The sequence below is a fragment of the Vanessa cardui genome, chromosome 29 (genome assembly GCF_905220365.1).
Source record: "Vanessa cardui chromosome 29, ilVanCard2.1, whole genome shotgun sequence".
Classification (NCBI taxonomy): domain Eukaryota; kingdom Metazoa; phylum Arthropoda; class Insecta; order Lepidoptera; family Nymphalidae; genus Vanessa; species Vanessa cardui.
Window position 1 is genome coordinate 4,149,632 of NC_061151.1, and position 576,716 is coordinate 4,726,347.

The window sequence follows — 576,716 nt, forward strand, 5'->3', positions numbered from 1 at the left end:
GTCTTAACATTTAACAGTCTATATAGTGTATATTTATAGTATTTGTGTAATGTACTGAATTGAACGAAATAATGGAAAATTTGCCACAAGCTAAAGCACATTTCAGAAGGTAAAATTAAAGTCAACAACAACAACAGCCTGTAAATGTAGTAGTAGTAGTAGTGTAATTGGTGGTAGGGCTTTGTGCAAGCCACCACCATGTACCACCCACTCATCACTTATTCTACCGCCAAACAACAGTACTCAGTATTGTTGTGTTCCGGTGTTTTGAAGGGTGAGTGAGCCATTGTAACTACAGTCACAAGGGACATAATATCTTATTTCCCAAATTTAGTGGCGCATTGACGATGTAAGAAATAGTTAATATTTTTACAGCGTCAGCATCATGTGGCCCACAAGCTCGTCCGCCAAACCTTTCCAAAAAAAACTTAAAAAAAAAAATTTAAGCCTTGCGATATTACGTTTCTTCCAAATCATAAAAAACAGTCTTATTGAACTGGTGTCGCGAAACCAAATAATTACATTAATGTGCTTGGAAGCACCAAACAATATGTGCGACATTACAACTTACACTAGAACTGCACGTATGCTCTGCAAACATATTGATATTATTTTTTTGTTTCAGGATGACAAGAACGAACCACCAGGTAAACTCATATTTTTAAAATTTAAACTTTATATATATATGGGACTCGCTGGTGACCAGGACGACACTATTGTACACTAGTACACCGGAATATTCACTAAAAACCCCAGCGGTACCCTCACTGTTTTCTCAGCCAGCGCTACAGGATCGCGTTCGCATGCTACCATGATGCTCTGACGATCAGCCCGACTATTTAGGTCTCCAATTTCTAGGTTAGATTTCCAGAGTACTGAGAATCCTAGTTTTCCGTTTCACTTCATCCTTCTGCGTCGTGACGTTTTCGCAGAATGAGCATATTTCCGATCAGAACGCCTCGCTACCGAGCATAGCGTGGCTACATAGATAGGAAAATCCCATCTAGTAATATCAATCACTACATAGTATAAAGAAAGTCGCACTCTGTCCCTATATCCCTATGTATGCTTAATTCTTTAAAACTACGTAACGCATTTTGGTGCGGTTTTTTTTTAATAGAGCGATTCAAGAGTCTTTGAGTCGAGATGGCCCAGTGGTCAGAACGCGTGCACCTTAACCGATGATTGCGGGTTCAAACCCAGGCAAGCACCGCTGTTTCATGTGCTTAATTTGTCTTTATAATTCATCTCGTGCTCAGCGGTGAAGGAAAACATCGTGAGGAAACCTGTATGTGACAAATTTCGTATAAATTCTACCACATGTGCATTCCACCAACCCGCATTGGAACAGCGTGGTCAAAAATGTTCCAAACCTTCTCCTCAAAAGGGAGAGGAGGCCTTTACCCCAGCAGTGGGAATTTACAGACTGTTGTTAAGAGTCTTTGAATATAATACATGGACATATACTGCTATATATTATTTATATATTATTTATTATACATTAGTATATATTATTTAATAATAAAAAATTAAAAAAAAAAAATCAGTGTGGGCCACGTCTCCCAAGAAGACGACAAAAATGATTTCTAGCGAAGATCTGCTGATGTTTAGTATAAATATAAAACGCCAAAATGAAATTAAATATAAAATGTAAAAAAGGCACGGGCATCTGCGAGCCTGTGGATGTTGTATTTTAAATAAAAAAAAAAAAAAAATACATGGACAATATTATAGTAAAGAAACACTGATCATTTTAGAAGTTAACGTTATGTCGTAAATAAATAAATTCAATATTATATTTAGTATCAGTATTGCACAGATTATTTTTGTTTCAATGTACACATATTCATAATAATATATAACTAGAAATAGTACAGTTAATATTAAATAATTGTACGTTTGTGACCGTGAATATGACACCGTTTTAACGTCAGGAAAAATAAAATGATGACGTTAAAAAAATGTAAATAAATGAATATGTAATAAAATACATACAAATATAGTGTTTTGTTACAATTATATTTTTTTTAATTTAGCAAAGGAGTATATAATGCCATGTAAAGAAGGAAATGTAAGAGGGCCTGACGGTATAGAAGACCAGCTAATCTCCAAGGAATCCTAAAAGATTTTAGATAAAAAAATATCCAGAGATATAGATAATAATAATCCATTTAGTGATATTACTTGAGCATGGATGTGGACGGATATAGAGGTGGAGGACGACCAAGGAAACGACGGATGGATTGTGTGAAGGACGATATGGCTAGAAAGAATGTTACTTGTGAGATGACGTCTGATAGAGAAGTATGGAAGGAGAATACGTGCTGTGCCGACCCCAAATAAAATTGGGATAAGGGCAGGAGGATGAATTAGTGATATTAATAAAACAGCGAGACTTAACTGTATGTTTTCCAAAACCTCTAAAATGTTCTTTTGTTTCAGAGGCTGACATCCAAGATGAGGTTCTACTGGCGACCACCGACCTTGAACCAGAGCCAGAAGAAGTACAATACACCGATACTTCTTACACCAGCGCGTCTTTTGAATCCCTACCACCGGTTGTTGAAGGTTATTTGAAATTTTAATAAAAACTTTTTGGATTACATCTTGGACAATTGGAGTACTTAGCGGTTTCCAAGACACGAATATGTTCGTGCAAATTTGGGTTGTATGCCCATTGCAATGTAGTAAATTTCGTTTGCATTTAATATCCGTAGCCTTAAGCCTGCAACAATGTATATTTATACATACATACACGAATCAGTACATACACGTACATATATAATTATGAATATTAATAAATGCCTGTTTCATTTTATTATTATTATTTTCCAAAACTGCGTAAGATTTATTGATCACTACATAGTATAAAACAAAGTCGCTTTCTTTGTCCCTATATCCCTATGTATGCTTAAATCTTCAAAACTATGCAATGGATTTTGATGGTTTTTTTTTTAAAGATAAAGTGATTCGAGGAGATAATACATGGACAATATAGTAAAGAAACACTGATAATTTTAGAAGTTTGTAATATTATGTCGTAAGTAAACAATCTGTAGTATATTTAGCATCAGTATTGCACCCGTGCGAAGCCGGGGCGGGTCGCTAGTTATGTGATAAAAACGAATGTTACATAGTAGATACATACTACTTGCTTAGTATTGGTCATAGGACGTATCCTGAAAATAGTGAACAAGCCTTACAAACCAGACACAGAGACAGGCAGCAAATTTACTTTTTTAATTGCACACAACATTATTTGATTTTGAATTAGGAATTAGTTTTTTTCTAAAGTTCACATAGAAGCGACAATCTAACGGAAAATTTTATAACAATCCATGGTCACGGAACCAATGGAGTGTTCTCTGTTTAATCAATACTCTTGATTCCTATAACAACCGTGTATCCTAACCAACGTTTGTAATAAAAAAAGAACGAAATCCCATACAAATTACTTTTTAACATACATAAGGTAAGACAAACTCTTTTTTATATGTCCATGCTTCTGTCATATCAATTACTAATCGATTTTATGCTTTTGTTAACTGTTAACTACTTGTCATACTATGTTACGAAACATATACAGTATCAATAAATCTAATTAAATTTGCCTTATAATAATTCGAAGGGAGTTATTTGGTGCAATTTATGACGTTATATTTTTCTTCTGACATTTTGTATTTTACTTGGTGGTAGGGCTTTTTGCAAGCCCGTATGGGTAGGTACCACCCACTCACCAGTTATTCTATCGCCAAATAACATTACTCAGTATTGTTGTGTTCCGGTTTGAAGGGTGAGTGAGCCAGTGTAACTACAGGCACAAAAGACATAAAATCTTAGTTCCCAAGGTTGGTGACACATTGACGATCTAAGGAATAGTTTATATTTCTTACAGCGTCAATGTCTATGGGTGATGGTGACCACTTACCATCAGATGGTCCATATGCTCTTTCGCCAACTTATACCATAAAAAAATCCTAATCTAGTGACAATAGTAAAAATCCCTATAGTTGACATAACGTATGACGTCATAGTGGCATGAAATTAAAACATTACTCCAGAACCAAAATATGTATTGCTAATGTTCGGTGTAAATGAACTCGTGTAATCAGTGAAGTTGCTTGTTAGATATGATTACTGGTTAGAAGTAAGAGATGCATCCCAACTTACCACGTGGTTTAAACCTTTATGAGCCTTCAAACGTATATAGAAATAGGCTGTGCTCGCAACTTATAATACAGTTATTATTTTAGCCTAAGTTATATCTTATTAAATCAACTCTTTGCCTGTGAAAGTCATATCAAATTCAGTCCAGCTGTTTCAGAGATAAGCCGGAACAGAAAGACAGACAAAAAATGAAAAAAATGTTATTTTGTTATATGTAACGTGTACGTGCGTTTAGTAAAAAGCGGTTATTTTTTTTGTTTCGTATTATATCACTTGGTGACGTTATTTAAAAGTGCCTGCATTAAATTACTATTTATCATCATTAACTGTTCTTATCTGTTTTTTAATGTCTTGTATTGTTTTTCTACAGAACCAAAGACCAAAAAGAAGAAGGGAAAGAAACGAGCGGAAGAGGTTCGTAATGCTTGATTATTTTATTTAAAAACCCCTAACATACAGGGTTATTGGTAATACGTATTCCCCTTAGGAGGTGATAGACAGACCCCTATCCTATATGCATAATGCTAAATAAAAACGTGATAACTCAAAAATGATTCACTTTTGTAACTTCCTTATCAGAGTCAATATTGCAAATAGTCACCCTTAACTTCCCTATCCCTACGCCGAGATAGCCCAGTGGTTAGAACGCGTGCATCTCAACCGATGTTTATAATTCATCTCGTGCTCGGCGGTGATGAAAAACATCATGAGGAAACTTGCATGTGTCTAATTTCATAGAATTTTTGCCACATGTGTATTCCAGCAACCTGCATTAGAACAGCGTGGTATATTCCATACCTTCTCCTGAAAGGGAGATTAGGCCTTACCCCTTGGGAAATCGAAAGGCTGTTGTTTTTGTTGTTGTTTGTTCCCTATCTCTCCTCAATGATAAAACAATTTCTCCAGCATCTATTACCAGTTACTCTGTTTTATGAAAAAAAACGACTTTTATTTTAACATAAATAAAAAAAATATTTTAATTACAGACTGTCGAAGTTGTTAAGAAAACGAGCAGCGAAGCCTTCCAGTGGTCTGAAGACTCCTTACCGCTTGGTATAAATAATTTTGATACTTTATCTCCAAAATTAATTCAAATGAAATATTACTATATAAATGAGTCTTTAGCTGAAAGATGAGAGATGTAAGTTGTTTTTATTTTATTATTTGATTAAACAGAAGAGCAAGTTGCAAAAGTAGAAGAAGAACAGGTGGAAGAAAAGAAAAAGGGTAAAGGTAAGAAAGGCAAGAAAGAAAAGGAAGAATTGCCTGCCTTTGAAAAGGTTAGTCATAGCATGGATTTTTATACAGCGTAAACATAGGTATTGCTTTAAACATAGACTAAACAGCGAGCCAATTCTACGGAGTAATTGTAACTTTATCGCAATCAAATCGAGAATATTTACCTCCTACAAAAGTTATATGCTATGTAAATTATCTTCGATTGTATTGAGAGTAATCTCATATAATAGGTTGGCGAAAAAGTTTCTTCGTATTTTATATGAAAATTCAAAAAGATTTTTTTATAGTTTATTTACATTTGACTAAAGTATGTAGGTGCCATTTTGTTCCATAACTTTTTGCCATCTTGTTGGTAGTGACATGATCCCATTGCTGTAAAAATTTTGGGGCTTCTGATCGAAAAACTGCGACAAGTGGTTTTGGCAGTCCTCTCGTGATGTTAACCTGACACTGCCTAAGGAATTCTGCAGAGACCGAAACAGATGAAAATCTGAAGGTGCAAGGTCAGGACTATACGGCGGATGCATTAATACCTCCCAGCCAAACTCTCGTAATTTTTGTTGAGTGGCTAAAGATGTGTGAGGTCTAGCGTTGTCATGGTGAAAAACCACACCCCTTCTGTTGATCAATTCTGGCTGCTTTCTCTCAATTTCTTGCTTCAATCTCATCAATTGCTCGCAATACAGTTCTGAATCGATGGTTCTGCCGGGCGGTAACAGCTCATAACGAATGATGCCCTTCCAATCCCACCATACACACAGCATTACCTTGTTGCGAGTTAATCCGGGTTTTGCCACAGTCTGTGAAGCTTGACCGGCCTTTGACCACGATCTTTTTCGCACGTTCTTGTCGTATGTGATCCACTTTTCATCACCAGTTATCAGCTTCTTCAAAAATGGTTCGGTTTCATTACGTCGTAATAAAGAATCACAAATGAGTACACGGTTCATTAGGTTACTTTCAGTGAGTTCATGAGGCACCCATATATCGAGCTTTTTTGTGTACCCAGCTTTATTCAAATGAGTCAAAACCGTTTTGTGGTCAATTGCCAGTTCTTCAGCTACATCGTAACTACTAATATGCCGATCTTGCTCCACTTTTTCAAAAATGGCATCAATTTTGTCCGTAACAGGGCGACCAGAGCGAGATGCATCTTTGATATCAAAATTTCCGGCTTGAAAACGCTTAAACCAAACTTGCGCTACTCTCACAGATACTGCATTAGGTCCATAAACATCACAAATTTTTTTCGCGGCTTGAGTTGCATTTTTACCTTTTTTATAGTAAAATTTTAAAATGTATCGAATTTCTTCTTTAGATTCACTCATTTTAACAACAACAAAAACAAATGAAAATCACACAAATTCCTAATTTGAATTTGGAAGTGCCTTCTTTAAAATTAAAACTTTTTAATGATACCAAAACCAGCCAGATACAAATGGTATAGCCAAAGAGATTTTATTACAAGTTCATACATACTATATGCGAAAAGACTTTTTCCCCAACCTAATATATTTAAATGTCAATAAATTCATGTACATTTGAAGATCTTAAGACCCTAAAATCATTGTTATTATTAAAATACTCTATGGTCGAGCTGAGATGACCCAGTGGTTAGAACGCGTGCATCTTAACCGACGCTATTTCTAATCATATACTACTATGTATCTTATTAATTTGACAAAAAAAAATAACAAAAAAAGACCCGCCGAGTTTCTTTCGCCGGTTCTTCTCAGGTCAGGGTGTTCCTTTTTCCGAACCGGTGGTAGTGTTTATTTGACAATCAATAAGTAAGTGTAATGCTTCTATATTGAATAAAGGAATTTGAGTTTGAGTTTGAAGATTGCGGGTTCAAACCCAGGCAAGCACCACTATATGTATATGTGCTTAATTTGTGTTTTTGATTTATCTCGAGCTCGGCGGTGAAGGAAAACATCGTGAGGAAACCTGCATGTGTCTAATGTAATTTCATCGAAATTCTGCCACATGTGCATTTCACCAACCCGCATTGAAACAGAGTGTTGGAATATGTTCCAAACCCTCTCCTTAATGGAAGAGGTGGCCTTATCCCAGCAGTGGGAAATTGACAGGCTGTCACTTTTACTTTACTTTATTCTATGGTTTCGAATCTGTAATGATTATATTAGGGTCCAAATGAAAGAACAATTGTTATCAATCAAAGAAAATCTGTTTCTGATTCTATTTATCTAATCAATCTCTTGATATCTTGATAAGAAATATATATACTATAAGAATCAGTAGTGTTAGTTTATTAAAAAAAAACAATATACCGACAAAACACTCTTATTTTATGTTTTATCAAAATTGAGCATTTAATAACTTTTACTAAACTAGCTGAAAATAATAACAGTTAGCGAAATACTAATTATCTAACGTGCCGACAGCATGACGACCGTCTAGCGCGAGATGATAAGTGGACCCTAGTCTTTTTTTATGTGTGATGTATTGCTGTTGGCCTTACTGGCCTTTACAGCGTCACCGGACGTTCGGGCGAGAACTAATGACCCACTGAGGTTGAGCGCGGGGCTCGAATTTAAAATTCGTTATGAGGATGTTTACTATGAGATCGCAACTCGGCTCAGAACGAAGTTGGTGGGGTGTGATTCTAAACACTGAATGATTTTACTGACGTCTCGGCCACCTCCGTGACGTCGCTAGTCTGGGTCCTCTTTACCGCCGGCGGAAGATCTTTGAATCTCACACCTTATATAGCCTGTAGCAGCTGTAGCTGTTACAATGCATATTCATTCAGTGATGTACAGGAAATGTTTTTTATGATTATATTTATAAAGGTATAAAGTGGTACAAGTCGTATAAAGGTATAAGTCGTTTGTGTAATCGCATCAGGAGTAACAAGAGTTCAGTTCAGCTCATGTCAAATTTCATCAATGTCACATACTTTTGCTCATAATTCAATAAAAAAGAATCCGCTCCTTTGCATTTGCGTGTATTATGTTTTGCGTGTCTAATACAGTAAAAAAAAACAACACACAACCTGTATCCACGCCTTATTTAAATTTGTAATCCATGCCGTGCCTTATAGTCTTATAAAATCCGCTCAGATGTCAGGACCCGTGGAGTTACGTTCGGTTTTTATCTTCTAAAATTTATTCAAAATCTTCATTCTATGTTTAGTGGTACTATAATACTCGATAGTGAGTGAATTGTAATGAAAATAGTGATATTTTGATAAAACCTAGAGCTGAAATGGCCCAGTGGTTAGAGCACGTGCATCTTAACCGATGATTGCGGGTTCAAACCCCAGGCAAGCACCACTATATATATGGGCTTAATTTGTGTTTATAATTCATCTCGTGTTCGTGGGTGAAGGAAAACATCGTGAGGAAACCTGCATGTCTAATTTCATCGAAATTCTGCCACATGTGCATTTACCAACCCGTATTGGAACGGCGCGGTGGAATATGTGCCGAACCCTCTCCTAAATGGAAGAGTCACTTTGCTTTTTTTTCTTGTGATAAAACCAAAACCACAATATTGCTATCGGTCTTCTAACTACTGCGCTTACAAGAGAAGTTAGGTATAATCAGGATAAAACTCCAGATAAGTTTGAAAATCATTGAAATAAATTAAATAATTTAAGTGCAGTTATAATTGGCAAAGATTTAAAAGTAGATTGATCATTAAATATTAAATATAAAACAGCCAAACAACTGGAAAAAGATGAATAAAAAGGAAAGAGAAAATTGGCTTCAGCAGAGAATAGAAGAATGGAAAGCGGAAAAAGAAGCAGAGAAGTTAGTTTTAAAGTTTAAATTTCGAACTTTTAAGAAGTACACGAAATTCTAATACAATTTCTCAATCAGCATATATTACGTTTGATTATACATCATCATGATATACATAGTATAAAGCAAAGTCGCTTACCGCTGTCTGTCCCTATGTATGCTTAGATCTTTAGATTACGCAAAGGATTGATGCGTTTTTTTTTAATAGATAGAGTGATTCGAGAGTAAGTAGTAGTAGTGTAAGTATATGTACAATATAGTAAAGGAACAAGAGAAAATCAGTAGTCTATTTTGTATTATCATAGATAATCATACAATCACTTCACACTTCAATTCACTTGGGCTTGGCTTTGTGCAAGCCCGTCTCGGTAGGTACCACCCACTCATCAGTTATTCTACCGCTGAAGAACAGTACTCACTATTGTTGTGTTCCGTTTTGAAGGGTGAGTGAGCCAGTGTAAGTACAGACACAAGGGACATAATAACTTAGTTCTTAGTAATTTAAGGAATAGTTAATATTTCTAACAGCGTTATTGTCTATGGGTAATGGTGACCAGTTACCATCAGGTGGCCCATATGCTCGTCCGACAACCTATAACATAAAAAAAAATTAAGCATAGTATCACCACGGTTGCACCCGTGCGAAATCGGGGTGGATCGCTAGTGTTATATGTTTTCGGAATGAATGAATGAATGAATTGTACATCGTATGATTATATTGACTGTCATTCTAATTTTTAGATTTATCGGCCATTTTGTATGGACTACATATAGAGTATAATGTCATCCAATCATAGTCTATTAACCATCCATCATCATCAACATTTGTGTATCTGTAGTATATGTTTTTCAAGAAATTTGAAATGTACCTAATTGTAGTTGTAATTAATTTCGTGCACAAATGTATGATTCGTCAAATATACTATACCAGTAGAAGAAAATTCATGTCCAAGAGTTAGTAAAGGCTTTATAATAAATTGTACAGAAAAATTCAAATTTACACCTACTGATATATGATTTATGAAAACAGTATAATGTTGGATTAATAATAGGAAAACGAGGGTTAGATTGTTTTGGGCAATGTAATTTTTATTTCAGAATTTCTCAAGATTTCTCAATACCATATTTTGTCGTCCTATAAAAATTGTACCTCTTTATGAAAAATAACGAATGGTTTTGCAAATTATACCCTCAGACCTACTCTTTAATCTAATATCTTCTTAAACTGGTATCTTTACGAGTGTAAAAGACTATCCCATTTAAATATTTATAGCTCTATCTATTGTCTATCTAAATTTACACAAAACCTGTATATATACCTGTGTATATAAACGTGTATATATGCTCTTTGTACCCCAACAGGCAAGCAATTCTGGCCGGTGCGAAAGAGAAAAGAGCAGCCCTGGCTCGTGAACGTGCTGAGCTGATGGCTAGGGATAATGCGGAACAAGATATCAGAAGAGATATATTGGCTAAGACAGTGAATCTATTTCAAAGTAAGAATTAATTTCACAAACAAAAAGGACCACAAAGATATATACTATAAGAATCAGAAGTTGTAATTTATTAAAAAAATCAATCTACCGACAAAACACTCTTATTTTATGTTTTATCAAAATAAAGAATTTAACAATAACTTTTTTTAAAGAATTTAATAATAATAATCTAACGTGCCGACACCATGACGCCCGTCTAGCGCCAGATGATAAGTGGATCCTAGTCTAGTCCTAGGCTGGTGTGGTAGGGATAACACTCCTTACAGTATTTTAAATTAACATGGTTATTTTTATTATTACAGTTATTAATTACGAAATATTTACCACGTTTTTTATTTTTGTCATTGACAATAGTAATGGTGACCGGTTTTTACGCAGCAAACGTACGAGAAAGGAGGTAGTCCGATATGGACGCTTCTAACATTTTCAACATCTACCCGCAAACTTCAGTCTCGTGAACAAGACATTTGTAGATTTTTTTTATGGAATAGATTTGCGGAAGAGCATATAGGCCACCTGGTGGTAAGTGGTCACCATCACCCATAGACAATGACGCTTTAAAAAATATTAACTATTCCTTACATCGTCAATGCGCCACCAACCTTGGGAACTAAGAAGCTATGTCCCTTGTGCCTGTAGTTACACTGGCTCACTCACCCTTCAAACTGGAACACAACAATACTGGGTACTGTTGTTTAGCACAAGAATATCTGATGAGTGGATGGTACCTACCCAGGCTTGCTTGCACAAAGCCCTACCACCAAGTAAAGAATGTCGAAATATCGAGCACTACCGAACAAAAATAAAAAACGTGGGAAATATCCCGTAATTAATAGCCATAAGTAATAAAAGACCACAAACTTTTGACAAGAAATAGTCCACTACGTGTGATATTTAGTTTCAAATGAAGAATATAATTTAATTTAATAAATGCTAGTATCAGATATGAGGGGAATGTGTTTTAACGCCTATTTTTTTTTATATTTCATTGACTGAAACAACTGGATTTGACGTGCAATACACCAATTTATATTTTGATTTCACTTTACCATATTTTTAGAGGTTGACGATATTTATGGCTAAATCAGGTATTTCATTTTATCAAATTATATATTTATACACGTTTTCGTTAAGGTTTTCATGTAAGTATATAAATACTATAATTCATTATTATATCTTGCTTAAAAAGAAATTCTACTACTAAGTTACTTTGTCTAGGTCCGAAGTTTCTTCTATTCTTAAAGTTAAATTAAGAAATTCTTTCCATTTCAGAATTTGAAAAGCAAAAATTTGCATATAATAGAAAAAAGCAACTCGAATCTGAGGTACGCATGAATTTATTTTTCTTTATCTAAACCTCACAGAATATAAAATTCACGCTTTTAAGCTACACTACTTTTTTTGAAAAGTAAAAAGACAATCGGTAAACGTGCCAGAGTGTTCCAAAAATCAAGATGTCATTACAATATATATCCATTTTTTTTTAAATTTATATCTGAGAATAGAACTGCTTTCTGGGAAGAGGTTTCACTGTTTTTATATTTTTTCGTAGTGGCAACAATACCTACGCTGTGATGGACTCCCAGACCCTCGTGTGGTGACTCAGATGAATACATATATACATCTGTGGAGGGAAAACGAGTTGTGTGATGATAATGAGCTCAACAAGAGATGTCAAGAAGTTTTGCCGGTACGATTGAAAACTTTATAAAACATACACAGACAAATTATTGAAACTCTAGCAAAAATCGATTTTTTGTTCCATTTTAGTTGGAAATTCCAGAAAACACTAGAATACTCTCAGAGAATCCGTCATTCATATAATTCGATGGGCAAATCCAAAATGGGGAGAATCAGAAGGAGTTAAAATGCAAGACTGACAGCTATATGTACTTTCTGAGGCTTCAATTTTCAAATGCCCCCAAATTATAGACTCAGGTTTCAATTCCAAATATTGCCAAAAACCCAATGATTATTGATCGGCCCGAATTTGGATGTGAACCTCGGTATATGCGGTCTTATATATAGCCCATATACAAATGAGATATATATGTCTTATGTTAAATGAAATTAGTTTAAGTGTAAAACTGTATAATTCCAGAAACATTTTGCGACAAAATCAAATTGAATTCGATCCAATTCCAGATGCTGGAAATGTTGGAGGAATTTGTTGCCAATTCGCGACAGTACACAGCACTTCAGGCGAAAAGTTACAATGAGGTGAGAAGGATAGAAATATTCCATTCCTTGAGTCAATCAATCAATCAAAATATACTTTATTCAAGTGGGCTTTTACAAGCACTTTTGAATCATCATTTAACAATTAAGTTCACTTAATTACCACTGTTTCAACCGGCAAGAAACTCAGTACTTACTCTTTTTCAACGTTTAAAAAAAATACAGTCATGTTAGTTCATACAATTATTTAAATTAATACATCCAGCTTGGAAGTCAACAGGTATTGATTCCCCGCTTTTTTATCATCTACAAAATCTTGTATCGAATTATCCCACCAACTATGTTCTGAGCCGAGGTGCGATAGGAGACACCCTCAGAACGAGCGTCACTCCGAAAGGTCTTAAGCTTCAAAGCTGAGTCCAGTATAGTACGACACAATTTAGATGTAGCATCGGCTAAATTCCTAATTCGTGTGTGTGTTATGGACTATAATGAAAAAAATCTTTATTCAAGACTTATATTTAGTTGTTGCTTCTGTACATAATTCAAAAGTTTCCACTAGTTCAAAGGTTAAGGCCTCCTCTCCCTTTGAGGAAGGTTTTGAACATATTCCACCACGCTGTTCCAATGCGGTTTGGTGGAATGCACATGTGGCAGAATTTCTATGAAATTGATGACACATGCAAACTCCACGATGTTTTCATTCATCGCCGAGCACGAGATGAACTATATTCACAGATTAATCATATGAATATTCAATGGTACTTGTCTGGGTTTGAACCCGCAATCATTGGTCAAAATGCCCGCGTTCTAACCACTGGGCCACTTGGCTTCCTAAATCAATTTATGCCATATACCTGATGCAAGAACTAACAAAATGTATGGTTTATTCTACCAATATGATGTCACAGGTACGCATAGCCCTCCGTGAGCAGTTGTCGAATGCTATTCAACTAGCGTCATTCACGGTTCTCCGGGACCTGGAGAAACGTTTCCAATGGGATTCTATTAAACTGGCTCGATATCAGAGGGAGTTTAATGGCCTGAGGCTTAATTTGTGGGTTGCTGTTCCATTGCCAACCAGGAAACCTAAACCCGTTGAACCTGAAAGGTACGTAGCAGATGACATATTAGACTACTGACTGGGTACTGCATGAAATGGGCATAGAAAAGAGGATACCTGATAAGGTCATACTATATCATGTAATTGCAGTTATATAAAATGTGCCCATTATAATCTATTTTAAGTATGTGAGGCAATCAATGGCGCCTAAGTCATTATCGTATCAAAACTATTACTAAAAAATATCGTGATCTCCAGCTTTTCTTTGTACACGAATTCTCTGAGAAAAAACTCCAATCGAATGGAAGTGAAATCTTCCAGAATTGAGCTATATTGTAATTACTGTTAAATTTGATACATCAGATGAAGTACTGCTTAGTGCATTTCTTAACTTTTAAGGAGGAAGTGATAGAAACTCCAAATATATTTAAATAGAGAAGCTGCTCTTATTAGGCTGTTGGCATGTCTGAAAATATAAATTTTAAAGGCTTTTTTCCTTCAAATAAAAGTCATGGAGTCATTTTCTACAAAAATGACAGTATTCTAGAAGTATTTATTGATCACCAAACTGTTACTTCTTTCTTCAAATAAGAACTGCCATGTTTTCTATCCACTTGTCTTCGCTTCATATCATCATTAATTTCAGGGAACCAGTCGAGTTGTCCTTCCCATTAATGAAGGTGGCTGTCAAATTGCCAAAGATCATTGATGGATCATGTGTATGCGTGCGCGCAGCTCGCTCTATGATCGATTTGCTAAGCGAGAGTTCTAGAAGTTTCGCGTTAGCTGGCGAAATGCCAAACAGATATGAAGGTATGTAATTGATCACTGGTTTTCCAATTTTCTTATGTGATTATTTAAATTTATGACGTCATCGGTTTATCACGGTTTCCTCGACTTTCGTAATTTTGAACAGTTTTTATTTATATTGTAGCAATAATTTTTATTGGCATTTTTGAACACTTACCATTAGTTGACTTATATATAGGAAAAGGCTTTGGAGCATATTCCAGCACGCTGCTTCAATGCGGATTGGTGGATTCAGGCTAAGGCCTCCTCTTCTTCAAACGGAAAGGAGGCCTAAAACTAGCAGTGTCAAATTGCCAGGCTGTTACTGTACTGTACTTTACATGCAGATTTCCGCGCGATTTTCCATCAGCGCCAAGCACTAAATGAAGGATAAACACTTGCTACAAGAAAATTGCTTGCCTGGTTTTGATCCCGCAATCATCGTTTAAAATGAAATTTCAATTCATTCAATCCACTGAGTCATCTTGACTTTTACCTTGAATTTAAATTAGTGATTGAAAATTAAATCTACATGTTAAATATTTGTACATTGGGGTCATATTTACAGAACTAGTTACATTTAACAACAGTATTAATATTTAAACGTACTTAATTTGAATTTAAATCCAACAAAAGACATAAATACATAATCAAAATAATGTATAATGTTGCTTTAATTATTTGGCGTCGAATACACGGGGCCGATATTTGAAAAATGAAACAAGCTTTATAATTATTTTAGATTCTAATCTTCATTTTATATTTTGGTATTAATTTACAAATACTATTAGTGCATACTGTATTATGAAAGAGATTGTTATAGAAAATTAATACACTAAACTCTTTTGGAAATTTGACGAGCTCCGTTATCGAGGTCGTTACTTCTGATTTTCCATAACACAAGTGCTTCAGCTACTTACATCTGAATCAGAGTAATTTATGTGATGTTATTCGATATTAAATTATTAATTATAAAAAATACCACATTAAAATATCTCTTTGTTTGCTATATACATAAATTAAGAATTCATTTAATAGCATTAACTCACGTAGCTAGTTACCTAAAGAGTAAGTGGTTACTTACACCTTTATTCTTGTGCATTGTCAGAATATTAATTTTGAATTTGCGTCTTATATTAAATCTCTAGTAACAACTGGTTATAGCTCCTATGTAAAACCAATGCTTTAAAATAAGTTAACCTTAACCAACTATACGAGTTCAAATGCCAAGGATTCATTGCTGAAATTTTCATGTGCTTAATTTACGTTTATTATTTCGTACTCGGCGGTGAAGAAAATATCGCACAAAGTTTGCAATATATACCAGTCTTCATTCGAGCAGCGTGGAAGCCTTCTTTTTAAAGTAGCTTATTTGGCAACTCTTTAGTAAAAGATTATTTTTGGTAAGTTGTGATAAAATAAGACATACTTCTCAAGCGATGACCTCTATCCGAGCTATTTGGGTATATTAATGTATAGTATATTTACATAGACCTCTTCATATTCAACGTGAAAGAACATGTAGCAACATATAAACTGAAGAAAGAGCAAGATGAAATCCGTACGAAATTCTACAAGGAGATACGCGACAAAATTAAAGAGGTTGAAGCCTTTTTAAAGGCAAATCCGTGAGTTTACCTTCCTTTATACACTACTAGCAATCCGCCCTACTACTCACGGGTGCAATACTGATACTAAATATACTACAAAATGTCATTATACACACAGTTTATAGCTTTTCGTCACTAGACTACACTTACAAACCGATATGTCCCTGCGCCTTAAATCTGTAATATCTTCGAAAATATTAATTTAAAATATATGTATAATATGTCATTATTTCTCGCAAAAAGTAAATGATAAAAAATGGTTATTGTCGGTTATTCCTAAGAGGTAGACAAAATAACGTAGCGAATTTTTTGTGGGCCTCTTTTAGGTATATATACAGTTCAGTAGTGTTTATAATCTGGTCCAGCTAGTTTTTATAATGTATGTTTTTTTTACGACATCACATCAAATACTCGATCATCAATCTTAAATAATGTTACAGAACGAAATTAGATGTGACTATTATCAGCTTGGAATACTTGAAAGCTAGCTCTTTATGCCCAGAATTCAACAGACACAAAGCAACTTTCTGTAGTTTTTTCTCATATTAAATACAGATAAGTTAGGGACAGTGGCGGATTTACCAATATGCTAAGTAGGTTTGAGCCTAGGGCGGCAGATTTAGAAGGGCGGTAAATTTAGCCCAAATTTGTCTTACAGAAACCAAAAAAGAAACTTATAATTAGATGTATACACATTTCGTCCGTAATCCGTATACTCGTCACTACATAGCGGGTTGGAAAAATAATCTAGTAACGGACAGAAATTGAAATATCACTTAGTATATAATCATACTAATAACGGGAAAAAACCGATGTAATGACGACGATAGAACACAAATCATAAATGTTGCAAAAAATAAGTAGGGGCGGCAAAAATTGAAAAGCCTACTAGCGGCAGATTTGTAAATCCGCGACTGGTAAGGGATAATCTATGCGTTTTTGTCCTAATTTCAACATTATTTCAGTCTAGACTACAAAATGTGTCATCGTATGATATTAAACTACTTAGCTTGACCTTTCAACCACGGAGTACATGTACCTATATATTATTAATATATGTGCAACATTTATATGTATTTTTAGAACCAGAAGTAGTAAGTAGGTTAACCTCTAAAACAATTATCTTTGATTTAAAACAACAATCAATCTACCACAATAGAAAAACATTTAGTTTACACACCAATAACCATCAATAATCACATTACGCCGCAATAATTATATTCGCGATCTCAATGTGTCAACTGCGAATCTCCCGCCTTTTTTTTTAAAGGGAAGTTGTGTGACTTCACCCCGATATTGCATGTTTATGCCAACAGTATATATTATGTTTGTTACACAAGAAATTTCATGTTGTATAAAGGCTCGCGCAAACTATAGCCGCGGCGGGCCTCAACGCATCGCATTGCAAAATTGCGCCAAAGCATATAGCAGGTGCATCGGGCCGCACCGCGACCCAATATCTTATAATCAGTCCGTTTTTGGCAATCTAAAAATATGGATAGTTCTGACGAAGAGCTTTTTTTATTCAATCTACTTGTTGCGTCTGCTAACGCACACTGAGACGGGCCGCATTGCAACGCATAACATCGCCGCAAAAATACGCCTGGCTAGTGATGCGCCAATGCGTTGCGATGCGGCCCGTTGCGGCCAGCCTGAGGTGTGCGATAGCCCATACAAAATGTATGAAACTGATTCAGGAGAATTTTTGTTATGCGTTGCGGCCCGCCTCAGTGTGCGCCTATCTTTAATGTTCATGCTAGAGGAAGAATTCATAGGACTTGATAAACAAACAAATTCTTCTAAATACTCTTCTAAGTACACCAAATAAGTATTTACTTGGTGGTAGGGCTTTGTGCAAGCCCGCCTGAATAGGTACCACCCACTCATCAGATATTCTACCGCTAAACAACAGCACGTAGTATTGTTGTGTTCCGGTTTGAAGGGTTAGTGAGCCAGTGTAACTACAGGCACAAGGGACATAGCATCTTAGTTCCCAAGGTTGGTGGCGCATTGACGATGTAAGGAATAGTTAATATTTCTTACAGCGTCATTGTCTATGGGTGATAATGACCACTTACTATCAGGTGGCCCATATGCTCGTCCGCCAACCTATTCCATAAAAAAGTACCTGTTGCTGTCATATTGGTGGTTATTCTGAAGTTATAGGGGGCAAACGAGCAGGAGGCTCACCTGATGGAAAGTGACTACCACCGCCCATGAACATCTGCAACACCAGGGGGCTTGCAGGTGCGTTATCGGTCTTCATGTGGATAGTTGACATGTTCGTCTTATTGTGTTTTCAGGTACACAAAAAATGAGAAGGAGAAAGATGAACTCGACAATTTGAATATGGCCGAGCCGCCATTTTTACCTGATCCAAGGACATTTATAGCTGAAGAAAACGGTAGACTATATTTTATTGATGTTATACTTATCTAAATTACACAATCAGATCTAAAACAACGTAGACTGTCTATTTTATTAATATCAACTTTATATTTTATCGTAAAATTAATCGGCATGCTTTGGTATTTAGCTCTTTGCTTCTCTAAACCTTTCACCTTCTTTCCTCTTTTCATTCATTCTATACTATTTTAGTGATTACATTTTTTTCTGCTTACAACTTCATAACTTCATTTTTAAAGCCCATATTTTCAGTTACAATGTCTAGGAAAACTCTTCAGAAAATAGCTTTCAATTTTCTTAGACTATTATTGGACAAGTTTTAAAGTGCACCTACATCTAATAAGTTCCTATACCCAGGGAATTAGCAATGGCTAGACTTTTCTTACACCACCATTGTCTCTATACCTTATGATCTAGAATAATCCTTGTAACTATTATTGAAGTAGCTTATTCTAAATGAATATTGGAAATGTGCAATCCGGTTTCCTTACAGAACGAGCTTTTGCGAAGTATTTGAAGACTTGCATGACAAGAACAAGAGCTGGTGAAATTAATCTACGGAAGTACAGGTATTTTAAGAAACATTACCCATTTCAAATTTCTAGCAAGTATGAACGCAGCATGTAATTGTATAGTAAATAAGACAAGAATAATTCGGTCGTTGACTTCTTGATCAGCTGTAAATAAAATATAGACAAGACACCTGCTTACCAATATAAGCTCAAAACCATCTCCTTAAGAGAAGAGGATCTCTATAACTAGCAGTGGGATATATACAAGTTGTTCTGTTACTCGATGTATACTAGACTAACTGGCAACCACTGTAAAGGTAACTGAACCGATGATATAGCTTTACTTAATATACTTGTTATTATAGCTGAGATAGCCGAGATTACCTAGTGGTTAGAACACGTGCATCAAACCCAGACAAGCATCACTACATATATGTGCTTAATTTGTGTTTATAATTCATCTCGTGCTCGGCGCTAAAGGAAAACATCGTGAGGAAACCTGCATGTGCCTAATTTCATCGAAATTCTGCCACATGTGTATTCCAACAAACCCGCAATGGAACAGCGTGGTGGAATATGTTCCTAGCCCTCTCCTTAATGGGAGAGGAGGCCATTAGCCCAGCAGTGGGAACTTTACAGGCCGTTACTTTACTTTACTACTTTACTGCTTGTTATACGACGATACAAAAGTGCTTCTAAAAGCCTACTTGAAAAAAATATATTTTGATTTTTACTTTTTTTTTACTATTTACGTTTGATTTTTAATCAAATGTGATGAAATTAGGTATGAAACAAACTTGAACCAAAAGGAAATACATAGAGTACTAATATGCAAACGATACCGTTAGAGAGAAGTATTAGCATAATGAACCTCATCTTCTAATTTTTTTTATTCTGTAGGTTTGCGAAGGATCGTATGGACCACCTGATGGTAAGTGGTCACCACCACTCAAAGACAATGGCAGTGTAAGTAACATTAACCACTCCTTACATTGCCAATGCACCACCAACCTTGGGAACTACGATGTTATGTCCCTTGTGCCTGTAGTTACACTGGCTCACTCACCCTTTACACCGGAACACAATAATACTAAGTACTGTTGTTTGGCGGTAGAATTTCTATTATATTCAATGTGCCAGTAGCAAACCTTATATCCTTATATCGTTTGTTGCAGGATTTGCAGTGGAGTTTTGAACCTGGACTTACTAATTACGCCGCCACAGTCGAAAAAAATCAGCGGAGGAATATATTTGACGACGCGTAAGTTATTTGTTACATGTTTTGTGCTTATTTGTAGGATGGAAATCAACTATTGTCAACCACAGTTAAAAATATTGTGAATGTTTAAATGCGAATGACTGTTAGTCAATCGTGACAAAACAGCTAAATAGATCTGATTGAAATTTGGCTGAAATGATTACGGTATATATAATACGGTATAATTTAAGGTAAGAAAAGTTTTGTCACCTTAAGATCTATTCCCGTGTGCTCAGTATGAGCGATAATCTGCTCTATCGATCGAGAATGACATATTACATGACATATACTTAAGACTTGATAAAGGAATAAATTTGAAAACTGACGAAGGTTTTCTTACTCTTACTATACAATATAGATGAGTTAGTAAGAAATTGCATGGAATACGTAAATCTAGCGTTTTTAATCTTTCTTATTTCTTCGATGGGAATTTACTTTGGCAAAAAAAAATTGGCAATGGTATCAGCTGATGATATTAAATAAACATTTTATATACAAACATATATTATTAATAAATTACAAATTACAACTAGCGTTTATTTTTTACAACACACACGCTTACTGGTAAACACTATGATTAAAATCTTGCATTAGAATGATGAATAAAAAATTCGCTTTAAATTTTAAACCTATAAATTTACAACACGACTTAAAATTATTGTACGTTGATAACAAATATCTAGGCCAATATGAAGCTCGGACCTTTTAGGTCTAAATCCAGACATAAGGCAGCAAATGCCCTAATGAAGACTAAACGATCAGGATATAATCAAGTTCTTATATTCTTTTCACAAGCAATATATTACGGGTAAACCGCAAGACACGGCTAGTTAATAAATATAAGTAGGATATGTTTAAATAACACACCAGTTTTATATATGAGCTTTATAAAACAGTCTGTTTCTTGTCATTATACTTAAATCGATCGTAAATCTAGTTTACCAATACCTTAGTAATTTTAGAAAGCAATCGAGTAGATTATAATCTATTATTAAAATGTGCCTACAATTTAACTTTTTGGGTGTACTTTTATTTTGGTCGTCTTATAAACTTCTTGTTCCAAAAAGTTTCACATTACTTCTTCTTAAGAAACCAATCAAGTAGATTATAAACTTTTATTAAAATGTTCCTACATTTTAAGATGTTATCTATTTTGCGTCACTTTTTAATTTCGTCGTCTAATAAACGTCTTGTTCCAAAAAAAATCATATGACTTCTTGGAATTATTTTTTTAAGCTAAGGACACATTATCCTGCTGTTTTAACTTGTGCGTTGTTAAACTTTTCTTCATTCTCCTCCAAAATAATCCATGCTCTGATTCTTCTTTCGGCCATACTATGTATGTCTTCGTGAGCATCAGATAGTGAAGAGTGTTTGGACGAAGACGTCTTGGTATTTCTTCGAGCAGGATCAGAATCAAGTCTTCTCTCCGCGTTTCCAACAATCTGTAAATGGTCAAATTCTATTTTAATATCTTCCATTGTTGTACGAACTGGACCTAAGTTCATAATTTTAGTCAATTGTATAAAACTCTTTTCATCGAAAACTAAATGCGCACTGTCCTTACTCTTGCACTCAAATTTGACGGCAATTTGACATAACCCTCGAAACTACAGGCGGTTCCTTCTTTTCGAAAGTTTTGAGGACTGACAGATACGAAGTGTTCATTTTTAAAAGCACAAACAGATTTATAAGCCAAAGTCTGTCAAATCTACACTGAAGATAATATTATTCAAAGCCGTAAGATCTTTTGTCCTTTCCGGGAATTTTAGTCCATAATACACGTTAATTTCTTTCCAATTCCAAAATATCGTTAATTTTAGAATACATAATGATAAGTTACCTGTGCTGTGCGAGATGCATCTCAAACTGACACCACTGACTCAGCAAGAACCTCTTTGATATGATAAGCATTATGGACCGGGAGCGGTCCATGCAAGACACTATATTCTCTAAGATCGAAAGACCAACCTGTAATATGTTTATAAGAATTAAGTTTCTTTTAAATTATTATAAATACATATAAAATTTAAAAATTGAGACTTTCAGTGTCGTCATTAATGTGTGTTAATAATTCAGCTTGATTTAATTTAGCTTAATTGCTCGGTGGTGTAGGTAAGCATCGTGAGGAAACCTACATGTCTCTAATTTCATTGAAATTCTGCCACATGCGTTGCAGGAACCCGCATTGGAACAGCGTGGTGGAATATGTTCCAAACCTTCTCCTCAAAGGGAGACGAGGCCTTATCTCAGCAGTGGAAAATTTACAGGCTGTTGTTGTTGTATTAATTAAATTATAAAAGGTCATCAATATTAAAGTATTTCAACAGAACAGTTTTAAGTGAACAAACATCTCATTAAAATTCTAGTCCTTTACATCCGCGACTAGAGAAATGCAAAGATAAATCTGGCATCTCCCAATGACAATGTAATGAAGCATGAATCTATGTAATAATGTTCCAATTTAAACTTGAAATCTTTGTTTAATATATTTCTGTCAATTGCGTCTTCTCAACTGTCAGAAATTAAAAAAAATATGTTCAAGTACCTGAAAGTCTCTCTCGTGCAGACAGACGCTCACATTGCAGTCTCTCTCGACGTGAGGTAGAAGCTGGTCCAATACCCAAGCTCGGTCTTCGTTACAGTACGAAACAAATACATCATAGTTGAATATACTTCCATCTGGAAAATGAATGAATCAATTTCAGAATCTAGCGAAGGCGACTCAAAGTTATTAGCTGATGTGAATTGTAATATTCCGATTATTAAGGTTTTTTTTTATGTCATTGGTTGGAAGATGAGCATATTGGCCACCTGATGGTAAGTGATTAAGTTCCCAAGGTTGATGTTACATTGGCGATGTAAGGTATGGTTAATATTTTTACAGCGGTGGTGACCACTTATCACCAGGTGGGCCATATGCTCGTCTAATAACCTTTCCAATAAAATAATGGTTTTGTTTGATTAAAACTAAAGCTTTATCCTTTTTATATGTATTCAATAACAACTATACTCACCGTCGTAGACATTTTTCTTATTAATTAAGCTCAGCATTGCTGAGTTTCTCATTGTTATCACAAAGTACCTCAAGTTCTTCCTGAAAATATAGACGAAACACAACATCGGGAACAGCACTCCCGGTATGATGAATAATAAGAATTTGTTCCAATAACGAACATATTCATCAGGCATGTCATACTCTCGATGTTGTTTGTAACAGGAATCTATTTCTGACACGGATTTTGTAACACCATCAGTTACTATCAAGCACGAATACATGTCTGTGAAGTCGTTGGTATCCAGAAATAAATAATTTCCGACGACATCTGGACTCGAAACGCTATTGCACTTTTTAGTTTCCTTGCATATATTGGATAAGTTACTCCTTTGACGTATGATGTCGTTGAAATATTGGAATCCAATGTGAAACGATAAGGGGCTTCTCGAGCTTTGATTTAGTTCTGATAACAATTTAGTTTTTTGTTTCAATTCATTCTTTAGACCGACTTCGTATATGTCTCGCGCGTGACAATTGCAAATCAAGAAATTTCCAGATAGAGAAATATATGTAAGATTTTCCACGTCGTAATACATTTCTCTGGTTACGACGTTAATGTTATTGCTTTTCAAAGACAGTAATTTTAAGTTTTTCATGTAAGAAACCAAATCATTGAACCAAGACGCGATCCTGTTGTTATCTAAATCAAGTATTTGTAATTTTGTCAAGCTCTCCGCCACGTGGGGCGGTACAGTTACTATTTCGTTATTGGTCAATTTCAAGATTTCCAAATTCGAAAGATTTTGGAATATGTTCATATTGCGCATCGCTACGTTTTCAGCGAATAGGATTTGCAATGAATTATTCAAATCTTTGAACACATTCGGCGTGTTTAATATTTCGTAATTTCCCGAGACGTCGAGATATTTCATTGACGGAAAGTGGAAGACGTCATCTCGTATTCTGTTCAAGCCAGAGTAACAAATCGATAATCGCTTAAGATTCTTCTCGATGGCCTTCAAAATGTTAATATTTCGCTGACCGAAATTTGTGAACGACAAATCTAATGATTCCAAATTTAAATTTCGAAATATGTCCAATGATTCGAAATGCATATCTCTTTGTTGTCCATTCTCATCATAAGCGTAATTTCTGCTTAAATCTAAATGCTTCAAGGCAGTAAGTGAACTAAAAACATTAGCTTCAATGAAATGTATATTATTTTCTCCTAAGTATAGATTTCTTAGTTTCGGCATTCTTTGGAATGTGTGGCTGCCCAATGCTTGTATTGAGCATGAGCGTAGATCTAGTTCTCTTAAGTTGGTGAACGTGAAGGCTTGAAACCCGACGGACCATAAAGTTAATTCTGAAAATGATAGTAAAAATATTTACAACTAGCTGTGCCCGCGACTTTATACGCCATTACATATAACAAAAAATATATATTATTGTAGCCTAAGTTACTCCCTCTTATATCAGTTATCTGCCAGTGAAAGTCCCGTCAAAATGGATCCAGTCGTTCCAGAGATTAGCCGGAACAGACAGACAGACAGACCGACAAAAATTGTAAATAATGTTATTTTGGTATAATGTACCGTGTATTAATACTATATGCATTGAGTAAAAAGAGCTATTTTAATATTATAAACAGACACTCCAATTTTATTCTATGTATAGATTAAATTTAATTATTAATAAATTCATATAAGTCAAAATCGAGGATATTTCATCAGATCTTCTGTAACCCTACAGTTTACTCTCAGCAAACATAACAAACACTATTACTTCAAGAGCAAAGGACAATACACGATAATAATTTAACGTGGATTCCCACACTTTCGCGGATGAATAGATCTATGCCTATTCGTATGTAGATCTTTGACCATCTTACAGTTTTCTTAATTGTCAATATCTACCATATTACTATCAAAAAAGCATTAAAGTAAAAAATATCCAAGCGGTTAACTTTAACCGAATATTGTGGGTTGCAACGCGTTAGTTTGTAAGCTCGATTTATTTGGAGACCTATATGTATGAGATAAATTTCTGTTACACGTGTAGCCATCAGCCCAGTATAAATCAAAATCATTTGAATCGTCTTCTTAAGGGGGAAGTTCTTTGATCAGTATTTTCCTTCCTTCGTTTGGGGACAAGGTACCACTATGTCCTAAGTAATCTATATTACAAATGTGAAAGTAACTCTGTCTGACTCAGTGGCGGATTTACAAATTTGCCGCTAGTAGGCTATTCAATTTTTGCCGCCCCAACTGACTTTTGAAAATCAAAACGTTAGTTCTTATACATATTAACTACGTTTATTCTGAAATTAAAAGTTTATAATTTTTGTTCCATCGTTCTCATTACATCGGCTTTTTTCATTATTAGTATGATTGCCTACTAGGTAATATTGCTGTCCGTTACAGGATTATTTTTGCAAGCCGCTATGTAGTGACGAGTATACGGATTACGGACGTATAGTCTGTTCGCGTTAAGAATGCAGTGAGTTGTCATTGTTTACCGGCCTGACTCCGCCCCCTGACCAATCAAATCTTTTTTAACAGCAGGGTGAAGGTGTATGCATATTTGTGTTAAAATTCCAACAAATTATATTTGTTTTAAAGACTAAGTATTCCTGTAATAAAACATTTTTGGCTAAATTTGCCGCCCCTCTAAATCTGCCGACCTAGGCTCCAGCCTACTTAGCCTATTGGTAAATCCGCCTCTGGTCTGGCTGTTTGTCTGTCACTCTTTCACGACCAAACCACTGAACCGAATATCATGAAATTTGCTATGAAGAAAACTCTAAATCCAAGAAAGGACATAGGCTACTTTTTTGCCTAATACATGATAACCAACGCCCTAAAAAGAGCGAAGCCGCGGGCGACTTCTAGTTGCAAGTAAATTTATGCTTACGTTTCCCATACGTTGTTACATTCGTATTAATATTGATTTCCCTCGTCTTAGTCGCATTTAACGCAACGTCGTACGTTTCATATTTATCTAGAGTTCCGAAGTTATTTCCATAGAACGTTAAAAACACTAGAGTGTCTGCTAGACTTCGGTCCAGTTTGTCTGTCCATTTAAACACCTGGAAAGATGAATAAGCAATTTATTTATGTAATAAAACTAGGTTTATAAGTACAACAGAATCTAGGAGACCGTGAATTACGTAAATAGTTTTTTTTGTAAAACAATAGTACTCAGTATTGTTGTGTTCCGGTTTGAAGGGTGAGCCAGTGTAACTACAGGCACAAGGGACATAATATCTTAGTACCCAAGGTTAGTGGCGTATTGACGATTTAATAATTCTTACAGCGACATTGTCTATGGGTAATGGTGGCCACTTACCATCAGGTGGCCCATATGCTCGTTCACCAACCAATACCATAAAAAAATTATAATTTTTCCTATTGTGTCGTGTCCCACTAAAAATTTCAGTCTTTGTCTTTCTTTCTAATACCTTGGGTTATTTTCGTAACCAATACTAGCTCATTAAATCTTGATTTAATCGTAAATGGAGGAGTACAAAGGAATATTAGTAATTCCTAAAATAATCCAATGTTTCTGGGATGGTGATAAGTATCATATGGCTGGTCAACCGGTTCTTCCGTACTCACCGCTGGCACACGAGTTAGTCCACAATTGACCATACTCATATACTTGATACGACGATTTTGATTGCATTCGAAGTTGGCGACTACATCTTGTAATTTAGCGATACCTTCACGAGATGAAATAGTTATACTCGACGTGGTTATACCTGAAAAATATCAAGATTAACGGTATAGATAGGTAGATATTCTTCAAACCTAAATTTCAAATCAAATCAAATCAAAATAAACTTTATTCAATTTACAATTAAGTGAAGCTACCACCGCTTCGGAAAGTAGTTTCTACCGAGAAGAAACGGCAAGAAACTCAGTAGTTATTCTTTTTTAACATGTAAAAAGTACAGAGTCATGTTAAATACAATTATTTAAATTAATATATGCTGCTTGGAAGTCAACAGGTATTAACTCCACGCTTTTTTATCAGCTATAAAATCTTGTATCGAATAATAAGCTTTTTCTACCAATGTATTTTTAACAAACGATTTGAATTTGAATTTACGAAACGGCAAATTTAAAAATTGATATTATATCTTGAAAATTGTGTACAATTAAAATAGTTGGATGTTCTGTTTTGTCCACCCCTACCTCTTTCTATATCTGTTTCTCTCCTCTACCTTAAGGTTGTCTGGAAAAGATCGCTACTTTAGCGATAAGGCTGCCTCTTATGCATCTTTCTCAATCGTGTTTAAATTATTTATTTATTGGTTTACAATAAAGGATATTTTGATTTTTGATTTGGATGGAGTAACTATTGAGTTTCTTTCCAAAGATATTTAGTAGTATTTTTAGTAAGAACGATAATAGCCCAACGATACGCTATTGTAGCTTGTCTCACTAATGGCTTGTACTTATATAGAAACAACTTGTAAATTTCCCACTGTTGGGCTAAAGCTTCCTCTCCTATTGAGAAGGTTAGAAGCATCACAACGCTGCTCAATCAGATTGGTGGATTCACATGAGGCAGAATATCGTTGAAATTAGACACATGCATTTTCTCACGATGTTTTCCTTCATCGCAGAGCACATAAAAACTTAGTTGTGCTTGCTTGTTTGAACCCGCAATCATAGCTTAAATTGTGCACGATCTAACCACTTGGCTATCTCGGCTCTTAAAATACTTTATACCTCACCTTTCACAGGGTTTAGTCTGCCAAACTTGTCGACCCATTTCTGTACGTCCGTCATATAACCGGTGAGACATGTTGTGTCTTTTGGGTCACTCTTCCAGTCCCTTTTGTCGAAATCTGTATCAGCAATCGCTACAGCTATGTATAGTAAACAGCTAAGGCTGGAAACAAAAGTGGTGGGGATGAGATTTCAGTAATTAGACTCATCTATGGTAATATTACGTAATTTGATGATTTCTGGGATCATACAGACTTAATTATTACTCAAGATTGTCTGAATATTTATTGGTCATATGCTAAATATTTTTTCCTTCCAAATTTTGTATGTAATATATCATATTATATCACATATATGTGTTAATCCAGATCGTATAAACGATGACATATAATTAATAGATATACAAAATCCATTAAACATGATTATACGTTTATTCATAGATATCTAAAATACCTATCATAGAATCTATTCTAGATCTTTAATAAAATAAAATATGTTTTATTAAAATTTTTCGTATTATTCCACGTAATTCAGAAAAATAGTAAACAAATAATGACGTCATTATATCCAAAACAATTGAGAAATTTTGAAAAAAGAACATAAGATTTTTAGTATCGTTTATTATTTACTTAGTCACGTTTTCTGATAGTGGAACATTTATAGTTTTTCAACTACTTCCTCGAAACTTCTATGATTTGGAAAATATGTAAAATCTTGATCCTTTGCCTGAATTCTTTGCCATCTATCTATCCATCGTGTCATCATATCGAATTGTCAATATCATTAGATTATCAGTTTAATGGAATTAATAGATTCCATTAAACTAGAATATATTCTTCGGAGCAGGACATATCGTTAATTTATTCTGCGCAGAAGACAACAATGGCCATTCGATCAAATTTGATAAGAACACATGATACACATACATCATTTCCGCGCCGGATAAATTCTCTAGAATGTATACGAGAATTACGATTATCTATTACAAAATAAATATTCATAACCTCAAAATGAAATCAACAATACTTACATTTCGTACAAAAACATCTTACAAAATCCATCAATCTAAAAATGTCAGCCACCACAATGTACCATTTTGATCGAACACCCTTTTATTTACACATAAATAATAATATAAGCACGTGTATCTTTTATATTATTTACACGAAAATCGAGCACGTATTGTTTAAATAAATGAAACGTGAAATAAACTTGTGTTGGTTCCAGTATTTATCTTATCTCGACAAATAAAATAGAAAATTTAATCTAATATTGACATTGATTGGTCGAGATCAAGATATTTGCTGTTTATCGAACGCTTATCTCTTAATAAAACAGATTAGTATTACGTTTGTCTTTTGAAATCAATTAAGCAGCAAAAATTCACAATGAATGCTCAAATATTGATTGATCTACATTAGAAGGATGTCCATTTCGGTGTGGATAAGAATAACGTAGATATAACTGTCGTGTAGTCAGTGTATAGTGAGTCGAGATGGTCCAGTGGTTAGAACGCGTGCATCTTAACCGATGATTGCGGATTCAACCCAGGCAAGCACCGCTGATTCATGTGCTTAATTTGTCTTTATAATTCATCTCGTGCTCAGCGGTGAAGGAAAACATCGTGAGGAAACCTGCATGTGACAAATTTCATAGAAATTCTGCCACATGTGTATTCCACCAAACCGCATTGGAACAGCGTGGTGGAATATGTTCCAAACATTCTCCTCAAAGGGAGAGGAGGCCTTTAGCCCAACAGTGGGAATTTGCAGACTGCTGTTGTTGTTGTATCTGTCGTGAGGCCGTAACGCCTATTTGATATGTGGTAGGAAAGGGATATGATGTCTATTAACAGAATGCTGTGGTGTACCTACATAATACGGAGTCTCATTGACCATGTATCGCACTGAAGAAATGAAATTCGATCACATAACAGTCTTAGTTTTATCAACGTTACGGGGTCTAATAAGCCTCGTAACGGTATTGGGATAGTTTTCATACGAGGTCTTAAACGCAACGCACCGAAAAAAAAAATAAAAATTATGCCAACAGCAAACGTGTTAAGGCTACGTCTTACGTCCCAAAAAAGGTGCGAAGGAATAGAAAAAAATAAAAATGCCGCAGCGAACGAGTTAAGGCTAGAAGAAATACAAATATTACGTTCCAAAAAAGGTTCAAATTATTCTTGATTTCAAATAGTTTGTTATCTAACTAACATAGACAAGTGGCCACTTTTTGTTTGGTACTATCGTCCATAGACAATGTCACTATAAACACCAACAATCTACCGACATCGACCACACTTGGGAACTAAGATGTTATATCTCTTAATATAAAGTATTTAAGATATCTTTTCTGTTTGACGGAATATTTGAGGAGCATATTGGGGAAAACGTGTTCTAGAGTGGAGACCGCGTCTCGGCAAACGTAGTGTAGAACGTCCTCAGGCACGGTGGAGTGACGATATACGCAAGGCGGCAGGCAGGAGCTGGATGCGTGTAGCTGGAGAAAGACCACAGTGGCGTGCACTGGGAGAGGCCTATGTCCAGCAGTGGACAAAAACGGGCTGATGATGATAATGATGATGATTATGATATTGTATCCACTTATACGATCACACAAAGACAAAATAATTACCCGTAATAATGAACACTGTAAAATATCACTTTGAAATTTAACGTTCGAATTTTCCGGTGAGTTTTGAATTCGTTCTCACAGAATCGCTACTGATCATATTTTTTACATTGTGACGTCATTGACAAATTAAAATTCGAATTCGAACGATAATTTTCAATTACCATATAGATAAGGGATGACTTATACTGTCTGTGTTATTACTTTAAATAATACCAAGAATGATTACACAAAAAAAAATTATCACGTGATTGAATTAAACAGGATTAGTTTTCGCTCGTAGCTTCTTTAGCTATTTAGGGACGATCGTAGGTCTTAACCATGCTTTATTTGTACTGAGAGGCATACATATAATAATAATAATAAATCATTTATTTACAAATTTTTGTCTATTTTGTTAGTAACAATGATCTTATCAGTATAGTAGAGAACAAAAACAAAAATTAAAAAGCCTGTTAATAAATAATCACTGCTGCGCCATTCCGTTAGAGATTACACAACACTGATTGATATGCAAGCAGCCAAGTCTACTGGCGATCATGCTGAGGATGCCGTTGGTGCTGCCACTGACTTTACGCACTTCATCTTCTACGCAACGTGGCATAAAAACAATCGACTCGACTTTCCGCGAATATTCTCGATAACTACAAAAGCCCCATTGGCAGCCTGAACATTTTTATATTGCGGCTTTTCCGAACCGAAACGGCATGGGAACAATCAAAAGAGAAAAGTGCGTACTCCTTCCTTGAAAGCCGGCAACGCACCTGCAAGCCCCCTGGTGTTGCAGATGTCTATGGGCGGTGGTAGTCACTTCCCATCAGGTGAGCCTCCTGCTTTTTTGCCACCTATGTCACAAAAAAAAACCCGAAGGGCGCTTTACGGTTTTTAGTTATAATGATCTCACAGGCTGCACTAATACAGTAGCTACGTGCATGTGTGTGTGTGTAGCAAGCGACGTGCGATACGTCCTACCTCTGTGAGTTTTCAGTGCGGTATGCCAGTTTACAACGTTGAGAGGATTTTGAAGAAAAACAATTTAATCATTCCAAATTTAAATCTAATTTCTTTTTTCAGTGATTAAAGGCTTAAACTTTGTATTGCTCATGAATTTATTCGGTTAACGTACATTGTTTTGAAGAAATAGTGCTTTGTAGAAATAACATTAATATTGTGCCTTTAGCCTGATTTTAATTTTTTTTATGTCAATATATTTTTATGATATTATATATTTTTATAAGTGAAATATTTCGTCTACAATCTGTGTTCACATAGTTGTTGGGTTATACTTAGCTTGCTTATAATGTTTACTTATATATTAAATGTGTCTTTAATTATAATTTGTTTTGTGGACCATAAATAAATAAATAAATATTCTATATAAGATAATCTGCTCAGTTAATTTAAAACATAACATGCAACTATTTTTTTAAAATAAAATAGCGTTAAGTTACACTGAAATGTAGACATTTTATTTTTTAATTAATGTTTAGGTTTATTCTAAATATTCTATTTAAAAAAGACTTAGCTTTTGTATGGTATGTTTTTGTTTGAACAACTGTTAAATATTTGGCTCACAACCTCCTTCAAAAGTCTCGTGAAACGCTAGTTTTAAACATTCTCAAAGGCATTAGTGGTATAAAAAATGGTTATTTTTTCTTACAGTGGAATGTCTCTAGTAGGTTTTGAAAATTTTCCATCCAGTACGCACACATGCCAGTCTATTTCACCATCCTCCTGCCCTTATCCCAATTTTACTTGAGGTCGGCTCAGCATTTCTTCTCCTTCCCTACCTCTCTGTTAGATGTCATATCACAAGTAACCTCTCCAGACATATCGTCTTTCACACAATCCATTCATCGATTCATTGGTCACCTCTTCCTCTATATCCACCCACATCCATACTTAAAACCAGCCTACTTGTCTATTATAATTTAAAAAAATAACAATTTATGATATTATCTTTTATTACAGTACAAATCCCGAAAGGATTACAAGCAATGAAGTATCAAGTGCAATACAGGGCGCCATCCCCTCCACCCCCGGGGGTCACCAGAACCCCCGAGGAAATTGAAGCCGAACTCAAGAAGGTTGAGGCTCAATATGAGAAGCTCGCTCTAGTTTGTATCGAGTAAGTGTTTTAACAACAACAGCCTGTAAATTTCCCACTGCTGGGCTAAGGCGTTTGGAACATATCCCACCATGTTGTTCCAATAAGGGTTGGTGGAATGCTCATGTGGCAGAATCGAATAAATCGATGAAATTAGACACGCAGTTTTCCTTCACCGCTGAGCACGAGATGCATTATAAATACAAATTGAGCCCATGAATATTCGGTGGTGCTGGGTTCAAATCCGCAATCATCGGTTAAGATGCATGCGCTCTAACCACTGGGTATCTCGGCTCTCAGTATACCAATACACCGGTACACTCATTTTTTAAAATAATCTGTACTAATATGATAAATGCGAAAGTAAATCTCCAATTACACCTTCGCACTGAAAGTGACCTGCTTTACATTAAGTTTGGTATGGTATAATTGAATTTATGTTTGTTTTTTTTATGCTGTGGGCTGGCAGGCGAGCATATGGGTCACTTGGTGCTTGTCACCACCGCCTAAGACAATGGCGCTGTAAGATACATTAACCGTTCCTTATATCGCCAATGTGCCACCAACCTTGGGAACTAAGATGTTATGTCCCTTGTGCCTGTAGTTACACTGGTTCACTCGCCCTTCCTCCGTTCCCTTCCCACCGAAACACAGCAATACTAAGTACTTGATGAAGAGGTGAACAAATACCTACCACCAAGTAAAATTATATTAACCAGAATTCGAGCATTTTATGTCAAGTAAATTCATGAACATTTAACATTTTAATTGTATGCCTCCAGTCTGCCCCAAGACGTTATGTGGACGGAACCGCCTGTGATATGCCAGTGGCAGGAGACCAGGAAGCTTTGGACGAGCAACTACGTGAACGACTACAAGTTCAATGAGGATAAACTGACCGTCCAGTTCAGGACTGGTGTTCTTTGTATGGAATCTCTTTAAATTTGATCTTTATGAGAATATTGAAGGTAACATAGTGGATTGGAACTTTTATAAATGGGAATCTGATGGCCACATATAATTCCTAAAAGCATTGTTTAATAATATGCATAAATTTAGTCCAAGAGCCTGTGTTCCGCAGACTTAGTTATACGGTTTGTTATGGTCGGTTGTTTATGGAGGTTCAGTATTCCCATCCAGGGTTTCTTTGAGTGTATCTAGAAGTCGAAAGGCATAAAAAACGATTTTCAAAAGGTGATTGAGTGTATCTACCGTTTTAAGATGATTTTTGATAAGTAAGTGAACCTTCATTACACCAACGGCAGCTGAAACAGTTTATATGGAGTTTACTACTAGGAGGCTTTTACCAACAACCCAATACTAAGTCAATGCACAAAAATTTGTATTCCGGTTTGATGGGTGAGTGAGTCAGTCAGTACAGGCACAAAGGACATACCATCTTATTTTTCCAAGGTCGGTGGCGCATTAGCGTTGTAAGAAACGCTTAATATTTCTAACAGCTTCAATGTCTTTTTTATGGTATAGGTTAGCGGACGAGCATATGGGCCACCTAATGGTAAGTGGTCACCATCACTCATAGACAATGACGCTGTAAGAAATATTAACTATTCCTTACATCGACAATGTGCCACCAACCTTGGGAACTAAGATGTTATGTCCCTTGTGCTTGTAGTTACACTGGCTCCCTTCAAACCGGAATACAACAATACTGAATATTGTTATTTGGCGGCAGAATAACTGATGAGTGGGTGGTACCTACCTACCTAGCTTGCACAAAGCCCTACCACCAAGTAAATGTCTATGGGCGGTGATGGCTACTTACTGTTAGGTGGCCCATATGCTCGCCCACAAACCTATAGCATAAAAAAGCACTTTTGAACCGTCATACAAACTATATTAATATAAAACCCTTATAATGTCTCAGGGCCAATTGGTATAGCAGCTCTCAGATATGGCAACATGCCATATCAAGGATGGGATATAAGATCAGATCCAAATAGGTAAGAACGTATGCCATTTCATTTTCAGATATACTATGGATTTGCGAAAATTGTGTTTAAAACGTCGACGAAACTGTTATCAGAATTTTTGAAATAAAGTTAAGTGTAAATAAGTACGTACTTTAGTGTAAATAATTACGAATGCATTAATAAAATGAAAGAAATAAATTAGTGTTGTATTACAAATAAAGAAATAATAATCATAAATTCTTACTAGTGCACAATATTTCTGAATCATAACCGATTATTCCTAATTCCATTGGAATACGCTATACGAACTCTTTCTTCATCATTATAATCATTCTCATCATGTCCATTATCGATGTTTGATCCTATGTATGCTTAGATCTTAAAAATTTCGCAACGGATTTTGACGCAGTTTTTTTTAATATTCACAATATTCGAGAGGATTTCTTTTTGTATATAGTGTATGGTCAATATAGTAGAGAAACATTGATAATTTAGACAATCTCTACTATATTTAGTATCAGCATTGCACCCGTGCGGTGCCGGATCGGGTTCTCTAGTTTCCTCATGAAATAATCAATACATATAATAAAATTGGAGCGTCTGTTTGTAATATTAAAGTAGCCCTTTTTTACTCAATGCATATATATGTAATTTTTTTACAATTTTGTCTGTCTGTTTGTACCGGCATTTCTCTGGAACAGTTGAACCGATTTTGGCGGGACTTTCACTGGCTGATAACTGATATCATGAGGAGTAACTTAGGCTACAATAATATATATCTTTTGGTTAAATTCAAACGCGTACAAGGTCGCGGGTACAGCTAGTATGAATATACAATTAATCACTTATAAATGTAATTATTTCAGTAAAGGTGTGATCATAACAGTTACCGGCGTCTGCCTCACTGTGACCTGGATTTGTATCGCCAATACTGTTAAGTTGAAGTGGATTGCCAACGCCACCACGCCAGCCCTGAGGCAACACTTCGATAAGCCGTACAGTGTGAAAAGAATGGTGCAGGTAAGGATAACTAACACCTAAACATCTATAGGAAGCCCTACAAATAATCATTATGGCCTATAACCAAGCATACAAGCTCCAGAAAACCCTACTACAAAAGTAAATGTGAATCATATGTAAAAAGTAGGCTCCGGCTACCGGTTCATAAAGAAGATTTTACCGAGACTGGTTCTTCTCGGAACTTAGTAGTTACTCTTCACCAAAGTGTGTGTGAAATAATAAAGATTTTTACATATTTTTCTTAATAATAAAATAAGAAAGAAACGCGTGGGTATAGGCTCGAGTTCCATCACAGGACACTAATTATTGTAAAAAAAACATTGTAAATCTCTTTATTTGAAAAGAGCAACTATGCGAGTTTCTGTCTTCTTCTTGCTGGAGGCATTTTTTTTTTGAAACGGTGGCAGTATTTAAGTATTGACGATTCAAAAAGGCTTCATTGAGAAGTTTACTTGAATAAAATCAAAGTACATAGTTGTAATCGTGCGTGCAAGCGCCACAGAGGCAGACCTTGTCTGAGATGGATATCGTAAAAATCGCATCGGCCGGTCGCAAATAGCACAAGACCGAGAAATAAAGACTTCTTTAGAGGTGGCCTTCACCTTCACATAAGGAGGGGTTCTTGCTAAAAATACTATAGATTGCATAAACTAGTATCTATATTTCTATACTACATTACATGAGTGAGCCAGTGTAACTACAGGCACAAGGGACATAACATCTTAGTTCCCAAGGTTGGTGGCACATTGACGATGTAAGGAATAGTTAATATTTCTTCCAGCGTCATTGTCTTTGGGCGATGGTGACCACTTACCATCAGGTGATGGTAAGTGGTCACCATCGCCAAAAAAAAATACTATACTAGTACTATATTTCTTTTTCTTAATAGTCATAATCTTTCTTTTTTCGCAATTGTACTTAAAGTAGCATTGTGCAAGAAATAAAAGGCTTTTTATTTATTTATTACAGTTGTAACCGGTAACACTTGGTTGAATAAATATCACGCTTACAGAAATAAACCATATTAAAGAATGTCATTTGACCGGAAAAGTTTGACTGTAACAAATATAAATTACGATAAAATATGATAACAAATACATAAAATACATATTTTGGTGTCAATCTGAGCGTTGTGAAAATACGCATGCCGTGCCATTTCGTGGTTTTTCCATTTATCTATACAGACATTGATTAGAATAAACATACAAACATACATATATGTACATATAGCTAGGGTTCACGGGCTATTTGTATTCTATACAGTCTGGATGATATTGTAGTCTACAATTTTATCGAGCGTAAACAATTTAAGTAGCTCTGTGAAATTTGATGAGAAGGGTCAATTTATTGAGTAGATTCAAGGAAGGAATTTTGGAAATTTCACCCCTAAATAGGAAATAGGGAGTTGGAAGATCTATTTCGGAATTCTGATTAAAAATGATTAAATACGTACTTAAGCGTTTCTATCTATTCTTCCCCTATGGGATGTAATAGGGTTCGACATTTCTTATTTATGTTTATCTGGAAGAAAATCATTTAAATTATAAAAAAGAAACTTATGTTTTTGTTTAAGAATAAGTATCTACTCAGATACTTATTTCAAAGTTTTAGATTTCAATGTCGAAATATCGCGATTGATTTTTTTTTTATTTCTTCATATATTCATCAAATTAAGCACATGAATGTTCAGTGATGGTTGTCTGGGTTTGAACCCGCAATCATCGGTTAAACTGCACGCGTTCTAACCACTGGGCCATCTCGGCTGTGACCGAAATAACCGACTTCAACAAATGATTCAGGCTTACATTTATCTTAAGACGGTGTGATGGTTACTTTCATGAATAAGCAAAACAACATATGACTCATAGTATATTAATCTGGTTATCTTTATCTTCGATTTAAGAACATACGAGACAGTCATCCCAGACTCGTATACGACATATTTGTTTTACATTTAATTATTTGAAACTAGCAGTCTCCCCTGAATTCTCTCGCGTTTTAGGTTGTTGGTTGTCATGTGTTAGGCAAAACAGTGTATGTTCTTCCTTGGAGTACGAGTTAGCTTCATACCAAATTTCATCAAATTCGTTTCAGCGGTTTTGTCGTGAAAGAGCGACAGATAGACTGTGTTACTATTATAATATTAATAGATATAGGTAGATTTTAACTAAACGGTGGTAACTAGGCCTTTCTGACTATAGTTATATTGGATTATTCTCTTTTCAAACTGAAACAATAACTATGCAATGCTAAGTATAATACAACTAGTACTGATGAGATGGGGGTACCTAAAAAATTGCAAAAAGTAAATTGAGTTTACAGCAGTTAATGTTCTTTGTGTTCCAACATTGTAACCCGTGGTACTCCAGAAATATGTATAAATCGTTCAGTTTGAATCAGGCACTCACTTTTGTTTGTAATATATAAATAAGAACTATACCAAATCAGAATGGACTCCACTATGCTGAATAATATATCATAGAGTTTCTTTTTGTGAATAAAGCGATTAAGTGTGTCAAAAGCCTTCTAGAAATCAACGTGAATTGCATCCACCTGTTTGAATGAATGAAAAAAATCAGTGTTAAGTTTTTAGTTTGGGTTTACAAAAATGTTATTATTTTTGTTTTTATTACTATATACATACTTAATAAAGAACTATAATACAATATGTCACTTGAAATTAGTTAAATTTTTAATTCAGACATTTTTTTCTTTTCGCTACGTTTCATATCTGTTAAGGAAGAAGATCGCGTTAATTAAACCACGAGGCTTTCATTTGCTTTTAATGTAATAGGTAGGAGGACTGGCAAATGGCCCACCAGATGTTAACTGGTCAACCGCCCATAGATATTGGTGCTGTTGGAAATATTCACAATCCCTTTCTTTACCAATGCGCTACCAACCATAGAAACTAAGGACATAAAATCCCTTGCTACTGTAGTTACACTACCTCACTTACCGTTCAAACCAGAACACAATAATACTGAGAACTGTGGTTTGGCGGTAAAATATCTGATAAGTTGGTGATACCGAACCAGGTTTGCACAAAGCCCTACCATCAATTTAAGTTAAGTTAAGATTTAATAGAAGCGATACGTAAACGCTTAACTGAACTCTATAAAAAAGCTATATATCCTTTAGATTATGCGTGAGGCAGCCTGCGACATGTTCCCAGACTTCGACGCACACAACCACATTGAAGGCACGTGCCCCAAGGAGTGGGTTATGGAGAGACACCTGTACCACGCGATGGCGTTCTTATCAAGAGCGTATCAATTTCAGTGGAGTAGGTAAGTAGGAGTGAAAGGGCTTGATTTTTTATTTTTTATGATCATTCAATACTAGTGGATCTCTCCCAATTTCTCGTTTATTCAAAGGGTTTTCCAAATTTCCAAAAACTATGACAGGTTTTGTTTTTCATTAAAATGTAAACTGCAACCACCTCTTATGTATATTTGGCGCCAAAATGATGACCTTTTCAAAATGAAATTTTGAATGTTATAGTATACATTAGTTCAGTTAGAATTGGAGTTTGTCGATGGCAATTTCCTTTTCTTATACAGCCTTAGCACCGCTCTCTAATCTGCCAGTTTATTTATATTATAAAATATTTTTTTTGCTAAATTGTAACAATTGTAAATTGTTATAAAGAAGCCTCTTTATTTTTCTGGGCATATACCGTCTTCAAAATGAGAGCATAACCGTTTTTTATATGCATCCACTATCTCACAATAACTGAGACAAAAATAGGCTTAAGCTATTAATATATAAGATTTGTCCGGATTACGTTCGTTTCTTTATACGTTGCACTAAAAAGATAGATAAGGATATTTTTTTATAATTTAATAGATAATCATAAATTAACACAGTACTAAATACTATTTAGTATATAATAGCCATCCCATTCATCGTCAATGTGCTTTCAGCCTTGGTAACTAAGGTGTTATATCCCTTGTGATAGTTCTGGTTCATAAGCCCTTTTAACTTGAACTTGTTTTATGATAGCCAGATGAAGATAGTATTGACATGATGATATTAAAAGCAATGTTAAATGATTTTTGAAATGGACTCTAGGTCGGGCACGTAGTCGATAAGGTTCTAACGCAAAGGCCGGTATAATCAATCAAAGAAAGACATTCTACATTCAGAGTATGGCAATTCAATCATAATTTTCTAGCCATCAGGATATCTTATCACATATATTGTACAGTCGGTGTAAGAAAAGGTTCGTCACCTTAAGATCTATTTTCGTGTGCTCAGTATGACCGATAATCTGCTTTACCGATCGAGAATGACATATTGCGTCGCAATGATTCGATGTTTAGATTCAAAAGGTACTAAGAGCTTAAGACTTGATAAAGGAATCAATTTGAAAACTGACGAAGGTTTTCTTACACTGACTGTACGCCCAGCCTCCATTATCGGAAATGCAATCTTGATAATACGTTTGATAATCTGAGAATAAAATGATACGATACATGAATGAATGAATATTTGTTTAAACTTTATCTGTTTACAGATGGAACATGGCATCCGGTAGTCGTAATATAGTAATACAACTACGGGAATCGGTCGACACGAAACGTGAGGCAAGGGAAATTGACTCTTATTCATGTGTTAATAGATGTCATGTATGCTTGACCACCACACACTAATAAATTCTACAGCTAAGGAATACTAAGTATTGTTATGTTCCGGTTTGGAGATTAAATGAGCCAGTGTGACAGGCACAAGGGACATAACATCTTAGTTCCCAAGGATGGTGGCGCTTTGGTAATGTAAGGAATGGTTAGTATTTCTTACAGCGTCGTTGTCTATGGGCGCTGGTGACCACGTAACCAACAGGTGAAAACTACAGGCGCAATGGACATATTAGTTCTAAAGTTTGGTGACGCATAGGTGATGTATCAATGCCTATCATGTCATAAAAACCGGTTTTAACCGGTTTCGGCTGCAGTTTCGGCTTATCAGGTGCTAGCCAACTCATCAAGTAGATCGTAGACATGATTGCATTATTCGTTTACAGAATTTTAAATAAAAGAATTATCTCGTATATTTCGTTGATTGGGTACAAAAATATTTCACAATGCTTTAAGATATCATTATTTTATTTTTATTTTTGGAGCAGAGAAGTTGTTGTTTGTTTTAAAATATTTAGCTAATATGTCGTTTTTTGTCGTTTTTCGTTTTTTAGGGTAGTTAAGGTTTTCTTATTTCATTTAATGGAGTTTTACTTGTGGTGCATTATTTTTTGTGCATAGGTCGATGCTGGTTCTAAGATGCTTCTTAGTCCCTTTGATTTATGGGTGGTATTTACCCTGATAGATTTGCTCACCTTACCACCAAGAAAACTGTCTGTACACCGTACACTGGCTCACCTATCTTTCATACCATTCACAGAAAGTACGGTAGATTGTATTCACCCTGACGAATTCACTCACCTTATCACCTAGGATATTGTCTTTGCACTGTACACTGGCTCACCTATCGTTCATACAATTTACAGGAAGCACGCTATTGAAGAATTCGACTACTCCTAGTCTCCTTTACATACATAGATCCAATGATATTCTAATAAATAGATATGTAGATATGTTATATCCATACTAATCAACAGAAAAAAGTGTGCCGCCCCGGGGACCGTTTATTTTAGTTTATTTTTACATTTCGTTAAAAGTAAAAAGGATAGCTTGACAAAAACAATAAGTAAAAGGGATAACTAGATGTTTTAATTACGCAAAACGTATTACTACGTAATTATGATGTATTATAACGTATTACTACGTAAAACTATAGGCAAACGTCCCAATTAGGACGTTTCTAGTCTTCCGTTTTTGCGCGTTAATATCTGTTTACTAGAACATCATTGCATAGATCTCTTCAATAAATTCTATGATTACAGGCTAAATTTCAACTCTTGCACGTAACGCCGCAGCGCGCTACGATACTCAAATGTATTGAACTATCCCAAGAATTTGATACAGAACCCGCCATTGGCTTACAGGCAAGTATATATACAGCAATAGAAAATCACGAATTAACTACAATTATAATGTATTTTTTTTAATATTATCTGTAATCTATTTTGATCTAAATAGAGTCAGTAACTCCTTTGTGGGGCAATGTATACTGTTTTACAACTGGATCCCAGAAAGCATTCAAAATACCTCTATTGCCAAATTTAAAAAAAAAATAAGGAACGCTCGTTTGCTAAAGATTAGTATACAATTAATGAGTTTATGATCGATGGCACACCTTGAGAATGAAGCGATCGCCTGCTGGCTTTGAATGTCAGATTTAAAGCTCTCGACCTGTATCATTTAAATCATGATATCAAATGTTTTTTGTTATTTCGGTATTGTCCTCTTGTGCTTGGAATAGACTATAGATATATCGTTCCACTTATTCAATACTTATGGGAATCTTGTTAAGCAACTCATCAAGACAAACAAAACTCGACTTTGAGTCTTAGACATTAAGATCTATATTTTTGAGGTACAATATCATAAAACTTTCTCGAAATATTATTGGAATATTCTAGATATTACTTGATGGATTGTTCGTATATCTAAAAACAATCTCTTGAGCGCTGTTTGTTTGTTGGAGTCGAGATGGACCAGTGGTTAGAACGCGTGCATCTTAACCGATGATTGCGGGTTCAAAACCAGGCAAGCGCCGCTGATTCGTGTGCTTAATTTGTCTTTATAATTCATCTCGTGCTCAGCGGTGAAGGAAAACATCGTGAGGAAACCTGCATGTGACAAATTTCATAGAAATTCTGCCACATGTGTATTCTACCAACCGGCATTGGAACAGCGTGGTGGAATAAATGTTCCAAACCTTCTCCTCAAAGGGAGAGGAGGCCTTTAGCCCAGCTAGGGTAATTTACAGGTTGTTGTTGTTGTTTTTGAGCGCTTGTTTATGGGTATAATTATGTATTTCTTTCCAGTTCTACCCAGATCTGTTTACTCTGAACATGTCCTACGGTTCCGTTGACGCAAGACGAGCGACTTTCAACATGAAATACAGATTGGTTGAAACTGTTTTCGATATGTTACAAGAACTGAAACTTTGCAGCTATTCGTGAAATAAATACCGATAAAGATGTTACTGTTATTTCATTGGTCACGTTACTCGAAAATACAAATTTGTTTTGAGTTCATTGTATTTTTTTATGGAATATCTTGGCAGACGAGCATATGGTAAGTGGTCTACATCACCCAAAGACAAATGACGCTGTAAGAAATATTAAATATTCCTTACATCGTCAATGTGCCACCAACCTTGGGAACTAAGATGTTATGTCCCTTGTGCCTATAGTTACACTGGCTCACTCACCTTTTAAACTGGAACACAACAATACTGAATACTGTTGTTTTGCGGTAGAATAACTGATGAGTGGGTGGTACCTACCCAGGCGGGCTTGCACAAAGTCCTACCACCAAGTATGTATTGTATGTATGTGGTTCTTTATTCTATAATAAATAAATATGAGACAACATCATATACTCCGATCGCAATGTGAGTAGCTAAAGCACTTGTGTTGTGGAAAATCAGAAGTAACGACGATACCACAAACACCCAAACCTAATATAGAAAACTAATGAACTTATTCTGCATTGACTCGGCTTGGAATCGAACCTCGGAATGGCGTACCCAAGAAAACCGGTGTATACACTACTCAAACACGAAGGTCGTCTTCTAAAATATTATTTAACGTATATCAGCAAATAAAGAAAAAAATGATATTACTTAAAAAAATATATGCAATACGGTAACTTTTTTTAGGTAATTGTTCAGTGTCAATTATTAACATGTAAATAAAAATGTAAAAGTAAAGTAACAGTCTGTAAATTTCCCACAGCTGGGCTAAGGCCTCCTCTCCCATTGAGAGAATTTAGAACATATTCCACCACGCTATTCCAATGCGGATTGGTGGAATGCACATGTGGCAAAATTTCAATGAAATTAGTCACATGCAGGTTTCCTCACGATGTTTTACTTCACCGCCGAGCACGAGATGAATTATAAACACAAATTAAGCACATATATATATATAGTGGTGCTTGCCTGGGTTTGAACCCGAAGTCATCGGTTAAGATGCATGAAATCTCACCACTGGGCCATCTGAGCTTATGTAAATAAAAATCGAGACCAAATTTAAACGTTTATTTACCACAATATCACGTTTCTATTAAATATTAATATATCCAGAGAATATTTCCGATAAATCTCAATTTCCGATACAAAAAAAAAAATATAACAAAAATATATTAATTTTGAGCAAATTCAAAAGACATCATAAACAAAATAACAAATGAAAATCATCTTTTAAATACTTAATTTATGTACAGTATGCAATAACGCACTATGTAATTCAAATGGCAGGAGAAGCAAGGCTTAATGAACCTAAGAGTTATATATTTTATACGATTTGCTTATAGTTTGCTATGTTATTGATTAATATGTATTTATTTATAATACAATACTATTCCACATATAGCACGACACAACTTAGATGTAGCATCGGCAAAATTCGACTGACGATTTACACAACCAATAGAAATAGCTCTCAATCGCGCCATTCGACGCTATTCGTCGCTATAGATTAACGCGTCAGTCGAACTCGAGAAAGCAAGAGCATTTAAATCGACGTGTCAAATTGATACGTCATATGATATTACAAGTTATTACGTTTGTGTAATGATCATATTCGCATAAGAAATAAATATTGATAATTTGGGATTGCGTGCTCTATTCGGATGTGATCGGTTTTACGAATTTTGCCGATGCGACATCTGAGTTGTGTCGTACTATAACTGCTTGTATACACTTCGAATGTACAGTCGGGGTAAGAAAAGGTTCTTCACCTTAAGATCTATTTTCGTGTGCTCAGTTTGAGCGATAATCTGCTTTACCGATCGAGAATGACGTATTGCGTCGCAATGATTCGATGTTCAGATTCAAAAGGTACTAAGAGCTTAAGACTTGATAAAGGAATGAATATGAAAACTGACGAAGGTTTTCTTATTCTGACTGTACAACATCACTACCAAAAAACGCCATTATTTTCTAGTCCATAATGAACACAATATTTTAAATCCAGTATACCAGAGGTAAACATTATTTTTTGATACTACTCCTGCCATTGGACTAAAAACACAACAAAATAAAATGCCTTACCATTTGTTCATTGATCTCATGTTACTGCATAAAAATATTACATTTGACAATTCGTAGCAAACATGCACAATCTCAACAAAAAAATGTAAATACATGTACATGTTTTAACATTAATTTCTTATACACAACATCTACAAGAACACACTACACTGTGATGTTAGAAAAATTCACATTTTTTGAAAAATATTTCGATAACAAAATTATATACTATATATATCGTTAGGTAAGGTTACTAATAATTATTCTACATAGTATCCGTTTATTTATGACGATTATAACAATCTAAACAACGATTTTAAATCTGGAACAAAAACGCCGGACAAATTTGTATGGCCAATTGTAAGAATCAAGTAAAACCTATTTTGATTTGATGGCATTTCTACAACCAATCGAATCCGCCAGTCGCGTTGATGTCTTCAAATTGGCATTTCACCAGTACCTCAAAAAATCTGCAACTAAACTCTTTGCGGTCACACGTACCTGTTCTCTCCAGGATATCCTACAGTTGCTCTCTATTGGAAAAGTTGGTGATATTTTAATAAACATTGACGCACTTCTGCCTAGAAGAAGTTTTAAATTTTATATAAATGAAGTACTTTGTTACGTATATACTTGCAAAAGCGATAATACCCCCTTTTAATAGTTACTTTTATATTACACCCTATATATACCAACTTGGAAGCTGAATAACCTTTTAGGACACGTTAAGTATTATTGTGTTATTTTGTATTGTTTTTTTTATTTGTATATTTATTTAGTGAGTAGTTATATGGTTAATATGTTTTTATTTTTGTTGTTTTTTCTTTTTCTTTGTTTAAAATTTTTTATACTTCTTATTCTTTTATGCTGTGTCCTAATAAACATTTCTTTCTTTCTTTCTATTATAAATGCAATAATGTGTTTATTTTGTGGTTTTATTAGGGAAGGAGATTGATATTATTTGTTTAAATAGAGTTACTACCTCGAAATAAATTTAGGGTGTTATTATTTGTTTTTGGGGTAAATGATTTCAGGGTTGAGTGAACCAGTATAATAACGGCCGCCATTTTGTTAACATAGTTTATATTTTCTACAATGCTGGTCAAAGGTGATAGCTCCATTGTATGGCCGATGAGGTCATCTAAATAATCGAAATATCTTAAATAAATGTGAATTTCCCTGACAATACAAACACTACGATATATTTTCTATATATTAAGTAACATCTTATGTAAACGGCGTAAAGGCGTGTTGTTTGGTGTTAAATTTATTCGAAATTTGAAAGTCATATCAAAAATTTCGCCAATGATTATTCAAAAGACGATTTTATTATAGACCTCAGTGTTGTATGAAATTTTAACAATGTCGTACATAAATAATTATCCACCAACCTCGGTAACTGAGATTTTATGTCTCTTGTGCCTGTAGTTACTTTTTTAACCAGGAATACAACCATACTCAGTATTGCTTGGCGTTCTAATATGGAGTGTGAGTGGTACCCAGGTGGCTTTCACAAAGCTCTACCAATAGTTATCGCCGTGCATTAGTGTGTGTAATCATGCCTAATATGTCTTAGTGTGCGTGAGGCTGCTAACAGTAGAGATAGCAAAATAATAGAAATTCGAATTTGATAATGAACAACAACAACAACAGCCTGTAAATTCTGAGAAGGTTTGGAACATATTCCACCACGCTGTTCCAATGCGGGTTGGTGGAATGCACATGTGGCAGAATTTCTATGAAATTTGTCACATGCAGGTTTCCTCACGATGTTTTCCTTCACCGCTGAGCACGAGATGAATTATAGAGACAAATTAAGCACATGAAACAGCGGTGCTTTTCTGGGTTTGAACCCGCAATCATCGGTTAAGATGCACGCGTTCTAACCACTGGGCCATCTCGACTCTGATAATGAACGCCGATTATTATTAATGGAATGAATCGGTAAAAGGTCTCATGACGTTTTTGTATATATGTATATTTCTTGCTTTGAATTAATACATATATATTTTTGAGGCTTTCTATTGTGTGTACAATATGTGCATATTTAAGATGTCTTTTACGTCCAATTGGTACTGAATATAGTAAATAGCAATTAGTAATAATAATAATATGACGCAATTTTTGATATGACGTTTCAATACTGAAAAATCTGATTCGAAATATAAAAATAATTTGTGAATATAACTGAAGTTATACATGAACAATTTTGTGACCTAGTGCTAAAAGGATCAATGTCAAAAATTATTTTGGTATTCAGAATAAAAACAATGAACATATATCGATTGATTTATATGACATATGCCTTTTTGCTTATGTCGTTATATAGTATTAGTATGGGTAGGTGGGACGGGCTAATATGACAGCTGATTGTAAATGGTCACAAAAGACATTAGCGCCGCAAGAAATATTAATCCTTAAAATCTGGGATCCAAGATATTATCTGCCTTTACTAAATCAAAATACTTACGCCCTTTTAGCACCAGAACATAGAAATAAAAGTGACGTGTAGTTTTCTAAAACGTTATAAAGCCTTATTTTGAATATAATTCGTAAACGTACATTGTTGTGACGTCACAATTCTTCGTTTAGTAATTCTCTATTGAAATTAGAACTAATTGTTGCTTTTCAACGGTCGTATCTGTTTCAATTTAGTCAATTGACCGTCGAATTTAATGTCAACATCACAGTCGCTCAACGGATGTGATATAGTGGACGAACTATCTTCTTTTCTATTGATTTCGGGAGACAGCGGTGTTACGAAACCGCTGTCGTTTAATTTTGAGTCTTGCGCCTTTGAGTTAGCGTTCAAATTGAGAGACATGCTTTTTTTACTCTGGAATATGCTCATGTCGTCGGCGTACGATTTCGGCGAGAGTTGTTTGGATAACTTTTCGTCTAACTTCTTCAAGTTCTCATCAAAATCGTGCTTCAATTGCTGCTCGAAAAATCTCTCCTGTCGTATTTGTTCGTGCGTGTTCGCGAAAAAACCCGACGTTTTCCGACCCAGGTCCCTTATGTTATCGTTCGCTAGATTCTCTATGCGTAGACTGTCTCTCCTTCTGACGTCTTCCTTCTTCTCTTCTAGAACTTTTAGTGGGAAATGCTTATTCGATATTAAACCAGAATGCACTGACTGGGATTTCTTCATCATGAAATGTTTCCTGTCCTCGATATTCTTCTCTTTATTGATAGCATTCAAAACGTCCTCCTTGGTCGTTTTGGAGAATAAGTTGGGAGTGCTCATCCCTTGCTTGTAACTCTTCTTGAATTCATCATCATCGTCGTTCGAAGTGAATTTCGTTATGATTTTCGACCCAAATGAGATCTTCTTGCTGTAATTCTGGACGATCTTCTTGACTTCGTTCGGCAAGTCTTGTCTGTGGTGCGCGGATATATAACGGCTCAGGAATGTTAGGTGCTGTTCCATGATTTTGTTTTGCGTTTCGAGACGGGTTTGGGTCTTTTGATAGTTTTCGATCGCGTCCATTGCCGACTGTGGACATAAGAGGAAATCAACAACAACAGCCTGTAAATTCCCACTGCTGGGCTAAAAGCCTCCTCTTCCTTTGAGGAGAAAGTTTGGAACATATTCCACCACGCTATTCCAATGCGTGTTGATGGAATACACATGTGGCAGAATTTCTATGAAATTTGTCACATGCTGGTTTCCTCACGATGTTTTCCTTCACCGCTGAGCACGATATGAGTTATAAAGACAAATTAAGCACATGATTCAGTGGTGCTTGCCTGGGTTTGAACCCACAATCATCGGTTAAGATGCACGCGTTCTAATTACTGGGCCATCTCGACTCTAAGATTCTCGAAGAGGAAATCATTTATGACCATTATAGAAATAATATTTATAAATTACAATGTAGCAAAGTTTTGGTTCATTAAGCATGACATAGACTAAAAATATAAAAAGAGAAGAGACTCTTCTCAGTTGGAACGAAGTAGCTTCCGCCAAATATTATGTATTTAATAACAGACATACATAAAAAACAACATTAACAGCGTTTCAAAGAATTTAAATTTAATTTAAATGAAATTGTTTTTAAGACTTAGACTTTTATTATGATAGAAAGAGATAGATAGAATGAGAGAGAGAAAAATATCTCTTGAAGGGTACATGATACTTTTTCCTTCCGTGACGTTTTTGTAAAACAACTGTCTTCTGGCTTGCTTTCCTATTTTCCCGCCAATATTAATCCCATAACCTTTTTCTGCTATTATTCCCTCGGCCACCGCAACATTTAGTACCACCGAGTGACGCGAGCGGCGCTACTGAGACAAATAATCGAACGACGAAGCTAATCCGCGGCCATTGCAGCGCGCGCGCGTTATAAACTTAATTAAAACTCTTCTAAAACAATACTAAAACCTCAAAATACACAAAAGGCCTAGTGAAAGTGTTACCAGGATATATAAAAGGTGTCATCAGTGCTGTAAACATAACTTTATAACTTTAAACAAAATCTGTGTTGTGAAACAAAATTTGCTATTAACCGGCCGATGTAAGTACCTACAAGCCTACCTCTAATTCTTACATTATTCTTACTCCTTGCAACTAGAACAGTTAACAAAATTTTACATAAACGGGTTACGTATATTTCAATTTTTAAACAATTAAAAACATTCGAGCGGCTTATGGTTCGAGATTTTCGCCATTCAAGTCCCGCCAAACTGCGTTCCAAAATCAAATAGAAAAAAGAGCACTAAAGTCCGCATATTCTTATTACACGAAATTGTAAACAATAATAGTATTTTGAATATGCCACAGACTAAAAACATAGCGAGGAAATGTCCCAGTCATCTGACAAAGTCTAGCACAATTAAACCTTACCAATATTGGACTATATAAAAAGGATCATTGCTTAGCATTGGGTTTAAGGTCAGGTCTTTCCTCTGTTACTCACATCGAGTTCAGAGCTCATCCTGGCGGTGTCTTCTTGCAGCTGCCGGTTGTGCTCTGTGAGAGCTGCCAGGCGGGGCATCTCCTCTCTCAGCACGCTGTACTCCACCGCGTATTCGGTTAGCTGACGGCTGATGTCTAGCTTTGAAACCTGGGACAAGTCATTACGATGGTTGATTTGTGGAATTATGCACGCTGTACTCCACCGCGTATTCAGTTAGCTGACGGCTGATGTCTAGCTTTGAAACCTGTTAAGTTATTGTGATTGAATTATTCTATGGCCTATTTCATCGCAAGGATAATTTAATTACAAATTTGGCCTTTAATTGAGATGACATCACTGGTCGACATCTAAAGTTATATCTTTGTATATATGTTGTATTGTCATTAATTAAAGAGCACTAAATAAGTGTCCTTGGTGACACTTTACTGTGTCACCTTAGCGTGATACTTTAGTGTGACAGCTCAGTGTGACACCACAGTGTGACATCTCAGTGTGACACCTCAGTGTGGCACCAGTGTGACATCACAGTGTGACACCAGTGTGACACCAGTGTGACACCACAGTTTGACAGCAGTGTGACACCACAGTGTGGCACTTAAGTGTGACACCACAGTGTGACACCACAGTGTGACACAACAGTGTGACACCACAGTGTGACGCCACAGTGTGACACCACAATGTAACACCACAATGTGACTGCTCAGTGTGACACTACAGTGTGACATCTCAGTGTGACACCAGTGTGACAGCAGTGTGACAACCACAATGTGACACCACAGTGTGACACCACAATGTAACACCAGTGTGACACCACAGTGTAACACCAGTGTGACACCAGTGTGACAGCAGTGTGACACCACAGTGTGGCACTTAAGTGTGACACCACAGTGTGACACAACAGTGTGACACCACAGTGTGACAGCAGTGTGACACCACAGTGTGACACCACAGTGTGACACCACAGTGTGACGCCACAGTGTGACACCACAATGTAACACCACAATGTGACGGCTCAGTGTGACACCACAGTGTGACACCACAATGTAACACCACAATGTGACGGCTCAGTGTGACACCACAGTGTGACATCTCAGTGTGACACCAGTGTGACAGCAGTGTGACAACCACAATGTGACACCACAGTGTGACACCACAGTGTGACACCACAGTGTGACACCACAATGTAACACCAGTGTGACACCACAGTGTAACACCAGTGTGACACCAGTGTGACAGCAGTGTGACACCAGTGTGACAGCTCAGTGTGACTCCACAGTGCGACATCTCAGTGTGACACCACAGTATGACACCACAGCGTGACACTTTAGTGTGACACCACAATGTAACACCAGCGTGACACCACAGTGTGACACCACAGTGTGACAGCTCATTGTGACATCTCAGTGTGACATCTCACTGTGACGTCTCAGTGTGACTCCTCAGTGTGACAACTCAGTCTTACACCACAGTGTGACATCCTAGAGTGACACCACAGTGTGACACCACAGTGTGACACCTCAGTCTTACACCACGGTGTGACTCCACAGTGTGATATAGTGTCATGAATGTAGTGTGAAACTTCGGCCTGGGCTTACGCTCACCGTGGCCATGACCCTCTGCACGAGCGCGGGGTCGAGGTCGGGCAGCTTGTGCTTGAGGTACTCGGCGGCCTCCTCGCAGCTCTCGCACATCAGCAACCCGTCGCGGTGGGCGGCCAGCAGCGCCAGCGACACCGCGAACACAACGTCGAACGACTCCAGGAAGATCAGGTCTGTATACAATAATATATAAATGAAAACAAGCAGGAGTTCGTATTCATTTATTTCCATACAGAAAATATAAATTTAATCATAAGTGATATTTAACTGCGTAATATACTTTAGGAAACAGTGAACCTTTTTTTCTGATTAACTTTTTTATTAAAATAAAACCGACTTCAAATGTGTGAAAAAAAAATCGTTCAAATTGCTTTATAATCGGGGGAGATATTGCGTATAAAAAAGTTCATCCCCAATTTTCCACACTTGGGGGTTGCTTTTTTTATTATTAAATTTAAATGGGACCCTTGAGGTATTAGCTATACGCCGAAAAAAAGATTTGTTCAAATCGGTTCATAATTGGCGGAGTTATCGCGTAACAAACATAGAAAAAAAAACATACGGGTCGAATTGAGAACCGCCTCCTTTTTTTAAGTCGGTTGATTAGTTTTTCAACATTCTACCCCAATGGTAGATTTCCTTTCACTGGCAGTACATAAACTACCCAGACAAAAACTACCTATACTAGTAAACTAATCATACTAGTCTTATATTATTTTAGATACAAGATCGTAATATGTAATCATATATATTTAATATTACCAAAGACCCTGACGACGAATCCCAGTGGAAACTGACTGGTGAAGAGAGTCAGCATCCAGGGCGCCGCGTAGAGAGCTGGGGATATGTCCAGAGACTCCAGTTTCGCGTGCAGTTCCGGTTCATGGTCACGAAGGAGACGAGAGAGTTGATACAACTGAAAAGACGAATACGATTTATAAACAACAAATCCGGCTAGAAGGACCAATTTTTTGGTTGAATAAAAAAAATTATGAACTAGTGAAATAAAGCTTTAATAGCCTAGCAACTTGCTGGTAGTAGTTAGTGCTAGCTACTTATCAGACATTCTACCGCCATATAGCAGTACTCAGTATTATTGTGTTCCGGTTCGAAGGTTGAATAAACTAGTGTATTTACGGGCTCAAAGTACATAATAACTAAGTCCTCAAGGTCGGTCCATAAGGACTGATTATAATTTTTTAAAGCATCTATTTTTGCGATTATGACCACTTAACATCAAATGACCAGAAAATAATAATACCATGAGATAATGATATCACAACACACACAAGCATAGAATAAATAACCTCTCTTTATACTCACTTGGACTTGTAACGCACTCATATCCGGTAGATACTGCTTTCTAATACCTCGTCGGAACATCAGATGTCTTAACAGTGTGAAGGCTTCGGCTTCATCCATCTAAATATCACGAAAATTACAAGTATATATAATCGACTGTTACAGGATCATGAAATTAGTCTTATAATTAATAACATCGTTTTTTTTTTTCAATGAATAATTTAAAATGGTTGCTCTAAATGTTAGCAACTCTGCGCGCTAACAATCATACTACTTACTAACGTAGCTTATAACTACTTTCTAAAGCTCGTAAAAATTGTGTTAAAATTTATTTTTGTTTTAGTAATAAAACATTTTTTTTGTTTTTGATTATAGTGATTCTTGCGAGGATATAAATATTTTATAAAATAATTATTTAAAAATTCGATTTTTGAAGACAAAATTTGCTTCTGATAAAGCTATATGACATAATAAGTATGGGCATACTCACATGTAATAATAATACTCCAGCCACGAAGCTTAGGCCTTGGCAGTAGCCCACATCAGGGTCCAAAAGGGAATACGCCTTGAGTATATTGTATAGGGCCAGCTGACCAGGGCCGAGGGCCGAAGCGAAGTATGAGTGCTTGGGGAAAGTGCGTCCTATTAATAGCAGGATAAAGAATATTTTAACATTCGATTAAAGTAACTATTAATAATTATTATTAACTTTTTGGGTCCAACTATAAAAAGGTACAATTTTACGTGTTTTTCATCTTTATATAGTATAAAACAAAGTAGCTTACCGCTGTCTGTCCCTATGTATGCTTAGATCTTCAAAATTATGCAACGGATTTTGATGCGGTGCGAATGATTCGAGAGGAAGGTTTTTGTATATAAACAATATAGTAAAGCAACACTGACAATTTTAGAAGTTTCTAACGTGATGTCGTAAATAAACAAATTCTGTAGTATATTTATATATATTACACCCGAAATCAACAAATATTTAGAGCTGTTTTTATTTACAGGATTAAATATCATGTGTGTTAAACATCCATGTTTTTTATTTTTATTCGTTGGAGCTCGAGGGATCGAGTGTCGAGTGTACGTAAAATAAATACAACTAGTGACAATGGTAGGGGTGACAGTGACAATAGTAGTGGTGACCAGTGTTTACGCAGTAAACGTCCGATATGGACACTTCCAACATTATCAATATCTACCCGCAAACTTCAGTCTCGTGAACAAGACATTCGTAGATAATGTCGAAAACGAAATATCGAGCTCCACCGAATAAAAATAAAAAAAACATGGTCAATATACCGTAATTAATAACTGTAATATTCAGAAGTTTGTGGCTCACCCAGGTCGATGAGTATGGCGTGCTGGTGCTTCGTGAGGCCGGCCAGCAGCGAGCGGTAGGGCGCGTGGTACAGCGGGAACTGACGCGCGTCCGGCGGCGCGCCGCGCAGGCTGGCCTGCTCCGCCAGGAAGTACCACACGCCGCCGCGGCACGTGCGCGGCACGCCTGCACATATATAGCCCAGTGACCCCCCCCGCACTCGGTACACGCAGGTGTCCACTCACACAGTGTTACTGCTGCACACGCCACCACTCAGACCACGCGCTTTTAGACCAGTGACACACCCCCCCCTCCCCGCACACGGTACACACAGGTGTCCACTCACACAGTGTTACTACTGCACACGCCACCGCTCAGACCACTCGCTTATAGACCAGTGCCCCCCCCCCCTCCGTACACACAGGTGTGGGAAGTGTGGACAGTGTACCCCCCCCCGCACTCGGTACACACAGGTGTGGGCAGTGTGGACAGTGCCCCCCCCGCACTCGGTACACACAGGTGTGGGAAATGTGGACAGTGTACGCCCCCCCCCCGCACTCGGTACACACAGGTGTGGGCAGTGTGGACAGTGCCTCCCCCCGCACTCGGTACACACAGGTGTGGGCAGTGTGGACAGTGCCCCCCCCCGCACTCGGTACACACAGGTGTGGGCAGTGTGGACAGTGCCCCCCCCCGCACTCGGTACACACAGGTGTGGGCAGTGTGGACAGTGCCCCCCCCCCCCCCCCGCACTCGGTACACACAGGTGTCCACTCACACAGTGTTACTCACCTTGTCTGACGGCTTGTTTCAGCATGTGCCTGTCAACTTTGGCGACGGGCTGAGAAGGGTCTCGTGCGAGCAGCGAGTCCCACATGTGTGACACTCCGGCGTCACACGTCCCCATCTCGGTGTATTCCAGCTTAATACGCCGAACTGCTGACGACTCCTCGCTCTCTGTAAAGTTTGAGTACATTGGAGCAATTAAAATTAAAATAAAACAAAAAAACATAAACAACAGCCTGTAAATTCCCTCTGCTGGCCTAAAGGCCTCCTCTCTTTTTGTGGAGAAGGTTTGGAACATATTCCACCACGCTGTTCCAATGCGGGTTGGTGGAATACACATGTGGCAGAACTTCGATGAAATTTGTCACATGCAGGTTTCCTCACAATGTTTTCCTTCACCGCTGAGCACGAGATGAATTATAAAGACAAATTAAGCACATGAATCAGCGGTTCTTGCCTGGGTTTGAACCCGCAATCATCGGTTAAGATGCACGCGTTCTAACCACTGGGCCATCTCGACTCAAAATTAAAATAGATTTATTTCATTTTTAGGACAAAATCATAAACTCTCTTAACTTCTAAGAAAAAGCAATATATAGGGTCACCGTAAGATTACAAAATCTGTTAAACTGTTAGATTACAATCCTTCCTTTCGTCAAATAGGCTATTTGACAATACGAAAAATAAATTGTGAATTATTGTAATCAGTGTATATTATGAGTTTAAAGATGGTTATTTACTAAGGAAAGTTGAAAATAATACTTAATTTATTCAAAAATCCATCAATAAAAATGCATTTTTTCAAACGTTTGTCACGTGAAACAAAACGCTCCTGAAGATGGCTTATGATGAAGTCACTTTCTTGTAATTCTTGCTTTTCTTCTATATGTACCACAGATTAAAATACAAAAAGTCACGTCACCGACCCCATTGCAGCGCCATATTGTCCAAGTAGCGTTTTTGCGCGCTATTTAAATATGGAATTTTTAATATGATATTTTTCGGCAAATATGTTCTACTAATAAAAAAATCAACTGTTACTGGGTTCCTTAACTGCTACTAAATAATATAAAATGGATTTAAAAAACCAGTCAAATAGTCTATTTAGATTTTTGAACATGGACATCATATGACTAAATAACTTTGTCCAACTTTGTCCTACGATTATCTAGAAGGGAAGGCATTTCCATTATAATACGTTCATTGTTGCTCATATATCTGTGATATATTTTATTCCTGGTTCGTGTAATGAACTGTCAATATCTACGATTAAATATTTGTGACCTACCTTTCAATCTTGCGTTTTCCTTCTCCATCCTTACGAGTAGTATCGTTTGGTCAATCGCCATCTTCCAAAGTTGTCGGAGCTGTTCCCTCGAACGCTTCCCGGATGGTGACGTTGGGTGACCCAGGAGATCCTTTTGTGCTGTATCACCTGGGAATAAATATATCATCATCACTACATAGTATAAAACAAAGTCGCTTACCGCTGTCTGTCCCTATGTATGCTTATATCTTTAAAATTACGCAAAGGATTTTGAAACGCTTTTTTTAATAGACAGATTTATTTTTTGACGACCTCCGTGGTCGAGTGGTGTGTACACCGGTTTTCATGGGTACGCCACTCTGAGGTCCCGGGTTCGATTCCCGGCCGAGTCGATGTAGATTACCATTAGTTTTCTATGTTGTCTTGGGTCTGTGTGTTTGTGGTGCCGTTGTTACTTCTGATTTCCATAACACAAGAGCTTCAGCTAGTTACATTGGGATCAGAGTAATGTATGTGATGTTGTCTCATATTTATTATTATTATTATTATTGTTATTTATTCAAGAGAAAGTTACATATGTATGTAAATATATGCAATGCACAATATAGTAGAAAATGACTGAAAAACTGTAAACATTGTATGAAATTCTGCAGTATATTTAGTATCAGCATTGTACGCGTGCGATGCCGGGGCGGGTCGCTAGTTAAATATATACGTTAGAATATATCCCAGAGTCGAGATGGCCCAGTGGTTAGAACGCGTGCATCTTAACCGATGATAGCGGGTTCAAACCTAGGTAAGCACCGCTGATTCATGTGCTTAATTTGTCTTTATAATTCATCTCGTGCTCAGCGGTGAAGGAAAACATTGTGAGGAAACCTGCGTGTGACAAATTTCATAGAAATTCTGCCACATGTGTATTCCACCAACCCGCATTGGAACAGCGTGGTGGAATATGTTCCAAATATTCTCCTCAAAGGGAGAGGAGGCCTTTAGCCCAGCAGTGGGAATTTACAGGCTGTTGTTGTTGTTGTTAGAATATATCCCAGAGTTGGTTCATCCAGCTTGGCTTAGGTCCGGGGTACGGGCCTTGAGGAGTACCTCCTTGCCCATGTCCTCAAGGCAGCCTACAACTGCCGTGTTTAGCTTTTGGCCCAATGGGTCAGGGTCCCGTGGGACCAGTGGAATGTCCTATCCAGTTGAAATTGTCCAATCCTTGTGGTTGTCATGTCAGAATATATCCGTCAAAGTAAGTTTGTAAGTGTCACTCGGTACTGATAGATGGCGCTGTTTATAATTTCTTCGCTTGATATTTGTAACTGTTTAGATTAAGATTTAAATACCCAGTTATGTTGGCCTAAAGTGTAATATTATAAAAGTCCCCAGGCCGTGTCTGTCTGTTTGTATATTAGCGATAAACTCCAAAACATCTGAACGGTAAAACGGTTTCATGAGGTCAAACGGTTTCATGAGGTAATCTTCCAGGCAACCCAATCAAAGAGACATTTTAAAAAATGTAAATTCGACACACACACTAAGAATTAATATTAAATATGTATAAAAACAATAATCTATTTAAATTAAAATGATCTGTTTCTCCGTTCCTCTGATTTGGTCCGACTCCGCAAAGTCAACAATTCCTTCTTGGGGCAAGGTATCCGTTTCTATACTAAAATTCCGCAGACATTTTTAACTTTGCCGTTTCGTAAATTCAAATCCTTTGTAAAAAATACATTGGTAGAAAAAGCTCATTATTCGATACAAGATTTTATACATGATAAAAAAGCGTGGAGTTAATACCTGTTGACTTCCAAGCAGAATATATTAATTTAAATAATTGTATTTAACATGACTCTGTATTTTTTACATGTTAAAAAAGACTAACTACTGAGTTTCTTCCCGGTTCTTCTCGGTAGAATCTACTTTCCGAACCGAAGCTTCACTTAATTGTTAAATGACGATTCAAAAGTGCTTGTAAAAGCCTGATTGAATAAAGTTTAATTTGATTTGAAATTCAGTAACTTCTTCACATTAATTTTACCTTCATCCTTACTGGGTTGGACCACCTTTTCATATATGGCCTGGCGCCAGGTCGCGTCAGACTCGTTACCGCCCTCATTAGCGGCTGCGCGAGAGTCGCTTACTTTCAGGAAACTGGAAATACGAAATATTATAATGGCCCAGTGGTAAGATCGTATACATCTTAACCGATGATTGGTTTAAACCCAGGCAAGCGCCACTGAATATTCATGTGCTTAATTTGTGTTTATAATTCATCTCATGCTTGGCGGTGAAGGAAAACATCGTGAGGAAACCTTCATGTCTGTCTGTCATTCTGTCATATGTATATTCCATCAACTCGCATTGGAGCAGCGGGGAGGAATTTGCTCTTCTAAATGGGAGAGGAGGCCTTACCTTAGCAGTGGGAAATTTACAGGCTATTAATGTAAACAAATTGACAAAATATTAGTTGTTTTACTATTATTTGTCCCTTGATATCCTTCCCATGATCGTTAATCATTTGTTTTAGAAGTGACGACAGTGGCCCGAGAATAAGAAGGATTGATTTTGCGACTTTCACATAATTATTTCCTCTCAATAAATGAAGTCGTATACCCGAGTTAAATGATCATATCTAACATATATTATGTCACATTTGTTTCTTTTGCAAATGGAATAAATAATCTTACATGTCCATCATTGGCGAATTGACGGATGTTTCTTCTTTGTTCTCGTCCGTTCCTTCATCGAATGACGCTTGCTGGGAAACTTTCGGGGACGACGGTTGCTCTGAAAGAAGAAAAAAAAATTAAAAAGCATGAAAATAGTATTCGATTTTCAAAACACTACACGCTGAAAATGAGATGCCTTAATCCAGCTGTTAATTGCGAATTTAAAAAGTAAGGATTTTGGTATTCTATTTTCAAAAATACATTCCAAACTGAAACGTCGATGCCTTATCCCTGCTGTTACTTAAAATTTAAAAAGTAAGAATTAGCTATTCGATTTTCAAAACACTACTGAAAAGGAGACGCCTTATCTCAGCTGTTACTTGTAAATTTAAAAAGTACGAATTTTGGTATTCGATTTTCAAAAATACATTCCAAACTGAAACGTCGATGCCTTATCCCAGCTGTTACTTGTGAATTTCAGAAGTACGAATTTTGGTATTCGATTTTCAAAACATTTTCAAAACACTACTGAAAAGGCGATGCCTTATCCCTGCTGTTACTTGTGAATTTAAAAAGTAAGAATTTGCTATTCGATTTTCAAAACATTTTCAAAACACTACTGAAAAGGAGACGCCTTATCTCAGCTGTTACTAGTCAATTTAAAAAGTAAGAATTTTGGTATTCGATTTTCAAAAATACATTCCAAACTGAAAAGACGATGCCTTATCCCTGCTGTTACTTTAAATTTAAAAAGCAAGAATTTGCTATTCGATTTTCAAAACACAACTGAAAAGGAGACGCCTTATCCCAGCTGTTACTTGTGAATTAAAAAAGTAAGAATTTTGGTATTCGATTTTCAAAACTACATTCCAAACTGAAAAGTTGATGCCTTATCCCATTTATTCAGGACTTTAAAAAGCATAAATTTGGTATTCCATTTTCAAAACACAACTCAAAAGGAGAGGCCTTATCAGCTGTTAATTATATATTTAGCTCACCCGGGATAATATTAACTCCCGGAGACAGCGATTTACAGCGCTGGACATCCGGCGAGAGGAGTTCCGAGTTGTTGGGCTCTGATGATGTGTCCAGAACTGATGGGTGTGGGGATAACTCCTGTAATAGAGAACAAAGTTTACCTTAATTAAATTTAATGAGAAAACAATATTGATGGTAATGTGGTCATCACATGTTTAAATTTACCGTTTCATTAATTCAAATCATATTTAAAAAATACATTGGTAAAGAAGTTATATTATTCAATACAAGATTATACAGACGATAAGAAAGCTTTGAATTAAAACATGACTAACATGACTGTATTTTAAAATTTTGTTTCGATTAAAGAGTTTCTTGCCGGTTCCTTTCGGTATAATCTACTTTCCGAACCGGTGGTAACCTCACTTGATATAGTTGTTACATGACGATTCAAAAGAATTGTAAAAGCCGACTTGAATAAATTATATTTACATTTTTTACTGTGAGAAATATTAACAATTGGACACCAATAAGCTACTAGCTTTGGGAACTAAGATATTATCGATAAACAGCAATAATGAAGTTTTGCTTTTTGACGGTAGTATATATGTTGTAATACCTACTATGTTTCCTACCAAAATGGGCAAGTCCACCAACCAACGACAAAAAAAGAAACATCTAGTCTAAAAATCAAATATCAATCTTACCTTTTTGATAGCAAGTGGTGAAACGTCATCCTTACTCTGCCTCCGCTTGAGTAGATGATCGAATCCACTGGACAGAGACCGCTTGGCCTTCATGAATATAGTGCTGCCACCTAGATATTGGTTGAGGAATTCAGATCTGCAAATTGACACCAAAATAGCTATTAATCATGGTCCTGATGAAGGAGTATGTGAAAGAAACCTTTAAGATTGCAAGAAGCTTTTTGTGAATAAACACTTTTTTCAATAGACATTTCTACTACACAAAACTTCTCCGCCTACCGTCAAATGGACCCAACAACAACAGTCTGTAAATTCCCACTGCTGGGCTAGACGCCTCCTCTCCCTTTGAGGAGAAGGTTTTGGAACATATTTCACCACGCTGTTCCTTTGCGAGTTGGTGGAATACACATGTGGCAGAATTTCTATGAAATTTGTCACATGCAGGTTTCCTCACGATTTTTTCCTTCACCGCTGAGCACGAGATGAATTATAAAGACAAATTAAGCACACCTTAAGAACCTGGGATGCTATGGAGATCCGTAACAACAATTAAAACTATGGACTATTCGAAACAAAAAATCTATCTGCATCCAAAAAAATATAATTATAAATTCGAATACAATTATACTTGAAGTAAATCATTCAATTTAAGACTCAGACGATTGGAGACATATGGGCCACCTGATGGTAAGTGGTCACCACCACCCATAGAGATTGACGCTGTAAGAAATATTTATCATTCCTTACATCGTCAATGCGCCACCAACCTTAGTATCTAAGATGTTATGTCCCTTGTGCCTGTAGTTACACTAACTCACTCTCCCTTCAAACCGAAACGCAACAATACCAAGTACTGTTGTTTGGCGATAAGTAAAACCAAGTTAACTACAAATAAAGTTAAATTAAAGCCAGTCTGGGTAGGTACCGCCCACTCATCAGTTATTCTACCGCCAAATAACAATACTCAGTATTGTTGTGTTCCAGTCTGAAGGGTGCGTGAGCCAGTGTAACAGGCACAAGGGACATTACATCTTAGTTCCCAAGGTTAGTTGTTCCGTACAGCGTCATTGTCTATGGGCGATGGTGACCACTTACCATCAGGTGGCCCATATGCTCGTCCGCCAACCTATAACATCAAAAAAAATCTTTATCTAGTATTTCTTCCTTTACAACTCCTTCAAAAGCCAATACAAAATCTCTCCTCCCAGATACTAGTATAAGTGAATACAAGAGACTCACCTATTCTCAGCCGTATCATGCACATGTCTCTGCTGTTTTGCTTCGCAGTGCGCTCGTAGCAGCATCATTAGGAAGGCGTTGTGTTCGCTCACCTGACAACATCAAGTTATTCTCACAAACACTAAGTCACAAAAAAATCAAGAGGATTGGTTGATCTTCATTGCAATAGGCTATTTGACAATGCGAAATATAAATAGTGAATTATTGTAATCAGTGTAGTTTAAAAATGGTTATTTACTAACGAAAGTTGAAAATAATACTTAATTTATTCAAAAATCAATAAACAAAAATGCATTTTTTCAAACGTTTGTCACGTGACACAAAACGCTCCTGATTGGCCAATCAGGAGCGTTTTGTGTCACGTCACGGCTTATGATGAAGTCACTTTCTTGCAAACCTTACGTTTCTACTATATGTACCACAGATTAAAATACAGCATTGTGACATCACCGACCCCATTGCAGCGCCATATTGTCCAAGTAGCGTTTTCGCGCGTTATTTAAATATGGAATTTTGAATATGATATGTTCGGCAAATATGTACTAGAATTAAAAAAAACAACTTTTACTGGGTGCCTTATCCTCTACTAAATAATATAAAATGAATTTTAAAAACCAGTCAAATAGCCTATTTACTAAATTGTTACCATTTAACACAATTAATATAAGAGAGCGAATAAAATTACTAGCCAGCTAAAGAACGGTATAAATAAAAACTTTAAAATCGTGAACAAAATTAAATTGTCATCGACAAGCTCTAGTTCTAACTGACCGTATACTATTTAACGTTAAAAATTTCAATTAAAAAAGGGTATCACAATTTTGGCGGCAATCATGACATGCATTTTACAATGAAATCTTAAAATTTTATAAAAAATCGAAATTAATATCTTTTACGGAAAACAATTAATTCAAAATCACTATTACTAATTAAAAATATATAAATAAATATTTAAGGAAAGTTTTTTATTATATAGTATCTAATTCAACTTAACTAACCTCGTACATATGATTAGTTCCTCCTTGGTATTTTGTGATGATAACTTCCTGTTCATCATCCGGTAGCTGTTCGACGCGACGCAAGATGAAAGCGTGTATCTTCTTTTCGTTCATACCTAGGGCATCAATTATATGTACAAATTAATAATTGTGTCCTAGTAGAGGTCCCTGTGGCACCCTATGATATTTTATTAAGTTCATTTTCTATACGACAGTAAATAGAAAGAAAATGTTATTGTAAATTATTTATACTTTATCTTTATGTATCTTTTAATCTACATGTTATGTAAATTAATACAATACATGTATTAGTTTTAAATGAATTAAGATAAAATAATATGTCGTTAATTAGGAAAATATGTATTATATAGAGTTGTTCTTAATACGAAACTCTTTTAGATAGATAGTTTTTTTTTTTTATATTGATAGTTTGTTGTTGTTGTTGTTAGTTGTTTTTTGATAGTTTTGGGTCCTCTCGGCACTCCTATAATTTTTACAATAATTATACTTAGTGAAACATTACTGAAATATCACGTCCGCATTCTGCGGTGACTTTCGAGTTTCGAGAAATCCTACCTTCAATATCGTGGCACAGTCTGTGGTACCACAGCATGGGGCAATGCTCGCACGTCATATTCGGAGATTTATCCCTGGACTTCTTCAAGAGATCTGCGTGCGCCACAAAGGCCTGTTTGATTGCTGAAACAAAACATAAATAGTTATTACTGACTTAATAATTACCTATATAATCAAGGAATCTTAGTCTGGGGAAATTAAATTAACTAATAAATATAAGAAGTGTCCGCCCCAAAATTCAACGATACCATTAATTTCGAAGACAGCTGAAAGTGTTACTTAGGAAACCATGCGACTCAAATTTAGCTTTGTCGCTAAAAAGTACAAAAAAAACAAAAACCGTTGAAGAGTTCCTTAGGCTTGATCCAATTCTAGATACAGGTAATGCTTACCATGAAAGTGCATTATTATTTTAAGTCATTCAAAATTAATATCAAAATATACTTTATTCGAGCAATTTTAAATCGATTTTACAAACAACTTTTTAAATATTAAGTGAAGCTACCATGGATTCGGAAAGTAGATTCTAACGAGAAGAACCGCCAATTAACTGAGTAGTTATACATTTTCAACATTTGAAAAACCAGTAATATTAGTTAAATACAATTCACATACATTACTCTGATCCCAATGTAAGTAGCTGAAGCACTTGTGTTATGGAAATCAGAAGTAACGACGGTACCACAAACACCCAGACCCAAGACAACATAGAAAACTAATGGTAATCTACATCGACTCGGCCGGGAATCGAACCCGGGACCTCAGAGTGGCGTACCCATGAAAACCGGTGTACACACCACTCGACCATGGAGGTCGTCCAAAAACGTCAAAAAATACAATTATGTATGTGTGTTCTATCCTGCCTGAATTCTAGGCTTTTTTATATGGATTGATAATGCTTACCATGAAAATTCACTGTCATTTGAAGTATAGTACGACACAACTCAGATGTAGCATCGGCAAAATTCGTAAAACCGATCACATCCGAATTGAGTACGCTATCCCAAATTATCAATATTTATTTCTCATGCGAGTATGATCTTTACACAAACGTAATAACTTGTAATATCATATGACCTAATGTATTCGTCAATTTGACACGTCGATTTACATGCACTTGTTTTCTCTGACGTGTGAATCTATAGCGACGAATAGCGCCGAATGGCGCGATAGGGAGCTATTTCTGTTGGTTGCGTAAATCGGCAGTAATCGGTTTTAATTTCATTCCGTTGCATTTTCCGATGCTACATCTAATTTGTGTCCTACTATACATAAGGAAAATAATACCTCTAAATTAAAAAGGCTTATAAGTAATGTAGCAATAATCTCACCGTTTACGACTTCAGTAGCAACAGAGTCACTCTCACACTTGAAGACATAGCACGAGTAGTCTAATACAATTATATATGTGTGTTCTATCCTGCCTGAATTCCAGGCTTTTTATATGGATTGATAATGCTTACCATGAAAATGCACTATCATTTGAAGTACGTAAGGAGTATAATACCTCTAAATTAAAAAGGCTTATAAGTAATGTAGCAATAATCTCACCGTTTACGACTTCAGTAGCAACAGAGTCACTCTCACACTTGAAGACATAGCACGAGTAGTCTAATACAATTATATATGTGTGTTCTATCCTGCCTGAATTCCAGGCTTTTTATATGGATTGATAATGCTTACCATGAAAATGCACTATCATTTGAAGTACGTAAGGAATATAATACCTCTAAATTAAAAAGGCTTATAAATAATATAGCAATAATCTCACCGTTCACGACTTCAGTAGCAACAGAGTCACTTTCACACTTGAAGACATAGCACGAGTAGTCTAATACAATTATATATGTGTGTTCTATCCTGCCTGAATTCCAGGCTTTTTATATGGATTGATAATGCTTACCATGAAAATGCTCTGTCATTTGAAGTACGTAAGGAATATAATACCTCTAAATTAAAAAGGCTTATAAATAATGTAGCAATAACTCACCGTTCACGACTTCAGTAGCAACAGAGTCACTCTCACACTTGAAGACATAGCACGCGTAGTCGTTAGTCTCGCGACACACGAACCCAAAGTGCTCCTTGTTGCTCCTGCCGAGCACACAACTGGCGACGTCTTTGAAGTTACGGTGTAAGAGAATCTGCTTCCTATCTGGGCTTATTAGACGCAATTCTGAACGACCGACCTGAAACATACATAAAGTAAAAAAAGTAAAGTAACAGCCTGTACATTTCCCACTGCTGAGATAAGGCCTCCTCTTCCATTAAGGAGAGGGTTTGGAACATATTCCACCACGCTGTTCCAATGCGGGTTGGTGGAATGCACATGTGGCAGAATTTCGATGAAATTAGACACATGCAGGTTTCGTCACGATGTTTTGCTTCACCGCCGAGCACGAGATGAATTATAAACACAAATTAAGCACATGAATCAGCGGTGCTTGCCTGGGTTTGAACCCGCAACCATCGGTTAAGATGCACGCGTTCTAACCACTGGGCCATATCGACTACGAAACATACATAATCTATATTAATATTACAAATTTGATAGTAACTGTGTCTCTTTGTTTCTCTGTTTGTCTGACGCTCTTTCACAACCAAACCGCTGAACCGAATTTGATGAAATTTGATATGAAGCAAAATATCTTTATATATATATATATATATATATATATATATAAGCGACGCCGTAAAACGCGAGCGGAGCCTTGCGGTTAAATGTTATGCTTAGAAAAGTCTATCCTTCACTGGAAATTCACATCACATCATCACATAAACAGCCTGTAATCTTCCCAATGCTAGGCTAAGGTCTCTTCTCCCTCTGAGGAAAAGGATTGGAGAGACGTGTTGCAGAATTGCGTTGAAATTAGTCACTCACGATGCTCTTCATCGCCGAGCACGAGATAAATTACAAATACAAATTAAACACATAAAAACTCAGTGGGAATTGCCTGGACTTAAATCCGTAAATCATGAGCTCAGCTCTGGGAATATGAGTCTCCTTTATCCTAAATGTGAAAAGCAACAATACAGTTATATTAACTAACTCATAAAATTATATTTACTGGCTGTAAATAAACCAGAGTCCTAAGTTAAAAAAAAATTCAATTACCTGAAAAAGCATTATCCTATTTTGTTCACCAATCAAATGAGCCAGCGGCGTTTTTAAATTCAACGTACCTATGGACGCTGACCTATCTCTCAAATAAGGTTTCGTATCTTTTTTAATTATCTTCTCTTCCTGAATCTCTTTTGGTTTCCTTTGCAGTTCTCCAAAGTTCAATTTAGCTCTATTTTCCATTACTGCTGAATTTTCATCCTGAGATTTAACATTCTTAACTTCTACGGGCACATGAAGTAGTGGATCAACCACTTGTTTATTTGACTTATCTGATTTATCATTGAAAGGATTATTTGCCTTATCAGCATTGGGAATTAAGGCATCTTTAGGTTCATTTTCACTTGTGTTTATTGATAGAGATATATCATCGTGTTTCTCTTCATCCTCCTTAACAGTGCCTAGGTTGTTTTTAGGCACATTTATCACTAATACAGTAGGCTCTAAAGGCACTGGTTGTTTGACGGTCTTTTCAACTCTCTCTTTGGTAAATACGTCAAATTCTTTGTCAATTTCTGTATTTTCAGGTTTCTGTAGGTTTTCAGCGCTTTTCCAGGCTATGGTTTTATCCGGTTCTAATGGTGTCGTGCTTGGTATTAGATTGTTATGTCTAAACTGTTCTATTGCACGTTCTGGGGAGCTTTTAACATCTGAATCTGTACTATCTTGGGAAGCCTGTAAAATGATTAAATAAATATGAGGCAACACATACATTCCTCTGATCCCAATGTAAGTAGCTGAAGCACTTGTGTTATGGAAAATCAGAAGTAACGACGGTACCACAAACAGACCCAAGGCAATATAATACTAATTATAATCTACATCGAGTCAGCCGGGAATCGAACCCGGGACCTCGGAGTGGCGTACCCATGAAAACCGGTGTACTCACCACTCGACCACGGTTGTCGAAATTCATGGTGTTGAATTTGTCATTAATTACTTTAATTATTATAAAATAACTTTTTATTATTATTTGAAACACTAGTCAGAAAGCTAACAGTTCTGTTTTGGAACAATCATTTAAATATATAAACAAATCATGTGTGTTACCGATATTATTAATTTATAAATTAAGCTTATTCTACTATCTATACCAACTTACCCCAGTGGAAGACAGTAAGCTGTGGCGCCTGTTATTTTTTAACTTCTCAGCTTCATGTTGAGTGAACTTCTGTAATGCATCATCGATTAATGATTCTGGTACCTTCCTCTGTGAGATGCGTACTTTACCGACATAGAGGACCTGAAACACGACAAATTAATAATAAAAATCAAAATACACTTTATTCAAGTAGGCTTTTACAAGGACTTTTGAATCGTCATTTAACAACTGTATTAAGTGAAGCTACCAAAATGCAAAGCTATTAGTAATAGTAAGTGCCTGCAATTTTCCCACTATTGGACCAAGCCTCCCCTTCCCCCTCGGCTCCTAAGAGCACATTCCACTGCGCTGATCGAATTCTGATACATATGTGGCTAGGGTTGCCAGGTGTTAGGATAAAGCAGGACATACGTAGGATTTTTGATTGCTTGTCCGGCCAAAATAAGCGGCATCCGGCCTGTTAGGATTTAGGTAGGATTTTTCAGTTTCATCATCAAATAATTTTTGTTTTGTTATAATATAACGACTGATGATTAAGAGAGTTAGAGACTGATTTATAATAAAGAAATATTAGCTTGATTTTGCTTTTGTTTTATTAAAATGCAATCAGAAAATTACGGATTTCCATTTTTTTAAGTACCACCAAAATTTTTCAAAAATGTGAAGCGTCCGGATTTTTCGACCGAATGTTAGGACAAAAAAAATTAGTTTTACACTTTTTATAAAAAAATGGACAAAAAAACAAGATGTCCGGATTTTTTACCCAAATGTCAGGACAAACTCACAGGTCTGTCCGGCTTTTGCGTCTGAGGACCTGGCAACCCTATATGTGGCAGATTTTCAATGAAATTATACACATGCATCTTTCCTCACGATATTTTGCATGAGCGCCGAGGTCGAGATGAATTTAATTACATATTAAGCACATAAAAATTCAGTGGTGCTTGCCTGGGTTTGAACCCGCAATCATCGGTTATGATTTACTCGCTCTAACCATATGGCCATTTCAGCTCATTGGACAAATAAAATAAACGAAACAAAAAGAACTACGCATATTAATTTAAAAATGTGTACAAATAATATTTGACGATATATTCGCATGGATGGGTCATTGAGCTCAATGGACTTTGTTCATACATATATTGCCAAAATTTGTTGCCAAGTTCTTGGCATTCATTATGGCAAATGCGGTTTGTTAAAATGTTTCTCGTAGACTTTCGATATCATTAATAATAATTCTTTATTTACCTCGAAGAAATGAGAATCGGATGGCGATAGATCAGCACACAGAGATGTGAGGGCTGATGCGTTGCTCACAGTGCGGACAAGCCCTGATGTTTCATTGGTTCTGTATAAAAAATACACTAAATTATATCACTGGTACAAGTCATATACTATGTTAGTGAGCCCAGCAGAGACATATACAAAAAAGTGTCAATTATTGTTGTCAGTATATATTATGACTTTAAAAATAGTTACTTATTCAAAGATACAAAAATAAAAATGCATTTTTTTAAACGTTTGTCACGTGACACGAAACGCTCCTGATTGGTTGGGTGTATGATGACGTCACTTGTTGGTTAACCTCGTTTGCCTATGGTATGTGGATTATATGTACCATAGATAAAAATACAAGCAAATGTCCCCGACTCTATTGCAGTACCATATTTTTTATGACGTTTTCGCGCGCTATTTAAATATGGCATTTTTAATTTGATATTTTTCGGAACATCTGAATTAGAAATAAAAAAAAACCTTATCTAGGTTCCTTAACCTCTACAAAATAATATAAAATGGATTTTAAAGACCAGTCAAATAGCTTTTAAAAATTTCATATCAATTTATTAAACTTAATATTATTAGCTGAAAGGATTTCCTTACAATACATTAAAAAACCTCTCCGATGAAACTAGTCATCGATTTAAAACTGCATGAAAATCGGTCCATCCATTGAGGAGTTCTGAACCTTCTAATATACACATAAGTAATGGCATCAAGACGGGCAAAAAACTTTATATTTTCAACCTCAAAAATCAAAAAACTTTATTCAATGTAAAAGCGTTACACTTTCTTATTGATGGGCAAACACTACCACCACTCATTTTGGTATTGGTGACTGGCTTCTGTGCTTACGATCGCGGGTTCAGTACACTACATATCAAATATATAACGTTAATTTTGTGTATATGTAAATAATTACATAAATATGACGACTTCCGCGGTCGAGTGGTGTGTACACCGGTTTTCATGGGTACGCCACTCCGAGGTCCCGAGTTCGATTCCCGGGAGAGTCGATGTAGATTATCATTAGTTTTCTATGTTGCTGTGGGTCTGGGTGTTTGTGGTACAGTCGTTACTTCTGATTTTCCATAACACAAGTGCTTCAGCTACTTACATTGGGATCAGAGTAATGTATGTGATGTCTCATATTTATTTAATTTCGGTAACTTACAAATTAGAACTACAGTTTTTAGATAAGGACATCCCAGGGTTGCTCCATGGCAGGTGTTCAGCGCCATTTTGCTGCTGGAAGCCCGCGTTCCTGGTTACATTTAGTGATACCGTGGAGCCTTTGGGGCTTGGAGCCCCTGGGGACGGCTCCCGCATCTGACTGAAGAGATCCGTGACCTGGAAAAGAAATAACATTTTATCAATAAATCTAAATGCCTAGGAAAACACAGTGGGAAAGGCTTATTTTGGACATAACTCGCTAGCCAACTCACAACAGTTTGGCAAAACTCATATGATAGGATAAGAATACTACATTATCCGGATTACCCCCCAAGGAGCCGTATATTTTGGAAATTTCACTTGTGTGTAAATTGTAGTTTTAACTTTTAAAGGTATGTTTATTTCATATATTTGTTTTTGTTTTGAACATAGGACATATTGCATAGTTCAAACATACTATAGTTTAAGATGTCAAAAGAGTTCAACCAATGAAATCGAACCTCTTTTGTTTTTCCTAAACTTTCCGTTGCCATGGTTACGGCTTCTAGTTGTTATCAGTGATATTGAGTATTTTTTTAATTGATGTTCCTCTTATATATTAATTTGAGCTATTCCACGACAGAATAATGGAATATTAATTTGAATATTATACAATAATATCGGAACAGACATAAGTGAAAATAATTATATAAATTATCAAGTGATCACACGTCGCGATATATCATGTATGTGTATGCGTGACCTCTAACCTGCGAAACTTGAAACAGGTGATACGAAAACATATTCTTCTTTCAACATTCCGTTTTGAATAACAGGCTTCATTAAAAATAATATTAGTTTAAAAGGAGAAAATTTGATATATGTGAAAATAACTTCTACTACTAAGAGAACGCAGCCTTAGATGCGGCCCGTCAATAGTCTTACTTGGCCATATACCTTTACTACATGGACATAGTATACCCACGATTCACAATATTCGTGTATTATATCTAATTACTTTTTTTGTTCCATTTGCTGTCGAAACTCTTGGCCCTTGGAGTAGTGGTGCAAAAAGCTTCATCAAAAGTATAACACCTCGCCTCATTACCTCCACTGGTGACAGGAAGGCTGGTTCGTTTTTTGTCCAAAGGATCGGAATTGCGATTCAACGGGGAAATGCTGCTAGCATTCTTGCCACCATTCCACGCGGTCAAGATTTATATAGTAACTAGTTTTATTTCATATTTTTATATATTTAAGCATTTAATGTTATTAATTCTTTGAATAATTTTTTTTTTTTCTTTAGTACGCCCACGATAGAAAAATTGCGATTTTAATACTTAATTAATACTACTCAAAATATTAAATACATTTTTGGTTACAAATTTATTTTTAATATTTTGTGATTAATTGTGAATCGTAATTACGTTCCAGATGATATAATAACAATAGTAGTGGAAGTCACTTTTTTTAAATAATCTATATTAATGTATGAATAAACTATGTAAGTATGTATTTATATGTGTATATTGTATGCATATTCATATTATAGTTTTTCTTTATTTTTATAATATATTATCATATATTGTCACAGCCCGCCACAACCACACAGGGTACCATTGAAAATCAGCGTTGGGTTCTTGGAACTTTAGGACACGTTATGTATCATTGTGTTGTTTTGTATTGTTGTTGTTGTTGGATAATAAGTTAGTCGTTATAGTTAGTTAGTATGGTTTTTATTTTTGTTGTTTTTCTTCTTTTTGTTTCAATTTTTTTATACTTTTCATTCTTTTATTATGTACCGTGTCCTAATAAACATTTCTTTCTTTCTAATATTATAAATGTAAAAGTAACTCTGTTTCTTTCTGTCTGTCGCTCTATCACGACCAAACTAATGAATCGATTTTGATGAAATTTTGTGTGAAGCAAACTTAATATCCAAGAAAGGACATAGGCTATTTTTTTGCCTAACAAATAATAACCAACCCCTAAAAGGCGAGCGAAGCCGCGGGCGGCAACTAATGCTAAAAATGTTAGTCATCTATAGGTATAAAGGTTATTATTCTTAATGACAACCAATTCAAAGCAAAGCGGCATTAATACATAGAGATTTAAAGTATTCCTGCGTGCATACTTATGAAACGATTGGAAGTTAATTAGGCACATGCTTCATTGGAACCGTTTAAGGTGACATTGTCTTGGTGGTATGGTTAATACATTTACAACCCCATCTGGGTAGGTAGCACCCAATCTTCATATATTCTACCATAAACACATCATACACATTACTCGGAGAGCTGAGATGGCCCAATGGTTAGAACGCGTGCATCTTAACCGATTTGTGTTTATAATTCATCTCGTGCTCAGCGGTGAAGGAAAACGTTAAGAAATGTTAACTATTCCTTACACCGTCAATGTGCCACTAACCATGGGAACTAAGATGTTATGTCCCTTGTGCCTGTAGTTACACTGGCTCACTCACCCTTCAAACCGGAACACAACAATACTGAGTACTGTTATTTGGTTTAATAACTGATGAGTGGGTGGTACCTACCCAGACGGGCTTGCACAAAGCCCTAGCACCAAGTGCACAAAGTTACAATGAGTTGTGATTATAAGGTTATTATTATTGTTAGTGGAGGTGGTATGTTATTAAGGTAACGACGAAAAACTACGAAAATGTACTTTAAATGCCCTTTTGAACTTTCTAAAACATTAAAAGTATTTATCCAAATACGAAATCTACAAGTACGCATCTAAATGCGTTACGTTATCTCTACGTGACCTACCTACCGGTTCTCACTATGGATTTTAACACTTATATACATTTCGAGTAATGTCGATTTCTATCATCAATATAACATACTAACAACGCACCCCGGCTTCACACGGGTGCAATAGGCTATTTGACTGGTTCTTAAAATCCATTTTATATTATTTAGTAGAATTCAAGAAACCCAGTAAAAGTTGTGTTTTTTATTACTAGTACATATTTGCCGAAAAATATCATATTAAAAATTCCATATTTAAATATCGCGCAAAAACGCTACTTGGACAATATGGCGCTGCAATGGGATCGGTGACGTCACTTTCCTGTATTTTAATCTGTGGTACATATAGTAGAAAAGCAAAGTTTACAAGAAAGTGACTTCATCATAAGCCCGGCCAATCAGGAGCGTTTTGTGTCACATGACAAACTTTTGAAAAAATGCGTTTTTATTTACAATAAATTAAGTATTATTTTAAACTTTCTATAGTAAATAACCATTTTTAAACTCATAATACATACTGATTACAATATTTCACAATTTATTTCTCGCATTGTCAAATCGCCTATACTGATACTATATACTACAGAATGTCTTATAGCCTTCACAGCTTTTGTTATTAGACAGATTACAGAATTTGTTTATTTAACACATTAGAAACTTTTAAAATTATCTACATCATCATCAACAGCCTTTTTTCGTCCACTGCTGGACAGAGGCCTCTCCAACAGCACGCCACTGTGATCGATCTTCTGCTACTCTAATCCATCTCTTGCCAGCCGCCTTGCGCAAATCGTCAAAAAGTGTTTCTTTACTGTCCATGTATTATATATAAAAACCCTTCCTCACGAATCACTCTATCTATTAAAAAAACCGCCTCAAAATCCGTTGCGTAATTTAAACATCTAAGCATACATAGGAACAGACAGCGGTAAGCGACTTTGTTTTACACTATGTACGATATTTGGTTACGTAATATGTTAATTTCTTGATTTTATATTGTTTAATAAATACCTGTTAGCAGTAAAGAACTCGAATATTACTCGTAAATTCTTTGCAAGATTTATATTTGGTTAAATCGTATAAATTCGTAATCAGACTCCAAATTCCAATCGATTTACATATCCTATGTGATATATGCCGAGATGGCCCAGTGGTTAGCAAGCTTGCATCTTAACCGATGATTGCGAGTTCAAAATAAGACAAACACCACTTAATTTTCATGTTCTTAATTTGTGTTTATAATTCATCTCGAGACCGGCAGTGAACGAAAACATCGTTAGGAAACCTGCATGTGTCTAATATTAACGACATTCTATATGTGTATCCACCGACCCGCATTGGAGCAGCGTGGTGGAATTTGCTCCAAACCTTCTCCTCAAAGAAGAGGCCTTAGCCCAGCACTTGGAAATTGACATGCTGTTACTGTACTGTACTGTACTGTAAGAGATTTTACTAAGAAACTAGTTGTGCCAGCGACTTCAGGCGTGTTTAAATTGAAACAAAAACAAAACATTTAAAAAACCTCAAATGACTCAAAATTATATACTTCATTCACTCACGACGCAGTTATAGTCTAGTAATGTTTTCCTTGTGCAATAAAAACTATATTAAATAACTAATTACAAATGAACATAATATATAATAGTAAAACTATAAAATATGCTAATATAAAACTTGTTTTTTTGGACAGCATTTTTTTTTTAAATCTAATGAAGGCATGCGCACTGGCAATTACGATTTACGATACGAAGAACATGATATTAAATACCAAAAATATCAATAGCGAATTTGTCCACGGATCTAGCGATGTAAAGAATCACGGGTTCGATTCTGTCCACTTAGAATATTGCCATCCCAACTATATACTACCTTAATTGGAGGGTTAAAAGTGAATATTAGTAATTACCTACAAAGCTTTACTATTTTTTACGAGAGCAAGGGTTACTACACTTTATATAATACAGTTCATTTCATATTGATAACAGTACCCTCGGGAATTAGTAAGATAGGACCCTTGTGCCTGTAGTAACTAGCTCACTCACCCTTCAAACTGGAGCAGAACATTATTTTTTCTGGAATAGTTTGGCGGACGAGCATATGTGCCACCTGATGGTAAGTGGTCACCATCACCCATAGACAATGACGCTGTAAGAAATATTGACTATTTCTTACATCCCTTATATGTCCCTTGTGCCTGTAGTTACACTGGCTCACTCACCCTTCAAACCGGAACACAACAATACTGCGTACTATTGTTTAGCGGTAGAATATCTGATGAGTGGGTGATAGGTAGGTAGTAAAACCCTACCACCAAGAAAATTACATTACTAATTGTGTCACAGTTAGTAAGTAGAATATGTGGTGAGTGGTTCGTTTAATGAGTGATTTGTGCCCAGTGCTTGAAGAGAAGACAAGAAGAAGTAAGAACCCATAGATATTGTTTGTCTAGTAAACATAGGCAACAGGCACCGACAGTCTGGGTTACAGCCCCAAATCGGACCAATATAGTTATTGGTTTTACTATCAGCAACAGCCTGGAAAAGTCTGGAATATAGATATGGCTAATAACAGCAAGATAAGAGACAACTGGAAAACCTTGGAGGAGGCTGTTACCTGAGAGGGGTCAATGTTACCAAGAAATCCAAAAAAACTTTAGTTACCAATGAAACTTTCTATTTGATATCATTTATTTTTATATAATTTGAAAAAAAAAATACAAAAATGTGTAACTATAGATTTATGCATGGAATAAAAAGGATTTTTATTCTATTTGTTTATTTTATATCAAGCTGTTGATATAAACAATGTCATCAAGGTCGTCATAAAGTGGCGGTATTATTCGAACTAATTGAAAAGTCAAGCTCCAAGGATGGCGAGCTTGTCGAATGTATTTGAATAATCACTATTAAGGTTACATTGTTATCTATACTGGTTATAAAAAGGTAATATTTTTTATATGTAGTAATCTCAGGAAGTGCTGATTTAATTCTAAAAAAAATACCATTCAAATCAATCAAAATCAAAATAAACTTTATTCAAGTAGGCCTTTACAAGCACTTTTGAATCGTCATTTTACAATTAAGTGAAGCTACCACCGGTTCGGAAAGTAGATTCTACCGAGAAGAACCGGCAAGAAACTCAATAGGTACTCTTTTTCAACATTTAAAAAATACAAAGTTTTGTTAGTTAATACAATTATTTAAATTAATACATCCTACTTGGAAGTCAACGGGTATTAACTCCACGCTTTTTTATCGATTGAATTTACGAAACGGCAAAGTTAAAAATGTCTGCGGAATTTTATTATAGAAACGGATACCTCGCCCCAAGAAGGATTTATTGACTTTGCGGAGTCGGGTTAGAAAGGTACATTATGCTTGAGTGTTTGGATATAAAAGACATATAATAATATGATCATTTTCTTTTAATTGCACCCGTGCGAAGCCGGGGCGACTCACTAGTTGTGTTATATAATAATCGTTGTCATTGTAGCTGATTATACTAATTTAAGAAGGATGTAATTAAAGGATGTAAATCGCGTAATTCTGTAGTGTTGTACAAAGCTGAACCTTTTTTTAATTGAACACACAAACCAATTAATGAGGCTTTGTGCAATATCTGCGCAAAGAAGTACTCTATGAGGAACCTTCGTTCTCGGTGGTAGGGCTTTGTGCAAGCCCGCCTGGGTAGGTACCATCCACTCATCAGATATTCTACCGCTAAACAACAGTACGCAGTATTGTTGTTTTCTGGTTTGAAGGGTGAGTGAGACAGTGTAACTACAGGGACATAACATCTTAGTTCCCAAGGTTGGTGGCACATTGATGATGTAAGGAATAGTTAATATTTCTTACAGCGTCATTGTCTATGGGTGATGGTGACCACTTACCGGTGACCTGCAACCTATTCCATAAAAAAAAAACCTGATAAATTTTAAGGCTGTACGTGTTATAGTTTCTGAGTTTCCGTTATTAATCAGTAAGTGGTAATACATTTATACTATATAGAGTTATTTTTTTAGTATTATATGAACTTTATTGTATATACATAGCTGTTACTTCACTAACCCTTTGAGGAGAAGGTTTTGGAACTTATTCCACCACGCTGTTCCAATACACATGTGGCAGAATTTCTATGAAATTTGTCACATGCAGGTTTCCTCACGATGTTTTCCTTCACCGCTGAGCACGAGATGAATTATAAAGACAAATTAAGCACATGAATCAGCGGTACTTGTCTGGGTTTGAACCCGCAATCATCGGTTAAGATGCGCGCGTTCTTACCACTGGGTCATCTCGACTCACATCTTATACTACGGCAGTATATTTTTATTAGTAATTATTAGGTAACGTTAGTAAGTGCTGTTTACAAAAGACGAATTTCACGCACACGTGGTTCTAGATAAAACTAGAATAACACTCTGAGGCCCTAATCGATGAACAAGCCACAACAAGAATAACGGCTTCATTGAACATTTTCTACTGTTAGTACAATCCAATGACAGAAGAAGTAAAAATACACAAACCTTAAATATTTAATTTATTATTCACTACAAAGAGTTCTTGCTTAATCTTTTTTTTATAATGCAACACTATTACACCTAAATACTTATGTTCAGTTTAATTTTGATTTCAAAGTAATCTGTATAATATAAATTATGTAATAAACCCGTCATCTAAAATCTGTGGCATTATACAGACAGATACTTTTATTTCTCTGAATCGCATATAAACAAAAATGTCGCAAAAAATGTTCCAAATTTTTTATCTTTATTTTCACGGATACCATAGATTATTTAGATCTCGATGTTAATTGGAGGAGCTTGATGCGAGTAGCCGTAGAAAGACCACAGTGGCGTGCACTTGGAGAGGCCTATGTCCACCAGTGGACAAAAAGGGGCTGATGATGATGTTAGTTCAAGGTCAAATTGTTTACTTATTATACTCCTCCTGTCATTAAAATTGACTTTTTTAGATGACTTTGTTTCATTGCGAAACTTTACTACTAAATCTATGTATAAACGATCATCGATCAGGGCCTTTGAAATGTATTATTTATTTCTATACCTGATCACACTGGGATAAGGTTCTATTTTCACGCTACTTGTTATGAGAAAGCTTCACACTTTAGTTAGGGTTAATTCGTTCCGTACATATGACCATGTCTTACCAAGTTTTTCATATTTATAGCCGATGTATCGGAGTGCGATCCGAAAAATGGCCTCTGAGGATGCATCTTTCTGCTTTCTGTAAAATTTGTATAAAATACATTTCTTATCCCTTTTTCTTCGGATGATGAGGATAATATATGGAGTGTATCCCACCACGATGTTCCAATGTGTCTTGGTGGATACGTAAGGTCACGAGGTTTCCTTCACCACTGAGCACGTGAAAAATTATTAACACGAATTAATCAAATCTTTTTTTAGTAATGCTTCTCCGATGAAAATATTCATGTCAATATTGTTTTTGATTTTAGATTTTAAAAATCAATTTACTTGAGGCAAGTAAAATGTTCCACTTTAAAAAAAACAAGCTACACAATCGGCTTCTCATGGGTAAAATATGTTAATAAACATATAACGTCCATATCAAAATATATATAATTTTAGATATATGCGACGTAAAGCCAGACGAAATTTAATTTTCGACCATTTTTATGTTTTGATATAAGATTAGCAAACGATCTTAATTAATGATAAATGTTCACTACTGACCATAGATATTGGCGGTGTTATAAATAATAACAGTTTCATACATCGCCCTGAGATGGCTCATTGGTTAGAACGCGTGCATCTTAACCGATGATTGCGGGTTCAAACCCAGGCGAGCACCACTATATATATGTGCTTAATTTGTGTTTATAATTCATCTCGAGCTCGGCGGTGAAGGAAATCATCGTGAGGAAACCTGCATGTGTCTAATTTAATCGGAATTCTGCCACATGTGCATTCCACCAACCCGCATTGGAACAGCCTGGTGGAATATGTTCCAAACCCTCTCCGTAATGGAAGAGGAGACCTTATCCCAGCAGTGGGAAATTTACAGGCTGTTACTTTACTTTTTACTTTACCATACATCGCCAATACACTACCAACCTTGGTAGGGTATCAGAGCACACGAACGTTGAAATGATTCTGTATATTTAATAACGAGGCAAATTTTATGGTCTAACCTATATCAATACTAATATTATAAATGTGAAAGTAACTCTATCTGTCTTTCTGTCTTTCACGACCAAACCGCTAAACCGAATATGATGAAATTTCGTGTGAAGCAAACTTGAAATCTAAGAAAGGACATAGGGTACCTTTTTGCCTGACACACAAACAATCAACCTTCTTAAACGTGAGGGAAGCTGCGGGTGACCACTAAGAGGATATTTATACTAAGTTACACATGGGTGTTTGTGGTACCTTCGTTACTTCTGATTTCCATAACACAAGTGCTTCAGCTACTTACATCGGGATCAGAGTAATGTATGTGATGTTGTCTCATATTTATTACTTATTTATAATATCGGTTATATTTGTGTCCACGTGTCTGAGCCGTGATCAGCTCACGTCAGGGGCAAGGACAGATCTCTGGCAAATTGCCTGGACTATCATGAAGATCGCTGATGCTTGGAAATTCTGGCATTGTCATTTAGTATAGCGCATGCACGCGGTTTTGTTACTTATAACAATTTTAAAACAAAGAATAATGTACTTTATATTAATAATGTAAGGTCCTTTTTGTCCCAGTGATTATGGGACGATAGCTGCACTGAGAAGATTGGTTATGGTCTCATTTTGAAGAGCTGTAGCCGTAGTTGGGCAGAAAAATAAAGAAGATTCTTTATTGTTATATACTAAATTAGTGCGATTTAACAAAGACTTTATAATAGAGAGTGGAAAGAAGTTACTGGTCGGTCTGAGAACGGTATTACGGTTGTATAAGGAAAAGATAGCAAAACATAAGCAGGGGACCCCCTAATCGTTATAAAAATAGATTTTGTTTTATTTGGAAATACTATTATTGATATTGGCAATGCACTACAACAACAACAACAGCCTATAAATTCCCACTGCTGGGCTAAAGGCCTCCTCTCCCTTAGAGAAGAAGGTTTGGAACATATTCCACCACGCTGTTCCAATGCGGGTTGGTTGAATACACATGCAGAATTTCTATGAAATTTGTCACATACAGGTTTCCTCACGATGTTTTCCTTTACCGCCGAGTACGAGATGAATTATAAAGACAAATTAAGCACATGAATCAGCGGTTCTTGCCTGGGTTTGAACCCGCGATCATCGGTTAAGATGCACGCGTTCTAACCACTGGGCCATCTCGACTCAATGCACTATTACTAGTAATTCTAAATGCGAAGATGCACGGAACACTCAAATTTTAGGTGTTCACCACTGCCCCTAGACGCTGGTACTGTAAGACATTAATCGTTCCTCATATCGCCAATAACCACCAACCTTGGGGACTAAGTTTAGACCACAAGGTTGGTCATATCCCTTTTGCCTGTAGTTAAGTACACTAGCCTACCCTTCAAACCTGAACGCAACACCAAGTATTGCTTTAGCGGTAGAATTTCTATCGAGTTGTCGTAAACTGCGTCTTATTATACAACATTAATTGATAATTAATTGGAAGGAGACTAAATTCTTCCTTAGTGCAATCGACTATGAAATACTGAGTTTATTGCCGATTCTTCTTGCTAGAATCTACATTCCAAGGTAGCCATTCTCAAGAGACGCGGGACATATTTTAGTGCTAAATTGTTACCACAAACATAATCCTATGGGACAGCAAATCCAACTCAAATGGAAGGTTGTGGTACCGTTGTTACTTCTAATTTTCCATAACACAAATGCTTTAGCTAGTAACATTGGGATTAGAGTAATGTATGTGTATTTATTTAATAGTAAGCTTTGAACTCTACCATTTTGTCCGAGTAATTTTTCTCCTTAACTCATGTTCTATGCGAATTTATTTGTGAATAGTTTTGAAATCCACAAACCTTCAATACAAAGTGCTCTTGTAGCTTTGCCAACGTTTCACATAAAACCATCTGCATTATTACTAATATACATCTCTTATATTATATCTCGCCCGCATACTCATACACAATTATTTAGCAGAAAAATACAACAAAATAACTAAGATATATAGACAAAAATATATTTATAAAGGGCTTTACAGTCTAAAGCGACCGGGGTGAGGGTGATAGGCTGAGAAAACCGCAGATTGTTCCATAAGGATCTAGCATTATTGCTTTATACGTCATGACTATGAGCGCATTTACTATTATGATTATTATTATTTATTGAAGATCATATGAAGAAAACATCACATTAAAGTAATTCGTAATATAAAACATATAAAACAGTGCATTAAAACTTTATATTGTCTGTAAGATTTTTCTAAATGCATATAAAATCTCTATTCACACCTACAATGACTACCATCTTCCAATAATCACTGTCAAATATTCCTTCCAAATTCAAATAAACCTTTTTAACAAAACATCAATTAAATTCATCAATCAAATAACAATTATAGGGAGCTATTTCTATTGGGTTGCATAAATCGGCAGTAATCGGTTTTATTGAATTTGCCGATGCTACATCTAAATTGCGTCGTACTATACCTTTATAATTTTCAAAGTAACACACTACCACAAATTTAATTTGTGATTTCTGAATCGCGCTAGCGTTTGGTTCGACCAAATATATATAGGGTCTCGACAGTTGTAATATGTGACTCCCTTTGAGGACGTCGTCCTAAGCCGAAGTCCGGCCTCAGAGGACACTCTTTGGATGCGCGTATTTTGAGCCCATAAGTTCCCAACATCTTATGAGTATTATAATTCGCCTCCCCGCCCTTGACGTTATAGAGGTCATTATGGCCAACAACACCATGTCCCATTATTTTAGAAACTAATAATGGATTGCTTTATAAGTATGATGAAAAGAACTAAAGTCTATTCTTATAGGGTAGAATACTTTGCCCCAGAAAGTCAAGAAATGGAAATCCAAGCAATTCAGAAATGTTATAATTTTTCCATTATTCCAGTACTAGCACCATACGTTTATTTTAGGCATTATATTTAATTTTTTAAAATAAAATGTACTTTATCCAAGTACAGTTTTACAAGCACTTTTGAATATTCAATTAACAAGATTATATTAGATGCTATCTGTTCATGTAGATTCTACCTAGAAGAACCGGTACGAACCTCAGTAGTTTCTGCAACATTTAAAATACAAAGTTATGTTATTCAAATACAATTATGTATGTATATAATATACCCTACCCGGAACTACAAGTATTAGATCCACGGTTTTTTTTAACGTATATAATCTTGTTTTTAATTATATACCTACTTCTTTTATTAATGTACATATTTATTACTAAAAAAGTATTACATTAAATTAGTATTTGGTTTTATCGAACGCCCAAATAGCTAACGTTACTAAACTACATATGTATATTGATGAAAAATTATTTTCATTGTACGCAATATTAACTACCATGCTACGTATATACCCATCTCTTTCTAGCACAGTACAAAAACAACAACAAAAGGGAACGCGCCCTAAAAGTGGGGAATTTCCATTAGTCATGTTAATTAGAATTAATTCGGGGTAAAAGTGGAGCGCAGACCAAGAAATATAAAAACAAAGTACAGTCAGACTCAGAAAATGCTTAGATTGATATTTGATACCAATTTTTTATATCTAAAAATATAAAAATGTGAAAGTTACTCTGCCTATCTGTTTGTCTGTCTGTCGCTCTTTCACTGCCAAACCACTAAACCGAATTTGATGAAATTTGGTATGAAGCTAAGTTAAAGTCCAAGAAAGGACACAGACACACCTTGGTGGTAGGGCTTTGTGCAAGCCCGTCTGGGTAGGTACCACCCACTTATCAGTTATTCTACCGCCAAATAACGGTACTCAGTGTGTTCCGGTTTGAAGGGTGAGTGAGCCAGTGTAACTACAGGCACAAGGGACATAGCATCTTAGTTCCCAAGGTTGGTGGCACATTGACGATATAAGGAATAGTTAATATTTGTTACAGCTTCATTGTCTATGGGTGATGGTGACCACTTACCATCAGGTGGCCCATATAAAAACCAATCCCTAAAACGGGATCGAAGCCGCGGGCAATAACTAGTTGCAGCTTCGGTCTCTTCGCTTTTATTATAACTGGCCTTTAGACATTAGGACATTTTTTTAAATATTCCTTATATGGTCAATGGGTTAGCCCACGAAACTAAGATGATAAAATTTCCCTTTTGTATTACGTCACCAGTCAAGCTCTGTAACTAACACCCCTCCCCATCTAACTAACTAACTAACTATATCGATAAAGATTTAACTGTAATCGTCTTATAAGAACTGTAATAAGAACTGTTTTTTTATGTATTAACTTAAAGATATTAATGATAATAAAGCGTCTCTGTATCGGTAAATTTTAAACACAAACTATCATTTCGGAATACAGCCTCCAATGAGAAGAAACGATTAGAAACTCGCATAGTTTTTTTACAACAAATAAATAACCCGGGACCTCAGAGTGGCGTATCCATGAAAACCGGTGTACACACCACTCGACCATAGAGGTCGACAATGTGCTTAATTTGTGTTTATAATTCATCTCGTGCTCGGCGGTGAAGGAAAACATCGTGTGAAAACCTGCATATACTACCATATAATTTTCATCGAAATTCTGCTACATGTGCATTCCACCAACCCGCATTGGAACAGCGTGGTGGAATATGTTCCAAGCCCTCTCCTTAATGGAAGTGGAGGTCTTATCCCAGCAGTGGGAAATTTACAGGCTGTTACTTTACTTTACTAGTAAGATGATCATAACTCTTAATTAAAAGTAAACAAAGTATTTCACACGATATCACTAATTTAATTAAAGACATTTATATATAAACAAATATATCTTTTTTATCTTTTATGTATGTAAATATGTTTACTTAACCTCGCCGATGACTAATATCAACCTTTAAACTTCAAAGGTTTCGCGGAAGTGCTAAAGGGCTTTCGATATTTAAATGATTAATGATAAGGTTGTTAAAAAGTACGGCTAAGTGCGAGTGGGTGTAGTGCGGATAAAGGGTTCCGTACCTATAAAAAAGATAAATAATTCATGTCTGGTATGGGAGAGCGCTTCATTTGTTTTTCTTTTTTAGTATTTATTGTTATAGCGGCAACAGCAATACATCGTCTGTGCACTGCTTAACTATTACGGTTCATGATATACAGCCTGTAACGGACTGAGGACCTTAGCAATAAGGTCAATTTTACTTTTGGATACGGAACCCTAAATGTGAACTTAATCAACATTTCTTAAAGATATTCTCAATTCTTCCGTACATTTGTTTAAGTATAGCTTTTTTTAACCGCTTATATTCAGTAAAGTTATCTCAAATCCCGTCATGATTATTTTATACTATAAGAAAACCTGGTTTCGCTCGGGTGAAATAAATTAAAGTAAACAAATACGTTTACTTATAACTCCCATTGTACTAAACGAACTTGATCTGTTTTTTTTTTTTAATATGAGACTACATCTCATACATCACTCTGATCCCAATGTAAGTAGCTAAAGCACTTGTGTTATGAAAAATCAGAAGAAACGAAGGTACCACAAACACCCAGACCCAAGACAACATAGAAAATTATCACGGCCGGAATTCGAACCCGGGACCTCGGAGTGGCGAACCCATGAAAACCACACACACACACCCCTCGACTACAGAGGTCATCATATTATTATTGGTATTATTATATATTGTTTAAAAATAAAATTACTAAAATTAACTTACAAATTCAATTAAAATCTTATTTTCTCAATCCTGTAAGTGTACGGACCGAGACGGTCTGTGTATTAACCACATTTGCATGAGCTAATATAGTTTGAGTTCGCTTTATATAATATGTTTTTTTTTTTATGGTATAGGTTGGCGGACGAGCATATGGGCCACCTGATGGTAAATGGTCACCATCGCCCATAGACAATGACGCTGTAAGAAATATTAACTATTCCTTACACCGTTAATGTGCCACCAACCTTGGGAACTAAGATGTTATGTTCCTTGTGCCTGTAGTTACACTGGCTCACTCACCCTTCAGACCGGAAGACAACAAAACTGAGTACTGTTATTTGGCGGTAGAATAACTGGTGAGTGAGTGGTACCTACCTAGACGGGCTTGCACAAAGCCCTACCACCAAGTAAACCGGTTTTTCTATTTATTGAACTATCCACTATATTTTTAATTATTGAAGTCGATTGATTGTTAATACTTTGTATTTACTTGATTTTGTACTAGAACTGTATTCTCACCTAACACTCCGGACAAATCCCGGTGATTTATGGAGTGTATTATTGTTTGTAAACTTATGTAAAATGGTTTAAATAAATTAAAAAAAAAAAAACTTTTTTACAGACATTGATCTATAATTTACTGTGGATTCGTTTTCATCGTGCCTAGCGTAATACTAGATATAATAATTTGGTACACAGTTAAACCATTTATTTTGCTACACACATACATTACATAGATTATACAGAAGAAAATAATTAAATTTAAAGAATACAGTGTAGGTAGCAAGGGGTTCTCAGTATAAGCTAATGCACAGCACTGATTTTCAGATGGCCCCTGACTCTTGGGTAAACATAAACACACGAAAATAAATAAATGAAATTATAAGGACAAAAAACTAAAACTAAAAAACCCTTATCCTTGAGAAAAAAAAACATTACCCAAAAAGAAAAACATCACTAGGAACTTAGACGTAAGAAGACAGACAGACAGACAGACTTCGACATAAGACATTAAAAATTAATATGATAAGTACTAAGTCTATGAGTTAGTATGACTGAAACTATATTTGGAGGTTGTTACTCTGACTATTGTTTATTTAAAAATCATCAACAACATCAACATCAACAGCCTGTAAATTCCCACTGCTGGGCTAAAGGCCTCCTCTCCCTATGAGGAGAAGGTTTTTGGAACATATTCCACCACGCTGTTCCAATGCGGGTTAGTGGAATCCACATGTGGCAGAATTTTGCTATGAAATTTGTCACATGCAGGTTTCCTCACGATGTTTTCCTTCACCGCTGAGCACGAGATGAATTATAAAGACAAATTAAGCACATGAATCAGCGGTGCTTGCCTGGATTTGAACCCGCAATCATCGGTTAAGACGCACGCGTTCTAACCACTGGGCCATCTCGACTCTATTTAAAAATAATACCGTCAAATGTTTTTTCCAAGTCACTTAGTTACTGAACGCACCCGTAAACGAACATGGCCGCCCGTTGAAATGTCATGCCATTGAATTTCAAGAATTTAATATAGAAATATCTCGATTTAACGAATTTTGCAGATATCTCTTGTATAGCTTTCGATTGGGTCTAATGTAGACCTGTATGAAATTATAACAACAACAACAATGAAATACACATGTAGCAGAATTTCTATGAAATTAGACACATGCAGGTTTCCTCGCGATGTTTTCCTTCACCGCCGAGCAGGAGATGAATTATGAACACAAATTAAGCACACTAATATTCAGTAGCACAACTGAATATTCATGTGCTTCATTCATGCCTGGGTTTGAATCAGCAATCATCGGTTAAGATGCACGCGTTCTAACCACTGGGCCAGCTCGCTTCTTAGGAAATCATTAATAAATATAATAAATATGAGACAACATCACATACATTACTTTGATCCCAATGTAAGTAGCTGACGCACTTGTGTTATGGAAATCAGAAGTAACGACGGTACCACAAACACCCAGACCCAAGACAACATAGAAAACTAATGGTAATCTACATCGACTCGGCCGGGAATCGAACCCGGGACCTCAGAGTGGCGTACCCATGAAAATCGGTGTACATACCACTCGACCATGGAGGTCTAACCTAATACTAAATGTCAATAGAGTTTTATTGTATGTATTAAAGCCGGTAAATTTTTGGGGAGACCACACGACGACACACTATAGCCTGAGACCGAATTGTTACACAACGACCCAAAACAGTAATGACTTAAGCAATTAATTGATAAATCTCTTACGTCACGTATATGAAAGAAATACGTCAACACAAATCAATCTTGTCTAAAAGGAGGTCCATTCTACTAACAAATTGCTACTTTATCGAAAGCGTATCGAAACCTGTTCGGTAAAAGTTGGATCGATGTATAATTCGTATCGTAACACTGTATCCTACAATCGCATAGGATGGGGAGGTTGAGGTGGACCTATCAGAGTAACCAATACCGTAACATTTTCCTAAAAGATTGAATGGGTACCACTGGTTTTTAATGATTTCAGTGCCCGTTGTCCCCGAAACGAACCCCCCCCCCCATGCCTTGTGAGAGAAAAACGTAAAGGTTTGCCAGCAACAAAAAAATTTTAGTAGAATTATGTAACATCAGCTTAGCTTAGCTTAGCTTAGCTTAGCTTAGCTTAGAAAGAAAAAGTCATAAGTCATACGTATTCTTTAGTAACTTTTAGTATGTTAGTATGGTTACTTTTAGTAAGATTGCCGTATACATAGTGAGGTAATGTGGTTTGCCAAGACAGTGACTAGAATCGAAGGTTGTGGCGCTTAATTTAATGGTAATTCGTGTTGGGATCCATATATTTAACTACAAAAACGCAAATACCTACCTAAAAATTGCTACACCTATATAGGTAAAACTTAGACAAGAGGCTGTAGCGTTTTGGAAGAGGTTCTTAAATAATATTACTGTCCTAGTAACCTGACTTCACACGGTCTGAATTTATTGATCAAAAATATTGTGGAATGTGCTTAGCAATTAAATTATAAGTAGATATTAGAAATAAATAATATAAATAAATTATTCGACCTATAAGGTGGTACATTATTCTTCAAATTTATATGAGACCATTCGGTAACTACTGAGTTTCTTGCCGGTTCTTCTCGGTAGAATCTACTTTTCGAACCGGTAGCCGGAGCCTACTTTTTATTTTTTACATATGATTCACATTTATTTTGTAGCAGCAGGTCCTGATAGTGGTAGCTTAACTTAATTGTTAAATGACGATTCAAAAGTGCTTGCAAAGCCCACTTGAATAATTTTTATTTCGATTTGATTTGATTTGATTCGGGAAACATACCCAATATATATACCAAACCAAATTGGAAGTTTCCAAATTGGTTCATAAATAATGGAGTACTGTATTAAACAATATTACAAGTACAAAGAAAAAAATATCTTACTTCTTCTTCTTAAATCTTTTTTTCAACCGACCTCAAAATTTAGGTCGGTTAAAAATCGGACAAATGCAACAAAAAATAATTTAATAGCTATATTCTACTTTCAAATTTGTTTTGATTAATTACCATTTTGAAAAACGATTGACAGCAAACATTTGAACAGTTAAATAGATTATTTTCAAAGGTTATGCCTAGTTCACTGCATTGCACCAAATGCTATAATTAGGTAAACTCGAAATACCTATCGGGCGCCAACAATGGCCTTGATATATCATTATCCAAGTTATAAGAACAGTCCATCACAATAGGCTATTTGACTAGTTTTTAAAATCCAGTTTATATTATTTAGTAGAGGTTAAGGAACCCAGTAAAAGTTGATTTTTTTATTTCTAGTACATATTTGCCTAAAAATATCACATTAAAAATTCCATATTTAAATAACGCGCGAAGACGCTACTTGGAGAATATGGCGCTGCAAAGGGGTCGATGACGTCACTCTGCTGTATTTTAATCTGTGGTACATATAGTAGAAAAGCAAGGTTTACAAGAAAGTTACTTAATCATAAGCCCGACCAATCAGGAGCGTTTTGTGTCACGTTACAAACGTTTGAAAAAATGCATTTTTATTTATTGATTTTTGAATAAATTAAGCATTGTTTTCAAGTTTCGTTAGTAAATAACCATTTTTAAAGTCATAATATACAGTGATTACAATAATCCACAATTTATTTTTGTCAAATAGCCTATTGAAACTTTTACTGTGTATATTCACCAATGGATAGTTATTTGTGATTCTTCCTCATTAAGGGTGACATTAAGTAACATTTTGATGACGATTACGTATTACATACAAATGACTTAACCTGGGAACTGGATGAAATTTAACATAAGCGTTTCTCATAGTTTAGATACACCCTGTATTTAAATTCATCACCTAAGGTTTAATAAGGGATGTTGATTTCTACGAAAATTTATCATATTTGATAAATCACGGTTATTCGATATATAACTGCTTCTGATAACCAGTTTTTATAATACATCACCAATAGGAACAAAGTTAGAATATAAGTTTATTTCAATGTTCATTTTTTGAATTTCCAAGTATGGAATTTGTGTTATAGGCAACGAAGCCAAAAATAATTCACTTGATGGCAGGGCTTTGCGCAAGCCTGTCTGGGTACCACCCACTCATCAGCAATACTTAGTATTTTGTTCTGGTTTGAAGGGTGAGTGAGCCAGTAACTAAGAGCGCAAGGGACATAACATCTTAGCTGCAAAGTTCTTATATTATTGATGTAAGGAATGGTAATATGATTTACAGCGTTTTAATTTCATGATTGGTAGGCAATAATTAAAAATTTGTTATACAAGACTTTTCGATATAAGATGATATTAACAGCAGTGCACAAGGAAAAACTTATATTTCATTTTTAGTATCACTTGTACATGTTACTTTATAGTCGTAAACGAATTATTAATAGCAAAAAGTATATAATGTATACTAAATTCATATAGTACTAACTTTCGCCCGTGGTTTTATCCGCGTCTTATGGAAGGGCCTTAAGTGTCGTAGGTTTTAGGAAAAACCCCTTTATTCTCCTATGGGTTAAAGTTAAAGTTTTTGGATACCAAATTTCATCAAATTCGGTGTAGCCGTGACAAATAAGTAAGAAAGGGTTTTGCGATATTTTTGGGGGAGTCCTGCTATTGTTTTCACCTAATAATCGTGAAAATCTAATTCTTTATCGCACCAAATTTTAAGAATGGGTGAACTTGGTTTGGATTTTTCGCAAATATCGAAAAGGGACAAAAAAAATATAGATCCTCTCCACTTAGGTGGTACCACTCATCACATATTCAACCACCGAAATATATTTGCGTAAAGCAATGCATGAGGCAGGAAAGGAAAATAATACACGTCTATTAACAAATGCGTTCCTACCCAAACATACTCGGTTTGTTTTGTTAAATATTCCAATCAACGCCGATCGTATTTATAGCGCACGTGTTACACTTATGACGTCATAAGTGCTAACAAATTGCCCACAAAACAACCCGTGACCCGTGCCTTGTTTCATAAGTGCCATCAGAATGTTTGTTTACGACGATTGTTATTGTGTTATGACCTATATGACAATATTTTTAAATTGTATTTTATTAGAAAAACGTATTATGGACATAATATATTATGTATGGCGACCTCCATGGTCGAGTAGTGTGTAGTATTTTCATGGATACGGAACTCCTAGATCCCGGGTTCGATTCCCTGCCGAGTCGATGTAGAAAAAGTTTATTAGTTTTCTGTTGTCTTGGATCTGGGTGTTTGTGGTACCGTCGTTACTTCAGATTTTCCATAACACAAGTGCTTTAGCTACTTACATTGGGATCAGAGTGATGTATGTGATGTTGTCCAAAATTTATGTATTAAAAACAAAAGTCAATTTTTGTCCCAGTGATTATGGGACTATAGTTTATATAGAAGATCAGTCAAGATCTTACTTTCAAGAGCTTTCAAGAGATGTGCAAGAAATTAAAGAGGATTCTTAATAACAAGCGGGGAAAAAGTTACTGGCCGGGTAAAGCGACACTATAGCTTTATATAAAAAAAGTAAAACTTGCGATCAGATAATGTCATTTTGTCATCGGTTTCAAAACTTGTAAAATCTATTGAATAAACGCAAAGTTTCGCGTGCTACCTACTCTTATTATGTAACTAGCGACCCGTACCGGCTTTGCACGAGTAAAATGCGGATAATAAATATGTACTACATTATATCTAATTACTTCTTTGTTCCATTTGCTGTCGAAACGCTTGACCCTTGGAGTAGTGGTGGAAAAAGCTTCATCAAAAGTATAACACCTCGCCTCGTTGCCTCCACTGGTGACAGGAGGGCTGGTTCGTTTTTTGCCCAGAGGATCGGAATTGCGATTCAACGGGGAAATGCTGCTAGCATTCTTGCTACCATTCCACGCGGTCAAGATTTATACAGTAACTAGTTTTAGTTCATATTTGTATATATTTAAGCATTTAATGTTATTAATTCTTATGTTAATAAAATACTACAAAGGATGTCTTTATTTATGACATCACATAAGACTTCGAAACTTTTAAAACTATCAGTGTTTCTTTACTATATTGTCCATGTATCATATACAAAAACCTTCCTTTCGAATCAATATATCTATTCAAAATCAAAATAAACTTTATTCAAGTGGGCTTTTACAAGCACTTTTCAATCGTCATTTAACAATCAAGTGAAGCTACCACCGGTTCGGAAAGCAGATTCTACCAAGAACCGGCAAGAAACTCAATAGTTACTCTTTTTCAACATTTAAAAAATACAGTCAAATCAGTTAAATACAATTATATATGTAATGTATCCTGCCTGGAAGTCAACAGGTATTAAAAAAATCGCAACAAAATCCGTTGCGTAATTTTAAAGATCTAAGCATACATAGGGACAGACAGCGGTAAGCGATTTGTTTTATACTATGTAGTGATTATTTCCACTGGCATGTTTTCGTCGACTGCTTATACTGCCAAAAACTAAACTCTAGTCTGCTTCTCAGAATTTCTACGTAAAGAACTTTAGTTACAGTTTTCTTGGCCGAAACTAGCATTTATAATTAGTTTCAAGACGAACGTGGTACAGTACGACACAACTTAGATGCATCATTGGAAAATGCAATGATACCTATTAACTTAGATGTATCATTGGAAAATGCAATGATGACTATTAACACAACCAATAGAAATAGCTTCCTATCGCACCATTCGACGCTATTCGTCAAGTATGTCGACGTGTCAAATTAACGAATAGGTCATATGATATTACAAGTTATAACGTTTGTGTAAAGATCATATTCACGTAAGAAATAAACATTGATAATTTGAGATAGCGTATAGTACGACACAAATTAGATGTAGCATCGGAAAATGTAATGGAATGAAAATAAAACCGATTACTGCCGATTTACACAACCAATAGAAATAGCTCCCTATCGCGCCATTCGACGCTATTGGTCGCTATAGATTCACGCGTCAGAGAAAGCAAGTGCATGTAAATCGACGCGTCAAATTGACGAATATATTAGGTCATATGATATTACAAGTTATTACGTTTGTGTAAAGATCATATTCACGTAAGAAATAAATATTGATAATTTGTATTAGCGTACTTAATTCAGATTTAATCGGTTTTACGAATTGCCGATGCTACATCTAAGTTGTGTCCGTACTATACAATGTGTTACATTTGTTTAAGGAAAATGTTTAGTAAACATTCAAATGAATATAATTAATATAACATTTTATTATGTTAATTTCCTACGTGAGGTCGCAAATAATACATCTATATGCTAATAGTGTTAATATTATAAAAATGTGGAGTGTGTTTAAACGCGCCAATATACTATCGAGTTAAAGAATATACTGTATGTATATAAGGTCGTATGTAGTTTAATGTGGTTGAGAAACAGGGGACATATTATATGCAAAATCAAAATCAAAATAAACTTTATTCAAGTGGGCTTTTACAAGCACTTTTGAATCGTCATTTAACAATTAAGTGAAGCTAACATCGTTTCGGATAGTAGATTCTACCGAGAAGAACCGCCAAGAAACTCAGTAGTTACTCTTTTTCAAGATTTAATAAATACAATCATATTAATAAAATACAATTAAAAAAATATGTAATGTATCCTTCCTGGAAGTCAACAGGTATTAATTCCACACATTTTTATCATCTGCAAAATCTTGTATCAAATAATATGCTTATCTTAATAACAATTTTTATAATTTACTTTTTGCGAGAATTACCGACTTATTTCCGAAGCGATTTCAAACAATATAACATTAATCCTTATGCAATTAAGTACTTTAAATACATTGTGTATTTAATATAAATCAACAACAACAACAGCCTGTAAACTCCCACTGCTGGGCTAAAGACCTCCTCTCCCTTTGAGGAGAAGGTTGGAACATATTTCACCACGTTGTTCCAATGCGGGTTGGTGGTATAAACATGTGGCAGAATTTCTATGAAATTTGTCACTTGCAGGTTTCCTCACAATGTTTTCCTTCACCGCTGAACACGAGATGAATTATAAAGATAAATTAAGCACATGAATCAGCGGTGCTTGCCTGGGTTTGAGCTCGCAATCATCGGTTAAGATGCACGCGTTCTAACCACTGGAAAAATGGCACTGTCTAACGACTGAAAAACTGTAAACGTTGTAAGACATTCTGTAGTTAATCTAAATACATATACAGGGTTATTGGTAATTCGAAGTATTCCCGTTAAAAGGTAATAGGGGTGACAATTTACAATAATTTGTTATAATAAAAATAATTTGTGGGATGACGTCTGACAGAGCAGTATGGAAGGAGAAGATATGCTGCGCCGACCCCAAATAAAATAGGGATAAGGGCAGGAGGATGATGATGCATGCAAAAGTGAACAATTTCTGAGGTATCACGTTTTTTTAGTTTTCAAAATTTGTCGAAAATGCAACTTAAAAAATGTATTTAAAAGAAGTATCAATTAAAAGCTATTTTTTTCTTCTGATTTATAATGAATAAAAATTTTAACAAAAAGAAAAACCGATTTCAAACAAAACAATACTTTTAAACTAATAAAAATGCACTAAAAAGTAATAAAAATAATTGCATATTTAACATATTTTTAGAGTCCTCCTAGGTAAAATGAAATGAAAAATATTAGACTACTTAAAAGTCGATTTACGATTATATAATGTAGTTATAGTTATTGTTATTTTTGGAGCCGGTATCAGCCACGGGCACAAGCCTCAAAAATCAAAAGAAATAAGCGATATGAGCCCCTTGATTGACCCAGTACATTATCGTATAAAAGGTAATTTGTAAAAAACATATTTCTTAAAATATTCTCGTATTGTTTTTTGATAGATATACTACAGGGTTTTCTTGCCAAATATAAGTATATCCTTTATAATAAAAAGAATTTCCTCCCTATATAGACACACAGTGTCTACAGCACAGACTGTCTTTGGGATTAGCAATCCTGCTCCAAACTCGATCGAGAGGAGATTACACGACGTTGGCGGAAATAAACTATTCTCTTGGAACATTTGAATCAAAGCAAGAATTGAATAGAATTGAATTTATGCGATTGTACGTCAAAGAACTGCGTCGCCGGGTTGATTGATTGAGTTAATGATGGTTTGACGTAATACAGGACGGGGTAGGCAATGATATTGTAAAGAGGCGCATGCGCACGTGTTGGAAACAATGTTTATGATACATGTTTTTTGAACGATATAAATTACAACAACAATTTTGAGAAGAGAAGGAGAAGGTTTCGAACTTATTGTACCGCACTGTTCCATTGCTGGTTGGAGGAATACACATGTGGCAGAATTTCTATGAAATTAGACACATACAGGTTTCCTTTACGATGTTTTCCTTCACCGCCGAGCACGAGATGAATCATAAACACAAATTAAGCACATATATATAGTAGTGCTTGCCTGGGTTTGAACCCAAAATCATCGGTTACGATACACGCGTCCTAACCACTGGGCCATCTCGGCTTATTAATAAATTAATTATACACAAAACCTTCAATTAAGTACTATATTCATGAGTAGTGAATTGATCGTAAATTCCCCACTGCTGGGCTAAGGAGAGCTTTAAGGAGAAGGTTTGAAGCTTATTCCACCACGCTGATCCAACGGGTTGATGAATTCACATCTGACTGAATTTCGTTGAAATAAATGGAGATTCTACCATTGATGATTCTAAGCATTGATGTTTTGCTCAAGAATATTTGATAATTGACTGGCTCCTACTAGCCTGTAGTATAGTTTGCCACGGTAGCATACGTGAGCGATCCCGTGGCGCCCACCGAGATGATGAGGGTTCCGCTGGTTTTATAATGGGTATACCCGGTGGACCTGGGCGCACTCGGCGTCCAGGAAACCGGGGAGTCTCACACACCCCCCCACTTTCCATCACGTGGCGCGTAAAGCGTTTTTCCAGCGATAAAAAAAGGTTAGTATGGCTTTATGTTTATAATAAAAGTCGCCGACCCAGAGAGTTAAGCACAATAAAATAATATTATGATTGATTACCAATAGTTATGATAAACGTTTCAATAAAATCAATTTAGTAACATCGTGTCCAAATAAAACACGTCACGTGCGCACGCGCAGAAGTGGCCGCCAATAATGCCATAAGATCACTTCCTCTACATAAAACGCAAGTATTTTTGTGACTGGCACATTGCCAACGGTATGTCAAGAACGTCTGGAGTTTAGGAAACGTATATTTTGATATAAGTATTATTTCCTGTATGTTTATTTAATTTTTAATTATAAATATAAACGCTACCTTTTCGGATCTCTTACATAAATATCATATGGAACTTTTGAATTTTAAGGGATATTCTTAAGCATAATTTTGTCTTAGATTTTTACACATTGAAATAAAACTAGTTTTAACGGATTTAAATCGCGTATACTAATTATTTTTATCATCCCGACGTTTCGAGCACTTTATTTCGAACGATTTCGAATTAAGAAATCGTTGGCGGTAGTTGTAAATAATATTTCTTTTGTACTTCAAATAGACAAATGTCACCTCAGTCTACCCGTTACCACGAACGCAATAAATTAGAAAATTCTTAAGCAGTTCATAAAATTCATGTTTTTATTAAAATCCTCTTAAAGTTTTTTTTAGATACAAACAAAAAGAGGTCAAACATCAAAGCCTTAAACACAAACTAAAGTTGGTAGGTAGATATGAGAATGGAATTGGTTTATAAGTATATATTATAAACGAGCTGTCGCCTGCGGCTTCGCTTGCTTTTTGGGGGTTGGTTGTCATATTTTATTTATTTTATAAATATGAGACAACATCACATACATTACTCTGATCCCAATGTAAGTAGGTAAAGCACTTGTGTTATGGAAAATCAGAAGTAATGACGGTACCACAAACACCGAGACCCAAGACAACATAGAATACAAATGATAATCTACATTGACTATGCTGGGAATCGAACCCAGGACCTCAGAGTGGTGTACCCATGAAAACCGGTGTACACACCACTCGACCACGGACGTCGTCGAGGTCATGTGTTAGACAAAAACGTAACCCATGTCCTACCTTGAAGTTCATGTTTTCTTCACACCAAATTCCATCAAAATCGGTTCACTGATTTGATCATGAAAGAGACAGATAGAGTCAAACATTATTTAATACTTAATGAGGTTACCGATTCAACAACAACAAGAACAACAGCCTGTAAATTCCCGCTGCTGGGCTAAAGGCCTCCTCTCCCTTTGAGGAGAAGGTTTGGAACATCACACACACACACATCACAACGCTGTTCCAATGCGGGTTGGTGGAATACACATGTGGCAGAATTTCTATGAAATTTGTCACATGCAGGTTTCCTCACGATGTTTTCCTTCACCGCTGAGCACGAGATGAATTATAAAGACAAATTAAGCACATGTATCAGCGGTGCTTGCCTGGGTTTGAACCGGCAATCATCGGTTAAGATGCACGCGTTCTAACAACTATCGATTCGATTGTGTTTTTTTAATGAATCTCTCGCCTAGAACTCGGTCATTTATGAAGGGATTTGGGAAATTGTATTTTTTATTTGGAACGCTATACTTCCGGTTCGGTTCCATTTAATTTTGAAGAGGGTGAAAGGCTATTGTTTTTTCGGGCTCGTATTTTTATTTATGATTTATTTTCTCATGGGTTTTGTTGTTAACATTTTATTTTACTATTGACCTGATAAGATGTTTCAATCCAGTATCTACTTACAAGCCACTAGGGGGTAAATGTGCCTATAATCATAACGAATTTTATTCAAGTAGATTCATATTAAATGTATATACCACCGGTTAAGAATGAAGATTTTACCTAAAGAAACAAGATACTCAGTATTAACTTTTCCAACATATGAAATACAAAGTTATATAAACATACAGGCTTAAATCTATTTAAACTCTTTTTCACTTTTGGGGTTAGTCGTCAGGTTAGACACAAAAAAGACTATTTCACTCCTTGAAGTTCTTACTTCATTATTAAATCAATTGAATTCGGTTCAGTAGTTTGGCTATGACAAAGTATCATACAGACAGAATTATTTTCCCATGTATAAAATTAGTATAGATATCCCTCCTAAAGTCAACAATAACTACTCCAAAAGTAAATGATCATCATACATAACCTTGTATATACATTATTTATTTATTTATTAATAATTTTCAAATGTTATTTAAGCGCTATGTCCTTATATGTCTTTCGTATATTAGAATAACAAAAATAATAAACAACAATTTGTATGTAACGTAATTTTTTGTATGAATCATACAAATCAGTGGGCCTGTTTATCCTTAAACGCTCATTGTCCATCCTGATAACCATTAACCGCAATATTTCATCACTGGCTATCCAATAACCACAGTTTTAACTGTATGGATAGCGATAACTATACGCAGGGTCTTCAACCCATTCGAGGCCCTGGTTATTTAATGATAATGGGGCCCTCTATGACTTTGACAGAACACTACTTTGTTAGAATAGATAAACAAGGTTATAGACTTTTTTTAATAATCACATCTTTACATTATACATATTTATTTGATATTTGATATTTGATATCGATCGCGGGGCCCTAGGCCCAAAATGCTCAATGTAAAAGAGGCGTCTGACTATGTGAGCACAGGTTTAAATGGTGTTAAGTTTGGCACAGCCCTGTCCAACTAACATGGCAATTAGGTTTAATGACGTCATAGGTCATCGCGCATTTTTGAATAACTTTGCGACAAGGTAACAAGTCAACAACATTGGAAATTACATTGACCTTAACTTGTTATGTGATAATTAATAGTATTTTGTAATTTTTTTGTTGGACACCAGTAAATCAGAAACGATGGAAAAATCAATAAAATTGAAATCGAAGTATAAAAATAAAAACATATTTCAGTATATGTTTTACTTGGTGGTAGGGCTTTGTGCAAGCCCGTCTGGGTAGGTACCACTCACTCAACAGATAATCTACCGTCAAACAACAGTACTCAGGATTGTTGTATTCCGGTTTGAAGGGTGAGTGATCCAGTGTAACTACAGGTACAAGGGACATAACATTTTAGTTCCAAAGTTTGTTGGCACATTGTCGATGTAAGGAATAGTTAATATTCTTTACAGCGCCATTTTCTATGAGTGATGGTGACCACTTATCAGGTAGACGAGAATATAGACCATATTCTCGTCCGCCAACCTATACCATTAAAACATCATTCAAGGCTTTTGTGAGCACTTCATCACATATAACAGAATTTTAGTAAATTACTTGTCAGTTTACAAAATTAAACATAAAACTAATACGTGTTCGAAATGCACATCCTACCGAGAGGAATCGGCAAGTAATTTGCTCTCTTCCAACATTTGAGATGGAAGATAGATACTAATCACATTGTTGTTTTCATGGTATGGATGGGAAACGAGCAGGAGACTCACATGATGGAAAGTGACTACCACCGCGCATGGATACTTGCATCACTAGAGGGCTAGCAGATGCCTTGCCGGAACAAATGTGTAGGGTCTTTTTTTGAATGTTCCAAGTTACTGAGGTTAACAAAGTGCCACTGTAGATTAGTGTCATCAGTACCATAGACAACGGCACTGTGGGAAATAGTAATTATCCCTTCCAAAATAATTGCTCAACCTCGGAACCTAAAATGTTAAAGATGGCGTTACCTACGTTAACGACCTTACACAAAGCATCAAGTATTGCGTCTTGTTTAGAAAAACCTACCACTAGAAAAGAAACACAGCGAGAAGTTTTTTATTTTAGTTTTTATTTTTGTCAATGTTATCGATAAATATTAGACAACATCACATACATTACTCTGATCCCAATTTAAGCAGCTGAAGCACTTGTGTTATGGAAATCAGAAGTAACGACGGTACCACAAACACCCAGACCCAAGACAAAGTAGAAAACTAATGAACTTTTTCTACATCGACTCTAGACGCTACTCGACCACGGAATATATTTTACCTTTGATATTTTAATGAGAGCTAAGATGGCCTCGTGGTTAGAACGCGTGCATCTTAACCGATGATTGCGGGTTCAAACCAAGGCAAGCACCGCTATATATATGTGCTTAATTTGTGTTTATAATTCATCCCGTGCTTAGCGGTGAAGGAAAACATCGTGAGGAAACCTGCATGTGACAAATTTCATAGAAATTCTGCCACATATGTATTCTACCAACCCGCATTGGAACAGCGTGGTGGAATATGTTCCAAACCTTCTCCTCAAAGGGAGAGGAGGCCTTTAGCCCAGCAGTGGGAATTTACAGGCTGTTATTCATCTAAGTAATTAGTTTTATAATATACTAGTAGTCGCCCGCGGCTTGTCTCACGTTTTAGGGTGTTGGTATGTGATAGGCAAAAAGCCTATGTCATTTCTCGGAGTTCAAGTTTCCTTCCTACCAAATTTCATCAAATTCGGTTCAGAGGTTTAGTCGTAAAAGAGCGACAGAGTTACTTTAACATCTATAATATTAATATAGATTGATATTATGTCAAGAATTACATTTAAATCTAATTACTTTTGTGTTCCATTTGCTGTCGAAACGCTTGGCCCTTGGAGTAGTGGTGCAAGAAGCTTCATCAAAAGTATAACACCTGGTTCGTTTTTTGCCCAGAGGATCGGAATTGCGATTCAACGGGGAAACGCTGCTAGCATTCTTGCCACCATTCCACGCCGTCAAGTTTTATACAGTAACTAATTTTAGTTCATATTTGTATATATTTAAGCATTTAATGTTGTTAATTCTTATGTTAATAAATTATTCTAGATTTACACTTATGTGATTGATTACTGTTTGTTTGTTTGGTGAGGCTCTGTATATAGAAGATCATTTGCCGAGATAATTTAGAAATACAATTTCTTGTGACATTGTAGCTGTTATTATTGTATATAAGACCACGCCCTTCTATAATAAAATTCCATACATTGTGTGACATTTTCATATCGTTAACATATAAGATGTACAATTAATTATGACCTTGTATAATGAAAACACTTCTCAAACATCTTAGTGTCTCTACTAGTAACAAAAGGGCATAAATGCAACACCTCGCCTTACAATCGCTGACGATAGCTGACTTTCCGCTCAGAAGATCAGAAATATGATAATAAGTTTCTTACTGGTTCTTCTCGGTAGAATCTACTTTCCGAATCAGTGGTAGCTTCACTTAATTGTAAAATGACGATTCAAAAGTGCTTGTAAACGCCTACTTGAATAAAGATTTTTTTTATTTGATTTGATTATTATTTATATTAAGATCATAAACGCGGACAAGGGTTTGATTGTATGTTTGTTTCTCATTCAATCATTGAATTATCTATACACGTCAGGGCTATTGAAAACGACATACTATATACAGTCGGAGTAAGAAAAGGTTCGTCACCTTAAGATCTATTTTCGTGTGCTCAGTATGAGCAATCATCTTTACCGAGCGAGAATATATGACAATTCAGTTGAATAAATCATATCTAATTTAAATTTGTAATGACTAATTATGCCATTAAAAAGGTTTCACGTTGATATAAAACCAGACGTAGTCCAAAGATGTTACACTATTTTGAACCAAGTTATCATACAATGTAAGTTTAATTTTATATGCAGTTGTCAGTTTAGTGCTTTAGATTCAAAAGGTACTAAGAGCTTACAATTTGATAAAGGAATTAATTTGTAAACTGACTTTCTTACTCTGACTGTACAAAGCTTAGTATATCTTATATGCTTATATCGTTTGGGACGAACGCATTGTATGTACGGAAAATACCGAAATGAATGTTTTCATTCAAAATGTCTTCACGACCGATTTCGGTCACGGTCAGTCGCATCAGATATAGCCAACTACGCAGATAATATGCTCATGTGTGTTGGACAGATGAGGCAAGATGGCCCAGTGGTTATAACGCGTGAATCTTAACCGATGATTGCTGGTTCAAAGTTGCAAGCACCGCTGAATATTCATTTGCTTAATTTATTTCTAATCTTTATAATTTATATCGTGCTTCGTCGTATTTTCAGATTTCTGCCACATGTGTATTCCACCAAACCGCATTGGAACAGCGTGGTGGAATATATTGCAAACCTTCTCCTCAAAGATATAGGAGGCCTTAGACTAGCAATGGGAAATTAACAGGCTGTTGTAGTTGTTGAGTGTTGGACTTGTTCTGAGTATTCTATCAGAGGTATCAGAATCTGCTAGGATGGAAAGGAATTCTATCTAATGGCTAAAGGACAATGAGACTGAGGTTACTATGTACTAAGTCCGAAGTCCAAAGTCAAGTCCCAAAAAAAAAAACGCAAATTCACATCTCATCAACACAATGACTCGATCGAAGAGTTCATACGGATGATCAAAGTTCATACGGATCAACAGCTTTAGTTTTCAATCAGTTAGATTTCAATATTCGTTTTTTTTTACTAGCCGTTTCGCAACTTCATTTAGGTTTGATTTTAACAAAAAAAGATATCGTTGTAGGCTAAGTTACTCCTTGTCATAAGCTAAAAATTATAACCATTCTTTACATCGCCAATACGCCACTTATGCCACTTGGGAACTAAGATGTTATGTCGATTATGCCTGTAGTTACACTGTATCACTCACCCTTCAAATGAGAACACACCAAGTACTGCTGTTTGACGGTAATATGTGATGATATATTTTGATGTCAATAACCCACCACTAACATCAAAACAATGTGAAAATTATCAGCTTAATCAGTTAAGTGGCACAGGTATAATATTCATATACGAAATTAATTTAATTAAATATAAACTTTTTGCAAAACAATAAATAATCGATACTTTTAAATCGTTCTAATAAAAAATAAATCATACTCACAGGTTAAATAAATTCAAACAAACAGCACGCAGTATTTACAAACAAATGAATCACTATTTCTCACTATTATGTTTACGTTCCACTGCATTAAAATCGATTCAGTGCACGAATAATTCGAAATCGATTTTTCATATCACATTCGAATTAAAAATTCAATTTTCAAATTACACGCATGTAACCAACCTACTTTTTAAATCGTCAACACTGTTTTATTTAAAAAAAAAAATCAAAACGAATATCCACACTAAAATTAAATCGAACTGTTTCAGTTTGAAATTAGAACACAATCAGATGTTTTCTGTTTACACACAAGACGGACGTATCGTAGCACGGTCCATGTCATTCTCATTACACACGTCGAAACGAGGGAGATAGCAATATAATTATTTCAAACATCACCTCTATTCATCCTTTTCTTATTTTATACAAAACACGTAACAAAACACTAAGTCTTTGTTAATTTAGCATTTGGCATATTCGCGTTCTATTTTGCTTCGATTCCACGAATTCAAATTTATTGTTATTTTTTTTTTATAATGAAAACAAGTCTATGTCAAAGGCATTTAGTATATGGAAATACAGTAGGTCCATTTCACACGCGAATAATATTAATAATGTTCCAAGCCAGAACTCCGCGTTCGAAATTTGAGAAACGCGATAGACAACCGCTCCTTGTGATAGTGGAGACCACACTGAATACATATTTGTTAGTTTGTACGTCACGTTCTTGGCAGCGATGTTGATCGCTTTTTAATTAATTCTTATTTGGTGCTGACATTGATAACTGAAGATTGGTTTGATATCACACAAATTACTAGACTTCGAACTTGGTAATAAAACACTACCGAAAAAAAAAAATAAAAAAAAAATAACACTTAGCACATGTGTTTTAATTATTAGATGTTTAAAACTCATTCGATTTATTTATTAAATAATAATTTTAATTGTAACGAAATTTCGCGGAATATTTCTGACTATTCACTTTTTTTTTTTTTAACGAAACGCATAGACATCACACTTCTCAAGTCATAAAAAAGTCGCTGTCACAAAAGCGCGCGAACATAACAAACGTTTATTTTGCACAGATAATAATTGTTCTTTTTTTTTTTCTTTTTTTATTTATTCGATATGCGTCAAAAGCAATGTATTACTGGTTATACACTGATGATTGTCGGGTTGTCTAAATTTAAAATGCACTCAAGGTAAAACTGTACGTAAGGTTAGATTTGACAATAACTCATTGTTCCTGTTTTTGTAGCCATAAATATTAATGAGTATATATTTTTTTTTAATTTGTCGAATTACGTAAAATGAAAAAAATATTTAAATTTTATGTTAACATTTTCAAAAGTAGTAAAGTATTTGAATATTTTTTTTATAAATAAACTAAATCCTACTTATTATATAGTCTCCATTTAATTTGAATGGATTTAACTGAAAAAATTTAAATAGGTGGATTTCATATTTTTTATTGTATATTTTTAATCTTTACCAACGTAATGTTTATAGTTCAAACATTCCAGCTTAGATCAGCGCATGCGCATTTTGAACTGACGCCGCTATTTCTAGCCCTGATAGTGCTGAACCGTTGATGATGTAGTTTCATAGATCATGTCATAGCTGTTTACTTACACTTACAAAGTTAAAAAAAAAATATTAAAAAAAATATATATGTGTCGGGGAACACCCGGTTGGAACGTAGTTGCTTTTGCTTTATATTATGCATTCAATAACAGACACAATAAAATAAATCAACAACATAAGAGAATAATTAAACAAGAATGACTTAAGTCCTTTATAAATTAATCAATATAAATTTAATATATAAATATTGGACAACATCACATACATTACTCTGATCCCAATATAAGTAGCTGAAGCACTTGTGTTGTGGAAATCAGAAGTAACGACGGTACCACAAACACCCAGACCCAAGACAACGTAGAAAAATACTGATAATCTACATCGACTCGGCCAGGAATCGAACCCGGGTCCTCAGGTAGCGTACCCATGAAAACCGGTGTACACCACCACTCGACCACGGAGGTCGTCGTCGAAAAGGGGGGGCAGCTTTCCTGGAGGGGACATTTATACCAGTTAATTTGAAACCGCGTAAAAGGGCATCGTCCCAATTTATTTTTATCATGTAATTATATCGTGACAGTGATCTATTACTCAACACCAGACACACCTCAAAATGGCGGTTTTGTTTTGTCAATTAATTAGCAAGTGTAAACATGTCGCATCTGTAATCGATCAAACATAACATGGCTGACAATAAACACACATACAGTAAACACACACACATATATATAATTCTATACAAAAGGCTGTTTTTAAGATTATTTTGGTCGGTAATGACCAGCGCTGTATTTACGATATAGAGAAACGTTTTTCCTATTTGCTGGCGTACTAACATATGGGCCTCCTGATGGTAAATGGTCACCACTATGGTGTAATGTAATGCGCCACCAACCTTGGGTACTAAGATGTTATGTCCCTTGTGCCTGTAGTCACAACTCACTCACATTTAAAACTAGAACACAACAATACCAACTCCTGTTGTTTGGTGGTAGAATATATGATGAGTGGGTGATACCTACCCAGACGGGTGGATAAAGCCCTGTCTGAAGATTATTTATTTATTAGGTTTGCTAGCGATTTTTACATTTGTCATTTTATTATAAATATACAATTAGGTAATATGCATACATTGATTATGTAAAATAATTTAAAAGCAAACACTACATGCTAATTACACTGATTAATTAATATTGCTTGCTACAACAAAAGTGCAAAAAAAAAACGAAACGTAAATTGAGCAAAAGAGAAGGAAAAACAAAAAGAAGAATTTTCGATGGAGTTTGTTGTCCTTCTTCAACCACATGGCTATCGAAATGGGTCGGATTATAATTGGCATGGTATCATACCCATTACAAATAAGTAGAATTCCCCCTTAGTAACAATTAAAGTTATATTTTATGAGCAATAGTCGAATTTGTATCTTACATTCCATCATATACCTTATAGCATATATATTAGAACAAGTACACCTATTAGTATAAGTCAATAAATCCTTCTTGGCGCAAGGTATCCTTTTCTATAATAAAATTCCGCAGACATTATTAACTTTGCCGTTTCGTCAATTCAAATCGTTTATAAAAAATACATTGGTAGAAAAAGCATATTATTCGATACAAGATTTTATAGATGATAAAAAAGCGTGGGGTTAATACCTGTTGACTTCCAAGCAGGGTTTATTAATTTAAATAATTGTATTAACTAACATGACTCTGTATTTTATAATTTTTAAAAAAGAGTAACTACTGAGTTTCTTGTCGGTTCTTCTCGCTAGAATCTACTTTCCGCAACTCGTGGTAGCTTTACTTAATTGTAAAAAGACGATTCAAAAGCGCTTGTAAAGACTACTATTTTGATTTTGATACATTAGTAGAATTGCCCTTTGAAAGGCAAAGTTAGAAGGATCAGCAAAATAAATCATTACACAATAGAAAATGATTTTGATACTATGTTATAAAAAATCTATTAACATATCTGCTTTGAACTTGTTAAACTTTGAAAATTTGACTATTTGGTGATAATTTTAGTGATGTCATGTTTATTAGCCGAGATGGCCCAGTGGTTAGAACGCGTGCATCTTAACCGATGATTGCGAGTTCAAACCCAGGCAAGCACCACTTTATATGTGTGCTTAATTTGTGTTTATAAGTCATCTCGTGCTCGGCGGTGAAGGATAACATCGTGCGGAAACCTGTATGTGTCTAATTTCATCGAAATTCTGCCATATGTGCATTCCACCAACAACAATGGTGGAATATGTTCTAAGCCCTTTCCGTAATGGGAGAGGAGGCCTTAGCCCAGCAGTGGGAAATTTAGAGGCTGTTACTTTACTTTTTTTTTACTTTAATCATTTTCCATCAGGTGAGCCCCCTGTTCGTTTGCCACCTATCATATTAGTGTCATTACAAATACTAGGGACATATCTTGAATCCCTAGGCACATACAAGTTATTCTAACTCAAATTGTTATGAGTGGTAAATACCTTACAGTTCATATGTTTTGGACAAGATACTATCAACCCTACCACCATCACGTGACCTTATATACCAACCATTGTATGAAATATAAAATGATATCCTACTAATATTATAAATTTGAAAGTTTGTAAGGATGTATGAATGTTAGTTTCTTTTATGGTATAAGTTGGCGGACAGGCATATGGGCCACCTGATGGTAAGTGGTCACCATCACCCATAGACTCAAATATTAATTATTCCTTACATCGTCAAGGTGCCACCAACCTTGGGAACTAAGATGTTATTTGTGCCTGTAGTTACACTGGCTCACTCATCCTTCAAACCGGAACACAACAATACTGAGTACTGTTATTTGGCGGTAGAATAACTGATGAGTGGGTGGTGCCTACCCAGACGGGCTTGCACAAAGCCTAGCACCAATTATTTTTTCCAGAAAAAACTAGTCTACAGCAGTGACCTTCGAGATCATTTGATATTCATTGTGTACTATCTATAATCCATCAAATCTTGTAAAACAATAATTTGACTTAGTGGCAGGTCTTTATGTCTAGATAGGTACCATCCACTCAAAACATATTCTATCACCAAGCAGTAACACTTTGTAAACTTGTAACCCCCAGTTTCCGTTTGCATACGGTAAATAGAACGTTTTTGGGCAATTATACGCATATATAATAAGATACCGGAAAATATAATCAATTTACCATTCTCAAAATTTAAAAAGATTATTAATACTAAATTAATAAATAAATCATATTATTCATTAAAATAGTACTTCTTAGAAAGAAACGCCTGGAGTTAGGCTCGGGTTCCATCACAGGACACTAATTACTGTAAATAACAGCATTGTAAATCTGTTTATATGAATAGAGCAACTATGCGAGTTTCTTGCCGTTTCTTCTCGCTAGAAGCTGCTTCCGAAACGATGGTAATATTTAAGTATACAAAAACGCTTCATTGTGAAGTTTAATAGAATAAAATTGATTTGGTTTAGTGTAAATACAGGCTCAAGGGAGATAACATCTTAGTTCCTAAGCGCAAATTTCTACAGACGGTGACCACTTACCACCAAGGAATCCTTTATCAGTCTGCCTACCTATTATCAATAAAATACTCTCGATAGTATTCTATTCAACGTACCATTATTGATTGACTTTGTAAATAAAATATATGTTAACATTTCTTAATAGCGATGTTCATTTAATAGTTTAAAGTCTAAAAACGTTAAAGAAACCTGTTTATAATAAATACCGGATTTTTTATACCTATATCAACACTTGTATTACAAAACCGTTTTTGTTCGAAAGCGTTTATCTCAATGCCGCAATCTTTTTGGATTAGATAGCCCATTTATTGAAAAGGTTATAGCCTAAAATCACATTCCACATTCCACGGGAAACAATAACTTTTCATGCGGATGAAACGTCGTAAAATTATTCTGTTCTAATATATGAAGAGTTTATTTGTTCGAACGCCTTTTGAAATAGTATTCTTGCATTTTATAGCCCAATTATTGAGAAAGAAAAATTGCCTGTTGTAAGAGTATTCTTGAATTTTACAGCCCAGTTAGAACATATTATAGATTATTCAATGTTAAGTTAAGATGCGAAGCGGTATTGTTTAACTTTGTAATCGCGCGGATTTGCTAGTTATAATTATCATAGTGTTTATTTTGAACGTGGTAATCTCAGGAAGTATAAGTTCAATTTGAATAATTCTTTTCGCGTTGAATAGCCTGTTTATTGAGTAAGGTAATCTTTATAAATAGTATGATACGTTTGAACGATAGAAAATAGCGAAAATAAATGTCTCTGTCTGAAATCACTGAAACTACTTTGATGAGTACCTTAAAACCTAGCCCCTAAAACGAATGCGAAGACGAGGTCTACAACTAGTATGTAATGACGCTAAGCATTATATAATAACTGCTTGAAATCGGTCACGACATAATCATAACCAATCACCACAAATAAATAACAAAAGAACTAAATATTCGTGTATTATATCTAATTACTTTTTTTGTTCCATTTGATGTCGAAACGCTTGGCCCTTGGAGTAGTGGTGCAAAAAGCTTCATCAAAAGTATAACACCTCGCCTCATTGCCTCCACTGGTGTCAGGAGGGCTGGTTCGCTTTTTGCCCAGAGGATCGGAATTGCGATTCAACGGGGAAATGCTGCTAGCATTCTTGCCACCATTGCACGCGGTCAAGATTTATACAGTAACTAGCTTTAGTTCATATTTGTATATATTTAAGCATTCAATGTTGTTAATTCTTATGTTAATAAATTATTGTTCTATCACATCAGATTCACCATTCCACTGTCTTTATAATCAGGGTATCTAAAAACTATTACAAAATACACTCACCTCGATGACAGTTTCTCCCTTAAACAGGTAACACTGCAAGAGACCTTCCTTCTCATTCAAGAGTATATAGAACAGCTCATTCGGTCTTCCGGGTACTTGACTAGCTCTGCAAAAGGAATGTCAGATGTTACAATACCATAGTGGACCAATACATGGCTCTTTGACATTATATGAATTTCGCTAGTAAGATCTTTGTTACTGGACATATAAGTAACACAAATAATTTACGTTTATTAGTTACTAGTAGTCGTCCGCGGCTTCGCTAGAGTTTTAGTGTTGTTTGTCACGTGTTAGGTAAAAAGTAGCCTATGTCCTTCTAGGAGTTTAATTTTGCTTTATAACAAATTTCATCAAATTCGGTTCAGCGGTTTGGAGTGACAGATAGACAGACATGGCTTTCCTGTTTTCGAGTTTTGGTTGTCACTTTTTAGGCAAAAACGTAGACTATGATGTCCTTTCATGGATTTTCCTTCATAACAAATTTCATCAAATTCGGTTCAACGGTTTGGAGTGTCAGATAGACAGACAGACAGTGTTCCTTTCACATTTATAATATTAATATAGAATAATATGGAATTACACAACACGTACAGGGCGTTACACATATGTCAACATCGATGATGACGTCATATAACAAGTAACCCTAAAGAAGCACCCTTAGGACATGCGTATGAACCCTTAAGAGGGTTCTCAACATCTGGCTTGAGTATTAGTCACCCTCCTGCGCGGTAGCGTTGTCAAGGCCAGTAGGACTAACAACAAGAAAATATAATCGGAAACAATATATTTTTTTACTCAACCAAGTTATACCTACAAATTGTTTATAAGTATATACATATGAGGACGAGATGGCCCAGTGCGTGTTCAAACTCAGGCAAGCACCGCTGATTCATGTGCTTAGTTTGTCTTTATAATTCATCTCGTGCTCAGCAGTGAAGGAAAACATCGTGAGGAAACCTGCATGCGACAAATTTCATAGAAATTCTGCCACATGTGCATTCCACCAACCCGCATTGGAACAGCGTGGTGGAATATGTTCCAAACCTTCTCCTCAAAGGAAGAGGAGGCCTTAGCCCAGCAGTGGGAAATTTACAGGCTGTTGTTTTTGTTGTTGTTGTTTGTTGTTGTATATACATATATGGCTGCATAGCTTTAAAACATTATTATTCTGCACTCGCGAGAGTTCAACCCGGGCAAGTTCGCGTGTGTTTAATTTATGTTAATAATTCATCTCGTGTTCAACGTTAAAGGAAAATGACGTGAAGAAACGCGTATGTCAGATCAATTTGCATCAGAGCAGCGTTATGCTAAAATCCAGTCAGTAAGACCCAGTGGTTAGAACGCGTGCATCTTAATGAATGATTACGGATACAAACCCAGAACCACTGAATTTTCAAATGTTTTCTTTCAGTTTATAAGTCATATTGTAGTTAGCGATGAATCAAAACATCACGAGGATGCATGTATCTAATATTAATGGAATTCTGACACTCGTATTGAAGTAGCATGGTTAAAATAGCCCCAAATTCCTCTCCATAGGAAAGAGGGCTTTAGCCCAGCATTGGGAAGTTAATTAGAATATCTTAATGAGCCCCAAATCCATCACCAGAGAAGTCTGTCTAGTGAGACATAGCTTGCAATAAATCATTTAATCAAACACTTTCAACACAATAACGTTCTCATTTCCCATTAAAAACATTAAGATTGAAATCTAGAAACGGAACTAGGTAGTAAGGTCCTCGACCTACTTTTCACTCATGACCTAGCCCACATAGAAGCTCTATTGGCATAAAACATAACAACTATATACACAAATGACTCGCCAACATCGCTCTATATTAAAAAACTTCTGTAAATTTTTTTATACGATCTAATTTGTTTCTCTATTTATGTTGTACTGTAATGGTAGACACTACCTAGCGATGTAATAGCCGTAAGTTTGATACTAGTCCATTGGGCTATAATGATACCTAATCCAAATACAAGTTATAAATATTAATTACCTTAGTATATCAACCAAACGATGTACGATAATCGGTTCAAAATTTCCATTGTATGCCTTTAAGCATCCATCTTCAACGGCTATGCTCAACTGTGAAAGAATAAACATCGTTTAATGTCATTAAATATTAAATCTAGGAATATTTATATATTATAATATTATAGCACGGCAACCATTCTCGAGAGAAATGACAATTGTGTTAGGGAATACGAGTGCAATCATTACTTACTACCGCATATAAAATGATGACGAGAGAGCATCATTATAAGTTGCAGGATTTTTCTAGCAAGATTTTCTCAATAATTTGGTTTTGGAAGTTTCCAGTGTCCACTGACTATATATAGCCCTATGGCTGGGCTATTGAAAGTGTACTTATATTTATACAGTTGAGCACTATAATATCTTGTACTTGACGAACATCCGATCAAAATGGCTGACGTGACCAAAACATATGAATTTTTTTTTTCATTTCCATGTTTCTTTAATTAATTTAAGTATTACCTTCTCCCGCGTACCGGTGGCTCGTATTTCCCTCAACACCCAGGGCAGCATGGATATCGAGAATCTCCGATCCATCGCTGTATAGCCCAGATATGTAACGGATGTCAGCTTCGTCTTCATGATGATCTGTAATTTGGCAAAATATTAATCAACTAGCTTAGGTTTTTCAACACTGCGCTGATAACTTTAAAAATCCTTTCATTTATTGCCGTTTTTTTATGTATTATGCGCATCCTAAGGATTTATCAGTCTGATTGAAGCTTCGTTTTATAGCCCATTTATTGATAAAAGTTATAGCTACATACTATAAAACGAAATGCCTCGTATGACTGTTTGTTCGAGGTCGATAAACTCAATTACTAATAAAGGTATTCTCAATCAATTTATCAAAAATGGATGTAGTGATTCATGAGGAAAATTTTGATGTAAAAAATTTTCATTAATTTTCTTTGTTGTCTTCGATCTGGATGTATGTGGTACCGTCACTTCTGATTTTCCATAACACAAGTGCTATAGCTGCTTACATTAGGATCAGAATAATGTATGAGATATTGTCCAATATATATTTATTTAACATTGAAGTGCATTAATGAATGTGGTGATGTATGAATGGGAATTGATGGAAATACAACAATAATTGTTGTATTTCCGGAGAAAATCATGGCGACAGAGAGCTTCCGTCAAACTATTGTTTGCGTCAGGAGATTATAATTGGGACGAGAGTGCGATCAAAATCCAAGATCAAATCATTTGCACAAGTATCATTACAATGTTAATTCAATTACAAATTATACAGAGTCATCCAATCTCAAATAACTTTTGTCCTTAGTAACCAACTGCTACCCAAAATAACCGGTATTTTGGGTATAAGTTGTTTTCTTTAAAAAATATATATATTTGTAAATTCCAATGTCAGGAGGAGTAAACATTAATAAACCTCAGTTTAAGATTTTTCCAGGGATTTGCTAATCACTCATCTATATTTTCCCACTGCTGGGATAGTTAGCATGCAGTAGTAGTAACTACTACATCTATATTATGCACTACAAACAGTAACTAATTACAACAACAAACATATATACAGTCTGTAAATTTCCCACTGCTTCTGAAGTAGAATATTTGAAGCATATTCACAATTGGATTTCATAGAATTCACATATTGCGGAGCTCCTTTGAAATTAGACAAATCCAGATTTCCTCATTCTTTTACCGCCAAGCACGAGGTGTATTAAACACAAATTCAGCACATGAAAATTCAGTGGTGCTTGCCTGGGTTTGAACGCGCAATCTTCGGTTAAGATGTACGTTCTCGCTGGGCCATCATACCTCCTGGTTACTAATTAATATATCTTTATTTATATACTATGCTGCTTGAGTACTTATATCTACTTTAATTTTGAATTCAAATTTCCGCTTTCAACTCGATCGATATTAAAAAGGGCAACATATATAACATATATGTAGATTATTCAGATCTTGATTTCGACCACTGACATCAGGTCAATTCAAGGTCAATGACGTTATATATATTAACTGCTAGTTGTCCCGCGATTTTGTACCTGTCCAATCATAAATGTTGCAAAAAAAGTAGGGGTGGCAGAAATTGAATAGCCTACTAGCGGCAGATTTGTAAATCCGCTACTGATTTTATAACATACTTATATACAACAACAACAATAGTCTATAAATTCCCACTGCTGGGCTAAAAGTTTCCTCTCCCTTTGAGGAGAAGGTTTAGAATACACATGTGGAAGAATTTCTATGAAATTTGTCACATGCTGGTTTCCTAACGATGTTATTCTTCACCGCTGAGCACGAGATGAATTATAAAGACAAATTAAGCACATGAATCAGCGGTGCTTGTCTGGGTTTGAACCCGCAATCATCGGTTAAGATGCACGCATTCTAACAATTGGGCCATCTCGACTCAATAAAATTTTAATGTATATTTTATTCAAATAATCAAAACTAATATTATACATTCAAGAATAACTTTAGAGTCTGTGTCTGTTGCTCTGTCGCTGCTTAAGCGAGCTTGACATCAACATCAAGCCTTAAAACAAAAGCGTAGCTAAGGCAACTAGTAATATTATATACTAGCGACCCGCCCCGGCTTTGCACGGGTGAAATTTTGAACTTAAGACAACACTTATAACTTCTAAAATGATCACTATTTTTCTAGTCTATTGTACAGTCGGGGTAAGTAAAGGTTCGTCACCTTAAGATCTATTTTCGTGTGCTCAGTATGAGCGAGAATCTATAATCTGCTTTACCGATCGAGGATGACATATTTCGACAATGATCTGATGTTTAGATTCAAAACGTACTAAGAGTTTAGGACTTGATAAAGGAATGAATATGAAAACTGACGAAGGTTTTCTTACTCTGACTGTACATCCATTATACATATAAACCTTCCTCTAGAATCACTCTATATATTAAAAAAAAAAATCACATCAAAATCCGTTGCGTAGTTTAAAAGATTTATGGTAAGCATACATAGGGATATAGGGACAGAGAAAGCGACTTTGTTATATACTATGTAATGATAGTTTATTGACATAATAAATATGCCAAATCAACCGATTTCGAGGATGTTAATTACGTGAAGTTCGAACACGTATCATAATCAACGCAATGATATTCTAATAAACAGATATGTTATATCCATACTAAACAACAGAAAAAAGTGTGCCGCGCCGGGGACCGTTTATTTTAGTTTATTTTTACATTTCGTTAAAAGTAAATAGGATAGCTTGATAAAAACAATAAGTAAAAGAGTTAACTAGATGTTTTAATTACGCAAAACGTATTACTACGTAATTATGATGTATTATAACGAATTACTACGTAAAACGACTAAAGGAAAACGTCCCAATTAGGACGTTTTCTAGTCTTCACTTTTTACGCGTTAATAACATATCTGTTTACTAGAACATCATTGAATCAACGTATTTAAACTTGTAAGTTTTGCACGTTTTGAAGATAATCCTGTATGTTTTGGGTCAGGTAAAAATTAAAATAACCACTATAATCATCCGAGTATTTTACTATTGGTGAAAGTGTGAGACAAATATAGGGCAATATTTTAATCTAATTTCACTAATATCTAATATTCTATGCAATAAGCCTTCTTAAGGTTCTGAAGATAAAGGGCTTCTAGGGCAGGATTTTACAGTCGCGAAGTGATGTTGCTCATAATTATAATAACAATAATGAATGTTTATTTCACCAATAACCGAGACAGTACAATAACTTATCAAAGGTTGACTTCTTTTGAGTGCCGTGATCTCCGTGCCAGAAGACGCTAGAATTGTGTTTAAACTTTACTACAAAATCGACTAAAATGTAAATAAAACAAAATGTTTTCATCGCTCAAAGAATAATTTAATTACTATTTTTTTATTAAAATAAACAATATGTCTGCAAAATAACGACTATTTTTAATTAAATAGACAAAGAGAAAGCATTTACTTTATTCTTCAGCTTCTTAGGCGATTTTCTTTTTTTATTTGTCTTATTTTGGTAACTTACGACATGCATTCTTACTAAATAAAAAATATACATAGACGCGAATCAAATAAGTTTTCCTCAAATTTACAATAATATTTGTTTATATTCCAATATTTTACCACTGAATATACCAATAATAAATACCTCAAACGAATCATTGAAATGAATAACGTGTATTTTGTTACTGGCTATAAATTTCTGGGCTCAACGTTTATTTACCTATTTATTGTTTAAAACATTGTCAGAACCTTATAATCGTCAATGAACACAGTCAATAATAATATAAATTATTTTGTTAAATTAATACATTACAATTTTCCTTTAGCAGGTTAATATTTTGGCGATAATTTGCACAGTGTATAAATGATATTTATTATTTATCTGTTGTTATGAATTAAAACCTTACCTTATAAAATAGTGTTAATATTCAAAATCCGAACGCCGAAACCACAGTTACGTCAAAATCGATATTTACGACAAGAGTACACATAACAGCAACATAGCGTTGCTAATTCACAAAGGAAAAGCATATTTCTCACAACGTTACACCAAAACACAATATATCTGAATACAACGCGTATAATATAAAAAAATATACACTACAATTTTTCACAACCGACTCAATGAACGGCTAAAGGATAACGCGAAGAACCTACTGAAAGGGATAACTTTATGAAGGACTGGGTTTTGCTGTCTTCTGTCTCGTTCTAAACGATAATGAAATATGAAAACTCGTAGTCCATCTCCTTCTAGCTCAATACAAACATTTATATTTGGGAACAGCGCCATCTGTCGTTTCAAGATAGCAACGCGAAAAATCTGTCACCTGACTACGTAGTTACCGTGTATAATGTTAGATGGCGCTGACAATAAATTTTTGAACTATATATTCAAAAAATAGATGCTTGTTTTTATTGTTTGATAAAAAAGGGAAGAAATGAATCGCCTTGATGTTAATAATAAAATAGATACCAATTTTGATCAACGACGATATTAGTAACTTCTGTTAAATCCAAGTTTTGTAATAAATATGAGTAATAAATGTTACTTTTTTTAGGTTTTAAAAAGTTACACAATAGACTCACCATGAAGTATTTATAAATTATAATAAGCAAATTTTGTTTACAATATATATATTTTTTATTATGGCTTTTATTTGTGCCAAGAGGGCACAGATTATACGCCATATAAAACATTATTAAAATGTTTTCATTAAAACTAAATAATTAGATGTTATCTTTCAATACTAGATGGCACTTAAGATAATGGCCCATAATTTTTTAAAAACATCAATAATTATCTGAATCAATTGTACGCTATATCTTTTTTAACCAGCTAGACAGTTTATTTTTATAAACTAACAGCTTATCGCTTATTTAAATTTAATCTGGCTTATTCTATCGAATCGGACACTTTGTATGGCTTCCCGTTGACATTGACGCCCAATCAGACCCACGTGTTAACTCAGTCGGGTTAGTTAATCGGCCAATAATATTTAAAATACGTATTGAATCAAATCATTTCTAATTAAATAAACTTCAGAAGTACTAATTTAGTTCCTATGTTGCCCGCGCGTAACTAGCGCCGCGTGATACAGAATGTTTTTTAAAATGTGGGTACATATATTGTGAATATGTATAATGATATGTTTTCGTTTTGAGTGATCTGTGAAGTTTTATACGGAGAAGATTTTAATCAAAATGCTGTTGTAACAGGTATTTATAATATACTTTGATTTATAAATGTATTTATGTCCGAAAACAGATTAATTGTTTTCTTAAGAATAGATAATTATCAAAGAATTATAAAGTTTTAGATTTTATCCATCATGTCATTTAAAAAAATCTTACCATTTAGCTTTTTTGTATGAGTATGTATGGAAGGATTACTATGTTTTTGTTGGTTTAATATTTGTATTTCTTTTAATAAGTGTTTTCAATGTAGTAAGGTTTTGTACGGAACATTTTTTTTTCTTTTCTTGAATATTTCTCTAGGTATTAAATTTGTGTCAAATAAACTATATTATCTTATATAATATGAAGTTATTTGACTTAGATAGATATATCCAAGTATTAAACAGATAATAAACACATTTTTTAATTACTTATTCTTAAATCATATTAATTTTTTTTTAATATTAGTGTATTATTTTGACTGACACACACGTTTTTACATAATTGTAATCAATTATTACTATGCTGAATATAATGTATTGTATTGCGATGAAAATATACCAAAGCGCCAGTGTTTTAATGTAAAATAATGAAAAACAATTTACAAATCCACACAATTTTAATCCTGGACCATAAATTGTAATTATAAAAGTGTCTAAAATGTAAATGACGCTTTTCAATTTTTTTTTTAAATTTGATTGGTTATGTTTGTTCCTAAAAAGATTTATTCTAGAAGTTTTATCGTAGTATTAACACCGGGAATAAAGATAATCTATTAATGATAGTGCTCCGTCTAGACAAGATTGAAGGTTTGAGAAATATATGTGTTTTTATAACAAAGTAATTTCATAGCTTTTTATGGAAGGAACTAAGTAAATATTTTATAGCAAACCTTTGGAATTAAACGATCGCCTCTCTAGGCCGTTTCAAATAAAAAAAAAAAGTAAAACTAGCCTAAGTTAACGGACAATTTCAGGTCAGAAGTATCTCTTTACTGAATTGTAGCAGATTATCATCAATAAGCATGTATATTAGTTATTTTTGTTTACATTCAGGCAGGCTAGGCTAGGGCGACATATATTTTTTAGACATTTTAATAATCTTACTTGAAGTATCAAATTGGTGGTAACTTTCATTTTTACTTGGTAGTAGAAAGGTAAGCGAAAATATCGTAAGGAAACCTGTATGAGTCTAATTTTATTAATAAATTCTGCCACATGTGTATCCTTAAGCCTCCTCCTTCTCCTCAAAGGAAGAGGATGGCTTAGCCCAGCAGTGGGAAAATTTACAGACTGTTAATGTAAACGATTTACTTACGTACTTAAAGTTACGGATAAATATCAACCCTAAATAATATTATAAATGTGAAAGTAACTATTTCTGTCTCGCTCTTTCACGACCAAACCGCTGAATCGAATTTGATGAAATTTCTTATGAAATACACTTGAACTCCAAGAAAGGACAAGGCTACTTTCTTTGTCTGATACATGACAACCAATACCATCAAACGGTAGCTCCGTTTAGCCGCGGATATCGTATAAATATATAGTAAGACACAAATTAGATGTAGCATCGAAAAATGCAATGGAATGAAAATAAAACCGATTACTGCCGATTCACACAACCAATAGAAATAGCTCCCTATCGCGCGATTCGACGCTATTCGTCGCTACATATTCACGCCTCAGAGAAAGCAAGTGCATGTAAATCACGTCAAATTGACGAATATATTAGGTCAAATAATATTACAAATGATTACGTTTGTGTAAAGACCATATTCGCATCAGAAATAAATATTGATAATTTGGGATAGCGTACTTAATTCGGATTTGAACGGTTTTACGAATTTTGCCGATGCGACATCTAAGTTGTGTCGTACTCAATGATATTCTAATAAACAGATATGTTATATCCATACTAAACAACAGAAAAAAGTGTGCCGCGCCGGGGACCGTTTATTTTAGTTTATTTTTACATTTCGTTAAAAGCAAAAACGATAGCTTGATAAAAACAATAAGTAAAAGGGATAACTAGATGTTTTAATTACGCAAAACGTATTACTACGTAATTATGATGTATTATAACGTATTACTACGTAAAACAACTAAAGGCAGACGTCCCAATTAGGACGTTTTCTTGTCTTCACTTTTTGCGCGTTAATAACATATCTGTTTACTAAAACATCATTGGTTGTACTATAATTAAATAGTTATTTATTGTGCTCCAAGTTAGTTCTTTACGGAATATTTACAACCTATTCCACAAGGGTAAAGACGAATAAACAATTTCGACCTTGATTTGCGTTTTCATTGGTCGAATCTTGAATATTCAATGCTGTGCGTTATGGATTCGCGAAAGAATGGCCTTTTGAATGTCGGTGAACTTGAAAACAGAATGTAAATGAGCGTTTTGTGTACTAATTATAATAAATAATAATAAATGAATGAACATGAACTTGTAAAACTTTGAAATTTTGACTATTTGGTGATAATTTTAGTGATGTCATGTTGACGTCATAATTATGACGAGAATGAGAGAGGCCTTCAGTGGAATATATTTTAGAGGTGAGTGCTATTTCCTTATCCTTATAATCGAATAGGACTGCAAATCCAGCACAACTGGAAAGAGCTCATGGGCAAACCAGGAGTGTAAACGCTGCTTATTCCTAAACTCTGGACTTTTATAGAGAAATTTAGATTTTTACGATAGATAAATCCAATATATATGAGACAACATCACATACATTACTCTGATCCCAATGTACGTAGCTAAAGCATTTGTGTAATGGAAAATCAGAAGTAACGACGGTACCACAAACACAAAGACCCAAGACAAGATAGAAAACTATTGGTAATCTACATCGACTCGGCCGGGAATCGAACCCGGAACCTCGGAGTGGCGTACCCATGAAAAACCGGCGTACACAGCACTCGACCACGGAGGTCATCAAATTATCAATTAGAGATACTAATAGGGTTGCCAGGCGTGTAGATAAAGCTGGACATAGTTAGGCTTTTTGATTGCAACTCCAACCAAAATTATACTTATACTTCTTACATTTTATTAATTTATTTCGCAAAATGAGATACATGCACTTGGTGGTAAGGCTTTGTGCAAGACCGTCTGAGTAGGTACCACAATTCATCAGATATTTTACCGCCTTTCTACAACATTACTTTGAATCGTTGTGGTCCCATTTGAACCACCACTTAACATCCAATGGCCAAATAGCATAAAAAACATTCGTTATTATTTATATTCCATCAAAGATTAATATTAATAATCAAAGCTTGATTTTACATTATTATTACAGTATCCATTAATACTGAGACAAAAAAAATCTTCAATAATGTCGGGTGTTCAGCCTTTTGACCCAAATGTCTGACCAAACTGGCTGGTCTATCTCGCTGTTAAGTTTTGTGACCTGGCAATTTTGCCTCCAATAATCATAAAAAGTTTGCCGTGTATAATATAGAATACTTAAATCCAATAAATACAGCAAACTTAAACTCCAAGGAAAGTATTGATTGACTTTTTCATACACCACCCCTAAAACGCAAAAGAAACCTCGGGCGTCATCAACAGCAACAACAGCCTGTAAATTTCCCACTGCTGGGCTAAGGCCTCCCCTCCCTTTGAGGAGAAGATCCGGAACATATTCCAACACGCTGTTCCAATGCGGGTTGGTGGAACAATTACCTCAACTAACTAACTACCTCAGGCATCAATTAGTGCTATATTAATTAATTGTATTTTTAATATTCACAGATTAAAATGGATATCGTACAAGATTTCACCAACTCATCGACGGTATCTATTGTGGAATCCAGTACGGAGGATCGTCAGAAAAAGCGGTGTTTCTTCAAGAAGAATGGTGTGTTGACCATCAGTGATTCCAGTTGTGACGCTGATGTATCCGCTATAGATTGCGAACGGTAAGTTTTGAATCAAATCATAACATACTTTATTCAAGAAGACTCATAACTTTCTGGAAATATAAAAGCACTAAATTTTATATTTTTGTCACTAATATAATATTTTATACAGCAAAATCCCCCGACCGCGCCTGCCTGTCTGTGTGTACGCAATGAACTCCAAAAAATATTTTTTTATGGTATAGGTTGGCGGACGAGCATATGGGCCACCTGATGGTAAGTGGTCACCATTACCCATAGACAAGGACGCTGTAAGAAATATTAACTATTCCTTAAATCGTCAATGCGCCACTAACCTTGGGAACTAAGATGTTATGTCCCTTGTACCTGTAGTTACACTGGCTACTGAACGGATTTTCATGCGGGTTTTTATTAATGGACACAGGGATTACTAAAGAAGATTAAGGTCTATAATTTATTAAGATTTTCGCGTAAATACGATGAAATAGAACGACAATTGTTAAACATGTCGGAAAAAAAGCGACAAAAAATATATATAAGGAAAAAATTAAAAAAAAAAAGATTCCTACCCGTGCGAAGACTGGACGGGCCATTAATCTTACATAAAATCTTCTAATATGTCTTAATTAACCCCGTTTGGTATGGTACGACCCACTTATAAAGCCTATAAAGATATTATAAAGCCAAACAACAGTACTCAGTATTGTTGTGTTCCGGTTTGAAGAGTAATTTAGCCAGTGTAACTACGGGCACAAGGGACATTACATCTGAGTTCCCAATGTTGATGATGCATTGATGATGTAAGGAATGGTTAATATTTCTTACGGTAGTGACCACTTACAGTCAGGCCCATTAGCCAAGTTAAAAATTAACAAAAATCACCTCACATCCCGAACCAATTAGAGCGCCGCCTTTGTTTAAAACTAATTATGTTAATTGGATTGTTACTTGTGATACTCGTTAAACAACAATATAAAATGATTTAAAGTTAAGTTACAACTAGTCTATGCCTAGGCGTATGGCGATACACAATGCACGCTGTCTCTGTCCTAGCCTAGGTACGTCTTCACAAGAGGCACCCTTAGGTAGTAGTACTTTGATCCCTTAAGTTGACTCCCAATACCTGGCTTGAGTATTTAATCAGAAATAGACAATTCGAAAATAAAAGAACGCTTAGAGGTATGCTTTCGAATTTCTGAGTAATATGAGTACTTTTTCATTGATTTCGTTGAGCAGGCAATACAAGCTCGTAAAAGTGCTCCTATTGACTAGAAAACAACATAATATAGAAAGTGCTTTATTCTCTCAGGAATTCCAGCAATACGAGTAATATATTACTGAAGAAAAATACATTGTGTTCAATGATGTTATAATATAATTGATTGTACTATAATATGTACTTAAATATAGGTATAGATAGTTATTTATTTATTGATTATTATTTTGTAAATAAGTAAATGTAATTCAATGTAACAATTAACTTTCAATTGCCATAATATCTACTGTTTTGTTCATCGCATCACAATTAGATACATAAATAATATTCTGACAAATTCATACTATTAAACCGTAAGGAAAAGTTACTTTTAAAGGTCAAATCGTCAAGGTTATTTAACCGGTAACCGGTTCAAACTGGTTTACGTTTTAAAAAACATCTAAAATTATAATACATTGAATATTATGTATGATGTGCCAATTTTGGTATTATGGAAAAAGGTTGCAATTCTTTTTTAGAAAAAAATACTTTTTTTTTAATTCGAAAGTTTATAACTTATATTGTATAATCTGTAATATTGTTATAAAATTTCCTAATTTAATTAATAACAATAATAACTGTTTTACTATTATCGAATGAAATAATATCTATATAAGACTCTCTGAGACAAATATAAAAAGACAAAAACAACTGTGGCACATCTGCGCGGTCGTCTCGGCTTCGCCAAACTAACACCCTTCCCCTCTCCCCTCCCCTCTTCGTCTCCCTATTACGTCACTATGACATTACATACATATGACCTATATGTAAATTCACTGCAAATTCTAAGAAGCTATATAAACAATGACATAAGTAAAAAACAAATGAATCCGAAATAATGAAAAATCGATACTTATATTATTTATGAGTAACTCTGTCGGTCACCTCTTTAGGCTTAAACTGCTGAACCGATTTAGATTAAACTATGCGTGTAGAAAATTTGAGGGACATAGACTACTTTTTTAATCTATGCCCTTTAGGCTTGACAGTATGTGTGCTATATGTATTATTATATACTAGTCAAAACAAAATAAGGGCCACCATGTTTTCTTAGTGGATTAAAAAAAGTATGGGGTTTAGGGATAGGCAAATGATTAGATTAAATGATTTAATCAATTTTTAATGTAAAGAGCAGCAGATATTGTTTTTTTCCTCTAAAATTAACACCACTTTCTTTTTTTTTGGAAAAATCGACTTTTTAACCTAAAATACACAACGTGAAAAAAGTGTCTAATTTAAAACAAAACTGAAGATTTGTTGAAATGTTATTTTTTTTCAGTAACGTGTGTGTCCTCCCCTTTTTCGAACACATTATTCAAGACTCGAAGGCATACTCTTCACCAGGTGTCGTATTGTCTCCTGTGGGATTTGGTCCCAGAGTGTCTTTAGCACGTTGATGAGCTGTCGTTCGTTAGTTACCGGTTGATTTGTGTCACGAACGCTTCTTTTTAACAAATCCCACATGTGCCTAATAGGGTTAAGGTCCGGGCTACTGGCGGGCCACGGCAGCACCCGTACACCAGCTTCTTCTACTGCTTCGACAGTAGCTCTAGCTGTATAAGCGCAAGCATTGTCATGCATTATTTGGTATCCTGCACCAATTCTCTGTGTAAATGGCACCATGTGGGGTCTTATGACCTGCTCAATGTACCGTTGGGCCGTTACAGTGCCTTCGTTGAGAATTACGAGCTCGGTTCCACCTGATAGTGAGATTCCGTCCCACACCATTACGTTAGGACCCCCGAATCTGTCACTTTCGTGGATGCAAGCATCGGAAAATCACTCTCCTTCTCTTCTCCAAACTGTAATGCGACGATCATCACTAAAATATTCACTTTCGATTCATCTGTGAACAATACCTTGCTCCAGTCATAAATGTTCCAGGCCTGGTGCTGCCTCGCGAACGTTAATCGCCTTGCACGATGCGCGGATGTCAGTGGAATTCGCACTACTCGTCGTCTAGAGAGCTGTTGGTCTTCATGCAACCGATTCCTAATAGTTTGGTCACTCACGCGGGTGCCCGTCGCTTGGCGCAAGCGGTTTTGTGAGGAGTGGGCGGTGACGACTCGCTCTCTCTTGAAACTCCCAGTCACTTGAAACCAAATCCAAGCATTCTAGATTGCTCGCCGTGAAAATCCCAGCTGCATAGCTACAGAACGCTGCGAATGGCCCTGTTGAATCAGCGTTATGGCCCTTGTTGTGATCTGTATGTCTATATGTCTTCAAATCATCGGCATTGTTCTTTGAAAATGATAATCACGCACTAAGAAAGAGAATTCCTGCAGTTCACCAAGAACTTGAGAGTTTAAATGGCTCAAAAAATCGACTTCAAATACGGTAATTTTTAGTGACATCGAAAAAACAAATCATATTCTATCCAGTTCAACAATTAAGTAAGTGATATACTCTCATAATGTTTGTCAACACTTAATGTAACGCCACAAAAAAGCTTAACCGGTACCGATAGCTAAAACTTTATTAGATCGCTTCAAACGTCAAAATAAACAAGTGGCCCTTATTTTGTTTTGACTAGTATATATATATATATGGTGGAGTCACAGGCTGAACTAGTTATATATATAAAACAATTTAGATTTTTTCTAGAATCTTCGAAACAAATAAAAAAAATACCTTTTCCGAAACCCATATAATTAAATAAGGGTCTCCCTAGAGCTTTACTAAACCCAACATAGAATGAAACAACTACATCGATGAAAAACAATGAAATTATACACCAACATATAAAAAATAACATTATATACATATAAAATCGTTTGTGCTGTCTGGATGCTTTAACTATTCACTTTATTCCAGTTTATAGTATTAGATACTCCTGATAATTTGTGTAACAGACGGACAACTAAGTAATCTTATAAGGAGTCATTTTTTCCTTTAGAGGTACGGAACACTAAAAATTAAAAAAACTAGCAAAATATGCAAATACGCTGTATGGTTTTTGACAAGATACTTTGATATGAAATCCAGAAAATTCAAGTACATGACATTTCAACGGGCGGCCATGTTTAACGTTTAAAGGTGCGTTCAGAAAGAGGGTTCGAAATAATAATTTTACGCAGGGGTAAATTAAACACGATAGAAACTTATAAAAAAAAACAAATAGCAACAGCAACAGCAGCCTGTAAATTCCCACTGCTGGGCTAAAAGCCTCCTTCCAATGCGGGTTGATGGAATACACATGTGGCAGAATTTCTATGAAATTTGTCACATGCAGTTTTCCTCAGGATATATAGAATTATCTTCGAGAAGGTCCTCGCAGCCCGTCTCGTTCAGCACCTCGAGGAGGTCGGTCCGGGTCTCTCGGAGGCGCAGTACGGATTCAGGGCGGGCCGATCGACAGTCGACGCCCTGAACGCCCTGAAGACTCGGACGACGGAAGCGGTGGCCCGGGGGCAGGTCGTCCTGGCTGTGTCGCTTGACGTGGCGAACGCCTTCAACAGTCTCCCTTTCGAGACGATACGGGAGGCACTCCGATACCATGGGGTGCCGACCTATCTGAGGAGACTGCTGGAGGCGTACCTCCAGGACAGGGAGATCCTCTGGGCGGGGGTCGATGGGAGGATCGTCCGGCATCGAGTGGGCTGCGGCGTTCCACAGGGGTCGGTCCTCGGCCCAATTCTATGGAACGTCGGTTTCGACTGGCTCCTGCGGGCTCCCGTCCTTCCCGGGATGGGGGTGTTGTGTTACGCTGACGACACTCTCGTCACGGCGATTGGACGGGACTTCCGGGAGGCGGCTCGCCTTGCCGAAGTCGGAACGGCTCTCACCGTGGACCGCATGGGAATGCTGGGCTTGAGGGTCTCCATATCCAAAACGGAGGCCCTCCTCTTTCACGGTCCACGAAAAGGACCCCCACGAGGGGCGAGTATCACCGTCCAGGGGACGGTTATCAAGGTGCAGGCCCAGATGAAGTATCTGGGCCTGATCCTGGACGGACGATGGAGCTTCGGGCAGCATTTTGTTCATCTCGGCCCAAGGCTCATCAACGCCGCTGCCGCTCTTGGTCGCCTCCTTCCGAATGTGGGAGGGCCGGGGTCGCTATGCCGGCGTCTTTATTCCGGCGTAGTGAGGTCGATGGCGCTGTACGGTGCCCCGATCTGGATAGACGCCCTCACCGCTAAAAATCGGGCCCTGCTGCGAAAGCCGCAGAGGGTCATAGCGGTGAGAGGCATCAGAGGATACCGTACGGTGTCGTGGACTGCGGCGACACTTCTCGCGGGCGATCCGCCCTGGGAGCTCCAGGCGGAGGTGCTCGCGGAAGTGTACCGGTTCCGGGTCGAGGCAAGGGACCGCGGCGACCGTCCAGGGTCGGCGGAGATCGGGCGGATCAGGGCTCTAGCCCAGCAAGCCCTGATCGCCCGATGGTAGGAGGATCTGGGGACTCCCACGGCGGGCCTAGCGACAGTGGAGGCGATCCGTCCCCACTTGAGTCGCTGGGTCAAGAGGAAGCACGGCACACTGTCGTATAGAATGACGCAGGTACTTACCGGACACGGATGCTTCGGTAAGTACCTGCACGGGATAGCGCGGCGGGAGGAGTCACCCTCCTGTCACGCCAGTGGACACGGCGTACCACACCCTGTACGAGTGTGCTGCGTGGGGGCCCCAGAGGCACATCCTTGCGGCGACTATGGGCGGAGACCTCTCGCTACCGAGCGTTATCAACACCATGCTCGGTAGCGAGGTGTGCTGGTCAGAGATGCGCTCCTTCTGCGAAAGTGTCATGTCGCAGAAGGAAGCAGCGGAGCGGGAGCGGGAAAAAAATGCCGCCGCTGACTCGCTCCGCAGAAGACGACCGGGGAGAAGGAAAAGGCGCTACGCGCATCTTCTCCCTCCGCCTCAATAGGCGCCGTAGGGACCAGGGGGGGTCCCAGTACCCTGGGAATCCCCCCTAGCTGTTGGAGGCCCGTATAAGCGGGCCGACCGTCAGGGCGTCACGGTAGCATGCGTAAGCGATCCCGTGGCGTCCGCCGAAAGACGCAGAGGGTACCGCTGGTTTTTTAGTGGGTAAACCCGGTGTGCTTGGGCGCACTCGGCGTTCAGGGCTCCGGGGAGTCCCACACACCCCCCCACTTTCCATCACGTGGGGGAAGCGCGCAAAGCGTTTTTCCAGCGTAATAAAAAAAAAAAAAAAAAAAGGATATATAGAATTATAATGACAAATTAAGCACATTAATCAGCGGTGCTTGCCTGGGTTTGAACCCGCAATCATCGATTAAGATGCACGCGTTAACCACTGGGCCATCTCGACTCTTCGATAGAAACTTATTCACAATAAATTATAGATGAACTTTTATGAATGAAATGTAAACCGTATTGTTTAGTTTTATTTAATGTATCCGTGCGAAACCGGGTTTTCATCTAGTAAGTTATAGTAAGTTACTTACATAATAACTTAATGCCGTTTCGCAGTCAGGTCCGCTTCAAGGACGAAATGTCGATTTCAATGGCAGGAATACATAAACAACTTTGACCTTGAGTGACGTCACAACATGGCCGAGCTCTAAATAATCAATGGAATACATTATAGATTCGTAAGAAATGGCGTTTCGTATGTCGGTGATATTTTCATCGTAACTTAGGAAGTTAAACAGAATTATGAAATATGAATAGTATTGTAGTAGCAAAGATGTTTTAATCAGGTGACATTCAGTGCCGTAAATAACCTTTTCTGCGCCCTGTGCGAGCTTCTATAATTGCGCCCTATTTAAGCAGACCGTTTGCCTATTTTACTGTCTCACTCACTAAAACTTAAACACAGGTTCACTACTGCAAATGCGTTGCCCATTAACGATAAACACTAAACACAAATACGCTCGTGCGCTGCCAAAAAAAATGAGCGCGATGTAATGTAAATGTAACGATACTAGCATGTAAGTACGTTTGTATTGGAATCGAGTACTAGGGGCTCAGCGGAATCTTAACAAGAGCAAAACGAAAAAACAAAAGTCCTGCCCAGTCTGTCTATTCTTGCGCCCGCGAGAGTTTACTTGGGCACCGGTGGCACCGCCCTACGAACGCCACTGGTGGCATTGTATTGTATAGTGTATAATATATAATATAGCACAACTATGAGTAAAGCATGGAATGTTTGTTGATTTTTACTCGTCCAGCCATTGGAATTGATTCAATGTTGATAGTATATCCCATAATTGGGTACCGGGAACTATTTTCCCACTCTCCTAGGCTTTTTTTTCGGACGGACATATGGGCCACCTGATGGTAAGTGATCACCACCGCCCATAGAAATTTGCGCCGTTGGAAATATTAACCGTTCCTTTGCCAATGCACAAGGCACCATCACTTACTCACTCATCCTCACTACACGGTAGAATATCTGATAAGTGGATGGTAACTGCCCAGACGTGCTTCCACAAAGCCCTACAACAAAGTAAAGGCTAGCTAAAGTCCCCAAAATTCTTTGTAATTGATACCTTTAGGTTGTATTATTTACACAGGGATAATCTTAGATAAATATCGAATTATTTTACTGGTATATACCTCATATGTCAGAATCATGGCCCATGAACATTTACTTAAGACATGAAAAACCATTGTTTTTTGTTTCATTTCAATTGGGTACTATTAAGGGATATCGACCACTAAATGGTAGGTCACTGCCAATGGATATCAGTGCTCTAAGCAATATTGAAAATATATATCTGTTGACCTCCAAGCAGGATACATTAATTTAAATAATTCTATTTAACTAACATGACTTTGTATTTTTTAAATGTTAAAAAAGAGTAACTACTTAGTTTCTTGCCGGTTCTTCTCGGTATAATCTAATTTCCGAGCCGGTGGTAGCTTCACTTAATTGTAAAATGACGATTCAAAAGTACTTATAAAAGCCTACTTGAATAAAGTTTATTTTGATTTTGATTTTTGATTTAATCGCCAATGCGCAACTAAACGTGGGTAGTTTGATAATATATCCCTTTGTTACACTGGCTCACCCTTGAACAACAAACAACAACAGCCTGTAAATTTCCACTGCTGGGCTAAAGACCTCATCTCCCTTTAAGGAGAAGGTTTGGAACAAACACAAATTAAGCACATGAAACAGAGGTGCTTGCCTGGGTTTGAACCCGCAATCATCGGTTAAGATACACGCGTTCTAACCACTGGGCCATCTCGACTCACCCTTGAAACCAAAACACAAACTAAATAGGTATCAAATTTATTACATTAAAATTGGATAGGTTCAGGAGGGAAAACTCATCTTAAGTTCCTTCGTGTTACGAATGCCTTTTTTTTCTAGGCAATTGTATGACAGTATTATAGACTACTATATATGGACTTAGGTTTCCAGGAAATATTGCCTCTATATGACTCACTTTACACGTACACGATCATTACACAATAAGACAAAAGAAGTATGATCGTTCTGATCATCTCGTTTACTGTGATTCCGCACAATAAGTAATTTGTAACAAAAAAACAATTACTATTAGACGCCACGCAACTCTAGTAGTTTTTTATCATGGTTCCGTATACAAAGAGTATATATTAATATATTCACGATTTAAAAAATAAACAAGGAGCTACGCTTGGTCACTTTTACTTAGTGGTAGGGTTTTATGCAAGCCAAGGTACCACCCACTCCATTTACCACTCAGCCTACCTATGTTCAATACAACAACAGCTAGTAAAATTCCCACAGCTGGGCTAAGGCCTTCTCTTCCTTTTAGGAAAAGATTTGGAACATTTTCCACCACGCTGTTCTAATGCGGGTTGGTAAAATACACATGTGGTAGGATATCTATGTAATTAGACACAAGCAGATTTCCTCATGATGTTTTCTTTCAACGCCCAGCACGAGATTAATTATAAAAGCAAATTAAACATATGAATATTTAGTGGTGCTTGCTTGATTTGAACCCGCTATCATCGGTTCAGATGCACGCGTTCTAGCCACTGGGCCACCTCAACGGTTCAAAACAAAACACAAGTAATATTAGAAATAAATACCTAGGTTGTTAGACTAGGTTCTTACACTTTGAATTACCCAAGACACAATGTATAGCTACATAAATTTAATGTGATACTTTTGCGATATCTTGGTCTATTAATATTATCAATTATAATTGAATACCTATAATTAAAGGTAAGTACCCACATGCAGCTTTGTGGCTCATGTTAGTTAATGATGAGAAAACACAATAAACTTACATCTCTTACCTTAAATTTATTACGTATATATATTTAATACTAATACTAAATATACATAATTTGATTATTTACGACATCACATTAGAAACATCTAAAATGATCAATGTTTATTTACAATATTTTCCATGTATTATATTAAATAGGTATATACTTTCTGATATTACATCTTATATATATGGATATACTTTCTGAGTTTCTTTCGCCGGTTCTTCTCAGGTCTGAGTTATTATATTCCGAACCGGTGGTAGATTTTCGAAAATCATTAAGAAAGTGTAAACACTTCTATTTTGAATAAAGGTTTTTGACTTTGACTTTTGACTTTGATACAAAAACCTTCCTCTCGAATCAGTCTATCTATTAAAAACAACCGGATCAAAACCCATTTGGTAATTTTAATTATCTAAGCATACATATGGACAGACAGAGGAAAGCGACTTTGGTATAATGATAGTGAATGTACAATCGGGGTAAAAAAAGGTTCGTCACCTTAAGATTTATTTTCGTGTGCTCAGTATGACAATCTGCTTTATCGATCGAGAATGACATATTGCGTTGCAATGATTCGATGTTTAGATTCATAAAAATTTTAACAAAAAGAAAAACCGACTTCAAACAAAACACTATTTTAAAACAAATGAATATGCACGAAAAAGTAATAAAAATAATTGCGTATTCAACATATTTTTTAGAGTCTTCCTAAGTTAAATGAAATGAAAAATATTAGACTACTTAAAAGTCGAGTAACGATTATATCGTGTAGTTATAATTATTGATATATTTGGAGTCGGTGTCAAAAAAAAAAAAAATACAGACGAATTGATAACCTCCTCCTTTTTGAAGTCGGTTGAAAAGGTACTAAGAGCTTAGGACTTGATAAAGGAATGAATTTGAAAACCGACGAAGGTTTTCTTACTCTGACTGTACATATTATAAGAGTTTTTGTTCGCAGCTTCTCTCGCTTCTTAGGTGTCCAAGGATCCATTTGCGATCGAAGTTGTTTTTTTTTATAAATATGAGACAAGATTACATACATTACTCTGATCCCAATGTAAGTAGCTAACGCACTTGTGTTATGGAAAATCAGAAGTAACGACGGTACCACAGACACCCATACCCAAGACAATATAGAGAACTAATGATAATCTACATTGACTCGGCCGGGAATCGAACCCGGGACCTCGGATTAGCGTACCCATGAAAACCGGTGTACACACCCCTCGACCACGGAGGTCGTCAGTTGTATTGCAATAAACGAAACGTTAACGTTATAAATTAGCACAATTATGTTAGACATATTACCTTAGTAGGTAAGAGGTTTGGTTACGGCACTTATGTTACGAATTATATGACGTCCGCCTATGACGTCACTCGAGTGTGTATTTTAAGATAAGATTCCTTATCGCGTGACCCTATATCTTGCAATGATTACATTTTTATCAAGTACTTTATTATCTGTCTAGCGTTGTCCGATATTTCATGCGCGTTTGAATTTAACAAAACTTATTGATTCTGTATTAAGCAGCTTTTATGGTATTGATCTGGTGGAAAGAACCCGATGCGCCGAACATTTCAGCGTTACTTTATTATTATTTTAATATGTAATTCTAAAATAAAACTAACCTGAGTTACATGAGCTATCTGCCAGTGACATTCCCGTCAAAATCAGTCCAGCCTTTCCAGAGATTAGCCGGAATAAACAGACTGACAAACAAAAAATCTTATCTTGGTATATGTGTAAACATGCATATGCAATTAGTAAAAAGTTATTGTATTACATATAACAATCAGACACTCCAATTTTATTATGTGTATAGATAATAAAACGAAGACCAATATCGATTAATATTCGAATTGAGATAATCTGTAAAAAATATCTCGAAAGTCACCGCGGAACACGATTGTAAAATTACAATGACTAGAATAATATCTCTTCTGCCTGATCTATTAATCCTGGCCATTGCATATTGCCAGGGTATGCTTTCAGACTCAGCCCAATCCATCATGCACGGTCTTTTTCTTCTTCTCCTTATCCTTTAAAGTTCGTAGGTTCTCATGATCTCCTTCACGGCATCCAACCATTGATACCTCAGGCGCCCAGAGACTAGTGCCAGGACCAAACATATCAAGTCAAGTCCTTATATCGACACTTGACATAGCTGTACCACCTTAAGCTATGCTCTTGGAATTCATCTGCTATGTCACTGACTCCGAGACTACCTCGTATGAAAGCGTCTATGCGGTCAGGCCACGTCACGCGGCAGATTCATCTCAGTATTAAAAAGAAATATTAACCATTTCTTATTTCACACGAATATGCTACCAAATTTAAGAGGTAATATTTTGTCTCTCATACCGGTAGATAAACTGCCTCGCTTGCTCAAACCGGAACACAACACAATACTAACAGCTCTTTGACGGTAGAATATCTAACAAGTGTACTTAGGCTGTTAGGGCTTTGTGCAAGCCCTTGAAAACCGCTTTAAATTTAAACAATTCAGGTAAAAAGCTTGAATTTCATGTTCTAGTTATAAATTATACAGAACACAAAGCCTATATCGATTCACGCTTTACTATATTTATTGCACAATCATATTTGAAATTACACCATTAAAACCAAAGACATAAAAACCTATCATTATTTAGCGCTTTACAGCGAAATTGATATCACATTAGCCATAAAGAGCTCATTTTATGTGTATGACACTGGCGACCAGCTTAATTAGCCATACAATTAATAGCCTAGCCTTTTTTGCGCTGTCCAATCAGCGGACTGAATTATATTCAGCTAATACATATTGCTTTCGTTAAATGGAATATTTCGCTAAAGTCCTAAAATAAAAAAATATATTGTATTGATACCTATTGGCGCCAACGTAACAAAGAAAACATTTTGCTAGTACGACACTACAGGATAGGTTAGGTTTCATTTATTTATTAACTAAATATGTAGTCAGAGTAAGAAAACCTTCGTCAGTTTTCAAATTAATTCCTTTATCAAGTCTTAAACTCTTAGTACCTTTTGAATCTAAACGTCAAATCATTGCGACGCAATATGTCATTCTCGATCGGTAAAGCAGATTATCGCTCATATTGAGCACACGAAAATAGATCTTAAGGTGAAGAACCTTTTCTTAACCTGACTGTACATTAAAGAATTTTATTTTTATTTTATTACAGGCTGTACTTTATACTTTCATAAAAAATATCTTATCATAGAAATTGATTTACAAAAACGTATAAAACTGGCAACATTTACATATTGTTCTTATATGTATATTGGGCCTGAACTCTTTCTCTGTAGAACAGAATAAGGTGACTCCCCGTCACTGTGCAACTGTGTACGCTCACATTTGTTTTTTTAAATACTGGAAATGCCCCAATATAATTAAGAAATTAATAATAATCCTATTCCCCGCCCCCCTTTTAAATTTGCGATTGGATTGGAATGACAATAGCCCAAGGGTGCGGAATAAATCTTGCGACTTCTACATTAGGCGGTCCATAACCCATTCCGCTATTGATGTGTACTATTTCGCTCATCCAGAATGATATCGTCAGAATTATTGTTTCAATAGTTTTTGATTGACATCTATAAAATAATAATTCTTACAATATTAGAATAGAAAGTATGTACGAAATGAGATCGTTTGGAATGAAAAAGTCATTTTAGAGATTTTTGCAATTGTGACGATGTCGTCCTGGATGAGCGATTTGTGAATTATATCATTACTAGCAACCCGCACCGGCTTCGCACGGGTGCTATGCTGATACTTAATATACTACAAATTTTCATTGTTTCTTTACTATGTTGTCCATGTATTATACACAAAAACCCTCATCTCAAATAACTCGACTAAAATAAAACCGCATCAAAATCCGTTGCGTAATTTTAAAGATCTAAGCATAGTAATAAGATTAATAGCCTGTAAATTTCCCACTGCTGATATAAGGCCTCCTCTTCCATCAAGGAGAGGGTTCGGAACATATGTATTCCACCACGCTGTTCCAATGCGGGTTAGTGGAATGCACATGTGGCAGAATTTCGATGAAATTATATTCATGTACGTTTCCTCACGATGTTTTCCTTCACCGCCGGGCACGAGATGAATTATAAACACAAATTAAGCACATATATAAAGTGGTGCTTGCCTGGGTTTGAACCCGCAATCATCGGTTAATATGCACGCGTTCTAGCCACTGGGCCATCTCAGCTCTAAGCGTACATAGGAACAGATAGCTGTAAACCACTTTGTTATATGCTATAAAATGATAATGATACATTTGGTCAGATGTACATCACACTATGTAATTATTGGAGATATTTACAAAACAAAATAGAGCTTTATAAATCAGTCTAAGCACACGCATAGTTTTTCGCGTGCATAATTGGTCATAAATCAAGAAATTACGATTATAGTTATAAACTAATTTCCACTACCTTTAAATATATCATCATATCATAACATACTTCTTTTAGAATAAAACTTTGACATTGCGACGTATTTTATTAATTAATAATTGAATCGAACTATTATTACTATATTTGTTAATCTATTATAATAAATTAGAAACTTAAATATTATTATTACAAAGGAATCATTGTTTGTAAACAGTATAACGCCGGAAGCAAAATAACAAATAAAACATATCTAATCTACTTTTTTTTAATACTAGAACATACCTTTGTGGAACCGCAAGTTTAAAACATAATAACATTTAAAAAAACTAGGGCACTGTTATAAGCTTTTATATTGATAAGTTCAAAATTTAACCGAGCGTTAACTGATAAGAGGAATGTTTACGAATTTCGGTTCAGTGCTCACCGCGCATGCCCGACGCGCAGACGCCATATTGGCGGCAATATTTGTTCTCGATAAAAATACAGATAAAATATTCGAAATAGTTGTAGTTGATCAGTGTTTATTTATCGGTAAATAGTGTTTATTGTGCGTTTTTAAATAATACAATAAATTCAAATTTAAATAATTACACATTAATAAATTAAATAAATAAAGTTAGTAAAAAAAAAATTCGAAACATAATTTTAAAAATAATTATCAATAAATAATTATTTAATATCATAATATAAAATGTGGTAAATAATAAAATAAAATCGTTTCATTTCGATATTTATAAAATCATTTCAAAACAAAATTAAAACAAATAATTTATTAGACACCAATTACTAAATATTTGGCGTGCACGATTTCTTAATGCTAATAAAATTAGCGCCATCTTTCGGTTCCCGATTGTAACAAACAAAACAATATTAAAATTAGCTAATGCTGATACAGGAAGTGACAAGTAGGAAAATTAAAACAAAAGATAATTGTTGCATAAATATTTCGGACCATTTATTATTAAAAATAAAAACTTATATTTATTTAAATGAATGTTATAATACAAACAGTGATTTTTTTTAAACTCGTTAGTTTTATAATATGCATACGATAAAGAAAGCATTTTACATTTTAATCTTAAGAAAAAGTTTTTAGTTAGTTTTTTTTAAATGGTGTTAGTTTTCAAGTTTTTTTTTTAATTAATAATATTAGCGTCTCTGTTGTCTACTGAGAGCCCGTATGTAGGAATTGAACAGTGTTACACTTCCAAAAGCAAGTAAAAGTTGTTATTATAGCGCTTGTATATTCGGTCGTGTCAGATCACCATCATACCAAATTAGAGTGCGTGTATGTTTACCCACGCGCTTGCGTAGTTTATTATTTACCTATCCATTTGGATAATCTGTAAAATTGACTGTCATGTCAAATCTGACATTATCTGTCCTGTCAACATAGAAGCAGAAGGTCGTATATACTTTATTCCAACAATAAGAGAAAAGCCAAATTAACATTTAACAGCAAATCGACGCGATATAATTGGTCAAGAGCTTGATTAATCTATGATATTCACTGTGATTTTGCGTTTTTCCGTTTTGAACTTCGAATAAATTGTTATCGAAATTTTGGAAATAAATTAAAGTGGATATAAGTAGTTAAGTGTAATATATAATATTAATCATATATAAAGATAAAAATATATTACCTACAATAAAGATATATTAATCATAAACTCTAGTGCACAATATAATGTAATAGCTGAATTATTAGCAAGTCGCATGAAATACGTAAAACTAAGGTTTGCATATTACTTTTTGTACACGAGTAAAAACTCCGAATGATCCTGATCCGATAAAAATGTAACTTTTATAGTATGATAGATTATAGTTTCAAGGTATTATATGTTGTTGAGTTTCTCTTTGATAATGATTGATTACGTATTCAAACCCAACTTAATCCAAAGATTGCAAGGCGTCATGCGTTGGATTGTCTTGCCGGTCCGGATGGTCCAAGACTAGAGCATCATGGTCTAGTCTTGGACCATAGACGAGGCTCCAGGTCTCTTAAAGCACTGCTTGCATTCGGGTACTTGAAAAATTAGTGCATGTCCAAAAAAAGATAGAAAAAAACTTTTCGCCTATAAAAGATTAGTTAGAAAGACACTATTCAAGGTTGAAAAAACGGTAAAAATAAACGTAACTGTAGCACAATTAATCTGTCACGCAGTCTTGATCCTCGCTGAATAAACAAAATGTATCTAAACGCGTTCTAGTTACTTGAAATTATACTATAAAATTTCGACCTATATAAGATATATTGCAGAATATTTCAAAATCCAATAGAGTTTGGAAAATTATACTAAAACAGACTTCAAAGATATTTTACTAAAACGTTAGAAATACCTTTTCATATATACTAATATTATAAAGATGAGTTCGTTTGTTTGATTGTACTAATCTCAGGAACTACTGATACGATTTGAAAAATTCTTTCAGTATACAACAAACAACAGCTAATTTCTCGAGGAGCTACACATATCAAGACCAATCTTATTGCCTCTTATTGTTACTTCTCCTTTCCTTCGCAACTCTAAGCGTTCTGACTCGCAATGTATTTGTTTTTTGTTTTATGGATAGGTTGGCGGACGAGCATATGGGCCACCTGATGATAAGTGGTCACCATCACCCATAGACTATGACGCTGTAAGAAATATTGACTTCATTCCTTACATCGTCTATGTTCCACCAACCTTGGGAACTAAGATGTTATCTCCCTTGTACCTGTAGTTACACTGCCTCACTCACCCATCAAACCGGAACACAACAATACTGAGTACTGTTATTTTGCGGTAGGATAACTGATGAGTGGGTGGTACATACCCAGACGGGCTTGCACAAAGCCCCACCACCAAGTAAAAACCTAACTAAAAAATGTCAACACCTAACTTTGACTAACTTTTTTCTTTATCACACAGCCATATCGCAATAATTGATGAGAACCCGTGTTCCTCTTCTAATAACCTGGATTCCTTCAAACAATGTATCTTGCAGGCTAACATGGTGTGGTCGCCTAATGCAGTTTATTTTCTTACTGACCCTATTGGCCGTCTATGCGCTTGGAACCGGTTAATATACGCAAGGTGTATCAAAGCGATCGAGCAAAGTAGAAACAAGTAGCTAGTCCTACTTCTTACTAATATTATAAATGGGAAAGTTTGTTAGGTTAGGTTGTATTTGTTATTCTTTCACGAAACAATTACTTAAGGGATTTGGACGAAATTTTACAGTAATATAGGTTATATGTCAGACTTATACATAGGCTCCATTTTATAATAATTTTATGTAACCAAACCCCTGTTTCCCAGTAAGCACTTCGGGCATGTGCCCAAGGCCCCGCAATCGAAAGGGGCCCCAATCAAATCAAATAAAAACATCTTCAAAATAAAAATTTTGACTTTTCAACCGACTTCCAAAAGGAGGAGGTTATCAATTCGTCTGTATTTTTTGTTTTTTTTTTTTTATGTTTGTTACCTCATAACTTTTCACTGGGTGGACCGATTTTGATAATTTTTTTTTGTTTGAAAGGTAGTGCTTCCCGTGGGGTCCCATTTTTTTTTTATTTTTTTCCGATGATGGTATCCATATGAAAACGACATAAGTCTTAAATTTGCATTATGTATATGCGCGACAAATAGGTGAATAACTGAAAATCACGTTAACCAATTTTGATAATTCTTTTTTTATTATAAAATATATACTTCAAGGGTAATTTGGTGAAAGTTTGGTAAGGTTCTGAGCACAGGATCCATGACAAAGTAACGGAACGGAAGGGAACGGAACAATTCTAAGGAGCACGTTAGCGATACTCAGTCGTATCTTTTATTTATAGGTTATTTGGATATTTGAGTCACCTTCCGTAATGTGGTTATGTTTATGTAATTATCGTAGTCGAATATTATAATCAACTAGCTACCCACCCCGGCTTCGCACGGGTGCAATACTGATACTAAATATACTACAGAATTTGTTTATTTACGACATCACATCGCAAACTTCTAAAATTATCAGTGTTTCTTTATTTACTATATTGTTCATGTATTATACACACAAACCTTTCCCTTGAATCACACTATCTTTTAAAAAAAACCGCATCAAAATCCGTTGCGTAGATTTAAAGATATAGGGACAGAGAAAGCGACTTTGTTTTATACTATGTAGTGATGGAACTTCTATACGGCTCGCAGTTAGGGTGCGATATGGGGTAGAATTTCTTACTATCTTTAATCAAATTTTGTGTATGTGATGTGATGTCATATGATGTACGAAATATAGTTCGTCTTTTTCAAAGTTTTTTTGCTGAGTTCGACTACAGCTCTTTCGAGGGATCCTTGTAGTTCACGCCGCGTGACGTATTAAATCCGCATTTTCGAAAGTCTATTTTTGCTTTATTCGCAAGTTTCCTTTGAAATTGTCCTCGAAGTAGTTTCTGACTCATATAAACGGAACGCTTAATCTATCCATATTCAAAAAAAATTAGTTAGTCAACATCAGCTTCACTTAAAATCAAAAAATAAATAAAAATTTTAACAAAAAGAAAAACCGACTTCAAACAAAACACTATTTTAAAACAAATGAATATGCACGAAAAAGTAATAAAAATAATTGCGTATTCAACATATTTTTTAGAGTCTTCCTAAGTTAAATGAAATGAAAAATATTAGACTACTTAAAAGTCGATTAACGATTATATCATGTAGTTATAATTATTGTTATATTTGGAGTCGGTGTCAGCCAATAAAACCCTACAGTATATCTATCAAAAAACAATACGAGAATACTTTAACAAATATGTTTTTTACAAATTACCTTTTACACAATAATATACTGGATCAATCAAGGGGCTCGTATCGCTTCTTTCTTTTGATTGTTGGGGCAAGGGCACCGTAGCTGACACCGGCTCCAAATATACCAATAATTATAACTACATGATATAATCGTTAATCGACTTTTAAGTAGTCTAATATTTTTCATTTCATTTAACTTAGGAAGACTCTAAAAAATATGTTGAATACGCAATTATTTTTATTACTTTTTCGTGCATATTCATTTGTTTTAAAATAGTGTTTTGTTTGAAGTCGGTTTTTCTTTTTGTTAAAATTTTTATACAATTGTAACTAGGTATTGCAACAAAGCAATATTTATTCGCCAGTCAAAGAAAAACGATTCTTTGTCTTGTCTTTATCTATACAAAACAGTGTTCTGACAAAATCATAGAAGCCGCATTATCCTAATAATATATAAATAAAGACGGCCCTGAATATAACGATACATTACCAAGCGAAGCCGGGGTAGCCGCTAGTGTACAATAAGACTGTCTAAATTCCATGCCAATACAGAATGTACATGTTGATAAATAAATGCGTTTACTCGCAAACAAGTATGTGAAATATTTAAAAAACTAGACGAATAAACAATACCGTGTCTGCGCGGATGCTCTGACTCAGCGTGCTGTGGAAATATTCCATAACTATGGTTATTCTATAAGAGCCCCAGTAGGGCCCTATATAGACACTTCAGTCATATAAAACAATAATTAGAAGGTTCTAACGAGAATATGTCCTGTATTGTACTATAAGTCATATTTACTAGCACATTAGCGATACGACCTGTTTTTGCACGTAAATTTCTAGATAAATAAATTGGTATTATGTATATATATAATTTGCACAATATTGCACAAAGGAATAGTTTACTTTCCAGCATTTTTTTTTTAATTAGTTTGGCATTTACCCCTACCATATACATATACCCATATACATATGTTAATACCGCAATATATAGGGTTATTGGTAACTCGACGTATATCCCTTAGGAGGTGATAAGGGTGACTATTTGCAATAATGTTAACCCCCATATTATGCATAAGTGAACAATTTTTGATTTATCACGTTTTTTAGCTTTTTTCAAAATTTGTCAAAAATGGAACTTCAAAAATTTATTAAAAATAAAGTATCAAATAAAATCATTTTTTTTCTTTTGTTTTATAAAAATGATTAAACAATGGATGTTTGTCAATTAAATAGTTTGAATTGCCAATAACCCTGTATTACATAGCCTATTCCAATCGAAGTAGGAATATAGATATAAAAACTTTAGATATATACGCATTTCATACGATTTACTAATAACTCAGATACATTGTGGACTACTAAGAGTTAATTATTAATATATCTTTATTTATAATACAACACTATTACACATAACTACTTATATCCACTTTAATTCTACTTCCAAAATTGCGATAAGAGTTTCGTTGACGTTTTAACATTCCAAACCTTCTCCTCAAAGGGAGAGGAGGCCTTTAGCCCAGCAGTGGGAATTTACAGGCTGTTGTTGTTGTTGTTGACGTTTAAAACGCCATGTTTTCCCATATCCATAGTGAATATCATAGATTAATCAAGCTCTCGACCAATGACATCGCCTCGATTTGCTGTCAAGTTTATTTGCTTTTCTCCTATGGTAGAAATAGAGTATACCTCAACAAAGCCTCCTCGAGCTGTAGTAAAGATAAATAAACAACTTTGACCTTGAACTTATCGTGTCAGTGGACGAGGTTATTTCGGGATAAAATGTACGTCAATAACTCGCTATCGGAAGTTTTGAAAAGCTAGATATATAATTAATAATGTGTGTTTTTTAAGTTTGAGTTATTTATCAGTTTAAGTTACTCCTTATTAAATCAGCCTGCCATTCATAATCGGTCCATCTATCCCTAAGATTAGCCGGAACAAACAGACAGACATAAATTGTAAAAAAAATTGTATACCCATACTTGCATTTAGTAACAAGCGATTATTTTAATATTAATCAAACAGACACGTCAATGTTATTATATGTATAATATAATGTATTATATACATAAATTATTTAAATCTAAAGAAAAGTAAAGTAACAACCTGTAAATTTTCTACTAAGGCTAAGGCCTCCTCTCTCGATGTTTTCCTTCACCGCCGAGCACGAGATGAATTATAAACACAAATTAAGCATATGAATATTTACTGGTGCTTGCCTGGGTTTGAACCATTGAAATAGACTACAATAAAAGTACTTTTATATAAACTACTTATTATTGTAGTCAAACACGGAAAACAAATTTTTGTTAAGTATTTCACCTAATACAGCCACTCTGTTTAGTTAAATCTTCTCAAAGTTTTTTTTCAAGTTTGTTTAATCTATACTAGTGTTGTTATAAGCAAGAGAGACAGATAGACTGTCTGTGAATCTCTATTTTTATTGTTTGTTACGCTTATATGCATAAACCTCCGGTCTGAATTTGATGAAATTAACGAGTTAGAACGCGTGCATCTTAACCGATGATTGCGGTTTCAAACTGAGGCCCACTGAATATTCATGTGTTAATTAGTGTTTATAATTCATCTCGTGCTAGGCGGCGAAGGAAAATATCGTGAGGAAACCTGCATGTGTCTAATTTCATTTCATTGGAATATCTTCCAATCCTTCTCCCCAAAAGAGAGAGGGGTCCTTGTCCCAGCAGTGGGTAATTTACAGGCTGTTGCAAGCTTGAACCAAGAAAGCGTCCTTAGCTTTTTTTTAGTATTTATAAAAAAAAATTGTTATACAAACTGTTTTGGGATTAATTAAATATAATAACATCTCTTACGGATTATATGTAAATGTACTCGTTTAAAAATACATTAGTCTCGATTACATCAACGCATTTTTTAATATACATTTGGTTAGATAATCATTATTGTAATAGCGTAATTTTGACTTCAAATTCTGTGTACGTCCGTACAATGATAAGTATAATTTTGCGAGTGGCTGACCTTGAGCAAAATTTACCAGTTAATTACATGTATGTTTACATATATATTCTAATATTATATATGTATATCTAGCGACCCGGCACGGCTTCGCACGGGTGCAATGCTTATTCTACAGAATATATTACAACGTTCACAGCTTTGCCGTATGTTCGAAAATATTCATTTAGATGTTGGTCTATATTAAATGCACAATGTATATAAGGTAATTAATTAGATAAAGATTATTGCTGTATTGCTTAAAATCGCTTCATAAATTACACATTATTTATCGTAAAATTTTAAGGATAAAATGGTTATTTGGGGTTATCCCTAAGAGATAGATATCTAACATTGATATATCAATACTGTGCTACATTATTTGTGTCTACTTCGTAGGGATCGCAAAAAAATTGTTTATTTACGACATCACTAGCTAGTTTATTATCTATAGACATCACTTTAAAAATCTCTAAAATGATCACCATTCTAGGTAAAGTAATGTTATACCTATTTATCAAAGATGTGACCAACTGTAATCAATATTGCTGTAAACTTACGTTCCATGTACCTACATCAAAGGCTTTAGGTGTCACTCACATATATTTTTGCTCCTCAATATATTAGTAGATGTTCTAATAGACAAGTTGTTGTTCGTGGCTTCGCTAACGTTTTTGAGGTAGATTGTTACGTGTTAGGCAAAAAAAAGTAACCTACGTTCTTCCTTAGAGTTCAAGTTTGCTTTATAACAAATTTCACAGAATTCGCTTCAGAAATTTGATTGTGAAGGAGCGAGAGAAAGAACTACTTTCACATTTATAATATTAGTATAGATTAGAGGAACAAGAGAAACATAAAATATTTTTTTGTAAAAATAACAGCTTTATGTACTGTTTATTTGAAAAGAGCAACTATGCGAGCTTCTTGCTGTTTCCACTCTCTAGAGATTGCTTATCGAAACGCTGATAGTATTTAAACATAAACGATTGAAAAATTCTTTAGTTTTTTTTAACATAAATATTTTCAATTTTGATTACCAATGATCAATGTTGACAGGTAAAAATTACACGTTACGTTAGCGCTGAAGTACTTCAGTTCTAAAGCGCAGTTAGGTTAACAAGTAATAAACGACCCTACAATAATCTAAAAATAGAATTCATAGCGGAAAACACACTTTAGCACAATTCATTATAAAATCAAGCGTTACGGTCAAATGAAACAACGCAAGCACTTAATTATATAGAATGGTAACAGTCTGTTGATTTGGAGAAGGTTAGGGGCATATTCCATCACATTGCTTTAATGTGAGTTGGTGGATTAACATGTGGTGGTATATCATTGACATTAGACACATGGAGGTTCCTTCATTATGTTGGCCCTCACAGCCGAGCACGAGATGAATTATAAACACAAATTAAGCACATGAAAAAATAGATAAGTACGCTTGGAAGCCCTAAGACATGATTCTCATCAATTATACAAAATCCTTCAGAATTGAGTCTGTTCCCTCATTAGAATTGAGTCATTAAAGTATACTAACTGTTTAACACCTTTGCAATATTGAAATAAAAAATGGCGTTTGTCCATATGAGTTTAACAATTAGCATATATACCAATTATCCAAAAAAAAATACATTTCTGAGTCGTTAATTGTACATAAAAACAGGTCATGTTGTTACGTAAACACATAACAAATTCTGGGTGATCACAACTTGGACGTGTAGATGAAGTCATCCTGCCTGAATTTCCATGGTTTCACAAACAATCAATTGCAAAACAGATGTAATCTATATACTTGAACAGCTACGTGCTTTCCAGCGCCCGAGATTGTAAACTATCAATTTCTTAACTCCTGCTTAGATACAGTTTGTCGAATCCAGTAACGTTCTCTTGCTTGGAACTAGGACTCTAGGTTTAGACAACAACAACAACAACAAACACAACAACAGCCTATAAATTTCCCACTGCTGGGTTAAGGGAGAGGATCCCTTTGAGAAGAAGGCTTGGAACATATTCCAATGCGGGTTGGTGTATGTATGTATATACACGGCACATGTACCAAAATAACAGTTTTTCAATTTTTGACTGTCCATTTGTTCGTTCCGGCTAATCCCTAGAACGGCTGGTCTGATTTTGACGGGACTTTCACTGGCAGATTTCAGAGAGCTGATGTAATACAGAGTATACCTAGGTTTTTATTTACGCTGCAATGTGCAAATACTGTCCATGCCATTAATCACACAAATAATATAATGGTTGCTCAATATTTATTACAGCAAAAATATCTGTAGACAGTCGAGATGAGATTACAAACATCGTTAGATAACAATCTATCTCGTGAGATTGTAAACTGTCGAATTATTGTATAGCGTGAAATATGTATGCAATTTAACGCATTATTTTTCTCTATATTCATATATATTATTTGTCTTAAAAACAATATATTAGCTTTGTCCTGGCACGGTAAACTAAATAGATACCATATCAATTACACTGATTGACAAATTTATTTTACTTACATTAGACATATGTAGGAGGTGACCTATACTTTACTCTAAAGCAAAATACATTGTAGTATTGGCTATGTCTTGGTATGGTTCAGTAAAATTATGGAGTATCTATTCCGAAATGACACATACACAAACAAATCATTGCTGTCCAATCTGCCTAAATGAAATCAAATCAATTTTATTCAATTAAACTTCACAATCAAACGTTTTTGATTCGTCAATATTTAAATACGGCCATCATTTCGGAAAGCAGCCAGTGAGAAGAAACGACAAGAAACTCGCATTGTTTCTCTTTTCAAATAAATAGATTTACAATGCCATTCTTTACAAAAATTGGTGTCCTAAATCCAAACGCTTTTTTTTCCAAAAAGTATTTGAATGAATAATAATAGTTATTTACTTCAGTCTTAAAATATATATTTTTAATTTAGTAAATAGTAAATTGATTATATTTCCCGGTATCTTATTATATATGCGTATACCATTTCCTAAAAACGTTCTCAGTACCGTATGCAAACGGAAAGTAGGGTTTACAAGTTTATTCTTATTTCATGTATCCAATACTTGCTACCGTTGAAGACATGTGCAAAAGTCTTTCGTGTCAAAAATGTTTATTTACAATTTTAATATACTTCTTACAGTGAAATTATTAATATGATACCTGCGAATACATTATACTCGACCGTTTAAGTAATTACCGGAAGAGTCTAATTATGTTTACGGTGTCAAGACAACAGTAATACGATCGTAATTGTACTGCTGTATAGTGTTTTAATTAACTGAAATAATTTTTAAAAATAGAACTAATAATTTTTAAAAATCGAATTGAAATCGGTTTCATCAAAGAGATTCAAATACTTAATCTTAGTAGTAAAGTCAAGAGAACATGAGTGTTTCAAGATAAAGTTATTTCGAAACAGTTACTGAAAAAATAAACAGTTGTAATTATGGAAATCGAAAGTAGTTTAGGTAAGGCTTGGTGTAACCCCTCTGGATACTACATACACAAATGATATTCGGCCTTCAGACAGCAATACTTGATACTAGAGTCGCCCGCGGTTTCACTCGCCTTATAGGGGATTATTATCGTGTGCTAGGCAAAAAAAAGAGCCTATGTTCCTCCTTGGAGTTTAAATTTGCTTTATACCAAATTTCATCAAATTCGGTTCAGCGGTTTAGTAGGGAAAGAGAAATTTCTGAAAAAAAAAACAGTTGTAATCATGGATATTGAAAGTAGTTTAGGGGTTATGGCTTTGTACAAGTCCAGGTACCTATATATACTCATAAGGTATTGTGCCGTCCGACAGTTTGATACTACCTGTCGGCCACGGCCGCGCTCGGGTTTTAGGGTGTTGGTTGTCATGTGTTGGGCAAAAAAGCCTATGTCCTTCTTTGGAGTTCAAATTTGCTTCATACCAAATTTCATCAAATTCGGTTCAGCGGTTTGGTAGGGAAAGACACAGACGATAGACTGACAGACAGAGATACCTTCATATACATTTATAACATTAGAAAAAGTATAGTTTGTTATGTTCTGGTTTGTAAGAAAAAAACAGTGTAACTAAGGCACGAGGCATCATATCTCAGTTCCCAAGGTCGGTTCATTGGCGATGTAAGGAATGGTTAATATTTCTTAATGGTTTCATGTTTGGCCGGTGGTCACCACATAATTTACCAGACTATCTAAGTTACATGAAATGTAACTATCAACTTATATACATTATTTAATTAACATTTAATATATTGACTCGATTAATCTAATTAATTTCAAGAAAAGTATTATAAGCTTGTAATTAATACCTGTTGACTTCCAGGCAGAATACATTACATACATATGTAATTGTATTTAACTAATATGATTGTATTTTTTAAATGTTGAAAAAGAGTAACTACTGAGTTTCTTGCCGGTTCTTCTCGGTAGGATCTACTTTCCGTACCGGTGGTTGCTTCACTTAATTGTTAAATGACGATTCAAAAGTGCTTGTAAAAGCCCACTTGAAAAAAGTTTATTTTGATTTTGATTTTTGACAACAGCCTGTAAATTCCCCACTGCTGGTCTGAGCCCTACTCTCCCTTTGAGGAGGTTTGAAACATATTTCACCACTTTGTCCCAATGCAGGTTGGTCACGATGCTTTCCTTCACCGCTGAGCAAGAGATGAATTATAAACGCATGTGAATATTCAGTGGTGCTTTCTTAGGTTTGAACCCGCAAACATCGGTTAAGATGCACGCGTTCTAACCACTCGACCATCTTGGCTCATTTACTATCTACTTATATACACCGACATTCCGATATAAATATCTAATGAGAAACAGTTTACATAATTTGTCAAGCGTGAAGATTAAAACAATAAATTACAGGTTTCTTTACAAATTTTCATTAAAAGCGGAAGACAGTATAACAACAACACTTATGTAGATCCAGTACTTATTTTCGATAACTATATCTGGATCTGTATCAGTGACATTTCAAGTGTTTATATCAAAGATTGCTTGACATGTTTTTCTGGAAAAAACCGGTTTTTATTTATCTTATCTGAGACGTATCTTTAATCGATACAGTACACGGCTTGAGTGCTTAAGAGCTCGTGCATCCCTCATAAATGCTATTTAAAACAGTCTATCTAGATATTTACCAGTTGATATATCTTGTTACTACTAGGCTTTTCAATAAGCCACAAATTTTCCGTCTAGGGGCAAGGTATTTCCGTTTCTATAATGAAATTCAATATCAAAATAAACTTAATTCAAGCAGGCTTTTACAAGCACTTTTGAATCGTCATTTAACAATTAAGTGAAGCTACCACCGGTTCGAAAAGTAGATTCTACCGAGAAGAACCGGCAAGAAACTCAGTAGTTACTCTTTTTCAACATTTAAAAAATACAAAGTTATGTTAGTTAATACTTAATTTAAATTGATATAATCTGCTGCTGAAGTCAACAGGTAAAATTCCGCAGACTTTTGTAATTTTGCCATTTCATGAATTCGAAACATTTGTTAAAAAAAAACATTGGTAAGGAAGGTCGTATTCTATACAATAATTATATAGACGATAAAAATGCGTGGAATTAATACTTCTTGACTTCCAGGCCGGATATATTACATAAATATACAAATGTATTTAACTAAATGACTGTATTTAAATGTTGAAAACGAGTAATTGCTGACTTTTTTCTAAGTACTTCTCGGTAGAATCTGCTTTCCGAATCGGTAGTAGCTTCACGTATTATAGTTGTAATGACGATTCAAAAGTACTTGTAAAAGCAAACGTATTATTTTAAATTAATTTTAAATATATCTACACTAATATTATAAAGAGGAAAACTTTGTTTGTTTGGTTGTAATGAATTGGCTCAAAAACTACTGGACCGATTTTAAAAAATCTTTCACCATTCGAAAGCTAAATTAATCCCGCATAACATAGGCTAAATTTTATTTGAAAAAAAAATAGGGTTCCGTAAGATATTTTGGGTTTTTCGCACAAAAAAGGAAAAAATCTACCAGAAAAGTTGATTTTTTGCGTATGATGCCTAAACTATAAAAGATAGAACTATAAAATGTTCTAACTCCGATCATTAGAGGGCATAATGGCCTCCGACCCTAAGAACCTCATCAGATTCGTGGCTGATGTTGGTCTGGCTGAGGTGTTGTGATCACGAATTTGAGGTTTATCACAATAGATCCAAGCGCCGGTTGCAGTAGTTCTTCAAATGTGACCGTGCCTCAGCAGTAGGGATATTACAAGACTGATTATGAACCGTTATCTACGCGGGCGAAGCCGCGGGCGACCGCTAGTAGTATATATGTATATCCGGAACAAACAGACAGACAGGCAAAAATAGCACCAAACATATATTTTGATATATCTACCGTGCATACATACAAACAGGAACTCAACAGGAGGATTTTATCAAATGTATAGATTATAAATACATATATTTATTTAGTTATTGTTAAAACTATTTGTTTCCTTAGCAAATAATAAAAATCCTTTTCCCCCTCCCAAAAATCATTTCTTAGTGATAGTTGACGTTTTAAATCAAACTTAAGATCCAAATTTATAGTAATAACATTTTATGTGCTAAGACGCACGATTTTAAGATTATGCATTATTCACCTTACCTTAAAATAACTATATAGAACTAACTCTATAAGAATATTAAGGCTTTAAACAAACAAGCAAAACTAAAAATAGCATAAATAGAATCAAAGCATTATAGGTTATAATACAAATTTATCCAAAATATTATGCAGACTTGCAACTAACATTCGTATCGTGCTAAAATACAGTTTCTGTTAAACAAAGGCGTAATACATTAATGTTTATTCAAAGGATATTAATCCTTAAACCTTTATAAATAATAACTTATTTCGTTTGCACCTTAATCCGTACAAAACCACACTGAAATTTGTATTTTATTGACATAGGCAAAGGTATTATTTTTGCTTGAATTTATTGAAGCATCTGGTTGTAACCGGTTTCGACCAGTATTAACTGGTTAGGAAAGTACATTGAACTCGTCTATAAAGTTGAATTGTTTTGTTGTATTTCTTAACATTTCGCTATATTATGACGAAAAGCGTTTTAAATTATTCAAAATAAAATCGATTTTTATTAATTATCTGAGAAAATAAATAAATGCGTCTATAATAATATTATAAATGCGAAAGTAACTCTCTCTTTGTCTTTCTGTTTTAGTTTCACGGTTAAATCATTGAACCCAATTTCATGAAATGCGTTTTTAGGCAATCTTGAACCGCAAAGAATGTCATGGCTACTTTATAATACCTAAAACCTATAAATGACAACTCTACAACTCTAACAGGTCGAGAAGCCGTGGCTGAAATCTATCTATAAATATATAGCAATTGAAAATTTTTGGACCTATCTTGAACAAATTTTTATTAATATTATAAATGTGAAAGGAACCCTGTCTGTCTGTATGTTGCTCTTTCATAATCAACAGAATTTGATGAAATTTGGTATGACCAAACTTTTCTTTTTATGGAATAGGTTGGCGGACGAGCATATGGGCCACCTGATGGTAAATGGTCACCATCACCCATAGACAATAGCTGTAAGAAATAGTAACTATTCCTTACATTGTCAATGCGCCACCAACCTTGGGAACTAAGATGATATGTCCCTTGTGCCTGTAGTTACACTAGCTCACTCACCCTTCAAACCGGAACACAGCAATACTGCGTACTGTTGTTTAGCGGTAGAATATCTGAGGAGTTGGTGGTACCTAACTAGGCGGGCTTGCACAAGGCCCTACCACCAAGTGGTAGGGTACAAACTTGAACTCTAAGAAAGGATAGCGGCTACTTTATTGGCTGTAATGACAACCAATACCCTTAAACGCAAGCGAAGCTGCAGTCGGCTACTAGTTTGCTCATACACAAAGCTCTTAGTAACTACTTTTTTAAAATAGGTTAATCTAAATATTTTTTTGGTTAGGATTAGTGGACATCAAAATAATAAGTTCGTGTAATCAAAATTTCTGGCATGCGTTTTATACTAGCCTTAGTGTATTAACCTTAGTATATAAAAATACAGACGAATTGATAACCTCCTCCTTTTTGAAGTTGGTTGAAAAGATGCAGTTTTCGCAATGTTTTCTTCATTCTCAGAGCTCGAAACGAATAATAAACACAAGTCTAGCTATTAAAAATTCAACGCTGATTTGAATGCGTGCTCTTCGAAAAGGATGCACAATTGCGATCTGAAGTCCAACAGATTATATTACATCAAATCAAATCAAAATAAACTTTATTCAAGTAGGCTTTTACAAACACTTTTGAATCGTCATTTTACAATTAAGTGAAGCTACCACCGGTTCGGAAAGTAGATTCTACCGAGAACCGGCAAGAAACTCTGGCTAGTTACTCTTTTTAACATTTAAAAAAATACAGTCATGTCAGTTAATACATTTATTTAAATTAATATATCCTGCTTGGAAGTCAGCAGGTATTAACTCTATGCCTTTTTTTATAATAATTATTATATCATTATAATATCATTTACTTTCAACTTATGTATAGTAGGACACAAATTAGATGTAGCGTCGGAAAATGCAATGGAATGAAATTAAAACCGATTAATGCCGATTTACACAACCAATAGAAATAGCTCCCTATCGCGCCATTCGACGCTATTCGTCGCTATAGATTCACGCGTCAGAGAAAGCAAGTGCATGTAAATCGACGCGTCAAATTGACGAATATATTAGGTCATATAATATTACAAGTTATTACGTTTGTGTAAAGATCATATTCGCATGAGAAATAAATGTTGATAATTTGGGATAGCGTACTCAATTCGGGTGTGATCGGTTTTACGAATTTTGCCGATGCTACATCTAAGTTGTATCGTAATATACTTAGGTCTTTTATGTGCAGTCAGCGAGGCTGTTAACCTTATATTTGTAACTGTCTGTATATACTGTCACCAGTTTGCTCGATTTGAAGGGTAGTCAAGTTTTAGGTTTAAATATCCGTATATATCCTTCTGTCCCATTTCATTCCAGCTATCTTTTGAATGGCAGAATAGGATATTTGACTAATTTTTAAAATACATTTTTTATTATTTAGCAGAAGTTAAGGAACCCAGTAAAAGTTGTGTTTTTTATTTTCTAGTACATATTTACCGAAAAATATCATATTAAAAATTCCATATTTAAATAGCGCGCAAAAACGCTACTTGAACAATATGGCGCCGCGATAGGGTCGGTGACGTCACTTTCCTATTTTTTAATCTGTGGTACATATAGTAGAAAAGCAAAGTTTACAAGAAAGTGACTTCATCATAAGCCCGGCCAGGAGCGTTTTGAGTCACGTGTCAAACGTTTCAAAAACATGCAATTTTTATTCATGGATTTTTGAATAAATTGAGTATTATTTTCAATTTTCCTTAGTAAATAACCATTTTTATACTCATAATATACACTGATTACAATAATTCACAATTTATTTTTCGCATTGTCAAATAGCCCACTGATGTCAATTCTCTTTGACTTTGGTTCAATGGTTGGACCGTAAACGATAGAAGATCCAGTTTGCCAGGATATTATACAATAAAAGGCTATTAATTAAATTATATCCTAAGATGCATTTTTATTCCACCAACTCGCATTGGAACAGCGTGGTGGAATATGTTCCAAACCTTCTCCTCAAAGGGAGAGGAGGCCTTTAGCCCAGCAGTGGGAATTTACAGGCTGGTGTTGTTGTTGTTGTTGTATGCATTTTTATCTACACTGATATTATATTCGCGAAAGTAAAAGCCGAGATGGCCCAGTAGTTAGAACGCGTGCATAGTAACTGATGGTTGTGGGTTTTCTTGTGCTCCATTTGTTATATAATTCATCTCGTGCTCGGCGGTGAAGTTAAAAATCGTGAGGAAATCATCAATCAGCATGTGATAAATTTTAATGAAATTCTGCCAAATGTGTATCCACCAAGCCGCATTATAACAGCGTGGTGAAATATGCTTCGTAACTTCTCCTCTAAAAGGGAGAGTAGACATTAGTCCTGCAGTGGAAAATTTACATGGTGTTTGTAAAAATGCGAAAGTAACTTCTGATGGTCTTTTGCGATCAAACTACTAAACCGAATTCGATGTAATTTGGCGTGAAGGAAGCTCAAACTTCAAGGACAGAGGCTACTATACTTCTAGGCTTCTTCTACAATGCATATCATGTGATGACCAACCCTTAAAACTCGAGCGATTTCCTAGGCAATAACTTGTATGTTACTTTACATTTGTATTTCATCTGTACGTGTCTACTTGCATACATACCGACATACATAAATATATGTGCTGGAAAGTACGATACCATATCGTATTTACTATGGCGCTAGTAACATGATCTGTTGAGAATAACGTGCTTATGCAATTATGAACCCTATTGACATAACAGTTAGGTCCAAAATTAAACTATCAAAACTATCTACGCTCGCCAATCTTATGTTACATTTAACTAGTATTGATAACATTAGTAATAAATGTATCTGATACATTACATTGTGATGATTAGTTCATATAATTGACGGTTTCGTAGGTGTAGTTCCGGAGGTCCTGGCTTCAATATCCGGTTCAGGCCATTGAAGAAGTTTCTGGGTTTTGTGTAGAGAAAAAAGTATCAGATCGATCTGGTTTTCCATTTGTATCGGATTTTCAGTACTGTTGAGTTTTGACGACCTCCTTGGTCGAGTGGTGCGTACACCGGCTTTCATGGGTACGCCACTCCGAGGTCCCGGGTTCGATTCCCGGCCGAGTCAATTTAGATTATCATTAGTTTTCTATGTTGTCTTGGGTCTGGGTGTTTGTGGTACCGTCGTTACATCTGATTTTCCATAACACAAGTGCTTTAGCTACTTACATTGGGATCAGAGTAATGCATGTGATGTTGTCTCATATTTATTTATTTATTTATTATTATAAGAGTGAGATTAGCTTGTATACATGGGTAGATTTATATGTGCCATAAAACGGTCAGGCAGACTTCACCATTATCTATGCATATCATAAAATTGGAGTATCTGTTTGTAATATTAATATAATCGCTTTTCGTACGGTAAATATACCAAAACAATATTTGTTTTATTTTGTCTGTCTATCTGTTTGTTCCGGCTAATATCTGGAACGGCTAGATAGATTCTGACATGATTTTTAATGGCAGATAGCTGACTTAATAAGGAGAAGCTACTACTTTTTTTTTAAACACAAAAACGCCCAAAGTCACGAGCAGAGTTAGTTAAAATATAAGAAGTATAGTATGTACGATTGATTCCGCTGATCTTAGGAGCTATCAGTCCGTTGCATTTTCATATTCTTCATGATTTTTTATAGAAAGGAGTTACATGTATGATCTAAAAGTATTTGTCTCTGTAAAATTTTGCTCACCCCTCCCAGTATAATTCGAGGAGTATGAAACTGAGTCTAAGACCAAACTACCCATTTAAAACGACCTGTACTGATGACAAAATCTCTGGCATTCATTAACTTTGAGGTTAATAGTAGTAAGAACAACTTCTGATTCCTACTGTACGTGAGAGTAATCACGATTCTTAAAGTATTCTCGTATTGTTTTTTGATAGATATACTGTAGGGTTTTCTTGGCAATCCTTAGGGCCCGATTTTGTCCTGATCGATTACATCCACAGCTGTCAATAGCAACACTAGCCAACCACACAGTAAATATAATGTTGCACAAGTGTGCTCACAAATACAAGTTTATTTTCTACTGTCTCACGCAAATCCCAATGAGACGCAAAATCCCACACCGGAGAGAGTTAAAACGCAGAATTTATGAAATTTCCGAGGCACGAGAGTGTGCACTTCCAAATTCCAGATTTATTTTTAACAACATATGTCACTGAGAATTTTGCGATACTAAAACCTATAACCATACCAAGCCGACCTGAACCCAGGCTAAAGCTTAAAGAAAGCGAGGGCCTTTCTTAACGACACCCCTCCCCCCTTAAAAAAACAGACGCACAGTTGTGTTTTACAATTTCCGTTATAATAATCTTTATATCAAATATTGTCAATGGTGAACATTTGGGTCATACAACTTTCATTCTTATCAGAATTCCAAACATGTACATATTACTAACACGCTCGTAGTTCGTAGTAACCTTGCATCAGCAACTTTAAACCTGAGTTATATACCCGGCTTCAATCGGGTACCAATTTGATACTAAATATGCTACATAATCTTGCACCGTTCATAGATTTTATGTCATTACAAATAAAAATGGTTCTTTTGAATCTCTAAGAGAAAGACATAGATACACAAATGCGTACTTTTTTTAATGACCTTTTTTGAGGCATACAACACTGTTCATCCAGCGTTTGCAATGTAAGAGCAAAAAAATTTGTTTATTAACGACATTACTCCAGAAACCTTTTATCAGTGTTTCTTTACTATATTGTTTTGATGAGCCGAAATGGCCCAGTGGTTAGAACGCGTGCATCTTAATCGATGATTTCGGGTTTAAACCCATGCAAGAACCACTATATATGTGTATGTACTTAATTTGTGTTTATAATTCATCTCGTGCTCGGTAGTGAGCAAACATCGTGAGAAAACCTTCATGTGTTTAATTTCATTGAAATTTTGACAAATGTGCATTCCACCAACCTGCACTGGAATAGCGTGGTGGAATGTGTTCCAAACCCTCTCCTTAATGGGAGAGGAGGCCTTAGCTCAGCAGTGGGTAATTCACAGGCTGTTACTTTATTGTCCATGTTTTATATACAAAAAAACCCTCCTCTCGAATCACTCTATCTACTAAAAAAAACCGCATCAAAATCCGTTGCGTAATTTGAAAGATCCAAGCATACATAATGACAGACAGCGGTAAGCGACATTGTTTTGTACCATATATGTACATATTTGTCATTTAACTATTACATAAACAATTAAACAGACACTACCGTTATATATTCCTTAAATATTTTGACAGCTATCCCGCACAGATAAAAAAATAACCTTGTATACCAGACAGACAGACTTACCATGACAGTTATATTTACAGAGCTTAATTTATCAACGGAACCTAAGATAATGAAAATCATTAATAAACAAAGGCTATCTGTTCTGGACACAGAGATTAGCTATCCCATACTATACTAAATAGTATTGGAAATTCGAGTGAGTATGAGCCGAGACGGCCCAGTAGTTAGAACGCGTGCATCTTAACCGATGATTGTAGGTTCAAACTCAGGCGAGGACCACTAAATTTTCATGTGCCTAATTTGTGTTTATGATTCATCTCGAGTTTGGCGGTGAAGGAAAACACCCGGACAGGAGGAAATTTGCATGTGTCTAATTTCATAGAAATTCTGCCACATGTATATTCCACCAAGCGGTATTGGATATGTTCCGAAACTCCTCGTCAAGGGGACAGATGGACTTAGCTTTGGGAAATTCACAGATTATAACGATTGTTATAAGTTATTCATTGTATATATATATCATATCTACCGGGCAATATTATACACTGTTATAACGATTATACATTATTATAACGATTACAGTCAATGTCGTAAATCACTTGCTATTTCATCGTGATATGCGGTGAGATTCGAGTTACTTGTTACCCAATGTTAGTTTGGCTAATAAAACGAGTTTTTATTAGAGAAACTTAATATATTATTTAATCTACATAAAATAAATAAAAATGTAATAATAAATAAACTTTTATCTATGTTAAAATTAATTATATATTTTAATATATGTGTAACTATAATATCATATAGAAAGCCACATAAATTTGATTATTGATATAACAACTAAAGTCAAGTGAACCGTGATTTTTATTATCTGTAAAGCCTCTAGAAGAAATAAAAAGAGTTATAATAACGTTCTAATTAAATTTTAATTGCCTCTCTTATCATATGTCTATCTCACTCTTTCACATAATAAATCCTATAGATTTTTCAAGCCATTAAAAAATACCACTAAACAATTACAATTAAAGTGAAATGTACAGACAACAAAATAAATAATGGCAGCTATATTAACAAAAATAAGTAATATGAAGAAGAAAAAGGACAGAAATAGTGTATACTCTATGGTGTCGTGCAGTGACGTCACACCAGGCAGCCTCGAGGTGTGGGTTGAGCTACCAGACGCGATCAAGTTCGACCCTGCGCTTGCGCCGTTCAAACAGCTATACGAACAACATCATGGTAAGTTAAACTAGTTTATTATAGTTATGGAAATGTAAGTTGAGAACATTATATACAACCACAAGACAAGGAATAAAGCAAATAAACTATTTTGACATTTAATTGAAACGATCTCATTGGTCGAGAGCTTGTATAGTCTATGATAATCGTTATGGTCGCAGAGAAATTTGGTTTTGAATTTCGAAGCTCTTAACATTAGAGTAGTGTTGTACTGTAAATAAATATATCGATTGATATCTGTTTGTGCATATAGCAGAGTTACATGTATAAATTTTTTTTGTTTATTTTTGCTTCTTCTATTAGAATATATAGATATATAGCTATATGATCATAACTTACAATATACGGATCGATAAAGATAATCAGGAACGTTATTAACGTTACTTTCATTAGGCGATAATTAATACGAAGAACTTCATTTATAAAATAAGTAATAAAAAACCTGAAATTAAAAAATGCAGTTACAACCGATTTTTTGTCGTAACGGTCAATCTCAAGACTGCCTTCTTAATGCCTCATTTTCCAGAGATCACCCGGGATTTCGTGCATAAGGGAAGTAAGTGTATAAGGATAGGATATCAATCCTCAATCTCTTTGTGGAAGAACAAAGAAAATAAGCTCAGATCCAATGGCTTTACGTGCTGACCGAGGCATATTATGAGAAGTAGTTTTAATAGGATCTCAGTTTTTTATGTGCAACTTTAATGAACACAAATAAGCTTTTATGTGTCGTATAAATTGGACTAGAATTAAAGAATATTTTACCCGGACAAAGTCGTGTCGAAAAGCTAGTGTTATACACCAAATACAAGGCTGGTATATGACCCACATATATACTTCACGATGACTTGTTAAACAAATCTGTAAACTCCTGAACAAATAAAGAAAACAAACGTACAGACGTAAATGGACGTGCTATATCTACTTAACATAATATTGCTTGAATAAACATATATAATCTTGTTTAACATACATTAAGTAATATAAATCATTTCTTCCTAGTTATTACCCATACTGAAAAATAAACCGCTGAAGTATTCCAATTGGTGGTAGGGCTTTGTGCAAGCCCGTCTGGGTAGGTACCACCCACTCACCAGTTATTCTACCGCCAAATAACAGTACTCAGTATTGTTGTGTTCCGGTTTGGAGGCTGAGTGAGTCAGTGTAACTACAGGCACAAGGGACATAAAATCTTAGATCCCATGTTTGGTGGCACATTGACGATGAAAGGAATAGTAAGTCTTACAGCTTCATTGTCTATGGGTGATGGTGACCACTTACCATCAGGTGGCCCATATGCTCGTCCGCCAACCTATACCATAAAAAAATTACAGTTAATCAATTAATGGACTACATTATTTGGCAGGATTATAACAGCTGATCGCGGTTTGAACATTAGTCGTGTTATACTCTCGTGTTATGGAGAGCACGTAAAGCCATGGATCGTGATAATTAGCATGAGGCTCTTGGCTCTTGAGATTGCCGTACCCAAAATTTGACAATGCATTTTGATTTACTTGGTGTTCCAACATTGTCTTGCGTTGGCAAACCCAGGATCATATAGCCTATCGCCAAACTTCAATCTCTAGTATTGTGTTCAGATCTGAAGAGTTAGTGAGTCAGTGTAAATAGGAGCACAAGGGATATAACATTAGCTTCCAAGATTGGTGACGAATTGGCGATGTAAATTTTGGTTAAAGTTTATTACGACGTCAATGGCATTGGATACCCTTTTGTCAAAACCAACTTCAAACCAAAGCCAAATAGCCTTTGAGCTCTTAAACTTGTTCAAATATATGGATATAATTAGCTATATATAATGTTACAGGTAAACTAGAATCAAGAGAGGAGATATCTGAAGGCGACCGTAATATATTCAACAGGAAGATATCGGATGGCGCTGTTGGTGACGGTGAAACAGTAGAAAGAAATGTACATCCAAACAATAAGGATGAAAACAGGTGATTATGTTAAAGACTTTTTTACCAAACAACTCTTTTTTAAATTATAAGCAACGAGCAGGAGGCTTACCTGATGGAAAGTGTTACCACCGCTCATTGATATCTGCACACCCCACCACCGGGGGGCTTGCAGGTGCGTTGCCTGCCCTTAACACGTTCGCTGCGGCATCTATTATTCCTTTGTCCCATTCCTACGGTACAGTGCATTTAATACCTAGTATGAAAACTATCATAATAGCAGTACGGGGCTTATAAGACACCGTAACGTTTGTTATTGAAATTCGATGGAACGTGATGCTGGAATGTGATCGAATTTATTTCTTCAGTGCTGTACATGGTCAAAGACACTCCGTATTAAGTGGGTACACCACAGCATTGTCAATGGGCATCATATAAATATCATTTTCCTATAATATATCAAATAGACGTTATAGCCTCTGCACGTCAAAGAAATCTATGTTTTTCTTAGCCACACGAGGGACGTGTATACGTGGCGTAATAGACCTCGTTCCGCATTAAACGTGTTAAGGAAGTAAGGTTCGCTCTTTTCTGTAAGGTTACCAAGTCGTATCCGTAAAAAACCTCCGGCGAAGACTGGCTCTACAGAGTGGCAAGAGAAAATGTTTGAAAAATCGCGCAGTTGTGGAATTTCGGACATTAAGGTGTCCAATCCATTACGTTGACTATATCACCTTATCTGCACAACGCTGATATCTCATGAAAGTTTGACATAAGACCTTTTTTGGTCCACTAAAGTTCACTAACCAGACATTGCAACCTAGAAGTCTATCAACGTCTTCCTACATAAAGTATCATTAACAATAAGTTACCAAAACCTTTAGCACTCTTAAAATGGATGTGTTAAAGTACCAGTGTTAAGGGATCGAAGGGCGTGGCCTTTTATTTATTTATATTCTTATATTCATGAACTAAATTTATTCTAAACTAGCAATTACCCGCAGTTTTACTCACGTCGAAGTGAAAAAGATTAATTTATAATATTGCGTTACTATAAGACATTTTTGTATATCACAATGTTGTGTATTTCAAACGTGTTTAACAATTGTCCTTCTATTTCAACTTATTTAGACAAAAACCTTAATAAATTATATACCTAAACCTTTCTCATGAATCCCTCTGTCTATTAGTGAAAACCGCATCAAAATCCGTTCAGTAGTTTTAAAGTTTATCACGAATATACAGACAGACGCGGTCGGCGGAATTTGTTTTACAATATGTAGTGTTGATGAATAAATACTCGATAAAAAGGAAAAAAATCAAAAGCAGGGTACCAAATAATCCTTTGTTTTTCTTTTCAATTTGACCCAGTATTTGGTATAGTGACATTTTATTTGATTTGCCTTATTTCTCTATCTATAGGCCCCATACATCTTAACCGATGATTGCGGGTTCAAACCTAGGCAAGCACAACTGAATAATCATGTGTTTATTTGTGTTTATAATTCATCTCGTGTTCGGTTGTGAAGGAAAACATCGTGAGGAATGTGACTAATTTCATAGAAATTCTGCCACATGTGTATTCCACCAACCCGCATTGGTACAGTGTGCTGGAATATGTTCCAAAACCTCAAGGGGAGAGGAGGCCTTGGCCCAGCTGTGGGAAATTTACAGGCTGTTGTAGTTTTATAGGCCCCAAGCCGATGCGGGGCCCTTAAGCAGTTATCAAATGCACAATGCGGCCCTGGACACCGCTTATTATTACTTAAGTTATTTTTAAAACAATACACGTGGTCGAGACATAACGGCGCCAAGTTTTTTTCTTATCATTTCCCTACCCTTTCTCACATAGCCCTTATTTATTATCTGTCTCTTTCTTTACAACCGGTTCTGGACCAACCGGCTACATTTTTACCGGTTTTCGTGCATCCACACATGTCCTTATTAGGGTTTGTTATTGTTGTAATAATCACTACATATTTGAAAACAAAGTCCGCGACCGTGTTTGTATGTCTGTATGATCGCGATAAACTCTAAAACTACTGAGCGGATTTTCATGCGGTTTTCACTAATAGATAGAGGGATTCATAAGGAAGGTTTAAGTATTTAATTTATTAAGGTTTTTGAGTAAATAAGTTGGAATAGAACTACAATTGTTAAACATGTCGGAATAAAGTAACAAAAAAGTATAAATAAAAACTCATGTCCACTCGTGCGAAGTCGGGATGTCCTGCTAGTATTAACTAATTAATTGTACAATGTAAATATTTCCTTTTTAGATTGGTACAAGAATCAGCGGCAGCGGAAACTAAGAAGATACCCTCACAGAGAAAAAAACAGGTCAGTTTTTGTAATTAAGAACAAATAATAATAAATATGAGACATCACATACATTACTCCGATCCCAATGTAAGTAGCTGATGCACTTGTGTTATGGAAAATCAGAAGTAACGATACCACAAACACCCAGACCCAAGACAACATAGAAAACTAATTATAATCTACATCGACTCGGCCGGGAATCGAACCCGGGACCTCGGAATGGCGTACCCATGAAAACCGTTGTACTCACCACTCAACCACTGAGGTCGTCAAAGAGTAACATATATGTTTGTTGCTTGTCTTGGCAGCTTCAACGGGGTCAAATGGGAAGGGGGAAGGGGGGCGCGTGATTTGGTTTATATCTAATGTTGGTCTATGTCCTTTTTGCAATGACAATTATATGCAAAAGTCATAACGATCGGTAACATACACTCAAATCATATTATAGCTCGCTCTATAAGATAATAATTAAATAGAGATTGTTCAAATCAAATATATATATTTTTTCAAGTAGGTGATTAGCACTTCGTTACATTACTGTAACTATACAAATAATTAATTGGTATGTCTGTTTGTAATATTAAAGTAACCGCTTTTTCCCAAATGCATATATACAATACCAAAATAACTGTCTGTCTGTCCCTTCCCTGTATATTTGCTTAGATCTTTAAAAATAACCAACTGATTTTGTTGCAATTTATTAAATAGATGTGATCCAAGAAGAGGTTTTTTATGAGTAATATGATCTTATTAATAAAACACTTTTTTTTGCGATTAACGTTGTATTATACAGACATTCTGTAGGTATATTTGGTATCAGCATTACACCCGTGCGAAGCCAGGGCAGGTGGTTAGTACTGAATCATCACTAAGTACATAGTATAAAACAAAGTCGCTTACCGCTGTCTGTCCCTATGTATGCTTAGATCTTTAACATTACGCAACGGATTTAGATGCGATTTTTTTAATAGATTTAGAGATTCGAGAGGAAGGTTTTTGAAAATAATACAAAGTCAATATAGTACAGAAACACTGATAATTTTCGAAGTATCTAATGTGATGTTATAAATAAACAAATTCTGTAGTATATTTGGTATCAGCATTGCATCCGTGCGAAGCCGGGACGGGTGGTTAGTACACCATAATTAATAGGAAATAATTAGTTATTAATAAGCACTAATTTATTACTCTACATAAATGGTCTTTAAAAATGACCAGTTACACTTAAGACGTTTTTAACAATCTTACGATTGTATCCTATATCCAGTGACGGATTTACAAATCTGCCGCTAGTAGGCTAGTAGGCTTTTAAATCTTTGCCACCCTACTTTTTTTGCAACATTTATGATTTGTAAACAAGGTGATATTTCTGTCAGTTACTAGATTATTTTCCCAATCCCCTATGTAGTAACGAGTATACGGATTACAGACGTGTAGGTATATACATATAATTATAAGTTTTATTTTAATTTTTTTTATGGTATTAGTTGGCGGACGAGTTTACGGGACACCTGATGGTAAGTGATCACCATCACCCATAGACAATGACGATGTAAGAAATATTAACTAATCCTTAAATCGTCAATGCGCCACCAACCTTGGGAAATAAGTTGTTATGTCCCTTGTGCCTGTAGTTACACTGGCTCACTCACCCTTCAAACCGGAACACAATAGTACTGCGTACTGTTATTTGGCGGTAGAATAACTGATGAGTGGGTGGTACCTACCCAGACGGGCTTGCACTAAGCCCTACCACCAAGTAATTTCTGTAAGATATGTTGGAATAATACAAAAACTCTCCTCACAATCAATACTTTATCTCTCCTGAAGTGGTTCATGATCCTTCCAATTCGACGATTAAAGTAAGAATGACCATCACTAGGCTTACTCCTAGTATTTAATATTAACACGCCCCTCCTCCGACTGTAGCAACATCCGGTTTCGATCCATTTTAAAAACAATTTAGTTTAGTCAAAACCGAATGTTGACAATCAACGCAAATTGTAACAACTATTTAAATCGAATTATTTATGCGGATAATACTTTAATACATTAAAACAATAAAATATGATCATATTAAAATAAAAATGCTAACAGAAATATAACAAATTTGGGCTAAATTTGCCGCCTCTCTAAATCTGCCTAGGCTACTTAGCCTATTGGTAAATCCGCCACTGCCTTTATCTTTGATGTTCAAACATGTTTAGAATTTGAATAACATCTTAGAATGTTCACAATTGAAAACGAAAGTATTAATTTATGATGTTATTATTATAATATTTGATCAATAGTTAATGCCAAGCTTACTTTATAATGTTTGCATTTATTATGATTACATATATTTACATACAATTTTCAGTTATGTCTGTTTATAAATACATTAGTGATCCGACTAATTTCGCACGGGTGCAATATTGATACTAAATATACCACAGAATGTCATTATATGCAGTTCATAGCTTTTGTGTCTATAGTATTTTATTGAACTAGCGACTCGCCCGGTGCTAATGATACTAAATATACTACAGAATTTGTTTATTAACGAAATCACATCACAGACTTCTCGAATTATCAGTGTTTCTTTACTATATTGTGTAATTAGATCTATCTAATTACACAATATAGTAACACTTCGGTGATTCGAGAAAATTTCCTCTCGAGTCACTCTATCTATTAATAAAACCACATCAAAATGCCTTCGCGTAGTTTTAAAGATTTCAGCATACATACAGACAGGACAGACAGCTATATATTATCTTTAGTTAATATTATGTTAGTTAACCCTAATTTTAAACCACACTTACTTGAAATATTATACTTACATACATCCAAATTTATTCAGACATTTAAAATTTATGGTGGAACAACAAAAAGTCTCCTCCAAAAGATTTAAATTGCCACCATCGTCTTCGGCGAGGCGGCGAACCCATCCCTGAACCAGTGATTAAGACGACAACAGTATTGTTCTTTAGCTTAGGAATACAATACGAACTGACTCTTGGGACATTTTTTTTTTTAATATTTCTCTGCTTGTCAACAGCTGGATCGAACACTGCGAGTGGTGAAGCTATCAGTTCTAATAGCCTGTTGGGTGCTTCTCACTGTATCTCTTCTATTGAACAGCGAAAAAACAGACGTGGTACTACACACGGCTGTGCATAATGGAGATATTAAAGGTAGGTAAAGTTTCAGGAAAAATTGGTATATGATGAATCGAAAACCGGACTTAAAAGACGGGAGTAGATCTAGCAGTAAGTGTTGGTAGGTAGAACCGGTCTCACATACCACCCATTTTACGTGGTGGAAATTCGGATTTTATTCTAGAGAAATAAAAAGGGCAGTGGGCAAAGTCTGGCAAAGGATTATGATAATAATGATGACGATGGTTTTGAGGCTTCTCACAGCGGACAGTTAGAACCGCCCCCCGAATCCATTGAATTAATGATTGTAAATAATTACGTTTAGAATACAAAGGCGCTACGCTACTGACCTTGGGATCCAAGATGTTAACATAACTTGCACCAGTTGGACTTGCTACCTAACCCTTCAAACGGGAACACAAAAACTAAATGTTCCTGTTTGGCGATAGAATATCTGATGAGTAGGTGGTACCTACCTAGACGGATCGTCTAGTAACGAAATACTACAAGACTGTTCGATTTGCTAGAACTCTTGTGATTTTTTATGGTAGTTCATTAACAGCACACATACATACATACATAACAGTTCGTACAGCGCTCTGCGACAGTACAACAATGCATTCAGAGTGCTGTTCGGATTGCCACACTACTGTAGCGCCTCCGAAATGTTTGCTGAGAGACGTGTTGATAGCTTTTATGCTATTATTCGCAAGAGGAGCGCATCTGCGCTTCAGAGGTTACGATCTAGCTCGAACGGCATTCTGTGTGCACTGGCTGACCCCTGGGACTCGGAAATACTGCGCCACTGGATACGGCTACACGCTGTCTGAGAATGGCGATTTTTGTTTTTTGTGTTTGTTTCTGTTTTGTTGGTTTATTATTATTATTATTTGTTTTTACTAACATTAGTTATAAGGTTTCCATGTAATACTAAAATTAAATGGACTATGTCTGAGACAAAATAAATTATTATTAATTTTTGGTCATTGTTTCAGAATATTTTCTCAAGTCATCCAATAATGACTTCACAGTGTCAATCACGTTATCTGGACCATTTTCTGATGCGACTGGAAACCACACCAAGAATCTGCTGCAATTATGGTTACATCGAGGTTCTAAAACGGAAGAAGAAACTTTTCAGGTAATATATAATGATAAATAAATAAATCTGTCCCAATGTTAGTAGCTAAAACTCTTGAGTTATGGAAAATCTGAAGTAACGATGATGCCACAAACACCCAGACCCAAGACAACATATGAAACTAATGAACTTTTTCTACATCGACTCTGCCGGGAATCTATTCCGGGACCTCGAAGTGGCGTACCCATGAAAACCGATGTTCACACTACTCGATCACGGAGGTCGTTTTCTGTATATCCAATATTGTACTTATTATCTTCCAATATTTACATTTTGGCTGCTTGTTGATTTAGAGGCTACATTTTACTGCTGAAGATCTAAATGCTGTATTCATATAGATAAAACCAGGTATTTCGGCCACTTTCCGTATTTGGCCACGCAGAACTTACTTTCCATATATTAAGAATTGTACTATACGCAGCCACCTCTGAAGAAGTTTAAGGATTCACGTATCTAGCTTGATAGCTAGATCTTAGGTTTTTATTGGCGAATTAAGAAATTAATAAGGAACTTTTCTGTTTCAAATTGAAGTTTTGTCCAAATACTTAGTTTCCATTTTCAACTCTTTCCAGTGAATGCTATTGATGGTAAACGGTGTGAAAGTCAAGTTTTTTTTGAGTTATAAGAATAAATAGGGGTGGCTAGCTACTGAAAGGCTAAATCTTTTTTTTTGTACTTACAACAACAACAACAGCCTGTAAATTCCCACTGCTGGGCTAATGGTCTCCTCTCCCGTTAGAGGAGAAGGTTTGCAACATATTACACCACGCTGTTCCAATGCGCGTTGGTGGAATACACATGTGGCAGATTTTTTATGAAATTTGTCACATGCAGGTTTCCTTACGATGTTTTCCTTCACCGCCGAGTACGAGATGAATTATAAAGACAAATTAAGCACATGAATCAGTGGTGCTTGCCTGGATTTGAACCCGCAATCATCGGTTAAGATGCACGCGTTCTAACTACTGGGCCATCTTGACTTTTTTTTTTGTACTTATTGGCCATCTATTACAGTTACTATTTTTTTTTATGATACGTGAATTTCATTAAAATTAGATCATATTTTAGTAGTATCTACCAGGTCCAAGTTTTTGCTTTTTTCGTCGTCAAGGTCGTGCAAATTGCTATCATATCAATTTAGGGCATCAATGTTTGTGTTTGTTCTTTAATTTTAAAATATAAAATCTTCAGGTAAAGTCACAGCACGAAGTAAACCTTACATAATTACTCAATTCGTCGCGTTATCTTTCAAAGAACAAATATTATTATAATGTTCTTAGTTGTAAGGAAAACTGTATCGTCGGATTATAATTATCAACAATGAATAATTACTGAGGAACTACTATTGTACTGCGGCTTTTGATGTTTTTTTTTTTTTAATCTTTTGGTGAATATCTTCATTATCCTTTTCTCAAAATTCATTCAAAGACTATCGATAGTCCAAAACTAAAGATACTATCGATACTAACATCGATATCCATAATAGTATCTCTGTTACCAATAGTATTGCTTACAGATATTATCGATGGTATCTGTAGTGTTTGTACAGTACACAGTACAGTAGATATAATACACTGTCTCACGTACCACACTGGAGGGGGTAGCTAGACTAGCTAGTGTTGCAAACGAGGTACGAGGCATGGTAGTAGTAAGCCAGTGTCTAATAGTTATCATTGAGGGACCGGTGGGTCCTACAGTATCGATAGTATTGCTCACGGAGAGCTATGGATAGTTTTATACGTGACAATAATCTCGATAGAATATCGATACGCAACACTAATACATATATATATAAATGTGTGCACACACATAGCACAAATCCTTACCACAAAGTAATTTAATAAAAACTGTTATATAGAAAGAAATGTACCAAGTTCAAATGTAGTAACTTGTCATCTTGATAGAGGTCAGCTTGTCACGGCTTATTACTCTATAAAAATTGTCAAAGAAGCTGATATGACCACCACGATTGATACAACACGCGGTTCACTGGTTTCAATCTATTTATCATCTCATACTGAACGGTATCGGAAATTTACTAGGACTAAACCGAAAAATGCAGGTTTCATTTTTCGGTTTAGTCCCACTACTCGTTTTTTTTTATGCTATTGCTTGGCGAACGACCATATGTCCCACCTGATGGCAAGTGGTCACCAACGCCCATAGACATTGGCGCTGTAAGAAACATTACCCATTCCTTTCATCGCCAATGCGCCACCAACTTAGGGAACTAAGATTTTCCGTTCTTGTGCCTGTAGTTACACTGGCTCACTCACTCATTTGTAACAGAGTATTGTGGAATAAGTCTCGTTTCTTAAAAGGAAATAAAGCAATTTTTGAGGAATATTTTCGAAATATTGTCAGCCGAAATTTATTAAAAAGAGTTTATAAGTAAAGGTCGCAGGGTATAAGTTAGTAGTATAAGTGTTTGTATTCACATAACGCGTGTTCAGTTTCTTGCCTGCTAGTTAGTTTATCTAGTATCTTGGACGTTTCAAGGGCGATTGGTATAGATTTCAAGCGAAGCTAGATAGACAGACCATTGATTGTGTGGTTTTATTTATTACTAGTTATCGCCCGTGGCTTGCTCGCGTTTAACGAGTTTGGTTGTCATGTTAGGCAAAAAAATAGACTAAGGAACAACTCCTTGGTGTTCAAATTTGCTTTCCCACTGCTGGGCTAAGGCCTCCTCTCCCATTAGGAGAGGGCTTGGAACATATTCCTCCACGCTGTTCCAATGCGGGTTGGAATACACATGTGGCAGAATTTCTATGAAATCCGACACATGCAGTTTTCCTCACGGTGTTTTCCTTCACCGCCGAGCACGAGATAAATTGTAAACACAAATTAAGCACATGAATCAGCTGTGCTTGCTTTGAACCGTTTAAACCGTTTGAACCCGCAATCACCGGTTAAGATGCACGCGTTCTAACCACTGGGCCATCTCGACACTTAAAATTTAAATTATAAAATAAGTTTATTGTGGGTTATTCCTAAGTAATAGAAGTATACTATCTCGGAATTTATTGGGGACCTTTTGAGGTGTACATTGTACATTGTTTCGATCTATCTCATAGGGTTCATCAGGCGACCCATTGCCTTTCTACTTACATCACAAAAAACTAAATTACTATATCCTAGTATTTGACATAGCAAAATTATTGTTATTAAATGTAACTAGTAGTCGGCAGCGGCTTTGCTCAGTTAGGCAAAACATAGCCAATGTCCTTTCTTGGAGCTCAAGTTTGCTTCATACAAAATTTCATCAAATTCGGTTCAGCGGTTAGGTCTTGAAAGAGCGACATACTAAAAGACAGAGTTACTTTTACATTTATAATATTATAGACGAGATGGCCCAGTGGTTAGAACGCGTGCCTCTTATACCGATGATTTCGGATTCAAAACCAGGCAAGCACCGCTGATTCATGTGCTTAATTTGTCTTTATAATTCATCTCGTGCTCAGCGGTGAAGGAAAACATCGTGAGGAAACCTACATGTGACAAATTTCCTAGAAATTGTGCCACATGTGTATTCCATCAACCCGCATTGGAACAGCGAGGTGGAATATGTTCCAAACCTTCTCCTCAAAGGGAGAGGAGGCCTTTAGCCCAGCAGTGGGAATTTACAGGCTGTTGATGTTGTTGTTATAATATTAATATAGAAATATAGGAATCTATTCAACTTGAGATTTTTATACTATAGATTCTGTACCGACCTTCATAGTGCCAACTCTTGCGCACTGTGTTCACTCGTGCAGAGAGAAGTGAATGCACTTCAATAATGTTGCTCTACATGCACGACCAGCTGATTAGTTTAGCTTGAAATTGCTCTCGTTAGTTATCCAGTGGAAGAGATGTCAATCGAGAAAAAGTTTAACAAAAACATTTACAAATATACCATATTATTCAATACAGTTAGTTACTGGTGCCCTACCAGTTTGTGCAAGCCCGTCTGGGTACCTAATCATCAGATATTCTACAAATCAAATCAAATCATAATAAACTTTATTCAAGTAGGCTTTTGAATCGTCATTTTACAATTAAGTGAGGCTACCATCAATCCGGAAAGTAGCCAGAAGAACCGGCAAGAAAATCAGTAGTTACTCTTTTTCAACATTTAAAACAACTTACTATGGTTGTGTTCCAATTTGAAGGGTGAGCCAGTGTAACTTATATATAAAGGGCATGACATCTTAGTTCCCAAGGTTGGTGGCTAATTGGTGATGTAAGGAATGGTTAATATTTCTTACAGCGTCATTGTCTTGGTGGTGAAAAATTATCATTAAATGGCCCATAAGCTCGTCCGCCAACCTATAGCATAAAAAATATACAAGATTAACTTCCAGACAGGATATATATGAATGTAATTGTACTTCCCTGATATACTCTGTAATTAAAATGGTGGAAAAAACTATCAAGTCTTCTAGAATCTACTTTCAAAAGCGATGGTAGCTTAGTATCTAATTCAAAACTGCAACGTGATGATTCAATGTGTTTTAATGAGCCTAGTTGAATCCTACTAATATTATAAATGCGAAAGTATGTGAGGATTTATGTATTGTTTGTTACACTAATGAAAAACTATTGAACGGATTTTCATGAAATTTTACTGTAATATAGGTCATCAGAATGAGACATAGACTACTATTAATGTTTTTATGTAATTTGGTGATAACATAACGATATATATTAAGTAGAAAGCGAAGTCGGGGCGGATCGATAGGAAAGAATATAAAATAAATGGTAAATGGCCTAACTGACCAGGCTGACCTCTATCGTCACATAAGCGATGGCGCCCGCCAAAAGACGGAGAGGGTACCGCTGGTTTTTTAGTGGGTAAACCCGGTGGTCCTGGGTGCACTCGGCGTCCAGGAAACCGGGGAGTCCCACACACCCCCCCACTTTCCATCACGTGGGGGAAGCGCGTAAAGCGTTTTTCCAGCGAAAAAAAAATGTCTATAAGGTAGTGCCTTATTTTAACGATTTTTAATCTCGATGAGATATCTTACAGTACTACGGAATTCTGGAAGGAAGCCTGTGCTTGTGCTAACCCGTAGGAGTAGGAGCCACCCATTCGTGATAGCCAAACTGTCATTATCGTTGTGTCTCGGTTCGAAGGTTGCGAGGGCTAGTGTCATGACATGTCATATATGACATGAAGGTCATAACACATAATGGTTAATATTCCTTACAACAACGATGTCTTTGAACAATATTCACCACTTGCCGTCAGGTACGAGAGTCCACTTAGTTGCTTGACATAAGGAACGATATAAAAGATCAGATTTTAGAGTTCTATCAGTGGAAACCGAGATTTAGGACTAGGTAGGAGTGGAAATCTTACCCACGAAACCTCATTACGGTAGCTCGACATGGAATGCAAGGCTGGACGATCATATCGTTCAGTTATTGTATACATGATTACATTGTATATACTATCAATTGTCAAAATTAATAAAAACACACTCTGTGTTTGTGTCTCAGAGCGACTACCTTATTATAAAGTCCTAGTGCTCAATTTAATACTATGTGCTTAAATATTACCATTGTAGCTCATATTTACCAAACATACGATGTGTACAGCCGTGGTAAGCAAAGGTTCGTCACCTTAAGATCTATTTTCGCGTGCTCAGTACGAGCGATAATCTGCTTTACCGATCGAGAATGACATATTGCGTCGCAATGATTCGATGTTTAGATACAAAAGGTACTAAGAGCTTAAGACTCGATTAACGAATGTTTTTTTTTTTAACTGATGAAGGTTTTGTTACTCTGACTGTACACGAGACGTATGTTTTCCGTGACGTCATATTTGTGCGCCTTTTCGGTCGTTAGTCAGATACATAAACACAGCATGCGATAGTATTATCATGTAAAATTTTCCTTATTGCGAATTGTCGAACTAAATAGTAATTTATTGTTTATGAAACGTGATAGGGCTTTGTGCAAGCGCAAGGTAGGTAATGTCTTCGTTATATGATCATATATTCTACCTTCAAACAGCGACACGTATATAATATTTTTTTTAATTTAACACATTTGACATGTGACATTACAAAAAAAATATGCATATATCATTAAATTATGTTAATTATTTCCTATACAGTTATACTATTTTTATAGCTAGTATTTAGCGGACAAGCAAGCAGGCCACCTGATGGTAAGTGGTCCATAGACATAAGCACAATACGAATTATCCTTTCCTTGAATCGCCAAGTACTATAGTACAGCATTACTCAAAACAAAAAAAGACGTTATGGGACCAATTGAATACCAGTGAAGATCAGCTCATGTTCAGTAAATATGTAAAAATATAAAACGCCAAAATGTATTCAAGTAAAATGTACAAATGTCGAGTCGAGATGACCCAGTGGTCAGAACGCGTGCATCTTAACCGATGATTGCGGGTTCAAACCCAGGCAAGCACCGCTTGAATTTAACAATTGAAACCTATGTTACTCCTCATTACATCAGCTATCTGCCAATGAAAATCCCTTCCAAATCGGTCCAGCCTTTCCAGAGATTAGCCAGAACAAATAAAGAGACAGAAAATCCTTCTGTCTCTTTCACAAAAAATGCATGCATTTAGTAAAAAGCGATTATATTAATATTACAAACAGACACTCCAATTTTATCGTATGTATAGAATAGATTTATTGTTAAGTCTTAAGAAATACTAAGACGGCAAGCTGTGTGTGTGCTCACTGAATGCTATACACAGATCACGATTTCAGTAATTTCAAACAATCCCTACATTGTAGGCAAGTCGTGTCTGTCTGTTAATACTAAAATCATTAATATTTATTGACAATGTTACAGAGCCGAGATGGTCCAGTGGTTAGAACGCGTGCATCTTAACCGATGATTACGGTTTCAAACCCAGACAAGCCACTGAATTTTCGTGTGCTTAATTTGTGTTTATAATTCATCTCGAGCTCGGCGGTAAAGGAAAACATCGTGAGAAAATCTGCATGTATCTAATTTCATATAAATTCTGCCACAAGTGTATTCCACCAACCCGCATTGGAACAACTTGAAATGAAATTAGTCACATGCAGGTTTCCTCACGATGTTATCCTTCACCGCTGAGCACGAGATGAATTATAAAGACAAATTAAGCACATGAATCAGCGGTGCTTGCCTGGGTTTGAACCCGCAATCATCGGTTAAGATGCACGCGTTCTAACCACTGGGGCATCTCGACTCTCCGCATTGGAACATAGTAGTAGAATATTTTCCAAACCTTCTCCTCGAAGGGAAAGGAGGTCTTAACCCAGTAGTAGGAAATTTACTGGCTGTTATTGTTGACAATTTTACGAGATAGCCTCGTGAATCTGGTTTTAAATTACGGCTTCAAATTCATAATACAACTGACTTACATATGTATGTTTGTGTTAATATACTAGCGACCCGCCCCGGCTTTGCACAGGTGCAATACTGATACTATATACTACAGAATTTGTTAATTACGACATCACATTAGAAACCTCTAATATTATTAGCGTTTCTTTACCATATTGTCTATTTATATACAAAAACTTACCTCTCGTATCACTCTATCTATTAAAAAAAAACGCGTCATAAACCGTTGCGTAATTTTAAAGATCTAAGCATACATAGAATCTACTTTCCGTACCGGAGGTAGCTTCACTTAATACAGTTTGGTAAATGACTATTCTAAAGTTCTTGTAAAGCCTTGCGAAAGCTCAGACAGACAGACGCGTCCGAAAAGCTTTGTTCTATATACATATTCGTACATATATCGATATGTTATCTATATTTTGAAATAAAACAATTTCATTAGTTTACAATCAAATAAATCATATTAAATGACGATTCTGAAGTAAAGTATTCAATATTTAAACTTTGATTACGACCTCGAACCATTCCAATGATGAATTATTCATACCATTTCAATAGTTACAAATAAATTCACATAAAACGCTCATACAGTCATAAAACGTTTGATAGCTAAAGAGGAACAATAGTGTTTACAAACAGACATACATGTCCATAAATATTTATGATTGCATTGTTATCATGTAGCGTGTTGACTGAGAAGATTTGAAGGGAAGTCCAATTAAACAATATATAGGTATATTTGCCTAGGTTTTGGGTAACATATTCCAAAACCTAGGCAATTATAAACTTGGCACTAGAACGAGGTATTCGAAAGATAGTCTGTATAACATTTAAGTGTTATCAATATACCTACAAACTAATATTTCGAATTTGCATGTGAGTTTGTATATTTGTTACACTAACCATCTGAAATACATGTTTACATCACTCTACAGAAAAAGTAAAGTAAAGTAATAGCCTGTGAATTACTCACTGCTGAGTTAAGACCTCCTCTCCTATTAAGAAGAGGGTTTGGAGCGTATTCCACCACGCTTTTCCAATGCGGGTTGGTGGAATATACATGTTGGAGAATTTCGGTGAAATTTAACACATGCAGATTTCCTCACGATGTTTTCCTTCACCGCCGAGCACGAGATGAATTATAAACACAAATTAGGCACATATATATAGTGGTGCTTACCTGGGTTTGAATCTGAGACCATCGGTTAAGATTCTTTCAGACCACGTTCTAACCACTGGGTCATCTCAGCTCATCTACTGAAAAATCATACACAAATAACATCACATATAAATCGACCAGTACTATATATATATTGTTTTCCAATAATTCCAGGATTCTTCTCCATGGATGATCCAGCTTCAACCCGATGACGTCATAGACTTCTCGCCCAGTGCATCCGATTCGAAGACGCTAAGGATTGATATGAATCATGTACCAAATAAACATAACCCACTGTCGTTTACCAGGGGAAATTCCAGTAGAATCGATACTGCGAATAATATTACATCGATAAACTATAACAATGGTTAGTATATAATATACAGACATTATAATATGTTTTTAGTTGTTAATTTTATCGACGTGTTTAACAATCGTTCTATTCCAATGTATTTAGAAAAAATCTTAATAAATTATAAAGCTTAACCTTCCTTGTGATCTCATCTCTATCTTATAGTGAAAACTGCATGAAAATCCGTTCAGTAGTTTTGGAGTTTATAGCGAACATTCAGAGAGATAGATGCGGTCAGCGGAATTTGTTTTATAATGTACTAGTGACCCGGCTTTGCACGAGTGCTATGATGTGACATCACAGTATCAGTTCTTCTTTACTATATTGTCCTTGTATTATATATAAAAACCTTCCTCTCGAATCACTCTATCTATTAAAAAAAACTGCATCAAAATCCGTTGCATAGTTTTAAAGATTTAAGCATACATAGGGATATATGGACAGAGAAAGCGACTTTGTTTTATACTATGTAGTGAATAGTAATATAAATAATAATAATAATAAAATGAATCCTTTTTTTGTGTGGCCGATTTTAATGCGATTGTGGCACATAGAATTTTTTTTATTGCATAGGTTTGCGGACGAGCGTATGTGCCACCTGATGGTAAGTGGTCACCATCACCCATAGACCCTTGTCTACGCTGTAAAAAATATTAACTATTCCTTACATCGTCAATGTGCCACCAACTTGGGAACTAAGATGTTATGTCCCTTGTGCCTGTAGTTACACTGGCTCACTCACCCTTCAAACCGGACCACAACAATACTGCGTACTGTTATTTGGCGGTAGAATAACTGATAAGTGGGTGGTACCTACCGACGGGCTTGCCCAAAGCCACCAAGCAGTTATGGTCTCATTTTGAATGTCTCTAGTCGTAGATGCAAAAAATTAAAAAGTTAATTTAACAAAGAATAAATTTAAAAGAGAGGGAATAAGTTACTGGTCGGATAGAGAGTACTACGTATCAAGGGGTATACAAAACCTTCAGTGATTGTTGAAAGTATTATTAACTTCACTTTCATTTCAAAACAATAGGTCATTTTTAACTGCATACTAAATCAAATACTCGATAATCAACAATCGCTGTGATACTTTGGGTAGGCTGAAAGGAATGTCCTAGCCTTCCCAAAGGTTGTTATACTTCAACTCACAAGATTTCTAGAGTTGATTGCGGTGCAGTACCAACAACATTTTGGAATTAATTCCTACTAGATTCAGACCCCTCCTTCCCAGTAGTCACTTTGGCCAAGTGTCCAGGGCAACCCGCCCCCTCAGATCAAATAATTATTTTACATATTTTCAAAACAGATTCTGACTTTTCCGATACATCCAGAATGTACAAAGATGGTAATAAACCAGTAACTGGGTATTTCAACAGAGCATTTTGTATTCGCTAATTGAAAAACGATGAAAGTTTGTCTATTCTAAACAAATGGTGTCCTATCAAAGTCATAGGCGCCCTATTATCCTAATGTGCCTTATGGGCAATCCTCCTCCAAATCAATTTTGTGCTATATATGGATAAGCTATTAGCCATATTAGTCACATTAGCCATGTTACAAATCATATAAATATTATATAACCTTAGTATGTTTTACTAAAAGAGCCGTTACCAAAAAAAAAGCTTGTCATGATTACAATTTTCAGAAAGTTCCATATCGTTACGTATTACTACGACCAGCAACAAAACCGTACCACTTACCGTCAGTTACCAGCTCAACCCGTTGTCAGAGGAGGACGGTATCATCTACGCGAGCATCCTGCTCTGCGTTTTGTACATCTTAATCATATTCGAGGTAATTCTTAGGCTATTAGTTAATTTTGTCTTAGATTTTCGCGATTATTACACATTGAAATAAAACTAGTTTTAACGGATTTCAATCGCGTATATTAATTATTTTTATCATCCCGACGTTTCGAGCACTTTACAGCGTTCGTGGTCATCGATAGACTAAGGTGACATTTGTCTATTTGAAGTACAAAAGAAATATTATTTACAACTACCGCCAACGATTACTTAATTGGTATCTTGAGTAACGTTCCGGTTGCACGCAGAAGGCACTGACTGTGTCTTTCGGTCTTGCAGTCTGCTGGATTTGGGATTTTAAATTTTTAATAAGTGGATCCCAGGTGTTTGTAACGAAATTGTAAAGTGCTCGAAACGTCGGGATGAAAAAAATAATTAATATACGCGATTTAAATCCGTTAAAACTAGTTTTATTTCAATATTAGTTAATTGATTGAGCCGAAATGGCCCTGTTAGAACGCATGCATCTTAATCGATAATAACCAGTACCAGGCATGCTGCGCTGAATTTTCACGCGATTCATTTGAGTTTATAATTCATCTCATACTCGGCGGTGAAGGAAAACATGGTGAGGATACTTGCATGTGTCTGATTTCAACGAAATGTAGCCACATGTTTATCGATAAACATATTGGAGCAAGCGTGTTGGAACATGTTCCAAACTTTTCCCTCAATGGAAGAGACCTTAGCCCAACAGTGGAACATTTATAGGCTTTTAATATAAAATATGTAGAATGCTCCAATGGCTGTTGATGGACACTTGGAATATTCTCATCCGAAAATCCTTTACGATAAATGAATCATAAATATGAATGAAGCAAATTATCAGGTCTGGTCTTAAACCAGTAATCTTAGGTTAAGATTCAGGTGATCCTGGTTCTAGTTAAATTTGCCAGAATTGAAGATGTTATCAATCCTCATTTCTGATTTCCAACAGATAGTAAACAGGACCATAGCAGCCATTCTCTCATCGTCCCTGGGAGTCGCGGTGCTGGCCCTCAGCGGCGTCAGACCATCATTACCAGAACTCGTCTCCTGGCTGGACATGGAGACCTTGCTTCTGCTGTTTAGCATGATGATTCTGGTTGCGATATTGGCAGAAACCGGTCTCTTTGATTATTTAGCGGTTGTGGCTTTTGAGGTAAGTTATTATTTTGCGTACTGTGTATACCCAAAAATGTTGCCAGTCCAAAAATAAAATAGTTTTTTTGCGATCGAATACAAATATTTTATGCAGGATTTTTATTCTACGCATACGAAACCGTTATGGGTTGTTAGTATGTTATGAAAATAAAAGATTAATAATGCTATATAAATATATAATTAAAATTGTATTGCAGCCGTTTTTACTATAAAGTAGTCTATGGTTTTATATTTACAGACACAATTATACTCATAACAATATATTTCGGACTCTGTGGTAGTATGTTTAATACATCTACATTTTATTTAAGTCTTCCTGCCCGGTTTCTTCTCGTATTTGCTCATGTTCTCAGGTAATATTACCTGGTCCCCTTTTTATTACCTAAAAGGTCAAGACCTTATAAGCCTGGAGGGATGTAAGTCTAAACTGGTAGTTACAGTACAGTCGTCCTTTCGTTCTTACAATACGTCAATACTGGTATCTGTGTTGTGGCAGGTCAGAGCATAGCAAGAGCTCACGAGATTTGTGGTCACCCAGTCTGGTCTTTCAGTCTTACGTGCAATACCATCGAGCGCGCTCGTGTGCCCGCTCGTTTCGGCAGACGTTCTCTTACTCTTTCTCTTCTCACATTCCATCTCTTTCTAGTCTCGTCTCGTTATATACCACGGAAGAGGAAAAACAAACAATCTAGAATTACACTATAAGGCATTTTTTAAAAATATATATTACGTGCATAAATTCTAGTACTGCAGTAGACACTTACTAGTGGTTTCATATGCCACGCCCTCTTACTAATTCCACTATTTTTTTCTTCCGTGATATCATATCTCCTAAAAGACGTATTATTAGCTCTTCTGAATTTTGGATGTGTGATATTTGATACTAAAAAAAATGTAGTAAATCTTCTCAACAATAGATGTCGCTAGTAGTTTCTTGAATCGCGCTATCGAAGTGTTCCTGTCGCTTGCGAGAGTTTATTTACTAGCAGGTTTCTAGTTTTTCTATCTACCAATAGATGGCGGTCTATGCTAAATATTTTTTTTTCATTGTTTGTCGTTACAAAGGTAAAGGGTAACTTTACTACTAACTAGTTATTACAGTATCTGCTAGCAAAATTGGAGACACGTCCCACAAATACATTAAAGAAAGAATGTAGAAAAAAAGAAATGTTTATTAGGACACGACAAAATTAAGTTATAAACTAGCATAACCTTACTTTTTATCCAAGTTGTCTTTTTCTAGGTAATTATTTAACATAAATACAATAATACGGTGACGTATTATGTCTTGAAAGCTTCATTGTTTGCCTTTTTTCTATTTAAAAAGTGTATGTGAAGGTGTTAAAAATATTGCTGGATATTTAATAATGAAATACACATACGCCATCTAGTGATGACTGGTATAACAACTTTAAATTATTTTCAGTTTAATTAGAAACGACAAAAATCTATTACTATTTTATGTTACTTACTGTAAAAATAGTATTTTATAATAGATATTTACAATTAAATAAATAAAAAAATTAAAAAAATGTGAGTTTGTGACTCATTTTTATAATTTTTTTTCAGATTTACACAAAGTTAAAAATTTATTCGCTAAAAGATTTCTATAATTTAATCCAAAATTTGAATTTAGAAAAAAAAATAAAATCACTCACATAATTCATTTTACTAAGACAAAAAAAATACTTGAACAATATGTATACAAAGTTACAACAGTTAACATGTAGATGGCGCTAGTTGTATTTTAAATCGCGCTATCGTTTCGTACAATAGCTATCCATATAGTGTCCGTGACCCGTCGTATCTGTCCTCACGATTAAGTTTTCCTTCACCGCAGAGTACGGTATTTTATACCGATAGAATTTTTGATCGTCTAGTACTGTAAAGTACAAAGACGTCTATAAAGCATTACATGAAGTAGGTATAGCTCTTCCTACTGATCTTAGTGGTCAATGGCTATAGATTACCGCTAACTAATATGTAGCTATGTTGCAGAATATCGATAGTATCGTTTTGACCAATACTGTCGATAGTATGTATAGTTTTGGATTTTCGATAGTCTGAGTGAATTTTGGAAAAAGGATAATGACAAAAGTCAAAGATTGCGTTAGTGTTTTTTGAATGGAGGTCCTGATTTATCATTAATTTTTTTTTTTGTTTTGAAACGCTTCTTTATTATATTAATTCTACACTTCTAAAAGAAATCACACAATTGTGTAAATGTATTTTTTATACATCAAGAAAAAGTACTAAATTTAAGAAATTCTTGTACTCTTCACTGCCGGAAACTTAATTAAGCTCTTTAAAATATAGTATATGGAGAAAATAATACTATCGACTAATAGTATACGACTTAATATAGTTATGTAAAATGGTCGTCATTTTACAAAAGTGTTTGAAAAAACTTGAATCAAGTTTTATTTTGATTAATTTTTGGTATCATAACTGTTTTAACTTTGAACAGAATCTGATCAGCTACCTATTTAATTGTTTCAGTTGACCGGCGGTCGTACCTGGCCGCTCATCAACACACTGTGCTTCTTCACGGCTATCTTTTCAACATTCCTGGACAATGTCACCACTGTGCTACTGATGACACCGGTTACTATAAGGTCAGTAATAAACACGTCATCATATTAAGATACCATATTTTGGGGTTGCTGTAAATTTAATTGTATTTTACTGACTTTAAGCTACAAATTTTGAAAAGGTGTAACTACCGGTTTTTTTTTCGGTAAAATCTACTTCCCAAACCGGTTGTAAGTTAACGTTTATATTCTGTTTTTTGAATGCCTACATGACCCATATGATTCTTGGTAATAATTTGGTTATCGGGTAGTTTTACCTATATTGGTAGTTAAATATAAGCTGATGTTATTGAATTATTGATGGATTGTATACCCAAAAATGCTGAATCGTTTTACTACTCCCAAGAGCGTGGGTTAATAGTAGAAGCCGAAAGTAATAAGATACGGGATTGCCCAGTGATTTTATGTTTTTTTTTATTACAGATTATGCGAAGTAATGCAGCTGAACCCTGTACCAGTTCTGATGTCCATGGTGATCTTCAGCAACGTGGGTGGTGCGGCCACACCCGTTGGGGATCCCCCCAATGTCATCATAGCCAGCCATCCGTCTGTATTACATGCGGTAAGAATTATTATTAACTTGGTGGTAGAGCTTTGTGCAAACTCATCTAGGTGGGTACCACCCACTCATTATATTGTTGAGATTCGGTTTGAAGGGTGATCGGTTTAATGTAACTACAGGCACAAGGGACTTTATTCGCCAGTTCTGCTAGGTTTTAGTAAATAATAAATAAATAAATATGAGACATCATCACATACATTACTCTGATCCCAATGTAAGTAGCTGAAGCACTTGTGTTATGGAAAATCAGAAGTAACGATACCACAAACACCGAAACACAAGACAACGTAGATAACTAACGATAATTTACATCGATTCAGCCGGGAATCGAACTCGGAGTATTGTACCCATGAAAACCGGTGTACACACAACTCGACCACGGAGGTCGTCACTGTGACAATTTGATTTTGACGATTTAGTAGTTACTGTGATTGTTCAGATATATGTCTTATTTATTTATTTTTTGGTACAGTTACAGATAACAGATTAAAACATTTAGATACATGAGATAGTACTTAACATATTTAACAATAAATCTGCTTTCCAATTACAACTGTACACAGCACTTCAGTGTGTCAGCACAACTAGACGCTAAATCAACAAAGGCCGAAGAAAAAAAACAAAAAAAAGAAGAAAAGAAAAAGAATCTTATTAATAAAATATATCAATTTCAGAACATAAACTTCACCTCCTTCACTCTCCACATGGGAGTCGGCATCTTGCTCGTGTGCGTGCAAACATACATACAACTACGATTCATGTTCCGAGACATGAACAAGTTGAGACATAGCGTGCCGAGGGATATCGTGGGTGAGTTAAATAATGAGTGCTGTGTCGATTTTGATAGAACTTTATCATGTTTATAAGATATTATCGGAGATTAAGTTTCCAATTTCACTAGATACGTCACTAGATATGTTTGAATAGTTTACATGTAGGACTAAGTTATTCCTTATTATATCTATCTGCCAGCGAAAGTCCCTTCAAAATCGATCCAGCTGTTCCAGAGATTAGCCGGAACCAACAGACAAAGATTATAAAGACACAACAACGTACTCACTCCCAATTTTATTATATGTACACAGATAAAATAATTTGATCAGAGGCTTTGTAGAAATGCAAAATATCGTGTATGACATTTTTAAAACGAAAATTAAATCATTATAATAAATCCCGAACAACACGTTTTTTCTTTTTTATATGAGAGTATCTAAATTACAGAGATGCGTCAAGAGATAGGAGTCTGGAAGCGAGCCGCAGCATCCCTCTCCTCTTATTCAAGAGACGAAGACATTGTGAGGAGAGCGCTTGAGAAAAAGGTACCAAATAAACATATTTTTATTACTCTACACCAATGATATTCAAATAAACAGATATGTTATACCCATACTAAACAACAGAAAAAAGTTTGCCGCGCCGGGGACCGTTTATTTTAGTTTATTTTTACATTTCGTTAAAAGTAAAAAGGATAGCATGATAAAAACAATAGTAAAAGGGATAACTAGATGTTTTAATATGTAATTATAACGTATTAATACGTAAAACGACTAAAGGCAAACGTCCCAATTAGGACGTTTTCTACTCTTCACTTTTTGCGCGTTAATAACTTATCTGTTTACTAGAACATCATTGCTCTACACTATATAAAATTATATATGTATATTATAGCCCTGCCTTTTTTTATATGTTGATAATATAATCGAATTATTGCAAATATCCTAGTTCGTTAAAGACGAATAGATTAAATTAGATTGAAATTAGTATGCAGATTGGCCAATCTAATTTATGACGTTCTTTTATTCGTTTTTTTAGCCAATCAGTGCGACGTTTATACCAGCCAATCAAAGTTAATAATGCTATGGACACTGACCTTAGATTAATCTGATTTTTAACCATTGGTATAAAACAATCAAAGGATCTACACGATTTTTCCTATTCTAAAAGTTAATACCAACTAGGTAAAAACAAGCAGAGATGGCCCAGTGGTTAGAACGCGTGCATCTTAGCCGATGATTTCGGGTTCAAACCCAGGCAAACACTACTAAATATAGGTGCTTAATTTATGTTTATAATTCATTTCGTGCTCAGCTGTGAAGGAAGACATCGTGAGGAAACCTTCGTGTGTTTAATTTCATAGAAATTCTGCCACATATGCATTCCAACATTGCATTGGAACAGCGTGGTGGAATATGTTCCAAACCCTCTCCTTAATAGGAGAGGAGGCCTTAACTCAGCAGTGGGAAATTAACGGGCTGCTACTTTACTTTACTAGGTAAAAACAAACGCTTCAAAAGCCGAAGTTATCATTGCATGTTCTGGGACATTGGGAAAACTCGATACTTATTCCCGGTCTAGAAATCCGCTCATACTTAGGTTTAAAGATCTTTATTCTCAACAAGACAATACATAGTCACTTATTTGAGAACATTACTAACTTAAAATATATAACATTGCTAACATTCGTCACACCAAGTTTTATTTAATCTGTTGTGGTTAGTACGAAATTAATAAGAGAATAAAAGAAAAGAAAAGAAAAACGCACCCACTGTATGCGTTAGTTGGTAAGATATTGCGCAAGTTGCTTTTTAAATGCACTAAGTGAATGCGTCTGCCTTATACGAGAAGGTATTTTATTATTCTACTGTATACTACTTTTAAGAGCTGAGATGGCCCAGTGGTTAGAACGCGCGCATCTTAACCGATGATAGCGGGTTCAAACCCAGGCAAGCACCACTATATATATGTGCTTAATTTGTGTTTATAATTCATCTCGTGCTCGGCGGTGATGGAAAATCGTGAGGAAACCTGTGTCTAATTTTATCGAAATTCTGCCACATGTGCATTCCACAAACCCGCATTGGAACAGCGTGGTGGAATATGTTCCGAACCCTCTCCTTAATGGAAGAGGAGACCTTATCTCAGCAGTGGGAAATGTACAGGCTGTTACTTTACTTCTACTTTATACTACTTTCCATGTATAAGTACAGAACTTAAAATCAATGAGTTTCATTTTAAGGCTCGTTTCAGGTACAGAGACTGCAGACCACGCTGATGAAGCGAGAGGCGGGCAGTGGGAAGTCCAAGTCGGATCCGCTGTTTTCTTCGACGCTCGCTCAAATGAAACAAAAGGTTCGTAACAAACCCAATTTAAATCGGTGCTGAATTCGTCACTCTTAATCGATACCTCACTTGGTACGATTACTTTGAGGTAGGGCTTTGTGCAAGCCCGTCTGGGGAGGTACCACCCACACATCAGTTATTCTACCGCCAAATAATAGTACTTAGTATTGTTGTATTCCGGTTTCAAGGGTGAGTGAACCAGTGTAACTACAGGCACAAGGGACATAACATCTTTGTTCCCAAGGTTGGGCGCAGTGACGATGTAAGGAATCGTTAATATTTCTCACAGCGTCATTGTCTATGGGTGATGGTGACCAGTTATCATCAGGTGGCCCATATGCTCGTCCACAAAATGTCTATAACATATAACTATGAGTCAGTTTCATCAAACTCGATCGGAACTGCGTGGTGATGTAAATTTCAAATCCAAAAAGATAATGAAGCCTGAACTATGACATATTATTGAAAAAGTAAAAAAGTACCAACAATAAGATGAAGTGGACCTTGGTTGAGTGTGTGTGTGTGTCACACACACATACACTGTCACTAGTTATCTTGATTTCGGTCTTTCGATTTCCAGTACCGCATCAGGGATATGCAGCTGTTGGTGAAATCAACGATTTGTGTGACCTTCGTCGTTGTCGTGTTCTTCCTGCACGCCATACCTGAACTACGTGAGTATAACCTTCCAATGACCTTCATTCAATGACAGGTACAGATACAGATTGCTAGAGTTCACAGGATTTTGGCAATCTGGCCCTAATTAATCTTGTATTTAGAGCCCATAGTTGTATATACTTTGGTACACCTGACACCAACCTTCTGACTTTTGTCTCCCCAAAACCGATTAAGCGTAATAGGCTATTTGACAATGCGAAAAATAAGTTGTGAATTATTGTAATCAGTGTATATTACGAGTTTGAAAATGGTTATTTACTAACGAAACTTGAAAATAATACTCAATTTATTCAAAAATCAATAAATAAGAATGCATTTATTCAAACGTTTGTCACGTGACACAAAACGCTCCTGATTGGCCGGGCTTATGATGAAGTCACATTCTTGTAAATCTTGCTATTCTAATATATGTACTACAGATTAAAATACAGCAAAGTGACGTCACCGACCCCTTTGCAGCGTCATATTGTCCAAGTAGCGTTTTCGCGCGTTATTTAAATATGGAATTTTTAATATGATATTTTTCGGCAAATATGTACTAGAAATGGAAAAATCAACTTTTGGTGAACTTGATTTTGAACTTGGAACGGTACCATTTCGGATAATTTTTATCAGAATAGTATAAATAAGCATGAGTCGTGAACACAACTTTGGAACGAAGGAGTTAAGGCGCGGACTGAACGTGATTGGTCCGTCTGTCTTTCACTTGTCATTTGCATACTACATGCATCTATGCTCACGACTCATGCAGCGCAGTATAATATATCAATACAATACATCACACATCATACTTACATCCATATGCAATGTTTGTTAGTAAGTCTGTTAAGTTTTACTTGGTGGTAGCTTTGTGCAAGCTCGTCTGGATAGGTACCCACTCATCAATTATTCTACCGCCAAATAACAGTACTCAGTATTGTTGTGCTCCGGTTTGAAGGGTGAGTGAGCCAGTGTAAATACAATGTAACTACAACCTATACTATAAAAAAAGGAAAATCTGATCTGATGACAAAACATTTTTGTGGTATGACCTTAGTGTACAGGAACACCTCACATTCAATACCACGGAGTAAATACTATAGCTTGGTTTTTGTAATAGGTTTTTACTATTAATTTATTATGTATACAGAGGGATTATCATTGGGTTGGACGGCGTTACTGGGAGCCATACTTCTGCTACTTCTAGCTGAGAGAGAAGACCTGGAACCGGTGCTTGCCAGAGTGGAGTGGTCTACCTTATTATTCTTTGCAGCCTTATTTGTTTTAATGGAGGTAATTTTTGTATTCTTTTATATCAATCATGAATGACAGATAGATTAAGTAAAGTCTACATTTGTGCTTGAATTTATTAACCTTGTTGATAAAGCGTGGTTACACAACTGCCTCGTTTAATCGTTGACCAGATGTAATTTGCAAGATTCTTGGTTCAAACTGTAAATCGAGCCAGTGAAAAAATATTGGATTTGGTCTAAAGATTCTCACTAACAGCCTCGATTCTGAAATTTTGGATATTTGTGCCTTGGAAAGCATATAAAGACATTGCTCTTGCGCCTGGATTCGGTCGTAAAGGATCGTATAGGTCGTAGTAGGATTTGCTGACCTAGAGAAAAGGCATAGGGAGCTTACTTGTGTAGTTGTCTCCCCGAGATTATCTGCTGTGATGAAAATCCCTTAGTTATCAACTAATCACAATGTAACTTTTCATACAAAAAAAATTTATACAAATCGTTATTTATTAAGCACTCATGAGTTCCCAACAAACAACTCATGTTTTACCTTGATGTAATTTTCAGGTTTTATCAAAATTAGGCTTAATAGCCTGGATAGGCAGTCTAACAGAATCGCTAATATTGAAAGTTGGGGAGGAATCAAGACTGTCTGTTGCGATAATGCTCATTCTATGGGTAAGTCATGTTTGTATGTCTATAACATTTATGAAATTTATTGAAAATACTCGTTGCCATATAATCCAATCTGGATGTTTATAGGTTTCGGGGCTGGCGTCGGCGTTCGTGGACAACATCCCGCTGACGACGATGATGGTGCGCGTGGTGGGCGCGCTGGCAAGCTCGCTGGCGCTGCCGCTGCCGCCGCTGGCCTGGGCGCTCAGCTTTGGCGCCTGCCTCGGAGGTAACTATCCCACCTGAGCAAGCATTGCTACAAAAGCTATTCACTTACACCCTAAAATTTCAACATTGCATTGATTTCATCTATGAGTAGTAAGGTAGGCAAGGGTCACTACCGCACCACCACTGATATTGGCACTGTATTAAATATTAACCATCCCATACATGTGACATTTACTAGTCTTCCTACGTTTTTTTATTCTCGCTGGAAAAACGCATTACGCGCTTCCCCCACGTGATGGAAATTGGGGGGGGGTGGTGGTGTGGGAATCCCCGGAGCCCTGACTGCCGAGTGCGCCCAAGTACCCCGGGTTTACCCACTAAAAAACCAGCGGTACCCTCTCCGTCTTTCGATGGACGCCACGGGATCACTTACGCATGCTACCGTGACGTCCTGACGGTCGGCCCACCTATAAGGGCCTCCAACACCTAGGGGTGATTTCCGGAGTACTGGGACCCCCCCTAGTCGCTGCGGCGCCTATTGAGGTGAGGGGAGAAGGTGCGCGTAGTGCCTTTTCCTCCTCCCCGGTCGTCTTCTGCAGAGCGAGTCAGCTGCGGCACTCTCTTCCCGCTCCGAAGCTTCCTTCTGCGACATGACACTTTTGCAAAAGGAGCGCATCAAACTAGTCTTCCTACCTTGTTGTGTCACCTCACATACATATGTATATCATATTGTATTATTATTCTTCTAGCTGGCGAGACGGCCCTTAGACTCTTAACCATCGAACTGATAAACTTTGCCCTGTTGTGGGATATATACATGTTCCTTATTTTGCCCCTTTTATATAGCTCCACAGCTTTACAATCGAAAAAATCCAACCTCAAATTGTACAATTACTGTTGTAGGCAACGGAACACTAATCGGTGCGAGCGCCAACGTCGTGTGCGCCGGCGTCGCGGAGCAGCACGGCTACCGGTTCACCTTCATGGAGTTCCTCAAAATCGGGTTCCCCATCATGATCGGGAACCTCATCGTCGCTTCCATATATCTCTTGATATGCCACAGTCTTTTCACTTGGCATTGAACCTCTTTACAGATTCGAATGCAATTTTTTTTTTTTCGTTTTTGACATCTGCCTTTCAATTATAGTGTCACCGACATATCTATTCTGTGGCAGCGACGCCGTCGTCGAATATGTGTTACCATTTAAATAAATTGGCTACTAATTTCGGTATAGCCTAGATACTTAGTATTATCACGCCAATAAGCTGCTGTCTCTTTCAGTATTACTTCGTAACTCAAAGGTAGGGTGAATAAAAATAGTTTTTTTTTCATAGATAGTATTTTTGATCAAGACACTAAAAATGCGTAGATCAAATAAATGGTAACACTGGACGCTAGCCAAAAATTGACATCGAAATTACAATTCAAAATGGCGTTCGTTCTCCATTTGCCCGCCAAAAGTCATTGGCACTATAATTCAGTAACGATATGTCAGCTGTCAAAAATAATTTTTTAAACATGGCGTCTTTTTTATTTTATATTATGATTAGTCAATTTTAAACCCATGATTATCAATGACATCACAAATAATAATATTCAAATATTACTCTTATATCATAGTATTGTCTGTCCCACACATACTGTATGTTTTATTTTTAATTTTTACGAAATAATTGTAATAATTTTTACTTTTTAATTATTAACACCATCTTTATAGCAACTCTAGTTGCTTTGCTTAACCGACACAGTATTTATCTTTACTATATTTAGTTCCTTCATTTGTTTAGTACTTAATTTTTAATTGATAACTAGATATTTTTAATTAATTTTAGTTTTAAAAGCGAAATAATTATTTATTATGTTAATGTAAAAATGGGTCCAAAACTAGGTATTTTAATCAAGTATTGTTTTAGTTGTGATGTCTCACAATTAAATGTTTGTGTACAGTCACCCTCAAATATATTATATGCTATTCATTTATTAATATTTATTAGTGTGTGAAAATATTAAAACGTACATTACAATGTATTTATTAGTTATAGAAAGCATCTTTTTCAATTAAATAAACTTATACCAAATGCCATCTAGAATATTTTATATAAACCTTCAAATTTAGGATTGGAATGGAATTGGATTATTAAAGTTTCAACATTAAACTATTATTTAAATACAAATTTTAAAGAAAAATAATTATTTTGGTCAAATTTATTATATTTTAGTATTAGTAATTTGATAATATATAGGATGCTAAAAAAAAATTTACCTCAATAGCTATTCTGATTTAATATGGCTTATTTAAATCAATATGAGCTGTCTGTCTGTATTAACTCTAGTCCGATTTATAAGTATATGGAAACTACAGCGCTCCTGGTGGATAATAATGAACTTAATTTGACTTAAATTACTGATAAATTATACGACTGTGGTCGTTATTTTTGAGGCTGACTGTACATAAGTGGTACCATCACACTTTTAAACGAACAATGTATTATATTTTATCAATTGATTTAGTATTACTATCATATAAAAAATGTTTTAATGAAATCGATATTATTTTATATAAAAATGAATGTTAGCTAAATTAATTTTAGTTAACTGAATGTATCACAATTATTTTTATTGTTGTAATAAATTGTTGTATGGAATAAATATATTATTTGAATAAGTCGACGTTTCAATGTATATAATATAATAATATATCATTAATTAGTTTTCTATGTTGTCTTGGGTCTGTGCGTTTGTGGTTCCGTTATTTCTGATTTTCCATAACACAAGTGCTTTAGCTACTTACATTGGGATCAGAGTAAGGTATGTGATGATGTCTCATGAAAATCTTAAGTACAAATACGCTTTCAAAATTTTATTAGCAATGAATCATGGTCGAATTTCAAACAATAGGAGACTAGTTATATAACAAAAAAATGAAACATGAAAATCTCATCTATACATATAATATGAGCTGAGATGGCCCAGTGGTTAGAACGCGTGCATCATAACCGATGATTGCGGGTTCAAACCCAGGCAAGCACCACTATTATATATGTACTTAATTTGTGTTTATAATTCATCTCGTGCTCGGCGGTGAAGGAAAACATCGTGAGGAAACCTGCATGTGTCTAATTTCGTCAAAATTCTGCCACATGTGCATTACACGAACCCGCATTTGAACAGCGTGGTGGAATATGTTCCCAACCCTCTCCTTAATGGAAGAGGAGGCCTTATCTCAGCAGTGGGAAATATACAGGCTGTTACTTTACTTTTTACGTTTACATATAATAAAATTGGAGTGTCTGTTTGTAATATTAAAATAGCCCTTTTTAATCAATACATACATATGTATGTATACACTGTACATATACCATAATTACATATTTTACAATTTTTGTCTCTCTTGTTTGTTCCGGCTCTGTAACGGCTGGACCGATTTTGATGGGACTTTCACTGGTAGATAGATATAATAAGGAGTAACTTAGACAACAATCACATTTATTTTTAAATTCAAACGCGTATAAGGTCGCGGGCACAGCTTACTAATAAACAACAGCTTAATCACTTATCAACGACAGTATAACTGTACATATCTGAACTAATATTTCCATTGCACAATGTATTTGAATAATGATTGGTATTCTTATCATTTATATTTGCGTATGTATTGTTATCATTTTCGTATTTTGATTTATCATTATTTTTGATCATTAAATTTTCGTATTCAATTTTATTGACGACTCGTAAGCTCTTCGGTATAGGCGTGGTGTACATGACCTCTTTGTACGGGCTGCTATAGACCACAGTTGCATTGTTCATGTTGTATAAAACGTCGGCAGGATTCGAGTATGTATCAGGTAAACACTGGAGCTCCCATTTTGTTTCAACTGAGTTACCCTTCAAAGTTACTTTATCCTGTAAAACGAAATTATATACAGTGGCGTAGCTAGGTGAGGAAGGGCCCCGGTGCTTAGAAAAGAATCGGGCCCTCATCTTTCCCATCCTTTTTTAACTAATAATTACTTTTTAAAATTATATATACCAAATAAAAAATCACGGTATTTTCTAGGTTCCGAAGCTTAAGGTTTAGTTTAGAGGGCCCCCTGAACTCCGGGGCCCTGGTGCACTGCACCACCTGGCCCTACGATAGCTACGCCACTGATTATATACAAGATTTTATAGATGATAAAAAAGCGTGCAGTTAATACCTATTGACTTCCAAGCAGGATGTATTAATTTAAATAATTGTATTAACTAACTTGACTTTGAATTTTTTTTAATGTTGAAAAAGAGAAACTACTGAGTTTCTTGCCGGTTCTTCTCGGTAGAACACACCTACAAACTCAAACTCAAACTCAAACTCAAATAACTTTATTCAATATAGAAGCATTACACTTTCTTATTGATGGTCAATTGAAACACTACCACCGGTTCGGAAAAGAAAATACCCTGACCTGAGAAGAACCGGCGAAAGAAACTCAGCGGGTTTTTTTTTTACTCATATATTATTTAAACAATTTAATATGAGATAAAATAGCCAGGAGGCGATCGTTTCATTCCCAAGGTGTGCTATCGATCATAAACTCATTAATTGTATAGTAACCTTTTGCACACATGCGTTCCTTAATAATTTTCTTAAATTTGGCAACAGAGGCATTTTGAACGCTTTCTGGGATCCTGTTGTAAAACCGTATACATTGCCCCACAAAGGAGTTACTGACTCTATGTAGTCGAGTAACAGGAGTAACAAGTTTGTGTTTGTTCCTTGTACCTTTGCTATGAGTATCACATTTTCTCATGAAATCATTAATATTTTTTCGTACATACATAACATTGCAGAATATATATTGAGAAGCAACAGTCAATATCTTGATTTCTCTAAATTTATTCCTTAACGATTCTTTAGCTCCTAGGTTATAGATTGCGCGAATAGCCCTCTTCTGTAGCACAAATATAGTATGGATAGCGGCTGCATTGCCCCACAGCATAATACCGTATGACATTATACTGTGAAAGTAACTGAAATATACTAAGCGAGCCGTATCAACATCGGTACATAATCTCATTTTTTTGACCGCGAATGCCGCAGAACTCAGTCTACTCGCCAATCTGTTAATATGACACATACACACATATATACACACACACTCTCACACTCACACACACACACACACACACACACACACAAACACGCGCGCGCGCGCGCACGACTATTTAAAAAGAAACGCATCAAAATCCGTTGCGTAATTTTGTCATGATAATGATACTAATATTCTAAATACGAAAGTAACTTTGTGTGTTAGTTCTACGTCGATTAGATTTCTTGTTACGGAATACTCTACAGAGTTTGTGGAGTAAGAAGTAAGGGTTATTTGAAGCGAAGAAAATGAAGGCAACTTACCTCTTTCATTTTATTCTTTTTATAATGTTTTATAATGCCTACAGTTATAATTATTATGATTATAATAATCGCCACGATCGCGATAACTATGAATGTTATTAAAACTGTAAATGAAAAAATAATTATTAATATTATAGTCTAGTGTAGTAGTATACGAGCCGTGATGGCACAGTGGTTAATACACGTGCATCTTAACCGATGATCGCGGGTTCAAACCACTGAATATTCATGTGCTTAATTTGTGTTTATAATTCATCTCGCAATCGGCGCTGAAAGAAAACACCGTGAGGAAACCTACATGTGTCTAATTTCATTGAAATTCTGCGATATGTGTATTCCGCTAAATCGCATTGGAACAGCGTGGTGGAATATGTTCCCAAACCTTCTCCAAAAAAAAGGCAGCAGAAGGCTACAGGCTATTGATTCTAGTGTCTAATACATAAGGTCGAATCTTCAACTGGTCAGATCATAAACATATTACGTTTTTCTCTCGAGATTAGCAACTCGGAGTCTGGTAAGTAGCATCGTCTATGCTTCCTTGAGTCAGAAATCACGTAAAGGCTTTTAAGTCGTATTGAAAAATCATAGTGAAAGAACAGACGGTACACTTTCCACCACCAGTCTACAGCACCAGACTACAATACGCCGGAAGGCTATGTAACTAATAGCAATACATATATAAAGGTGCGAGTTATTTTTTAGCTAGGATAATGATAGTGATAATGATAAATATAACTTACATATAACTTTATTTTCTCCAGAGAGGTGTTCATACTGGCCGTTGTATGTTGCTGCAATATATATTTGTTTGTAATTAGTATCCAAGAGCAAATAAAAACAAATGATTTTTATTTTTGGTCAAGTGGAAGCTCAATTAGCGTTAGTATTATCTAAAAAAACGGCAAAAAAAATCATGTCTGTTGTATGAGAGCCCCCATTTTAGTGTCTCATAATTTCAATTGAGTTTTTTTTTTAATTTTAAATGTCTGTTAACGTTCACGAGATACAGTCTGGCGGTAGATAATCTGACGTACGGACAGCGTGTTCTTAGTAAAGAGGTCCCGTTTTACTTATTAGGACCATTAGTTAGAACCAAATTCATTTAGCTACGTACTAGTTCGTTGAAATTGGTTATAAATAAATATATATTAATCAAGAACTGTTTGTAGGGCGTAGCGTAATAGATGTATTGTCAAATCGTTTGGATTTACTAAACGTAATGTATGTTTATCTCCTGCCCTTGGAACAAGCCTTAGGTTATATATAAATAATCAATTTTTTTCTATGCGTTTACAGCTAGTGAAAGTAACTCTCTCTGTTTGACGTCTGTGTTTTATAAATGTCGCTCTGATAAAGCCGCATATTAAGTTAATAATACGTACCATTATCAATTGTGTCGTTTGCCTTTTCGGTGGTAACGATAGACCCTAAATCATCAGATTCGTAAACTAATTCAATCGTTATATTTTTACTAAGTTTCTGAGGATTGTCAGTATTTTCAATAACACTGCACTGAATTAACGATTTGTCATCATCTTCGTTTAATGGTATGACCGCTTCTAGCTGAGTCGGGACGTCTTTGGTTGTGTTTTTTTTAGCTATTTCAACGCCATCTGTAATCCAAAATTAATAATATTACATCACTACATACAATAACAACAGCCTGTAAATTTCCTGCCGGGCTAAGGTCTCTTCGCCCTTTGAGGAGCAAGCTTGGAACATACTCCACCACTGATCCAATGCGGGTTGGTGGAATTCACATGTGATAGAATATCATGCAGGTTTCCTAACGATGTTTTCCTTCACCGCCGAGCACGAGATGATTTACAAACACAAATTAAGCACATGAAAATTCAGTGGTGCTTGCCTGGGTTTGAACTCGCAATCACTTAAGATGCACGCGTTCTAACCACTGGGTCATCTCGGCTCTCATTAAATCATTACATAGTACATATAAACCAAAGTCGCTTACCGCTGTCTGTCCCTATGTATGCTTAAATCTTTCAAATTACGCAACGGATTTTGATGCGGTTTTTTTTAATAGATAGAGTGATTCGAGAGGAAGGTTTTTGTGTAATACATGGACAATATAGTAAAGAAATGCTGATCATTTTAGAAGTTTCTAATGTGATGTCGTAAATAAACAAATTCTATAGTATATTTAGTATCAGTATTGCACCCGTGCGAAGCCGGGGTTGCCAGTTAAATTTTTAATATTATATAGCGGTTATTTGTTTGTTTTTTTTTAAATCATAACTTACCTTTCGACCATTTCATATAGAAAGATCCAGAAGAATGTTTGGATGTGCAGGTCAAATTTAACAAATCCCCATCAGTGTATTTATAACGTACTCTGCTGTCGCTATTCGTTTTCAAAATATTGGAGACCGTGAGACCTGATATTAAAATAGCTAGAACATAATATGAATCATGTATTAATTGATGTTTTATATTTTATATACTCATTTATGCAATGATATGAATAATAGAATTTCGCAGATATTTTTAATTTTGCCGTTTCGTAAATTCAAATCGTTTATAAAAAATACATTGATAAAAAAGACATATTATTCGATACTAGATTTTGTAGATGATAAAAAAGTGTGGAATTAATACCTGTTGACTTCCAGGTAGGATACATTACATACATATGTAATTGTATTTAACTAATATGATTGTATTTTTAAATGTTGAATAAATAAAATTTTAACAAAAAGAAAAACCGACTTCAAACAAAACACTATTTTAAAACAAATAAAAATGTACTAAAAAGTAATAAATAATAATTGCATATTTAACATATTTTTGAGAGTCCTCCTATCCGATTTACGATTATATAACGTAGTTATAGTTATTGCTATATTTGGAAGGTTTTTTTAATAGATAGTGTGATTCAAGGGGAAGGTTTGTATAAATAATACATGAACAATATAGTAAAGAAACACTGATAATTTTAGAAGTTTGCAATGTGATGTCGTAAATAAACAAATGTTGTAGTATATTTAGTATCAGAATTGCACCCGTGCGAAGCCGGGGTGGGTAGCTAGTTGATTATAATATTCGACTATGATAATTACATAAACAAAACCATATTACGGAAGGTGACTCAAATATCCAAATAATCTATTAATAAAAGATTCGACTGAATATCGCTAACGTGCTCCTCAGAGTTGAAAAGAATTATCAAAATTGGTTAACGTGATTTTCAGTTATTCACCTATTTGTCGCGCATATACATAATGCAAATTTAAGACTTATGTCGTTTTCATAAGGATACCATCATCGGAAAAAAAAAAAAAAAAAATGGGACCCCACGGGAAGCACTACCTTTCAAACAAAAAAAAAATATTATTATAATCTTGGTGGTAGGGCTTTGTGCGAGCCCGTCTGGGTAGGTACCACCCACTCATCAGTTATTCTACCGCCAAATAACAGTAGTCAGTATTGTTGTGTTCCGGTTTGAAGGGTGAGTGAGCCAGTGTAACTTCAGGCACAAGGGACATAACATCTTAGTTCCCAAGGTTAGTGGCGCAGTGACGATGTAAGGAATAGTTAATATTTCTCACAGCGTCATTGTCTATGGGTGATGGTGACCACTTACCATCAGGTGGCCCATATGCTCGTCCGCCAACCTATACCATAAAAAAAAAAAAAAAAAAAAAAAAAAAAAATATCAAAATCGGTCCACCCAGTAAAAAGTTATGAGGTAACAAACATAAAAAAAAAAAAATACAGACGAATCGATAACCTCCTCCTTTTTGAAGTCGGTTGAAAAGAGTAACTACTGAGTTTCTTGCCGGTTCTTCTCGATTGAATCTACTTTCCGAACCGGTGGTAGCTTCACTTAATTGTCAAATAACGATTCAAAAGTGCTTGTAAAAGCCCACTTGAATAAAGTTTATTTTGATTTTGGTTTTGATTTTATCTGTTTTTCTTGCAAACTCAGGAATATTTTGTCCCTACACAAGTTTACGAATGTAGATTAAAAAAAAAGAAGTAACTGGTACTTTCATTTGTAAGTTAAACTATTTAACATTTTAGTATTGAAATTGTTTAACATGAGGATAGCTTAGGTTATTGCTTATCATTTATGTATATTACGAATATGAAAGTTTATATGTCCCACACCCCCTCTTTCCCATCCCTCTTTAACTAATAATTACCCTTTAAAATATATACCAAATAAGAAATAGTGTGTGTCGTTATTTTCTAGCTTCAGAAGCTTTGAGTTTAGTTTAGAGGGGCCTCTGAACTCCGGGGCCCTGGTGCACTGCACCTGGCCCTACGATAGCTACGCGACTGCGTATATAGATATACTATACCCATATAGTATACAACAAATCAATATCAGACTCGATGTGATATGATCGAATTTTATTTCTTTAGTGGGTACATGGTCAAAGAGTCCCCGTATTAAGTACACCGTAGCATTTTCAATAGGCATCATATAACATTTATAATTTTTCTACAACATATCAAATAGATGTTACCGCCTCCGCACTACGGATAAATCTATGTTTTTCTCACCCGCACCGCAAGATACATACGGGGCGTATTAGACCTCGCTCTGCATTGAAAGTGTTAAAATTTAATAATAGTAAATAGCAAAAGGGCCCCATATTTATGTGCGCCCAAAGGCCCCAGCTTGGTTAGAAATTACTATGATGATGAGGATGGTGTAGACTAATACTTACAATTCCTTTTTTCAGCATTTCCAGTTTTAACATCTGCAATAAGAATTATCATTAGTAATAAATTGATATTATCTATGCTAATATTATAAATGGAAATTAACCGTGTCTGCCTATCTGTTACGCTTTTACGGCAAAACCACTGAACCAAGGTTGATGATTGATAGGAAGCAAGCTTTAACCCTTATGGAAGGATGTAAACTACCTTTTTACACTTAAAACCTGCCAACGACCACAATAATTATATTTTATATGATAACATGAAGGATGAAGGAAAACATCGTGAGGAAACCTGCATGTGTCTAATTTCAAAGAAATTCTGCCACATGTGTATTCCACCAACTCGCATTGGAATATATTAAATATGCTCCTAACCGCCTCAAAGGGAGAATCCTTAACCCAGCACTGGGAAATTTACAGGCTGTTATTATAATATCCTACTGATATTATAAATGCGAAAGTTTGTAAGGATTGGTGTATGTTTGTTTGTTTCAAGAAAAAGCTACTGAACGGATTTGATATATTTTTTTAGTAATATAGGTTATACATCAGAATAACACATAAGCTACAATTTATAATAGTTTTATGTAATTTGGTCCTAATATAACGATACATATCAAGTACCCGTGCGAGGCCCAGGTAGTAGAGGCCAGTTTCGACGGTTAACAATCTGACGCGGGACAGATTGCAATCTAACAGTTTAACTTCGTTAGATTACAATATAGCGATAAATAATGCGTTAAATTGCAATCATATTTCACAGTTCACAATATTTCGACAGATTACAATCTCGCGAGTTAGATTGTTATCTAACGAATTTTGTAACCTTACGGGGACATATACTTATAATTCGTATAAACATAAGAATTAACAACATAAATGCTTAAATATATTGTATAAATCTCCGGTATAAATCTTGACCGCGTGGAATGGTAGCAAGAATGCATTTCCCCGTTGAATCGCAATTCCAATCCTCTGGGCAATTAACGAACCAGCCCTCCTGTCACCAGTGGAGGCAATGATATATATATTTAATATATATTTAATATTAGTATTTCGTAAAACATGAAACACATCCAATAACTGCCTTCATTTTACATTTAAATAACGATTGCCCATATATGTTTTGATATTTTTTATGGTGTAGGTTGGCGGACGAGCTTATGGGCCATCTGATGGTAAGTGGTCACCATCACCCATAGACAACGCTGTAAGAAATATTAACTATTCTTTACATCGTCAATGTGCCCCCAACCTTGGGAACTAAGATGTTATGTCCCTTGTGCCTGTAGTTACACTGGCTCACTCACCCTTCAAATCGGAACACAACAATACTGAGTACTATTGTTTGGCGGTAGAATAACTGATGAGTGGATGGTACCTACCCAGTCGGAATAGCACAAAGCCCTACCACCAAGTAAATATGCATGTATATACTCACTTGAGAATAGCGCCAAACATAAAAATACATATAAACAGTTTGCCATGTCAACACAACACACTTATTAAATTATTAATTTAATACTTTACTAAACGTATAAGCACTGACATTTAATGTTATACCGTCTTACAAATAACGTTTCCTGTACAATGTAACTAATAGTTTGTGATCTATAAACGGGTCCAATAAGTACTAATTTCGTCTTGATTTATCAACGCAATAAGAGTCAATTTCGCTTAGCAATATTTTACATTAAATGGATTGTATATTAACATTAATTTACTTATGTAGTAATTAGCGATAACTTGATCCTTTTTCCTTAATATGAATCATGTTTACACAAGAATTAAGGTTAACGGTTGTATGAAGTGTAACTTAAAATTCGTAATGGTAAACGTTTTGTAGAATCAGGTAAACATCATTTAGGCATAGGCAGGCTTACCTGTCAATGACGATATTGACTACTACCGAGTACAAAGATTTTTATCTTGCCTTGTAGTTTGAATTCCAAATTCAAATTAATTTTTATCAAATAGGCAGATGTATGATGTGTTATGTTTGTATACATATAACTATAGACAATGGAGCTGTAAGAAATAATAAACGATTCTTATGTGGAATGTACCTTCGGACCTAAGATATTATATCCCTCGTGCCTCGGTACACTGGCTCACTCACCCTTCAAACACACAACAACACTGGTAGATTGGAAAGATCTGATGAGATAGTACCAGACAGACGATCTAGCACAAATCCCTACCAAGTGAATCCTAGTTTCAGTACACTTGTGTAGCAGTTAGAGAATATATCGAAAAATAATACGTTAAATTGCAATAATATTACTTGGTTCACAATATTTCAACAGATTACAATCTGACGAGGCAGATTGTAATCTAACGTTTTTTTTAATATTACGTTGACATTTACTATACTCCTGACAACATGTACTTTTAAACGTTATTTGACGACCTCCGTGGTCGAGTGGTGTGTACACCGATTTTCATGGGTACGCCACTCCGAGGCCCTGGGTTCGATTCCCGGCTGAGTCGATGTAGATTATCATTAGTTTTCTATGTTGTCTTGGGTCTGGATGTTTGTAGTACCGTCGTTACTTCTGATTTCCATAACACAAGTGCTTCAGCTACTTACATTGGGATCAGAGTAATGTATGTGATGTTGTCTCATAATTAATTCATGATGATTGAGTGGTTGGGTGATCTCGATAAGAGGCGACTTAAAACCAAAGTTAGTGTAAATATAACTCTCAGGTCTTAAAAGCTCTAATCAATAAAATATATTCATACCAGTAGTCCGCGACTTTGCTCGCGTTTTAGGGTATTGGTTTTCATGTGTCAGGCTAAAAAGGAGCCTTTGTCCTTTCTTTGAGTTCAAGTTTGCTTCATACCAAATTACATCAAATTCGGTTCAGCGGTTTGGTCGTGAAAGAGCGACACAGACAGAGTTACTTTCAGATTTAAAGTAAAGTATATAAGCCTATAAATTTCCCACTGCTGGGCTGAGACCTCCTCCTCCTCTAAGGTGAAGTTTGGTCGAAGAGTGCGGGTTGGTGGAATGCACATGTGGCAGAATTTCGATGGAATTAGACACATGCAGGTTTCCTCACTTTGATGTTTTCCTTCGCTGCCTAGCACGAGACGAATTATAAACACAAATTAAGCACACATATGTATATATAGAGGTGCTTGCCTGGGTTTGAACCCGAAATCTAACCACTGTGCCAATTCAGCTCAGCACATTTATAATATTAATATAAATAATATAGATTATGATTTAAAATGAATACTTACTTTGTTTAGGAAAAAAATTCAAAATGGCTACAAATGTCTGCTTTTTCTGTGCACAACTTATAATATCCTTATTTCCGGCGTAGACATGACATTTAAGAAGAGATGGAGGTCTTGGCGTCCAGTCTACAGTTAAGCTGTCATTGGTATGGTAAGGTCCCACACACTTATCTGAAACAGAAAAATAATAATAGAATATACGGTGCTTTTGTTTGTATGATGTATTGCTGTTGGCCCTACTGGCCTTTACAGCGTCACCGGACGTTCGGGCGAGAACTAATGCCCTCAGCCCTGAGGTTGAGCGCGGGGCTCGAATTTAAAGTTCGTCCTGAGGGTGGCTCCTATGAGATTGTACCAAGCTTCAGAACGAAGTCGGAAGTCGGGAGAATCGTTAATGTACTACAGTACATTATATACAACAACAACAGCCTGTAAATTCCCACTGCTGGGCTAAAGGCCTCCTCTCCCTTTGAGGAGAAGATTTGAAATTTGTCACATGTAGGTTTCCTCACGATGTTTTCCTTCACCGCCGAGCACGAGATGAATCTATAAACACGAATGAAGCACACTGCACATGAATATTATGTGGTGCACGCGTTCTAACCACTGGAACATCTCGGCTCTTGTAAGAACTAAAGAATAAAAATATGATTATTGTAGTTTAACCCTAAGAGACAAACATATACCACCGTGAACTTTTTTGAGGTGTACAATACTGTAGAACATTATTTTGATCTATCTTGTAGCGTTCAGCCTGCGCTTGAAATGTAAGCGCCAACATTTTTATTATGGTATTAGTTGGCGGACGAGTATATATGCCACTTGATGGCAAGTGGTCACCATCACCCATAGGCAATGACGCTGTAAGAAATATTAACTAATCCTTACATGTCAATCAATTGATGTCACCGCCTAACTGTGACATCTATCCCAAAGCGCACAAAGAAATTTGGCAACTCTTTTCGTTGTCGCACCGCCAAAATATGGAACTCTTTACCAGCACACGTGTGTATAAGAGGAGGGGTCTTATAACCTGGGTGCCTTCAAACGAGGCGTGAAGAGGCATCTTGCGGGCCGGCATGGCGAGGGTGACTAGTGCAGCTCATTCTTGCTGTGCGTACTAGTCGTCTTCGCGTTTGGATTCCATTTGTACTTACCATCAGGTGGAGTGGAGTCATATGCCTAACCGGATATTATAAAAAAAAAACATCGTCAATGCGCCACCAACCTTGGGAACTAAGTTGTTATGTCCCTTGTGCCTGTATTTACTAGCTCACTTACATTTCAAACTGGAACACAACAATACTGAGCACTGTTGTTTGTCGGTAGATTAACTGATGAGTGGGTGGTACCTACCCAGACGGGCTTGCACAAAGCCCTACCACCAAGTAAATGTGTTTATTGACGACATTGGAAACCTCTATAATTATCGGTGTTTCTATACTATATTATACAGGTTTTATACGCATAAACCTTCCTCTTGAAACAATCTTTCTATTTACAAAACCGCTTCAAATTGCGTTACGTATTTCCAAAGATCTAAGCGTACATAGGGACAGCGTTAAGCGACTTTGTTCTATACTATGTAATTATTATGATGATAAAATATTTCTTACCATCGATCGTCTCATTTTCTGCGATCCACAGCATCCTGTGATATTCACCGGATACATATTCATATTTACAGGTGAATCTCAATTTTTCATTTTCGAAGTATTCGTAATCAGTGATGTTGAATCGTATTATGTTTATGGTGTTACCATGGGAAAGAGAGGTCCCACCATCGATGACTTTACCATTTATTTCTATTATTAATCTACCTGAAAAAACATTGTTATTGTTGCAATTTTTTAGTGTTTTAATAAATCGCAAAAGTATATTCTATAAATATTTTAGAGTCTCAGTTGATTAAAATATTTATTTTGAATAATAATATGGTTTTTATTTTGATTCGAAATTGAACTTATAATAAAAGTCGGAGAACCAGGGACCAGCCATTCGTTTTCCAAACACCGTGAGAGAAAGGTGTGCCCACAAATAAATAATTATAACATGAAAGTAATTAGTGTTTTAATTATAATTAAAAACATAACGGCGTCTCCAAAGTTAAATGTTGTGTAGTTTTTGTGATTAAGATAATAAGAAAGGTCGTGATAATATTGATGCTGCTTATTATTTGGAATATCTTTCCGCTGTTGGGCCTTTCGCCCATCTGGATAGGTATCACCCACTCATTCAGTGGCGTGGCTATCGTAGGGCCAGGTGGCGCAGTTCACCAGGGCCCCCAAGTTCAGGGGGCCCTCTAAACGAAACCTTTGTCTTCTGCAGCTAGAAAAACAGGACCCTGCGCACTAGATATCTTATTTGTTATCTATAATTTGATAGGGTAATTATTCGTTAAAGAGGGATAGGAAAGAGGGGGTGAGGGCCCGATACTTTTTCTGTGCACCGGGGCCCTTCCTCACCTAGCTAAGCCACTGCACTCATTAGATAATGCTAATATCCTTTTTATCTAATGGATAAAGTTTGGAGCTGTTTTCACAATCAAATTTTGGTAGGCATCAGAATATTCCACAAATATAAATTTCCTCACAATATTTGTCAACTGCACGTGAACTGATTGACTACGCTTTCCTCAAATAAACTCTTTTAATTAATTTGTCACTAATTTATTTAAAACATTCTTAAACTTACCTTTATTCTTTTGGTTCGCACAAGTCACTGAAAACAAAATGTGTAAAATAAAAATCAAAATATACTTTATTCAAAGAGGCTTTCACAAGCCATTTTGAATCGTCATTTAAGAACTACATATATTAAGTAAAACTATTATCATTTCGGATTGTAGATTCTACTGAGAAGAACAGGCAAGAAACTCAGGAGTTACTCTTTTTCAACATTTAAAAATACATAGTACTGTATTGATCATTCGTCTTATCTTATCCTCATAAAGATCGTAATTATAACACCAAAACGCTATATGTAGTATAAGGAATTGTTGTGTTCCGGTTTGAAAGGTGTATCCGTGTAACTAAAGGTACAAGGGCAGTGGCGAATTTACAAATCTGCCGCTAGTAGGCTATTCAATTTCTGCCGCCCCTACTTTTTTTTGCAACATTTATGATTTGTATTCTATCGTCCTCATTACATCGGTTTTTTCCCGTTATTAGTATGATTATAAACTAGGTGATATTTCTGTCAGTTACTAGATTAGTTTTCAAACCCGCTATGTAGTGACGAGTATATGGATTGCGGACGTAATGTGTATACATATAATTATAGGTTTCCGAATTTGGGCTAAATTTGCCGCCCCTCTAAATCTGCCGCCCTAGGCTCCAGCCTGCTTAGCCTATTGACCATTATTGACTATTACTACAGACCATTCTATAAAAAAATAAACTACCCGCTCATAGTTTTCAAGGTCAAATTTGAAGCCTTTATTATGATCCTGGTGATAATCAATCGTTCACAGGCCGCCTTTAACGAAACGAAACGAACAATCACATATTTAAATTTACTTATTTATTTGATCTGATAGGACCCTGCTATCGCTGAGCCATGGGCACTTGCCCAAAGTGCCCTACGGAAAAGAGGGGTCTGATCGTTCATCCGACTTAATATGAGAACAGTTACTCATAGATACCACAATAAGTGAATGAGTGAGCCATTCCTTGATTGGTTTACACCCAGGAATGGGCCTGAGGCTTTCACTCACTACAAGCATCTCATCAGAAATTTATATTGCAGTCTAGGTCAATCATCTCGAACCTGTCGTTGTCAATGTTACTTGGTATCCTTGCGATTGTTTAATCTTAGCCAGTTTCGTGAGATCCCTTTGAGAAACCAGAGAGTCGTAGGCTTCCTAAGCCTTTATTTCTTTTATAATCAAAGGTACGGTTTGGGGGTAGGTTGTCTAGTGTTAGGCGTAAAAAGTAACCTACGGCCTTGAAATTTATGCTTCAAAATTTATGGTTTGGGCGTGAAAAAGTAACAAATAAATTATAATATTCGAATAGTAATTACAAACCTACGTTTTCGTTGTATGAAATTGAACCCTAATTCGAAACATATATTAATAGTTCCAAGTACTCGAACAGATATATTTTTAATTTACGGGTATAATCTTAATTTACCAAACAAACCTTATATCATATCCAACCCATAGCAAATTCACAAATGAAATTAATAAACGACTATTTGATTACCATTGTGTATAACACAGTTCTTTATCTTAGACAGTCTTTATGTTAAGTCTTTATAAATTCAAATTAATTGTAAAAAATGATTAAATATAACTTACCAATTATAATAAATATATTTAATAAATACAACTTTAACAACATATCTGCTATACAGAGTACTGAGTAATACAAACATAAATACGCAAATTTTAACAGGACAATAATCGTACAAATATATTTAGCGATGTTACTGTTACGAAGGGCGTTAACGAATTACTTATGTGACTAAACTAATTATAATCTATATTTATGACGTTTTATTGCTCTGGATGTAAATACCAAAAATTTACAATTACGACGTCAGACGGACTAGTAATAGTCTATATATGTCGTTAATTCATTAAAGTTGTTCAGTATAGACTCGACTGTTTCCCATTTCAATGGAAGTGGGAAAAATTGTGAAGAATTGGAAGATTTTGAGTAGAAAAATGCAATGACGGTTTTTTGAGCTTTGTATAGTCAGACGATACATAGGAATATATCTGTCATTGTTTTTTGTTGCAGGTTTTTAGTAAACAAAATTAATTTGGCTTTTGTGGACAAACTCCAATTCTAACTGAACGAATGAAGCATACACTAGTTCAGTTAGTTTCATATTAAAATTTTCATAATTTTTAAAAGTGTAGTTGAGAGTGACTTCCTGTTTAAAATTAAATTAAATCTAAATAAAACATGTCATGTGTTTCGAAATTTCTAATAAATATATAATAGAAACAAATTATACTCATGACTTTTTTTTCGACAAATCTATTTAACGCCATCTTTTGATGTCAAAGAGAACTAAATAAAACTTTTTGCAATACTAATTCCAGTCCTGAAATAAACCACAGATGGCGTTGGTTGTATAAACAGCGCCATCTATGATTAAATGAATAACTTTAAATGATACCAATAGATGGCAGTACCATCGAATAAGATCTAATTTTGCGTTATTGTTAATTTGAATTCGCATCGACTCCATACAAAATGTGTCTACATAAAACGTTTGTATTAGATGAAGGCAAACAGACACACAAAAATCGTACCATCTCCGACTTACGCAGGGCACTTAACAAAAGTTTCATCATTATCGGATGAATAGTTTAATGACGCGCCCAAAAGAAAAAACATACTTTTAAATAAAAATGTTTTTTTTAACAAACATAATTTTAGGCGGGAATATTTAAATTAAATATCTCTCCCTTTTTTCTTTAATATTTGAAGAATATAAATACGAACATATATGAAGAAGTTATCCGGCTGTCTGTATATAATAAGCAGTTAAATCTCAGAAAGGTACAAATAAGCTAATATTACTATATTGTGAGATCTAACCATTTGAGTGTCACAGAAAATCGAAATCTACGACGAACCTAAAATTTTTGAGAAAAGGAATCTTTAATGTTATTATATAAGCTGCACCTTACAGTTTCATTCGATTTAAAATTAATCTATTCACGTGACAGGCGTAAACTTTATGTTCTTAAGGTTTTTTTTTTTGTCTTAAAAGGAACTCTAGATCTCATTAGCTCGAATCTAATTCAAAGTAAACGGGTTTCTACAAATAGTAGTAATTCGGTTTACACTAAATATTACGTCCGTGCAGGCGTTTTACAAGGATAAATTTTAGGTCATTTTTACTTTTTTATCTATGTAAATGATGACATATGTAAAATAAAGGTATAATTTATTTTTGTTTGTTAGCTAATTCAGAATTATTTAAAAAAAAAGTTTTACAAACCATAATAAAATAAACATTTCTTCATTGTTATAGTAATTTGATTATTTATAAACCTACGTATATGCATTCAATTCAACAAATTGTATTAATGTATGTATTATACTTAGAAACGATACCACAATTGTTTTTTTGTGATTTAAATAATAAATTAAGGGGTTAATATATTTTGGGGGTCGAGAGTTCGTGATGGTGTATTCAAAAAACTATAAATGCTTAGTAATTAAAGGGAGCTTAGAAACAATGAAAGGACAATTATATTATGCTGTTATTATTGTATAAAGTTCATTATTGCATAACAATGTAAATACCTCAAAATTTGCGCAAGCGTACTTTAAAGTTTATATTTGTTCGAAATCACATTGAAGAGGAAGAGACAAAACATCTCATGTTTAACGTGAGCAGACAAATAGTGCCTCTATTCGTTTCATAGTCGCTAACATTTAAGACTCTTTAAATCAGGCGCGTTATACGATCGAATAGTTTTTAAAATACAACAAAATGTAATTGAATTTGATTCTTACTGTAAATGCTATAAAGAATACATTAGTTTAATACATTTTGACGGCTCCTGTCGGTCGCCATTTTCCATAATGGCTACGAGTGCCGCGACATCTATAGCAAGTTTAGTGTCATCGCGGGCTCGCCAAGCGTTGGTCGTGCGTGTTATGAATTCGGTCATTGTTTGCAACCATTGTATTTAAAAAATGATACGAAAAATCGCTGTGTACAACAATAGTTTCAATACATTCACTAAATTATAGCCAATCAAAAGTGTCCCGGATTAATTATATTGTTTTACGTGCGGTTTCAAGCCGTTAGATAGTAAAATAATGAATTTCACACGCTGCGGCAGTCTTCTGTTTGAATAGTCGTGAACCTTGTGGAATCGATTTTTAGATGTTATTAATGAAATTACTTAGGTGCTTGTGGGTGATATTGTTGTAAAAACGAACCTGTTCCACTGGACTACCGTTACGTTGACTTTTCGACCGTAGCTGATCGTGGCGGGCTCAAAATCGATAAAGATAATAAAAAATGCATATTTTCCCCATGGTTTCATAAAGGTTCGGTTCGATACAGTGCCGGCACGAATATCGCGGGCGAATGCTGTCCATTCAAATAAATCCATCTGTTTCTGATAACTGCAGTGCGTTTTTGTTTCTAATATCGAAGTGATGTGATATAGAATCTTTGATTATTTTACAAAGGAAATCCGACGAAGGAAAGGTTAGTAAACAATAACATTATCTCACCTAGTTCAATTATAAACTATAATTTAGTGTTCTTTTTTTAAATACTCTATTAATTCACTTCTAATTAGTAAGTTAAACCCGATAATTTAGTTAAAAAATATCGTATCACGATCGTTGAATAATTAAGCAATGCTCGACCTGCATACGAAGTCATAACAATTGCTATAATAAAAAAAAATGATGATACTACATTTACGATCGCGTGAATAAAATTTTATCAGTGTTAAGAATCTACAATTGTTTGATACATATAAAAGGCTAATACAGATAAAAAATGCTATAATGACAAATAGATAAGCTATCGTAGTTGACAAAAGAAGTGTATTATGACTTTTTTTTTCTGTGGCCAGGCATAGGAAAGCATTAGGTATAATTTAAATATGAAATCTTTATACCTATTTTAGTGAATTTGAAATTGAATATTTCTTCTCATTTCTAGGTTCCTACAATCTAGTCCTAGGAACCAGAACTGAAAACAAGTTTCTTACATATTGCATTACTTACATTCATAGGTACCCAGCCATCTGTAACTTTAAGGCATATAAATCAGCTTTTAAAACATTAAATGCCATATTATGTCATAATTTATAATATATTATTGAAATTTAATGACTAATAATTTGCTGGATTGAAATTAATTTAAAATAATATAAAATGCTCTGTAATTATACTTTTTTTTTAAAAATATTAAATTAATTCTATGATACCTTTGCCTGTTTGTTTGATGTTAATAGTTTTCTTTCTGAAATGTCCAGTGTAAAGCTTTATTAATAATAATCTACTTCACTAAATGCATTAATGAAATATGGTTTTTACAAATCGGACTATTAATTCTGAATATTGGCATGTTTTAGCCTTTTCGGTTCTATGAGTTTACTATCTTTAAATATAATGTTAAATCTTTGGAGTAGTTGATTTATCTAATAATCATCATGTTTTATAATCTGTTAAAGTTTGGTTTGCTTTGTTTTTTTTTTTTTCTTAATATAATATCTTCATTTTAAAAAAATAGGAATATTTATTTGACCCGTATGTATGTATGTCAGCGTGTTTGTGAGTTTTCATTATTTCTTATAGCAATTATAGTCAATATGCAGATATAATAGTACTTTTAAAACATATACTTTTTTTAATACATTATTCTTTGTATTATTTTCAGAATTTATAAATGATATGAATACAGATAAAAAAGTAAATTGATCTATATTAATCAGTAATGATTATCTTGTACAGATGTTCTAAATAATCATAATATTAAAAAAAAACTTTAAAGAACCGTTTTTCTCAAGCAATGGTTGATATCTCTATATATGAGTCAGATTGAATATATAAAATAATCGTAATAAGCCTTCACTACGGACGTAGAGTTTGACAACGAGGGTTGTTGAAATTTTTAACAATGCAAAGCCAGTTCAACATTATCAGGTACTAGAAGGCAATACTGGAAAATATGATATTCCGTAACTACAATGTAAAACATGGAAATAATAAAAATGCTATGATTGCAACTTATTTTAGTATTATCGTCATCGTTAATACTTTATCACTGTATGTTAAATAATGTAGTATAGGATTAGACCTTTGTGTACTTAAGACCTTCTTATGTTTTGTGTAAGCTTTTTTATGCTTATATTTTAACATGTTAAGTAATTAGATGTATGATTTTCTAACTAAAAAAAAAATGTCTTTTGGTTCGTTGGCTTACGATGAATTGAAATGGAATTGTGTTGTGTTAGAGCAATACAATGCTGAAATTATTAAAATTAGAAAGAGCATCGTTAATGGTTTATAAGCAGAAACATTATAGTAATGCCCGTAAATTTTCCACTGCTGGGCTAAGGCCTCCTCTGCCTTTAAGGTGGAGATTTGGAACATATTCTACCACGCTGTTCCGACACGGGTTGGTGGAATGCACATGGTAGAATTTCAATGAAATTAGACACATGTAGGTTTCCTCACAATGATTTCCCAGAAATGAATGAATTCCCAGAAACATTATACCAAAACTTATATAAGAGTTACAATATAATTGATAGCAATATGATAAGTTAGTTCTGCAGTTTTCTTTCTTGAATATTGTTTTTTTTTTAATCTTAATATTTGTTTGTAGTTTTATAATCTCTATGGCATTGAAGTTATCAAGATATATAAGCTCTTGGATCATGTGCGTAAACAAATGTACATTGTGAATGATAATTAATTATTTATTATTTATTAATAATAAAATCTTAATATGTCATGTTAATTAAATTTATAACAGCTATTTCATTAGATTTACATCATGTTATGTTTAAGGTGATACCATTACAAATAAATAATTATATTTATTTGTAATGGTATCACCTTTTATTTATAATAATGTAAATATTATTTGATTCATTCATTCAATCATCAATCTTTATGAGGCTGATATTGTCATAGTTAGTAATGATACATAAATCATAATTATGTTATAAATTAGTTTACAAAAAATAAGCTAATTTCTATGGCAGTCTGCTTAAATTAAAAAAAGATAAGGTCTGTATTTTTTGTTTTTTTTTTGAACATGTCTATGCTGCAATATTATAGCAACAGATTATAAATAATGAAAGCATTCATAAGACTTTTGAGTAAATGCAATAATTATTACTTTAATTATATAGAATAAAATGTAGTTCAAACATTAATTCAGTTGACATTTCAAAAAATACTTCTATAGGAAAATGTTTATTAAAGAGTTGAGTTCTTAAGTTCTAGGCTGTTCTATTAAGAGTCGAGTTGGTTGGATGAATGAGTATTAAAGTCTTGAATACAAAGAAATTTCAAACTTTATTATATGATATAGTCCATCGCTGGCTATGTAGGAAGAAAATATGTGTCAGACGAAATTTCGAATATCTAACATGCAGTGAAGTTGCGTTGTGGATTTAGCTCCAAATCTTCACAAATAATGTTGACTATTATATATATGTTTTATAAATTATTTAATATATCGTAGTCCAATATTGAGTACAGTAACTGTACACCAGTTTTCGTTAATTAATATAAGTATTTTGTAAAAAAATGTGTCCTGTGTGGTTTCCCACAATACTACTCCATTCTTATGTAGCGTATTTAGTCTGTCTGTTTGTTCCGACTAATCTCTGGAACGGTCGAACCGATTTTCATGGGATTTTCAGAGACAAACATTTGATGTAATTAAGGAGTAACTTAGTATATTTTTTGTTAAATTCAAATGCTCCTTAAATTGCGGGTTTATAATTTCTCAATACAAGACATTCTATAAATCGCACCAACAGATTCTAGGATTTATGCGTTCAAATAAACCTCTCTTGTTGATTATTATAAGTAGTTATTTGTTAGTTATTATAAGTGGGTACGCGTTAAACATTCTGATCCAACTCCGTAGGTCGTGCCGTGATGTCATTGGTATATAATAACCTTTCTCAGCAGAAAAGTCTAACGCATTTAAGAATTATGTTTTACGAGGTCACTGAAAGCGTCGTCTCTAGACAATCATTCCATCTCTCTCTCTTATTTTCTATCTCTTTCTATTTTTTTTTAATAAAAAGATACATAAATGTATTTCTGGTATTGTTTCGGTTCTCGCGGGATTTTATCGTCATTTTTATTTATTGTCATGTAATGTTATTTAGCATAGTTAATTTATTTCATTGTATGTTATGTAATACATAATATATATGTAGCTAAAGCAACCTCGTTATAGCCGGGTGTTCCCCGACTTGGCTAGGTTTATTGTTTTTTAATTTTTTTTATGGTATAGGTTGACGGACGAGCATATGGGCCACCTGATTGTGATCTAGTGGTCACCATCACCCATAGACAATGACGCTGTAAGAAATATTAACTGTTCCTTTCATCGTCAATGCGCCACCAACCTTGGGAACTAAGATGTTACGTCCCTTGTGCCTGTAGTTACACTGGCTCACTCACCCTTCAAACCGGAATACAACAGTACTGAGTACCGTTATTTGGCGGTAGAATATATTATATAATATTCTCGAAATATTACACATTGATTAATCATGAAATCTCATAGGCTATGATACCTACAAACTTGAAATTTGGCAGTTATGTTCCTTATGGGGCGTAGACGTCCAATAATAACAGATTTTACGAAATTCCACACCCTGAGGGAATAACTTTCTGTTAACGTCTGTGGGAAATTTTTGTTTTATAAATACCGCGCGGGTAAAGACGCAGGTACATCTAGTGTCAGTATAGATGAGCTTATTAATTTTTCTTCCATTATTAAGTCCTTGAGCATGGATGTGGACGGATATAGAGGTAGAGGACGACCAAGGAAACGATGGATGGTTTGTGTGAAAGACGATATGGTTAGAAAGAATGTTACTTGTGAGATGACGTCCGACAGAGAAGTATGGACGGAGAATACATGCTGCGCCGACCCCAAATAAAATTGGGATAAGGACAGGAGGATGATATATTAAATCCTTTGATAACGGATTGTGATGATAAGTTCTGCTAATTAGGTCACGGAAACTTCGTTATTGCTAACAGAACAAACAACACCTTATTATCATGTGTATTTGAACCTTCATAAAAACTTGACCTGTAATTTATGCGCGGGTCACAATTGCGTCTGAATTTTAAACTGATTGGCCCGTTGATATCACAGCGGCGCTTAGACCTTTTCTCTTTTGATGTGGTAGAGTTTGTTTATGTCGGTTTTTAGGATGAGTCAGTGTAACTACAGGTATTAGGGTTGTGATAACTTAGTTTCTAAGGTTGGTGGCATAAGTAATGAAAAAAATGAAGTAAGGCTTTGGTGTTAAGGAAATCTAGAGCGGTTATGGCCTATTTGATCGACTTTTCTATTTAATAAATAAGAGCACGATCAGAGTCAAAGGTATTTATTCAATATAGAAGTGTTTACACGGGCTTTTTGATAGTCAAATTTTATCACCGGTTTACAAATTAAGACCTCGGACCTCAGAAAAACCGGCAAATGAAACTCAGCGGTATATACATGTATATATTTTTTCAATTTAATGTTACTTGTATAATAATAATAAACATATTTTCGTTATTTGAAACAATCTGGAAACGATCATCTCATTCCCAAGGTGTGCAGTCAACTAATGAAATAACAATTCCTCAGTGCCAAGGACGAAATGAATTATAAACAGTATTTAAGGACCCGCAAAATCAGTGGTGCTTGCCTGGGTTTGAATCCGTTTAAACTAGTTCAATCCGAATTTAAATTATTGTATCTAATATTGTCTAAATCCGGGAAGCGTCCTGCCTCCGTTTAATATTTATGGTTTTAACTTTTTCACGTAAAGCATTAATTAATTTCTTGCCATTACAGTACCTTTCAGAAGAAACTCATGATCGTATTTTGTCAAGCAAAATTTGTCTCCAAAAAAATTTTGAATTAAAGTAATTGAAGCTTATTCCATCCTGAAGTTTAAATATTGATGAATTAATTTTTGACTGTCAAACCCACGAACAAACTAGTATACTAGTATAGATATTCAGTATAGAAACATTTACAAAGTCAAAATATACTTCCGGTTCGGTATACGATTACTTTGACCTGAGGAGAGTAGGAGAAGGATTATTATGAGGCCAGTTGTTTTGCTATGATATATATTTTTTATTATTATATTGTAATTGTTTGTAATATTTTATACCTTCTATACATATATAGTGTATAGCTATTTAGAAACAATACAGTACCTATATCTTCTGTTTTTCATACGATTTTCATTTATTTTATTTTTGGGTAAGTAATTTTTTTTTACTGATGATCTTGAGAGTTATAATTGAAAGTAATTGGAACTGTATTAAAAAAAAATATCGAACTAAACAAAACAATAAATATTCTCTTCAACAATAACGATTGTGGTCGAATATCGACCAATGGGCGGTCAATAGTAATAAAAGGATGAAGCCGGGAGGCGATCGTTTCATACCCAACATGTACTATCAACTATGAACCCTCTAATTATATAATGCGTTTTGATACTGATTGACTTGAAATTATGCGTAGACTCTTGATTTTCGAACATTATCTAGATTTTTTTTTAATCTGGTTTTGTTAGTGATTTTATAAGGCTTGCGGATTATGCCACGTTTTCAAGGTGATTCCATTAATGGTCGTGCTCTAAAACATTCTCTATATAAAGGCATTCGTATCAAGATTGGAGAGTACCGTAACCAACTGGCTTAGTGGTAGGTACACGAGAATATAAGTTGTTGTTGGTTCAAACTCGTGAGATATAAATAAATAAATAAATAAATAAATAATAATAAATATGAGACAACATCACATACATTACTCTGATCCCAATGTAAGCAGCTGAAGCACTTGTGTTATGGAAATCAGTAGTAACGACGGTACCACAAACACCCAGACCCAAGACAACATAGAAAACTAATGGTAATCTACATCGACTCGGCCGGGAATCGAACCCGGGACGTCAGAGTGGCGTACCCATGAAAACCGGTGTACACACCACTCGACCGTGGAGGTCGTCAAATCTTATCTTTAGAACTTTTCTTTTTTAAGCCGTTTATGTCTATAATATGCTAGTTTATTTTTCCAATGTGTTATGTATTTTTGAACACTTAGAATGCTTGGATACCATTGGCGAGATGACTGTAACCATATTTATGGCGGTTTGACTGAAACGATCTATATGACATTTTAAACGTGTCGACCTTTTGAGCGAGTATATTGTTGACAACAATAAGGAAACTTTGTTTGTACCGATATTATTGACTTTTTGGTTTTTTTTTTACGGTATAGGTTGGCGGACGAGCATATGGGCCACCTGATGGTTAGTGGTCAACATCACCCATAGACAATGACGATGTAAGAAATATTAACTATTCCTTACATCGTCAATGTGCCACCAACCTTGGGAACTAAGATGTTATGTCCCTTGTACCTGTAGTTACACTGTCTCACTCACCCTCAAACCGGAACACAACAATACTGAGTACTTATATTTGGCGGTAGAATAACTGATGAGTGGGTGGTACCTACCCAGAGGGACTTGCACAAAGCCCTACCACCAAGTAAAGGTTGCCTCTATTTATTTGAATATCCTGAGTGTCTCTAATAATTTGACGCTGACTGTACATACGATAACAGCCTCTAAATATCAGATTGCTGGACTAAGGCCTCTTCATTTGAGGAGCTACCACCACCACACTGGTTCAGCATGTGGCATAATATCATTATAATTAGACACATGCAGGTTTCACTTAGGAATTAAGTAGTGCTTGCTCAAGTATAAACCCGCAATCATCGTTTAAAATACAATCGTTCCAAGTACAGTCGGGATAAGAAAAGGTTCGTCACCTTAAGATCTATTTTCGTGTGCTCAGTGTGAGCGATAATCTGCTTTACCGATCGAGAATGACATGTTGCGTCGCAATGATTCGATGTTTAGATTTAAAAGGTACTAAGAGCTTCAACAACAACAACAACAGCCTGTAAATTACTATAAACACTGCTGGGCTAAAGGCTCCGTTTGAGGAGAAGGTTTGGAACATATTCCAACACGCGGTTACAATGCGGGTTGGTGGAATGCACATGTGGCTGAATTTCTATGAAATTTGTCACGATGTTTCCCCACAATGTTTTCCTTCACCGCTGAGCACGAGATGAATTATAAAGACAAATTAAGCACATGAATCAGCGGTGCTTGCCTGGGTTTGAACCCGCAATCATCGGTTAAGATGCACGCGTTCTAACTACTGGGCCATCTCGACTAAGAGCTTAAGACTTGATAAAGGAATGAATTTGAAAACTGACGAAGGTTTTCTTACTCTGACCGTACATACAAACAATCTTAAAGTAACCGTTCCCCTTTTCTCGAGTAAAAAGTTATTATAATAATACGCAAACAAAGGCGACTTTCTAACATGCATGTGAAACGGGCTAAGGGCCTTTTTATCTCGCCGCGGAAATAACTCACGACTAAGGCTGTTACGCACTGTAAGACTGGTGACAGTGAATATGTATCACGACATTGATCGTCAGTTTAAACTGTTCTAAGTGAAGTTGTATTAACACGATGTTAGTTGTATTTGAAACTTTTTTATTGGTGGAAAGACATTTTTATCAAAATAATGACACTATGTTATATTAGATGCGAATGACAGATAAATATGTATGTATGGAAGATTATCCAAGGGTAGTTAACTATCAAGAATTTATTATATTATTATAACTTACGTGTGTAAGTACGTATGCGTTTTCAGTTTTAGAAGCATACTTTATGATATGTGTTAGTTACTATATGAACGACATTATTTTAAATCTTTGCTGCTAATATATCTGTTCTAGTATTATGACTGTTCATATATCTTAAGTAGGGTTGTTGAGGAAGTGATTATGAGGAAGAGGAGGAGGAAGAGGAATTGTTACTCGCAAATTTAGAGGATGCGGATGAGGATGAGGATATTTTTCGAGAATGAGGATGCGGATGAGGAAGCGGTAGAGAAAGCGGATTAGAAAGATAGGATATTATAAATACTAGCGGACCCAACCGAAAAGCCGTTGTCCTGTCTGTACATAACATACATACACTAAAATTAATTAAACTATTCTTAAAACACACTATAAAGAATTATCAAATACGGTCCAGCAGTTATGAAGGAGTTCAATAACATACACAACACAAACACATAAAAAAGATGAGTGAATAATACAATTTATTTTAGCAATTCAAATGATATTATAGTATATAATAAGAATGCAGTCTTTATTTCTTTATTAATTACTTAAGTCGAAAATTTTATTATACAAAATAAAGGAATTGAGTACTTATAAATAATCAGAATTGATTATAGGGATATTTTTCATAAAAATTAATTTGGACGCTGTTTCCCCTGACAACCGGTTTCTTAGCTCATCATATGTATACTAATCCAGCATTGCTAAAAAGTCGTTTACTGGACATACTTGATGGAGGGAGAAGAAAGGTATTGCCGTACAGCTCCATAAAGCTCCCAAATATTTCGGATCATTTTTCCACCATAGAAGACTGTGTTCATGAATATTAATTAAATTAAAAGTTGTAACTGTAGTACCACCACCAGATTCCTCATAAACTGCTCTTAAATTTTGAGGAAGCGATAGCGGAAGAGGAATTTTAATTTTTATTTATGAGGATGCGGTGTCGGTTGAGGAACCCAAAATATTGTGGAACTTTCGCATTATGAGGAAGAGGAAGAGGAATCCTCAGCAACCCTAATCTTAAGTGGTACTTAACAAGACAGACAAGTATATACACATAGACACATAGCAATTGAATGTACCAATTTTGTTTCATATTAACAAGACTTTGTTTCTTATCAAATGTTACAAAAAAAAATTAACGACAAAAAAATCGCATTGTGTGACTTTAGCCTTAGATGCTACGATGACCTTTGACACTACACCTACACAGTCTTTGAATCCTCTCCGTTATCTTAATCTTCTGCTTATGTTATTAACATGTTTCTCGTTTCATAATATTGTGTTTTTCAAAACATACGGAAATTACATTTTTTTTCGATGTAATGTACTACAAACGTTGTTATAAAGGGGGCTTATAGCATATAGTATGTAGTATATTACACGAAGTATGACTAGATTATATTTGCGGATTATGGGATTCGTCATGTTAGCCTCTTTATAAATGTATTTATATTTGTTTATAAGTAATGTAATCATTAAAATAATTATGACTATTTTTTTAAACAATATAAATGAAAATTAGAGGATAAATAAATCTTACTATGTCAGTACATATAAAAACAAGATAAAATATCAGTCGAAACAAAAACATTCATTTCAATTATATTAGTAGGAAAATAAGAAAGACGAGGCTGTATGGCGCAATACCTTTGCTTTATTTCCAGGAGGAAGAAAAAAAACAAAACAAAATAAAAGTCGGACGTAAGATACACTGCATACAGAAATGTTCTATAAATATAATCTGTGAAAGGTATAAGCTGCTACTAGGAATGCATTAAAATATCGGATTGCATTGAAACATTCTAAATTTGAATTTTTAAAATGCATTCTCGTATTCGCGCCAAATTAAAATCCTTTTAACGGCGTCCGCACTACGTGGAAATAATTTGTAATGTTTTTTTTTTTTTAATAATTGATGTTAATTATTTATTTTATACTGGGAGCTTTTTGGAACTTCGTTTGGAAGGTATCACCCATTCTTTAAATGTTCTACCATCTAACAGTAGTACTTAGTACTTTTGCGTTGAAGGGTGACACAGCCGGGGTAACTACGAATACAAGGGACCACTAAATACCATTTAAAAAAAAAGATAATTGTCTTGGGACACCTGGTTGGGACGAAGTTGTTTTTCCGATATATATACTAGTAGTTTTTGCACGCGGCTTCGCGTTTTAGGGGATGGTTGTCACGCAAAAAAGGAACCTATGTCCTTCCTTGTAGTTTAAGCTTGCTTCACAACAAATAATTGCCAATAAATGCACATACAAGTAAAATAAAGTAAAGTAACAGCCTGTACATTTCCCACTGCTGAGATAAGGCCTCCTCTTCCATTAAGGAGAGGGTTTGGAACATAATCCACCACGCTGTTCCAATGCGGGTTAGTGGAATGCACATGTGGCAGAATTTCGATGAAATTAGACACATGTAGGTTTCCTCACGATGTTTTCCTTCGCCGCCGAGCAGGAGATGAATTATAAACACAAATTAAGCACACACATGGTGCTTGCCTGGGTTTGAACTCGCAATCATCGGTTAAGACGTTACTCAAAAATATAACAACAATTTTGAAAGATAATTCCTTGTTACGGTACACCAGTTTAGACTTATTTTCGGTATGTAAATAGGCACAGTCGATAGCAAGGAAACTAGTTCTGAAACGAACGTACTTCAGAGTTAAGACGAATGCAATTAGTCGAGTTTCGTCTGTTACTGGTACAGACCACAAACAGGACCGGTACGATAACGATACTTCTAACATATTCTTTAAACTAGGTTAAGGGCTGAACATACTATACCATAACTGAAGCGTGATGGCCCAGTAGTTAGAACGCGTGCACGATTGCTGGTTCGAAGTCATATTCATGTGCTTAATTTGTGTTTATAATTCATCTCGTGCTCGGCGGTGAAGGAAAACATCGCGAGGTAACCTGCGTGTGTCTAATTTCATAGAAATTCTGCTACACATGTATTTCACCAACCCGCATTGGAACGGCGTGGTGGAATTTGTTACAAACCTTTTCCTCAAAGGGAGAGGATACCTTAGCCCAGCTGTGGGAAATTTACAGGCTGTTGTTGTTGTACTTATTGATATTTTTTATTTATAATAAACTAGCTCTCGCCCGTGGCTTCGCTCGCGATTTAGGGGTTGGCTGTCATATGTTAGGCTAAATAAGTAGCCTATATCCCTTCTCGGAGCTCAAGTTTGCTTCATAATAAATTCCATCAAATTCGGTTCAGCGGTTTGGTAGTGAAAAGCGATAGACAGACAGATACACTTACTTTCACATTTATAATATTATTATAGACGTATAGTTTAGTGGGTTTAGTAAGTTTACTTGGTGGTAGAGCTTCGTGCAAGCCCGTCTGGGTAGGTAACACTCACTCATCAGTTATTCTACCGCCAAATAGCAGTACTCAGTATTGTTGTGTTTCGGTTTGAAGGGTGAGTGAGCCAGTGTGACTACAGGCACAAGGGACATAACATCTAAGTTCCCAGGTTGGTGGCACATTGACGATGTAAGGAATAGTTAATATTTCTTACAGCATCATTCATTGTCTATGGGTGATGGTGACCACTTACGATCAGGTGGCCCATATACTAGTCCGCCAACCTATACCATAAAAAAAAATAGATCAATTCCAAAGGGGAAGAAATATTCGTGTGATGTTTATTTATTAAATTTAAGTAGTCGTTGATCGAAAATAAAACCTTTTCCTCAAAAGATTTAATTCGGCTAAAGGATGATCTAAATGGGGTTTAATCTTGATCCAAACGAACTGATTAAAGGATATTTAAGAAGGTATTTTTATGTTCTTATTTCGAATTCTTGGAATTGTTTTTTTTTTTGTTTTTTGATTGACTTTGATTCTTGGATGAAAGGATAGGGCCTTTCATTTGAGATTAGTAAAATAAAATTTAGTGAATATTTTGTCATGTTAAATTTTGATTTATTTAATTTATTATTATTGTCGCCCAAGGTTTCGTTTTAGGGGATGGATTGATAGGTGGTATGGATAAAAGCTTCCTGTCTCATTCCATCAAATTTGATTCAGTTGATGAGTTGAGGCTGTCAAAGTTAAATATTAAGACAGAGTTACTTTTTATTGTATTTTCGTCTCAATAAAGAGAGCGATAATGATTTCTTATCTAGATTTTTTGAAGTGAGTTTTTACGATTTGTTATGATGCCTTTGATATCTGACTCCGCGACTGAACCAGTTTAGTGTTAACGCTGTTGAAGATTTAAGAATCATACTCAAATGATAAGTCATTTGATTCGCTAACGAAGGCGCTCCCCTCCACGTCAAATTATTATCGATTTGCATTAGTATGAGTGAGTGTTGCTTGTGCTTATAAGATGTCTTAGTGTGCGAGTTAAATAGAGTATGTATAAAAAAATGTATTGCATTATATACTTATTAAGTTTCTTGGCGGTTCTTCTCGGTAGAACCCACTTTCCGAACCGATGGTAGATTCATTTAATATAGTTGTTAAATGATGATTCAAAAGTGTAAAAGCCTACTTGAATTAAGTACCTACCTAAGTATTTGATTTCGTTTTATTTTAAATATGATTATTTAAACTGGAGGGACGCCATTTTGCGATTATTTTGTGTTACAATCTATATGTTCGTGGGAAAAACGTCTTGTACTTAATTTCAATTTCATCGTCGAAACGAAATAGAGATATCATAATTGTTTGTATTGTCATATTATTGAATGTGTATTTATGTAATTAACCCGTTAACCTATAAAGGATAACATACGCTCGTTTCCCACGTAATATATTCGATGATATAATTATATACTTGTAACTCTTTTGGTTACTAATTGTACATATTTTTTTTCGAAAATGGTTCGTTTGTTTTAAATCGATTGATTATAATTAAAGCCTTCTCTTCTGCATGTACTATTAATTATTTTAATAACAGCCTGTAAATTCCCACTGCTGGGCTAAAAGCCTCCTCTCCCTTTGAGGAGAAGGTTTTTTATTGATGTATTATAAATGTAATGTGCTTGCCTGGGTTTCAACTCCCAATCATCGGTTAAGATACACGCGTTCTAACCACTGGGCCATCTCGACTGATTAATTATTTTAGTAAATTTATATTATTTGGAAACGCTTTTTTTTGGATCGTCATCATACATTGATCATGATATTTAATGTTTTCATCAGTTTGGAAATTAGATTATGCCGAGATTAACCGTCAAGATAGTCAGTAGTTACTTTTTCCTTACTTTTAATGTAAAATACAATTACAAATGTATTTAATATATCCTGCTTCTAGTATTAGTTCCACGCTTTATTATCGTTTATATAGGGCTGTATTGAATAATATGCCTCATTTATCAATGTTTATTTCGACTTATCATTTAAGCTTTTTTTATAGGCCAAATAATATATAATGTCTTTTACATTATTTTGTATATTTATGGATACAATTTTTTATTTTTATTTATACGTGACTAAGACTAGGTACATTAATATATAGCTTAGCTCTTTATTAAGTGATTCAGCGCAATGATTCAGTTTATATATTTATATAATGGTTAATTTGTCATCTGAACAAGTATTTAAATTTTCGTTTTTCCCACTTATATAACATTCTGTCCCCCATGGCTCCCAATAGTCAAAATTTTACGATAATGTATTCCTATTTCCATTGATTTTATTGTTAGTGATTTTATATCAGTTAAATAAAGATCTTGAATAAATTTAGAATATAGAGGTAACTTAACTATTTTTGTCTCTGTCTATTCTATGTTCCTACTTGTATGTTATATAGATATTTTTGTGTATTATTTGTAAGTGTAAAATATATAGTCGAATATATATATATAATGTATTCGGTAATTAAAATCAAAGATTTAACAGTAATATCAAGTGTCGTTTAAGCCAGTAACGGCTTAAGTACTCGACTCGACCCTGCGTTCATTCGAGAGGATAATTACAGTGAATCGGTCCAATCGACCCATTATCTGCGTTTAACTGCAACTTGCACTAACTGCCGGTTAAATTGCACGTGATAGTTGTACAACTTTCGTTGCCGATTGTAAATTCGTAACTACGATTTTCGGGTTAACTTGTTTTAAATGGCGTATTAAGTGTTTCGTACGTTTCGAATGGTATGTTTATTTTTTCTTTATCGCCAGTAAAAAAGTTTTTGACGTGTATGATATGACAGATAATGAAATCTTTTTTTTTAAATTTATTGTTACACTGTGCTCTCTAATAGATTATAAGACTCGGTACTGGTAGTTTGATAGATTAATAGCGACCGGCCCCGGTTTCTCACTGTTAAAAAGCTGATACTAAATACACTATAGAATTTGTTTATTTACAACATAACATTAGAATTTCTTCTATAATTTCCATGTTTTATATACAAAAACCTTCCTCTCGAAGGACTCGAGCTAATAAAAAAAACCGCATAAAAATCCGTTGCGTAATTTTAAAGATCTAAGCGTACATACATAGATGTAAGCAACTTTGTTTAATACTATGTAACAATAAATAATGATAATAAATAATCAATTATTATGATTCTTTGATCTCTTAGAATATAAATATATTTATAAATTAACTTAAAACATGACGTTGATGATTGGTATATACACAGAGGTCTTACCTCCTTGTTTCCAAAAAAGTATGTCCTTTCTCGGGCTCTAAACTATTTGTATAACAAATTTCATTTAAATTGGTCCAGTAGTTTTGGCGTGATAGCGAGACAAACAGACAGAGTTACTTTCAGATTTATAATATTAGTTTAATGGTATTTTAACTCTGATTCCGACATGAGAAGACATTCACATTGTGTCTATGTATACAAAGAGTCGTATGAAGACGAAAAGTTGTAATAATTAAGATGTAAATATATTTTTAACATTATATACACAAATGTGCTTTACATAAAGATAATTTAAAATAAGGTTTGCATGACATGTTCTAACCAAACACACGTATGTACCGTTGACAAGTGATATGGGTCGTTTTGTGCGGTACAAGTGTAAAACTTAAAACGATCGTTCGCTTCATCATCCCGTTTTTGTCCACTTTGCTGGACATTGTCTCCAAGTGCACTGTGGTCTTTCTACGGCTACTCGCATCCACCTCCTGTCTGCCGCCTTGCGTATATCGTCACTCCACCGTGCCCGAGGACGTCCTATACTACGTTTGCCGAGACGCGGTCTCCGCTCTAGAATCTCGCTTAGTTTTGTAATACTTGGTTCGAATCATTATCATTACATAGTATAAAACAATGTCGCTCGCCGCTGTCTGTCCCTATGTATGTTTAGATCTTTAAAATTACGCAACGGATTTTGAGGAACGTTTATATATACATATTCAGACCTCTCCGACCGTAAGACATCTCGTCAAAATTCGAAATTCGACCCCCACCACCTTGATGTCCGAAAATCCACTACAGCGTGATTTTTAAGACATTTTCTACCTCGCACAACCTCTCCGTGGAACCAGCTTTCGCAGGCGATTTTTCCGAACCGATAAGATTTGTGAACCTTCAAAAAATGAGCGTACTCCTTCCTTAAAGACCGGCAACGCACCTGCAAGCCCCCCGGTGTTGTAGATGTCCATGAGATGGTGATCGCTTTCCACCGTTTGCCCCCTATAATTAAAAAAAAACATATATGATAGATACATGGCCAATATAGTAAAGAAGTGCCGATAATTTTAGACGTTTGTAATGTGATGTCGTAAATAAACAAATTCTGTAGAATATGTAGTATGAGTATTGCGCCCGTACGACGACGGCGGGTAGTTTATTTAGAAGTCGATTCGTTCCGTCGTTTATAAGAAAGGGATTCCAAATGTTTTAAATATAATTAACTGGCTTGGCTAAAATTTTTAAGTTTTAATGCTTTTACCATTTTCTACTATACTTACTGTGTGTTTGTGTGATACCCTGATGATAAAGCCGTTGACAGTCTGGTAAATATCATTGTCATATATTTGACATAATATATAAATCTAGACTAGATTTAATATATTTGTAAAATATATAAAAGTGTTCGGAAGTACTTCAATAAAGTATTATAAAAACGCTACATCTTGTGAGCTATACCACAATGAAAACTAAAATATCATCAAAGGTACTTGAATCGCAGGAAATATTACACAGATATACGCCTCCGCATAATATGTGTTATTCATATGTTCTCAGAGTTTCAACATATAGAAATTGTGATGAAAAGACGTTTAATATAAAATCAATATTGATATATTGTTTATTCAAGTAGGCTTATACAAGCACTTTTATCGTCATGTTATACAGTATTGAATTGAATTTAAAAATATAAATATTGGACAACATCACATATATTACTCCGATCCCAATGTAAGTAGCTAAAGCACTTGTGTTAAGGAAAATCGGAAGTATCGACGGTACCACACAAAAACACAAGACAGCATAGAAAACTAATGAATTTATCATACATTGAAGTGGCCGGGAATCGAAACTGAGCAGTTACCCTTTTCGGCCAGTTTAATTAAAGATACATCATTATAATCTATGTTGACAATTTTATGGAAATCCTTTCATGGATTTGAATAAAAAAAGGATCTAAAAAGGTTCCTAGTCGGACCCCCGTACCTGTTGCTGTCCCAAGTCTCGTTAAAATCCATTTAGTGGTTTCACGTAATTTGTGCACGTTAAGGAAACAAAATATACCTTTTAACTTGTTTTTTCTGGTAAATCATTCGTTTAAATCGGCTCTGTTTGATTTCTGCTATTTAAAGACTAGATGATTGGTCCTTTTTCATTCGCCGGTCAGGTTTTCGTCCGTCCGTTTCGTTGTAATCTGAATAATGTATGTCGTTTTGTTTCTGAAGCGGTTGCAGTGAGACCTAGATTGCTTATCTTAATGACGTTATTAATATAACATCTGCTTTATTTAACGCGTGGTATATAAACAAGGGAATAGCATAATTCGTTTCATACACAAGTAGGTATTCGAGTTTTTAATTAATAGTTACGTTGTCCACGTACAACTCTGAAGGGTGCCAAATGCTTTTTCATATCTAGCATTGCTTGCAGTATATATATGATTTGATATTTAATTATTGATTCTATAATTATATACACAATGTCTTTTTCGACAAAAGATATTGCACGGTCTCTGCGTCAATCTACATCACTATTCCGTAGACTATCCATATGATTTTTCCATTTTCCCAGCGAGATTTCCCATAACCATGAAATATGTTCATTCAACTAAACTCTTAACAGATTTTTTTTTGATTTGGTCCAAATAAAAAGAACAAGGAGTTTTTGTGTGTATGTATGTAATTTTATAATTCTTATGTTTTTTTTTTTCGAACAAGGGATAGAAAAAATAGCGTGACTATAATATAAACAAAAAAAAAACGCGATCTCCTACGAATTGGGTCAAGCTCTAAGCACAATTGTCAACAACTAAATCTCCTTTGAAAATTCATCGCCTCCGGGTACATTCTCTCCGGCCTATAACAAACCTTTTATGTTCTTTATTAAGCTACAATGCTGAGTATGTTGTATGGACTAGCGGTGCCCACGGCTTCGTCCGTGGAAATCACCCTAGACCAAAAGAGGACATATGTCCATGCCGAAATTAAATACATGACTTTTGAATGAAGTGCTCTGTAATGGTGGAAGAATTATTAAAATCGGTTCTGTAGTTTCTGAGTTTATTGATCATAAATATTTTTAACCGACTTCAAAAAGGAGGAGGTTATCAATTCGTCTGTATTTTTTTTTTATGTTTGTTATCTCGTACTTTTCACTAGGTGGACCCAGATTTTGATATTTGATTTTGATAATTTTACCGGCTCCAAACATAACAATAACTACGTTATATAATAGTAAATCGACTTTTAAGTAGTCTAATATTTTTCATTTCATTTTACTTAGGGGGACTCTAAAAATATGTTGAATACACAATTTTTCTTACTTTTTAGCGCATATTAATTTGTTTAGTTTTAAAATAGTGTTTTGTTTGAAGTCGGTTTTTCTTTTTGTTAAAATTTTTTTTCATTTAATTTGCACATAGTATAAAATAAAATGGTTTCGAGTCTGTACGCTCATCATCATCATCAACACCATCCTCCTGCCCTTATCCCATATTATTTGGGGTCGGCGCAGCATGTCTTCTCCGTCCATACTTCTCTGTCAGACGTCATCTCACAAGTAACATTCTTTCAAACCATATCGTCTTTCACACAATCCATCCATCGTTTCCTTGGTCGTCCTCTACCTCTATATCCGTCCACATCCATGCTCAAGGCTTTTCTCACAATATGTTCCTCATTCCTCCGCATTAAATGCTCATACCATGATAGCCGCCTTCCACATAACTTCTCGCATATATCTTTTTAAATTACGCGACGGATTGTAATATGGTTTCTTTTTACTATTAATAGTGTGATATAGAGCAAGGTTTATATGTAAATAATCACTTTTAAAATTGCACTATGTATTTAGATAGAGTGATTCGGGAGGAAGGTTTTTGTGTATACTTTAAGAAGTTTCTAATGTGATGTCGTAACTAAACAAATTCTGTACTTAGTACGGGTCGGATCGCTAAAAAAAAAAGAAAGTAAAGTAACAGCCTGTAAATTCCCACTGCTGGGCTAAAGGCCTCCTCTCCCTTTGAGGAGAAGGTTTGGAACATATTCCACCACGCTGTTCCAATGCGGGTTGGTGGAATACACATGTGGCAGAATTTCTATGAAATTTGTCACATGCAGGTTTCCTCACGATGTTTTCCTTCACCGCTGAGCTCGAGATGAATTATAAAGACAAATTAAGCACATGAATCAGCGGTGCTCGCCTGGGTTTGAACCCGCAATCATCGGTTAAGATGCATGCGTTCTAACCACTGGGCCATCTCAGCTCTTGGATCGCTAGTTCATCATAAATTGTATGAATATTTAAAAATCGATGATAAGCAGTTTTATAGTGTTATCATACGAAGTGGGGGGGGGGGGGGGGTGATAAGATAGAGGGAAGTGGATACGGTTCGATAATAAAGAAGGTAACATGTGCGTGTCCCGGAATGGCGTATAAAATGTTTATGAGTTGGATTCTTTATGGCACGATTTATGTATTGTCGTTATATATTATAACTCGACCTATTTAAGGGGTTAGTTATGGTGACAATATCGCTGCTACTATTTTTCTGTATGTTTTTATATATATCTATAATATTAGTAGTAGTAGTTATTTTACGATGGTGGTTATTACGTGTCAGGCAAAAAGTAGCCTATGTCCAATGATATTCTAATAAACAGATATGTTATATCCATATTAAACAACAGAAAAAAAGTGTCCACGCCGGGGACCGTTTATTTTAGTTTATTTTTACATTTCGTTAAAAGTAAAAAGGATAGCTTGATAAAAACAATAAGTAAAAGGGATAACAAGATGTTTTAATTACGCAAAACGTATTACTACGTAATTATGATGTATTATAACGTATTACTACGTAAAACGGCTAAAGGCAAACGTCCCAATTAGGACGTTTTCTAGTCTTCACTTTTTGCGCGTTAATAACATATCTGTTTACTACAACATCATTGCCCATGTCCTTCCTTGGAGTTCAAGACAGACAGACAGACAGAGTTACTTTCACATTTATAATATTACTATAGATGATAGTTGATGATGTACGTGAAGTGTCGCGTAATGTATGGGTTTTGTTTTGTGTAGATTACAGGAGGTCGTTATGGAAAGTAATTATTTCTTAATTACTATATTTTTCTAAACCCTGCACATTTTTTATTTTTTGTTTTAATTACGAAAAGATGAAATGGCTCAGCCAGGTCTGAATCTCGCTTTATGAAGCAAGCTTGAACAGAAGGTACATTTATCTAGACTACTTTATGCAAAGTCGAAGGTATTAGTTACTAAATATGTAACTATCAGTGACCTGTCTCGGCTACGAACGGGTCCAATACAGATACTAAATATATAATACTATAGATTTTTTTTAGTATCAGTGTTTTTTTTACTATATTGTTCATGTCTATATACAAAAACCTTACCCTCGAATCACTCTATCTATTAAAAAAACCGCATCAAAATCTTTTACTTAATTTTCAATATCTAAGCATACATAAGCACAGACAGCGGTAAGCGACTTTGTTTTATACTATGTAAAGATAACGTATTTAATAGTATATTTGACTGTACTACTTTATATAGAAAGCTACAACTTAGAACATAGTATTAAATTATAATTTCATTAAAATCTAAGAAAGGTTTTTTTTTCATAGATGGGGTATTTGAGTAACTTAAGATCAATCAGTGTATCCTATCCCGCGGCCGACTGTACGGAATCACTGCACATATTGGCATACGTTAGGTTATTACGGTCTTTTTATCGGCTTAATACGATTTTACGATTTTCGATATTACTCGGAGCGGACTAATAAACGCCGCGCCCGATATTCGGCGCTTATTTCGAGGAGGTACCGGTATTAAAGTTGCATCGTTTCAATAAGTAGGTATGTCGATACGAATCAAGATTGTGAGGTAGGATTTTTTTTATGAGGTAGGAGACTCCTGATGGAAAGCGGTTACCAACGCCTTTTGACTATATTATAATGTTTTAATACAAAGTAAAAAATGTCCCTTCAATCTATACTTACATATAAAAAAATTGAACTGTCTGTATGTTAAAATAATATAGTAAAGTAAAGTAACAGCCTGTAAATTTCCGCCGGAAATATATCCCAGCAGCCGGAAATTTTCCGGCTGCTGGGATAAGGCATCCTCTTCCATTAAGGAGAGGGTTTGTAACATATTCCACCACGCTGTTCCAATGCGGTTTGGTGGAATGCACTTGTGGCAAAATTTCGATGAAATTAGACGCATGCAGGTTCTCTGACGATGTTTTCCTTCACCGCTGAGCATGAGATGAATTATAAACACAAATTAAGCACATATATATAGTGGTGCTTGCCTGGGTTTGAACACGCAATCATCGCTTAAGATGTACACGTTCTAACCACTGGGCCACCTCAGCGCTAAAATAATATCTTTTTACATAATGTATATGTGTATATATACACGGTACATATTCCAAAATAACATACTTTTAATTTTTGTCCATCTGTCCGTTTGTTTCGGGTAGTCTCTGGAACGCCTAGACCGATTTTGATGGGACTTTCAATGTCAGATAGCTGATGTTAATAAGGAGTAACTCAAGCTACGATAATATTTTTTTTTTATTCAAACGCGCGGGTATTTCTAGTATATAATGTAATGGATTATAGTTTATCGATATACGGTGACCGAGCATTTAAGTCGCAGGTACGATTCTCACCCCCTTTGAATATTGCAACCCTCACTTGCGTTGCGCTTAAATGGAGTAGAAAATAAGTGCTTCGGTTAATTCTTGAAAACTGACATTTTTAGTCGTGTCTTTGTAATAAAAATATATAATGAGGTGATTGTATTCGATTATTACTAAGCTATATTTATTTGTGACTAATGTTAGACCAGGGGGGGGGGGGCGCATGTAACATTAAACGTTAAACATATCAAAGATAAAAACATAATCTAATTTGTACATATTGTTTGTTTGTAGTTGTGTTGTTCTCACGCACACTAACGCAAGTCGTATTGTAAACACGAGAGTCACTCAATACTAATGTTTTATTGTGGAGATAGGTGGACGGAAAAATGGTCTAACTTATGGTATGTGGTCACCATTGCCTGAAGACATGAGCGTCAGGAATTTGAATAATTTTAAGCAGAATATCATGATTTGTTGAGCATAATGACGGTTTTATAGTGTTCAATATTTATACAAGATTTTGATCAAAAAAAAATTAGAAAAAACAAAATATGCTTTATTTAAGTAGGCATTTAGAAAAAAATTGAATCATGTAACTATATTATGTGAAACTACCACCGGTTCGGAAAGTAGATTCTACGGAAAAAAAACCGGCAACAAAATCAGTAGCTCTTTTTCAATATTTTAAATTACAGTCATGTAAACTAAACTATGTAATTATATATGGAACTTGCCTGGAAGTCAACAAGTAATAATTCCACGATGTTTTTATCGTCTGTATAATCTCATAGTATGTCTCTTAAAGTTAGTTTCAGGTAATAATCGAAATTTAATTATGATTTAATCATGATTTAATCATCCGGGTGAAAGCCAACATGACACATTAAACTTTAAAAATCATGTAACTCGTTGACATTAAGATCTGGTTCACATTCTTGTGTGTTGATTTTATTTTAAACTTATATCGTTAACCTCGTGACATTTCGGTGAAATTATCCGTTCGATACACTGTCTTGAAATAATGAAAGGGGTTTGAGTTGTGGCGTTCACAGGATTCGCTATAGTTGACCGATATTAGTTGCTTAAAGATATATACATATAAATAATATTCGTAGACGAACGTACAGTCAAATATAATCATGACTTTGATGAGTCGAACCGGTTCGAACCCAGAAAAGCATCACTGTATTTTCATGTGCTTAATTTGTATTTATAATTCATCACGGCATAGGCAATCTGCATGTGTCTTATTTCAATGAAATTCTGCCACATGTGCGTTCCACCAACCCGCATTGGAACCGCGTGGTGGAATATGCTCCAAACCCGTTAGAGGGAGAGGAGACATTATCCCAGCTGTGGAAAATTTACAGGCTGATACTACTAGTATGAATTTATTAGGTCATGTACTTTCCCTTCAGTAAGACTACATCAAAATGTATAAACTCGAATAGGAAAATACATACAAACGTACATTTCGATTATATGAAAACAATAAGTATATACAATCTCATACGAATGGCCATCGGACCTCCCCGAAGCCTACGTTCCTCGGAGCTGAAACAGCATATCGATTCAGTAGTTTCTTACAACGTGAAATATTCAAAATTGTATAAAGATTTCAGAATAGCAAAGGTTTAAATCCGCTACGACACTGAAAAGATACATTTTTCCAGACCAGAGAGCAGTATACTTCAAGATTCCATTTAGATTCCACGTATTGTAATGCTTTCGAATGAAAATTTTTAAGTTGGAAAATTCGTCTAACATTTTTCCACTTATATTATTAATTGTAGGGTATTCTCCTTAATAGATTACTTTATTTTTTTTTTGTTAAAGTTCTAATATCTACACAATAAGCTACTAGTTGTATTATCTCTTATAGATATATATATCTCTAAGAAAAATAAAAATTTTGTCTTTTCCACTCGTCAATGCGAATATGTTGTTATATTTCACATATAAGTAATATCAGTAAAGTAATAATATCGTGCGTACTCCTTCCTCAAAGGCCGGCAACGCACCAGCAATCCTCCTGGTGTTGCAGATGTCCATGGGCGGTGGTAGTCACTTTCCATCAGGTGAGCCTTCTGCCCGTTTGCCGCATATGTCATAAAAAAGTTTATACATCTCTCCATGTTTCCCCTTGTAATGAGATTCCAAAATAATTCTTAACATGACCTAATAAAAAATTTACAGATATCTATAAAGCTATTGATAAATGAGGTATATTATTTAATACAATATTGTATTAAGAATAAAAAAGCGTGGTCTTATATTAACATCTAGCTATATTAAGTAACAAAATAATTGTTTTTTTACTGACATACTCTGTAATTGAAATGGTTGGACCTATAAAAACTTCTTAAAACAAATTAGATCGTGTTATTTTTAGATGCTGTATTTATAATCATCTTCATTATCATAACATAATATAAAACTAAGTCGCTTACGGCTGTCTATCTCTATGTATGTTTAGATCTTTAAAATTACGCAACGGATTTCGATGTCGTTTTTTTTTTAATAGATAGAGTGATTCAAGAGGAAGGTTTTTGTATATAATACATGGACAATATAGTACAGAAACAAGAAAAAATCAGCTGTATATTTATAAAGTCATTACACCAAATAGGTATATAAATTAATCATTATTAAAAAAAATTGCTAGTGGTAGAGAAGCAAATAATAGGTATAGTACGACACAACTCATATGTAGCATCGGCAAGTTTAACAAAACCGATTACTGCCGATTTACACAGCCAATAGAAATACCTCCCTATTTCGCTATTCGTCGCTATAGATTCTCGCGTCAGTTCAACCCGAGAAAGCAAGTGCATGTAAATCGACGTGACAAATTTACGAAGATAGGACATATGATATTACAAGTTATTAAGTTTGTGTAAAGATCATACATATTCAGATCACATTGATAAATTGGGATAACGTACTTAATAATAATCTGCCGATGCTACGTCTAAGTTGTGTCTTACTATACTGAATTATTTTGAAACCGACATATTCGTTACAACTTGTAACGTTTCGAAACAAATGTCAGAGACACGTAAAATTCCGTACCGTGAAAAAAATAAAAAAAAGTACCTGTTGCTCGTCTCAAAAGTACGTGCGTCAAGTATAAGCGTCATGTTAACGGAGATTTTTTCACAAGTACCCTCGCCCTTACGCCGGTTTTACGTTGGAAATTTCAGGATAACATCAGCGCGGTTACGCGATACTCTTAAACGCCGTGCGCCTTTGTGAGCTAAACACCCTGTGAAAAGAAAGGGACAGGTGAACGAGACGCCGAGAGGTCTCGAGTACTCTTAAAATTATACGGGTGAATGCATAGCGCTGTGACCGCGTCTTGTCGATAGTTTTGTTTTTAAATATTTCTATATATATATATATATATATATATATATATATATATATATATATATATATATATATATATATATATATATATATATATATATATATATATATATATATATATATATATATATATATATGTCGGCGCGAAACCACGAATTTAAGAAAAACACGTTTCCAGAAATGATTATTTTAATAATAATAATTTAAAACTGATTTGTTTGATTGTTAAATTAATAATTTTTAGTGAATTTTGAAATGTTAAACTATACTCCAGCCAAATTCGATGTGGAATGTTTAACAACAAAGCGTTGCTTAGCAACCAACGTCAGGCAGATGCTCAAAACATTTTTACAAATATGTAAAACAATTATTTTTCATGTTAATAAAAATTAAATTTGATGATTAATAATAAAATATTTAAGACAAAGGACTAAGCGAATTCTTGGTTATAATTATAATACTTATGATCATCTGGAATAATGTAGATCTCAAAAACAATACCTCGAATTTTAAAATGATATCAGAAATTACCTCGTAGTTATATAATTCGCTTTATTAACTTTATCTATCGCCTCCCAAACGACAGGACTCATTATGATTAATTTGAAACAGTGATTTTAGTGCTACATTTATGCTAGCCAAAACAAGATATCTTTTTTTTAATCTATGTGTAATGAAACGTTGTGTGTAATGTTAACATTCTTAACCTGTTGTGGTTATACTACCATTGTAATACGACTAAAAATATACACCACCAATTACGTAGAGCCTGTATCGCTATTATATACCTTCCTAATTCTGCCAATTGCTTAAAAAACACTCCAAATGTTACAAACCTGCGATTTCTTTACGTCAGTATTAAAATATAGGGTTGTTAGTTTTGTAGTAATATTATAGTGGTAATTAAAAAATTTTAAACTTTTATTTTAAGCTAATTTTCATATAAATTATGTATTGACCGGCTAAATAAAATTTTTGGCTTCTGTATTAAATTAAAATTTTTGTGTTTAAACAGGAAATTGTGTTATAATGAATATAGTTGTAATTATAATAATTATTATTTTTTATTAAGAGTGTATCAACCCTAATTATGATGACACATGGTTTGTTTACTAAAATTCCAGATCGAATGTGGCTGGAGTATAGTCTGAAATATTTTAGTTATATATATATATATATATATATATATATATATATATATATATTATCTTTGATGGCGGGTATTCAAGTTAATAATTATGGAGAAAATTATCTTCCTACCTATTTTAATATTTGAAACTAGTTACAAGCGGTTCCTCTAACGTTTTAGGGATTGGTCCATCATAGAAAAGTAGCTTATGTCCTTTCGTGGCAGTTCAAGGTTGTTTCATAACAAATTTTCCAATTTCGGTTCGGGCAGAGCAAGATGATTTCGCATTTTTAATATTAGTATACATATTATAAACCGCTTTTTCTTATCGTTGCCTACTTATGAATTTCAATCTTGTATTAAATAAATGCTTAATATATAACAGTGGAGTAATGTAATATTAATTATTTATTTATTGTAAAGTTTACACCATCGACCTATCAATAAGCAATAAAAATTAATATTTGATATGGGTAACATTCCAAGTGTGTGTGTGTGTGTGTGTGTCTACGGGTGTATACAACATAGAGGAACACACATTCTGTAATGCTAGTAGCTTTACACACAATTTATTCGTGTACAATGATTGTACATTGCTTCCAAGGTCCCTCGATTGAAGTATATATATTGATCTTAAATTAATGTCCCAATCGATCGTAAATACGCCATGTAAATATTTTTATAATATTTTTTTTTTTTTTTGTGAAAGAATTAAAATCATTTTTATAATAAGTATTTATTTGTAATAGTGCAAAGTGTGTCATTAAAAATACATCATTTATAGTCTTCACTTATTGATTTAAAATTAATTATATCTGACAGCTGTCATAATGCGACAAAAACAACTAATGGTAGGAAAGCCTTCGTAAATGTAATGGTTTTCTATTATACATAATAAAATGTTAATGTATTGTTTGAGTATATAACTATTAGCGGGTATTGAATAGAAAGTTAACACTTAGATGTATATAAAATATTACGTCTTAGTAATCGATTTTTGCTTTTTTTTACTGACGACAGTATTATTTGTATATTAGCGTCTTATATAATAGTAACGTATCTTAGTGATGACGGTATAACTATTAATATTAAATATCAGATTATTAAAATAACAATAAATAAAATTTTAACAAAAAGAAAAACCGACTTCAAACAAAACAGTATTTTAAAACAAATTAAAATGCACTAAAAAGTAATAAAAATAATTGCATATTTAACATATTTTTGAGAGTCCTCCTAGGTAAAATGAAATGAAAAATATTAGACTACTTAAAAGTCGATTTACGATTATATAACGTAGTTATAGTTATTGTTATATTTGGAGCCGGTGTCAGCCAACCCTATACTATACCTATCAAAAAACAATACGAGAATACTTTAAGGGTGAAACAGAAGGTAGTTGTAGCGCTCGGTACATAATAGTGAGGCTACAAAAGCGAATACATAGTCAAAAGCAATAGTAATTAATAATTTATTAATTCATCAACAACAACAACAACAACAGCCTGTAAATTTCCCGCAGTTGAGGCTTCTTTTAGGAGAAGTTTTGGAACATATTCCACAACGCTGTTCCAATGCGGGTTGGTGGAAATATACATGTGACAGAATTTCTACGAGTGAGATCTTTATATTCAGTGATGCCTGCCTGGGTTTCTACCCGAAATCATCGGTTAAGATGCACGTGTTCTAGCCACTGGGCCATCTCGGCTCATATACGTCAATAAATTATAGTTAAATTGTAAGCAATTTTGATGCATAAATAAAATACGTTCGTTTTATCCTCTATACGGTTCGCGGTACCTGGAATTTGGATTAGTTTCTGATTTTGTTGCTCCAATGCGCTATGCACGCTTCATCTGCCTTTTGTTTCATTATAATCTGAGTTTAAACTGTTGTTCTATACTGTATGTTGATGTTAAGCGCATAGTGCTGTTGTAAAGTTTGCTGGGATAAAATATACGTGTACTAGTTATTGCTCGCGGTTTTTCTCCCGTTTTAGGGATTGGTTGTCATGTATTAGGCAAAAAAGAAGCCTATGTCCTTTCTTGGATTTCGAGTTCGCTTCATACCAAATTTTATCAAATTCAGTTCAGTGGTTTGGTAGTTAAGAGCGTCAGACAAACAGACAGACTAAGTTACTTTCTCATTTATTATGTTAGTAAGTTTAGATTTAAATACATATTATTCTTCGTCAGATGTCTGTATGTCATCAGATCAATCTTTGAGATAAATTGAAAATAAATACAGCGATAAACGCAGGTTAATATTGAGTGTTAAACCAGAAATAACTGGTTTCCAAGTCTTAACAGTTGAATAGTAACAGTCTGTTAATATCCCCCTACTGGGCTAAGGCCTCGTCTACCTTTGATGAGAATTTTAGATGCATATTCCACCACGCTACTTCAATGCGTTTTGGTAGATTAACATGTGGCAGAATTTCGTTGAAATTAGGTTAGATAGGTTTTCCTTAAAAACAAATTAAGCCCATGAATTTTCAGCCGTGCTTGCCTGGATTTGAACTCGCAGTCATCGGTCATAATGTACGCGTTCTAACCACAGCGCCATCTCGGTTAAAGAGTCACACAAATACCGAACGAGAATGCTTGAGCGAATATTATCGTAGCTAATTATAATCAAGCAATTAGCATGCAATGGCCAGTTACACGAACAATAATCCTTTATCGAATGGTTATAAATTTAATCCGTGTTTAAGATAAGTTAATATACAATCTAACGACCGTTATGTATTGAAGATTTGAAGTACCGAGAACCGTTTTATTGGTCACGTCAGCCATGTTTCAAATATGATGTATCTCCAGCGCTAGTCAGACTGATACTGCGTCTGGTTTGAATTGTTTGTCGTTTGTGAAGTTTTTTTTTTACGTTGCATGCTTGTGTTCAATGATATTCTGCCAAATTTGCTTTTTTTTAACTGTTATGGAAAAGTGTTATTGTTGCAAATTAAAATTAAAAAATATTGTTGAAATGATGTTTAAATAATTTTTTGGCATGTTTTGTACTTTTTATCTATTCTATATATATTTAATTTATTATTTATTGGCTGATTCTAGAATTAAGGGTAGGTTTACGTTCGTCCTGCGTTTCGTTTTGTAAAGACATTGAAGATTAGTAACTACTGAGTTTCTTGTTATCTAATCTTTTAAAATAATTATATACATGCGTGGAAGTACAGTTAAAATAAATATATTTTCATAAATACCATATACCGCCTCGGTCGATGTTTATCGATATCGATACATTTTAATTACAACACGAGCCCATCCCTTCTCCTCGTGTTAAGACTCGGTATCGCTTAAAAAGAATAAGGTTACGAGGTCACGCGACGGTTTTCGGCAAACGTTGTAATTTGCATTATTTTTTTTCTCAACCCCCGTTACGTTTTTATTTTTATTCATACTGGACATAGAAAACAAACTGATAACGAGTTTTTGTTCCGGTCTCGTGGGAAGGTATTCCATTGGTTGGCGGATTAGCATATAGGCTACATGATGGTAAGTGGTCACCACCGCTTTTTCCTTCACGGCCGAGCACGAGATGAACTATAAACACAAATTAAGCATATATGTATAGTGGTGCTTGCCTGGGTTTGAACTCGTAATCATCGGTTAAGATGAACTCGTTCTAACCACTGGGCCATATCAGCTCACTAACACTCAGCTAAGTATCTACGAAGGGTGAATCTACGAATTTTGTTTCGTTAGTTAATAGCGTACCCTTATTATGCTGCATAGAAGCCGTTTGAAATATATGACTATCTGTCATTGTCATATCTCCGAAACCGTTCATTGTATCCCAATCGGATGTAATGAAATATATAATAATAAATTTATCCCGTATAATCTTATAGTACATTATTTATGACATTCGAATTAAATATCGATTTTGTTCACGATATATTTTTTATTCGATTATCGAAGAGTCATTAATAAACATTGTTGTTGTGTCTGTTGATTTATGTGTCACAGAAATCGGTTTTTGATTATGTGATGTTGAATGGACGATTAGTGGCTAGTTTTTCGTGTGAGACATCGTTTATGTATAAATGTATTTAAATCCATAAGGGCTCATTTGAATCAGCTTTGGATATGTAAGTAAAAATGTAACATTCAAAATTTCAACTATGGTATAGCGAATAATAAAAATAATAAGTTACTAGCGATCTCAGCTTTGCACGGATTGACATGTTTTTTGGTATATTTATACCTATTATTATATATTACATATTTTATAAATGTCGTTCTATTTTAAATTATTTACCCAAAAACCTCAATAAATTATATACCTAAACCTTCGTTTATGTTTTGGAGTTTATCGCCAACATACAGACAGACAGATTCGGGGTCTTTGTTTTATAATTTGTATTTATTATATACTAAGAACGCCTTCTAGTATTCACATGCTTTTGTGCGTACAATGTTTGTAGGTGAGTGTGTTCTATCTAGTAAATAGATCATCTTTTAATTTTTTTTTTATGTGATGGTATATGTTGGCGGACGAGCATACGGGCCACCTGATGGTAAGTGGTCACCATCACCCATAGACAATGACGCTGTAAAAAATATTAACTATTCCTTACATCGTCAATGTGCCACCAACCTTGGGAACTAAGATGTTATGTCCCTTGTGCCTGTAGTTACAATGTCTATCTACTGTGCTAAGACCGTCTCTCTGGAAGATAAGTATCGGAACTTCATCACGCTGCTCCGGTTGGTCGATACAAATTAGTAGAGAATTTAATTCGACATATATTAAATATGTTTTAATTTTTTATAGTGTAGATTGTAGTACAAGTAAATGGACCAGCTGATGGCAAGTGGTCACCATCGCTCAAAGACATGCTCTGTAAGAAATATTAACCATTTCTCAATTCAACCTTCAATAACACAACGATTCGAGTATAGTTTGACGGTAGAATATGTGATGAATGGGTGGTACCTAACCAGGTGGGCTTACACGAAGCCCTACCGCCAAAAGAGTAATATTCTACCGCACTGCTTTTTGAAGCTAACATCATAATGCTGCTGCTTGATTTGTATTTGAATGTTGTATGTTGCTGTGAGGCGGTTTTATTATCAAAAACGAGCTTTTACCGTCACTTGGTCCATACGACCTTCCTGTCATAAACATATTATTAACAGCGGCTTTTTAACGACCCGTTACACGTTATATATAATATCATGTTCCCGTGTTAAAATAGTCTCACTCGAACACATGGCCCACCGGAACCATTGGAAATCCACCTCCTCAATTAACTGGGAATCATTTAAACCGCACACTCAGTTATATCTTCCTCAGATCATCTTCTGAGAAGCGACAGTTAATCTTAATAAACTATAGCCGTGGGTACTTCAAAGACGGCTGGGATAAACATAATGTAACGTTGGCGACACAAGCGTTTGATTTTTGTTTTGTTTTTTTTTTTTTTTTTATTATGGCAATGAATTTGATTTATTCAGTTCTTTCGTTTTGCACGTGTTTTGATTCGTGTATTTGCTGGAGATATATCAAAATAAACTTTATTCAAGTAGGCTTTTACAAGTCCTTTGAATCGTCATTTTACAATTAAGTGGAGCTACCACCGGTTCAGAAAATAGATTCTACGGAGAAGAACCGGTAAGAAACTCAGTAGTTACTCTTTTTCAACATTAAAAAAATACAAACTCATGTTAGTTAATACAATTATTTTTATCATCTATAATATGTATATTTATATATAATATATATTTATATTGTCTATTTAAATGTTTGGGTTTGCATCGGGCTAATGGATCTTAATATTTTAGGTTAGGTAGTTAAGTATGAACAGATACATATCAGTGTTTATCAAATTAAATCAAAATCACGTAAATACACTGAACTGAAAAGCAACTGATCGACCAGTCAGTGTTAATGTTTATTACCTAAAATTATATGTAGTTACGCTAATGAACTACATGTTTATTAATTTAAAATGTGATCAAATATTATATAAATATTTATTTAAACTAAAAGCAATAAGATCTAAACAGATTATGACCAGTCTCAGCAACTGCCTACCGTCACTTGTCACTGTGTTTTTCGGTTTCGACTTGTGTCGCTAACTGTACGAATAAATTTAGCTTACTTCGACGAATTATAACCGCGGGGACGTGTGTATTATTTAACACCAGCGCCGCTGACAGGTTAAGCGACCGTGTTCCGTTCTTTGGTCGGGGGTTCGACAAATGATTTTATTTTCGTAGAATTGAGACGTTCGTTCAAACGTAATAGGTTACCTGTGTTTGACGAAGTTTGCTCTCTCTTTTTAGTTTGTTTGGGTAAAGTAAAAAAAGTAAAGTAGCAGCTCGTAAATTTTCTACAGCTGGGCTCAGGCCTTTGGCCAGGTTTGGTACTTAATCAGCCACGCTGTTCCAATGCGGGTTATTGGAATGCACATCAAAATTCTGTGATGAAATTAGACACATGTACGTTTCCTCACGATGTTTTCCTTCACCGCCGAGCACGAGACGAATTATAAACACAAATTAATCACATATAAGTATATAGTGATGCTTGCTTGGATTTGAACCCGAAATCATCGAAGCAATGCAAGTTTGGGTAGAAAATTGCAATCTTTTCAAGTCAGACCGCTGTCTCTCATTTGACATGTATTTGGGATACTGTAGACGGTCGACCGTTTATTGCTACCGTCGATTATAATCCATATTGTCCACTAGGTTAAGTGGCCTATCTCATCTCGCTCCGCGACAAACATTTAATAGCTGTCTCCGAAACGCAAACGTTTATTTTTACGATGTAGACATATTATATGATCCTATTTATACTATATTTAAACAAATTTACATATTCCAAAATTTTAAGATTTAATTTTATTTTGTTTATGAATTTTAATTTTTTTTTTTACTAAATTTTATTTAATTTGTCCTCGTAGTATGTTTTATTTAAATAAGTAAGAATGTTTAAAAAATTGTTTAAATAAAGATTATTATGATTGCTATGGATATTATGTACGGTATTCTTAGAACTTTTATTAACTCGGAGGGTGGCCACGATGAAACATGTCAAGTTATGATGAATCAACAGCCATGTTGTATTTCTCATGCCATTTCTCACGCCTGTTCCTCTGTTTCTCCTTGTTCGTTTTTCACCTTATTCAGTGTCAATGGAAATAATGGCTGCGATGCTTTTGATGTCGTCTTATTGAAGATGAGTTGCTGGGAGTAGTTATCACTTGCGCAAAGTGTTAGACATCCTTGGATGACATACGATAGTCTTTATGCCTTCAAGCTTGCTTAATAGCTAATTTTATCAATTTCGGTTCAGTAATTTGGTCTGGTGCATCTTAAGCGATAATCTGCTTTACCGATCGTTTAGATACAAAAGTTACTAAGAGTTTAAGACACGATAAATTAATTTGAAAACTGACGAATGTTTTCTTACTCTGACTGTACATGAAAAGGTTTCCTATTTATTAAATAAGACACACTTATTAACAATCACAGTGCGCATTCGTGGCTATAAATAAAAAAATGCCATAATAAAAAAAATAGTATGGAAGAGTAAATATAATCAAAATGAATTAATTCCTTATCTATAGGTATGAAAGTAAGCAGCAGAAACGTTATAAAAAAGCCCGCAATGTGTGCACAGATAATGTAAAAAAAATAATTGGTATCATTTTTTTAACCAAGCGGCAGTTAGCTTAACCTATATACGCCGGGTCACTGGTTCCGTACAAGGGATCTTTTGTCTTCAATAACTGTGTGGACGTCTGTACGTACATCGCTATTGTGATTAATATTAATAATTACGTTGTGTACAATGTTGGAAATCGAGTTGTGAATTTAGGTTTAGGTACTCTGGGGTTTTACGAAATTGATTGTCAGTACAGTTTATTTAATTAACAAACAGTAACAGCCTGTATAAAATCATTTATTTGGTGGTAGGGCTTTGTCCAAGCCCGCCTGGGTACCACCCACTCATCAGATATTCTACCGCTTAGCAACAGTACGCAGTATTGTTGTGTTCCGGTTTGAAGTGGTGACTGAGCCCGTGTATCTACAGGCACAAGGGACATAGTATCTTAGTTCCCACGGTTGGTGGCGCATTGACGATGTAAAGAATAGTTAATATTTTTTACAGCGTCATTGTCCATGGGTGATGGTGACTTAACATCAGGTGGCCCATATGCTCGTCCTCAAACCTATTCCATAAAAAAAATCAAAATCAAAATATAGGTACTTTATTCGTCGTCGTTTATAAACGACATATATTAAGTGATGCTACCGCCAATTAAGAATGTTGACTCTAGCGAGGGGGGAAAAAACTCGAGGAAAGTAGTTACAATTTTTGAACATTTAAAATATAAAGATATTTCAGTTAAATTCATTTATATATGTATATATCAAAATCAAAATCATAATAAACTTTATTCAAGTAGGCTTTTACAAGCACTTTTGAATCGTCATTTAATAATTAAGTGAAGCTACCACCCAGACCACCCTGGACTTCAACATGTATATTTATTATCTGTATAATATTGTAGGTATTGCTGTTTGAGCGAAGATTTGGTGTTTATTCCACCATCTTGCACCAATACGGCGTAGTGGATACACAAGAAGTACATTTAGTTGAAATTAGACACACGCAGTCCCCTATAATGTTTTCCTCAAATAAATGTAATGTCATCTTATAGATACATAAATGAATCGGGTATATTAATTAATATAGTATTAATTTAAAAAAAAAGTATGTTCGTAGTATGTACCCGTGCTTGGTAAAAGATTTCTCACAGATTCTACATACGATATCATTTACCGTTGTATAACACTCCGTTAAATCCCTGTTGTTGGATACAACATATACGAATATATGGTGTACTATATGTGTGTATATGTATGTTAAAATTTCACCCGAAACAACAAAGTTTCATCGCCAAATTTTTGTTCATGATCATCTCAGGTGAATCAACCGTCTCGCTCTCAGCCGGTTTTTACAGTTTTGAATAGGATTTTATAATAAGAGTTAGTTATGTATACATATTATATATTCTATTTGAAGTTTTCAATGTTTTATCTTTATTAATATTATAAATGTGAAAGTAACTTTGTATGTCGCTCTTTCACGACCAAACCGCTGAACGGAATTTGATGAAATTTGGGTATGTAGCAAACTTGAACTCCACGAAAGGACGTAGGCTACTTTTTATGCCTAACACATGATAACCAACACCCTAAAACGCAAGCGAAGCCGCGGTCGACTACTAGTATTATATATGAAATAAAAATTTATTAACAAAAAGAAAAACCGACTTCAAACAAAACATTATTTTAAAACAAATAAATATGCACTAAAAAGATATAAAAATAATTGCCTATTCAACATATTTTCTAAGAGTCCTAAGTAAAATGAAATGAAAAATATTAGACTACTTAAAAGTCGATTTACGATTATATAACGTAGTTATAGTTATTGTTATATTTGGAGCCGGTGTCGGTTTTCAAACAAAAAAAAATCAAAATCGGTCTACCCAGTGAAAAGTTGTGAGTAAACATAAAAAAAATACAGACGAATTGATAACCTCCTTTTTGAAGTCGGTTAAAAACTGTAGAAGAACGCAGGTGAAGTCGCGCGTCACAGCTTGTCGTACAAATGAAATCATATCTTCCATTAAAACTTACATTTCATAAACGGTTTTTCTTAGAAAAGAATGAAATAATAACATCTCTCTTTAATGGACATCTTCAGATTGTTATATTTTTTTTTTTCGTCTGAACATGATTTTTAAAAGACCTACATTAACCCCAAGGCTGTTTTTAGACTAAGAACAAAAGATATACATATATATTTAAAGACAAGAATTACGGTTTTCTTAATTATCTTTACGAATGTAAGTCTGAATAATTTTACTAACTACATATATATTTTTCGAAGAATTTCTTATAATAATTTTACTTATTTAATATTATTTTTAGAGCTGAGATGGCCCAGTGGTTAGAACGCGTGCATCTTAGCCGATGATTGTTAGTTCAAACCCAGGCACTATATACATATATGTGATTAATTTGCGTTTATAATTCATCTCGTGCTCGGCGGTGAAAGAAATGAAACCGGCATGTATCTAATTTCATTGAAATTCTGCCACATGTGCATTCCACCAACCCTCATTGGAACAGCGTGGTGGAATATGTTGCAAACCTTCTCCTTAATGGAAGAGGAGGCCCAGCTGTGGGAAATTAAAAATTTAACAGGCTGTTACTTTACTTTTACTTGTAATATTATTTTTTCTTTTTTTTTTCTTTTGTTAGGTATTCTGGATTTGTATTTTTAAACCGAAATACTGAAGAGACAGTTCTTTATTTTCGTTTATGATGACGATAAAGTCATGATCGTTTTTGGTCACAGCTAGCCGAGAGAGACAACCTACCCAGGACTTTTTATAATGATCAACAGTTGATACCTATGTACACCTACATAGGCGGACTGGCACAAAACCTTTCAAAATAGTAGCTATTTTGACAAACGAATTCGCTTCTGTTAAGACATTGATACACGTACTTATGTATATAAATGTACATATATACCTATATGTTTTTGTAATTATAAAATAACATATGAAGTCCGTTGTTTGCGATACATTCAAATACAAGACCAATGAAAAATATTTTAAATTCGATAAAGATATTTAACAACAATAATTTCGTTACATATGTTACTATGTTATATTGACTCCGTGGTCGAGTGGTGTGTACATCGGTTTTCATGGGTACGCCACTCTGAGGTCCCGGGTTCGATTCCCGTCCGAGTCGATGTAGATTACCATTAGTTTTCTATGTTGTCTAGGGTCTGGGTGGTTGTGGTACCGTCGTTACTTCTGATTTCCATAACACAAGTGATTCAGCTACTTACATTGGGATCAGAGTAATGTATGTGATGTTGTCTCATATTTATTTATTATTATTATATATGAAGTTTATATTGAGAAATGATAGTCAAGATCCCACTACTGGCTTTCCATCCTGGGAGAAAGTGTTGAGCTGATTCTAACAATATACAAACATATATAAAATACAATTGTATGAGGCCGAAGATCAGTGGTATAGGTTGATGATGATGATTAAAACAATGTTATTATCCTGTTGCTCAGTTATTCTACGTTACGTAAAAACTCAATGTCAGTATGATACGTATTTACTCAGTGAAATTGTTAATAATTAATTTTCATTCTTCCTCCGCCCCGGGGTGAGGGCGTAACGTTAATGTAAAATGGACTGCAATTATTACTGCATTATACCATCGTTGTCCAGGAGACGGTACGGAAATGTTGATGTTTTCTAAAAAATTTATCCACCGATTATTTTTAATTGAATGTAGTGTTGTAATCGATGATTGAAAGGGTTTTTTTAAATCTATTAATAGGAATATCGTTGTGAAGTTAAAATTAACAATGTTAACAAGAAAGTACTTGCAAATTTTAAGCTCGATCCAAAGATAAATGTAACTAATCTGGTTTTCACGATTTCAGCTCATTCAACTGCCTAGTTACTTTAGTGCTTGGGTTTATTGAATTTTTTAAGTAGCAGCTCAGAATAATTAACTTAGCAATGACCCTATTTTGAAAAACTATATAAATATGTTGGTTCATGTCGTCTTTATACACTCTTATGGAACCAATAGTCTGTAGAAACACATATATCATAGTTTTCTCAACATCCATACACACACGCACCCTAATGGGGTATGTAATTAATTATAATCAAAATTGTGCATAATTATGTCTAAAGACCGTCTACGTTTTAATCTCATATGTAACATTGTAACTATTTACTTAGCGTGTACAAGTCAATTATTAGCGGGGAGTAAGGGTGGTAACAGAAGTACGGTAAATGGATTGCTCTCATTACCTCAATTATAGTACGAGAAGTGGTTTAGAAATACAAAAGTCTTTTATTCAGAAGAGAAAAATAGAAAGTCATGTATGTATACGATTGTAACGTTTAATATTTATTCGTAAGCAAGCAAAACGAAATGTCTCGTTCATTCTGAAGAGTTTCATGATTGTTTAAAGTAATTATTGTTTGAAATTTATATTTAATTAAAGACGGTTTTCATTCATTCATATTTGCAAATAAACAATACCTGTTTAAAATTTCATGTATTTTAAAATCGTAAAATCCGACGTTCGTAATAAGAGACTGCACCTGCCAATACAAAAGACAGGTTGGTTCAGATGTAATTTATAAATATCTCGAATGAATGGATCATCGCCTCCTGAACTATAAGCTTTGTGCTTTTGTGGGATAAAGTAATTTGATATTATAAAATAGAGTATCCTCAACGTGATGATGCTAATCGTTCATTGGATTCGCAGCGCTATACAGTGCTATATAGCGCTGTATCGTGAAGTTTGTATAGTTAATTAAAAAAGGTTTATTATAGTAATCAGATTTGTATTTAAATATTGTTATATTTAGACTAGCTGTGCCGGCGACTTTGTTCCGGTTTGAATAAATATTATTGTAGCTTAAGTTACTCCTTATTATATCAATTATCTGCCAGTGAAAGTCCCGTCGAAATCGGTCTTCCCGTTCCAGAGATTAGCCGGAACAAACAGACAGACAGACAAAAATTGTAAAAAAACGTTATTTTGGCATATGTATTGTGTATAACTATATTTGGCATATATATTGTGCATGTGTGTGTGTAGAAACATGTAAAAAAGATCTATTTAAATATTACAAACAGACACTCCAATTTTGTTATATGTATAGATTCGATCCAATATTATCTTCGAATATTTCATTCCTCTCTGGGATATATGTATGTCGAGACCTAATGATGACATACCTCATTTACTGGAATAATATAATAAACCGACTGCATTAATATTAATTATTTATATATTAAATATATTTTAATTGAAAATATAGTGAAATATTATTATAATTTACTTGGCGATGGGGCTTTGTGCAAGCCCGTCTGGGTAGGGATCACCCACTCATTCTACCGCCAAATAACAGTACTCAGTATTGTTGTGTTCCGGTTTGAAGGGTGAGTGAGCCAGTGTAAATACAGGCACAAGGGACGTAATACCTTAGTTCCCAAAGTTAGTGGCGCATTGACGATTTCAGGAATATTTAATATTTCTAACAGCGTCATTGTCTATGGTGATGGGGACCACTTACCAATAGGTGGCCCATATGCTTGTCTGCCAACCTATACCGTAAAAAATATATATTCTAACTAAAAAATCTAATGAGTTGAAATAACTTAAACTTACAGCGTTTCGGACAAACTTTTACTATTTTACAAGTAGACGTGAAAAGCTTGACATTCATGTCATGTATTAAATTTATGATGAGGCTAAATATAATAGTTCATTGAAAAATTAAAAGCGGTTTTGACTTCGTGGGTATAACACGTGTGGCCATTATTGAAGAACACTGGTCTAGTTAGCGCGTGCTTAATTTTTGTTTATCCATTCATCTATTGCTCGGTGTTGATAGAAAACGTGAGGTAACCTGCATGCAACCAGTTATTATTATATCGTTGTGAAATAAACTCCAAATTTTAAAAGATTGCAGTGTTCACTAGGCTGTATGTGCTTTATCTAATATTATGGAAACAAATTAAGTTACTCTACATGAATTATCATCTAGGCAAATTGTTTAAGACAACGCCTAGTATGACGTTCGGGCGAGTGACAAGCATAGCTGTCACATAGAGAAAATATTTTTTTTTTGCATTTTGTTTTGTTTGTTTTCAGTCGTTTTGTAGTCCAACACTGTTCAAGTAATTGAATTGAATAGATTTTTATTTGTATCTATTACTTTTCTCAATAATGACAATCTATACTAATATTATAAATACGTAAGTAACTCTCTCTTTATTACCGGTCTGTACGATTAAACTGGTAAAATCAGTATATGATTTAAATGGAATTTGTTGTCGAGATTGGGTCCTGGAGATTCACCCCTCTTGGGTTTAGAATGGTGACAGATTGTGTACTGTATGTATTTTTAAATAAACGCGAACAAAACCGTCGTACTTTGAGTAGCGAAAACACAGGTTAATTTAAAATTAGCTTAACATAGCGCTATACGAAGCTATGTTTAGATGGAGAACCGGCTTTATACTAATGCGTCTTTTGATGTACTAATAACCTGTATGAGTGTATAGTGCATTCTGTTGAGACAAGTCCGTTTAATGCTCTTTTGTAGGAGCGCAAGTAATATGATATTAAGATAACATCTCGTCTGCTTATGAAGTAATATTGTTGGGTATATCGTGAGTTTTCGGCTCATTTGTTTTGTTACGCGCTCTGATTATAATATTAAAACAAAAGGTAGATGGAGCGCACGAAACGCAAAAGTGAAGCAACAAAAGCGAATACAAAAATAAATAATAATTCTTTGACATTTGGGTAATTGACAATTCGTGTATATGTCAATCTATATATATACTGATATTATAAATGTGAAAGTAACTCTGTCTGACTGTCTGTCGTTCTTTCACTATCAAAATGCTGAACCGAAATTGATGGAATTTCTTATGAAGCAAATTTGATTTCAAAAGTAGGACATTGGCTACTTATTCTGTAACACGTGACAATTAAACCACTAAAACGCGAGGGAAACCGCGGGCGACAACTATTTTATTTATTTATTTATTTATTTATTTATTTATTTATTTATTTATTTATTTATTTTTATTGTATAGGTTGGCGGACGAGCATATGGGCCACCTGATGGAAAGTGGTCACCATCACCCATAGACAATGACGATGTAGGAAATATTAACTATTCCTTACATCGTCAATGTGCCACTAACCTTGGGAACTAAGATGTTATGTCCCTTGTGCCTTAATTACTCTGGCTCACTCACCCTTCAAACCGGAACACAACAATCCTGAGTACTATTATTTGGCGGTAGAATAACTGATGAGTGGGTGGTACCTACCCAGACGGGCTTACACAAAGCCCTACCACCAAGAAATTATAAATAGTTTCAATACCTATCATATAGTTTTATGGTGTATTATTGTACCTTGAGTTGTTATTAATATATTGTTTTCTATCTTTACAGATAAAAGATCGGAACGCGAATGAATTCAAAAATAATAAAATCAAGAACTTCAAGAAGACTATATAATTTAATATCAATATTATGTGATAAAGAGTGTCGGCGTGTGTAGTGTCGGCCATTTTGTGTTATGGCAGCCATTTTGAATATGTTTCGGGTTAGAGCCGGCGGTATGCTGTTGCGTGTGGTGGTTCTGCTGTCGATAGCTGTGTACTCCTCATACGGTATGTGATTTTATATATTCGTCTAATTTTAATTAGTATTTTATCAACAACATCACATACATTAATTATTACACTCTGACCCCAATGTAAGTAGCTAAAGCACTTGTGTTGTGGAAAATCAGTAGTAACGACGGTACCACAAACCAGGCCTAAGACAACATAGACAACTAATGAAATTAAATAAAAAATCTTTTTTATTGTCTATGCTTGAATATTCTTTGTAGAAGTTTTGAGTTGTAATTTGTGGTTATAAACATATGAGAACTAGCGAATCAGATCTTAGGATAAAATATATTCACCTAAGTTGTAAGAAGAAGTGATATTTTATGTTGGTATAGATATATTTCAGGACTGACCTGATTGAACTTGGCACCCATTTAGATCTCACGTTGAAGTCAACAACTAAGGCCTCCATGGTCGAGTAGTATATACACCGGTTTTCATAGGTACGCCACTCGGAGGGCCCGGGTTCGATTCCCGGTCGAGTCGATGTAGGAAAGTCATTAGTTTTCTATTTTGCCTTGGGTCTGGGTGGTGACGGTACCTTCTGATTTATAAGATAATTACACAGGTGCTTTAGCTGGGTACATTGGGCGTCAGAGTAATGTATTCACATACATAACTCTGACGTTGACGTTGTCCAATTTTAATTTATTTATTATTTAAGGCCAATACCATAATATTGAACTTGGCTCTTATTTCAAATTTATGTTTTTGATGGGATTATGATTTAAAGGGAAAGTTTGCCAGTGTAACTACAGGCACAAATGACGTAAGATCTTAGTTCCCAAGGTTGGTAGTGCATTGACCATGTATGCCTACCATTTTAAATTAAAATATATATATTTTCGAACAGACGAACGGGTAAGCTACCTTCGAAGATGCTCGTTAATGCGATGTAGGCAATAAAATAAATTGGACGTCGTAGGATTACGGGTTCGAACCGGCACTACAATTTGTGGACAATTACGTATTATTATGAATAATATTTGTGCTGAGTCGTTGTGGTTTTGAAGAGTTGAAACTATTAGACCTTATTGTTTATTATATTCTTGTCAAGGTTTTTTCTTTCGTATCTTTATATGATAATCTTTGGTGCGTTTATGTTCGTAATATGCCAAGGCCATGGTGATGCTAAAGTCAAATTTATAGTCAAAAATAACGATAATACTATACGACTACCATAGATATTTTTATCTACATATTTGATGTAGTGTGTGCAAAGATTAATCTTAACAACAATTAGTATAAAACCTATTAATTTTTCTGAGATTTCAATTTGATACTTATATATATAGCTAAAATTAAACTGTTAACTAAAGTTTGATTCAAATAGGATTTTTTTTATAGTGACATTTCTCTCAATTCCTAAGTCTATGGTGAATGTAATGTGTTTTAGATGAATGCGTGGAAAAAGTGTAATAAATTCGTAATGTTATTATGAATCTACTGGCAGACGTGAGACCGTAATGACTCATTGGATATAAACCGTGAATCATTATCGAAGACTGCGGGCTCGAATTCGAATGATCACGAATATTTCTTCGTTTTTCATGTGATTTTGTGGTTGGGCTTTGTGGCAGAAAACAAAATCAAAATTTACTTTTATAAAGTAGGCTTTTAAAAGCACTTTTGAATTTAACTATTTTAAGTGAGGCTACCACAGTGCAGTAGTCATTTTAGTGGTGTTGGTGGTTCCGATTTGATGGGTGAGTGAGCCAGTGTAACTATATAAGGAATAATTGATATTTCTTACGACGCCGACGAGCTGAGATGGCCCAGTGGTTAGAACGCGTGCATCTTAACCGATGATTGCGGGTTCAAACCCAGGCAAGCACCACTATATATATGTGCTTAATTGTGTTTATAATTCATCTCGTGCTCGGCGGTGAAGGAAAACATCGTGAGGAAACCTGCATGTGTCTAATTTCATCGAAATTCTGTCACATGTGCATTCCACCAACCCGCATTGGAACAGCGTGGTGGAATATGTTCCAATCTCTCTCCTTAATGGAAGAGGAGGCCTTATCTCAGCAGTGGGAAATTTACAGGCTGTTACTTTACTTTACTTTACGACGCCATAGTTTATACATGCTGGTGGAAACTCACAATTAGGTGGTCTATGTACTCGACCGCTTAATTAAATAATTACAAAAGAAATTAAATTCAATTGTATTTATAATATATCGATTGTGTTTGGCAATAAACGATAAACGAACCACCTGTTCACTAAGACACTCTCAGATTCTATGGAGTGTAAACCAGTTTTAACCAGTCAACGTTTCCCCAACCCCGGGGATAATACGCCCTGAAGTGCCTCGGCCTGTAATTACACTGACTCACTCACCATAAACTCAGTAATATAACTGTTCTGACGGCTCTGGGTCATTAACACTGTTTAATTTAAAATAACAATGAAACTAAACGCCATTAAGAAAGCTATCGTTTGTTATTCACTAGCGACCCGCCCCGGCTTCGCATGGCTGATACTAAATATACTAGAATGTCTTTCAATGTTCAGTTTTATATATATAAACCTTCCCCTTGAATCAATCTATCTGTGAAAACTGCTTCAAAATGCGTTGCGTAGTTTTAAAGATCTAAGCATACATAGGGACTGACAGCGGTAAGCGACTTTGTTTTATAATATGTAATGATGATGATTATATAAATAAATGCGAATCACAATTTCACCGGTTTCGAATTTAGAATTTTAAAATATACCATCCACTCATGAGATATTCCACCGCCAAACCGCAGTACGAGTTAACCAGTGTAGCTGCAAGTACAGCGGACATAGCATCGCCCATTTACTATATATTTATTATAATTCTCAAAATAATACAAATCAGTTTTATACTATGAAGTAGGTGGTATCTACCCAGACGAGCTAGCATTTAGCCCTACTAAATACAATTATAGTTTTGAGTGTTATTCGAAACTTTGTAGTAGATGCTCTATCTCTATATCTCTCTCTATCTATCTCTTCTGACCTCAATATAAGAGCTTATATTGAGGTCAGAAGATATGGTTGGAGAGTGTATTGGATATAGAAAAGATAGATGTGAACGATCAAAAACAAACGAACAACTCCAGTCTGTAAATTTCCCACTGCTGGGTTCTACCTTCTGGGTCGTCTCGCCTCTTGAGAACCATCAGATGACGAATGACAGAGGAGATTGGAAGGCGAAGACATGCTGCAAAGCCACTAACCCCCCCCCCCCCACCCCACAATGTTATAATACCGAGCAGCGAAAACAAAGTAGCTGGGTACACTACCCGGTTATGTTTATGTATAATCCGACCGAAATTCTACTTAGTGCTTTCACAGCCATTAGTATCCGGATTCCGAGTAACCGCATCGGTAGTTGAGGTCTTCGCCGGCTCGCTACGGGTTAATTAGCCGGATAATTGTGGTGTGCGATTGTTTAGCGTTGCAAAACTATTGTTGTCTGATAATATTGCTTATTATAGTTCGATCGTTGTTGTTCAGTGGTTGTTTTTTAATCGAATGTCGATTCGAATCGGGCAGTTTTGAAGTTTATTCTGTTTCATCTCGTGCTCGGTGAAGGAAGAGTAGTGTGTTGGGAGAGATTATGACACATGTGTATCATTAACTTTTTTTTAGAATTAAAGTCTGATTAATAGTCAAACGAACGAACTGGAGATGGCCCAGTTAACCGATGATTGCGGGTTGAAACCCAGGCAAGTACCACTGAATATTCATGTGCTTGATTTGGGTTTATATTTCATCTCGTGCTCGGCGGTGAAGGAAAACATCGCGAGGAAACCTGCATGTGTCTAATTTCATAGTTATTCAGCCACATGTATATTCCACGAACCGGCATTGGAACAGCGTGGTGGAATTAAACCTTCTCCTCAAAGGGAGAAGAGGCCTTAGCCCAGCAGTGGGAAATTTACAGGCTGTTGTTGGCATCTGCTTAATATTTTAATCTTAATTTAAATCTGTTAATTCGATGCGATTTTCTTTTTCTTTTGTTACAGATTGCTTTGTAACAATCATAAAATATAAATTGTACAAATTATGCGTTCATATTAAAAAAAACGAATCTTTTATATCCCGTTCACATGTACAAATTAAGATTCGTAAAATAATTCAACAAATTCTCCTTCCTTAATGTGAACGGTCTACGGCGCTTTCGAAATCGTTCTATTTTTAACTAGCTGTCAAGTGTCAAACACGATGACAGATGGCGCTAACTGGCTAAGGCGAGGATTTGTGAAAAATCTGATGTGTTTAAGGTTTTGTCAGATTGATATTAAACGACGCGTGTTTTTAGTTGTATGTTGTATTTAACGAAGATGTGGTACTTAATTTAATACATTTGATTTATTTCTACATGAAAAGGAGAAACTCTCAGGTCTAATTATATTTCTTTCCGAAGCGATGGCAGGTTTTTATAAATCAAAATTAAAATTATTAGTTTTAAAAATTAAAATTATATACGTTTTAATTATGTATTTAAATTCTCATTTATCAATTATAATAATTGTTACCAATAGTTCAAGCACAGAAGGATTTATATAAAAACTTTAGATTTACCTATTACATGTGATTTATTATTTATTCAGCTATACTGACAGTTCTTCATTAATATAATATTTTTAACAGAAGTATATTCTGCTCAACTACTTATCTTTACTTTAATTTTACTTCCAAACTTCCAATGACAGCTTCACTATGGTTAAAAATGTCATTTTTCGCAATTCCATAATAAATATCAGATTACTTAGGATTTCGACCAATGATACCTCGTCAATTTATTTTATCCTCTTTTGGATACAAAATTTACTCTATTTTTAATAAGTATTGTTACCATATAACGTTAACATATTATAACATTTATTTAAAAATAAGTAACATTTTCTTTAAATAAATTTTAAGACCGCGTCGTCAAAACCGCTTTCCGTGTGAAGAGCGTTTTATTTTTATATTCGGTATTTAAGAATAAGTCACGTTTCGACTATTAGGAGACGGGGAAGTGTTACGATTTTAAATACGGAACGCGATAGCTTGTTTGACATTTGCTTTTTTTAAATTGTCACTTTTAAGAGGCAAAGGATTATGCCCAGGAGTATAAATAGGAGACTTATTTTTGGTTTTATTTTTTGCATCGATTTATTTAAAAAGCTGCACCTAATTGCTATCTATTTTATGTATGAGTTATGTATTGATTTTTGTTTTATAATCTATATAGGCGAACGATGAGTTACTTGCGGGTTCTTCTCGGTAGAATATACTTTCCTGACCGGTCGTAGGTTTTATATAGTATAGTATATAGTTAATGACGAATCAAATGTCCTTGTAGAAAACTACTTGAATTAAGTATATTTTGATATTTATTTATTTTTTGAAATGGTAAGCGGTCAGATCTTAACGCATGCGCTGATAGAAATATTAACGTCTTAACAAAAGCATATTTAAATATTGTGCAATCATTCTAGTAGTCAGTATATATTGCTAACTATAACTTTATCTCTGGAAAATTTTATGTAGAAAGATTTCGCATATCTGAAAGTATTGTCAGCGTTTGCTTGGAAAGCGCTCGGGGCAACAATTTTCTCTTCGCCTACACTATCTGCATAGTCTATATGATATATATCGTAAAGAATATATAACACATAAAAAATTTATAGCCAATTCTATCTTAAAACTATAATCTGCCATATCGAAAAGGTTTCATAACAATCTGATCAGTATTTACTCATTATCGATTTGATATCAGAATTATAATTACGAGGATGTTATTTTACAAAATATTAAATTAGAATTTGTTAAAAAAAGCATGTCCTGTAAATGTCCCACTGCTGGGTTATCTTTTCCCACTATCTGACACAAATTTGGTGGAATTTCATTAAAATTAAAAAATACAAATACAGTTTTCCTTATGATGTTAACTTAACCGAACATGAGATAAATTTGTAAACACGAATGAAGCCTACAAAAATTCATAGGTGATTTTTCTAGGTCTGAGTTTGAACCCGCAATCATCAGTTCAGTTGCGAGCTTTCGAACCACTGGGCCATTCCGTCCCCCGTAAGTGTGTAAAGTTATAACAAAATAAGTAATCGTTCGCGTTACCGATCGTACTCCCCCCCTCTGAGTCTAAGTCCACCTTGTATCTTATTACCGCGGCTCAAGTCACGGAATCCTTTGAAGTTATTACGAGACACGGTTCTATCGTTTATGGAAATAACTTTTAAATAAATCTGTAGAGTTTGAAATGCATTTTGAAATGAACAGCGGTGTCCGTGGAGTCGCATTGTTTTTTTTTCTAGCGTTCGGTATAGTGGATCAATAATTGTATTTTGTAAACATAAGTTGATATGAAGATACAAAAACAACAGCCTGTAAATTTCCCACTGCTGGGCTAAGTCCTCCTCTCACTTTGAGGAGAAGGTTTGGAATATACTTTACGTTGTTCCAATGCGGGTTGGTGGAATACACATGTGTAAGAATTTCTATAAAATTAGACACATGCAGATTTCCTCGCGATGTTTTCCATCAACGCCGAACACGAGATGTATTATAAACACAAATTAATCACATGAATATTCAGTTGTGCTTGACTGGGCTTGAACCGGCAATCATCGTTAACATATTTTATATTAACTTAGTTTTATATATCAATAATACTAAAAATGGCCAAATTTAACTTAAGACTTAGTGTTCCTCTAAAATTTAAATCGTCACCAGATTATCTGTCATTACTTGCAATATTATTGAATAACTTATATTTACTCAGTACCCCACAACTTTGGTTTTCTAATAACTGGGTCATCTCGGCTCTAATAAGCATGTTACATGTGACAATTATTTCAAAATATTTAGTGCTAACAATTCGTGTCCTCTCCACGGTTTCCCGTCTCATTGATTCATTGCTCAAGGCGGGGGTTTTTGAATTTATGACGATTGGTGAGGCTCGCTTCCGTTAAGCTTACAGTTCAGCTTACAGTTTAAACGTAAATAATTGTTGCTACTAAGTGAGATTTTACTAGACATTATTTATGTATTTCTATTCGATAATAATCCTTGTAATATCTTCGTCATAATCTCACCAAAAAATTGTTTCAAATTAAATACGGAAAGACAGAAGTTCCTTTTTTGTTTGTGGATTTTATTTACTGCTGTATATAGTATATAACGAAGAGTTAGGCATTTACTCTTATTACTTATTAGACATGATGATATTAAAAATATAAGTCTAGTCGTACACGTTTTCAACATTTAAAAAATACAGTCATATTATTTAAATACAATTATATATGTATGTACTGCATACTGCCTGGAAGTCAACAAGTATTAATTACTCCACGCTTTCTTATCATCTATAAAATCTAGTAAAAAATAATATGCCTTTTTTACCAATGTTTTTTTTTTTACAAACGATTTGAATTTACGAAAAGTCAAAAATGTCAGCGGAATTTTATATTATGTTATTTTTTATATTCTAAGCTTTTAAAAACTCTTTCTATTTTGTATTTCAATATTATTTCCCATACGAAGTAACCGTATCGATAAATAGTTCTAATTTCGTTTTCGTTCGAATTTTAAAAAGGGAAGCACTCGACATTCAACATGGCTGACGTTATTTCAGTGTTGCCATCAATTCCCTAACCCGCCCGTTCAGGGTAATTTGCCGAGACGTATACCTCCTTATTATTTATGCTACGTTCATTGGCACAGACGTTTTAAGTTGAATTTTATATTTCTTGTTCATTTTTCCGAACGTTCGGACGCCATTAATGTGCCGTGGCGCGAAATGTTGACAGGTGACGAACGGTTCCCGCCTAAATTGTTTAACGACAAACGTTTCGAAGTCGTCCATCTTCTTTAAGAATAACGTATAAATATTTAATGGTTTTGTTGAAATTAATTATCGAAAGGGTTATGCATTCGTTCGTCCATTGTTTGTTATGGTTTTGTCTGTCCGTCTGTATAACGTATTTAGTACGAAACGGGAATGTGAATTTCTTCGCCACGACTTTTGTAACCCGGTAATGGAATTATAGTTTATTTTATTGTTCTCTGTGAAATATTTTATATGCCGACGTTAGTGTTTTATACAGTTTTAATAAAAGTTTTTAGTGAAATGGATTTTGATATATATATTTTTTGGTTATTATAAATGTTCGGTGTTTTTGTTCCATTTTTAAAATAATTTTCAATGTAAAATTAACAGATAATTAAGGCTCGGATAGGAGGATTACATGTGAAAGATTTTAATCAGACAAATTCGGATTTCGAGTCGAGTACGAGATAAAATCATCTACAAATTCTGATAAGTTCAACTCTGGAGCCTTCAGGAGTAGAGTGAACAGGTGTTTTTTGGATGGGCGTGTACCACTTGTGTTTACTTGGTAGTAGGGCTTTGTGCAAGCCCGTCTGGGTAGGTACCACCCACTCATCAGTTATTCTACCGCCAAATAACTGTACTCAGTATTGTTGTGTTCCGGTTTGAAGGGTAAGTGAGCAATTATAACTACAGGCACAAGGGACGTAACATCTTAGTTCCCAAGGTTGGTGACACATTGACGATGTAAGGAATAGTTAATATTTCTTACAGCGTCATTGTCTATGGGTGATGGTGACCACTTACCATCAGGTGGGCCCATATACTCGTCCGCCAATCTATACCATAAAAAAAAGAAAAAAAACCACCTTCAACTTCAACTACACTTTCTATCAGGTGAGATGGAATACAAACGCCTATTACTTTACAAATATATAATATTAAAAAATTAAAAAAATCAACTTTTCCAAGTTTGAATCTGCGGATTCACAAAAGATTCACGTATCCTAACAATTTCATCTAGCAATCATATTTTTTTTATAAAGACCAAGACATTAATAACATCTCGTAAGATTACCGCAATAAATCTCCAAGTTATTCCAGTTAAAAGACGTTTGAACTACATCGTAATCCAATTAGTCATGTCCTGAGTGCGGTCGTCGAGACTTCTCCGAAAAAAAATTTCAGCGTGACTAACAAGAGATAGGCTTGTTTGTATTTCGATAAAACGATGTATCATATTGATACCAAGTCATTATTAAATAACTAACTACAGGCACATAACATCTTAGTACCCAAGGTTGGTGGCGCATTGGCGATGTAAGGAATGGTTTAATGTTTCTTACAGCGCCTTTGTGGCGCCTTTGTGTGTAGGTGGCCCATATGCTCGTCCAACCAATAGCATAAAAAAGTATTAAACAACAAACAACAACAAAAGCCTCTAAATTCCCACTGCTGGGCTAAAGGCTTCCTCTCCCTTTGAGGACAGGGTTTGGAACATATGCCACCACGCTGTTCCAATGCCGGTTGGTGGAATACACATGTGGCAGAATTTCTATGAAATTTGTCACATGCAGGTTTCCTCACGATGTTTTCCTTTACCGCAGAGCACAAGATGAATTATAAAGACAAGTTAAGTACATGAATCATGGATTTGAACATCGCAATCATCGGATAAAATGCACGCGTTCTAACCACTGGGCCATCTCGACTATAAAAAAAAGTATTAAAGCTTCATCAAAATTATAACACCTCGCACTATCTCTTCGCTAGTGACAGGAGGGCTGGTACGTTTTTGGCCCAGAGGATTGGAATTGCGATTCAACGGGGAAATACTGATAGCGTTCTTGCCACCATTCCACGCGGTCAAGATTTATACAGTAAATGATGAAATTTTATTAATTCTTATGTTAATAAAGTATAAGCTATACCAAGTGGCCTATTTGTATGTTTTAAATGCTGGAGAGTTTGTTTGTTTTACGTTGATGGCAAAGTTTTTTTTGGAACTAAGTTTCTTTTAAGCGGCTTACAGTAGAGAGAACTGATAGATATCGTCACGTAAATAAAATCCGTTATCCCCCCAGACGACCTTTCTCCTCCCTTTCTCTTTATCATTATTTAAACTTAATTTTTGTTATTGTTTTAGTTCTCATTGGGTTTTTTAATAATAATTTTTAGTAGTTTATTTATAATCAAACGTTGTTAATTTAATTCATTGTCTGTTTGTTCTCAACGGATGTTCTACGGCACCTTTCTTATTCGTTATTGTTGTAGCATAAGTTGCTTCTTATTACATCTGCTTTCTGCCACCGAGAGTCCCGTCAAAATCGCTCCAGCCGTTCCAGAGTGACATTAGTCGGAACAAACAGACAGAAAAAAATTGCAAAAAGTGATATATTTGTATTCGTACCGCGTATACAAATATATTTGGTAAAAAGCGTTTATTTTAATATTACAAACAGACACTAAAATTTTGTATATATCTACACCGTCCATTGACATATCTCTGCAGGAATATTACCTTACTGCATCTTTCATTTGCGTATTTATTGATGTATCCGCTATATTGGTGTAGATTCAGGGTATACAATTCGACGCTGCGAGCCTAAATAGCGTAGCAGTTACCATACTCATTAGCCAATATGTTAAATGGTAAATAATCTAAATTGAACGCGTCCGTAACCGCGGGGCAAAGTTAGTATATAATAAAGGTGTAATTAGGTCGCGTACACATTACCGATGCAAAGCTCGAAGCCGTAATTTTTTTTTAAATGTTTATCCTTTTTAATTATTTATTTGTTTGAATATGGGGCATTTTATGGATCTTTTTAATGGAAACTCGTAAACTTGCAATGCTTCTATTCGTCTTTATGGATTTATAAAATAAACCTATGCTCCAAATTTGAGCTTTCTCGACTCGGCAGTTTTGCTGTCAGATAATATGGGACAACATCACATACATTACTCTGATCCCAATGTAAGTAGCTGAAGCACTTGCGCCATGGAAATCGGAAGTAACAACGGCACCACAAACACCCAAGACACGTAGAAAACTAATGGTAATCTACACTGACTCGGCCAGGAATCGAACCCGGGACCTCAGAGTGGCGTACCCATGAAAACCGGTGTACACACCACTCGCCCATGGAGGTCGTCAAGTATAATGGTAACACTGGTAATTAAATAGACGCGTATTTGACGGTATCTTACTAATATAATAAGTCTGAAATTTTGGACGTGTTTCACTCCGAAACGGCTGAATGGATTTGAACGTTATTTAGTAAGGAGATTATAAACTGGAATAGTAATGTAAAACTATATATAGTAATAATAGTAATGTGCCATGGTCGAAGGCGAAAAACTAATATATGAGTTAAAAGTTGTAGATGTTATTTTTCTGGTCTTAAAATCAATTGGTATTTTGAATATTGGACAGCATCACATACGTTACTCTGATCCCAATGTGAGTAGCTTAAGCAATGTGTGTCTTGTGTTATGGAAAATAAGAACGTGTACGGACGCGACCTAATTACACCTTTATTATACTAACTTTGCCCCGCGGTTACGGACGCGTTCGATTTAGATTATTCACCATTTAACATATTGGTTAATGAGTATGGTAACTGCTACTCTATTTAGGCTCGAAGCGCGGAATTTTATACCCTGAATCTACACCAATATAGCGGATAAAGTTGTAGATGTTATTTTTCTGGTCTTAAAAATAATTGGTTTTTTGAATATTGGACAACATCACATACGTTACTCTGATACCAATGTGAGTACCTTAAGCATTGTGTGTCTTGTGTTATGGAAAATAAGAAGTAACGACGGTACCACAAAAACCTAAAACCAAGATTATATAGAAAAGTAATGAACCCTTTATACGTCGACTCGGTCGGAAATTGAACACAGAACACCAGAGTGACACTATTCGCAAAAGCCTCTTGGGGCAAATTTTAAATAATATGATTGAAAGCACTTTATTTTTAATATTCTTTTTTACCTTCATCAGTTATCTATATATGCTCCAAATCTTCGCCTCAAAGGGAGAGGAGGCTTTAGCCCAGCAGTGGGAAATTTACAGGCTGTTGATGATGATGATGCTTATCGATGGTTTAAGGTGAAATAGCGTCATTCTAATCTGCAGTTACCGTTGCAAGTAAGAACCAGCAAACAGCCGACTGCTGGTACATCAAAGAAAACTTTGTCTAAGAATATTTAACGATTTACAAGCTTTCACTGTCATATTTGATTTTTTCTTTAATGTATCGTATTCAATAAACTTTTTAGCGATATTATATGGGGTATCTATTAATATTTCAATGGCGTTTCCGATAGAATCTTAACAGGATTTGAGGACATATGTGAAACATGTGCGCGGTGAACAGAAGGCGTGGAGTGGTTATTGCTTATAAAATAATTTTGTTTAGTTATTTTATGTTTGCGAGTCCGGTGTTATTTATACAGTTCTTAATTATAATTTAACTATTCGTTTGTGTTATTGTGTCGGAATAAAATACCGAAAAAAAAACTTTTCACATAATATTGGTAATTATTTATAGGTCTGGGTTTTTATGACAATACGAGTATTGTTTTTTTTGTAAATACTAATGATTATGTCTTCACGAGATGGCAACACTTACCTGCCTTTTTTAAAAATGAAAATAAAACGATATTATATATTTTCCTTTTCTTTAATATAATATTGTAAATTTAACTATATAAAACACATCGAAGCGGTTTTTTTAACGATATAAAAATAAATATCACAATAACGACTCCATAACTTTTTGAATATAATATTGGTGACAGTTTAAAAGATCGTTATAAAGAATGAGTCGGGGATACATTACGTGTCGTCGTATTATTATGAGATATGTAAAAAAAACAACAAGACCGTTTTATGTTTAGTGTTATGACGTATATCGGGTTCTGTAGTATTCATTTTTTCATCAACAACAACAACAGCCTGTAAATTTCCCACTGCTGGGTTAAGGCCTCCTCTTCCTTTGATGAGAACGTTTGGGACATATTCCACCACGCCGTTCCAATGTTTCGTGGAATGCAGATTTGGCAGAATTTCTATGAAATTAGACACATGCAGATTAGCTTACGATGTTTTCCTTCCCCGCCGAGTACGAGAAGAATTATGAACACGAATTAAACACATGATTATTCAGTTGCTTGCCTGGGTCTGAACCCGCAATCATTGCCATCTCGGCCCAGTTTCATCGATAAATTAAAATCAATTTTTAAAAAATACCATAAAGCGCTAGATACCACAAGTAGTCTAAGCGTATGCTTTGTGTTTGAAGAGCTGTAACTTTAGTTTGTGTTCGTGTAAATGCGTCGTTATAAACTTTAAAGGTAATAAATCGAATCGATGAAGGTATTACCTTAGTAATTTTGTTGCTCAAATAGCTGTAATTGATATTGAAATCATTTTATTTTTATGGTGTTTGAGCATGGCTGGGGTGACGTCAGCGTAGGTATAAAAATGACTTATATTGTTGTGTTCTAGTGGCAAAGGTGAGTGAGCCAGGCACTAGGGAGATCTTAGATCCCAGGTTTGGTGGTGCATTGATGAAGTGAGGGTGACAGCGCAGCGCTCATGTGTGGACAGTGCTGATCACATACCATTATAAGTGGCCTAATGTGGTAATACTCGTTGACTTCCAGGAAGAATATATTACATACATATGTAATTGTAGTTAGTTAATCAGACTCTGTTTGATGATAAAGTGTAAATAGGATCTGCATTCCGATCAGGTGGTAGCTTCACTTAATATAGTGTAACTTCAGTAGTTCGGGATGGCCAAAATAATATTATCGTTTTACAATGATGCTTCAATGTCTCTATCTTTTGTTAGAATGCCCCACGCTATAGTCCAATTGTTTTATAATGACAGCTCAATCATATTTAAAATAAGAAATAGTGTTACATGCCAGTATTAAATGCTATGCCACATAAAATAATATTAATTACAGTTTTACAAATTATTGATCAATTAATAACAATATTAATTGTATATAATAAAGTAAATTCAATAGCTCCTGCTATATTAATAATATGCAATAATAATATGATATAAATTATGATATAGAATCAAATGTCATAAAACCGTATTGAAGGCTCAGGTAACTCTCGTAACAATAGTTTGTTAAATCACGATTCAAAAGTATGTGTCTATTAGAATAAGGTATATTTTGATTTTGAATATGATATGTCCTGCGTAGTTGGCTGATCTTCCATGATCTTGATAGCTGTGGCAGAAGTCGGTCCAGATCATCATCATCAGATACTATACATACATACCTACTTTTCAATATTTTTCCTTTTCGAAATCTTCATTCTAGTGATGAGGTAATTCTTGTTATATGTATCTGCTTCACATTTTGCTTCATTTTGTGTTTGATCAATTATTAGGTATATCAGCGTAGTCACCAGGTAACACCCACTCATTAATTATTCTGCCATCGCGTATATTCGACGCAAATATCAATACTCTGTATGGCTAGGTTAGCTTTAACGTTTAATTGAATTCTGTAACGTGATGATTCAAAAATGTTTTCATTACTCAACTCGAACTAGTATTTTGGGTGTTTATTTCGATATTTGCGTTTTACTTTTTTATTCGGTAACGGTTATGTCGCTGGAAAAACGTCTTACGCGTTTCCCCCACTTGCAGTGGGGGGGGGGGGGGGGGGTATGCGGGCCTCGCCGGTGCCCTGCCCTGTACGAGCTCCCACTAAAAACCAGCGAAATCCTTTCCGTATTTTCCGTGGGCGCAGACGCAAATGGAAATCCTATTCCAATAGAAGGACGGAAAAAGATATAAAACCTTAGATTTACGTATTTAATACGCTTTGCTTTAATAACTCAGCTATATTGTGCACTACTAACTACTATATAGTAAAAGTTTGTCATTAATAAATCTATTTGTTTATAATATAACACTATTATACTTATCTATCTACTTAAATTTTACTTCAACGTCGACGTTCAAACGCCATTTTTTGGCAAATCCATAATAAACATCAAAGATTATCTGGCTTTCGACCAATGACATCGCCTCAATTAGATAATCCCGTACTATAAAATCTCACGTGTTCTAGAATTTTAATTTCGATAAGCAAATAAGTTTTCAATGAATAAAGCCCATTATTTAATGAGTCTCCTTAGCGAACTTCAACAATACGCGTCAAAGGAATTCATCTCTCGGTAACCTCATAAAAGACTCGTACCCCTTTTTATGACCAACAATCGTCTTGTTCCAACGTGTCTCTGTATTTGCCGAGGTAACATTAATCCTTTGCTTTGTATTAAGAATATTAATTATTTGCGGTGTTGTATTCTTACTTTTGTGTGTGTAACAGACATGGCGTGTATAAGATCTTAGTTAGTTCCGGTGGTTGGTTGTGCTTTGTGGACATTTTTTGTTTTATTGTTTTTTTGAGGTAGGAGGATTGGCATATTACTGTAGACCTTGGCAATGTTAGAAATATTTGCCATTCTTAATTGTGCATAATCTTGGAAAATCAGTCACTTGTCAGTTATGTCCCCAAGTATGTGATTATATTAGGTCATTCACACAGACAAAAAAACATTCACTATTTTTGTGTTCGGATTTGAAGTATTTTCTACCGGAAAATAGGTTATGTGTGGGGCATTTTAACCCAAGTGGACTTTTACACAAAATACTTAGTAGAATTTTTTATATACGTATATGATTATTACAGTTACAAGTTCTTTGGTAGAATCTACATTCGAAACCGGTGCGGTGTTTTTGATTTATTTTCGTAATATATCAAGTAATCGTTATTTAATAGAAATATATTTAAGTATGTCTTTATCTTTGATTAATTATTTCAATCACCACAACGAAATATGGTAGGGCTTTGTGCAAGCCCGTCTGGTTAGGTACCACCCACTCATCAGTTATTCTACCGCCAAATAACAGTACTCAGTATTGTCCGATTTGAAGGGTGAGTGAGCCAGTGACACATTGACGATGTAAGGAATAGTTAATATTTCTTACAGCGTCCTTGTCTATGGGTGATGGTGACCACTTACCATCAGGTGGCCCATATGCTCGTCCGCCAACTTATACCATAAAAAAAAGAAAAAGAAAGGAATCAACCAACCAAATTACTATTCACTTCTTTTTTGTAATTATGAAGTTTTAAATTTTAATCGAAACAAATAGGTTTCTAACAATATAAGAGCAAGAACATAACGCTATTGTTTCAAGTAATAATATACTTTTACTTGTATTTTCATATTTAAAATAATGTAATACATAATCATTAACGAAGTCCTTATGTAATTAAAACAATGAAACTAATTTTAATATATAAAAAAAGTATTTCTTTTTTCATACACACTTGCATCCTCCGGATTCGGCGTCGGAGCAGAACGGCTCGAGAGCTTGGAAAGCTTCCAAAGTCTGAGACCGTGGAAGCTTTGTGAATAATATTCTAACAGCATTTATTAAATTCCTAGACCGGTAATGTCCTCGGTAATTGTGGTGTTTGTAATTAAATCTTATATGTTGTGAAAATGAATCGCTGGTTAGTCGAAAATTATGGAATTTACACTAACTTCGCTCATGGCGGTAGCTTAAAAAATACAGGTATCAAAGGTAATTATCGAAAATTCTCAGAAAATTCTCAGCGGAGGCTTGAAGTAGGCAGTTTATATCCGGCTCGAAGGACCAAAAAATATCTTAGTGTTCACACCGTAGACAATTTCGCAATTTATAAATGCTAGTCATTTATGATTAGAAAATAGTTGAAACCAAACCACTATCTACCTAATCTAACCACCAATAAAAGTTTATTTAGAAAACAAAAATAGGCTTTTGTTTAAACATTGGAGTCGTAATTATTGTTATTTGTCATCAAATTAAACTAAAGCAAGACCGACTTATTAATCTAGGTTATATGTTTCGTATAATAAAATCATTATTGGTTTGTACAACTTACTTTGTAAATGTAATCCATATTATTATTATTATTATAATTGTGAAAGTAACTCTGTCTGTCTGTCTGTCGTTCTTTCACAAACAAACCACTAAAGCGAATTTGATGAAATTTGGTATTAAGCTAACTTGAACTCCAAGAAAATACATGGGCTACTTATTTTGCCTAAAACATGACAACCAACACACTATAAGAACTAGCGCGCACTGGTAACTTTTGTCACGGTGACTGTTTGACGTTACGACGTGACATTTGTGTCTGCATCTGTACATATTCACGGACTTGACAAGAGTGAGGAAACAGTCGCCGTGACAAAAGTTACCAGTGCGCGCTAGTTCTAACTCGAGCGAAACCGCGAACGAAAACTAGTTGAATATACACTTGAAAATGTTAGCAGATACTCAATTAAGAGTAACTAACGTACCAGTCGATGACGTTATACGAAGTAACGTACGGACGCACTAATGAAATGCCCCGTGGAAGGATACACTAAATCAAAGGCCACGCCCCATCCGGTGGATGAGAGTGAATTTCTTGATTTGGTGAGTAATTCTTGTAACTACGAAAATAAACAAGTGTTCTAAATTTTTAAATACCAATAACAATAGAGAATGTTGTCCTTATAGTTGAAAAAGTACAAAGCTGAGATAAATTAGAACGCGTGCCTGAATATATTCATGTGCTTAATTTGTGATAAATCATCTCGTACTCGGCGGTGAAGGAAGACATCGTGAGGAAACCTGCATGTGTCTAATTTCGTACAAATTATGCTATATGTGTATTCCACTATTCCGCATTGGAACTGCGTGGTGGAATTTGTGCCAAATCTTCTACTCAAAGGGAGAAGAGGCCTTGGCTCAACAGTGGGGAATATACAGGTTGTTGTTGTTGTATATTGAAGTGTCGAAAATGTGTCCTATTTAATCGTCGATAAAATTGTAATAAGTATGAGCAAACTGAATCGCACTGCTAGATATGACGATAATTGTATTAATCTATAAATTTAAATACATCAATAACAATTAACAATATTTTTAGTTCTGAACTTATAAGTTTATATCTAGATATTACTAGTTGTCATAAGACATATTTTGTGATAGTTTTTCACTTCTTAGGGCTGTGTGCAAGTATTACCAACTCATCAGATATTTCACAGTTAAACAGTAATACTTTGTATCATTGTCTTTCGGTTTTGAAGTGTGAGTGAGCCGGTGTAAATGCAGGAACAAGGGGCATAACAATAGTCGCGAATTGTCGACTTAAGAAATGATTAATATTTATTTATTTATTTATGTACCAACAGAATATACAGAGAATTATATACAAGAAAAATGTGTACATAGGGATAACTTATCTCTAACAAGAGATCTCTTCCAGAAACCCTGAAGCTAGTGGAGATTATTTGTAGTACAGATTTATGGTGTAGGTACAATATCAATTAGTTTTATATTATAAAATTCAAGCAGACTTAACGATAAATTAATATATTACACACTAAATACAAATAAATACATTAATATATACCTATATATATACATATACACATATATATTATTATTATATACATATATATACATTCAACGTACATAGATACAAAAAAATATATATATATATAAATACATACATATAAAATAAATTAAACTTAAGTGGAAAGAAAGTGTTGCTTGACTCTGATTTTAAACGAATTTATTGTAACATTATTATAGAAAATATTATCGGGAAGAGAGTTCCATAGGCGAGCGGCAACAACGGAAAACGAGTTACCATAGGAAGTAGTATTAAAAAATGGTACCTCAAGAGTTTTCGACGCCACACATGCGCGTACTGGTCTTTCACGAGCAGGACAGAACAGAAAACGCTCATGTAGGTAATCAGGGCTACCATGTTTTAATATTTTAAAAAGAAGCGATAAAATGTGCAAGCTCCGGCGAAGTCGGATAGGAAGCCACTTTAACTGACGTCGATATTGAGAAATGTGATCAAATTTGTGCAGACCGTAAATGAAACGAATGCACAAATTTTGAAGTCTATCTAGTTTGTCAAGCAGCTCATCATTCGCATCAAGATAGCAAACATCAGCGTAGTCCAGGATGGGAAGAAGAAGGGATTGTGCAAGTAAAATTTTTGTTTTGAAAGGAAGGAAGTTCTGCAAACGTTTTAGAGAATGCAGAGAGAAATGGACACGTTTACTGACTTCGTTAACCTGAGCTCTCCATGATAAATTGCAATCTATAACTAGCCCCAGATTACAAGCTTGGTCACTATATGCAATTTTAGTTCCACCATAGACAATTGATGGTACAATATCCCAATTAATCTTGCTACGTAACTGTCTGGTACCTATTATCAATGCCTTCGACTTCAAGGGATTAACAAGAAGCCCAAAGGATGCAGCCCAGTTCTTAATTTTTGCAAGATCATAATTGATATCATGTATGGTCGAACACAGATTTGATAAGGTGGCGTGTCTATAAAGTTGTAAATCGTCTGCATAGAGATGGTAGTGAGAAGAAATGAATAATATTTTGTACGGCGACAATGTCTATAGGCTGTGGTAACCACTAACCATAACAAGGCCTATTAGCCATCTACAGTGAACATGAAAAATAATATGTATGTTATATACAGATAATTAATGGTTAAATATCACCCTAAAACCATGCGTAACGCAAAATCAATGATGACCAAATCTCTCGAAACAGGGGGCGCTGGTTCCCCAGTGTAATCGCACACACATAAATCGTCGAAATCCAATTGTAGGAGCTATTACTTACACGACAGACATTTAAAGAAAATTTATGTCACATTGCACAAATAAAGTTGCACTCTTGTGATTTTATATAAACACACTTAATCCTGGCGTTAATCTGTACTAGGAAAAAAACAGCCTGTAAATTTCCCGCTGCTGGGATAAGGCCTCCTCTTCCATTAAGGAGAGAGTTTGGAACATATTCCAACCACGCTGTTCCAATGCGGGTTGGTGGAATTCACGTGTGGCAGAATTTCGATGAAATTAGACACATGCAGATTTCCTCACGATGTTTTCCGTCACCGCCGAGCACGAGATGAATTATAAACACAAATTAAGCACATACATATATACAGTGGTGTTTGCCTGGGTTTGAATCCGAAGTCATCGATTAAGATGCACGAGTTCTAACCACTGGGCCATCTCATCTCTTATGTGTGTGAAACATGCATATTATAGTATAGTATAAAATTTTCCTAGTCAGGAATGGAGAGATTTTCTTTTATTATGCCTTTGCGAAAGCGAGGCAGCTAGTTTTAGATATAAATGCAAAAGTGACTTAGTCTTTGATGCTTTCACGTTATAACTACTCAACTGTTTGTCATGAAATCTATACTAATATTATAAATCTGATCTATCTGTCTATCTGGTGCTCTTAAACAGCCAAATCCATGGACCGAATTTGACGATTTTGTTGTATAAAGCAAACTTGTAAACTCCAATAAATAACATGGGGTACTTTTTTGGCCTAACACAAGACAACCAACCGCCCAAAACGCGACCGAAACAGTGTTCGAAAACTAGTTAAACATATTGAAATAAAACTAGTTTTAACGGATTTAAATCGCGTATATTAATTATTTTTATCATCCCGACGTTTCGAGTACTTTACAGCGTTCATGGTCACGGGTAGACTGAGGTGACATTTGTCTATTTGAAGTACAAAAGAAATATTAAAATCGTTGGCGGTAGTTGTAAATAATGTATAAATATACGTCGGGATGATACGTTAAAACTAGTTTTATTTCAATGTGAAATAATCGCGAAAATCTAAGACAACATTAGTTAAACATAGGTCTGCGTAATTAGGGTCTAGCCTAACTAAGTTTCCCAAGCAAAGAGTGGGAACTAGTTTTGAAATAATCTTTCGTTAAGACATTAAGCTCGTTTCATTCACAATCAATCAATACCCTCAAATTCCATTGAAATGATTGTAATCAACCGAAACATCGGTTCATTTCGTTCGTACCGTTCATTCGTTCGACCGGTCGTCGTCCCATCAATTCCGAGATGTCACCTAAACCCTTATTCGATGTCAATTCGTATTGTAATGTTTGTTTTGTGGGTTTTTTTTTTATCTTGATGTGATGTTACGATGTTTGCGATCTTTTGTAATATCCAAGGAGGCCGACTCGTAACATGTCAGAACTTTTTAAAGGGTACTACAGAACGGATTATATAAGTTTTTGGTTTTTTATTTTTATTTTCTGTACTTGTTTTTGAATTATATCACGATATAGTATAAAACAAAGTCGCTTTCTCTGTCCCTATATCTATGCTTAAATCTTTAAAACTACGAAACGGATTTTGATGCGATTTTTTTTTAATAGATAGATTGATTCTTAAGGAAGGTTTTTGTATATAACACATGGACAATATAGTAAAGAAACACTGATAATTTTAGAAGTTTCTAATTTGATATCGTACCCGAATTGCACCCGTGCGAAGCCGGGGCGGGCCGCTAGCTCGTAAAATAAGACAACTAGGCTTTGGAAAGGTGATGATGTTTGACAAAGCTTTTGATCAGTTTATTGTTTTGACTGCCTCTTTCATGCAATGCCTAGATTTACTGTCTCAGATTTCGAAGTCATAGATTGAAACCCAGGTCAGTCGATAAAAAGTTAATTAGTTTCTTGGGAATATCAATTTAAGTTTTTTTTCGTCCAACCTTATCTCTGAACTAGGTGTTGTCTGCGGCTCCTCTTGCATTTTGTGGGATTGTTGTGTGTCAGAAAAATAAGTATGGCCTTCCTTGGAATTCAAATATGCTTCATACCAAACTTCATCAAATTCGATTCAGCGGATTGGTAGTGAAAGACCGACAGACAGACACAGTTACTTTCACAACAACAGTCTGTAAATTCCCACTGCTGGGCTAAAGGCCTCCTCTCCCTTTGAGGAGAAGGTTTGGAACATATTCCACCACGCTGTTCCAATGCGGGTTGGTGGAATGCACATGTGGCAGAATTTCTATGAAATTTATCACATGCAGGTTTCCTCACGATGTTTTCCTTCACAGCTGAGCACGAGATGAATTATAAAGACAAATTAAGCACATGAATCAGCGGTGCTTGCCTGGGTTCGAACCCGCAATCATCGGTTAAGATGCACGCGTTCTAACCACTAGGCCATCTCGTTACTTTCACTGAAATATTCATTGAAAGTATTAAGTTTAAACATGTTTAATATATGTATTCACCAATACATAATCTATTTATGACTCCAAATATGTATTACTAGTTGCACCCCTACAGTATCGACCGCGTGTCTGCTTACAACTTCAAATTTGTTACTTGCATGTATAATTCATCAACCCCTACTTCACCCTTGACTGAGCGTCCTTGAACGGGCATGTTTGAACATGGCCTTTCTCTTGCTTTGCTTCCTTTTTTTCACAACAAATTACATTAAAATAGATTCATTCCAATCCGCGAAAGCTTAACAGAAATTGATAGATAGATAGATACATTCGCATTTATTTGTATTAGAAAGAAAGTAAGAAATGTTTTTTAGGACACGGCACAGTTATAAAAATAATGAAAATTATCATAAATTTAAAAACAACAAAAATAGAAAACATATTAACTATTATAACTACTGACGAATATAATATATTAATACCAGTGGCGGATTTACAAATTTGCCGCTAGTAGGCTATTCAATTTTTGCCACCCCAAGTGCCTTCTGAAATTCAATACTTTAGTTTTGTTTTTAATCGTATTAATTACATTTATTCTGAAATTGCAACTTTATGCTTTGTGTTTTATTACATTGGACGTAATGTACATATAGTGATGTTTATTGCAGTAATTATTTAAATTATATTAATTTAAATAATTTTATTAACTAACATGACTTTGTATTTTTTAAATGTTGAAAAAAAGTGACTACTGAGTTTCTTGCCGGTTCTTCTCAGTAGAATCTACTTTCCGAACCGGTGGTAGCTTCACTTAATTGTTAATTGACTATTCAAAAGTGCTTGTAAAAGCCCACTTGAATAAAGAATTTTGATTTTTAAGATAAATAAAAATTGAGCTAAATGTGCCGCCCCTCTTAATCTGCCGCCCTAGGCTTCAGGCTACTTAGCCTATTGGTAAATCCGCCAATGATTAAAACGTCGTTTATATATATACGGGTTCAAGTTATTTTAGTTCATTTTTTAAATCTATAAATTTTGCATACAATAGATTTGAATTTAAAATTTAGATAGATCGATATCCAGAAGTATTGTTATCAATTTTGCATTGTTCCTTCGAAAATCATCTTGAGTCGTCTTCGTCCCAAATATATACACTTAATACCATTTCGTTTCGTCCGTTTTACAACTATAACATTAAAACGTGAAAGTTCCATATCGGTATTTAATGAATTTGTAAGATTATCGAAAAAAAATTACATTTCAAGTATATGATTTTTAATATGCTTTCTTCGTTTTTTAGAGTGGATAGTCGTAGGGTTCAGTTTTGAAAAGGTTGCCTATGCTCTCCCATAGTTTCATCGAATTCGGTTTAGTCTGCTAGGTGTGAAGAAATGAAAATCGACAGTTATGCATTTATAATATTAGTATGTCATTAAAGCTTACTTTAAAACACGACGTTCATACAAAAAGGTATATTTTACGTACATAACAAGTATAATAATAAAAAAAATATATATACCTTAATCATTTAAACCACGATGACACGACAAAAGACAATAAACCACTGTGCTATAATATTAGAATCGTTGAAACATATTTACAAACGTTACAGCCACAAAGAGCACAAAACAGACGGAGCGCACGCATCTCGTGTGTAAATCTACTAAGGATTCCGAAGGGCACTCGTCTTTTTTTATGTCGGTTAAAATTAAGTGCCCACATCGCTAGACATGGTGTCGCTCGTTGAAATAAGAGAGAGACAAACGAACGCGCAACAAAGAAGTTATTTCGGTCTTGAAAGACGAAAGATTTCGTTGATCGAATAGCGACTAATTTGTCGGTCAAAAGTCGTTGTAGATTCAGTCGTTTATAAGTAGTTTCAGAATCTTACGTGGTGGTAGGGCTTTGTGCAAGTCCGTCTGAGTAGGTACCACCCACTCATCAGATATTCTGCCGCCAAATAACAGTACTCAGTATTGTTGTGTTCCGGTTTGAAGGGGCACTACAGGCACAAGGGACATAACATCTCAGTTCCCGAGGTTGCTGGCACATTGACGATGTAAGGATGGATGGATGGATGTAATGTAGTTAATATTTCTTACAGCTGCATTGTCTATGGGTGATGGTGACCACTTACCATCTGGTGGCACATATGCTCGTCCGCCAACCTATAACAAAAAAAATAAAATCTATATTAATATTATAAATGTGATTGTAACTGTTTGTCTGTATATCTGTCGCACTTTCGCGACCGAACCGATGAACCGATTTTGATGAAATTTGGTGTGAAACAAATTTGAACTCTAAGAAAGGACATAGACTAAGACATGACAACCCTTTAACTGATGAGCTAGAAAAGATACTCCACAATTAGATATAGAAAGTATTCTTAAAGATGAAGAGCGTTTCGGAGAAGGTTTTAGTAAACGTGTGTATATACTAGCTGTGCCAGCGTTGTAGCCTAATTTAGACCTTATTACATTTGTTTTCTGCCAGTGAAGACCCATCAAAATCGGTCTGACCGTTTCATAGATTAGCCGGAATTAACAGACAGACATAAATTGTAAATTAAATATTATTTTGGTGTCGTACACGTACCGTTTATACATAAATGTCAAAATCAAAATAAACTTTATTCAAGTGAAATTTTACAAGCACTTTTGAATCGACATTTAACAATTAAGTGAAGCTACCAGCGGTTCGGAAAGTAGATTCTACCGAGAAGAACCGGCAAGAAACTCAGTATTTACTCTATTTCAACATTTAAAAAATACAATCATATTAGTTAAATACAATTATCCATGTATGTAATGTATCCTGCCTGGAAGTCTACATGTAGTAAAAAGACGGTTATTTTAATATTACAAACAGACACACCATTTTGTTATATGTATAGATAATAATAACAACGTCTGTCGATGGATTTGCATGTCCAAATGAACACTTTTACGGCGACATATGGCTGTAAAAGTATATGTCGCCGTAAAAGTGTAAGGACCGTTAGCTAATAAAAGATAGTAGTAGTACGTTGTACTAGTAACGTTGTAGTTTGTCGAAAAATGTGAATGTTTACAGTAAAACGCATGCTACTTCAACTATTTATATGATAAGGGATTGGTTTTGTATATCTAGAAGTTATGTCTCATGGTATGGACATATTATGAGGAGGAATGAGGACCATTTTGTAAGGAGGTCTTGAGCATGCATGTGATGGATATAGAGGTAGAGAACGACCGAAGAAACCATGGATGGATTGTGTGAAAGACGATATGGTTAGAAAGAATGTTACTTGTGAGATGACGTCTGGCAGAGAAGTATGGGCGGAGAAGACATGCTGCACCGTCCCCAAGTAAAATTGGGATAAGGGAGAAGGGTGAGGATGAGTATTAGTAGTTAGTTAAAAAAACAATGAGGTGTTATAGTTATTGACAGTTTGTAATCGGACTAGATTTATACCTATAACATATATACTAACTTCTATCCTTTTTTGAATTAAGAACACAAAAAAATCTCCTCAAACAACATAACGTCACAGCAACAAAATAATTAAACAATGTCTGACACAATAAGTCGCAGCCGAGCTCTTGCAGACTTTAAGCTTAAAATAACCCTTAAAAAAAGTTCCAAAGCAAATGCGCTGGTGTAAAAAGTTGAACATCCATCCATCCGTCTAAACGAGACAAATTTAGATGAATATTCACTGTATGTGAATGTGTGTATTCTTGTCACTTAATTGCCCAAAACCAGCTGGACGATTGCGATGAATTTACAAAACTTTCCCGCTGCTTGGTTAAAACCTCCTCTCCCTTTGATGAGGAGGTTCGGAACATGTTGCACCATGCTGTCACAATGCGGGTTTGTGGAATACACATGTGGCAGAATTTCTATGAAATTAGACACATTTTTTTGGTCACGAGGTTTTCCTTCACCGCTGAGCGCGAGATGAATTGTAAACACAAATTAAACACATGAATATTCAGTGGGTTTGAACCCGCGATCATCGGTTAAGACTAATTTAAGAATAGGCTAATTAATGAATAGAAGTATTATTCGCTGACTTAACATGTGGGCACTGGAAAAGCAGATTTTCGTGATGTTTTCCTTCTGCATCAAGCGCAATATTGACAATAACAGTATAGGTTGGAAAAACTTGCGAAACTGTAACATTTACAGGTACAGCGAAGAATGTACGTAGGAAACAGGTATGCCAGATGATTTTATGTTTTTCCTACTCTCCTGAACGCCTGATCAAGGTAATAGAAAGAATTGGTAAATCGTATCAGTACATATGTCAATTTTAAATTTGAAAGAAAACATTAAATAATACTTTTAATTTAACCGTTACATAGATCGAACTAATAAAAGCTTGTTAATGTTAATTATATAAATTCACCCTCTAAAGGAGCTAATTTGCGTAATGAAAATGGATAGTTTTCAAAGATAGAAATATGGAATCAAGTATTTACATTGTTTATAGATAAAAGTGAATTATATCAGCGTTTATGGAAATCCATAACCCTAAGGGGGTAAAATACGCGTTGAAAGTTTGTAACGGAAGTGTACACTATAATAATTGGAAATGTGGAATTTCCTTCGTCGTTTTCATCTTTAATTGTTTAAATGCAAATTAATACAGATATTTCTTTTATTATGGTTTAATTTATGTGTTCCCTATTCTTAATTTCGTTAAACATTACGAGCGAATTTAAAATTAATTGTTCATCGTTCGCTGTGTGGAAATAATGTTTGCTAATATTGAATTTATTTAGTTGTCGCTCGCTACTAATGTCGTCTAAAAATGTTTTAGTGATTTCGTCGTGAAAGAGCAACAGATGGACAGACAGACTGATTTAATTACGCATTTAAAATATTAAATATACGTTGTAGAGCCTTGAATTTCTTATATTGAGACAGATTATAATATCAATTTATTATCAAAACTATGTAAACATTAGGTTACAACATTACATTGTGTACCTAATATATATTTTATGAAGAATACCAGCAGTGTTACATTTATAGGAATTACTTGTTACCCCTCCAAATTTCAAGATTGTGCGGAAAAATAACCCAAGGTGTCATATTCGTACCTACGACTGCTCATAAGTCATTTTATTATTGAAGCTTATTTGATATAGGTAATTTTTCGATTTTGATTCAATTGTAACAAAATTAAAATGCGCTCATGTCACTTCTATTCCGTTCTCTGTTCTACGTATACACGACCCGAAAGTGCGTCGGTATTGAGAGAGCAAATCTACTAAATTGGGGGAGGTTTCATTACATTGTGTTTGGTCAGCGGCTAATTCGCCGACACTCAGGCTTGATTAGGGTCCTGGTTCTAAAAACGACTCGCACCACGTATTATTAGGAGAAGATGGCGTTTTTAAGGTCTGTGAATCACTAATACATTTTCTTGAGCAGCGGTGGAGAAGATTTAATGCATGTGACACACAAAAGTCTATTGATTCGTATTGGAGCTGCGTGGTGAAGAAGCCCAAATATTCCTTTCGAGTAACGGGACTTTGCTATGATTGGTTTATACAGGTTCTTCACTGTATTTAATGATTATTTTTTAGCAACAATAAAAGCTGTGCAATCATTCGATGTCCAGTGGTTAGAACGCGAGCATGTCAAACGATGATTGCGGGTTCAAACCCACTGAATATTCATGTGTGTCATAATTCATCTCGTCCTCGGCGGTAAAGGAAAGCATAGCTAGGAATCATGCGTTGTGTTCAATTTAATCGAAATTCTGCCACATGTGTATTCCAACAACTCACATTGAAACAGCGTCGTGGAATATGTTCCAAACCCTCTTAAATCCTTTTAGATGGCCTTAGCTCAGCAGTTTAGAATTTAGGCTGTTTTTTACCAACGATTCGTAAAAGGTGTCGAAATCTCGAATTTCGAAAAATTGTATTCAAAATCAGGTTAAAAGATTAAATAACGAGATGTTTTCCTTGAAAACAAGGAGAAGATGAAAACATCCGGTGTCTTATAATGAAGAAAACAAATCGAGACCACGAAATGTAATTACCAACTAACAATAACGAAAGGTGTCTCCGACGCGGAGTTTGTTGCCGGTTTTAATTGGCTCGCGTTAGTTTTAACCGGATCAAGCCGGTTCGAGTTATCAATGGCGGCAAGTTCAAAAGTGTCTTATTGTTTTATATGATGAATTGGGTCTTAGTGATTCTGTATCTGAGAACGGATTATGTTCTTCGAAATTGAGTATAAACTAGTATAAACAGTATTGTTAAGAAGATGCCTATAATTATATATTATGTATTTATATTGTAATCTATATACTATAGAATTGTCTTTGTGCATGCTTAGTATCTTCAAAATTGTGGAACAGATTTTGATACGGTTTTATTTTATAGATTAAGGGAGTGAATATTTAAGATTAGGGTTGGTGTGTATACTTAATACTTAGTTTTAAAGATCTAAGCATGAGTATAAACATTATTGTTAAGAAGTTACCTATAATTATATATTATGTATTTATATTGTAATCTATATACTATAGAACTGTCTTTGTGTATGCTTAGTATTTTAAAACTATGGAACAGATTTTGATACGGTTTTGTTTATTAGATAAAGGTAGAGAACATTTAAGATTAAGGTTTGTGTGTATACTTAATACGTAGTTTTAAAGATCTAAGCATGCATGGGGAAAAACAAACAGCGGGAACCAAGTTTGTTTTATACTCTGTAGTGATTTGTAGCAATTAGAAATGATAAAAAAAAATTAAATAATTTGTTATGTTATGGTCATCATATATTTTATAGAAAAACAGCAATATTTAATGTTTTAACGACATGTGAACCCTAGTACATATTAAATCTTGATTTACAGAGTTTGTTGCGCTTTTGCGATGTTTGGTTATTATTTTGACCATTATCAACCAATATCTATAGCTAGTGGTGACGGGTGGTGAACTTACTTTCAGATGGTCCCTTTGTCTATTTCCAATAAAAAGGACTAAAAAATTTAATCACTAAAAAAACAAATTAAAATTGTTTTGAAAAACAAAAACTGACAAGGAAAATTAGTCGATGAAACGCAAATTGATACCCAATAACGAGCTCCCATTACCGGCTCTCGCGAAAACAGACACTGTTTTAAAGGCATTGTTCGTGAAATGCTTACCTTTTCATAAGTAGCTATTATACTATTCAAAGAGCTGTCACGTATGCGAGAAGGAATCGCTGAGGAATTACGAATAATATCTCAGCTTTAGTACGTACCCCTTGAAGGGGGGGCGGGATTTTTCGCTGCTCGAGTGTAATCTTTCAAGTATTTTGATGGACAACTTCGTTAATGTTTTAGAGTACGCTGTCTCGAGGGATGTTTTGATAGCACTGTTTGTTTCGTGCGATTTTACTCGTTTCTTTTTCGAGATGAAATTTTATACGATGTTTTTTTAATGATGGTTTGTAATTTTGACCGATTATACATTAAGCACGTGAATCAGCGGTGCTTGTCTGGGTTTGAACCCGCAATCATCGGTGAAGATGCACGCGTTCTAATCACTGGGCCATCTCGACTCAATTTAATTTTGCTTAATTTGTTTTTATAATTCATCTCGTGCTCGGCGGTGAAGGAAAACATCGTGAAGAAACCTGCATGTGACAGATTTCATAGAAATTCTGCCACACGTGTATTCCACTAACCCGCATTGGAACAGCGTGTAGGAATATGTTCCAAACCTTCTCGTCAAAGGGAGAGGAGACCTTTAGCTCAGCAGTGGGAATTTACAGGCCGTTGTTGTTGTTGTTGTTATACGTTATTAAGTGGTATTACAGTGCGTTTGTAAATGCAGGTTACTCATAATTACCTCACTATGGTATACTGGAGACCGCGTCTCTACAAACGTAGTGTAAGACGTCCTCGGGCACGGTGGAGTGACGATATACGCAAGGCGGCAGGCAGGAGCTGGATGCGAGTAGCCGGAGATAGACCACAGTGGCGTGCACTTGGAGAGGCCTATGTCCAGCAGTGGACGAATAAAGGCTTTTGTTGTTTCTGATGATTATGATGATGATATACTTCTATAGTAAATAATGTAGTGTAGCTTATTTGATACTAGTAGTAGCCCGCGGCTTCGCTCGTGTTTTAGGGTGTTGGTTGTCATGTGTTAGGCAAAAATATAGTCTATGACCTTTCTTGGAGCTCATGTTTCCTTCTTAGCAAATTTCGAGAAAGAGCGATACACAGGCAGACAGACTTACTTTCACATTTATAATATTAATATTGATTAATAGGTATATATGTTTTCTCTTGGTGGTAGGGCTTTGTGTAAGCCCGCCTTGGTAGGTACTATCCACTCATCAGTTATTCTACCGCTTAACAACAGTACGCAGTATTGTTGTGTTCTGGCTTGAAGGGTGAGTGAGCCAGTGTAATTACAGGCACAATGTGGCATTGATGATGTGAGGAATGGTTACTATTTCTTACAGCGTCATTGTCTATGGGTGATGGTGACCACTTACCATCAGATGACCCATATCCTCGTCAGCCAACCTATACCATAGAAAAAAGATTGTTTTGTCTCGAATTTCTTACATTTTTCTTTCAATCCAGTACCATTTAATTAGCAGCCGTACAAGATATCTATTTGATGAACATAACTGTTGCAAAAGAATGCAATATACTAAATTATAAATTACACAAGACATGAGGAAAAAACGGAGGGAAAGAAATTAAAAAAAAAGCTGCCTTTGTATAATTATTCCTTAGATGTAAAAATACTTCAAACGAATTAAGGATAAACAATCTTCAATCAGAATTTTCACCGATCAAAAATAATTTTATGGGGTACGTGTACTTTGGACCTCTTTAATTTCTTTCTTCTATTTACGTTTCTGATATTAAAATTATTCTAGATGGTAGAAAATTATTCAAACTATACATGAACGAAATAATATATACGATCTGACCATTTGTTTCATAGTCACAGATGTTTAAATATACAGACAACAACAACAACAACAGCCTGTAAATTCCCACTGCTGGGCTAAAGGCTTCCTCTCCCTTTGAGGAGAAGGTTTGGAACATATTCCACCACACTCTTTCAATGCGGGTTGGTGGAATGCATATGTGGCAGAATTTCTATGCAAATTGTCACATGCAGGTTTCCTCACCATGTTTTCCTTCACCGCTGAGCACGAGATGAATTATAAAGACAAATTAAGCACATGAAACAGCGGTGCTTGCCTGGATTTGAACCCGCAATCATCGGTTAAGATGCACGCGTTCTAACGCCTGGGCCCAGTGGTGGCCCTTAACCGATGATCCAATTTATTCAAACTATACATAAACGAAATAATATATACGATCTGACCATTTGCTTCATAGTAATAAATGTTTAAATATACAGACAATTTAAAAAAAATGCCTTTTTTGTAATTCTAATACTTATCGTGTATATATAAGAAATGTAATTAATTTGGTAGGTTTTCTCTCTAAAAGAAAGTAATATCGATGTTATATACATTATTATGTACCTAACGTGCCTAAGTAAATAGAGACGGTCATAATTTTGTTCCCGATTGTTGTTGCTCAGACCCAGAGTATGTTTACATCAGTAATGAAATACTAACCGTATGAAAGAATAATATACAAAGCTTATCTTTTTATTACAGGGTAGATTTTTTTTAAAAGTGGGCGTGGCTTATCCCCTTTGTCTTTATCGTGGCTTATGAGACTTCGAATCTCGATGTGCTTACTTCGATCCCCAGTAATAAAAATATATCGGTAGCTTTAATCTCTATAAAATGATGATTTAAAAGTGTTGGTAATAGCCTATCGGAATAAAAGAGAATATTTGATTGGGTGTTTGTCAGTTTAAGAGTTGTTAAGTTCGTCAATATACTCCAACGTCTTGTATGATATCTGTTCCTGAAGTTATTGTAGTGACTGTATCCCGTTGGATTGTGAAGGTAACGTGCAGTATTTCACGACCTCCGTGGTCGAGTGGTGTGTTCTCCGATTTTCATGGGTACGCCACTCCGAGGTCCCAGTTTCAGATCATTAGTTGTCTTGGGTCTGGGTGTTTGTGGTACCGTCATAACTTCTGATTTTCCCTAACACAAGTGTTTTAGCTACTTACATTGGGATCAGAGTAATGTATGTGATGTTGTCTCATATTTAAATAAATTCGTAAATTCAAATCGTTTATAAAATACATTGGTAAAAGAGGCATATTATTCGATACAAGATTTTGTAGATGATAGAAAAGCTTGGAATTAATACCTGTTGACTTCCAGGCAGGATATATTAATTTATATAATTGTATTAACTAACATGACTTTGAATTTTTTAAATGTTGGAAAAGAGTAACTACTGAGTTTCGTGCCGGTTCTTCTCGGTAGAATCTACTTTCCGAACCGGTGGTAGTTTCACTTAATTGTTAAATGACGATTAAAAAGTGCTTGTAAAAGCCCACTTGAATAGAGTTTATTTTGATTTTGAATAATTAAATTTAAATAAAAATTTATTTTTCTCCTTGTGTAATCAAGATTCAAACCTTCCAATTTCATCCAAAATAATAATACATGAATATCGCATACGGAATACTTAAAGTGTTTTGGTCGTTTAATTCATTCCGCCGACGCAATTTAGAATTTCCTAAATCTCGTTACGGCCCCGGAAGAATACACCCAAAAAAAAAGAAAAGAAATCACCATATTTTCCCGCGTAAAAAATAAATTCCGCTCGGATAGGACATTAAAATTTTAAATCGGTAGATGGTAATAAGCTATTTTTCTGCGGCGACTCTGTTTGAATGATAATAAGGCGATAGGATCGACTTAAGCCAATTTATGACGTATGGAATTTATGCCTTTTTACGCCGGCTATGGGTGGTGTCTTGGCACGAGTTGCAGCGGTACCATCGCTGTGATCGTCTGGCTATCGAGCAGGATGTTCTAAGCTCAAACATATCATATTGTCTCTGATCCAATTTTCATCTTTACTAACTAATTTTTTTGCGGTAATTCGCTTTTAAAAAGTTACCGTTCAAAAGTAGTGTTTGTACCAGCGGCCCGTCCCGGCTTTGCACAGTTTTATTTTTACATTTTTCCTTTTATTTATGTTTTTTGTTGGTTTTTTTCGGACATGTTTAACAATTGTCGTTCTATTTTAATTTATTTACACAAAAACCTTAATGAATTATATACCTAAACCTTTGTTATTAATGCTTCTGTTTGTTAATGAAAACCGTGTGAAATTATAGTTTTGGAGTTTACCGCGAACGTACAGACATACAGACGCGGCCGGGGGACTTTGTTTTATAATATGTAGTTATAATCATCATGACTTAGATTATAATTACAATTTGTAAACATTTTATCTCTCGCGCCTTACGAACCAGCTGTTTGACAAGTGAGCTGATGGACCCTTCCAATAATAGTTAACAGACAGTTCTAAATGTGTATTTGTTTAATGTTATACGCATTTATGAAGAGGCGAGATGGCCCAGTGGTTAGAACACGTGCATCTTGACAGATGACTGCGGGTTCAAACCCAGGCGAGCACCACTGAATACTCATGTGTGTTATTTGTGTTTGTAATTCATCTCGTGCTCGGCGGTAAACATCGTGATGAAACCTGCATGTGTCTAATTCGCATTGGAACAGCGTGGTGGAATATGTTCTAAAACCTTCCCCTCAAAGAGGCCTTAGGCCAGCAGTGGGAAAATTACAGGCTGTAGTTGGGTTATACTCATTTATAAAGGAAAGAAGACGTAAAGACGCAGTAGTTAGACTGAAGGCAAAATGTTGTCTACCAAGAAAGTCCTAGGCCATTCAGACTAGGAATATAGATTCCGACGAAGATGAAAGCCATTCGATAATTGGATGTCGAACGAAAGGCAATATATATAAATTGTGATTCAGAAATTCGTTTGTGATGCAGCCTGGATATAAAAACATTTCGTTAATTAATTACTAAACCCAATCAAAATAATATAAACATACACGAAATAGACGGTGTGTGGAGGTTTGGGAGCTTAAAGAGAAAAAAATTAAACAACGAATCAATACTCATCTTTTGTCTAATTGGACGATAACCCTTCGTATAATAACGCCTCGAGCCTCCGTAAGCCCTTTGTCGTTGCACTCTACTGTACAAACAAACAGACCTATAGATCATATTAATTAGATATAATATTAGTTAGTGTGACCATGATGAATGTTTTTTATTAAAGACTAGCCGTGCCCGCGACTTTGTACGCGTTTGCATTTAACAAATATATTATTGTGGACTAAGTTACTCCTTATTATATCAGTTAGCTGCCAGTGAAAGTCCCGTCAAAATCGGTCCAGTCGTTCCCGAAATTAGCCCGAACAAACAGACTGACAGAAGACAAAAATTGAAAAAAATGTTATTTGTGTGTATGTGTGTGTCAAAAGGCCTATTTTAATATCACAAACAGACACACCAATTTTATTATGTGTAAAGATGAATATACGTGACATAATAATTAAATTTATTGAAATCAAATCAACTTTATTCTAGTGAACTGTGAACTTCACAATGAAGCGTCTTTGAATAGTCGATTATTAAATACTACCACCGTTTCGGAAAACAACCTACGGTGAAAAGAAACGACAATAAACTCTCATATGTAGTTTTTTTAAATAAGTAGATTTTCAAGCTGTTTTTATTACAATAATTAGTGTCATTTGATGGAACCGAAGCCTAAATCTTGACGTTATTTTCTAAACCGTACTCTTTTAATTAATCATAATAAAAATAAAATTTGCGTCCCCTATAATGTTGACCCATAAGAAAGACCTTGGTGTCAAATATTCCAGAAGGATCAGAAATTACCATTTCCTGATGATGAAGAAGAGAGTTTTATTATTACGTCTTAAAATAAAGTTTTTCATGGATATATGCGATCCCTGTTTCTCATCTAGATAATATCAATAGTGCGAAAGAGATAACACCTTATAACAAAAGGTGTCGAAATTTTTAAAAACTTTTCCGAGTTTTAACGAGCACGTCCGAATATATTTTTTTTATTGAGTGGTTTCTTTTAACATTACGTATTCATCTCGTGCTCTGCGGTCAAAAGTAATTTAGAGCAATAATTACTTTTCGGTATAAATTTAAAGTAAAATCTTCACTCTGTGTAATGTTTCCGAATATTTAGTTTCAAGATTAGAATATTTTTGTAAACTTAAAGTAACCGTTTTTCAAATGTCTATGTTACGCAGTATTGTTGTGTTCCGGTTTGAAAAGCGAGTGAGCCAGTGTAACAGGCACAAGGGACAGAGCATCTTAGTTCCCACGGTTGGTGGCGCATTGACGGTGTAAGGAATAACTATTACAGCGTCATTGTCAGTGGGTGATGGTGACCACTTACCATCAGGTGGCCCATATGCTAGTCCGCCAACCTATACCATAACGATAATTATATTAATTAAATCGTCTCATGTTAAGTGTGATATCTGACACAGTCAATTCTGATTTAAATATAGGAATTTGTCAGAAAATTTTAATAATCAGCTCGGGTTTAGTTGCCAAGGTTAAAATTATACGATTCGTATAACTTGCTCCTAATATCTTCTATATGCCGTCAAATTTATTACACAAAAAAATACAGACGAATTAATAACCTCCTCTTGTTTAAAGTCGGTTGAAAAGATAATGATATATGGTCTAGTTTTGAGGAACATATGAATCATACTGTTATGTGTCCTAAAATTAGAATAGGTATATTTTTAATTCTCGTACGTACTACAAATTTTGTGTTGCGGGTTGTATTGGTTTGAAGTAAGCGTGTGTGAGGATAAAATGGACTTAGGTCTCTTGGTTAGTGGAGCATTAATTACGTTAGGAGTAGTTGGGACTTGTATTTCGTATATATAGGTCAAGGTGACCTCTCTAATGAATTGCATAATTGGCATTTTTTTACTATAATTGGAAAATGTATGTCGTAGTCATAATTAATAAATACGTTAAAAGTAAAAAGTAGCAGCCTGTAAATTTTCCACTGCTGGGCTAAGGCCTTCCTTTCCCATTGAGGAGTGGGTTTGGAACATATTCCACCACGCTGTTTCAATGTGGGTTGGGGAATTTACATATGGCAGAATTTCGATGAAATTAGACACATTCCGGTTTCCGAGCACGAGATGAATTATGAACACAAATTAAGCACATATATATAGTGGTGCTTGCCTGGGTTAGAATCCGAAATCATCAGTTAATATGCACGCGTTGGTATTTATTAATTATGACTACGAGACACGGGCGGGCAAGGTGTCAAATCCTGATGCCGCAAAGGTCCATCGGATTCACTGAAAGTCGGTAACTTCAAAGGCCCGAATAATCTGTCCTGGTATCCACCTTGAATAATTTTTCTGCTTATCATTGTCTTTAAAATCATGTCCTTTTTATACCAGGTAGTACCTACACGTTAAACTAATACAATAATATTGTGAAACGTTACAAAACAGTAAGACGGAGAGACTGTTTTCACTGTACAAGTTCATGGTCACCCTACAGCGTGTAGACGAGTCCGCCACGCGTCAGGAGTGGGGACACCGCAGCCCTTGTTTCCCAGGATTATAACAATCCGTCCGTTAACCGATTGAAATGATTAGTGTTGTTCGTAACGGCTTTATCGATTTTTTGTTGTTTTTTTTTTCAACTTGAAGTTTTCCGTATATTTTAATCAAGTATTCGCTCATGTTTAAAGTTTAAAATGAGAATATATTTTTCAAATATATTTATTCCAAATAGAAGTGTTACACATGAATATTGTTATTTAAAAATTTACCAGTGTTACAGAAATAAATACGAGAGACATAATATATGAAATGTTGATTTAACACGCGAAGCCGGGCGTTCAACTATATATTTAATTATGTAAGTTGCAGTGAGATAAAGTACACAAATAAACAAACGTCGGCTTAATTCTCATCCTATTTAGCGCGTTTAATCCACTTAGATACACCACTGAGACGCTTAAACGAGTGACTCAGATATTAACTGCTGAATTATAAAACTTTATTTTATTTTTTGTTTTTATGTCGCCACTCGGCCAAATGGCTTCCTTCCGTTCATTTAAACATTTATTGTTATATGAATATAAATTAAAAATATAATGAGTAATTAAATTTATCGATATCGATATTCAGTTGCACGTCACTAATATTAGCCGAAGCTGTATTGTTTGCTCGATATCTTCCACGTCGTTAGTGATGGGGCCCATTGCATCAAACTGTTATTGAATTAAGTTTATTTTTCTTTTAGTTGTTTCAAAATTAAATTTGGTTATGTTAGTTTTAGTTAAAGATGTATGAATTTAACGTATAAACTATAAACTACATAAAATTGTTGCATTTTATTTAGTTCGAAACAATAAATGATGTCTAATTTTTAAATGATATTAAAGAAATCTCGTCAGTGGCGGATTTACCAATTGGCTAAGTAGGCGGAGCCTAGGGCGGCAAATTTAGCCCAAATTTGTTATTATCTTACAGAAATAAAAAAAAACTTACACTTATATGTAGGTATACATATTACGTCCGTAATCCGTACACTCCTCACTACATAGCGGGTTAAAAGATAATCTAGTAACTGATAGAAATATCACCGAGTTTATAATCATTCTAATAACGGGAGAAAAATGTAATCAGGACGATAGATCATAAATGTTGCAAAAAAAATGGAATAGCCTACTAGCCTACAAGCGGCAGATTTGTAAATCCGGCATTGAATCTCGTATAAACTAACTAAGCTCGAACTTCTTTTTATAGCTTTACAAGCTTTTTATAGCTAACATCTGATGTCAAGCCCTTAAACGCAGACAACGCCGTGGCGACAACTACTATCATTGTTTAAGACAATTAGCTTAAAATTCACAACCTTTAAATGTATACTGTTGTCTTTATATGCGTTTTTTTATTTTATGTACAGTATTGTTTCATCTAGTCGAGATGGCCTAGTGGTTAGAACGCGTGCATCTTAACTGATGATTGCAGGTTCATACCCAGGCGGGCACCGCTGATTAATGTGCTTAATTTGTCTTTATAACTCATCTCGTGCTCAGCGGTGAAGGAAAACATCGTGAGGAAATCTGCGTGTGACAAATTTCTCTTAATTTTAATATAAATTCTGCCACATGTGTATTCCACCAACCCGCATTGGAACAGCGTGGTGGAATATGTTCCAAACCTTCACCTTAAACGGAGAGGAGGCCTTTAGCCCAGCAGTGGGAATTTACAGGCTGTTGTTGTTGTTTGATTGTTTCATCAAAAAAATTACTTGAACAGAGATATCTTCGGTCATTTTTGTATGTCGTGCGATGGTAGAGACGATTAACGAACTCTTATTTATATCAATAAGTAGGTAGTTTTTAATATAATCAATAACTAATCTGATGGGTTGAACAGACGGATCAGTAAAAATATTCCGGACGAAAGTTGGCGTCAAGCCGAAAAATCCTGCCATATCTTTTTTTTTATTTGCACTTTAAAGCCAACTAATAAATTGGATAAGAGTTAATAGTGAATTATAGAGATATAACGATAGTGTTTCTATAATTAACTACTTAATCGTTTTTGGTAAGAGCATGTACTAATTATAATAATTATTATAGTAATGTGGACACATTTAACTCGAATCTGTTTAAGTTCTTAAGAGCATTTTATTTGTAGCTTATTGTTTTGTTTCCTATGTTTTTTTTTGTTAATATTGGTATTCATGTTTGATAACCTTATTAAATTTACTTTAATAATATGTAACTTTTATTACTTGTCTTTTAGTTCACTCCATATCTTAAATGCAACAGTGGAAAATTTGTTGGCATATGTTAGAATTATTTTGTTATTAATTGTATGTACGATACTATATTGTTTTCCTAAAATAAATTAAAAAATAAATAATTAGCATTAAGATATGAATTAAAAAAAAGTTACTCTATAAATTTTGACTGCGTAGAATAACAATTCCGGTGCTCTGGGCAAGAAACGAACCAGCTCTCAGACGTATGATTAATAGAATATTTTCTATCGATATGTTCAATTAGACATCACTATTCTTGCCTAAGGCTGAGCTCTAGCACGGTGCCTTGCACCCGTTGCTTTGGATAATGGTAAGTACGTTGTACGTACTATTTGTTCCCTACCTGTTATGACTGCTGTACAAATTGTTGGACGTTACAAAGCTTAATCGGCTATATATGTCACAGTGACCACATCGCATATACTATCGTCAAACAGTCTATGAGTGAGCCAGGGTAACTACAGGTTGGTGGTGTATAGGGGATGTTAAAAATGGTTAATATTTTTTTAAGTATCATTGTCTATGGGCGATGGTGACCACTTACAATCAGATGATCATATACCGTAAAAAAGTGATTATTTTGGTCCATCAAAGTCTAAGATTTAAACAATTTGAATCTATTCAAGGACTTTTAATGTTTATATATAGAATTTATTTTTTATTTACCTTTCCTTACATCAGCTATGCGCCATTAATAATCGTGTATATTACGAGTTACGAAGGGGTTGAGAGATGTAATCACATGTTATTACATTAAGTTGCTTATGTTTTTCCGTGGGATGAAAGCCCGCACAAAATTCGGTTCATTGGTTTGGTAGTGAAATAGCGACAGATAGACGGACGGACAGAGCGACTTTCACATTTATAATATTAGTATAGATTACGATACATGTTATGTATATTAGCTAAATTACTTGGTGGTAGGGCCTTGCGCAAGCCCGTCTGGGTAGGTACCACCCACTCACCACTTATTCTACCGCCAAATAACAGTACTCAATATTGTTGTATCCCGGTTTGAAAGGGTGAGTGAGCTAGTAACTACAGGCATACGGGACATAACATCTTAGTTCCGAAGGTTGATTGACGATGTAAGGAATAGTTAATATTTCTTACAGCGTCATTGTCTATGGGTGATGGTGACAACTTACCATCAGGTGGCCCATACGCTCGTCCGCCAGCCTACACCATAAAAAAAAATTAACGAATTTGCTATTCAAATAACTTTGTATTCTAAATGTTTTGAAAGAGTACCTACTGAGTTTCTTGCCGTTTCTTCTCAGTTGGATCTACATTCCGAATCGGTGGTAGCTTCGCTTAATATAGTTTTGTAATATTACAATTTAAAAGTGCTAAAACCCTACACGAATAAAGAATATTTTGAGTTTTTTGATTGATTCGTTCTGGAGATTACTTTTTGCGTACATATGCGTACCTACTAATGAACTGCTTTCATATAAAGTAGAAGTAAAGTAACAGCTTGTAAATTTCACACTGCTGGGATAGGGCCTCCTCTTCCATTAAGGAGAGGGCTTGGAACATATTCCACCACGCTGTTCCAATGCGCCTTCCTTCACCGCCGAGCACGAGCGAAACACAAATTAAGAACATATATATATATATAGTGGTGCTTGCAATCATCGGTTAAGATGCACGCGTTCTAGCCACTGGGCCATCTCAGCTCACAGCTTTTATATAATAATAGTATACTTTAATACTAAATAGTTTAATTGTTGTTATATACCAAGACAATACGGTAGGGTCCGTCCCTTTCTTCGGATCTTAAACGATATTTGACCGAGCACGCCTCTATCGGCTTACGGTATTTCTAGGAAACCTTCCAAGTTAATTGGTGGGCTTTAGGTCTTGAATAATACTAGTATAAAGGTCGTTGACCGTTAATTGTATCTATATATAGTACGACACAACTTAGACGTAGCATCGGCAAAATTCGTAAAACCGATCACATCCGAATTGAGTACGCTATCCCAAATTATCAATATTTATTTCTCATGCGAATATGATCGTTTTGCATAAACGTAATAACTTGTAATATCATATGACCCAATGTATTCGTCAATTTGACACCTCGATTTACATGCACTTGCTTTCTTAGATGAGAGAATCTATAGCGACGAATAGCGTCGAATGGCGCGATAGGGAGCTATTTCTATTGTTGTGTAAAACGGCAGTAATCGGTTTTATTTTCATTCCATTGCATTTACCGATGCTACATCTAACTTGTGTCGTACTATACGTATATTATAATTTAATATACTACCATGTATATATATATATGTATATATATGTTATTGGTAGGTGCCGTGTGGTAGGTCATGATTAACACGTATTAGAAGATCTCTTCACTCGTCTTGGATGGCGGGAAGATGTGTGATCAAAACTTTTGACGGATTTTGATGCGGTTTCTTTTAATAGATAGTGATTCGAGAGGAAGGTTTTGTATATAATACATGGACATTATAGTAAAGAAACACTAAGAATTTAAGTTTTAGAAGTTTCTACTGTGATGTCAAAGCATTGCACCTGTGCGAAGCCGGGCCAAATCCCTAGTCACTACATAGTATACATAAAATAAAGTCGCTTTCTCCTTCCTTATGTCCCTTATGTAAGCTTAAATCTTTAATACGACGCAACGGATTTTGATGCGGTTTTTTTTAATATATAGAGTGATTCGAGTGGAAGGTTTACGTATTATAATACATGGACAATATACTTAAGAAACACTGATAATTTCAGAAATTTGTAATCTGTCGTATATTTGGCCGGGCCGTTAGTATCTTATATAGTTAAGTTTCATAAGAAAAATAAAGTTAAACAGCATACATTCCTGTAATTAAATCTTCTCTATTATCTATATTAAGCAATAAAACGGATAGTTTAGTGGAGCGATACGTTAACCGCACACGGGCGCCGACATTTTTGTAAATTAGAAACGATTTTAACAGCTTCCGATCTCAATAACATCTCGTTTTCGACATCCGCGATATAAATCTCCAGCGTTTACGATTGATTAATGTTTGTGGTTTAATTTGTTACTTTTTGATGTTTTTGTCTATGGTTTTTGTTTGTTTATGGTTCCGTGAAGTATTTCGGCATCGTCTGCTGAAATGTTTAGTATTTGAAGTTTTAGTAATGTAATTTCATTTGAATAAATAACAATGTTTTTTTTATTACCTACCCCTGAATATTCATTTGTTTAAATTAAGTTTATAAATTCATCTCGTGCTCGGTGGTGAAAGAAGACGGCGGGAACAAACCTGCATGTGTCTAATTTCAATAGAATTCTGCCACATTTGAATTCGAACAGCGTGTTGGAATGTGTTCCAAACCTTCTCCTCAAACTGGGAGGAGGCCTTAGTCCAACAGTGGGAAATTTACAGGCTTATATATTATACATTTTATTATGTTGTCCAATATTTATTTATTTACATACATGTGGTAGATTTTCATCTGACACAAACAGGTTTGAGAAGTTCCAGAACGTATTAAGTTAAAACTACCGATTATTATCGAAGCGACGAATTATCTCCTGATTATGTGACCTTTTGTTATTTATATAGTTTAGTACCGGGGCGACCCAGTCTCGCTCGGCTCTAATAATACGACAGACAAAACACGAAATACATACTCTATTCCGACCATAACAGGAAAAAAGCTAAATAAACAGAATTTGAAATTTTAATTTTAAATTATAATTTTAAATTCAAAAAAACTATATCTAAATATAAAATTTGAGCTAAATACCTACTTGAGATTTGTTGACACAGGAAATAAGTAAGTAAAAGTCTTAGTTGTGTAAACACAACATAATAGAAATCTACCTGACAAATTTCAAGTTTGTAAGTGTTATTGTTTCTGAGGTTTGAGGTGATTCGACTTTATATGTATCACTACATATTATGAAACAAAGTCCCCTGGCCGCATCTGTCTGTTTGTATGTTCGAGATATGCTCTAAAGCTAATAAACCGATTTTAATGGTTTTCACCAATAGATAGAGGGATTTATAAGGAAGGATTAGGTATATAATTGGTTAAGGTTTTTTTGTAAATGAGTTGAAATAGAACGACAATCGTTAAACATGTCGGAAAATGGCAAGAAAAAATATATAAAAAAAACTTATGTGCCCGCTTGTAGTACTAGATATATATTAAATAATTGATAACTTAATATTGTAAGCCGTTTTTCTTTTTATTCGTAATTGTTAAAACATATACTTCCGGTATAAGTCACACGCATTCTTTTCGAACAATAATGGGATGAGAAGTTTTTTAAAGGGAGTTAATGGACTTGCACTTTGAGAAGCTCTGTACTCGGAGATTCTTTGAATACTTTTTACTAAGATGCTATTATAATATGTTTTAAAAGGAAATTGCAGTTTATTCTTGTTGTCTTACAAGTTTAGATAAGTAATATATGATTTTGTAGTCGTTATTTTTATCTTCTACTTTCAGTCATTATGTTGCTTATTAAAGGTAACCATCATTGTTTGTTGGTAGATCTTTGTGTGATACCGCCTGGGAAGTTGCCACTCCCTTGTCATACATTCTTTTGCCAAACGGCTTGAGGGTGAGTCAAAAATAAGGCTAATTAATAAAAGGGATATCGTCATCATTTCGCAAGTGGTAGTGCCACACTGCATACCTCTCGGTTGCAGTCGAATGGGCCGGCACGCCCGGGGAAGTACCACTCTCTCACTTAAAATCGGCGTGAAGTGGTAGCTATGCTACCGCGTTTCGTCCGGTAAGTGAGAGTTCCGGAGGCCCGATCCCTCTCCCCCCAAAACATGGTTGTGCAGAATTTGGTGACATTACCCCAGGAGGGTACCATCAGCGACTGCGATGGAGAATCCCTCTCTGGGCATCCATGCTCAGGACGTACACCGCCTGAGCAGGGACGCCCAGGCTGCCCTCCGAATTCTGGGGGGGGCAATTTTGCGCTCGCCACTGTTCGGGGCAAGCGGAGCAGGCATCATAAGGCAACCCCTACCACACTCGCTGTGGACTTCTGCAACATAAGGGGACTCAACTCCAACTTGAATGCCGTTCACTTTCACCTTGAGACGGCGAAGCCGGCCTTGCTCTTTCTTACCGAGACCCAGATATCTTCTCCTGCCGATACGTCTTTTCTCTCTTACCCCGGGTACAAATTGGAGCATACTTTTGTGCCACGAGCTGGGGTGTGCGTTTACGTCAGAGATGATATCTGCTCTCGACGCCTCGGCAGCCTTGAAGGGCAGGACCTATCAATTATCTGGCTGCGCGTAGACTGCGACGACCATCCGCGAATCTACGCGTGCCTTTATAGGTCCCATAGCGGTAATGCCGAAACCGACCGACTGGTTGAGCACGTCCAATTGGCTACAGATTCCGTGCTGCAGCAGACTCCATCCGCAGAGATCATTATTCTGGGCGATTTCAATGCTCATCATACAGAGTGGCTTGGATCACGCACCACTGATCATGCGGGTAGATCTGTTCTCGACTTCGCTTTGGCTTATGATTTGACACAACTGGTCACCTCGCCAACGCGAATACCGGACGTGGAGGATCATACACCTTCCCTGTTGGACCTTCTGCTGACTTCGCATCCGGACGGCTATAAGATTGTCGTCGATCCCCCTCTGGGCTCGTCGGACCACTGTCTCGTCCGGAGTACAGTGCCAGTTACACGATACTCACGACCTCGTTTCGCGGGCTGTCGTCGCGTGTGGCACTACAAGTCAGCAGATTGGGATGGGATGCGGTCCTTCTTTGCATCTTACCCATGGGGGCGAGTTTGTTTCTCGATGGATGATCCGAGCGTTGTTGCTGACTCTGTCGCCGATGTGGTGCTTCAGGGTATGGAACTTTTCATTCCATATTCTGCGGTGCCCATTGGTGGCAAGTCCCAGCCCTGGTTTGGTCGCCTCTGTAAGACGGCTTCACGCCGAAAATGGGAACGCTACCAAGACTGGGCTAACGCATCGGCGTCTCGTGATACAAACACCAGCACATTCAGAAAGGAATATAACTCTGCCTCCAGGTCCTTCAAAAACGTGATAGCTGAGGCGAAGTCGAAGTACATTGGCAGAATTGGCGAGAGACTGGTGCGCTTCCCATCAGGAACACGTGCGTTCTGGTCTCTCGCTAAGGCTGTCCTAGGGAATTTCTGTCAGCCTTCTTTTCCGTCTTTACACAGGGACGGTGAGTCATTGGCCCATACCGCGAAGGAGAAGGCCGATCTTTTAGGGTCTCTCTTCGCGTCGAACTCGACTCTGGATGACCAAGGAAAGTCACCTCCATCAATCCCGCGATGTGATACGACGATGCCGGAGGTTAAATTTCGGCAAAGTGCAGTTCGGAAAGCACTTCTTTCCTTGGACATTCACAAGTCGAGTGGACCCGATGGCATCCCTCCAATCGTGCTACGGACATGTGCTCCCGAGTTGGCACCGGTCTTAACGCGTCTTTTCCGGCAATCCTACGCATTAGGCGTCGTCCCGAACTCCTGGAAGACTGCTTTGGTGCATCCGATCCCTAAAAAAGGCAACCGCTCAGATCCGTCCAATTATAGGCCTATAGCCATCACCTCCTTGCTCTCCAAGATAATGGAGTCCCTTATTAACTGCCAGCTCCTGCGGTACCTAGAGGAGAATCAGCTGATTAGTGACCGCCAGTACGGTTTCCGTCGGGGTCGCTCAGCCGGTGATCTTCTAGTTTACCTTACTCACAGGTGGGCTGAAGCAGTTGAGAGCAAGGGGGAGGCATTAGCAGCCAGCTTGGACATAGCGAAGGCCTTCGATCGCGTATGGCACAAAGCGCTTCTTTCGAAGCTTCCTTCTTATGGGCTTCCCGGGAAATTATGCAATTGGATTACCAGCTTTTTGGCAGATCGGAGCATCAAGGTCGTTGTCGACGGTGCATGCTCTGACTTAAAATTCGTCAATGCTGGTGTTCCACAAGGCTGCGTCCTATCACCCACTCTGTTTCTTCTGCATATCAATGATTTGTTGCAAATCGGGAACATTCATTGCTATGCAGACGACAGTACCGTTGACACCTTATACACCGGCCGCGCTAATATTTCTCGGGAAAACGTCGAAGAAAACCGGAACAAACTTGTGTCTGAAATCGAGTCTTCGTTAAACGAAGTCTCGAACTGGGGCCGGCTAAATTTAGTCCATTTCAACCCCAAAAAGACGCAAGTTTGCGCGTTAACCGCTAAAAAAAACACCATTTGTCGTATCTCCACGATTTGAGAACATCCCGATAGCCGCTACAGGTAGTATCGGAATACTTGGCGTTGATATTTCGAGCCTCGTTCAGTTCCGCGGTCAATTGGAAGGCAAAGCCAAATTGGCTTCAAAGAAGCTCGGTGTGCTCAGCAAGGCGAGACAGTACTTCACGTCGGCCCATCGCCTAAAACTTTACAAGGCGCAAATTCGGCCTCACATTGAGTACTGCTCTCACCTCTGGGCGGGTGCTCCCCAGTACCAGCTCCTTCCATTTGACCGCATCCAACGTAGAGCGGCTCGAATTATCGACGATCAAGCCCTTTCCGATCTCCTTGATCCTTTGGCTTTGCGTAGAGATGTTGGATCACTCTGCATCTTCTACCGAATTTTTCACGGGGAATGTTCCGAGGAATTGTTCGGATTAATCCCGGTTGCTGAATTTCACCTTCGGACATCTCGTCAAAATTCTAAGTTTCACCCGCACCATCTTGATGTCCGAAAATCCACAACAGCGCGATTTCTTAGACATTTTCTGCCTCGCACAACCACTCTGTGGAACCAGCTGTCGCCGGCGGTTTTTCCGAACCGATACGACATGGGAACCTTCAAGAAAAGAGCCTACTCCTTTCTCAAAGGCCGGCAACGCACCTGCAAGCCCCCTGGTGTTGCAGATGTCCATGGGCGGTGGTAGTCACTTTCCATCAGGTGAGCCTCCTGCTCGTTTGCCACCTATTCCATAAAAAAAAAAAAAAAAATGTTGGTGGCACATTAGTTGCGTAACGAAAGGTTCAAATACCTTGACTTACCATCACACGGCCGCTTTGCCAGTCAGCCTACCTATAATAAATCGCGTGTTATGTACACGTTGTTATCCCACTGCTGGGCTTAGCCTTCTCTCCGACATGAGGAAAAGTATTGATGCTCATTCCATTACGTGGCTTTTCATCAGATTCATATACGATATATTTATTATATATATCTATATATATAAAATAACAAGTCCTGACTGATTGCCTCAGCATCGCCGAGCATAAAGTATTAAAGTAGGGGCCTTGAAATTTGCTGAGTGGGATCGTTTTATTGAATACTAAGGAAGGAATTTTGGAAATATTATTATTAAATAGGTTGGTGGACGAACATATGAGCCACCTGATGGTAAGTGGTCATCATCACCCATAGACAATGACGCTGTAAGAAATATTAACTATTTCTTACATCGTCAATGCGCCACCAACCTTGGGAACTAGATGCTATGTCCCTTGTGCCTGTAGTTGCACTGGCTCACTCACCCTTCAAACCGGAACACAACAATACTACGTATTGTTGTTTAGCGGTAGAATATCTGACGAGTGGGTGGTACCTACCCAGGCGGGCTTGCACAAAGCCCTACCACCAAGTATGAAAGGGTGAAATAGGGTCTGAAATTTCAGATAATATAAGCAATTTCCATTCAAGCAAAGCCGTGAGCAACAGGCAGTATATTATAAATTAACATACAATATGAGTAATTTATTTCTGAAATATGATTTAATTGTCTTTATATTTGAAGAGTTATTTATCTTGTGTCGTTAAATACACAAGGGGTAACATATTAAGTCACACGGTTGGCAGAGCGCGGGGGATGTACAGTCAGCATAAAAACGATGTACTAGCTGGCATGTTGCCATTTTTATGTGTACGGCTTTTGTTAAGAAATATCGTTCGCACATCATAACTTTATGTAGACGCTGTCGAACGAAACATTATATATATATATATTATAATATATGGTCGGTGATTGAATAGAGGAGAATTTTTAACTCATAACATTATAATACATTACATACAGTGGCGGATTTACCAATAGGCTAAGTAGGCCGGAGCCTAGAGCGGCAGATTTAGAGGGGCGGCAAATTTAGCCCAAATTTGTCTTACTGTAATAAAACAAATACCTATAATTATATGTATACATATTACGTCCGTAGGCCTTATATTCGTCACTACATAGCGGATTGGAAAAATAATCTAGTAGCCGTCAGAAACATCACCTAGTTTATAATCATACTAATAACGGGAAAAAGCCGATGTAATGACGACGATAGAACATAAATCATAAATATAGGGGCGGCAAAGATTGAATAGCCTACTAGCGGCAGATTTGTAAATCCGCCACTGATTACATATGTATATACAAACAATGTCGCTTACCACTGTCTGTCCCTATGTATGCTTAGATCTTTCAAATTACGCAAAGGATTTTGATGCTGTATTTTTTAATAGAGTGATTCGATTAAGACGAAGTTTTCTCTATATATAACACATGGACAATATAGTAAAGAAACACTGATAATTTTAGAAGTTTCTAGGTATATATATGCTCCGGGGCAGACAGGGCGGGTCGCTAGTTATTTACAATTAAAAAACTTTCTTGTCATTTCATTATGACCTATGAATGTTTCATATTAATTATATATAGTATTGGTCTTGCCATTGCTAAAATAAATGATATATTTTGCTTATAATAGTATAAGCAAGTATAGGCGCGTGCGAAGGGCTTTTTCTAAAGTCCCAGTCCTGAGTTACGTCCGGAGTGGGGACACCCTCTCCGCACTACCCGCTCGAGTTTTAATCGACGTCCATATATTTCACGATCTTGTTCTACGATGATTTAGGAGTTTTTATTATAGAGTAACTCTTCAACTCTCGACGACAAAAAATACTATAGCATTACTTGTAGTACTATAAAACAGGATATTAGCCATGTTTTCTATTTTTATTTGGTGGGGTTCGATATTTCGACATTATCTATGAATCTCTTGTGCAAGATACCCCTGTAGAAATATTATAAATATTCCGTTTTGAATACTTATAGTGATAAAAATAACCATGTTAATTTAAAATACTATAGTAGTTAATTATGATTTTGTATATATTCTTGTCTTGTGAATTCATATTAATGTGTTTTAATATTGTTTCAGGTAAGAGAATAATCAAAAAGTTACAACAATTATTATTGTAAGTTACGAGGTATTGTTTTTTTTTTTGTTTCTCTTCTATATCTATTCTATACAACTGAAGGTCAATGAAGTTCAAGGTTAATTGTAGTTGTAGTTGTAGATCTTGCAGCGAGATGAAAGAGAAGAATCAAGGCCGGATATAAGTGCGACGTATGTGTATATATGTCGCTATAAATATATAAAAGCGGCTAATCGCGAGTCGTATTCGCGTACGAAGGGTTTCGTACAATTATCTATAAAAACGTCAACAAAACACAGCAACAGCCTGTAAATTTCACACTTCTAGGCTTAGGCCTCCTCTTCCTTTGTGGAGAAATTTTGGAATATATTCTACCATGCAGTTCCAATGCGGATTGGTGGAATAAACATGTGGCAGAATTTCTAATAAAATTCGACACATGCAGGTGTCCTCACGATTTTTTCCTTCAGTACCAAGCTCGCGATGAATCTGGGGGCACGGCAGTGCCCCCACCAAGTCGAGCAAAAAAGCAGCACGGCCGTACCATCCTTTTCTCGAAGCAATTCAGGCCATTTTCGACCCCCTGTAACTTCGTTGTGGATAAAACTAGAAGACTGAATTTTCAGTAACCATGCAAGCATTGTAAAGACACGGTATATTTCAAATTTCATTCAATTTGAACTAGTAGTTTAAGAATTATAACGGGTCAAAGTTTCTTAATTTTGTCACTCACTCACTGACTCACCGATCATCAAAATTCTAAGGCACTTCTAGCAGACCTAGAAGCTTCAAATTTGGAATATAAATAGTGTTTAGTGTATGAACCAAGGAAAAACTAAAATAATTAACAAAATGATAAAATTAAAAAAAAAAAAAATTACAAATTCAAAGGAAGATTATTTATTATATTATTATAATAACAATATAATAAATTTATTATATTAATAAGCTTTCGAAAATGTTTGTTAATTGTGTAATTACGTTCTCAACTAGTGCACACTTATAACTACAAGACCAGACTAAACTATGACCATGTTTCTTTACATTTCCAAAGACCGCTTTTCCTGTATTTATTTATTATTTTTTAATTCATTTTATAATATTATTAAATATTTGGATATTATGTATTATTATTTTTAATAATAAAATTAATATTATTAATAATAGTATATATTATTAATAATAATATACATATTAATATTTTAGTGTATTAATTACATAAAATATGGATATCGGTTCTGCAGTATTCACATCCGGTCAAGCTTACGTGGCACTTTCGAGAGTTACAAGTCTGGGCGGTTTACATCTAATTAACATCGACTTTGGAAGTGTTAAAGCGCAGGAATCCTCAATTTGTGAATACAACAGACTAAGAATCATTTACCGTCCAGATTTGTCAAAAATTTTAACATCAAGGCCTCCCAGAAAAACACATAGAGATAGGGAGTGGGCTCTTAGAAAAACTGTAGCTGAAGCTCAAGAAGTAGTACCGGAAAAGAGAAAACGGAAGGCTACCTACAAAAATAAGAAAAGTTAATAATTCAGAGAGAGGGCTTTAAGAAAATTCGTTGCTGGTAGATATAAGTAGAAGGTACCGAAAAGAAGAAAAATAGAACTGTCTACAAAATACAAAAAGAAATGAGATTCCATCAAAAACAATACTTGTCAAAAAAACCAAGTCTCGCAACTCAGTTGTTCTGCGGTAAAAAGTTGTGAGATCCATGTAATACCAAGTCTTATCCATGTAATACTTAAGCGACTTCCTGTCTTAATACGTCCACTCCCTAAGACCACGATCGTGGTCCATATATTGACTTGGTCATCGCACTAAATAATTTAATTAACACGTGTTTTTATGCGATGGCCGAGTCAATATATGGACCACGATCGTGGTCTTAGGGAGTGGACGTATTAAGACAGGAAGTCGCTTAAGTATTACATGGATAAGACTTGGTATTACATGGATCTCACAACTTTTTACCGCAGAACAACTGAGTTGCGAGACTTGGTTTTTTTGACAAGTATTGTTTTTGATGGAATTATAAATACAAATTAAGCACATAAATGTTCAGTGGTGCTTGCATGGATTTTAACATTCAATCATTGATTACGATACACGCGTTCTAACCACTGGGCTAACTCGGCTCTGCAACAAAACACATTTGTTGTATGTTAAGGGGAACCCTGTTTAAATTTTATTTTTCACTATTTTTTGTTATAGTGGCAACAGAAATTCATCACCAGTGAACTGTCAACCGTCTATCACGGTTAATGAGATACAGTCCGGTGACAGACGGATGCACAGCGCAATCTTAGTAATACGGTCCAGTTTTAGGCTTTAAGCACGGAACCTTAAAATTGTATAGTTTCTGATACGTAAAAGATGATATATTCATATAGTATTACAAATTGCTTTGCTATTAATTAATATTATTTTTCGATGTGCTGTAAATAAGTTTAACGGTAAATATAACTTGCTTAATTTTTGATATTTAAATATGTAATAATGACGTTGACAACCTCCGTGGTCGAGTAGTGCGTACACCGGCCGAGTCGATGTAGAAAAACTTCATTAGTTTTCTATATTGTCTTGGGTGTGGGTGTTTGTAGTACCGTCGTTTCTTCTGATTTTCCATAACACAAGTGCTTTATCTACTCACATTGGGATCAGAGATAGACAGTACGTACACAACAGATTGTATGTGATGTTATCCCATATTTTTTTATTTATAATTTAAAGTCTGTAAAACAGCAGAACTAAACTACAATAAAAAAAAATTCTATTTCATGTTTTATCAAAATAATCATAAAATCTATGTTTCTAAAAGTCTATACAGCAACCGAACAAAGAAATGAAAGAAAATCATTCGACGAACGTTAGTGTTAGTTACTGAACCGTTTTCTATTGGCCTATTTATATACAGACTAGCTATTCGCCCGGTTTCGCACGGGGCGGAATTAAAAGCATTATCATCTATAGGTATTCGCTTTTATAGTAAAAACGCATATTTATTTTAATTTGCCTTTGAAATACCATGTCAATAAAATAATGATAAGTAAGGCGTATTACTCAATAGAATTATAGGAATAATAAAAAGGGTATAAATTTAATTGTACTTTATTCACATACTTTGAAGTTAGAATGGTGTAAAGAGTAACTACTGAGTTTCTTGCCGGTTCTTCTTGGTAGAAAATACGTTCCGAAAGCCGTCTGGATAGGTACAACCCACTCGTCTGATATTTCACAGTCAACAGTTCAGTGAGTCAGTGTAACTATAGGCATAAGGGATGTCCCACGTTTGTGGCATATCGGCGATGGTGAATGGTTAATATTTTAAAAGTGCAATTGTCTATGGGCTGTGGTGACCACTTACCATCAGATAGCAAATTTGCTCGTCCGCAAATCAATTACTTAAAAAATCGTGACTCCATCTGTCGTTTGACAGATCAACTGACTAACAGACGTGTCGCATATAATATGTAGTTACATCATACATGTATTATATATTTATAATATACATATAGTGATATAGTACTTGAAGTATTATTATAATTATCGTATGTTTTCATTGTTTGTGTAATTAGTGAAATTTGTTGATCTATCTGTTAAGAAATAATCGCAAGACCTCCCGAACATCGAGCGCTACCAAGAATTACCATACCGTGAGAAATAATCACACCATGCATTCCTTGAAGCTACCACCTGTTGCCAGCGTCGCTGCTTTGTTTCGCAAGACCTCCCGAACATCGAGCGCTACCAAGAATCACCATACCGTGGGGACCATTCAGTGATTTACCGATTTCGTATATAAATATGTAATTCAGACTACAGAACTTCACTTTTTGTTCTAACATCGAACAGACTGTCACGTATATTATAAATTAGAAATAATTAATTGTTAAATTAAATTATTTAAATAAACGTATAAGTTAAATTCGTTCGGTTTCATTCTGCATCCTCAACGGCAGCCCTACGTAATTGGCGCAGTCGGTAGGATGCTCGCGGAACGTTTCGCGTAGAAGATTTCCGTAATCGCGTGAAGCCCCGCCGTAGCTTGTCTAGCTGCTGCATCCGTAGCATCCGAATCTACGAGTAGTGCTGCACGAGAGGTATCCAGACATCGATAACGCAGAGAGACCGAAACATGTTCATGTGAGTACACTAGATTCTTTTTAGTGGTTGCTCAATCCTAGCCTAACTAACCTGTGTGTTAATAAAATTTGCCAAGATTTTTCATTTAAGAAAATCGAAGGAACCTAGGATAGTTATTAGTAGTAGGCAAACTTTCGTAGATAATAGAAGAGATATTAGTTTAAGTAGTATAGAAGAACAAACGGAAATGTCTGAGTTAGACACCATTTATAAAGCCTTAAGGTTGGTACCCGAGTTCGACGGGAACCCAAATGTACTTACTAGATTTTTAAAATTATGTGATCAATTGGTAGGACAGTTTTGTAGTGATAGTAGTAGTGAATTAAGTAGGTGTGCTCTTCTCAACGGAATTCTTAACAAAGTAACAGGCTCTGCTGCTCGCTTAATTAATTCTAATGGGATTCCATCCGACTGGCAAGGCATTCGAACTGCTTTAGTGAACAACTTCGCGGACCAACGAGATGAGACCGCTCTATATAACGATTTAGCTATTTTATCGCAAGGTTCAAAATCCGGGAACCCACCCCCTACGAACTACTTTAAATCTAAAGAAGTAAATTACAATAGTTTCATTGACAATTCTATATACGATGAATATGCCGATTATTACGATCCTTATTTAACAGAGCACCTATTGCAGGAATATATACTAGATCACCGTAAGCGAATGTTAAAGGTATACGAAATCATTAATGAAACCGCCCTTCAGCGTCGTACTGAAATAACCGAGAACATTAATAGAAATGGCATAAAAAATAAAACATATGCACCTGATCAACGAATCTATGTCAGAAATCCCCTAGCTAATAGACAGAAATTAGCTGCCCGCTATACGAACGATACGGTTGTAACAGATTTACCTATACATATTTATACAAAGAGAAAGAGAGGACCCGTACCCAAGTCGCGCCTGAAACGGGTACCTAATCTCCGGAAATTTAGATTATACGGACGCACTAAAGTACGAAAATGCCATTGCTATTCTACAAAAGAACGAAAATAACTTAGCCATTGAAATAAATCATCAAATAAGTTTAAGCAAGCAGTGGGCATCTCAGAGTTCAAATGTTACAGATAGGATAGTAGAAAACCAGAGGAAAATAGAGAACATTATTAAAACCATCTTAGATAATGATGTTAGGAAAGAAGAAGATGCAATTAAGTATTTTCATTTAGCCCAGCTACTTACAATACTAGGTGATGACATAGACAATTTGTCACAAGAGTTGTCAAAACTACAGAATCTATTGGCATTCATAAGAGCTAAAAGCATCCATTATTCCGTTCTCGATTACGACACTTATATAGTTATGTTAAATAAACTAAAAGGTTTATACAATTCAAATGTAGTGCTAGATATTAATTTTAGGGAATATTTAGATCTATTAAGATTAGGATATTATTATAAAGATAATGATATAATCTTGGTAATTAAGTTTCCAATCATGAATCCCAATAACTACATCCTTTACAAATTGTCCTTAGCCCCTAATAGTAATGATAAAATTATAATCCCTACCTATCCATACGTAGCAATTCACGAGAAAGATCTACTGTATATAGAGACAGAATGTCCGAAGTACAGTCACGGTCATCTTTGCGAGGACAACTTAAACCGACACTATGGAGAGCAAACGAGCTGCATTCAACATCTTATACTCCAGCAACATATCCATGAAACCTGTCGGGTTACTCCAGTAATCTTATCTTCTCAAGCCATGGAACAATTGGATGATCGTCACTATGTTCTGAGCTTTCCCAACTTAACGAAAGTTCATTTAACCTGTTCTCAAGATCAATACAAAAACCTTCTCGGAAGCTATCTAGCTGAAATACCTAAAGGGTGTGCTCTACAAACGTCCATCTTCACCATCACTAACCACCATGATCAAGTAAAAGGACAAGTTTTGAAAATGTTGAATATAGAATATAGTAATGAAGATCCATACAAAGCGACAGCGAAGAACATCTTGAAATTGAACAGTATAGATTTGACTCACTTACATTCAACCAATACCAGGATTGCCTCTCAAGAACCAGTGACTTTGGAATTGTCGAACTTAGACACGCTCTATCACACGACTATACCTGTCTACCTACTCATCGGTGCATCAGTACTCACTATTAGCATCGTCCTCATTCGTCGCAAATGTATGCATTTAAGAAATACCAACCAGAAGGACAATGAGGCAACCAGAACACAAGAAGTCCAGGACAGCCCCAGAGATCCTATGTCTCTATCAGCACTATTTTCGACAAAAGTCTCCAAATAGCTGCTGATCCTGCGGAGGGAGTTGTTAAGAAATAATCGCAAGACCTCCCGAACATCGAGCGCTACCAAGAATTACCATACCGTGAGAAATAATCACACCATGCATTCCTTGAAGCTACCACCTGTTGCCAGCGTCGCTGCTTTGTTTCGCAAGACCTCCCGAACATCGAGCGCTACCAAGAATCACCATACCGTGGGGACCATTCAGTGATTTACCGATTTCGTATATAAATATGTAATTCAGACTACAGAACTTCACTTTTTGTTCTAACATCGAACAGACTGTCACGTATATTATAAATTAGAAATAATTAATTGTTAAATTAAATTATTTAAATAAACGTATAAGTTAAATTCGTTCGGTTTCATTCTGCATCCTCAACGGCAGCCCTACGTAATTTATCCACGTTTTCTTTGTATTTGTTTATTAACAAGAACTATATTAATATTTGTATATGATTATTAATAATTTACACATTTACTGAAGTTTATTTTGCGTTCGTTATTGAATGTTGCTTTGAATTTCGTTTAATAATACGAAGTAATAGATATACATTCATGTATAAGTAAGACTAAAATGTATGTCTAGGATTTCGAAATGCCTACCTTTTCTAACGTAATATAGCTATTTCGTCTGACTGTTAGTTCGTGTAATATTTAAAATGCATCAACAAAATTAAATATACAGGGTTATTGGTAATTCGACGTATATCCGTTAAGAGGTGATTGGGGTGACTATTTGCAATAATTTTCACCCCCATAAGGATGGGGTACTCATTATCCCCTGAGGATAATGATAAGGATAGAATCCTGCATGATGCATTATAGAAAATACTGTGTGTACCTACTGTGCTCTGTTACAGAGAGTTTTAGTTTTTTATAGACTAGCTTTAATTATGCTATATTACAAAGTTTCTTACTTATAATTTAGCTATTTATGTATTTTATGTATTAATAGGCTGAAGATGCTTAGGAAATGAGTACAATTCCTATATTTGACTGATAAATAGTAATTGTTGTTTTTGTTGTAGAAAAATTTATTTGAATTTGAAAACGCTGTAGCAGTAAATCAAGATCATATATTAGGCTATTTGACTGGTTTTTTAAATCCATTTTACATTATTTAGTAGAAGTTACGGAACCCAGTAAAAGTTGTATTTTTTATTTCTAGTACATATTTGCCGAAAAATATCATATTAAACATTCCATATTTAAATAACGCGCGAAAACGCTACTTGGACAATATGGCGCTGCAATGGGGTCGGTGACGTCACTTTGCTGTATTTTAATCTGTGGTACATATAGTAGAAAAGCAAAGTTTGCAAGAAAGTGACTTCATCATAAGCTCGCCCAATCAGAAGTTTTGTGTCACGTGACAAACGATTGAAAATTTGCATTTTTATTTATGGATTTTTGAATAAATTAAGTATTATTTTCAACTTTTGTTAGTAAATAACCATTTTTAAACTCATAATATACACTGATTACAATAATTCACAATTTATTTTTCGCATTGTCAAATAGCCCATTCTTCTTTATATTATAACACGAAACAAAACAGCAATATTTAATGTAAGCAACGGTCAGTACGGGAGGTATTAGCACGTATACAAACACACGTTCTGCAACTCTGATACGCATTACGTTCAAATCCGATTACATATACCACGGAGACCGCAATGACACCGTACCGTAACATGTATCAAATTTATCCTATATTAACTAATTGTTAATAATTGAGGTATACAAACCGATTGATAAATGCAACATGCGTCCCAACAATGACATTAAAAAATCATTTCTGTTAACAATAAGATCATCTGTATATTTTTTTATTTGTTATCAATGAATTATTAATTATATACATACACACTATACTTATACATATATAGGGGGCTGTTGTCGAACCATTCGCACGAAGCGTGTTGCTTCCTCATCACAAGCTCACAGCCAAGATGTGGGAATATCCTTCCGGTGTCTGTGTTTCCTGAGCATTACAGTCGGGGTGTGCTTAAGACGGAATCGCCGACTCGCCAGGAAAACTTGCTTCATATGATCCAATGTCAGCCAGTAAAAAGATTTTTCATAAGTCAGTGTCATTATCGTATGTGTTAAACGACGTCCATAAACAAAGGTCTCCTCCAAGTATTACCACGATTTGAGCATAAGAAATATAATAATTAAAAAATAATATTACAGTATTCATCAGTTAAGTAGTTTGATATGAAGTAGTAACGAATTTATTAAAGCATTTATAAAATTACTAGCGGCCCACCCCGGTATCGCACGGGTGAAATGCAGTAACTTAATATACAACAGTTTTTTTGGTGTTTCTTTTCTATACTATAGGTGTATTATATACAAAAACGTTCCTCATGAATCAGCCTATCTAATAAAAATCCGCATCAAAATCCGTTACGTAATTTTAAAGATCTAAGCATACATAAATCAAATCAAATTAAACTTTATTCAAGTAGGCTTTTACTACTTTTGAATCGTAAACCACCAGTTCGGAAGTAGATTCTACCGAGAAGAACCTGCAAGAAACTCAGTTGTTACTCTTTTTTAACATTTAAAAAATACAAAGACATGTTAGTTAAATACAATTATTTAAATTAATATATCCTGCTTGGAAGTCAACAGGTATTAACTCCACGCTTTTTTATCATCTATAAAATCTTGTATCGAATAATATGCTTTTTCTACCAATTTATTTTTTACAAACGATTTGAAATTACAAAACGGCAAAGTTAAATTGTCTGCGGAATTTTATTATATAGGCACAGACAGCGGTAAGCGACTTTGTTTTGTACTATGTAGTGATAATGAAGTCGGGCTTACGCGTCGGTGTGACGCGCGGCTAGAATTTCATCGCAAGCGGGATTATTCAAAGTACTCCACTAAACAATTTAACATACCGCTCTTAGAATAACTGGTGCTCGCTAACGTTTCGAACGTTAATATTTCCCACGACATTCGTAATTACTGAAGGTAATTGCTTCGGAATATGTCGGAAAAACCAAGTCGATGGAATCGCTTCAGATCTTAAAGGTCGTATCGCAACAATTTGTTTTTTATGTTATAGGTTGATGGACGAGCATATAGGCCACCTGATGGTAAGTGGTCACCAACACCCATAGACAATGAAGCTGTAGGAAATATTAACTATTCATTACATCGGCAATGTGCCACCAACCTTGGGAACTAAGATGTTATGTCCCTTGTGCCTGTAGTTACACTGGCTCACTCACCTTTCAAACCGGAACACAACAATACTGATTACTGTTATTTGGCGGTAGAATATCTGTTGAGTGAGTGGTACCTACCCAGACGGGCTTGCGGCTTGTGTCGACTTCGCACGGATGGACATAAGTTTTTTTTGTATATTTATATTTTTTTGTTGCCTTTTTCCAATACGTTTTACAAATGTCGTTTCATTTCAACTTATCTACACAAAAACCTTAAAAAAATATATACCTGAACCTTCCTTATGAATTTTTCTGTCTATTAGTGAAAACCGCATTAAAATCCGTTCAGTAATGTTGGAGTTTTCATATTTGTGCACTATAATATGTGCTGCGCAGCTGACTAGTCCCCAATGGAAAACAAGGATGGCATCTGAGTTAGCAAGATAAGCTGAACGACGAAAAATTATTTTGATTCAACTGCTTTGTGGGCTCAAAAATCCGCTCAATTAAAAGGTCATTGGTATTTTCCCTCTGGAAGTTCTCAAAAGTAACTCTTTCCTTCGAACTGCCTTATCTGACTTGTCAGTAGTGAGCGCAATGAACACCATAATATCTCCTGCACTATGCGCCCTTTATGAATTTATATCGGCTGGCCAACATTCGCTCGCGTGGTTATGAACTAAGTCCAAAAAAGCAACTCGTATCTCATCCGCTGAAAACTATAGATCGATTCGAAATCCTCTTATGTTCATTTTATAAAATAGTTTTCACCGTAAATTAGATTTGAATCTCGAATGAAAGCTTCCGCAAATAGTTGTAGCGCTTCTATCGGTTTTTAATTTGTAACGGAAAATTAATTCCGTTCGATAATTTGATGAGCTGTTGACTTATGAAATGGTTTTCGAAATTATGTTTCGTAGAATAAACGTATTGTATTTTCAGTTGTGATATATGAGGGTTTCATCGATGGTAGGGATTTCTGCAAGCCCGTCTGGGTAGGAGCCACTCATCAGATATTCGACCGCCAAACAACAGTAATTAGTATTGTTGTGTTCCGGTTTGAAGGGTGAGTGAGCCAGTGTAACTACAGGCGCAAGGGACATAACATCTTAGTTCCCAAGATCGGTGGCGCATTGACGATGTAAGGAATTGTTAATATATCCTGCAGAGCCATTGTTTATGAGCGTTGGAGACCACTTACCCACCTTACTTACCTGACTAATATGGAAGCATTACAGTTACTTTTGGATAGTCAGACACTACCACTGGTTCGGAAAAGGAAACTACCTGTCCTGAGAAGAACCGATGAAAGAAACTCAGCGGGTCTCTTTTTTGTCAAACTAGCTATATACATATACTGCATATGATGATGGGCGATGGGGCAAAAAAGTTTTCGAGTGGAGACCACGTACCGGCAAGCGCAGCGTAGGGCGTCCCCCCGCGAGAGGGACCGACGATCTGGTCAAGTTCGCGGGGTATCGCTGGATGCAGGCCGCTACTCACCCATCAAGGTGGAAATCATTGGGAGAGGCCTATGTTCAGCAGTGGACGTCCTACGGCTGAGATGATGACTGCATATGAATAGAAGTAGCGAGGAGGCGATCGGCCGCGGACTTTTACCACAAATAATGGCGCCTATGTGTGGAACTGCACTACATTTATTTTATTTGACATTTTGTCTATGTTAACTACGATATTCTACATACAATAATACTTATACACGTAATACTTTTTTATCAATGTACATACGTTACTTCCTTTAAATTTCAAATTTGAATATCATTCCGCTACGATTTCTTGTCTCAGATATAACCTGTATCTTCAGATAAAAGTATTTAGCAAAACCAAAGAAGTTTTCTCTAACCTGCCTGAATACCGAACATCACAACCCCGCCTGACCCTGGTTATAAATTAATTAATATATTCGTTCAGGGCAATCGTGAAGCTTTAAAAGTGCATGATATGATTCAAGAATATTTTTTGGTACGAAGTAACTTATCGTACCTGACATGCGTAAATTTATCAATGTTTTTGTATTAAATGATAGATTACAGTTATACAATCTTGTATAGATTACTATGCCTTATTTATTACTAGGTGTCGTAGATTCGCTCGCGTTTTAGGGGTTTCGTTGTTATTCATAACGCAAAAAATGGCCTGTCTCCTTTATTGGAGTTTAAATTTCCTTCATACCGAAATTTTATCAAATTCGGTTAAGCGTTTTATTTATTTATTCGGGTTTAATAAACAGCGTCACAATAGGGCTAAATATTAAGTTTAGATTCAAAAAACAAAATACATAATTGTGAAACCAACACCGTTAACCACAGAATATTATATATTATACTAAAGTTATTGAGAGATATACGATGCAATTTTTATATATTTTCTTAATTTGTATGTATATATTATTTATTTATTTAACTGAGGAACAAAAAAAATGAAAAGAAATAACAAATTTTAAAGTAGACAGAATAAATTAAAGTATAGTAAATAAATATCGGAATAACAATTTTGGTAGCTCAAAAAAATTATTGGTTTGGTAGTGAAAGAGCGACATACAGATTGATTTACTTTCACAATTATAATATTAGTTAAGATTGTTTTTTTTTTATTTATTTAAACATAAGTTTTGATTAAATTAATTGATAATATTAAACATTAATTATGTACCCGCTCGGAGGTTGCGCCTGCAATTGATCATAGGAGTAACATCTCTTTGAACTGTAATTACACCGGCTTACGTATGTACCCTCCGCGCTGAAATAGAGGAACGAACAGTTACTATCAATATTACGGAAACGAAATTCAACGCTCCCTTAATGTCAAAGCATTTGCGGTTAATGATTTTCAAACTAAGAACTACAACGGGGATTCCCCTGATGTCGGGTTTTTTTATGTAATCTATATTTGGCGACGATTTTTTTAATACTAACGACCCGACTTTGCTTTGCATGGACAATACTGATACTAATACTAATATACTACAGAATTTGTTTATTTACATATTCACATTACATTACAAACTTCTAAAATTATCATTGTTTCTTTACTATATTGTCCATGTATTATATGCAAAAACCTTCCTCTCGAATCTCTCTATCTAAAAAAAAAACGGCATTAAAAGCCGTTGCGTAGTTTTATAGATATAAGCATACAAAGGGACATAGGGACAGAGAAAGCGACTTTGTTTTATACTATGTAGTGATGTTCTTGATAAACTTGATAGGATATGACGTTTCCTAATGTTTTACCTAATCCTGGATGACGTCATTGTCTCGATAGTCAGAGATAAGAACGCGGCGAAATAAAGCGTCTAACGATTGGCCACTAAGTATACGCACACTTGTATTGTATTATTATGATTGGCTAGTCTGAAGCGTAGATGTCACGCACACTTAGATAATCCGGTTGATTTGTTTGTTTTAGTTCTTTTGTAGTGGGACGCTATGTATATATATAATATTAAGGTATGTACTAGCAGCCGGTCCCGGCTTTATATGGGTGGACATGTTTTTTTTTTTTTATATTTTTACCGTTGTTGTTTTTTTAACCATGTTTAACAATTGTCGTTCTATTTCAAATTATATATCTGTACGCTCCTTTTGAATTCCTCTATCTGAAATCATATAATAGTTTTGGAGTTTTTCTCGAACATGCAGACGGACAGACGCAGTCGTCCCATGTTTTATAATATGTACCGATAAATATTCTAAGATGTACAATACTTAATTGCTATTAAAGCCAGTAGTTAAACACGGTATCATCTTTTTTGTGAATCGTATACGAAGAGATTAAAATAAATACGAAATCTCACCGCCGAAGGGCAAATTTTAATAAATCATTTAATATTCTAAACGCAAAATGAAGGAAAAATACTCTCCGCGAACGTAAATATTAGATTTATGTTATACTTTTAATGTAATTATTGCGTTTCGTAATGTTTTATGAATTCATATTGTATTTATAAGGGTTTTTTATTGTGATGATGTAATCTTGACCGATATTGGCTACAACGGTCAATTGAGAAGGAGATCAACTACGCAGCACATATCATAGTGTGCGTGTGTGTGTGTGTGTGTGTATGCGCATGTGTGTTTGCGTGCAAACATAGGTATACCTAACCTACATCGATGGTTGTCTAGGAGAGATCGCGATGAGGTCGCTAAAATTGTACGCCTTTTTTTATTTAGGCTGGATCCATGTTGTATTTATTTATTTTCTCTGTATGGTGTACAATCTTCATACTTATCTTTACATAGTATAAAACGCTGTCCGCTGTCTGTACCTATGTGTCTGTATCTCTTAAAATAACGCAACGATTTTGGATGCAATTTTTTTTTAATAGATAGAGTGATTTAAGAGGAAGTTGTTTGTATATCTTGCATAGACTATAATAAAGAAACACTGATAATTTTAGAAGTTTGCGATGTGATGTCGTAAATATACAAACTCTGTAGTATATTTAGTATCAGTATTGTACCCGTGCGAAGCTGGTTCGGGTCGCTAGTAAACTATGAAAGTGCACCCTCTTTCTCCGATGGGACGACAAATCTGACACGACCGGAAGAAGTTCAGGTGCAGGACCAACTTCTCCACCAACGGATCCGGAGTACACGCCCTCAGCTTTCAAACTCCAGTTCAGTACTGAGAATTTTTCAATGATGATGATATCTGCGCCCTTATGTAGAACCTGAATCAACGATACAGTTTCTTTATCGTATTGAGTAGGCAGATTATTATCAAGTGGGCCACGCGATGGAAATTGAAAGAGATACTTGGATGTGGGCCCTTACATCGCCAATGTATGACCAACCTTGGAGAAATATTTATGAATTCGGAACCGGTACTTAAAAGGGCGCAAACGACCCTCAAATCGAAACAATAATAATCTTTGGCGGTAGTAAAGTAACAGCCTGTAAATTTCCTCCTCTCCTTTTGAGAAGGTTTGGAATATATTCAGGTACATTTAGGATCATTCAGGTTACCTCACGATGTTTTCCTTCACCGCCGAGCACGATATGAATTATAAACACAATTAAGCACATATATATAGTGGTGCTTGTCTGGGTTTGAACCCGAAGTCATCGGTTAAGATGCACGCGTTCTTACCACTGGGCCATCTCAGCTCCATTTGGCGGCAGGATATACAATAAATATATATTTTACAACATCACATTCATTACTCTGATCCCAATGTAAGTAGCTAAAGCACTTGTGTTATGGGAAATCAGAAATGTGATGAATCAGAAATGTGATTCTGGTTGATTCTGCTCCAAGCCTCTCAAACGGTATGAGGCCTTACCTCAGCATCGAGATATTGATATACTATTTAAATATAATCAATAACGTTGAAATAAACTTGGTTGAATAAAAATGTTGAAATATATCATCGTACCTATAACACAAACGTATCGATAATTTAACAACGTTACTACATTGAAATCGAGACGTGTAGTGCCGTACACGTGAAGATATCGATAACTCAATATCGACACTGGAACTACCACGCTCGCTCGTAATTAAATAAGTTGCTTTAGTATCATACCGATATTACTCTTGTAGATCTTATTAGGGTTGGAACGCAATGGATTTTATTTTCTACACTATGTATTGTTTTGTTTAATATATAAACCCTAAGTGCCCTTAGTACTGGGCTAAGGCCTCCTCTCCCTTTGAGGAGAAGGTTTTTGGAACATCCACCATTCTGTTAAAATGGGGGTTGGTGGAATACACATGTGGCAGAATTTCTATGAAATTAGATACATGCGGGTGTTTTCCTTCAACGCCAAGCACGAGATGAATTATGAACACAAATTAAGACATGAATATTCAGTGGTTCTTGCCTGGGTTTGAACCCGCAATCATTGGTTGCATGCATACGCTCTCACCACTGTGCCATTTCGGCTCTATATACTATACCATAGATATAAAGCAACTCTGTCTGTCTGTATGTCTGTCGCTCGTTCACTACCAAACCGCTGAACCGAATTTGATAAAATTTGCTTTGAAGTAAATTTGAACTCCATGGAAGGTTATAGCCTACTTTTTTGCCTAACACGTGACAACTAAACCCCTAAAACGCGAGCAAAGCAGCGGGCTACAACTAGTTTATTATAAGTAATCGTGTATCAACCGTTCATCCGTCGGTCTGCTCGTAAATAAAATGAACGTAAGTTATAATCTGTTACACAAAAGGTTTTCCCTTTAACCGTAAGGACATGAAACTCGGTTGACGTCCGTGCTGACGTTTCGTTTACATACAGCTCTCTGGATTCATCCCGACGTATACAGGGATTGCTTCACCGCAGAATCATAAACGAATTTTGCACGTGAACAACTCTACGCCCTATTCCGACCGTAGGAGAAGAAAGGCCGTATAAACATTTGACAGCATATTATCGACGCGAGAACCCAGTGGTTAGAACGCGTGCATCTTAACCAATGATTGCGGGTTCAAACCCAGGCAAGCACCGCTGATTCATGTGCATAGTTTGTCTTTATAATTCATCTCGTGCTCGGCGGTGAAGGAAAACATCGTGAGGAAACCTGCATGTGACAAATTTCATAGAAATTCTGCCACATGTGTATTCCAGCAACCCGCATTGGAACAGCGTGGTGGAATATGTTCCAAACCTTCGCCTCTAAGGGAGAGGAGGCCTTTAGCCCAGCAGTGGGAATTTACAGGCTGTTGTTGTTGTATCGACGCCACACCATTGGTCGAGAACTTGATTGATCTATGATACTCACTTTGGATTTCAGAGAATATGGCGCTTTGTACATAATATAACGGTACCTTGGAATACTCTCCTTAATAATAATTTTATCTTCGTAATTTTTTGCCTCTCTCGTAGATTACAATACAAACACACAGTCAAAAAAGTGGTAGTTTTATATATTGTAACATGTAATACTTTTGATTTAAAAGAAATTTAATTTCATATCTTGGTTGCTTATTATATTCATTTGTATAGATATATCGACATTTTTTTTACATTAAATTAACAACCTCTCAATGTCACTCTGGGCCACCTCTCCCTTTGAGGAGAAGGTTTGGAACATATTCCACCACGCTGTTCCAATGCAACCCGCATTCCTTCGTGACCGAGCACGAGATGAATTATAAACACAGATTAAGCACATGAATACTTAGTGGTGCTTGTCTGGGTTTGAACTCGCGATCACCGGTTAAGCACGCACACGTACCAACCACTGTGCCATCTCGGCTCGACGTACTATATATCGACGTATTGTTTATAATAAAAATTGTTGCCGGCCTTTCAAAAAATTTTTGAAAGGCCGGCAACGCACCTGCAAGCCCCCTGGTGTTGCAGATGTCCATGGGCGGTGGTAGTCACTTTCCATCAGGTGAGCCTCCTGCTCGTTTGCCACATATGCCATAAAAAAATAATAATAATAATATTGTTTAACGAATTTTAATTTGTAGACGAATTGAATTGTAAAGCGTACTTCTCGTAAGTCTCGACTTCGATAAGAACTCGTGTAAAGCTGTCGCTTACAATGCTAATATTTTGCGTAAGCCGATCAACTCATTGCGCTCAATTTACTTCGCTATAAGTAAAAAATTTTCTTTTTAACTTAAAGGAGATTATATCGCGAAGGTAGAAAGAAAAATAAGTGTACGTTCGAAACGCGTGGGTTTCGAGTAATGCCCTTTGAAATTATACTGTGAGTTGTGACGTAAGCTTCCCTTTGATCGTTCGTTCGAATTAAATGTATTATAATATAGCTGTTTTATGTGTTTATAATTATTGAAAATCAATTTTTAATAAACATATTATGTGGGTTTAATTAAATTGGTGGGAGCCATTCGATAAGAAACTATGGGGATCTTTATTTAACAACCTTCTTAGTTGAGCTGTGTGGAGACCGGTTTTCATGGGTACGCCACTCCGAACTCCCAGGTTCGATTCCCGGTCGAAGCGATGTAGAAAAAAATCATTACTTTTACTATGTCGACAAGACTCTGCATTCTGAACTGGTGGTAGTTTCATTTCATTTAATTTAGTTTGTTAAATGACGATTCTATACGCCTACTTGAATGAAGTATATTTTGATTTCATGGCTGTTGGTGACCACTTACCATAATGTGGCTCATTTGCCCATTGCTTAGGCCAGTACCTAGCTTTTCTTCTCTGTTTGTGAATCCTTTGTTTTTATTACATCGGTAATAATTGATAAGCTTTAAAAAAAGTAAATTGGATAATAATCGGCGTATATAAATGCGTTATGTGTATGTTTTTCTTTATTTAAAAGCTTGGTTACACAAATGACTAAAGCGCTCTATGCTTCTTCCTTTACCAGAAGACATATGGTCTGGACCATCTGACGTTCAAAATTAGTCGTACAAGTTTTTACTTATGTTTTTCAATAAATCCATACATATAATAAAATCGAAGTGTCTGTTTGTAATATTAAAATAGCCCTTTTCTACTCAATGCATATGTATGTATACACGATACATATATCAAAATAACATTTTTTGCGATTTTTGTCGGTCTGTCTGTTTGTTCCGGCTAAAATCTGGAACGGCTGAACCGATTTTGACAGGACCTTCACTAGCAGATAACTGATATAATAAGGAGTAACTTGGGCTACATAATTTTTTTTTTTTGTTAAATCCAAACGCGTACATGGTCGAGGGTACAGCTAGTTTTCAATAATTTTATAATAATAATAAATAAATAAATATGAGACAACATCACATACATTACTCTGATACCAATGTAAGTAGCTAAAGTACTTGTGTTATGGAAAATCAGAAGTAACGACGGTACCACAATCACCCAGACCCAAGACGACATAGAAGACTAGTGATAATCTACATTGACTCGGGCGGGAATCGAACCCGGGACCTCGGAGTGGCGTACCCACCACTCGACCACGGAAGTCGTCAATATAATTGTTACTAATATTGTCAAATTTCGAGCACTCGTTTAATACTAGTCGATTGGGGATAGTCTGAAACAACGATATTATATATTCGATAGGAAAAACTCTTGCGATATTATATTTATTAACCACGTATCACATATATTATTCGTCGAAGCAAGTTCACTTATGTTAATGCCAGGGGAAACGATCTGTTTATGTGTTTGTTACCTTATAACTCGTGCATAGAACGCCATGTCCGTTGGAAATGGCGTCAAGTGTTTTTGATTTATTTTCAATGTGATATATTTTTCTTGTCTTATTTATCTTGTAGTGAATAGTTTTTCTCGTATTTCATTTATATCTATGTATATTTATATTATAAATTGCACCATTGCTGTGTCATTTCAAGTGTCATAGAAAAATAATTAAAATACTAACCTATGAAATAATTTTTTATTGTTGATAACAAAATGTGACGTCGTTACTTGATAAAATATAAATAAAATATTAAATTAAATAAATGTGAAAGTAACTATGTCTGTTCATGTGTCACTCTTTCACGACCAAACCGCTGAACCGACTTTCATGAAATTTGGTATGAAGCTAACTTGATCTCCAAGAAAGGACATGGGCTACTTTTTTCCCTAATACATGTTAACCAACACCCTAAAACGCGTGTGAAGCCGCGGGCGATAACGAGTACTTTATATGAAGCTTAAAATTTCGTAAGCAAGAGCTGTGATTAAATAATCAAAGGAATGAACTGCCCATGGACAATGGTGCTGTAAGACAAATAGTCTTACAATACTTAGTGGAAAAATAGTTCTAGAAATCTTGAATTATTCGAGTCGAGATGGCCCAGTGGTTAGAACGCGTGCATCTTAACAGATGATTGCGGGTTGAAACCCAGGCAAGCACCGCTGATTCATGTGCTTAATTTGTTTGTATAATTCACATCTCGTATTCGGCGGTGATGGAAAACATCGTGAGGAAACCTGCATCTGACAAATTTCATAAAAATTCTGCCACATGTGTATTCCATTCTCCTCAAAGGGAGGGCCTTTAGCCCAGTAGTGGGAATTCACAGGCTGTTGTTGTTGTTTGAATTATCCTATGGTATTGATTATTTTATCCAAATTAAAGAAGTGAAATTACATAGGATATATTTAGTTTAGTGGTATTACACTGTTTGTAGTCCATATCATAGCAAAGCCTTGTATATCTCTACTTATCGGGACATATAGAGTACTTTGTTATATTGAATATGCGTTTTGTTAACAATTGTCTAACATTAGCTCGCGATATCGTATGAAATCGAGAGGCTTGATCGTACGGAGTGCATATTTCACTAATTAAATCATAACATAACCGGCTTTGACAATATACCTGCTGCACGTATCATGTTACTCAGCGAATGTAACTCTAACGAAATAATGACTAGGTTAACGTAAATAGATCGCGGGTGAAACTCTAATGTAAATAAAATATATGTATGTAATATAATGTTATATGTGTTGCCTTGCGTTTTTCCTTATCCCCTCAAGACTTGGATAACCTTTTAGAACACTCATGGACACCTAAATGTACCTCAAATTACCATTGGCAGTAGCTAATCTGGATGTAGTATTGACTGCCAATCTTTAGGAAGACCAGCTAACCACTTAGCATATACAGGTGTACTTGTTATTTGTTTCCATTCATAATTCGATGGGATGCGATCCGATGTTTGTTTTTTTTATGGTATAGGTTGGCGGACGAGCATATGGGCCACCTGATGGTAAGTGGTCACCATCACCCACAGACAATGACGCTGTAAGAAATATTAACTATTATTTACATCGTCAATGTGCCACCAACCTTGGGAACTAAGATGTTATGTCCCTTGTGCTTGTAGTTACACTGGCTCACTCACCCTTCAAACCGGAACACAACAATACTGAGTACTGTTATTTGGCGGTAGAATAACTGATAAGTGGGTGGCTAACCTACCCTAACCTACCCAGACGGGCTTACACAAAGCCCTACCACCAAGTAAATGTTCGACACAATCGGAAATAGTTCAAGTTTTATGTATTTTCTGAGGCTCGAACTCCAGCCTGTTACAGATCATAACATAAAGAAACTATTGGCTTTCGAGAAAGTCGAGAAACGATCTGTGGTCTTATGACAACACCTTGGAATCTGCATTCTTATCTCACACTATTAGAGCAAGCAGGAGGAGGGGGGGTGGGGGGTTATAAGTGATCCCTAACACTAACGCGATGGCTCGACTTTTGAACTTTGCGTCCGTCCTTCGCGCCGATGTTCTCCTCCAGTACAGACACATTCAATTTGCTCGCCTTATTTATTCATAATACAGCTTTTGATATAAATTAGTGTAAATTATTCATTAAATAATACAATTTTTATGGGATTATTTAACTTTGATAAGTAAATGATATATAAAGTACATTTTAAAAATATTTTTTTTATGTAATGTAATGTCTATCAAAGATATAAATATATCAATTACATTACGTCGTAAGTAAAAGTGTTACAGTTTGTTTTAAAAGCAAATTCCTTACATATAATTCACGGACTACAGTTGATAGCCTTGGTTCGAACCCAGAACCTGTAGATATGCCGCTCCCACGATGACACCGAGCCGAGATGGCCAAGTGGTTAGAACGCGTGCATCTTAACCGATGACAAAGCGATTCAAAGATTATTCAAAACCGTTCCGTAATCTCGTTCGTATAGCGTAAACACAGATGTCACTTTCACGGCGTCTCATGTTCTGTGTCATCTTATAAATATACAATATATTTGAATTCTATTTCGTGTTTATTCGTAAGTGAAGTACGTAATTGAAGTTATCTGTGATGTAACTCGGGGTAATTGATGCGATGGTATGTTTTTGAATAATTTATTTGTGTTTGTGTGTCGCTAGCTCTTGATCTGTATCTCTTTGGTCTTGTCGCTAGTTTGTGATGCTGGGCGGGACTAGGTCGAATCTAATTGCGGTTTTCTCTCGAGGAATTGTCTCGTGTAAATGTTGGGTTTTGAGTTTTTGTTTTAATTACTACCAGCTCGTCCCGGCTTCGCACGGGCTGTCATACGTCTTTTTTTTTTAGTGAGCACTTGTGTCTTTACGCACACTTATACACTACATACACCTGATATTTCTTGTGCTTCTGCTTTTGTAGAATGCCTTCGTTACGGAAATCGGTTAGTAAGACGCCATTATATGTGTCGTTTCAGTGTCTCTAGAAACCGTGACATTGTCTAATCTATAATTTTTTTTTACTCGTTCTCGCCCGCGGTTTTGCTCGTCTTTTAATCGTTGGTTATCAGATGTTTAATATCAAAAGTTGGCCATAACCTTCCGTGGATCACTTTATTACTAAATTTAATGATATTGGATAGTGTTTTGACCGTTACAGATCCATAGACAGACAGAGCTACTTTCGCATTATTAATAACGGCATATACTATTAAATAGCCTGTTGCTCGACTGTCTACATGATCATCATCACTACCTTCAAAAATTACATTATTAATAAATAAATTTGATTTTATTTCAGAAATATTATATTTACAAAATATATCGATATCATTTATGTCGATAAAGTCACATCACTAAATACAAAGTCACGTACCGTACGGAAACGTACAATTTATCCCTTCGCGTATTGTCGACGGTTTTTTTCCTCCAACTTTCTGTTTACGGGCGCGGAAGTTTCACGAATTTCGTTATACTTTATGTATTTTTATCAATTTTAATAAAGAAAAAGTTTTTCCATTGTGTTTGTATGATATAAATATATACTGTTACGTAAATATATTTGAATGGATATATGTATTTGTTTGTTTTACGGTTTGGTATATAAATTATGATGTTTTTTTTTTTTGCAATATTAACACTATCTAATTACCTGCACTATAATACTACCTATAGATGCATGTGACGTATGGAGGTTAATTATATTTGGTACCACTATCCTCGGGACCTGGGATGACTCGAATTCATGACCCTTGTGCTTGTAGTTACACTGGCTCACTCAACAATACCAAGTATTGCCCCTTCTTCGGTTTATTAGATTAAAATTTATAGTCGTAATTTTTAGTCTGTATATCACGTGACCTAAAACAAGCGCCGCCATTTTGTGACGTCATACAGGCAAAGACTGTCGTTTCAATATCGTATGGCACTTTGATAGACAACTATTCTGGGGTTTTAATGCTATTATTTGTACTTCCCACGAACGATAGCGATTATTATTTACTATTTTCCTGGAAGACCAAATATTTATAGCCTGGTAACGTTGAATGAGAGCCGGTCGTGCATACACAAAACTGTGGTTTCTGCCGATATGACGTCACCGAAATGATTGACAGCGTTTTTGCGGGAATAAGGGAGGTTTTAATTTTAATTTAATTCTTTACCAAGAAAACGTGTTTATTATGCGGAAATATCTTTTTTTGTGGCTTTTTCTCAGGAAAATCAACATTTTCAAACATAATAAAATTCCCTATAATAAAGAGTGGTGTGTGGCCATAGTTGTTTTGGTATACAGGTAACTAGCGACCCGACAACGCGAATGCTAAATATGTATATGACTTTTTAAATTTACATGGTTATTTTTTTTATTAAAGTTTCAAGACTCAAAAACTCGTGAACAAGACATTCGTAGATAATGTCGAAATATCATCGATTTATTACTGCTGTCAGTTCCGCAATAGCTTTAGGAGACCACTGAAAATCAGTGTAGAAGCAATTATGTTTCTATTTTTCACTGAGTGGATCTCCTTTTGGCTAAATTACACTGCTGCACACTAGTAAGTAAGTAAGTAAGTAACAGCCCGTAAATTTCCCACTGCTGAGAAAGGCCTCCTCGTCCGTTAAGGAGAGGGTTTGGAACATATTCCACCACGCTGTTCAAATGCGGGTTGGTGGAATGCACATGTGGCAGAATTTCGATGAAATTAGACACATGCAGGTTGCCTCACGATGTTTTCCTTCACCGCCGAGCACGAGATGAATTATAAACACAAATTAAGCACATATATATATAGCGGTGCTTGCCTAGATTTGAACTCACGATCATCGGTTAAGATGCACGCGTTCTAACCACTGGGCCATCTCAGCTCTGCTGCACACTATTTATTGTTTAATATTATTTTAATTATTAATTTTTTTACTCTCAAAACTTGTTCTGTTGTAGTTGTATTTTTAGTTATTATTTTTTTCTTGTTTGATGTATTTTAGAATAAGTGATACTTTGTTATGTTTCGTTTTTTATGTTGTGTGAAAGTAGTGTAATTTGCTCAATAAATGTTTATTATTATTATTAAATATCGAGCTCCAAAGAATAAAAATAAAAATCATGGTAAATATCCCGAAATTAATAACATTAATAATGTATATGACTGTATTGTCTACGTATTATATATAAAAACATTCCTCTCGAATCACTCTTATCTATCAAAAGAAAACCTCATCAAAATATGTTGCGTAATTTTAAAGATGTAAGCATACATAGGGAAAGACACTGGTAAGCGACTTTGTTTTATACTATGTAATTATATGTATATTTCATTTACATTACTTTATTTTATCTTATGTTAACTATTAAAGTAACTGCAATTACTTGAATACTGTTACACGGATTTAATAACTTGAGTGTACTTCGGACCCTAAGCACAGTTTCACATAGGGGTCGCTATGGGGTCTCGAGAGCACTATTCGTGATGTGGAAAACATGAAATGTTAACAACAAAAACTTGTTGTATAGAAGTGAAACGGTGTTTGAATATTGACCGACGGTTGTGAGTTCAAACCCGGGTAAGTTTAAATAAATTATATATGTATGTATGTGCTTCGTTAGAGTTTGCAATTAGACTGTGTTGTGTATCAAATGCTTGTGGTACCGTCGTTACTTCTGATTTTTCATAACACAATTGCTTCAGCTACTCACATTGTGATCAGAGTAATGTATGTGATGTTGTCCAATATTGTCCAATTTGACATTCATTCATTCATTGACGTATGCAAGTTAGTGAGGCGACGAAGGTTTGGACGTATGATTCATATCGGGGAAATTAACGCCATGTTATCCGTAAACTGCACTAATGAGTTCTATCCGTTATGTTGCATCCGTTGTTTAATGCACGCTTTGCAATTCTATACACGAACACGTCCCATTTTTGTATTCGTTTTGTGGTATACAGTTGTGGTGATGTCCTGACTGGGTTCGATGATAGACCACGGGACTAGAGCTGCCAGTGATTGTTTATAGGTAAACTCTGTATAGCCACATTGAGGATGGCAATTAAATGTCAAGGATGATAGTTAAGATGCAAGATGTTGATCTTGTTTTTGTGTAGGCTTTACGTCCTTTCCGAGGTACAGCAGTGTTATGTGATATTTTGTACTACTATTCAGAATTTATTGATCTGTCATTAGTATCTCAGGATCTGCGTAATGCGACGTGTCTGTATATTTTTTTATAAACTTTGTGCCCAATGGAAGCATTTGTTGTATATAACAGCCGCCAATATTGGTGATTTCGAATGGAGAGACCCTGTGTGATCAACTTGAAAGTTGTAAGAAATAAATAATTAAAAAATCGCAATGTAGGAACCCCACACTACCCCGTCGTCATCACTGCTTTTAGACATTACCGCTATAATTTATATTTGTAACAAAATACTACCATTAAGTAAAATCCCTTCTTGAAATCTTGAGAAACCGTATGCGTTTCCCACCGAAAAGTTTACAGGCTTTAAGCATTCGATGTTACCAACATATGTACAACTAGCTGTGCCCTCGATCTTGTACGCGTTAGAATTTAACAAAAAAAATATTATTGTAGCCTAAGTTGATCCTTATTATATCAGTTATCTGCCAGTGAATGTCCCGTCATAATCGGCCCAGCCGTTCCAGAGATTAGCCGGAACAAACAGACAGACAAACAAAAATTGTAAACAATGTTATTTTAGTTTTGTACCGTGTATATATATATACGTAAGCATTGGATGAAAAAGGGCTGTTTGAATATTACAAACAGACACTCAAATTTTATTATATGTATATATATGTACAATAAACAATAATTTGGTTAATAATATTGGTATTCTGCCCCGGCTCTCTCGTTGGAGTTCGTAATAGTATCAGCAACTTGCGGGCCGCCCGAATCCCGACTGTACCGTATTAGCCGTATCACATATATTGTCCGTCAAAATGTTATTTGCATGTGTAATTCTATAAGGGCTTTCCGACCAAATCTTCATTGAATTTACTGTGGAAACATACGGGTGTCGATTGCGAGCGGTTGCGATGCGCTTTTTTTTTATGTTGCGCGTTTTTGTTGGAATAGTTTTAAAATATTTTCTTCTTATTTATTAAGTAATATATTACTAAAGTAAAGAGTCGAGATGGCCCAGTGGTTAGAACGTGTGCATCTTAACCGATGATTGCGAGTTCAAACCCAGGCAAGCACCGCTGATTCATGTGCTTAATTTGTCTTTATAATTCATCTCGTGCTCAGCGGTGAAGGAAAACATCGTGAGGAAATCTACATGAGATAAATTTCATAGAAATTCTGCCACATGTGTATTCCACCAACCCGCATTGGAACAGCGTGGTGGAATATGTTCCAAACCTTCTCCTCTAAGGGAGAGGAGGCCTTTAGCCCAGCAGTGGGAATTTACAGGCTATTGTTGTTGTATATTACTAAACGTTTATATATACGCTAACGACCCGCCCCGGCATCGCCCGGGTGCAATGCTGATATTAAATATATTACAGAATTTGTCATCACATTGAAAACTTCTAGTATTATCAGTGTTTCTTTACTATATTTTCCATGTATTTTATACAAAAAACCTTACTGTCTGAATTACTATTTCTATTTATCGCATTAAAATCCGTTGCGTTACTTTTAAGATCTAAACACACATGTTTTATACTGTGTAATGATGATATATAGTGAAAAAATATTGATATTTATGACAGCTACGATTATAAACGTAATTCCCAGCCATATGTGTACACTTGAAATAATCTTTACAGAAGAGGTCTCTCGGGTCCAGGTACCCAACCTAAGGTAGGGCTTAGATGCCAAAGTAATCCCTGAACCGAGTCCCACAGCTGGGAAAAGATATTCTCAAGGAGAATTCACAAACAAAATACTTATAAGTTACTCACTCATTCAAGCAGTAAGTTACTACCGGCTTAATTCGAGGAACCGGATACCGATTACTATTAGTCTTAATTACAAAGTCTAATAACAAAAGCGTAACATTAAGAGTAGAGAACGTTTGCCCAACTGTGGGACATTTATTAGAAAGTGGGAATATTTTTCATACGACATTAACATAATTACATAGTATTAAACAAAGTCGCTTACCGCTGTCTGTCCCTTTGTATGTTTAGATCTTTAAAATTACACAACTGATTTTGATGCGGTTTCTTTTAATAGATACACTGATTCAAGAGAATTGTTTATTTTATATGTATGTATGTACACTGATAATTGTAGAAGTTTTAACGTGATGTCGTAAATAAACACATTTTTTTTGCACTTAAATTGCACTTGTCCTGTGAAAAGCCGGGGCCAGTCGCTAGTTTATATATAAGTTATTTGTCATTTCATTCCACAGATTAAAAAATATATATATGTATTCGAAAATTTAAATTTACGTGTGTTTACGAATAAATTCAACTGTAATGCTTAAAGAAAATGTCGTAAGGAAGTTAAGATGTGACGGAAATAACGGCTCTTCTAAAATATACCTGACGATAAACCAACGAATAACATTACGACCTCCGTGGTCGAGTGGCGTGTACACCGGTTTTCATGGGTACGCCACTCCGAGGTCCCGGGTTCGATTCCCGGTCGAGTCGATGTAGAAAAAGTCCATAATATTGTCTTGGGTCTGGGTATTTGTGGTACCGTCGTTACTTCTGATCTTCCATAACACAAGTGCTTTAGCTACTTACATTGGGATCAGACTAATGTATGCGATGTTGTCCAATATTTATTTACAATCAAATGTCAAATAAAGGGCCATTTATTTTCATGACATTTTGTTTATTTGGATCGTCCTGGTTTATATGATGGAATCTATTTTCACTGTGAAGTAAAAGTAAAGTAAAGTAACAGCCTGTAAATTTCCTACTGCTGAGATAAGGCGTCCTCTTCCATTAAGGAGAGGGTTTGACACATATTCCACCACGCTGTTCCAATATTTATTTATTTTATTATTTCTGTAGATTCTCCCCTCCAAACGGAGTTCCCCCAGTGGTGAGGAATGCATACATACATATTTTATCGATTCGAACGTACGCGAACCGATATCGAGTGTATGTAATTTAAATTTAATAAGGTGCGCAGGCGCCGTTCTCCCGGACAATGTTTTGCTTCGTGTTTTGTTACCGGTCTCTATATATAGATGCAGCCGGTTCTGTCGTGACGTATCATAGCTGCACAGATTCTCATTATATTTCGATATTTCAGCGTACGTTGGGCTTACGTCGTATAGTGTACGATAAAGAGGCTTTTTTGTTGATGTGACATATCTAATGCAGTTAGATATGTTTTCTACTTTGATTTGGTATATATGCATGCATACATTGTTGGTATTTAATATTATTATAAGCATTTCATAACTCATGTTCCCATTTAATTACCTAACCTATATATCAAAATAAAACACTAGCCTACCGCTGCCACTGATTCGGGCGTACGCTGCCTTACTATTTCTGACTGACTTATTTCACCCCCTTAGGGGTAGAATTTTTAAAATTCCTTTCTGAGTGGGTTTCCTATTCAATAAATCGATCGTACTCACCAAATTTCAAGGCCCTTACTTAATAGTTTACATTCGGCGATGATGAATCAGTCACGACTTGGTATTTTATTTATATACAGAAGATTTATTTAGGCTGCTTCTGAAATTAACGTGAAAATAACTCTGGCTGTCTGTCTGTCTGTCTTTCACGACCAAATCAATGAACTGAATTTGATGAAATTTGCTGTGAAGCAAACTTGAACTCACAACAAGGAAGGATGACAACCAAACCTCTAAAACGCAAGCGAATCCGTGGGCGACTACTAATATGGAATTTATTTTAACATGCCCAACTCGGGGTTTGAACCCCAAGCCTTATTTGTAAGCTAGCTATAATCTAAATCAGAATAATACATGTGTATTGAAATTAAACAAACATCCGTTAGTTTAGTTCTCGTGTGTATCAATTATTTCGCTTCTGAGGCTATTGTTGCTCGCGCTCCGGTACAATGTAATCTTCGTGATGTATTCCCGTCTATATAAGGCTGTAGCAGGTACATTCGTGATGGTATACACTTTCGAATCGTCCTCACGACTCGGTTAGGTCGATGCTGTAGTGTGTACTATTCGAATGCTATATATTTTTTGTTTTGTATATAAAAATGTATAAGTAACTTATTTTTCATGATTGTTGAGTCATTTTATTTGATAGTGTATACTATATGTAGTACTTCTTAAAGGGTTTTTTTTTATGTAATAGGTTGGCGGACGAGCATATGGGTGACCTGATGGTAAGTGGTCACTGTCACCCACAGACAATGACGCTGTAAGAAATATTAACAATTCCTTACATCGTCAATGCGCCACCAACCTTAGGAACCAACATGCTATGTCCCTTGTGCTTGTAGCTACACTGGCTCACTCACCCTTCAAACCGAAAAACAACAATACTGCGTACTGTTGTTTAGCGGTAGAATATCTGATGAGTGGGTGGTACCTAGGCGGGCTTTCACAAAGTCCTACCACCAAACTAACTAAAATCAAGATGAAAATGTATTTGATTCAAGTAGGTTTTTGAATCGTCATTTAACAAAAATGTCTAAAGCCTAAGTCACTCCCCGGAACAAAGTATAAACATACAAAATGTAATTTAAATCGTTTCAGTACTTCAATTATAAAAAGTAACATTCCTATTTATATTATTAGTAGGGATTAAGAAACAGACAGTTATTAGTACTCATTTGATTTTATATATTGATACATGATACATTTTATCGATTATTTCGCTTCTGCCGTATAATATTTGCAATGCAATGTAAAGCTATATATAGCTTTCAATAGTTTGTTATCACGTCGAACATCGACCTTTATAATGCGACATGCAAATTTTACGTTTCAATATATTCTAGAATCGATGAGTTTTATTTGAGAATTAGATATATATATGTATGTATCTGCTATAACATAATGTATATATATATTGAGCTGAGATGGCCCTGTGGTTAGAACGCGTGCATCTTAACAGATGATTGCGGGTTCAAACCCAGGCAAGCACCACTATATATATATATATATATATATATGCTTAATTTGTGTTTATAATTAATCTCGTGCTCGGCGGTGAAGGAAAACATCGTGAGGAAACCTGCATGTGTCTGATTTCATTGAAATTCTGCCACATATACATATTATAAATGGTGTAGATGCACGCGTTCTAACCACGTGGCCATCTCTGCTGTCATCTAATTAAGTTAAATCAAATAAAATCGATACCAGGTTTCAATTTAAATCAACTCATCTAGAGTCTGATTGATTATAATATTCACTGCATAATTTTTTGTAATGCAAATTATTATTACATATTTGTTATCAACTCACCCTCTTCACATATCTACCCCTGCAGTAATACTTATCGTATATAGAATACGTTTTTGTAACCTCTTGTTAAAAGTTCATTCGTTAGACTAACTTGTTTCAACTGTAACGTTTTAGTTCTACATAGTTTAGAATTATTCTGAGAATTATAATAAATATATAGTAAACGGGCGATGCTATGTCCGCTGGGCCTGCAGCTACACTGGTTAACTCGCACTGCGGTTTGGCAGTGGAATATCTGATGAGTGGATGCTTTATTTTAAAATTATAAATTAATTACCGGTGAAATTGTGACGTGTATTTACTTTTTTAATCATTATCATTACACAGTATAAATCAAAGTCGCTTACCGCTGTCTGTCCCTATGTATGCTTAGATCTTTGAAATCACGCAACGGATTTTGATGCGGTTTTTTTTAATAGATAGAGTGATTCGAGGGGTAGGTTTTTGTATATGATACTTAGACAATATATTAAAGAAACATTGGTAATTTTATAAGTTTCTAATGTGATGTCGGAAATAAACAAATTCTATAGTTATATTCAAACCATTTATTATCAGCATTGCACCCGTTCGAAGCCGGGGCGGGTGGCTAGTTTATCTTAAATAATAATGTGCACTAATCGTCAAATTATTTATTTTCTTATTTATTATTAGTCACTCATATCATTAGGTCTTAATTAAGTTGAATTATCGACTGAAGATTAAATATTTTCAATCAATGGTATAATATAGTATAGCTACGATATTTATAGCAAATGTCATCCATTCGAACCGTATCCTAAACTGAGCGTGCATATAAATAAGGCCACTGCAGCTATGCCGAGAAGTTTATTTAATACCGCTATTGAAAATAAATATTTCGTTTCGATTTATAATATTTAAGTGATTTATAAGACGAGCCAAATAACAGATTCAAATCTCGTCTGAGAATATATAAGAATAATAAAATAATATTATTCATTGAACCGCGATGGCTCATTGGTTGCCGGGCTTGAATGGTGTCCGATGATTCTGAGTTCAAATCAAAGGCACGCACTACAGAGTTTATTTTAATTCGTATTTCTAATTCATCTCGTGATCCGTAGTGAGAGATAATAGGAAAACTGCAAGGTGGATGAGAATCTGCCTCGTATTTGCACCGAAATCTATTGAAGCAGAGCCTTATCCAAGCTGTAGGATATTTTGTTGTTATTTTTATATTAAATTCAATAAGAGCGTAATTACTATTTCTTTTTAGATTTCGAACTTATCTCATCCCGCTGTTCTAACTCGGATTAATGGACACATTACAGAATGTTATCAGAAACGTACAGTTTCCCTTCACCTGTAAACCGTCTGACTAATACGGTATATTATCATATACATACTTACTAAATCTGCGGCTTTATCTGCGCGAAATTTTTAAAACAAAAATTCCCTAACCTAACCCCCTTAGGGGGTACAGTTTCGTATTATCCGTTCTTAGCAGATGACCCTATAAAAACCTACCAGCCAAATTATTTAAATTTGTAGTTTATAGTTTCTGAGAATTCGTGATAAATCAGTGAATGGTATTTGACTTCTATATAGATATAGATAGATAACATATGTATTGCACTCAATGACCTTTACCAATACCATTTCGCATCCCACGTTAAAATTCAAAGGGGTGTAACACCCTAATATTAGAAAAGCGACAAATGTACCCTAATGTTTATTGTAAATACGATTATGAATGAAGAATGTTGTTAATGTTATTATAGAAGGTATCCTGTAACTATATTTTGAGACAGTAACATTTCGGTACAACCCACTCGTCAGATATCCTACCGACAAACAGCAGCACTCAGTATTGTTGTGTTCCGGTTTGAAGGGTGAGTGAGCCAGTGCAACTAACAGGCACAATGTAACATCTAAGTTTCCGAAGTTGGTGGCGCATTGGCGATGTAAGGAATGGTTAATATTTCTTACAGCGCCATCGACCACTTACCGCCCAGATCGTCCATATTCTCGTCATATACCTATGCCATAAAAAGTAGTAGGTATTCGGAAAGTTGCTTTTGTCAAATATTACCCGTTGAACTGTCATGACATTGAATTTCATGATTTATTATCGAGACAATTAACATTTATAGTTGTGGATACGTTAGACCTGTACAAAATGACTGTACTCTTGATATCGTGTACTTACACAATATCTTCTTTCGAATGTTAAATTACTAATAACTGACTTAAAATTTAGTGGCGCCTGCCTGGGTTTGAACCCGCAATCATCGGGTCTGGTTCACGCGTTCTAACCACTGGGCCATCTCGGCTAATCGTAAAATAATGACTGCTTTTAATACACGCCCAGCGAAGCAAAACTCCTCGTTCGAATAAAGTGTAATTATTCATATGTTTCAAAGAATAACGTACTTATGGTTTCCATATTTCGAAAAATGCAACAATTACGCCAAAGTGTTATTGTAATTACTCGTTGCGACGTGGGAATCGCCAACGATTTGCATACAACGAAAGCAAAATGCCCGAGATGGCTCAGTGGTTAGAATGCGTGCAACATAACCGATGATTGCGGGTTCAAACTCAGGGAAGCACCGCTGAATATTCGTGTGCTTAATTTGTGCTTATAATTCATCTCGTGCCAGAACCAGAACTTATTTTATATATACTATACCGAAGCCGAGTTTTCATAATAGTAATACATAATATGCGTAAGGCCTGTGAGTATATTAGTAAATAATAGTAACATAGATTAACACGTCAAATCAATTGCGAAATTTTAATTTATTTCCTCGTCTGCGTCACGCTACGAATTATTAGGATGCAATCGAATAATACGTTCATATATCATCGGCCCTAACCTAACGGTTCGGATTACAACAATTTTGGTGCTAGTGATGTTTGTGTGTTGATTAATCGACAAATTGAAACGTCGATAAATTTTGACAACATCCGTGGTCGATTAGTGTGTTCGATTCCTGGCTGTCGATGTAGAAAAAGTTCATTAGTTTTCTATGTTGTCTTAGGTGTGGCTGTTTGTGGTGCCGTTGTTACTTCTGATTTTTCATTACACAAATGCTTTAGATACTTACTTTGGTATCAGAGTAATGTATGTGATGTTGTCCAATATTTAAAATATATATTTTAAAGTATGTTTGTCTGCATAATTAAATATTAAATTATTGTTAAGTATATTATTGAAAAACAAACAAAAACTCTAGTCTCACATAAAATATGTATACGGAGTCAAAAAGAAACGACTCGGAATAGAACTTGAGACCTTTCCCTTTATCGCGAGCCATATTATTATTTATGAGTACTCGCCGGTAATTGCATGTTAATCAAACTCGACTATGCGCCATTGTTTGACTTTGGCGCGCTTTTTGTTTAATTTCTCTCGCGTTCACTGAATTCAGGAACGTTAAGAAATTCATATATAATTAATATGCATTTTTTTATTGCCATCTCGTTATGGGGTACGTGAACTTATGTTTTTTTTGTACGAATTCTATGGTGTGGAATTGCGTTGTTTTTTCTATAACCTTTGAGAGCGTAAGTCTTAGTTTGCTGCTGCATTTTTCTACTAAAATGAGCATAATTTTTTTAAAATATTTTTTTTTTTTCAAATTAATTGGTTGTTAACGATTTCTCGTTGTCTTATATCCAGTTGTCTAGTGACATTTTGAATACTTGGTGGTAGGGCTTTGTGCAAGCCCGCCTTGGTAGGTAACACCCACTCATCGGATATTCTACCGCCAAACAACAGTACACAGTATTGTTGTGTTCCGGTTTGAAGGATGAGTGAGCCAGTGTAACTACAGGAACAAGGGACATATCATCGTAGTTCCCAAGGTCAGTGGCGCATTGACGATGTAAGGAATAGTTAATATTTCTTACAGCGTCAATGTCTACAGTGACCACTTTCCATCAGGTGGCCCATTTGCTCGTCCGTCAACATATACAATAAAATAAATAAATAAATAGATTTTCATGATCTGAGATGTTATTATACTTGTTGTCGCCCGCGTGTGAGGGGGTGGGGGGAGGAGTTTTTACGTACAACATGTTCAAGTGTAACAAACGTATAAACTCACATTCGCGCTTATAATAGTAATTAGTGATCCTGACGTGTTTGTTTGGACACATTATATATATATTATGTAATTATGTAATATATATATATGTATATATATATATTACATAATTTGTATCATAGTGTATCTGAAGCATACGATGTTCTTTTGGAACGAAGTTAAGTTTCAGTAGCCACGTGAGGAAATCCGTTATACACGATATAAATCCCCCCCCCCCCCCCAAAGCAACCTTTCTATCTCTTTCTATCTTTGTCTTTCTACTGAATACTTATTATATTATTAACACTGTTATTGTTTTCATTAGATCGGAATTTTTTATAACAATTTCGTCATTTTCATCATTCTCTAATATTGTTAATTTATTTTTTTTGTCTCGTATTCAGTACATTATATTTATCGTTAGCAACTTCGTTCCAACAGAATTACAGTTATGTTTTTTTTTAATTCAATATTTTATTAATTTTAACTTTATGCTGATATAATTTAAATTAAAATAATTTTAACGACCAATGATTACGCTCTTAATATATAATAATTGAAATCGCTTAAGTAATTAACATATAAAATATTGTCGATTGCAGATAATCGAAAATTTACATCACATCAATCATTATCGAAAATTATCGATATTAATAACATTGATGCAACGTCACTAGTGCAGCCTCGCATTTTAATAGGCGTTTTGTTTACAATGCCAACTGAAGGGGAATAGCATCTGTCCAGTTCAAACGGACTTAAAGTTTGAATTGTGAAAATCAACCGTAAACACATTAGTGTAAAGGCTAATTTCCATCGAAGCGATTCCCGTTCTCTATCTATATTGCTTCGAAACGAAACGGCCTAAGTACCAACATTTAATATGTCGTAACGCTATTGATTTATAGACGATATTCGTTTGTGTTTTTTTATCATAGATTTTATGTATACGAGTGTTTATGAGAACACGAGATCAATAACTCAGATTGAGTTCCCGTCGCCTATCTTCGGTTAACTGTTTTTGTTGTTTTTTTTTTAAATGATGGTTGTCGGTGAAGATTGTTTTGTATTTGCATATGTGTGCGATTTTTCTGTTCGTTGTATGTAAATCTTTTCGATGAGTCTCACGATGTGTGAGTATTTTTAACTTATACTTGTCAGTTGTAGTTGATAGATATGAGACAACATCACATACATTAGTCTGATCCCAATGTAAGTAGCTAAGGCACTTCTGTTATGGAATATCAGAAGCAAAGACGGTACCACAAACATCCAGACCCAAGACAACATGGAAATGTAATGGTAATCTACATCGAAACCGGGGCCTCTGAGTGGCGTACTGTTACGCGGGTTTCCGTTGGAGTCTTTTTGAAAAATATATTTTTAAGGAAATAGAGGTTTATTAATATTTAGACATGGAATTATTAAGAAATAAAATATTACATAAAAATGTCTGAATGGTATGACGGATAGGGAGAGACTGACTATCGTCCCTCGAATTTGAATACTAAGCCATTATTCCTCCTTTTTATAGTATATGTTTGCGGACGAGCATATAGGCCACCTGATGAAAAGTGGTCACCATCACCCATAGACAATGACGTTGTAAGATATATTACCTGATATGGTCAATGTGCCACCAACCTTGGGAACTAAGATGCTATGTCCCTTGTGCCTGTAGTTACACTGGCTCACTCACCCTTCAAACCGGAACACAACAATACTGAGTACTGTTATTTGGCGGTAGAATAAATGATGAGTGGGTGGTACCTACCCAGACGGGCTTACACAAAGCCCACGTTCTAACCACTAGGCCGTCTCGGCTCACGTTTATGAATAGACTTTTCTAATGTCCTCAGCAAGAGTAATTACTTATAAAGAACTCTGACGAGATATTTATATTATTGGTTGACATTTGAATAAGGTATGGTTATCGGTATGTATTCGTGAAGAATTGCGTTTCGGTAATCAGTGAACTTTGGAAGTGTAATTACAGTTTATGTAATTGTTTAATGGGTGTAGAGTAATGTAAATACAGATATATCATTTGTTGTTGAGGTGCAAATTATTAAATATTTTAGTATGAGCATTTCTTGGTGGCAGGGCTTTATGCAAGCCCGTCTGGACAGGACCACCCACTCATCAGCTATTCTACCCCGAAACAACAATACTCAGTATTGTTGTGTTGCCGTTTGAAGGGTGAGTGAGCCAGTGTATCTACAGGCACAAGGGATATAACATCTTAGTACCCAAGGTTGGTGGCGCATTGGCGATTTAAGGAATAGTTAATATTTTTTACATCGTCATTGTCTATGAGTGATGGTGACCATCTACTATCAGGTGGCCCATTTGCTCGTCCGCCAACCTATACCATATAAAAAAGATCCTATTTTCTATTCCAAACTTTATCCGTTCAGACTTTGTTGCTCATCATTATCATCATGAACCGTTAATAGGGCAACGGCTTAAGGGCCCCTCAGCGTTCAAAAGAGTCGCAGGTTCGACCATGACCCCTTAAGCTATTGTCCTCCCCACTCTACTCTCCCACTTGGCTGATGACGCTTTAAGCTTATTTGGAAGAGTAAATGGGAATATTTGTAATTCCTTCCAGAATAATTAAAACAATATATTTATAAATGATAAAAAAGCGTGGAATTAACACCTGTCGACTTCCAGACAGGATACATTACATACATGTATAATTCTATTTAATTAACATGACTGTATTTTTTAAATGTTGATAAAGAGTAACTACTGTATTTCTTGTCGTTTGTTCTCGGTATAATCTACTCTCCGAACCGGTGGTAGCTTCGCTCAATTGTTAAATGACGATTCAAAAATGCTTGTAAAAGCCCACTTGAATAAAGTTTATTTTGATTTTGATAACGATAACAATTCGCATCAAAATTAAGTGGTTCTCGCCCGGAAGCGAACTCGAGACCTTCGTTTGATCGACGGGACGGTTTCGGCTGTCGATACCTGTAGCCCATTCTAATCTGTGTGACCTAAATCTATCAGAAGCTGCGATTATCCGCTACATCAAACACATTATGCTAATTGAAATTGTAGTAATTACTGAATTAAATTGGATAAATTCAATTAAATCCTGCCGCGCTTCGTATCTATTTTTCGTTTAGACCTTTGTGTTGAACTATTACTGTTTTGAAAATAGTCGTGATGGCTCAGTGAACACGTGAGTTAAAAAGATAGCGGGTTCAAATAACTCATCTCGTGCTATGAAGAGAGACGTGGTAGGAAATCTATAATTGTCGAATGTACTATTTGTATCCATCAACCAAATACCAATCTGGGTAAATTGAAACAGCTTGGTGGTTGTAGCAAAATTAATTCAGGAAAGAAGGAGGTCTTAGCCCATCACTTGTTTTTATAGTTATTTATTCATTCAATAATATAATTCAAGTATTGATATTTAATTTTTGTGTTCTATATTTAAATTTATTGATTTGTTTTAGTTATAGATTCATGTTGTTTTATTTATCATAGCAACACCACTCACCTCATATTCTATGAGTGTCCCTACTCTGTTGGTTGCCTTGAAGAGACCGCTATGTAGCGATAAGGTCGCCAAAATTTAACGTTCCTTTTATTTAGGCTAGATCCACGTTGTATTTATTATTATTTATGTGTGGTGTATAATAAATTATGCATGAAGATTTACTAAAGTTGTATGAAGTGTAGGTAGCCTTAACGGTGATCGCTATCATCTTCGACAACCTAGACCTCTAAGCTGATTTTATTATAGACTCCGTTTCGGCTTCGTAAGGGTATTGATACAAAGTTACCTCCCTCATTTCCTCCTTGAGTTGAAATTTCAATAAATGTTCCGTTAGTGAGCAGTCTACGCTGCGAAAGGACATAAAGGGTGAGCTAAATTCAAGTCAATAAGACCTTTAGTTTCGGAGGTGTCGCGATAGGTCAGTGGTGTTCCTCTTATGTGTGTTAAAATATCAAAATCATAATAAACTTTATTCAAGAAGCCTTGGAAAGTAAATTCAACCGAGAACAACCGGCAAGAAACTCAGTAGCTACTATTTTTCAATATTTAAATATACAGTTATATTAGTGTTGTTATACAATTATATATGTGTGTAATTTATCCTGCCTGGAAGACAAAAAGTACTAGTTCCACGCTTTTTTATCGTCTGTATGATCTTGTATAGTCTTGAGTCGAGATAGCCCAGTGGTTAGAACGCGTGCATCTTAACCGATGATTGCGGGTTCAAACCCAGGCAAGCACCGCTATTTCGTGTGCTTAATTTATCTTTATAATTCATCTCGTGCTCAGCGATGAAGGAAAACATCGTAAGGAAACCTGCATGTGACAAATTTCATAGAAATTCTGCCACATGTGCATTCCACCAACCCGCATTGGAATAGCGTGGTGGAATATGTTCCAAACACTCTCCTCAAAGGGAGAGGAGGCCTTTAGCCCAGCAGTGGGAATTTACAGGCTGTTGTTGTTGTTGATCTTGTATATACTCTTCTATGTCTATACATAGAAACAAAAGAAGGTACATACAAGGTGAGGAGGGATCAGGTTTACACGAATGCCTTCAGCGTTCATGCAGGTGAACTTTTTGAGATGTTGTTAATGACCAATTACAAAATACGAGGAATATGAAAACTGCTCAAAGATGTATCAGAGTCAATTTTGATGACATTTGGATTTATGGAGTATCCATAGGACCGTCAAATCACTTCGAGCCTGAGAAATAAACACTTTGTTAATATTCTAGATTTTTCTTTAATGTTATAGAAAGTTATAAGGATCGTATACAAACCTCCTTGGAAAAACGCGTACATTATGTGTACAAATTTTGATGGTTTTATTTTCTTTTTTTTTTTTATATGGTATAGGTTGGCGGATGATTGACGGCGGCATATGGTCAATAATATTAAATAAAATACACCGAATTTCGCTTGTTTTGATTACTCTTTTGGGTCATTAATTTCGGAGATTACCTCCTACATACGTACGAACAAATTTTACCTCATTACAATTTTTGTATAGATGTAGCGGGCTATGTAATACCTTTTATTGATGTGTTCCGGTTTGTACGGTGAGTCAGCCAGTGTAATTACAGATACAGTTGATACAGCGGCCTAAAATCCGTGATTAGCGTAGCATTGATGTTGTAAAATGTTGTATTTTTTACGATCTATAGATGCGTTTGCTCTTTGACTTTATACAAACTGGTGACCCGACCCGGTTTCGCTTGGGCGCAAAGCTGATGCTAAATGTACTACAGAATTTGTTAATTTACAAAAACCGTTAGAAAATTCTAAAATTATCAGCGTTTCTTTACTATATTGTCTATATTATAAACAAAAATCTTACTCTCGAATCAGTCTATCTATTAAAAAAAACCGTTGCGTAGTTTTAAAGATTTAAGCATACATAGGGATATAGGGACAGATATTTCTTTTATACTATTTAGTGATGAAGAAAAAGAAACAATATTTAGATATGAGGTCAGTGATTAGCGTAGTATTGATGCTTTGTAGATGGGAGGCTTTATGATCACATATATAGTCCAAGATTTTTAGATATCCGCTCTGCATAACCGATTTTTGGTGCTAAAATTCCTGGACTAATATACGATCTAGATTTTGTTCTACAGTAAATAAATAAATAAATAAAAAAATACATATGTATTAGTACAACGTAGGCCCAGTGGTTAGAACGCGTGCGTTTTAATCGATAAACGCGGGTTCAAACCCAGGCAAGCAACGCTGAATTGCCATTTGCTTAATTTGTGTTTATATTTCATCTCGAGCTCGGGGTGAAAAAAAATATTCTGAGAAAACCTCCAAGTGTCTAATTTCAACGAAATCCCACATTTGTATCCACCAACCGGCATTGGAGCAGTGTATAGTGCAATAAGATCCAAACCTTCTCCTCAAAGAAAGATGAGGACTTAGCTCTGCAATGGGAAATTAATAGACTGTTGTTGTTGTTGTATGAATTAGCAATATTCATAGTAAGGGTTTGTTTCAGGATTCAATCAATGAATGGGCTATGAATACGAGACGCTACTTAAAAAAAAATCAACTGATTAGCTTAGAACAATAGTTACAGGTGCTTTGAAAGCGCTTTGATAATAATGTACTCGGCGAGATGGAATGTTTGTCTGTGTGTCTGCGGATCGTATGCCAGTCGGCTGCCAGACGGACAATGGTGCGGGACAAAGGGTCGTTAACCGCGACGGTGTTTGTTTCTTTTTTTTTTTTAATTCTCATATTCATACTCTTGTACCTCCTTTCGTTTGCAGATTCAGGGAATGAGTTAATTTATATTTGTGTTCTAATTTCAAAATGTCGGAAATGTTTTAGAAGTAGCGCGCTCTGCTGATTTTTGTCACGGTGGCTGTTTCGTCACTCTTGTCAAGTCCGTGAATATGTACAGATGCAGACACAAATGTCACCCAATCGTCACGTCGTAACGTGCGCGCACCTCCATACATATTCATGGACTCGACAAGAGTGACGAAACAGTCACCGTGACAAAAGTTACCAGTGCGCGCTAGTTCTTAGTGTTTGCTGGCTTTGTAGGGGTTGGTTCGAGGCCAGACGCGCCATAACCTCATCAGATATCTTATCGCCGAAATGTATATGAGCGGGGATGAGCGCTCATGGGTCGATTTCCTTATCAAGCCTAAACTAAACGGAATAAAATTATCAATCTTAGTTCTAAAGCCTTAGCTGACCGAATATAGCTTAGATTATCTATATTTTCCTCTTTACACCTGATGGTAAATAGTCACCACCGCCCATAGACGAAGGCGCTTTAAGAAATATTAACCATTCCTTACGGCAAGCAACAATGCGCCACCAATTTTTTGCATTAAGATATGTCTTACTGCCAACAATGCCACCAACGTTTGGAACTAAGATGTCATGTCCCTTGTGCCTGTAGTTATACTGGCTCACTCAGACCTTCAAATAGAAACACAGCAATACCGAGAACTACTGTTTGGCGCTGAGAACTACTGATGACTCAGATGGAATGTCGATTCTAGTTTTACAATATACATCTCTGGGCGAAGTCGTCGACAAAAGCGTGTTTGTAATTTATAAACACGCGTTAAACTTAACTGTGTTATTGTTCGCTCGCAGTTATAACAACACTATAACCCGCAGTTAAATCGAGTCTGAAATTGTGGCGGTTGACGGGAACTTCGCGTACTGACCGCAGATTACGTTCTCGGAGCGGAACGGGCGTAACGCACGCGCTGTTCTGCTGAGGGAGTTTCGATTTTAAGAACAGTAAGAATGTCGCATTCTATTAGCAAAAACTGTGTTACAGTATTCCATGAACGATTTTCGTTTTAGAGTTCCGTAGCCAGGGTAACACGGAACCCTATTACTAAGAATCCACTGTCCGTTTGTCCGTTCCTTTGTCTCGAGAGTTGATAGTTAGCCACTCGATTTTTTTACAGATGATGTATTTCTTTTGCAGCTGTAATGAAAAATATTAAAAAAACAGAATATTTAAGTTGGACTCTCGTAAAACACACTTGATTTTTTTTTCTTCCAAGATTATATTATTGATAAGAAGCGTGGACTTTTACGAGTCTGCACTGTATAACTGACATTGTATTTCAAATGGTAGATAATAGTAACTAATAAGTTTCATTTTTTTTAGTTTTTCGGTAGGATCTACTTTCCGCACTGGTGGTAGATTTACGTATAATTCAACACTTTTTTAAGTGTTTGAAAGTGATTTTATTATGAGTATTGTATCATATAAATAGATTTGAATCCAGGACGTCTAAGCAAGTCGCTAAACCATTGAGTGACATATGGGAAGCAGGTAGTATGTCTAGGAGTAATTTGAGATACACCGTAACCCCCATCCCCACTCCAACGTCATACGTTGAACTAATAACGAAACTTTGTTTATAACCATGAATGCGTCAGCTAGAACAATAATATGTGTCGTTCGGTCTGTCCCGAATAATGTTTGAACAAGTATTAAGTAGATACAGTAACAAGTGCGGTTTTCTATGAACTTTGTATACATCACTACATATTATAAAGTAAAGTCCCCCTGTCGCGTCTGTTTAACTGTACGTTCGTCATAAACTCTAAAACTACTCAACGGATTTTTAAGCGGTTTTCACTAATAGATAGAGGAATTCATAAGGATGGTTTAGGTATATAATTTAATAATGTTTTTGTGTAAATAATTTGAAACAGAACGATAACTGTTAAACATGACGGAAAAGCAACAAAAAATATATAAATGAAAAGTATAAATATGTATAAAAGAAAAAACTTATGTCCACCCGTGTCAAGCCGGGAGGGGACGCTAGTAAACATATATAATTAAAATATGTTTAAAGGTTTTTTTTTTAAATATTTTTTTTCGCATTTTGTTGCAGATATCTTTCTGGTCTTTGTTGAATGTTTGTTTTGTTGGATGCAATGTTTTTTTTTTTAAATTCAGTTGCATTTTTTTTTATTTACAAACCTACCGTGTATTATGTTGTATGATGCTGTAAAATACATTTGTTAACGAATTATTTTTTGTTTGCAGGTAAGGAAGCTGTGTGAAATTAGACAAAAACTTTGTTTTACTGATTCTACAATTTGGTAAGCCTTACCTATATAGTATAGTATAACTCGCATTGTCTGCGATTTCGTGGGTCTTTAAATTTAACAAAGTTACTGTTGTAGGCTAAGTTACTCCTTATTACATCAACTATATTCTAGTGATGATTCCGTCAAAATCTGTCCAGCCGTTCCATAGATTAGCCGGAAGAAGAAATATACAAAGGAAGAACAAATTAAAAAATCTTATATTTTGTATTCGTGGTGGAATATGTTCAAAACCCTCTCCTTAATGGGAGGGGAGGCCTTAGCCCAGCAGTGGGAAATTTACAGGCTGTAACTTTATATTGTGTATTGCTAAAATTCGAGGTAAATAGTAATAAAAACAGCGTCTCATGCAATAGTTTAGTTTTGACTGATTATTTATTGTCATCTGTCATAAAATAAACATATCGTAAAATAAATATATAGTATGTTCTCGGTAATGTCTTATACATAATGTCGTGATTAACGACGGTGGAAACAAACCTACCCACGACAGAGAAGCGAGCGATTCGTCTCGTATTGCTCAACGAAAATCAAAAGTATTCGATTTCATTACAAAGAGAAGAAATAAAATATAATTACGCCCTCAGGGAGGATTTCCTGTAAATAAATGGAGTGAATTCGATTTAAATATGAAACAAGGGGGAGTGGATAGCGCCGAAGACTTCTGATATTTGACGATGGAAGACGTCGTTCCTCGTTGACGGTGTGACGTAGTTGTTCCTCGCTAACGGTGTGACGTACTACCTTGTCTCAGTAACGTCGTGTTTAAATACGATTCATATTACGTATTGGGATTTCATTACATAGTATAAAATAAAGTCGCTTACCGCTGTCTGTTCTATGTATGATTAGATCTTTAATGTTACGCAACGGATTTTGATGCGGTGCGGAGGAAAATTTTTGTATATAATACGTGGACAAGCTAAGAAGCGCTCATTATTTAAGAAGTTTGTAATGTAATGTCGTAAATAAATATATTCTGTAGTATAATTAGTATCAGTATTGCACCCGTGTGAAGCCGGGCGTGTCGCTAGTTTTAAATAACAGCTAGACAACAAGTCAAATCAGGTAGGGTACCTGATAAATGATAACCGATCAAAATCAAACCGTTTAAATTTCGTCATCAGTTGTACCTTATGCAACTATAACATACACACAAACATATGACTCGAGCCGAGATGGCCCAGTGGTTAGAACGCGTGCATCTTAACCGATGATAGAAATTTTGCCACATGTATTCCACCAAGCCGCATTGAATATGTTCCAAACCTTCTCCTCAAAAGGAGAGGAGGCCTTAGCCCAGCAGTGGGAAATTTACAGGCTGTTGTTGTTGTTGTTGTTGTATACAACTCGAAGAACTGATTCCTTTAAAGTTCGTTTACATGACGTCTCACTCTGGATCACTAACAACATTTATGTGCAAAACAGACTTTGACGTTAAATAAAATTAACATTACGCTATAAATAGGAGGGAGTGGGGGGGGGTGCTCCATTTGAATAATTCACGCGACAAAACACTAATGGTGGGAGATGGGGCGGAATAGGTCCGGGGCACAATGAGTTTTGTTTACACGAAAATGTTTATTAAATCTTCCTGTAAAGAGGATATCAATATCCCGTTTTAATTGCTTTCGTTACAAAAGACATTTCAGGAACGTATTATTCGAATGTATTGTTAATTTATCTCATTGATGTTACTAGAAGGATCTCGTTGACAAATACCTTGTTCTGGTTATAAATTTAAGTCATTTATTTTTTTAGAGTCATAATACGGTATGTAATCAAATAAAAATAATATAATAAGTATGTGCGTTACTTGACACACAAGAAAAAACCCGCTTTAAATTAGGAAAAAAAACAGTTTAATATTGTATAAATGAGATAATAAATGTTCTGTGAAAGAAATATGAAATGTGCACGAGTATAGGTTAATTTATTACACAGCAGACAGTGCTTATTTCAGCCATCTGGATCTAAGGATTGCTTATCACTGTTATGATACATTCTAATACTGTGAAAAGGTATTGTGTTGTGAACTACTCTTAAGGCAAGTCTGTAGGCGGGTAAAAATAATTACATGTTTTCTACATTAATATTTTACCTCTAAATATTAGTCTTAAAATTTAAATTAGGACCATATAATTAAATAGATTCAAATTTTTTTTTAAGTTAAAACCCAGTAAATCCTTAAAAAAATATTTATAATTAAAAAAAACTCTTTTTTCAAATTGTATTTCATCTATTCAGTTGAAGCAATATGGAAGAACTGCGCTCGGTGTGCCCCGATCCAAAATATGTACATAGGAATTATAAGTAATAGTCTTTGCGATATTAAAGATGTTACCAATTAATTATCAATTATAATTTCACAACGGATATTTCAATGTTGTATTATGAATAATTAGCGTAATTATTTAACACCGAAAATGTATACGTTTTAATAATTATTTATTTGAACGAGATGAAAATAGATTATTCATGGGTACCTTATATTACAAATCATTAATTTAAAAAAGTTTTAATAAAATTATTCGCTGAGTTTGCTCGGGATTCATGTCATAACACCTTTGCCAGAATTTGCATTCCAGTTAAAAAAGAATGCCATTCTTCCCAAAGTTTTGCCATGAGTATTCGTAAATCGTAATAGTAGGGCACTATGTAAAAAATTCACAATTAATAATTTTATACATGCGTTCATGCCTACCTGTGCTGTTTCCCTGCTGGTTATATAATGAGATTGCTGATACTGTTGTCGTAGGTTCAACACCCTGGCTAGTAATATGTTGAGTTTATTTTTAATTGTATGTAGAAGGACGTTCTTGAGAAAATATTAGTGTTAATAATTCTGTACCTACGTAAGCACGTAATCTGTTGTTAATGCACTTTGTTAATCAATTGATTCTTGTCGTATACCGGTTCCGGGCCGGTTACTTTTTTATGATAAAGGTAGGTAGACGCAATTTGACCACCTGGTGGTAAGATTGATATTAACCTTACAACGACAAGGCGCAGTGGCTTACCACATACAAAGGTAACATCTCTCTCTCATCTCAAGTCAACGTTGGGAACTCAGATGTAAACTATTCCTTATAGCACACAAACTGTTATCATATTTTACCATCTAGAGGGATGAATTGAAAAATGTAACTTATATCCTTCTCCGGTACTCAACTTTCATGTAACTAAATTTCATCTATATCAGTACAGCAGTTTGGAGCTTGAATAGGTGACAGACAGAGTTGTTTTAACATTTTATTAGTATGGATTCCTAAAGGAATCTTCTGGAAAATTGATTGGATTTTGGTAAAAGTGTAGTTATACGGAAAAGTATTTATTTTTTACTTCTTTTTTTTGTAATTATAATTGCAATGCAGTTCATCATGACAAAAGCTCGTGTTCCAGGACTAGTTTTGAGCCGTGGAATTATTTTAATCTATTTATATTAGTGAGATTGTAAATTTGTATGCAGTGGAGGACTCGTTCCTCCTCCCGACTGTTTAACGGTTTCTGTCACCTGTCAATCCCTCCCCAGCGGAATAATTAAAACAAATGTCACTGACGACGCCATATTTTTCCGTCGTGGTAATTGAATGATCTTTACAAATTACGTAAAAGGAAATTGAATGCTAATAGAAAAATAATGTTGACTTTTTTTGTCGCAGATGCATTCTTTGTATATGATCTACTATACTAGCGACCCGCCCCGGCTTCGCACGTGTTTAATGCTGATACTCAATAAACTACAGAATTTGTTTATTTACGACATCACATTACAAACTTGTAAAATGATCAGTGTTTCTTTACTATATTGTGCGGGTATTCTATACAAAAACCATCCTCTCGAATCGCTCTATCTATTGAAAAAACCGCACCGGAATCCTTTGCGTAGTTTTAAAGATTTAAGCATACATAGGGACAGAAGAAGCGATTTTGTTTTATACTATGTAGTGATGCTCATGGTGTTTGTTACGTAGCAGCTGCAAATAGTGACATTTGTTTTTTTTTAAGGCACACAGCACACAATTAGATGCTATAGAATTTATATATAATACTTATAACATTATGTATGTACTCACTTATTAGATATAAATTTAGCTATGTTAATTTTTTGTCTTGAAATAATACAATTCATTTTTATGATCTCATTTTTTTTATCTATTTTAAATATACTATATTTGCTGATATGAGTGTTGTATTGCATAACTATCTGATATAATTTACACATACATACATATTGTTAGCGCAGAGATGGCCCAATGGCTATAACGCTTGCATTTTAATTGATGGCTGCGAGTTCACACCCATGCTAGGCTAGTTCGTAAAACGTCACGAGCAAATCTGAATATGATCGTCATCGGGCGGGGAAGCGAGCTAAACTACACAAGCCTTGAGTTGAGAAACCTCTTAGGGCTCAGAATACGCGCGTCCTAAGGATGCCCCCTGTGAGGCCGGACCTCGGCTTAGGACGCCGTCGTCGACTGGAGTAATCTTTCTAAGATTGTAATAGGCTATATATACATTACGCCGAATCAAACGTAAGCGCGATTCAGAAACCGCTTTCTCTACAGCTTTACTCTTTTGTACAAATTTTGGTAATTATATTGATAAGGTATTTCCATTTACTTCGAAGCAATACTTCTGACCGATGTAAAGTTCTTCATTTTTAGGCTTTCGTAACCAAGAGGTAAAACGGACCCTATTACTAAGACTTCGCTGTCCGTCCGTTTATCCGACTGTCACCAGAATGTATACCATGAACAATAAGAATTAGAAACTTGTAATTTTCACATATGTATCTCTATTTCCGCAGTAACAAGGAATACATACTGAAAAACAGAATACAATTACAAAATTACAAGTGATTATTTTGTTGTTCTTATTAATAATTTTAAATTCAAGCCGAATAAATCAAGTGAATTTGTGTAAAATTCTAACAAAAAATTGAATCAAATACTTATAACAACATTCGTTCAGTAGACACCCCACACGAATTAAACGCGTTAATTAATTAAGCGACAGTTAATCGTAGTTTAGTGCTCGTTTTATGTTTTATTTATCAACGTAATAAATTTCGTTACGCGAAATATGCTCTGAAAAGTAATGCGTATGGGGAAATTGGGAGATTTCCTTGAAACGATTGTTAGTCATATGTGTATTTATGGCGGTTCATGGTAGTTTTGATTTGTTTTATGGATACTTTTGTTTAGTACTAGTTTTTTCATTTATTATAAAATGGAATCTATATAAATATTATAAATGTGAAAGTAACATGTCTGTCTTTCACGACCAAACTGCTGAAACGAATTTCATGAAATTAGATATGCAGCATATATTATCTCCAAGGAAGAACATAGGCCACTTTATTTGGCTTAAAACATGACAACTAACACTTTAAAACGCGAGCAAAGCGTTTCATCATCATCTAATAGTTAATGATGTATCTCAAAGAACCAATATCTGTTGCCAATGTCGGTGGTGGTGATGACTTACGATTAGGTGGTACTTTTGTTACCCCATCTGTTTGACATAAAACACAAATTAATTATATGAAGATTCAGTTGTAATTGTCCAGCTTTGAAGCCTCGTGATGATCTCCTCGCTTCTCAGAACAAATCATCAGCTACGAAAAATGAATAATCAAAAACTTTAGACACATGAAATACAATGAAAATATTGGTTGATATCTATATCTGTGGTGTTTGTGAAAAAATGGCGCTATTTTATGTCGTGTTATAAATGATCTGTTAATCCTCTGTTTCCTCCTCAAAAAATATAGTATTTCTCTATTATATTATGCATGTATTATACATATAAATCTTCCTCTTGAAACGCTCTATCTATTTAAAGTAACAGCATCAAAATCCGTTGCGTTATTTTAAAGATCTAAGCATACATACAGACGGTAAGTGGGAAGGGACTTTGTTTTATACATACAAATCTTTCTCTTGAAACGCTCTATCTATTTAAAAAAAAAATAACAGTATCATAATCCGTTGCGTTATTTTAAAGATCTAAGCTTACATAGAAGCGGAAACAGCGGGAAGCGACTTTGTTTTATACTATGTAGTGATGATATAGCTTAACTGTAACCAAATCTGGCTGGCAGAAAATGCTGTTATAGCGTTAAGTCCGCCCTTTGTACTTGTTTTTGTGCAATAAAGAATAATAAAAAAAAAAAAAAAAAATCACATTTAATATTTTCATATTAGATTCGATCATCCTAATTCTTCCTGCTATCGAAATGTATTAATAAATTATGTTTTTTTTTTTTTTAATTCCGTACAAAAATCGTATGAGTGTGTGTACCGGACATTGATTTACCGGACGTCCGGTGTTACATTCCGGTATTGTATCGATTTGAAAAAAAATAGAAAAATTTAATTCTCTATCCTAATTCTATACCTTTTTTAGATCGTAAACCGGATGTGTCTAGAACGGAAAGGCTTTTTATTGCTTAGAGCTTTTAATAATTTGTGCTAAAAGGTTCAACATGATAACGGTGGAAAATTTCAAGCTTCGAAACAAAGCCTTAAACCAACAAATAGAATATATTTCTTATTCTATTTGCAAAATAACTATAGAGTATGTTTTTTTAAATATTTACTGATTTAGAAGATGTGCCGAGATGGCCCAGTGGTTACAACGCGAGCATCTTAACTGATAATTGTGGGTTCAAACCCACCAAGACAAGCACCACTGAATATTCATGTGCTTAATTTGTGTTTATAATTCATCTCGTGCTCGGCGGTGAAGGAAAACATTGTGAGGAAACCTGCGTGTGTCTAATTTCATAGTAATTCTCCCGCATCTGTATTCCACCTACACGCATTGGAACAGCGTGGTGGAGTTTGTTCCAAACCTTCTTCTCAAAGGCCGGGAGGCCTTAGCACAGCAGCGGGAAATTTACGGGCTGTTGTTGTTGTTAATCCAGAAGGTATAACAATTGTTAGGTCAAGCCTTCTGAATCGTCTTTTGCAAGAATTTTCTTAAACGTGAAGATGTAGAACCGTCAAGAATCTCAATATTACAAGTAACATAAGTCTCTTTAGTAATTATACGACTGAACAATTTTTTTAACGTCTTTTCAAATGATCGAGCAAAAAAAAATCATTTGAAAATGGAACGTTCGTTCGTCGAGAAGTCATATTCGATTTACGATTTTCGATTGGCTGCCAGTAATTAGGTCGTCGCTCGCGATAACTATGTTAGCCGGCCTTATTTCGTGTTTCATCTGAACTATTCGATATTGCTAATGATAGAAAGAGAAGGAAAATGTATAATTTATCAAAGGTACTCAAGAAATGGATATTTTTAAGGTTTAATTAGTTTAGTTATTTTAGTAGGAGAACCAACAGCAGATACTAACCTATATATCACTAGGCAACAGATAATACATTTTGAAATTATTCCGGCGAATGCTCTCCTAGTGATAGATAGGTTTAGGTTTAAAGACCTTTATTCTCAACAAGACAATACATAGTCACTTATTTGAGAACATTACTAACTTACAATATATAACATTGCTAATATTCGTCACACCAAGTTAAGAGAATAAAATAAAAGAAAAACGCACCCACTGTATGCGTTACTTGGTAAGATATTGCGATAAGATAGATAGTCTTACTATACGAAATAATAAACGATAATCAATGAAATATGTGTGTGTAAATCTTGACACATTCAAAATTAAAAGAAAATAATAGCATTGAGTACTATAATATACAAATTATGTACATACAAAGTCAATGATTACAGATGAGAAATATGAAAAAAATATTGTATCAAGCCACCCACAGTTGAGCGACAACCTGCATTTCTACCATATGTGAAGGGAGTTACAGACAGGATTGGCAACATCTTGAAGCGAGCTTCAATTAAAACCGTTTACAAGCCTCATAAGAAAGTGAGCCAGTTCTTGAGACCTATCAAGAGTAATATTCCTTTACAAACTGCAGGAGTATATAAACTCGAATGTGAGTGTGGTTTATCTTACATAGGCCAAACAAAGAGAAGCATCGGTACCAGGGTCAAGGAACATATAGGAGATGTCAAAAATAGGCGTTCTTCTAAGTCTGCAGTCTGTGAACATGCTCTGGATAAACCTAACCATTTTATCCGATTTGATAAACCACAGATCCTCGCTAGAGAACACAGATTCATTCCTAGAATGATACGCGAGGCTATTGAAATTCAAAAACATCCGAACTTCAATAGAGAAGATGGTTGGAGACTTTCTAACACCTGGGATCCACTTATTAAAAATTTAAAATCCCAAATCCAACAGACTGCAAGACCTAAAGATACAGTTAGTGCCTTCTGCGTGCAACCGGAACGTTACTCAAGATATCAATTGAGAAATCGTTGGCGGTAGTTGTTAATAATATTTCCTTTGTTCTTCAAATAGACAAATGTCATCTTAGTCTGCCCGTGACCACGAACACTGCAAAGTGCTCGAAACGTCGGGATGTTTAAAAATAATTAATATACGCGATTCATCCGTTATAAATAGTTTTATTTAAATGTGTAATCATCGCGAAAATTTAAGACAACATTATGTGAACCAGTACGGACTGGAAACATCAAATCAAATTCGCCGGTTGGAGTACCTAAAAGTCAAACATGCCCGATACGTAACGTCCATGAACTTCCTGAAAAGATGCCGTGATAATAATCTCATTCCGGTTTGTGTAAGGATCGCACCTAAGAAGGACATAAAGCATGGTGATAAAATACTCAATCAGGCAAGTAAGAAATTATTGTTGCAACTCATCCGAGAACATCGATTTGACGCGCGACGGTTAACGGATCAAATTGACAACCTCAGTAAAGAACTCGAGTCACGATTATCTAAAACAGATTGGCAAAAATGCTGCGATTTTACTAATAAACGAGCCGCTACAAAATATAATAATTTAAAATTAAAACAAATCAAAAAGTTCGAAAAACTCTTCGGAGTAAAATCAAATTATAAAAATTTCAATAATGGCAACACCGGGGAAATTCAAAAACCTGCGCGTACGTCACTTGTCAATCTGTCAAAACAAAGTTTAGATGAATCGACTATTGCGGTGTTAAACAAAGGCCTAAATTTTGCACCGGCTCCATCCAAAATACCGTTTGAAGACATTATTTGCAATGTGGAGGAGTGTCTTTTCAAAAATAACATCACAAAGGAAGACTCGGAAGCTATTCGACAGGACATTTCGAGTGTTTTACGTCGAAGCCGGCCACCGAAAAGAAACCTTACTCGTGATGAATCTATTGCACTGAAGAACTTACGCAACAATAAAGACATTACAGTCCTCCGAGCAGATAAGGGAAACGCGACCGTTGTGATGGATACGTGTGATTATAACCAGAAAATTTCCGCGATTTTATCGGATGTAAAAACTTATAAAAAAGTAACTAAAGACCCTACTAATAACATTCTTAAAAAGACATCCGCATTAATATCAAAACATCAAGAAAAACTAAATCTGGATAAAAAATCACTCGTGCCTACATGTGCAAAGCCTCCAAAACTGTATGGGTTACCTAAGATCCACAAAACTGGTGCTCCGCTGCGTCCTATTGTAAGCCAAATCGATACACCAACATATAGATTGGCTCAACACATAGCAAGGACACTATCACCCCTCCGAGGACACACTGCGGCGTATGTCAAGGATTCTTACCAGTTTGTTGGTGAAATCAAAGACCTTAAATTAACCAACAACGAGACAATGGTTAGTTTTGATGTCCAGTCATTGTTTACCTGCTTACCCATACAAGACTGCATCGAAATTGTCAAGAGGAAACTACAGACACACAACATGCCTATTGAATATGCAGAGTTGTTACATCACTGTCTCACATCTGGTTATTTATTGTGGAATGATGAATTCTATGTACAAGTTGACGGGGTAGCCATGGGTTCTCCAGTATCCCCCGTGGTCGCCGATTTATTCATGGAAGACCTGGAGGAGAGGGCTCTTCGCTCCGGACCTATAACACCTAGGTTTTATAAACGGTACGTAGATGACACTTTCACAATATTACCTAGTGATCTGACATCTGCATTTTTAGTACATCTTAATTCTATAAATAAAAACATTCAATTTACTATGGAATTAGAGGCAAATAATTCTTTAGCTTTCCTTGACATCCTTATTATCAAGAATCCTGACAATACATTAAGTCACACAGTTTATAGGAAACCCACACACACCAACAAATACCTCAATGGTGACTCGCACCACCACCCTAGCCAGTTAGCTACCGTTGGCAAATCTTTGTTTCAGAGAGCCCACCATCTCTGCGATGCTGAACACCTAGAGGACGAGCTACGTCAGGTCAAGCTTGCACTCCACCAGAACAAGCTGCCCGTGCCTCGCCAGCATCGCAGAAGCCGTATCAAGCCACCCACAGTTGAGCGACAACCTGCATTTCTACCATATGTGAAGGGAGTTACAGACAGGATTGGCAACATCTTGAAGCGAGCTTCAATTAAAACCGTTTACAAGCCTCATAAGAAAGTGAGCCAGTTCTTGAGACCTATCAAGAGTAATATTCCTTTACAAACTGCAGGAGTATATAAACTCGAATGTGAGTGTGGTTTATCTTACATAGGCCAAACAAAGAGAAGCATCGGTACCAGGGTCAAGGAACATATAGGAGATGTCAAAAATAGGCGTTCTTCTAAGTCTGCAGTCTGTGAACATGCTCTGGATAAACCTAACCATTTTATCCGATTTGATAAACCACAGATCCTCGCTAGAGAACACAGATTCATTCCTAGAATGATACGCGAGGCTATTGAAATTCAAAAACATCCGAACTTCAATAGAGAAGATGGTTGGAGACTTTCTAACACCTGGGATCCACTTATTAAAAATTTAAAATCCCAAATCCAACAGACTGCAAGACCTAAAGATACAGTTAGTGCCTTCTGCGTGCAACCGGAACGTTACTCAAGATATCAATTGAGAAATCGTTGGCGGTAGTTGTTAATAATATTTCCTTTGTTCTTCAAATAGACAAATGTCATCTTAGTCTGCCCGTGACCACGAACACTGCAAAGTGCTCGAAACGTCGGGATGTTTAAAAATAATTAATATACGCGATTCATCCGTTATAAATAGTTTTATTTAAATGTGTAATCATCGCGAAAATTTAAGACAACATTATGTGAACCAGTACGGACTGGAAACATCAAATCAAATTCGCCGGTTGGAGTACCTAAAAGTCAAACATGCCCGATACGTAACGTCCATGAACTTCCTGAAAAGATGCCGTGATAATAATCTCATTCCGGTTTGTGTAAGGATCGCACCTAAGAAGGACATAAAGCATGGTGATAAAATACTCAATCAGGCAAGTAAGAAATTATTGTTGCAACTCATCCGAGAACATCGATTTGACGCGCGACGGTTAACGGATCAAATTGACAACCTCAGTAAAGAACTCGAGTCACGATTATCTAAAACAGATTGGCAAAAATGCTGCGATTTTACTAATAAACGAGCCGCTACAAAATATAATAATTTAAAATTAAAACAAATCAAAAAGTTCGAAAAACTCAGCGGAGTAAAATCAAATTATAAAAATTTCAATAATGGCAACACCGGGGAAATTCAAAAACCTGCGCGTACGTCACTTGTCAATCTGTCAAAACAAAGTTTAGATGAATCGACTATTGCGGTGTTAAACAAAGGCCTAAATTTTGCACCGGCTCCATCCAAAATACCGTTTGAAGACATTATTTGCAATGTGGAGGAGTGTCTTTTCAAAAATAACATCACAAAGGAAGACTCGGAAGCTATTCGACAGGACATTTCGAGTGTTTTACGTCGAAGCCGGCCACCGAAAAGAAACCTTACTCGTGATGAATCTATTGCACTGAAGAACTTACGCAACAATAAAGACATTACAGTCCTCCGAGCAGATAAGGGAAACGCGACCGTTGTGATGGATACGTGTGATTATAACCAGAAAATTTCCGCGATTTTATCGGATGTAAAAACTTATAAAAAAGTAACTAAAGACCCTACTAATAACATTCTTAAAAAGACATCCGCATTAATATCAAAACATCAAGAAAAACTAAATCTGGATAAAAAATCACTCGTGCCTACATGTGCAAAGCCTCCAAAACTGTATGGGTTACCTAAGATCCACAAAACTGGTGCTCCGCTGCGTCCTATTGTAAGCCAAATCGATACACCAACATATAGATTGGCTCAACACATAGCAAGGACACTATCACCCCTCCGAGGACACACTGCGGCGTATGTCAAGGATTCTTACCAGTTTGTTGGTGAAATCAAAGACCTTAAATTAACCAACAACGAGACAATGGTTAGTTTTGATGTCCAGTCATTGTTTACCTGCTTACCCATACAAGACTGCATCGAAATTGTCAAGAGGAAACTACAGACACACAACATGCCTATTGAATATGCAGAGTTGTTACATCACTGTCTCACATCTGGTTATTTATTGTGGAATGATGAATTCTATGTACAAGTTGACGGGGTAGCCATGGGTTCTCCAGTATCCCCCGTGGTCGCCGATTTATTCATGGAAGACCTGGAGGAGAGGGCTCTTCGCTCCGGACCTATAACACCTAGGTTTTATAAACGGTACGTAGATGACACTTTCACAATATTACCTAGTGATCTGACATCTGCATTTTTAGTACATCTTAATTCTATAAATAAAAACATTCAATTTACTATGGAATTAGAGGCAAATAATTCTTTAGCTTTCCTTGACATCCTTATTATCAAGAATCCTGACAATACATTAAGTCACACAGTTTATAGGAAACCCACACACACCAACAAATACCTCAATGGTGACTCGCACCACCACCCTAGCCAGTTAGCTACCGTTGGCAAATCTTTGTTTCAGAGAGCCCACCATCTCTGCGATGCTGAACACCTAGAGGACGAGCTACGTCAGGTCAAGCTTGCACTCCACCAGAACAAGCTGCCCGTGCCTCGCCAGCATCGCAGAAGCCGTATCAAGCCACCCACAGTTGAGCGACAACCTGCATTTCTACCATATGTGAAGGGAGTTACAGACAGGATTGGCAACATCTTGAAGCGAGCTTCAATTAAAACCGTTTACAAGCCTCATAAGAAAGTGAGCCAGTTCTTGAGACCTATCAAGAGTAATATTCCTTTACAAACTGCAGGAGTATATAAACTCGAATGTGAGTGTGGTTTATCTTACATAGGCCAAACAAAGAGAAGCATCGGTACCAGGGTCAAGGAACATATAGGAGATGTCAAAAATAGGCGTTCTTCTAAGTCTGCAGTCTGTGAACATGCTCTGGATAAACCTAACCATTTTATCCGATTTGATAAACCACAGATCCTCGCTAGAGAACACAGATTCATTCCTAGAATGATACGCGAGGCTATTGAAATTCAAAAACATCCGAACTTCAATAGAGAAGATGGTTGGAGACTTTCTAACACCTGGGATCCACTTATTAAAAATTTAAAATCCCAAATCCAACAGACTGCAAGACCTAAAGATACAGTTAGTGCCTTCTGCGTGCAACCGGAACGTTACTCAAGATATCAATTGAGAAATCGTTGGCGGTAGTTGTTAATAATATTTCCTTTGTTCTTCAAATAGACAAATGTCATCTTAGTCTGCCCGTGACCACGAACACTGCAAAGTGCTCGAAACGTCGGGATGTTTAAAAATAATTAATATACGCGATTCATCCGTTATAAATAGTTTTATTTAAATGTGTAATCATCGCGAAAATTTAAGACAACATTATATTGTTATTTTTTTTTTATTATAAACTGACTGACTGACTGACTGACTGACTTCATAAAACCGTTAAACTAGAATATTTGTGTATAGCTCTTGAAAACATCGTGAATTAATCTGTATGGGTCACAGATCACCTACTTATTTCTGCGTGGATTTTACCAAGATTGATAAAATTAAAATATACTTTATTCAAATAGGCTTTTACAAGCACTTTTGAATCGTCATTTAACAACTATATTAAGTGAAGCTACCACCGGTTCGGAATCTTGATTTTACCGAGAAGAACAGGCAAGAAACGAGGTAGTTAGACTTTTTCAACATTTAACATACAAAGTTATGTTAGCCAAATACAAATTATATGTGTATATAATATATCCTGCATGGAAGTCAACAAGTATTACTCCACGCTTTTTTATCGTCTGTATAGTCTTGTTTTGAATAATATGCCTCCTTTATCAAAGCATTTTTTACAAATGATTTAAATTTATGAAACGGCAGTGTTAATGGCCATTCGCGGTGGTGACCATCTACCATTAGGTCGTACATTTACAATCGAAAAAGTTATTCTAATGTGTTTCTAATATGCTTCATTGCATGTACGTGAACAGTCGAGTTAAAAGTGAAATAAAGTCAGTTTGTCACATAGCGAATGCCCCCCGATACACGGACGGGCCCCCTGGGACGGGTGATTAATGATAAAAACGCATAAACTTGATCGTGAACTATAATCGAAATGAAAGTCATGAATGTATGATGATCGAACTTTGTTTCACATACACATATATGCGCCGACTTTACGTATTTCTTTTTTTTATGGTATAGTTTGGCGGACGAGCATATGGGCCACCTGATGGTTAGTGGTCACCATCACCCATAGACAATGACGCTGTAAGAAATATTAACTATTCCTTACATCGTCAATGCGCCACCAACCTTGGGAACTAAGATGGAATGTTGCTCACAGCGCCATTGTCTATGGGCGATGGTGACCACTTACCATCAGGTGGCCCATATGCTCGTTCGTCAACCGGTCTTGGAGATGAGACTTAGAGGAGATTTGTGCAAAAAGGTCAGGTATACTTAAATTAAAAACGACCATCTCAATACGACTTTCAGTTTTCGAGAAAATCGTGGACAAACATACCAACATACACGAAAATAATGGATCATCATTTTCGAACCGATGACCACCTTATTTTAGAAGTCGGTTAAAGACTTCTATTTTTAAAATTAAATTCTGAAGTCACACTAGATTTTATAACCGCACTGTACGCCCAAATTGTTGCTGTGACGTATTTTTATACGAATATTCCCCCCACCCCTTGTTGCGAATGATTAATGATAGAATCGATTCATAGACCGATGTGGACTCGAGCGATCGTTATCAGCGATCAACCGACCAATTTAAAAAGTCGGCCGAGTGGGGAACGTTACTAAGTTCCGTATCTAATTTATAAGGACGCGTACACGACGCGTAAAAGATGGCCCAGTGGGTAGAACACGTGCATCTTAACCGATGATCGCGGGTTCAAAGTTGCAAGCAGCACTGAATATTCATGTGCTTAATTTGTCTTTATAATTCATCTCGTGCTCAGCGGTGTAGGAACACATCGTAAGTAAATCTACATGTGTCTAATTTCATCTAAATTCTGCCACATATGCGTGGAGTTACTTGGTGGAATATACTCCTAACTCTCTCCTCAAATGGAGAGGAGATATACTAATGTCAAGTGTACAGTCTGAACTTCAGTTCATTTGAAAAGAGTGAGTGTTTTGTCGCCATAATTATTGGATTGTACATATATATTATATTATATATTGATATATATCGACGCCCGCGACTTCGTGCTCGTTTGAATTGGACAAAACACTTATTGTTGTAGCATAGTAAGCTTCTTGAAATAAAACTAGTTTTAACATAATTAATTTATCATCCCGACGTTTCGAGCACTTTACAGCGTTCGTGGTCACGGGTTTACCCGTAATAATTAATATACGCGATTTAAATCCGTTAAAACTAGTTTTATTTCAATGTGTAATAATCGCGAGTATCTAAGACAACATTAAGTAACTCCTAATTACCATCAACTATCTCCTCGTGAAAGTCATCAAAACATCAAAGCAGCAACAAACAGAGAAAATTGTAAAAAAAAATATATTGGTACATACCTACCTACTGTGTTAACACACATATGCATTTAGTAAAAAGCGGTTATTTTAATAATACAAACAGACACTCCAATTTTATTATATGTAAGTATATATGATCTGTAATTGTAAGGCAGTAGATCCCTACGACGTTCATTGTAATTTGATTTGTAGTCAGTAATGACTACAGTGAGAATTTTAATGATCTAGATGTGTCTTAACGTGAAGTGAAAATCGAATCAGAATATACTTTATTCGAGTAGGCTTTTAAAGTCCTTACGAAGGCTTTGGCAACGTGTTAAGGATTTCCAACTGAGACTAATGTTATACTGGTTCCAAATGTATATTCTAAGGATGAAATGAAATAACTCTAGTGGAATACTAAGATTTGAAGTTGGATACGATTAATGTGATTTATTTGACCTTTCGCTTCTCTGTATTCAAGAAACAACAAGTATATTTCCCACAGCTGGGCTAAGGCCTCATCTAACTTTGAGGAAAAGTTTTGGAGCATCCACCACGCTGCTCCAACCGGGTAGGTGGATTCACATCTGGCAGAATTTCGTTGAAATTAGACACAATAAGACACACACGGGTTTTCCTTTAATATTAATTAAGCACATGAAAATTAAGTGATGCTCGCCTGGGTTTGAACCCGCAATCATCGGTTAAGATGCACGCGTTCTAACCACTGGGCCATCTCGGCTCAATATATTCGTCAGACATCAATGACTCTCTACTCAGCACATTCTGTAAATAACGTTTCGTTCGTATTGTAATAACTGACGAGATAATGACTGTAACTTATGTTACAGTCACGTTCAGACAATCAGTCATTTATAAAATTGACCGATAAAATATGTTTTTAATATTCGACACCGGTTCTCGAATCCCCTATCGTAACGATAAAAGCCGACCAATTATGCAATGGGATAACTTAATCATTTCTATTAACTGTTATGACTTGGCGGTTTTTTTCGTATACGTTTATTATTGGGGTTTGTATGCAGTAACGCGACAGTTGTATTTTGTTGCTTGCTGTTTATTTATTTTATTTACATATGCAATAATAGTATATTGCATACTGCATGGGATAATGCTTGGCATTTTCAGCCAATCGCCCTGACATATTATACGTAAGGTTGTTAGTATGTTTGTAAAAAAAAAGTATAATATGAATTAAATTAAATGATAACACCTGTCCTTCCTCACTATAGCGGAAACTATCTATATTAATATTATAAATGTGAAAGTAACTCTGTCTGTCTGTCTGTCACTCTTTCACGACCATACTGCTGAACCGAATTTGATGAAATTTGGTATGAAGCAAACTCGACCCAAGAAAGGTCTTCTAGTCTACTATATACCTAAAGATATAGTTGATTAATATACTTAAATGTCGTAGTGTTTGTGTATTTAAGTTTTCACACACTCATACGATACGTATACACACGAACCGCAACAACATATGCCGTTAGACGCCCCCCCCCCCCGCTCATTACACGGTCAGATACGCAAGTCATCCCTCTGATTGAGATAACACACGCTATAGAGCATTCGTATATTTCACGGTTAATTATTAACGCGCCGTGCGCGAGAGCAGTGCTCCCTAATAAGGAATGATAGAAATTATAGTATCATTAAGTAAATCTTTCTTTGGATAATTTGAAATATTAAGAAGTGTTTAGAGGAAAGCGGATGATATTGGTTCCGTATGAAATTTCATAATTATCTTTTTAACCAGTGCGACGTCAACCTTAAGAGATGTTTTGTTTCTAGTGTCTGTAGTTACTCAGACTTGTTCACCCTTTAATAAAGACACTTTCATATTTGGAGCAGAGATGGCCCAGTGGTTAGAACGCGTGCAAGCATGGGCAAGCACCACTATATATAAGTGCTTAATTTGTGTTTATAATTCATCTCGTGCTCGGCGGTGAAGGAAAACATCGTGAGGGAACTTGCATGTGTCTAATTTCAACGAAATTCTGCCACATGTGCTTTCCACCAACGCGCATTGGAACAGCGTGGTGGAATATGTTCCAAACCTTCTCCTTAATGGAACGGGAGGTTTTAGCCCAACAGTGGGAAATTTATAGACTTTACTTACTTTAATATTAATGTAGATTAAAATACGGAAAAGTCTGTATAAAAAAAAAATTTACTGTAGTCGTTTGTGGTGCATCCAGTGACACGGATGCAATCAAACCGACAACAATACACGATCGTTTACTTAACGCAGAAAATATTTAAACTAAATGCAAAGTACAAATGAGGACGATAACTCACGTCGCCGTTTCACGCGTCAGTTAACGCTCAAACAGCAGATATGACAGACGGATGTTGTTGCATAGCTAAGGCTCGCTGTCGACACGTAACAGTCCATTGTGTTTGCAACAGCAGCCTATAAAATTCCCACTGCTGGGCTGGAATCGATCTCCGAGAAAGGAAATAGGTACCCAAAAACACGAGCGACGCCGCATTACTTGGTGGTAGGGCTTTGTGCAAGCCCGTCTGGGTAGGTACCAGTACTCATCAGTTATTCTACCGCCAAATAACAGTATTCAGTATTGTTGTTTTCCGGTTTGAAGGGTGAGTGAGCCAGTGTAACTACAGACACAAGGGACATAACATCTTAGTTCCCAAGGTTAGTGGCGCATTGAAGATGTAAGGAATAGTTAATATTTCGTACAGCGTCATTGTGACCACTTTCCATCAGGTGGCCCATATGCTCGTCTGCCAACCTATAACGTAAAAAAAAAACCTCAGGCGACTACTAGTACTATAGGTATGCGAAATATCAAAAAGGCAGGATCACGATTATAAGCTTAATACGTTGAAAAATATATGATATTGATATATATATAATAGGTTATCACGATATATCTATAGGTAGTGTATAGCGCACCGTCTGACGCCAGCTTTATCCGGGTATTTTGCTGGAATACGGATTTATGAGTTTAACAACGCATTTAAAAGCTTTGACGTTCCTTTATGAACGTCATAGCCTAGGTTTTAATTATAAGGACTTATATAGGCCTTTGTGCTAGACGATAATATTGGATAGACTTTGTGAATCGACGACCTACATCTCTCGGTATCCGGGTTCGGATCCGTTCGTGGTTTGTGACGCTGAAATTGTTTGAATGATTTTTTTTTAGTTTAAGTTGTTTGGTTTTTGGTTATCATTCTAGTGTAACGGTTCTTCCCTTCTGTTTTATTATGTATCTGTGTGTGTGTGTCTCCTGGCCGGTTTCGGCTACGGCGACCGTTATTCTAGACAAATACAATAAGAAATTACATGAAAGTAAAAGTTACTTTATGTAATGTGCCATTTATTATTTATGTTTTGTATTAATTTTACTCTTTGTTGATGTAAGTATTACCTTAATGGTTAGTTATGTTTAACTATTTTTGTGTTGAATTGATTTCAATTATGATTGACTAGCGACCCGCCCCGGTTTCGCACGGGTACGAATTATTTAATAAAGAATATATTCAGCAATAATGTAGGTTTCTTACTACTAATCTAAGAGCGGAGTTTCCTGGCTTGCTTAAAAGGAGACTCCAACAACTTTATATTTAAGTACAAACTTGTTAAAGAAAATAAAGAACTTTTATTTTTTTTTAATTTTTTTTGATCTAGGTTGGCTACTTACTACTACTAGGGAACAATTTTGATTTTCGTTTCGATTATTTTGGGAGATTATGACCAACATACAAATAAAAAAAAATAACTCTATAAGATAAGAAGCTATATAAAGTCTATCTAAACTAAAATTACAATTATGTGCTGGGTGACAATCTGGCTTCAAAACTTCTTAAGAAGAGAGCCCTGTAATGTGGTGCCCTGAGAGAGGAATGAAAGCCGAGACTGCTGCATAGATACTGACTTTATTTCCAATAGATCGTACATTAAATAGGTACAAAATTAGGTTACGTAGTATATAATGGTTAATAAGTATGTTTAGATAATATAATCTATTCACTACATCTTATCTCCACTTTCATCTTTGCTTCAGCAGTTGGGATCTTGAAGCGTTTATATTACTTCAAATTATAAAAAAAACTTTCACTTATTCGAACAAAGCGCTTCGGTATCCGAGTGTATAGTGCTTATGTCATAGTATTAGTGAAAAAAAAAATGGAGGAATCGAATATACGCCGCAGCGAGTGACAGATGTTGGGCAATATCGCCGCGTCAGCGCCGTTTATTTTTGGGGGGGACTTTTGATGTTTTTACGATTAATAGAATCGGATGAGATTTCATTTTGGCGTTTCGTTTCGTTGCCCTGTAATTGTTCGAATATAGCTATGTAGGGCTTTGTGCTAGCCCGTCTGGGTAGGTACCACTAACTCATCATGAAAGAAAGAAAGAAAGATAGAAAGAAAGAAATGTTTATTATGACACAGTATTATACAACAACAGCCTGTAAATTCCCACTGCTGGGCTAAAGGCCTCCTCTCCCTTCGAGGAGAAGATTTGGAACATATTCCACCACGCTGTTCCAATGCGGGTTGGTGGAATGCACATGTGGCAGAATTTCGATACAATTTGACACCTGCAGGTTTCCTCACGATGTTTTCCTTCACCGCTGAGCACGAGATGAATTATAAAGGCGAATTAAGCTCATGAATCAGCGGTGCTTGCCTGTGTTTGAACCCGCAATCATCGGTTAAGATACACGCGTTCTAACCACTGGGCCATCTCGACGACACAGTATTATAAGTATAAAAAATTTAAAACAAAAAAAAAATAAAAGTAACAAAAATAAAAACATATTAACCAACTATAACTACTCACTAAATTAATATAAAAAAGATAAACAAAATCACACAATGATACTTAACTTTATATCGTATATTCTACCGCCAAACAACAGTAGTCAGTATTGTTGTGTTCCGGTTTGAAGGGTGAATGAGCCAGTGTAACTACAGGCACAAGGGACATAACATCTCGGTTCCCAAGGTTGGTGGCGCATTGGCGATATAAGGAATGGTTAATCTATGGCCTATTACAATCAGGTGGTGCGCAGATCCCACCAAGTAAGTTGTTTGAGATATTGACTGTTATAATTTTATTATTAAAACTAGCGACCCGCCCCGGCTTCGCACGGGTGCAATACTGATACTAAACATACTACAGAATTTGTTTATTCACGACATCACATTATAAACTTCTACAATTATACGTTTTGGCATGTGTACCGTATATACATTCATGTCCACGTAGTAGAAAAATTACAAACAGACGACGACGTCCGCGTGGCGTAGGAAATTTGCAAAACGCAACGCAACATACACCCGATCTGTACCAGTATAAGCTGACCCCTAATTCATTTCGACAACCATATCAGAAAGAGCTCAACTTAAGTTGGGCGCTTATATTTCCAAAACTTTGTATTATTTGCGTATAAAAAGGAGCCTAAGTTACGCCTTAGTACATTACCTACCCACCAATGAAAGTCCTGTTGAAATCGGCCCAACCGTTCCAGAGATTACCCGGAACAAACAGACAGACAGACAGATAAAAATTCTAAAAATGTGTGTTTTGGTATGTGTACCGTATATAAAGACAAATGCATGTAGCAGAAAGCGGTTATTTTAATATTACAAACAGACACACCGATTTAATTTATTTGTATGTATGAGGCGCATCAGACAGGAGTATCGCCGTATATAGGTTTTAAAATTTCACGAGTGAGTTACGAAGTGAGTTCCTACATACTCGTTCTTGTGTTCTGCTATTTACCGTTAACTAGAGTTTCAGGTCGGGTCTTGAAGAAAACGTGTCTTTCTAAAGAATAAATGTAGAAGAAATATCCATCTTTTTTTACTACGACCATTTCCTGCTTAGGCAGAACACCTGACTAAAGTATTATCACAACCGGATTAGTATTTGAAGATTGTATGAAAGGGACACACACATACATACAAACATTCATAGCTTATTTATATATACATAAGTGGTTCATCTCCTAGCTTCTAATTGGTGCAGACCACGGGTCAGGGTCAAGGTCGATAAAGTGTGGCTTTCGCTCGATAAATTCCCGGAGGCTGCGTTCATGAGCCTCATCTCAATTTCTTGTCGGATAACTCGACTGCAGGAACAGATATGTGTGTGTATGTGTTTATTCATACACTTGTGTGCCAATAATATCTCCCACGCCATTGGCTATTTCCGTCACGACGATCATTACTATTGGATATTAAAATATATGTATTGTTTAGTATATATAGGTTACCTATAGTGATGTATTGAATGGGAAAGTAGCTCTGTCTGTCTGTATTGCAAATACTTCAAGGATAATGAATTTATCTATCACGATGCTTATTTGTTTATTGTAAAAGTTACACTATCTACTTATCAGTAAACGCTTAAAATTAACTATTTCAAATATTTTATTCAAAAATGATTACATTTTCTAATATTAGAGGATCATTGTTAAACTTTTTCAAGTATCAATATACATATTAAAGACTTATGCTGTTGTTTATTTATAAAATAATATAGTGTGTCTGAAATAATCACAGAAAAAGTAGCACTTTTTTTTAACTTGGTGGTTCTTAATTAATTTCTCAATAAAAAACATTGAAATTGACATTTCTTATTGGTAGGGCTTTGTGCAAGCCCGCCTTGATACGTACTACCCACTCATCAAATATTCTACCGCTAAACAATAGTACTCAGTATTGTTGTGTTCCGGTTTGAAGAGTGAGTGAACCAGTGTAACTACAGGCACAACGGACATAACATCTAATTCCCAAGGTTTGAGGCACATTGACGATGCAAGGAATAGTATTTCTTACAGCTTCATTGTCTATAGGTGATGGTGACCACTTACCATCAGGTGGCCCATATGCTCGTCCGCCAACCTATACCATAAATAATTATATCCAGACACGAACGAGAATTAGGAGCTTAATCATGACGCTGAACTTATAAAAGTTGAGGAGAAGGAAATGGTTATGCTCCGGCGACTCCTCCCCTCGGCTTCAGACTGACCCAGTTAGGCAACGGAAACTCGCAGGATGGAGTCGGAAAACTATTCTTCGTCGTCCATGACGGGAGAACACCTCTAGTTTGAGCGTTTGAACTAGCTTAGAACGCGTGCATCTTAACCGATGATTGCGGGTTCAAACCCAGGCAAGCACCGCTGTATGTATGTGCTTAATTTGTATATATAATTCATCTCGTGCTCAGCGGTGAAGGAAACATCGTGAGGAAACCTGCATGTGTCTAAATTCATCGAAATTCTGACACATGTGCATTCCACCAACCCGCATTGGAACAGCGTGTTGGAATATGTTCCAAACCCTCTCCTTAATGGACGAGGAGGCCTTATCTCAGCAGTGGGAAATTTACAGGCTGTTACTATGTCCTGGAAAAGCAAGTATTAGAATCCAAATCTAACCAATTGGTGGTGTGGGGGGTTCCTCAAGCTATTTCTTTCATCAGGATGTCCAGCAGTGAGATTTTATTTAAGTTGTTTCTGGTATTATCACGTTTTTTTATGTTAATTAAGATCGTTTAAGGGTAAATGTATGTTGTTTTTTTTTATGGTATCATATGCTCTTCCGCCAACCAATTGGCGGAAGAGCATATGGGCCACGTGATGGTAAGTGGTCACCATCACCCATAGACAATGACGCTGTAAGAAATATTAAGTATTCCTTACATCGTCAATGTGCCACCAACCTTGGGAACTAAGATGTTATGTCCCTTGTGCCTGTAGTTATACTGGCTCACCCTTCAAACCGGAACACAACAATACTCAGTACTGTTATTTGGCGGTAGAATAACTGATGAGTGGGTGGTACCTACCCAGACGGGCTTGCACAAAGCCCTACCACCACCAAGAATGAAAGAATGAATGAAAGATGTGCTGTGTGTTTGTTGTTTTTTTTTTATTGCGGTTGACTTGAGAAAAATATATCTAGATGAGTATAGTGTTTGTTACAAGCTCGGTCTATTTATGTTATATGTGGAAAAGTACAGAAGGCGAGACGGACCAGTGGTTAGAACGCGTAGATCTTAAGTAATGGTTATGGGTTCAAACCTACACAAGCTCCACAGAATTTTCATGTATTCAATTCATTTCGAGCTCGGCGCTGAAAGAAAACATTGTTAGGAAACCTGCATGTGTATAACTTCAACGAAATTCTGTAACATCTGAATCCACCAACTCGCATTGGAACAGCGTGCTGGAATATGCTCCTAACCTTCTCAAAATGAGAACTTAGCGCAGCAGTGGGAAATTTACAGGCTGTACACGTGCAGTTCACAGTTAAATAACCTAACATATGTATATGTTGAGAAGTATGTTTTAAGGGATCCGAAAAATGTCAATGTCTTTAAAAACGTCAGCTGACACTCGAGTCGCAGTGCAAGTCGTAAACCGGTCTCTTCGACGACTGCCCGGCGACGTGAATTTATATGTACATCTCGCTATTTTACGACGCGTAGTAATCGCTCTAAGTAGTTATACGTAGGGGTGTAAGTGACGCCGTTGCCATCTCGATGGTAATATATTTAGCGCTTTTTATTCGACACTAGTAAACGTCTCAGACGTTTTTAGATCAATTGAGTGGTGTCGTAGTTTAAGTGATATCGAGTGTTCGTAATTCATGATGACGTCACTGGATATCAATACTTTACTAATATATACATATATTTGAAAGCTTTTATTGAACTTGCAATTGCATTCGTTTGTATAAGGCAAATTTTACAAGCTGATTTACAGCCCACTTTCTCTTATTTATATGAAGGTTTGGTTTATTGAAAATGGAACGGAACCCTCTGTGTACGAATCCGACTCGCACTTGGCAGGTTTAATTACTTATTATGTATTTACGTCACTCATTATTAAAGTATGAATTCGACAAACGGAACAGCAAGAAACAGTTAGTATTACTATAAAGAGAAGCCGATATACAATCGATATCATAAGAGACATCGCATCGCAATTACGGGATTCGAACTCGGGCACAGACAGCGGGATAGGAACGGGATTACGGGATTAAGGTCCGGGATAGCGCGATACAAACCACTAACGAGTAAGAAGTGCTTGCATTTGTTCCGTTGTGTGTACAAGATTTCGCTCACGGCTTTTTTTTTCCTATTAACAAGTTTTACGATCGTTTTTTTTGTTTACGCGACTTCGACGAAAACAGTACAGTAATGCGTTTGAACTTTATGTTTACCGGATTAGTGTTGAATATCCGGTAAGAACTAATCTATACATATAATAAAATTGTATTGTCTGTTTGTGATATTAAAATAAACGCTTTTTACTAAATGCAAATTTACATATACACAAAACGTATACGACATTGTTATTGTTTTAAATTTTTGTCTGTTTTTTTTTTGCTCTTCCATCTAAAAGTTTTTCAATTACAAAAAGGAAAGTGAATTCTAATTTTTGGCATGATTTTTTTTGTGGCTAACGAGCAGGAGGCTAGACTGGTGGAAAGTAACCGGCACCGGCCATAGACTTTGGCAAATGCGTTGCTGGCCTTTAAGAAATATAAACCCTCTTTGCTAGAAAGTTCCCAAGTTGGAGGTTTGAAAAACCGCCAGCGAAAGCTGGTTGAACAGAGTGTTTGTGAGAGGCAGAAATGTCTCAAAAAGCGCGTTAATTTTTGGATTTTCTGACATCTAGTTAGTTTGGATGAAACTTAATTTGAGTTAAGAAGTTGTGGTACCGTCGTTACTTCTGATTTCCATAACACAAGTGCTTCAGCTACTTATATTGGGATCAGAGTAATGTATGTGATGTTGTCTCATATTTATTATTATTATTAAAAAACCTACAACAATCAGCCGTGATCATCGCGTAGTATTTTAATGGATATTAATCGTTTCCATTTAAATAGTAATTAAATTAAGTGCAGAATGTTCGTAGCGGGCATCGCGTGTTCAGGTCCAATACAAGTGCCCCTGGGAGACATACGCGTATACCTCGCCATGTCTACTCGAGATGTCGTGACAATTGTTATACGTCGTCATAATGTACTATATATTGTTAATTTACGTCCGTGTGTTTAAAGGGGGCTGCGAGAGAGAGTTATGACCGAGGGGCTATTGACAAAGACCAGGGATATCCATTCGGTAATTCCTATAGCTACCTGGTAGGTCTGTTGAACAAATAGCGCTTTGGTGTTTACAAAAAAAGTCCGAAAAATTCTCAAGTTTCCAGTAACCTTATCCTGTTCCCTCTTGAGGATTAGTTTTGGGCATCATTCTGAAATTTGGAAGTAGAAGATTGCAATTAAGTTGTGTAATGCATCTATACCAATACGTATTAATAGACAAATTTAAACGCTAACCTCGGATCAGAATACCAAATATCTTGGCCTGAGAATAACCGACGAAAGAAAATTAATGGCTTTTTGGGCAATTTTACCATTTGCTCATCTTTTTTTCTTTTTTTTTTCTCGCTGGAAAAACGCATTATTATAGTGCTTCCCCCGTGTTGGAAAGTGGGGGGGGGGCGGTTGGCACTCCCCGGAGCCCTGGACGCCGAGTGCGCCCAAATACGCCGGGTTTACCCACTAAAATACCAGCGGTACCCTCTCCGTCTTTCGGTGGACGCCACGGGATCGCTTACGCATGCTACCGTGACTTACACCATTTGCTCATCTACTCATTACATTAAAAAAATGTCAATCTCGTGAAAATCATTGACAACTCCATAGAGTTATGAAGTTTTATCGAAACTCGTGTCGTGTTCCTGTGTATTACAATTCAGCGTGAGCGAGTCTAGTGAAATAAAAATAAATATTTTTTTATAAAAAGACCAATTAAACTAATCCGAATGAAAACAGTAATAAGAGTTTCGAGTCGAAAATATGATGGAATAAATGTATTTTTAATTTGGCCGAGACATAATCCCCCCCTACTTATGTAATATCAAAAACGTTTTCGAAAATGAAATACGTAATTAGTTCGACTGACTGTGGAGGGAGGAGAAATCGTTATGAGGTTTTTGTGGGTAATATGAGGCTCCTGTAGTAAGTGTAGACACAGACTTAAAGATGACCTGCTTTTTTATTATATATTTCCTTTTTTCTATTTCTGGACAAAAAACCGTTTATATATTTACTTTACCTACGTTTAAAGTCTATTTAGCGGGCCGTGAGACCAATGAGGCTAACATATATATACATAAAAATGGAGTGCATGTTTGTAGTATTAAAATAAACGCTTTTTACTAATAAATATGCATCTATACAACGGTACATATGCCAAAGTAACATTTTTTGTATCTGTTTGTGACTTTTTAATAGCTCTGGAACGGTTGGACCGAATTTGGCAAAACCTTTACTGGCAGAAATCTGATGTAATAAGTTGTGACATAGGGCATAATAATAACTTGTTTAATTCAAACGCGACCGAAGTCGAGGGCAGAACGAGTTAATAATATAAATGAAACAAGCCGGATAAAATAATACGAGAATAAACTATTCATCACAGCGAGATACAAGAACATCGAGCCAGTGTACTGGGTGTCTGTAGAGCTGTAAGCCAGGGGAAATAAAAAAACTCGTGGGAAAGCGAAAAAGTATGATAGATTGTAACGCGAGACCTCTGATTAATGAAGCTCTCAGCGCGTTGGACTTGCGAGGGCGGAACGAGCTGTTTTGTTACGAAATATCTGGATATATCTAGATATATCTAGTTCTAGGTGTATATGATATTACTGTAAGATATACTACGCTCGACGGCTCGAGATGGCCCAGTGGTTAGAACGCGTGCATCTTAACCAATGATTGCGGGTTCAAACCCAGGCAAGCACCACTAATTCATGTGCTTAATTCATCTTTATAATTCATCTCGTACTCGGCGGTGAAGGAAAACATCGTGAGGAAACCTGCATGTGACAAATTTCATAGAAATTCTGCCAACCGGCATTGGAACAGCGTGGTGGAATATGTTCCAAACCTTCTCCTCAAACGGAGAGGTGGCCTTTAGCCCAGCAGTGGGAATTTACAGGCTGTTGTTGTATACTACGCTAATATTACAAACGTGAAAGTAACTCTGTCTGCCTGTATGTTGGTATGAAGCAAGCTACCCCAAGGAGATGGGTATGGATTGCATTTTTTAATGCTGAACTCCCTAATACCTACAAAGCGGCTACAAACACTAATATGAATAAGTTAAACGGTCATATTTAAAAGGTTACCATTTTTATATATATTTCATAAATATTATTTACCTCCGTGATCGAGTAGTGTGTACACCGGTTTTCATGGGTACGCCACTCCAAGCTCCCGGTCTCGATTCCCGAGTTGTTGTAGAAAGTTCATTAGTTCTCTATGTTGTCTTGGGTCTGGGTATTTGTGGTACCTTCGTTAACTCTCATTTTCCATAACACAAGTGTACTTACATTGGGATCAGAGTAATGTATGCGATGTTGTCCAATATTTATTATTACTAAAAAGGTCCAATTTGCAATTTCAGTCTTGCATAAATGTTATAACTTCGTTTTTTTTTTTAAATCGTATTTTCCTCCAGAAATACAAGTAATACTAGTGACGTCTATCCGGTTCCGATGATAATCTCGTGTCGGTTCGTCGTCGAGGTTTAATTTAATTTGAGTGCAATATTTCTAGGCGAGATTGAGGACTTTTCTGGATTAACGTTGATTAAAAACAGTGCCGTGTCGACATATTGACATATTACGTGTCGCACACATGCATCGGTCCTATACGATATTATATTATTCACACACACACACATATATAGATGTGACAGTGGCAATGTCCAGTGGATTGGCTTACTTACATCTTGACTAGAGGTAGCTGGTTTTAATCTGATCGATATTAGTTTTAATGTTATTTTACTTGGTGGTAGGGCTTTGTGCAAGCCCGTCTGGGTAGGTGCCACCCACTCATCAGTTATTCTACCGCCAAATAACAGTACTCAGTATTGTTGTGTTCCGGTTTGAAGGATAAGTGAGCCAGTGTAACTACAGGCACAAGGGACATAACATCTTAGTTCCCAAGGTTGGTTGCACATTGACGATGTAAGGAATAGTTAATATTTCTTACAGTGTCATTGTCTATGGGTGATGGTGACCACATACCATCAGGTGGCGCGTATGCTCGTTCGCCAACCTATACCATAAAAAAAAAATGACTGATCTGTATGTATAATTCGTCATGTCGTGATTCTTCAATGGTAAGATATACCAGCTACCGTAGAATGAGCTTGAATTTTCTCAGCAAGAGGAAAGGAGATTGTGAATGTGCCATCAACCTTGGGAACTAAGATGTTATGTCCCTTGTGACTGGCTTTTCTAACATCTACACTGGCTTTTCTAACATTACAAAGAGCTTCACCTCACCGGCCATTCAGAATCAAATCTCTAAACTAAGTGATTACATTCACAGTATTTAATTATCTGATGCTGCGACATGTAGGTATAAAGTGCTGATATATTTTCGGACGATGTTTTTTTTTTTTTATTTCAATTTAAATATAAAATATTTAATCATAACTGTAGGTGAGTTCATTGAAAAGGATTTATTTAAGGTTCAATGAATTTTATAACGAATTTTTTAACATCGCTGAATATTCTCTCTTATCTTTGGTAATGTATTTATGTTGCGCTAATTTGTGGAAAATTCACTGATTTCCGTTGTAATCTTGTTCATGTATCACATGTGTTTTTGTTCAAAGATTGGAGCCGTGATGGCCCAGTGGTTAGAACGCGTGCTTCTTAACTGATGACTGCGGATTCACATTTGCAAGCACCACTGAATTTTCATGTGTTTAATTTGTGTTTATAATTCATCTCGAGTTCGGCGGTGAAGAAAATCGTGAAGAAACCTGCATCAGTCTTGTTTCAAAGAAATTCTGGTCATATGAATCCCCCAACCCAAATTGGAGCTCCTGATCATCTCCTCAAAAGTAGAGGAGGCCTAAGCCCAGCTGTGGGAAATTTACAGGCTGTTACTACTACTACTAAATAATGATCAATAATAAAATTGAGAGGATAGTATATAGAGGGATATTTGGACATATCGATCGTAGATAAAATTAGTATAAGTTTGGAGACTGATTAATAAGGTCGAGTGGCTAATGAGGCCACAGGTCTGTAAGATACTTTGAACTATACCTTTCATGACATTTTCCTTCATAAGATGCCATGTTCCTTGTGCCTGTACACTCAAACTCAAACTCAAATAACTTTATTCAATATAGAAGCATTACACTTTCTTATTGATGGTCAATTGAAACACTACCACCGGTTCGGCAAAGAAAACACCCTGACCTGAGAAGAACCGGCGAAAGAAACTCAGCGGGTTAAGCTACACACTGTACACGGTACACTGCTCACTTACCCATCAGAACGGAATAAAACAATTGCTTGTAAATTGTTGTTAGGTGATTGACAGTCGGATGAGGTGGTGGTTTTTAAATTTAATTTTATCTGATTCGAAACAGCTCGCAGAGACGAAACTTTCAAGTGGCAAAGTTTGTCCTATCACAATTATAAAATCGACCATAATAAAGTCAGCTTAGCTTGCCCGGATGTCCCGTGTCTTCCAGATAAGATCCTCGAATCTATACAATATATGACGGCAGGGTGGAGATACCGGTATAGGTTGGTATAAAGCCTTACTACCAAGGTAGTAGTAACCGAGCTACTGAATATTACAAGGCACAGCACTGACCTTAGATGCGTCATATTGAAATGATAGTCTTTCCAGAAGTTGTAAATGTGATATTTTTTAGCACCGTTGCATCACTATATAATATAAAACAAAGTCGCTTTCCCTGTCCGCATATCCCTTTTTACGCTTAAATTGCGCAAATGATTTTGATGCGTTTTTTTTTATAAATAAATTGATTCGAGAGGAAGGTTTTTGTATATAATAAATGGACAATATAGTTAAGAAACACTGATAATTTAAGAAGTTTGTAATGTGATTTCGTAATTAAATAAATTCTGTAGTATATTTAGTATCAGTATTGCAGCCTAGTCCCATAAAAATCTCGCAATAGGATTACATTTTTTTTTTCGTTAATTCCTTCACATTTCATATGATATGACGTGTCTTCCAAGATAGAACCTGACTTGAATTAAGTGTACTTATATATTTTTTTTGTTTCCGTCGACATACATATATATATGTGTATAGGATTGTTTTTGATCCGAATGAGTCCCGAGGGATCGGTGAAAAGATTGTCTTACATATTTTAGGATTCGTAAAGAGAACCAACTCTTTGAAGTGTTCGAAGTCATTTATATTATTTTAACGTTGCTATCACGTTGCATGAACGAATCTAGTAGATCTTTTATCTGATGTTCGGGATTCAAACCTGAGTTTCGTGAATTAGGATTTCAAAAAATATGCTATTGATGTCCTGATAAGATCTGCACAATATGCGAGCTTATATGCTTGCTCTTACTTGATTAACGAAATTCCAAAATCAATTTCTTTCATTGACGAGGTCAAAAGTGCCCCATTATTTTTCACAGGAGCCAATTTCTCTGCTGGCAATTCGGGGTTAGTAAATCTTCGGGAAGTCATCAAATTTTGTTGCTACTCAATTGAAAGTTTTCAATTTTCTTTTTGGGTAGATACGTGTTAATTTTTGTTATGTAGAGTTAATGCGATCGGTTCGAAGTTAACTTGGAAGTGAATTTGACTCCAAGATACTGCATAAATAGGACACTTGAAAATACAGGAGTACAGTACGACCTTAGACTTGGTATATATTCTATAGTATATTGAATGTTATACTATACTACGCAAAGATCTCGGTTGATGTACTATATTTATTTATAATGCGACACTATTTCACTCGATGACATATAAACTCTCCTTTTTATGATGTGACGACGCCGACATTCAAAAAGCATCTTTGTACGAATCGGTAAAGAATATCAGAATATCCAAAAATTTTTTTATGGTATAGGTTGGCTTACGAGCATATGGGCCACCTGATGGTAAGTGGTCACCATCACCATAAGAAATATTAACTATTCCTTACATCGTCACACTTACACTGGCTCACTCACCCTTCAAACCGGAACACAACAATACCGAGTACTGTTATTTGGCGGTAGAATAATTGGTGAGTGGGTGGTACCTACCCAGACGGGCTTGCACAAAGCCCTACCACCAAGTAAACGACCAATATCGCGTCAAATATTTTTAACCTGTTTTGAAGTTTTTCTTTGTTAAATTATTCAGTATGTTAAGAGGTTTTATTGTATCAAAGGAATACAGAATGGTTATCTGCTCATTTCTGCCTGTCTGTCACGTGGGTAGAGAATTTATCCAGGCTCCGCTTATCGCCTGGCTCACTAAACCCTTCCCCGCTAGGATTGAACTAATAGTTGAGACGACTTCCGATTGATCTGTCGACGGGCTAAGTCTCGTTCGATCGTTTTCGAATTCGCCAGCGCTAGATTTCGCCTAAAATAAGCAAATGATTTTTCACTAGATTTTATACATGTCTTGTAGTGTTCTTGTTGTTTAGTATAAATCTTGCAAGCTGATTTTTACATATGCCATAAGTAAGAAGTTATTATTTTAATATTTCAAACAGACAATCCAATTTTATTATACGTATAGATGTTGATATGTCCGTTGAAATTTATAGACTTCAGTGGAGGTTTATAAACTGTATACTTTGTTGTTTGTAGCTGACCTATGTATATACATACATATGTTGGTACAGTACGTCAAGTTATATATATGTATATGTAAGCATACATAGGATTCCGTTTGAAGTTGTGTTGTTAATGTTAAATAACAGTTCGTAAATTATATTTTGCCAGCCTATTCCTGTACTAGGGCTCACCTTATTTTGATTGGCTTAAAGCTGGATGGATACATGTGGTATCATTACACTGAAATTTGACACGTGCAAGTGTCCTCACGACGTTTTCCTTCACCGCTGAGCACTAAACAAACTATCTTACTAGGGTTTGAACGAGCTATATTAGGACATTTTAATCATAACATTTTGGATTTAAATTAAATTTGAAATCACTACCGGTTAAATCAAAAATAAACTCCAGTACAAACTAGTTTATACCGGTTTCGAAATGAAAATACATTGAAATCTGACATTTTGTGGTCTACCATTTCAATCTGATAACAAAAGGGGTGTTTAATAATAAATTATTTTCAATGAAGGCGTTTCTTACCCCTCTTCCCCCTTTAAAGGGGAAAGCCGAGGATGTGAAGAATTATCCGAAAGATGAAACCGTCATGCTCGCTTACTCGCTACATTATTATCGTAAGGTTAATATATCTATATGTTACGGCAGAGCTCATATAAATTTAATAAATAACCTTCAAGATATAAAGCACCATATAGCTATCTCCTTTGAGGAGAAGGTTTGGAACATATTTCACCACGCTGTCCCACTGCGGGCTGGTGGAATACTTGTCATGTGTTAGGCACAAAAAATAGCCTATGTCCAGCAGTTTGATCTATAATCAGAAGGTGCAGTACGTTTCCGGGATTTCATATATTGTCTTGCTATATATACTGTTTTGTACTGGAGATATATTTACTTATACTATAATTATCATGATTAAAAAGTTGGATTTTACTTTAAATTAAAAGTCGATTAATTAATTAATTCAGGGTTTAATGGATTTTAATCAAGTGTTGCACAATTGCTGAGCATATTATTACATGTTGGAAATTCTGATCCATAATTATGTATGTCAGTTTAAACTGTATTTAAGCGGGTTGGTTAAACATGTTCCGACTTTTCACTGATCATAATTACTGCCTTGATGGTTTAGTGGATGATCTATGTAGCGTATTCCGAGGAATTGGTTTCTCATATTGGGCCAATGATTAAATAAACTCGAATTCATTTATTCAATATAGAATTTACTCTTACTTATTGATTGCCCAATTAAACGCTATCACCAGTACGGAAAATAAAACACCCAGACCTGAGAAGAACCGGCGAAAGAAATTCAGCTAACCAGAAACAGCCATGAGGCAATTCTTTCATTCTCAAGATGTGCTATCAACCTCACTAATTATATTACAAGCCTTCTCTTTTTTATTTGGAAACAGAAACATTTTGAATGCTTTCTGGGATCTTGTTGTAGTACCGTATCATTACCCCATAAAAGAGTTAGTGACTCTATGCAGTCGAGTAACAGGAGTAACGAGTTTGGTTTTGTTCCTTGTCAAGTATGAATGAGTGTTCGCTGTGAGAGTATGAACGTCTGCTGTCAAGAAATTATTTGTAATTCAACGGGAAGTTGTTAAAACACTTCCTTGTATCAAAATGGCCATAAAGTCGCTGATTCTGTGCCTGAACACTTTTTGGTCCGATTTGTCTAATCGTATTATTAGGTCGAAGAAATACAAAGTACACTAAAGCACTAAGAGTGAGCACTCTAGTGTCTCCAAGGTTGTTGGCTTGAAATGGCTTTTAACCCTAAACGAAATCGATCGGGAAAGCATCACCATTTTCGTCATAACCATTTTTGAAGGGATGACCAAAATTGCTAAATAGTCACTTGGTGGTCATAAGCAATTCTTAGTAGTATTGTGAAGTTAATGTGAGCCAATGTAATTGAACGCGCAAGGGACATAACAATTTCCGTAAGTTGGTGGCGCATGTAAGGAATTGTTGTAATCATTTACTGCGTCTTATGGAAGTGGTGACCACATATCAGCTGGTCCATTTGCCCGCCCGCTTACCTTAAGTCCAAAAGTAGAAAGACCAACGTACTTGGTAGTAGGGCTTTGTGCAAGCCCGTCTGGGTAGGTACCACCCACTAATCAGTTATTCTACCGCCAAATAACAGTACTCAGTATTGTTGTGTTCCGGTTTGAAGGGTGAGTGAGCCAATGTAACTACAGGCACAAGGGACATAACATCTTAGTTCCCAAGGTTGGTGGCACATTGACGATGGCACATTCGTACAGCGTCATTGCCTATGGGTAATGGTGACCACTTATCATCAGGTGGCCCATATGCTCGTCCGCCTACCTATAAATAAATTAATTAATTAAAAAAAAACAAGGTGAAAAGCTAATAATAATATGTATCAAATACACAATCAAAATGCCAGACAATGGCTCGTGATGAAACTACTTCCCGGAGCCGAAGGTTGGAATTCTGAACCGTGTAACTCCTCGAATAACGGTGAGCATCAACGCTCGAAACTATTCGACGACCTAGGTCGATGAATTTTAATGCTGAAAACAACAAAGATTAACACTGTTGTCTATAGTTTGTATGTATAAGAAAACTTCTGGGGTCATTGTCCTCTACATCAAAATACTAAGTTAAAATTAAGAGGAAGCTTTGCTTGACTATGATATAAAGGACTTAAAAAATCAAACATTTTTAACTTTGTCTTTTCATAAATTCAAATCTTCTCCTCAAAGAGAGAGAAGGCCCTTAGCCCAACAGTGGGAAATTTGCAGACTGTTGATGATGATAATTGATTGTACAAAAAATAAAATTATTTGTAAAAATATACATTGGCCAAGAATGCATAATGTTCAATAACAGATTTGACAGACGATAAATAATCGTAGAATTAATACTTGTGGACTACCAGTATTTGACTAATATTACTGAATTTTTAAATGTTGAATAAGAGTAACTACTGAGTTTCTTAGCAGTTCGTCTCAGTAGAATGTACTTTTCGAAACGATAGTAATTTGTTTGTTAAATGTCTATTCAATAGTCCTTGAATAAGCCTACTTGAATAAAGTATGTTTTGTGTTTTTATTTTTGTCAATATGAATATTTATATTAATTTACTTAAAAAGAATCATATATATTGCTATATCTATCATGGAAATAGAATATTCCAGCTCGTAATACTCAAAAACAGTTTCTATATGTAATAAAATACCGTGAAATGTGACTGTGTACCGTGGGGCAGTCGTCACGGCGAGCGTTTTACGACGAGCTCTGCGACGTGACGTTCCGCTGTCACTTCGGATGAGAATTTGTTTCTATCTATCTATTTATGTATCTTTCTATTCCCTATATTCTGTCGTGGTGTAACTAAAATGTCGATAACTGAAATCAAAAATCAAAATAAACTCTATTCAAGTGGGCTTTGACAAGCACTTTTCAATCGTCAATTAACAATTAAGTGAAGCTACCACCGGTTCGGAAAGTAGATTCTACCGAGAAGAACCGGCAAGAAACTCAGTAGTTACTCTTTTTCAACATTTAAAAAATACAAAGTCATGTTAGTTAATAAAATTATTTAAATTAGTAATCTGATCGATTTCCAACTTCTAAGATTCGTTTGCATATTAATAAGAAAAATATAAATATCTTTCGTCATATATTTTGATGTCTTGATTAGTTTTGGAAATCATTTTATTGTCTTATTATCGATAAGTCACATACGTTTAAAATTTATACCGCGTTTTTTGGTCATACCTCATAAATAACTTTAGGTAAAAACGGCATTATAGCTATACGACGGCAGTATTTCGATCTCTATCACGACTTACATCAACGCCAAAATACGAAAATTTCCAACTAGCGACCAGCCTCGGCTTCGCACGGGTGCCACCGATACTAAAATTATACAGAAATTGTTTATTTACGACACCACATTGGAAATTTCTAACATCATCAGTGTTTCTTTACTATATCGTCCATGTATTATATACAAAAACCTTCTTTCGGATCACTCTATCTATTAAAAAAACCGCATCGAAATATGTTGCGTGGTTTTAAAGATTTAAGGATACATATGGATATAGGGCCAGAGAAAGAGACTTTGTTTTATACTATGTAGTGATAAGATACATACATTTTACATTTTTACAGCGTGTTTTTGCTAATAGCTCATAATATAGTTTAGTTAGATAACGGTATTATATGTAGATATACCACGGCAGTATTTTAATCTTTGACCTCACACAGTTACACAGATCACAAGTTACACCATCCCCCAAAACACCAATATTTCCAATTTTAAGGGTGTAATAAAACTATTTAATTAAATGAGCAACTTTAAATCTTACAAAGGGTAATTTAACTTATAGTCTGGTAATGGGTTTTCAACCCTTTTTATTCGTGTCACTGATACCATCAACAGTGTACACGCAAGCCGAAATGACTCGTTATATAGATTCGATGATTTTAACTGAGTGTCACAGAGTCCTATTAATAAATTCAATTAATTTGTAAGAAAAATACATAAGCATATTACTCAATACAACATCAACATTGATAAAAAATCGTGGAATTAATACTTGTTGACTTCCAGGCAGGATATATTATATCATATATAACATTTATTTAAATAATTGAATTTAACTAACATGACTTTGTATTTTTTAAATGTTAAAAAAGAGTAACTACTGTGTTTCTTGCCAGTTCTTCTCGGTAGAATCTACTTTCCGAACCCGTGGTAGCTTCACTTAAATGTAAAATGACGATTCAAAAGTGCTTGTAAAAGCTTACTTGAATAAAGTTTATTTTGATTTTAACTGATTATCGCGGAGTCTTATTAATAAATTCAATTAATTTGTAAGAAAAATACATCAGTAAAGAAGGCATATAATTTAATACAAGATTATACAGACGATAAAAAAAGCGTGAAGTTAATACTTGGTGACTTCCAGGCAGGATATATTACATACATACACGCTTGTTGAAACAGAGTAACTACAGAGTTTCTTGCCAGTTCCTCTCGGTAGAATCTAAAAAAAATATACGACATGTATGTATATTTTTTTATATTTTGACGAGTGGTGCAATTATGCTGTAATGGAATAAACTTGAAGAGTCAGTCAGAAGTATAAACAACAACAACAACAACACTCTGTAAATTCCCACTGCTAGGCTAAAGGCCTCCTCTCCCTTTGAGGAGAAGTTTTGGAACATATTCCACCACGCTGTTCCAATGCGGGTTGATGGAATACACATGTGGCAGAATTTCTATGAAATTTGTCACATGCAGGTTTCTTTACGATGTTTTCCTTCACCGCTGAGCACGAGATGAATTATGAAGACAAATTAAGCACATGAATCAGCGGTGCTTGCCGGGGTTTGATTCGCAATCATCGGTTAAGATTCACGCGTTCTAACCACTGGGCCATCTCGACTCTAGTATGTATAAACATAAGTATCTAATATAATATTATAAATGTGAAAGTAACTGTCGATCTTCACGATCAAACCGCTGGACCGAATTTGATGAAATTTGCTATAAAGCAAATTTGAACTCCAAGAAAGGTCATCCAACACCCTAAAACGCGTACGAAGCCGCGGGCATCAACTAGCATAGGTATATATAGATTTCACTAGAACCATTAAATTATCTCGGCATAAAAGCTCATTCTCACGTTCCATCTGAAATTTAACGCTCCAATTAAACAATAATAACATTTATTTATTTATAATAACACCACAGATTAAAAATGGAGCACTCGAAATCCCGTTCCTTTTTTTTTTTTTTTTAATAAAAGAATAAAAACATAATGAAATTACAGATGAGTGGCCACGAATAATTTCACTATTACGTACAGACGGCGACTTAATACAAATCCATTTCAAAATAAGCTCTAAATATAAGTGAATAAGGTATTAAATACAATGGCGTTATATAGTCGAGGGATCGAACGTAGAGTACAATAGTGTTTTAACAAAGAATTTTATACAGGGTGATTTCATAAGGGACAGATAGATGTAAAAATAATTTCGATACAAAAGGCTATCGAGTGCGTGTTACGTAAGGGTTTCGTATAGCTAAGTAGTAAAAATGTTTTTTTTATTCATTCAAGTCAGAGCCGCGATGGCCCAGTGGTTAGAACGCGTGCATCTTAACCGATGATTACGGCTTCAAACCCATGCTCGACTGAATTTGCATGTGCTTAATTCGCTTTTATAATGCTTCTCATGCCCAACGATGAAGGAAACATTGTAAGGAAACCTATAATATATATAACACTCTTTATTGCACTGAGAAATTTGTTATAGTAATTTTACACATGAAATTATTGTTCACAATGGCGGGCTTATTTCTAAAAGAAATTTCTCCCAGCCAACCCACCGCTGTAAGAGATAGTGTTATATAGCAGGTATAAACACATACAGCTTGTAAATTTCTTACTTCTGAGTAATTCTCTCCTCTCCCTTTGAGGAGAAGGTTCGAGCATATTCCACCACGCCTTTCCAATGCGGTTTGGTGGATTCACATGTGACAGAATTTAGTTGAAATTAGATACACGCAGGTTCCCTCGCTAAGTTTACCTTCACCTCCGAGCTAGGTTAGCTAGGCTACTTTTTTGCCTTGAATTGCGAGTGAAGCCGCGCGCGGCTACTAGTGATAAAAATAAGTGATAGTAAATAATCGATCGATTAGTGATATGAATGGAGGGCTAACTCCCCGCCCCGAATGAATGGGATAAGGTCAAAGGAATATTGCCCATTATCGATACAGAAGCGAATTATGATTGTGTGCCATACAGCAATACAGAGAAAGGGTTTGTTTTTTCAATTAAATGTCAAATTAAATAATGCAATATGGCAGCTGGAGAACCAGTGTTCTAGCAAAATCCTCAGATAAGTGGTTGCTATTTTGATATTTTTTATGATGTGGATAGAGCCGAGATGGGCCAGTGGTTAGAACACGTGCACCTTAACCGATGATTGCGGGTCAAACCCAGGCTAGCACCACTATATATATGTGCTTAATTTATGTTTATAATTCATCTCATGCTCGGCTGTGAAAGAAAACCTGCGTGTATCTAATTTCATAGAAATTCTGCTACATGTGTATTCCACCAACCCGCATTGGAACACCGTAGTGAAATATGTTTAAGCCCTCTCATTAATGGGAGAGGAGACCATTAGTCCAGCAGTGGGAAATTTACAGGCTGTTACTTTACTTTACGATATGGATAGGCATTTGGGCCTGATGGTTGGTGGTCCCCATCGCCCAACATTCTACTAACCTACCCTAAATACTTATATCTTTAAAATTACGCAACGGATTTGGATGCGGTTTTTTGTAATAGATGAGTGATTCGTGAGGAATGTTTTTATATACCTGGACAATATAGTATAGAAACACTGATCATTTTAGAAGTTTGCACTGTGATGTCGTAAATAAACAAGTTCTGTAGTATATATCAGTATTGCACCCCTACAAAGCCCGGGCCGGTCGCTAGTATCATACAAATAAAACATATCAAAGTTTTCATTCGAAGCTATCAATTGATCCATACAGCATATGCCGCCGTTTAATTGACTTCGAATCGAATCACGTGTCAATCTATCAGATAACAGCGTTACACTGACACACTTTCAGCTGACACTGTGTGTACACAGCGGACATGTGTGTTGTACGACAAGAGATATATATTTAATGACGGTAGGTACTGGAAGTGATGAAATTATTCCATACCAGCTGGTCCGGACTTTGACTGTGTTACAGATTTTGTCGTGCATGATTTTTGGTATTGATCATGAAATTAATAAATTTACCCCTTCTTTGCTTCTATAGCTTGATGGTATTTTTTATGGTATAGGTTGACGGACGAGCATATGTGCCACCTGCTGTTAAGTGGTCACCATTACCCATAGACAACGACGCTGTAAGAAATATTAACTATTCCTTAAATCGTCAATGCGCCACTAACCTTAGGAACTAAGATATTATGTCCCTTGTGCCTGTAGTTACACTGGCTCACTCATCCTTTAAATCGGAACACAACAATACTGTTGTTTGGCGGTAGAATAACTGATGAGTGGGTGGTACCTACCCAGACGGGCTTGCACAAAGCCCTACCAAGATATAGCCTGATAAATGGTATATCCAACATTAATCTCTCTAAGTAATTTTTCAAAATGGATTAAAAGTTCCTGAGATTGTAGCGTCAAAATAAACAAACAAATTCTTCATATACCTTTTCTATATTTCTATACCTTTGATTACTAATGTTAATGTAGTTGTATAGGATTATGTGTTGGTTCGTTAAATTTTAACAACGAGTTCAAGGGATTTGCAGTAAAAGACTTAGATCACATTAGACCAAGCATTTCCAATACGGTGGCTGGTGAATATTCATTTGGCAGAAATTCGTCGTAGCGTGGAAGAATTGTAAACTCAGTTGGGCAGCTCTAAATTGACCAATCTTCAAGTTTATATTCCAGGCTCCATCTCGATTCGATCGATCGCATTTATTGTTAAAGGTGTAGATAATCGTAAGAAATGTGCTTTGCCCGAAAATTGGTCGAATTTAGTCCAAAAAATACGGAAACAATCAGCTAGATGTATGTTTGTGGATGTTTTCCTAAAATCTTATTTCGATCACAAGCTAATAATTTTGTTGCAAGAATGTAAACAAAGCCTAATAATTTTTGTCACCTCTCTTAACTTTTTCTTCTGCTTGTTAATTTGCTATGTCACTTGCTTCTATAAAACGTTCTAATTGTTATTTCTACAAATTTGTATACTTGTCGTATGTTTTTCTTTCGAGAACGAATGCAATGACTAGTCAAATCGTACAAACGTCAAATAAATAAATAAATTAAAACTTAATTCCGACTTCCTTCCGCTAATAAAACCATTCGCTCTCGAAACCAAATATTTTTATCGCGAATTAGACAACCCTTCGTAACGATTTTAATAACTCCCGTTAAGGTTATTCGATTAGGAACGTATTTCTCGATTGGCCGGATCTAGCTATTCGATTATGGGCCGGTTTGGTCCGTTCGAGTGAAAAATGCACTAATAGACGATGGGGTGGTGATTTCGAATCGCGTTTATGTCGGAAAGCAATACATAAAGAATACCTGAGTACATTGTTTCAGTGGTATTTTTGATAACACGACTATAGTATATATATAGAATATATTGAAGAGGCGAAAGGCGATTCATACTCAGGCGAGCACCACTGAATATTCATGTGCTTAATTTGTGTTTATAATTCATCTCGTGCTCGGCGGTGAAGGAAAACATCGTGATGAAACCTGCATGTGCCATAGAAATTCTGCCACATGTGTATTCCACCAAGCCGCATTGGAACAGCGTGGTGGAATATGTTGCAAATCTTTTCCTCGAAGGGAGAAGGGGACGTAGCACAGCTGTGGGAAATTTACAGGCTGTTGAGGGTATTATATGCAATACAAAGGTCGAATATAATAATACATGTCGAAGCATCAAAAAGTTTAATTAGGAATTTTTTTTTCGGACATACTGGACACGTTAATATGGCGTAGAATACATGACAGCCGAAAATTCAAAGATGGAATATCGAAAAAAGATATATTACGAACGTGAACTAAACTTATTTATATTTCGAATATTTTCATGTCTGATTCAAACTCAAACTCAATTAACTTTATTCAACGTAGAAGCTAGTCTTACTTATAGATGGTCAAATTAAACACTACCACTGGTTCGGAAAAAGAAACCTGAGAAGAAAGAGTTGATACCTAACTCCTCGTTATATATCTATATATTTTTTCGGAATTTGATAGCTATTCTTCTTTGGAAATATGTATATACAAAAGCTAGGGTCGAATACATCGAGCGTCACGTTAGTACACTTCGAATAGGCCCACAATGTAGGGGTGCGACATTTTACTTTGGGTTATTCGGTTTATTAAAATCGATATAATTGTATTATTAACTCGCGTGGAATTCGAATTACGTGCGAATAAAATTGTTAAATTGAGTTATGAATATGAATATTATAAAATAAAAAGACAACTTTCTTTTAGTTGCGAAACAGTAAACTATATACCTATTTAATAATGAACAAAGTGACATACATATATACATTCGTTCGGAGCAATGAATGAAAAGAATGTAAAACTCTTGTTCACTACAGATTATATCTTTAGTTGATTCGAATATTTACTTCAGTCCTTAAAAGATGACGTCACTAGTTTAATTTGATGTACTTACTATAAATTTTAATAATAAATTTATTTACATAAAAAAATGATAGGCAGTCTGTCGGTCGGGATAGTTAGCACTGTTGGAAATATTTAACACTAGTAGTCGCTTGTGGCTTCGCTTGCGTTATAGGGTATTGGTTGTCATGTATCCGAGGAAAACAATAATATGTTTGGCGGTTGTGACCTGACGGGGCTCATATCAAAACGACGTTGTTTTTATATAAGATTTTAAATTAACATATAATATAACATATAACAACAACGAGACTCAGTCTCGTGAACAAGACATTCGTAGATAATGTCGAAATATCGAGCTCCACCGAATAAAAATAGAAAACATCAAACAACATAGGTAAATATCTGGATATTAATAACTTTAGTGACATTGTTTTTGTAATGAAAAATGATAAATCCATCCACTTTATATGTTTCTTAAATGATACTCAACTTTAGAACTGGTGAACGATTCTGAATGAAATTTTTCACGGGTATAGACGATACTCCAAAATAGTACATTCCGAAAATGTACTTAAAACAGCCGGGTAGGTGTGTGTGTAGGGGACACGCACACACACACACACACACACTTACAAAGTGTGGGCAGCGACCAGTCACAAATATAAATAGCCAACAATTCATTGCCTTACTTCCATCAGCATCGAGGTCGGTAAATACTTCATATTCCGAGCGACGTTCAGGAACAACATATATACAGGATGTTGTGAAAACAAACAGCGACTCCAAATAGGCTGTATTGCGCGCCGGATGTGATGTGACGTCATCGGCGGAGCCATTTCCGGTCGCCATTATCCAATCGTTGGCGGGAAATTGTTCAATATGACACAAGTTTCGAGTTCGCCTCTAAAGAGATTTGAAATTTCTTTTGCCATTAAAAATATATCGTTTTGATACGTTGAGGTTTTATAAAAGATTTGTTTGTCTTTATTCGCTATCGACTATTTTCGAAAACGATCGTTAATTATGATTAATCCCAGCTCAAACTCGTATAGAATTACACTTATTGATCGTTTAGTTAAACAGACAGTTTCGGAAAAGAAAATACTTTGACCTCTTAGCGGTTTTAGTTTTTTTGTTAATTTTATTATTTAAGTAAGCTAAAGCAACAGCCTGTAAATTTCCCACTGCTGGGATAAGGCCTCTTCCGCCATTAAGGAGAGGGTTTGGAACATATTCCACCACGCTGTTCCAATACGGGTTAGTGGAATGCACATGTGGCAGAATTTCTATGGAATTAAACACATGGAGATTTCTTCACGATGTTTTCCTTCACCGCTGAGCACGAGATGAATTATAAAGAATGAATTTACAGGCTGTTGTTGTTGTTGTTGTGTATGTATGTTTTTTGTTTTCTTCATAACGGAATAAGTTTAAATTTCGATTTTAAACATGCGAGATCTTAGCTAATCGCTAGTTAATAGTTTTGTATGAATAAATTATCAATGTCACTAATTATAGTACCTTACGTCGTATCGATGTAAGTGAGACGTTGTGATTACAGGCACCGGGGACTTAGCGGATCGCCTCCCCTGCCATTGCTTATGTATGACTACGAGTAATGCTATTAACCCACCCGTGTACAGAAATACATCACGATTGTAGTTTGTCTTTGTTCACAAATCGCTCCGATGGGTTTAGCGTTAGTTTGCTCGATCTCAGATGAGGAGGTACTGGGTTTGGTGTTTGTGATAGCTCGTAAAATGTGTTGCGTCTGATTACTAATACGACAATGATGCAGTTTCTTACTCCGCAAAGTCAATAAATCCTTCTTGGGGCAAGGTATCCGTTTCTCTAATATATTTCCGCAGACATTTTTATCTTTGCCGTTTCATAAATTCAAATCGTTTGTAAAAAAATACGTTGGTAAAAAGGGATATTGTTCGATACAAGATTTTACAGACGATAAAAAAGATTTCCAGGCAGGATATATAACATACATACATATATAATTGTATTTAACTAACATATCTGTATTTTTTAAATCTTGAAAAAGAGTAACTACTGAGTTTCTCACCGGTTCCTTTCGGTAGATTCTACTTTCCGAACCAACGGTAGCTTCACTTAATTGTTAAATGACGATTCAAAAGTGCTTGCAAAAGCCTAATTGAATAAAGTCTATTTTGATTTTTCGTGTCAGCGTACGGCCGAATTGATCACTCAATGGCAAGTGGTCGCAATTTTCCCATAGATATTAAATAAGATGTCATATCCCTTGTACCTCTACACTGGCTCACTCACCCTTCAAACCGAAACACAACAATTATTTTATAAGTATAGCTTATAATATGTTGCAAACTATGTGTAACGACTTTATCTAATTTTTTTATTATTTTCTTTCAGGTAAGGACGTTATTATATGTCGATGAAATGAAGAATCTGGTAACGTATTTTAATATAAAGTAGTTATGTTTAAGTGAAGTATATAGTATATACGTGTTTTTAGTATAGTAAATATTTCGTGTTATGTTCTAGTATTATGTTTAAGATTTGAAACGATCGAACTAAGAGTGTCCTTTGATTTTGATCAAACACCTCCATTAAACATTACATCATTACATTATTGATACATAAATATATCATTAATTTATCAGTATTATAATTATGTAATATTATAATATCCTTGTACTCGATCACACAGATTTAAATTAATGTACCTATACACTAGCTTTGCCCGCGATCGTCAATATAGTCTTCAAATTATATTGTTTTTGATCTGTTTGATTTATTTATTTATTTTATATTTTTATTTTATGGAATAGGTTGGCGGACGAGCATATTAGTCACCTGATGGTAAGTGGTCACCATCACCCATAGACAATGACGCTGTAAGAAATATTAACTATTCCTTATATCGTCAATGTGCCACCAACCTTGGGAACTAAGATGCTATGTCCCTTGTACCTGTAGTTACACTGGCTCACTTACCCTTCAAACCGGAAAACAACAATACTGCGTATTTTTGTTTAGCGGTAGAATATCTGATGAGTGGGTGTTACCTACCCAGGTTTGCACAATGGCCTACCACCAATATGATTTGAGATTTAGTCCAAATTGTAAGTATGCTTTAGTCTTTAGGTAAATATTAGTGTATGTATGATTATCTGTGTACACACACACATACATACATACATACACACATAGGTTCTGGTTCTGTCTAGTGGACTACAATTGTCTCTGGCGTTCAACTTGAAGTTTAGTTGTTAATTTGTTTCCTTCGTGGCGATCGATACGACACGCGAGAGGTTGCACGTTTCCATTGTCGAACGGTAACGTTTTTATTGACGTCGGCTAAGATATACATTTTTTTTTGTAAAGAAGTCGCTAAATGTAAGTGTATGACAAACCTGCTAGGCTGTCCATTGTAGTACAGTCAGGGTAAGAAAAGGTTCACCGTCACCTTAAGATCAATTTTCGTGTGCCCAGTATGAGCGATAATCTGCTTTACCGACCGAGAATATTTACATATTTTGACAATTCAGTAGAATCAGTAGAAGAAGATGTAATATCTAATTTAAATTTGTAATGACTAATTACGCCATTGAAAAGATTTCGTGTCAATATAAAACTAGATGTAGTCCAAAGATGTTACACTATTTTGAACCAAGTTATCATACTATGTAAGTTTAATTTTATATACAGTTGTCAGTTTAGTGCTATAGTTACAAAGGTACTAAGAGTTTAAAATTTGTTAAAGAATTAATTTGAAAACTGACGAAGGTTTTCTTACCCTGAATGTACATGAAAGGGCAATGATCCGTGTCCTTCAGCTAAAAAAATGCGATGACAAATTCGCACAAAGTTGTTCATATCTTCATCAGGCTGTTACAAGTGAAAGGGTATTGCACTTCTTTGATAAATATATTAAAATCGAATCCAAAAATAATATATTTTCGCATATTTCTTGATTTAAAATGATTTAAATAAATCTTTAGATCATATCAATTGAGTGTTCTTCCGTAGTGTTTAGGCAATATACTATACTATATTATACTAAATACTATACTATAGGCACTAAATACGCATATTTTCAAAGCAGTAGTCTTTTGTTATTGTCTCTCGATCTTATCTGATATCTAAATCTATCATTATTTGATCGGACAGTATCTTCTTGATTAAAGATAATATTCACAATTATCAAAAAGAAAACAGATATAATTATTTAAATATACATCATGATTATTATAATGGTTCTATATATTCCTCCGCGCTTCTCCAATATAGGTTCATGGACCCAAGTGTAAGGGGTTTCCTTTAATTTTTTTAATAATAAATTCATTGTAAACTCAGAGTAAAGTTATGACTATTCATCGTTGCTCCTGTGGTTTGGAATCGTTCATTGGTGTGCCGAAATGTGCCTGATGTACCGAGCAATGTATTTAGAAGATAAAGTTCATTCATACATATAAATACGATGTCGTATCGCCGTTGATATAATATTAGTATTCCAATAATGTCACCTATTTCTCGTCGTCCAATGGAAACGGACAGCAGTTCTACGTGCCCTCAACCCTATGGCACTTGTGATGCCGTATGCGATTGTGTTCCTCGGCACTGGGGACTCTTATTGGCTGAAGATATGCTCAAGGGTTTCAATTATACGATGTTTTTTATCATCAGTACACTATTCTGTTGCGTAAAATTATGATGGATATGTTATAAAAAGGTAAGGAGGTTCCTTGTGCTATTTGTGTGTTTGTATGTTACTGTACATGTGTTTGTTACTGGTATCTTCGGAAATTGTCTCCAAAAAATATCGTAATAAATATGAGACAACATCACATACATTACTGATCCCAATGTAAGTAGCTAAAGCTAATCTAATCACAATGTAGGTACCAAAATCTAAGACAACATGGAGAAGTAATGATAATAATCTATATCGATTCGGCCGGGAATTGAACCCGGGACCTTGGAGTGGGGTACCCATTATAAACCGATCTACACACCACTCGACCACGGAGGTATTTAATTACAATTAAAGACTTCTCATTGGTCATTGAAATGAGTTAATTAGGTGAAGAGTTATTTGTCCATTTGTCGGACAAATGCGTTTGCGTACTTCAGAGTTCAGGTCAGATCTTGACCGAAGTAATTTCAGGCCACCCTTGAAACGCAGGAGATGTTTCAGAGGTGCTCCGATATTGTTGAAGAAAAAAAGATTCAATGAAATCGGACAACAAGGTAACAAGTGCCGAAAAAAATTCGTCGAATAGAGAGAAGTATCATCCTTTTTTAAAGTCACTTGTGAGGACTTAAATTTTGATAAGGATACACTGTAATTGGACAAAATGTTTTATATTTTTGCGATAACTTTTGCTATAGGTATGATTTTACGTTGGTTAATTGGCAATACTTGAGGAATTTTCGTGTGTTGTTTTCGGAGTGAGGCGGAATGAGTGAAATCAAAAATGCGATGCTCTTTTGTTTTCGTATTGACTAAAATGTTTTAATTTTTTCGTTTTGTTTTATTCGTCTGGTTGGGTATCATTTACTTGATCTTTGAATGAGTTGGTGTGATTTGAGGTGCAAAGGAATATGTTCCAAAGCTTTTCCTCAAAGGGAAAGCGGGCCTTTGCCCAGAAGTGGGAAATTTACAGGTTGTTGTTGTTCAAAGGCCTGCAACGCACCAGCTAGCCCTCTGGTGCTGCAGATGTCCATTTGCGGTGATAGTCTCTTTACATCAGGTGAGCCTCCTGCTCGTTTGCCACCTATCACATAGAAAAGGTTGTTGTTGTTGTCGTTGAGGTATATCGTGGAAGGTGAGAAGGGGTCTCATGGTCTCTGGTCACTACCAGATATGGGCCGTTTTTTCCTTCCAAAACGATTTACACAAAATTCAGATTTCCTTATCATATTTTCACGTTCGAAAACGAAAACTAATTGAATTATACACACACAAATTGTCAAGGAAAATTTATTTCCTCATATTGAATTTTGTTTTATCATTTCAGATCCGAATGTTCAATCGACTGAACTACATCGGTAAAAAAACAGCAATACAACAAAATACCCTTCGTTAATAAATAATTCCATACAGTGATCCAAAAACAATTATATGTAGCGAGAACACACGACGCTGATTAGCGTGCACGAGCCCATATTAATATTCGTAACGCGATGGCAACACTGATTCAGCTTTACATCGTGTAAATGATATTAAGCTGGCAACTCTGAACACGTCCGGGCCTGTATTCAGGTTCTTGTTATTTTATTAATTTCGCAATTTCTTTTTTTTTTTTCGGGTTTTAATTTTTGCCACGGGAAATATGACCAATTTTTTTTGATGGAATATTCTAGTTTGGTTTTTTGTTTGCGAAGTTGATTTTGCGTATAAAAATAAACGACAATATATTCAATTAACGCTGTTGAATTTAATTATTGAGTCTGGTTGTTTTTGATTCATTAATCATCTTGGATAATCAGAAGACTTCCTAGAAAGTTCTAACGAAATCGATAATCTTTACATTAAGAAGTACTACTTACGACTTTTAGGGGGTTTTCACCTCATGAGGAGGAGGGTGGGAACTTATACCACCATGATGATCGATCGTCGATGATTGGTCGACAGAAAGATGACAAGTTACGTCCGATATAGTCCGATACATATAGGGTTCGCTGAGGATATTTTCCTTAATATTCCAACACAAGATGAATTTGCGATAACTGTTTCATCTATACGCATAAAGATATAAATTCAGCTGTGTGTTTGTCTGTTTGTTTTGTTTTCGATTAAACCACTAATATGGCCTAACGTTCGCTGCGAACAATGACGAAGATACACAAGGAAAACATCCCGATCCAAATTAATGTGTTTGTGTTAAACAAATATGTTCTCCCGGGAATTTAACTCGTGACCGTCTTTGAAGACATATATATGTATATATGTATGTATGTATATGTATGTATATTACACTAGAGTCGATAGATAAACTAATTAATTCCCAGAAAACGGAACACGACAATACTAAATATTGCTTTAGTTGTTGATTGTGTGATGAGTGGGCGGTATCTACCCGGTTGGGCTTACGAGCTTTACAGTGGATATGTCTCTCTCGTTGATCCTTTGCCCAGCTGTGGGATGTTCACGATCTGTTCGCTTTATAACGCTACGTGACAGTTCGTGTTGACGACACGGCTGGCAATAAAATGGCGATACATGTGTTTTTACGATCGCGCAAATGGGGGGAAGAACCCATTTTTATTATTTTACCGCGAAACTAATACATCTAACTGTCAGACGGGACGGCTATTTATTATCTGTGACCGATATGACTTGAGGTTCGGACACACGATCGCGTCGGAAGTGAGTTAAGCTGCGGTCAGACTTTTTACGAACGAGTTTCTTTAAATTGTCTTGAATGTTTTCGATTGTTTTAATATTAATCTTGTCTCGAACACTGATATCAATTCTCATTCATTGACGTCATCATAATGAATCAACTCTTCATATTTTGGTTTTATTTTCTCATGAAAAGTATTTATATATTATTCCTCTATGAAATATTAATCATTATGGGAATTTTCACGTACTCGTATATCATAAAGAAAATGCATTTTTCAGTTTACTATGGTTTCTTCGTTAAAAATATTTAGGCCGCTGCTCTGGACTTTTTCTTTTAATTTTAACGTTAAGTCATCGAGTTTATTTGGCCAAAAATGTTTATTGGATTTCCAAAGGGTACAGGGTGAACTATTGACATGGTAACTCAACGGTAACAACAGCCTGTAAACCCACTGCTGTGCTAAGGTCGCCTATCACTTTAAGAAGGTTTACTTTACTTTTTTCTAACACATGACAACATGATTGCTTTGTAACAAAATTTCATCAAATTCGGTTCAGCGTTTTGGTAGTGAAAGAGCGAGAGACAGACAGTCAGACAAACAGACAGACAGATGGAGCTACTTTTACGTTTATTATATTAGTATATATTTATAGATGACGCGATTTTATAAATGTAAATTTCTTTTTATCCGAGAACCAACTCCGAGCTAGACTTTAAACGAGTGCCGCTTGTGACCTATAAAATCTAGAGCACATGTCGTCTCAACGTCCCTTCCAGTCCCAGGTGCGTTGGAATCCAGTGTTTATTTCCACGGATATGGCGGGATGCCAATTGAACTGTAACCTAGAAACTGACAGCGGAATCAAGTGTCCTATCGGAGTACAGCTACGATAATATCGTGTCAAAACCGGTAATTCGTTGCGCGATTGTTTCCATATTTTATCCTGGATGGAGTAAGTTGAAGTAAGTACTGATCTTTTTAATATATCGTCAGGTAACCTGCGTGAAATGTTTGATGAAATGTTGGCAAAATTTTATTTACTGACCACAATTAAGCGAGGTGTAATCTGAGGACGTGTCGGATGTTTTTAATGATAATTTTTGGCGCCAGCGTACAAAACGTTGAACCACAGCCCTCTAAGAAACAAGCACTCTAAGAAATATTAACCATTCCTTATATGACCTATGTTCCTTGTGCCTGTAGTTATAATAATACTGATACACTTTCAACCGCAACACAAGAATACTGAGAATTAAGAGTTATAATTGAGTGGATGGTACCGACCCGGCAAACTAGAACAAAAGCCTACCAACAAGTTTAATTTTTATATAGTTATAGCTACTATTCTTCAGTAGAGACTGGTGTGAACATACTTTGACTAGTGACGAGGCCGTTTACCCAGCAATGACAATAATATTAACTGCATACTAAATCTTATTTTTTAATTTCTTAATAATGCAGCCCCAACTCCCGAACTGGTATGAACCGTACCAATTGAGAAGGTGACATATTTACAGGATTAAACCGAGAAACGATGACCATTTAAAATTGTTCACATTATACGTTCCATTCGACAATTTATAGTAACGCTGAAACAGGCAATACGCGAGTTATAAATTTTATTCGCGATATATAACCACACGAGCTCGTCTAGCAGGCTGTCTTCCTGTTTACGACTGCTTAAGATCCTCGGTTTATGGTTTGTATGAATGGAGGAATGGTTTTATGGCTTGGAGCCGCTGCTGCGGTGCTATCTAGGACACACGATGTCTAAGTTACGTATTGTGATATAGAGTCGTTTATATGTTTTGTTATTTCGAATGTACTGCCATAGCGTTCTTGCATATTTGTTCTTCCGCCAAATAACAGTATTCAGTATTGTTCTGTTTCAGTTTGAAGGGTGTGTGAGTCAGTGTAACTACAGGCACAAGGGACATAACATCTTAGTACCCAAGGTTGGTGGCACATTGACGATGTAAGGAATAGTTAATATTTCTTACAGCGTCTTCGTCTATGGGTGATGGTGACCACTTACCATCAGGTGGCCCATATGCTCGTCCGCCAACCTATAACATAAAAAAAATGTAATGCAGTTATGCTGACAACGTCCATAGTTAGATACTGATCATTTAGAACATCGGCAATGTTAATCAAAGTCAAAGTCAAAAATATTTACTCAAAATGGAAGTGTGAACACCCGCTTATTGATAGTCAAAAACCTACCTGATGGTAGATTTTTTAAGTTCAACACCTCTAAACTGAGAATAACCGGCGAAAGAGACTCAGCGGGATTTTTAATTTTTAATTTAATATTTCATGTACAATTATAATAATCATATGACAGTTAAGACTCTACCTTCACATCCAATTCACACAAAAATACTTATTGATTAAAGAAAACAGTGTACACGTTATGTTTCCAATCACTTATATTGTAGAATTGTTGCCACTTACAAGACAAAAACATTAAAATTAATGTTTACGTTTAAAATTTATATATTAATTAAATAAACGCAAACTCTTTGGTAAATTCAACTTTTAACTACAGAACCTGATGTATTGTATCGTCTTGTAATTTAGTAATCATGAGATCAACTCATGATGAAATAAAGGAAGAAAGGAAAATGAAGGAGCTACCTACCGAGACCACCCCACTCCACCCTCAACTTTGGGGAACTATAGTTTTAAAATTCTTGGTAGTAGAGCTTTCTGCAAGGCAGTCTGGGTAGATCTCACCATTCATTAGATATTCTACCACCAAACAAGTATTTGGTATTGTTGTGTTCCGGTTTAAAGGGTGAGTTAGACAGTGTAACTACAGGCACAAGAGCAATAACATCTTAGTTCCCAAGGTTGGTGGCGCATTGGCCATGAAAGGAATGGTTAGTGTTTCTCACAGCGCCATATTCTATGTTGCCCATATGCTCGTCCGCCAACCAATAGCATGAAAAAATACTATATCGAATGTAGTGTATACCTTATTAAGATTTAGCCTTGAAAACCCTCTCAGACATATAAAAAGTCTTTTTTCCTTTACGTCTTTACCGATAAAGTAAGTACTATCAATTATTAACACAACCATAAAAATTCCTTTCGATGACACCTCGGCGGGAATGGGGGAAGGACCTCGGATCACTCCCCTGGCGACAGTAAACCTAATGTGTACAACTGCCCTTATTATGCACATGAACCTTAATACAATACACATAAGAGCTATATTCGAACGAAATAATTTACCATACTTAGCACGACCGATACGTTTCTAGCTCTTGTTCTCAATGAAATAAAGACGAGAATTGTTCGAGTATAAGTCTAATACACTCAACTATTCCCAAGTCGGTGATAAGGTTGTGCCAAAGTTAATCTTATTCTTATAGCAATAGGGTACGAAATACGTTGAACGTGTATCGTATGACACTATTTAAAGGTATCGTAGGTTGTACAAATATTGCGAAAAAAATAAAGCGTCGGAGGGTATTTACATTGATGTCATTACTTGAAGTGTTTGAGGGCGATATAAATATTGAAATAGTTTTTTTTTTATTTTTTTTTTTAATAATTGATGAACTCCTGCTCCTCTTTAAGGAGGTTGTATAGGTGATAAGAAACTTATTTGGTTTGCTAGATCATAATCAATCTTCACGTTGAATTTCTTTGGGATCGGTTCAGCGATTCCGACGTTATCGAGTAACACACATTTTTACATCCATTCGAATTTTTGCATTTATAATATTAGTAAGATGTATGTATGTCATGATATATGTTTGTAGGTGACAAGCAACAGGCGAATATACCACTAGATACTTACATCGGCAATTCATAACCGACCTTGGGAACTAAGATGATGGCTATAGTTACACTGGCTCATTCAGCTGGTTTTCTACAACACTGACTATTGTTGCTTGGCCATAGAATATATAAAAAGTGTATCGTAACAACCCACGTAAACTTGCACCAAGTAATAATAACTTTAAGTATATAATAAAGTCACTTGCGACCTTTTTTTTGTATGTTTCATTTTTTTCAACTAACAAACAAACAAGATTATTCTCTGAGTCTCGTAAACAAGACATTCGTAGATAATGTCGAAATATCGAGCTCCACCGTATAAAAATAAAAAATATGGTAAATATCCCGCAATTAATAACTTTAGAAACAAGATTATTTTCTTATATAGATAAGTTTCTTACGCTTGTAAACACACAATCGCACACTACAGCTAAGCTGTAATGACGGTCGGTGTCATAAAGGGCTGATAGACGAATGAGCGAGTGCTTAGGGCTCGGCGACCTTCTCGCTCGTTTGCCATACTAAGTACGAGTACTTTAAAACCGCCCAGTAAGTTGGTGGGTGAAACCAACAAGTATGAAAATTTTGACCATAGCCCTTTAACTTGTATGCCTGTTATAGTCACATTAATATTATGTTAACGTTAAGACTATATTCGGCGGTAGAGTTTTGTCCTATTAGGTACCACCTAGGTAGGTACCACTATAATCGATCGCCAAATACCACTTATATATACCAACTTAATTCACGAGGTTCCTAGTAAGTTATTGGCTTGGTTAATATTACTTACAGTACCAACACCTATAAGTGGTGACCACTTATCATAATTTGTCAGTCTATCAATTGCTGATAAAATAAACTGTAAGTTTTATATGAAATATCTACGTTTTACTGTAAAGTTTTCTAGAATAGACTATATTTAATTTCATTTCGTTGATTGAAAACAACTAATACAAATAAAACATTGTTACATATTATAAAAAAAAGTCTTTCCGTCGAGGGTATAAACTCAAAAATCGCGTGACGTCATTTCTTTTTATTATTGCTTTTCAAAATGTCATCTTTGCTAATTTTACAACTACGAAAGCAATTTTGTCTGTCGGCTTTGACATTTTTAGAGGTCCCTATTCCATCCAATCCATTCCATTGGTCCATCTTTAATGGAAAAATCCCTTTTAATATCACTTCGTTGTCAGTCTGTCTGCCTGCCTTTTTTTCTCAGGAACGCGCAGAGGAAGAAGTTGATATGATATGAATACCAATTTTTATGTGATACGGAAACCTCCCCGCAGAAGCCTTGGACGAAGCTTCGAATGGCACATTTTCTATATATAATACATAGGATACGATGTCAGCAAGCTCCACGTGTCTCGACGTCGAATCTAGTTAATTCGTGAACTTTAAAAACCGCCTGTTTCAAGTTCGGAAGTCTTACACACGCTTTACATTTGTTGCGACCCAGATCTCATTCGGTAAAAGTATCGTTCTAGGACAGTACATAGTCATTAAGCGTCTACAGCGCAGTGGTTTAACGATGTCGACGTCGCAGGATCGATTCTGACCCCTTGTGCCATTGTCGTTTCTTAAGACAAGTGATAAGCTTATAAGGAGGGGTTAAATAGGAATATTACTAATTTCTTACATTATTTTTACTATCTTCATATTATCATACTTGGTGGTAGGGCTTTGTGTAAGCTACTGGGTAGGTACCACACACTCATCAAATTGGAATAAACAGACACAAGAACAACACCCCCCCCCCCCCCAAACTTCTTTACTCGTGGTCGGAAACTTCTACTTTATCAATAAGAAAATAATTTACCAAGTCTCAAAACATATCGTACCCTGTACACGATAGTTTATAAAATAATGATTTCAATGCAAACTCCTTTGTAGATGTTTGCTTGGATATCATTAGGACGTGCACACACCGAGACCGTCGGGCGCGCCGTTTGTGTAATGTGTAACGAGGCTAATGCGTGACGTCACCGTTATACCGGCTGATCAATAGCAATCAATCGACTCCACTTTTACGACTTCGTAATATTCTTTGTGTTACAATAGCGACAAAGGCTAATCGCTCTGTATAATAATTAATTAATTATTAGACATTTAATACATAACGAAAAGCTCTTTCATTGATCATGACTGATGGGGTTTTGTGAGAAACAATCATTGTATAATATAGTATATATTAAGAATACTAGCAATGCCCCATTTTTTATAGGTTTGCATATGGCTCGCCTGATGGTAAGAGGTTACCATCACTCATAGACAATGACGCTGTAAGAAATATTAACCATTCCTTACAACTCAAATGTGCTACCAAACTTGGGAACTAAGATTATATGTCCCTTGTGCCTGTAGTTACACTGGCTCACTCAACCTTCAAACCGGAACACAACAATACAACAACAACAGCCTGTAAATTTCCTACTGCTAGGTTTGAGACATATTCCACCACGCTGTCCCAAATTAAGCACATGAATATTCAATAGTTCTTGCCTGGGTTTGAACCCACAATCATCAGTTAAGATGGACGCATTCTAACCACTGGGCAATCTCAGTTTCTACTAAGTACTGTTGGCTGTTAAGACTTGGCGGTACCTACCACCAAGTATATATACGTAACAGAAGTCGGGACAAGCAACTAGTATACTGTAGTTGTGAATAGTTATTTACATATATATATCGTCCTTGAAACATTAGATTGTTTTATGTCAGGGACCTTTTCGCACCGACTTTTAGTTTGAACGGAACATTGATTAATATATGTTCGTATACCCGTCTCATGTGATATGGGTTTGTGATCGGTTAAACTGTGGAGTTGGGCGAAAATGTTTAGATTAATATATATTTCATTTCATTCTTATACTAAAATCAAAATAAACTTTATTCAAGTAGGCTTTTACAAGCACTTTTGAATCGTCATTTTACAATTAAGTGAAACTACCGAGAAGAATCTGCAAGAAACTCAGTAGTTACACTTTTTTAAAATTTAATAAATACAAATTCATGTTAGTTAAATATAATTATTTAAATTAATATATCCTGCTTGTCAACATTGTGTTTGTATAAATTTTAAATCGATAATCGGTCTCACCTGGCTCGATAATATTTTCGACTACCAAAATTATTTATAATAAAAAAGTTGCAACATTTAAAACTGCTTGATCGTATATATGTCTCAACTGTTTGTAAAATAGTTTTTATGGGGTAAAATCTTTAGATCGTTTAGTAGATTTTGTAGAAACCTACATCTATACATACATCATGGAATTAGATTCATACGTTCTCCGCAAAAGGAGAAGAAACCTTAGCCCAGCTGTGGTACATTATAAAGACTGCTTATTACTACAGGTAAATTGTCAAAGACAATTAAAAATATACTTAATTGTACATTGGACAAAACGGTAAAAATGATCAATTTATTAGATAATTAACATTAACAGCCTGTAAATTTGTCACAGCAGTGAGCTAAGGCCTCCTCTTCCTTTGAGGAGAAGATTTAGGAATATTCCACCACGCTGTTCCAATACGGGTTTACGTCACGATTTACCTCACGAAGTTTTGTTTCACCCCCAAGCACGAAATGAATTATAAACACAAATTAAGCATATGAAAATTCAGTGATTCTTGCCTGGGTAAGTGATGTATCGAAATAAAATACTATAGAAATTGAGGGTAAGTTCATAGTTTTCGCGATGCCCTTACGACACGTGAAAGGTCCGCGAAATAATTTAAATGAAAGGTCGAGAATAATTGGGACCCTGTAATGGCGACGATTGGAGTTTTAGGGTTTCGTCATTACACGTACACCTGTACGGGTTGTATGTCTGTACGTGTACGAGATGAGGTTTATAGCTGTATGTATTTTTATAGGAATAGTATAGAGTATTAATCATTACATCTAGTATTATACAATATAGTATAAATCAAAGTCGCTTACCGCTGTCTCTCCCTATGTATGCTTAGATCTTTAAAATTACGCAACGGATTATGCTGCGGTTTTTTTTATAGATAGAGTGATTCAAAAGGAAAGTTAGTGCATGTGTAGAAACGTAAACTAAACGAAACGTAAAAAAAATTTTTGGACGTTTAAAATGTGATATCGGAAATAAACATTTTTTTGTTATATATTTAGTATCAGCATTGCGCTCATGCGTAGCCGGGGCGGGCCGCTAGTTAAAAAATAAACTCACTTCAGATAGCTATAGACCTAGATACTTAGACCTTCCTAAAAGTACCCTAGGTCGTCTAGGAAGGTCTAAGGTATCTTATTCAGATCGATAATTCTACTGCCAAATATCAATAGGTACGAATGGTGAGTGAGCCTGTGTCACTACAAGGATCATTAGATCATAATTCCCAAAGCTGGTGGTGCATTCGTGAGGTAAGGGTTAAATATAATTACATGCACATATCATTGTATTTGACTAATACGATTGTATTTTTAAATGTTGAAAATGAGTAACTACTGAGTTTCTTGCCGATTCTTCACGGTAGAATATACTTTCCGAACCGGTGGTAGCTTCACTTAATATCGTTATTGACTTTGATTTGATTGATTGCTTGATAAAGCAATATTTTGATTTGATTCGATTTGTGGAGGCGTTATTCTGTAAGAGAAAAACGAAACTCACCACAGAACACGTTTGTAAATTGTCATGACTATATTTAGTAATATTGTAGAAGGCACGCATGACTGATGTATCATCGCAAGATGTCGACATTCCACAAGTGAGATTCGAAGTGAATTATATGATTCATAGAATCGCACAGCTGATCTATATATATGTAGATCCAGTCGTATAGATCCATATAGCGTTACGAAAATGTTTATTTAAAACCAAGGATAGCCTGCATGTAGTAAAACTCAGGCAAACAGCAATATCCATAAGGACAGACTGTGTACTTAATGTCCACTGCAGATACACCGGCGGCCATGTAAAGTATACAAATGTAAATAATTATATTGAAAATGCTTCGGGTCGCAAAGTGTAGGGTTGTATAAACTGTTGTAGTAGTTATATAACCCATCCTACTAATGTTATAAATGCGCTTGTGAGGATGGATTAATGTATGTTTGTTACTCTATCACGAAAAAAATACTGAACGGAAAACGGAATGGATTTGGATGAAAAAGGCAAGCACCACTGTATATATGTGCTTAATTTGTGTTTATAATTCATCTCGTGCTCGGCGGTGAAAGAAAATATCGTGAGGAAACCTGCATGTGTCTAATTTAATCGAAATTCTGCCACATGTGCATTCCATCAGCCCGCATTGGAACAGCGTGGTGGAATATGTTTCAAACCCTCTCCTTAATGGAAGAGGAGGCCTTATCCCAGCTGTGGGAAATTTACAGGCTGTTACGTTACTTTACTATATATAGCTTAGCTATTAGCAAATCAAGATGTCTGCTATGGTATATGATATATTATAAAATAGTAATCTTAACATGCGTTCCCCTAATCCTCCTCTGAGGTGTACGAGTTAATTAAACGCACTCATAGCCCACGAAGTTCCGGTATACTAACTGTCCTCATGGGTCAGTTATGTGATATTGTCCTTATAGCGTTATGGCCGTAACCCGCTGCTTAAACGACATAAAACCAAATAATATACTCGACTTTTTACTTGTTTATTTCAAGGTAATAAAACAAACGAATAAAGTTATCTCAGAACTATAACGGCGTATCTGATGGTGTCTCTAAGTAACCCCCGTCGTTTACCGAAGTGGGATACCTGGCCGATTTCCAGGAACTATATATAGCCTAGAGGTTGTGGTTGTCACTGTGGGATGTCATAGGATCTGAAATGTTGAAAGAGTAACTGCTGAGTTTCTTGCTGGTTCTTCTCGGTAGAATCTACTTTCCGAACCGGTTGTAGCTTCATTTAATTGTAAAATGAAGATTCAAAAGGACTTGTAAAAGCCTACTTGAATAAAGTTAACTTTGATTTTTGATTTTAGTCGCGTATGAATATTGTGTATCGAGGGTCTGGTCTGTCTCTGCAAGCCTTTTGAGATTGAATAGTCTATCCTAGTCGTGATTAGTGAAGGGTTACGGAATCAGTTTGTAGTTGTAGCTTTGCCTGACTACCTGCCTGCCTGTAGGTGACCCAATATTTTAACGATAAGCGTGAATTAATGCGATCGACAGTACAGGGAAAAGGTTAATACGATTACTGCATAGAAGAAGGACATTCTCGTCCAATGCCTTTAAAATACAAGCTATATAATTGACAACATATATATTTATATATATAAATGCAATGCTGGTAATAAGTGATTGAAATTTGTTTATTTGCGACAACCAATTAGAAACTTCTAAAATTATTATCAGGGTCTCTTTACTGTATTGTCCATGTATAACATATAAAACCTTCCTCTCGAATCGTTCTATTTTTTTTATGGTATAAGTTGGCGGACGAGCATATGGGCCACCTGATGGTAAGTGGTCACCATCACCCATAGACAATGACGCTGTTAGAAATATTAACTATTCCTTACAACGTCAATGTGCCACCAACCTTGGGAACTAAGATGTTATGTCCCTTGTGCCTGTAGTTACATTGGCTCACTAAAAAAAAACCGCATCAAAATCCGTTGCGTAATTTTAAAGATCTAAGCATACCTAGACAGACTGCGCTAAGCGGCTTTGTTTTATACTATGTAATGATAATGATGAATATAAAACCAATACCTCTAATTTCCTCGTATAAATTTAATTCGACTATTTATAATATAAAAAAATATTTATATTATTTTTTTAATAGATGCTAGTTTTTTATTCAATTGCATGAGAGATTATTAAAATCAAATATCTAATGTACGCACTTCAACAATTATTATTATTTATTTAAACTTGTTTTTACCACTAAAGATCTATTTGTTAATTTCTGTTATTATTATTTGTAATATATTGTTACGAGAGTAACCCTAGCCTTCAATACCGTGTTATGACATTTGATTCTATATCATAATTTATATCACATTATTATTGCATATTATGAATAAAGCAGGGGCTACTGAATTTACTTTATTATAGTTATACAATTATTATTGTAATTAATTGATCGATAATGTGTGAAACTGTAATTAATATATTTTTATATGGAATACCATGTAATACAGGCATGTAAACACTATTTCTTATTTTAAATATGATTGAGCTGTCATTAAAATTGGACGATAGCGGGGGGTTCTAACAAAAGAGTGATTGGATGATCATTGTAAAACGATATTATTATTTTGGCCATCCAGAACTACTGAAATTACAGACTGCAAGTATGGAACAGATAAAGCTATATTATTATAATGTTATAACATTAAAAGTTGTGATGGTACGTGTGTGGATTAAGAAAAAATACTATAGAAATTAACCTTCATGATTGAATAATAATAATATATTCTTATATAAGTGTGCGTGTGTGTGTATGTGTGTGTAAATGAATGTTTGTTTATTTAGAAAGCGTTTATATAGCATTCATTCAATTACGATGAAACTGAAGTATGTTGTTTTGTGCACGTTTGCGGCCTCTCTGAATTAGTACAATCGTTTTAAAATCGCAGGCATGTTTATTGCAGTTAGTAATGGATCACCTATTTAAATGTTGTTTATGCGTGATTAGTTAAATAATACTGGGGGTACTTTTTGTCTGTGTGTGTTTGTGTGTGTGTGTGTAATGACGTATTGAGAGAAATCGGGGCTTAATTAATTATTTGATAACAATGCTTTTATGAACAAAGAAAGCCCATTTGGAACGCAACATCTTAACCGATGTTTGCGGGTTCAAAAACTGGTAGTCTCTCTCCTCAAGTGAAGAGGAGGCCTTAGCTCAGCAGTGGGACATTTACAGGCTGTTAATGTTATTAATGTAACAAATTATTATTTTTATCTTCTTTTCTAACGTACAATCAAATATATAATTCATCAAAGATAGAATTGTCTTTTGACAATTTACCTACAGTAAATAACAGTCTTCAAACGTGTCAAAGCCGGGCTAAGGTTTCTACTCTTTGCATAGAAGGCATGGATTTAATTCCACTATGTTGCTGCGTCTATGTGATACGTTGATATAGAAACTTTTTTAAGAAATGACTGTTTAACAAGTAAAGCGTTACCGTAAAAATAATTAAAATTCTCATTAAATTCACGTTAGGTCGGCACGTTTTCCGCGAAATTGGAGAAAATATTTTTGTAACAGACTAAACTAAAACTGTTATTAACTTCTCCATAAAGTCAAATTTGTGTTTACTTTAAAAACTGAAACGACGTGTGTTTGAATTGAAATAGTTTTAATTAGTTTTCTAGTTAATTTTCTCGTATTTGTTATTTAAGTAGACATGAGCGTTTGTGATGGGTTCCGTCTGTGGAATAGGTACTAGATTCCGGCCGTGATGTAGGTCGTGTATTACGAAGGTTGAGGAGGGGCAGGTATTGGTACGTTTGTCAAGTGTAACCTATGTGCTATTTTAGAGTATATCACTGTGAACAAATGTAAGATTTGGGGTGATGGGGTTTTTATTTATATAATGACTTTTGGCGTAATTATTTTTTTTTTAATTTATTACTAGAAGTGCGACCACGTGTCCGTTTGAATGTAACAAAAAAAAAATTGTTGTAACCAAGTTAAGTAACTTATTAAGTAACGTATGACATCAACTATCTTCCAGTGAAAGTTCCATCAAATAGACAGACGGATAGGAAAAAAAGGATAAAAATGCTATTTGGGTATAGTACGACACAACTTAGATGTAACATCGGTAAAAGTCGTAAAACCGATCACATCCGAATTAAGTACGCTATCCCAAATTATCCATATTTATTTCTTATGTGAATATGATCTTTACACAAACGTTATGACTAGTAATATCATATGACCTAATATATTAGTCGATTTGACACGTCGATTTACATGCACTTCTTTCTCTGATGCGAGAATCTATAGCAACGAATAGCGACAAATGGAGCTTTTTTTTTTTGGTTGGTAAATCGTCAGTAATTGGTTTTATTGAATTTTTCCGATGCTAAATCGTCAAAGTTGTGTCGTACTATACACATATTCATTTAGTAAAAAGAAGTTAATTTAATGTTACAAACAGACACTCCAATTTTATTATATGTAAAGATATAGGTAGACGGTCGAGAACATGGGCCACCTGATGGTACGCAGTCACACCGTCCATAGACAATGGACGATGAATAAGAATTATTAATCATTCCTTATGAACTTGTACATATATGGGTCACCACTGACCATTACCTGTCTCTTACGTTGTCAATGCACCACCAACCTTTTGAACTAAGATGCTACATAGAGCATGAAGTTCGCTGGCTTACCGTAACACAAAAGTACTATATATACTAAAAGTATTGCTGTTGTAAGTATATGTTATGACTGTATGTGTGTGTGTGTGTGTAATGCCCAATTTGTGGTACCAATTATATAAATGTATGTCAGGTAATTTAATTTTTGTCCCTCTATAAACTAGTGAATTGAATACGTTTCGATCAGACCTCCGTACCGAAGTGGTCACATTTCATTCGATAGTACAATCTCGACAGCTACAAAGGCTTTTGAAAGTAGGGTCGCCACGCGTTACGTTGTGCTGGGACTTGTAGTACGTAAGTATACTTTATTCAAGTAGGCTTTTACAAACGCTTTTGAATCGTTATTTAACAACTATATTAAGTGAAGCTACCACTGGTTCGGACAGTAGATTCTATCGAGAAGAACCGCCAATAAAGTCAGTAGTTATTCTATTCAACATTTAAAAATACAGCCATGTCAGTTAAATACAATTATATACGTCAATAAATTTTGATATCTTTTCCTGATTTTAGATGTATGTGTTACTATTAAATATAGTGTAATACGCATGAGTAAAGTTTTATTATTGTATAGTCTACAGCGGCTACGACGTCTACGACGTAGGCGTCTCATCGTAGCTTCCGCTGAGACTTTAATTAATAACATTTAGATTGATATATTAGAATCATTCTTTATTTACAAAGTTTCGCTGATATATTAAGTGGTGATATGGCCTTGAAAACGTTATCGCTACTGAAAGGTAGCGGGTTCAAACCTGTGGTAAATACCAATGACTTGTTTTTCAGTTTATATCGTATTTATAATTCATCCTTGAATGTTGAAAGGAAAACTGTACTACTTGCAATATAAAATGATACAGTATTCGAGTGTTATTTAAAGAACCAAGAGAGTCTGTAGTTACGCTTTTCCAACATTTCATCAACATAAAGTTTTGTAAAATTAAATACAATTTTATTATATATGTGTAATGAATATGATATGTCTTGCTTGAAAGTCTACATGTATTAGCTTCGTGATTTTTACTATTATATCAATTATTATTATTTTTTATAAACATAATAAATAAAGTGTGTCATGTATGTATGAATACTATGTAGCACATTAACAATGTCGTGTACTTCTCCTGTACATATAATAAATCTAATTCGATAGAGTCCTGCTTTTATCGATAGTGTGGTCACCCATTTAAATCGGCGTGCGGTCTAGTGGCCATCCGACGCTTTCAGGACGTACCCGAGAAGGTATTGAAAATAATTTATTTCATTCGAATAAGACTTTAATGATACACACCTGAGTAGTTTATTTATACGTTACAATTCGATTTTGAAGGTTTTCTTGGTTTGTTAAGGTCTACGTGCGACGCTAGGGTCTGTATTGTATAGTGACTTGTACGGCTTTTTAAAGGTCTCTAAGGAAGGAATTTATTCGATGGTGGGGATACATTCAAACGTACAATTCGTCTGGGTGGTTCTATTACGTAGTTCAGGTGCGAATACTGTGTATTTGTTTTTGTGCAGACTTGAAGTTTTTATTCTGAACCATTTCGGTGGTCAATATTTCTCTTACCATACAGGTTACAAATGAGCCAAAAATTCACCTGCCCGGAAAAAAATATACGATGAAATTCGGTACAAAGAAAATTCAAAGTCCAAGAAAGGACGTAGGGTACCCTTTTTTGCCTAAGACGTAGTTGTCGACCACGGTTTCTCTCGCGTTTTGGGGTGTTGGTTGACATGTGTTAGGCAAAAAAAGTAACGTATGTCCTTCATTGGAGTTCAAGATCGCTTAATACCTAATTTTATCGAATTCGGTTCAGCGGTTTGGTCGTGAAAGAGTAACAGACGTATAGACAGACAGAGTTACTTTCACATTTATAGTATTAATACAGATTTCCCATATCTTATATAACACGTCTGAAACTAATTCAATTTGTCTGTCTGAGTCTCCACAGTCGCCTGGGTCTCCACACACTGCATTTTAAAGTTTTAAAACTTGCATTCTATTTCTTAATAGTTTATATTGTCCCTTGCTGTTTGCAAGTTTTTGTATGATATGAAAAAGTTCATTGTGTTATGTGGCAAGTCTGACTGTGTGGGTACCACTCAATACATATCCTACTACTAAGAATTAAATTAATACAATTTTATTGAGTTTTTGTGGTGAATAATGTAAGCCTATAAAGTATGTTAAATATAATATTTATAAATAATCATTAAAGGTTGTATAACTTCTAGCTGTCGAGCTATATACAGTCACAGGATTACTTTTTGGTTTGTCATTTTTATAAATAAAAGTAGAATATTATTAAATTTGACATGGGAATTATTAATCTGCCTTTAAATACGGAAGATAATGGATGATTGTTAAGAAAACTGTAAAAATAAATATTGTAAACCATATCAAATATTGTTAACTATTTGATATCCTGTTTATCTGAAGCTGGGTCTACAATAAGTTGAAGTGAAAGAATGATATACTTCGATGATCTTTGCTATAAACATCGAAATAAAAGAATACTCATGGTAGTGGTAACTAATGGTAGGTTTGATCTTAATACAACGTCATGACATCACGGTAGAAGTAGAGATGGAGAGTACCGCTGTTTTTTTAATGCGTATTCTGGTGTACCAGTCGTCCAAGCGGTGCCTTCCCTTGCCCGAGTACCTCACAGTTTGTAAGTGAGTTTCACTAAAATCGGTCTAGCAGTAGATTTATTTATCCTTAGTTCACTAGCTGTTTCGAATTTTGTAGTACTTTTTACAAATTGAAAGACAAAAGCGTTGAGTTTCTTTCGCCGGTTCTTCTCAGATCAGATTTCTGATTTGTCAATCAACAAGTAACTTTAGTGTGTATTCAATAAAGTATCTCGATTTGTTAAGTTCAACGGCCCGTGCAGTAACTCTCACAACTAAAGTAGGTATAGTCCCAGCATTAAATCAAAACTCAATTAAGCAGGTACATAATTAAAGTTTCATGTTCATCCGAGCGGGATTCGCTTTGTGATGTTAATCTTTCTGACGAGCTGTTGCTAACAGCTTAAGCTTGCATTTAATCTTTGGTTAACTGACTGCGGTCGAATCAGAGTGTTTTGTGTTTCAGCGAATACGAAACTTTTCAAATTTTAACCTATCCAGTAAGTTGAAATGACTTAATGCACCTTTATTTACAAGACAGTTACGACTTTTTCTTTTTCGTCCTCTTCACAACTGAAGGTCAATTATAGGTCGTCTCGCTTCCACCACTTCACTTTGTCTTCAGCAGCATTCAATCTGGTCACACCAGTGGCGAGGTGATCGACTCCCAAGATATTTTACCCTCGATCTTTTCTACTACAAACAGTCAATCCAAATTGCCTGATTATGTCCAGGCCTAATTGCAAGTTGTTAGCATAAAAAAGTAAAGTATCAGCCTGTAAATTTCCCACTGCTAGGATAAGGCTTCCTCTTCCATTAAGGAGAGGGTTTGGAACAAATTTATTAGCAAAAATCCAAAATTTCCCAAAGATAGTTGCTCAAAAGCGTCTTCTAATCTGCAAACCATTCATTCTATTATTCCATTTGATATACTAATTATATCAGTGAAATGCTGTTGAAAGTTGAAGCCACCAAGGAAATATCTGAAGCGAATAAACGATCCAAACGTTCCTCTCTTATTCCAAATTATACTATCGTCTCATATGCAGTTAGTCTTGGACCTTGGAGTAGTAGTGCAAAAACGTTCTTAAAAGTATAACACCTCGCCTTATTGCCTCCACTGGTGACAGGAAGCTGGTTCGCATTCGTCCACGCGTTCATGATTTGTAAAGTAACAATTTTATATGTACATAATTAATTTTAAAAAATGTATTACTTAACGTCTTAATGAAAATAAATTTCCCTTATTATAAAACTGAAAAGATTATTTAAGCGCTCTAATCATGATTACATAAACATTTTGTGCGTTCTATAACCAAAAATGCAATGAATTCAGTTGAAGACCCAATTAACTGGTGTTATCCGGTAAATACCAGTTCAAACGAGTCGCTAAGAGACGCGGCCATTGTATTAACGGCATAATTACGCCGAGCGAGATATAGTTTTTATTAAAAAGACAACAGATGTGGTAAGCGACGAAGTGGACAGTACTTTTCCCTTCCAAGAAATAGGTATTTCTCGTTCGCCGTCCTTGTTACTTCGAATGTTACGTCGCCAATAATGTTTGTATTGCTGTATTTATTTCGTGCCTCTCTTTCTACCGTTAAAAGTATAGCATTAAAGATGGTGATGATGGTGTTTTACGTAATGGTGCTTCCTTGCCATCATCTACGCAGTGTTCGAAATATGCTCATTAAAGCACGTGTGTTGCAGTTTAATTAAATGTAAACCTATCGCCGGATTGGAAAGTAGAATGTGGAAGAATACAGTTAGTAGATACTCTTTTCTACTCTTTTCCACTCTTTTAATTACCACTCTTTTAATTTACCCTTTAGAATTGTAATAACGTTGGGAAGGAACTGACTTCTGACACACGGTTAACACTAGTTCAGAAGTCAGGGCTGCACTATTAAAAAAAAAAAAAAAAAAATTACAGAGTATATCAGTAAAAGGCAACCAAGTTTACATATATCCTGTCTGAAAATCAACAATTAATTGCTAAATAAAAAAAAAACAATGTATATTTCATTCAAGTAGGCATTTTTTACAAGCACTTTTGAATCGTCATCTCACAAACTATATTAGGTTAAACTATGACTGTTTCGGAAAATAGATTCTACCGAGAAGTACCTTCAATAAATACAGTGTATTTCTTGTCACCTCTACTTTTCTGTACTCCTACCAACATAATTGAAGTTTCATGATGTCCGAATGAGTATTTAATCGTGAAAGCGTAACAAACAATCAAACCAACTTTCTCATACATGACATTAGTTAGGATATACTAAAGATCCTCGAAAAGTAATAACAAGACGTGCGTTGAAAAAAAAAACATCACGCCCAGTCAACACAAGTGAAACTTTACAGAGAAGTTTCAAACCTTGAAAATCCTCTGAGAATTAAAGTCAACTATTGAAATAAAATATTAACAATAGTCAGTGGGAGACCTGAACTTTAAACAAGTTTCAAATAACTCTGACGACACAGAAAACCTTTTAAAATCAACGTCTTCTAAAATGAGTCGTGTTTTAAATTAATTGTTCATGCTAAAGCTATTAGTTATTCTACCGCCAAATAACAGTACTCAGTATTGTTGTGTTCCGGTTTGAAGGGTGAGTGAACCAGTGTAACAACAGGCACAAGGGACATAACATCTTAGTTCCCAAGGTTGGTGACACATTGACGATGTAAGGATTAGTTAATATTTCTTACAGCGTCATTGTCTATGGGTGATGGTGACCACTTACCATCGGGTGGCCCATATGCTCGTCTGCCAACCTATACCATAAAATTAAAAAATAATAATAAAATAAAATAAAGCTGTTTAATAACCACGTGACAATAGTAGTGTGACAATTTGCTGTCGTGAGCTGATGGAATAGATTGAAAATGAGATTGAACTGATGGTCCGACCAAACCCTAGAAATTGAGGTATTAACGTTAGTTAGAACACTATTGTTGTAGGTATAATTCTGGAAAGTTCCCATCGATCTCATGTGTTTGCGAAAATATGTATTTTTGGATTTTTTAATGAAACGATTCGTTTTATTATTGAGACCAAATATTTGGAATTTCTGTGAAAAACTTATTCTAGAATATGAAACGCTGAGGTCGAACAGTTGTTATTATGCTATGACTAATGTTTGTATATGATAATAATCTCGAATGTTCTAGATTGAGTTTCTTGGGATTTTAAGTAAGGGTAACTTTTTGGGCTAACTTTGCTTATAAATTTAAACCTCATTTCAAAAAAATATGATTAAGTACATAACGATTATTACACGATATATACATAAATACTTGAATATACATAAAATGAGTCGAAAGGGAACTTATATCGAAAAACTATTTTTGGGCGCCATTTTTTCCAAAATAATGGTAGAACGGCGCAGGTCTAAACCCAGGATTGCCATAATATCTTATAATGCGTAGTGTTACTGTAAACTATATAAATTCCTCCTCCTTAATATTCCTACACTTGTAAAAAACATTACATTTAAGTATATATTTCTCGATATATATATATTACACGAAATATATAAAATTTACATGATCAATGAAAGCACATGCTCGTCTGAGCGTGGAAGACTTGATATCATTTCGAAGATGTGAAGAGAAATATCTTGATGTTTTTCTTTCTCGGTAAATGTTGCGTGTTTTATGTAAATGATGTATATGTATATTTATATATAAAATTGTATGTATTAATACAGACGATCGTTTAGAGAAGTGACTTTGATTACACTGTTGTATAATGTTCGATTTCCTTACTGTATAGTATAATAATAGTAGCAAAACATGGCGATTGTTCTTTTTGTCTTAACTATTGTTATGGTGATCGGTTGGACATGACTCATTTGAAAAATGCATTTCATTGTGTGCCATATTTCATGACTATTGGTCAAATGGCAATCGGAGGCGGTTTTCACGTAATCGTCATAAAGGGGATTTTTGTGGAGTCCATTTCTTGCTAAAACTACTGTAATGGTCATCATCGAGAAGTGTTGGAGAAGTTGCGGGATCGTTTTGATGTAACGCATCCTCGACACAAAGGAGATCTTTAGGGATCTGGGACTACTCATCTCCCATAGACACTAGACGAACGAGGCAAATGCATCGTCAGAAAATATGCGGATATACAATATACAGGCAGTGTTCATTTGCATATGAAAATAAAAATCAGAAATAGCAAAAATAAATCAATGGATTATGTTGAAACTTATAGAGTCTGATATGATTAAATACCTATTTTTTATTTCAAGCAAATCGGTTCCGGAAAACCCATAGTACCAACGTTTATGGTTAAAAATGGTCCAAGTTATACTGGTGCACCACCCTGCGATGAGTGTTCATGCTACGATCCAAACCCTTTGCGGTTTATACCTATAGAATATAGTTTGAATCTATCAAATCAGTCTAGCTATTTAAGGGTATCAATAAAATGCTCTCAATGATTTAATTTATTTGAAGGACATATTGTGTTACAGACTTGGGTATAGCGCAAAATATGGCGGAGATTCGACAAAATCATAATATTTCTAACAGGCTCAATAATTACAAAATAGTTCCTCGTTAGATAGTGTCTGTATCGTCGGTATTTTTTGGATATTTTAATGGTACTAGTAGTCCTGAACATTGGTGAGTCCCACATAAACATCACAACGAGAAAAAATACTTGAATATAAAGAAGTATAGCTTGTAATTTAGTTGACATTGGTTTTATTAATAGAGTTGTTTATAATTAATTCTTATTTATAAAATCTGATAGATTTATAAAGTAACGATTACAATTAGTAAGTAACATTCGCGGTCGTGTATAAGTGGTCTGAATGACCAATTATTACTCATCGATCGTTTCTATTTCGAAGCGATAAATGATGCAGGTTTCGACTAAGCTATTCTCAGACGATAATCATATCGATATTTTTTTCGCTATATTCAGGTAACAATAGGTGTGATACAGTTTTAGTGCTGGCAGAACTGGGGATACCACCGTCTTTATAAAAAGTTGCATCATCGATACTGAATCCTTGGACTATTGTCCAATAGGAATATTGGTAATTCCTCAATTAATTTGGGGCATGGCGATTATTCTATAAAAATATGTATTATAAGAAATCAGAAGCGGTTTAAATTAAAAAAAAAATACAATTTTTTATCTAAAACTAAAATTTATAATTACAACATAAACAATTATTTGGAATCATGTGAGACAAATTCTTTGAAAATTAAATCAAATAACAATTGATAAAGATATGAAAAAATAAATTACGACACACGTCTATTTCGCCCGATAGATGCGAACCGAATAGAAGCAGGCGCTGGTATAGCAGGCGTCACCATAATCCCACTCTTAACTTATATTTAAAGATCCTTCGTGATTGACTGTCTCGATGATTTGTGGATACATTATAAAACAGCAGATTCCAAGATCCTTTAGTTCGGGCCAATGCGAAGATTTCAGGTTTTTCAGTCGAGAAATTCCCCGAAGTCTGGAAGTGTGGACACGTAAAATTGCTGTACCTACGTTTCGATATTTGTTTTTTTCATTTATAATAGAAGTAATTAAATGAGAAAGCAGACCAAATGATGGTAAGTTACCACCGCCAGAGTATCACAAATCTCAGCAGTTAGATGTTACGTCAGTCAATGTTATTGATGTTGTGAAGACAAAACTTAGTCGGAAAATGGTATGGATTTTTATACTGATATGTTAGCTGTTCCTTCTCATTTTTGTATCTGCGGACGATCCCGCGATTAGTCATAGTCTGATATGTTCAGAAGTCTTTGCGTGATCGACGCATAAAGAAAAAAAATATACAGATACAAAGATAAAGTTGGATAACACAATATTGTATTTATATGTTTCACTAGCAGTTCTGCGCTGTTTTTTTTTTTAATTAGGCAAACACAAAATTGCGTTCGATTTTTTTTTCATAATAAGTGTTACCATTTAAAAAAATTGCTTAGTAATGTAGTCTTACTTTTTAAACAACATTTTTCTCTAATTTCTAACAATTTTATGGTCGATTTTTTTTTAATGACGTATCATTAATTGTAGTCTGTAAAGAGCAATTTTAAAAGCGAATGTAACCTTCGCGGACATATTCGTCATTATTCAGCTAGCTGGTATAAATTTTACAGTGCCTACGCTATGGAGATACATTTTTCTCTCGGCCCCGCGAGGATTTCGTACATGGGCATTCCATTTGGATGGGCATGAAATGTCGTCCCCGGGGATCGAACCTGTTTACCCGCTCCGAGTAACCGTTGGCTAGCTACGGTGATATGCATAAAAATCGGTTTGTTATGCGAGTTTTAGTCTGGTAAGAGACTAGGATACATAGGTTTTTGTTATACCGTGGACATTTTGGTTTTTATGTATAAATTTAAAAGTCCAAGTTGCACGAGATCTTTGCTTTCAAGGAAACATCGTGAGCTAACCTGCCTGTGTCAGTTGAAAACTATTGCTAGTGTAATCGCCTTCTTGATTGGAGAAGCGTGGATTCAGTCATCGTGGATCAAAGTCCACATCGTCTAAAAAAGATAGCAGGCCTTAGATCAGCTGTGGTATATTTACAGTCTGATACTTTTTATTGCAAAAATTTTCAAGTCGCTGTTAGTGATAGGAATACCTCGTGGGCCTAGTGGGTAGCATATCAAATTTCTGACTTCCGAGGTCTGCTGTTCGATTTTCATTCAATAACTAAGAGACCGTCTCATAAAAGTCATTGATACCAATATGTAATATATACCACATAACTCATTATCACATAAGTGAAAGTAAAGCATAGAAGTATATAACGAGTATCAAAACAAAGGATATAACTATATGTACGAATATATTTATAGAATAAAAAAAAAACAGATCGTCCAGTCGAGTGCCAATCACTTAACGATGCGTGGTGACGATCAAAACTTGTCGGCTTGATGTAGTGAAACCGATACACTTTGATCGTTTGTTACGTAACCTCCTTTGTCCTTATACGTGGGAAGTGAATTGTTTTTTTTTTGTATGAAAATGTATGAGTATTTTTTTTACAAAAAATACATCTCTTGAAATGCTTGAATGTATTATATTTGATTTTATTTCGTATGGTAATGATTGGTCGTATTATTCCATCGAGAGTTGATTTATATGTCATTTATCTGAATGCTAAGTTATCATTTATATATCTTATTGATCATAGTCTTAATATACTTGTGATTACAAAAAATGCCGCCCCACTTTTCCCCTGTGTATTTGGTATAAGATCTACAATTTTTTTTTATATATACTTCTATAGTAATATTATAAATGTGAAAGTAAGTTTGTCTATCTATCTATCTGTCACTCTTTCACGACCTAACTAATGAAGCGAATTTGATGAAATTTGGTGTGAACTAAACTAAGAAAGTACATGGGTTACTTGTTTGCCTAAATATGATAACCAAAAGCCGAGAGCCGAGACGGCCCAGTGGTTAGAACGTGTGCATCTTAACCGATGATTTCGGGTTCAAACCCAGGCAAGCACCACTATATATATGTGCTTAATTTGTGTTTATAATTCATCTCGTGCTCGTGGCGGTGAAGGAAAACATCGCGAGGAAACCTGTATGTGTCTAATGCTTGAATAAAGTATATTTTGACAGCTAGTCAAAATATACTTTATTCAAGTAGGCATTTTGCCTAGCACATGAAAACCAACACCCTTAAACGCCAGGCGACTACTAGTAAATAATAAATAAATAAATATTGGACAAAATCACATACATTACTCTAAATCCCATTGTAAGTAGCCAAAGCATTTTGTATTCATGAATAGTCAAATTACACAGTTTAAAATTCATTGTTTTATCTGCCTCTTTTTATTAAATAGTTACCTACTACGAAGAAGTATAAATTTTTTCATATTGTTTTACTTATTCAATGTATAGATTTCAGCGAATGCGGTGAGCGACCCGCGCCATGTAACATTTATCGACAACACTGCTATAGATTTTCGAACAATACGTGAGCAGAAAAAAAACATTACAATAGAATGTTTTGAATTAAAAAAAGTTTTTATATGCAATAAAATTATTATTATTATTACTATTTGATCACCACTACTGAAATATTAACTTACAATTATGAACGCAATTTGAATTTGTAATAATATAAATATAGTTAAATAAGCTACTGTGTGAAGTAGTCTGTAAGACTTGACATCTTGACCGATTAAATCGGAGGCTTAGTGAGCAAATTCATCCTTTTATTTCAATCTCAACGTTTTTTTATAACACACTAGCGACCTGCCTCGGCTTCGCACTGTTACAATGCTGATACTAAATTAAACTACAGAATAATTGTTTCTTTACTATATTGTCTATGTATTATATACAAAAACCTTCCTCTCGAATCACTAATCTATTAAAAAAAGCGTATCAAAATCAGTTCCATAATTTTAAATATCTAAGCATACTTATGTACAGACAGCGGTGAGGGATTTTGTTTTATACTATGTAATGTAATGATAATGATGTTTTTGTTTAGATTTTTCGTTATCTATATAAAAATCATTCAAGTTTCAATGTTGTTTACACCTATAAATATGTATCACCTCGAATGTTACCCATATTAAATATTTTATTTTTTTAAGTGTTTAGTGGTTAGAACGCGTGCATCTTAACCGATGATTGCGGGTTCAAAACCAGGCAAGCACCGCTGATTCATGTGCTTAATTTGTCTTTATAATTCATCTCGTGCTCAGCGGTGAAGGAAAACATCGTGAGGAAACCTGCACGTGACAAATTTCATAGAAATTCTGCCACATGTGTATTACACCAACCCGCATTGGAACAGCGTGGTGGAATATGTTCCAAACCTTCTCCTCAAAGGGAGAGAGGAGGCCTTTAGCCCAGCAGTGGGAATTTACAGGCTGTTGTTGAAGTGTTTAGTGATAAGTCGATGGTGTGAACTTTTTACAATAAATAAATGAATAAGTATCACATCACAAGTATCAATAAGTCACGATCCCTCTATACTCGCTATTGATAAATCGTTTCGGTGGAGAGCCTACTTCGTTCTCGCGATTTCGTCCGTGTCCGGTTCCTTTGGACGATCCCCGTGACGTGATTGTTGGTAATATCGTTTCGACGCCGAACTTTGTTTCGTTTTTGTGCGATAACTCTTTGACGCCGTGCACTGTTATGCTTCTGTTGCCCCCATATATTAATCATGAAAGACAGTACAGGCCTAAAATCACGAGTACAAATACTGTAAGTTGAAGCTGCAATATTGGTGCAAAATAATAATTATCCTATGTTATTCGTGAATAATGTAATTTAAATAGTGAAAGATTTTTCTTTAAATCAGTCTAAAGTTTTCCTCTTTATAATATAAGTATAGATGCATATATAACACCCGACTGCCTCTCTTGTCTACTGGCATGGTCTTGGGTTCCAAGCGGAGCTAGTAAAAAGTTAATTAAATTTCCTGTCAAGGACTTATCAGTATACGAATCTCGGAAAGTACATATAGCTGATGTTTCTGCGCCGGAACTTTCTCTGGTCGTATCGGAGTGCAGTTCCATCAGGTTATGAGAATAGGGCTAGGTGGTAGGGCTTAGTGCTAGCCCGTCTGGGTAGGTACCACCCACTCATCAGTTATTCTACCGCCAAATAACAGTAGTCAGTATTGTCGCGTTCCAGTTAGAAGGGTGAGTGAGCCAGAGTAACTACAGGCACAAGGGACGTAGCATCTTAGTTCCCAAGGTTGGTGGCACATTGACGATGTAAAGAATAGTTAATATTTCTTACAGCGTCATTGTATATGGGTGATGGTGACCACTTACCGTCATGTGGCCCATATGCTCGTCCGCCAACCTATGTCATAAAAAAATATATATTAAATTAAAAAGGTTAAACTATGTCCAAGGACGCCAGTGCAATTTCCTTATAGTAAGTATGCTGGACCCTTTGGTAAGCAATGATAGTATTTGTGTCCTAAGTAAGTGTATCATTCAGCTTCTAAGCTGGGTCCCAAAAAGCCAACATTGATTTTCAATCGTACCCCATATTATGTATTTATAACGGGCTGTGATAATATACGCTAATATCTAATATAAATACTTGAACATAAAATGAAAATATAATATTTATATGTACATTAAATAAATATAAAATAGTTTGTATATGTAAGGCCCCAATGATTTACTTGATCATATAGAAAAAAATATACGGCATACACCTAAATAAATATTTATAACGATTGAGAAACGAACCCGTGACAAATTTACCGAAAAAATAATAATGTTATAATAATAATAATAGTATTATAATAATAATAATAGTAGGTATGTATCGATATGATTCTTGTAATCCAATTGTAATGTTAAGTTCTAGGAAAATATAAATAATTCCCTCCACATTACCGCGGAAACGGAAGAGGTCGTTTCGGTCGCATGATAAATATTTATGGACGGACAAATTTGGTACGATATCTTAGATATCTATCTTTATCTTTTTTTGGTGGTTTGGTGTCTTGTAGACGATTTCTTACCGTCTTTTTTGGGTCGGTAATGTAGTGTTAGTTCGACTTCCGTTGATGTCAGAAAAGTTTATTTCGAAGAATGGCTACTCGAATGATAGTAAATATATAAATATTGGACAACATTACATACACTACTCTGATCTCAATTTGAGTAGCTGAAGCACTTGTGTTATGGAAAATCAGAAGTAAAGACGGTACCACAAACTCCCAGACCCAAGACAACATAGAAATCTAATGAACTTTTTCTACATCGACCAGCCCGGGACCTCGGAGTGGCGTACCCATGAAAACCGGTGTACACGCCACTCGACCACGGAGGTCGTCAAAATTATTATTTTTTATCAGTAAGAGAAAACCATGTAAGCTGTAACATGTATAAGTAACGGCCTGTAAATTTCCCACTGCTGGGCTAAGGCCTCCTCTCCCTTTGAGGTGATAGTTTGGAACATATTCCACCATGCTGCTCCAATGCGGGTTGGTGGAATACACATGTGGCAGAATTTCAATGAAATTTAACATATGCAGGTTTCCTCACGATGTTTTCCTTCACTTCCGAGCACGAAATGAATTACTTGGCCATCTTGGCTCAATCCGCCAAATCGCTTTGATACGATGTCAACTATTGTGTATTTGGCTTTTGACCTCATGTAGTTGGAATAGACTATACACAGGACACTTGTCTGCCCCCTTTGTCAAATATTTGACAAATCTCAAACATTCTGCCTCTCCCCTCTGTATTCTTTTCCTATACAGCGTGACACTATAATAATAATTTATTAACATAAGAATTAATAACATTACATGCTTAAATATATATACAAATATGAACTAAAATTAGTTACTGTATAAATCTTGACCGCGTGGAATGGTGGCAATAATGCTCGCAGCATTTACCCGTTGAATCGCAATTCCGATCCTCTGGGCAAAAAACGAACCAGCCCTCCTGTCACTTGATAAACAGCAGTATTAAGTTAAAAGATGTCGGAATTAATATTTCAAACGTTACAAAGGAACGTTTAAAAAAAATATAAAGAGAATTCATTTATATTACCTAAGTTATCATCAAACAAGGATCCTTGTGTTGTCTAGACAATTAAAAAAGGAAAATACTCTCGGAATAATAATAATTAATGATGTAAAATGAAGGGTTCTTTAGACATGCGTTTCGTTGAGGTCATTCAACCTCGATTCTCTCAGTTTTATTTTTTTTACTACTACTCGTCAGCGGCCTTGCTCTGCGGAGTTTTGAGGTGTTGGTTGTCTGTCAGGTAAAAAAGGAGCCTATGTCTTTTCGTTGAGTTGATGTTTGCTTCTAAATTTTATCAAATTCGGTTCAGCGGTTTAGTCGTGAAAGAGCTAGACAGACAGAGTTACTTTCACATTTATATTATTAAGTATAGATTTTAAAGATGCAAATGGACCTGATGGTAAATTGAACTGCTGAGTTTCTTGCCGGTTCTTCTCGGTAGAATCTACTTTCCGAACCGGTGGTAGATTCACTTAATTGTAAAATGATGATTCAAAAGTGCTCGTAAAAGCCTACTTGAATAAAGTTTATTTTGATTTTAAGTGGCAGTGTAAGGTATATTCACCAGCGCGACTATCAATATACTATTAGCCTTGAAAAGTGAGATGTTATGACCATCGTGCCTGTTATTAAGCTGACTCACACACACTCCAAGCCCAAATAAATACTATCGCTATTTGAGAGTATAATATGCGTTTTATAATGGTACTTACCCAGATTTTTGCGCACAGGGTTAAAAAAAAAGTAAAGTAACAGCCTTTTAAATTTCCCACTGCTGGGCTAAGGCCTCCTCTGGAATGCACATGTGGCTGAATTTCGATAAAATTAGACACATGCAGGTGTCCTGACGATGTTCTTCACGATCGGTATTATGCTGTGGGGCAACGCAGCCGCTATCCATGCTATATTTGTGCTACAGAAGAGGGCTATTCGCGCAATCTATAACCTAGGAGCTAAAGAATCGTTAAGGAATAAATTTAGAGAAATCAAGATATTGACTGTTGCTTCTCAATATATATTCTGCAATGTTATGTATGTACGAAAAAATATTAATGATTTCATGAGAAAATGTGATACTCATAGCATTGGTACAAGGAACAAACACAAACTTGTTACTCCTGTTACTCGACTACATAGAGTCAGTAACTCCTTTGTGGGGCAATGTATACGGTTTTACAACAGGATCCCAGAAAGCGTTCAAAATGCCTCTGTTGCCAAATTTAAGAAAATTATTAAGGAACGCTTGTGTGCAAAAGGTTACTATACAATTAATGAGTTTATGATCGATAGCACACCTTGGGAATGAAACGATCGCCTCCTGGCTATTTCATCTCATATTAAATTTTTTAAATAATATATGAGACAACTAAAAAAAAAAAAACCCGCTGTTTCTTTCGCCGGTTCTTCTCAGGTCAGGGTATTTTCTTTTCCGAACCGGTGGTAGTGTTTCAATTGACCATCAATAAGAAAGTGTAATGCTTCTATATTGAATAAAGTTATTTGAGTTTGAGTTTGAGTTTGATCCTTCACCGCCGAGCACGAGATGAATTATAAATACAATTAAGCACTTATGTATAGTGGTGCCTGCTTGGGTTTGAACTCGAAATCATCGGTTAAGATGCACGCGTTCTAACAACTGCGCCATCTCAGCTCCTCAGCTGCGCACAGGGTTATGTAGTTTCAAAGGGTACAATAATCTCTTAGCAATGGAAGATTTTTCAGCTCCTTTGTTTTAAAAAACTGCACGCAAAGCAGCTGTCCTAATGATCGTTTTACAACTTGCTGTTACAGAAATAGTTTCATCCGCTGTCTTTAAAAAAAGTATTCTGAACATTCTTTATATCTCTATTTGAAAAAACGTTTCGTACTTTTTTGACTTCGCTTACTTCGATGGTCAAATTTTTAAGGCATGCTTTTGTGTTTATATGTAGCTTACATATACACACACACATAAGCATGCCTTAAAAAAAACCTTTTGAAAAATCTTATATATCTTGGAAGACAGGCTTCGAACTATTTTGAGTTGTTTGATATTATTTTTTTTTATTATTACACATATACTAACACATACATACGTGCATATACAAACACAGACTTGGAAAGATAGACGCACACACGCTTACACATTATGTATGTGTGTGAAGTATATATGTAAGCCTTCTATGTGATGACGACATTCGACCTAAATATCTCGTCTTCTTTGTATCTATGATATCGTCCGTTTTATTTACTCGATCGTGACGAGGTAACATAAATAAATTTAGTTTTCCATTTATATATTAACTTTGATGTAACGTTAAAGTAACTCGCTATATAATTTACTTGGATTCGATGCATGTATCTGTCGGCAATAAATAATGTTGCAAGTTACATCTATACGATAGATAATTCCAATAAATCGTTTGTCTAACTTTTAGGATGCAGTTTTATATAGATAAGCGAAGGCTAAGATATGCTAAGATTTAATTCGTGTCGCACTAATTGTTATGAGCTGAGATGGCCCAGTGGTTAGAACGCGTGCATCTTAACCGATGATTGCGGGTTCAAACCCAGGCAAGCACCACTATATATATATGTGCTTAATTTGTGTTTATAATTCATCTCGTGCTCGGCGGTGAAGGAAGACATCGTGAGAAAACGTGCATGTGTCTAATTCATCGAAATTCTGCCACGTGTGCATTCCACCAACCGCATTGGAACAGCGTGGTGGAATATGTTCCAAGCCCTCTCCTTAATGGAAGAGGAGGCCTTATCTCAGCAGTGGGAAATGTACAGGCTGTTACTTTACTTTACTTTTAATTGTTACCAGCACTGTTAATCACTATACGTGATTATCCAGCTTTTATCATTTAACGCGATATTACGCTTTTCAAGGCATATTAGCCGCCTAGAAAATGGTGTATTTTAAACGCGCAGCAAACGCGCTTATACGCGCTTTTAATGAGATTTACAGGGAACAACAACAACAACAACAACAACAGCCTGTAAATTCCCACTGCTGGGCTAAAGGCCTTCTCTCTCTTTGAGGAGAAGGTTTGGAACATATTCCACCACGCTGTTCCAATGCGGGTTGGTGGAATACACATGTGGCAGAATTTCTATGAAATTTGTCACATGTAGGTTTCCTTACGATGTTTTCCTTACAGAGAACGCAACCTTCTAATCTCAGCATATGGAACCACTTTAAACGTGGAACCACTTTAAATAATGGTTCCACTTTAAACACACAATACAAGTGCTGCACACAATGAAATATCATTACAACTGTGGTGAGATGGCGTGAACGCACCTCCTCTACCTCTCCTCTGGCTCTTATTTGTGAATATCGCGAATTCAATTCCAAGATTTATAATTTAACTCGTGTTCAACGGTGAAGGGAAATATCGTGATGATAACACCCGGACGGCGTGGCGGAATATGAACCGAACATGTAAATAAATAAATATAAATTAATATGAGACAACATCACATACATTACTCTGATCCGAATGTAAGTAGCTAAAGCACTTGTGTTATGGAAAATCAGAAGTAACGACGGTACCACAAACACCCAGACCCAAGACAACATAGAAAACTTATGGTAATCTACATCGACTCGGCCGGGAATCGAACCCAGGACCTCAGAGTGGCGTACCCATAAAAACCGGTGTACACACCAATCGACCACGGAGGTCGTCAAATGTGTTTTAAGTGTGGTGTCCCCGACTTAGTTAGGTTTGGAGGAGATTTGACATTTGTCCTCAAGATTTAGGAAAGAACAGTGACATACACACACACACACACACACATAAAGAGTTTAGGGACGTAAATACATTATAAAGAATACATACTCGTATAAATAATTGTTTTTTATTGCATGTCGGTTCACGAATAAAACGGTTTTGTTCCACTACAAGTTAGTACCAAGTTTATATCTTTCAGTACAACCGAAGGTTTACGTTCCTCGGAGCAGTTCGACTTTATTGGTTTAAGTCATATCGTCACGCGAACAGACAACGTAGACCAATATTATATATACTTATTTTCGATGTTAATACCAGCTGTACACAAAAACATTATATTTATACTAATATTATAAATGCGAAAGTAACTGTTTGTCTGTTTGATGCAAGGTCAAATCTGATTACATACTGATCCGAATTTGATGAAAGCCAGCTTGAATTTAGAGCTGAAATGGCCCAGTGGTTAGAACGCGTGCATCTTAACCGATGATTGCAGTTCAAACCCAGGCAAGCACCACTATATATATGTGCTTAATTTGTGTATATAATTCATCTCATGCTCGACGGTGAAGGAAAACATCGTAAGGAAACCTACATGTGTCTAATTTTATCGAAATTCAGCCACATGTGCATTCCACCAACCCGCATCGGAACAGCGTGGTGGAATATGTTTCAAACCCTCTCCTTAATGGAAGAGGAGGCCATATCTCACCAGTATCTACAGCTTGAATTCTGAAGGACTGTTTTGATGACCAACAGCTAACGTGAAGTCTCATGTCACTTCCTTCGTGTCGGATCGTAGTCCCATTGGACTATGAGAGGGTAATTGGTTCTCGCTATGATTGAGGGACGTGGGTTAAATTCCATCAGTGGATTTTTTTTTTTCGTCTGCAGACAATGTGTGTACAATTGTCGTTTTTGTAGGAGGGATATAGTAAGCTCCGCAAAATATTTTGTATAAAGTACTCCTAAGTAAAATAAAATGAAAAATATTAGACTACTTAAAAGTCGATTTACGATTATATAATGTAGTTACAATTATTGCTATATTTGGAGCCGATGTCAGCCACGGGCACGCGCCTCAACAATCAGAGGAGAGAAGCGATACGAGTCCCTTGATTGACCCAGTATATTGTCGTATAAAAGATTTTTTTTTTGTTTTTAGGGCATTGTTTTGAAATTGTGTTTTGTTTGAAGTAGGTTTTTCTTTTTGTTAAAATTTTTATTTACTGCTTAACAACACTTTTAGCAAAGCAACGCCAAAACGCGAGCGAAGACACTAGCGACAACTAGTATGTTATATTATGTATTTTTGTTTATTACTGATTAGAAAATATATATAAAACAATGAAAGCAAGAAAATGACACAGTATCTAGTTTTCACCTGTGTAACTGAAACCTATGGTAGATTTACCTACAGCTTGCTGGTAGTACGTTGATCAAAGGAAATAGTACTAGTTCGTACGGCTACGTATACATTTTTGTTTTCTATTACAAATGAACGTTTTCAATCTTCAGCTAGATAAAAAAATAACTCTCATGTTCGTATTTCTTAATGGGAAGTTTCTGAATTGTTTTTTGTGTGTGTTTTTTTTAGCTACAGATACACAATCGTATGATTGAAAAAATAATCAAAATATACTTTATTCAAGTAGGTTTTAAAAGAAATTTTGAAACTATATTAAGTGAAGTGAAGTTGGAAGGAAGCGATCACCTCTTTTATTATTTAGGCTCCGATATCTTAATAATAATAATAGTAATTCATTTATTTGCCAGAATATTGTACATAATGCAGATGGTCATTTATAATGATTCTCGTATTCTACCGATTTATCGGTGTGCAAATATTAAACATGCATTAATGATATTGAATTAAATACAATTAATTAAATCAAATTACAATTAATAAAAATGTCATTCAATAATAATAAAATAATTGAGAATAGGTATACACAATTAAAGATAAAATGTCAAACACAATATACAATTAGTTAATTCTTGTCAGTTAAAAAATCGTTAACATTATATTACATTTTATTTATAAGAAAATCAAAAAGTTTCTTTTTGAACATAGTTGTTCTTCAGGAAATGGTGAGAGAAAATCTTTTGTGCTCATGACAACCAACTGCTATTTTATTGTTGAACTCATGATCTCACTCGCCTTTTACGAGATCATGGTAACGCACTGCATCTACCCATTAGAAGTATCGAGTCCTCGGCAGATCGTCCATCGATTTTGACCTCTGATCGCATGTGAACACGTTGATCTTTCGTCTGATATTAGGCTGGTCTTTTGATTTCATCGGTCAAGGACAATATTGAAAAACGGTGCCAGCAGCAGATTGGCAGTTCTCGAGTCGGTTGTGTTAAGATGCTTGTACATGCACGTGCACGGTGATATATCTCCGGCGCAGTTGGCCGGTCATCGAGACCGTGACCGATATTCGCTCCGGAAGACATTATTTTCTTCCACCGCAGACCAAGACAACGCTTAGATATCTGGATTGGAGCCAGCCATCTATAACGTAGATTAATGTTGCGTATCTTTACCTATATAGTATAAAACAGAGACGCTCGAGTCGGTATAGGTTGGCGGGCGGTAAGTGGTCACCATCATCAATAGACAATGACGCTGTAAGAAATATTAACTATTCCTTATATTCCTTTATGGTCAATGTGCCGCCAACCTTGGGAACTAAGATGATACGTCCCCTGTGCCTGTAGTTACTCTGCCTCACTCACCCATCAAACCGGAACACAACGATACTGAGGACTGTTATTTGGCGGTAGAATAACTGATGAGTCGGTGGTACCTACCCAGACGGGCTTGCACAAAGCCCTACCAGCAAGTAACTATGTCCCTATGTATGCTTAAATCTTTAATACTACGCAACGGATTTTGATGCTATTTTTATTTTTAATAGATGAAGTGATTCGAGAGGGAGGTTTTTGTGTATAATACATGGACAATATAGTTAAGTAACACTGATAATTTTAGAAGTATCTAATGCGATGTCGTAAGTAAAGAAATTATGTAGTATATTTAGTGTCAGTATTGCACCCGTGCGAAGCCGGGGCGTTTCGCTAGTGTTCCGTGAACAATTTCGTTTCTTCGCGTATAGATTAGAATCGAATTCTTTGCAAACTTACTTCGTGCCTTATTACTCTGAAGTTGAGTAAAATGCACACACATAGTCAACAACTGATGAACAGTTTACATACTTTTAAACGTTACGATATTTTATCGAAGTTAGAGTAGATAGTGTATGGAAAAAAAAATGGTAACTTGTGTTATAACTTCTATCAATTGGTATATTATACCTACGTGTTATTGGTGAAATAATCTGTGCCCTGTCGTAACTATTTAGAAGCCGTAAAAGTAAGCATTGAATTGGATTGGAATGTTATGTGTAAAGGTTGACTCTCTGGATAATTTCAAGCAGTTCCCATCGTATAGTTTAACTGTACTTTGATCGTCACATGTTTTCTTATCTCCGTAGTTTTGCAAATCGTCATTATCTTCCGAAAAATATTCAAAGTAATAATCAAATATCAAAGAGGGAGACCCAGTGACCAAATTTAGGTGGTCATTTCATAAGCGAAACTTAGCATACTAAAACTTCAATACCATAATAAAAAAAAAGCCGCTTCTGGCAACCCTGTGTGGCCGGAGTGGACTATCCAATATTTTTAATAGCGCTTAGAAATAAGACTTGTTTTTGTTTAAGTATAAATCATACAACAACAACAACAGCAGCCTCTAGCAATGCTGGGCTTGGAGAAGAGAGGAGAGTAGGCTTTCTCCTCTCCATTTTGGGGAGAAAGTTCGTAACATATTCCACCACGCTGTTCCAATGAGAGTTGGTGGAATTCACATGTGGCATAATTTCTATGAAACTAGACACATTCCTCGCACATTCCTCGCAGGTTTTTTCACAATGTTTTCCTTCACCGCCGATGCTTGCCTGGGCTTGAACCCGAAATCATCGGTTAAGATGCACGCGTTCTAACCGCTGGACCATCTCAGCTCTTTAATTCATACAATTTTAGGAAATTACTTTCGACACTATTTTTTACTTCATAGAATTTTTGCCAGAGCATTTACATTCCTCCTAATTGGTGACAGAACGATACAAGTATTTATATTTTAATTGAAATGATTAGGAGATCATTCATAATGTTTCTGAAAATAGAACAGTGAATAATAGACAAACATTGTTTTTCGAATTCATGAAGTATGATCGACCCCGGTCTCGCGTCATCGACAAAATTGCAGTCGATCGCGCGTTACGTCAATGTCAAAGTGACAGCTGTCAACGCGGCGCTGATACTGATTTGAGTGTCGGTCGGTTTTCGAGTGAAGTTGAAGCTTTGTCTACGATACAATTCGTTGCCAGCGGGTCTTCGTCTAATGTTTTTTGGCAATATGTTGACTGGATTTCGATTACTGTTCAAGAAATTGTCCGTTTCGCTTACGGGCACTAGAATTGCTTGATTTATTGTATCTTACATTAATGTCTTTTTTATACGCTTACTCTACTTCAAGAGAGCTAATGAACACTGAGCCGAGATGGTCCATTGGTTAGAACGCCTGCATCTCAATCGATGATTATGGGTTCAAACTTACTCAAGCAATACTGAAATTTAATGTGCTTAACTTGTTTTTATAATTCATCTCGTGCTCGGCGGTGAAGAAAAACTTCTTGAGGAAACTTACATGTGTTTAATTTCAACGATATTCTGCCACATGTAAATTCCCCAATCCACATTGGAGCTGCTCAGTGGAATACACTCCTAACCTTTTACTCAAAGGGAGGGGAGGCCTTAACCCAAAAGTGGGAAATTTATAAGCTATTACAATAGGTAATATAGTAAGGAAAACTACACTGACTGCACTGTGATACAGGTTTTTTCAACTAAATTTAATTTAGTAAAGAGGTTTTACACTTCCAAATTAAATAATAAAATCTTAAAATATAAACAACAAGGTAACGTAAGAAGGTAGCTCAATGTATTAAAACGAACACAATCATGTTTTACCTCTGTTTCCTCACTACCTTAAGGGTGCCTGAAAAAGATTACTGTTTTAGCGATAAGGCCGCCTCTTGTGCATCTTTCTCGAATGTGACTTGAGTATGTATTGGTGTACAATAAAGAATATATTGATTTTCTATTAATTAACAATAGTAATCAACTAAAATAAAAAATAAAAATACAAAACTATTAATGATATTTCTATCAGAGCATTATAACGATTTTATAAGTTAAAAAGATTTTGATTATAGATCTCGATGTCAAGTTTTTTTTTCTTTAGAAAATTAGAAGTATTGAAAATCTGTTAAAGAAAAATAATAAAATATTTTTTTCTATATGATTGAGGCGTTGATTACGCTTTCAATAAAAAAAAATATGTTTTACAATCCGCACATAGCCAGGGCCGAACGAAGCAACGATATTTTACTTTAAAGGTGTAGATAGCAAACGCCGAGCGTCGGCCATCTTGGATTTCACAAAATTTTATTACACAGATAAGAAAATGGCAGGAAGCCAGTGGTGTTCAAAAAGAGCTGTCAAATACATTATACAGGCTAAGTGAAAATTTTTAAACTGTGGAATTTCTATAGATTTTTAAAGGGAGGATTTTTTAAAAAGATATCGTAAAGAAACATTTTTATTATTTTCATTGGGATTCTTTTTTTGAAATAAAAAAGTCGTAACGTTTAGAATTAGTATTTTGAATTTCGAAGTGTATTATGCTTGTAATTGTGTCGTTGGTCTTGTCACTGTAGGTTATTTATAAGGCTGTGTGTTTCGAGATATTATCCTCGAGCTGAGTTCTTTAGTGCAGAAATTATTAGTGCTAGTCCGATGTTTGGACGTTGTACACTCTCGCGCTTCGAAAAGTGTAGAACGGACGTGAGAGTGAGGGAAAAGAGAATACATTGGTATTTACGGATACACTTATAAATAACTATTGGAAAAATCGGCTAATAGGACGATACATAAAGTTTGTATATTATCATTATCATGATTATCATTACGTTACTTGGTGGTAGGGCTTTGTGCAAGCCCGTCTGGGTAAGTACCACCCACTCATCAGTTATTCTACCGCCAAATAACAGTACACAGTATTGTCGTGTTCCGGTTTGAAGGGTGAGCGAGCCAGTGTAACTATAGGCACAAGGGTCATAACATCTTAGTTCCTAAGGCTGGTGGCACATTGACGATGTAAGGAATAGTTAATATTTCTTACAGCGTCATTGCCTATGGGTGATCGTGACCATTTACCATCAGGTGGTCTATATGCTGGTGGCTATATGGTATAGGCTGGCGGACGAACCTATACCATAATTCTATTATCGAATAAATGCAACATTTTAATAATATGTATACAGTAATAAATAAATGAATATATAAATAGTATATTTAAATTAATAATTATTTATTTTTGTTACAGGTAAGTGATAAATGCAGAGTTGAACGAAAATGATGCTAATACGTTGAACGGCTTGTATCAAAATTAAACGTCAAACAGAAACGACGGGTAATGTACTCTTATAATAGTTAGATGACACTTAGAAATACGTTTAATGGTACAAAGTATTTCAAAGTGTAAGTGATTAAGTGTTAGATTCGATACGGTATGATACGCCTCAATCGTGAAATCTCTTATTAAGCCCGCTATATAATAATAATAATAATTTATTTATTTAAGACAATTACAGTCCACTTGTTAGTAACAACAAGTTTTTAGTATTAGTGTACTAATACTAAAAAATATACAATGAAAAAAAAAAGAAAAATAGATAAACATAAACACAAAATGAAAACATAAGAAGATCTGTTTCATTAGCCTTACTTGATTCACCGCTATATAAGCTCTGATATAGGAGGTAATACAAAATAAAATACGAAAAAGTTATTGTTGTAGCCTAAGTTACTCCTTATTATCCTTACATTATCTAGCTACCTGTCCAGTGAAAGTTCCGTCAGAATCGGCTCAGCTATTCAGCTAGTCCAGAAATGAGACAATTCAGAAGTATAGTACGACACAAATTAGATGTAGCATCGGATAATGCAATGGAATGAAAATAAAACCGATTACTGCCGATTTATACAACCAATAGAAATAGCTCCCTATCGCTCCATTCGACGCTATTCGTCGCTTTAGATTCACGCGTCAGAGAAAGCAAGTGCATGTAAATCGACGCGTCAAATTGACGAATATATCAGGTCATATGATATTACAAGTTATTACGTTTGTGCAAAGATCATATTCGCATGTGAAATAAATATTGATAATTTGGGTTAGCGTACTCAATTCGGATGTGATTGGTTTTACGAATTTTGTCGATGCTACATCTAAGTTGTGTTGTACTATACTTGTAATATCCTGTACTGTAACTTGTAATATGTGTACACCGGTTTTCATGGGTACGCCACTCCGAGGTCCCGGGTTCGATTCCCGGCCGCGTCAATGTAGATTATCATTAGTTTTCTATGTTGTCTTGGGTGGGTGTTTGCGGTACCGTCGTTACTTCTGATATTCCATAACACAAGTGCTTTAGCTACTTACATTGGGATCAGAGTAATGTGTGTGATGTTGTCTCATTATTTGAATCATAACAATATTGTTTACCATTGATTTTTGCGTTATGTAACATAAAAATTGTTTACCATTTAAAATTACGCCTACCATAAAATCTACCATCGATAGGAGTTTAAAAACATTATCTAACATCAGAGTTCGTCACTCGTGTGTATCGACTACAATTCTCTCGGTATTTGTGTTGAGATTCCCGCTCTTAAAAACAATATTTGTCATAGTTTGATAGATGCTTCGCGTTAGTGTCGTGAAAAAAAATTATCGATATATATTTTTTTTTCTATTTTAGATTAAAGAATATTTCATTTGAGTATGAAGTATATTTTACTTCGTTGATAGCCCTAGGTGGGCAGGCCCGGTTCTAAGGGGGATGGGGGGGGCAAAGCGGTGCCCTGGTTTGTTTCATGGGGGCGCCATATCCACCAGTGTGAAGTCGTAGTCTTTCCTCGACAAGGAGGCTGCGCCGACCACGAATAATTGGAATTTGTAAAATCATGATAGATTTTGAATCTATCTTTATTTTACAAAAGAGAGTAATCCGGTCTATTTATAATCTTAGGTAGAAGCGGTGGAATCTACTTTCCGAACCGGTGGTAGCTTCACTTAATAGTGAAATGACGATTCAAAAGTGCTTGTAAAAGCCTACTTGAATAAAGTTTATTTTGATTTGATTTGATTTGAAGGATAATGATGACGATGAATGTTTTCAGCGTAGGTGGTCTAGAAAGAGCGCCGCGATCAATATCATTCAGGCGACATCATAATGATATCCTCATTATGCTCGTATTATGTGGTTGTCTAAGAAAAAAATAGTTTGAATGAGACAAATAACGTTTTGTTTATCAGTCAGAAAAAAAATATGTCGAAAGGTAATTAAAAAAATGTGCTACACTTAGGTGAACTTCTTTTTTTGACTAAGATTAAGTTTATTCCACCATTCTCCTGAGTTTTTATCTGACACGTGTTTCCTCACGATGCTTTCGAATCTGAACCTTTGATCTTCTTTTAAGATCGTTGTAACTGTTGCGATTGTTGTTGTTGCTTCTTTTAAGTTTGTATTAAACCGTCCATTACGAGCAACAATCTCAAATCACGGCTCATAACGAGACCAAGTGATATATATTAAACAATTATTTTTAAGTATTTATTTTAACTAAGTCGATATGAATTTCATCGTCAAGCGTCCTATCCCTATTAAGCGAAGGCTCTAGAGGCTCACGGCAAGAAAAACGTCTCAATAGCACACCTGTGTCCCTGCCTAGCGGTCTGTAGTGCGGCTTATAGTCTTGAGACTTTCATATTTTCTTGTAATTTATTTGAAATGTTCTAGTATATGATATTGTTCGTGTATTTATTTGTTTGACTCGCCGAGATGATTGTGTGGAATATGTTTTTGCAAGAGCGTCGTGGAAGATCTCAATATTCTTTTAGATTTGAGAGGAACGGCTTTGTCTAACTGTGAAGTATTAATGAGTTGTATTTCCGTTGTTCATGCGATTTGCTAATAATCAAATATATTGTTCATTACTAATAGTTTAGTGTTAGTTAGTTAGTTGTAGTTATAATACAACACTATTACACTTAACTACTTCAAGTCCATTTTAATTTTACATTGTCAAGTCACTATAATTATAATATAAAGAAAAATATTGATACAATTACTAAATGTTGATTTACAACTACAAAATAATTTGAATAGGACTTGGCTTCTATGAGATCTCCAAACTTTTTACGATAGAAAGACTGCAGCGAGAGGCTTGGCATTTTTTTACGTTTAATGATTTTGGTGGGATTTCTTTGCAAATCTACAGTAAATATCATAGATATAAAAAAAGTAAAGAAACGGCCTTTAAAATTCCCAATGTTGAGCTAAAGCCTCCTCTTCCATTAAGGAGAGGGTTTGGAACATATTCCACCACGCTGTTCCAATGCGGGTTTGTGTAATGCACATGTGGCAGAATTTCGATGAAATTAGACACATGGACTTAAACCCGAAATCATCGGTTAAGATGCACGCGTTATAACCATTGGGCCGTCATAGATATATCAAGTTTATTCGACTTTTCTTCTATTATGATTGGAATAAAGTATATATATAGTAATGTTTTAAAGTTACATAGTATTATATAATTTTAAAAACGATGATATTTCCTTAAATAATTAATTTAGATATTTACATTAATAAAGAACGTGTGACCGCCTGTTATAGAAGCTTCGGACAAAAAAGTGATCAGTCAGAGAATCATTGGCGTTTCAATTTATTAATTATGGTATTCATTTAAAGTAATTAATGATACTGTTCATCGTTATTTGTTACTATGTAGTGAAATTGTCAATTTATATTTTAAAGTTATTTTTACTTTTTGTTTTTTTTTTTGTTAATTAAGTGTAGGAAAACAAAACTTTTGATATTATTTATAATTTTAATATGTAACTAAAACAAAGGTTTAAGTAATTAATTTATTACTCTATCAAGTAACAGCGTAGTCTAGTAATAAATGGTCGAAGTATCAAGATCGTCCCGTCTCAGTACGCGCAGGTGTCCCCAACCTCAGACACAATTACGGACTTATTAATTTCAATTTATTTATATACAGGGGTTCATTTTATTTATATAACATTTAAAACAGCCCCTTGGATGGAAATGAGATTGTACTGCGAATTAATTGAAACAGTTGTAACTAAATTGGTAACTATTAGGACGCTAAATAGACGAAAAAGTGAGTTCTTTAGTGAGTAAGTTTGGTTGTATTTAAGAAATAAAAAAAGCTAATATACTAATATTTTTTTTTAAATGTTGAAAAAGAGTAACTGAGTTTCTTGTCGGTTATTCTCCGTAGAATATACTTTCCGAACCGGTGGTAGCTTCACTTAATTGTTAATTGACGATTCAAAAGTGCTTGTAAAAGCCCACTTGAATAAAGTTTGATTTGATATTAAAAATAATATATTTATAAATTATTCTTCAACCAAATCTTTTATATATATAATAAAATACCATGTTCTGACTGACTGATTCGTCATCGCCAATCGTAAACTATTAAGGTTAGGGCCATGAAATTTGTTGAGTAAGAGTATTTTTTATTGAGTAGACTACCTTAATGGTTATGGTGGTGGAAGGAATTTTGGATATTTTACCGCCAAGGAGGCGAAAGAGTGGTTAAAAGTTTGTATGGAAGTCTGTAAGTGTAAGTTTGAAATATGACCTTTTATTTTGGAATATATTTTATTTATATTTGGGAAACATACAGTGTGTTATAACATAGAATTAAAGAATCATTACTAAATCATAAACCAATAAAGTTTCCACTTAAAAATAGTACAAATGTTAGAGTATGCGTGTAAAAAAGACAACAGAAAGAGACAAAAATACATATCGATTAAAAAAGAGTATATACGGAATATACTACCCTAAGGGGTGAATTAACGTAATATGTTAAGCTAATCTGTAAATATATCTCCCACGCGAGCAAAGCAACGAGCAATAAGTATTACAAACATAAAAACGAAACTACTTCATATTAAGTGGACAGACTACATTGTTTGCGATTCGTACGAAATCGTTTATGCGCAGGCGCATCGTAAATAATTCCCACAATCAACTCCCGAGTTCTTAGTATATTATGGATAATGCCGCGCGTCTCGGTAACTCGACGTCGTCGTTTAGTTAAATTGTAGTACAATTGTATTTGACATATTCAATTGCATAATACGATCTCACGTCTAGAGCTCGCCCTCCCCCGTGACGATATGGACGGTGTCATGCGAGATGTAGCCGAAACAGAGTAAAGTAAGTAACAGATCATGTGATGTGTTTCATTTCGATGGGATAGTGAGCCCCAGTGTACAGGAATAAGGGTTATGATTACTTAGTTCTCGAGTTTGGTGATTGGATTTGTAAGGAATGGTTAATTTTTTTAATTTTTTCGATGTCTTTGGGTAGTGAAGGTGTTATGAGCTGGTGAGCCATTTAACGTCATCCAAACATATACATCATTACATAGTATAAAACAGTCACTTTTTTTTCACTTTGTATGCTTAAATCTTTTAAATCGTTTTTCATTAGGCATATAGGCAGCGGCTTTCAGATCGCATGTGAGAGGACGTGGTACCCATCCCTGTCAATGTCTAATGATAAATTTAGTTAGTTGACTAGTCGGAGTGTGAGAGGCAAACGATCAAATAAACTCATCATCATTATCGTGTCAGCCGTAAGACTGCTGAACATAGGTCTCGCCCAATGATTTCCACCTGGACCGGTGAGTAGCGGCCTGCATTCAGTGATAATGCAAAAATAAACTCACTTCCGCATTATAATATTAGCTAAAATCAATAAGCATCGTGTATATTTACACACAAATATATAAATTGTATCCATTTATATATCGAAATTAATCTTATATAATTTCTTCAGTGTGGTTATTGTAATAAATATCTCGGTGTGAGGCTTTACGAGAGCCCGTCTCGCTGAGAACTAACCACACGACAGATGTCTTACGGCCAAATACAAAGTACCGTTTGCAAAACAATGATCATATACTTTGTAATATTTTATTCAGCCAATTTTAAAATAAAAAAAAACTTGTTTTGTTTAAGAAAGTACGAGTGCGAATAGTTTGACGACTTCTGTGATTGAGTAGTGTGTGCATCGGTTTTTATGGGTCGCAACTCTGGAGTCCTGGGTTCGATTTCCGGCCAAGCCGATGAAGAAAAAGTTCATTAGTTTTCTATGATGTCTTGGGTCTGGGTGTTTGAGGTTCCGTCGTTACTCCTGATTTTACATAACACAAGTACCTCAGCTACTTACACTGGGATCAGAGTAATATATGTGATGTTGTACATTATTAAAAAAAAGTCTTTTACAAACACTACTGAACCAGACTACCAGACCACCAGACTACCAGACCACCAGACTACTGAACCAGTAACTTTATGTTTAACACAACACTGTATAGTGTTGTGTTAAACATAAAGTTACGACTGGTTCGTAATGAAGATTACTTCAATACCCCGAATAATAGTGAATCACTAAATAATCGTTTATATTTTTTTAATATCGTATGAAAAAGCAAGGCTGTATGGCAGTTATCATTTCCACCAAACACCTTATGCTGTAATTTAAAAAAGTGGTATTCGAATTTCGAATAAGTATGTTCTATGATCGTTTGAATCTCTCCCTTTATAAATAATTGTTTATATTTTTTATATCGTATGTAAAAGCAAGGCTGTATGGCAGTTATCATTTCCACTGAACACCTTATGCTGTAATTTAAAAAAGTGGTATTCGAATTTCGAATAAGTATGTCATATTATCGTTTGAATCTCTCCCTTTATAGAGTTATCATCGAATGAAAATAAATTTAATGTAACGTTAATATCATAATAACAAAAAAAAAAAAAAACAAAAAAAATTAAGGCAATAAAACAATCATAGATAAACATCTAAATGTGTAACGTCATTAAGCATACGGTAACGATCGGCGTTTCCGAGTTATACCGAACTTACAAACAGACATAATAGTCGATCGCTTCCGAGATAAGCGCCCCCTAACAATCGTGGTCGCGTTCGATCAACCGTAGCATTATTTTACGCTCGTTTCATTTCGTCGTACTAGTTTTAGTATCCGGTTATGCTTGTTATTTTTTTTACCGGATCTGTCAGAAAACGACACGAGGATTACATTACAGGTGGTGCATTGGGGGCTTTGGGTTGGCGGACGAGCATATGGCCCATATGCTAAGTGGTCACCACCGCCCGTAGCTACTCTTGATAAGAGACAATCAATCATTCTTGATTTTGGACGTATGTATGTCAATAAACTTCTCTGCGGCTGGATCGTTTTTGATTAAATTTTGCCTGGGAAAGTACTGTGAAGATACTGAAATACACACATCCTGGTTCCAGGATTAAACTAATATTATTAATAATTATATTTCGGCTGTAAGTAATTGTGACTGGCAAATATACACAGCAGTTGTTACGTAGCCAGGGAGGAAATAGATCAGTATAGGGGCAGAGAGTTCGGGACGGTTCCGTATACAGACTTCAATTCGTCATGTGATTTGTCCGTATGTCACCCGAAGTAATTTACTTAATGGTATCGAATTCACGTCATTAATGCGTGTCTCTCCGGCGTATCATAGTTCACGTATTAATCATTGTTATGAACCGAAATAAACTTGTTTCGTTTCGAAACGTTTAAAAGTCGATTAACGTTGATGACGTAGAATGTCGCGTTACGTAACCGTAGGGTGATCGGTGGTAAGCTGGATGGATGATTTAAAGAAGGTGGTAGGTTTGGCATGGATTCAGATGACCAATGTTGGACGAAAATTGTAAGTAATCCACCACAGCTCCATTATCAAGACATTTTCTACCTCGCACATACACTGTGTGGAACCAGCTTTCGCCGGCGGTTTTTCCGAACCGATACGACTTGGCAACCTTCAAGGAAATAGCGTCCTCGTTCCTTAAAGGCCGGCAACGCACCTGCAAGCTCGCCGTTATTGCAGATGTCCATGGCTGGGGGTAATCACTTTCCATCAGGTGAGCCTCCTGCTCGTTTGCCACCAATAACATCAAAAAAATCCAAGAGTTCTTCTGCCTTGCACTGTGTGGACCCAGCAACATGACTTTACAATGGTAACCTTCAATGAAAAAGCCTACACTTTATAGACCTGCAGCCGATCATGGCCGGTGGTAATAGCTTGCCATCAGGTGAGCCAGTGACCCTACCCGTTTGCCAAATAGCATAAAAAAAATTGTTGATGGTTGTCGTTCTAAAGTGTGTCAACAGGTCATCTTATCCAATTGTCAGTCTGTCTGACTATTGAAGATAAAATAAAAACATAAAATCTTGAATTTCATAAAGATTGAACTAACGACCATTGTTTAAAATACATTTGCTGTTATAATATATGGGAATAAAAAGCACTTAATTAAAAAAAGGTCGTATCGTATATATTTATTTTATGAATTCAATATCTATTGGAAAACAATGCATAATCAAATCGCACTTTGGTAGAAAAATAAGTTCGTAAATAGATTCCCGCCATAATCGCCATTTTATAATGACGTAAACAAACCGTTGTTGGGGTGACCACATTTGCATTGTTTTTTATGTTATAGGTTGGCGGACGAGCATATGGGCCACCTGATGGTAAGTGGTCACCATCACCCATAGACAATGACGCTGTAAGAAATATTAACTATTCCTTGCATCGTTAATGCGCCACCAACCTTGGGAACTAAGATGTTATGTCCCTTGTGCCTGTAGTTACACTGGCTCACCCACCCTTCAAACCGGAACACAACAATACTGAGTACTATTAATTGGCGGTAGAATAACTGATGAGTGGGTGGTATCTACCACAAAGCCCTACCACCAAGTATTATTTTATGAATTGAAGATGTATTGGAAAATAATGCATTATCAAATCGCACTTTGTTAGAAAAATTGGTTCGTAAATAGATTCCCGCCATAGTCACCATTTTATAATGACGTAAACAATCCGTTGTTGGGGTGACCACATTTGCATTGTTTTGCTGGGAAAGGAAATTAGTTCAATAAGAAAAAATATGTCAATCGATTTGATTATGTAGGAAAATTTAATTGAAGAACTGCTAACTTATTGGTCTCCTGCGAAATCTATCATGGTTTTTGTTTTGATTTCATTTAATTGTAAAATGTAGATTCATTTGGCGCCAAAATTATGAAACCTTTTTTTAAATCAATTTTTAATGCTAAATTTTATCTATCGCAATTTATTATTTTTTATGTAATTTAGCCGTACTGCTCTCTAATCGGCCAACAACTTTTAACCTGTCTGTCTCTTAAACTATTTTTTTGTTAAATCGTAACAAATTAGTAAATTGCAATCAAGAATGCCTTGAGCTCTTCAAAATGAGACGATAACTAACTTTTTATGTGCAGCTATCGCCTCATAATCGCTGGAACCGAAATCAGCTTATGCTATTTATATATAAGATCAACTATTTTCGTTAGTTAGACGCTTGAAATTATACCGAATGATGTATTTCTGTTGCCAGTATTGCAACAAATAATAAAATATATTTAAGGGCTTTCCCACACAACACATACTTAAGCTTTCGATGCTGATTATGATGGCTTTTTTTGCTTAACACTGGACAAGCAATCCCCTTAAACGCGAGCTAAGTCGCGGGCGACAAGTACAACAACAGCCTGTATATTCCCACTGCTGGGCTAAAGGCCTCCTCTCCCTTTGAGGAGAAGGTTTGGAATATATTCCACCACGCTGTTCGAATGCGGGTTGGTGGAATACAAATATGGCAGAATTTCAATGAAATTTGTCACATGCAGGTTTCCTCACGATGTTTCCCTTCACCGCTGAGCACGAGATGAATTATAAAGACAAATTAAGCACATGAATCAGCGGTGCTTGCCTGGGTTTGGACCCGCAAACATCGGTTAAGATGTACGCGTTCTAACCACTGGACCATCTCGATATGTAATTTATCATATATTCAGACTTCCATGCATCGAAATTCTTGTTTCATATTCGTAATCGACACATAGATCGATTACTAAATTGACTTCGCTCGTGTCCCAAAGTACACTTTGGGTGTGATATAAGTCTATTAGCGTTGCGGTCAATTCGTTCGTCCAGTTTACAGACGTGTTCCGTTTTCAGCGCTTGCTCGAGCATGCAGTCAGCGCTGTCGCAAATGTACGCAGCGCTGACATCGCTTTGATGTTTGCCGGTAACACGAAAACGGTAACACGATTTCAGATGCGTTGACGATTTTTGTAGGTCTTCGTAAAAGATTTTGTCATTGAAATTCATTGACTGTACGAACATTGTTACTTCAGCTGAAAAACCGAAAATTAGCCTTTCGCAAGAATTACAAACTAAGTAACAGTAGATACAGCAGTCCCTTGGAAGAAGGTTGTAGATAGAATTAGTTTTTTTTTTTGGATTTGGCGCCAAAATAGCAGGAGGCTCACCAATGCACAGCAATGGTGAGTGAGTTTTTTTGGATTAGGTGCCAAAATAGCAGGAGGCTCACCTAATGGTGAGTGAGAACCATCGCCGATGGACATATCTAACACTTGGGGCCTTGTTGGTATGGTGTCGTTCTTAAAGGAAATAGTAGACTTCTAAAAATTACGTTACATACATAGATTGTTATAATGTACAGATAAATTAATATTTGTCCTGCAAAAGAATCAATGATTTCACAACACCCTTTTTTGTAGCCTGCCTATTATTTTTGAATGATAAATAGTTCATAGATTGAATTTAATTGATATGGTAGAATACGATATACGTGCAGTATAAATCATAAAAACAAATGAATCGCATAAAAATTCAGCGGTGGATGTTTAGGTTTGAACTGACAATCTTCCGACAAGTTTCAGGTATATGCAGTTATCTGGTATCAATAAACAATAATCCGGTACAAGTACTTCTTTTTTCGGTTTTATAAAAACAGAGGTAGATACAGGCTTTTTTTCCCAATTTCCGTTTCAAGCCGCTTATCTTCATCCTGTACGTTTTCCATCGTATCCAATAAGAAAGTAGCGAAATCGGTTTATTTATGAAAATTTCGTGAGGCACCTTGCCTGCTATCAGGAAATTTGCGATTGTGATTGTAATTTTGATCTATGTGTACACTAATAAGGTGTTCGTCGTTAATTAGTACGCCAGTTTTATAGTACTAGTTACTATTTGACGATAAATTTTACACGGTTTATGAGAATGCACTGCATCCATCGTCAAATATCATGTCTTTATATCTTATAAATGAAAGTAGCCTTATCAACATCCAAGACTATTAGGAATATACATAAGGTATTTATAGAAATGAAAAAGAAAAATGGACCAAAAATACACCCGTGAGGAACCACTATACTTAGCGGAGCCCCCAGAGATATCTTGCCATTAACATAAACCCTTTATATTCGATTGCTCAGATACCGAAACAAAAGATTGAGTGCGGCGCCTAAAACGCCGTTGTGACGTAAGTTTCTCGTCAGGGTTTCATGCTGCATGTGATTTAAGGCTTCTAAATACTCATACGGAGAGATGACCACACAGGCCCGCATAGGCAACAGGGCAATGATGAATGGTGGCAACGCCTTCTGCAACTACAGATGGATCACTGGGTGGATTAATTAGTCTTGGTATCTGATCCGGGTGGGATTCACGCCACAGAGCGATCGTCGTGATGAGGTGGATCTCGCTGTGGTGCGTCCGTCTGATCGCTTCACCTGTCGCCCAGCGAGGTCGAGTTCGCCAGTGGATCCCGGCAAGTACCCGCCAGCCCGTGGTAAGGAAGCAGTCGTAACTCCTGTCCTGTATCATCAAAAGCCTCCATAATATCTTTGATAAATTCGGCACCGGCGACGGCTCTCCCTATCGAAGATTAATTATTTTAGACTATGGATTTAATTTTGTCCTTTGTATAATATTTATTGACGGCTGAAACTTTTCAGTATCGTTTTAAATGTGTTTACTTTGAAGGCTGTCACGGGCTTTTTTGGTAAATAAATTGGATGTTTACAATACTTAGTATATTATTATACGATATTGTGCTGTTCTTTCTCTCTCTTCTGGTGGATGAGGGCATTTTTCGGCGCAAAAATCGATAATAATTTCGCTGTAATCGTTTTTTTTCCACGAGTCCCTTTCAAGTGTCGGAGGGATTATTTTGACAGTTCGATGTCGTCGTTCTTTTAAAATAATTAACAAGCAGGTCACTGTGTTTATTATTTTTTAATATCATATGAAAGATTGTTTCATAAATTTCGGACTTTTTGGCGTCATATAAGTATCACCTTTATGTATCTTTTATTTCTACATTTGTGATAAAGATATATAAGAGCACAGCTCTTGGAATATCCTATACTGATTAGAACAGTTAAGAAAGATAATATCTTTATTAACATAAGAATTAACAACATTAAATGCTTAAATATATATACAAATATGAACTAAAACTAGTTACTATATAAATCTTGACCGCGTGGAATAGTGACAAGAATGCTAGCAGCATTTCCCCGTTGAATCGCAATTCCGATCCTCTGGGCAAAAAACGAACCAGCCCTCCTCTCACCAGTGGAGGCAATGAGGCGAGGTGTTATACTTTTGATGAAGCTATACTGATTGGTTATCATTGTTATTTTTTGATTCAGGACATTTCATATTAATCTTGCCTATAAAATCAAAGTCGAAAATATTTATTCAATATAGAAATGTTACACTAGTTTTTTTTTTTTTGTATAGTCAAAAAGCTGCCACCGGTTCAGAAATAAATACCTCGGAGCTAAAATGAACTGACCTAAGATTTTCTCAGTATCTGTGAAATTCAAATTTCGAATGACATGCTTGGAAGACATCTTGAAAAACGGCATGTTCCAAGTTCTAAGGCGAAGTCTGCTTGAACCAAGTGTGAGGCTCTGACTGTCTGTTGTTTGAAGAAATGTCTGCAATTGACCAAAAGACAAAAGCGTTTTAATCGAAGACGGCATTGTAATTTATCTCGTGTTCAGTGTTGAAGGAAAACCTCGTGAGGAAAGCTTCACATGTCAAATCAAATAGTCCACATTTGCCCTGATCTGTAGTGCAAGCACGTAATGGAATATGTTCCAAACCTTAAGAGGAGAGAAGAGATTTACACATTATCATTACAGAGTATAAAAAGTCGATTACCGCTATCTGTCTCCATTTATGCTTAGATCTTTGAAATTAAGCAACGGATTTTGATGCGGTTCTTTTTTATTTGATGCAATGATTCGAAAGAAAGGTTTTTGTATATAATACATGCACAACATAGTCAAGAAATACGGATAATTTGAAACGTTTTTAGCCCAGTGGTTAGAATCTTAGCTATCTCATCTTAACCGATGATTGCGGGTTCAAACCCAGACAAGCACCACTGCTCGGCGGTGAAGGAAGACATCGTGAGGAAACCTGCATGTGTCTAATATCATCGAAATTCTGCCACATGTGCATTCCACCACCCCCGCATTGGAACAGCGTGGTGGAATATGTTCCAAACCCTCTCCTCAGTGGCAGAGGAGACCTTAGCCCAGCAGTGGGAAAATTACAAGCTGTTACTGTTACATGTTTACGGTCTTGTGCAAGAAACAGACTGACAAATAGTGTCAAAGGTAAAGTCACCTGAACCCTTAAATTAACAGGATAGTTTCAATGATGATCGATGAAAAATAACCTCTTAGAAATATTAAATGTAAGAAAACAAAGTCTTTTTATTAAATACCCTTGATGAATAATAAATTTCTGAAAATATGAAAACCAGTCGAATCTTTCAGGTAAGTGCAGAATATTCAATCATAAAATATATTTCACGAATATGCAGTACTTTATTGAATGGAAAATTAATAAGCTAATGCAGGAACGTAATTCGTTCGAACAATAGATACCCTATGTCGTAGCTTTTAGAGTCGATAATGCTTTACGATATAACAAATGAGTTGAAAACATTCACGTCACACCCCTTAGAATACGTGTTTGACGAAAATATGTTGTACCCGGTCCGACGGGGTGGATGTATGGGTTGGAAAGAGACAAAAGATCGGACGGTAAATGAGGCGAGTTCATTACGAATTCAGAAAATGTAACTCTATCATATTATTTCCTGGCGCGTTTAGACGGGACCGCTTTATGCAACAGAGCTGACTCGCCATGAATTTATTAAAGTTTTAAAGGAATTATTCAAGCGAAACGTTTCGGGGTGAGAACCGAGGTGGGTGGGTGACGCTTGAGTATCGAATGTCGGTTGCGGTTCCGGGTTCGATTCCAGATAAACACTACGTTATTGTCATGTGCTTAATTTGTGCTTATTATTAATTGGTGATCGGTAAAAGAGCATTTCTTGATGAGTATCCACTACGAAAGATCAGCTGTATCAGCATCTGTATCGAACAATTTTATTCATGATTCATGGTTGTCCATTGTAAGTCCATTTAGAGCTTTCGCACCATCATATAAATGTGAAAGTAACTCTGTCTGTGTGTCTGTTTCTCGCTCTTTCACGACCGAACCGCTGAACCGAATTTGATGAAATTTGGTGTGAAGACAACTTGAATGACGTAGGCTAATTTTTACCCTAAAGCAACCTAAAACAGGTGAAGCGTAGGGCTAGTAGTAGTATATTTATAATATATTGTTGGTTACCTTCGCATAACATCGTCCGGCGTTGACACACACGATAAGTAGAGCTTTGAAGAGAGCATAATTCGATTATAATTACTTAATATCAGAATGCCATTCATATATTATGAACGTTATTAATTTATATATGAAAATATGACGTCATACATACCTAGGACTATGTATGTGTCAGAAAAACCAATATATATATGATTAGAGTTTTGTAGTCATTTTTGAGTTATTAGGAATTGTTAAAAATAATATATATCGTATCAATTATAGATATATACAAATATATTATACCTATATATATTCAAATATTGGACAATATCACATACGTGACTCTGATCCCAATGTAAGTAGCTAAAGCACTTGTGTTATGGAAGATCAGAAGTAACGACGGTACCACAAACATCCATACCCAAGACAACATAGAAAACTAATGAACTTTTTCCGCATCGACTCGACCGGGTATCGAACCCTGTGAAATCACTGTACACACTACTCGACCATGATAGTAAAAGTCCTAAAAGCCCTTATAAGGTTATATATTATATTTATCTGTCAAAATAAAAAAATAGTTAAGGACGTGATAAAGATCAACTTGGTGACTCTATACAAGCCCGTCTCGGTAGGTATCATCCACTCAGCATAATACATTTTATCGTTTATCGTCATTTATCGTCAAACAACAACAATGTGTTCCGGTTTGAAGTGTGAGTAAGCCAGAGTAATCACAGTCACCCATCAGCTGACCCAATCGCCCATCAATCTCCCCATTCCTTTAATAAAGAAGGCAGTGAGACGGGAGACCCGACTGGATGCGTAGAGCTTAGTAATGAGACATTTGGGCCCCTTGAAAGAGGATGGATGAGAGATTACTGTACGAAGTCGTGGACTCCGATTTTCTGCATAAAGCTTATGTCCAGACGTGAGCTAAGGTTTGCTGCATGAAGGCTTATGTCCAGCCGTGGATTATTTTGTTGCTTGAGGCTTATGCCCAGCCATGGGCATGGAGATTTTCTACATGAGGGTGATGATGTTTAATACGATAGCTCTATCTTAGACTTGATAATCTTTCACTAAGGTCTTTGCCCACCGTCACCTCATATTCTATGCCCTATCCTACCCCGTTACCAGCTGAGATGGCCCAGTGGTTAGAACGCGTGCATCTTAACCGATGATTGCGGGTTCAAACCCAGGCAAGCACCACTACACATATATGTGCTTAATTGTGTTTATAATTCATCTCGTGCTCGGCGGTGAAGGAAAACATCGTGAGGAAACCTGAATATGTCTAATTCTGAAATTCTGCCACATGTGCATTCCACCAACCTGCATTGGAACAGCGTGGTGGGTGGAATATGTTTCAAAACCCTCTCCTTGATGGAAGAAGAGGCCTTATCTCAGCAGTGGGAAATTTACAGGCTGTTACTACCCCGTTGGTTTCCTGGAAGAGATCGCTATGTAGCGATAAGGTCGCCAAAATTGTACTCCTGTTCTATTAAGGCCAAATCAGTGTTACATTTATTTTATAAGTATGGTGTCCAATAAAATAAAAAAGAAAGAAAGAATAAAAATATAACTTCTCGATTTCGAATGAAATAATTCAAAACCGAGGAAAATAAACTTCCATTCGTACAGCATTTCGTTCGCATAACTCTTTTAAACTGACTGACGTACAGACAACGTATGGTGAAACTTAGAGCATAACTTTGGTCCCACAGGTGGCAAAATTCTTTACTCCGTAAGTATATATTCATATATGTATATAGGACTGGGATAAGTTAGCTGTCCACAGTTTTGAATCGTAACTTTGTCCAATGTAGACGGTGTTCGTGGTTTTTCAGAATTTTCGCGTCAAAATTGTGAGAGGAAAGTACGGTCGACAAAAAAATTGTCGAAAAGATTATTATCAATTTTGGGTTTCGGCACGGTTTGATGTTGGTAGTTTTTTTGTTAGACAGGTCAAAACGCTCCACAAGAAATGGGCATTACTACACCATAGACCACCATTACTATAACCTATTCTTATAAATCATTACATTGCTCTTGTTACTAGTCTGCACAGAGTCAGTAACTCTTTTGTGGGGTGTGCCTACAACAGGATTTCAGAAAGCGTTCAAAATGTTTCGATTTCCAAATTAAAAAAAAAATGTTTAAGGAACGCTTGTGTGCGAACAGTTATTGTACAATTAGTGAGTTTATTATCGATAGTACATCTTTGAAATGAAACGATTGCATCCTGGCTTTTTCTGTCCATATTCAATATACATACATTTATTTAATTAGTTTGACAAAAAAGATCCTCTGTGTTTCTTTCGCCGGTTGTTCTCAGGTCAGGGTGTATCTTTTCCGAAACGAAGGTTACTTAATATACTTCTGTAAAACGACAATTCAAAAGTGCTCGTAAAAGCCGACTTAAATAGAGTACATATACTTTTATTTTTCAACATTATTTACAGAACATATTGGTGCAAGGTTCATATATCAGGTTGCTTTAATTTAACACTGATTAGACTCGCGCATATTAATAGGCTTATTTATATGAAACTTGCATTTGAATTTGAATATTTCTTACTGATCCCTAAAAACTATTAATAGTCTCTCGTTTTACGCAATTTAAACGCCATACAAACGAAATACGTACAAAACGAGATCCCATACAAAACGTAGTACCTACTCGAGGAACCCTAAAAATTAGTACACAGTCCACGGAACCCGCAATGAACACCTGGCGATTTTAAAACAAAGCCAGCTCGAACAATGGCGGTTAATAAATGTATGGGAACGATGGAAGGGATGAGCGGTAGCGAGTTTTTAGTAGGTAGACCTTGTTTTTCGTTGGAAAAACTAGCTACGCGTTTACCCTGGAAGTGTGGGGGGGGGGGTGTGATTGTGTGTGGTTCTCGCCTGTAGCCAATACGAACTTAGTATGTATGTATATAGTTAGTCGTTTTATTACTTATGAAGTACATATAAGCTGTGACTTGTAAACATGAGTAACAATGAAAATTTCGTAAGTTTACCGAATCTTGAATGACATCACTTATATCTTTTTGCGTCTCATATTGTTATTAACTTTTGACTTACCGTCTTAGTTGATTTCTAATTACACCATGAAATTAATTAGTCTTACAAATTGGCCTGGGATAAACCCTTTCTTCGCTGAAAAAACGCGTTACGAGTTTCCCCCCACGTGGAGGAAATTGCTTTGGGTTTATGTAGGTCTCGCCAGTGCCCAAGGAGTATCCACTTATAAACCAGCGGTCTTCTCTTATTGGCAGACACCACGGGATCGCTTTCGCGTGCAGTCATGAAGGATATAGGCCGACCTGGTATATTAGCCCCTTGGTGATGGCGCTGGTAGAAAAACACTGCCAATGCATCACCAACATTTGGGGCTAAGATGTTATGACCTTTGTGATATCATTGGCTTACTTACTCTTCAATTCGTGCAACAGTGATTAGCAGTGGGCGGTATACACCTAGATGGACACGCTGATGGATGACAGAAAGATGACGGATGAACAATTAAATGTAGCTTGTTTCATATGCGCAATTTTACCACTTGACAGATTCCTCTCAATGATTTTCACGAACTAGTTTTCTATTCGATACGTCAGATAGGTTCCTCACGACGTTTCGACGCTGAGGACGAAGCGAATTGCCTAGAACTAGTATCATTTTGATTACATTAACAGCCTGTAAATGTCACACTGCTGGACTAAGGCTTCCTTTTCCTTTGAGGACAAGGTTTTGAACATATTCCACCACGTGGAATGCACATGTGATAGAATTTCGATAAAATTAAACACATAAATATTCAGTGGTGCTGGCCTGGGTTTCAACCCACAATCATTATTGTTACGATACACACGTTCTAACCACTGAGCATCTCGGCTTTCGCGGCTCGGCATGTCTGTTTGATTAAGAACACGTTTTCCAAATTATAAAAACGCTAATTTCCTTAAACTTACAGCGCAATCGTAAACAGCTCGTCACAGGGGCGCACTTGTAGTAGTGAATGAATGAAATAAATAAATTAGAACAAAAGTCTTTGAAAACCTAGGCGGTCTATTAGACCTAGGTATTGTTCACCAACCCTCGACAAAGCTAGCCGCTGTTCCAACCAGTCGTGCGTGGTCACGCGCGCTACTGATATTCGTTTGATTTCTAATGCTCTTCACAGTACAATGTGATTATGTAAAACTATTATAATGATTTCCTTCGTTGAATAAATTATGATTTATGAAGCTTATTTAAATAGATTTAAATTTGAGTTGCAATTCGATGCGAACCGGCCACCACTGCGATTCTATAGGCGTTCACTTTTTATCAATTCGTGAAATGTTAAAATCAAATAAAATTTTGGGGTGTGTTTTTGTAATATTAACACAACCGCTTTTAACTAAATGCATGCCTATTTATGTATTCATGGTACATATACCAAAATAACGTGTTTGCAATTTTTGGTCTGTGTTTTTGCTCCCGCTAATCTCTGGAACGACAAGACCAATTTTGACGGGACTTTCACTGGCAGATAGCTGATGAAATAAGGAGTAACTTAGACTACAACTATTACTACACTAAGTTATGGGTACAAATTGTTATTGCAATAGTCAATTTCGCATGTAACACTATTCGACTATTGAGGCTAATTTTTGAATAGGACTTACGAAAACAACAAATTAAAAATAAATAACCGACTTCCTTCCAGTAGGATTAATATTCTTCAAAATAGAGAAGGCTGTTATCCAGACTTACGTCATTACCAGTCCTTTCAGCTTTCTCAATTTGCCTCATAATAACAGCTCATCAGCCATGTATATTTCTGTTTACAGGTGGAGGCTGCACGTTCCCCGCCGAGTGGACGGGCAGCTGGTTCCAGTCAGGTTATCTAGGGTTAATAGCCATAAACTCGACGCACATACAGTCGAAGGGCGAGTGCTCGGAGACGGAATCGTACGACAAGTTCCTTTTGTACGACAGGTGAGTTAGTTTGCCAGATATTTTACAAGAAAGATCTAGCGAATATTGTCAACAACAACAACAACAACAGCCTGTAAATTCCCACTGCTAGGCTAAAGGCCTCCTCTCCCTTAGAGGAGATGGTTTGGAATATATTCCACCACGCTGTTCCAATGCGGGTTGCTGGAATACACATGTGGCAGAATTTCTATGAAATTTGTCACATACAGGTTTCCTCACGATGTTTTCCTTCACCGCTGAGTACGAGATGAATTATACAGACAAATTAAGCACATGAATCAGCGGTGCTTGCCTGGGTTCGAACCCGTAATTATCGGTTAAGATTCACGCGTTCTAACCACTGGGCCATCTCGACTCAGGATATTGTCCTAATGATGGAATGAATTACATGGTGATTAGTGGCACTACTTGTCATGGACGAAATAGCCCAGTGGTTAGAACGCGTGCGCCTTAACTGATGAATGCGGGTTCAAACCCAAGCACCGCTAAATAGTTCATCTCGTTCTCGGCGGTGAAGGAAAACATCGTGAAGAAACTTGCATGTAACTAATTTCAACGAAATTCTGCCACATATCTATCCACCAACCCGCATTGGAACAGCTTGGTTCAATAAGCTTCAAACCCTTATCCTTAAAGGGAGAGGAGGCCTTAGCCCAGCAGTGGGAAATTTATAGGCTGCAATAAACTAGCGACACGTCCCGTTTACTATGAATTTCAAATTTCTAGACTAGTATTGGATATTTTTGGCTGCGTTTTGATGGTCCTCAGGGCAAATAGCATGGTATACTAGAAATATTATATATTCAGAAATGCAATAATAGCGTCATTTTGAGCACCGAGCTTTTATGGTCACTAAATCTTTTATGGGACCATAATATGAGGTTTTACAAGCGGGATCTCAGAAAATTTTCAAAATTTTACGTTGTTGAATTTAAAATTTTGCAGACTTACTTAGAATAAGAAAGAAAGCCTGATACAGTAAAAGTTTAGTGTGTATTCGGCAGTTAATGTCCTACGGATGAGACACGCCATACTCCTCATTTTGAGAAGAACTGCTCCACTATTTGCTATGTATTCACTGCTTTCAACAACAACAACAACAGCTCGTCAATTTCCACTGCTGACCTAAGGCCTCCTCTCCCTTTGAGGAGGAGGTTTGAAGCATATTGCATCACGCTGCTCCAATCCGGGTTGGAGATTCACATGTGGCAGATTTTTTTTGGAATTGGATACACGCAGGTGTCTTTACGATGTTTTCCTTCACCGCCGAGCATGAGATTAATTATAATATAAACACAAATTAAGCACATGAAATCTCTGTGTTGCTTATACTGGTTTGAATCTTCCTTTATCATACAAATTAATGGTAGTTTTTTTGTGTGTGTACATATATAATGAATTTAATTGTTTTTGTTGTATTTATTTCCAGGAGTTTTGACTGCTACAGGTGTATGGTCATACACGAGAAACACAAGTATGTTCTGCAATATAAAGAAAGTAAGTTGATTGTTTATTTTGTGTGTGGGTACTACCGACTCATCAGATATACTTCTTTAATGAATTACACTACAGGGCATTGATTAATTAGGCGGTAATAATATAAACATGTATAATGATCAAATCCTTCTTTAAAATTTATGGATTTCAGCAAAGATACTGGAGCTATAACGTTCAAAAAATGTTTTTGGGTACCAAGAAAAGACTTTTTTATAATTTTTAATTGCTTATTATAATATTTTAATACATTTTATAATATAAATGTATTCGTCATCAGGTCAATAGAACACGAGATCATGATCAACCTCACAATTGACACTGTAATAAACATTCGTGTTTTGATTTCTGATATGTAAAATGAGTCTTATCAATGTTTCAGCGTTCTGCAGTCAGAAGGATTCGCTCTCGTCGATCTGCGACGAGATCAGCGGTGACGCGCCGCTCTACTCCATGTTCAGGAAGGAGCCGAGACCGGAGCCTCAGCCCTGCCCCTTCCACCCCGCGCCCTTCACGTTCACTTACAGCAGGTATGGTTATCTTAACCTTTGAAATAACTACTACTAATAGTTTTGCTTACGGATAGTATTATTGTCTAAGAGGTTTATAAATATAAATAAATATTGGACAACATCAAATACATTACTCTGATCCCAATGTAAGTAGTTAAAGCACTTGTGTAATGGAAAAGCAGAAGTAACGAAGGTACCACAAACACCCAGACCCAAGACAACATAGAAGACTAATGAACTTTTTCTACATCGAATCGGCCGTGTATCGAACCCAGGACCTCGGAGTGGTGTACCCATTAAAACCGCTGTACACTAGTGTGTGTATGCTCGACCACGGAGGTCGTCAAAAAGAGATTGTCAACGTTTAATGCTAAAAAACGGATAGTAGTTTAAATAGAAGATGACAAATACTGCCGTTACATCAAGTGAAACCTCATTATTGGAACAGTACCAATACCTTATACCCGAAACGAACAGACAAACAGATGGATAGATACAGATATACAAATTGATACATAATAGGTAGAAAACTGTAAAAATTGTGTTCGGTCAAAATACAAACAAACATATAAACATTCGTAGCCTATTCCAATGGAAGTAGGAAAAAAGATTTACTTATTTCATGCGACTTGCTTGCACTACTAAGAGTTTATGATTGATATATCTTCATTTAAATAATACAACACTATTACACTTAACTACTTATATACATTTTCATTTCACTTCCAAAATTCCGATATCAGTTTCGTCGACGTTCAAAACGCCATTTTTTCACAAATCCATTGTGGATATAATAGATAGATTATTATCATAGATTTCCTGTGCTGTCAGATTTTGTTTTTTTTTGACTTTTCTTTTCTTATGGTTGGAATAGAGTATATAGCCTTATTAAAACAAATGCTCTGTCTCGTTCCAGGGGTTCGGGAGACTGTGCGTATCCGCCTTCCCGTGCGGAATCCTGCACGGACGACTCAAGGCTACTGCTGAGATACATGGCCTGTCCAGATGTTCCCGGCACGGAGAGCAATGGTAATTAAACGATCTTTATTCATCGCGAATATTTCGAATTACTTCACTTCACTTAATTGTTAAAGACGATTCAAAAGTGCTTGTAAAAGCCCACTTGAATAAAGTTTATTTTAATTTGATTTGAATCTAAACATCAAATCATTGTGACGCAGTAAGTCATTCTCGATCGGTAAAGCAGATTATCGCTCGTACTGAGCACACGAAAATAGATCTTAAGGCGACGAACTTTTTCTTACCCTGACTGTACATTAAAATTATTTTTATTTTATTACATTTACAGGCTGTACTTTATACTTTCATAAAAATATCTTATCATAGTAAATTAGTTACAAAAACGTATAAAACTGGCAACATTTACATATTGTGAATAAAGTTTATTTTGATTTCGATTGTTCTGATGGGCACCATCAGCGTTGAGAACTCAGATATCATCTCACCCACCATTCAGGCTGGAACACACCAATAAAAGTATTGATGTTTGGTAGTGTAATATCTGATGAGTGGATAGTGATCGTAGCCATAACAGACTTGCTTAAATTTCGGTATAAGCCGCATGGAAAGTATTCAGTAGACTTTTAAGATGTATTCATTTTACTTGGTGGTAGGGGCGTTGTGCAAGCCCGCCTGGGTAGGTACCACCCACTCATTAGATATTCTACCGTTAAAACAACAGTACGCAGTATTGTCGTGTTCCGGTTTGAAGGGTGAGTGAGCCAGTGTAACTAAAGTAAAGGAACAAGGGACATAGCATCTTAGTTCCCAAGGTTGGTGGCGCATTGACGATGTGAGGAATAGTTAATATTTCTTACAGCGTCATTGTTTATGGGTGATGTTGACCACTTACCATCAGGTGGCCCATATGGCTGTTGGCTCGTCCGCCAACCTATAAAAAAAAAAAGATAAGAGTATGTTTCATATTGAGGTGTGAAGTAACCTGCATTTCCTGCTACTGCTACCAACTAGCTTAAGTTTCTTAAATCAAATCAATTTATTCAAGTAAACTTCACAATGAAGCGTTTTTGAATCGTCAATAATCAAATACTACCACCGTTTCGGAAAGCAGCTTCTAGCGAGAAGAAACGGCAAGAAACTCGCATAGTTGCTCTTTTCAAATAAACACATTTACAATGCTGTTATTGACAGTAATTAGCGTCCTATGATGGAACCCGAGCCTAACTCCAGGCGTTTCTTTCTAAAAAGTACTCTTTTAATGAATAGTATGATTTATTTATTAATTTAGTCTTAATAATATTTTTAAATTTTGAAAATGGTAAATTGATTATATTTTCCGGTATCTTATTATATATGCGTATACCATTGCCCAAAAACGTTCTATTTACCGTATGCAAACGGAAACTGGGGGTTACGAGTTTATTCTTATTTCTTGTATTAATAGTATGTACATCAGCATTGATAGAATAATTTTTAATATTCTTTTGTATAAAGATTATATTATCATAAATATATTGTGAAACAGCCGTTAATACACCTATTTCTTTAAAATTTTCGCGTAATGATGTCCTGGAGCTAATATTGTAAATAGAGAGACCTCTTATTTCTCAAATTTGCCCTGAATGAGTTTAAGATTTTTTTTTTTGGTCAATTTTCAGTGGAAGAACTGGTTTGCCTGGCGACTTGGAAGGAAGGTTCGACGAGGTACCTCGTGGGTCAGATCTCTCAAGTGCAGAGGAGGAACTCCATCGCTTCGGACGAAGACACTTATAGGTAACATTCGATTACCTACCTAACATTACACATGAATGGAAAATGAAATAAATGTTGTTTGTTTTAGTAACTTTAGTTAGTATTTTTGACGTCATGTGAATACGGGTTCATAGAATTAGTCATATCATTAGAATAGTAAAACATAATGATAACAGGAAGATCTTGATTGATTGCGCCTGTTCTGAAGACTGTACCGAACTGTTCTGTACTGCAGACTATCTTTATTGCTCAAGATGGTCTGCAAAAAAATATAGATGTTTATTTTGGAGACTGATTGATATATTTTGACATTATTTATGACGCGTCGTTATGGATACGTTCAATAAATATTCCTATGGAAAAGATAGTATTTGAATTTTGACAAATCAATCTTTTTCTTAGACAATGACCAATAATATTATTTTAATTTGAATTGACCAATTTCAATAGGCTATTTGAATGGTTATTAAAATCCATTTTATATTATTTAGTAGAGGTTAAGGACCCGGAACCAGAACCCAGTAAAAGTAGATTTTTTTATTTCTAGTACATATTTGCCGAAAAATATAAAAAATCCATATTTAATTAACGCGCGAAAACGCTACTTGGATAATATGGCGCTGCAATGGGGTCGTCACTTTGCTGTATTTTAATCTGTGGTACATATAGTAGAAAAGCAAGGTTTACAACAAAGTGACTTCATCATAAGCCCGGCCAATCAGGAGCGTTTTGTGTCACTTGACAAACTTTTGAAAAAAATGCATTTTTATTTATTGATTTTTGAATAAATTAAGTATTATTTTCAAGTTTCGTTAGTAAATAACCATTTTTAAACTCATAATATATATACACTGATTACAATAATTCACAATTTATTTTTCGCATTGTCAAATAGCCTATTGCCAATAATTCACTCTTGTGAATCTACCTACCTGGTCTGGTTTTAACAGTCGATATTCAAATATGGAACGCTACAGATAATCAATAATCGTGTAATGATTCACAACTCCAGATGCTTCATCTACAAGGGCCAGCACGGCGACAAGAGTACGTCGTACATCATAGCGCAGTCGGGCGACGCAACCTGCAACGGCCTTTCCTCCCCCACCGACGGCAGCCGGACCATGAAACTTACCACCAGTAAGTGGGGGGGGGGGGGGCATACAAGCTGAGACGCTTGTCAGGAGAAACATTTTACAAACAAGAACAGCCTGTAAATTCCCACTGCTGGGCCTCCTCTCGGTTTGAGGAGAAGGTTTTTGGAACATATTCCACCACGCTGTTCCAATGCGGGGTGGAATGCACATGTGGCAGAATTTCTATGAAATTTGTCACATGCAGGTTTCCTCACGATGTTTTCCTTCACCGCTGAGCACGAGTTATAAAGACAAATTAAGCACATGAATCAGCGGTGCCTGCCTGGGTTTGAACCCGCAATCATCGGTTAAGATGCACGCGTTCTAACCACTGGGTCATCTCGACTCGTTAACTACTAACATTTTAACTTTGCCGTTTCATACATTTTTTCCCTCTGATTGGGTTGTCTGGAAGAGATGGCTAATAATCCATAAGTCCGCCCGTTGTATAACATTTTTAATGTACTTCATTTTTTATATTCTTTTTTTGTATTTTATTTGTGTTTTGTTTGTGGTGTGTAATAAAGAATAATTCATTCATTCATTCAATTAATTCAAGTCATTTGTAAAAAATACTTTGGTAAAGCAGGCTTATAAGGTGGAATGCTGATACTGTATGCTATGCTAATGCTACAGATTTTTTCTTTTTTCGTTACTATATTGTCCATATATTACATACAAAAAACTTCCTATCGATCAATCTATCTATTAAGAAAAACTGCATCAAAATCCGTCGCGTAATTATAATGACAGCGGTAAGCGACTTTGTTTTATACTATGTAATGATACAAGGTCATACCACGACGTTAAAAAAGCGTCGAAATAATACTTCTTGATTTCTAGGCAGGCATATATTAAATAAATATGTAATTGTATTTAACTAACATGGCTATATTTTTAAATGTTGAAAAACAGTAACTACTGAGTTTCTTGTCGGTTCTTCTCGGTAGAATCTACATTCCAAACCGTAGCTTCACTTAATTCTTAATTGACGATTCAAAAGTGCTTGTAAAAGCCTACTTGAATATAATTATATTTTGATTTGATTATCTCAAAATTATTTTGAGTCGAATATGGCCATACTGTTTTTTTTATGGTATAGATTGGCGGACGAGTATATGGGCCACCTCATGGTAAGTGATCACCATCACCCATAGACAATGACGCTGTAAGAAATAATAACTATTCCTTACATCGTCGATGCGCCACCAACCTTGGGAACTAAGATGCTATGTCCCTTGTGCCTGTAGTTACACTGGCTCACTCACCCTTCAAACCGGAACACAACAATACTGAGTACTGTTATTTGGCGGTAGAATAACTGATGAGTGGGTGGTACCTACACAGACGGGCTTGCACAAAGCCCTAACATCAAGTAAAAGTAAGTTTGCTTGATGTTGCTTAATTGTATCGTTTCGTATTCCAGGTGACGATGAACACAATCGCTGTCACTTCCCGAGCTGGATCGTGGATCATCACAAATGGTTCAGCCTCGACCACACCCACCAGTACCACTTCACCACCAAGAACGCTACCCTCAAGGTATCTTTTGTGAACTCCTCATTTCTTGTATAGTACGACACAACTTAGATGTAGCATCGGCAAATTCAATAAACCGCTGCCGATTTACACGACCAATAGAAATAGCTCCCTATCGCGCCATTCGACGCTATTCGTCGCTATAGATTCCCGCGTCAGTTCGACCCGTGAAAGCAAGAGTAATATATTAGGTCATATGATATTACAAGTTATTACCTACGTTTGTGTAAAGATCATATTCGCATGAGAAATTAATATTTATGATTTGGGATGGCATGCTACATCTAAGTTGTGTCAACATTATATTTTTTCGATAACTTTTGGGTATTGATTGTTTTATTTGCGGTGTTTTCTTTGAGTTGATGGGTGAGCCAATGTAACAATATCTAATTATGATTAGACTTATATATTACCGATAGTTAATTACTGTTTTATAAAAGCACAATCAAGAAGTGAACTTAACTTAAAATTGCTCTCCTAAAATGGTTAAGATGCATGCATGAACAACTGTATTGAAAAATATATATATCTTTTAAAAAAGTATATCAATAAAAGCAAAAGTCTAATTTTTCTCCGCCCAACTACGCTATAGCGTTGACATTTATTTCCTTGACATTTTTTTGCCAACCTACTAGAAGTGTGTACATCGGTTTTAATGGGTACGCCTCTCCGAGGTCTCGGGTTCGATTCGAGTCGATGTAGAAAATGTTCATTAGTTTTCTATGTTGTCTTGGGTCTGGGTGTTTGTGGTACCGTCGTTATTTCTGATTTTCCATAACACAAGTGCTTCAGCTACTCACATAGGGATCAGAGTAATGTATGTGATGTTGAAATAAAACTAATTATAACGGATTTGAATCGCGTATATTAATTATTTTTGGCATCCCGACGTTTCGAGCACTTTACAGCGTTCAAAAATAATTAATATACGCGATTCAAAACCTTTATAACTAGTTTTATTTCAATGTGTAATCGCGAAAATTTATGACAACAGTATGTGATGTTGTCTCATCTTTATTTAATTTTTTTTTTTTTTTTGTGAATGATAATATCTGCGATATTGTTTACAGATAATGAACACGGACGGTTCTTTCGAAGAGAAGCGACTCGTGTGTCACTCCATACTTGAACAAAAGGACAAGAAGCATATAAAGCTGGTAGCGCACGTCACCAAGGGATGGTGAGTGTTCTAGAACTATCCATTAGCGGATGAGAACTCTACCATCCAGGGATGAACTAAGCTATCCTAAGTTTGAATGTTTTTTGAATTATGAGAGACGGAATATCTAGTACAGTGAGTGGAAATTTGTGAACTAAAATATATGTTGGATAGTCTTGGTCTCTAGCTGAGATGACCCAGTGGTTAGAACGCGTGCATCTTAACCGATGATTGCGGGTTCAAACCCTGGCAAGCACCCCTATTTATATGTGCTTAATTTGTCTTTATAATTCATCTCGTGCTCAGCGGTGAAGGAAAACTTCGTGAGGAAACCTGCATGTGTCTAATTTTATCGAAATTCTGCCATATGTGCATTCCACCAACCCGCATTGGAACAGCGTGGTGGAATATGTTCCAAACCCTCTCCTTAATGGAAGAGGAGGCCTATTCTCAGCAGTGGGAAATGTACAGGCTGTTACTTTACTTTTTTTTTTAGTCTTGGTTCTGTAATCATTATAAATGGAAACTGATCAGTCTGGAGTAAATTCCAGATCAGTCCAAATTTTCTGACATAATTTAAATGAATTTTTGAAGATATTACACATTTAAAACGCAGTTACATAGCGGTTTTGTATTGTCTTACGGCAAAAAACTGGGAAGGTTGTAAGACACTCGTGAAGTATATTTAGTATCACCCGTGCGAAACTGGGGCGGGTCGCTATTATATAAATATAAAGAGTCAGTATGAGTCAGAACTTTTATGTATGATAAATATGTACGACACAAATTAGATGTAGCATTGGAAAACGCAATGGAATGAAATTAAAACCGATTACTGCCGATTCACACAACCAATAGAAATAGCTCCCTATCGCGCCACTCGACGCTATTCGTCGCTATAGATTCACGCGTCAGAGAAAGCAAGTGCATGTTAATCGACGCGTCAAATTGTCGAATACATTAGGTCATATGATATTACAAGTTATTACGTTTGTGCAAAGATCATATTCGCGTGAGGAATAAATATTGATAATTTGGGATAGCGTACTCAATTCGGATGTGATCGGTTTTACGAATTTTGCCGATGCGACATCTAAGTTGTGTCGTACTATACTTAATTCAAGTAGGCTTATATAATCACTTTTGAATAGTCATTTATCAACTATATTAAATGAAGCTACCATCGGTTCGGAAAGTGGGTTCTACCGAGAAGAACGGACAAGAAACTTAATAAGTATATAATGTAATACATTTTTTATACATACTCTATTTAAATAACTCGCATACTAAGACATCTTATAAGCACGAACAACACTCACTCATACTAATGCAAATCGATAATAATTTGACGTGGAGGGGAGCGCCTTCGTTGTGTCGTACTATACCTGTATAAGAAATCTAAATGTTGATGTATAATTTGGGTGTATCTGCGTTCCAGCATGTCGGGCCACGTGTGCCTGAAGTTCTTCCGGCGCGAGGGCAGCATCCTGGAGCTGCAGCAGGGCGCCGAGCTGTGGGAGCAGCCGCAGGACGCCTGCGCCGAGCCCGACGGCCCGCCCTTCGTCACGCTCATCAGTGAGTCTATGCTTGGAGTGTTCCTTGGAAAAATCCTTTGAGTTATGGACAAAGTTAATTTGGGAGTGATATTTAAGTGATGATTAGTTAAGGGCACAGTGGTTACAATGTGTGGATCTTTACTAATTATTGCGGGTTCAAACTCGGAAAAGAGTCACTCAATAGTCACTCAATAGAAACACAAGTCAAGCAACATAATATGTGGCTTGATATAATGAATCGAAAAGATTATATTTAGTCATAATTAAAGTTCTAAAAATAACGTGGCTATCCAATGGAATAAAGTAACTTGGTAGGATTTGTTTGTTCTTGTAAAGCGTTACAGAAAAAGGATATTAGAAGTACTACATATTTTTAAGATTAATCCATAATGGATTAATAATAATGCAATATAAGTAACGCCCGTGTCTCCCCGCAGCGACGTCGCTGACGCCGCAGCCGTGCCCGCTGGCCGGACGCTACTCCGTGCGCGCGCCGCGCTCCCGCCGCCGCAGAGACGGTACCCCTAACACTTATTTATTTATTTTTTCATTTGTTCGTTCGTTCGTTCATTCGTTCATTCTTTCATTCATTCATTCATTCATTCATTCATTCATTCATTCATTGATTCATTCATTCATTCATTCCTTCATTCCTTCATTCATTCATTCATTCATTCATTCATTTATTTGCGGTTTCATGCTCACACATACAATTAAACTTTAGTTTACATGAAATAAACCCTGCTAGGGCGTAGCAAATGTTAGAGAGACGGACGTTATATCACAATTTTATCTGTCAGATATTCCTCGAGGGTGTAATAGCATTTTTTTTTAAGAATTTCTTTTAACTTATTTGGGTAGCTTAGTTCATTTATATTTTGCTTAAATACGTCCGGCAATTTATTGAAAATTTTTATGCACATAGCATGTGTGCCCGATTGATGAAGTTTCAGTTTTACCACTTACCCATAATACGACACAACTTAGATGTCGCATCGGCAAAATTCGTAAAAACCATAACATCCGAATTGAGTACGCTATCCCAAATCATCAATATTTATTTCTCACGCGAATATGATCTTTGCACAAACGTAATAACTTGTAATATCATATGACCTAATATATTCGTCAATTTGACGCGTCGATTTACATGCAATTACTTTCTCTGACGCGAGAATATATAGCGACGAATAGCGTCGAATGGCGCGATAGGGAGCTATTTCTATTGGTTGTGTAAATCGATAGTAATCGGATTTTATTTTCATTCCATTGCGTTTTCCGATGCTACATCTAACTTGTGTCATACTTATACCTTTATAGCTGTCACCGTCATTGATGGTATATTTGTCTGATTTGAAGTCAGTTTTAACTATTTTTTGGCGCTTTTCATTCCATTGCGTTTTCCGATGCTACATCTAATTTGTGTCTTACTATACCTTTATAGCTGTCACCGTCATTGGTGTATATGTCTGATGTGAAGTCAGTTTTAACTATTGTTTAGTACTTATAGTGACGTCAGCAAATTCACCCTATTGTTTAACGCTAAAATTCTCGTTATAGTGACGTCATAATTTCACCAAATATATCTGAGTGTTATGTTAGTGTTCGCAGACGAGTCGCAGTCGGCGGTGGCGCCGTGCGCGGGGGCGGAGCCCGACAGCGCTCGCGTGGGCTGCGGCCGCGACCGCGACACCATCGAACTGCGATCCGCATGCGCCTCCACCGGTGAGACGCTCGTATTACTCAGACTCAGACTCAGACTCTTAATATAAATATATAAATATGAGACAACATCACATACATTACTCTGATCCCAATGTAAGTAGCTGAAGCACTTGTGTCATGGACAATCAGAAGTAACGACGGTACCACAAACACCCAGACCCAAGACAACATAGAAAACTTATGGTTATCTACATCGACTCGGCCGGGAATCGAACCCGGAGTGGCGTACCCATGAAAACCGGTGTACTCACCATTCGACCATGGAGGTCGTCAGAATAATAATATATAGTCTACTTGGTAGTAGGGCTCTGTGCAAGCCCGTCTGGGTAGATACCACCCACTCACCAGTTATTCTACCGCCAAATAACAGTACTCAGTATTGTTGTGTTCCGGTCTGAAGGGTGAGTGAGCCAGTGTAACAGGCACAAGGGACATAACATCTTAGTTCCCAAGGTTGGTGGCGCATTGACGATGTAAGGAATAGTTAATATTTCTTCCAGCGTCATTGTCTATGGACGATGGTGACCACTTACCATCAGGTGGCCCATATGCTCGTCCGCCAACCTATTCCATAAAAACAAAATCAAACCTACGAGATGAACTGCTCTCTCATTAATCAGATCGCATGATTATATATAAACGATACAAATCATGTGCAATAATCATTAGAAATTATCGGAATAATATAAATTACAAAGGATTTGTAATAATACCATACTATACCATTTTCTTTGGGAGGTCGTTCCGTGGAATGATCTCTATTAGCATAGGATTGTCGATATATATGAATGCATTCGTTCTGTTATATTGTGTAATAAGATTATAACCCGCCACCCCCGCAGCGTACACGTGCTACGGCAGCTGGCGCGAGGGCGCGCGCGGGTTCGTGGTGGCCGCGCCGCGCGCGCGCCCGCCCGCCACGCTCTGCCTCGTCTACACGCTGCGCAACGGTAAGTGACACACACACACACACACACACACACACACACACACACACACACACACACACACACACACACACACACACACACAGACACAGACACACACACACACACACACACACACAGACACAGACAGACACAGACACAGACACAGACACAAACACAGACACACACACACACACACACACACACACACACACACACACACACACACACATAGACACAGACACAGACAGACACAGACACAGACACACACAGACACAGACACACACACACACACACACACACACACACACACACACAAACACACACACACACGCCCCCCCACTGTGTCACGCTATAAGTGTGCCGTGTTTCCTGACCTCATGAAACATAGTAGAGTATTACCAGTATCTAAGTCAGGTAGTACATCAGACCCCAGCAACCATAGGCCCATCAATGTATTACTAAATCAAATGCTAGTACATTTTAAAAATAAGTTGCTACACAACAAACTATTTGGATTTACTTTGGGTCGCTAAATATTAACACGGCCCAGGAGGAGTCGCAGGATGCCTTAGGGAAGTTTTGTGATTTATCTTAGGCCTTTGATTGTGTGCAACACAAAACTTTGGTCTGATAGCTACGTCATTGTAGAATTAGGGACACTGCACCCAGTCTTCTGATTTTGCATCTAAGCAATCGGATTCAGAAGATTGATGTAAATGAAAAGAGATATCCCGGGGCTCCAGTTATTGTGGGGGTCCCTCAAGGATCAATTTTTGGTTCATTTCTCTTGCTTGTTTATATAAATGACCTGCCAAATCTCTTACGTGATAAAATCTAGATAGTATTGTTCGCTGACGATACTTCTTCATTTTTAAAAATAAAAAGACGTCCTTCAATATATGACTGATGTGATGTGAACAATGCTCTCTCTGAAATAGTACATTGATTTAGTGTTCATAATTTAATGTTGAATAACAAAAAAGACAGAATTAAATTCACAACTCCTAATGTTAGATGTGTCAAAACGAATGTACTTTTGAACGGGGAAGCATTAGATGTTATAAAATCAACATTATAAGGTCCAATATGGCTCCTATCAAAAAGCGTGTGTTCTATTTCGAGTGTGACTTTTGACGTTGGCGTGTGTTTGCAGAGACGGGCGGCGCGGTGTCGCTGTGGCTGAGCGCGCGACGCGCGTGCGAGCGCGGCCCGCCACGCCGCGACGCCTACGACCTCAGCGGCAACGGTGCGCACCCCACCACACACACATCACACAACCCGTCCGAACATGACACCAAACAATTCAAAGCATATTTGATCCATCAACCCGCTTATAGCTCACCTGTCGCTAGTAGTACGCTAATAGAAAATAATCTTGCCTTAACAGATATAGATAGTAACATATTTTTGTTACTTCATATTATTACATTACATTTGATCATGATAGATGCCTTTGCTTCTATGGAATGAGATGATGATGATGATGATCAAATACAAAATTTTACCCAGAAAAACTTACTCATATTAAAATACAGACAAATATGTATGACTATGTTTATGTATTGTTCATAATCCATCTCTAATCCTACTTTAAAAGAAACTTATTTGGCAAACCCACATTGGAATGCCGTACTAGAATAAGCTTCTCCCTCAAAAAAAAGAAAACTTAGAATGAATACAATAAGTTGGATATTACATATTTTTGACTTCAAAAAAAGAAACACGTTATCACTTCAGAACCTCAGAACACTGTCATTTATAAAATAAACTTTGATGTTAGTTCAAATTGTATAAATGTCATTCCAGGCACGTGCGAGCAGAGCAGCAAATACAACAGCGCGGGCGTGCGAGCGGGACGGGCGGCGCGCTGGCTGGCGGCGCTTGCAGCGCTGTGCGTCGCTGCCAGGTGATATGACCGCTAGACGGACGACCGCTAGAGCGCTGCAGCGCTGCAGTGCGGCCTGTTAAGACTGCTTTACAATTGATACCGATCGATGAATTAACATTGTAATACCGTTTCGTTTCCCTAATTCTTTTCCTCAATATTTCGTATTGTATTTTAATAAATATACGATTATGTAACTAGATTTGAAAGTTGATAATGGAATCTATCGGGTTTGTTTGATTTTTTTTTTTTTTTTGACAATTGTATGGAATTAAAGTACCGCCTCCCAAGTATTTTACAGCCAATTATGTAATACGTAGTCGACTTGTTATTTATCAAATATAAATTATATTATATTCATATTAAACATTACCCAAAGTACACATACAAACATACACACACAAACATATAATTTTAATTAGGTATATTAAATAACAAAAACAATGAAAAAACACTAAAATTGTGACTATACTAACTAATATTAAAAATACGGCAATCTGTTTGTTTGTTATTTAAAGATATAACTACTTAAACTATCATCATAAAAGTTTTAAGCTATAAATATAGATATATGGGATATATATGGGGTCCACAACACTTAAACACCCCCCACAAACATACATTCGGGTGGGGAACTAGATCAATATAATTGGATGCTAGTATTTTGGAGGCGAAGATTTTAATCGTTGAATTAATAGCTTTTCCAGAGGAATTGTAATAATTTGTGAAATCGAATCTTAATACTTTATAGATTCCGTACTGGTCTTTTTTTCGAGTATTTTTGTGTTTTCTCTTAGATAGCGTATGATTTAATATTTATTGATTAATTATTATGATTATTAATTAATTATTCAATCGGGTAACCGTTTTTTATGAGGAATAATTTTATCCAGTACTATATTTGTCAACAGTTCGACTTAAAAAACCCAGTGTGAAATTTTTTACTGTTATTTTTCGAACGAACAACGCCATCTATGTGTCTAATTAGTGAACTATGTCATTAAAATTTGTTTACTCATTCAAAACGGTTACAATTGTAATGTGGGGTTGTATTCTGTATTTAATTTTCAGGGGGAGGAAAGGTAAATAAAATAAGATTAGCATATTTGTTAAGGGCTATGTAATATCGATTATTACAACACTATTCCGACGACTTTACTGAATCCATGAATTCAACCATAGATTATAAAGATCTCGACCAGTGACGTCATCTCAGTATTTAGGTCAATAGTTTATTTACCTTTTCTCCCGCCATAGGGAACCGTTGCAAGCAGTTATAGTTTTAATACTCAAGAGAATTAGGACTATTTTTGAACGAACAGCATACAGCGAGCCCCTATCGCCTGTTATGTAACTTCTAGGTTAGTCGGGAACTAAACAGAGTTAAAAATGAAACGAAGAAAAGTGATGATAATGTAAATATAAGATGATTTTTTTAAGAAATGATATAAATATGCAATTTTTAATGTTTCGTATGTATTTTTTGAAATTAGCCGTTACGTCCCGGAGAATTGGAAAAGAATAAATCGTATAATGGATTGTTACCATTTTGTACTTTTTTGGGACTTAATATTTATGATGTATATTATTGATAGATTAAAAAAAAAAACGCTTTTTCAGTATACATTTGTACGGTATGCTATACAGTTTAATGGTAAGTCTAAATTATTAAATAGATAGACTAAAATGTAGGACAATTGTGCTCAGCGTTATGATTTTCAAACGTCCATTTTGTTTTTACTTTGCAAGCGTTGTTGTCGAAATACGGACAGATGTTAATTGCATACATTATTCTAAATGATATTCGATATATTTATTAAATTGGTATACTTTTGTAGTTTACATTTTTCATGTCGTAATTTCGTGGTATTATGATTCAGTACAACTAATACTATATTTTTTTTTTGGATTATTATTATTGTTGACGTCGGAATATGAGAAATGTATCTGAAATCGAAGAGGGCTGTTGTTTCAGTGGCGCCCCCAAACGTGAGAGGTATTTTTCAAAGATCCTTGATAGTAACTAAATAAATTTAAATATTTATTGTACTCCAGTGTTGCCCAGTCAAATAGAGTTTAGAAAAAAGGCCATTAACAAAAACTGGCTTTAAAGAGTATATTATTTGTAAGAATAACTATAGTCCCGATAAAACCCAGTTAATTTGACATTTGTAAATACCTCGACACTAGCGCCTCTAGCGGCGAATGGACGCAACAGCCCTCTTTGATTTGACAGTGACGTCAAACACTTTTCGCGCCATTTTTTCGTTCATTAGCTTTTTAAAAGACGCTTCACGCGAACGCTATACATAAAAATCCTGACCAATAGTAGGTAAAATATAATTGCTCATAAAATAGTGTGAAATTTTATTTGTGATATAAAAATTACTTAAGGTTAAAAAAAAAATAAAAATATGTAAATAATTACTAGACTCGAGTTCCTGACATTTTTTCTTTTCCGACTTTTTTGTGATAATTTTTGAATATTCGAAAATAGTTTGTAAGTGAAGAATTGAATATGTCAATGCTTGCCTACACAGACCTATTAAAAAAAAAAAGAATATAAAACCTAGCCGAAAAAGATATTGTAAATAAATTTAGCCGATAATTTATATACCAATATTTTATAAGTGTAACGCATTTAAAAAAAAAATACAGGACGAAAGTATTAATTTAAAAAAAAATAAATAAAAAATAACCGAAGATAATAAATAGCGTTTAAATGAACTGTAAAGGAATTCGAAAAGCCATTTTTAAAATAAAGTGTTGAATGCACAGTACGATAAGATAACTCACAACGTAGTCATTAAGGCAGCTTACGTTATTTCATTTTTATTTATTATTAATAAATAAATTTAAATAAAAAAAAGTTATAAATAAGATATATTTCACATTGTGAATAATTGCACTGAAATTTTTATGTATTTAAAAAAAAATATGTAATAATCTATGGGAATTGTATTTTGTATGATTTCCGGGCCGTTCCGTTCGCTTACTCCGTTTGGTAGCTGATAAGCATTTGTTGATCGTTTTAATGATTTTGCTTTCCGTTCTCGCAATGGTCTCGCCATGGAATACGATTTGTAACTATTACCGTATAAGCCTATTATTATATTTTGATTACTGAAATATATTTAAAAATCATACTTTGTTTTATTTTAAATATCCCTATATATTCGTTTTTTTTTTTTATTATTGAATGGTTTTTGTTATTGGACTTAGTACTTGAATATGTTTATTTTAAATTAAATTTTATATTTCACCGTATGCATCGCCTATTATTAATCATAGTAAATTCGGGGTCTCCCGCTGGATACAGATAACAAAAAATAAATAATTAACTCTAACTTAGTAAGGCATGATATTGCTCTGACTATTGTAACGATATGCTAAGCCGAGCCAAAGTTAGCTAAGCCAAACTAAGTCAAGCCAAGCCAAGCCAAGCCTTGGAATTGAACAGCCGACCCATTCTTTTCCAACCGTCAACTAATGAGTTTATCCATAAGAAACTGTCGCCATGGCATCTGATATAGAACAACAAAAAGAAAAGAGAGTGTCGCGATAGCAACGAAAGGATAGAAGAATAACAGGGTGAAGTAAATATATAAAAGGGTGGTTAATAATAAAAAATATTGAATAAGAATTTGTCTTTTTGTCCTTCGTTTCACTATATAATCGTATAACCATTTACGGCCCGCGCATCTTCCTTTCGACCCATGAATATTTTGTAAAAAAGTTGACAAATATATTAAACATACAAGAAATAGTGTCACAAACAACCTCAAGTTAGTTTCCTATTTAGGTCGTTTGTAGTTTTCATTTCTTTATTTTTCCAAGCCCAAACATAAACATAATGTAAGTATAATGTCTACGAATTAAATTCTGTATCTTTTAACAATTTACAGTAGTATTTTTGTTTTTTCTATGAAATATGGCTTCCAAGGTTAATATCGAGACTGCGGCCCGCCTATACTTTATTTGGTCAAAAGCCCTTGCCTACCAAAAGGTTGCCGACCGCTGCATTAAATTAATATGTTGTCTGTAAAATTAAAACAACTGCAAAGTAAAAGTAAAGTAAAAGTTTTAATAATAAACCTGTTTATATTTATAATTTAAATAACCGCTTTCTACTTAACACGTTCACTGCCACCTAAATTTTTCCTATGCTTATAGCGATGCCGGCATACATAATGCCGCGAACACGCTAGGCGTGTCCCCGGCATCGCTAGATAAATTGTATGGACAAGCGTAGCGTGTCCACTGGCACAGGAACAAAAAAATTATTATTTTTTTGTTAAAACGGTCTTTGTTAGTTAATATTTCTTGTGTTATGCAATAATTAAGGTGTTTAGAATAATGTTGTCAGTGTTTTATCCTGGATTATGTCAAAAAACCGCTTTTATGGTAAGTAAACATCATAATGTAATCAGTGGTTGTAAAACTTTTAATAAATTCCCACATATCATATTTATATTGGTGTCGAATTTGATATATACTTTTTATCGCGTTATGATTTAGTTCTTATTTCAATAAAAAAATTGTTCATGATATCTACTGTTACCTGTTATCTACTGTTGTATCCCTGCAAATGACGCGGGTCAGTTTGAAAGTAGCAAGGTATAATCAAATAAAATAAAATAGAACTTTCAATATAAATTAAAACAGAGTTTAAATTTCGCTTCATAAAATGTCCATAAAAATCCACCTTCTTTTTTTTGTTTTCTCAAATACATACTTATTAATTTCTAAAATCAATTTTTATCTCACTTGTTTCGTTCACTTTCTTATTAGTTGCTAGAAATGTTCAAAGGTCATAGGATATCGATTCGGTGCATATGTCTTGATTTATAATAATAAAGAACAATTAAATAAGTAATAATTAATAAACAAATAATTAAAAAATAATCAAGCTTCTTGTAAGCTAAATAGTCCAGGAATTTTAGCACCAAAAATCGGTCCGCTCTACATAAAATCCTTCTACGTGATTTTTCGATTGGATTAGGTCGGAGAGCATGAAATTTTCTACTAATTTTATATAAAACTTTTTGTACACACTTTTTTTACTAATTTTATACAAAAATTATTGATTTACTTTACAAAAACAAATAATTTGGTTTTTATTTACTTAAATATCTCGGAAAATATCAACAATAGAAGGAAAAGTTTGGTATGAAAGAGGTGGGAAATTTTGTTTTCTACAAGAAAGATCTCTTCGGTTTTTGACGTAAAACTTACCGTTTCCGAGATATATGCAAAAAAACGTTTTCCAAGATGGCGGCTAACGCTCGCGGTTTCGGACGACAGAAACTCGATTTTATATTTGGGGGGCACCCTCCGACATAATCCAATCGAAAAATCACGTAGAAGGATTTTATGCAGAGCGGATATCTAAAATCTTGGACTAAAACTCGTTTTATTGTTTAATTACTTCAATTCTTGTAACACGAATTTGAAGTTGACATGAGTTTACATTTTTAAGGTAAATCAGCCTTATTTAGTGTTTAATTTTATATATTTGGTGTATGTATGTGGTAGTTAATGATTAATCGAACTAACATATAGGTACTTGTAATACATAATCAGTATCAGTATCAACATAACACAAAGTAAGACAATTTACTATAAACTTTGTCATTAAATAGGAATGGCAGAATTACGGCTTATATAGTTTTACTACAAAGGTGTATAAATTTTTATAATAATAGATATTTGTACAAAAAAAAATGTAACAAAGTTCCGCAAATTTGAGAAAACAATAACAAAATTAGTTCAATTGTCACCAAATATGCCATAAATAAAATGTGGTTTGTTGAAAAAACAGTTTGACAATCTATGATTATCCTTAATAAGTGAACAAGCCTAGCGTGTCGCCGGCATTACGAAAGACATTTTTTTTCTAAAATAAAAAAATATATTAATTTTAACGGGCCACTTAAAAACTCAGTAGCTTATCGCTTGAAGATTGCACACAATTAGTTTGAATGAATAATTTAGCCTAGTTTTTAAGATATCACTGAAATTCTTAGAACAAGCCTAGCGTGTTCGCGGCGTGGCTATAGAAATTCGCATGAACACGCTAGGCGTGTCGCTGGCACTGAACGTGTTAACAAACATGTACATATATGTGAAGATAGTCATACTATATTTTTTTATTCACTTTAAATTATTGATGAACAACGTACAAACTGCTAGTTAAATCCTGACCCATCAAACAAGAACAATATCTAGAAGAAAATAAACTCTAAATTATATCTCTTTTGAAAATGTATAACAGGATCATAAAAAAAACCACAAAAATAAATTTTTCATTTATTTATTTTTTTAATATTAACCAATGATCTCTTAAGCAAATACAGTATAGCGCAGCAGATCGTAATGTACAAGATCCGGTCTCGAACAGAACACCACATACATACAGATGTTAGTACATAATTATATATAGATAAACACTCGCAGACCGACAAATAGCAGTTATAATATATTACAAATTATTTCACGAACACTTCAAAATATATCAATGAGATTTATTGATGTTTACGAATTTATATATTATAATAAAAACTATATTATATACAGGTTAATTAAATAAAAAAAAATAAGCACAGATAATATAGAATATAACTGAGAAAAGAAAAAATTAGCTAACTTTTTTTTTGTGGGTCAATTATATAAATTCTAAACATCAATATCAAGACCTGAAAACATTTTTGCCCTTAACAATTACTGAGTACAAAATTACACTCTTTTTTTAATTAAAATATATTTAAACCTTATAACATTCGAATGAAGGCAACCTTTACAAATGATAATTGCATTGTTTCGAATTTTTTAAAGCCATAAACAATACGATTTACTTTTTTTGATAAAAAAAACTTAACATCGTAACAATAATCCAATAAATATTAAAAAAAATACACCAACAAAGAAATATTTTGTAAAGCCATGACTATGTGAGTAAATTAAATGATCTATATCAAACAATGTTGCTATTATAAAAAAAAAAAACAATAATCGTTCTATTTCATTCATCCATTCAATATCAACTTTTATTTATAATTTTAACATTTTCAAGCATTTTACATATTTTCTCTTAATACAAAAAGCATTTATGATATGTGATGAGAGTGTACATATTATGAATTTACGATTTATCAAGACAATGGGAATGGTTTACAGTTTTTTTTTTAATAACTTAAGCAAAGATTTAAAATTTTGCCGCCAAAAAATATATTGTTATACGGTATACCACACTAATTTTGTATAATTTAAAATCAGAATACGTTTATTTTTAAAATGAAAGCATTATTTCACGAGAAAAAATCTCAAATTCAGCGGCAAACACATTCATAACAAAAAAAAAATTAAGACAATTTAAATATTATAGTAAAAAATATACAATAATACGAATAAATGTACTATCTAATGAAACTGTAATTAATTAAAAATATTAACATTAAAGTTATGGGCTATATCTGTGTAAACATGCACTTCGAAAAAAAAAACAAAAACGCATTTTTTTTTTAATATCCGTTTGAAAACTTGCAAAGATACGACACATCCGTACAAATTCAAGCAAATATAGCCCAAAGACTGTACATAAAAAAATATTATTTTTTTTTTAACATGATCCTTACAAACAACCGTTATTATTTTAATTTATGTGCGCATTCAATCATCCACGCGGTTACTAATTACATACAATTAACTATATATTATTTACATGGGAACATTTTGCGTTACATACAAATTGTAATGTATAATGTGTAAAAAAAATTTTTTTTTTTGAAAGACCTAAATTTTACTCTACCCATTATTGACGCAATATCAAGAATTCATCTTTATTAATAAATGAATATAGAGGTATATTAATAATAATTAAATGAAAAAAAATACTAAACCAATATACATAAAACTCATATTAGAAAATGTAGCACATTCCAAAAAAAATATATTATGATTATATAACTAACTGTATATTTAATTTAATAAAATAAGATTAATCTTATTAATATTTAATGCTGATTTAAAAAATATATATAAGAATAATAAGCCAATAGAATGCTTACACACAATACATTACAAATTGCCGTGACATATGAAAAAAAAAAACAGAAACGCATCAACAATAACATAGGCGATTAATAATAAACCTTACAGCGACCGCGTAAGGTACATAATAGCCTGTGTTTATACAATTTCAATACATTACACTAAATTGTATATCATTAACCCGCAGAGTTAATTCAACCTTACAACAAATAGTTGACTATTATTATATTTAAATGACTATTTCATTGAAACCGTGTATACAATTGAAAAACTATGTGATTTGGACAGTGATTTGACTAGATTTAATTGGCTCTGACTATTTTTTAAATTTCGAACGTGTAAATGAACGCATGCATATCCAATTTAACTTTTTTTAAATATATACAAAATACTTTCACTACCGCTCGACGGCGAAATTTATTACTCCTTTAAAAAAAAAAAATATTCCATTGTAATAGATATTCAAACTGTTAGCACATCATAATAAGTCGACCATCGAAAACGCAATCCATAGACAATTTTGATTTTTATTTATAAAGGATGATTAATTTAAAACTTTTTTTTGATATATATATTTTTTTATATGGCAATACTCATACGTCATTTGCACTTGTTTTTCTTCAGCTAAAGTGCAAACTAATCACTTACAAACTATTACATAAGCTAACTTAACGGCAGTAGGACGCGGGTTATTCTTAAATACATTGATAAATTGCAAAAATACTGCATTAATTTGAGGCCCCTAATTAAAATAGCGTAAATCAGTTCATGCATTTTATATACTTTTTTTTTTTTAAATATATGGCCGGTTTCAGTATGTATTTCTTTTCAAACACATAAATATAAGCTTACTTATATACTGGTATTATATAAAAAACATTTTCCTAAATGCGTCGTTTTATGTGTTAAAGGTTTTCCGTTTGTAAATGAATCGAAGATATACAGGATGTTTTCTTTTATGCAATCGAGTAACTTTTTTTTTTAATCGAGAGTCATAGTACGACACAACTTAGATGTCGCATCGGCAAAATTCGTAAAACCGATCACATCCGAATTGAGTACGCTATCCCAAATCATCAATAATTATTTCTTATGTGGATGTCTTTACACAAACGTAATAACTTGTAATATTATATGACCTAATATATTCGTCAATTTGACACGTCACTGACGCGAGAATCTATAGCGACGAATAGCGTCGAATGGCGCGATAGGGAGCTATTTCTATTGTTTTATTTTCATTTCATTGCATTTTCCGACGCTACATATAAGTTGTGTCGTACTATACTATGTTTTATGCTAAAGCTATGTCATTAAGGATGGATATATCTGTTTATTGGAATAGGACGAATCGTGGCAGTTATTAGGAAACATTTTTTCGTAAACAAATTTAATTATTTAATGCACATTATGATTATTATGATTTCATTATTTAAATTTCTTTTCTAAGGTGCGAAAATTATTTATTAAAATTATTTTTCTATTAATTCAGTAACCATTTAACTACTGTTTATAAAATATTGATTTTTTTTATTGAATCGAAAATCTATAGAAGATTTTTAAATTAAGTTACACTGATTCAGCACCCTTGGACAACCTTCAACACTACAAAGACGCTTTAACCCCTCAAAATCCAAAATCTCACGCGATGGATGTGGTCGGGGGATCCCGGGAGAAGTCCCGGCGGGACTCCCGGAGGGAGTTGTTTCTCCGGAGTTCGTCTTTGATCGAACTTTCCCGGGAATCGAGGCCTCGGCGGGGCGATGAAGTTGCGTCCCGGCATTCGGAAGATGACCGCTTCGTATGAGTACCTGCCCCGAGAAAATTGATGAGATCAAACAATATTTCACTTATCGATGAATGGTGATCCACAGTTGATGATGTGAAGAGCTGAGATAACCCAGTGGTTAGAACGCGTGCATCTTAACCAATTATATCAGGTTCAAACCCCCAAGCACCACTGAATATTCTTTTGCCTAATATTTATTTATAATTCATCTCTTGCTCGGCGGTGAAGGAAAACATCGTGAGGAAACCTGCGTGTGTCTAATTACATAGGAATTCTATCAAATGAGTACTCCACCGATCCGCATTGGAACAGCGTGGTAGAATATGTTCCAAACCCTCTCCTTATAGAAGAGGAGGCCTTATTCCAGCAGCGGGAAATTTACAGTCTGTTACTTTACTTTTTTTACTAGTACAGATCAATGCCAGGATCAAGTGTGTGATTGAGTGTGTTTATATAAAATCACAAGAGTGCACTTACACATGCACTTTATTTGTGCAATGTGACATAAATTTAAACATCGTGAGGACACCTGCATGTGTCTAATTTCGTCGAAATTCTGCCAATGTGTACTCCACCAACTCGCATTGGAACAGCGTGATGAATATGTTCCGAACCTTCTCAAAGGGAGAGGAGCAGGGCCGTATTTAGGGGAGGGCAACCGGGGCAACTGCCCTGGGGCCTCCACATGAGACAGTTTTCAGCAAGTTTACAAATACTGAGATATAGTCAAATTAAAATAATGTTACTATGTAATATTTTAAAAGTTACCGATACAAATACGAAACAAATCATAGCTTACTGATTGAAATAAAATAAAATAACATAAAAAAAAATTCATAATAATATAATTATGTCTATATGGGTGTTCACGCTTCTGTTTGTCTAGGGCCCTCACTTCTATGTGGCCCCGGGGCCTCCAGACCTGTAAATCCGACTCTGGAGAGGAGGCCTCAGCCCAGGAGTTTCCTGTGTGTGTGCGTGCGTGTGTGTGTGTGTGTCTGTGTGTTTGTGTGTGTGTGTTTGTGTGTTTGTGTGTGTGTGTGTGTGCGTGCGTGCGTGCTTGCGTGCGTGCGTGCGTGCGTGCGTGCGTGCGTGCGTGCGTGCGTGCGTGTGTATGTCTGTGTGTGTGTGTGTGTGTGTGTGTGTGTGTGTGTGTGTGTGCGTGTGCGTGTGTGTGAATGTGTGTGTGCGTGTGCGTGTGTGTGTTTGTGTGTGTGTGTGTGTCTGTGTGTGTGCGTGTGTGTGTGTGTGGTGCACTCACCGGGCAGGTCCCTGCCGCAGCTCATGATCTCGTGGTCGAGGGAGGCGGATGCTGGGTCGGCGGCGCGCCGGCCGCGCACGCCTTGCTGCAATCCCAAGACTGATTGTATGCGTATTGTGTTGTCCACTTGCGATCACACCCTTAATACTTCTTTATACTGTTGTCTTAAATTTTCGCGATTACACATTGAAATAAAACTAGCTATAACGGATTTAGCACACAACGGGTAGTCTACCCGTGACCACGGACGCTGCAAAGTGCTCGAAACGTCGGGATGTTAAAAATAATTAATATACGCGATTCAAATCCGTTATAGCTAGTTTTACTTCTTTATACTCCCAACATCCCAATGACAAAAAGGCTTAAGATCATTGAAGCAAATTTTCAGAATGAAAAGTTATGTAAAACGTCTTTAATATAAAATTAATATGAAATCATTTCATGCAATATAATTTAAATTTAATACAACTAATAGAACATATAACATTTATAATAATTTAAAAATCGTCAAACTTAATAACGATAGAATACATTTTTTTTGTTGACAGTACAATCATAAATTCGATTATCAAAACTGATATTAAATTCGAAAAAAGAGAATTAAATTTTATTAAATAATACATTGTATGTAGAGCTCATATGTATTATAAAGGCATACATAGTCAAAATACATATTGTACTGTAATTATTACAGTGTTTTGTTTTGCTAACCCTATCCTAGAAGGTCAGAAACAACATATGTACGATTAACAGCAATTGCTTAAGCTCGCATACTAACTAACCTAGCATAATTTTTTTTATGGAATAGCTTGGCGGACGAGCATATGGGCCACCTGATGGTAAGTGGTCACCATCACCCATGGACAATGACGCTGTAAGAAATATTAACAATTCCTTACATCGTCAATGCGCCACCAACCTGGGGAACTAAGATGCTATGTCTCTTGTACCTGTAATTACACTGGCTCACTCACCCTTCAAACCGGAACACAACAATACTGGGTACTGTTGTTTAGCGGTAGAATATCTGATGAGTGGGTGGTACCTACCCAGGCGGGCTTGCACAAAGCCCTACCACCAAGTAAAATAATTGAAAAACTTGACCAGCTATATAGGTATTTAAATATCATAATAATTAGTAAGCATAAGAAATGGTATTTGGACCAGAGACATATCATAACCTTTGTTAAAGAAAGAGCCTACTTTAGGATACTTTTTATCAAGTCATTACTTACTTTATATCCACTGGAACCGCTGGTAACGGATGAACTGGAACCAAGAGCGTGGCTACCGTTCTGGAAGAAAAACGTAACAAGTTTAAAAACGCCCGATGGTTGATAAACTCTTTTCACTCGATATATAAGTACTGTATAATCATAGTGATCTAAAATTATATTTATTTTACAGTAAAGGTTTTATTAAGAATATGTGTATTCGTTTAGATTTAATTTGAACTTCCATTGGTCGTCAATCACGTCATCGGCTAGGATAGTCCAATCACGAATCAGATTAACCCTTTCACCGCCAGACTTTTTACCGATTGGCGTGCCCCCAGCGCCCGGCACATTTAACAATAAAATAATACCTACAACAAATAGGGTTGTGGGTACATTTTTTTATTTTGATGTCGATATTTCGCTACAATAATGATATTGTATTTACGAGCTTGGTTAACCAACAACTACATACATACTTACCTACTACAGTATACTCTACTACTACTACTGAATGAAAATTTAAAAAATGATACATTACAATTATTATTATAATTTTTATACATCTAAGTCGACAAACAAGCGTAGGGCTCACCTGATGGTAAGTGACAACCGTAGCTTGTAACACTAAAAAAGCACCTCAAGCGCATTGCCGAACATTAAATACCTTGAACAATACCTTTAGAAATTGAATATATAATAGACAGGGTTTTGTGTCGGATAAATCCGACTCAGGCGGAATGAGCCCGAAATGTTTTGTCGGATAAATCCGACTCTGGCGGTGAAAGGGTTAAAGCAAATAAGGTTATATAGGATCTACATTTCAAACTGATAGTAAATTTACACACTTGCTGTACTTGAAAAACATATGGCTTTTTAAAATTAGGACGAGATCGAAATTGGTGGACAATGATTTCAATTAGACAACTGCTATTTTCATCAAGACTTCTTTGATGATTAAAGGTAAAAAAAATACTTGTTTGGAAAGAAACATGGTCAAACGTGTAGGCAAAAGTATCTCAACATTTCAGCCTAGTGATACTCCTATAAGAACAGATTCAAAGGCAACGCAAGATATTTCAAAGCCATAATTATTTGTCCTGAGTTTAGTTAACGACAACAATGCTGACCTGATCTAACTGGTCGATGGAAGTGTGGCTCGTCGGACTCTTGACGGCGTCGAAGACCGACGAGTCGCTGTCGTGGTCGGACTGCTGGTGCGGCGTCTCGGGGCTGTCCGGAATCTCCGCGGCTGCTGGGAGTACGGTCAACATTGTAATTGTACGCGCCGACAGTGTGTGTAGTGCGCGAAACGTCAAGTGGGAGGGGCGCTGGTCGGGCGGGTGTGTGTGCGTGCGTGTGTGCGTTACCGTGCGGCGCCAGCGCGCGGCGGGAGGGGCGCGGGTCGGGCGGGTGTGTGTGTGTGCGTGCGTGTGTGCGTTACCGTGCGGCGCCAGCGCGCGGCGGGAGGGGCGCGGGTCGGGCGGGTGTGTGTGTGTGCGTGCGTGTGTGCGTTACCGTGCGGCGCCAGCGCGCGGCGGGAGGGGCGCGGGTCGGGCGGGTGTGTGTGCGTGCGTGTGTGCGTTACCGTGCGGCGCCAGCGCGCGGCGGGAGGGGCGCGGGTCGGGCGGGTGTGTGTGTGTGCGTGCGTGTGTGCGTTACCGTGCGGCGCCAGCGCGCGGCGGGAGGGGCGCGGGTCGGGCGGGTGTGTGTGTGTGCGTTACCGTGCGGCGCCAGCGCGCGGCGGGAGGGGCGCGGGTCGGGCGGGTGTGTGTGTGTGCGTTACCGTGCGGCGCCAGCGCGCGGCGGGAGGGGCGCGGGTCGGGCGGGTGTGTGTGTGTGCGTGCGTGTGTGCGTTACCGTGCGGCGCCAGCGCGCGGCGGGAGGGGCGCGGGTCGGGCGGGTGTGTGTGTGTGCGTGCGTGTGTGCGTTACCGTGCGGCGCCAGCGCGCGGCGGGAGGGGCGCGGGTCGGGCGGGTGTGTGTGTGTGCGTGCGTGTGTGCGTTACCGTGCGGCGCCAGCGCGCGGCGGGAGGGGCGCGGGTCGGGCGGGTGTGTGTGTGTGCGTGCGTGTGTGCGTTACCGTGCGGCGCCAGCGCGCGGCGGGAGGGGCGCGGGTCGGGCGGGTGTGTGTGCGTGCGTGTGTGCGTTACCGTGCGGCGCCAGCGCGCGGCGGGAGGGGCGCGGGTCGGGCGGGTGTGTGTGTGTGCGTGCGTGTGTGCGTTACCGTGCGGCGCCAGCGCGCGGCGGGAGGGGCGCGGGTCGGGCGGGTGTGTGTGTGTGCGTTACCGTGCGGCGCCAGCGCGCGGCGGGAGGGGCGCGGGTCGGGCGGGTGTGTGTGTGTGCGTTACCGTGCGGCGCCAGCGCGCGGCGGGAGGGGCGCGGGTCGGGCGGGTGTGTGTGTGTGCGTGCGTGTGTGCGTTACCGTGCGGCGCCAGCGCGCGGCGGGAGGGGCGCGGGTCGGGCGGGTGTGTGTGTGTGCGTGCGTGTGTGCGTTACCGTGCGGCGCCAGCGCGCGGCGGGAGGGGCGCGGGTCGGGCGGGTGTGTGTGTGTGCGTGCGTGTGTGCGTTACCGTGCGGCGCCAGCGCGCGGCGGGAGGGGCGCGGGTCGGGCGGGTGTGTGTGTGTGCGTGCGTGTGTGCGTTACCGTGCGGCGCCAGCGCGCGGCGGGAGGGGCGCGGGTCGGGCGGGTGTGTGTGTGTGCGTGCGTGTGTGCGTTACCGTGCGGCGCCAGCGCGCGGCGGGAGGGGCGCGGGTCGGGCGGGTGCGGCGGCGCGAGTCTGGCGGCGCCGGGCGCGCGACACACGGCCGCCTGCACCACCTCGCACACGCGCCGGAAGCGCCGGATGTTGCCTACGAGAACAGAAACTTGCGTTTAATGTTTGACATACATATTATGTTAGATATTACTATATTGTAATTGAAATGTTACATAAGTATAAACTAATCTTATAACTATCTCATGGTCATATATTGATGTCGTCCTGACCAATTTCATCAGAAAATCATTCTCAAAGGGATCAGCCTAACTATCCAGGACATATTAGTGCATAAGTGTGTGCGCAAATGCACTCTCTATTCACTTACTCCTGAATCTGACACGAATTGAAAGAATTCAGACGCTGAACTAATGCCAGCATGCACGAGAATGATACATAACACATTTTGCTGTTCTCTTGACCTAACAATATAGCTATGAAGACTTTTGTTCACTGTAAGTAACATAGTCACCAAGTTCGGTGTAATTGAGATCTTAGTATTATTTTATTCTTATTCCCTTGACACCGATCTGGATTCCTTGCACGAATACCAACAATTAATTAAGAACAATCGTAAGACTTTCCGAAGCTATAGTCAATATGGGTCCCACAGGGATCAATTCTTAGTCCATTTCTCTTTCTCACTTATATAAATGACTTGCCATTTCTGGTAAGTAATAAGTAAGAAATAGTAGGCTTGTTGATAACATAAGGAATTTATATAAATGATTATACGAAAGAAGGTTATTTTAGAAATGGAAAGATATTAATCGAAATATATCAAATAATAATTTTTTTTAATTAACATTAAATTTTCTTTATTTGATTGATTATGTTATGGCGTTATTATTTAAATATGGTTTCGGAAATGTGATTTGACACTGCACGATACTTTTTAGAAGGTTAATTATAAATGTTACTGCAATATCATCAATATACTCCTGTGTGATCAAAGTTTTTTGTATCTTCAACGCTGACCTTTGCTACCCCACAGATTCAACAAAGAGATCGTTTGAATCAAATCATTCTAAATTGTCTGCTAAATATTTCCAAAATTCTATACAGAGTCAATAACACGAATACGAGATTCCGAAATATATTTTTTCCATACAAAATGTTAGTGTAATTCTTAAAACTATATCAAGATTTGAAAACTCACCAGACAGCAGGGTAAATGTTATTGCATATAAATACTCCTTGCCATTCTCACCGGGAGCTTTGGTTATTGTTGATATATCGACCTGGAAAATAAACGGATCATGTTTACAAAAAAGTAATCTTACTTATCGATATTTATTTAAATATATATTAATGGTCAGTATGACAGGTGACCCAAAAGTTACAACACATGAAGATAGCATATTTTTCGTTTTAACTTTATTCTACTATGAAGGAAAACGTAAGGAAACCTCCGTTAATCAGATGATAATCTACCACATATCAAGTACTGTATTACTATGGATTTGATAATTGTAAAACATACCATGATCATGGAACATATTTACCTGAAACCTGACGTGCCTCTGAAACATCGCCGGCGCGTTCGAGCCGCGCTTGTATTCAACACGAAACGACATCGGACTGAGAACGCTGTGGGACAACTCCGCTATCTGAAATTTAACCATAGACAAAATAATCAAAAATCTAAACTTTTAATTTCAACTTGCTATAGATTAAATACAGATCTGTAGCAGAACGATTCAATGTCTTTAATAAAGCATACTAGCAGATTTAGTGCAATACTGATTGATACAAAAAATACTACAGATTTTGTTAATTTACGACATCACATTGCAAACTTCTAAAATTATCAGTGTTTCTTTACTATGTTGTCAATGTACTATATACAAAAACGTTCCTCTCGAATCACTCTATTATTGAAAAAAAAAACCGCATCAAAATCCGTTGGGATTTGAAAGATCTAAACGTATATAGGGACCAGCGACCTGCCTCGGCTACGCACGGGTCCAATACATATACTAAGTATACAACAGAATTCGTTTAGTATCAGTGTTTTTTTACTATATATTTCATGTCCATATACAAAAACCTTACTCTCGAATCACTCTATTACTCTATTAAAAAAACCGCATCAAAATCTGTTGCGTGATTTCAAAGATCTAAGCATACATATAGACAGACAGCGGTAAGCGTCTTTGTTTTATATGTCCATGTATTATATACAAAAAGCCTCCTCTCGAATCTATTAAAAAAAAGGCATACGCATTAAAATCCGTTGCGTAATAAGCTATTTGACTGGTTTTTAAAATCCATATTACATTATTCAGTAGAGGTTAAGGAACCCAGTAAGAGTAGATTTCTTTTATTTCTAGTACATATTTGCCGAAAAATATCATATTAAAAATTCCATATTTAAATAACGCGCGAAAACGATACTTGAACAATACGGCGCAGTAATGGAATCGGTGACGTCACTTGCCTGTATTTTAATCTGTGGTACATATAGTAGGCAATCAAGGTTAACAAACAAGTGACTTCATCATAAGCCCGGCCAATCAGGAGCGTTTTGTGTCACGTGACAATCTTTTAATAAAATAAATTTTTATTAAGGGATTTTTGTATAAATTAAGTATTATTTTCAACTTTCGTTAATAAATAACCATTTTTAAACTCACAATGTATACTGATTACAATAAATTACACTTTATTTTTCGCATTGTCAAATAGCGTATTACGAAACTGGGACGGGCCGCTAGTAATATCAGAAAGCATACATATAAAAAACTATGTATATACATATAAAAATAAATAATAAATAAATAAAAATAAAAAAGCCATTTATTCTACTACTCATTTTTGCAGTTACAATACAATACACTTTCATTTATCAATAATCTAATTTGTGGTATTAAATTTAAAACTTAACATTTACATTTTTGCTTAATTTAAAAGTCATATAAATTCAATAGATAAAAGATGAATAAATAAATAATTATTTACATATTTTGGAAATATAAATATTTACACTAAATTGTCGTAATCATTTTTTACAAAAACTTATTTGCATTATACAATTTCATGATTATTATCATTGATACGCATATATATATATACACTTAAAACTTTTATATATACTTACACTTAAAAAAGCATGTATCAAGTCAGCCTTGACGGTCGCCAGGGGTTTCCCCTTGACGAGAGCCGTGAAGGTTTCCTCTTTATCAGCTGACAGCAACAGGGAACCGAACCAGGACCGTTTCGTTAGCTCGGGCGACGACTCCGGAGTCAGGTGGACTTCTTCGGACGACGCTGGAATATATTTTGTCTCTTTTATAATTTATTATAACATATATAAGTAACTTGACTCATTGGTCTAGAGGGTATAAATTCGCATACCCTGGGTTCAATATTCAATATCCATATCAATATATCCAATGGATCTATAAAGGTATTGTGTCTAAAAATTCTTTTTGTTTACTCGGTGGGAGGGCTTTGTGCAAGCCCGTCTGGGTAGGTACCACCCACTCACCAGTTATTCTACCGCCAAATAACAGTACTCAGTACTGTTGTGTTCCGGTTTAAAGGGTGAGTGAGCCAGTGTAACTACAGGCACAAGGGACATAAAATCTTAGTTCCCAAGGTTGGTGGCACATTGACGATGTGAGGAATAGTTAATCTTTCTTACAGCGTCATTGTCTATGGGCGATGGTGACCACATACCATCAGGTGGCCCATATGCTCGTCCGCCAACCTATAACATAAAAAATACCCTTATGCCTTAAAGTTATTAGTAGCATCCTAGAACCTGATAGAAGTCACACTACCGTGCCTCGGACAACACGTAAAGGCTTTAGTACTGCACCAGACCTCACTCTGGTCTGTCCAGATTGCCTTATCAATTATGAATGCTATTTTATATGCAATTTAACAATATCGAAGTCAATTTATGAGACAACATCACATACATTACTCTGATCTCAATGTAAGTAGCTGAAGCACTTGTGTTATGGAAATCAGAAGTAACGACGGTACCACAAACACCCAGACCCAAGACAACATAGAAAACTAATGGTAATCTACATCGACTCGGCCGGGAATCGAACCCGGGACCTCAGAGTGGCGTACCCATGAGAACCGGTGTACACACCACTCGACCATGGAGGTCGGCAATTATATGGTCATTTAGTCTTACTCTGCATTTTCCTCCGGTGGAACCTCGGCGATCCCAGGAATGAGTTCTTGATGGTGGCCAGACGGGCGCGCCAGGGCGCCGCCGCCCCTCCGCCCGCTGCTGACGCTGCGCACAAAGGATTTTATGTGTCTTGGACCTCAGTGTTGTGGTCTACGACCATCTCTTTATTAGAGCACATCACAGTACGTATAGTACGACACAAATTAGATGTAGCATCGGAAAATGCAATGGAATGAAAATAAAACCGATTACTGCCGATTTACACGACCAATAGAAATAGCTCCCTATCGCGCCATTCGATGCTATTCGTCGCTATAGATTCTCGCGTCAGAGAAAGCAAGTGCATGTACATCGACGTGACAAATTGACGAATATATTCGGTCATATGATATTACAAGTTATTACGTTTGTGTAAAGATCATATTCGCGTGAGAAATTAATATTGATAATTTGGTATAGCGTACTCAATTCGGATGTGATCGGTTTTACGAATTTTGCCGATGCGACATCTAAGTTGTGTCGTACTATACATTACTATACTAAACTGTACGCCAGGATTACGGCATTGTTACAATAATATACTGTTTCATACTCAACATAACTGTGCTATATGTATATGATACTAGTTGTCGCCCGCAGTTTCGCTCGCGGTTTAGGGTGTTCGTTGTCATGTGTCAGGCAAATTATATATAAATATGAGACAACATCACATACATTACTCTGATTCCAATGTAAGTAGCTAAAGCACTTGTGTTATGGACATCAGAAGTGACGACGGTACCACAAACACCCAGACCCAAGACAACATAGAAAACTTATGGTAATCTACATCGACTCGGCCGGGAATCGAACCCGGGATCTCAGAGTGGCGTACCTATGAAAACCGGTGTGCACACTACTCGACCATGGAGGTCGTCATATCATGTTATCATAAATATCAATAAATAGCCTGTCCTTTCTTGGAAATCAGGTTTGATGCACAGGAAATTTCATCAAATTCGGTTCAGCGGTTTGATTGTGAAAGAGCGACAGACAGACAGACAAAGTTATTAAAGTATGTCATTAGTTCTTCATCATAATTGTGTAATATGGCATTTTATTATGAGGTAGTATTATATTAAGAAACATAGTTTTGGTAAAATTATAATTAAAAAGTCACACCAGATACAATCATGGAAGAAATGATTATCATTTGTTACACGATGGTGACCATTGACAGTGACCACTTACCATCAACATACTGGCTTAAGAAGAAATAAAAATTCTCACATGGTATAGTGCCCAAATTAGGGAATAGGGACGTCTGAACTGGAGCTTGGGTCGTTCCTGGCCCTGGGAGCGATGACCTCTCTCGCACTGGAAAAAACAACAATTTATATATATAACAACAACAACAAACAACAACAGCCTGTAAATTTCCCACTGCTGGGCTAAATACTCCCTTTAAGGAGAAGGTTTGGAACATATTCCAATGCGGGTTGGTGGAATACACATGTGGCAGAATTTCGATGAAATTAGACACTTGCAAATTTCCTTAAGCACGTGAATATTCAGTGGTGCCTTTCTGGATTTGAACCCGCAATCATCGGTTAAGATGCACGCGTTCTAACCACTGGACCATCTCGGCTCACATACAATAAATGTTAGAAATAAAACAGTACTGACCTCTATGGGATTGCGACGGGCTGTGTGGTCGGACAGCCACAGACGACCCTATTATTGGCGATTCGTTTATTATTATAACCGCTTCCCCTGGCTCACCAGCTGTTAGGGAAAAAAAATATTGAGTTACTGCTGAAAAATTACTAAACTAACGTCACTTAGAGGTTCGCATGTGCGGCGTAGGAGTGGGGATTTAGAAGATGCCGTATGTTAAGTCTACTTGGTGGTAGGGCTTTGTGCAAGCCCGTCTGGGTAGGTACCACTCACTCATCAGTTATTCTACCGCCAAATAACAGTACTCAGTATTGTTGTGTTCCGATTTGAAGGGTGAGACAGAACTACAGGCACAAGGGACAAAACATCTTAGTTCCCAAGGTTGGTGGCGCATTGACGATGTAAGGAACAGTTAATATATCTTACAGCGTCATTGTCTATGGGTGATGGTGACCACTTACCATCAGGTGGCCCATATGCTCGTCCAACATATACCATAAAAAAAATTACATAAGATATGAAAGCCAAACAAACAAAATCACGATGGCATTTATATATTAGTATTATAATATTACAGTTACGAATCATGTGTTTAAGTGTGTGCCCAAAAAAATGCACAATTGTCACACACTTAGATCCAATGGGTGGGTCAAATTGAAAAATTGGAGAAAGCTCAGAAAAATGTATAGTACGACACAACTTAGATGTCGCATCGGCAAAATTCGTAAAACGATCACATCCGAATTGAGTACGCTATCCCAAATTATCAATATTTATTTCTCACGCGAATATGATCTTTGCACAAACGTAATAACTTGACTTGTAATATCATATGACCTAATATATTCGTCAATTTGACACGTCACTGACGCGAGAATCTATAGCGACGAATAGCGTCGAATGGCGCGATAGGGAGCTATTTCTATTGGTTGTGTAAATCGACAGTAATCGGTTTTATTTTCATTCCATTGCATTTTCCGATGCTACATCTAATTTGTGTCGTACTATACGTACTAATTTTTATAAGAAGAGGTTCGTCACCTTAAGATCTATTTTCGTGTGCTCAGTGCGAGCGATAATCTGCTTTACCGATCGAGAATGACATATTGCGTCGCAATGATTCGATTTTTAGATACAAAAGGTACTAAGAGCTTAAGACTCGATAAAGGAATGAAATTGAAAACTGACGAAGGTTTCCTTACTCTGACTGTACATGTTCTTTAAAATATTATCTATATTCCGACCCGGTAGTACTATTTTAAATAGTGGTAAGGTTTTATGAAAGCCCTTCTAACCAGATATAACCTACACACATGCTATTAACAGCAATAAAATCCATCTATCATCCATCATCATACATCAAAAAAAACGAGTAACTACTGAGTTTCTTGCCAGTTCTTCTCGGTAGAATCTACTTTCCGAACCGGTGGTAGCTTCACTTAATTGTTAAATGACGATTCAAAAGTGCTTGTAAAAGCTCACTTGAATATAGTTTATTTTGATTTTGATTTTTGACCTAGTCTTGGAACCGGTCCATATTGTGGCAACTACAAAGGTATTAGTACATATCTTATTGGCCAATATTGGTTGTGCATTGCCAATTGCCATTGAAAACCAGCATGAATTGCTGAATGGTATACCTATTTGGTACACGTCACGTATATTGTAGTTGTTCTTTTTCTTTATTTTTTTTTTTTTGTATCGTTACTTTTTTTTAATCGTTCATTTTATTTCTTTTTTTGTGTAAATGATAATTTATTAGTACTTAAGTAATTTTTTTTATTATTATTTTTACTTTTTATTTTGTACCAATTGTCATCTTGTCCCAAATAAAAGTGTTCTTTCTTTCTTTCAATGTAAGAAATGGTCATAATATTGGCGCCAATGCTTATGATGATATCATGATAATCACTTACGATGTGGTGGCCAGTATACCCTGACCCATTTAATTATGTTTTGAATTAAAACTTACTGATATTAAGACTAATAGTTGGTCCGGTGGAGTTCGCCCTTTGATGGTGATGTTCACGGACGGACGGCGACGCTGAAATTGAAGATTAATATAAAATATTAGATGAAAATATATAGTTGAGAGTCGAGATGGCCCAGTGGTTAGAACGCGTGCATCTTAACCGATGATTGCGGGTTCAAACCAAGGCAAGCACCGCTGATTCATGTGCTTAATTTGTCTTTATAAGTCATCTCGTGCTCAGCGGTGAAGGAAAACATCGTGAGGAAACCTGCATGTGATAAATTTCATAGAAATTCTGCCACATGTGTATTCCACCAACCCGCATTGGAACAGCGTGGTGGAATATGTTACAAGCCATCTCCTCAAAGGGAGAGGAGGCCTTTAGCCCAGCAGTGGGAATTTACAGGCTGTTGTTGTTGTTGTTTGTTGTTATATGTACCACAGAGACATCTAGCGATAAATTTTGATAAAGATCGTATTTAATATATGTTCATACTGATTTATATTTAAAAGATAAAAATCTATTTCCTTTTTTAAAATATTTCTTTTTTTTTTAATGATTTTAAGGTCGTCAATGTTAGGTAAAAAAGGGCCCAAGTCCATCACAGACGGAAGGATTCATAAGGAAGGTTTAGGTATATAATTAATAAGGTTATTGTGTAAATAAGTTGAAATAGAACGACAATTGTTAAACATGTCGGAAAAGGCAAAAAAAAGCTTACAGTATATATATAGTCCACTCGTGTGAAGCCGGGACGGTCCGAAACAACAACAGCCTGTAAATTCCCACTGCTGGGCTAAACGGGTCCTCTCCCTTTGAGGAGAAGGTTTGGAACATATTCCACCACGCTGTTCCATTGCGAGTTGGTGGAATACACATGTGGCAGAATTTCTATGAAATTTGTCACATGCAGGTTTCCTCACGACGTTTTCCTTCACCGCTGAGCACGAGATGAATTATAAAGACAAATTTAGCACGTGAATCAGCGGTGCTTGCCTGGGTTTGAACCCGCAATCATCGGTTAAGATGCACGCGTTCTAACCACTGGGCCATCTCGACTGGGACGGACCGCTAGTATGATATGAATTATAGATAAAAGGATCTAATCCACTAAGGACATTAATTAACTTATTTTACCTAGTGGTGATCCAGGCGTGGCCGGGGTACCGCCCAATGAAGACACACGATGTGGGGTATGGCCTAAATTAAAAGAAATATTAATAACATTTATTATACAAAGTTAAAAGTCTTGTTCTGATGACAGGAGGGATGACAATTTAATAGGCGAAGTTGTCATTGAAAATTTTAGATTAGTAAAGTTCGTTTAAGTATAGTACGACATATTTTAGATGTTGCATCGGCAAAATTCGTAAAACCGATCACATCCGAATTAACTAAAGTAACAACCTGTAAATTTCCCACTGCTGGGATAAGGCCTCCTCTACCATTGAGGAGAGGGTTTGGAACATATTCCACCACGCTGTTCCAATGCAGGTTGGTGGAATACACATGTGGCAGAATTTCAATGAAATTAGACACATGCAGGTTTCCTCACGATGTTTTCCTTCACCGCCCAGCATGAGACGAATTAATTAATTATATATAGTGGTGCTTGGCTTGGTTTGAACCCGCAATCATAGGTTAAGATGCACGCCTTCTAACCATTTGGCCATCTCAGCTCCGAATTAAGTACGCTATCCCAATTATCAATATTTATTTCTTATGTGAATATGATCTTTACACAAACGTAATAACTTGTAATATCATATGACCTAATATATTCGTCGATTTGACACGTCACTGACGCGAGAATCTATGGCGACGAATAGCGTCGAATGGCGCGATAGGGAGCTATTTCTATTGATTGTGTAAACCGGCAGTAATCGGTTTTATAGAATTTACCGATGCTACATCTAAGTTGTGTCGTACTATATGTATTACAAACAGGTAATGTTAAATAATATGTGAATGTAGTTTGTAACTTAAGATTTGTATATCTTTATTACTCCTGATATTGAAATTAGCATAGCATTGTTGATTGTATATATTAGCGGTAGTATAAGTTAAAATTTCAGTTAGTCATTCAGACATGTATGTTCTAAGAAAAATAATATGTTTCAATAGTTTTCTTTTCTTTATGCTATAGGTTGGCGGACGAGCATATGGGCCACCTGATGGTAAGTGGTCACCACCACCATAGACAATGGCGCTGTAAGAAATATTAACTATTCCTTACATCGCTAATGCGCCACCATAATTGGGAACTAAGATGTTATGTCCCTTGTGCCTGTAGTTACACTGGCTCACTCACCCTTCAGACCGGAACACAACAATACTAAGTACTGTCTTTAGGCGGTAGAATATCTGATTAATGGGTGGTACCTACCCAGACGGGCTTAAACAAAGCCCTACCACCAAGTAAGTTATGTTTCATGTATGTTTGTCACATACATTACTCTGATCCCAATGTAAGTAGCTAGAGCTCTTGTGTTATGGAAAATCAGAAGTAACGACAGTACCACGAACACTCAGACCCAAGACAACATAGAAATGAAGTTTTTCTACATCGATCCGGCCGGGAATCGAACCCGGGACCTCGGAGTGGAGTAACCATGAAAACCGGTGTCCAAACAAGAGGTGTTTATTAATTATAATACTAATATTTAAATTAAATATTAATCATAGATGTATGGTACTGACCAGGAGGGCTGGCTGACAACTGGGGGGAACTTCGCCCCTCACTGCGGCGCCCCGACGCGGACCTGCTACGACCAAACCTGCTCTCATTGCGCACGTTTTAATATCACTACTTGTATGTATGTTGACTTATGGAAAGTCACAGGTTCGATTCGATTCCATAATATCATCAGTAATAGATATATTTTAAAACAAATATTTTGTGTAGTGTAATGGAGGGCTTCTTTCATAAGTTATTTGGCTAAAGTGTATTGTAGTTGTCTTAAATTTTCGCGATTACACATTGAAATAAAACTAGTTATAACGGATTTGACTCTGATAGACTCTGTCTGTTCTGACCACGAACGCTGTAAAGTGCTCGAAACGTCGGGATGCCAAAAATAATTAATATACGCGATTCAAATCCGTTATAAATAGTTTTATTTCAATGTATTGTAGTTTGCGATAGCTGCAAATTTTTTTTTTATATTATTTACTTAAGGTTTGAGGTTAGGATCTTGAGTTAACTGATATTTTCAAATTTTCCAAGTGTGTATCAAAGTTAAATGAAATTGAAATTAACATTGATGATATTTTTACCTGAACTGTGATCGTCTCGGAGTAATCGGGGACCCCTCGCTTATTTGACCGAAATGCGCAGACTGACCGTTTACCTGAAAATACATAAAAAAAATTCGAGAAACATTGTATTCACAGTATCTTATTATTTTTATTTAAGGACAATTTTGAGGGGCTCATTTGGCGGGACGTAGGCACTGAGGGGAGGAGGGGCTTATAGCTATTCAACCTAGAACCCCCCCCCCCTGTATTATGCCATCGATATACGAATATTCAGTCGAGATGGCCCAGTGGTTAGAACGATTGAATGACTGATTCATGTGCTTAACTTGTCTTTATAATTCATCTCGTACTCGGAGAAGGAAAACATCGCGAGGAAACCTGCATGTGACAAATTTCATAGAAATTCTACCACACGTGTATTCCACTGGACTGTTTCATGACCGTGGTGGAATGTGTTGCAAACCTTCTCCTCCAAGGTAGAGGAGGCCTTTAGCCCAGCGGTGGGTATTTACAGGCTGTTGTTGTTTGCCCTGGCCGCAAATGGCTAGTGTGTTAGAGTCGTACCCGGCATGTGTCGAGGCGCTTGCGTGGCGGGTCGTGCGGCGCGGCGGGCGCGGCGGGGCGCGGCTCGTCGTCCCGCGCGGGACGGCGCCTCTTGCGCTCCAGTAACAGGAAGTATATCACCTTCTCCGTATTGTGACTGCGGAACGCACACGAATAACTTATATATATATTTAGAACCAGAAGTAGGAAGTAGGCTAAAACAATCATCAATCATCATCAACAATCTTTAATTTACAATAACAATCAATCTACCACAAAAGAAAAACATTTAGTATTTTGTCTTAAATTTTTACATTTAAATAAAACTAATTATAACGGATGAATCGCGTATATTAATTATTTTTAAACATCCCGACGTTTCGAGCACTTTGCAGTGTTCGTGGTCACGGGTAGACTGACCCGTCTATATACGCGATTCATCCGTTAAAACATTTAGTATACAACACAAATAACCATCAATAATCACATTACACCGTAATAATTATATTCGCGATCTCAATGTGATAACCACGAATCTCCCGCCCTTTTTTTTTTTAAGGGAAGTTGTGAGACTTGACGCAAATGTTGCTTGTTTATTCCGACAATATATGTATTACATTTCAACGGGATGAGGAGTAAAGATAACCTTAAGTGAATAAATATATCTCAATTTATAATAGACGACTCCTCGACTGAAACGCTTGTAGACAATATAATTTACAAGTTCCATTACACCTTTGTCAATATTAAAGTGGCATTTTTCAATAATCCAAACTGTGACAAAGAAGTTCACCTTATTATACTAAATTAACATTGAAAAATATGCATATCATACAATAGGGCAGATTTAAGCAACGGATGTAAGATACACAAACTCAAATGACTTTATTCAATATAGAAGTATTACACTTTCTTATTGATGGTCAATTGAAACAGTACCATCGGTTCGGAAACGAAAATGCCCTGACCTGAAAACCGGCGAAAAAAACTCAGCTAGTTTTTTGTCCCATATATTATATAAACAATTTAATATGAAATGAAATAGACATTTAATATGAATTGATCATAAACTCATTAATTGTATGATAACCTGTTACTCACAAGGGTTCATTAATGTTTGTTTAAATTTGGCAACAGAGGCATTTTGAACGCTTTCTGGGATCCTGTTGTAAAACCGTATACATTGCCCCACAAAGGAGTTACTGGTTTCATTAAGCATTTCAAATATAATATAAAGTGATACAAACGAAATATGAGAAAAAATACCAATCAATTCTTGAAAATAATAACTTAGTATCTATGGATTTCTAAACCAAGTTTCAATCTACTTTTTATTAAAAATAAGTGTCATTAATGTTACTTATAACAAAAAACAACTTACTGTGGACTTAGAAGATCCTGTATTAGTTTATCTCTGTGTTTAAAACAGCCGAGACTGCATATTGCCTGCAATACGTCAGGGTCGATCGCTTCTGCCGATGGTAGTACTCTAGTCTGAACGACCTCCATCATTGGAAGCTCCTGTTCTAACTCCCCTCGACCACCAGCTGTCACCCATGGATGACGGGTTATGTCCGCTAACTGAAATTAATATATTTTTTTTATACTAACTGTACATTTAATACAAATAATAAGTGTTACATATGTTGATAGATATATGTAACACTAATTATGAGCAAAAGTAACTAGCACCTCTTCTGATGTTTTTTCTATATATTGTTTAATACAAAAACTGTTCAATTGATCATCCTTGAAAAGAATCAGCGAGAGAATCAAACAAATATTTATAAAAAATTAAACTTACAGTCATTCTCTTTTCAGGATTCACTTCTATCATTCCCCTGAGTAACTGCTGGCAATCGGGAGGCACAAAATGCGGCACATGGAAGACACCTCGCTTCACCTAGAATGTTATATTTAAATACACTGATCAATCCTGTCCTATTGCATGTTGCTTCTATGCGCGACATCCGCACCAATGAAGTTTTTTAATTATATATTTAAACTAAGTAATAGTACATGGCTACTTTCAGCAATAACTCGATGTTATAGTAACTTTCAGTGATGCATAATTAATAACTGTATAGTACATAACAAACATCAAATAAATTCTTAAATAACAAAAAAAAAAATATTTTTTAAAGCTCAAATTGTTTTGAAGTTGTTTTGATATGTTTGAAAAGATATTTGATGTGATAATCGGATACGAAAACCTTATACAATTATTAATACTGCTTTTGTTGTCCACCGATAATACGGCTTGTTAATTTTTCTGTATTATTATTTTGTGAATTGTTTATTAGGGCAATGCATTTCGATGTCGTATGTAGTAATTACAAGAGGTATTTCTGAATAAGTGAAGCATTTAAAATAATTAATTATTAACAATTAATTACCTTTTCGAGTAGTTGTCGTAAATTATCATCATCAAATGGTAAGGCGCCCACCAAGAGAGCGTAAAGAATAACACCACAGGACCACACATCAGCACGCCTTCCATCATATTTTTCTCCCTGAATAATAAATTGATATATAATTTTAAATTCAAGTTCTAACTTCTAACTAATGAATGTCCAATAAACAAACACTCGTTCGTTGTTTGTTTACAAATATGAAATAAAATACACTACACAGATTAAAAAGAACAATTTAATAACGTTTCGTTTTCTGTGAGGTCAAGTTATGGAAAGATAATTATTCTTATGTATTTAAATAAAAAAAGTACACATAAATAAGTAATACTTTACTTCATAAATTTGCGCAAAAATAGTTGAGAAAATTAAAGACAATTTTAAATAAATAATTTTATTGAAAATTGTCTGAAAAGAAACGTGGTTAGAGAAGGTTTTGCTGAAGTAATTAATTATACTTACTTATGAAAATAAAACATAGAAACACATTTTTTTATATGATGATATGATTAGAAAAACTTTAAACAAAACATTATATTATATACAAATATTTCTATATATTGAGTGGATCGACCAGTCAGAAATTATTATCAAAAGTGTTAGAACAGGCAACATTATACAAAAGTCATAAAGTATGACATTTAACACATTATTTATATTATCCGACTAAATTAAAATGAGTCACACGGTGACAACCGTTAAAGTCAGAGCGCAATGGCTATATACTTTTAAGGCGGAACAAAAGAAGATAGCTAGATCAAAATATGCAGTGAATAGAACGGTGAATATTTAATTGATTCGGTTATTAGTTTTCAACACGAACGACCGTTGCTTTGATTTTGTACAACCGTTGAAATATCAATTCGATTAATCTTCGTTGTGAAGTGATAATTTAGTAAATTTAGTGAAAATGAAATCTGCAAAATCGAAACCGAGACTAAACGATATGAGAACTCCGGCTAGAAGTAAACAAAATTTGAATCAGGGTGAGAGAGATCCTGTTCAAGTATTCTGCCGATTACGACCTATGCAACGAGATAGTGATAGCTCTTGTATAAAAATTATATCTCCTACCACGGTGTTGATGTCCCCGCCATCGACAGCAATAAGTTACAGAAATGAAGGCAACAAAACTATGAAGTATACTTTCAAAGAAGTCTTCCCGCCAGAAGCGAATCAACAAGAAGTGTTCGACAAAGTAGCGTTACCTTTAGTTGAAGGTTTGATTAAAGGTAAAAATGGTTTATTATTTACGTACGGCGTCACGGGCAGTGGGAAGACATTCACGATGACGGGCGAACCTTTAAACTGTGGTATTCTACCTAGATGTCTAAATATTATATTTAAAACTATCAACGAGCTTCAAGCCCATAAATATGTTTTTAGGCCTGATAAAATGAACATGTTTGACATTCAATCTGAAGCCGAAGCCATGTTGGAAAGGCAGCAGGAGTTACATAAATTCAAAAGCGGCAGAAAAAACAATTCGAATCCCGACTTAGCTATGTCTGACACAGATATAACAAAAATATTTGGTGTAAATGAAGATAACCAGTATGCTGTATTTGTTACATATGTTGAAATATATAACAACAGTGTTTTTGATCTCTTGGAGGATGGGCCAGCGATAACTAAGAATTTACCGGTGAAAATAATTAGAGAGGATGCAGCACATAACATGTATGTACATGGAGTAACAGAAATAGAAATTAAATCTGCCGAGGAAGCATTCGATGCATTCTATTTAGGTTTGAAACGGAAACGTATGGCTCACACAACTCTAAACGCAGAATCGAGTAGAAGCCATTCTGTTTTCACAATCAGATTGGTGCAGGCACCCGTAGATGAGATGGGCGAGGCTGTGATACAAAATAAGAAGTTCCTATCTATTAGTCAGCTTAGTCTTGTTGATTTAGCTGGAAGTGAACGTACCAACCGAACTAAAAATACAGGGCAAAGATTACGAGAAGCGGGTAATATTAATAAATCTCTAATGACATTAAGAACTTGCTTGGAAGCTTTACGAGAGAACCAGATTAATGGTACAAACAACATGGTGCCATATCGAGAATCGAAAATTACTCATCTATTCAAAAACTTCTTCGAAGGTGAGGGTCAAGTTAGAATGGTCGTTTGTGCTAATCCAAGGGCTGAAGATTATGATGAGACTCTCCAGGTTATGAGGTTCGCTGAAATGGCAGCAGAAGTTGAGGTTGCAAAACCACAAATCACTGATGTTGCAGCAACAATTGGCTTAATGTCTGGTCGTAGAAAAGCTAATAGGCTATTTAACACAGCTAGAGACAACATTATTAGGCCTGAAGCTAAGGATTTGGAACTCGACTTAGGCCTTGTTTACAGCCTTGGCCCTGACTTCCCTAGTCTAGAATTAAATAGCTCTCAGGCATCCCATATCATCAAAGAACTAATGGCTCATTTGGAAATGAGGATATCTCGTAGAGAGACTCTTAAACGAAGCAAAGCTATTAAAGATGAAAGACTGAGATCAGCTTTGTTGGAATTAGAAAAAGAATCCTTGGAAGTTAGGAGTGAAAATGCTTCCTTGCGCGGCCAATTGGCTTCAGCGGAGCGCCGTGTTCGTGCTCTAGAGGAAAGGTTAACTGCTACGGAAAATGCATCAGTTGCCCATCAGAGAAAACTGGCTGAAATGACTGAGTATACCACGTCCCTTAAACGAGGATTGCAGGAAAAGGAATTACTGCTCAGTCAAAACAAATTAGATAAAGAGAAGCAGAAGAAAATATTGGAACGTAAGTATCATCATAAAATAGCTGCTGAACATGAGAAAGCGAAAGAATTCAATTCCGAGAAGGAACGTTTACGCTATGCAATTGAAGAAAAAGAAAATCGCTTAAGAATCATAGCTGAGGCATTGAACGGGGACCGAGGAGATAACATTGAGATGCCAAAAATGACTGGAGATATGGCTGCCCAGACCAGCGTTAGAGATTTTACACCCGGGTCTACACCAAGAGCTCTGCCAGCGCATTTATTGACGCCATTTAGCTCTGTACCGCAGACAAGGGATACTCGTGAGACTCCGACGTCATCCCGCCGAGGCGTTGCCATCGCTAACCCTCGTCATAGACGCTCGCTCTCCGCTGATGGTAAGGGTTGGGTCGAACATGCCCCAAATAAAATAGTTCCAATGGGCACAGTTCTGAAACCAAATATAACCAACAGCAAGTTCGTTAATAAGCTAACCAATGTAAAAGACATAGCAAATTCAAAGTCATCAAAGTATTGCCTAATTTCCCAAGAACAAGACACAGACGGTGAATTAGAGACGAAATTGTACAAGGGGGACATCGTACCGACTTGCGGTGGGGGAGCTCAAGTGATATTCAATGATGTGGAGATGTTGAAACAGTTTTCGCCGACGAAAGATCGTGAATCGTCTAGAAGAACATCTGGGACGTGTGCTAGGCATTCGGCAAAAAGGCGGGAAACAGGCTGCTCCCCACCTCAGACCCCTTCAAACACCAGTAAAAAACAGAGAGTTGATGACGATTAATTTGATGTGCAGTCGAAATTGAATTAACTTTCGACAAAATTATTTTGATTCAACGACGGAAGTGTAATGTATACGCTTCCTGCTCAGCTTGTTCACATCAATTTAAATTCGTTTATAGCTCTCGACGATTTGGGATTAACTTGAAGAGTTGTAGTGATAATAATTTAAGCTATGACATTATTGATACTTAGAATTTATACCTCATATATTATGTTTTAGTTTAGTTGATAATTTTTCTTTATTTTTTTAAATAGTGAATAATGGCACAGGTGGAAGCCATAAAATGAAATTAATTCAATTAGTATAAATAAAATTTATTGTTTTATTCTCAAATTGCTCAAATCGTCAAATTATAATTGGTTGTCAATTCTTGATTTCCTAGAACAAAAATGCTTTGGTTTTTTTATCATTAGATAAATTGTCTGTGATTTTATAATATAAATAGTAAATGTAAAAAACAACAACAATTTATAAAAGTACTTAAAATGAAAACCTCAAATCGAATGTAAACAAAAAACACGCCATTTTGTTTTCTATTTTTTTTTTTAAATAATATTTTTATATGTATCTGGGAACAGTCTACTGAAAGGTTAAAAAACAATGTTCATAATAATTGTTAACGAATGTTTCTTTAGTTAAATATTATTTCTTGGTGTGTGTTTTATTTCAACTTACATGTAGAATAGAATTGTGTGGATATCTATTATATAAGATAGTCAAATATAGTTTATTTCTCTCTGACTCTTAGTGATTTCTTCATATAAATATTTGACATTTTATTTTTTGTCCTTTTCGTTTCTCTTAGTAGAAACGATAGAATCTCGAGTACAAATTTATACAATAATTTAGATATATTTTTAATATATTACTATGTCCTTATATCTTTAATATAAAAGTACTTAATTAGTTTTTCTTTTCCTTGTATATTTTAAGGTTATTGTTAGCAGCAAGTTTTTTTCGTAATGTTGTATATTGTAACATTTACTGTAATTTTTTTGGAAGTGTATTAAATACCTTTCTCTATTATTCATTAGTGTTTTATTATTTTTAATGCTGATACTAAGTAAGTATATTACAGATATTTTTTATTTGCAATATTACATTTAAACTTCTAAAATTGTCAATGTTTCTTTATTATATTTTCCATGTATTATACACAAAAATCTTCCCATGAACCCAGCGTCCGAGAGATGTAAGGTAAGAGGTAAGTCTTTTTTTATACTATGTAACAAATACAATTTCATGAATTAAATAAATGCATATGTTATAATTTCGATTTTATGCACTTAATTACAGATTTAGATTTTTTCATTTATTATTTAACTGAATAATGTGTAGGCTTCACTGTAAAAATTGCCTAATAAAAATATCAAATTTATTGTAGTAGACTAAACTTATTCTCGATCATATTCAAGTAAGCTTTAAAATTACTTTTAAATCGTCATTTACCAACTATATTAAGTGAAGCTAGCACCGGTTCGGAAAGTAGATTTTACCGAGAAGAACCGGCAAGAAACTCAATAGTTATCTACTCTTTTTCAACATTTAAAAATACAGTCATGTTAGTTAAATACAATTAAATATGTATGTAATATATCCTGCATGGAAGTCAACAAGTATTCATTCAATGCTTGTTATCGTGTGTATAATCTTGTATTGAATAATATGCCTTCTTTATCAATTTAAGTTTGTATGTATGAAGTATAATTCGCTACTGAATAGCGCTGAATCTTCTAAAGCGTTCATCTGATCGCCATGATTAAAAAAAAAAAAAACGCAGCACAAAGTTGCCAGCTTGTGCTATTTATTTATATATATTTTAAAACATATACGTAATTACCCTTATAACTTCAGGACAGGCGTAATGTGGACTACCACAGGAGGTTTCCAGCAAGGAGCCAGCAGGTTGTAAGGATGCCATTCCGAAATCGGCTATTTTTATATTGTTTCGTTCGTCTAGTAATAAGTTCTCCGGTTTGAGATCGCGATGGCTGAAATCAAAATTTTACGATGAAATTACAAGTATTTTATATAAAAATGTCAACTTTAATATATAGGGTTGTTTATGGAGTAATTCCTTTCAAATTTATCTTCAATGTTAATTGTAAACGAGTTGATTTGAGGTGTTAAAGTCACTAGTTCCATTCTAAGGTGTAAAGCTAAAAAGGAGAGTTAACAGAGTTCTGGGTGTACAGTATAAAACCAAGTAATTTTATTCAAAAAATATAATACATTTATTTTTATGTACCTAAGTTATTTATAATAAGGATTGCACAATTTTATAATAATTAATTTCTCTATTGTTAATTATTTTTCAATACTATATTGCTGATTTTTTTAAGGTGACTTGTAATTAGTTTGGTTGTAGTTAGTAGATATCATGCCCTATCTTTACCCTGAAATATTTGAAAACCCTCGCGGAACAAGAAAAAAAAACAGTCACGTTGAGTACAAAACAATTGTGAACTTATATAATTATATATGAAATAAGGATGTTCAAGTTTGAGTCGTCGACTAAAAAAAAAGATTTGATTAAACATATTATTAAAACAGAATATTTCTTACCATATCGAATGACTGTGACAAAAATCTAATGCGGATATAATTTGACGGAAGAATCGCCGCGCTTCTTTGGGCGTGAGCCTGCCTTTCTTCACTAAATAATCGAACAGTTCCCCGCCGCTGACGTGCTCCAACACGAGGTATCTGGAGATAAAATATACTTCTAACCTCTTGTGGAATTGACATGTGCAGAATGAACTTGGGTTCTTTTTATTATGATGCGATTTTAAAAGCAATTTTAAATTCAAATGTTGCAATTAATTCTACATTGAATTCAGACAGAACAGTTAACACGTTTGGAATGTGGATTATATCCAGAGTCGGATTACGAAGTCTGAAGGCCCTGAGGCAACGAGAGAGGCCTCTAATTGTTATAGTATATATTATTTAAATTGAAAAAATAAATAAAAAACAGTGTGGGCCACGTCTTCCAAGGAGACAACAAGCTTAAAGTCCAGTGAAATTATGCCGATGTTCAGTAAATATAAAAAGCCAAAATGTATAAAAGCAAAATGTAAAAAAGGCATTCACGGCAACTATGAGCCCGTGGTTATTGTAAATTAAAATAAAGAATACTATTACTTATAAGCAGGGTTGCCGATGCCGATTCACCTAATTCCCAAAAATGTTAGCGAAATTCCCCAAATTGGGGGAAAGAAAAAAATCATGTTTTTTCATTTCCTAACAATAAAATCCAATTTTCGAGGTAAATTTTGTTAAATCAGACTAGTCATGGTTACTAACGACCTTTTTCGTTGAATCAAACTATAGTCTTTATTAATGTCTGTATATTGGTATATTGTGTACTATGCTAACTAATAATCAACTACAATTCAATTTTTGTACTAACTAAAAGACGGATAAACAATCAATTACTGATCGTTTTGGTATAAAACGCATAAGTATAAATTCCCCTCATTTTCCCCACATGTGACAATCTCCACAATAATCCCCAATCGACTTACGATTCCCCGCAATTTGGGGAATTCCCCACACATTGGCAACCCTGCTTATAAGGTATAGTGAAAAATAATAATTACATTAACTTGTATGCTATTAAATAGTTGAATACGTAGTTATATGCTATATTAATTATTACTTGTCCCGATGGGATTATTTTCTGTTGTAGAAATGTATTTTATATAGATTTGGATTACTTTGGACCTTTAGCCTTTAGCCGAGACTATTCGGTATGAAAATCATCAAAAGTCTTCTAAAAATTCGACGACCTCCGTGGTCGAGTGGTGTGTATACCGGTTTTCATGCGTACGCCACTCTGAGGTCCCGGGTTCGATTACCGGCCGAGTCGATGTAGAAGGTTTATTAGTTTTCTATGTCGTCTTAGGTCTGGGTGTTGGTGGTACCTTCGTTACTTCTGTTTTTCCATAACACAAGTGCTTTAGCTACTTACATTGGGATCAAAGTAATGTATGTGATGTTGTCCAATATTTATTTATTTATTTTATTTAAAAGTGGACTACTTTTTCTCGTACGAAATATACATATAGCCAACAATTTATCTTGCTTTATCTTTATCTTGTTTATTTTTTTTATGAAAATAATACATTGTTATTATTTTAATTCTGTCTATTTTAAATGATGGCTTTATATTATTGCTTAAAATAAAATGCTCTGTATGTGTGTATGTCACTGACACTCCTACACAGCTGGATCGATTTTGTTGTGTACGTTCGATATTTTTTAACAAAATTAATAATTTCACTCATGCGTAGTCAGGATAAGCATAAACATACTAGCTAGTATGTTTATGTTCATTTTTTGACAACATTTATATTTCAATACAAAGTTAAATAAACGTAAGATTATTATTATTTTTTATTAAGCCTTATTTGTATTCGACCACAATGAACTCCAGTAATTAATAAAAATCGACTTAAGCCACCCAGAATCTGTAGATTCAGAATCAGTAATCCAAGTTTGGGTTTTAATTAATTTTTATTGAAGGCAAAGTTTTATTTGATATTTTCAATATTATTTTAATCAATATATTTTACAGAATAAAGACTTATATACAGGGTCATATATGTCTTCACTAGAGCTGTAAGTTACTCCCTGTTATATCAGTTATCAGCCATTGAAAGTCCCGTCATAATCGGTCCAGCCTTTCCAGAGATTAGCCGGAACAAACAGACAGACAGACCGACAACAATTGTAAAAAATGTTATTTATATATATAAAGAGACAATCTTATTTTATTATATGTATAGATAAGAGATTCTATATAAAAGATTTATTCTCGATGGCCGATATTTTTTCAATAAGGAATCCTCTGGGAGTTGAAAAATAATAGGACGTAGTCAAGTAAATTGCTTCCTATATCTTAAGAAAATATCTTGAAGTTATTATTAGGTTAGTTTATAAGATATAATATATGAACAGCTCGTGTAACTGAACAAGCTTAGCGCCAAAATGAAAATTTGAGAGAAACACTAAAATATGAAGTCAATTTAAATTTATTTAATATTGGTGTTTTTAGCAAGCCTTCCAATATTTCAGCAGTTAAAATATATGAATTTGTTAGTAATAGGCTATTTGACTGGTTTAATCCATTTTATATTATTTAGTAGAGCTTAAGGAACCCAGTAAAAAATGTTTTTTTTTTATTTCTAGTACATATTTGCCGAAAAATATCATATTAAAAATTCCATATTTAAATAACTCGCGAAAACGCTACTTGGACAATATGGCGCAGCAAAGTGGTCGGTGACGTCACTTAGCTGTATTTTAATCTGTGGTACATATAGTAGAAAAGCAAGGTTTACAAGAAAGTGACTTCATCATAAGCCCGGCCAATCAGTGACACGTCTTCACGTTGTCACGTGACAAACGTTTGAAAAAATGCATTTTTATTTATTGTTTTTTGTATAAATTAAGTATTATTTTCAACTTTCGTTAGTAAATAACCATTTTAAACTCATAATATACAGTGATTACAATAAGTCACAATTTATTTTTCGCATTGTCAAATAGCCTCATAATTATTTAGTCTTACTCATTTTAGATTGAATCTAGCGTGTAATAATGGGTGCCGACATATATACTGCCTATAAAACCACTTAAAATATGAGAATAAAAAATAAAATTGTAATCTGTTGAAAGTTCTCAAGATTTGTGGCGTATTAGTAAATTAAAGGCGAATAATATTCACAGTACTAATATCTAATGGCATTGAAAATAAGTATATTGCGACTTTAATTAATTACCTTTATATAACATCTATTATGTAATTATACCTATTTTATATCATTTTATTATCTTAAGTATGTATTAGTGTATTATTTATACATAATATTTATATATGTAGTAAGTATAAGTATTAGTGTGTAAATATTTGTATGTAAGTTTATGACTGCACCGCCTACGTCGATGGTTTTAAAATGTCCCTTTATTTTTATTTTTATTTTATTTTATTTTATTTTTTTTTAGGGAAATAAACAATAAGATAATCTTATAGGATATGAATATAAAAAAATACATATATCAACTTTGATTGGCTTGTCTGGAAGAGATGGCTAATAAGCCTAAATAATAATTCATTCATTAATTAAATTGAAGAAAGGACGACCGAAATGGAGCGATTTTTTTTAAGTCGTTTAACTATGTGTAATTTAGTTAATTAGTGTTAAATGTAAAGTCTCTCTTATTGCGTACCGTAAAAGTATATAAAATCCATGTTTAGTAAAAGTCAAAGTAACAGCCTGTAAATTACCCATTGTTGGGCTAAGGCCTCCTCTTCCATTAAGGAGAGGGTTGGAACATATTCCACCACGCTGTTCCAATTCGGGTTAGTGGAATGCACATGTGGCAGAATTTCGACGAAATAAGACATATGCAAGTTTCCTCACGATGTTTTTCTTCACCGCCGAGCATGAGATGAATTATAAACACAAATAAAGCACATATGTATACTGGTGCTTGTCTAGGTTTGAACCCGAAATCATCGATTAAGATGCACGCGTTCTAACCACTGGGCCATCTCAGCTCTAAATCCATGTTTTCTATTCATTAATATAAATTATAATATCATCAACTATACCATTGAAAGTTTTAATTAACTTTCTGATGCCATATTTCTGTGGACTGAGTAAATTTACGTCCCGTAGGATAATTCTCGGTAGATTGAAGGTGTCGTTTCATTATGGGCATTGCTAAAGTACCTAATTTTTTGTAACATAGCATATGTTTGGAAAAGGAGAAGGCCTCCTAAATCGAAATTTATCAATCCAAGTAACATATATAGCCATAAATAGATTTTCTAAATTTTTGCGAGTATTTATTATTTATTTATATATTTTATAAATTCTAGTAGTTCTAATTCTAGGCTATCGGTACTTACTGTTAGGAATATTCTGTTAGTTAAAAAATAGGAAAATCGTTTTTTTTTTTTATGGAATGGGTTGGCAGACGAGTATATGGGCAACCTGATGGTAAGTGGTCAGCATCCATAACCATAAACAATGACGCTGTAAGAAATATTAACTATTACTTGGGAACTAAGATGCTATATCCCTTGTGCCTGTAGTTACACTGGCTCACTCACCCTTCAAAACCGGAACACAACAATACTGCGTTCTGTTGTTTAGCGGTAGAATATCTGATGAGTGCGTGGTATCTACCTAGGCGGGCTTGCATAAAGCTCTAGCACCAAGTAAATTTGTCTATGTCATGTCATATAGAATAAGCAAGACACAATAAGGCAGTTGTGATATTGATATACTTACAAATATTTTTTATTCTCGTAAACATCTGATAATCCAAGAACATGCGGATGCTCGATCAGTTTCATGATAGCAATCTCTCGCTCCACCTGAAATTACATAAGATAAATATATTAATACATTAGCTGTGCCCGAGACCTTGTACACGTTTGAATTAAAAAAAAAAGTATTGTAGCCTAAGTTACTTCTTATTATATCAGTTATCTGCCAGTAAAAAATCCCGTCATAATCTAGAATTTAGAATTCTGTCAAAAATAAATTTTGACCGACAGGTGATAAGCCGGAACAAACAGACAGACAGACTAGTAGTTATATAATTTACAAATAAATAAAGTAGTTTATTTAATCAAAGCTGAAAATGAAGTATAAACAGTACGTATATATCCTTTTTTTTAATAAAGGAATAGTACTAATGTACATTTTAAAGGATTACTATTATTGATAATTACTTTTCCAATTAACTTGTCTTTGGAGTTATGATAAAAAAAATACTCCTTTACAGTGGTATGGTGGCCATTGGGAACTGTCGGGAAAGTATGGCAAAGTGGTTTTCGTGAATGGCTACTCGACGATAATTAGCTATCCAAAAATTAGCCTGGTACAAATGATTGAATTGTTTTAATAAAATTAGTGTATTCGCGTCGGTATGGCGGGCTGTAAGCCACACCCGAGAAGTATGGCATTACTTTTTTTTTTCGACTATCTGAAAACACAAGCATTTTAGTAGAACAAATCGTTCGACACTCGTTATTTTTCCGACGCGTTCGATTAAAGCCCACGCGATTGGGCCGCCGGTGCGAGCGCTATGACCATCATTTCCTTGCCTTTACGTAATTAGATCCTTCAAGAACCGCCATACTGGTACAAACGACAAAATATTTTGTCATTATCATCTCCCGGTCTAATACAAGATTTTATAGATGATAAAAAAACGCGGAGTTAATACCTGTATACCTAAGACTTTTAAATGTTACAAAAGAGTAACTACTGAGTTCCTTGCCGGTTCTTCTCGGTAGAATCTACTTTCCGAACCGGTGGTAGCTTCACTTAATTGTAAAATGACGATTCAAAAGTGCTTGTAAAAGCCTACTTGAATAAAGTTTATTTTGATTTTGATTTTTTAAGCATTAACCTATTCGTTTTCACACAACCCTAGAATTTTTTCCAAGTTGACGCTTAATTATATAAAAAAAGAGGTAAGCTACAAGATAAGTTGCACTAAAGACCGTTTTAAGTTAATTCTCTTGTTAACAATGCCCCTTCAATCAAGCAATTTAAGCGTTTAATTGGTCTAAAATTACTTGCGACGCTGGCATGCTATTGTCCGCTCGCAAGGGTCAGATATAATGGTTATGTGTACAAACTTATCACCTTTCAAACTGGGACCTTTGAACTTATCTTCAGCAATTCAGTTGCAGTCATTAAAAGGAGTGCTAAATATGATCTTTCGTTTTCAACCGACTTCCAAAAGGAGGAGGTTATCAATTCGTCTGTTTTTTTTTTTTTTTTTTTTTTTTTTTTATGTTTGTTACCTCATAATTTTTCACTGGGTGGACCGATTTTGATAATTTTTTTTTGTTTGAAAGGTTGTGCTTCCCGTGGGGTCCCATTTTTTTATTTTTTTTTCCGATGATGGTATCCATGTGAAAACGACATAAGTCTTAAATTTGCATTATGTATATGCGCGACAAATAGGTGAATAACTGAAAATCACGATAACCAATTTTGATAATTCTTTTTTTATTATAAAATATATACTACAAGGGTAATTTGGTGAAAGTTTGGTAAGGTTCTGAGCACAGGATCCATGACAAAGTAACGGAACGGAAGGGAACGGAACAATTCTGAGGAGCACGTTAGCGATACTCGGTCGAATCTTTTATTTATAGGTTATTTGGATATTTGAGTCACCTTCCGTAATGTGGTTATGTTTATGTAATTATCATAGTCGAATATTATAATCAACTAGCTACCTACCCCGGCTTCGCACGGGTGCAATACTGATACTAAATATACTACAGAATTTGTTTATATACGACATCACATCGCAAACTTCTAAAATTATCAGTGTTTCTTTACTAAATTGTTCATGTATTATATACACAACCTTTCCTCTTGAATCACACTATCTTTTAAAAAAAACCGCATCAAAATCCGTTGCGTAGATTTAAAGATATAGGGACAGAGAAAGCGACTTTGTTTTATACTATGTAGTGATGGAACTCCTATACGGCTCGCAGTTAGGGTGCGATATGGGGCAGAATTTCTTACTATCTTTAATCAAATTTTGTGATGTGATGTCATATGATGTACGAAATATATTTGGCTTTTTCAAAGTTTTTTTGCTGAGTTCGATTACAGCTCTTTCAAGGGATCCTTGTAGTTTACGCCGCGTGACGTATTAAATCCGCATTTTCGAAAGTCTATTTTTGCTTTATTCGCAAGTTTCCTTTGAAATTGTCCTCGAAGTAGTTTCTGACTCATATAAACGGAACGCTTAATCTATCCATATTAAAAAAAATTAGTTAGTCAACATCAGCTTCACTTAAAATCAAAAAATAAATAAAAATTTTAACAAAAAGAAAAACCGACTTCAAACAAAACACTATTTTAAAACAAATAAAAATGCACTGAAAAGTAATAAAAATAATTGCATATTTAACATATTTTTGAGAGTCCTCCTAGGTAAAATGAAATGAAAAATATTAGACTACTTAAAAGTCGATTTACGATTATATAATGTAGTTATAATTATTGCTATATTTGGAGTCGGTGTCAGCCAACCTATACTATATCTATCAAAAAACAATACGGGAATACTTTAAGAAATATGTTTCTTACAAATTACCTTTTATACGATATTATACTGGGTCAATCAAGAAGCTCGTATCGCTTCTTTCTTTTGATTGTTGAAGCGTGTGCCCGTGGCTGACACCGGCTCCAAATATAACAATAACTACGTTATATAATCGTAAATCGACTTTTAAGTAGTCTAATATTTTTCATTTCATTTTACCTAGGAGGACTCTCAAAAATATGTTAAATATGCAATTATTTTTATTACTTTTCAGTGCATTTTTATTTGTTTTAAAATAGTGTTTTGTTTGAAGTCGGTTTTTCTTTTTGTTAAAATTTTATTTATACTTATTATTTTTATCAAGCTATCCTTTTTACTTTTAACGAAATGTAAAAATAAAATAAACGGTCTCCGGCGCGGCACACTTTTTTCAGTTGTTTAGTATGGATATAACATATCTGTTTATTAGAATATCATTAGATACAAGTCTCGAAAAGAGAAATTGGATCTGCTAATAATAATCTTGAAGCTATTATTAAAGTAACAACTTGGAAATTTCCCACTGCTGGGCGAAGGTCTCCTCTCCCTTTGAGGAGAAGTTTAGGAGCATTCAATCATTTTGCACATGAAAATTCAGGGGTTTTGAACCAATCATCGGTTAAGATGCAAGCGCTCTAACCACTGAGCATCTCGTCACTGTCGACACAGGTATTATTGCCATCGGACTAAGAGAGAAAAATACTTTGGCCAGACGACCTGAAGATATATATATATATTTTATGGTATAGGTTGGCGGACGAGCATATGGCCACATAGTGTGCCACCAACCTTGGGATTTAAGATGTTATGTCCTTTGTGCCTGTAGTTACACTGGCTCACTCACCCTTCAAACTGGAACACAACAATACTGCGTATTGTTGTTTGGCGGTAGAATAACTGATGAATGGGTGGTCCCTACCCAGACGGGCTTGCACAAAGCCCTACCACCAAGTAAGATTATTATTTTAGTTCGTAAACGTATTGTCATACCTTCATGAGCACTGATTCACTAAGTTTTTCACGATTAATGATCTTTATCGCCACCTTCTTCCCAGTCACGCAGTGGACGCCGAGCTTTACGAGACCTGTAAACAAATATAAAACATATATTATAGTATTACCCTTTAATATAACACCTCGCCTCATTGCCTCCGCTGGTGACGGGAGGGCTGGTTCGTTTTTGCCCAGAGGATCGGAATTGCGATTCAACGGGGAAATGGAATGTACAAGGAGAAGAAGAAGAAGAAGAACTTTATTTGTATGTTTTTTTTTAAATGCAGACATGTACAGTCGGGGTAAGAAAAGGTTCGTCATCTTAAGATCTATTTTCGTGTGCTCAGTGCGAGCGATAATCTGCTTTACCGAGAATGACATATTGCGTCGCAATGATTCGATGTTTAGATTCAAAAGGTGCTAAGAGTTTAAGACTTTATAAAGGAGTGAATTTGAAAACTGACGAAGGTTTTCTTACACTGACTGTACTTTACTAAATAGGCTTTGCTATTGGTGAAGTAAAGGTTCTAGTGGATTTTGCCGAAAGAGTAATGAAATGCAAGATAGGCATCGGACGTTTTCAAATCAAGAGTTTTCAGGTTTATATGTTTTCAATTTACTTTATGACCTATGTATATATAATACATATACTCTTTAGTATTGCGAGGGCGACTAGTGCAGCTCATTCTTGCGGACTGAACTGGTCGTCTTCGCCTTTGGACTCCACGTCCACTTACGACGGAGTGGAGTCATATGCCTTCCCGGAACGTATAAAAAAAGAACCCCTTATCCTGAGTATACTCATATTAAATACAAGTAAACCATATTTTCTGGAACGTGTATCTTCTTAAATTTGTTTTATGTAAATTAATTTAATCCTATTTTTAGTTGAAAGCCGAGATGGCCTCGAGGTTAGAACGCGTGCATCTTAACCGATGATTTCGGGTTCGAACCCAGGCAAGCACCACTATATATATGCTATATATATATGCTTAATTTGTGTTTATTATTCATCTCCTGCTTGGCGGTGAAGGAAAACATTGTGAATAAACCAGCATGTGTCTAATTTCATATATATTAAATCATATGTGTATTCCACCGACCAGGATTGGAACAGCGTGATGGAATATGTTCCAAACCTCCTCAAAGGGAGAGGAGGTCTTAGCCTAGCTATGGGAAATTTACAGGCTGTTGATGTTGTTGTTTAGTTATATGCATTATAAACAACGTGTCGTATTTTAGTTTAGACAGTAGAGTTAGTAAAATCAACTTTTCTAAAAGTATGGATGAAAAATTATTTAAGATTTTATTTTTATTAAAACTTTTCAAGTGAGTTCGAACATCTGGTTCGAATGACGAACGAATCGGAAAGTTTGACAGGAAATCACGAATGAAGTATCGAAGGAAAATAAAATTTCAACGAAGTACTCATTTTCTTAGTTAGAACGTATTTACAGAGAGTTGTATATTAAATTAGGTTTTGTTTACGACTAGTTCTGGATCGCGGCTTTGTCTGTGTGATGGTTAGTATTTGGCATACTATATATTGAAGCGATAACTTCTTATAGAAAGACGAATTCAAATTCCTTTATTCAATATAGAAGCATTATACTTATTGATTGTTAAATTAAGCACTACCACCGGCTCGGAAAAAGACACACCCTGAACTGCGCAGAACCGGCGAAAGAAACTCATGGGGTCTTTTTTTGATCACTTATTTAAAGTTTATTTTGATGTTGTACGCTATTATACAAACAATCTGGGGACACAGCAGTGCCACTGCCGTGCCAAGTCTCGAGCAAAACGGGCACGGCCGTACCATCTTTTCTGGAAGCGATTCGCGACCTTTTCGCCCCCTCCACATATCTTGGACGTGGACAAGGCTAGGAGTTAAGTTTTCTAGATTAATTATTGTATTGGAGCATGTAGTCGGTAATGACCATCATGATTCACACATAACAAATAATCTGATCACAGGTCTCGTCAGTAACATTTGCACATAATTCCAGGCAGCAAGCAGCTTTTAATTTGTGCTCATTGCTAAGTCACTATAATTATAATATAAAGAAAACTATTGATACACTTAATAAATCTTGATTTATAACTACAAAATAATTTGAATAGGACTTCGCTTCTATGAGATCTCAAAACTTTTTACGATGGAAATACTGCATCGAGAGACTTGGTATTTTTTTACATTTAATGTTTTTGGTGGGATAAAGATTACTAGTCCAGCCTTTATAGAGAAAGGCCGGTGTACCCGAAATCAGTCAAACTGTAATTAGTGTTATGGTATTGAATTATACTAAGTATCTTGTTATGGTGTGTGTGTATGTGTGTGTGTGTGTGTATGTCAAAAACAGTGGCGCTATAATTTAGGTGCTAAGATGTACTCCCTCATCCTTCACGGAAAACAACAATACTAAGTACGGTTGTTTGTCTGTGAGAATATATTCAGGGCTGCACAAAGCACTAAGTAATTTTTTGTCATAGTTCCCTGAGTGTCAGCGATGTGATTTTAAGTGCAGCTTCTCAATCGATCTGCAAATTGCAATCTCTGTACCCTATAATATCTCCTGTTCAATTTCCTTCAAGAATGGCTATCAAGACTCAAATTAATTAGTCATCAAACTTTATTGGTGATAGTATAAAGTAAAAAAGTAAAGTAACAGCCCGTAAATCACCCACTGCTGGGTTAAGGCCCCCTCTTTCATTAAGGAGAAGGTTTGGAACATATTCCACCACACTATTCCAATACGGGTTGGTGAAATGCACATGTAGTAGAATTTCGATGAAATTATAGACATGCAGGTTTTGTCGCGATGTTTTCCTTCACCGCCGAGAACGAGATGAATTATAAATACAAATTAAGCACATATATATAGTGGTGCTTGCCTGTGCTTGATCCCGAAATCATCGGGTAAGATGCACGCGTTCTAACCACTGGGCCATCTTAGTTCTTTTATTAAGTATAATATATAATATTATTTAGATTAAATACTATGCAATAAAGTGTTATTATATGTAAGTTACTTGTCCCAATTTCGTCCGAGTAAAAATCATATTATGTATCCCTTTCCCTTAATGTTGTAATTGTCAAAAATATTTTACTGCGAATGATTATGTTACAAGACTAGCTGTGACCGCAACCTTATATGTGTTTCAATTTAACAAATTAAATATTATTGTAGCCTAAGTTACTCCTTATTATATCAGTTATCTGCCAGTGAAAGTCCTGTCAAAATCGGTCCAGCCGTTCCAGAGATTAGCCGGAACAAACAGACGGACAGAAAGAATTGTAAGAAATGTTGTTTTGGTATATGTACCCTTTATACATAGTAAAAAAGGGATATTTTAATATTACAAACAGTCACTTCAATTTTATTATATATAAAGAGTATAGATAAACAATTATGTGAAATTTCAGCCTTCTTGAGTAATCTTGTATGTCTCAAGACAAGTGATTTAATAACAATCATGTATATTTCATATTGTTTATTTATTTATTTTTATTTATTTATTTAACACTTTTTGTACACCACAATTACTATTACAAACGATTACAGAATACACAAACTAAAAACTAATGGTGAAATAAAGGCGGCCTTATGGCTTACTAGCCATTTCTTCCAGACTACCTTGGGTTAGAAAGTTGTCTGTGGAAGACAGTATAGGGTGGTGCAATTATAACTACTCTTAAAATGAATACAAGCTAAACACATACATAAATAAATAACAGTAATAAATATTCAATAATGTGCATACGTACATATATCAATAAATACCTACATACATACTTACATACATACATACATACATACATACAAGTATACATATAAATAAATACATATATATACATAATACATACATATATGACGTATTAAAATCATGTCGTCATCGTTACTATGATGAGAGATAGTAGTTCTTAACAGCGTTTTTGAATGCATGTAATGTTTTTAACCCCCGACGCAAAAACGACGGGGTGTTATAAGTTTGACGTGTCTGTGTGTGTGTGTGTGTGTCTGTCTGTACCACTCTAGCCGCCGAACGGATGGACCGATTTTGATTTAGTTTTTTTTGTTTGACAGTAGAAAATGTCGAGAGTGTTTTTACGTAAGTTTGATGAAAATTGTTCCAAGATGGCCGCCGCCACAAAATGACAGATTAGATATTTTTTTTAAACTCCATCAATATGGGTATCAAATGAAAGGGCTTGACTAGTAGAATACTATTAGATATGACAAATTTAAAATACAAGATGGCTGCTTCTACAAAATGGTGCTTTACCTTTTTTTTTTTTTACAACTTGTACAATATGGGTATCAAATGAAAGGGCTTGACTAGTGAAATACTATTAGGTATGAAAAATTTAAAATCCAAGATGGCTGCCTCTACAAAATGGCGCTTTATGGATATATTGATATCATTTGATATCCATATCCATATCCATCCATTTAGACTTATAGCGAAACTATAAGCATAAGAGGGGTGTTATAAGTTTGACGTGTCTGTCTGTCTGTCTGTGTGTCTGTCTGTCTGTCTGTGGCATCATAGCTCCCGAACGAATGAACCGATTTCAATTTAGTTTTTTTGTATTATAGGTGTTTTACGGGCGAGTGTTCTTAGACATGTTTGATGAAAATCGGTTTAGCCGTTTAAAAGTTATGGGGGGTTAAAGTGGGGAAGAAAAACCGAATGTCTGCAAATATGCTCAATTGGGGTATCAAATGAAATGTTATGACTTGTACATCACAAAAAACATTAATTAATGATTAAATAAAATTATTAGATAAAAAAAATAATTAAGAAACAAAAAAATTAATTAGTAACTAAAATAAAAAAGAACAAGATTGACCTTAAAATGTAATCTTAACTTATATGTTTTAAATCAACAAGAACCAACGTATTTACAACTTAACCAGAGATATTATAGGGATGCTTACCTTTAAAAAGTATAAAATAAAAAATTAAATTAAAAATTTCAGAAACCCCCGCCACAAAAAACATAAGCTACCTTTAAAAAGTAAAAAATAATGAAAGAAAATTAATCCTAAAGTACCTATATGCATAAGTATGTATTAATATTAAAAAAAAAAAAAATTCGCGTTGGGGGACCGAGCGCTATTGTACAAAATAATATTAAGTGTTATATAAAAGATGAGATAAATATTAATACATACTTATGCATATAGGTACTTTAGGATTAATTTTCTTTTATTATTTTTTACTTTTTAAAGGTAGCTTATGTTTTTTGTGGCGGGGGTTTCTGAAATTTTTAATTTAATTTTTTATTGACTGTCGAATACTCAATGGCAAGTCGTTCCAAAGAGTTACAGCCTGAACAGTGAACGACTGGCTGTAAAATTTATTGTTATGAGCGGGCATTTTCAGTACGAGCCTACGTGTTGGTCGAATTCTAGGCTGGTCTCCTAAAAATTCAAATTTCTCCTTCAGATAATGAGGAGCATTTGGATTAAATAACACACAGTACAGAAGAGAAAGAGTATGCAGGTTCCGGCGACGGCGTATAGGAAGCCACTTGAGCTTTGAACGAAACTCTGAAACGTGGTCATACTTTCGGAGGCCGAAAATAAACCGAATAGCTAGATTTTGTAATCGCTCAAGATAATTAAGTTGATCCTCGGTTAGATTAAGATAGCTTGCGTCCGCGTAATCGAGTATTGAAAGAAGGAGAGAGTTTGCAAGCATAGTTTTGGTAGGAATTGGCAGTACATTTTGAAGTCGTCGCAAAGAACTTAAGGAGGCGTATGTTTTTTTTCCAATCTGCTTTAAATGCTCCGACCAGGAGAGAGTACTATCAAGCTGTATGCCAAGGTCTCTAACAGTGGAGCAGTAGGACAAGTTAGTGCCATTGTACACAACACGCGGCATCTCCGCCCAATCAACCCTTGCCATCATGGCCGGACTACCAATAACAATGACCTGTGACTTTGCGGGATTGATGTTGAGCCCATACCGTTGACTCCATTTATGGATAGCCAACAAATCATTGTTAATGGCAGCGACAGCATCAGTAAATTTGAATATCATCTGCATACATATGGTAGAGAGTAGAGATGACATGAGTAATTGAATTAATGAAGATTGAGAAAAGTAAGGGAGACAACACGCCACCTTGAGGTACCCCAGCGCGGACTTCGCGCCATGACGAGTATGATTCGTCCACACGAACTCGCTGTCTTCGACCACTGAGGTAACTTTGAAGCCAGTCTTTTACGGATGGAGATATGTTAAAAGAACATAACATACTCAACAAGATGTCATGGTCAACGCAATTAAATGCGTTACTAAAATCAAGAAGCACTAAGATTGTGAGTTGTTTGGAATCCATGGCCAATCGAAGGTCGTCTGTGACTTTAACTAAAGCTGTAGCCGTACTATGACCTGCTCGGAAACCTGATTGGAGAGGATTGAGAAGGGAATGCTCATTAAGGAAACTATTTAGTTGGTGTGAGACGAGCTTTTCAAGGACCTTGGATAGGAAAGGAAGAATTGAAATGGGACGGAAATCAGAAGCTGTTAAGGGATTACCTTTTTTAGGGATGGGGATAATTTGCGCATCCTTCCATGTATCAGGAAACTTGCTGCAGGTAAGGGAAAAATTTAGAATATGGGTCAAAATGGGAATCACAATATCGAGGATGGGAATGATCATATTACGGCTGATACAGTCTGTACCAACAGCATTCGAGGATATAGACATAATGTTCTTTTTAACATCACATTCGGTAAAAGACGTGAAGCTAAACGGAGGAAAAGTAGGAGTTGGGTAAGTAGAAATAATATTTAATGTGTTGATTTTATCGCCACTATTAAGTGGGTTTGAAAATGAGAAGTGTTGACTCAAAAGCTCAATATCTAGATTAACAGGAGTATTATGGGAAGATTTACCAACTCCGAGTGATTCAAGAAATTTCCATGTTTTCGCTGTGTCGCCGTTCTCGACAGATTGATAAATATGGCGTCGTTGTGCATCTCTACAAGATGTATTGCAGCGATTTCGCGTTTTGTTATACTGCTCCCTGTTAGAGTCGGAGTCATTTAACTTAAATTTGTACTTGGCCTTATTCTTTTGTTTTATGAGATATTTTATTTGGTCCGTCAACCAAGGTGCTGGAAGATGTTTTTTTTTAATTGGTTTTATAGGTGGATGTTTGTCATAAAGCTGCGTAATTAACCAGTTAAACACATTAAGTTTTTGGTCAATTGTCTCAGCAGTGTAGACCGCAGACCAATCTAACTGAGCAGCATCATCACAAAGACGGCTTTGATCCATTCCACCAAAACTACGCTGCAGAAGTATTCTCGGTTTGAATTTAGGAGGACGGAGTTTGTATGAGAGATAAATCATGTCATGATAGGAAAAAGCAGCGGCGGAACATTGGCCAAATTTAGCAACAGAGTCTAAGGAAGAGACCATGATAAGGTCAAGAAGCGATGGAGAACAGCCGGGGAAATAATGGGTAGCCGATAGGGGTAAAATTTTTATATTATGGGATTCTGTTATATCCACTAATTTCTTACTATTGGTGTCGCCTTTAAGTAAGCATGTATTAAAATCACCCATTATAATGGAATGGCTGTAACTAGGTGTTAAATTACCTAAAAGGGATTCAAAAAAAGAATAGTAATTATTCTGAGAATTAGGGTTATAATACACGCCAATTTTTTTTATATAAAGGCAAAGAAAATAATGTAAATCCTAAAAATAATTTAGAGGTAATATCATCTCTTAGTAGTTTCCAACTTGTCAGTTTGTAAACATATTAACTTACGAACTCCATTGACATCGAACCTCATTGCAACAGTTACTAAGTTACCAGGAAGGAGTCTTATGGTGCGGTAATGGCTCATTTACTAAACAGGTAGCTTTTAAAATACTTTATAGTTTTCTAGAAATGTATTTCATTTGTGGTTCATCATCGTCAACAGCCTGTAAATTTCCCACTGCAGGGCAAAGACCTCCTCTCCCTTTGAGGAGAATGAGAAGCATATTCCACCAATGCGGGTTGGGGAAATACAAATGTGGCAGAATTTCTATGAAATTAAACACATGCAGGTTTCCTTACGATGTTTTCCTCTACCGCCGAGCACGAGATTAAAAACACAAATTAAGAACATATATTGAATATATATGTGCTTAATTTGTGTTTATAATCTCGTACTTGACTGGGTTTGAACCCGCAATCATCGGTTAAAATGCACGCGTTCTAACCACTGGGCCATCTCGGCTCTACCAAATATATATTTCTTTCAAACGTTTGGTCTCTTCGCCCCTAAGAAGAGCACCGCTGAGTCACGAGCGTGTTATATCGACACGATTCCACAGCCTCTACGATCCTTTCCAACGGTCATCGCAGTAGTTTCAAGCCTAAGAGCTCGAGTACCTTTCTGAAAGATTCTACTGCATCAAAAAGCAACGGTCCGAATAGGTCCGCTTTTGAGAATGACTATGACCATTGATGGGATTTGGCGTAAATAAATAGAGATCAAATTGGTATATTGAGATTTATTATATAATCCAGGCATAGTATGACAGGTGACAAAAGATAGTGAATTTAAAGAATACTAGCGACCCGACCCGGCTTCGTACGGGTCAAATGTAACGGGGCAACTTAAGCGCAAAAATATTTAAGACAATTACTTTAAAACTTCTAAAATTATCATTGTTTTGCTACTATTTTGCACAATAGCATGTATAATACATATAAACCTTGCTCTTAAACTAGTCTATCTATTAAAAAAAAACCGCATTACAATCTGTTGCATAGTTATAAAGATTTAAGCATACATATATAGGGACAGAGAAAGCGACTTTGTTTTATACTATGTAGAGATAATACGACCGAACTGAAAAGACAATAAAGCGGCGTAGAAAGTGGCCCCAACTATTGAACAACGCAGACAACTACGACAACTTAATTTGTTTAGTTTATACTTAGTGGTGCAAAAAGCTTGATCAAAAGTATAACACCTCGCCTCATTGCCTCCACTGGTGACAGGAGGGCTGGTTCGTTTGCCCAGAGGATCGGAATTGCGATTCAACGGGGAAATGATGCTAGCATTCTTGCCACCACCACGCGGTCAAGATTTATACAGCAACTAGTTTTAGTTCATATTTGTATATATTTAAGCATTTAATGTTATTAATTCTTATCTTAATAAATGATTATATTTGTTTATACTAGTACTAACAACCACTTGGTGGTAGGGCTTTGTGCAAGCCCGTCTGGGTAGGTACCACCCACTCATCTATTATTCTACCGCCAAATTACAGTACTCAGTATTGTTTGAATTCGGTCTGAAGGATGAGTGAGCCAGTGTAACTACAGGCACAAGGGACATAACATCTTAGTTCCCAAGGTTGGTGGCGCATTGACGATGTAAGGAATAGTTATTATTTCTTACAGCGTCACTGTCTATTGGCGATGGTGACCACTTACCATCAGGTGGCCCATATGCTCGTCCGTCAACCTATACAATAAAAAAAAGCACAGACAGTGGCTCCAACTAGTGAGCGACGCAGACAAGTACGACAACTTAATTTGTTTAGTTTATACTGGTTCTAACAACCATAATTCGTGACTCAATCATGGCATTCTATAGCTAATTTTATCTTATTTTCAGTATCATTTTAGTATTAATATCAAGAGTGATTGGTATACCAGTTACGGAATACTCAGCTGATCTACAAGCCATGCCTCCAAGTTTCTCCTTACTACCATTGAATGACAGGAAGGCGGTTGATGGAAATTCATTTATCAGTAAGTATTAATTATTACTCTTTATTTAAATTTATTTATACTTTAGTGAAAACAAGTGTGTGTGTGTGTGTGTGTGTGTATGTGTGTGTGTGTGTGTATGTGTGTGTGTGTGTGTGTGTGTGTGTACATGGTAGGAGAAATGCTTAGAAGTAACAAACGGGCTGTCTATTTTTTTTTTTAACATCTCATACATTGCTCTGATCCCAATGTAAGTAGCTATCGCACTTGTGTTACGGAAAATCAGATGTAACGATGGTGCCACAAACACCCAGAACCAAGACAACATGGAAAGCTAATATACTTTTTCTGCGACGCCTTGGTCGGAAATCGAACCTGGGACCTCGGACCTTAATAAAATGACTTATTTGATAATATATTTTTAAGAAATTTATATAATTTTGTATAGATCTCCAGGTTTAATTCTCGTAAGATGACGAATGTAAGAAAAAAGAAGGCCAATATAAATTATATTATTTGAGCTGTAGATCATACACCCCATCACTAAAAACATGACGTCACTCACACATGGAGACATAACATTGTGAGTGAATAGATCTAGAAGGCTATAAGTCTTAATATAATACGCCTGTTAAGTAACACTCTCTTTGTCTATCATCATTGATTTGACATTCAAGGGAAGAAGATAGCATTTCTTACCTAAGCAACACTTATTAGTAAAGCCAAAACTGTTCCATTTTTAAAAAATAATACACCGTTGTAAATTTCCCACTGCTGGAATAAGGCCTCCTCTTCCATTAAGGAGCTCATAGATGAGCTGAGATGGCCCAGTGGTTAGAACGCGTGCATCTTAACCAATGATTGCGAGTTCAAACCCAGGCAAGCACCACTATATATATGTGCTTAATTTGTGTTTATAATTCATCTCGTACTCGGTGAAGGAAAACATCGTGAGGAAATTTCATTTCATCGTACTTCTGCCACATGTGCATTCCACCAACCCGCATTGGAACAGCGTGGTGGAATATGTTCCAAACCCTTAATGGAAGAGGAGGCCTTATCTCAGCAGCGGGAAATGTACAGGCTGTTACTTTACTTATTTTAATACACATCTCACAATTGACGTCGTATTTTTCCCTAAAATTCATCTTCTTATATCTACCTACAGATGTGTTATCTGTGCAAGGGGTGAGTTAACAGCTGTCATTATAACCACAAGAGACATAACTACGTTAATCCTTAAATAAGGGATGTTTAATACCTTCGTTTAGGGATGATAATTACAATCATACGACATTTGTACGTGTGCCAACTTGTTTGGATAAAAAAAAATACAAAGTTTTTATTTTAAGGTTGGTATTACACAGATAAAAAATACACGCGTGTGTATTTTTTATCTATTAAAATATGACAGATTGAAATATAATTGAATTTCGTGATTTTAAATGGCGTTAATATATTTTTATTTGACAGTTGACAAGCGCGCCAGATACATATTTAAATGAATATATTTTATAGCAATACATTGTAAATGCTAATGTCATTCCGTCTGTTACATCTTTGCGTGTATCAGTGAATCGATTTTGATGAAATTTGATGTAGAGATAGGTTTTTAATTCACCCCTTGAAATATGTGATTTCTTTTTAAAATGTAATTATTTTTTTAACAATTGACTGTCTACTACGACTCATTTGGTATAGTTACTGGCAGTTTTGTAGCTTAAAATAATATAGCAACTAATCTTCTACTCAAAAATAGCAAAAATAATACAAAATTGGGACACAAAACATAAATAAAGGGGCAATCGACAAAAAATCTGTAATTTTTATAAAATAAATTCAAAATAACTTGAGAAGGGTTAGGTTTAGGATATGGGGTTCCATAGTCAAATCCGTTAGGAATGATGGAATCTATCCTCTCTTAAAGGATTTCGGTCGACTTAACCTGTAACCCTGTGGGTAAAGATCAATAAATTTCCCATGAGTAAAACCACAAGTTCAGCTAGTATATTATATCACTCCTTGTAACATTCGGAAAAAAATTAAATTATACTTTCTAAGTCAGTTATAATTGATATAAAAAGTATTAATTATGAATGTATCATTTATTAAATAGCAATTAAAATGTTAATTAATGTTCTGTAGGTAGATTTTGTTAGCAATTACAAACCTACATTTTGGTTTTCAAACACGAGCAAAAATATAATTATTTTATAGTTAATTTAATTTATTCTGTAATTTTAAATAAATATCAATGTATTTATGGGGTCAAAGACTGAACTCGTGAGTAACATTTCCGATTCGACGGCTGTGTTTTTTGTCTGATAATTTAATTATTGACTAGTATTGCGCTACAAAATAAAATATATGTGCGCAATTATGGCGAATGAACTTCTTATGGGAGGAACTGTTTCGTTACGTAACGCGTTACGGCGTCAGTCTGGCTTCCCTTTCTCCAAGCATATGGCAGCGGTAGGCGGGTAATAATGATACTAATAATATGATTATAATAATATACATACACATAATAGGCTATTTGACAATGTGAATAATAAATTGTGAATTATTGTAATCAGTGTATATTATGAGTTTAAAAATGGTTATTTCCTAACGAAAGTTGAAAATAATACTTAATTTATTCAAAAATCGAGAAATAAAAATGCATTTTCTCAAACGTTTGTCACGTGACACAAAACGCTCCTGATTGGATGGTCTCATGATGAAGTCACTTTCTTGTTAACCTTGCTTTTCTACTATATGTACCACAGATTAAAATACTGGAAAGTGACGTCCCCGACCCCATTGCAGCGCCATATTGTCCAAGTAGCCTATTCTAATACACATTTTCTTAAATTGTATGTTTTCTTAATTGTATTTGTAATAAGAATGAAATATATTTTATAATCAATAAAGCACGTTATTAAAAACTAGAAACTGCCCCTACTTCGCACGTCTAAGCTTGTGTGTTTCTCTACTATGTTGTGCATGTATTATACATATAAACCTTCCTATTGAATCAATCTATTATTACAAAAAAACCGCATCAAAATCTGTTGCGTAATTTCAAAGATCTAAGCATACATAGGGACAGATAGCGGTAAGCGACTTTGTTTTATACTATGTAATGACATTGAAAACAATATTATTATGTACATAATATAAGCGAAACACATATAAATTAAGCTCACCAGCTTGCCGAGTAAAAGCTCCGCATAAAAATAGCAATTTTAAAAAGCAAAGCGAAGCACTCAAGTTGTTTTTTAAGTATTTCGCGCAACTAAGTAGAATTTCACTTTGAGCTATTTCGCGTTTAAGCCTAGAATATAATGTCATAGTTTAAGCTAAGCGTTGACGCTGTATATCCATGAAATTACATTGTTATGTGTAAAATATACATTTTTTATTAAAATAAATACTTTATACAAAGAAAACAAATAAATACGAAAATGGATCCTGCCTAAATAATCGAGGAGTATAATTTACATAGCGATCTCTTCCAGGCAACCAACGGTGGATGATGATAATGTAATGATAATAATAAATAAAATAACATGAATCTATAACTAAAATTTATAAATAAATGAATAGAAGAAATAATTTCCTACAACATCTAAGTGCTCATCCCCGATGTTTTATTAATTATCTATATTCAAAAAATTGTGTAGTTCTATAATAAATACGTTCGAAACCTATCCACAATTAACGATCGTTAAAAAATAATGTTTTTTTATTCGACAACATACATACGAAAAATTCGTATAATCTAGATATTTTGGTATTAAATCCATAAAACTCAATGACATTGACAATGACGACGCAATTCAACGGGCGGCCATGTTTGACGTTTACGGGTGCGTTCAGTAAATGTGTTCCGTGTGATAATTACATGAGGGTATGGTAACTCCATGGAAACATATCTACAATAAAATTATTTATGCTCCCAATAAAATAAACAAATCTATTATCGCTTAAGATTTTAAATATTATTAATCTTTATATTATAATGCAAGATTGTATTTGGATATTTCGTTGTTTAAAGCCGAGATGGCCCAGTGGTAAGAACGCGCCCACCTATGATTGCGGGTTCAAGCCCAGGCAAGCACCGCTGATTCATGTGCTTAATTTGTCTTTATAATTCATCTCGTGCTCAGCGGTGAAGGAAAACATCGTGAGGAAACCTGCATGTGACAAATTTCATAGAAATTCTGCCACATGAGTATTCCACCAACCCGCATTGGAACAGCGTGGTGGAATATGTTCCAAACCTTCTCCCCAAAGGGAGAGGAGGCCTTTGGCCCAGCAGTGGGAATTTACAGGCTGTTGTTTGTTTTGTTTTGTTTTGTTTTGATCGTTTAATTCACTCGGAATTACCCAGAAAATTTTATGATATTGGTATCAGTGTGCCCTGAACTGTTGTAATAGGGTATAAATACAGGAATTAGGATCTGTATTTAAATAAGTCACTAAACGCTAAAGATCCAGAGAAATTCCCTTTACATCCTGCATGGGATCTCACTAGAATTACAAAACACAAAGAGTTCCAAAAGTTATCATCATAAATAATTCCGAAATATTGTTTTTTTTTAATTCGTTAACAGTTTAGTTGCTATTCACCAGCGTCACAAGAATAAACCTTTGAAATACAAGTGCTTGAAGGGCCCTCTATGTTATCTAGTATCGATGAAAGGTATTGATATAAATATTTGCTGAGTTTCACAAAGGAAATTTATCAACGCTGGATATTCTTGTAAGAGGATTTCCTTGAAAAGCAATCAAGTCAGTTTGCTTTGACGTTTTTAAACTTGGCTGCGCTTGCTGGAAATGACGCTACACAAAACGAAATGTTTTAAAACTAAACTGGTTTTGTTTAACGAGACAAAAACAAGTGAAGAGGCTGATGAAAGTCATTACTTACCCATTTGTTTGTTAAGTTAAATTATTTGTCCAAGTATCTTAATGTCTATATTTCTGACTGAGTATACTACTAACTGTATTTTTTTTTATGGTATAGGTTGGCGGTCGAGCATATGGGTCACCTGATGGTACGTGGTCACCGTCACCCATAGACAATGAAGCTATAAGAAATATTAACTTTTCCTTACATGGTCAATATGCCACCAACCTTGGGAACTAAGATGCTATGTCCCTTGTGCCTGTAGTTACACTGGCTCACTCACCCTTCAAACCGGAACACAACAATACTGAGTATTGTTATTTGGGGGTAGAATAACTGATGAGTGGGTGGTACCTACCCAGTCGGGCTTGCAGAAAGCCCTACCACCAAGAAGAAATATCTCTTGCTACGCTAAAGGACTATATGTGTAAGGGTACATGCAATATGTCCCTAAAATCTATACTACTATACTAATATTATCAATGTTAAAGTAGCTCTGTCTGTCAGTGGCTCTTTCCGCTGAACCGAATTCCATTAAATTCGGTTTAAGGAAATTTGGTATGAAGTAACTTTGAACTCCAAAAAAGGTCATACATAGGCTACCTTTTTGCCTAACACATGACAACCAATCTCTAAAACGTTAGCGAAGTCGAAGGCGACAACTATACTATATAATTCATGAAGGTTTAAGCCATTACTGAAGATAGAACATTTGTCAAATGTTCCATTGTTAAAAAAGAACAACGTAATTGGTGCCTACACAGGGTAATTTTGTACAAGTATCGATTTAATCAGATATATGTAAAACCATTCCTTCGTTCCTCATATTCGAAGTAGAATCGAAGTTCCGTTCCGAGTCACAAATGAAACAGCGATAGTTTTGGTCGTACCTGTTATGAATATACAACAACAATAAGAGCCTGTAAATTTCACACTGGGAAGGTTTGGAGCTTATTTCACCACGCTGCTAATTTCCTGTATTTTAATCTGTGGTACATATAGTAGAAAAGCAAGGTTTACAAGAAATTGACTTCATCATAAGCCCGACCAATTAGGAGCGTTTTGTGTCACGTGACAAACGTTTGAAAAAATGCATTTTTATTTATGGATTTTTGAATAAATTAAATATTATTTTCATCTTTCGTTAGTAAATAACCATTTTAAACTCATAATATATACTGATTACAATAATTCAGAATTTATTTTTCGCATTGTCAAATAGCCTATTAGATACATGCAGCTTTCCTGGGTTTGAACTCAATAGTTATTATTATATTGTGTCTAAACAATTTTGCAGTATGTCTAAGTCCACGGCACTTCTGTCTTAGTTTTATTAATTTCAATCTCCTATTATTTTCAAAGGCACTCCTACACCAAGCTTAAACTATCTTTGTAGCTTCTTACGACCCGTTCTACCGTGAAACAGTAATAGTTGTCGTATTTATATCGTTCCAGCAAGTTTATTTTTGTTTCTGAGAAAAATTAGAAAAAGTATTTTCTGTTATTATATTATTTACATTATTTTTTATATTTAATATGAATCTACGTCTCTACCTCTTATTTATATGTCCAAAATAACAATGTTACAGCATATCAAATACTTTATCAATTTATATGTCCAAAAATTTTAGTAAAGAGAAATGTATTTTTTGGACATAAGTTCCAAAAATAATATCGCTTCCTATAATTACATGTTATGGGACGTCCATACACTTATTATGTTATGAACTTGTTGATTAAAACCTTGTCTAAATAACTCAATAGACTGCCTACATTAACTACTTCCTGAATTCACATGAAATTGTATTTCGAAAAAGTGTTACAGAATGCTGTCAAAACTGAGAACGCATCGTAAAAATAGGGTATAGAAGTACACAGTATCTATATTAAATTAACTGTGCCCGCGACCTTGAACGCGTTTGAATTTACCAAAAAAATATTATTTTGTAGCCTAAGTTACTCCTTATTATATTAGTTATCTGCCAGTGAAAGTCCCGTCAAAATCGGTCCAGCCATTCCATTAGCCGGAACAAACAGACAGACAAACGAAAATTGTAAAAAATGTTATTTTGGTATGTGCACCGTGTATACATACATATGCATTGAGTAAAAAAGGGCTATTTTAATATTACAAACAGACACTCCAATTTTGTTATATGCATAGATAGATCTGTAAGATCATAGAATTTCACAAGTTTATACCATGTTAGTTGTGTAAAATACTAAATACGACAAAATTGACTGACTCGAATCAATAGCTGTGCTGTTTGTATGCCTTGCCAAAACGTTAGCTGCAGCTGCATTCGAGGTCATGATTCTCGATTCCCAATTGCGAACAATTTAACTCAAACCACGTATAGCAATCGACCTGGTGCTACAAATTATTTATCCGAAGAAAGCTACCTAATTTTCTTCATGATGATTTCGGGTTCAAACCCAGGCAAGCACCACTATATATGTACTTAATTTGTGTTTATAATTCGTCTCGTGCTCGGTGGTGAAAGGAAACATCGTAAGGAAACCTGCATGTGTCTAATTTCATCAAAACTTTGCCACATGTGTATTCAACCAAACCGCATTGGAACAGCGTGGTGGAATATGTTCCAAGCCCTCTCCTTAATGGAAGAGGAGGCCTTTACCCAGCAGTGGGTAATTTACAGGCTGTTACCATGTTGTAAGGAAGGTCTTGAGCATGGATGTGGATGGATGTAGAGGTAGAGGATGATCAAAGAAACGATGAACGGACGAAGGATTGTGTGAAAGGCGATATGATTACAAAGAATGTTACTTGGAGATGACGTCTGACAGAGAAGTATGGAAGGAGAAGATTACTGCGCTGACCCCAATTAAAATAAGAATAAGGGCAGGAGGATTATGACTTACACTGTTAAATAATATAACACGTCATTTTCTTTTCCAGATCCTCTCTTGACGAATTCATTGTTTCAAATAGTCCTGGAGGAATCCGATAATAAGAAGAGAGTCCAGCGTTACAGATACATAGAGTAGTATATAATTGTTTACTTTGTTGTTTGTAATTAAAAATACTTTAGTTCTTATTAGTATATTTAATTCACGCTTCACATAACAGTAGTTTGAATTTAGAAGGGAGAACTACAAAGCATATATATATATACTAAAACCTTTTTGGAAACGCATTCAATCTTCTGGTATAATTTTGATGTATATTGTTTTAATAGTTCTCTCAGCAAGTTTTACCAAGTCCATCTTAATCAAGGATGCTATGGGGTCAATGACCTTGATGACGTCTTAAATCAATATGGCGTCTCAGAAAGTGTCTTAAATATTTTTTTGGGATGAATCGCCAAGAATGGCCGTGTGTCTATTGTGCTTAAGATGGGACCTCTTACTCATCTGTTTAACAATGTGATGAATCTTTTGAAATGTCATGTTAATAAAATTACACCATAAATTAAATTAAATAATTTGTTTTATTTTATTAATAAATCTTATGAATAGCGTAAGACGTTTTTTGTCCTCATGATTGTGGGACGATGGCTGTACATAAAAATGCCAGTTATGGTCTCATTTTGAAGAGCTGTAGACGCGTAGAAAATTAAAGAGGATTCATGATAGCAATTTTATCTATTTTCACAATTTAACAAAAAATTAGGGAAAAAGATATATATTTCCTTAAAAAATCTTCTGTATAGAAGAGAATTTTCGTGGGAGACCCACTAGTATTTAATAACAGTTAATTAAATTAACGACATCATCAATATAAGATTCAGAAAGTGATTACCAAAACATACAATGAAAGAGCTATACATTATTGCTAGTTGTATGAGCGTCAAATTTATGCTTCCCTCAAATCCCTTAACAACAACAACAACAGCCTGTAAATTCCCACTGCTGGGCTAAAGGCCTCCTCTCCCTTTTAGGAGAAGGTTTTTGGAACATATTCCACCACGCTGTTTCAATGCGGGTTGGTGGAATGCACATGTGGCAGAATTTCTATGAAATTTGTCACATGCAGGTTTCCTCACGATGTTTTCCTCACGATATGAATTATAAAGACAAATCAAGCACATGAAACAGCGTTGCTTGCCTGGGTTTAAACGCGCAATCATCGGTTAAGATGCACGCGTTCTAACCACTGAGCCATCTCGACTCCTGGCCCTTCCTATCTTTCCCTTATCCCTTAAATAATGTATAACCTTGTATCCCTTCATCCGATTCCCAAGCTCTATTAAATATCATTACGATTTGTTCCGTGGTTTTGTCGTGACAAACAGATAGCTTAGATACTCTTGCCCTAAAAATTTTAAAAGGTTAGCGTTTTGTCTATTTTATGGGCAAGATTTTATATTATAGGTATTATTTATATCTTTAAAATTGTCAGCAAGTTATTTATACAGTTTTTTTTGAAAAAAAAATTATGTGTGTAGAATTATTATTATATTAATAATGTGGAAATTTATCTAAAATGCAAACGCAAAATCTGAGATACTTGGAATGGTTAGTTAGAATTTTGTTGCCCGTTGTACAACACTTTTAACCTAATTTTTTTTATATTCTATTTTTGTATTTTATTAATTTTGTGTTACATTTTTTGTTTTATTTTTGTGTGCAATAAAGTATAATTCATTCAATTTTGGTGTTTAGTATTTCTATAGACGAACACACATACGAGTCATAATATCAACAGTTATATAACCAATCGATAGATATTGGTGTCCCCAGAGACCAGACTACAAACCTCTGCTGGTACAGGTTTCCTGAGACGAATGCAATATATAATAAACAAATAAACAGGATATCTGTTTATTATAGAACACTATTGCATTCAACTACTCCAAATTCTGATAAAAACGACATTCATTCATTTCTCCGACATTCAAAACGCCATTTTATCACGAATCCATAATGAATATCATATTTGTCGACCAATGATCATATAATGTCAATTCAAAGACAAAGTTACCGATTTCTCTTTAGTTTTGTCAAAGCAATAGGCGTCTGCGCAATGTGCTCGTATGATGGGCTTCTGCAGAGCTTAGCACCATGTGAATAGAGTATAATTATATACTTAAACTAAGTTGACGTATAATATATAATAAAATATGTACTTAATAATAGGTAAGTGGACTGGCAAAAAGGTCATCTTATGATCACTGCCATCCAAAGACAAGTGGTACAAGAAATATCAACCATTCCTTACATCACCAATGCCCCATCGTGGAAACTTTTTTACGGCTATGTGGCGTTTATGTGGCAATCGAAGCTAAACCGATGGGAAGCAACTACCCATGGAAATCTACAATATCGGGCAGGAACCTTTATGAAATAAGCAGAATCTGTTATACAAGGTTCCCAAGTTGTATCGTTTCGGAAAGATCACAGGCTAAGATGCTATGTCCCTTGTGCCTATAATTATACTGGATCCCTTAATCTGGAATACAACAATACTAAGTATGGCTGTTTAGTAGAATAAATGATTGATAAGTGGCGCCCAAGGAGGAGTGGCTTAAAATTCTTACAGCAGCTACATTAACATATTGATAAAGATATGAATCTCTTTACATGGTGGCAGGGCTTTGCGCAAGCCCCTCTGGGTAGGTACCACCCACTCATCAGATATTCTACCGCGAAACAACAGTATTTGGTATTGTTCCGGTTTGAAGGGTGAGTGAGTAAATGTAACTACAAGCACAAGGGACCTAACATCTTAGTTCCCAAGGTTGGTGGCGCATTGGCGATGAAAGAAATGGTTAATGTTTCTAACAGTGCTTTTATCTATGGGCGGTGGTGACCACTTACCACCAGGTGGCCCAAATGCTCGTCCGCCAATCAATAGAATAAAAAGAATCTCATACCTGTTTGTCCTTTTCCCAGCGTCTTCTCCAATCTAAACGGCCCTACGTATTGATAGGCCTCCGCGGCCGTATTCGCCCCCTCCATCTTCAAGCTTGGTAAAAGAACAGGTCAGAACGTTTCATAACTCGGTCAGAAACACGTAGAGTCATATAATTTGAAGCACGTGGTTATGAGTCCTCTCAGAACGAACATTGTTTAATACTGATTTATATTCCATACACCGGAATTATTCCTTAAATATTAGTAATATTTGTTTGTATAATATTCATTCAGTGCCTTTTTAATCGATTTTCATAAAGGAAGTTCTCTATTCAGCCAAGAAATCATAAAAAGTTTTTAATCAAAAAAAGGAGTTTTTGTAAGTTTTGCGAGTTGCTTTTTTGGTAATAGCTCGATTTTGGTGTATGTCTTCATGTTTGGTTGAGTATAGCTTCGCAGGCTTATCATAACTAGTGCCATGTTAATTTCATTGTTTTATGTTTTAATTTGAAGTTAATAATATAATTATAGTACAGCAAATTCTGTGCAGTTCAAATTCTATGTATAAATTATTGTTGTTTATAAAGTTTTTTGAGGTTATACTTGTTTTGGCGCGTTATGAAATATGTTTTTTTTTATGATTCGCATAGAATGACATTAAAACTATTTAAACGTCAATTAAATGACAAGTCGCTCACTTCACATCTTATCTTATTTTACAATGTTTGTTTTATTAATAATTAAAATGTAAATAGAGAATGTTTAAATATTTTGTGGTTTTATGGGTTATTAATTTAATTTTGTTTTTTTTTTTTTTTATTATTTTCTTAACATCATCATAATCAAGCGTATTTTTAATGATACAAAAGAGGTTTAATGCTCGGAGGAAACATCGCGTATATAAAGTGAATACATGTATGTGTGTATGTATGAAAATCCAAATAGGATCAACGTAAAGTATATCCGCATTCTTTGCCTAAGCGGGAATTATAAAAAAAAAACTTATCAGATTTTATTCGTCGTACAAAGTATTCTTTATTTAAATTGAATTCAAAAAGTAGGTTATCATCGATTCGAACAATTAAGATTTAATTTAGATTAAATTATTTATTTTAAAAAGTATTTATTGTATATGAAAGGTTACAACCCTTTTTATAAGTAAATTAATTTGAGGTTAACACGCGAAAATAAATAATATTGAAATAAGTTCAAAATTGTGACCATGTTTACACGTTCATGGATTATTTTCATGAGCTCTCATTAACGTTTTAATTTAATTGTAAATATATTGACGTATGAGCCGAGATGGCCCAGTGGTTAGAACGCGTGCATCTTAACCGATGATTGCAAGTTCAAACCCAGGCAAGCACCGCTGATTCATGTGCTTAATTTGTCTTTATAATTCATCTCGTGCTCAGCGGTGAAGGAAAACATCGTGAGGAAACCTGCATGTGACAAATTTCAAAGAAATTCTGCCACATGTGTATTCCACCAACCCGCATTGGAACAGCGTGGTGGAATATGTTCCAAAAACCTTCTCCTCAAAGGGAGAGGAGGCCTTTAGCCCAGCAGTGGGAATTTACAGGCTGTTGTTGTTGTTTATATTGACGTGGGGAATTATCAGGACTTCGTTTAGGGTACCGGAGCTACTGCCCTACCTGCCCTACGAGCCCTAACATCAGAGATTCCGACGACTTAACAAATATTTATATATAGACACATTACGATAATGAATAGGGTATCCAGGCCTCTGTTGGTCTAGGGCCTTTGTCTCCCAGGGCCTTCAGACTTTAAAAAATTTGGTAATAATTCTGTCCACCGAACGTATTTGTGCCATAGTGGCGTTTCCAACAAAGTATACTTCATTCCATTTTTTATTTCATTTTCTGTACCGATTTTGACGTGACTTTCACTCACAGAAAGCTGATGTAATGAGGAGTAACTTGAAATCGCACAGCTAGTTAAAATAAAACCGTATATAAAAGAAAAAGACGGAACGAAAATGAAAGAGATGATAAAGCCTTCCCCGACGATGCTACTATTTCACTATACCGTAAGCCGCTAAAGAGCGTTCCAAAAATATATGTAAATTTCCCACAGCTGGGTAAGGGCTTAGAGAACTGTTCATTCATTTATGCAAGACTGTTTGCTTCTTCAAACACGCTTTCCAAAGCCTGGTGTGGTTGTTTTATGTATGCATGCTCCGCCTACGAGATTATTTAAAATACAAATAAAATTTGTAAACTTGGCAATACTGAAGGCTTATTCAGGGAACTCGAAACTCACACCAGAACACGAACGTCGAATGTCAGAATAAAATATGGATTACTAGTAGTGGCTAGCTTCGCGTTTTAGGCTGTTGATTGTCAATTGTCATGTGTTAAGCAAATAAATAGCCAATGTCCCTTCTTGGAGTTCAAGTTTCCTTAATAGTTTAATACCAAATTTCATCAAATTCGGTTCAGCGGTTCGATCGTAAAGGGTTACAGACAAACAGAGTTACTATCACATTTATAATATTAAATATATATTGATCATAATAATGGTAACATTTATAGGAAACATGTAACAAAATGGCGTTTCATCTTACGTCAGTTGTCAACTTTTGACAAGTAGATTCTTATAGAATCTCACTACTTATCCGGATTTGTACTCGCTGTCTTGTTCTTAACTATATCCTCTTTATAGATACATAGATATTGACGCAATCGTATTTCTTACATCTCCAATACACCATCGATTCCGTATACTAGAATTTTATGACTCTTGTGCCTGTTAGAAACAAAATACTTTATTCAAATAGGCTTTTACATATTTTGAATCGCCATTTAACAAACTATATTAAGTAAAGCTACCACCAAGAATATGATCTCAATAACTAATTTGACGTTTTCCGTTATTTAAGTAGCCAATTGAAACAGGAATGTTATAGGTAAAGTCAGAGTAAGAAAACCTTCGTCAGTTTTCAAATTAATTCCTTTATCAAGTCTTTAAAATCTTAGTACCTTTTGAATCTAAACATCGAATCATTGCGACGCAATATGTCATTCTCGATCGGTAAAGCAGATTAAAAGGCGAAAGATTTATACGTTTTGAAGGGAAACCAGAGCTGAGATGGCCCAGTGGTTAAAACGCGTGCATCTAAACCGATGATAGCGGGTTCAAACCCAGGCAAGCACTACTATATATATGTGCTTAATTTGTGTTTATAATTCATCTCGAGTTAGGCGGTGAAGGAAAACATCGTGAGGAAACCTACATGTGTCTAATTTCATCGAAATTCTGGCATGCATTCCACCAACCCGCATTGAAAAATCGTGGTGGAATTTGTTCCAAACACTCTCCTTAATGGAAGAGGAGGCCTTATCCCAGCAGTGGTTGTGCTGTTACTTTACTTTACTTTACTAAAGCAGATTATCGCTCATACTGAGCACACGAAAATAGATCTTAAGGTGACGAACCTTTTCTTACCCCGACTTTACATATGTCTTCAAGTTAAGCTCCAAAGATTAGCTTTTTAGTAATAACGATAAATTCAAACTTGGCAAGCGATAGTGGTATTTAGTTAATGAGATGCATTTTGTTACGTCAATGATTGCGGGTTCAAACCAGGTCAGACTCCGCTGAATTTTCATGTACGCGATTTGTGATTATAATTCATCTCGTGTTCAACAAAGGAAACATTGTGAGGAAACCTGCATGTATTTGATGATAATTGACACATATATATAACTCGTGTTGGAATATAGTGTTGGAAATACTTGATAGTAGGGTATGTAAGTGCGTACCACTACCACGTACTATATCAGATAATCTTACGCCAGCTATATTTAATATTATTGATTTCAGGCAGGATATATTACACACATTTATAATTGTGAGCTGAGATGGCCCTGTGGTTAGAACGCATGCATCTTAACCGATGAATGCGGGTTCAAACACAGGCAAGCACCACTATATATATGTGCTTAATTTATGTTTATAATTCATCTCGTGCTCGGCGGTGAAGGAAAACATCGTGAGGAAACCTGCATGTGTCAAATTTCATCGAAATTCTGCCACATGTGCATTCCACCAACCCGCATTGGAACAGAGTGGTGGAATATGTTCCAAGCCCTCTCCTTAATGGAAGAGGAGGCCTGGGAAATTTATAGGCTGTTACTTTACTTTATTATATATAATTGTATTTAATTAACATAACTGTATTTTTAAACATTGAAAAAGTGCAACTACTTAAATTCTTGGCGGCTCTTCTCTGTAGAATCTACTTTCAAAAGCGATGGTAGCTTTACTTAATACAGTTGCTTAACACGATTCAAATGTGCTTGTAAAAGCTTATTTGAATAATGTATATTTAGATTTGATTTTTTAAACTAAACTTACTAATACCGATATCATTGTGTTTTTCTTTAAATAAAATGATTAAGAAATTTTAGATTATTTCTGTATTTCATATTTAGGGCTTAGTCTGAGAAGGTACCACCCACTCAGCAGATATTCTGTATCTCAATAAATTACCAATATTCTTGTGTTCCGGTTTGAAGGGTAACCCTGACCACACAGTACAAGGGACATAATATAGTTCCCAAGGTTGGTAACATTTGCCATGTTAGTATGTCTGATAGCGCCATTGTCTATGGACGGTGGTGACAACTACTCGTTAACCTACCTACCATAAAAGAAAAGACATTGAATTACAATTCGATACATTAAAATAACATTTATATAAATACATTAAGACGTAACTTTCTTGCGTAGGTACTCTTAATAAAAGTTCCTTAAGTTATTTTATTAGGGTTTCCCATTGAAAATGTGATTGTGGAATCTCGATTCTATGGCCTTTATATTTAATGGATAAGTCTTACTGATATTATAAATGTGAATAGAATGGAAGTTCGTTACTCGATCACGAAAGAACGACTGAATGGATCTGAATGATATCTGGCACAGATAGAATATTATCAGGAATAGTCATATGATGTAAGCCCAAAATGTAATAAATACAGATAATAAAATATCAACCTTGATAAGTAAGGCGTTGAGTTTCTTGCCGGTTATTCTTGTTAGAATCTGCATTCCGAACCGGTGGTAGCTTAACTAAGTTTAGTTTGTTAAATGACGGAAGTCACAGCCTAGTATGTTCAAAAGTGCTTGTTAAAACCTTATTCAATCTATATTTTTATACTAATATTATAAATGTGAAAGTAACTCTGTCTGTATGTTTATCTGTCGCTCTTTCATTACCAAACTAATGAACCAAATCTGATGAAACTTGGTATGAACTAAGTTTAAACTCCAGGGAAGAACATAGGCTACTTTTTTTGCCTAACACATAACAAACAATCTTCTACAACGCGAGTGAAGCCAAAGGCGACTAGTAATGTATATTTTGATTTCGTTATGTGCCGGTAGTTACGGTGGCGTACTCACCCTTGGAACTGAGACAAAATAATGCTAAGTAATGCTGTTTGGGGAAAGAATATATGAGAAGTTATAGGGTAGGGGGTTACATAGCTAGAAGAGTTACCACAACGCCCTACAACAGATTTAAACTGTATAAGTTTTTTTTTTTATTTAAAACGCTTCTATTTTGTTTCTTGCCTGTCGTGAAATCTACATTCGAATTTAAAATTTGAAATGGAAAATACCTTCTAAGCATATCAGAGGGGGCAGCTGTCAAAAAATGATGAATCCGTTAAGTTGGCTGTACTGAGTGTTAACGTGAACGCGATTATAGTATTTTATTATTCAAACGGTTCCGAATATTACATAAGGCGAGTCGAGTTTGAGCTTATTTGAAGTGTAACTCGATGTTTTGGCTTCGGGCCAGGCTTTTAACATAATTTTTTGCCGATAATACCGCAATAGTGGTGGGATCGCCTTTTTCGTTATTTACAAACTTTGTCTGTTTATAATCGAAAAAAATGGCTTTTAACTTTTTTTTTTAACTGTCAATCAACAGTTGAAAAAACAAACAAGATCACAATTCATTATGAAGTTTCGTGTCTGGAGATCGCCGCGATGAGTCTCCGTAATGGAATAATGATTTAAATATATATATTAAAAAAAAAAAACAAAAAAGTGCATTTCAATTGCTTTTTGTTTTTTCTCTAACATCTTTTTAAATATGTTACAATGATTCTTAAATCTTTTTAAATTTTGCAATAATTAAAAAATACAATTTAATTTAAAAAATTGACGAGGATTATTTTATGTATTTCTGTGATATTAAACATCTAAGCTTAGAAACGATAAATCTTTCATGAACCATTAGTGTGTAGAAATTGATGACATACAAAAACTCTCATGTCAATAAAAAATAATTCTCAAAAAAAGTATAATTTAACAACGGCGATCTTTTTTGTGTTTCACTTAAATTTATTTGGCTGAATACTCTGATTCTATGAATAAACAAATCAATCATAAAAAAATATAAAAAAAAAACAAACATAGATTGACAAAATTTCGTGTCTGTGGTTGGCTGTTGAAAGAGTTCCTTCGTATAGAGCCAATACTACGTGAAAAATCAGGTCACACTTGTCGTAAAAATTGAATTTTCATCGAAAATGTAAGAGTTAAACTCCATAGGATGAGATTTTTTATTGAAGTTGCAATATTTGACTTCAGAAAACACACATAAAATATAAAATAGAATATCGTGATAATTAAATAGATAATTAAATAGGCTGTATACAATAAAGCATTATCGTATACATACGTCATATAAAATGCCAAAAAAAATGGCGGGAATATAATTGACAGATATTTAATTTCGCGCCTACAACATTACAATATAAAATAACCCTAATTTAAGGTTAGAATGAAGATGATTTTTTTTTATTTGATTTGATAAACACAAGACACAAGTTATTAATTTATAAGCAGAATAAATATTTTTTATGAAATATTTTTTTAATGGTATAGGTTGTGGACGAGCATATGGGCCACCTGATGGTAAGTGGTCACCATCACCCATAGACAATGACGCTGTAAGAAATATTAACTATTCTTTATATCGTCATTGCGCTACCTACCTTGGGGACTAAGATGTTATGTCCCTTGTGCCTGTAGTTACACTGGCTCACTCACCCTTCAAACTGGAACACAACAATACTGAGTACTGTTATTTGGCGGAAGAATAACTGATTAGTGGGTGGTACCTACCTAGACGGACTAAGCCCTACCACCAAGTAGTAATGAGAATCCACCACAGACTATAAAAATATATATATTAAGAACTTTAAATTTAAAAACTAATATTATAAATTCTCTCTAAAAAAGTAACTCTGTCGGTCTGTCGCTTTTTCACTACCAAACCAATGAATCGAATTTCATGAAAATTAGTATTAAGTATCGGAAACTTTTTTGTTTAACGTATGACAACAAAAGAGTTTCGTATAAAGTTAGACATTCTATTTCACAATTTAATTTATTGTAATTATTTTTAATTTCATAGCTTTTTAATATATTTTTTAAATAATTATGTGTGTCGCGAGCATTATTTACTGGATACTCAAAGCAAGGCGAAAAATTCTGTCAATGACACGCATATATATATAAATTTAAATAAAAGCTAAAATGATAGTCATAGACAAAACGTGTTATAGACAAACGATTCTATGTATTTCTGAACTTATATATATTTTTTTGGAAACAGCAGGTAATTCTAATTCGAACGCCAGAGAAATTGGAATATCTTTAGAAAAATGACATTTGTTTTCAATCTTAAAAAATAAACGAGGTCGATTTTCATAAAATCATTTTTTTAATGACATACAGTTTTGAAAGTGCCTAATAATATTTCTTTTTTAATATTGCTTGCGAGCCGTCTCAGCTTCTAAAATTATTAGTGTTTCTTTACTAAAATGTCCATAACATATATAAACCTTCTTTGTGAATCACTCTATCTTAAAAAAAAATACATCAAAATCCGTTGCGTAGATTTAAAGATTTAAGCATACATAACACAGGACAGGACAGGGACAGAGAAAACTACTTTCTTTTATACTGTGTAGTGATTATTAAGACATATACATAAATGTTTTAGAGGTAAAGTAAAGTAACAGCCTGTAAATTTCCAACTGCTGGGCTAAGGCCTCCTCTCCCATTAAGGAGAGGTTTTGGAACATATTCCACCACGCTGTTCCAATGCGGGTTGGTGGAATGCACATGTGGCAGAATTTGGATGAAATTAGACACATGCAGGTTTCCTCACGATGTTTTCCTTCACCGCCGAGCGCGATATGAATTATAAACACAAATTAAGCACATATGTATATATAGTGGTATTTGAACCCGAAGTCATCGGTTAAGATACACGAGTTCTTACCAATGGACCATCTGAGCTCTTTAGGGGTGATTATCTTAAAAATGTTATGGGTGAATTGTATGACCAGATGTTATACAATCTCCAGTAGATATAGCTTTACTATTATTCAAAATATAAAATATAGTGATTCTCTTCGATGTCAGTGTAAGACCTATAATTATTTTTTTTGTTGTCATAGGTTTTATATCATAGGGACATTTTTTTTCTTTTTCCTACTTTTTATTTGCTGTTTAAATTATTTGAATATGGAATATGTTCAAATAATGTTTTTATATACATTAGTATTAACAAATATTTATGATAATTGGATAAATTATTTCTTTTTTATATATTCGCTTTAAGTATTCATTACGGTTTAAATAGTTTTGTATTAAGTTAAAATTATAAATAAAAAATAATTATTGAAATAAAATATAAAAACAAGTATCTACGATATTTAAATGTCGTAGGCGAAAATTTTAAGCATTAGAATGCTACGCGCTACGATCGATGCTTTCAACTTTTGCTTAGATATTATTTAAAAAAAAAATAATATATTTTTTTTATTTTATTCGATTTATGGTTTAACATGGCGCCGTCAAATAGTATACAATCTAAGTATGTGTTAAATTGAAATTATTATTTTTATATCGATATTAATTATATTTGATACTTTATTTGGCTTTATCGATTTGGCATTTGTTTATTTTTTTTTTAATTAGCAGGCACTGAATTAATATTAAAAATATTCGCGTGTTACGGATTAATTGGTTTGTTAAAATTTTAAATAGCACTCACTGTAAAGGAACACTTTAAATAATTAAGCACTACATCTAATAATAACACTGGATTCCGCATACAACGTTTCGCACGTCACAAGAAAATCAATACGTTGCTTCAACATCACGCTTCGTGTGAACACAGCTTTATAATTACATTTTTAATAACACTGGCTGAATATATATTCATTCCCGCTTAAATTACACTGGATTTTTTTTTATTAATTTGAAAATGTTACATAATTGTATGTGGATAGTAAAATATGTTTTCCGTGTTAATACACTCGTTCGCGGTCCGTCGGGTGCGTTCGTGTGTTTCCGACTGGGGGTGGAGTGAGTCATTAGCCTCTGAGGGGTGGTTTTGCGTTTCGTTTTACGCGATGCAATTGTTTTGTGTTCATAATTTTTTTTTAACATTATTTTATATATGAATAGAATAAATCACATAATGATTTGGAAAAATAGTTAAATTAAATTTTATTTTTTATTTATAAATAATTTATAAATAATTTATAAATGATTTCAGATAAATGTATGAATACAGATAAAAAATATGCAGGAATATAATACACAAAATAAAATAATTTTACTGACCATAGAAAAATTACTGCTAATTTATATTCTTATAGGTTTTTCGGTATCTAAACTATTTTTTTAAAGGAATCGGTAAGCTGATGGTAGCCAAACCAACAGCCCAAAGATTTATTTCATTACCGAAGCATCACCAATTGGAACTGATATGTTATGTCCCTGGTGAGTGGTACCTGTTCTGGCTTGTCTTGTTTGATATATTTTTTTATTGAATATAATATTCTACTGTACTATATAATTTAATATTATTGTAGAATTTATTAATAATTCATTATCAAGCTCTATGATGTCGTGATTAGGAAGCATTCCAATCCAATTAAAATACATCAGCTAATATTTATTTTTGTATTCAAATATTTTAGTTCTTTATATCTTATTATCGCTTTCCTGATGGTAAGTGACTACAACCGCCCATGGACATTTGGAACACTGTAGGGCCTGGGGTTTTTTCTTAAAGGTTCCAAGACAGTGGCGGATTTACCAATAGGCTAAGTAGGTTGGAGCCTAGGGCGGCAGATTTAGAGGGCTGGCAAATTTAGCCCAAATTTGTTATTATATTACAGAAATTAAGAAAAAAACGTATAACTACATGTATACACATTACGTCCGTAATCCGTACACTCGTCACTACATAGCGGCTTAAAAAAATAATCTAGTAACTGACAGAAATATCACCTAGTTTATAACCATACTAATAACGGGAAAAAACCGGTGTAATGAGGACCATAGAACACAAATCATAAATGTTGCAAAAAAAAGTAGGGGCGGCAAAAATTTAATAGTCTACAAGCCTACTAGCGGCAAATTTGTAACGCCGCCACTGTTCCAAAAACAATAATTGTATTATGTTTCAACAATAATATCATAATAAACGATTTGATAATGGCTTCCAATGTAAACGTACAACATGAGTATCGTACACATTTTAAAAGATAAAAGAACTAGTTGCCGTTCACAGATTTCTCCGCATAACAGCGGTTGGTGCTAGGCATAAAAAAGTAGATATAGCAAATTCCATTCCAAATTTGGGTTTCATAAGAAAAAACAGACCTACAGACAGAGTTACTTTCGCGTTTATGAGATCGGTATAGATCCCATTAAAATCTATAGCAAGTTATAATTCGTTTTCTTCCTAGAGTCTACCTCCTAACTATGCTTTATAGTATAAAGCATAGTTTATACACAATACATAAAGTTTATACACTTTGCATCATCTTTAGCATCATTCTGTATAAAAACATTGACGCATTAGCTTTCATGTCATTCTTTTCTTTTTTCATCGTTGGAAAAACGCGTTACGCGCTTCTCCCACTTGATGGAATTGGGGGGGGGGGGGGTACTCCCAGATGGCTAGATATGGATACTTCCATGTTACACTTACACTTACTTACACAGATGTAAATCAGCATCTTCATCTTCGTGAAAGATCTTGAATGTGTTGATACTGCTGGTCCGCACTTGCTCCCGTATAGAACGACCGGTGAAATGATATTCTTGTATATAGTACAAGCTTGATCGGTATTGTTATTGTTGTTCGTATTTTTTTGTGTGTGTTTGTATGATGACGTCACGTTACAAAATGTCGGAAGTATGGGTGTGGAAACGTCCCTCTTTTCGCGTTTAAATATTAAAGGGGCCTCGCGCCTCTTAAATATTAGGGTGGCATTACTGTTGTATGATATGTTAACTTAAGTTTTGGACACTTGAAAATAAAATAAAACATCGCGTATCATATATATCTTTCATAAATAAAACAAGCCAATACATGCATTAAGAAAGAAACATATTAGATTCCTTGTAAATAAAAAATAAAAATAATTATTATTAAAGTTATTAATTTCGGGATATTTACCATGTTTTTTATTTTTGTTCGGTGGAGCTCGATATTTCGACATTGTCTACGAATGTCTTGTTCACGAGACATGGTAAATATCCCGAAATTAATAACTTTAATAATAAAAATAACCATGTTAGTTTAAAATCCTATATAAAAATAATTATTTTTTGGAACATCAGCACGAAACTAGCGAAGGTTGTGCAATAGAGGGCCTAAAATTATTTTACACGCGTAAGAGTAGCTTGCTCCGAATTGACAATTTTGAAGCTCCAAGCTAAAACTGGGAATTTTAGACGGATGAAATATAGTTTTTTTTTTCATGCATATGCACATGACCTGGATTTGGTGTCTAGGATTTCAGAGTTTAAAACTTTATTTATTTTTATTTAAGACACTATATTGTACAACACAAATTACACAACAATTATTGGGTAGATTATAGAAACGAAAATATAAAATATGGTGCGTAATAACTCAAACTCAAATAACTTTATTCAATATAGAAGCATTACACTTTCTTATTGATGGTCAATTGAAACACTACCACCGATAATGGCGGTCTTATCGGTTTTATTATTAATAAAATAAAAGTATCTGGTACATAATAAAAACAACAGTTAAGTGAAGTTTTTTTCAAAAAAAAGAATATTTATAAAATGGGATATTTTCTCGTGTCTTGTAAACAAGGCATTCGTAGATAATGACGAAATATCGAGCTCCACCAAACAAAAATAAACAACATGGTAAGTATCCCGTTTTAAATAACTGTAATAACATTTTCTAAATCTTAGAAAGACTTTATAGATAAAAAAAAAACAGATTTCATTTTAAAAAAATGTTATACTTTTTAAAAACTTGTAGCTAATTTTGCGTTTAGGTCCCACTGTATGTTGACCTTTCAGTTGCCCCAAAAAATCCTTACCTATATTTACATATAAATACACAGATTAAAAAGAATACTAAACAGTGTTTACATATTAATAACAAATTAATTCAAGTTCGTATTCAAATTATATTGTTATTAATCAATGTTTTATTTACTGATATGACCTTTAACATCAGAGAATATAAACATTTGTGCGATATGAAAAACAATACTTTTTTTTACACTTTTTGACCTAAGGCATAATTATTGTTATTATTCGACTCAGATTTATACATTAGTTCTTTTGCCATTGTACTTTACATAGTTTGACCCAGAATTACATGATAAAGTAACGCAATAATCACAACTTCACATCTTACACAAAATCACATCTTATTTTACAAAAACAACAACAACAACAGCTTGTAAATTCCCACTGCTGGGCTAAAGGCCTCCTTTCCCTTTAAGGAGAAGGTTTTGGAATATATTCCACCACGTTGTACCAATGCGGTTTGGAATACCCATGTGGCAGAATTTCTATCAAATGAGTTTCCTCACGATGTTTTCCTTCACCGCCGAACTCAAAATGAATTAAAAATACAAATGAAGCACATGAGTATTCAGAGGTGCTTGCCCGTGTTGAACCCGCAACCATCGGTTAAGATGCAAGTGTTTTAACCACTGGGCCATCTCGGCTCTATTTTACAACTTAAATTGTAAATGCTTCCATTTACCATCAGGAGGAGTGCAGTCATATATACCCGGATAATATAAAAAGTAGATTATTAGTGTTATATTATTTACTTGTAATAAAAAACAAAAAAAAAAACGAATGAAATCGTATTTTTATGATGTTTCTGTGAATGATATTGTTGTTCGATATTCGTCCGAAAAAACAATAAAACGACCTCAATTAATATCAACATACAAAAACAAAATGTTTACAAAATCTGTAAATTAAATTCAGTTTATAAAAAAAAAACGGAATATTGATGTTTGAGAACGTTCAATATTGTTTTTATTTTACATTCGGTCGCCCTAAGGTAAGACATTTCCTGCCTTATATATATAATTAATAATAATTCTAAAAAAATATTTCCCAGTATTAATATATATGTCATATATTTTTATTGGTGTGTTTCTATTGATATCAGGAATTTTAGTTTTTTTTTAATTATCTGTTACAGAATTAATAAATATTTGTCGTCCGCCATTTGTTAGTTATAGTAAAGTATACCCTATCCTTGGGGTTCAAGCTTGCCTTATAAGAAATGTCATCAAATTCGCTTTAATATTTTAGCTGTGAAAGGGCAACAAACATGCAGACAGAGTAATTGTCCCATTTGTACTAATAAGTTCACAGGATATGCAAAATTTTTATTAGATATTTTTTTCAGCTAACAAAAATGCCGTACAACCGCTACATCCAGATTTCGGAGGAAAGGTACAACACCCTGATCAATCGTTACGAAAAATTCATTGAGAATATAAACGATGACAACCAGAAACCAATCAGTATCTTCGATCCCTTACCTCAGAAGTTTCTAGACGAATTGGAGGTGATCAGGGAAGTCAGCAGGGAACTGGCGCTGAAGAAGGATGAGGACTTGAAAAAGGCGGACGTGAGTTTTTTTTAATTTCTATATTATCGGCACACGTGCGAGTTGATAATAAACCTATTTTTAACTAATCTTTTTATTAATATTTTACTATTTAAGAATTTAAGTATCGTTAATGTGTGACGTAATGAGCTGAGATGGCGTAGTGGTTACGCGTGCATCTTAACCGATGATTTCGGGTTCAAACCTAGGCGAGCACCACTATATATGTGCGCTTAATTTGTGTTTATAATTCATCTCATGCTCATAAATGCTCGTAATTTCATCGAAATTCTGCCACGTGTGCATTCCATGTGGTGTCAAAACCGACTCCTTCATGGGAGAGGAAGCCTTAACCCAGCAGTGGGAAGTTTACAGGCTGTTACTGTAATGTGTAATATGTTTTGTTAATTAAATTCCAATATATAATATTGGGACTAAAATTTATTTACCTTTGCCCGTTACCAATAATAAAAAAAATATACATTTTTTTAGAAACAAAATGAAGCCGAGACGAAGGTTGAAACTGCTGAAAATGAAGTCAAAACAAATGGCACTGAAGAGACACCAGCTACGGTTTAAAGTTTAATTTGTTAAATTATAATTTCATGTTAATATTATTTATGTATTAAATATTCACGTTAATTTTATTGTTTTTATTTGCCCTTGGTTATATTTTTGAGTAGCTTATATGGATCACAAAAATTTACTAAAAACTAATTAAATTAAAAAAATATATTATCTTGAAAGCTATACCTACACAGTGTTAATAACTTTATATTCATGCAATCATTCATAATATATTTATATTATGTTTAACAAAGAGTTTCAAGTTTTATTGAGAAAACAAAATGGTGGAAATGTGTAAAATCATTCTAGATATAAGAGTAAAAATAACCGTGTTTAACTTAGTTTTAGGTAATCAGTTTTAAGACTTTTTGAGTCTAATCTCATCATATATTCTACCGCTAAACAGCAATACATGGTATTGTTGGCTGGTTTAAAGGATTCGATTTGAGTAAGTTAGTGTAATTACGGGCAGAAGGGATGTGACATCTCAGTTACTAAGGCTAGTGCAGCAGTGGCGATTTATGCGTGGTTAGTTTTGCCAACAAGCTGTCTACCTGTCACCTTAATACCTCTTAAAAACCCTTAAAGAAAAGAAAAAGAAATAAATAACAATGGTAAAAAATAGTAGTATGGTAGTCGCCGGTTTTAATATCGCCCGAGACTCCTAAATCAGGTTGCTCGTTGCAATGATTGACACTGACCTCAACTGTAAATGAAGTTACTAATAAATACATCTGACATATATTTAAATAACAGTGATTTTACAAATTTAAATGTACAGATAATATATTTTTTAAATGTTCTTTATTTTATATTTCCAAAAGGTTGGTAAGCCTTTTTATAACTAAAAATGCGATTCACATCAAACATGCCGAATCGCGTTGTACCATAGCCTATTTTACACGTTGTAAACGAAATTAAAATGTCTGCATAATACTTAAAAATTATATTTGAATATAGCAACACTATCAGCGTAAATCGTACGCCACCGCATGAGAGCGTTTCTTGGTATGCGTGTTCCATGCTATTGCACTTTATTTACTGAAACTGTAAAAAAAAATGCGCTGTGGCAAGTTTGATTTGAACCTTGCTTTTTTGTGTTCCTAAAATCAAAAAAAAACATCATTGTAGATTAAAATACGACAGATTAAAAATATATTACAGCATTAATTACATGAATTAATTTATCTTTATTTGATATTAAATTTATAAGTAATTTGTTTTTTTAATATATGGCTTTTATTTGTGCCAAGAGAGCACAGACTATTTCGAATATAAGTAATTTTAAACTTTGACAGTCGTTATTTTTTTTTAATTGCATTAAACTTTAATTTTGTTATTTTCAATAGATCATCCAAAAATAGCTCGGTATTGCTCGGCGAGCATGAATCTTTGGCCTTTGCTAGATGGTAATTAAAAATAAGACAATTGGATATTAAATTACAAATGACTACTGATTACTGAGTCGCTTGCCGGTTCTTCTCGGCAGAGTACGTTTCGGTACTTCGAACCGGTTTTAGCTTTACGTTTAATACAACTCTGTAAACTAACGAAATTTTAAGTCGATTTTAATTGAATTTTTCACCAATGTCTTTTAAACAGTATCGACTATTATACCAAAAATGTGTACCTGTTTCATCCTTGGTGAATTTGGATTAAGAATAGGTTAAGTTACGGTTAGAAGGTTGTCTTTAAAATTCCTTTAGCGATAACGCTGTCATATAATTTATATATATGTTACATTTGCATATACAAAATAATATGTCTTCATATTATAAAATTGTAAACAAAAAAAGCCTGATTCAATCTGTGTAGTAAGAATACTGAGTGAAACCGAGGGAGTTGTTTATAGTTACTACTCCTTTCCTTCGGTCGTAGCTTGGAGTTATAATACAAGTTACCTAGTTTTATTTCAGCGTATTCTTCTTCATACCAATTAACAACTTTAACCCTTTCATCTCATATGTCCGCCTATAAAAGGGTAACTTACAAACCCTTGAGGTTCAAGCTACATACCAAACGTCATCAGTAGGTTTGAGGGCTTGGTGTAACATACAGAGACATGTCTTTCGCAGTTATAATAAAAATTGTAGATAATCTTTCAAAAAAAAATATAAATAATAATTATTACAGTTATTCATTACGGGACATTTACCATGTTTTTTATTTTTTTCGACATTCGTAGATAATGTCGAAATATCGAGTGGATAAAAATAAAAAACATGGTAAATATCCCGTAATTAATAACTGTGATAATAAAAATAACCATGTTAATTTAAATAAATAAATAATAATTGTTTGTAGCAACTAGCCCGGCCTCGGGACCACGCTAAACAGAAAGACAAATACTGTATGTGTATTTAGTTTGTGTAAAACAATGCCATCATAAATTATTTTAATAACAGCGCAGCCTATGAAGATTTCAGGCGATTATTTTGTCACACAAGTTGTCATAAATCAATATATCTATTGTTCGAAAGATTAAATGGAATCTGTTTAGGCAAGTGTTATTGTGTTTTAGTGTTACATATTATTAAAATTAAATTTATAATAAGTTAATCTTTTTTTTGTATATTGTCAGTATTATATGGCAACACTAAAAGTTAAAAAGGTAAATAAATAATAAACAAAAGTTGAAAAGTACTCATGATGTTTATATTATAACAGAAAAGAAAAAAAATCTTATATGCCTAATAGTCTAAGCTTTTGTTAAAAAAAAAAATAAGAAGACTGACAATAAACCATGATGGTATGTGGACACAATTGCCGCTAGAGTAGGTATTTCTTATCACCAATTTGCTACCAATTTTCAGTAACAGAGGTTATGACCCTTGTGCCTGTTGTTACATTGGCTTACTCACAACAATACAAAGTTTTTTATTGTTGTCTGTTTGTCATTGGAATATATATATATAAGTAAACTATAAACCGTAGTAGCTAAAAATTCTTTTTCAATAGAAAAAATGGCATTTTGTTGGGATTTTTTTAATGAAACTAAATGAATCTGCTGGAAATGTAAGGATGCTTATGCCTTGTATAAATTTCAAAATAAAACAGATGGCTTTGTATATTGCTATAAAGCCCAATTAACATGGACGGACCTGTAATTTATATTTAATGAATCATGTAAAGCAATTATTTAATAATGCTTACAAGAGCATACTTCAGTAAGTATGTTGTTGAAAACTATCTGAGGAAATAAAAATATATTTAAATGTTAGCATAAAAAAGTATAATTATTCATTAATAATACATGATAGTATACAACTAATCTTAAAGCTAAGAATTGTCCGTCATAACATCTTCGTCCTCCTCTTCAGGCTCTGCTAGATCTGGGTGGCATACCCTAATATGTAAATTGAGATTGATTTTAACAATAAAGCTTTTTCCACATGTTGAACATTTATGTGGACGTTTGACGTCGTCGTCGATAGTGGAGGGATGAGCTCTTGCGATATGAGTACGTAGTAAGGATGAATGGAGAGTTCTATCACACTGGGTACATTTTACGTGACAGTCCATCGGCTGTCCTTCGTGGGTCTGACGATGCTTCTCCATCGTAATTTTGGATACAAACAACTTTTGACAGAAATCACATTTAAAATTTTTCACCTTCGTATGCTTTTTCATATGAATTTTTAAGCAATTCTTCGTAGGGAACATTTCGTCGCACTTTGAACATTTAAATTTCTTTATATCATTATGTAATTGCATGTGTAGTTTCAGATATGCTTGACCTGTGAAATTTTTATTACATATCTCGCAGTTTATCGTACTCGTCGCCGAATGGGACTGCATATGGCTCTTGAGGAACTGGGCCGCGACGAAACTGCGGTCACACACTTGACATATGTACTTTTTGGATGCGTTACCTTCATGCTTGCTGCGGTGGATGTCGAGATGGTACTGCGAGTTCACTTTCACGTCACACTGGTCGCATTTGAACTTGCGACGCTTCTTCGGTCCTTCCTTAATTATTGGCGGTTCTGGTTCCATAGTCGGCGTGTCTTTGTCGTTACCGTGAAATTTTTTATGCAACATCAAATACTCCATGCCCTCGAACGCTAAATCACACACGTCGCAACGATATCTCCCTTCGGTTTGTTGCTTAATTTCATAAGTCATGTTGTTGTCTTGACCGTTGTATGCCTCAGCCATTTTTTCGCGCTTCACAGATGATCTGTTATCGTTCAGTATTTGTTTGTCGCTACCGGCCGGCTCCATCATACTTTTTATCCAATGGTCAGTAATTCCAACCCCAGACTTTGTCTCCATTTGCAGTGACGCTATAGGGACATTTCAGTGACTCGAATATTGATCCGTAAATCTAGTTAATGCTTCCATAAAATAACTCCTAACTTTATAATACTATGATTGTTGAAGCAATTAACGCATTGTTGACATGATTGTATCCGAAAATTTAAAACTTTTCCGAAGTGAAACACAAAAGCGAGCCTTGTTACAGTACCATAAATTCCAAAAGAGAAGCGAAGCGCGTTGGTTTTTTTTCTCTAGAGCTAATGACAGCGATAACTTTTTAACATTGACATTGTTTTTGTTGCAAGCCTTAAAAAAGTAAATATCTGAATGCTTCACAGTTGTCATAAATAGATTTTGTTTACATTTTAATTATTAATAAGTAAAAAATATAATAATACGAAATTGTAATGTTGATATTTCATACTAAAGCATTTACAATTGTTATATACGTAAGTCTAAATTGTATTTGTGTGGCTCATAGTGAAATTTCAGGTGAAGTTGATGATTAAATGTTTTTTTATTTATTAACTGCTTTAAATTTGATGTTATATAAAATATTTTTTAAAATAGAATTTGGTTATTCTGCCCTAAGTATGTATAGCATAAGTGAGTTTACGAGAAAATGATTTCCAAGAACTAATAAATAGGCCTGATACATTCGTTTTTTTTTATCATTAAAATATTTGTTTGTAGGATAACAGTTGTATTTTCTTCTTAATGCTATAAATTTTACAATTTTAAGAGAAGTTTAGAAAAAAATATATATAGCTTTTATCGTCATACATAATTTCAGCAATGAGATACCGAAATTATTTTTTAAATAAATGGTTAACAAATAAAACAACTGTGAAACTTTGCAATGCATATTATATTATAAGGAATAAAGAAGTATATAACATTTTAATAATAAGAATATTATTATGATTAATCATTTAAAAACAAAATAGACTTAAAAAAATAACTTCTTTTTTAGATGTTGCCATAGTAAAATTACTAGATTATATATGGCAAACAATATCTATTTACAAATAATACCACAAATTTACAATAATTTTCTTTTTAATGTATTAAATACATTCTACTATTCTATCCAAGTTTTTAGTTTGTAAATTACAAAGTTCGTAATATAATACTTTCTGAATAATATTTTCGTTGAACTACCAAATAAAGATTGAAGATAAACCAAATCATAGTTATAAAATTGAGTGATTTTATGTGACATGGCTACATAAAGAATGAACATCTTCTTCAAAATCTTCACAAAGTAGTCTAAAGATCTTCAATTCTCTGTACAGTGTAATAATTTACCATGGACTACTCGCAGGAGTTTTGTGACACAAATTATTGACTTGCCAAAGTAAGATAAAACATTAAATTCAAATATTAACATTTTTAATTTCTTTTTTATTTAAACAAAGGGGCAACAATTATCTATCTAAACTTACAAACTACAAAATGACTAGTTCTTCTGTAAAGACGGAGGCACATTCTTTCCGAGTACATTTTCTTGGTATTTCAATTTCTTAACATTTGTCGGATCTTTAAGTAGTTCATCCTCCAATCTTTCATATCTTTGATCTTGGACAGGTTCTGAAAATAATATTATATATATAATCACTACATAATTTAAATAAAGTCGGTCACTGCTGTCTGTCCCTATGTATGCTTAGATCTTTAAAATTACACAACAGATTTTGATGTGGTTTATTAATAGATAGATTTAAGTGATAAGAGATTGATTTGCTTTAAGAGGAAGGTTTTTGTAAATAATACATGTACAATGTAAAAAAACAAGAAAAATTCTGTAGCATATTTAGTATCAGCATTGCACCCATGGTGGGGCAGGTCAATAGTTTCAAACAATCAGTAATTAAATTTATACTTGTTGAAGTAATATGTTATTAATTAATTAAGAGTAGATTATTGTTTTGAACTTAAGAAAATAATATTAGTTTAAAGAGGAATTAGATGTATAGTAGTGCATAACATATTTTATATTGATACTATTATCGTTTTTTGGTGGTTTGGGTTAACTAGTGGTAATAAAGCCATGGATGCTGGATTTGAAGCCTTGGGCAAGAAATAAACATTGGCCAAAATCACGCAGAATGACATTATCAACAATATGTTCTACTGGTATTTACACTGCAGCCAATAGCAGGATTGATTTAAAAAAAAACTTCATATACAATGAATATTTGATTTCAGTCTTAACTAATGTCAATGTTCAAATATAATAATCTGAAATATAATATGTATGTATTAAGATATTTAAATGCTATGATTTTTGTGTGACATCATCTTGTCTATAACATTGGTGTATCTTGCATATCATTTGATTCTAGTTATACTAATGTTGGTACATTGTAAAAATGCAACAAAAAATACATTACTTGTTTATATACAAATAACTGTAGTATTGTAGTAGTATTGAATTAATAATTTGTTATTTAATACTTACTATTGTAAGGTGTATATCTATCTGATAACAGACTTTCTAGATTGTATCCAATAACGCCGACCACAGCCGCTATAGGTAAGGTTATATACGGTGCATTTGTACGCAAGAATTGCATTAATATCGGCCACATCTGGAAAATTATGTCAAGAAATCAATAATTTTAACAGTAAACAATTTTGCAGTTTTAGATATTAACTGAATATTTATGTAATAGGTAAAAACATTGTTGTAATAAAACTCTGTAATGATGCAAATTAAACTAACGTCTGAATTTTTGGTTAAGATAGATTCATTAAATATAAAAATATATTAATTCAAAATGGTTACAAGTAATTTTAGATAGAATATTTTACTTAATAAACATTATTTTGTAAAATAAGAAATAATTCGAAATTTCTTACGATTAGGAGAAAGTGACTTTGACTTTTGTAGGGAAAATGTTGCCACAACATAATATTCGAATTATGAGCCTTTGTATTACATTTGAAATGTAATTTTTAACCACATAAAGTAAAAAACAACATTTTTATTATGTGTGATTTTAATTGCCGTACTGATTTTTTTTTCAATATGCTTATTGTTGCATTGAAAAAGTTTTCTATCACCTAATTATATTAATTACTATCACCAATCGTAATTTGCTACGATCATAAATCATGGCAATATTAAAGAAATATGTCAGCCAGTCAGCTGTTTATCTAACCTAAAAATATGAGCGTTACACAATAATATTTATTTATTGCTTTTAATTAATCATAATGGCTCAGACTCAATTGTTAAATCCTATATATGGGATATGCAAATTAAAAACAACATTAAATACGCTTAAGTATGTATGTAATAAGCAATTTCATCGACATCAGAGTACAAATAATCCTAAGAAGAAAACCGCTAGTTCGGTATATCGTACTATGAATATATTTGATAGAAAAGCAAAAATATTGCAAAAAGAGAGAGCAGCTCAAAGTGAAATTTACGAACAATCAGAGTATATCAAAGAGGAGGTCGGTTGGCGAACTGCGGATAGGATATTCGATATTAAAAGAACGTTCAAAAATGCCGTTGAACTTGGTAAGTAATTGTTATCTTTTTGGCAACCTCCCTATTTTATAGTAACACTTGTTTATTGAATATGTTCCAAACCCTCTCCTTAATGGAAGAGGAGGCCTTATCCCAGCAGTGGAAAATTTACAGGCTGTTACTTTACTTTTTACTTGTTTATTGATAGACAACTTAGAAGACCACTATTAGTTTGAATATTTTTCTTTGTAAAGATAGTATAGGTTGGCGGACGAGCATATGGGCCAACTGATGGTAAGTGGTCACCATCACCCATAGACAATGAAGCTGTAAGAAATATTAACTATTCCTTACATTGTCAATGTGCCACCAGCCTTGGGAACTAAGATGTTATGACCCTTGTGCCTGTAGTACACTGGCTCAATCACCCTTCAAACCGGAACACAACAATACTGAGTACTGTTATTTGGCGGTAGAATAACTGGTGAGTGTGTGGTACCTACCCAGACAGGCTTGCACAAAGCCCTACCACCAAGTAAAACAACAGTTCTATAAATGTTTCCATACTCCAATTTAAGAATAAAAAGGCCAGCAGGCAATTATCGATTTTCCGCTGTTAAATAAAAGTTAACATTTATCAGATTCTGTTTACATTTAAAAACAACTATTTACTATATTTTTTGACTTAACAAAATATTTTAAGTGTAACAGACTTTTCTTCTTTTTGCAGGAGCTGGTCGCGGGTATGTGTCTCGTCATTTTCTCCCTGATTGTGTAGAAAAGGTTACACTCTGTGATTGTTCACAGACGAATCTAGATAAAGCTATTGTGGGGGAAGGGGTGCAATTTGAAAAGATGGTAATCGATGAAGAAAAATTTGATGTAAGTTAAAAAGGTAAAATACATTTATTTACTATGTATTTAATTTTAATGAGTCAGTGTAAATATCTCTTAGACTCTTTTTTAGAGACTCAGAAAAGATAGATAGCTAAATAGATATATAGCTTCATATTTAATATAGGTGGTACATGGGCCAACTGATTGTAAGTGGTCACCACTATGTATAGACATTGACTGTGAGATGTTAATATTGCCAATACCCCACCAACCTTGGGATGATGTTATTTCCTTTTTGTATATAGTAAACACTGGTTCATACATCCTTATCAGAACAAACAAAGTTGCTTCGCACACACCACATAATCTATTATGTGGTATAACTTATCATGAGTTGGTGGCACCTACCCAGACAGGTTTGCATTGTATAAGCACTAGAAGTAAGGATAAGCTTATAACGCCAAGTTTCCGACTCCGCAAAGTCAATAAATCTTTCTTGGGGCAAGGTATCCATTTCTATAATAAAATTCCACAGACATTTTTAACTTTACCGTCTCAAAAATTTAAATCGTTTATAAAAAATACATTGGTGAAAAAGGCGTATTATTCGATACAAGATTTTGTAGATGATAAAAAAGCGTGGAATTAATACCTGTTGACTTCCAGGCAGGATATATTAATTTAAATAATTGTAGTAACTAACATGACTGTATTTTTTTTAAATGTTGAAAAAGAGTAACTACTGAGATTCTTGCCGGTTCTTCTCTAATGATTGTATTTAAATGATAATTATTGGTTTTAATTTAATTTCCAGTTTCCAGAAGACAGTGTCGATCTAGTAGTGTCCTCGTTGGCGTTACATTGGATCAATGATTTGCCGGGATGCTTCGACAGAGTGATGAACTGTTTAAAACCAGATGGAGTAAGTAGATTTTGGTAGTCCAACAGGGTATTCTTCGGTGTTTAAAATGGTACTTCAAAATGTTCTATATCCTCATAAGTTAAGACATTTTAATTCATAATCTGGATGACCGTAATTGTGATAAAAATCACAATGCTAAACTCAATTCCTTCTTTGCATTTGTCATTCGTTCTCAAATAGGCTATTTCACAGGTTTTTAAAATCCATTTTATATTATTTAGTAGAGGTTAAGGAACCCAGTAATAGTTGATTTTTTTTTTCTAGTACACATTTGCCGAAAAATATCATATTAAAGATTCCATATTTAAATAGCGCGCAAAAACGCTACTAATATATAATATGGCGCTGCAATGGGGTCGGTGACGTCACTTTCTTGTATTTTTATCTGTGGTACATATAGTAGAAAAGCAAGGTTAACAAGAAAGTGACTTCATAATAAGCCCAGCTAATCAGGAGCGTTTTGTGTCACCTGTCAAACCCTTTTACGAAATAATGCATTTTTATTTATGGATTTTTGAATAAATTAAGTATTATTTTCAAGTTTCGTTAGTAAATAACCATTTTTAAACTCATAATATACACTGATTACAATAATTCACAATTTATTTTTCGCATTGTCAAATAGCCTAATAGGCGCAGACATTTTCAACTTTCCCCATCAATAAATTTAAATTGAAATTACATTTAACAAAGCATGTTATCAGGGCCGCATTTAGGCCGCAGGGCTACCGGGACAACTGCCCTGGGGTCTCCACATGAGGCCACAATACTTTTCAGCGAGTTAACAAATACCGAGATATAGTCAAATTATGCAGTCGAATGCTCTACCACTGAGCTATATCCCCAATTATGAGTCGAGATGGCCCAGTGGTTAGAACGCGTGCATCTTAACCGATGATTGCGGGTTCAAACCCAGGCAAGCACCGCTGATTCATGTGCTTAATTTGTCTTTATAATTCATCTCGTGCTCAGCGGTGAAGGAAAACATCGTGACGAAACCTGCATGTGACAAATTTCATAGAAATTCTGCCACATGTGTATTCCACCAACCCGCATTGGAACAGCGTGGTGGAATATGTTCCAAACCTTCTCCTCAAAGGGAGAGGAGGCCTTTAGCCCAGCAGTGGGAATTTACAGGCTGTTACTTTACTTTTTTTTTTTTACTAGTCAAATTATAATAATCTTACTACTTAATGTGTTAAAAGTTACCGATAACAATAAATAAATCATAGCTTACTGATTGAAATAAAAAAGTTAATATAATTATTGGGGTCTCCACGCTCCTGTTGGTCTAGGGCCTCCACTGCTTTGTGGCCCCAGGGCCTCTAGAACTTTAAATCCGACTCTGCATGTTATTCAACAAAGAAACTTATAGATCATAAAAAAGCGTGGAGTTATACCTTATATTCATACAGGATACACTAAAATGTTGGAAAAGAGCAACAACTGACTTTCTTGCCGGTTTTTCGCGGTGGAATTTACTTTCCGAACCTGTTATACCTTTTCATTAAAAACAATTCTGTAAAAAAGAAGATTAAAAAAAAAAAGAATTTGAAGAACATACTTGAATTAAGTATATTATATGTTTATACTTATCAACTCAGTGTTGATTGAAAATATAAAAGTTCTTCACTGTATTTTTAAACATTTATTTAGTTCTTACTACACTCACTCACCCTTCAAACCGGAACACAACAATACCAAATACCGTTGTTTGGCGGTAGAATATCTGATGAGTGGGCGATACCTACCCAGACGGGCTTGCACAAAGCTCTACCACTAAGTAAATCAACATTAGTAAAAAAATATTCCATTGCTGGACTGGGATCAACGAATACATAGGCTGCGGTTTTTCCGACACATGAAAGTTTTTATTAAGCACATGAAAATTCACCTGTGCTAACTTAAACCTGACTGTTATTATTTTGAGATTAATAATAAACATATAAAGCACATCAAAATTGCACTTGTGATTGCCCAATTTTATCAAACTCGTTTTTGTATATCAATAGATTGTTTACTCCAGGTGTTCATGGCTTGCGTCTTTGGCGGAGACACCCTAATGGAACTTCGTCAGGCGCTGCAGTTGGCTGAGATGGAGCGCCTCGGCGGTGTCTACCCTCATATATCACCATTCACCCAGATACGCGATATAGGAGGCCTTCTCAATGCGTGAGTTACGATTAACAACAAATATTTTTTTGTCGTATAGTACGAATACATACAGGTGAATAAGCCCTTATATTTTCTTAATCTAGGGTACAGGGTTGGCAAACAACCCGGGCGTCTGACCATTATCAATCGTCTTGAAGCATCCGTGAGGCGCCTCAGAAAGTATTTTAAAAATATTAAAGTAGGAGAGGGAACTGTCAGAGCTCTATTGGGTTCCCATTATGCTTAAAATGGGGCTGTGGAAGAATAAGTAGTCGATAATTCGTGTAATGGTTAGTATGTGTGCGCAGGGCGGGCTTCACGCTGCAGACCGTGGACGTGGACAGCCTGACGGTGTGGTACCCGTCGGCGTGGCACGTGATGCGCGACGTGCGCGCGCAGGGCGAGGCGAACGCCGCGCGCACGCGCCCGCTGCGCCTCGCGCCGCGCGCGCAGTTCGCCGCCGCCGCGCTCTACGACGAGATGTACGGCAAGGTGAGTCCCCGCCACGTGTCCCGCCGCGCTCTACGACGAGATGTACGGCAAGGTGAGTCCCCGCCACGTGTCCCGCCGCGCTCTACGACGAGATGTACGGCAAGGTGAGTCCCCGCCACGTGTCCCGCCGCGCTCTACGACGAGATGTACGGCAAGGTGAGTCCCCGCCACGTGTCCCGCTGCCACTCTACGACGAGATGTACGGCAAGGTGAGTCACATGCCACGTGTCCCGCTGCCACTCAAACTCAAATCCTTTTATTCAGCGCACAAGCGTTACACTTACTTATTGATGGTCAAATCAACCACTCTGACCTGAGAAGAATCGGCGAAAGAAACTCAACTTGTGTTCGTTTGGACTTCTCGGGATCTGGATCCTTGTTAACAACCCTTAAAGGCAGTAAAACTATAATCCCCTTCAGAAGTAAACGAAGCTCGTTTAAGAGGATCCTTGATAACGGAGGTAGTATATTCACGCTACTTTAATGTTTATATAAATAGGCTATGTGACTGGTTTTTAAAATCCATTTTATATTATTTAGTAGAAGTTAAGGAACCCAGAAAAAGTTGATTTTTTTATTTCTAGTACATATTTGCCGAAAAATATCATATTAAAAATTCCATATTTAAATAGCGCGCAAAAACGCTACTTGGACAATACGGCGCTACAATGTGGTCGGTGACGTCACTTTCTTGTATTTTAATCTGTGGTAAATATAGTAGAAAAGCAAGGTTTACAAGAAAGTGACTTCATGATAAGCCCGGCCAATCAGGAGCGTTTTGTGTCACGTGACAAACGTTTGAAAAAATGCATGTTTATTTATGTATTTTTGAATAAATTAAGTATTATTTTCAACTTTCGTTAGTAAATAACCGTTTTTAAACTCATAATATACACTGATTACAATAATTCACAATTTATTTTTCGCATTGTCAAATAGTCTATTGTAACTTTAAAAATGTCGATTGCAGGAAATACCAGATCGCGGCTGTCGAGGTGTACCAGCTACTTTCCAAATAATAAACTTCGTCGGCTGGAAACCAGACCCGACTCAACCGAAACCAATGGAGAGAGGGACAGCCGAGCTATCTTTGAAAGATTTGGATAAAATCGACGAGATTATCAAAGAGACAACTAGAATAGAATTGACGGAGGACGATAAAAAATAAATATCATTAAAACCTTCTTTGTATTTTATTCACAGTTTATACCCACTTCATATGGTTTAGTTATTAAAGTAGGAAAAAAGATAAACGCACCTTCACTTTCACGTATTTCGTGACGATTCCCTAAAAAATCAGCTATATCCTGCTTTACTAAGAGTTAATGATTAATATATCTTTATTTATAATACATTATTACACTTAAAGATTTATTAGAACTTTAATTTTGTTTCCAAAAATTCCGATGACAGTTTCGTTGATATTTAAAAAGTCATTTTCAAACGACTTCAAAAAGGAGGGTATCAATTCGTCTGTTATTTTGTTATGTTTGTTACCTCATAACTTTTTACTGGGTGGACCGATTTTGATAATTTTTTTTTTTGTTTGAAAGCTAGTGCTCCAAATATATCAATAACTATAACTACGTTATATAATCGTAAATCGACTTTTAAGTAGTCTAATATTTTTCATTTCATTTTACTTATAAATGACTCTAAAAAATATGTTGAATACGCAATTATTTTTAATACTTTTTAGTGCATATTTATTTGAATTTAATTATAATTTTGCGTTAGCACGAACATTTATTGAAAATAATATTAAAAATATTATGCAAGTAAAATACTTATCCCCGTACAAAATAAGGTTACAATTTGAAAATGAGTCTGCCATGAATACTCTTTTGAATTGTGAAGCTTTATTGGATAAAGGATGGAGAATATTCAAGGCTATGGAAGTATCATATTGTTATGGAGTTATCAAAGATGTTGATCTCGATTTATCTGATGAGGATATCTTAAAAAATATTTCTTGCTCTTCTTCCGTGGAATTGTTGTCACTAAAACGTCTAAACCGCCGGGATAGGGATAAAGGAGGATGGTGTCCTAGTGAATCGATCCGCTTATGTTTCAAAGGTGCTTCGGTTCCACCATTTGTATACATTTATGGACTTAAGATAAGAGTGGAGCCTTTTATTTATCAAGTTTCACAATGTTCTCAATGTTGGAGGTTTGGTCACACTCGTAAAATATGTTCGTTTAAGAAAACTGTTTGCCCTAAGTGCGGCAATAATCATGAAAACTGTGAGACTCAAGTATTTAAATGTGTAAATTGTAGTGGAAACCACATGGCTCTTTCCCGTCTTTGTCCAGTTTTTTTGAAAGAAAGAAGAATCAGAGAACTCATGGCGGAGTTTGGATGTACGTATAGGAAGGCACTAACTCTTTATGTCCCGCCGACTTCTCCTTGTCATGCTAACGAACAAATTATTGAAACAACTCCAGTGGTACATTCCGAAAATATTGAAAATACAAGGGGAAATAAAAATCTTACATTTGCAGAGGTAGTTACAGCGTCGTGCGAAAATCAAACCCCTGTTAAAAGCTTAAATAATAAGAATACAAGTAATAATAAAGGTGCTCAGCGCGTAAAGAAAAGAAGAACATATGCTACTAACAATGACTTTGAAAATAATATAGAACAAGAACAAGAAAGTAAAGAAGATAATATTCAAGAGGTGTTGGAAGGGAAAAATAGGTCATCTTTTCATGAATTGCTTGTGCGATTAAGGGAAGTCATATTTTTAAAAGGAATAACTTTTGGAGACAAGGTGCATCGTGCTATTAAGTTGTGTGTTGAATGGATGATTTTGTTCGTTGTAGAGTATATATCTGATTGGCCTTAGCTTAAAAATATTGTAGACTTACTAGTTTTTCATACAAAATGAATTCTAAAGTAATTAATAAATTAAACATTATTCAGTGGAATGCCCAGAGCGTTAGACCGAAATTATTATCATTTACAGAACTTTAAAACCAAGAAAAAATTCACGTTGCCGCTATCAGTGAGACTTGGCTTGAACCTGGTAGTGATTTAAAATATACAATTATAATATTTATAGACAGGACAGACATGACTCTTATGGGGGAGTAGCAGTATTGGTTCACAAAACTGTTAAATCCTTTGCTCAACGTATACACATAGAAAATACTAATATTGAAGTTGTATGTGTCAAGTTGACTAACTTTTCACCAGTAGAAAATATTATATCAATTTATTGTCCTCCACGTATTACTATTTCCTCATTTGACTGGGATAGAATATTTTCGTTGTTTATGTCAAAAACATTGATTTTAGGTGATCCTAATGCTCATCACTCCACTTGGTCTTCGAAAACAGATACAAGAGGATCTCTAATATTTGATTCATTAATAGATAGTCAATATGTAGTCCTTAATGATGGACAGGCGACCAGAATGAGGCTAATTGAGGGTATACTTCAGCAGTCAGCCCCAGATGTTACATTAGGGTCTTTAGATGTATCTCTAAAGTTTGATTGGAAAGTTTTAAATGAATCTTTAGGTAGTGATCATTTAATAATTAAATTATCCACTCATGACACTCAATCCTATCCTCCTTTATTACGTAGAAATTTTCGAAAATCCAATTGGGACATGTATAAAATGGTTTCGGGTGAAAAGTTTGCTAACTATTCTTTAACTATTCTTTTCGTTAACTTCAGATCTGCAGAAGGGATATGATGAATTTGTCTCAATTATTAATGACGCTGCTGATAAATCTATACCGATAATAAAGTATAGCCAGAATCCAAAATCTAATTTTGCTCCACGTCCTTTTTGGTCTCCAAATTTATCTCTTTCAGTTGCTCAACATAGATTGGCACTGGCAGAGTTTAGACGAAATCCGATCCCACAAAATTTTAATAAATTAAAAGATTATATTGGTTTAGCTCAAAGAGCCATTCGACGTGCTAAAGACAATAACTTCCAGAATACTTGGACTTCAGTGGATGAAAATGTAAGTAGTAATGAAATGTGGCGTAAAATGGCTTGGTTAAAAGGATATGTGTATTGTTTGTTGTGTATTAAATCAAAGGATACATCTCCTGGATTAGACGGTATAACTTATTCTATGGTTAAAAATTTACATAAGTCAGGAAAATTGGCCCTTTTGGCATTATATAATAGCTTTTTTAGCTAATAATTATGTTCCAAAACAATGCAGAGAAATTAAGGTTGTACTTATTCCCAAACCCGGTCGAGATCATGACAATAACAAGTCGTTCCGTCCTATTTCTTTATTGTCATGTTTGTGTAAAATTTTTCACTATATTTTATACAGAAGACTTGAATGGTACCTAGAAAGAAAAAATGTCTTCTCTGTTAATACTGTGGGATTTAGAAAAGGTAAATCATGTTTAGATAGTTTAAGTAGCCTTACAACTAGAATTCAAATAGGTTTTTCGAAAGGTTATTCTACAATAGGATGTTTCATAGATATTGAGGATGCATATAATAACGTTGACAATGTTTCATTAATTTATATTTTAGATAGATTAAATGTGGGTTCAAAAATTTGTAGATATTTGTTCAGTTTCTTACAAGAAAGAATTTTACATATTGAAGTTGATAATAAATCAATAAGTAGATTTACGGCTCGCGGACTCGCTCAGGGAGATCCTTTATCCCCTTTGTTATTTAACGTAGCAACAATAGATATATGTAGTAATATTGAAAAAATCCTATTTATATCTCAATATGCTGATGATTTTGTTATTTATACTCATTGTCAATCGAGTTATGAGGGTCAAATTAAAATTCAAACTGATCTAGACTCTATTCACAGCATGTTATCAAGAATTGGCTTAGATATTTCATATATGAAGAGCAAAATATGTGTTTTTAAAAGAGGTTATCATACAGAATCTATTGACGTTAGAGTTAAGGGACACCAAATAGAATTAGTCAATAGCGTGAAATATTTGGGTCTTTGGGGGGTAAACATATTAATGAAGTCCGTGAAAAAGTGCTTAATTACATCAAAATTTTTAAGGTATTAGTTGGTACAGATTGGGGTGTACATCCAACACATTTAAGACATTTATACTTAGCCCTTATTCGTAGTCGAATTGACTATGGGAGTTTTTAATATGATAATAGTTGCGCGAGTAATTTAAAGAAATTAGATCGAATTCAAAATATTTGTTTGCGTTTAATAGGGGGCTTTATAAAAAGCACGCCTATACACGTAATGGAATCCGAGTTATGTTTGTGTCCTTTATTTTTCCGAAGACATTTTCTGGCCGGTAAGTTCTGGTTAAAGTGTAAGTCATTTAAAAATAATGATATTATATACCTATTAGAGACTCTTTCTAACTTCATGAATAATTTTTATTGGCGGCGTAAAAAGAAACCATTGTTATATAACAATAATTACAAAACAAATAAACAAGAAACCATTGTTATAAAACAATAAAATATATATTTTACATAATAATTTGAAAGTAAAAGAAATGTCTAGTAGTGAATCAAACGAAATGTTTTCTTTGGATATGTGGTTAAACAACTTTAATTTATCTAATATCGTAAAGCCTGTTGTTGAAGGTATTAGCAAACCGAAACATTGTTTTGATTCCGATTATTTAAAAGCTCTTTGTTATCAGAAACTGAGTCAAGAGTATTCTGGATTTTATAAAATATACACAGATGGTTCCAAAGACATTAGCTGCAGTGGCGCTGCTTTTTTAGATTATAATACATGAATCTATTCAAAATTTCAAATTAAAGCAAGAGTCTCGATTATGTTTGTTGAGCTTGTGGCAATCGCTGAAGCCTTGTCCTACATTGAATCGATTGATTTTCATAAATTTGTTATATTTACCGACTCGAAAAGTGCTCTTTTACATATCTTAAAATGTACAGCACCCCACAGAGGTCTTCCTATTGCTTTCACTATTTTAAAATGTTTATTAAAGTTTAAATCTAATAATAAAACAATAATCTTGCAATGGATATCTCATGTCGGGTTAGTGGGTAAATGGTAAATGAGGAAGTTGACCGACTAGCTAAAGAAGCTATATCCGATGGTATTGAATTTAAGTGTTTACCTAGTCCCACCGATCTTTTAGGGGATATTAAACGAATATGTCATGAGATGTGGTCTGAATATTTTAATGAAAGATCGCTTACCAAAGGAATCTGGTATAAAACTATACAACCTAGACTTTTTGGATCTCTCTGGTTCCTAAATTCCAAATTAAAGCGCAAAGATATTACAACTGCCTTAAGATTGCGCTCTGGTCACATTCCACTGAATAGTTTCGGATATATGATGAGAAAAGTGAATTCTCCTAATTGTACTGTGTGCGGTGTGGTAGAGGATGTCTATCACATTTTAGAAGAATGTGTTCGTGTCCTAACACGAACACATTCTTCTAAAATGTGCTAAAGGGAGCTGTTGTCGCTAGTCGTGGTTATAATATTGGTGTTTATAATAGCATTTTAGCTTCTCCATTGTCTAACGAAGCTAAATCTGTTTATAAATTTGTAAATTTAGCTCTCAAAAATAGAAATAAGAAAGCCTTATCTATGACTGTATTGTACTAATATGTGATGTGAGAAATGTATTTAACTGTATATGTAATGACGAGGGTGACATATTAACTTAGTGAAAAAACCCTCTTTAATAAATAAAGAAAAAAAAATACCAAATTTAATCTAATTCGGTTTAGTGTTTTAAACAAAAGCTTCACAGACAGAGTTACTTCAGCATTTATATTATTAAAATTTATAAAATTAGTATACATATCTCTCATAGAACAATGTTTATGGTATATATACATATAATAATATCGGAGTGTCTGTTTGTAATATTAAAATAGCTTTGTTTTACCCAATGCATATGTATTTGTACACGGTACATACACCGAAATAACATTTTTTTACAAGTTTGTCTGTCTGTTTGTTCCGGCTAGTCTCTGGAACAGCTAGATCGATTTTGACGGGGCTTTCACTGGCAGATAACTGTTATAATAAGGAGTAACTTAGGCTACGATATTGTATTTTTTTTTGTTAAATTTAAACGCGTGCAAGGTCGCGGGAACAGTCATTTCAAATAAAACTCATGTTCGTGCTTAAATAATTTAATCTACAACTTATTATAATATATTTTCTTACATGTACATAATATAAAACATATTTTTTAAACGTTGTACAAGTTTAACGGCTTTAGTTGTTCAATCGTCCATTCATCATCAGAATCTGAAACAGGGGATGACCTGTTATCAATTTAAAATCTAGTTTAATCCGGTTTTGAAGTCAACGAGTTGGATAAAGAAAAATCAAAATATTATTTATTGAAGTACGTTCAAAATAGCACTTTTGCTTATGTTAACTATCTTGAGACTAAAAAAAAAACAAACATGTACGTCGCAACTTAGATGTAGCATCGTCAAATATTGATTTATTTCTTATAAGAAAATGATCTTTATACAAAAGCAATATTTTGTTATATTGTATAACCAAATACATATGCCAAATTGAAGATTGTTTTTTACGATTCTACGCTTAAGTTAATGTAAGAAATATTAATTATTTCTCATTTCACCAATGAGCCACTAACCTTGAAAACTCAGATATTATGTCCCCTATGTCTGTTGTTCATCATCAATCACTCATTCCTTAAACCAGAACACAACAATACTGTGTACGTTCAGCGTGAGTGGGTGGTACCTATCTTGCACAAAGTGCTGCCATTGAGTAAAAAACCTTACCACCAAGTCCTGATGTAAGGATTAGCTGAAACTTCTTACGGTGCAGATGTCTGGGCGGTGGTGACAATTTACCATTAGGTGGCCAATTAGGCCGCCTGTCTACCCATTATACACCACTAATAAAATGAAAATATAAGCCAGGATCTCTTGTGGTAAGAATTTCAGCAGCGCCATCAGTGACTGTGTTTTATGGTCGAGGTTTATACTCTGCCAAAAAGGTAAATTGAATAAAGTAAAATATATATTACCACTTTCATTTTCATATCTCGGCCTTGGTAGTTTCGGACTTGGGGCTCGTGCTGTGAAAATATAGATTAAGTAAGGCTAAATCCATGACACCAGGGATCATCATTTAGGGCTGACGAAAAATACAAGATGGCGTCGTAGCTATGACACGACATTTTAAATCTATAGACATTATTGAGGTAGTCTTGTTTCAATTTAATTTAATTGTGGAAGGCGGTTATCATGGTATGGGCATGTTATACGGAGGAATGAGGAACATATTGTGAAGGTTTTGAGCATGAACGTGGATGGATATAGAGGGGACGACCAATGAAACGATGGATGGATTGGGTGAAAGATGATGTGGCTGGAAAGAATGTCACTTGTGATATGACGTCAGATGGGGAAGTATGAAAGAAGACATGCTGCGCCGACCGTAGGTAAATTGGGATAAGGACAGGAGGATGATGGCCTAAGCATACAAGATTTTATATTCAATACAAGATTTTATAGATGATAAAAAAGCGTGGAGTTAACACCTGTCGACTTCCAAGCAGGATATATTAATTTAGATAATTATATTTAACTAACATGACTTTGTACTTTTGAAATGTTAAAAACTAACTACTGAGTTTCTTGCCGGTTCTTCTCGGTAGAATCTACTTTCCGAACCGGTGGTAGTTTCACTTAATTGTAAAATGACGATTCAAAAAGTGCTTGTAAAAGCCTACTTAATAAAGTTTATTTTGATTTGATTGATTTATAAAAGATACCCCCTATTTCCTGAAACTTTGACATCCGAAGAGACCTTTGGGCTGTTAACGAAAAATTCAAACCAAAAAGGCCCAATCCTGTTGTCATATTGACAATATGACGACAAAAATGGGCCTGGGATGGTATAATGTGGACTTACCAATTTTTTTCGTTTGTTGTGAAACAGGCTTAGGAAATATTGGCGGTGCCACGCCACTTGTCGGACTGGATGTGGATTCGTTCACTGAAAATTTAAAACTAATTAATCACTATAATTTATTTCCTAAGAATTTTATTGTTATCTGATATAATTTGACATGTGTCAATATTGGCTGTATGAGTAGAGTCTGTGCTGTTTTATAGTAAAAAATAATTAAATAAATTTTATGATATATACGAGACTACATATTTAAAATGACAATAATTAACAATATACTATGCGCCATATTTATAAAATAATATTAACAATTGTCACAAACTTAATATACATGACAACTCAATCGGATGAATTTAATCCTGATATATTTTTTATCAACGTTATCATAATCTATGACTTTTTTAGGTAGTAGGTAGTTCTATATATATATCATTTTCTACCCCTAAACGACAATATTATTTTGATGGAATTTTAAAACTGTAAAATGCTCAAGAGAGAACATCTTAGATCCAAAAATGTGTGGTCCATTGGCGATGCATGAATTGGTTTATAATTCTCATGGAACCAATTTTATCAGCAGTTGTGATCATTAACCATAATTTCATAGACATGGCTGGTAACGTGGTATAGAAAATAGCATACATAGCATACCGTAAGTAAAAAAAAACGGGAAATAAAGACTTTTGACTGCCAGGCAGGATATATTACGTACATACATAATCGTATTGAACTAACATGAGTGTATTTTAAATCCTTAAAAGGAGTAACTACTGAATTTTTTGCCTGTTCTTCTCGGTAGAATCTACTTTCGAAACCATTGATAGCTTTACTTAATATATTTGTTAAAAGAGGATTCGAAAGTGCTTGTAAAAGCCTACTTGAATACATTATATTTTGATTTTTAGTTATAATAACCAAACACCAAGTACCGTTGACACAAAAAAGTAAATAATGGCTAAAATTACTGGTTTAATTGGATCTGTTAGAATCGTTTTATTTTTGTAACGTACCATCTGTTTCCTTGAAGCTTTATTTAGCAGACCACACGGCCAGATGTCAGTCAAAATGTCATGTTATGACAGGTTTTTATGGAACTGCTAGTGACCCATCGTATCTTCTCCATCGTACGTGATATTTGGTGAAATAATCTGTGCCCTTTGGGCACAAATAAGAGCCAAAAAATATTTAAAAGTGACTTCTGACTTACTACTGGTGACTCGACGTATTCCGGGTGCGTAAAATAAAAAAAAATATAACAGCAACAACAACAACAACAACCTTTAAATTCCCACTGCTGGGCTAATGGTCTCCTCTCCCTTTGATGAGAAGGTTTGGAACATATTCCACCACGCTCTTCCAATGCGGGTTGGTGGAATACACACGTGGCAGAATTTCTTTGAAATTTGTCACATGCAGGTTTCCTCACGATGTTTTCCTTCACCGCTGAGCACGAAATGAATTATAAAGACAAATTAAGCAGATGAAACAGCGGTGCTTGCCTGGGTTTGAACCCGCAATCATCGGTTAAGATGCACGCGTTCTAACCACTGGGCCTACTCGACTCAAAAAAATATATATGATATAGGTAAATGTATAAAATAAAATAACAAACTCACTGGCTGCTCTTCGCTTCAATTTTGACAGTAATTCAGAATTCTCCTCTGTAATTAAATGATTTAAAAGTTCAATAAAATAAAACAAAACAACATCGGTGGGATATCCTATTAACTAACAAATAACTTCATTTCAACCCATGTCGCCGGTTCAAATCTAGGCACCTCTTATTTGTTCATAATATCATTTACGCTTATCTCTACATATTATAAAACAAAGTCGCGTGCGTCTGTCTGTACGTTCGCGATAAAATCCAAACCTGCTGAACGGATTTTCATGAGGTTTTCACTGATACACAGAGTGATAGATAAGAAGGGTTTAGGTATATCATTTATTAAGGTTTTTGTGTAAATAAGTTGAACTAGAACGACAATAAACAAGCCGTCTGCGTTTTTTTCAATAATAAAGATATTTTTATATATTTAATGAAACAATATATATATATATATATATATATTGTTCTTCCAGACAACCGAGGTGATATGGAGTAGTAGCCAACAGAGAGATGGTAGGTGGTGTAAAATAGACTACATACATAGATACAATAATATAATACATACATAAACTACTACATAAATATAGCTAGGTACATACAAATATACAGATATATACAAATAATAATTATATATGTACATGGCGGGACGGGTCGCTAGTTGATTATACTTCTAATATTCAAATTTATTATTTCTTAAAATTAAGACATAATCAAAAATATTCTAATATAACTGAGCTAAGAACCTCCTTTTTCAAGTCTGTTAAAATAATTACCTGGTACGATTTGAGCTGGTGTTATATGCTTAGGTCTGACATTGATGGAGTTCTTACGAGATCTCGTTGGGAGAGTTGAAGGCTTAACTGAAATCAAAGATACACTTCTAACTTTACTAGCACAATACATTATATACGTTATCAGCCTGTAAATTTCCCACTGCTGGGCTTTGATCCAATGCATTGGTGGATACACATTTTGTTGCATTACTTTGAAATTAGACACATGCAGGTTTCCTCACGATGTTTTCCTTCACCACGTTTACGTTTTAAAATTATAAAGACGAATTAAGTACCTGAAAATTCAGTGATGTTTGTCTGGGGTTGAACCCGCATTCATTGAACAAATGCACGCGTTCTAACCACGCTATTAATATATAAAAGATTTTACAGTCGGGGTAAGAAAAGGATCGTCACTTTAAGATCTATTTTCGTGTGCTCAGTATGAGCGATAATCTGCTTTACCGATCGAGAATGATATATTGCGTCGCAATGATTTGACGTTTAGATTCAAAAGGTACTGAGTGTTTTGGACTAGATAAAGGAATTAATTTGAAAACTGACGAAGGTTATCTTGGTGGTAGGGCTTTGTGCAAGTGCGTCTGGGAAGTTACCACCCACTCATCAGTTATTCTACCGCCAAATAACAGTACTCAGTATTGTTGTGTTCCAGTTTGAAGGGTGAGTGAGCCAGTGTAACTACAGGCACAAGGGACTTAGCATCTTAGTTCCCAAGGTTGGTGGCACATTGACGATGTAAGGAATAGTTAATATTTCTTACAGCGTCATTGTCTATGGATGTTAGTGACCACTTTTCATCAGGTGGCCCATATGCTCGTCCGCCAACCTATACCATAAAAAAGACTATCCATAGTTCCTCTTTGTACTTAGGGTTCCCTAAGTAAATAAATTTCATTTGTAAAGAGTAAGATGAGAACCTGAAATGACTTCGTGCGGTAATGGCATCGGCGATCTGTTTCTCTGAGGCTTTGGATCTCGTCCTGAAAGGAAAACCAAAACAAAAAAAAAACATACTTTCAATGTTATGATCAATTTAAGTAAAAAGTTAGCAAAGTACGACACAACTTAGATGTCGCATCGGCAAAATTCGTAAAACCGATCACATCCGACTTGAGTATGCTATCCTAAATTATAAAAATTTATTTCGCTTGAGTATGCTATCCTAAATCTTAATATTTATTTCGCATGCGAATATGATCTTTGCACAAACGTAATAACTTGTATTGTCATATGACCTAATATATTCGTCAATTTGACGCGTCGATTTACATGCACTTGCTTTCCCTGACGCGTGAATCTACAGCGACGAATAGCGTCGAATGGCGCGGTAGGGAGCTATTTCTATTGGTCGTTTAAATTGGCAGTAATCGGCTTTATTTTCATTCTATTGCATTTTCTGATACTACATTTAATTTGTGTCGTACATAAGCCTTATTTTATTTAAAATTCAACACTAAATGAAGTTAACTATAAAATAATTATATCTTTGCTAGCACTAGACAACCTAAATTTAGATTTGTGATAAACGCTAACAAAAAATGTCAAATTGCTTGAGGCTTCCTCTAGGGGAATTAATTCCATCTAGAAACACCTGTGCATATTCATCACCTATTCTGGATAATTGCAAAATGCCCACGTATTTATATGAGTGTTAAGGAACATTATTAAGATGCTTTTAAAATAGTTTCTGTAAAATTATTATATACTAGATGAGCCCGTTACGTGCTTAAGTTATTACTCCTTATTAAATCAGCTTCATGCCAGTGAAAGTCCAGTCAAAATCGGTTCAGCCAGTTTTGAGATTAGTCGGAACAAACAGACAGACATATAAAAAAAATGATATTTTGGTATTATTCACAGAATATTTTTCATTAATAATTGTCTACTTATTATTCTGATGTATAAGCTATATTATTGTAAAGTTTCATTGAAATCCATTCAGTAATTTTTGCGTGAAAGAGTATCTAACATACATCCATACATGCAAACTTTCGCCACGAAATATTTGTAAGGATTAAGAACTATTGTTGATAAAGTAACAGCCTGTAAATTTCCCACTGCTGGGCTAAAGCATCCTCTCCCATTAAGGAGAGGGTTTGGAACATATTCCACCAAAGTGTGACAATGCGGGTGGTGGAATGCACACGTAACAGAATTTCGATGAAATTAGACACATGCAGGTTTTCTCACGATGTTTTCCTTCACCGCCGAGCACGAGATGAATTATAAACGCAAATTAAGCACATATTTATAGTGGTGCTTGCTTGGATTTCAACTCGAAATCATCGGTTAAGATGCACGCGTTCAAACCACTGGGCCATCTCAGCTTATATTGTTGATGGTGTTCAGTAACTTACCATAGCCGATTTCCTTAGGGGTGGGTAGTCGTTCCCTATTCCTCGGCATGCTCGCTGTTTGACGGAAATAATTAACTGTAAAAAATACATTATATTTTTTACAGACCGTATAATATAATTTAAATCTATAATACTATACTTTACTTTACTTTACTTTTTTAGTTCATATTTGTATATACATATATATTTAAGCATTTAATGTTGTTAATTCTTATGTTAATAAAATACTTTAAATCTACTTGGTGACAGGGCTTTGTGCAAGCCCGTCTGGGTAGGTACCACCCATTCATCAGTTATTCTACCGCCAAGTACTGAGTATTGTTGTGTTCCGGTTTGAAGGGTGAGTGAGCCAGTGTAACTACAACCACAAGGGACATAACATCTTAGTTCCCAAGGTTGGTGGCACATTGACGATGTAAGGAGTAGTTAATATTTCCTACAGCGTCATTGTCTATGGGTGACCACTTACCATCAGGTGGCCCATATGCTCGTCCGCTAACCTATACCATAAAAAATCAAAATAATTAATATATTGTTATAATAATGTACCTGGTACTGTCCGTGGTGGTATTATGTGGATGGTTGGTGTTGCCAATGGTTCTGGTAGTGGATTTGAATTTGGAACACCTGAGGCATAAAGACCGTTAAATTTCATTTGCAAATTATAAAGCGGTAATATTCAAATTAAATTCGAAAAAGGAATATTCGTGGTATGCAATTTTGATACAAAATAACCGACTTTAGTATGAATGTGAAAAAAAAAGAATATTCGAAATCGGTTCAGAAATTAAAACGATGCAACTAATGTATTAAAAAACAACTGGCTTATTAAAAATCCTTCTATTTTTGAAGTCGTTTCCAATTACAAAACAATTTGCATACAGAACTAAAAAAATGAATAAAAAAAAGTGCTACAAAAAATCTATGAAAAATACGACATTCAATTTTAGACGTTTGTTTTAAATTCCGAATTAAAAAAAAGTAAGTATGAAAATCCTTTTTTGTTTTTTTATTGTTGTACGTTCGCTTGGTATTATTGAAAGGACCGTGTCTAGGCTGTACTATCGACTTACCTTTGCCATAATTTACAATTAATTATTTATTACACTTGGTGGTAGGGCTTTGTGGAAGCACGTCTGGGTAGGTACCTCCCACTCATCAGTTATTCTACCGCCAAATAACAGTACTCAGTATTGTTGTGTTCCGGTTTGAAGGGTGAGTGAGCCAGTGTAACTACAGGCACAAGGGACATAACAACTTAGTTCCCAAGGTTGGTGGTACATTGACGATGGAAGGAATAGTTTTTACAGCGTCATTGTCTATGGGTGATGGTGACCACTTACCGTCAGGTGGCCCATCTGCTCGTTCATCAACCTATACCACAAAAAAAATAGTTTTTTTTATAAAACTGCCATAATCGTCAGCTTCACAAATGAATATGGCCCTGTATTATGTAACTGTTATCTAAATGCCTACTTATACGTCCTCGACAATAGTTTGGATATGTAAAAGGATTTATTGATTTATTAATTATTATACTAGTTGTCGCCCTCGGCTTCTCTCCGTTTTAGGAGTTGGTTGGTAGTCTATGTCCCTTCTTGGAGTTCAATATGTTTGCTGAATACCAAATTTAATTAAATTCTCTTTGGTTTGGTCGTGAAAGAACCACAGGCAGGCAGACAGAGTTACTTTCACATTTATAATAATAAATAGTATGGGTATACTTACGAGGTAAAGTCTCTATGGGAGGAGGTGGAGGTTTTTCTGGAAAAAAAGTTCGTATGATTAAAAAAATCAATACCAAAATATATCTCATATAAGTAGGCGTTCCATTTATAGAATTGTAGTCATCTTATAAAACAGTTTCAAGCGGTAAGGTCGATTCTACTGAGAAGAACCGAAAACTTGGTACTAATATAGATGATAAAAAAGCGTGGAGTTAATACCCGTTGACTTCCAAGCAGGATATATTAATTTAAATAATTGTGTTTAACTACTGTGACTTTGTATTTTTTAAATGTTAAAAAAGAGTAACTACTGAGTTTCTTACCGGTTTTTCTCGGTAGAATATACTTTCCGCTTCACTGAATTGTAAAATGACGATTCAAAAGTTCTTGTAACAGCCTACTTCATTAAAGTTTATTTCGATTTGATTTGATTCATATTTGTCATATGACCTTTTTGGGGGATTCCCGAAATGCAAATTGGGATAAATTGGGGGAGAATGGGTCCCCACAGAAGATAAGGCCAACAGGGATGTTGGAAGGTAGCAAATACTTACTGTTTATCTTGTTCAGTTCTGGTAACGACTCGTAATGACTGGCCTCGATATTTTCAGGAGTTTTGATCACTTTTCCTGGTGTCTTACTGTAGCGCGCTAAATGTAAACATAAAGTTAAATTTTAATTCGCCTCATTGCCTCCACTGGTGACAGGAGGGCTGGTTCGTTTTTTGCCCAGAGGATCGGAATTTCGATTCAACGGGGAAATGCTGCTCGCATTCTTGCCACCATTGCACGCGGTCAAGATTTATACAGTAACTAGCTTTAGTTCATATTTGTATATATTTAAGCATTTAATGTTATTAATTCTTATGTTAGTAAATAAATAATAATAATAAATAATAAGTATGAGACAACATCACATACATTGCTCTGATCCCAATATAAGTAGCTGAAGCACTTGTGTTATGGAAATCAGAAGTAACGACGGTACCACAAATAACCAGACCCAACACAACAAAGAAACTAATGGTAATCTACATCGACTCGGCAGGGAATCGAACCCGGGACCTCAGAGTGGCGTACCCATGAAGACCGGTGTACACACCACTCGACCATGGAGGTCGACTATGTAATGTTAAGTAAAATTATGAAGAGTTTGTATGTTTCTAAGGGCCTTCACGCACCTCGCGTGTTTTGTTTCGTCGATCATTTTGACGACCTCCGTGGTTGAGTAATGTGTACACCGGTTTTCATGGATACGCCACTCCGAGGTAAAAAAGTTCATTAGTTTTCTACGTTGTGAGTCTGGGTGTTTGTGGTACCGTCGTTACTTATGATTTTCCATAACACAAGTTCTTTAGCTACTTACTTAGGATCAGAGTAATGTATGTGATGTTGCTCAATATTTATTTGTTATTATTTATTTAAGTGTTAGAGATGTTACGTGCATGAAAATATAAATACTTTTGGTTTAAAGCAATCTGTTCCGACATTTAAAAACGTACTTAAGTAAATTTATTTTAAAGAATACATTTCTCGGTTTTAAGAATTATTAACCATTCTTAACTTCATCAATAAAATCTAGCTAATTTATGGAACGGCTGGACCGATTTTGATGAGACTTTCAATGATAGAAAGCTGATGTAATATGTAACTTAGACTACACCAATAACTATTTTATTAATTTCAAATGCAAACGAAGTCGCGGTCATAGATAGTACATAGATATATATGTTGTATATGTAATAGCTCACCTTTACTGTCATCACGAATTAATTCCTTGGTACGTATGATGTCCTCAATTGTTCGTCGTGCCAATTTTACTGTAAACAAGAAAAAATTATTTTAATATATTATGTAGGTTGACTTGCAAACACCGACCAGATTATATGATCACCATTATTGTCGAAGTAATAATAATCACTATCCCTAATGTACCACTTGGAATGTAAGATGTAATGTCCCTTGAGCCTTTGATTCCGCTGGCTTACTCAAAGTGAATCAATATTAAGAATTGCAGTTTAGCGGTTGAAGGTCGTGAGGAAACCTACATGTGTCTAATTTCATTGAAATTCTGCCACATGTGCATTCCATCGACCCGCATTGGAACAGCGTGATGGAATATGTTCCAAGTAAAAAAGTAAAGTACTTTAAAATATGTATTTTCCAAGCTCTCTCCTTAGTGGGAAAGGCGGCCATTAGCCCAGCAGTGGGAAATCTACAGGCTGGTACTTTTTTTACTTTACAAGCAACACCCTAAATCAAGCGCAAAGCCGCGGCAACTCCTAGTATTTTATAAGGCCTTTAATATGTTTATATTGTAAATAATGTGCTTTATTAATATCTTGGTATTACATGAAAATTCTATATTTATGGTATACAGAGTATAATAAAGAAAAAAAGTTCCGTACCAGATATAAAAACGGCAAAAAAATCATGTCTTTTGTATTAACAAAGAAAGAATTGTAAAAGAGTAACCACTGAGTTTCTTGCCGGTTCTTCTCGGTAGAATCTACCTTCCGAACCGGTGTTAGCTTCACTTAATTGTAAAATGACGATTCAAAAGTGATTGTAAAAGCCTACTCGAATAAAGTTTATTTTGATTTGATTTAACACTTAAATGATTATTTTATTCTGTTTTTATTTGTTGTTATAAAATTTCAAATATCTAAAACGGTTCATGACAGCGGATTGTTAGTTATAAAGTCCTGTTTTATTTCCCCTTGGGTACATAACCCTAAAAACTAACGAATATTTTGCCTAGACAATATTCAAGATTATTTTATTCTATTAGTTTTAATATAGAATACCAGATAAATATTAAAAAAAAAAACTTTTTGCCTTTATTATTTCAATGTAATCTTAATGCTTTAAAATTTACATTTTTATTGGTTATAAAAACATATGCAATGATCACGAACACGCCCTTTGAAACAAATATATATCGTATAATTACTAAAAACAATAAAAAATAATCTTTAAATAGTATGAAACAAAGTCGCTTACCGCTGTCTGTCCCTATGTATGCTTAGATCTTTAAAATTACGCAACGGATTTTGATGCGTGTTTTTTTTTAATAGATAGAGTGATTCGAGAGGAAGGATTTTGTATATAATACATGGACAATATAGTAAAGAAACATTGTCAATTTAAGATGTTTCTAATTTGATGTCGTAAATAAACAATATGAAGTAGGTATACTTAGTAAAAGCATTGCAACCGTGCAAAGCCAGGGCGGGTCGCCTACATAGTATAAAAACAAAGTTGTTCCGAGTTTTTACGATTAGATCTTTTAAACTATCTCACATATTTTAATGTAGTTTTAAAACTGAACAAACTGATTCACGAGGCGTATTATAGAAAGCGGATAAAAATTTGCTGGTGGGAAATACCATTGTACTCGATGATGTCGCAGTAAACATATATGTTATTAACGCGCAAAAAGTGAAGACTAGAAAACGTCCTAATTGGGACGTTTGCCTTTAGTTGTTTTACGTAGTAATACGTTATTATACATCATAATTACGTAGTAATACGTTTTGCGTAATTAAAACATCTAGTTATCCCTTTTACTTATTGTTTTTATCAAGCTATCCTTTTTACTTTTAACGAAATGTAAAAATAAACTAAAATAAACTGTCCCCGGCGCGGCACACTTTTTTCTGTTGTTTAGTATGGATATAACATATCTGTTTATTAGAATATCATTGATTGTACTCGAGAGAAGTCAGGGTGGGTAGCTAGTGAATATATATTCTATAAAAAAAAAACAAGAAATTAGTTACCTTTTCGTGTGTATATGATAATGCATATCGTTTGAATAACGACGATTAAAATAAATATTCCAATACCAAGACCGATCCATAGTATATCTGAAAAAAACAACCCTTATAATGTGACGTATAGTACGACACAACTTAGATGTCGCATCGGCAAAATTCGTAAAACCGATCACATCCGAATTAAGTACGCTATACCAAGTTATCAATATTAATTTCTCATACGAATATGATCTTTGCGAAAACGTAATAACTTGTAATATCATATGACCTAATATATTCGTCAATTTGACGCGTGGATTTACATGCACTTGCTTTCTCTGACGCGTGAATCTATAGCGACGAATAGCGTCGAATGGCGCGATAGGGAGCTATTTCTATTGGTTGTGTAAATCGGCAGTAATCAGTTTTAATTTCATTCCATTGCATTTTCCGATGTTACATCTAATTTGTGTCCGACTATACCTTATAAACAAAATACATTATGACGCTGGAATCGCGCTCTCATTGGTCAAAATTAATGACGCGCGCTGTCATCTGTCATTTCGCGTTACATATTTCCGTCCCTTTTCACGAAATCATCACACGTGCGTGGAAGCGAGAGGAAAGATGTTACAATCAAAATGCATGTTAGAAATATCACTGTAGGAAATCTACTTTTGATTACGAGAAATTGTAGCATTAATTTATTTATTTTTCAAGGTTCTTCAAGAAGACCATTACATCGTGAGATATTGGGACGATCTCTATTAACTCATTGCCTCCACTGGTGACAGGAGGGCTGGTTCGTTTTTTGCCCAGAGGATCGAAATTGCTATTCAACGGGGAAATGCTGCTAGCATTCTTGCTACCATTCCAACTAGTTTTAGTTCATATTTGCATATAATTAAGCATTTAATGTTATTAATACATTACTATGTATTTAATTTAACTTAAAAGAAAAAAAATGGAACAAGGTGATGCTTACTTATTCCAAGAGTATTTTCAACTACAGGTGCCGGCGCTGGAAATAAATAAATAAATGTAACAACATCACAGACATTACTCTGATCCCAATGTAAGTAACTAAAGCACTTGTGTTATAGAAAATTAGAAGTAACACCGGTACCACGGAGACCCAGACCCAAGACAATATAGAAGAAAACTAATGATAATCTACATCGACTCGGCCGGGAATCATACCCGGTACCTCGGAGTGGCGTAACCATGAAAACCGATGTCAAATTAATTGTTATTATATTTATTATGTTTGTAAACAACAGATTTTACTTGGAAAAAGAAAAAAAATGACTTACTCGTAGTCGTTTTCGTTTCTTTAGTTGGTTCTGGGACTGAAAAAAAACAATAATATATTTTTTTAAATTAGAAAACTCATTATCTGAAGTTTGGCGAAAAGGTTTAATATCTAATTTTTTTTTTAATTGTTGGATAAGAATTAGGCTAGATGATCCAGTGATTGGATCGCGTGTAACTTAACCGATGATGGCGGTCTTTACCTTAGATAAACACCACTGTATTTTCATACAGTTTGTTTTTATAATTAACTAACTGTGCCCGCGCTCTTGTATGCCTTTGAATGTAAGAAAAATAAATTATTGTAGCCTAAGTGACTCCCTTTTATATCAGTTATCTGCCTGTGAAAGTCCCGTCAAAATCGATCCAGCCGTTGCAGAGATTAGCCGGAACAAAAAGACAGACAGACAGATCGACAAAAAATGTAATAAATGTCATTTTGGTATATGTACCGTGTACAAATATATATGCATTGAGTAAAAAAGGGCTATTTTAATATTACAAACAGACGCTCCAATTTTATTACATGTATAAATAGATTTTGTGTTCTGAAGGACAGCAGCATATTTTTATTTCAACGAGTTTCTGTTGCCCTAGAATAGTCTTAAGCCTAGCAGCAGTGGTGGGTGGAAGGTGGTCACATTAACACATATTACACCAGTTAATTTACAGTTCAAATACCTAAAGGCAGTTCACTGTTAGACGATTTGCCAATCTACATTGGTAAATAAATAAGGGTAATAGAAAATATATTTACCTATTACAATTGGAGGTATTTGAATGCTATTATATCCCAGATCAAATCTTCGATTCAAAGTTGGGTTATAGATTAAATTACCTGTAAAAAATGGTGATATTAAGTTGAGTGAATATGTAGTGTCTTAGAGCAGAGATGCCCCAGTGGTTAGAACGCGTGCATCTTAACCGATAATTGCGGGTTCAAAAATTCTGCCACATGTGTATTCTACCAACCCGCATAGGAACAGCGTAGTGGAATATGTTCCAAACCTTCTCCTTAAAAGGGAGAGGAGGCCTTAGCCCAGCAGTGGGAATTTACAGTCTTTTGTTGTTGTAGTGTCTTAAGCTTGCTATGGCCAAGTTGATCGTTCAAGGTAGGTCTACTCGGTAGAGTTTAGGAACCCATAGAGGGTCATCAATTAAATCGTGAGGTTCACAATATATACGTCATAGTTATGACAGGTTGAACCGAGATGGTCCACGTTTAGAACCCTTACATCTGAACCGATGACTGCGGGTTCAAACCCAGGCAAGAACCACTGAATTTTCGTGTCCTTAATTTGTGTTTATAAGTCTTCTCGAGTGAAAGAAAACATCGTGAGGAAACCTGCATGTGTCTATTTTCATCGAAATTCTGCCATATGTGCATTCCACCAACCTGCATTGAAACAGCGTGGTGAAATATGTTCCGAACCCTCTCCTTAATGGAAGAGGAGGCCTTATCCCAGCAGTGGGAAATTTACAGGCTGTTACTTTACTTTAGGAAATTTTGGAAAGTTTTGAAAAATGATCTGGTCCATAATTACATCGACCAGAAGATCTAAGTCGGGCAAAACCGCGATCGGTAACTAGTGTTTCTAATTTTATTCATACATTACGCTTATTACTTCCTGAGGAGCTAGAGGCTACAATCTCAAAACAGAATGAAAAAACAGTCAATAAACTTCTGGTTTTTCCACATACAGTACTTTAATATTATTTTTAGTATTCTACGTATTTAAAAGAACAACAAGCATGAACTGAAAGTAGTATTGCTGTCTTTGTCTAATTAATCATCTCATCGCGCTGACAATATGAGTAAGCGTGAGAGATATATGTTTGTTTTTTAGTTTCATAGCTATCATCATTGTTTACAAGACCATAGTCATGTTTGACGCGAGCAATGTAAGGTTTTGTGTCTCGAGTTGTTTACTTGTATATATAATGTACTAGTTATTTGACCCGGCTTCACACGGGTAGAAAATAACTATGATGTATCGTATTACATATATCTCTTTGGTCTACATGATGCATGTTGTTTTTTTTTTTTTTTTATGGAATAGGTTGACGGACGAGCATATGAGCCACCTGATGATAAGTGGTCACCATCACCCATAGACAATGACGCTGCAAGAAATATTAACTATTCCTTACATCGTCAATGCGCCACCAACCTTGGGAACTAAGATACTATGTCCCTTGTGCCTGTAGTTACACTGGCTCACTCACCCTTCAAACCGGAACACAACAATACTGAGTACCTACTGTTATTTGGCAGTAGAATAACTGATGACTGGGTGGCACCTACCCAGGCCGCATAACACAAAGCTCTACCACCAAGTAAATAATAAGCATGTATATAACTCCCAGTATTTATGATGTGTAGAACCCCAAAAATAACGTCTCAGGTCTCGAAGGGTTTTTTATATTGGACGAGCAATAGGCCAAACTGATGGTACGACATCGCTCAACGACAATGGCACTATAAGAAACATTTACCATTCTTTACATCACCATGCCCTACCAACCTTGGGAACTAAGATGTTATGACTCTTTGTCTTACAGTACTGGCTCACTCACTCAAATTAGAACACAATAATACTGTAGTGTTATTTCGCGGTAGAATGTCTAATGAGTGGGTCCATATCCAAACAGGTTGGACAAAGATTTGCCACCAAGGTTGGTGGCGAATTGGCGCTAATTTCAATGGACAATGGTGTCTTATCATTTACAAGTCTGTCTCCATATGCCATTAATAACAAACAATTTTATATTAAATAATTAATTTACACAAAATTATAATCAATTATTCGTCATAACTTTCGTGAGTCAAACAGATATTAGACAAAATCACATACATTACTCTGATCCCAATGTAAGTCGCTAAAGCACTTGTGTTTTATTTATTTATTTATTTATTTATTTATTGGATCGCCAACAAAGTATACACAAATACAGCCATTTAAATTAATACAATTAAGATGCTATGTGCTACCTCAGTTACAGGCAACCACTTCATGCTGAAATAGTAACAGAGTGCATGTAATCACAAGTTAACATTTTGGTTTAAATACATTTTAGTTTAAATAAAGTGCATGGAGAACCAACAACTATAAACTAAAATCTAAGCTTAATTAATTAATTATACATTTTTTAATTGTTTTTTTGAATTCAAGAGGCCTTCCTGAGAATATATCAATATTAGTATTTTTAAAAAGAGAGTTAAACTTTAATGTCATTCTATTCAAAGGTGAATAATGAGCGAGATTACTTTTGCATTTTTTTGTATTGAATGGAGTATACACGAGCCTTCTTGGGAGTTTTACTGGTGCATTAAAGTATAGTTTTGAAAGTAATTGCGGGCTGTCTATATCTTTATTTACCATTTTGAACAGAAATGTATGGTCAAGTATTTCTCTTCTGTTTTGTAGAGAATCAAGGTTAAAGTATTTTAATCGGTCAATGTAATGAGGGTGTGTTTTAGTTATGTTACAGCTGTAAGACAGGTGCCACAAAAATCTCTTTTGAACCCGTTCTATTCTTTTTATGTATACTTCATAATGTGGATTCCAAACATTGCTACAATATTCTAGCGTACTGCGTACTAAAGTGTTATAAAGATTAATTTTACTGGACACTTTTTTAAAGTCCCTACCATTACGTAATATGAATCCTAGTGTTTTAAAGCTTTTATTTATTATGTGATCAATATGCAGATGAAAGCGGAGCTTTGAGTCGAAGATTACTCCTAAGTCCCGAACACTGGTAACTTCCTTTAACTTTTTGTTTTTAAAAGTATAATAGTACACTAAGTCTGATTTGTTTCGTGAAAATCTAATAAAATGACATTTATCGATGTTCATAGACATGTTGTTATAGTCGCACCAGTCGCTAAGTTTGCCCAAGTCTTCATTCAGCAATTTAGCGTCATTAAGACTGTGAATAGGTTTCATAAGTTTAACATCATCGGCAAATAAATAGTAACGAGAATGGTTAAAACACAATGTAAGATCGTTAATAAAAATGTTAAAAAATAATGGCCCAAGGTGGGAACCCTGTGGAACTCCAGATAAAACACTAAAAGATTCAGAAAAGTATCCTTTAACAGCTACAATTGACCTTCGTTCACTCAAATATGAAGCACACCATTCTAAAATGCGTCCACATATACCGTGTCCCGAAAGCTTTGAGAGCAGTATCTTATGGTCAACTCGATCGAACGCCTTGCTGAAGTCGGTATATACGACGTGGACTGGCACTTTAGCATCGATCGAGTCACATAAATCCTCGACGTAGGAAATCAAGTTAGTATTTGTGGAGCGAGATCTATAAAAACCATGTTGATGCGGTGAAATAAGTTGTTTTACATGCCATGCAATATAAGGATATAACAGGGATTCCAGTACTTTACCAAGAATTGATAACAAGGATATCGGTCTATAATTATTTATTTGATTGGGGTCTCCGGATTTAAAAATAGGTATTACTAAGGATATTTTCCAATATGTAGGAAAAATACCCGTGGAAAGTGATGTATTAAATATATGGTAAAGCGGGGCCGTTAATGCATCAGCGCAATTAACAATAAAGTAAGATGGAATACCATCGAAACCTGCTCCTTTAGATGGATTGAGACTTTTTAACGCTTTATGTATTTCCTTATGAGACAAAATTATAGAACTGATAGTCCCAGATGAAGCTTCATGAGCAGCATGAGTAGTTCTATTTAAATTTGAAGTATTTGTACTATAATAGGATAAGAAGTTAGTAGCAAAGAGATTACATATTTCGTTACCACTATTAGCAACTTGAGTATCAAGATACATTTGGGAAGGAAACTCGGTACTTTTTTTCCTTTTAGACTGTATGTAGGTGTAAAAAAGCTTGGCGTTCTTGGATAGAGAAGACTCAAGAAGTTCTAAATAATTATTGTAACATTCGGTTTGAAGATGTTCACATCT

At 35.4% G+C, this 576,716-nt stretch overlaps 14 protein-coding genes across 16 annotated transcripts in view; 6 read left to right on the forward strand and 8 right to left on the reverse strand.

Annotated features, from left to right (window-relative positions):
- The first annotated feature begins 2,050 nt into the window (after positions 1-2,050).
- Positions 2,051-42,998, forward strand: LOC124541858 (dynein axonemal intermediate chain 7-like). Its single transcript, XM_047119767.1, has 24 exons — positions 2,051-2,087; positions 2,443-2,568; positions 4,538-4,581; positions 5,154-5,220; positions 5,347-5,447; positions 9,091-9,182; positions 10,536-10,669; positions 11,942-11,994; positions 12,222-12,359; positions 12,815-12,889; positions 13,759-13,958; positions 14,557-14,723; positions 16,192-16,327; positions 18,613-18,713; positions 19,209-19,284; positions 20,403-20,488; positions 32,825-32,981; positions 33,743-33,885; positions 34,846-34,921; positions 35,758-35,911; positions 39,053-39,201; positions 40,431-40,500; positions 41,814-41,915; positions 42,861-42,998. Exons 1-24 carry the CDS (start codon positions 2,051-2,053, stop codon positions 42,996-42,998), a joined length of 2,622 nt encoding a protein of 873 aa, XP_046975723.1.
- Positions 21,709-29,429, reverse strand: LOC124542019 (toll-like receptor 6). The gene is made up of 8 exons (XM_047119975.1): positions 29,250-29,429; positions 28,225-28,382; positions 27,101-27,243; positions 26,397-26,571; positions 23,503-24,849; positions 23,034-23,167; positions 22,329-22,456; positions 21,709-21,930 (listed from the first exon to the last, which is right to left on the reverse strand). Exons 1-8 carry the CDS (start codon positions 29,264-29,266, stop codon positions 21,717-21,719), a joined length of 2,316 nt encoding a protein of 771 aa, XP_046975931.1. The 5' UTR covers positions 29,267-29,429; the 3' UTR covers positions 21,709-21,716.
- A 2,362-nt stretch (positions 42,999-45,360) lies between the features above and the next one.
- Positions 45,361-102,784, reverse strand: LOC124541956 (TBC1 domain family member 4). Its single transcript, XM_047119895.1, has 23 exons — positions 102,064-102,784; positions 78,033-78,109; positions 70,115-70,290; positions 68,911-69,010; positions 67,663-67,803; positions 66,555-67,235; positions 65,430-65,628; positions 63,440-63,562; positions 62,864-62,979; positions 61,866-61,957; positions 60,627-60,762; positions 59,940-60,057; positions 58,960-59,059; positions 58,311-58,423; positions 56,291-56,437; positions 55,009-55,173; positions 54,238-54,402; positions 53,383-53,534; positions 52,914-53,012; positions 52,353-52,506; positions 51,594-51,763; positions 49,993-50,139; positions 45,361-48,569 (listed from the first exon to the last, which is right to left on the reverse strand). The coding sequence occupies exons 2-23, from the start codon at positions 78,096-78,098 to the stop codon at positions 47,688-47,690; spliced, it is 4,242 nt and encodes a 1,413-aa protein (XP_046975851.1). The 5' UTR covers positions 78,099-78,109; positions 102,064-102,784; the 3' UTR covers positions 45,361-47,687.
- A 5,039-nt stretch (positions 102,785-107,823) lies between these two features.
- LOC124541859 lies at positions 107,824-115,149 on the reverse strand. Its single transcript, XM_047119768.1, has 5 exons — positions 114,913-115,149; positions 110,994-111,119; positions 110,494-110,582; positions 108,491-108,596; positions 107,824-107,856 (listed from the first exon to the last, which is right to left on the reverse strand). Exons 2-5 carry the CDS (start codon positions 111,111-111,113, stop codon positions 107,824-107,826), a joined length of 348 nt encoding a protein of 115 aa, XP_046975724.1. The 5' UTR covers positions 111,114-111,119; positions 114,913-115,149.
- A 923-nt stretch (positions 115,150-116,072) lies between these two features.
- On the forward strand, positions 116,073-186,441 carry LOC124542017 (P protein-like). Its single transcript, XM_047119973.1, has 20 exons — positions 116,073-116,221; positions 119,948-120,114; positions 155,786-155,889; positions 157,718-157,850; positions 160,088-160,148; positions 163,171-163,306; positions 164,266-164,411; positions 173,107-173,299; positions 174,933-175,081; positions 176,030-176,233; positions 178,735-178,850; positions 179,250-179,388; positions 180,063-180,198; positions 180,610-180,707; positions 182,416-182,517; positions 183,089-183,182; positions 184,316-184,458; positions 184,980-185,090; positions 185,175-185,316; positions 186,159-186,441. Exons 2-20 carry the CDS (start codon positions 119,954-119,956, stop codon positions 186,335-186,337), a joined length of 2,547 nt encoding a protein of 848 aa, XP_046975929.1. The 5' UTR covers positions 116,073-116,221; positions 119,948-119,953; the 3' UTR covers positions 186,338-186,441.
- Positions 186,442-188,731: 2,290 nt separating this feature from the next.
- On the reverse strand, positions 188,732-203,000 carry LOC124541945. Its single transcript, XM_047119884.1, has 10 exons — positions 202,883-203,000; positions 201,277-201,303; positions 200,199-200,402; positions 198,586-198,753; positions 195,340-195,372; positions 192,907-193,056; positions 192,028-192,258; positions 191,386-191,436; positions 190,646-190,749; positions 188,732-189,159 (listed from the first exon to the last, which is right to left on the reverse strand). Exons 1-10 carry the CDS (start codon positions 202,923-202,925, stop codon positions 188,806-188,808), a joined length of 1,365 nt encoding a protein of 454 aa, XP_046975840.1. The 5' UTR covers positions 202,926-203,000; the 3' UTR covers positions 188,732-188,805.
- Positions 203,001-205,180: 2,180 nt separating this feature from the next.
- Positions 205,181-460,941, forward strand: LOC124541924. Of its 2 annotated transcripts, none has more exons than XM_047119855.1 (16): positions 205,181-205,770; positions 246,890-247,110; positions 445,642-445,789; positions 447,219-447,286; positions 447,666-447,813; positions 448,712-448,824; positions 450,435-450,549; positions 451,541-451,668; positions 453,091-453,206; positions 454,274-454,383; positions 455,801-455,937; positions 456,356-456,436; positions 457,521-457,643; positions 458,486-458,593; positions 459,726-459,818; positions 460,379-460,941. In XM_047119855.1, exons 2-16 carry the CDS (start codon positions 247,017-247,019, stop codon positions 460,480-460,482), a joined length of 1,686 nt encoding a protein of 561 aa, XP_046975811.1. In that variant the 5' UTR covers positions 205,181-205,770; positions 246,890-247,016; the 3' UTR covers positions 460,483-460,941. The 2 variants fall into 2 exon arrangements, with proteins under 2 accessions (XP_046975811.1, XP_046975812.1); XM_047119856.1 differs by having other exon boundaries at positions 457,530-457,643.
- An 8,745-nt stretch (positions 460,942-469,686) lies between these two features.
- On the reverse strand, positions 469,687-534,035 carry LOC124541986 (serine/threonine-protein kinase BRSK2). The gene is made up of 25 exons (XM_047119931.1): positions 533,748-534,035; positions 524,662-524,894; positions 504,185-504,279; positions 500,362-500,447; positions 495,623-495,763; positions 494,898-495,048; positions 489,508-489,624; positions 488,916-489,014; positions 488,493-488,692; positions 487,133-487,268; positions 486,587-486,660; positions 486,011-486,072; positions 484,448-484,510; positions 483,310-483,381; positions 481,347-481,445; positions 480,951-481,037; positions 479,682-479,786; positions 478,629-478,798; positions 477,034-477,138; positions 476,688-476,769; positions 475,491-475,622; positions 473,901-474,022; positions 472,792-472,851; positions 471,557-471,641; positions 469,687-470,317 (listed from the first exon to the last, which is right to left on the reverse strand). The coding sequence occupies exons 2-25, from the start codon at positions 524,744-524,746 to the stop codon at positions 470,148-470,150; spliced, it is 2,598 nt and encodes an 865-aa protein (XP_046975887.1). The 5' UTR covers positions 524,747-524,894; positions 533,748-534,035; the 3' UTR covers positions 469,687-470,147.
- Positions 490,337-493,612, forward strand: LOC124541985 (kinesin-like protein KIF23). Its single transcript, XM_047119930.1, has one exon. The coding sequence runs from the start codon at positions 490,433-490,435 to the stop codon at positions 493,055-493,057; it is 2,625 nt and encodes an 874-aa protein (XP_046975886.1). The 5' UTR covers positions 490,337-490,432; the 3' UTR covers positions 493,058-493,612.
- Positions 534,036-538,027: 3,992 nt separating the features above from the next.
- LOC124541999 lies at positions 538,028-539,265 on the forward strand. The gene is made up of 3 exons (XM_047119949.1): positions 538,028-538,064; positions 538,419-538,643; positions 539,115-539,265. The coding sequence occupies exons 2-3, from the start codon at positions 538,428-538,430 to the stop codon at positions 539,199-539,201; spliced, it is 303 nt and encodes a 100-aa protein (XP_046975905.1). The 5' UTR covers positions 538,028-538,064; positions 538,419-538,427; the 3' UTR covers positions 539,202-539,265.
- A 3,139-nt stretch (positions 539,266-542,404) lies between these two features.
- On the reverse strand, positions 542,405-543,723 carry LOC124541988 (zinc finger protein 808-like). The gene has a single exon (XM_047119933.1). It carries the CDS (start codon positions 543,462-543,464, stop codon positions 542,469-542,471), a length of 996 nt encoding a protein of 331 aa, XP_046975889.1. The 5' UTR covers positions 543,465-543,723; the 3' UTR covers positions 542,405-542,468.
- A 1,103-nt stretch (positions 543,724-544,826) lies between these two features.
- On the reverse strand, positions 544,827-546,346 carry LOC124541914 (small integral membrane protein 12). 2 transcript variants are annotated; one of them, XM_047119839.1, is made up of 3 exons: positions 546,312-546,346; positions 545,911-546,040; positions 544,827-545,039 (listed from the first exon to the last, which is right to left on the reverse strand). In XM_047119839.1, exons 2-3 carry the CDS (start codon positions 546,038-546,040, stop codon positions 544,909-544,911), a joined length of 261 nt encoding a protein of 86 aa, XP_046975795.1. In that variant the 5' UTR covers positions 546,312-546,346; the 3' UTR covers positions 544,827-544,908. The 2 variants fall into 2 exon arrangements, with proteins under 2 accessions (XP_046975795.1, XP_046975796.1); XM_047119840.1 differs by lacking the exon at positions 546,312-546,346 and adding an exon at positions 546,175-546,214.
- Positions 546,347-546,576: 230 nt separating this feature from the next.
- LOC124541903 (arginine-hydroxylase NDUFAF5, mitochondrial) lies at positions 546,577-552,519 on the forward strand. Its single transcript, XM_047119825.1, has 6 exons — positions 546,577-546,981; positions 547,661-547,812; positions 548,582-548,689; positions 550,716-550,861; positions 551,152-551,335; positions 552,306-552,519. Exons 1-6 carry the CDS (start codon positions 546,669-546,671, stop codon positions 552,501-552,503), a joined length of 1,101 nt encoding a protein of 366 aa, XP_046975781.1. The 5' UTR covers positions 546,577-546,668; the 3' UTR covers positions 552,504-552,519.
- A 7,631-nt stretch (positions 552,520-560,150) lies between these two features.
- LOC124541860 (formin-like protein 14) overlaps positions 560,151-576,716 on the reverse strand; it is a 17,298-nt gene continuing 732 nt past the window's right edge. The window contains exons 2-14 of the mRNA XM_047119769.1: positions 572,516-572,596; positions 571,761-571,796; positions 571,433-571,468; positions 570,472-570,558; positions 568,441-568,509; positions 567,245-567,340; positions 566,692-566,727; positions 565,513-565,590; positions 564,964-565,038; positions 563,524-563,586; positions 562,586-562,672; positions 561,820-561,864; positions 560,151-560,290 (exon numbers count right to left, since the gene is read on the reverse strand). Coding sequence (XP_046975725.1) covers positions 560,151-560,290; positions 561,820-561,864; positions 562,586-562,672; positions 563,524-563,586; positions 564,964-565,038; positions 565,513-565,590; positions 566,692-566,727; positions 567,245-567,340; positions 568,441-568,509; positions 570,472-570,558; positions 571,433-571,468; positions 571,761-571,796; positions 572,516-572,596 — 929 coding nt within the window. The remainder of the gene's footprint in view (positions 560,291-561,819; positions 561,865-562,585; positions 562,673-563,523; positions 563,587-564,963; positions 565,039-565,512; positions 565,591-566,691; positions 566,728-567,244; positions 567,341-568,440; positions 568,510-570,471; positions 570,559-571,432; positions 571,469-571,760; positions 571,797-572,515; positions 572,597-576,716) is intronic.

Excerpts from the sequence above, each read along its gene's own strand:
- LOC124542019 (XM_047119975.1), bottom strand. Across the intron at positions 27,244-28,224 it reads CAGACTAAACCCTGTGAAAG|GTATAACCACGTCGAGTATA; the intron begins GTGAGGTATAAA and ends GATATTTTTCAG. Across the intron at positions 21,931-22,328 it reads ATGCATCTCGCACAGCACAG|ATTGTTGGAAACGCGGAGAG; the intron begins GTAACTTATCAT and ends GACCATTTACAG.
- LOC124541914 (XM_047119839.1), bottom strand. The coding sequence starts at position 546,040 with ATGTGGCCGATATTAATGCAATTCTTGCGTACAAATGCACCGTATATA. Across the intron at positions 545,040-545,910 it reads TAGATATACACCTTACAATA|AACCTGTCCAAGATCAAAGA; the intron begins GTAAGTATTAAA and ends TATTATTTTCAG.
- LOC124541859 (XM_047119768.1), bottom strand. The coding sequence starts at position 111,113 with ATGAAGACGAAGCTGACATCCGTTACATATCTGGGCTATACAGCGATG. Across the intron at positions 108,597-110,493 it reads CGTTTGGTTGATATACTAAG|AGCTAGTCAAGTACCCGGAA; the intron begins GTAATTAATATT and ends TTCCTTTTGCAG. Across the intron at positions 107,857-108,490 it reads AGGGAGAAACTGTCATCGAG|GCTATTCAACGCGAAAAGAA; the intron begins GTGAGTGTATTT and ends CTCAATAAACAG.
- LOC124541903 (XM_047119825.1), top strand. The coding sequence starts at position 546,669 with ATGGCTCAGACTCAATTGTTAAATCCTATATATGGGATATGCAAATTA. Across the intron at positions 548,690-550,715 it reads ACTGTTTAAAACCAGATGGA|GTGTTCATGGCTTGCGTCTT; the intron begins GTAAGTAGATTT and ends TGTTTACTCCAG. Across the intron at positions 550,862-551,151 it reads ATAGGAGGCCTTCTCAATGC|GGCGGGCTTCACGCTGCAGA; the intron begins GTGAGTTACGAT and ends ATGTGTGCGCAG.
- LOC124541986 (XM_047119931.1), bottom strand. The coding sequence starts at position 524,746 with ATGGAGGGGGCGAATACGGCCGCGGAGGCCTATCAATACGTAGGGCCG. Across the intron at positions 495,764-500,361 it reads TACGAGAATAAAAAATATTT|ATACCTCGTGTTGGAGCACG; the intron begins GTAAGTATATCA and ends TTTTATCTCCAG. Across the intron at positions 495,049-495,622 it reads TGTCACAGTCATTCGATATG|CCATCGCGATCTCAAACCGG; the intron begins GTAAGAAATATT and ends TTTTGATTTCAG.
- LOC124542017 (XM_047119973.1), top strand. The coding sequence starts at position 119,954 with ATGGATATCGTACAAGATTTCACCAACTCATCGACGGTATCTATTGTG. Across the intron at positions 164,412-173,106 it reads CGGAAGAAGAAACTTTTCAG|GATTCTTCTCCATGGATGAT; the intron begins GTAATATATAAT and ends CAATAATTCCAG. Across the intron at positions 184,459-184,979 it reads CCTTATTTGTTTTAATGGAG|GTTTTATCAAAATTAGGCTT; the intron begins GTAATTTTTGTA and ends TGTAATTTTCAG.
- LOC124541988 (XM_047119933.1), bottom strand. The coding sequence starts at position 543,464 with ATGGAGACAAAGTCTGGGGTTGGAATTACTGACCATTGGATAAAAAGT.
- LOC124541956 (XM_047119895.1), bottom strand. The coding sequence starts at position 78,098 with ATGCATCCTCAGAGGCCATTTTTCGGATCGCACTCCGATACATCGGCT. Across the intron at positions 62,980-63,439 it reads ACTGTGCCACGATATTGAAG|GTATGAACGAAAAGAAGATA; the intron begins GTAGGATTTCTC and ends TTGATGCCCTAG. Across the intron at positions 53,535-54,237 it reads CGCCATACTCATCGACCTGG|GACGCACTTTCCCCAAGCAC; the intron begins GTGAGCCACAAA and ends TGCTATTAATAG.
- LOC124541999 (XM_047119949.1), top strand. The coding sequence starts at position 538,428 with ATGCCGTACAACCGCTACATCCAGATTTCGGAGGAAAGGTACAACACC. Across the intron at positions 538,644-539,114 it reads AGGACTTGAAAAAGGCGGAC|AAACAAAATGAAGCCGAGAC; the intron begins GTGAGTTTTTTT and ends ACATTTTTTTAG.
- LOC124541945 (XM_047119884.1), bottom strand. The coding sequence starts at position 202,925 with ATGTTGTTAAAGTTGTATTTATTAAATATATTTATTATAATTG. Across the intron at positions 192,259-192,906 it reads CTATATGAAATGGTCGAAAG|ATGGCGTTGAAATAGCTAAA; the intron begins GTAAGTTATGAT and ends TTTGGATTACAG. Across the intron at positions 189,160-190,645 it reads AAAAGAATAAAATGAAAGAG|GATAAAGTAACTTTGAAGGG; the intron begins GTAAGTTGCCTT and ends TTCGTTTTACAG.
- LOC124541858 (XM_047119767.1), top strand. The coding sequence starts at position 2,051 with ATGCCATGTAAAGAAGGAAATGTAAGAGGGCCTGACG. Across the intron at positions 2,569-4,537 it reads CCTACCACCGGTTGTTGAAG|AACCAAAGACCAAAAAGAAG; the intron begins GTTATTTGAAAT and ends GTTTTTCTACAG. Across the intron at positions 11,995-12,221 it reads AAAAGCAACTCGAATCTGAG|TGGCAACAATACCTACGCTG; the intron begins GTACGCATGAAT and ends ATTTTTTCGTAG.
- LOC124541985 (XM_047119930.1), top strand. The coding sequence starts at position 490,433 with ATGAAATCTGCAAAATCGAAACCGAGACTAAACGATATGAGAACTCCG.
- LOC124541924 (XM_047119855.1), top strand. The coding sequence starts at position 247,017 with ATGGCAGCCATTTTGAATATGTTTCGGGTTAGAGCCGGCGGTATGCTG. Across the intron at positions 451,669-453,090 it reads GACCATGAAACTTACCACCA|GTGACGATGAACACAATCGC; the intron begins GTAAGTGGGGGG and ends TTCGTATTCCAG. Across the intron at positions 458,594-459,725 it reads CGTCTACACGCTGCGCAACG|AGACGGGCGGCGCGGTGTCG; the intron begins GTAAGTGACACA and ends GTGTGTTTGCAG.